At 39.5% G+C, this 438,976-nt stretch overlaps 6 protein-coding genes across 32 annotated transcripts; 4 read left to right on the forward strand and 2 right to left on the reverse strand.

Moving 5' to 3' along the window:
* The first annotated feature begins 15,919 nt into the window (after positions 1–15,919).
* Positions 15,920–25,131, forward strand: ZMYND19 (zinc finger MYND-type containing 19). 2 transcript variants are annotated; one of them, XM_056823196.1, is made up of 7 exons: positions 15,998–16,135; positions 17,425–17,565; positions 18,051–18,110; positions 18,592–18,698; positions 20,644–20,784; positions 23,944–24,124; positions 24,469–25,131. In XM_056823196.1, the coding sequence occupies exons 4-7, from the start codon at positions 18,598–18,600 to the stop codon at positions 24,610–24,612; spliced, it is 567 nt and encodes a 188-aa protein (XP_056679174.1). In that variant the 5' UTR covers positions 15,998–16,135; positions 17,425–17,565; positions 18,051–18,110; positions 18,592–18,597; the 3' UTR covers positions 24,613–25,131. The 2 variants fall into 2 exon arrangements, with proteins under 2 accessions (XP_001367230.1, XP_056679174.1); XM_001367193.4 differs by lacking the exon at positions 17,425–17,565 and having other exon boundaries at positions 15,920–16,135.
* A 5,457-nt stretch (positions 25,132–30,588) lies between these two features.
* On the forward strand, positions 30,589–357,542 carry PNPLA7 (patatin like phospholipase domain containing 7). 24 transcript variants are annotated; one of them, XM_056823116.1, is made up of 41 exons: positions 30,589–30,728; positions 30,882–31,128; positions 31,854–31,999; positions 33,964–34,051; positions 41,053–41,147; positions 41,782–41,954; positions 42,325–42,397; positions 42,594–42,659; positions 42,954–43,126; positions 64,731–64,813; positions 66,211–66,302; positions 66,698–66,838; positions 73,544–73,703; positions 82,727–82,807; positions 93,178–93,306; positions 93,730–93,810; positions 104,793–104,919; positions 106,472–106,615; positions 108,740–108,843; positions 109,196–109,336; positions 123,223–123,300; positions 127,512–127,717; positions 136,719–136,850; positions 137,751–137,874; positions 164,663–164,776; positions 236,895–236,964; positions 240,822–240,971; positions 289,353–289,416; positions 295,193–295,361; positions 297,097–297,279; positions 297,965–298,083; positions 329,849–330,005; positions 342,391–342,507; positions 344,763–344,832; positions 345,944–346,060; positions 348,550–348,698; positions 349,286–349,438; positions 350,192–350,302; positions 352,183–352,270; positions 355,225–355,598; positions 356,264–357,542. In XM_056823116.1, the coding sequence occupies exons 2-41, from the start codon at positions 30,892–30,894 to the stop codon at positions 356,291–356,293; spliced, it is 5,109 nt and encodes a 1,702-aa protein (XP_056679094.1). In that variant the 5' UTR covers positions 30,589–30,728; positions 30,882–30,891; the 3' UTR covers positions 356,294–357,542. The 24 variants fall into 24 exon arrangements, 16 of the variants coding, with proteins under 16 accessions (XP_056679094.1, XP_056679097.1, XP_056679144.1 ...); XM_056823119.1 differs by lacking the exon at positions 106,472–106,615; XR_008917511.1 differs by lacking the exons at positions 348,550–348,698; positions 352,183–352,270; positions 355,225–355,598; positions 356,264–357,542.
* On the reverse strand, positions 57,193–58,535 carry MRPL41 (mitochondrial ribosomal protein L41). The gene is made up of 2 exons (XM_056823222.1): positions 58,453–58,535; positions 57,193–57,628 (listed from the first exon to the last, which is right to left on the reverse strand). Exon 2 carries the CDS (start codon positions 57,617–57,619, stop codon positions 57,215–57,217), a length of 405 nt encoding a protein of 134 aa, XP_056679200.1. The 5' UTR covers positions 57,620–57,628; positions 58,453–58,535; the 3' UTR covers positions 57,193–57,214.
* On the reverse strand, positions 102,029–102,261 carry LOC100617155 (thymosin beta-4-like). Its single transcript, XM_056823233.1, has one exon. The coding sequence runs from the start codon at positions 102,193–102,195 to the stop codon at positions 102,061–102,063; it is 135 nt and encodes a 44-aa protein (XP_056679211.1). The 5' UTR covers positions 102,196–102,261; the 3' UTR covers positions 102,029–102,060.
* Positions 357,543–359,327: 1,785 nt separating the features above from the next.
* On the forward strand, positions 359,328–405,114 carry NSMF (NMDA receptor synaptonuclear signaling and neuronal migration factor). 2 transcript variants are annotated; one of them, XM_001367292.4, is made up of 16 exons: positions 359,342–360,012; positions 363,190–363,251; positions 365,764–366,249; positions 369,433–369,508; positions 376,060–376,065; positions 376,549–376,617; positions 378,914–378,966; positions 379,600–379,689; positions 380,905–381,029; positions 381,343–381,426; positions 390,748–390,781; positions 391,069–391,139; positions 391,368–391,447; positions 391,717–391,819; positions 392,312–392,387; positions 393,319–405,114. In XM_001367292.4, exons 1-16 carry the CDS (start codon positions 359,942–359,944, stop codon positions 393,414–393,416), a joined length of 1,584 nt encoding a protein of 527 aa, XP_001367329.1. In that variant the 5' UTR covers positions 359,342–359,941; the 3' UTR covers positions 393,417–405,114. The 2 variants fall into 2 exon arrangements, with proteins under 2 accessions (XP_003339717.1, XP_001367329.1); XM_003339669.4 differs by lacking the exon at positions 379,600–379,689 and having other exon boundaries at positions 359,328–360,012.
* Positions 405,115–405,274: 160 nt separating this feature from the next.
* On the forward strand, positions 405,275–418,977 carry LOC100023686 (ectonucleoside triphosphate diphosphohydrolase 8-like). 2 transcript variants are annotated; one of them, XM_007475467.3, is made up of 11 exons: positions 405,275–405,356; positions 406,037–406,108; positions 409,500–409,633; positions 410,088–410,205; positions 410,435–410,585; positions 411,267–411,426; positions 411,619–411,852; positions 413,173–413,448; positions 414,677–414,787; positions 415,310–415,447; positions 418,226–418,977. In XM_007475467.3, exons 3-11 carry the CDS (start codon positions 409,526–409,528, stop codon positions 418,403–418,405), a joined length of 1,476 nt encoding a protein of 491 aa, XP_007475529.2. In that variant the 5' UTR covers positions 405,275–405,356; positions 406,037–406,108; positions 409,500–409,525; the 3' UTR covers positions 418,406–418,977. The 2 variants fall into 2 exon arrangements, with proteins under 2 accessions (XP_007475529.2, XP_056679225.1); XM_056823247.1 differs by lacking the exon at positions 418,226–418,977 and adding an exon at positions 415,632–418,217.
* The last annotated feature ends 19,999 nt before the right edge of the window (positions 418,978–438,976 follow it).

The following is a 438,976-nucleotide window of genomic DNA, read 5'->3' on the forward strand; positions in this document are numbered from 1 at the left end:
AATAGTTCCCTGCAATTATGGTGATAGCAACCTATTCTCTGACTTCAGAATTGATGGATGGATTATCATTTACAATATAAATTCATAGGATTATGGGATTTTGAGCCGGAATCTATGTAAGAGATGTTATCCTCCTCATTTTAGAGATGAGGAAACTAAGGTCCATAGAAAAGAAATTATGGAGCCAGTAAATGTAGTGACATTGCATTTGCTGTGATTAAATTCCTTAAAAGTTGGGTTTCTTTAGCTGAAGATATCTCCCTTAGCTTCCTGAGAATTAATTACCAAGGGAAATCTGGCCTGCCTAGAGAGAAGCCATCAGTGTCAAGACCAGGGCAATAGTCCTGGCTGGCCTTCTCTCCTTAAGTATAAATCCTGCACTGTGGGATGTGTAGAAGAACTTTTGGTTTTGCAAATTAAGAAGGATAAAAGGATAAAATCTAATTTTTTGTTCATTTTAGAAATGGTATAAATTTTCTATTTTTTAATTAAAAATTTCAATGAATAAGTATTTATTTTCTCTCCCTCTTATTTCTCCTTAATTGGAGATAAAAGCAAAACAAACAATATTCTTGCAATAAGTAGGCATAATCATACAAAAAAACTCTACATTGTCCATGTCCAAAATTCTTGTTCTGAATATTTAGTCACCTGTCTCTGTCAGGAATAATAATAACAATAATAGCTAACATGCATATAATACTTACAATGTGACAGGCAATGTGCCAAGCACTTGAAAAATATCTCATTTGATCCTCATGACAACCTTGGGAAATAGGTACTAGTATTACCCCCATTTTACAGATGAGGAAACTGAGGCAAATTGTAGTTAAGTAACTTGCCCTGGACCACAAAGCTAGTAAATGTCTGAGGCTGGTTTTGAACTCAGATCTTCCTAATTCCTAGGCCTGGCACTTTATTCATTTTGCCACTGTTAACTTGGAATCTAGAAACCCCAATCTTGAGATCTTGATAACCCCAAGTTTGTAGCAGCCTAAATTCTCAGACCTCGATTGACTTTGTCACATGAGAATTTCTCCAGAGGGAAAGACCAACTTCACAAATCTCAGATTAACAATAGATTTTAAAGTATTTTAGTGGGAGCTAGCTAATTCTGATCAGGTGTTAAGTACCCTTTTTTTGTCCCAGTAGTTTCTTCCTTTGTGTCACCTTTACCAAGGTAGCCAGTTCTTCACTGGATCTTTCCCTTTTGTGTCCATTGTAAAGCATCAGCCTTTCCCTGATAATCCTATCTAGGACCCCTCATTTCCTTTGTAACCATTGTAGAGCCAATCAACTATACTCTCCCATCCTCAATTCCTTAGTTCCTCTAAAAAGTATATTAAGTTTCCCAAATTCTTTTATTCTTTGGAGTTGTCAGTCTCACTGGATTGGCACTCCCAGGGGTCAATGGCCAGAGCAGCTGGAGTCTCCAGGCTCTGTGTAGGTTTGTAGCAGGCAGTTCTATGTGGAGGCCTTGAGGAATTATGCTGAACCCTCTCCTTAATTCAAGAAGTGATTTTTCTAACTATAATAGTTCTGTGTTTTTTTCAGTTTAACACCACCTAGCTGTGTTACTTTCTGCCTCATCAATCCTCTGGAATTCTGACGGATCATTGTTGTTGATCAAAGTTCTTATCTTTTAAAACTGTCGCTTTTAATAATTTTTTAATCATATAAATTATTTTCCCATTTCTCACTTTCCTTTGCATCAGTTTACATGAAGCTTTCCAAGTTTATCTTATTTCTTATAGTACAATAGAATCCCATCACATTTATGTAGCATAATTTGTTCAGCAATTTCTTAATTTATGGGTACTCTCATAGTTTTCAGTTCTTTTTTCTTCTTTTTTTTGGGGGGTATAATTGGATCATGGTGGTACATTGGATCAATGGGTATACACAGTTTGGCAACTTTGGGGGCACAATTCCAAGATGCTTTCCAGAATTCCTGGACCTTTTTGCAGCTCCAACAATAGTGTATTCAAGTGCCTGTTTTCCCATAGTACCACCAACATTTGTCATTTTCCTTTTTTTTGTTTTTTGGCCAACTTTGCCATCCCTGTGAATGTGAGGTGGGACCTCAGAGTTGCTTTAATATGCATTTCTCTAATTATTAGTGATTTGCACCATTTTCTCCTTTGTTTATAGTCAGGTCAGATTTCTTTCATTGAGAACTACTTCTCTGTGTCCTGTGATGATTTATCCATTGCTATGAGATTCACATTTAAACAGTCAGGTTTTAAGAAGTTTTACACTATAGCTTAGTTATTTATTTCAGAAAAACAGAACTAATGATTATTGGGTTTGAATTTATTTGTTTAAACTGTGTGATGTTTCCCAGTGCCTCACAGAACAAATGGTTTGTGCTGACAACCCCTGCATCCCTAGGACATGTTTCCTCAGAGATGGATGCCCTTTAGAACAAGCATCTGCTTGTATTAATGAGGAGCTGGAAGGAGACCAGACCGGAGCTGGAGTGAAATACGGTGACCCTGATTTTGGAGTGTGACAAATGACTGCATCAATCATACCTGGTCTGAGTCAGCCCCAGGGAAAGCTCTGAGAGGGAGGGACACACTGTTCTCTTCAGATGGAATTGGGCTTAGAAGAGTGGGACAACCTTTGGAATAGAAACCCAATGTGCTCCCCTAGCTCAGAAAAGGGATTTCTATAATCCTGAACTTGGAGTCAGGGGAAGTCTAGTTTTAAATCTCATTTCTCATACTAGCTGTGTAACCAAAGGCAAGCCATCTTAGCATTTTCCTCTTCCATATGCAGATAATACCTCTGGTATACTCCTCAAAGATCTTTTTGAGGCTCAAATAAGCTAATGTATGCAGTTTTTTCAAACTTTAAAGCCATTATAGTCAGTTCTTATCATCAAGCTTTTTCTCCAACAAGTGCTGTGCATCTTTTTAGAGCAAGATGTTGTGCTAGTGATAGAATTAAAGGTTATACTGTTCCTGACTAAACAAGTAAAACTAAACAGGAGACCTAGAGCAAACTGTAAAAATTCCAGGAAGCTTTGGCAGCTATATAATAACTGCCTGGCTGGCTACAAGCTCTTATCTAGATTGATAGCTATTTTTATCAACATCTTACAACTGTGCATACCTGTAATTCTGTTCCTACTTAAAAGCCCATAATCTTCTTCTTCTTTTTTTTTTTAAAACCTTTACCTTCTGCCTTAGAATAAATAGTGTGTATTGGTTCTAAGGCAGAAGAGTGGTAAGGGCTAGGCAATGAGGGTCAAGTGACTTGCCCAGGGTCACACAGCTGGGAAGTGTCTAGACCTAGCTCTCAATCCACTGGGCTATCCAGTTGCCCCACTATAGTCTTCATAATTAGGGAGAGACTCAGTTTGTTCTCTCTTCCTGAAAATGGAGTAAAAATTGTTTTGGATGACAAGTCACCATGACTGTTGCTAGGCTCTTAACAGTAGAACAAGTCCCTTTCCTTATCACTAACCACTGGGGAATTCAAAGACTGTCTCTTCCCTCATGTCTCGTAGGGGCAATGAAATGCAAACAGGGAAAGGAATATAAATATATACAAAGTACTTTTTGTGGGCATGTGTTTGTCGGGATCGATACTACTAACTGGGGATGCTAGACAGTGGCTCTTGAGCTGAGCATGGAAAGAGATTGCAGATGAGGAGAGGTGGAGCTAAGAAGGGAGCCCTTTCCAAGCATGATAGTTTGGGCAAATAGTAAGTAGCTCTTTTCTGAAATCAACGTCTAGAACCAAGCTTCTTCAGTCATTGAGATCTTGGGTCAAATCCCCTGAGTGGGTGAAACCTGAATCACCTCCTGTGGGTCCTGGAGCTTTGAAGTCAGATTCCTCACTATTCAGGTGAGGTTAGAATGGAGTGTCCAACCGGAAAGATTGGAAGAGCTTTCTAGATGAGATACATAGAGCCTCTGAGGATAAAAATGGGGCAGCTAGGTGGTGCAGTGGATAGAGCGCCTGTCCTGGAGTCATCTTCCAGAGTTCAAATATGGCCTCAGACACTTACTAGCCGTGTAATCCCGGCAAAGACACTTCATCTGTATAGGGCTCTTTCTTCATCTGTCAAATGAGCTGAAGAAGTAAATGGCAAATGAGGTCATAAAGAGTGGCTCGACTGAATAAAAAAGAGGATGAAAATGGCTCTGTTCCATCATCATCTTTACAAATATAATAATAGCAAATATTTATGTAGAGTTTAAAGTTTACAAAATGCTTTATAAATATTAAGTTAGTTTATCCTCACATTAATCCTGGGGAGTAGGTGCTATTATTTTTCATACTATATAAATGAGGAAACTAAGGCAAAGAGATTAAGTGATTTTCCCAGAGTCACATAGCTAGTTAAGGGCATGAGACTGAATTTGGACTCGTGTCTTCCTACCTCTAGAAAAAGGTGGCAATTTATATTTCACCTGTCATTGAAAGGAAACTTTTAAATTCTTAGACAAATTTAATAGACATGCCAAAGATGATCACATTACCTTTTCATCTGAATGTGCACTAATTTGGAAAAAACCCAGAAGTCATAAAACTTATTCTTGAATAATTGCTGTCCCACCTAGACTATCCTCCTGGTCAGATTCAACATTACTTTCTAAATTAATAAATTTCTTTTATTTTCAAGCTAAGTTTTGGAGTCTTGTGTTCTTTTTTTTTTTTGCTAATCAAGATTCTATTTATTTATTTATTTAAAGATTTTATTTTGTCAATTTAGAATGTTATTTTTTGGTTACAAGAATCATATTCTTTTCCTCCCTCTGCTCCACTCACCCTTCCCCTAGCTGAAGCGCAATTCCACTGGGTATTACATGTGTCCTTGATCAGAACCTATTCTTGCAAGTCTTGTATTCTTGCAAAAGGTATCTTTCCAGAACGGGGATGGGGGGTGGGGGGGTGGGGTTTCAACTCTAGTACCTCACAACAATAGCAGAGTACCTGTTACATTTATGGTTGTTGTTCAGTCTTGTCTTACTCTTCATGACTCAAGTTGGGTTTTTCAGGGAGCAAATATAGTTGCCATTTCCTTCTCCAACTCATTTTAAAGATAAGGAAATTGGTTTAAGTGGCTTGATAAGGATCACAGAGCTAGTGAGCATTTAAGGCCTGATTTGAACTCAGGTCTTCCTGACTGCAGGCCTGGCACTCTGTCCACTATGCCATCTAGCTGCCCATCTGGCACATAGTAGGCACTTAACAAATGTTTAGTGACTATTATTGACTACCATAAGAAATTATAAAATGATTAGTTTCAGAGGAAACTGGAAACACTTCTATGATCTAATGCAGAGCAAAGAAAATAAAAGTTAGTGAATAATGTAGAAAATGGCAACAGTAGGAGAAAAACAACTTTGAATGAATTTAGAACTCTTATTATTGTAATGATAAACTACAAGACCAGAGGACTGAAGATGAATGATGCCCAAGGTAATACAGCTGATCTCAGAACAATACAGTTCAGAGCTTCAGCCCTATGATTTTTTTGCTTTAAAATGAAAAGGTTGTTTTGGGGACCAAAAAAAGGGTACAGATTAATATTAACTTTCCACAACTCAAATAGAATTTTAGAAAAGTTAGACATAATAAATCTCTAGGTTATTAATGAGAGCCAATACAGAAAGAAATATCCATGTATCTCATTGGGTTAAGGGTATCTTTATAAAAATTGACAGTATTAAAACATAATATTCCTTGCAAATGTTGCAAAAAATTGAACTGTATCCTTTGTTTACAATACTGCAATTAATGTTATATTCAAAAAAAGGGCAATTAAAAATGATTTTAAACCCCCTGGAGACTAAATAACCTAATCCTAAATATCACTGGGTCAGGGGCAGTTAGGTGGCAAAGTGGATAGAGCATGAGTCATGGAGTTGGAAGTACCTGCGTTTAAATCTGGCCTCAGATACTTTCCAGCTGTGTGACTCTGGGCAAGACACTTAACCCATTTTGCCTAGACCTTGCCCTACTGTCTTAGAGTTGTTGCTGAGACAGAAGGTAAGGACTGAAAAATCCTTGGGTCACAAATCATAGAAATAATGATAATTTCACTAAGGATAATGACACAACACAAACATTTTTGAAATGGTGCCAAAGCAGTCCTTAAGAGAAAGTCCATATCTCTGAATACTCTTATCAATGGGAAAAAAAAGAAATAATAGATGGGCTAGTTAGGAATGCAAGTAAAGAACCATGACAAAAAATACAATTAAACACCAAAATAGAAATTCTAAAGATCAAAAGAGAGATTAACAAATTGAATGCAAAAAACACTGAATCAATAACAAAAGTTGGAACTATTTATTTTTGAAATTGTTAATATTAGCTAATTTGGTTTTGAAAGAAAGAGGAAAACCAACATACCAATTTAAAAAATGAAAAATTGGGTGGCTTAGTGGATTGAGAGCCAGGCCTAGAGATGGGAGGTCCTAGGTTCAAATTTGACTTCAGACACTTCCCATTTGTGTGACCCTGGGCAAGTCACTTAACCCCCATTGCCTAGCCCTTACAGCTCTTCTGCCTTGGACCCAATTCACAGTATTGATTCCAAGACAGAACGTAAGGGTTTTAAAAATAAAAAATGAAAAATTAGAATTCACAATAAAAGAAGAAATAAAGACAATATTTGGGAACAATTTTTGTCCCAATTAATAGGCAACAACATTGATAACTTCGATGAAATCAATAAGTAAAATGCCTAGATTAACAGAGCAAGAAACAGAAAATTTAAATAACTCAATCTTAGACAAAGAAATCAAATGCATCATAAATGGGGGGAAAAACCAGTAACATGGGACCAGATGGATTGGATTTGTAAGCAAATTCTAATAAAACTTGAAATGATAATTAATTCACATTTTACATAAGCTATTTCCAAAAAAAAGAAAGAGTCTACCAAATTCCTTATATGAAACAAACATGGTCCTAATGCCTAAACTAGGATGAGTCAAAACAGAAATACTAGACCAATATCCCTAATGAACACTGATGCAAACTTTAAAAATAAAATATTAGCAATGAAGCTACAATAAAATGCAACAAGGTTTATACACTATTATATTGTCTATAATGTTATATATTATATAAGATCTATATACTATATTATACGTAACATACTCTATGTTAAGATCAGTGTTATGCTATGAATGAAGGATTGGTTCAATGTTAGGAAAACCAAAAGCACAATAAAGCATATTAATAACAAAACCAATGAAAGTCATATGATTATATCAATAAAAAAGCTTTAAATCAACATGAAAATGTTCTCTAAGTCATTAATTAGAGGAATGCTAATAAAGTAATTCTGAGTTTCCAATTTGTACCCATTAGATTGGCAAAGTTGACAAAAAGGAAAATGATGAATGTTGGAGGGTCGCTGAGGAAACAAGTGAATTAGTGAGTGCATAGTTAGTTGAGCTAGGAATTGGATCAGCCATTATGGAAAGCAATCTGGAACTATGCTTAAAAAGTCACTAAACTGATGGAATACTATTGGGCTCAAAGGAATAATAAAGTGGAGGAATTCCATGTGAACTGGAACGACCTCCAGGAAGTGATGCAGAGCGAGAGGAGCAGAACCAGGAAAACATTGTACACAGAGACTGATACACTGTGGTACAATAGAACGTAATGGACTTCTCCATTAGTGGCAATGCAATGTCCCTGAACAATCTGCAGGGATCAAGGAGAAAAAACAAAAACAAAAACACTACCCACAAGCAGAGGACAAACTGTGGGAGTAAAAATATGGAAGAAAGGCAACTGCTTGACTACAGGGGTGGAGGGGATATGATTGAGGAAAGACTCTAAATGAACACCCTAATGAAAATACCAACAACATGGAAATGAGTTCAGACCGAGGACACATGTGATACCCAGAGGCTATTGGGAGGAGTTGGGGGGGGGGTTGGAAAAGAAAATGATCTTTGTTTCTAATGAATAATGTTTGAAAATGACCAAATAAAATGATGTTTACAAAATTAAAAAAAAAGTCACTAAACTGTGCATATACTTGACCATTACCAGAATGTTTATTTTCCCACCCACCTGCTTTCCTAGATTTCATCATCTTTAGAAACTCATCAGTTTATGAGATGAAATCAACCCTCTAACTCACACATCTTTAACAGTCTGTTCTCTTTGGTCCCTTCTTCTCTCTGATTGTGGAGGATGGAAGTTAGACATTGGAGAGGTCTTCTCTATGTCCTCCATCATTTAAGGAGGAAACTCAGAATTCTCATCATTTCTCACCTGGCTACTTTCCTGATTTCCTCATCTCCCAAAATTCATTGATCTACAAGATGAATTAACTCTGAAACTTATACATCCTCAAGTTGTTTTCCAACTTTCATCATTCCCTGAACTCTCCCACCAGGTTATATTCCCTTTCTACTTTTCAGCATCTTTTATGAATCCTCTTATACTCATTAAGTTGGTATTGCCATGTCTCTTTTTTTAATCTCCCCCACTTAGAACATAGTGAGTAATTAATAATAAACACTAACACTAATTGTGACTATACCCCAAAGAGTCTGGGGAAAGAAGAAAAAGAGGTATGCATACAAAAATATTTAAATCAGTTCGTTTTAGAGTGGCACAGATATGGCAACTAATTCTATAAATGCGTGCCAAACAGGGCTGCCAAACCCGATGATGGCCTTAGTAGGTGGACCTGTCCAGGTGGTGGGAGTACTGAGGTTACAAGTGGGGTTAGAAGGGAGAAGAAAGAAGGAAAGGTTTGGAAGTTCTTGTGCACAGGAAGGAGTCAGAATGCTTAGAAAGGGCCTTAGAAATCATTTAATGCTTTAGCTAATGAGGAAACTAAGGTCTGTCAAGGTTAAAGTATGGATTGGACTGCTAGATGACTCAGTGGATAGAGAATCAGACCCTGAGATGTAGGTTCTGGGCTTCAAACCTGGTCTCAGATACTTCCTAGCTGTGTGACCCTGAGAAAGTCACTTAACCCCCATTGCCTAGCCCTTTACTGCTCTTCTGCCTTGGAACCAATACTTAGCATAAATTCTAAGACAGAAGGTAAGGGTTAAAAAAAAAAAAAGCACAATGGAGTGCTGGATTTAGGGCCTGGAAGATCTGGGCTTGAACCCTTTCTCAGATACACTGTGACCCTGAGCAAGTCACTTAATCCCAATTCCCTTACCACTCTTCTGTCTTGGAATAGGTACCAGTACCCATTCTAAAATAGAAGGTAAAGGTTTTAGGAGTGAAAATAATTAAGGGACTTATGCAAGGTAACACAAAGTAAATAGCTAGAAAGAAACAGAGCTAAGAATCAAATTGGCTGATTTTAAAATCAAGGGCTTTGTGATCCTCACGTTATATTTTCAGGAACCTTTTTTGAATGTATAATATCCTGCACTATAAACTCTAAATCAACTCCAAAAATGCTTCTAGAAAGCTTACATACAGGAAGACAGAGTGTCATTATATCTATTATCCAGTATATTAGGTGGCCCTTTACTTGAGTCACCAACCCAGGGATCTCCATTTTTCTCTGGTTCATATGTAGAATAACTTTGCAAGACACATCTTGCCTATAAAATTTTTGACTGAAAATTTATTCTGCCAAGTCATGTGGCTTGATTTAATCCTTTCTTAATCAGATTCATCACTCATTTAGGGAATGAAATAATATATTGCTAAAATACTATATTTTTAAAAATTTAAATATTATAAACAAAATATAGAAATAGGACAATATACACATAAGATGTATATAATAAATATAAACATATATAATCTATAACCTATAGACAGTTTATGAGCTCCTACCCTGTCTGTGCTCCCCCACTCTCAGTTCAAGTTCCAGGACTACAATCTCCAACATATATACAGATTAAAAGGCACAATACTGTGATCGCATAGTTTCTTGAAAATAATGTGAACTGATGCAAAACCCAGTGGAATTGCTCATTGGCTATGGGTGAGGGATGGGAGGAGGGAAAGAACATGAATTGTATAACCATGGAAAATTTTTCTTAATCAATAAAATAAAAAATAAACTTCAGAGTGCTATAGAAATAGGGGGGGGGGAAATAATGTGAATTGAAAAGAAAATAGATCAAGGGGCAACTAGATGGCTTAGTAGATAATGTACCAGGCCTCAAGATAGGTCCTAGGTTCATATTAGACTTCAGATACTTCCTAGGTGTCACTTAACCCCAAATGCCTAGCCCTTTCCACTTTTCTACTGTAGAATTGATTCTGAGTATCTTCTCTAAGACATAAGGTAAGGGCTTTTAAAAAAAGAAAGGGAATAGACCAAGCACTCCTTTATGGAGAAGGATACATCTCCTAAACTTCTTCCTGTTGGTACAAAATCTTAGGGTACATTAGGGAGAATTTTTGTAACTCCTGGAAAGGAATAATGGAAAGATTGGTTGTACTCCGTATCAAGATCACAGATTGTCAACCAGGTTTGAAATCAGGAGGAGATGCTGAGGGAAATCATTCTTGATCTCCTTCCTCCTCCTCCTCCTCCTCCTGTTCTTCTTGCTCCTCCTCTTCCCCTCCTATTCTTCTTCTTGCTCTTGCTCTTCCTCCTCCTTCCTTTCAGCTCCATCCTTGTTCCAAGATCTGGCCCTGGTGTTTGGTAATCTCATTCACCAGTCTCTTAATATCTCTGGCCACAGCAACAGCAGAATTAGCAGTGCCTGAAATTTGCAGCCTCAATCTCAGCTGTCTCACAAAAGCCTAGAAATTCACATCCAAGGTCAGTGCCAGGAAGGAAGCCAACCTAGATGCAGCACTGTACAGTTTGAATCCCCCTTCTCTTATCTCATGGCATCCTGCCACAGAACATAATGCTGGACAGTTTATGTTATTCACTCTCTGTCCAGGAGAAGAACAGAGTAATCTTACTTCTGGAGGGGTGTTGTACTAATTGGGTTGAGTCTTCTGCGAAAACTTCCTGAACTCTTGGGTTCCCAGAGAGATTAAAAGACAATTTAGAAATACTGGCTACAAATGAATAAAAGTGATGGCAATATTTTGTATGTCTGTTGTATCTTCTTAAGGAGATTGTGAGAACCATATCTTTTCCTTCCTTGAAGCACTACCTTGTACCCCAAGTCCATTTCTCAGTTCTGAACACATAGTAGCTACCAACTATTTTCTTTGAAAATTGAATGAAGAATAACAGAATGTATCTTGTAGGGTGATAGGTCATTGCTTTGTCTATGTCTGTCCATAGAGTGGTAGTGAGGAGCTGGCTGATTGGTGTTCAAATTCCCAAGGGCTGCAGAGAGTAAAAGAAGCAGACAACTTTAGATGCTTGAAATTAGTGCTAGACAAAAAGTGTTGGGTCCATAAGGGCTCTGATCTGAGTGAATTTACATTTAGATTTGTAATACTCAGTGGGTAGCTAGATGACTCAGTGGATTGAGAGCCAGGCCTAGAGATAGGAGGTCCTGGGCTCAAATTTGGCCTCAGACACTTCCCAGCTGTGTGACCCTGGGCAAGTCACTTAACCCTTATTTCCTAGCCTTTACCACTTTTCTGCCTTGGAACCACTATACAGTATTGATTCCAAGACAGAAGGTAAGAGGTTTAAGAAAAAAAATTTTTTTTATTACTTAGAAATGCAGAGGTCAGGGGGCAGCTGGGTAGCTTAGTGGATTGAGAGCCAGGCCTAGAGATGGGAGGTCCTAGGTTCAAATCTGGCCTCAGACACTTCCTAGCTGTGTGACCCTGGGCAAGTCACTTAACCCCCATTGCCTAGCCCTTACCACTCTTCTGCCTTGAAGCCAATACACAGTATTGACTCCAAGATGGAAGGTAAGGGTTTTTAAAAAAAAAATTAAAAAAAAAAGAAATGCAGAGGTCAGGCAGAAGCAAAGAGCATAAGTATCCAGGATACATTCCTGAATCAACCATGTAGAGCTAAGAAAATGAGTTAGAATGTAATGGATTTATGTAACACCCAGAGGCAGGAGGATTTTTAAAAATAGGTTTTCATTGATATCTTTTGTTTTTACTTAGTCTAGGTTTCCCTCTTCCAGAAAGCTAGTCTTTATAACAAAGAATCTTAAAAAGAGAGAGAGAGAAAGAAAAAGAGACTTAGCTAAACTAATTGATATATTGAAAATTTTCAGAATATTACATTCAATGTTCCACATTCTTGGACCCTCCAACCCCATGTATATACATGTGTGTGTTCTCCTTTGGGCCCAAACTTGTTGTTTTTAATTTCATAATGAGAATATTTATTTTGTAGTTTTGTGGTGATTGTTCTTTCCATTTACATGGTTATAGTCATTGAGTATATTGTTTTCTGGAGTCTGCTTACTTCATTGTTTGTTATTCAATTGTTTCAGTAGTGTTCAACTTTATGACTTCATTTATTTGTGGTTTTCTTAGTAAAGATACTGGATTGCTTTGCCATTTCCTCCTCCAGCTCATTTTACAGATGAGGAAACTATGGCCAGCAGGGTTAAATGACTTGCTCAGGGTCACACAGCTAGTGTCTTAAGGCAAGATTTGAACTCAGGCCTTCCTGACTCCAGTTTTAGAGCTTTGTCTACTGTATCTCATAGCTGCTCATTGCTTCTTTGTATTCATCATGTTATACCATGGTAATATTTGGTTATATCAATGGACCACAAATTAGTTGTTTATCCATTTTTCTGATTAATGAGCACCTATTTTGTTTCATTGGTAGGATTTTTGAAGAAAAATTAATAATCCATCTTCCAACGTTTTTTTTCTTTACTCCCTGCCTTTCTTTTCCATTTTATGCTCTATCTTTGCTTATCCTTCTTCTGGATCTCTACTTCTCTGACTTTCTCTGTTCCTTTGTCTAGCTCTCTCTCCTTCCCTGTTATCTCCATTTGCCCTTTGATCTCTTTTACTCTTATAGGGAATTCTAGTGTCAAAATTAATGAGTGTATAGGGAAGGCAAGGATCTTTGAAGAAAGCCAAGGGCAGTTCTATCTTGCTTTCTGGACCTACATTCAGGCCCTCAAGGTGAGTTGAATACTTAGTGGGAAGAGTCTATCTTTGTGTTAGGAGGAAGGAAGTTAAAGGTCATGGCTCTTTGGACTTCTCATTTCCTATAGTAAGGAAGCAGAGCCATAGGGCCAGACAGAACTTAAGAGTCTAAAAGACTGCTAAAGGCAGCTAGAAATAACAGAACTTAGCACACAGTTAGCAAAATTGGAAGAATTAAAATTGGAAACTTGGGGATACTGGGTTGCAATAAGCACCTCACCTTCTTATTCTCTGAACAATTGAAGGTAAGCATTGTGCTGTAGGCCCCAGATAGAAGAATTCATGAACACATTAGAATGCATAAGACATTCCTGGCACTTACATAATTTAAGGGTCCAGAATTTAATCTGTGCTCCTACTCCCTGTACCCATTCATATGACTCCTCCATACCTTAGTAGATGCTTCTATGAGCTGCTATAGTCAAACAAAAAACTGCATACCATCTAGTTGCGAGGCTTCTGCTGATAAGTTCTCCAAACTTAGCTAGAAGGGTCCTTGGCTGACACAAAGTCTCAGGCCCTTATCTAGTACTTATCCAGACTCTTTCCTGATTGGCAGGAACTTCCATAGTTTGCACTGTTCTGACAGAATAGCCTTTGGAAACCCAGGGTCAATGACATATCACAGTGAAGCTAGTTGTACTGGAAATAATGGTGGATTTGGAGTTAGGTGCAACCTGAATTAAAATTCTACTGCTAATGCAATGTACTAGTTGTATGATCATGGGTGAGCTCTTTGAGCCTGAATTCTTGTGAAAGTCAAATGAGATAATGTTTATAATGTGATTTGCAAAAGTTAAAATACCTAATAAATGACAGCTCTTATTATTATAAATGCTGATTTAGGGATGTTCTCTTATAATGCTTCAGAGAACCTGGTCTCCTTTCTCTCACAGTGCCTACTATAAGATTATCTTGGGTAGTTCTTAAATTATGGCTTCCTTTTCTCTGACCCCATCACCTGTTGTGATTGATGTGAAACTCCATTTGGCATGAAGAAGTGCTAAGATCCATTGTATAGGATCCATTTTGTAGACTAGAAATGTATGAAACTTTAATTCACACACACTAGTACTATATAGATACTTGATTAGATTAGGAGCTTGCTGAAGAAAGAAAACTTATGCAGAATCAGACTTGAGTAACAATCAAAATATTTATCAAAAGAAAGTGAGCAAATTAAACTATCTTGAATAAGATATTGCAAATCAGAGATCTGGGTTTATTGCTCTTGGCTTTTGGATACATTATTGTAAAGGAAATGTTTTTTTTCTTTATTAAATTTTAAATTTTATTTTTAAAAATAAAAACCCTTACATTCTGTCTTGGAATCAATACTGTGAATTGGGTCCAAGGCAGAAGAGCAGTAAGGGCTAGGCAATGGGGGTTAAGTGACTTGCCCAGGGTCACACTGCTGGGAAGTGTCTGAGGCCAGATTTGAACCTAAGACCTTCCATCTCTAGGCCAGGCTCTCAGTCCACTGAGCAACCCAGCTGCCCCCACACAAAACAGGTTTTAAAGGAAATATATTGCAAGATGTACATGTAAAACATTATATAAATGTTAGATATAATTCTTGAGACCAGAGTGATCCCATATTTTGCCCAAATAACATTCTTACTCACGAAACAACATTTTTAGCAGCTATTGTGACTCTAAAAGAGAGACCTGTTGCACACATAGTAGGGCTGGAGGCAGCTAGGTAGTGCATGCATAGAGTACCAGGACTGGGAAGATCTGAGCTCAATTCTAGTCTCAGACACTTCCTCCACTGACTTCTCTCTCAATTACTTAACTTCTGTCTGCCTCAGTTTCCTAATCTATAAAATGTGGATAAAAATAACAGTTTCTTCTCAGGTTTGGTGTGAGGATCAAATGAGATAACTAAAATGTTTAGCACAGTGCCTGGCATACAGTAAGCACTATATAAATGTTTTCTATCATTAGAAAGTATTGAATATAATGATACTACTGGCTTTAATTGGATTTAGTCGCAGTGTTCTGAAAACTAGTGTTTTTAATCATTGCACAGTCCTCTCTCCGAGGGGAAGAAAAAGGAAGAATTTAGGGCTCGGTGGGGAAAATGGGGGAGGGGGGCCCGGCCGGGAGGTGGGACTATACTGGCTAGGAGGAGGGGAGGAGCGGGAGGAGAGAAGGGAGGTTAAAGGCAGAGCAAAAAAAGATATCGAGGTAGGAGGTCCAGCCTAGGGCTTCTGGGATAGCAAGAAACAAAATCTTGAGGCCTCATCCGTGGCCAGTTGGGCTGTAGGAGAACCCTGAGTGTAGAAGGGATAGGAGGAAGGTTGAGGAGAGAGGTGGAAATATTCACACGACTGTCTGGGGAGCCGGGAAAACCAGTCCTTAAACTCAGCTTGGGTCCCGTTGACTCTCTAGGATCTAGATAAGTCCCATCCCCTTTCTGGACTCTTTCCTCCACCTGTAAAATGATGGGGGTGGATTAGATGACCTTTAAATTCTACAAGCCTCCGAGAATGTATAACTCAGACCCTCATGGACAGGCGACTCAAATAGGAGTGTGTTGAGCACATGGAGGGACCTTGGGCCTGGTCTCAGGGATTTTGCGGTCCCTTTAAGGGTACCCACTCGGCTCCGCCCCGTTCCACCCCTGAGGAGATTCTCGGCTGGGTTCGAAGCACAAAGCTTCCCGCGAAAACGACGTCAGAACGGAGCGCGCGCGCGGGAAGCTCCTCCCTCTCCCCCCGTTCTCCTTCCTTTGCTCCTCTCTTCCCCGCCCCCCCGACCGGCTCACTCGCCATGTTTCTATTGGCTCGTAGATCCCGGCGCGCGACGCGGTTCCTGATTGGTTCGGGTGCGCAGAGCTGAGGGGGGTGTGTCCGGAGCGGCGCGGCGCGCGGCGCGGCCCCGCCCCTCCTCTGGCTGTGTGCGCGAGGAGGCTGTGGCGGCGGCGGCGGCGCGTGGCAGGCCCCGGCCGGCAGGCGGGAGGAGGCGGTGGCGGCGGCGGCCAGGGCCTTTGCCTTGGCCTCGGCCCCGGCCTGAGGGAGGGAGGGAGGCAGGGATCGCAGGTGGTTACGAGCGGGAGGCCCCGGCCATGACCGATTTCAAGCTGGGCATCGTGCGGCTCGGCCGAGTGGCCGGGAAGGTGAGCGGCCCGGGGGAGGGAGGGCGAACGGAGCGGGTGGAGGCCGCAGCCGCCATGAGGCCCCGCAGTGGGACAGAGGCCTCTCACGGGCGGCTGTGAGTCGGGGGAGTCCGGCAGCCAAGGCTGGGCTCAGGAGCTCCGAGGCTGATGATCCCCGCGGGGCCCGCCCACCCACGGCCCGGGAGTGGCCGCCGCCGGGGTACCCCTCCTTCCGTACGGAGCTGCAGCTCTGCCCTGGCCAGGCCTCAGCCCCCCGACACCCAGTGAAACCCCAGGGTTGCGGGAACGGCCCCCCACCCCCACCCCGGCCACCCGACCCAGGCAGCCTGAGTCTTCTAGCCTCACCGGGGTGTCAGGTGTCAGGCTGTCTGCTCCACTCCCCCTCCCCTTCCCCCCCCCCCCCCCCCCCACCTCGGGCACTTCGGCTATTGGCGTGAGAGCCGAGGTCTGTGGTCCAGCCGAGGTCCAGTCTGGGGCGGCTGAAGTTTCGAGGAACGCCCAGGTTCTCGAGATCCATGTGATACAACAGCTTAAGTCTAGAGAGGTGTTGAGGTTTAGGTGTGAAGTGCCGGGGAACAACTCGTGAGGTGTATGTCTGGTAGGGTACACCAAGGTCTGGTGCTGCTTTTTCCTCGGGATGGGTGCAATCAAACTCACGTGAGCCGAAATGCTCTTGTGGGCCTCTGGCTTGCCCACACCTTCCTTGAAGGCTTTTTTGCTTGGGGGAAAAGAAGAAAGAAAAAAGAAAAGGTGTCATATACTAGGTTTCAAGGTTTAATGACTTGATCTGGAGAATGATCTGTATGTATTCTTATTGACTGGGCGAAGCCCATTAGTAAGATAAATGCGTTTTGCTTTTTTTTTCTTCTATTCATGTTGAGGTTACTAGATTAAACTAAAGAGTTTGCCTAGGGTGGGCAGTGAGCAACTAGTTATACTGTTGTGTCACACTGGTCTAGAACAGTAGGGGGAGCCTGGGGAATTAGTGCCATGGTGCAGCACCTGAGCCAGCTGTAGGTGGCACTTTAACGTGATCATCTTAATAGTTAGCATTTATATATAGTATGTGCTTTAGGGTTTGCAAAATGTTATGTAGAAATGTACTTCTTTTCATCATTTACTTATTCTTTTGCTTTCGCCTTATTCCTCCCCTTCCCCCCCTTTTTTTAACCTTACTTTCTTCTCTTGCTTTCTCACTCTGTTTTGTTCCTCTTCCTTTTATGTACTTTTGTCAATGGGTTAAACTACCAATGGTACCTGTGAACATTTTTGCTCCCTGGTGCCACCAGCAAGATAGAAGTTGCTGACCTCCTGGTCTGGGGAAAGAGTCTGGTCCAGGAAAACCTTGCTGGTGGTTTCCAAGTTGGTTGCCCTGCAGCTAACTCTTGATAGATGCACCTCTGAGAGAGGCAAGTGGAGTAGAGGACAGGGTAAGCATCAGCAGCTATGGGGAATAAAGTTGTTTAATTTACACTGTGTACAAAAAGGAAAGGTTGGGGTCTGTATGCATGGAGAAATTTAATATGAAGTTTATTTGCTTTGAAAAATTTCTTCTAGCTAAGTTAGTCTTCCTCTGGCAGAAGTGGAAGATTCTGATAATAGCTATCACTTCAAGATAAAATTTATATTCTGATTGGTCTATGACAGTCATGATTTTTGGTCTATACTATCTATGCAAAACATTTAGTGCTGCAGTGAGTTCCTTTATTTGCTATTATCTATTCTTGTTGCTTTGTTATTTACTCATGTAATTGAGGGCAGGTGAGTCAAGGTGATTAAAATAACATTTAGTTACCATCTAACTTCAGAATTAAAATGTGACTCATAACTTCCTATTACAATTATTTCAGTGTTGGCCTTATGTAGTTTTGTTGATGATAAGTGTAATTCTTTATAATGTCTGGTTAATTTTCAGACAAAGTACACATTGATAGATGAACAAGACATCCCACTGGTGGAGAGTTACTCTTTTGAGGTGAGAATGGCTTATTCCTTGGGTTGGATTGTGGTTGGCCAAGAGGGACTTGGGAGAAATTGCAAATACATTTTAATATTCTTTCTTCCTGCTTGTATTCTGGGAATGAGATTCCTCTAGATAAATAACTATAGCTAGTTTTGAATCACCTCAAACCTAGATATGACTAAGTCATCTAATTTTCATCTGCTCTGACAGTCTCTGACAATTAGAACTACATTATAACCCATATTCAATTTAGAGAGAATTGGTGTTAGAAACTTTGAATTCCTCTTTGATGGCCATGTTTTTAGGAGCAGATGACTTAGGTCCAGTGTTGTTATCCCCTGTAGTACTGACACCGTGAAGATAGTTTTGTTCCCAAAATGTTGGGGATTGAACTAACATTTTCAACAGTTTTATTTCATTTCTTCCCCAATTTGACTTTGAAATGTTGCATAGTTGGATATTTTAAATAAGTATTTTCCTTGTTCCTTCCCAGGCACGAATGGAAGTAGATGCTGATGGAAATGGTGCTAAAATATTTGCTTATGCTTTTGATAAAAACCGAGGAAGGGGATCTGGACGTTTACTTCATGAGTTGTTGTGGTGAGTATTGTACCAGAGATCAGTATTTCTGACTTTTATTTGGGGTGTGGCTAGTAGTTTGTAAAGTCTTGTCACTTGTCTATCCAGTCCCCTTAGTCTCTCTGATTAGGCCCTGTGTGATCTGGGAGTAGTTTAAGGACACTACACTGCCCTCTGCATTAGACCTCTTGGTATATCCTGCTTTTCTATCTCAGACTTTATGATGTTCTGCCCAAACTACATACATAATAGAGAATAATATTGATTATAGAAGTTTCCAAAGACAAAGTGATCTTGGTGCCTTGGGCAACTATCAAGTTTTCTCATAAAAATAGCTAATGAAGGTGGTTCCAGTCATACTTTGGTAGCTTCACTTTTCCTTCTGAGCCTGTAGGTAGGGACTAGGTGTCTTTATCAATCAATGCTTGTTTTCCATTTAAATCAGGCTTGGTCATTTCTCAGCTTTCTTTTCAGTCTCTGTGAAATCAGTGTCTAATTGGCAATATGACATTTATTTCCGGTTTGGGCTCCTATGTAACAAACTTGGAATAGTGTTCCTGTGGGAACATTCTGGTTAACTAGGCCAGAAAGGAATATAAAAATCTTGGTTTTTAAGTTTTTTGGAAAAAATGTTCATATTTTCTTCATTTTAGAAGTTTGCTTAAATCTCACTTTTTCAGAATTATATTTAGCTGAGATTTTTAATTTTAACAGAATTTAATTTCTTGTGTTTTAAAAACCATTTTTCAAACTGTTAAAACCTCTTTATACATGGATCCTACTTGTGTATTTCCAATCCATCAGTTAGGCTGATTCTTGGAAATTGATAATTATCTTTTTTTTTGTTTTGTTTTAAACCCTTACCTTCTGTCTTGAAATCAGTTTGATGTTGATTGATTCTAAGGCAGAAGAATGGTATGGGCTAAGCAATGGGGATTAAATGACTTGCCCAGGTTCACAAAGCTAGGACTTGTCTGAAGTTAGATTTGAACCCAGACCTCCCTTCTCTGGACCTGGCTCTCAATTTATTGGGCCACCTAGCTGGCCCCAGTTATCAAATATTGTAAAAGAACACCCCAATATCCTCATTTCTGTTAGGTCACTTGAACTTGGTGAATCATGTGGCATGTACAAGTCCATGGTTCCTAAATAAAAGAAATGTAACTTTTCTGGGTTGGGACATGGAGTATCTCTGATAATGACTAGTGTCAATTGTATTTTATTCACAATTGGAAATGATCTTGACAACAATTACCACAGTAAGTTGAATGGGTATAGAACTGTTGTGGAATGTGTGTATAGAGTCACTGATGTGGCTATCATTTATTTATATTGATGATTTCCAAAACATGACATACAACATGTATACACTTTTATACATATGTATATATTTTGTGTATGTCTACACCTATTTGTATGTGTATGGATATGTATATAAAATAATTTCATTTGATCCCCATAAAAGCTCTGTGAGATTGTTGCTTAAAGGTATGTCCATTTTACAGATAAGGAAACTGGGGTTAAAATAAGTTAAATGACTTTACCTGGCCCATGATCACTTAATCAGGAGAGGCCCATGATCACTTAACCAAGAGAAACTTGGTGTTTAGGGAAGTGAAGTAAAGAGACTAGGCTGAACTTAACAGCATAGAGAAATAAGGACATTTTACCTTGGAGCCCTGTTTGGCTTTTGTGTCATTTGGTCTAACTGAGTGAGAAAATGAGGTGATACTGAGCTTCTAAAATTTCCTGTACTTTATTTTCCAAGAATTAAGTAGTATATAATCCCATTGCCAGGGACAAAAGGTTTTGTGTATACAGAACACAGTGCTAGGCACATACTATGTTAGGAGCTTTGGATTTTCTGTGTTATCCAGATATACTGAAAATGTCTTTTGAGTAATTTACTTTGGGTGTAAAAGAAGCAGCAGTATTTTTTTTAGAAACATTTGTCTCTGTGTTTCAGGGAACGACACAGGGGAGGAATTGCTCCAGGATTTCAAGTGGTACATCTTAATGCAGTAACTGTGGACAATCGACTAGACAACCTGCAGTTAGTACCATGGGGCTGGAGACCGAAAGCAGAAGAAATCTCTAGTAAGCAAAGGTATGTATGAATTTGACCATGTTAGTCATAAATGATAGGGATGCTAAAGGCTAATGATGTGGACATTGCTCTGATAGTTTGGAAGAATGTTCCAAGTTCATTAATTAAATTAATCACCCAGTCTGATGGGTATGAGGTAGTACCTCAGAGTTTTAATTTGCATTTCTCTAATAGTGATTTAGGGAATTTTTTTTTTCCATTGGTTTATTGACTCTCTCAGTTTACTGTTAAACTAAATGATTTTTCTTTTTTTTTTTCCTTTAAGAAATTCAATAGTTCTCTTTAGATCAGTGGGGTTGTGGTGGCATTCAGTCAAACAGTGGAGATCTTCCCTTTCAACCTTTGAAGTCTTTTCCCCCATGTAAGAGCAAATGAGACAAGCCTGATTCAAACTAGGCCTAAATAGAGGAGAATCATTGAAATATTCACTTTAGGTATCTGTGCTTATTCTTTTAGGGATTTCTTTAATTTTTTTTTTCCAGCACCGAAGGAATCTGGGACAGGTTTCTGAGTCTAGTGTCCATTTTCACTGGAAATACAAATCTCTTAGTATATGACTTTTTACTTGAATACCTAGTAAAGGAAGCTATTTGAGAGAGTAGAAAGAGCTCTGAAATGAGAGTCAGGAGACTTGGGTTTGAAATCCAATTCTCCCGTTTATTATATTTCTTTTCTGGCTTTTAATTTTCTTATACTTAAAATTAGGAGGTTGGACTATTATTTTAAAATTATTCCATTTGATTTGTAAATAAATCCGATCACTCAGTAAACTTTTTTTTTTAACCCCTTACCTTCCATCTTGGAGTCAATACTGTGCATTGGCTCCAAGGCAGAAGACCTGTAAGGGCTAGGCAATGGGGGACAAGTGACTTGCCCAGGGTCACAAAGCTGGGAAGTATCTGAGGCCAGATTTGAACCTAGGACCTCCCATCTCTAGGCCTGGCTCTCAATCCACTGAGTCACCCAGTTGCCCCCTCAATAAACATTTTTTAAGATCCCATAGTATACCAGGATCTATATTAGGTGTTAGTGATACAAATATAAAAAAAAAGTAATCCCTATTCTGAAAAAAGCTTTTGCTTAAAAAAAAATTTTTTTTAAGTGCATAGACTTTGTTATTCTTTTTTTAGGTTTGAATTATCTCTTACCTTTTTCTTCCCTTACCCAATGAGAAGGCAAGAAAACAAAACTTATAAATAAATGTAATCATGCAAAACAAAATTTTGTATTAGCCATGTTACACATGCACATGCACATGCACACAGGCCCCCAGGAAAAAGAGTCTTCAGCCTATACTCTTGAATCCAGTAGTTCTTTATCTAGAGGTAGATAGCATGTTTCATCATGAATTTGATGAAGCACAATAGTATTCCTTCACATTCATATACTATAACTGATTTGGCCATTACTCAGTTGATGGGTATTCTCTTAGTTTCCAGTTCTTTGCCACCACAAAAAGAATTAAAATAACTTGTTTTTCTATATAAAACTCATTTTCCTCTTTCTTGGATCTTTTTGGAGTATAGTCCTAATAATGGTATTCCTGTTTTCCCACATCCCCTCCAGAATTTGTCATTTTTCTTTTTTTGTCATCTTAGCCAGGCTGTTAAAAGTATGAGGTAGTACCTCAGAGGTGTTTTAATTTGCATTTCTCTAATTATTAGTGATTTAGGGAATTTTTTCCATAGGCTTATTGAGAGGTTTGATTTCTTCTTCTAAAAACTACCTTTGATCATTTATTGGGGTGAAAGGAGATAGCAAATACATATATAAGTATAGATAGAATAAATATGAAGAGAATAGATACAAAGTTAACACAAGGCAGTTAGGGAGGAGGGAGAGGACATTAGCGACTGAAGGATCTGGAATGGTGGTGCTTAAGCTGTGTCTATGAGGAAGAGAGGGTTCTATGAGGCACAGTTGAGCCAGGAATGAATTCCAGGTATGAGGAATGGTTGATAGAAATGACAGTGGTAGGAGATTTGCAGTGTTACATTTGAGGAACAGAGAGAAATCCCATTAGTTTCGATTACCAATTGAGTCCAAGAAGTAGTATTTCAGGCTTGAGAAGATAGGAACTCAACAGAGGTGTTCTTTAAAATCTGTCCAAGGTCTCTTCCTGTCCTGTGATTCTATAATTTATACCCTGTTTTGGGCCTGAGATGAGAGCTCTGGATTTTGAATATAAATGTGTACCCTGCACTATCCTAGCAAGGATTCCTTAGGTAGACAGGCTGTTGAAGGACAGCTAAGGAGCCCTATCTTTGAGTAGGTGTGAGCCCCTGGAAGGAAAGGCACAAGCAAAGCATTAAGTGTCCTGCCTGACTGTTCAGGGAATTATGATTTGTTTCCTCATCTGGGTCTTTGCCAGGTAAAGATTCCAAGCAGATGAGAAGTCAGTGAGATTTAGGGGTTGAGGTCAGGGGAGCTCCCACTGCTAGTCTAAGCTTCATTCCTAAATGATTCACATTCTTGCTTGGGCCTGGGTCAGTGGCCACTTAGAGTTTTTTCATACCTGTTGTCATACATTGGAGTGTCTCGAAAAATGACACCTTGGCAAAATCTACAGATTTTTTCCCCCTATAAATAGTAGGTAATACTTGCTGGTTCTGGTGATGTTTAATACCATTTCATATTGCTGAGCTTAGAGCTGTTTTGTTTGGGTCATTTCTGTCTGATGATTATAGTAGTTGAGTCATGATTATTTCAGTGTGTAACATTTCTAAGCAATCTAGAAAATGCTGAGTAGATAGAAACTGAAAACTATAGCTATTGCCATTAAGTTTAGGGATTTAAGATAATTAACATTAAGGCATGGAGCCATAGTTTGTTCTGAACTCTGAGAATCTAGTCTTAGGGAAAAAAAAAATTTTTTTCCTCTAGGAAAGACTAAGGGAACTTGCTACTTAGGCCATTGTTTCAACTTTTAATATGAGATGTTTTTTGAATCTGTGTCTCATGAATGTTTTTTTTTCCCTAAGCAAGCTTTGGGAATAGGAGCAGCTGATAAGAGTATTTTCTGATCAAACTGAATTCTCAAAATACTGATTACCCTTATTGTTAATCAATGGTATCTCTTAGTGTTCTAGGCTCACTTATCCTTGACTCTTGTTTTTAACTGGTTACCACCTTATCTCATTTTTTACTTCTGTATTTAAGGGAGCAGAGCCTGTACTGGCTGGCAATTCAGCAGCTTCCCACTGATCCTATTGAAGAACAGTTCCCTGTCCTGAATGTTACTCGCTATTATAATGCTAATGGAGATGTGGTAGAAGAAGAGGAGAATTCCTGCACATACTATGAATGTCATTATCCCCCATGCACAATGATTGAAAAGCAGGTATGTATACCAGCATGTGGATGATAGCAAAAAAATGTTTTGTAGGCATACTTCCTACCTACAAATATATCTTATTTTATTCTTTAATCCCAAGAACTGCTAAAATTCCTCTCCTTAATTTTTTGTTTTTTATTTTGATTACTTTTATTTTTGGTATTTCCTTATGTGACTTTTAATTATTTTTCTTTTCTGGCTTTCTCACCTTTTTTTCACTTCTCCCAAGTTGAAATGTAACATTTGGGGCAGTTGTTGACAGGTGACTGGCTGACTTCTTTTTAGAGCCTTTGCCCCCAAACTGATTTCTTATTGAGAATGAAATGATGGATTTTCCATGTTCTTTCTAGTTACGTGAATTCAACATCTGTGGCCGGTGTCAGGTGGCCAGGTACTGTGGTTCCCAGTGCCAGCAAAAGGACTGGCCTGCTCACAAGAAACATTGTCGGGAGAAGAAACGAACCTTCCAGCAAGAGCTTGAACCAGAGCGATGACTGATCAGTGACATCTCAGCAGTCAGATTCCTGCTCGCATGGGCATCTGTGGACTTTTGTTTTTGCACAGTAATAACAGACTGGTTATTGAAGCCGGAAGCACTGAAGAACCCAATGATGCTTGCATAGAACAGCCACTGTATAGACCAAGCCACTTCAGGGGCTCTATGTAAGGGGACATAGCTTCCCCTCCAGTGTTATTCTCAAGCAGAGACTACTGTGGAGGCTTCAAGCAGGAAGCCTTATTATTTATATGTTAATATGTTTGTAAACTCATGTACAGTTTTTTTGGTTAGAAATTACAAATAGAATCATTTACTGTAATCTTCAAATGAGAAACTGTTGGGCCACATGTCTAAAAAACTGTCATGTAGCAAAAGTTCATCACCTAGAGAGCTGGAAGCCACAGCAGCTGAGCCAAGGTCAGGGGGATGGGCTTCCAGCATCAGCAGTTACTTTGGAGAACAGTCTGCATGGAAGTAATATTTAAAAAAAAAGCAAAGTAAAGGGTTGGAATGATTTGGTGTCTTGACTGTAGTTTTCTGCTGTTCTCGTCAGCCTGTGGCCACCCCTCCCTTTGCACTGGGGTGGTCCATGTGAGATTTATGTTTTTGAACTGAGTGGAGAGGATGAAAATGAAGTGGAATATAATTACATGTCTACTATTGAATATTCAGGCCACATATTTATCACTCACTTGCTGGAAGACCCTATTTTTTGCGGTTGCAGAAAGTGTAGCCTGTTCTTCCTCAAACTATGACTGTCAGGGGCCAAAATTTTTTGTTTCTTTAAGGTAGAGGACCTGCTCAGGGGCTGAAGTGACTGGCTCAGGCATGGCAGCATTAAGTTGGAGCATGTAAACCTTCTGAATTGCCCATTTGAGCCTTCCTCTGTGCCAAGTGTGCTCATTTGCTTCCCTCTCAATTTTTAGCTTAGACTATAGTTGCAAGAGTTTTATCCGTCAAAAGCTGTTGAATTGCCCTTCTAAGAATCAGTAAGGACATCCTCTATTATAGGCAGTTCATGATCTGTGCCTGGATGAGGTGGTTTGTGTGAGTGTGTGCATAACTGCCTTATTAAATACCAAGACAGACTGAAGACTTTAGTGTTGTAAATGGGGTGGTTCAGGGATGTGAACAGTCATTTTCCCTCCCTTCAAGTGCAGTGGTCTTTTCCAGTGTACCGCTCTGTTCTCCATAAGATTACTCCCTGGGTAGGATTATGTCTAGACTTGGCAATAAGACCAAGTCTCTTTACAGTATATTATGCCAATGCTCTACTTCTTGGATTACCTAATACCTGCTTTATAAGGCTTGTAGGAAATCCTGATGAAGGGGAGTTGAAATGAATGACTAGTCACTGGTTAGTGACCAGTGTTTTGTGTGCTCTCCACAGTCTTCTTATACTTTTATTTCTCACTGGTAATTAGATTGCTCCCTAACTTCTTTGACTTTATCTTTTGTTCACAAATGTCCCTTTATCCCTTTTCCTATTCGTAAAAGGCTCAATCAGCTCTGCATTCCTGGATATTAGAATCTGTGGCAGTGGGCTAGATGTTTCTCTCTATTTGTTAGTTCCACTCTATAGTTTGGGACTCCAGCTTTAGCAGGAGAGCCTTGCTTAGCATCTTGGACTAAGTTGTTTTTTTTTAAACCCTTACCTTCCATCTTGGAGTCAATACTGTGCATTGGCTCCAAGGCAGAAGACCTGTAAGGGCTAGGCAATGGGGGTCAAGTGACTTGCCCAGGGTCACACAGCTGGAAAGTGTCTGAGGCCAGATTTGAACCTAGGACCTCCCATCTCTAGGTCTGACTCACAATCCACTGAGCTACCCAGCTGCCCCCTTGGACCTAGTTTTTAATGTCACATAGAACCAGCAAAGCCATGATGGAATGACCTGAAATAAGACAGTAGTGAAGAAGAGGGAGCCATCTTTTAAAATGTATTTAAAAGGGGCAGCTGGGTGGCACAGTGGATAGAGTGCCAGGCCTGGAGATAGGAGGACCCAATTCAAATCTGGCCTCAAGATACTTCCTAGCTGTATGACCCTGGGCAAGTCACTTAATCCCATTTGCCTAGCCTTTGCCCTTAAAGAGTTGTTGCTAGGACAGAAAGTAAAGGTTTAAAAAAAAAAACACCTTTTTTAAATGTATTAGAAGTAATTTTGGTATAATGGACTTGAGATCAGAAGACTTGGGTTTTGAGTCCCTCCTAGACCATTTGTGACCACAATTTCCTTATCAGTTAAAATGGACTAGATTAATTCTCTAAGGTCCTCTTTATATCATCATTTATTAAGTGAATTTTACTCCCTATAAATATCTTTTCAAACTATTGTGGTAATTTTATAGAATCGTACTTTCATATCAGTCTTTTCAGTGAAAACCGTTTCTACCTTTTTTTTTTGTTCAACATCTGACTCTATGTGACTCCATTTAGGGTTTTCTTGGCAGATACTGGAGTGGTTTACCATTTCTTTCTCCAACTTGTTTTATAGATGAGGAAATTGAGGCAAACAGGGTAAGTGACTTGCCCAGGGTCACACAACTAGTATCTAAGGCTATATTTGAACTCTGGAAGATGTCTCCCTATCTGGCACTATTCATTACACCACCTTTCTGCCCCCTGCATTTCCTGTTAGCTATACAACAGTGAAGGTGAATTGTAAAAATAGGTATTCTAGAGTTGAGGTGTCAAAATTCCTTACTCAAGGCAGTTGAGGGTGTGGGTAGGTTTGGGGTCAGGCAGGGAAGCCAATGTTTTGGTGATGAGATCATTATGTGCCAGGAAGGGGAGATAACTGGGTTGTACATTGGTGATCTATAGCAGAGTCAAGGTTTGGGTGGGTTCTGTAGTCAAAAAAGGATTTGTCTTTACCCACTAGCAGAGCTCAGATTGGTCTAGCCAAGTGTAGCCAAACTTGGGAGAGTATTCAGCAAGAAGAAAGACCATCAAGCTCAATATTGTTATCCAATACTTAACAGATCTTGGTGACTGAAAGAAGACTTGTGGGTGCATTGTTTCTGCAGATAATTTCCCAAATTCTGCTTTTCATCTAGAAATCAAATTAACAGCTTCATTCTACAGCTAGCCATAAGAGATCATAAACACATTTAATGTCTCTGGTATTTGTAACCTTTCTTTATATATCCAGTTTTTTCTGCTTATTCTCTGTTCTAACCCTCTACTTTTGTACAAATCTGGAAGGAATACATAATGTACATATATGAGATAAATATATGTATATATTATCGATGGACATACATATACATAAAATTTCTAATGTAAAGAAAATGGGCATATTTGTTAAATAGCAAGATATTAGGGTTGCTGGAAGACAACAGAAAGGACAGTTTTTCCCCTATATAAATATTCTGGCATAGAAGCAGGAAGCCATTGGTGCAGTGAATTACATATCAGTGACAATGGTGGGCTATCCAGAGTTGATATGAACCAACTTTTCTGTATTACTGAATATCTTCTTCACCCCAACCTAAACCACTATTTCCGTCATATATTCTCTGGGAAGGAGCACCGGGCTGGGAAAACAAGGACAAAATATTTTAAGATCTACTTCCTTTTGTCAGGTTGGGCATATATTACCCATGTATTCAATGGGGAAAACTACTTTCCCCTCCCTTAAAAGGATGATCAACTGAAATGTGAAATCCTGGAAGGGCAAGTTGAGAATTATATTTGTTTTCTATTTACTACATTATCCATACTATCTTCCTTTCTTATCAGGTCAGACTTTTATCCTTTTAGCTTTACAGAAAGTGTTAACCAGAATAGTATTTTCAGATCATCAAAATGTAGAATGTGCAAAGGTTTTCCTATTCTTTTCCTTTTAAAAGTGTAATTTTAATGGCCTCAATTTGGGCACATGCTACAAGTGGACCATTTCCTCTCTGTGTTCAAGTATTCAGGATAGAGGTATTTGAAGCTCTTTTTAGATGACAGTAACTGCTGGGGCATGCCAGAGATCACCATCTTTTATTGTAAATTGATAAGGATTGTTGCTTTGTGTCCCTATTCATGATGAGGTCTAGAAAATTTGTGGGACTGGTGGCCTTTTTTTCCCCCATTGAATTCCACAAACATTGAGGGCCTGCTAATAGTGTCAGAGAAGCAGATTGTTCCATGATGTTCTTGGGTTCTTATTTTTGTAAATCATTCTCAATTTCTGGTCTCTGATACCTACCTGCTCGGGAAGCCTCTGTTGGCAGTAACCAGGGCTGGGCCCTGGCCATCCATAATGAAACTCCATTGCTGTGGATCTCATGACAAGGTTTTCTTTTCCATGTAGTACTAAGTTCCTTTTCCCCAGCTTGAGGGGGAGGAGAGCTCAGCCAATTTATAGGTCAGGCAGCTCCTCTTGATGATCAATGTTTAGTGATTTGTGGAGCTGCCCAAAAGCTGTTGTGTCCAATCAGGCTCAAGCTTCATGGTTATGCAGGTGATCAGTAATGGTTGCTGGTGTGTGTGGCATAGCTGTTTGATAGGAATGACTAAATGAATCAGCCAAGGACTAGTATTGGCCTTGAAGGGGACAGGAGCTATGAATGGGGATGAACCAACTCAAAAGTAGCTGTCTAGTCACTGAGGCCCACTTGTTGGAAAGAGTTAATGTGCAGGATATTAGGAGGAAAGGACAAACTGGTTTGGCAAGAGGCAAGTAATTATAGTTGGAATATATGTGGAAGGGAAGCTGTATACTCCCATAGTGTCTCCTGTGACTTCCTGTCTGATTTTGGGGCTCTGTAAAACTACTCAATACTATCCTGGACTACCAGAGGCTTTAACCTAAAGTTAAAATTTCAAGGTCTTTATAATGTTTTCTTCTTATTTTACTAGATATAAGATCTCCCTTGGCATTCTTCCTTGTTTAGCGAACAGGATAGAAGTCTGGGCTATTTTAGGATATTACTCTAATGCTGGTGAAACATCTTTTGTATTAATTTTTATTAATTATATACTATATATTATGTATATTAAAGATGAGCTACTTATGGTGAATGGAAAGCATGGTCACTGGACAAAAGTATGTTTTGAGAATTAATGTGAAACTCTGGATCCATATCCGTCTCTAGGTCCCGTAGCTGGAATTACTCCAATGAATTCTGTCCACTAGTGGCTGTGCCCAGTGGAAATGTAAGAAATAGAAACCTAAAGGGATGATTCCAAAACATATCATGGTTACATCTCATGTAATCACAAGATTCTCCGGTGACCCAAGATGAAAACCTAGTTTTCCCGGCTTTTAGTTCAGTCTCTGCGTATTTGTCCCAGCCCCCTTCTCAGGATTCCTCCTGATTTCTGGGATGCTTTCAAGGTTAGAGGCCGCTCAGGGCAAACCTTAAAGTACGTACTATATGGATGTTGGTTATTTTATCATTATTAATCACAGAGGTCACATTACCCATCAGCCGCCCTGTCTTCCAACTCCATGCTTTCAGGAATAAGGTCTGCCTGCCTGGAGTCGGTCCGGGGTTCTGGCAAAGAAAGCATGGCCCTCCGCATCTCTTTCCCAGCCACAAAGACGATCCCTCAAGGGAAAGGGGCCCAGTTCCACCTCTGCCCCGGCCTCCTGGATTCCTGCCCTACCCTATCGCCTTCTAATACCCTCCCCGGGTTTCTTAGAAAAACTTAGCTTTTACCACGTGTTTAACGCAGGTTCCCAGATAACGGCTTGACCTTCTACCGCCCCCACTAAGGAGCCAGAGCCGAGTAGCACGAACGCTCGCACACAGGAACCGCCTAAACCGTACAGGTGGACCCGCCGGGCTTGAACCGGGGTGTATTAGCCCAAGGGTCTGGCACAAGCAGCGAGGCAGATAGGACCGCCTTCGATCAAGGAAGTTCAGCGACTTGTGACCCGGAAGCAGTCGCGGAAGAAGAAGCCAGATACTCGGCGTGGAGATTGTTGCGAGGGCTACATTCATAGCCTTGGGGTCATAGGAAGGACTGGATCGCTGCGAACCAACGCCTTTCTGCATTCTACAAGGGTCCCCACCAACTCAGCTTTTCTGGGTCTAGGAACTGTCCTGGAACGTGGGGTCCAACGCCAAGCCCCTCCCTTCTGGTTCTTCTGCGCCCTCTGGCCCCGCCCTCTCCGGGTATTGGCTCCTCCCCTCGCTCTAACCTGCCTTTCTGGGTCTAGCCCCTCCCCTCTTGGATCTAGTCCAGCCCGTTCGTGCTCTAGTCCCTCCTCCTAGGTTGTCCTTCCCCTGGGCCCTCCGCCCTGACTCGCTTTCCTTTCTGGTCCTCAGATCCTTCAGCATGACCTACCACTTGCACCTTCAGCGCCGTAGTCCGTTGTCATCAATCGAGACCGTTCAGGTAATCGACACCGAGTACAGCGCAGACACTGTGGAGTGGTGCCCGCTGGAGGGCTGGAGGAACCTGCTGGCCTGTGGCACTTACCAGCTGCAGACATTGGAGCCCAAGGTCCAGAAGTCCGAAACCTTCTTAGAGCAAAAGCCCAAGGATGATAAGCCAGAGGAGCAGCAGAGAGAGGTAGGGGGTCTGATGGGTCTCAGTTGTGGAGAGGTGGTCTTCCTCTACAGCCCTCCCATGCTTTTGTGCTGTTAAGTGACTTCCTGGCTCCTACCTCCTGGGAAGTCAAGGACTGATGTCTGGGATGAGAGGGTAACAGCCCAAAGGTTTATTCTGTATAATAATTTATGTGAGTAAAGAAATTCGAGCCCCAGAACAGGATGGCTGCAATGATTGAAGTGGTATGGGCAGCAGTTTGAGGATAGCTTGATCCACTGTGCCACCTGCACTAAGAACTCAGGGACATAGCTTGAAATTCAAAGTAGCAAAGTTTTAAAAGTTTGGGAATTTCAAAAGAGCCTATGAATAAGTCCATAATTGAAATTAGTCTTTTTTCAGAGGATACAAGTCTAACTTTTCAATATTTTAGTAAAAAAAGAATAATTATACCCTTGTAGAATTCATTAGCCAGAATTCTGGGTTATCTGGGCCATAGTTCTAACTCAGTAAAGAAGTTCTTATATACCTAACTGCATGTGTAAGAAACAAAACTCCTTGCCTTGAAAAGTAGTTTTCGTGGTAGTTGTTAAGGTATGGAATATTGGCTTCTTTTCCTTCTTTTCTGTTTCTTCCCAACTTTTGCTTTGATTTTGGAAAATTTTCTTTTTCTTTTTTGATCTCTTTTCCCAGTTTTGATATGTCACATCTATTAGTGATAAGAGAATTCTCTTTTGTGTTTCTTTTAGACTGGATTAGTGAACATGGATGAAGCTATGGAACCTCAGGTCCGTATGGGTCGTCTTTACCTGTATAGTTTCAATGAGGATGCCACTGATTCCCCTGTTACCGAAGTCCAGAGGAAAGATGGTGCTGCTATTCTGGATATGAAATGGTATGTACAATTTGAAGATGCCCAAAGTTCTTTTGGGGAACCAGGAGCCAAACAACCCTAACTTCTTTCTTGCCTTCTAATCCAATTCAACTGCTTATTGGACATCTTAAACTCACTCTGTCCAAAATGGAACTTATTTTTCTTCCAAAACCCTTCCCCTTTCCTAACTTTGCTGTTACAATTGAGGGCACCATTATCCTCCCAGTCACTCAGACTTTCAGTCTAGATATCATCCTTGACTCCTGGCTTCATCTCATCCCAGTTCATCCAGTGTTTTGAAGTTTTATCAATATTGACTTTGCAACATCTCTCACATGTCCTCTTTCCTCCTCTTAACATTGCCATTCCTCTGGTGCAATCTTCTTATACCTTTCACTACCATTTTCACTGACTTTTCCCCATGCCTGGTGTCATGCTCTCCTATCTCTGCCTCCTCTCTTCCCTGGCTTCTCTCAGGTCTCAGCCAAAATCCCATGTTCTGCAATAAGTCTTACCCAATTTCCTTTAATGATACTGGTTTCCTTCTATTGATTATCTCTAATTTATCCTATCTATATCTTGTTTGTATATAATAATTTGCATATTATCTCTTCAAATTAGAAATATGAGCTTCTTGAGAGCAGGGATTACTTTTTGCTCTTCTTTGTATCTCCATGACTTAGCACAGTGCCTGGCACAGAATAGGCATTTGATAAATGTTAGTTAGCTGACTGCATGGTGCAGGCCCTCATCCTCTCATGCTTGGAACATCAAAGTATCCTTTTGGTTGGTCTTTCTGCCTCTGGATCTCCCCACTCCAGGCAGTTGTTTACTCAGCTACCAAAGTGATCTTCCCAAATTACAGATCTGACCATGTCACCTCCTATTCCCTATAGCTCTCTAATTCAATTGAATTCCTATAATTGTTCCTTTACGAGTAAGAAGAAAATTCTTTTGGGCTCTTAAAGTGCTTTATAACATGGCCTTCCCTAAATTTCCAGTCTTTTTACTACTTATTCCCCAACACATATTTATTGATCCAGTGACATTGGCCTTCTTACTGCTCACAGACAAGACTCTATCTTCTGCATTTTCACTGACTGGCTGCTGGTGCCTAGAATGTTCTCCCTCTTCATCTCAACCTTCTTTCTGGATTCTCAGGCTTCCTTTAAATCTTAGCTGAAATCCTATCTTCTATGAAAAGCTTTTTCTGATGCTCCTTAAATGCAAGTTCTTTCCCTCTAATATTGCCTACAGTTTACTCTGTACATATGTGTAAATATTGTATGTATGTAGTTGTTCATGTTGTCTCCCCCCTTATAATCTCGAGGTCCAGTACTGTTTTTACCTTTCTAGTACAGTGATGGGCACATTATAAGTGGTTAATAAATGTTTGTTGACTTGCTGACTTATACAATTCCAGTTCCTCAAGGCAAGGGAAAGGTAAAGATAAATTTCCTGTGAGCATTTAAAGGTATAGCAGTTGTGTAGGGATACTCTAGGGCCATGTTGGCAAGCTTGTGTGTGGGAATGGGCTGCTTCATTCCCCATCTCCACAGGTGCCAGAAGCACATGACCTGCCCCTCTGCCTAGCAACCCAATGGGAGCACTTCCTCCCTCTCCTGTCTAGAGTAAGGCAGGAAATGAGAGGGGTTCATATGTGATGGGAGGGTTGCAATTTGGGCACTCAATCTCTAAAAGGTTTGCCATCACTACTCTAGGGCTTTGCTTTTCTCTATCCTGTGTATTTCAGCTGTGTCCACTAGGTGGCACCAAATAACTGTGTTATTCTCAAGGTTTTTGGTTCCTTTACTTCCTTTGCTTCTTGTTAAGAGAAATATACCATTTCTTTACACAACTTTGGGCTTGCATTTCATTGTTGTTGCATGGGATACTCTGCATCATTTTCTGCCCTACCCTTCATGCATATACTTGCTTCATCCTTTTTATTTGTGACTTAAGGTTGGTATTTTCTCTTTCCCAAGGTCCCCAGTTCTAGTTGATGGCCATGTTATCCTGGGATTGGCAGATGCTACAGGATGCATAGAGCTACTTAACTTGGTGGAATTAGAGGTCAGTTTCTGGGAAAACTAAGCCCATGTGCTATATTTTCGAAAAGACTAAGGGCAAGTACACTTAAGTGTTTTAAGAAAATAAGATGTGAACTATGTTTAAATTTTAAATAAAAGAAAAAGGGAGAGGGGGGGGTCTAAAAAATTCCCCAGGTTTTCAAGTGTGAGGACCCAATTCACATGGAATTCCTCCACTTCTTCATTTCTTTTAACACAAAAGTATTCCATAATCAACAGATACCATAATTTGTTCAGCCATTCCCCAATTGAAGGGCATCCCCTCATTTTCCAATTTTTTTGCCACCACAAAGAGCACAGCTATGAATATTTTTGTACAAGTTTTTTTCCTTTTTATCTCTGGGGAATAGTATTGATTCTAAGACAGAAGGTAAGGGTTTTAAAAAAAAGAATGGATACATGGATACAAGATCCAAGACAGAAAAGCAGTAACCCCATTGGGGTTAAATGACTTGCCTAGGGTCACACAGGAAATATTTGAGGTCAGATTTGAACTCAGGTCCTCCCAACTCTAGTCTTGGCATTATATCCACTGAGACACTTAGCTACCCCTCGGAAGAGTTATGAGAAGTGGCATGCTTTGGCCTTTGCTTTAGGAAGATTATTTTAACAGCCATGTGGAGGACAGAGTGGAGAGGAGAGATACTGGAAGCTGGAGTTGAGGTATATTTCTGGGGAATAGATGATAAATGCATTCTCTGTAGGAGCTGAAAAAGAGGAGAATGATTAAGTGGTAAGATAATCTTGACAAGATTTGGCAACTGATTGGATATGTAGGATAAGGTGTTTGCTATTCATGGCTTGTTGAATTGAATTGTGGGAGAAAGAATAGAGGGCAATTTTCCTGATTCTCTCTTAATGCTGGCATCTTCCCTCTGAGATCACCTCCAAATTTATACTGTTGGTATCTTGTTTCTACATAGCTCTTTTCCCATGGTCCCCCATTACATAGTGAGCTCCTTGAGAGCTACCCTTTTTTGTACTCTCAGTGCTTAGCAAAGTGTCTGGCATATTGTGGGTGCTGATTAAATGCTTGTTGACCACCTGACCAAGATTGCAAGCCTGAATGTCTGGAAGGATGGTTAATGCCCTTGAAGAAACAAGAAATTTGAAGGAAGGAGAGGATTTTGTAGGGGAGATGTAGAAATGGTTTGAGTTTGAGATGGGACCTGATGAGATTACAATGAAGGACATAAAGAAAAAAAGAGGGCCTAGAGCCACATTGGTGAAGATGTGGCACTCTTGTGCAGAGAGGCAGCACTTGGGGAGCTGCTCTGTTCCCTCTCTTTCCAGCTCCAGGGGACATTTTTTGCATATCCCACCCTTCCTTTGTCCAGCTGTCCAAAGCATCACTTTCTCCCTTAGCTTTCTCAGGTAATGTGAGGGGTTCACAGATAGCTTCAATTTGCCCTCTGGGCACTTGAACTCTTAAAAGGCTGGCCAGCGCTGGCCTAGAACCTTGGGGAAGACCCAGGGTTAGAAAAAGGAGAATGTGGGAAGGTGGAAGTCAGAGAGTACAGTAATGGAAGAATGACATGTCATCACTGTTAGATGCTGCAGAGAAGGTTATGGAAGATGAGAACAAGGCCTTTGGATGTGGCATTTAGGAAGGCATTGATGACCTGTCATTCACAGTTTTAATAGAGGAACCAGGATAGAAGCTAGAACCCAGGTCCTCTCTACTGCAGGCCTAGTACTAAGCCACCTACCCTCTTAAGAAGAGCTTATTGATTGAATTATTAAGTTTATCACAGGGAGAGTGTAGCTGAGTTTAGAGAGGGTCATTACCAGAATGTTGGCTATCAGCTTATTAATTTCTTTGGCTATAACAACTTAGAAGATAGTCTGCGCAAGCATGGAGAGTTTGCAATCTACATCAGTGGAATATTAGACCCTTGAAGTTTTGAAGTGAGTATTTACAATATGAGTATAGTGTAGGAGTTCTTTTTTTTTTTTTACTTTCTGACTTGGAGTTAAGTGACTTGCCCAGGGTCACATAGCCAGCAAGATCACATTTGAACCCAGGACTCCTGACTCCAGGCCTGGTACTCATCTCTACTGAGTGATGTAGCTACCCTCAGTGTAGGGGTTCTTAACCTGGGTCCACAGACTCTTAGGGAGTACATGGATAGATTTGAAGAATCTGTGAACTTGGCTGGGAAAAACAAATTACATCATTATTTGCACAAAACTATAAACAAGATTTAGCATTTCCTTTGATTTTGAATGTAGGCAATAATGCTTTATTTTGAGAAAGAATTTATAGAATTTCCCAGACTGCCGGAGAAGTCCATGACATAAAAAGACGAAGAACCCCTAGTTTATAGGAAGGAACTTTGGACTTAGGAATTAGAAAAATCTTAGTTCTTTCTTTTCTCCTTAATTATATGCAGTTTCCCTTCCCTCAGTTCTGAGACTGAGCCAGACTAGCTTCTCTCTCTTCCTTTCTCACACATGGCATTCCATCTCCATTTATACTTGCCTTCTCCCATTCCTGGAATGTACTTTCTCTTCACTTCTGTCTCATAGAATCCTTTACTTTTTTTTATCATTATTTTTTTATTTGGTCAATTTCAAACATTATTCCTTGGTTACAAAAATCATTTTCTGTTCCTCCCTCCCCTCCCCCCACCTCTCCCATAGCCAACGTGCAATTCCACTGGTGTTACATGTGTCCTTGATCAGAACCCGTTTCCATGTTGTTGATGTTTGCACTGGGATGTCCATTTAGAGTCTACCTCCCCAGTCATATCCCCTCGACCTCGAATCAAGCAGTTGTTTTTCTTTGGTGTTTTTACTCCCACAGTTTTTCCTCTGAATGTGGATAGTGTTTTTTCTCTTGTATCCCTCCGAGTTGTTCAGGATCATTGCATTACCACTAATGGAGGAGTCCATTACATTTGATTGTACCACAGTGTATCAGTCTCTATGACAATGTTCTCCTGGTTCTGCTCTTCTTACTCTGCATCAATTCCTGGAGGTCATTCCAGTTCACGTGGAATTCCTCCACTATATCTTCACTTTCTTCAAAGTACTACCTTCACCAAAACAATTCAAGTGCTAACTTAATGAAAACTTCAATTTCTCTAACTTCTGATATTCTCCCTCCATAATTACCTTCTCTTTAATGTACTTATATATTTGTATGTTTTGTCTCTTTGGATAGAATGTAAACTTTGAAAAAAGTAGGCATCATTTGATTTTCTTTTTATTTGTACCTCCAGGAGTTAGTATAATAATGCCTATTAAGCATTTAGTAGGTGCTTAATAAATGCTTGTTGATTTATTGATTCCTGCCTTTCACACACTTATTAGCAATGTGACTCAAGTCACACTTTCTATGTGCCTTTTTCTTCTATAAAATGGATAGGATGATATTTTGTCAAAAGCTTTTTATTGCTATAATCACACAATTTTTATTACTTTTTTGTTGATATCAATTTTGTTAACAATTTTCCTTTTATTAAACCATCCCTGGAGAAAATCCTGTTTTGTCATGAAGTATTTTGTTATAATGTTATTTCTGATATACACACATTACACACTCTCAATGTGTGTATACACACAACTCACACATGAAATAGAAGGGCTTGAGCCCTCGGGTATTTTTCTTCCTTGGAAATAGCATTTTATGGAAATCAAAACAACTCTGAGGTGCCACCTCACACATAGCAAATTGGCTAATATGACAGCAAAGGAAAATAATAAATGTTGGAGGGGATGTGGCAAAATTGGGACACTAATGCATTGCTGGTAGAGTTGTGAATTGATTCAACCGTTCTGGAAAGCAATTTGGAACTATGCCCAAAGGGCTTTAAAAGACTGCCTGCCCTTTCATCCAGCTGTACCACTGCTAGGTTTGTACCCTAAAGAGATAATAGGGAAAAAGACTTGTGCACAAATATTTATAGCTGTGCTCTTTGTGGTGGCAAAAAATGAAGGGATGCCCTTCAATTAGGGAATGACTGAACAAATTGTGTTGTCTTTTGGTGATGGAATACTATTGTGCTCAAAGGAATGATGAACTGGAGGAATTCCATGTGAACTGGAACATCCTCTAGGAATTGATGCAGTGTGAAAGGAGCAGAACCAGGAGAACATTGTACACAGAGACAGATACACTGTGGCACAATCAAACATAATGGATTTCTCTTCTAGAAGCAATGCAATGATCCAGGAGACTTATGAGAAAGAACACTATCCACATCCAGAGAAAGAACTGTAGGAGTAGAAACACAGAAGAAAAACAACTGCTTGATCACATGGTTCAATGGGGATATGATTGGGGATGTAGACGCTAAATGATCACTCTGTTGCAAATATTAATAATATGGAAATAGGTCTTGATCAATGACACTTGTGGAACTACTCATTGGCTATGAGAGGGGGGTAAGAGGAGGGGAGGGAAAGAACATGAATCATGTAACCATGGAAAAATATTCTAAATCAATTAAATAAATAAACTTAATTAAAAAAAAAAGAAATAGCATTTTAGGGACCATGCAAACCCCTCTTCCTAAACCCAAGTAAACTCAGGAAGTAAGAGATAGTGATAACAGTGCTTCTAGGAACCAGAGCCCATTGATGTAAAAGGGTAATAAAATTATTACTTCAGTCACCTGTTGGGGGAAGGAGACAGTTAAAGGAATGATATAGTGATTTATTGTTTTTTAAGTTCTTAAGAAGGAAAGCTTTTATTTCTCCTCATCAACTCATCCTTTTCTAGTAAGAAAGGATTCAGGCTAATACTAAGTGTAAAAGGCTGGGTAGAGGTAAAAGTCACAAGCTGACTTACCTCAGATTACTGAAGAGCTATACTCAGTTCAAGTTTTTAAAAATAAGTTATTTCAGTTAATCCTCTACATCATAAAACGTTGCACAGAATCACCCTTAAGAATTTAACAGAATCAGTTATTTGTATGAGCTTAATTCTATGGCTAAAGTGAACAATGACTACTTATTCTTTTAGTAGAAGCAGCAATGTGTGTGTGTATTTAAAACCCTTACCTTCTGTCTAAGAATCAGTTCCAGGGTAGAAGAGCAGTAAGGGCAATTGGAGTTAAGTGACTTGCCTAGGGTCAAACAGTTAGTATGTGTCTGACACCAGGTTTGAATTTAGGACCTCCAAGGCCTGGTGCTCTACCCACTGTGATTCCTAACTGCCCCCCTTTGTGATATATTGTGTCTCCCGGCTAATATTTTATTTAGGATTTTTGCATCTAAATTCATTAATGAAATTGGCCTGTAACTTTGTTTTTGCCTCTTCCTGGTTTCGGTATCAGCACTATATTAACAGGGTTGTTGCAAATAATGTTTTAAAATACTTTGCAAATCTTAAAGCTATAAAAAAGGAATTCTCTAATTAGTTTAACAGAGGACCTTGAGGTCCTCTTCCCATAGAGATGTGTAGGGATTAACCAGTCCACAGTGACAGGAAGTAGGTACCAGGAAGGCCTCTATTGGGCCAGCATCAGCTGTAAGCTGTCAGTTGCTGACAGTTTTAGGGCTGGCAGTTTCAGGGAGGTTGGCAACTGGGTGTGAATTGGTCATTGGGGGCTGGTAGTGGGGGTTGGCATTTAGTTGCTGGAATATAAAAGTGAGTCTCAGTTTACTTGAGAGGGCTTTTTGCCCCTGGGATCTCTGGAGAGCAGGAGGTCTTTCTCATAGGCAAGGCTTTGCTGTCAGTCTGCTACTAACAGTTTGGGCTGCTATAGAAAACTGATTGAAGGAGTGTGTGAGTGAGTGGGTAGCTGTCTATTTTAGGGAGTTGGGGAGTTAGTGAATCATTTATAGATAGTGTAGGTTAGATAGGCCTAGTGTTTTCCAGGCAAGAAGAAGCTGTCCTCAGAAGAGAGTTAGAGGTAGTTATTAGGACTTTTATGTAATATTAGGAATTTTAGGTATATTTATATGGCATAAGATTAGTAATCTCTCTTTCCTCTTTTCTATCTTTCCCTCCTTTACCATATTCTTTTACTATCTCTATTTTAATTAAACTAAATTGTTAATTGTTAAAACCTGCTAGAAGTTTTCTCTGGCTTAAAGGGATATTAATTTACAACTCTACTATATTCTCATTAAAACTTAAATTATTAAAAGCTTCTCTATTATTTTGTCACAACCCCTATTTTAACTCTTACAAAGCACAACATAAATATTATCCAATAAGTAGTTAGGTTTTTCTAGGACAGTCTGACCCATTTCTTTCCTGTTCTGGTCAACTTTTGCCAACAAGTGTTCTTTTATTATTTGCACCTATTCATAGAGGTTCATACATATACAACTGAAAGAGATCTGGTCCAATCCTCTCACTTCACATGTGAGAAACTGAGGCTCAGGGAGGTTAATATATGTCTCCCCAAGGTCACACAGGTAATGAATAAATAGCTGAGCTGGGATTTGAACCCAGGTTGTCTCTCCAAATCCAGTGTCCTTGTGACTGTGCCAAGGGACTTGAAACTGTATGTTTTCTCTCACCATTCATATCCAGTTTGGATAAATTAATATATTTTTACAGTATTGGGCAGTAATTATCTTAGGAGTTTTTAGTACTCCTGGGAAGAGAAATATGTAATTTCCTTTGGGGGGTATATTGGTTTCCATGGTGATGGTGGTGGCAGTGGTGGTGGTGGTGGCGGCGGCGGTGGTGGTGGTGGTGGTGGTGGTGGTGGTGAGTGCATCAGGGCAAAAATGTCTTTGGTGCCTTCTTTGTTGGGAGTTGACCTGGTTCTGTTTCATCCCAGTGTGGCATTGATAAAGGGCCTTGTGGCTGAAAAATGGCCCTCATAGGCAGATAACAGCAGTTCTTCCTCTGAGAGAGCATGCAGGGATGAAGACTTGTAGGGGCTTCTGACTGTCAATGTTTAGCCTCTTTGAACCTAGGAAAATTTGTTTGCCTAGATTAAGAGGGAAGAGTGGTTTGGGATTGTGGGATTATTCTGAGCTCATGCTTCCCCTTGATAGATTCTTCTTTCCATCTAGTAGAAGAGCCATTACAAATTACAGTCACTTCTTAAGAAGACCCTGGGAAAACAATGTATTGCATTGTCTTTAGACTGGTCATCAGGACAAAGTACAAGGTAAACTGCTGGGATTCATTGTCACTCCTTTGAGGACCAGTTTCTATTCTCAAATAGCTGAATGCCAAAGCTTCTTTACTATGTTTTGTCATTGTTTTTGTTCAAGCAAACTTTGAATTTCAATATCATTACTACTTAAATGGATGACAGTAATGATGATCTTTTGTCTGAAAACATTGATATTTATTACTTTTTGTATTGTAAGTGGAAATTGAGGCCCTCCCGAAATACTGATGTCAACCTCAGCCAACTAAGGCTAGAGAGGTAAAGTTAGTGTGTAGGACTTTTTTTTTTAACTGTTACCTTCTGTCTTAGCATCAATTCAGAGTCAGAAGAGCAACAAGGGGCATTAAGAAATTGGGGATTAAGTGATTTGCCCAGGGCCACACAGCTAGGAAGTGTCCAAGGTCAGATTTGAATCCAGGTCCTCCTGACTCCAGGTCTGGTGCTTTATCCACTATGCTACCTAGCTGCCTTTAGTATGGAATACTTTTAAAGATGGTTTTGTTTTAGGATTAGGAATTTTCCCATGACATTTCTTATGTTATCATAAGATCGAGGTGGGAAGGGTTTGATGGGTTCAAATCAGCAAGTAGACTTCACTTCTCTTTCCTTATTGACTTTACCTCTCTAGGACCACTAATCAGCCCTTAAGAATCATTAGTAGTGACTCCAAGGGACACCTCCACTTCTTTGCTGTGGATGAATTAGAAACTTCACTACATCATATATCAAATTGGAAGGCCCATGACTTTGAAGCCTGGATTGCTGCCTTCGATTACTGGCAAACAGACGTAGTCTATTCAGGTCAGAATTTGGTAAAGGTCATCACTTCCTTTGGCATCAAATCCTTAGGCATTTTAGGGGAACACACTGGCAGTTTTGACTACATGACCATAGATGCAATTTTGGATTATTTGGGTTGCACTAAGTTAGTCAACTTGTAGTCATAGTTTGCCTTCCTAAAGAGAAGGGGAATGAAGGGAATGGAAAGAATATAAAGGAAAAAGAAAAAATAGTGGTCTCTTCTCTACTGTTCCATAGAGTACTTAAGGTCTACAGGTGAATGTTGTAATCACAACTCTTCTTTGAGATCAATTTATCTACCATCTGACAGGTCTCCAAGTTTGGCCAGTAATGAGTGTTTTTGTTGATAGATGGTTCTGTCTTTGCACAGGTGGAGATGATGGGCTTCTCAAAGGCTGGGACACCAGAAACAACCTGGATAGACCTTTGTTTACAAGTAAGAGGTAAGCTCCCATGGTGCCAGCTGGCCAAAAGCTTGTGACTGGAACTCTCATAATCAAACTTGTATTCTGGGTCATCCATTAATTTGACCATCTCTCCTTCTTATATGGACTATGCCAGAAAATAGGCTTCTGGTTATCTGCATACAGCTTGCTCATTTTTGCTTTCTTTTGTCTCATGGACTGTCTTTTATTGCAGACATTCAATGGGTGTGTGCAGTATCCAGAGCAATCCCCATAAGGAGAATATTCTGGCCACAGGAAGGTAAGTCCTCACTCAAATTGTCTGGATAGCTCATTTTCCCCTTCATTTGAGTTTGTGGTGCTTTGTTAGTCTCAAAGAAGCCAGCCCTAGCTCAGAATTGCACTAAATTTGAGGTGATTTGGTTTTAGAAAAGAGACCCTTTTCCATAATGGGATTGAGAAAGATGATGGGAACTGTGCCTTGTCCTATCTTTTGGGGAGAGGGTTTTTTGTCATCTAGGTGCCTTTTGTACTGCCATTGGTGGTAATTTGAATTTGTTTTTCTCTAACAATTTTGCTGATTCATTGTTTTCAGTTATGATGAGCACATTCTCTTATGGGATACCCGTAACATGAAACAGCCATTTGACGACACTCATGTAAATGGAGGTGTATGGAGACTAAAGTGGCACCCTGTCTATCATCACCTACTTTTGGCTGCATGCATGCATAATGGTTTTAAGATCCTCAACTGCCAGCAACCTTTAGGTGAGTTGGATCAGGAGCCTTAACTAGGAAGTTGCTAGGGCTGAGCAGCCCTGTAGTATTCTGTAGGCCACCATAGACCAAGGCCCTTTTCTTGAACCATTTGAACACGAGATGAACTTCCTTATTCCAGGGAAAGTATCCTTTCCAACTGAGGACAGTTACAGTGATAACACCAGCAGGTCAGGATCTCTTTATTTCTGTGAGACCAAAAGGAGTATTGTGGCAGACTAAATGTCTTCCTGTCAGTGTTGTTGCAGGTTGGCTGATGGTCACAGCAGGTTCTTGTACCAGCCTTAGCCCACTTTTGCTGTAAAGAGTTGAATTAGAATTTCTAATTTAATATCTAATTTCCCCTTTGCTTATAGATTTTTGCCTAATAGAAGAACACTGTCTTTGTTTAACTGCTATTTCTGGGTACTGTAATTGTTCCTTCCCTTAACTTACCTTAGCCACTGAAGTCCTATCATAATTTTAGCTCTTGTCTTTATTGATGCTTTATCTAGGCTAACCACCAGCATCAACCTTTAGGCTTTAGAGTGGTAATAAAAAAAATTCCGAGCATGCTTGAGTAGGGAAGAAAGTAATTTTCTAGGCTTGGTAAAGAAATTGTTGGCTTTTTAGCTTGGCTTCTAATTCTCTTTGCCCTTCCAAAGCAATCTCTATCTTACCTTTTACTGCCTTTTTCTATTATTTTTCTCATCAGCTTTTAACTATTTGCCTCTTAGTTCTTAAGTACATTCTTCTGCCTGTACTTGTGACTCCTTTTCCTCTGTGCTCTTGGTTAGTCATTTTGGAGGAATTGATGGGAAGAAATCATTGTTAGATGGTGATAGCTGATGACCTTGACAAATACATAAACAACAAACTTGATTTTTATTGCTTTATTTCTTCTTAGAGGAGATGAAGGAGGGATCCTTTATTCCTGTGTCCTATATGTCACATGGGTCATTGGCATATGGAGCTGACTGGTCCAGGCTCTGTCTATATACTGATAAACAAATTCAGCAACAATCTGAAGATCAGAGCAACAGGAATATAGATTTTTCGGGGACTATGAATTTACCACATTCATCATCTGCATCCTCTTTTGATACATTAGTTAGCGAAACTGAGAAAGATCTAGCTGGAGAAGCCACAGTTTCTGATGGGATCATGCTGGAGACATCAACCTTTTTGGTCCCACTGGATATTAAGCAGGGGTTCGACCATCTGTCATCTGGGTATAAGGGGATAATTCCTACAGAGGAATATCAAAATATAACAAAAACTGTGGTCAACCTTTTAGCCACTTGTTCCTTTTATGATCATTCCCTTCACCTCTGGAAGTGGGAAACAAAGTCAATTGAAACAAATCAATATGAGCAGTTTTCAGATTGATTTTAAAAGGACAGACATTTCCACTAATGAATCTAAAAATAGTGGGTTCTTCATTGTGAGGGAATTATATAAGAACTTCCTTATTTCTTTTTTTTTCTTTTTTAAAACCCTTATCTCCCATCTTAGAATCAATACTGGGTATTGGTTCTAAGGCAGAAGAGTGGTAAGGGCTAGGCAATGGGGGTTAAGTGACTTGCCCAGGGTCACATAGCTGGGAAGTGTCTGAGGCCAGATTTGAACCTAGGACCTCCTGTCTCTGGGCCTGACTCTCAATCCACTGAGCTACCCAGCTGCCCCCCAAGAACTTCCTTATTTCTTATGATATTCCAAATCTGTTTAATTTTTTTAAATGAAATTTCTCTTATGTAGTGCTTAGCCACTTTTTGAATAGCTAGATATAGTTATGAGAAAGCTTCTTTTAATCAATGTCTACTGCTAGGCTTATTGCAAGCTAAGGAGGTGATTTTTTTCATTGAATGTTGTGCTTAAACTTGGTGTTCTTGCTATTCAGAGTTGACTAGGTATTTCTGCTTTGACGGGTATTTCATATGGATCTTAGCTTTCAGAATTCCTAGACCTGATCTTTTCTACCTTTGATACCTGTCAATTATCAAGACAAATTCTTTGCTAAGCCATTTTTTATAGCAGAGGGCATGAAGTGGAAATTGTATACAACAATACAATTAGCTGCTGCTTCTGACTATGTGAGACTAAATACCTGAGTCTAGAGAAAAATGAACATTCTAGAAATGTTTTTTACAAAGAAGTCTTTTAAAATAAAGCCTTAGTAGTGGTGATTGAAATGTCTGTAGGAGATAAGATATATCCATTCCAGGTCTTTTTGCTCAAATTGTAACCTTCCTTTGAAATGTTTTCCTCAGAAAAACATCTTAAAAAACAAATAAAGTTTCACAGTCACATCATTATAGATTCTGACTGGCTTCCAAGTTTGTTTTCTGGTGGGTAAGTAGAACTGGCATTTTTACCTTCTCTTTTACTTGGGGGGAGGTAGGGGTCAGGTGGGGGGCAGAGAACATTTTCCCATTTCTTTGTACTCTCAGTAAAAGGGTGTCTTTGGTTAAATAGACAAGTCAGGATCCGTGGGTGCTATGACTAAGAGTATATGAATCCTTTTTTAAACTGCAAGGCTAGTTTAAATTATACAAGACTTTAAACCCAATTTATTTATTATTTATTTGTATTTATATTATTTCTTTGTATTTTTATTTCCTTTTAACCCTATTGTAGACTTCATATTCTCCTTACTAAAAAAAGCAGTAATCCTCAAAACAGTTTGATAACTGGTTAAATAATAGAGAAATTGAACAGTGGAACGGATTAGGAACACTGAATACAGAAGCAAATGAATCTAGTAGTCTGTGTTTGATAAACACAAAGACCCCAGGTACTGGGATAAGGACTAAATATTTGGTTAAAAAAACACCCCAAACAGTTGGTTAATTTAGATTAGCAGTATGGAAGAAATTAGATCAAGGCCAACATCTTACAACACACCAAGATAAGCCCCTGAATGAATGAGTACATGACGTAGATATAAAAGGTTATATCATAAATTAAAGAAAGGAAAAAAAATTACCAATCAGATCTGTACATTGGAGAAAAGTTAATGACCAAATAAGAGACAGAGAGGATCACAGAAGGAAAAAAAATGGATGATTTTGATTACAATTTAAAAGTTTTTGCGCAAAACTCCCTCAATAAAACTATAATTAAAAGTGAAAAAAACCTTTGATGCAAGTTACTCTGATAAAGGTCTTATTTCTAAGATCCTGTTGCCTCCAAGCCAACCTCCTTAGGTGAGATTTCAGGCTGCAGGTGTGTTGGTGTCCTAAATCTTCCATCTCCTGCTCAGTATACTTTGCCTCTGAGGAAAGACTGAAAGGGGCCAGGTTGGGAATATTCCATTTACCCCAAAACAATCACTTTCATCTGTGCCTAGCCCAAGTCATCTTCTGGACTGCCAGTCAAGTCTCCCAACAGGGATATGGAGAACCTCTAATACTGGGGTCCCCAAACTTTTTACACAGGTGGGCCAGTTCACTGTCCCTCAGACCATTGGAGGACCAGACTATAAAAAGAACTATGAACAAATCTCTATGCACACTGCACATATCTTATTTTAAAGTAAAATCAAAATGGGAACAAATACAATATTTAAAATAAAGAATAAGTACATTTAAATCAACAAACTGACCAGTATTTCAATGGGAACTATGGGCCTGCTTTTGGCTAATGAGATGGTCAATGTCCAGTTCTATATTTGTCACTGCTATCCATAACAAGTGATGCAAGTGTGTATCAGTTAGTCTAGGTCTGGTTGGAGATTTCAGATGTTTCATACTGGAAAAAGTCTGTTCGCAGACATAAGTGCTGCCAAAGATGGTTGCCATTTTGAGTGCATGGTTCCTGAGATTAGGATATGTCTCAGAGGGGAGAGATGCATAGTAGGTAGGCAAGCTGCTTGACTTGAATGCGTCTTTCAGAGAGTCACAATTCTGCAGTTCAGCCAGTTCCATTTGGTAAATTGTATCCATATTTTCAATGTCAATAGAAAATGGGTTACAGAAAAGCTGTATGTTCTGTTCATGGAGATGAAGCTCTTTAAATCTGAGTTGGAACTCCTTTTGCAATTTTTCCAGTGAATCCACACATGTTTCTTTTGGGAATGCAGTCAACGGTTTTTCCACTAACAGATTTTGAGTTAAGGGGAGATGGCAGAAATTTTCCTCCTTCACTTGCTTGATAAGGAGGCCTAATTTTATTTCAAATGTTTTCATATGTGATTGCATATCACAGATAAGGAGCTTCCCTTTTCCTTGAAGTTGCACATTGAAACTGTTGAGAGTAGCTCTGTTACATCTGTCAGAAAGGTGAGGTGCCATTTCTATTCTGCATCATTGAGTTCTGGTACTTCTTTGTTTTTTGAAAGCATAAAAGCTGTAATCTGTGGAATTAAGGCATAGAAATGTCTCAACTCTCCCTCAACTCAGCCAACGAACTTCTGTGTGGTACAGAACATCTTCATTTATTTAGCTCAGGCAGACATTTAGCTCAGACAGAAATTCCTGAAATTGTCTGTGGTTTAGTGCATTAGCTTTAATGAAATTAACACAAGATACCACAATTTTCATAAGAGTCCCACTTCAGAGATTTACTACATAGCAGCGCTTGTTGGTGGATGAGGCAGTATACGGCTATTGGATAAGAATGGTTATGTTTGTCCATCTCTTGGTTAATGCGAGCAATTACTTCTTTCTTAGACCCCACCATGCTAGGAGCACCATCAGTTATCACACTGGCTAGTTTAGCCCAGTACAGCTCCAAATCCTTCACAGTTTGGGAAACCTTTTCATAGATATCCTTTCCTGTAGTTGTTCCTTTGATGCTTTGCAGTGCAGCAAGCTCTTCTGTGACTTTGAAATTGTCATTCATCCCATGAATAAAAATTAGAAGTTGTGCAGAATCATGAACATCATTGCTCTTGTTGAGTGTCAAGGAAAAATAGGAAAGTTTTCTTGCAGAGTTTTGCAAATGCTGATGCAAATTGTCTCTCATTTCTTCAATCCTTCATGTAATTGTAGATCCTGAAAGACTAACTGTACTAAATAAGTCTGCCTTTTCTGGACACATCTCTTTGGCAATAGAAAGAAGGCACTCTTTAACAAATTCTCCCTCCACGAATGGTCTGCCAGTGCACGCTTTTAGTTTGGCAACTTGAAAAGTTGTTTGCAGTGATGAAATATTTAACTGCTTATGCTTCACAAAAGTATTTTGCTGAGTTGTTGATGTGTTTTTCAGTTTTAATATTTTATCATTTTCCACATCTCCGACCAAACAATCATATTTATCTTTATGTTGAGTTTGATAGTGTTGACGCAAATTGTATTCATTGAACACATGCTATATTCTGGCATATCAAACACACAGCTCTTTCCTTGTACTGCATGAAAAAGTAATCAAAAGTCCACAGTTCTAGGGGGCAGCTGGGTGACTCAGTGGATTGAGAGCCAGGCCTAGAGGCGGGAGGTCCTAGGTTCAAATCTGGCCTCAGACATTCCCCAGCTGCATGACCCTGGGCAAGTCACTTGACCCCTTTGCCTAGCCCTTACCACTCTTCTGCCTTGGAGCCAATACACAGCATTGACTCCAAGACAGAAGGTAAGGGTTTAAAAAAAAAAAAAAGGTCCACTGTTCTTTGAATATCCTACACTCCGAGTCAATTTTTTTCTTTCTTGATGTCATTGTTTCCTAGGGATTCTAAATTGCTATTAGTAAAATACTTATATATGTACATATATAGATATATACAGCCCTACAAAAACAATATACCAACAATAATTTTGCCCACACAGAGGCATACAGACTGCACTGCCCATCAATGCAGTCTGATCTGTATCCATCAATGCAGCTTTTCCAGTCCACATCATTTCAGCCTCACCAGTGGCCATATTGGTTGAACTCCACTTTTACCTCAGGCTCACACTGGTGTGGTGTAGGAACCAGCATGATTATTGAGCTGGTTCCTCTACCACTTTTCCAGTTCATACTACCCTGTGTGAACCCACACAGGAATCTGATTGTATGGGTAAGACCCATGAGATCAGATTCCATGGCAGGAAAAAAGAAGGTACGACACTCATGGGTGTCCTTTTGTAGTCTGTATTTATGGATCTGTAATTATAGACTATAATACAAAAAACACATGCCTCACTTCCCCCACATAGTACAATGGCAACCACACTCCCCCAGATGCACAACATAATGGCCCCTATAACCTCCCTTTGCCCAAAAGTCTCTCCCCACATTATGATGGTCCCCATACTCCCTTAGATTTAGGGAAGTATGGGGACCATTGTACTACTGTGTTTCCCTGAAAATAAGATACTATCTTGTATTAATTTTACCCCCACCCCAAAACAGGGGGTGTCTTATAAAACACCCAGTGGCAGTGGTACGCTTCTTACAGTAGAGGCCCACTGCTGATGTCATAGGCCAGATCACCACTATCCAATGCTTGTATACAGTACTGGAGGCAGTGCTGGGCCTGTGACACTGTATACTGCTGTCTGGGATAGCGGAGGCTGCAGCGCTGACTGTGATGGGCCTGTCACACTTTGCACAGGCCAATCACTGCCACCACTATACTGGGCAGCAGTATACACAGTGTGGAATCCCTTCCCCCAGACAGAGGCGCCAGGCAAAGGATTATGTCACCGAAAGTAGTACTGTACATGAGCGATGCTGCCACACACAGTACTTCAGGAGCACAGGATGCTCTCTCTGACCACCAGTGAAAGAGGTGCCCCTTCCAGAAGTGCAGTGGGGGCCGGATAAATGGCCTCAGGGGGCCGCATGTGGCCTGCGGGCTGTAATTTGGGGACCCCTGCTCTAATACAAAGAAAAACAATCCTGACTTTGACTATAGACCTCCCATCTCTCTTGTGCTTTTCCTTTGAGGGTAGAGCAGTGGCTCCCTCTGCCTAATGATGAAATTCACACATCTAGTCATACCTTTCTTATACCAGTAGATTAACTTCCAAACCTTCCTCAACAACCTCTACCACTTGATTCTTCATCCCCTATCCCCATCTTCAACCTTCCAACCCAAAATTTCAACCTAACTCCATGTAGCCTCTCCATTAACCTTTTTAAAAAATATATTTTAGGATAGATTCCTAAAAATTGGTTATGCCCTTGGATTGTTGAATTAAATCTTCCTACTTTCTATCAGTAGAATAAATCGCTAGCAGGAGAGGACCCTGTACATATTTTTGTCATCCAATCATTTTGGTCATGCCCAACACTCATGACCTCATTTGTGGTTTTCTTATCAAAGATACTGATGTGATTTGCCATTTCCTTCTCCAGCTCATTTTACAGGTGAGGGACTGAGGCAAACAGGGTTAAGTGACTTGCCCGGGGTCCCACAGCTATTTAAGTGTCTGAGGTCAGATTTGAAGTCATGAAGATGAGTCTTCCTGATTCCAAGCCCAGTGCTCTATCCATTGTGTCACTTAACTGCCCTACTTCTAACATCTGTTAGCTTAAAAAAAAAACAACAAAAAATACCATTTCTACTATCTTAGAATTGATATTCAGTATTGAGAGTGGTAAGGGTTAGGCAATTAGGGTTAAATGACTTGTCCTGGGTCACCCAGCTAGGAAGTTGTGAGGCCAAATTTGAATTCTAGACCTCCTGTCTCCAGGCCTGGCTCTCTATCCATTGAGTTATCCCTCATCTATTAGCTCTTAATTGAAACCTGGCCTTCCCCTGATGACACAGACTCCCTGTGTCTTTCTCCAATACTGACTGCACCTTCACTCATTCTCCTTGGCTCACTTGTTGAGGGGAGGGAGTTGGAATACTCCTTGCTCCTAATTGCCATTTCCAGGTTCTCTTTCTTCTTCTTTTACTCAGTAAGCTATTCATAATCTACATAATCAAAATTTTGGTAGCTGTTGTCTACAGACCCTCAGGTCATTCCCTTTCCTTCTTCAGTGAATTTGATACCTGGTTTACAATTCTCTCCTCTTCAATTCCTGCTCACATACTAGGGGACTTTATCATACATCCAGATTTTCTCTCCCTAACCACTCTGTTCCTCAATGTACTCTCTCCCCATGAACTACTCCCACCTCACCTCAGCCACACACAAAAACAGTCATATCCTTGATCTTGCCATCATCCACAAGTCAATCACCCCCATGTTCAAGAATTCTGAAATCCTCTTATCTGACCATAATCTATTAGCTTTTTCATCTCTCCCTCTGCCTTCCCTTATATAATAACTCTGTTCTTCACCTTCACTACGACTTCTAATCCACTGATGTCTCAATTCCCTCTTTGATTTCTCTCCTCACTAGTCACTCCTCTTTTCCCTTTCTTGACTGGTGAACCAATTCAAGTTCCATACAATTCTTCCTTGAATTCCTTAGGGTCCTTGTCATATTGCCAATTTACCCAGCCAAGCCTCAATCTTTAATCACTCACCTTTTGTCACCTTTGTGCCTCTCTACCTGTGCTGCTGAATGAAGGTGGAGAAAATCATGTAATCTTTGTGCCTGGCTCCACCATAAATTTATGTTGCACAATTTCAATTGGGCCCTCACTACTGCTGGGCAATGCTACTATGCCTCTCTCATCAAATCCTAGCTCTTCCAAACCTTTTCATACCTTTTCTAACCCCTTGGGAACTTTGCCTTATATTGTACAGAAAAAAAAAATAGGCCACTCACTATGAGTTCCCTCTACTCTCCTCTTCCTCATCATTTAGATGCTTTCTGCCACTCTTTTCTCTTTTATATAATGAAATTACTTTTGTACAAGTATTAATCTCTACATGTTCAAGTATCTCATTCCATCTTGTCTTCATCAAAGGCTTGCTCTCTATTATTCCTGTTCTTTCAGTTATTTTCAGCCCCTCTCTCTGAGCCATTCCGAGTGCCTACAAACATACCCATATCTCCTTTATTCTGAAAATAAAACCTCATCTGATCCTTCTATCCTTGCTCTCATCCTTTTTCTCTTCTGCCTTTTGTAGTGAAATTCCTCAAAAAGGCCATATACAACGTGTCTCCACTTTCTCTTCTCTCACCCTCTTTTTAACCCCTTACAATCTGACTTCCAACCAAAGTTTCACTGAAACTGCCCTCTCCAAAGGTTACTGATAAAACTCTTAGTTGCCAAAGCCAGTGGCCTTTTTCTCACACCCCATTCTCCTTGACCTCTCTGCAGTTTTTGACATCACTCACTTTTCCTTTCAGGACACTGGTCTCCTAGCTATCTGACCACTCTTTTTCTGTCTTCTTTTCCAGGTCCTCTTCCAGATCACAACCTCTAACCATAGGTATCTCTCAGCTTTTTATGACCCAACTATGGTACTGATAACTAAGCCAGGGAGACCAAAAACAGAGAAAGAAAATGATAGACCAATCTCCTTAAGGAACATAGATGCAAGAATCTTAAATAAAATACTAGCAAAGAGACTACAGCAGTGTCACAATGATTATTCACTATGACTAGGTGGGATTTATACCAGGAATGCAAGGCTGGTTTAATATTAGGAAAACTATCAGTATAATGAACCATATCAATAATCAAACTAACAGAAATCACATGATTATCTTCAATAGATGCAGAAAAGCTCTGACAAAGTACAACACCCATTCCTGTTGAAAACACTAGAAAGCGTAGGAATAAAAGGGCCTTTCCTTAAAACAATAAGTAGAATCTATTTAAAACCATCAAGAAGTATCATCTGCAATGGGGATAAGGTAGAAGCCTTCCCAATAAGATCAGGAGTGAAGCAAGGATGCCCATTATCACCACTATTATTTAATATTGTGCTAGAAATGCTAGCAGTAGCAATTAGGGAAGAAAAAGAAATTGAAGGAATTAAAGTAGGCAATGAGGAAATTATAAACTATCACTCTTTGTGGATGGTATGATGGTATAATTAGAGAATCTGAGAAAATCAACTAAAAAGCTAGTGGAAATAACTTTTATTTTGGAAAAAATTATTTAATTAGTTGAGTATTTTTCCATGGTTACAAGAATCATGTTATTTCCCTTTCCCCTCCTAACGCTGCAATTCCACTGGGTTTTATATGTGTTGCTGATCAAGACCTATTTCCATATTATTGATATTTGCACTAGGGTGATCATTTAGAGTCTGTATCCCTAATCATATCCCCATTGATCCATGTGAATAATTAATAGCTTTAGCAAAGTTGCAGGATACAAAATAAATCTAGATAGGTGTCCCTCAAGGTTCTATCTGGGCCCTCTTCTCCCTCTATACTGCTTCACTTGGTGATCTTATCAGCTCCCATGGATTTAATTTGCATCTCTAGGTTGGTGATTCTCAAATCTGCCTTACCTACACTCCAATCTCTTTGCTGTCCTCCAATCTTACATCTTTGCCTTTCAGACATCTTACTAGATGTCCAGTAGACATCTTAAACTCAGTGTTTCCAAAACAACTCATTCTCTTTCCCCCTAACTGTCCCCCGTCTCCACTTTCCCCGTTCCTGTAGAGGGTAGCACCAAACTCCCAGGACTTCAGGTTCACAACCTAGGAGTTATCCCGGATTCCTCACTCTCCTACTCCCCATATCACATCTGTTGCCAAAGTCTGTTGATTTTGCCTTTGAAACATCTGATTATGATTCCTTCTCTCCTCTGACACTGTCCCCACTTTAGTGAAGGCTCTCATAACATCAAGCCTGACTTCCTGAACTAGCCTGCTGGTGGGTCTGCCTGCCTTGAGTCTCTTCCCTACTTCTATATATAATCCTCCATTCTGCCACTAGTGATTTTCTTAAAGCAAGGGTCTATGTCACACATACATTCCTACCCCAACTACTCAATAAACTAGTGACTCCCTATAACCTCTACTGTTAAATATAAAATGGTGTTCAAAGCCCTTTACAATCTAGCCTCACCCTTCACTTATCTTGTACCTTATGCTTGCTGTGTACTCTTCAGTGACTTTGGCTTCCTTATGTTCCTTGCACAAGACTACATGTCCAGACTCCAGGCATTTTCTCTGGCAGTTCTCCATGCCCAGAATTCTCTCCTTTATCATCTTTCCTTCCTAGTTTTCCTGGCTTCCTTCAAGTCCCAGCTGAAATCCTACCTTCTATAGGAAGCCTTAATTCTAATGTCTTCCTTCTGTTATTTCCTGTTTATTTTATATATAGCTTGTTTGTACATAATTGTTTGCATATTGTCTTCCCTGTTAAGCTCCTTGAGAGCAAGGACTCTTGCATTTCTTACTGTCCTTCTTAGCACAGTACCCCCAACATAGTGGGTGCCTAATATATGCTAGTTGACTGGCTTTTAGAGTAAAGGGTACAAGATTTGGTCTAGAAGTAGAACAGGAGGATGTAGATAACTCTAGGACAAAATTTAAAATACTGAGTTCAGAATATTTCTAATATTGGAGGAAGAGAATGGAAAAACTGGATTATCAGGTCTCAGGATGTTGTAATTCAACTTTGGGCTTGTACATAGTTTAATGGAACATCTATTTGCCTTACCCTGCCTTGTCCTTCTTCCACATCATAGCCAATATTTATATAGCACTTTAAGACTTGCAAAGTGTTTGGCTTTCACAATAATTCTGAAACAAAGTTACTATTTCCATTTTGCAGATGAGGAAACTGAAGTGAAATTATGACTTATCTCCAATAGAGATTTGAATTTCAGGTGTTCCTCACTCTTATTCTAGCACTCTATTGACTAAACCATCTATAGGGACATCATGTGTGATGGGTTAGAGTTCTGGACTTGGAGTAAGGAGGACTGAAGTTTGAAACATGACTCAGACAGGAATTATGCGCAATCCTGGTCAGAGACATTTAAGGAAACTGAAATGGGGGTTATCATAATGCTCCCCTCTTAGAGTGTTGCTGTGAAGTTCAAATGAGATAATATATGAAATTCACTTTACAAACCTCAAAAGTCAGCTGCTATTATTATTTTTCAAACCTTTTCCTTCTGCCTTAGAATCAATACTAAGTATCTGTTCCAATAGTATTGATTCTAAGACAAAAGATAAGGGTTTAAAAAACAAACAAAAAACAACATTTTAGAGGAGTGGGTGATGTGAGAAATGTCCTCAGGTATGTGTGGAGAGGGAGAATGTCCCTCTGGCTTTCTAGTAATGAACTCTGTGCTAGGATGATAACGAGCATGTCCACAGAGAGGACTCCGAGTGTCCCCTCTGGTATGCATGCCATAGGCTTGCCACCACGGTTCTAAGAGATTCAAGTCTCTTAATGCTAGTGCCTTCCCTATCATCATCTCCAACATATCTTGTATGTACTGGTTGGTATGTAATTGTTTGCAGGTTTCCTCTCCTGTTAGACTATGAGTTTCTTGAGAGCTTAAATTTTTTTTTGTATTTAATTTTTTATATTTACATGTATTTTCTTTTATCTTTGTTTTTCCAGCATTTAGCACAGTGTCAGGTACTTAAGAGATATTTAGTAAATGTTTGTTTACATTTTGGATAGAAAGAGAAATGCCTGGGTACATATCTTACCTGTGTGACAAAAATTATCTAACCTCTCTGATCCTCAAGCATCTCTCTGTGACTGATAAATTATGAAAGGTTATGTGATCTGAATTGGCAGTTCCCACACCCTGGAAATCACAGATTTGTGATCAATTGACATTCAAAATGGTGCCTCTGGCAGAGAGGGCAAGGCCTCAAACTATGAATGACTTATTTTGGAGAGCAACAAATTAAGGTTTATGGTCTTAACAGGGAAGAATCTTTCTATAAAGTGTTAAAACCAGAGAACTGCCTCCCTCCTAAAAGCCCCCTCTGTGCTCTGTGAGTCCAATCTCATTTTGTAAGAAGTGCCACCTGGCTACATGATTAAATACTTTCTCTAGCCAAATCTACTATTTTTAAGCTTATTTATTCAGACAGATAGTTCTCATTCTTCCTTTGTAAACTTTGCTATTGTCAAATATTTAAAGGCTTAAACCTTGCAAAACTTGTGTACATTTTGTACTGTTTATGTAGGACAGAAACACAGAAGGTCTCCCAATAATCCACAGAATACCAAAAGGCAATCACACCATCTCATTTGATTAGGACAACTAGGGGAAATTTTATTTTTCGGAGAATAGTTTCTCTTGCTAACTGCTAATTTTTTGATTTTCTTCCAGAGTTTCTTGGCAAATGGAAACTATATAACAAACTGGTGATTAGCTATGGCATTATTAGACCATTCTAGATACATATTTAAAAAAACCCTTTCTGTCTACTAACAATTCTAAGACAAAATAAGAGCTAGGCAAATGCATTTGACTTGCCCAGGGTCACACAGCTTAGGAAGTGTCTGTGGCAACATTTGAACCCAGGTCCTCCCTGCTCTAGGCCTTATGCTAGCTACCTAGTTGCCCCAAGACATATACTTTGAAATTTTAATTACTATTATTCTTTCCATTTTCTATCTGCAGTGGGGAATACCCCCCCTAGGATAATCTAAAATCCAAAGTCTTATCACTACGTAAGACTGCCTTAACTTTTGATATGCAACAATTCCCTCAGTTGCCTCTCCCCTTTGACTGGAAGGGCTGGATCAATAAACTCCTGCCAAAGCCTACCTTTATAAAGGTCAGAACCTCCCAAGTAATTCTGTTTTCCCTCAGAAGCTGTGCATGGTTTAGACTCACATTTCATATTCTCTGATGTTTCCTGCCCCCCTCAATTAGACTGTGAAAACGTAGTCTCTCTTTTCCTTATTTTGTATAGATTACCACAGTGCCTAGCACCATGTAGGCAATTAATAAATGTTGAATTGAATGATGCTATTTATATAATTTGAATTATCAGGATAATGAGCTACCACAAAATTTAAATAAAGGCCTCTTCCTTTCACTTTCTTTTTTTAAACCCTTCCCTTCCAACTTGGAATCAATGCTCCTATTGGTTTCAAGGCATTAGATAGGCAAGGGTGAGGCAATGGGGGTTAAGTGAATTGTCCAGGGTCACATATCTAGGAAGTCTTAAAGGCACAGTTGAACCCAGAACCTGTTTCTGGGCCTGACTCTCAATCCATCAAACTATCTAGCTGCCCTGCTCCCTTCACTCTTAATTAGTTGTCCAAACTTTGGTCAAAGGCTAGACACAATACATAGAAGAAATGAATGATTACTGATTCAGTCCTTTATTACTGCACATAGTTTTTAGGATATAGCTGGAAGAGCTTGCCTTCCTGGGTAGGCTCAAAGCCATACTTTTCCAGGTTTTTAAGGTCAAAAGTTCCTTCTTTAAAGTCCTTTTCAATAGAGGGTGCTACAGCTTCCATAAAGAGCTGCTTGGCTGTCAGTGGTTCATCTGTGCCAGCCGGAGCACGATAGGACACATATGGTTTGAGTTTGAAGCCTGTCAAATCTGGAACTACAAACTCAGGGACCATTTCCTTCACCTTCACAAACTTCCCACCTGAGGAAAAGCCAGTAAACTTGGCTCCACGACCTTTGTAGAAGGTTCGGGGCCCTCGCTTGCTTGTCCATTTGCTCATTCGGTCTGCCCCTCGGACAAGGCCTCGAGTCAGGGCTGAAAGAAGACCCATAATGTGTATCTGTGAGGAGGGAGAAAAAGAGTAAGGGTTAAATCCGGAACTGGTATTTGGATTCTTTTCATTACATTGTATAGTGCTTTCACTTGCCTAGGCACTTGCCTAGTAGCAACTGGGCAGTTAGGCAAAGTCACGCTGATGAAATACATCCATTGAACTCACTTCCCTCAATATGTTGGGGGTTTTATACCTTTTCCTAGATAGCTGTTAGCTTCTGAGGAAGCAACCCTATTTGGGCAGAAAACAGTATCAAACAAAGCTCAGGTAAAAGTCCTTTCACTCAACAACTATTTTTATCAAATGCTTACCCACTACAAGCAGAGCCCAAGACTAGGGCAGGGTTCAGATCATGCCTGGTCCTTGCCTTCACATAATTTACAGACCAGCCCTTAGCACAGTACCTAGCATACTTGTTTTTCAGTCGTATCCTACCCTGTGACCCCATTTGGGGTTTTCTTGGCAAAGACACTGGAGTGGTTTGCCATGCCCTTCCCCAGCTCATTTTACAGATAAGAAAATCGAGGCAAACAAGTGTTGGGTGCCTAGTGTCATACATATGAAGGCAACATATGAACTCAGGTCTTCCTGACTTCATGCCCCGTCTGTATCCATTGCGCCGCCCAGCTGACTAACTGGCACACAGCAGGTACTTAATAAAATGATTGACTAGGGCCAACACAGGAATTACTTGCCTGGTGCCCAGGACAGCAGCCACACAAAGCATTTCGGTGGGACTAGGAGCATCTGGGCACTAGCACCTCGCGTGGGACCCTATCGTGCTAAGGAAGGCGCTGATCTCCCCCCCGGCCCACGGCGTTAGTCCTCACCAGATCAGGGCGGGCTTTTAATGTGACACAGTCCGAGAGGTTTCAGAACCCAAATCCCCGCGCCCGGCCCACCAGCCCAGGAAGACTCCCAGAGAACCTACCTCCGCACGTTGAGCGCGCCACAGGCCCGAGCCCCCTTACTTGGACCGTTCACGCTCCCGTTGTAAGAATATCGGACATTGGAACAAAGCCCACTCGGATTGGTCGTAGGGGCTTCAACCAATGCGGAGCCTCGTCCTTCAGAGGGGCGAAGCCCAAGGGGACACATCAGGTATCACCGGAGGAAGGGAAATCCCGGCTCCGGAGCTGGAGCAGGAGCGGCTGAGGCGGAGCGATGGCGGCGGGGGCGATCATGGCCATGTGGGCCGGTGAGTGAGGCCCAAGGCAGGCGGTCCGCTGACGTCGCCCCTCGGCCACGCCCCTCGGGGAGACCGGACTGGGCCACGGAGTGATCCAGGACCGGAGCCCAGATTCACTGTCACTCAGGACTGCTCCTCCTCCCACAGTGACTTCACCGCGGGTGTCTCTCCCAACTTATCCCAGTGCCCCCCTGCCCTCCCCTCCCCCCAGTGACTCTCTGCCTTCCTCGTCACATTAACTCCTGTTTCTCTCCCAGTGATACTTTATACGCTTCCTGAATTTCCTTCACGTTTCCCAATCTTTCCCTCCTAGTGACGATTTAGCTGGCTCCCTCTATTCTCCCCCCCCCCCCCCCCATTCCATCTTATGTCTTACTCCTACCAGCTCCCATCCTCTGTCCGGGTCACCCCCAGGCTCCTTCCAGAGACATTTCCTACTGACCTCTCCCCTCAACTTCCCACCGCGTGTCTCCATTGTCCTTCCCCATTCCCCTCCAGACCCAACACCGCCCTGCCTTTACCAACCACACTTCTCCAATATCTCCCAGGTACACTGTTTGCCCAGCTCCATTTTTCTCTTTGTTATGCTCCCGGTGACACTATCTAAGCCATCTTTATGTTTTCACCCCCTCTTCTTTTACCTTTTACAAATCCATCACTGCCTCCAACTGCCCTCACATTTCTGCACCTACTATCCAGCGATATTCTCCATTGCACATCTCCTCCCCTTCCCATCATGAGTTCTTTCCTCACATATTTTCCCCTCATCCACATATTTTACTCTACTCCCTTTCCCTTCCCATATTCCAGGAGTGATGTCAGAATCAATCTTTTCTTTTTGTTAACTGACACTGGTGAGCTTATGGTATTCTTGGCAGAGCCTAATTAATATTCAGGGGTCACCAGTGGGGGGTCTGGTTGGGACTTCTCAAAGCACAGGCAGTGATGCCCAGTTCTGGGGTGAAGAATAGGTGCCAGAGTGGCCACCAAACTCTGATTTTTTGGATTTTGGCCCAGGTTAGATGACTCCACATGAAGGTCAAGTAATTTCTCTGTATGCCAAAGTAGTAAACAATTCTCAGAAGAAGCAGTACATTCTCTCTGTTCCTCTTAAAGTACTCCTCTTTCCCTTTCCACCCCTCGTGTCTTCCTCTCTTTCCCTTAGCAAATCCTGGGAAATGCCCAAGTAGAGTCTGGAGTGCTTGATATGGAGATTTAGCTGTAGCAATAGCTGCAACACATTTCTAGAGAGAAAGGAAGCCCTTTTCCTCTTATGTACTCCAGTTCATTGCTGCTTGGCTGTCAGTAGTGAGAACTTTTGGCTGAAGAGCCCATTAGCCATGTGATGGTTGTTTTCAGATTGAGACTGTTTGGAACAGCAGATGCTTCCATGGGGGCAGTTTCTTTTCATGGAAATGGAGATTTCAAAGAGTAATTTTCTTGTCAACCGAAAACTTAACTTTGAAATTGGATTTGTAAACAGTTAAAAGCTGACTCTGCTGATTTAAACATCAGTTATTTGAATAGTTGGTCTTTGGCAGAACCAGGCTGTACTCTTTTCATTCCATTTTGTTTGTTTTATTTTTAGTCATGAAGAAGGAATTGTATCGAACCTACTCAAAGGTATGTATATTAGGGGAATTCAGCATTAATGGAAAAATAGTAACAGCAACTTGCCTTTGAGGTATTAAAAGTCATCTGGAGATTTACAAAGTACTTTCAACTATGCTGAAGTAGGTAGTGCAAGTATTTTTCTTTTCTTTTTTTTTAAACCCTTACCTTCTGACTTGGAATCAATACTATATATTGGTTCTAAGGCAAAAGAGTGGTAAGGGCTAGGCAATGGGGGTTAAGTGACTTGCCCAGGGTCGCACAGCTGGGAAGTGTCTGAGGCCAAATTTGAATCTAAGACCTCCCATCTCTAGGCCTGGCTCTCAATCCACTGAGCTAATACTTAGCTGCCCCCTTTTTTACTTTTTAACATGACAAAACTGAGGCCCACAAAGGGGAAGTACCTAGCCTAGGATAGATTAATCAGATCCCTAATGTTTCCTTTCTCAGGTCATCTCTGAAAAGTAGAAAGGAATTTTCTGTTAGGATTTTCATTCTTGGAGTCTTGTTGTATTTGGGTCTTGCAGTGTGTGAGGAGTGTCCAGTGTCTTGGACTGTTAAAAGAAGGTCAAAACTTGTTTTTATACTTCAAGTAGCATATGGCACCTAGGAACTTTCTCTGAGGATCACTTTCCCTAAACTTTTACCATCTTGTGTGTGTAAATCACTTAACCTGTCTAGGTCTTGGTTTTCTCTTCTGTATAGTGAAGTGATTGGACTTGATCTATAATGTTCCTGTTAATTCTAACTATAAAATTCCAATATCCTGCTTGCCCTTGTAGTGAGGGGAATTAGGGATTGGGGCATCTGTTCATTTAAAGCAGAGACCTTTTGTGACAGTGGATATCTTCCTGGCAGCCTTATCAAGATATCCTTGAGACTATTGGTCATTGTAGCCACCAAGCCTACATCCTCTCGGTCCAGGATCCTATAGGTTTTCTTAGATCTTCCTTATTCATCTCAATGATGGTATTTTTTTGTGTTTTCTAGGGATTTTCCCTAGGAGTCTAGGAACACTGACAAAAAATGACCACATGACTTTGTAGGCTAGTCACTTAACCTCTTAATGCCCATGCAGCTATCAAGACTGAATTGCAGAGAAGGTGTTGGCTTGTATTGTTAGAACCCTCCTCCAAACCCAAGAGTTTTCTATACTAATGAAGTCGCAGGTCTAGTTCCTATTCTTCCCTAGGGCATTATGGCCTCTTGAACTCTTGGTACTTCTCTAGTCTGTGTGACACTAAGTCTTTCTCAGATTCTCTTTCTGGCTTTTTGACAAATCAATTAGTTGTGAAAGTATTGGAGTGAGGAGAAACATCTATTGTCTCTGGCAACTGAAAGGAGCCCTGAACTTTTTCAACTGTGAGACTTGAAAGTTCCTGTTTCCTGTCATATACACCTTCTGTCTTTCATCTCTAACCTGTTTTTTGGGGGTAGGTAATAATAACAGTTAATATTTATATAGTATATTCTCTGTGCCATACTGTGCTAATCACTTTATAATGATCTCTATCTCAATTATTAGCTCAACCTACAACCTTGGGATGTAGGTGCTGTTATTATCCCCATTTTATAGTTGGGGAAACCAAGGCAGGCAGTAGTTGCCTTTAAGGTTATGGAAGAGTTTGGATTAGGGTAAAGAAAGAGGAAGGAGCTTGGGCAGTGTATGTTTGGGCATGGTTATCTGAGAATTGAAGATTTTTCATATTGTTTTACTTTCCTGACTTCCTGGCCCCCTGATTCTTCAATTTCTGGAAACTCAGTGTTACCTTCAACATTTTCTGATCAGCTTTGTGGCCACGTATCACTATGTGTCTAGGACTGTCTTTTTATATTTTCTAAAAAATTTAGGTTTCTGTCTTTTAGCCTTATTTCCTGGACATTGGATGATAAGAAATACTTACAGTATTGACTTGTTAATTGGTATTTAATATTCTCATAATCTAGATGGTTTACTCTGGAAACTCTTACAAAAGGTTACCATATCTAAGCACTTGGTTTAAAGTGTAATATGACTTACTTTTTAACATTTTCAAAATGCATTAATAGCTATCAACTCATCTTATTTATGAGTTAAGTAGGTATGTTATCTTTTTAGAAGAGGAACCAAGGCACAAAAAGGGCATAAATGACAACCCAAAGTCACATTAGAGGCTAGGAATATGGATGGACAGCTCCTGACTAACTCATATTCATTTCATTATGCCACATATTATAATGATTGGGGGGAAGAAGGTAGGAGTTTAGAGCAGGAACTTTGCTGTAGTGTTTGGGATCTTTTTCATTTTTCCTGGTGACTTTTAATTTTCCTTGCATGAGGTCCTTAACTCTGTCTCACCACTTGGGATGCTCCATTTACTAGCCTTTAATATTGGAATTGACTTCCTTTTAGTTCTTAAAAAAGAATTAATATGAATATAAAATTGTGCTTGCCTCTTTCCTGATCTGAAGCCAGATTATACCATGAACCTGAAAACATTTGTCCCATTCTTATAACATTTTTTCCTGCTCTAGTTCTGTTCTGGCTTCTGATTTCAAAGAGATTTTAAAATGCTCCTGGATTTCCCTTTTCTCTGCTCAGCTTATGGTCTAATAGGACTTCTCTAATAGATGCTTATTGGGAGCCAAACCTAGATGTGGATAGTTTATAGTGTATTTAGGAGGCACAAGTATCTGTTCAAAACATCCTGTTTCTATATGCAAAATATAGAAATTTAGAAATATAGAAATCCCACCCTAATGGGATCCTAGTAGTTTAAACCCTTGGAACAGTTGGCATGAGGGAACAATGTCCAATACAGAAGGCATTAGATAAAAAACAATCCTAAAGCTAATGTTTAAGTATGCACATTAGAGGTGATAGAAATTGTAGATTTTATATCCTCTTAGAATTTATAGTTAAGTAGAGGGAATAAGACTGAAACACAAGAAAGTGTAATATACAGTGTTATATGATAAATTTATTAAAGGTGCAAAGTACTATGTAAAGTCTGAGAACTATATGTGTGTTTAAATTGTTCATGTCATTGACTGATGGCAGCTTCTTTCTCATTGATTTCCAATACTGCTCTCATTTCTTCCTGCCATTCATTAAGCAAGGTTTCTGCTGAAGTATGTAATGGGAGGGCAGAGACCTTTGATTATTCCCTGACTTTTCAAATGCCATGTTGTGTTCTCCCCTATAGGTTATCTTCTTTCTGAATGCTACCACACACTCCTTGATGATAAAGTTACTGGGATATGATCTAGACTCAACCATGGTAAACACTTACTATGTTTGGAGTGAGGGAACTTTCTTCTGGCTATGAGTAAGATCCATAGGTTCTGTTTTTGAACAGCTGTTGATTCTAGAGATTCCTCCATGTTCTGATATCCACCTTTCTCTCCCTCTCTCTGTAACTTGTTTTTCTTTCTTTCCCTATTAGTTTAAATTCAGGAAAATGTGATAGGGGTAAATTTCAGGGTGGTTGGGTTGAAAAAGTCAGGGATGATTGTTAGCTTCTTACTGCTTTGTTTTTGAACTTGTATATTCAGGTAAGAGGCATCCTAATTGGACTTATCATAGGACTGGTTTTCAGTTGCCTTTGCATCATCTTTGTTTACAAGAAGATTAGGAAGCTTCGTAAGTATCCTGTGTTTGGTTTTGATCCTTAGAGGGGAAGAGAGGGGAATGATAGCTGTCTTTAACCCAGGGTGTGCCTGTAAGCTAGAATTTAGTAGCCTGTCTAAATTAAGGCTAGTTGAATCTATTTCAGGAAAACAACCCATTTAGACCTGATCTTGGAAAAGACCCAAAGCAGAAATTTCTGACCCTAACTCTGACTTTTGGACAGAGAGGGAGAAAGAGGGTACCAAGATAGGACATTTTTCTCGAGATAAGGAATGAATCTGATTTCAAGTTAGGTACCTTATGATATGATACACTGTGAGCTTAGGTTAGGCCTAATAGTTTCTTGCTTTCCACATAATGATTTATGGTTCTGATATGCCTGGATAATTTTGGAGGAGGAATTCATTAGTCATAATGATATATATTTTTCCTAAATATTAAATAGTATTTAGATGAAGAAGGAATTAGTGCTCATGCTTATAGTATCATAGGCCTAAACAATGAGTAAGTAAGAAGAGAATAGAAGGTTCCAGATAGCCTGATTTTTGAATCTAGCAGGGTTTTAAATTTGTTGGGTTTATTCTATGTACCTGTATCCTACTTCCTTCTACCATTCGAGATTTCCATCTCTTGTCTTTCTTGGAAACTATTTTTAGAGACCCAAAGATGGCTATATTGTTTCCTTTTCTGTCTTTCAGGACGTCGGCCTTCATTATCTTCTCAGTATAGGTTCCGTAAAAGAGACAAAATGATGTTTTATGGCCGAAAGATCATGAGGAAGGTAAGTGTGCTGCAAGAGAATGGAGTGGAGTGATGAAATAAATCTAGTGGAGTTTTCTCTCTGAACCCTGGGGGCCACTTGGAATCCAGGAAATCATATACTTGATTTGATTGATTGGCAAGTATTTATTAGATGCTTGTGAGATATAGCATTTCTCCTGATCTCAATTGAAGATAGAAAGCTAGATAATTTTCTTGGCCAGGTAATGCTCCCTAGGCTTATATAAAATAAGGTCTATTTGTTTGTTCCATATGTGAAAGGGAGAGGCCCCTAAGGAGAGGCATAGGCAATAACAAACTACTTCTGTGAATTCCTTGAAAGAGTCTCATCCCAACTACCTGTTTGGATAGATCCCTTTGCATGCTACCCCAACTGTTCTTGACAAGAGACAGCTATGTGATATGTTAACCCTCCACCTACAAGCAGTTTTGAAGGGTTTAAAGAGTAATTAGGAACCATATGCTAATGAATAGTCATAGATGGAAATTGGTAAAATGTAGCATTTGGTTTGGATCAGTTGCCTTTGGCAAGGGTGGGAAGGTTTAAACATGCCACCTCTTCTTTGAGAAATGGACAGGACACTATGAACATCTTTATTAGACAACATAATGTTTGGAGGAATCAGGGAAGCTATTGAGCCAAAATATTTCTGAGCACCTCTCAGAAGTAATGCTCCTCATTTTCCCCAGGTGGCACTGTGGTCTTTGCCTGGGAGAAATTTCTTTTGCAAGGACTTACAACATCATCCTATAGTAATAGACAGTGGGGATTGCCTGATTTAAATACCAGGAATGACGCTTTTAGAGATGACTTCCACTTTTTGGGAATTTATATTCTGGAAGGACTGTGGTCAGGATAAGTCCTTGATTTTACCTGTTCTCCTACTATTAGCTTATTCTTTGATTCTATATAGATCATTAGGTCTCATAGTAATGCTATTGGTCTTAGGAAATGTTGAGGAAAATCATCCAATGGTTTTTTTATACTGAACCTTTGAAATTATTTTTATGCTTGGATTTTCCTTATGTTTTTAAAAATCTCTTTATATGTGTGCATTAATAATTAAGAGGTGATATATGTGCATATTAATGCCATTTCTCTGGTTACCCATTTACCAGTACTATATGTAATGAAATTTAAGCCCTTTTTAGATTACTTTATTTTCAGAAACATGAATAACTCTTTCTAACTTTTTACTCCAGAACTATGGATACCATTCATTCAAACATATGTGGGAATATAGTAATATAAATGGAATGGATACAAAGTGGTTGTAAAAAAAAATTCTTCTCCATTAGTGATATGTGTGTGGGCTGTAATTCTTGCTTGTTTTGGAGTTTTAAATTTTCTACTGTTTGGAAGATGCCACAGTTGAGTGAATGCCTTTTCCTGTTTAGGTGAGTATCCTGCCCAATAATCTTGGTGGGAACAATGCTGTGTCCCGGCAGAGATACAAGAAGAGAGCCAAGGTTCTGCTTTTGGCTAAAAGGTACAGAGATGGGGTTGGGTAAATGGATATAGACATTTTATAGAGGGAGCTAAGTGACTGATTCAAAAACAATTAAGTTGTCTACTGAAATGGTAGTTAACAGTAGTTAGAAGTAATCTAGATGAGTAGACAATCTAATATTATCAAAGGTATTCAATGTCATAATGGATATAGTTCCTAATTCTGTAGGGCTCAGACTAATAATGAATTTGTGCTCCTATATGCCTAGTGGCTTGATAGTGCTCAGATGTTATGATTTTACTGTGTATATGGAAAGCTGCTTTGGATGTCACTGGGGATAAAATGGTTATGCCTTAGGGGTTTTTTGGGATGACTTTTTGAAAGTTTGTGGGCTTTAGGCTTTTTTCAATTTGTGTGTTTATTTTGCCTTGTAGGATCCTGCAGTTCAAGAAGGAATATCCTACCTTGGAACCAAAGGAACCCCCACCCTCCTTGCTAGAAGCTGATCTCACTGAGTTTGATGTTAAAAATTCTCACCTACCATCTGAGGTCCTCTATATGCTGAAAAATGTCCGGTAATTGAACAAAAATTTTTAAGCCCCTACTGTGTGGAGAGGGACTATAGATTATGCATAAGGGGGGGAATAATGAGGCAGGTGAAAGATGAAATGATTCAGGAAACAAAGGTTTGATCATCTGAGCATATGGATTTACTAAACAATGCATGGCATTTGCCCCACAAATTGGGATCAGGCCCTTTCCTTAGCTTAGGGTTGGACTTTGAATACAGAGAAAGACAGACTTTTATACATTAAAAACAATTAAATAAGACCGCTAATTAAAAGAAAACAATTAACTAGAATACAACATTAGGTCATTTGATTTCTAACTAGAGTAAACATTAGGGACTTCCCATGTTGGGAGGGGGAGAATGAACAGGTACAATTCCCTGAAAACAGATGAGATGTCTCATTCCCCCAAGTGTCTGTGAACAATCAAAGAAACATATAAACAATAACTGATTAACTGTTTCAGAGCCAGTTTTCAGATAAGACATATGGATTGCTTGTGAAGCACAATTATGAGAAAACTTTGCATCAGTCTTTAGATCTTCCTGAGTTTCTGGTCAACATAAATTGGCTTAATTAATGATCTTTTAATAAGGTAGTAGAGGTGGTCTAGTTTTCCAGCCAGGCAGGGCTAGATTCAAACAATATAATAAGGTTTTCTTTCAGTTCCCATAGTTGAATAAAGTTTTCTCACAAGACAGAAGTTGGACTAGACCCATAATTGAATAGAAAGGGAACTGACTTAGCTCCAGAATTGAGTCACAAGATTAAGTCATTGTGGTTCATTCAGTGACTTCAATTCCTACTATCACTTGCTGTCTTAATCTCCACAATTCTCTCAACTTTTCTCAATACAAAATTTAGATAAGGAATAGTTCTTGCTCTCATGGACCTTACAGAGTAGTGGTGGTGGTAGTGTTAGTAGTAGTAATAATGATAATAATAGCAATTGACTTTAAAATAATACTTAAGAGAGTTGCAAAGTGCTTTATATATATCATTTAACCTCACAACAACCTTATATACTTATTATTAGAAATGAAGTACCAGGGAAAATATGATGTTTAGATAAGAGGCAGTACCTGTTCTCATGGGCCTTATATTCCACTATTCATAATGATAATGATAATAATAATAATGCAAATTGACTTTAAAATATCACTTTAAAGTTGCAAAATACATTAGGGATAGACCTTTGGGTATCATACCATGGAGCTTGCATCCTGGCCTCTTCCATCAAAAACTTTGCTTCATCCTCTTGGTAAAGAGCATGGGTTGCCTGAGGCTTCTGCTTGGTTCTCTTGTATCCTGCTGTGGGGAATGGATGGGAGTGTGGGTAAGGTTGTATTGAAAAGTATTGGCTGTTAATCAGGAAAAACCTCTTACTGGGGGGGGTCTTTAAAAGTGTAGACAAATAGGGTAACTAGTGGCTCAGTGGATGGAGAGCCAGGCCCAGAGATGGGAAGTTCTAGGTTCAAATTTGACCTCAGATACTTCCTAGCTGTATGACCCTGGGCAAGTCACTTAACCCCTATTGTCTAGCCCTTACTGCTGTTCTGCCTTGGAACTAATACACAGTATTGATTCTAAAATGGATGGTAAAAATAAAAAAAGAGAGAGAGAATAGACAACTTCTGCTTTTGTTCTGTTTTGGGGGGTAGGATTGGATTTGGAGGAGGGTGGTGGTGGTTTTGTTACCTTTCCAAAGCCACCTCCAATCAAAAGAAGATACAGACCAAAGGCCCCTTCCCTGTGCCACTCCTAGCTTTTGCCAGGCTCTGGAAGGAAAACTGCATAGATACTTTTTTTAAATTTTATCCTCCAAACAACCTTGGGAGGTAACTATTTTTTCTTTGAAATTTTTATTTAATTAATTAATTTAGAATATTTTCCCATGGTTACATGATTCATGTTCTTTCCTTCCCCTCCTTCTACCCCACTCCCATAGCCAACAAGCAGTTCTACTGGGCTTTACATGTGTTATTGATCAAGACCTATTTCCATATTATTATTTGCAGTAGAGCCCCAATCATATCCCCATCGACCCATGTGATCAAGCAGTTATTTTTTTCCTGTGTTTCTACTCCCACAGTTCTTTCTCTGGATGTGGATAGTGTTCTTTCTCATAAATCCCTCAGAATTGTCCTGAATCATTGTATTGCTGCTAGCAGAGAAGTCCATTACATTTGATTGTGTCACAGTGTATCCATCTCTGTGTATAATGTTCTGTTTCTGCTCTTCTCACACTGAATCAATTCCTGGAGGTCATTCCAGTTCACATGGAATTCCTCCCAGTTCACATGGAATTCCTCCAGTTCATGATTTTTTTAAGCACATAGTATTCAATCAATATACCATATACCACAATTTGTTCAGCCATTCCCCAATTGGACTTCCCCTCATTTTCCAATTTTTTGCCACCACAAAGAGCGCAGCTATGAATATTCTCGTACAAGTCTTTTTCCTTATGATCTCTTTGGGGTACAAACCCAGTGGTGCTATGGCTGGATCAAGGGGCAGACAGTCTTTTAAAGCCCTTTAGGCATAGTTCCAAATTGCCATCCAGAATGGTTGGTTGGATCAATTCACAACTCCACCAGCAGTGCATTAATGTCCCAATTTTGCCACATTGGGAGGTAACTATTAAAGAGAGTATAATACCCATTTTATAGATAAAGAAACTGAGGCTCATGGAAATTGGTTGGTTTGTACAAAGTCAGAGAACTTGTGTCAAAACTAGTATTGCAACCCAAGTCCAAATCCTGTGTCCTTTCCATTCTATCCATTGCCTTTTAGTAGGAAGTAAGACAAATACATGGCTAACTGCAATACGAAATTATACCTAACTACATCAGAGAGGTACAAAATGAAGTGCTTTTTGAGGTCCAAAGGGAGTAGACATTACCAGTGATAGAGAAGGGAAGGAGAAATCAGGTAAAGTTTCAGGGAGGAGGCAGCATTTCAGTTGGGTTTTAAAGGATGACTAGCAAGGATGATCAGGCAAGGGAGGAGCAAATTCCAGCTACAGGACATATAATTTGAGCAAAGGAAAGCGAATAGGATTTATTTAGGGGAAATAAATCCATCCATTTGATCATACAATGAGGTATATGGTAAGGAATAGAATGAGAGACAGGCCTGAACCAGATTATGGAAATCATTGATTTCCAGGGAGAGTAATTTGACTTTTACCCCATAGGCAGTAGTGAGCCATTGAAAACTTTTGACAGTTAGAATGATATGGCCAACTCTATGTCTAAAGAAACATTATTCTGGAAGTAGTATGAAATGTGGTTTAGAGAATATTGCAGTAGTCTGGGTGGGTGGTAAAGAGAACTTGTATTAGAGAAGTATCAGTGAAAATAAAGAGTAGGGGATAGATTAGACAAATGTTGTGGAGGTGGAATTAATAGACCAGTAACTGATGGATATATAAATAGCATGGGAAAGGGAAGAATAAAAGATACCCCAGAGTTTTAGACTTGGGTGACTAGATGGTGCCACTCACAAAAACAATGAAATCAGAAGGAGAGAGATAATCAAAAGGTCAAGCTTTTGGAGGTGGTGGGTTAGGGGCATGGGAGGAATGAAGTTAAGAAATTGAATAGAGGGACTGGCTTGGTAAGAAGGGCCAAAGTAGGAGAAAATGAGGATGATGAAGAGTACTTGTGAGATGTGGAATAAGGGGAGAGGGAGCTTGTAATGATCTCCATTTTCCTTGTAATGTAGGTAAGGTTTTCTGCTGAGGAGGAGGGGGGGGGGGAGTAGATAATGGAGGAAGTTGATGAGAGAGAAGATCGAGAATAGCCTCCATGAGAAATGTTATTGTCAAAAAAGAGATTGGCATGCAGTCCTGAGGGCCTTGATAATAGATAATGACTTTCTCTAAGGGCTTTCAGGAAGATACATTTAGGGGCAGAAAGGTTGGTGGTAGTTGGATTTGGCAGAACATGAGTGCTCAGAGACTTGGACCTGCAAGGGGCCTTTACGATCAAAGACATCTAGTTTAACTCTGATTTTATAATCAAGGAAACTGGTGCCCAGAGACATTATTAAGTGATTTGCTCAAGGTTCCATAAATCCCAAGTGGTGGCATAGCTGGGATTTGAACCTCTGTCTCCCAATCCAGGGATCTTTCCATTGCACTAGAGGTACCTATTAGGGTATAGTTGAACAGAAGCCATGATGGGAGGGATAGATGACTAGGACAATGTGTATTGTCTTAGAAGTCAAGGGAGGTATATAGTTATCTAGTAGCAGAAGTGGTGAGTGTCAGGTATTGCCAAAGTAGAAGGCTGTAGTTGAAGAGGGGAATTTCAGAATTCTGGATCTTGGAGGTAGATCATTGGTGACCAGATGAAGGGGATGACCATCTTTTGCTTGGCTGAGATGGTGTGAAGATGGTCATAAGAATTTAGAAGATTGGTGAACTAAGAGACAAGTATTTTTAGGAGTGTATCAAAGTATATCTTTAAATCCTTAAGTATAAGGAAGGGGGTTGGATGGAAAGAAAGACCAAGAGTCAGGTACTGATGAACACCTTGAGTAGGGAAAGAGAATAACCTTGTGGGTGGTAGATTACTGGAAATAAAGATTTGGACAGTGATTAACATGGATGGAGTGAATCTCAGAGGAGGAAAGGCTGTTGAGTAATAGTTTCAAAAGGATAGTCTAGAAGTGGGTTAGGAACAGAGTGTACACCTTCCCCTTTTTCTTGCTCAGGGCTTTGTGGAGCATAAAACAAAGGCTATCTGATCTTTGGGGACCTGTGATGACTGAGCATAGAATTAGAGGGAGCCTTACTACTTCTTAATTTCGGATACATAGATTCTCATAGTTATGAGACTTGGGTGGCAAAAGAAGAACAAAGTAATTGTTAAGTCTAGAACAGCATTGACAAAGGTTTTCAAGTTTGTGTGCCCAGACTGCAATTTCAAGCTGCCTGTGAGTTCCCTGCTTTACCCCAAAGAGCGGAGGGAGAAAGTACAAACTTTGGGTAACTGGACAGAGGGGTAGGGCGTGGAAAAAATGTCCTCAGGTACTGTGGAGAGAAGGGGGAATGGAGCAACTCCCTGAGTGATAGCTCTGCACATGTGCCAATACTTCACCAATGCTGCTCTAGGAGGTCGTCATGAAATCACACTCAAAAACTCTGAGACCCTCCTCAGGGGACAGGTGAAGGGTATAGAGGAGTAGCAGACAGAGGAAGACAAGAAGAGAATTAAGAGTCAGTATTGTCTTAGAAGCCAATAGGAGGTATGTCTTTATATATATATATGTTGGGTTTTTTTTTACATTCTATTTACTGAGGCTATTATTTCAGTTAGTTTCTTTGCTAATTCTTTGGTGTTTTCTTAGTAAACCATTAGAGGATATACCATGTTAGCAGAGGTGTTTGATATCTAGAGAAAGAAATGAGCCTTTTTTGTTTTAGGTACAGTAGACCAAAAATGAAATATATTTGTAAAGTTCTTTACAAATTTTAAAGTATTATATTAATGCTATTATTAATTATCATCATCATTATTATTATCATCTAGAGGTTCAAATGTTTTTGTAGATTTCTAAACCTAAGTCAAAATGCAGGTAGGTAGAGACTATAGTCTTTTTCAGAAACATAGTTCTCCAAAATGGAGTCAGTAATTTCAGTGAAGGAAGTAGCTAGGGGACACAGTGGATAGAGTGCCAGACTTGGGGGCAAGAAGACCTGAATTGAAATCTAACCTCACACACTTACTGACTATGTGACTGTAGGGAATTCACAACCTCTCTCTGCCTCAGTTTCCTCATCTGTAAAATGGGAATAATAGTAGCACCTACTTCTGAGGGTATTTATGAGGATCAAATGAAATGATAATTGTTAAGTGCTTAGCACATAGTAAATGCTAGCTCTTATTATTATCATTTTGTTTACCTATTTCATAGATATTATATTTAAATTGTTTTCCTGGTTTGGACCACATCTGGCTTATGGTTGGTTCCTGGATACAAAGTTGGGTTTCAGGAAGAAGTTCTTCCCGGAGTCCTGCAGTTTTTTTGTTCGAATTGCATCATCACTTCTGAAGCCATCATTCCCTATTATACTCAAATCTAATCTGCTATGACTTGGAATTTCAGCTGGGTGCAGTGGTATTATTTTTTAGCAGAAGCATGGTCTATTATTCTGCCTAGTTCTCATTCTTTCTTTATATACTTTATATTTCATTGTTTAAATGCCTACAACTTTTTACCTTTCTTGTTAAAATTACAGTAAAATTGAATGTTTAAGGGTCAGAAATCAACAAATCTGATTTCTTCTACTTCTGACTTACCCTAATTTCATGCTGGAATGTGAGCATATTTTTTTTGTCTGCTCTGGCTTGTGATTTGTGGAGTGCTGTCTTTCTACTGTTTTATAGGGCTGGCCCAAAACTTTATGGCAATGGTTTTATAATGCTTTGAGTTTATGGAAATGAAAAGCTTACAGGAATATCTACTTAGCCATTTTAGATGTTTGAGATTATCTTTTTTTCAGATATTTTCTTGGATCCCTGCTCTGTTGACCTCTAGCCTTATGAAAATCTATTTTCTCAAGGATGTTAAATGTTGGTTACGATACTGCAAGCTTTATAATTTTTTTCCCCTTATCCCTACAAAACTATGTCTTTTGTTCCTTCTTCCTACTCTGGGAGAATTCCTCTATATATGAGATACTCTGTTTTCATCTCACAGGGTCCTGGGTCACTTTGAGAAACCACTGTTCCTGGAACTCTGCAAACACATGGTTTTTGTGCCATTACCTGAAGGACAGTACGTCTTTCGTCCTGGAGAACTTGACAACAGTATTTATGTGGTACAGGATGGGAAACTGGAAGTTTGCATTCAGGAAAATGTAAGAATGTCCATTGGCCAGTGTTGACTGAGCTGAGGATCCCTGATCATAGTAATTATGGTGAGGCTAGAGAGTATACATTTAGAAGTTAGAAAATCTGAGTTTATTTCTATGCATTAGGTTCCCTATTAGAAAAAAAGTATTTTCCGAGTTAATAATATGTAATATTATTATTATACGACAGTCCTTCCTTTAATGAGTTTGCAAATTGCTGGGCTTATAATCTTGTGTCATTTAAAATGATGGACCCTTTGACTCCAGGTGACTGTTATAAAGTTTTTGCAGTGCTCTGCATGAAAGGTGCTTCCCAGAATGAACAGATTTATTTCTTTAAAAATTATCATGGTGTGTGGTTCAGCCTTTTGGTAGAACTGGCATGTAATTAATTATTAGTAAGAAAAAAAATCCCTCATTCCAAACTAAGGAAACCAACATGGTTTACTGTAAGTGTACCAGGTCCTTCCTTACAATGCCTGCTGCCAATTCCATTTCATTGAAATCAGTTTCTGAGGACTCCATATGAATCTATTGTGTTATTATATCCATAATAACTTAAAATGATTTTTTCTGTGTCTTGTGGGAGTCTTGGGAGCTCAGACTCATTTTTACTAGAGGGTGGAAATGTAGACCACAATGAGCAATGAGATTTTCTTCTTGCTTTTCTCTTTCCTTCCTTCCTTCCTTCCTTCCTTCCTTCCTTCCTTCCTTCCTTCCTTCCTTCCTTCCTTCCTTCCTTCCTTCCTTCCTTCCTTCCTTCCTTCCTTCCTTCCTTCCTTCCTTCCTTCCTTCCTTCCTTCCTTCCTTCCTTCCTTCCTTCCTTCCTTCCTTCCTTCCTTCCTTCCTTCCTTCCTTCCTTCCTTCCTTCCTTCCTTCCTTCCTTCCTTCCTTCCTTCCTTCCTTCCTTCCTTCCTTCCTTCCTTCCTTCCTTCCTTCCTTCCTTCCTTCCTTCCTTCCTTCCTTCCTTCCTTCCTTCCTTCCTTCCTCCCTTCCTCACTTCCTTTCATAAACCCTTACCTTCTGTCTTGGAATCAATACTGTGTATTGGTTCCAAGGCAAAAGAGTGGTAAGGACTAGGCAATGAGGGTTAAGTGACTTGCTCAGGGTCACACAGCTGGGAAGTGTCTGAGGCCAGATTTGAACCTAGGACCTCCTGTCTCTAGGCCTGGCTCTCAATCCACTGAGCTACCCAGCTGTCCCCTCTTCTTGCTTTTCTAAAACAATTTAAGTCTTTTATGTTTAAAGCCAGAGAAACTAGCAAAGTAAACTAACACAGACTCAGGATCCCAGATTTAGAGCAGGTTCTCTAGCCAGGCCTGTACATTTCCCAACTGAGGCTTGCAGAATGAAGGTTCTAAATCCCTTAAATATCTTGCTGCTTCTTGGATTTTATATCAGATCTGACCATTTGGATGGGGCTGTGAGTTTGGAGTTTTTATACTGGTCTGGACTAAGTGACCCTAGTATCTCACTTTAGTTTATCTGTTGATTCCTAGCTTGAGATATTAATAGTTAATCATAGCTACCAAATAAATAGCATTTACTATGTGTACCAGGCATTGTACTAAGTGCTTTACAATTAATTTATTTGATCCTCACAACTTTTGGAGGTGTTAAAGGAGTTTTTGGAACATTTTTCAGTAAGAGTCAGTTATCTGATAGCCTCTGTGAAAGGGAACTGTAAGTTCCATTACCTAGGAGGCAGAAGAGTTAGATAAGAAACAGTTTCAGTTAGAAGGGGACTTTTTATCTCTGTGTTGCCTAGGGAGCAGGACTCTGTCTCTGTGTTTCTGAGACTGATAGTGGACTAATTGACAGTTGGGAGATAGAAAAATAGATTTAAGGAGGTTGTAGGTGATATTAGGTAGGTAATTAGATATTGAATATAATTTAGATAGACAGTTTAAGAGTGTAGGCTGGGCCTGGCCCAGGCAGAAGAAACTGTCCTTGAAGACAGAAAGATTTAGGGTTTTTTAGAAAATTTTAGTTAGGATTTGTATTTTAGGTATAGTTATAAGATTACTCTCACTTTCCTCCTTTTTATTTCCTATCTGAACTTTTTCTCAGACTAAACTAATTGTTTTGTGTTTTACCACACTGCTCTCTTGACCTTTGTTCAAAACTCCTACCAAAAATTTAACCCTTCATAACCTGGAGAGCCAGGTAGGAGTTTGATTAATCTGTTAATCTTCTGTTCCTTATCAATAATAGGAAAGGGATAGAGGTGTAAACATGGTGCTAGATATTATGATACAGTTAGTGAAGGAGGAGGTGCCACTTTACCTCAAACAACTCCCACTACCGGGGACTTTCATTGATATTTTACATCTCACAGTTTTGAATTGTCTCCAGTTAGTACCGCTTAAGGAAGTATTTGTTCTGTCCTATTTGTTTCAAGGGTACCAACTGTATGAAGTATTTAGTTTAATTCTTACTAAGAAAAGGAAACAACTGAAAGAGAGATTAATGGAACCTAGAGTTGCATATATTGAGGATTGCATCTCTCAATTGACAAAAACTATTGACCAACAAAATGAAACTATCTCTAAAGTTGCTCAACTTGAAGATAGTATCTCTCAAATGGCTAAAACTGGAGCGCAACAAAATGAAACTATCTCTTGCTTGACCCAACCTGACTCTCCTACTGTTTCTAATTATCCCACTAAAGCAGGTAAACCCAAAAACCAAAAGAAAGAAGATACAAACTCTAGCTTACTCCCTTTAAGAGAAATACCAATTTTTAATCCTAAGAAAGAGTTGGTAACTATTAGGCACCAAAGACCATTTACCCCTCAGTATATTGAGGGGTTTAAGCACATCATGCCTTCTTTTGAGGAGGAGCTCATAGCTGTCATAAAAAACCTTGAAACTATATGCAGGCAATTTGATCCAACCTGGATTTATTTTGAACATCTATTAGATGAATTACTGACTAAAAGGGAAAAGGATAAAGTTATCAGACTTACCAGTGAGGCTAATTGGGGAATGGACGTGGTCCACTGGCCAGAGTTTGACCCTTGATGGGACTTTAATGACACCCAGGACTATGTGAGATTTTATATCAAGCAAGGGAGGCAATATTTAATTCCATGAGAGCTTGTTCAGATAGACTGGGTACCTGGACAAAATTTGAAAAGTTAAAGCAAGAGATAGGAGAAAATCCTTCACAGTATATAGACCGACTGATAGAACTGGGAGGAAGATATATAGATCTAGATTTAACCTGAGAAAGGAATATTAGACAATTGAGAAGGCATCTTTTAAAAAATTGTTGCAAGGTGGTCAAGGACTATTTCAAAACCAGTTATCCTAACTGAATGGATATGGAACTTGATGAATTAAGGAGAGTGGCAGTATATATATATATATAAGAATAATGGACATAATGAAAGGAAAGATGATGATGATAGTGATTTTGGTAGATGCATTAAGAAAGGAGATAAAACCATTAAAGGGAAAAATTGAAAAACTTGAAAAAGGAGATACAAGTTTTGGGTTAGCTATGGCTCTAGTGAGAGAATATACAAACCAAAGACTAGTGTGTTATTTGTGTGGAAAAAGGGGACGCCTAATGATAAATTGCAGATGCTGGAATAAAATATTCAGTAATTTTAGAAATGATAGTGGGAACTTTAGGAATAACTATTCTACAACAACAATGATTTTGGAAATAATAGCAACAGAAACAATTTCAGAAATAACAATTATGGAAATTATGGGAATGATAGAAACAATAACCAAAATGAGGCAAATGACTTGTTACAATATATCCGTAATTGGGCACATTCATGTAATAGCCAAAATGTAAATCCACCTCAACGAGAGGAATCACAGACTGGTGCACATGGACCTTTATGAAGGTATATAACAGGGGAGAAAGGATTTTGGAATCAAAGGTTGAAACATTTGATTTTCTAGACACGAATATAATTACACCAGTCATACCAGTCTATTCTCCCCCAAATAGTACTGAACCACATGTGACATTGAAAGTAGAAAATACATTATGCGATTGTCTTCTAGATACTGGGGCTTCAAGATCTGTGCTAATGAGTACACCTGATCCTGATTGTAATTCTATTGGCTCTTAATGTTGTTGAGGTATCTGGAACACCTTTGGAAGTCCAAAAACTTTCACCACAAATGGTATCTGTAGGACTTTTATTTGTGGAACATTTGTTCCTTCTAATGCCTAACTTCCCTATGAATTTATTGGGGAGAGATCTGTTGTATAAATTAAGAGCCACGATAATATGTACTCAAGATGGCAATATTACATTAGAACTATCTGAAGAATCTCTAAATTTATTCCCAGTACTCTTTCTAGGTAGTCAAGAGATGGATAAAACTTCAACCTTTAAAATACCAACAGATATACCTGAATCTCTCTGGGCTACATCTTTTACCGATGGAGGCCTGCTTAAATCATCTGTTCCAGTTCAAATTAGAATGAGAGGTGATCCACCTCTGTTTATTCTGTAATATCCATTATCAAAAGAAGCAATGATGGAATTACCCCAGTGATAAATTCTTTAATCAAACAGAAAATAATAATCCCATGCAAATCAGAATCCAATACACCTATCTTGCCTATTAAAAACTGAAATTAGATGGAAATGGAAAACCTGTTTATAGATTTGTCCAAGATTTAAGAGCTATTAATAATCATGTTATCAAAAGACATCCTGTTGTTCCAAGTCCATCAACTATTATTCCCTCCATTCCTAGCACTGCTATTTCACAGTAGTAGGTTTGTGTTCTGCATTTTTTTCAATACCCATCCATGAAGATTTCTGAAACACATTTGCATTCACATGGAAAGGGTCTCAATAAACATGATGCTGTCCACCTCAGGGTTACATAGAAAGTCCAACTTTATTTTCCCAAATTTTGACACAAGATTTAGCAAATGTTGAGTTTAAGGAGAGCCATTTAATACATTTTGTGAATGATTTGCTCTTGGCCTCACCAAATGCCAAAGTATGCCAAGAAGATAGCAAATATCTCCTTTTGGAATTATGTAAGAGAGGACACAAGATCTCAAAATCAAAGGTTCAGTGATGTCTCTCCAAAATGGAGTATTTAGGATTTGTTTTATCTGAAGGTTCGCATTTCATTTCTACTAAGCATATTGAAGTTATAAAAAAATTCAGTGTCCCATCTACTAAAAGGTAATTGAGAGCAATTTTGGGAACTACAGGTTTTTGTAGGCAATGGATTCCTTGCTATGGGGATATCACCAAACCCCTTATTTACTAAAAAAGATATAGTCACTGAACCACTTAAGTTGGATGCAGAATACCTATCAGTCCTTACTAAGTTAAAACAAACTATTTTATCTGCCCTTGCTTTAAGAGCTCCCAGATTACAAAAAAATCATTCATTCTGCATGTACATGAATGAAGAGGAGTAGCCTCAGGCATTTTAGCACAAGCTTTAGGACTTGTCCAACATCCAAATGCACATTATTTAGCTCAATTAGACCCAATAGCTTCTGGAGCACCACCATGCCACAGAGGTGTAGCTGCCACATGTTTGCTAGTAACTAAATCTGCAGATCTAGTATTGAAATGCCCATTAATGATAATATATATCCTCATGAAGGAGAAACATTACTGCTATGACATAGAACACAGGCATTCTCAGGCCAAAGGCTTACAAGATATGAAATAACTTTATTAGGCAATGAAAACATCACTTTAAAACACTGCACAACACTCAACCCTGCTATATTGCTTCCAGATTTATCAATCACAGGAGAACCATTGCATAGTTGTGAATCATTAGTGTCTATGGCAGAAAAACCTCATGAAAATCTCTTAGACACTCCTTTAGAAAATGCAGATGTAGTTTTATTCACAGATGGTTCTTCCTTTATGAGAGATGGTATATATTATACTGGAGCAGGTGTAGTCACAGAATTTGTGGCCAGCTTCACTTCCATCAAATCTTAAGTGCACAAGGTGCAGAATTAATAACATTAAACAAGCCTGTGTAATCGCAAGAGGAAAAAAAGCAACAATATATACCAATTCAAAATATACCTTTGGAATATGTCACACTGTGGGGTACCCTTTGGCTTCAAGAGGATTTTTAACATCAGCTGGTAAAATGATTGCAAATGCAAAAATTATCCCTAAAGTTCTTTCAGCTCTCCAACTACCTAAAACCCTGGCTATTTTACATTGCTCTGCCCATACAGGTAGAACTGATCCTGTTTCAAGAGGAAAACCATTGGGCAGATATTGCTGCAAAACTTGCTGCTATAGAAGGCCCTGAAGTAATTTTAAATTTGACAATTATAAATGAATCAGATTTGTCACTTGTATATAATGAAAAAGAGGTTAAAAATGGAAACAGAACTTTAAGGCTAAACAAATTAATGGTGTATGGGTGGCATCAGAAGGTAAACCAATACTTCCTAGAACTTTTTATCAACAAATTTGTCAATCTATACATAAAAATGGTCATTTGGGAACACAAGGCATTGTAGATTCAGTAAAAAAAGTATGGATAGCCCCTGGCATAACAAACATCGCCAAGCTTATAACCAACATAGCTTTCACGGAAAGGTATTTGGGGGATGTCTTTTAGCTTACATACCGTTTGAACATCTCCAAATTGATTTTATAGCAATGCCAAAAGCTGGATATTACAAATGTTGTTTAGTTATAGTAGATCAGCTAACAAGATAGATGGAGGCATTCCTAACTGCAAGAGCAATGGTAGTGTTTGTATCCAAAATGCTATTAAAAGAAATTATACCTCAATTTGGTTTACCAACAAGAATTGATTCAGACAGGGGAACACATTTTACAGATTTGGTTTTAGCATGAATATATTCATGCTTAGGTATAACACCATGTACCATACCACCCACAGAGCTCAGGACAAGCGGAAAAAATGAGCAGAGAATTAAAGACAATGATTGGCAAACTGTGTCGAGATTCATTTGAAATGGCCTGACATTCTACCATTAGCATTATTCTACCTGCGAAGTAGGCCAAGGGAAGATCTATACATCTCACCATTTGAGATGCTGTTTGGTCATTCATCTATTCATGCAAAACAGTTTAACCCTGAATATACGTCGTTGTTAGGAGGAGATACTACTATTGCCACATATATAAGAGATCTGCAAATCAAGATAAAAGAATTTCATGAATCAGGAGCTGTAGTGTAATCTGGACCTATAGACTTTTCTTTTCATGATTTAAATCCTGGGGATACAGTGTATATAAAGAATTTCAGCACACAGGAGGAACTCAGCTGGCCTGAGTTCCATTTCAAGGTCCATTTCAAGTACTTTTAACAACCCCTAAGGAATCAAAACAGGAGAAAAGGCATCGTTGATTCATTGTTCGCATGTGAAAAGAGTACCTGCCATTGAAAATGATAAACTGCTTGCATCAAGAAGACTACAAAGACAATTGAACACTATTTTCAATGACGTTGAACTCCTGAACTTACATTTTGCTTTTCAGTAAAAGGTTTGATTTTCTTGATTTTAAAATAGAATGAGTAATACTCAATGGGTAAGTGTATAATTTATGTTATGATATTTTGTGTTACAGGATTTAGGATTTCCATTTAGAAATAATTATTAATAACTTTTATAGGATTATAGAAAAAAGTTAAAATAACTAACTGATACATAAATGATAAAGTGTTATAAAGTGTTCTAAGTGTTGATCAACACCCACCTATTGGGGGATATTTTATATATATATATATATATATATATATATATATATATTTGTATATATATATAATGTGCATATAATGTTCTTGTTTATTTTTTTGTGCATAATAACCATAAGGTTTATTTGGATTAATATTTTTAGGTTCTTATTTCTGTAGAGTATAATAAGAATAGGTTCTTATTTCTGTATAGTAAGAATTGTGTGATTCTGTAACTGTAAATATTTGTAATTGTATATAATTTGAGACTTGCACGTTGCAAGATTTGTTTTTCTTTCTCTCTTTACTTCTCTCTGTTTTTAATATAGAATATAAGATAGTTTTGTTTAAAAGATCCATTGGGGATAATGCTTTCCCAAAGGATCTCAGGGGAGATATGTTAAAGAAGTTCTCTTAATCTCTTTCTTTATGAGACAGAGGAGATGGAACATTTCTTGGTAAGAGTCAGTTAACTGACAGCCTCTGTGAAAGGGAACTGAAGGTTCCATTGCCCAGGAGTCAGAGGATATAGATAAGAAACAGTTTCTGTTAAAAGAGGGTATTTTATCTCTGGGTTCCCTATGGAGCGTGAGTCTGTCTCTGTGTCTCTGAGACTGATGTGAATTAACTGACAAATGGGAGAAAAAACGGATTTAAGGAGGTTGTTGGTGATCTTGAGGGTAGGTAGTTAGATAGTGAATATAATTTAGATAGACAGCTTAGGAGTGTAGGCTGGGCCTGGCCCAGGCAGAAGAAACTGTCCTTGAAGTCAGATAGATTTAGGGTTTTTTAGAAAATTTTAGTTAGGATTTGGATTTTTAAGATTTCTCTCACTTTCCTCCTTTTTATTTCCTATCTGAACTCTTTCTTAGACTAAACTAATTATTTTATGTTTTTAACACATTGCTCTCCTAACCTTTGTTCAAACTCCTACCAAAAACTTAACCCTTTTCAGAGGTAGATACTATTATTATCTACATTTTGCAGATGAGAAAACTAAGGCAAGCAGAATTTAGGTTACTTGCCCTGGGACACACAGGCTTTTGAACTCTGGCCTTCTTGACACTAGTCCCAGAGCTCTGCCCATTCTGGCACCTGTTAGCTGTTGCCCCAATTTTTAGGACTTAGGACGTCTAGTAATCCTGGCCAAGGCATGGATTGCTAGGCCTCCTTTTCTATGGCTGTTCTGTTCCAGTGATTTGGGTAATAAAAGGAAATGAGTTGGCACCAGAATTTTGTCTGCTGAGCCAGCTGGAAACCCTGGCATATAAAAACTTTTATACAAAGTCAGTTTTCTAGCAGGTGTCTTTTGGTTGGGTTCAGCTCTATCTGCCTTCTGTCTGCAGGATGGTAGTGAGTTGGTGTTGAAAGAAGTCCTGCCCGGAGACAGTGTCCACAGCCTCATCAGCATCCTGGATTTCATCAGCGTGAGTCTCTCTTCCTGGACATCTGTCATCCCAGCATTTAGTTCTGTGTGTCCCCATTACCAGTCTTGAAACCCTCATTTTATTCATGCTATATGGACATCTGTGTTGGAGGATGGCTGAGCTTTAAAACTTATTTCTCAGTAAACCATTAGTCCTCTTAGTCAGATGAAACAAGGCTAGTTTAGGAGTAGGACTAACCTGTATTTTCAGTACAGTCTAAGAATAGTCAGTATCTTTGAAGATCATATTGGCACCATGGTTAAGCAGTTAGGCATTAGAAATGACAACTGACTTCTTAACCTTTTGATCAGTTTATATCTTTACCCTCATTCTGAACTGAGCTCTGAGGGTACTCTCACCTTACTTCCTCTTAACAACATCAAAGTAACTCTCAGAAACCATGATAGCTTTGGCAAGAATAAATGCAATCAGTCAAAAATTGTGGACTAATTTCTATATCACATCAGAATTCATATTGTTGCTTCAAATTGGAGTATTCTAATGAGATCCTGATTCTTATGTATATTAAGAAATTAATAGACTATAAAAATAAACATTGACATGTATTTCCTATTTAAAAGCAATATTTCAGGTCCTCCTTTAGTAGGACATATGCTTTGAATTGAATTGCCAGGATCATAGGGATAGTGACTAGACCTGTGATTTCAATGATATAAAGAACTCCTAGAGAAAGAAAATCATTCTGCCACTGCAGGTTGGCCCCTTCTCTGCAACTTCCAGTCTTAGTAATAGTATCCTAAAGAATTAAGAGGTTAAGGAACCTACCCTGAGGCAGAGTCAGGATGTATCATTGGCAGACAGGACTTTAATGGAGGTCATCATGATTTGGTGGCCAGCTCTCTATCCGATATGCTACACTGCCTGCCTCTCTTCTATTGTCTCCAATTTTCTGATATCAGAGTATATGTTTTTTTCATGTACATTATGATATTGATAATTTTTTTTATCTGTCGTGATTGCATTGATGTGAGAAGCTCTTGGTGAGGAAACTCCTCATATCAATACATTTAGCCAACTATACTATAACTTATGGGCTGCCTTGGGATTCTGGGTAGTTAAGTGACTTAGAAAGGGTTATGCAGTAACCTTTAGGCTTCAGAGTCAGGATTTTAGACCCAAGTCATTCTGACAATAAGACCTACCCTTTACTATGCTACCTTTAAATAATACTTATAGCTCATATGTATGTAGTCTTTTAAGGTATATAAAGTATTTTGCTTTCAACCTATCTCTGAGGTAGTGTGTGGGATGAAATTTGTGAAATTATTCCCCAATATTGATTAGTATTAGTAATCATAGATTGGCAACCTCCTATAGAAAAATAGTGAAGTTAAGCTGTCCTCCACTAGGAGATATCAATTTCTCCTTTTGAAGAGTAGAAGAAACCCCCTCCCCAAGCAGCTTTATACACATATATTAAAATAAAATAGGCTTTTAATATACTCTTTTTCAAATGTGGCTAAGAGACTGCCCTTCCCCCTTTCTTCTATTTCCATTAGAAGTTTAGGAGTGACCTAATTCCTATGAGAGGAATCTCAAAACTTACAAGTTATAATCTTGATTACATGTCCCAAAAAATGTTGCAATACTATGGCCTGAGTAATGTTTCAAAAAAGTATTTCCTGAATCTTATAAATCCTTGGACAGGCCTAAAACCCTGACTCAACTGAAAAATGCAAAACTAAGGCCTAAATTGTTGCAATCTGATAAATACTTGGACAGGAAGGAAGATAGAAGAAGGAGGATACAGAGGATGGGAAAGTAGAGCTAGTATTGTGAGTAAAGCTAGGCATCAAGGCCCACTGCAGCCTGAGACCTCAGACTGTGGAGATTCTCTCTCTCTCTCTCTCTCTGCCCTACCCCCAACCCTTGTGAGGAATACTGGTTATGCCCAGTCAGTATTGTCTCACTCTTAGCCCACCTCTTGTGAGAAATACTGGCCCTCGACGACCCCTCCCCCCACCTCTGAATAAAGCCATGTGAACTCTGCCAGCATCAAGTCTCCTGTCTGCTCATTAGAGTGATTTTGGGGGCATGAGCCCCTCTGAATTTCACTCCACATATGTAGGTTGTGCAGGTATTATTATCTCTGTTTTGTAGATGAGGAAACTGAGACTTCAAAAACTTAAGTGACTTGCTCATTGTTTCAAAGCCAAACAGGGAGCCAGGATTTGAAACCAAGTTTTTTCTGACTTGAAGTCCAGCACCATACTATGTTGCTGGTCATTTGACCCTCCTTATGACTACTGGCATGTTAAGATTGTAAGATAGTTGACTGATGTTAGGGATATAGTCTATATTTTGGGGGGGTTATATTTGGGGAGGCAAAGCTGAATATTTAATGAATGACTATTTTTACATAGACTATCCAAAGTTAGAGAGTTGGCAGAAATCTTGTACAGTGTTTTGGTTGATTACTTGGGACTTGAAGTTAAGAGGAAAAGGGATGACAGGATATGGAGGCTTATAAATATGTGTAAGGAGCATGAAAATGGAGATTTTCTCCCAAACTGAACTTAAGGAACTAAATGAGGGAGATATAATGGGTTCAGTCTAGAAATAGCAACTCTTGTCTAACACAACTATTAAGGTAGATTCCAATAGAGGTTGATGGGTCATTGAGACACTGGAATAGCTTCTCTGAAATATTGGAGGTCTTTATTGGGAGATGATAAGAATCAAGGTGACAAGCTTTATATCAGAAGTTTACATTCAGATTTCTTGATATTCTTGTTCTGATAAGGTACTGGACAAATATTCTAATAGGCCATTTTAAGCTTGATGTTTATATGATTTCCTTAAAAGGTAGAGTCTCCACATTTATTGTTGTGCCTATTTTGCTTCCATCCAATATTCAGATTTTTGCTTAGACATCTCAGCCATTAATTGCCCTGTTGTCAGTTTTTTATTACACCATTTTCAATTCTCCTCAAAAGGATTATCTTTCTCTTTTTGCTTTCTCCTAGGAGTATCTATTTTGTGTTCGTTGTGCCAACAAATGTTTTGTCTCCTTACAAGGTTTTTAAACTTTTGAGACTACTCTTGCGTTCCCCTGGCTCAATAATCTTATTTATCCTATCACTAAAAACAACCATGATATTTGGATGCTTGGTTCACAAGGAGTATTTATCAGGCTTTTTTTCTCCAGAGAGGAGATTTAGATTTGAACTTGGCTTTGTATTTGAAAACCATGTTTATCCTTTAAGTATTTTAACCTCTCACTAGGTAAAAATAAATTACCCATTATTAGCATAGGTTATACCATAAAACCAACCATTGAGTTTTAGATTTTTTTTTAAAACCCTTTGTAATTTTATATATATATATTATATTATATATTATATATATATATATATATATATGGAGAGAGAGAGAGATTATTGAGTGAAATTGCTTGTCAACTACAGGAGGGGGAGCGAAGAGGGGAGGGAGACAACAAGAATCATATAACCATGGGAAAAAATTTAAAAGGCCACTATTATTATTATTATTATTATTATTATTAAACCCTTACCTTCTGTCTTGGAGTCAATACTGTGTATTGGCTCCAAGGCAGAAGAGTGGTAAGGGTAGGCAATGGGGGTCAAGTGACTTGCCCAGGGTCACACAGCTGAGAAGTATCTGAGGCCAGATTTGAACCTAGGACCTCCCATCTCTAGGCCTGGCTCTCAATCCACTGAGCTACACAGCTGCCCCCTAGATTTTTTTATTTCACTAATAGATCTAAGGTTTAAGAGAGGGAGGATTCATAATCTGTATTTCTTTGCTGGGAATATTTTGGGTTAGCTGATGAATACCTTGATACTTAGAAGGCCATCAGTAACTGAAGGCCCATGGGTGCATAGTAGTATTACTTAAAGTTGGATTAAAGGTTAGATAGAATTTCTTTTTGTCAAGGAGTTCTAACCAAATTTTCAGTAGTAAAGTGTAAGAGGGAAAAAAAGTCTGGCTGAAAATTAATAATTTTATTAAGTCAAAAGTAGTAGGGGAAAAAGACAGAAAAATAGGCTATATATATATATATATATATATATATATATATATATATATATATATATATTACTTTCCTTGCTGCTCCATATAGCTTGCTATTCTGACTGCCATTAAGGCCCCATAGCTATGCTCACAGGGAAGTCCAACCAGTAACAAACATGGAAGAGAAGAGACTTAAATCTGCTCTTGCCTCAGTTTCTCTTCCCACTAACTCTTACACATCATGTCTTGGAAGCCAACTGTGGCTTTCTGTTTTGCCTGGGTCATCTAGGGAGTAGTGCAGGAGATATCTACCCTGTCCCCTGTCTTGTGATCTCTTGACTCTATTGCTGCCTTTTTTTTAGCTGCCATTCTATCCACTCAATTATTTCCTTTGCACAATTGCAAGGGAAATTGAGACTTTGGAGGCAGTGTGGAATAAAGGATCGTGGGTTGTCTTTGAAGTCAGTAGAATTGGATTAAAATAGTAAACATTTATTAAGCACCTGCTGTGTCCCAGGCACTGTACCAAACTCAGGATTAAAAAAGAGGCGAAGGATAGTCTCTGTCCTTAAGAAACTCACAGGCTAATTATGGAGACAGTAAGCAAACAACATATGCATAAACAAGTTATATAAAAGATAAATAGAAAAGAACTAACAGAAGGAAGGCACCAGAATTAAGAGGGGTTGAGAAAGGCTTTCTGTAGAAGGTGCAATTTTAGTTGGGACTTGAAGGAAGATAGGGGATGCCAGTAGGTGGAGTCCAAGAAGTAGAGTGTTCCAACCATAGGGAATAACCTCAGAAAATGCCTAGAGCAGAAATGGAGTATCTTGTTCTTGCAACAACAAGGAGGCTAGTGTCACTGGATGGAAGAATACATGGTGGGGTGTTAGTGTAAGAAGACTAGAAAGTTAGGTGGGGGCCAGATGATAAAGGGCTTCAGATGCCAAACATGTAATTTTAAAATTGATTCTTGGAGGTGATAGGGAGCCACTGATGTTTCTTGAGTAGGGTGGGTGACCTGGTCTAATCTGTACTTTAGGAAAACCATTTTGGTGGCTGAATAAGAGGATGGTTTGGAGTAGGGAGAGACTTGAGGCAGGCAGATCCACCAGCAGCCTGTGGTAATGGTGTAAGGTGATGAAGGTCTGCATTAAAGAGGTAGCAGTGTTAGAGGAGAGATGTTTCAAGGGTGAAATCAATAGGCTTTGGCAACAGATTTGATGAGGGGGGTGAGGGATAGTGAGAAGCTCAGAATAACTCCTAGGTTGTGAATCTGAAAATCTGAGAAGATAGTGTCATCCTCTGCAGTAATAGGGAAGTTAGGAAATGAGAGTTTAGGGGGAAGATAATTAATTCATTCTTTTTTATTATTTTATAATGAGTTTAAGATGACTACTGGATATCTAGTTGAAGATGTCTGAAAAGCAGTCAGAGATGTGAGATTTGATGTCAGTAATTGAGGTTGGGGCAACAATGTGACCATGGGCTTAACTTCTCAGAGCAACACTAAGTTGTAGATGAGTCATTGATCTATGAGAATAGAGGGATTTTTTCACATTAGGAATAATAGGGGAATGGGGGAGGTGGGTTAGATCTGCCTTTTAGACATCTCTAGCTGGATATTCAGTAGACATCTTAAACTCAACCTACCCCAAACTGAACTCATTATCTTTTCCCCTAAACTCTTTCCCAGCCACCTACCTCTTCCAGTCTCCTCTAGTCTCTCAGACACACAACCTAGGAGTCATCCTGGACTCTTCAAAATTTCACTCCCCCATATCCAATTTGTTACATAGGCCTGTCTATTTCACCTTTGAAACATCTTCCTAATATGTCCACATCTCTTCTCTGACACTACCATCCACTACCATCATCTTGGTGTAAGGTCTTCATCACCTCACACCTTGCTTGCTACTCTAGACTGCTTGTGGGATGGCCTGTCTCAAGTCTGTTTCCCACTCCAATCCATCCTCCATTCAGTCCCCAAAATGATTATCCTAAAGTGTAAATCCAACCAGATTATCCTGCTAGTGGCTCCCTAAGATGTTCAGGATCAGTTTTAAAATTCTATGTTTGGCCTTTGAAGTCCTTCAGAACCTAGCCCCCTCCTACCTTTCTAGACTTCTTACACTTCACCTAACTTCCCATCAGGTATACTCTTCAGTATACTCACCAGTGACACTGGCCTCCTGACTACTCCAGGAACATGACACTCCATCTTAATCCAGGCTTTCTCTCTGGCTGTCTCTCATTCTTGGAATGCTCGCCCTTCTCTACTCTGACTACTGATCTTCCTGGCTTCCTTTAAGTCCCAACTAAAATCCTGCCTTCTACAGGAAGTCTTCCCTAACCTTTCTTAATTCCAGCACTTTTCCTCGTCTAATGATTTTCTACTCATTCTCTATATAGCTTTATTTCTCTCTCTTTGCATATTATCTCCCCAATTAGATTGTAAGCTCCTTGAGGGAGGGGACTATCTTTCCCTCTTTTTGTATTGCCAGTGATTATTCCAATGCCTGGTGCATTAGTAAATACATTAATAAATGTTTATTGATTGATTGATTTTGGGGGTCTCTACCATTGTGACCAGAAAAGCCAAGAATTACAGGTTTAAAGGGAAGTAAATTGAAGTACCAGGAGGGGCAACTTCTTATTTTGGAAGTATTTTGCAAAGAGAAAAAGAAAAACTGTAAAGCAGAAATAATTAACCTAATGAGTAAGCTAAGAAGGGAGCTTATTTTTTATTGTTCTGTATTCTGTAACAGATCTTTCTTTCCCTATCCTGTCTTTCGTTATGAAATCTTATTTGTTACAAGGAACATAATGGATGATGCTTGACTTACAGAATATGAATTGTGCATCTGGGAATGGCAGTTAACTGTATCTTATTACACCTGCTCTTAAATTAACTTTGAGCTTTAGTAATCAATCTATCTGGGACTATTCATTCCCTTCTTAGCCTGTTGTGATGAAGTCTTGTCACAATGTCAGCAGTGATTCCACTTGTTTAGTGACAAGAATAGATCTTTTTCTTAGTGTAGTGGGAGTGGAAAATTTATGGGGTGACATTTGAGTGGAAAAATATACTATGTTATGATTAATTGATCATTTTGAAGGATATCATCTTGTTTCACAAAACATTACTATTTTCACTGGAATAGTTTTTCAATCAAAGTAATCAGTAGATATGAAAATTAAATGAGTTTCTTTTTCTTTCTTTTTTTTTTAAACTCTTAACTTCTGTCTTGGAACCACTACTGGCAGAACCAAGGCAGAAGAGTGGTAAGGGCTAGGCAATGGTGGTCAAGTGACTTGTCCAGGGTCACACAGCTGGGAAGTGTCTGAGGCCAGATTTGAACCTAGGACCTCCCGTCTTTAGGCCTGGCTCTCAATCCACTGAGCTACCCAGCTGTCCCCAAATGCGTAAGTTCCTAAAGGATTAATGTTTTCATCTTTCCTTTTCCTTTCCCTTCCCTTATACCTTTTTCCCCCCTCTCTCTAGGAACAGGAGTCTGATTTGGATAGATTTCTCTTGTTTGTCTTGTCATTACTTAGGAGGACTTTTATGTTTACTCTGAATGTGTTAAAACTTGATGTTTATTTTGGGGGTGAAAAGGGGAAATTAACTGGTAATTTAGGCTATTTAGAGCCAGCCAAAGAAAATGATGGTAAGCTGATGTTTAAAGCACTGAAATGAATGTTCAAATTCTCTAACTGGAATTATAATTTTTGTTTGTAAATACATTTTCAGTGCTCAGTAAATGCTTATGAAAAATCTAGAGACACATAAAACTAGAGCATTTTTATTTTTACTATTGTCAAAGAACAAATACCGAGTAGGGTTTCTGGAACCCTTATATACTATCACATGACTCATACAAGGAGAGGGCAAAGTTCTCAAATAGATTAAATTTTGGTCCTTTGGGAAGATCAAAGCCTTTAGTAATGGACTTATAACAGGTAATGAGCCCACTGTGAACTAGCCTCCTGCTTTCTATGGGATATAGATTGTAGATCTCTTCATTTTCTTCTTAGAAGACTTAGTTTAAAGAGTTTTATAGTAAAAACAAAAACAAAGTCCTTGCTAAAAGTAAGTGAATGAAAGGCATTTATGAATGCCATATTTATCAAAATTTATACTGAATAAGAAATTATTGTTCAGTTTTCATTGTTTGCAATTGACAAAGCATTTTGAATAATATCCTATAATAGGAGTGAATCATTAACTACGTTTGGGGAAGAAAAATGTCAAGAGAATTTGGAACCAGCTGATTTTAGTTGAAATTCCCTATGATATGTTTTAATAGAATGTATTAAAATATATTCCAGTTTTTTTTTTAATTAAAGAGCCCCTTCCATTTAGGTGAGCTGTTTGGGAGTAGTATCTTTGAATAATATGCAAGGGTGCTTGGTGCTAGCTATGAGGGAGAAGGAAATGGTTAGTTTTTCTTTTGCTGTCTTGGTAACTCCTATTTGAATAAAAGAAACAAAGATATAATTGAAAAGCAATCTAGGATCCTGACCTCATCTTATTCCCTTAATAATCTAATCTGGGGGGTGGGGGCAGCTAAGCATCACAGTGGATAGAGTGCCAGGCCTGGAGTTGGAAGGAACTGGGTTCAAATTTTGTCTCAGGTACTCTGGGTAAGCCACTCAATCCTAGTTGCCTAGCCCTAACTGCTCTTCTGCCCTAGAATCTGATGCTTAGTATCAGTTCTAAGGCAGACGGTAAGGATTTTATTTTATTTTAGTTTAGTTTAGTATTATTACTTTTTAAAAACCCTAACCTTCTGCCTTGGAGTCAATACTGTGTTTTGGCTCCAAGGCAGAAGAGCGGTAAGGACTAGGCAACGGGGGTTAAGTGACTTGCTCAGGGTCACATAGCTGGGAAGTGTCTGAGGTCAGATTTAAACCTAGGACCTCTCATCTCTAGGCCTGACTCTCAATCCACTGAGCCACCCAGTTGCCCCTGAAGGTAAGGATTTTAAAAAATAAGAATTTAATTTTGAGGTCTTTTGCCTTTTTCTGGTCCTGGACTTTCATTTAGATTTGCTATCTCTTGACTCAGCTAATAGGTGATTGCATGTATTGTTTGGAAGAGTAGACTGAAGAGCTTGACCTTGGGAATGTCATTTCTGATTTTGCTTTGACTAAGCTGATCTACAATTGAGGAAGTCAATATGGGGGGGGGGGGGCGCTGGAGATTAACCCTTGGTCCAGGGAGGGTGCCCTTTCAAGAATGACAGACTCTGGTGGAATCACTTCAAAGATAGATTTATTTAAGTTGAATGGTTGGGAGGCAAGCATGAAGGACCAGCTGCCTCTCTGAACAGAGAAAAGTTCAGGATTTTTATATCCTAAAGGGATGGGGTCTAAGTGACTTGGAAAGGAAGGATGGGGAGGGGGATGAACAATGGGAACAAAAAAGCGGGACAATCAAGGGAGAATAAGTAACAGAATAGGTACCTTTGGGTCTGAGAGCTTAAACATAAACATATATTGTTTATGACATCCTAATCATAAAGGCAGGTAAGTTATCCATCTTGAGAAACCTAGGGATATTTCAGATTGTAAGTGATACTTGAAATGTAGGGATCATAAAGATGGGTTAATTATCTGGAGAAACCAAATGTGTTTGGGATGTAAACAAGAGGTATCCTCTCATGCCCAGACCCTTATCTTAAGGCTAGTGTAAATATATCTAATGCTTAGAGGTAGAGGATCCTATGTTTGTTCAACTGCCAGCCCTACAAGGTGAACTCCTCATGTAATCTTTGACTTGTGATGTCTCTAGGAATTTTGGGTGACCCTGGTACCCACCACAAACATAGAGTAAAGGAGTGGTGAATATTTAGAGACTTGGGTTTCTTACCATTAGTAATTCTATCTCCTTCCAGGGACCAGGCCTAGCCAGTGAGTGAGCCCTCTTGTACTACTTGAGGGCTTCTTTTTATATGAATTACCAGAGCAGTCCAGAGGAAAGTTGCTTTTTCTTGGTCAGCCAGCATTTATAATGCACATATTATATTTATTGCATTATGCATAGCACTGTGCATAGAATGATAAAAATGACACAGTTCTGGCCCACAAGCCAGAATATTGTCTTTCCTCTCAAACCTGCCTTTCTTCTCAGCTTTTCTGTTTCTCTTGAGGGCATCACATTTTCAGAACTGCTTAGGTTTGGAACATTTGATTCACCCTCACCTCCCCACATAACCTATCAGCCCTTAGACCCACCTGCTTTTCTTCACTGATATGGCTAGCATCCTCATTCAGGTCCTCATTACTTCTCACAGACTTTTTAATTACTAATGAATACATAGCAGTTATTCATCACACTCATCTTAACTCAGCCTTTTGTTTCATTACAGGGATACATAAAGCCATTTAAAACAGTCTTTGCCAAGGCAGCGATACCGTCTACTGTTTTAAGGCTTCCAGCTAATGCTTTTCAAGATGTATTTGAGAAATATCCCGAGACCTTGGTGAGAGTAGTACAGGTGGGTCATATTTTCGCGTTCTTTTTTTTTTCTCCTGTAACTACTGGAAGGTTGTTTCTGACACTACTCCAAGATTTTCCCTTTGTAGAGGGAACTTCTTAAGAGTGTTTTTTCAGATCTGATTAGCAGCTTTGCTGAAAAATGGTTCTCAGGAATAGAAAGGACTCAACTCCCTTCAGCCAGACTGAATACTGGAGCCATGGGAATATATGACAGAGGCTGGGAATAGCTGGGAAGTGGGAGAGGAGGGTTTTGTAATGTAAGGAATGTCTGAGATCTGACAAATGGTTTAGGGGAGGGGAATGGCAGGAGCTGAGTTCATTGAGTCAGGTGCATTGTGGGCACCTCAAGGGCCTTCTGTGGACATCTGTCTTGGGTGTGGGTACCTGAAGAACTTTGAGCCTAATGTTTCTATCCTGTCAGATCATAATGGTGCGACTGCAGAGGGTGACCTTTTTGGCTCTACACAATTACTTGGGGCTTACCACTGAACTCTTCAACACTGTGAGTAGAAAAATTCATCCCTTACATCAGTTTCTACTCCCCAACACAATATATTTCATTATTCTTAAGCCTTGGAACTTAATTTTTTTTCCTAGTCTTGTTAAACACAGCTAAGCAAGCTTTAGACCTAAGAAAAATATAAATTATGCTTTAAATCTATTTATGCTTCAAAACCTAAGGTTAATTATTAGTTTTTCAGAATTGCTTTTGAGTACTTGAGTATTTAAATTCTTTTGTATATCTTGAGATCTGTAATATTTTTTTTAAAAAAGCTAGACTTTACATAATATTTTAAGTTTTGCTAAGTACCTAAATGAACACCTATCATTGACTGGAGAATAACTAGACAAACTACATTAATGTTAATGGGATTTTACTCTATAGTAAGGAATGAATATGGAGAATTCAGAGAAGCCTCCTTTTATCCTTTAGATACTTGGTATTTTCATCCTCTCTTAATCTTTATACTATAACTAGAAAGAATGAAATATCATTTGTACACTATCCAATGACTGATGACTTTTCAAAATGAGTTTCAGTTACCTTCAAGTACCTTGTATTGGCATTGTTTGGCATAATGACATTTTGGTATCATCACCTGCCTTTTTTTGTCACCCTAATATCTACTCCTATACTTCCATTGTTTGTTATCTCTTTTAACAAAGTTTCTGATAACAAGTGTAAAGGACTAGTGGTATCCTTAGTTGGCAGAGTCGTAGATAGGTAAGATTAAAAAAATTATTTAGGGCCTTTGGTTGGGTTAACAATTACACTCAGATTTTTTTCTTTGTTTTCCTTTTGACAAAATGTATGTATACATTTTGTTTTAATACAATAGATTTTTCTAAAAAGATTCCTTTTTTTTTTTAAACTTTACAATTATTTCTTGATATATTCTCCCTAGCAGGGAAGTAAAATTGAATAAAGCAACTGTGATTGACTCTGAATACAATGTTCTGTGCCTGGATTCCCCTTTCCCTTTACCAGAAGGACAGTCTTATATGTTTTACCCTCTGTTCTCTAGAACCAGGATTGTTCATGATAGCTGTGTTGAGTGGAATTCTGGCGGGGCTTGTTCCCCCATGAATCACTCTAATGAGCAGACAAGAGACTTGATAAGATACTGGCAGAGAAAAAACACCTTTATTTGGAGAAAATAGAAGACAGCAGGGAAGTGGGGGAAGGGCTAGGAGAAGGGAAGGAAAAGGAATTCTGCCCACACAAGCTGCTTTCTTGGGACAAAATTGTCCTCTCTTCTAGGTACAATCACAGGTTTTTATAATAATCCTGATTCAAGATTTTCCTCCTTCCCTCTGTCCAATCCTACATGGGGGAGGGGTTTTATGATATTTCAACTCTTAAGCATATGATTTTCAACATTACGTACCCCGAAAAACCCCCATGATCAAAAAATCCATGATTATCATGGGATTTTCAGTCTGGGACAATAAAGATACATTTGAAACTGCCTGTTCCTTCTTATCTTGACCCTCTTCCTACAGTTGGTAAGTTTCCCAGGTTATAGATAAACTCTTCTCAAGGTTTTTGAAAATAGGTCAGGAAAATGAAAAATTTGGGGGCGTTTGGGAGGGTAGTTTTAGTCTAAGGAATAGTAATACTAAGGGGTCTTTAAAATTGAGGTTATAAGCCAAATACTACTTTGAGAATTATACTCTGACTTTTGTCCCACACAATAGCTAATGGGAACTGAGCTGCTTTTTAAAGTTGTTTTTATTGACATTATCTTTGTCAGTATGCATATTGCTCTTTTGATTCTTTTTTTTTGTTCTGCTTCATTTCATCACGTCTTTCTGTGTTTTTCTGAATTCCTCATGTTTGTTGTTTTTTACAATGCAATAAAATATCATTATATTATTTAATATACCATAATTTGTTCATCCTTTCCCTAGCCATTTGGGGTTCACTTTGTTTTCATTTTTTGCTTTCACAAAGAGTTCTGTGTAAATTACTGTTAGTTCTGTTTTATTCAGTCTATAACTTCAGATAAGTCTTTGCATGTTTCTGTGAATTCTTTGTATTCATCCTTTACAGGACTACATTTATGTTGATGTATCACAATTTGTTCAGCTATTCAACATTGAGAACATTTTGTTTTCCAGTTTTTTTGTTATTGCAAATAATGTTTTTGTATATATGTTTTTTTCTGACTCCCAGTAATACCCTTATGGTATAATTCTCATAGTAGGATCTCTAGGTTAAAAGTAATGAACAATTTAATAATTTTTTTGCAAAATTCCAAATTGTTTCTAGAATATTTGAATAATTTTATAGTTCTACCAGTAGTGAATTTGGGTGCTCCTCTTCCCATAGATGTTCTGGTTTTTAAAAAATTGCTTATTGTATGCTAATTTGATATATATAAGGTAATCCAGTGTTTTGGTTTTCTTTTTGATCCTTACCTTCCCTCTTAGAATCAATACTGTGTATTGGTTCTAAGGCAGAAGGAGTTGTAAGGGCTAGGCATTGGGGGTTAAGTAATTTGCCCAGGGTCATACAGCTAGGAAGTGTCTGAGGTCAAATTTGAGCCTAGGTCTCTGGGCCTGGCTCTCAATCTACTGAGCTACCTAGCCACCCTCTGATTCAGTGTTTTTAATACAATGTATTTTTCTTTAAAAAAAATTATACATTCATTTTTTTTTGCTATTAATTCCAAATTCTTTCCTTCTCTTTAGCCCTCACCTCCATCAATTGAGAAGTCAAGCAATGAAATCATACAAAATATATTACCATCTAGCCATGTTGCAAAAATTATTTTAAAAGAAAGAAAGTGTAAAAAATTATGCTTCAGTATACACTGAGTCCATCAATTCTTTCTGTGGAGGAAAATAGAATACCTAGTAGTAGTATTGCTAGGTCAAAGGGTATGGACAATTTAATAGCATAAAATTTTTTGAGCATAGTTCCAAATTATTTTATGATTCTACCAAATGCAGTGGCATTAATATCCCTATTTTTCCATGTTCCCTCCACTGTTTGTCATTTTCTTTTTCTTTTATGTTACCTAATCTGATTGAGATGATAGTAGTACCTCAGAGTTATTTTAATTTACATTTTTCTAATTATTAGTTAGAGTACTTTTCCTTATGACTATTGATAGCTTTAATTTCTTCTTCTGAAAACTTCCTGTTCCTATATTTGACCATTTATCAATTGGGGAACAGCTCTTATTTTTATAGATTTATAGATTTTATAGACTATCAGTTCCCTATATATTTAAGACATGAATTCTTTATCAGAGAAACTTGCTGTAAAAAATTTCCCCTCAATTTCTTGCTTTTGGATGCATTGGATTTGTTTATTTAAAACCTCTTAAATTTCAATTATGCAAAATTATCCATTTTACTTTCCATGGTCCTCTCTATTTCTTGTTTGGTCATCAACTCTTCCCTTATCCAAATACCTGAGAGATTTTTTTAATGCTCCCCTAATTTGCTTATGACATCGCTCTTTAAATCTAAAATATGTACCCATTTGTCCTTCTCTTGATATATAGTGCGAGACTGGTCTATATCTAGTTTCTATCAGATTGCTTTCTAATTTTCCTTTTTATTTTGTTGAATAGTGAATTCTTTTTGTTCAAGCTTGGATCTTTGAGTTTATCAAACATTAAATTACTGTAGGCATTTACTTATATATATATATATATATAGGCATTTACTTATATATATATATATATATATATATATATATATATAATGTGCTTAATCTGCTTTTTATCCAGTATCATGATTTGGTGATTACTGCTTTGTAATATCATTTGAAATTTTGTACTGCTAGACTACTTTTCTGTATGACCTTTTCTCCTTCTAGGTGAATTTTGTGATTTTTTTTTTTGCAGTGTGTAAAAGAATTCTTTGGTAGTTTTATTGGTATGGCAATGAATAAGTAAATCATTTAGATAGAATTATTTTTATTATACTGGCTTGATCTATTCATGAGCAACTAATATTTCTCTAGTTGTTTACATCTGTCTTTGAGTGTTTTGTAATTGTGTTTTATAGTGCCTGTATATGACTTGACAGGTAGACTCTCAAGTATTTTTTATTCCATCTGCAGTTATTTTAAATGGAATTTTCCTTTCTAACTCTTCTTGTTGAGTTTTGTTGATGATAAATAGAACTGTTAATGATTTAAGTGAGTTTACTTTTAATCTTGCAACTTTGCTTAAGTTGTTAACTGTTTTCAACTAGTTGTCAATCAGTTCTCTAGGGTTCTGTAAGTATACCATCATATTTTCTGCACAGTGATAGTTTTGGTTCTTCATTGTCTATTCTATTCCCTTTCAGTTTTTTCTTGTCTTATTGCTATAGCTAGAGTTTATAGTACAATATTGAATAATAATGGTGATGATGGACTACTGAAATTTAAAAGATTCTGCTCCAGTCCTTATTCTAACTCTGTGTCTTTTATTTCAAGTGTTTGTTGTAAACAGCATATTGTTGGATACTAGTTTTTAATCCATTCTGCTCTCTGCTTCTATTTTAAGGATGAGTACCTCCTATTCACATTTACAGCCATGATGGCTAACTCTTTCTTTCATGTTATGTTCTTTTCTTCTCTTTATCCTTTACTGTCATTTTTTTAATGCTGTCCTTCCTCAAAAATCTGTTTTGCTTTTGACTACTTGTCTCCCTTAATCCTCCCTTCTTTTTACTCCCTTATCCCACTATGTCTTAGCTCCTTCCCTACCTATTTTCCTCTTGGGTAAGATGTATTTCTATACCCAGTTGAGTGTGTGTGTGTGTGTGTGTGTGTGTGTGTGTGTGTGTGTGTGTGTGTGTGTTCAAGGACTGCTCACTCCCTACCTTTTATGCTCCATTGTAAAAACTCTTAATTTTGCTCCTCTTTTGTGAGATAATTTTCTCCATTCTTCTTCACTTTTCTCTCCCTTCTCCTAGTACATCCATCCCTCTTTTTTGTTCAGCCTTCTATTTTTCTTTTGGGACTATTCCAACAGAATAGACTCACACTGATGTCTTCTGTCAGAGTAGACTCCTTCTAACTGCCCAAATGATGATAAAATTCTTGAAGGTTACCAGTATCATCTTTCCATTTTGGAGTATAACTTGTTTAATATTACTGAATTCCTCATGATTTGTCATTCATGTTTACCTTTTTTATGCTTCTCTCAAATCTTGTATCTGAATATCAGATTTTCTATTCAACTCTGGTCTTTTCATTACGAATACCTGGAATTCCTCTCTATTTCATTAAATATCCATTTTTCTCCCTATAGGATTGTTCTCAATTTTTGGAATAAGTTATTCTTGGTTGTAATCCTAGCTCCTTTGCTTTTTGGAATATCATATTCCAAGACCTCAGCTTTTTTTATCTTGGTAGCTGCTAAATCTTTGTGTGATCCTACTGCTGGATGAATTATTTCTAGCTGCTTGTAATATTTTCTCCTTCACCTGTGAGCTTTGGCATTTGACTATAATATTCCTGGGAGTTTTTATTTTGAGATCTCTTAGATGAGCAATGTATTCTTGTCACTCTTGGCTTCTTATCAGGGTCCAAATCATTGAAATGAACAAAGGTGGGGCCGGGTGGGCAACTTCACAAAAGTTCCATTTATTGTAACAAAGAGATTTTTGTGGAGAGTAGAGTGCTAAATCATTGTAGCATTATATCATATTTAGGAGGCATTTTTTCCCCACAGGATATTGTTTATGAAAAGGCATTACACAAAACATTTCTAGGACTCCTCTGGAAACCCAAGCCAATTCAATGAGCTGTCACCTGCTACTCATGCAAACAGCCTTGATGTGGCCTTTGGCAGTATGAGGAAGTGTCTCTGTGAGAATTATTTGTGGCTCCTTTCTCCCTGGGTCATTTTGACCCTAACATATTCTTTCAATTTCAGTTTTGCCCTCTGATTCTAAGATATCTGGGCAGTTTTCCTTTATAATTTCTTAAAATCTGGTATCTAGGTTCTTTTTTTTTTTTGATCATGGCTTTCAGATAGTCTAATAATTATTAAATTACCTTTTCTTGATCCATTTTCTAGGTGAGTTGTTTTTCTGATGAGATATTTTGCATTTTGGGGGGGGACTTTTAATTTTTATTACTAATAAACATAAAAGCCTTTCCAAACATAAAATATAGAAACACAAAAAAGTGGACTTTATATGAAATCATGAATGCTAGCTTCATATCATTTGCTTTAAGTATAAAATTCTATACTTTCATTTCAAAACATTTGTCATGCTATTTGAACTTCTCTTCCTTTGTGTGAATCTACAATATTGCAATGGCCATTAAGACATCATTATTGCTAAACCCAAACTCTCATTTCTCCTCCAAAACAGTATTGAGAGGATTTGTAACACCAACAAAATTAATCCCCGTAGTGGGGTCTGTCAAAAAATATAGGTTTCTTTATCCATCCTGAGTCCATCTCTTCTGTCTCAAAATCTGGTTGCCCAGTTGTTTTTTTTTTTATTACTTTCAGCATTATTTCTCTTTACATTATTGTTGATTTTAATTTTTGATTCTGCTCATTTCACTCAGCATCAGTTCACACTGCCAGGATTCTTTCTAGGTCTCTCTGGATTCCTTTGTTTCTATTCCAAACTTCATACTCAGTTCTGGTCTTTCCATCAAGGATGCCTGAAAATCTTCTACTGAATCAAATGTCCATTTTCTTCCCATATAGAATTATGCTGAGTTTTGATGGATAAATTATTTTAGGTTGTAAACCCATATCTTTTGCTTCTCTAAATATTATATTCCAAGATCTCCTCTCATTTACTGTTGAAGCTGCAAAGTCTTGTGTGAATCCTAATTGTAAATTCTTGGTATTTGAACTATTTCATTCTTGATTCTTATAATATTTTCTCCTTGATATGGGAATTCTGAATCTTAACTATGACATTCCTGGGAGTTTTCATTTGAAGATTTCTTATAGGAGGTGATCTATGGATTCTTTCAATTTTCACTCTTCCTTCTGGTCCTAATAAATCTGGGCAGTTTTCAGTTATGATTTCTTGAAAAATAGTATCCAAGCATTTTACTAGATCAGTGTTTTCAGAGACCCTAATAATTTTAATATTATCTTTTCTTGACCAGTTTTCCAAATCAGTTGTTTTTAATACCAGATATCTTACATTTTCTTCTTCCAGTTTTTCAATCTTTTGATTTTGTTCCAATATTTCTTTCTTTTTTTAGTCCATCAAGGTTTATTATGCAAATTAATACAAGATGGTACAATGAATTGTCAAAATCACAATTGTTATTGAAAAAAAAGATAATGTTCAGTTCACTTTACCATTCAATAGAAATTAGGCCATCAAACAATAAGGTGAAAGCATATGTACAATTCCCCTGCTACTAAGTATGAAATTCCCAATTCTTAAACAGGGTGTATTTGCACCAATGCCATTAATTGGATAATTTTACTTCGTGCTAGATTAAGGTACCAAGTTGCAAACTGATCTGTGATTAAGTCACACAAAATGAAACCCAAAATGTGGAGAGAGCAGTTTCCACAATACTTAACAAGTACAGATATCCAGATTACAGGTAAATAAGGCAAATTCTAATAATCTTAAGTAAATCTAAGAAAATGAGTTCATGGATAACCAGTATATAATGCTAGTCATATATACAGATATTTTATATAATTGGGGATTGAAATTCTTATCCTACAATAGGATTTACCTAACACACAAAACCATGATTTTTGGCATTTATTGCTTTTTTTTCAAACAAATCCCAACCCACTTTTTCTTCCTGCAACATCTATCTTCCAAAGACACCACAGTAATACCAGCCAGATTTTAAAACTTTTAATTTGCATATTTAAAAAATTGTGCATTCCAATAATTAAAATCATTTGAACAAATGAAAAAATGGCACTCTGATTAACTGCATTTTACAGCTTGCCAGGACCTTGGTACAGCTTTGCGTTTTACTGTTAACTAGATTTACTGTAGTCCCACCCGGGGTTTTTCTTTTCACCAACATGCAAGCTCTTTTTAAAAAAAAAAAATTTTTTTTAATGCCACAAGGACCCAGATTAGCCAGGACAGGCAGATGGAAAGAGGCAGCTGGCTGGGCCTTCGTTTAATTCAGTCAGTAGTTCTTTATTCTTTTGATGTTGAAAGGGGCAACATAGTCATTTAAACTTTATCCAACCTCTTTGCATCTTACAAAATTAAACAGCCAAAAGTAAAATTAAGAAGGCAATGCTTGTGGAATATACAGTGCATATTGGCAGGGCAGATTTCATTATGATTCACCCGCTTGCTTCTCCTGTTCAATTGTTTCTTTTGAAGGCAGTAGGTTTTTCTCTTGTGTTTCTGTCTTCTTCAATTTAGACTTATCGAATTTCTGAATCTCAGCCATATCTGGTTTGTCAGACATTTTTGCAGATTAAGCAGTGATGGGCGGGGAGCACGAGTAAGTCAGATCTCTGAGGTGGCATCTCCGAACTGTCTGTTCCAATATTTCTTGCTGTCTTGAGGAGTCATTGATTTCTGTTTGATCTATTCTTGCTTCCAAGAACTCTACTTTTTGGGCAAGATTTTCCACATTCTCTTCTAAGCTATTTATTCTACTTCCAATTCTTTCTTCTAGGACTCCTACTTCACTTTTTATCTGTTCCTTCATTTGTTTTAAGAATTGATGAAATTCTTGTGGAAAATTTATTTTTTCCTTAAAGTCTCTAGTTAGAGTTGTTATTGCTCATTCCTTTATCTTGAGGATCTCTGGATTTGATACTGGATGTTATTTTCATCTTTAATTTATTCATCTCTCCAGGTTTAGTTCCTGAAATGGGATTTTCTCCTGGAACTGAGCTATGACTCAGAACCTCTGGGCAGGTTGACTGCTTGTGTTGGGTCTTATCTTGGAGTCCATGTGCTCTGGCACTGACCTCCACATCCTAAGATTAGGCCTCTTTGGATTTTTAAAAGTTCAGAACTGAATCTACAGGATCTACTGTCAGGAACCTCAGAGCTCTTGGGACTGCGCTATACTGTTTTGATAGCTATGGACAGCTACTCTTCCCAGTAGAGTAGATAGTTTGAAATTCCAGACAGTTTGAATCCTAGATGATAACTTTTTGGAAATGTTCAAGAAAGAATTATTGTCCAGAAATGAGTTGACTTAGATGACCTCTTCCAACTGTGATTTTAATTTCACACAGTAGAAGCCAGAATTCAAACTCAGGTCTTAAATTTGATTTCTAGTCCTTCATCCACTTTACCATGGAGTTGCTTCTTGCCCTCTCATTTTTTTTTTAAACCCTTACCTTCCATCTTGGAGTCAATACTGTGTATTGGCTCCAAGGCAGAAGAGTGGTAAGGGCTAGGCAATGGGGGTGCTCTCATTTTATAGTAAGAAAAAGTACTATTATTCAAAAGGAATCATAGCCCTAAAAGTTCCTCTTGGGTGTCACTGGAATTCCTATTCCCAAAATTCGCTTTACTCAAAAGAGTCAGTCTATTAATTTCTGCAAGATTCTATTTTGCATTTTCTTGAAATTTTTCATTCTTTTAACTTTGTTTTATTGCTTCTTGATATTCTATGAATCATTAGCTTCCACTGGACAAATTCTAATTTTTAAGGAATTACATTCTTTAGGGAGCTTATGTACTTCTTTTCAATTTGGCCAATTCTGTTTTTTAAGGACTTATTTTCTTTAGTAATTTTTGTGTGTTTTTTACCAAGCTATTAATTCTTTTTTAAAATAAATTTCTTTTATTACTCTAATTTATTTCCCCAGTTTTTCCTCTTTCATTCTCATTTGATAAAAAAACAATTTTTTAAATCCCTTTAGCTCTTCTAGGAATTTTTTTTAAACCTATACTTTCTGTCTTAGAATCAATATTTTGTATTGGTTTCAAGGTAGAAGAGTGGTAGGAGCTAGGCAGAAGGGGTTAAGCGGCTTGTAGGAGCATAGTGCTAGAAAGTAACTGAGGCCAGATTTCAACCCAGGTTCTCCTAACTCTAGCCCTTGCTCTTAGTCCTTTGAGTCACCTAGCCCCCTAGGAATTCTTTTTTTGACTTATTTCCAATCAGCATTTCCCTTTGAGTCGTTGCTTGCGGACACTTTGTTATCTTCTTTTGAGTTTGTCTCAAGCACCCCTATCACCCTAGTACCTTTTTATGATCAGGTTCTTTTTACTTGTTTGCTCATTTTTTCCAGCCTATATCTTGACTTTGAACTTAAAGTTAGAGTTGGGTTCTGCTCCTTCCTGATAAGGAGTGAGATGGTAGTCATTATCCCAAGTTTCAGGCTTTTACATTCAGATGTTTTTACATCTAGTTCTGGATGGGTCTGTAAGTTTTTGGTGCTCCCAAGATGGTATGATCCAGGGAAAGATATAGTCACTGCTCTTCTGGACTGTGGTCTGGTCCATAACCAGGAAGAGCTTCTGTTCTTTTGTGTCCACACAGGCTAGTACTCCTCTCTTCCCTGAAAATAGGATCTGGAACTGAGTAATGGGCAGTGGAGTTGCCAAATGACATCAGGTCCTACACCCAGGGCTCTCTAAGGGGTCCCATTATCTCTTTCTGACCAGGTGTACAGTACCTTTACTGTCTTTGGGTAGTAAGAGCTTACAGTCCTGCTGCTACTGTTGCTTCTGTTGCTGTCACCACTGCTGTTTTTTGGTAACCTTGCAGTGGTTACAGACTTCTCCTTCAGACCTCCTAAGTTGTCCTGGGCAGGGAAAATGTCTCATCTTGACCTTTTGTTGGCTAAGTTGCTCCCAAATTCAAGTTGACATGTTGTTTTAAAGTCATATTAAGGGGAATGTTGGGAGAATTTGGCTAGAATGCTTCCTCTATCCTATTTTAGCTATGCTTTCAATGTATTTCTCATTAATGGTTAATAGAGTTTGCTATTTTTTAAGTTTTCTTTAGGTGTTGCATAACTTCTGTTTTGGGACTTTTCTTATCTGGTATTTTCTTCTTTCATCAATGCCTTGTCTTTTGCCTTTTTTTTTTAAACTCAGGAAAGTCAGGCTATCCCTTTGGTGTCGGTGGCTGGTATAATAGCTGGCAAAACCAAGAGACAGATGTCTGTTATAGGAACAGAGGAAGAATCTTCGAAAGAGAAGCCCCAGGAAGCCTCAGAATCAGGTGATGATCTGGACAAATGCTGATTGGCCAGCGGAGGCGGGAAGTAGAACTGGCCTTAGTTTCTTGACAGGAAAGCATGATGTAGCAGGAAGCACACACAACTGGGAATTAGGAAACTTAGGTTCAAGACCTAGGTCTTCCCTTTACATATAGGATATGTCTCTTGACCTGTCTGTATCTCTTTCCCCTCTGTAAAATGGAAAGAATTCTGCCCTGATTTCTTCAGAGAGAGCTGTTGTGTGAATCAAATAATATAATGTGTGAAAGTATTTTGTAAAGTGAAAAATACTATGCAAATATAAATATTTCTATTGTTACCTTCCTCTTCATCATTACATGTTAATAAATCATTTGTCCTTAATATTTCCTGAAGCTAGGCATATCTACCTATCCTGAAGATTTTGTTCCTGTCATGAACTTTCCTTTCTTTATCATCTCCATTTTCATTTCTTCCTTATGACTACCCTTACCAACTTTCTCTTCATATTGTTCTCTCTGTGCCTTTTCCTTAAATAATAGAAATATGAGGCACACTAGAACTTATGAAGAAGGTAGGAGTAAATACTGAAAGGATGCCCTGGCTTTATGTTGGCACCCATTTGGAAGGTAATTTTTGTAGAAGCTTCCTAATCATTAGGACAGTTTTGTCCTGACAATATAGTTTTGTAACATAATCACCCAGGAAGACTTGACCTGTTACTAGTTAAGACCAGGTTGATTTGAACTATAAAAAATAGCATAATAGTAATTGCTATGGAATGAGGATCACAGTAAAATGTCTATATCATAGAGAAGAAATAATCAAGATTTTAAGGTTTTTTTCACATTAAAAAGATAAAGGAGATAGTAAAATCCCATTCATCATATAAAAGAATTTATACAATTAGGGAAAGGCTGTTATTTTCTTTGAAATTAGGAAAAGGAAACTATAGTCTGTCCATATGTACTGAGATGCAGAGATCATAGGATTTAGAGCTTGAAAAAACTTTAGAGATTGTCTAATTTATTCTCTCATTTTACAGATGGGTAAACTGAGACCCAGAGAAGTTAAATGATTTTCCCAGGTCTTACAGTTAGTAAGTGACAGGTCTGGAATTTGCATCCAAGGCTTTAACTCTAAATCTAGTGCTTCTTCCACAACACCAAGCTGTGTTTTCATATGCCAAGAATGGTATAGGCTGTGATAGGTGTGCTATTGTGTTGGTGCAGATCCTGAGAGAATGACCTCCTGCATGGACTTGACAGAACAACCCTGTTAGACAGATATGGTATTTTTGGTTTAGTCTGGGGCTTATCTGGGAGAGTTCAAGGAGCAGGGGTCTGGGAGGTTTTACTTGTGGTACTATGAGGAAATTTTTGGTTCCAGATGATTGTCACATAAGAGATTTGCCCTAAGTATTTCATGTCATTTGGAAAAGGAGAAGAACTGGGTATCCTGAATATTTTGTATCATTTGAAGAAGTTGGATTAGTAAATGTCTTGGAATGGAAGAGGATGGAGTTCTGTGGGGATTTTTAGTGGCTTTGGCTTATGTCCTGTTTCCGCCTGACAGATCATAAGAGGGGAAGCAAGTTAGAGACCTGTACGCTTCTTGTGAAGCGGAGCTTCTCCAGTCCCCTGCCTTCAATGCATGGAGAGAGGTTTGATGAACTAGGAAAATTCCAAGGAATTGGCCCTGACACACTGATGCCTAAAGGTAAAAGAGAGCTCAGGGAGTTCCTAGTGTTTTTTGGAAGTTTTAGATTGTCTCTGTTCTTTTTTAGTGCAGATTGGGAAGAAAGTCCAAGGGCTCCTTTGAAGGGTGGGTTCAGATTCCTTGACAGATAATAAAGTGCTGATAAAGTACTTAAAAATCTGTGTCTATCTTTCTTCTCCTTCCCTCCCCTTCTCTCTCTTTTGTTTTGGTAGTCTGGGGGAAAAGGAATTGATTATTCTTTACAAATTGGGATACTGAGGACCTAGAGGAAATAGCCTTGTAGTTTAATTGAACTTGGAATGCTGTCGTCTCCAATCTTTTGCCAAGTCTAAAGAGATGTTACAAGAAAGCAAGTGTCTTGTCTACCTCAAAATACTTGCGAAATTTATTTTCTCTTATTATTTCCTATATCCTCCATTATTGAGTCTATACTTTCACAGTTTAGGAGAGGAAGATATCTGATATAACTATATATAACTATAACTATAACTATATATATATATATATATATGCATATCTACATGTCTTCTTTCTCCTCCAACCCAGTCATTCTTTAATATCTCATGCTTCTTTTCTTTCTTCCTTGTTCTGTTCTAAGCCATTGTAACCTCATACCTAGGCCGTTGCAATAGCCTCCTAGCCAATCTCTCTGCCTTTAATCTTTCTTCCTCATATTCATCTTGCACATGTTGCCAGATTAATAGTCTTTTTTTTTTTAAACACCTACCTTCCATTTTAGAACCAGTATTATGAACTGGTTCCAAGGCAGAAGAGGGATAAGCGCTAGGAAATGGGGGTTAAGTGACTTGTCCAGGGTCATACAGGCAGGAAATGTCAGAGGCCAGATTTGAACCCAGGACTTCCCATCTCCAAACCTGGCTCTCTATCTACTGAGTCACTTCCATGCCCCCCAAGATTAATATTCTTAAAGCATAGGACTGATTATACCACACACTGTACCCCACATCACTGTTCCCCACCCCAACCCTATTCCTTGCTTGAAATGTCTTAGTGTTACTTCAATCAAAGTCCTTCAGAGTCCAGGCTCAGTCTCTTAAGTTTCTAAACTTCCTTTCCTTTCTAATACTTAGCTACTTTGAAGCCTGTTTTAGCCAAACTGATTACTTAATTTTCCTTTAAATATCCCTTGTTTCCATTTTTGATCCTTAGCTTATGTGATTTTCTTGGCCATTAATGCCTTTTCCGCTTCTCTGATCAAATTCTTTCCATCCTTCAAGAATCATTTCAAGACCCACCTCAATAAGACTTTTCTTTAATTACTTTGGTTAATAGTGATTTCTACCTTTTCTGAAATCTTAGAACACTTGTCTGTACTATTTATCAGACATTTCTCATACACTACTTTGTATTATTTAACTTTTTTTGTATGTGTAGGTCTTGTTTCTGAAATTAGTTTGTAAGCTACTTGAGGGCAGGAAATAAATCTTACATTTTCCTGGCTCTTCCATGGTGGCAAACCCAGCACAATGTCTCATTCAGAGCAGGTATCAATGGGTATGTCCTATAAGACTGAGAGGACAGAGATTGTATTTTTCAATTTCTGCCTTCTCTTCAGCTCCCAGTGCTTTGCTAGACATGCACTTAGTATTCATAAGTGTGTATTCATAAGTATTCATAAGCATATATTCATATGCTTAGCTGAGGCAAAGCCTAGGTCTCATGGAAACTCTTCCCAGCATCTCTTGGCTCAATTCTAGGAACAATGTAGGTGACTGTTAAGTTTTTATGGGTCATTTATTAATGATGCAAGAGAGTGGTAAGAGGCATGGTGGAATAGTAGAGAGAAAGCTAGCCTCAAAGTAGAAAGACTTACCTGGGTGAAAGTGTCACCTCTGACTCCTCCTCACTTTGTGACCCTGGACAAGTCACAGATAACCTTCTAAAACTTGAAGATGCAGAGTAGGTGCTTATTATTTACATTGGTAAATGGAGGTTTACAGATTCAGTCCAAAAAAAAGTGAAAAAGAGTGTTGGCAGAGTGACTTTGAGCTGTCTCTAACCATGCAGCCAGCATTTTGAGACTCTTAAGGGAAAGTATAAGATGCAGAATTCCTGTTGACTGTTCCAGGTGCTTGTGCTGACTCTTTCCTTTTCTGTTTCCAGGCAGTTTCGGTGTTGCTAAATCAGATCTGGAAATGGCTTATGACAGGGCCAGAGTTAGTATCTCGGAGGAACCTCCCTTGCTTAGGGAGAGAAGCTCCACTAAGGTAAATTTACTCTAAATAGCATTTGAGACCCCCTGAATTAACTGTAGGTTTTGGTCCTTTATGGCTTTGTGGCTTTGTGGGAGAGGTGGGGGATGGGATAAGGAGGGATGGATTGAGATGAAGACAAGTAGAGAAGTGAGAGGATGGAGAAGGGAAATGGCATTGATCCATTTCTGCATGTGTAGACTTGGGCTCTCAGTATTCTCAGACCTGGCACTGATTCAGATTCATCTTATTATGAGAACATAGGTACCTGTTGATTCTCTCTGCCAGTATATTCCTTTGATAATCCTCTTCACATCCCATATGTGAGCTTTCTCTGCTGATACTGAATGTCTGTGCTCTTCTGAAGGTAAGGAAATCAGCAATAATGTCAGAAGTCCCTTCCATCCGTTACACAGAAAATATCAGTGAGGAAACTGGCACCAACTGGAAAATGGATGCTCTCTTGAGAGCAGCCAAGAAGGATCTTCTCACCCTGATGAAACTGGATGTAAGTGACCATCTCCTCCCCAGAGAAATGATTCCACTTGTCTGGGCTTTCCCAGGCTTTTCTGTCCTTCTGCTGGATGGAGGGAACTGTAAGAAAGGGCCCTTAAGGGACATGCTCTCATTGTCTGTGTAGAAGGAAGCACTTGCTTCTTGTGGCTTCTGTTGATTTTTTTCTTTAGTCTTGTCCTGAGTCATGATTCCATTTCCCAAGGTTCTGTGCTCATATACTTTGATCTCCCAAGGGCATGTGCCATGCTTGATTGCAGCAGTAATCCCAAGCACAAGGAAAGGTTTTATTTGTGCATATGCACTCACATGTATACACATGAACACAGTGGACCTGAAATCACTTTGGCTGACTATTTGACTGTTTTGCCTAAGAATTGATTTCTTATGCTTTTTCAGTTTCCAGTGCTGGCTTTCAGATTTTACCTCCAGGAAATAAATTCTCTATTGTGTTTGTAGTGAACTCAGATGTTCATTCTTGAAGGAGCCTCTAAATGGTAGAATAAATCTCTGCTTCCTAATAATTTTCTAAGATGACTCTTGAGTGTGATATTCAAGGTGGTTACTTTGGGTTTCCAAACTTTTTAATGTACTCCTGAGACATTCATTATACCTATTCTGAAAAAAAGAAAATCATTCAGGTTGTAGCATCATAGAATTATAGATCTGGAGCTAGAAGGAACCTCAGAGGTCATCTATTCCGATTTCCTATTTTATAGAGGAGAAAATTGAGAGTTGGAGAGATTACATGATTTGCTCAAGATCACAGAGTGGGATTTGAACTAAAGCCCTATGACCTCAGGAGCAGTGCTGTACTCCTGTTGCATTCTAAGTATTGAGAGCAAATGTAAAGTTCTGATTGTATTTTTTTAACTCTTACCATCAATATTGTGTATTACTTCTAAGGCAGAAGAGTAATAATGACAAGGCAATGGGGGTTAAGTGACTTGCCTAGAGTCACACAGTTAGGAAGTACCTGAAGCCATATTTGAACTCAGGTCCTCCTGTCTTTAGGCCTGGCCACTTTAATGTGTCTCTCCCTTGGGCTTTATCTTATTTGACAGAGTCAAAGAGATGTTAGGGTCTGACCATATGCACAAACTTTGAATCCAATATTGTGAAGTAAATTGTGAAGTCAAAGGAACTTCTGGGCTAAAGCCGGTCCTGTATTTCATTAAAGTCTCCTATACCTTATGTCTTTCATATGCTTATCCTATAGCTCTTTCACATTCTACAATTTACTTCTGCCATCACTAAAGCTTAACTTCCATCAGGTATTCTGTCACCCTATTTTTAATGCCTTTATCAATTGCATCATCATTTATATAACTTACATATCATATGTTTGCATATTGTCTTATCCTTTTGTGAATTGTAAAACTGCTCAGACTCTACTTCAGAAGATTTAATTAAGCTATTCCCCTCTTGTAACAATGGAGGTACTTGGTCAGGAATGTATTGAGAACTTTAAAATTACTCCACCCTGCTCAGACAGTGCCTTAGGGGAAGATAAAGTTGCAAGTTCCTGATTGAACAATGAAAAGTCTCCAACTCATATTTATAGTGAAGCAAAAACCCTAAGCTAGGTGGTCTATTTTTAGATCTAATACAAAAGGATGCTAAGTACCTATAAAGGTTAAATTAATCACTAAAAGGTCAAGCAACTTACAAAAGGCAAGCTTAGCAAAAGAGATGTGAAATACTTAGAAGATGTAATATACCCAGAGAAGGTGAGAACTAAAGAGTATTGAGAACTAAGAATGGGCAGTCCTGGGAAAAAGCGTCTACTATGATTGGTAGATGTGAAAATTTAGGGGAGGTGACATAAGAGAAAATTCTCTTTAAAAGGAGCTCTCTGAACTCAGTTCAGGAGTTCAGAGGAGGGTCTCTGAACTCAGTTCAGGAGTTGAATATTTCAGTGAAGGACTGGAGCTTGCTTGGGATGATCTTGTGGTGAGTGATAAAGACTGACTCTCTCTCCCTTAAGGCTCAGGCCTAGGCCATTTGACCTAGGCCTTTTTTCTATTTTCTCTTCTCTCTCTCTCTCTCTCTCTCTCTCTCTCTCCCTTTAATTCCTTCATTTGTATGAATTAAAATCTCCATAAATGCAGCTGACTTGGGTATTTTCATATTTGGGAATTTTCCCATGGTGACCACTTATTTTTAATATAAATCAAGACACTAAAAATTATCTTTACAGTTGGCTGAAACCTTTACAGTTTTGGCAATTCACAGTCTTGGAAACCCACATTTTCACAGTTACACTGTTTAACTTAAGAATTAATTTTGTTCACAATACAAATTCATATATCGTTTGTGTTTACCCAAAATGACATTCAAACAAATTGCATTTAAATACATGTTTACCCCTAAACCATGAAATCATTCTTATCCAGGGCACATACTTTGATAATAATTCATATATCTGGAAATTAAGGCTTTTACCTTAAGGTGAAGTACTAATAAAGTCAGTCATAATAACTATTTGTTATTCAATATGCATCAATGAGAAAGAAGGATCTTTTAGACTCTGTCACTTGACTAGTGGTTTATTTCTTTAATGCAAACATTTCTCATGTGTAGGATCATTTATATTTGTGTGAAAATCATATATTCTGGAAAAATTAACCACAGTTCAAGAATTTTATGACCAGATTCTATCTAGGAACATTGAAAGTTCTCTTTTTTGGCTATTTTTATCTTACAGTCTTTTATTTTGGCATTTAATAGTCATTTGGTCAAAATCACAGAAACTGTCTTGACTCAAGGACTATTTCTTAGACATTTTCCCTGGGGGTCCTTGTGTACCCATGAGAAACTGGCAGAGCAAATCATGGAGAATAGACATAGTGATCTTACAAAGCAAGATATGAAGAATTTTTAAAAGTATTTTTTTCAAATAGGAAGCATTTACTTTTTCTCCCTCTTATTCCCTCCATTGGTTAAAAAAAGGAAAAAACCCAAACCTTCACCACAGATATGCATAGTTAAGAAAACCAGGCTATGAGGAATTGACAGAATATGATGAGGCTTTAAATGTTGACAATGTTAAGGTTACTCATTGCAAGTATGAGGATTCCTTGTTTCTGACATTTAAGGAAGATAGATGTTTTTTCCTTCCAGTAATTATATTAAGATATTCTGCTTCATAGATTCTCTAATACTTGAACAACAGATTGGTCGTGACGGTAGTTGATTCCTTCTGTTTGCACTGGGTGCAAAGACTGACTTAGTTTTCACAAGGTTTGTTGCAATACAGCCAGCTAGATCCTCTTCTGAATATAGACCAGAAAACCTTTTCTAGGTTGTGTTAGGTGCAAAGTGGGCAGGTGCTAGCTTAGACCCCTGACTTTTCCAAAAGTAGGCTATTTCTCCTGAACTGCACTCCTCTTAGGGGAACTCCATTGATGGATTTCAACATTGTAATTGTTTAAAAGACAGTAGCATCTTTTAGATATTTCGATTAAGATCAGGAGTTAAGGTCAAGATTAGAAGATTTGGGTATTTGGGTATTAGGTTTCACACCTCAGGGCTTGATTGATTTGGGGCATAGTAGAAGGTAAATGCTTAATTATTTTAGAAAATGAGTCACCTTAGAGTTAGGTCTTTACATACTTCTCATCAACACCAAGGAATTAAGCATGATTTTATAAGTACAAATTTGGTGTCCTGTGCTCCAGAAGAAATTGTTCTATGTAAATTGTTCTATGCAAATTGCTTTACATAGTCTTTGAAAATAGAATTCAGATAGATACTTGATCTTCCCAGTTCAGTTAGCATAATCTCTACTATGGCTTCTCTTCTAGCAAAATGCTTGGACTTTTGTCTCCTTTCACTTGTGAGAATGAAAGAGCTAGGCCTGTCCTCTGATTCCACATTCTTCTTTAGGGTCATATGTGTGGATTGAGAAGAACCTTTGTAGAGTTGTATTTGCCTGGCACATAGTAGGTGCTTAATAAATGTTTCTTGACTGACTGACTGAATAGGGAGAATTAGAAATGGGACCGTAGGCAAAGAAGTGTGATACCTGAATCAAGAACTATCTTAATGGTTCAAATGGTTGGATAGGAGACAGAATGATCAGTAATCACTATGAAGATTTTTAGGGACTGCAGAGAGGGACAAGAAGAAGATAAAAGAAGTGATCAGTTAGTCAAACATATATTAAGCACCAGGTAATATATTAAGCACTTTAAAAATATTATATCATTTGATCTCCACAGCAATCCTTCAAGATAGGTGCTTTTATTATCCCCATTTTATAGGTGAGGCAACTAAGACAAACAGGTTAAGTGACTTGCCCAGAGTTACAGGAGGTAGTAAGTATCTGGGATAATTTTTGAACTCAGATCTTCTGGACTCCAGGTCGAACACTGTATACAGTCCTTCCTCTCAAGGAACTCACAGTCTAATGGGAGAAAGAATATGAAAAACAACTATATGTGAATTATATATGTATGTGTATATGTATTTATATGTATACACACTAAGGATAAATTGGAGATAATAGAGGGAAGGCAGAGGGATCAGGAAAGAATTCTCTTAGAAGATAAATTTTAGTTGAGACTTGCAGGAAGCTCAAGAAGCCTGGAGATGGAGGTAAGGAGAGAGAGGGTTGGGTTGCAGCTATGATGAACAGCCAATCAGAATGCCCAGCATTTGGGGATGCAGGGTCTTATGTAAGGATTAGGAAGGAGGCCAGACTTACTAGATTACTGAATACATATGGGAATGTAAGGTATAAGAAGATTGAAATGGTAGGAGGGGACCAGGTTGGGAAAGGCCTTGAATGCTAAACAAGGTTTTATGTTTGATCTTAGAAGTGAGAGGGAGCCACTGGAATTTACTAAATGGGGAATGTGATATGGTCAAGTCTGTACTTTAGGAAAACTAGTTTGATTACTGAGTAAAGAATGAACTGGATTAGAGAGCCTTATGGCAGGAGACCCACCAGAAGGCTTTAGTCCAGGTATGAGATGGTTAGGACTTGGAGCAAGATGGTTGGTTGGTAGTATTGGAGGAGAGAAGGGACATAAAGTAAAGTTATATTAAGGTAAAATCACTAGGCCTTGGCAGCAGATTTGCTATCAGCAATGTGAGGATAACACCAAGGTTGGAAACCTAGGTGACTGGGATGATGGTGGTTCCCTTGATGGGAATAGTGAAATTTGGAAAAGGAAAATGTTTTTTGGGGAAAAGAGAATGGGTTCACTTTGTACATGCTGAATGTAAGATGTCTATGGGACATGATTTGAAATGTCTAATGCTTTTTTGATAATGAAAGTCTGGAAGTTAGGAGAGAGGTTAGGAGTAGATTAGTACATTTGAGAATCATTAGCATAGAGACAATAATTGAAACTATGGGAGCCAGAGGGAGAAGAGAAGAGGACCCAGGACAGAGTTGGGGCCAGGGTAGGGAATTGGGGGGGGAGGGACATTTCTGGTATGACCTGGATGAAAAGCCAGAAACTATGAGGACAAAAAGTTTTCCTCATCCCTGGAATGGAGAAGACAATAGGTGGAAGAAGTCCTCAATTTTAGGGTAGAAGAGCTGAGCTTGAGTCTTTTCTATAATACTTGGCTATAATGCTATAGGCACCTTGTTTGCCCTCTCTGGGCTTTGGTTAGTCAATCACTCAACACAGATTTAAGTGCCTATTATTTTGGGTAGCCAGGTTTCTCAGCAGATAGAGACCCAGGCCTGGAAATGGGAGGAGGGCCTGGGTTCAAATCTAGCCTCAGATACTTCTTAACTGTGGGACCCTGGGCAGTCTCCCCTTATTGTCTCACCCTTACCACTCTTCTGCCTTGGAACTAATACCTATATTGATTCTAAGACAGAAGGTAAGGTTTTTGCTTTGTTTTGTTTTGTTTTAAAAAGTGTTTATTATGTGTCAGGTGATATGCTAGGTACTGAGGATACAAAGAACAAATAGTCACTGCTTTCAAAGAGCTCACAGTCTGCTGGGGCAGGCAACATACAAACAATTTGTACAAACAAGCTATAGATGAGATAAATTATAGATTATCTCAGAATGAAGGTACTGAGATTAAGGAGGACTAGGAAAATCTTATAGAAATGTCCTTATCTCTAATATGGGGATAATGATACTTGCAAGGCCTAAATGTAAAGATTCTTATGAAGAGGACTTTGTAGGTCTTTAAATAGCATATAAATATGAACTCATTATTTTCAATCTTCTTACTGTTTTAATCTGTGTATTGGATCTCCTCTCTTCATGGCCCAACTCACCTCTCATGATGAAAGTGCTTTTCCATTTCATTCTTGGACCTTTCCTTTGCACTTCTTCCTCATTGCATCACAATGATTTATGTTTGTGTCTTTCCTTGTTATATTGTAAGCTGTTGACAGTAGGGTCTGTGTCATATGTATCTTGATATCCTTAGTACATTTCACATAGTAAATTCTTTTTTTGGGGGGATATTTTATTTTTTCTCCAATTACATGTAAAAACAATCTTTAGCATTTATTTATGTATTATTATTTTTTAAAAAAACTCTCACCTTCCATCTTAGAATCAATACTATGTATTGGTTTTAAGACAGAAGAGCAGTAAGGGCTAGGCAGTGGGGGTTAAGTGACTTGCTCAGGATCACACAGCTGGGAAGTGTCTGAGGCCAGATTTGAACCTAGGACCTCTGATCTCTAGATCTGACTCTCAATCCACTGAGTTTCCCAGCTGCTCCCTTTTAGCATTTATTAAAAAAATATTAAGTCTTATAAGGGGTAACATTATGGTTGGACTGAATATTTAAGAGTATAGTCACAAGGAATTTAATTACTAAGTTCCAAATGAATTACTCAAGTCAGAATGACTTTAATGATAGTTTTATTTACCAATAGAGAGAGTGAAAATAAGGAAAATGAGAGAGAGAGAAAGAGAGATAGCTACTCTGGTCTGGTCTGAACCAGGCAGGGCTTCAGAGGCCCCAGCAAAGGGGGGGCACAGAGGATTAACTAAACAATATTTCTAACCACGAAATCAGCCTTTTCCACTCACCCACATGTTAGTCTAAAGGGAAGCAGTCTGAGGTCTCCAGCCTGAGCTCTTCCAAGGTCAAGTTCAAAGGTGAAGACCCCCTTATAGGAAGTTAGTACCAAATTTAAAGACAGTTCTTTGAGTCACTTCCTGTGCCCTTGGTCCACTTTTATGTGTACCAATGACGGCTTTAACTTTGTTTTGGACTGCCCAGGGGGCAGTCAATTGTTTTTGATTTGTCACTCAGTAGCACACGTGGGTCATAGACCTCCCCCACCTCCCACTTAATCCTTAAGTGGGGGTATATACATTCCTAGTGGCTAAAATCTAAAGAATAAACAGGGAAGAGTTAATCCCATCTTCACAATCCATGTAAAAAAGTTTTCTACATTAATTCTTTTGTGGAAGGAAACTAGAACAAAAACAATTAAGTGAATAAAAGTATGCTTTGGTTTGGATTCAAACTTTTTTTCCAATTTTTCCTCTGGAAGTAGATGGCATTTTTTATCATGAGTCACTTGAGATTGTTTTGGGTAAATTCTTAATAAATACTTGTGGAATTGAGAATCCTAAATAGTGGTCAGCATAGCCCCAGAGCACAGCTGTAGCTGGTTGAGCCAACAATGAACCAAATACAGTTCAATTCCAAAGCTAAGATCAGAGGCCAGATCATGAAAGGAGTAAGCTGTATGATTTAGAGTGCTACCATAATAGATGATAGATGATATTTATGAAGCTCTTAAAAGTTTACAAGTTCTGCTTGTTGTTATTGTTGTTGTTGTTCACTTGTGTCCAACTCTTTGTGACCTTGCAGGACTATACTGTACATTTTTTATATTATACAATATATATGTATATACAATATTACATGTATATATACACATGTATACACATGCATATTTATACATATATACATATGTGATATATATGTATATACAATATGCAAATTATACTTTGCAGAGATACTGGAGTGGTTTATTATTTTCTTCTCCCATGGATTAAGGCAAATAGAGGTTAAGTGACTTGCTCAGGGTCACACAATTAGCAAATGTCTGAGGCAGGATTTGAATTAAGGTCTTCCTGACTCCAGACCCAGTGCTCTATCCACTGAACCATCTTGCTTCCCCTTTTTTGAATCTTAACTAATAGGACCACTTGGAAAGTCTTTTCACAGAAATTTCCTTATCCTATAGCACAGGTATAGTGATACTTGCAATTTCCAAATGTAAAGATTCTTGTGAAGAGTACTTTGTAGATTCTAACTCTTTGTATACATTATTTCTTTTGTTCCTTACAACAACCTTATAAAGTAAATATCACAATTGTTATTTTCTCCTTTTTACATATGAAGCTCAGAGAAGTTAAGTAGTTTGCCCATGCCTGTACAAATTCTCCAAGTCAGTATTTGATCCTATAAAGGGTAAATTTAGGGTTGAGACTGAATATAAAAATTATTGGTGGCCAAGGATTTAATTTCTTAAATCCCAAATGAAGCATTCAAGTCAGAATGGAATTTTATGGTGATTTAATTACAAAATAGGAGGAAGAAATTAAGAAAGAGAGAGAGAGAGGGAAAAGAGTTCATTTAAATTGCTCCAGCTCAGGCTGAGCCAGGCAGGAGTTCAAGGCCTTGGCCAAGGGGGCCTCCCCTGAGAGTCAAGGGAAAAGGGAGTCAGTCTCATCAGTCACCACGTGACCATCTCAAGGAAGCTGTCTGAGGGAGCTCCTCCACATTCAAGTTCCAGGACTGAACTGGCGCCCAGCCTCTCTACAGGAAGTGACAAAAACTCCAAAGGCAGTTCTCTACATCACTTCCTGCATCTCACATGTGCCAATGGTGGCTCAAGCTTGGCTTAGGACAGCCCAGGAAACAGTCAGTTGTTTCTGATTTGTCACTTGCTAGCACATGCCAGTGTAGTGTGGGTGTGTACATTCCTGGGTGCTAGACTAAGCAAAACGTAGAAAATCTAAAAATCAATCCCAGGTCTCTCCTCATTCCAAGCCCAGGCCACTTTCTACTTTACCACACTGACACTGCATGGTAGAGTGAATAGTGCAACAACCAAGTCCTCTGTCTTCTGCCTCATTTCACAGTAAGAACTTGTCAAGAACATGGATGTATGAGTTGGCAGGTTCTGGTTAACCTTACTTCCATCAGAGATCCTCACATGGATACTAGACTCTAATAAATTTACAGACTCTTTTATGTTTGGGAGACCGGGCCCTATTGGTTAACTTCTGGAGTTGCTGCGCAAGCATCAACTTTAAAACTCAGATCTGACAGACTAATCCAGAGATTCTAACATGAGCCCAATTTGCTAGTGGTTAGTGATGTTCATTAGATTGCAGGTCTCCTTGGGTGGAATAGGTGCAGATAAGAAAACTTAAAACTATCTCTGCTGCTCTTGCATAGGAATCTCGAGGTGGAACTGTAGGAAAATATAAATCGAGAATTTTGGGGACATACTACAGTTGTTCCTTGCTATATTGTAGTTCACTTAACACAGCTTCACTGTATCAGATTTAAAAAAAAAAATCTAATTATGTATCAGGATTTTTGCTATGATGTGGGGTTTTGCAGACGAATACCCTACTGTAACAAAGTAAATGCAGTATGCCACTACTGCTTGTGCAAAGGTGACCAACCACAGCGCTGTGTTCTGTATCCTGGGCACTGATTGGCTCAGTAACTATAGCATTGGTGTGTTTGCTCTTCCACAATAGGTGAGGGATCATTGTATTTGTTTTTAGTGTGGAAAAATCATGACTTTCTGGGAAACTACAGTGGTGGACTGAACAATCAATTATTTAGCATTTGGGAACAGAGACATGCTTTTTACACATTTTTTTTTTGCTAAATTTGAATCTGTGATAGTGATTGCAGTTATAAATTATTGTTTTCTCACTTATTTAGCGTGGAAAGGATTGTATATTATAAAGTATCTTTTCCAGCTCTACCTATACACAGAACCATCTGTCATCAGTATCTTTTTACATATAAAGCATAACAGTGTTTACCATTTTATTTTTTTATCAAGGGGTATGAAAATAGAAGCCAGTGTCTGAGGACATGGGCAAGTGGGGATTGTTTCTGTTTTGGAGATGGGGGAAGGGGGGAGAATAAGACCACTTGCTTAGATATCAGAATATTACAATGCCAAGATAGGCTTCATCAACACCAATGAGTAGGAGTTAGGTTTGCTGACTTCTTAGAAAATGGATAACTGAAAGGAGGCAGTATAACCAAGTCTCAGAAACTTCTGAGCCTAGCAGTAATATCATGTGCTAGTTTTGAGACTTGACTCTGCTATACTTATGCCTCAAGCTTTCCCCTTAGAAATCTTTAGCCTAGAGAAGAGAACATTTCAGGTGAACATGAATTTAGTTTGAATCATATCAGGCATATCTAGATACAAAGACAAAAGTGAAAGAGTCCCTGCTTCCATGGAGCTTACACTTTACTGGGGATGGGGGGGAGGGGACTGATACATTCACAGATAATTAAATACAACATGTGTATTAGGTTAATACAGAGCAGTTTTGTAGGAGTGGAGAGAACACTATCAACCAGGTCAGGTTAGAGATCAGTAGAGGCCTTCTGTAATAGGTGGCATTTGAGCTAAGTTTTGAAGGGAGTTAGGAAGCATGAGGCAGCATTCTAGATATGGAAGATAGCCTTTGCATAGGCTTGGAGACAGGAGAAGGAATTTCATGTGTCAGGAAACATGAAGTAGGCCAATTTCACTGGAACATAGAATGTACAAATGGGAGTAGTTGAGAAGGACATTAAATGCCAGAGTTGGTATTTTATACCAGTGGCAATGGTGGGCCACTGAAACTTCCTGAGCAGATAAGAAACATGGTCAGACCTATGCTTTAGGAATATTACTTTGTCATTTGCTAGGCAAATGGATTGGAGAAAGAAGAGATTTGAGGTAACAAGTCCAGTTAGGCGATTATTGCATTGGTTTACATTAGAGTTGATAAGTGCCTGAATTTGTATAGTGAATTGTAGCAATGGAGTGAAGGGCACAGATATAGGAGATATGGAGGCAGTAGAATTCTTAAGACACGGCACCTGATTATATATGAGGAATTAAGGAAGAATGACTGAGTTTGTGAGCTTATGTGACTGGAAAGATGGCAGTGATTCCTTCAATAGAAATCAGGAAGTTGGGGAGAAAATAATGTTCATGTTTATTTCATGTTCTATGAACAAGTTGAGTTTGAGATTCCTGTGGAACATTTTGATATACATTTCTTAATTTGTCATTAGGCAACTGGAAGAACTCAGGAGAAGGATGAGGGCTGGGTATGTAGATTTGGGAACTGTATACGTAGAGATGATAATTGGATATATTACAGCTGATGAGATCACCAAGAAAGGGAATGTAGTAAGAGAAGAATGAGGCCTAGGTTATATGCAAGGAAATGGGACAGGATATAGATGGTGATCCTTCAGATGAGACTGAGAAGGAATGGTCAGTCTGTTAATCAGAAAGCAATTTTTAAGTGCTTACTTTGTGTCAGGCCACTGGGAGATACCACAAAAGATTTTAAAAAGCAGCCACTACTCTTAAAGGGGCACATTCTAATGGGGAGACAATATGTAAATAATTAGGTATATACATGATATATAAAGAATAGGGGCAGTTGGCTTAGTGCAGAGAGATTCAGGCCTGGAGAGAAAAGGACCTGGGTTCAAATCTAGCTCCAGACACTTCCTAGATATGTGACCCTGGGCAAGTCATTTTACTCCAGTTGTCTAGCCCTTACCACTCTTCTTCCTTGGAACTGATTCTCTTCTAAGACAGAAGGTAAGGGTTAAAAAAAAAAAGAGTAGATGAAGGTATTCTCAAAGGGGAAGGCATTAACAGCCAGATGACCAAAAAGAGCCTCTTATAGAAGGTGGGATTTGAGCCAAGACTTGAAGGAAGTCAGGAAAACTAAGAGGTGAAGAAGGAAGAATTTTCTTGTGTAAGTACATGTGTATTTGTAAGTGTAAGTACAATGCAGCTGGATTTTAGAGTGTGTGGAGGGGACTAGAGTGTAGGAAGACTAGAAATACAGGAAGCATCCAGGTTATTAAAAGGTTTAAATATTCAGCACAGTTTATATCTGATCCTAGAGGTAAGAGAGAGCCATAGGAGTTAATTGAATAAGGAAGTTACATTGGCAGATCTTACTTTCAAGAAAATCACTTTGGCAGCTGAATGAAGGATTAGATTGAAGTGAGGAGGGATTTGAGACCTTGTGACCAAACAATGTTATAGTAGTTTAAATATGAATGGATAAGAACCTGAATGAACATGGTGGCTGTGAGGAGAAAGAAGGGGATGTAGATGAGAGTTCTGTTTTGGATATGGTGAGTTTGAGGTGTCTGTTAGACATCCATTTCAAGATGTTCAAAAGGTAATTGGTGATGTGAGACTGCAGATCAGGAGAAAGAGGAGGCTGGGGGGGTGCAGATATGAGAATCATTTGCATAGAAATTTTGAACACTGAACCCATGGGATCTGATGAGATCTTCAGGTAGAGAGGGAAAAGAGATGAGTCCAAGACAGAGTTTGAGGTGGATATCCAGGATTAGTAGATATGATCTGGATGAAGAATTGGCACTGGAGACTGAGAAGGAACAGTCTGAGAAGTAGGAGGAGAGAACCAGGAGAGAACAGGGTCATGAATATCTAGAGAGGAGAAAGTGTTACAGGAAGAGAGAGTGATCTACAATATCAGACCTTCAAAGAGGTAAAAAAGAATGAGAGTTGAGAAAGGATCATTAGATTTAGTGATTAAGATGTTATCAACTCCCCTGTATATATTGTTCTCTTGCTTCTGCTTATTTTACTCTGCATCATGCCATATGTCTTCTTACTTTTTTCCTGAAGTAAGATAGATCATTTCTTACTGCACAATATTTCATCACATTCATGTCATGTCACATGTAGTTTTTTTTTATTCACCAACACAGATTTTTCTAGGGTTTTGTCAGTGAAAGGGAGAAGATATAAGACTACTTAAAGGAATGATAGAGTCCAGTGAAGTTTTTTGGAGGTTGGGGGAGAATTAGGCATACTTGTAGGCAACATGGATGAGCAGGTAGAGAAAGGAACATTGATAGTTAGAGAGAGGGTCAAGCTCCCAGTGATAGTGGGAATCCAGGGTAAAAAGGAGAGGAGTTGTCTTTGGCAAAAAGAAGGAATACATCTTCCTCTGAGACTGGAGCAAAGGAGGAAAGAATGGGTAAATTAAGCTGTAGAATTGGAGAGTTAAGCTGTAGAGTTGTAGAAGCTCTTTGAGGTTGGCTCAATTTTCTTAGTAAACTATGAGCTTAGGTTTTTTGCTGAGAAAAGAGGTGAGAGTAGAGAAATGGTTTTAGTAGCTTGAGGAGAGGAGAAGGGATTTATGCTTTAGGTGAAATAAGACTGTGATTTCTGAAGTCCCAGATCTAAGATTATTTTAATTCTATTCATTGGGTAGGATAACTTCTCTTAGGGCTTCTTGAGCCCTATCAGTCACACATGAATTTAGTTAGATTTCACTTATTTTGGTCTGTCTTTTCATGGTTAGAGGGTCCCAGTTGAGTTTTCTGTTTTTTTGGGGAGGGGGTTGGGCTGTCTGTTTTGTTAGGAACTACCATGGGAAGAGAGGGGGAGAAGACCAAATAGTTTTCAAGAACATCTTTCATTTTTATGTCTACATTTAGGTTTTCTTTCTCCCAGTGGAGTTTTTCTTACCTATCACCTTTAAACTCCTAACTGTTTTTCTTCCTTATAGAAAAGAAAGGAGTTTTGTAAGCAAATTTCTTTTTATTCTATTATAACTTTACTATTTAAGATATTTTTTGCTAAAACTTCATATTTCCAATTTCTTCCCTCAGGATCCTTCTCTTTTGGATGATAAAGTGAACTGTCTTCATGTACCTGCAGGTACCTTGGTGTCAAAACAAGGAGATCAGGTGAGTAATAGGCTAAGATAGAAGGAAGGGATTGGTATCTGCTATTAGCACCAGATTTTCAACCTTCTTATCATAAAGGCATCTTTGAAGAGGAGAACTGCTGTGGGGTGGGCCAGCCTCCCACAGGGGATGGAGTCTTGGAGGTGGAACAGTGTCGGTGAAATGAGGATGGGACACAGCTTTCAACCCACAGCACAGGTTTCACAGGATAAACTGCTCTGCCTTGGCTGAGGCCTGGCTTTATTTTATACCCTCATGATCACATATCTACTTGGCACACAGTTTCATTCTCAACCTACATATCTCCTACATACATGGAACCTAACAATAGACAGGAAGCCTAGGGAGATAGTCAACGAAGCACTGTTGCTATAAGGGCAGGAATTCTCCCAACAAAGGATCAGATTTATCTTGTAGAGGCATTTTGAGGTGTAGAGATTACAGAATATCATAAATAATCTAGCCCAATCCTTTCATTTTGTACACAAAGAAACAGATACAGAGAGGGCAAAGTGGTTTGCCCAAAGACATAGACAGAAAGTCAGTAGGAAAGCCAGGTCAATAACCAGCCAAGAAAACAGCATTTTTTCTGATGTTTAAGATGTCAGGCTGATAAAAAGGATTAGAAACCAAAAGTATTATTTCCTTCATAATCCACATGTGAAAATCAATGTAGGACTACTGGTTATGTTTGGAGATAGATAGATAGAGAGATAGAGAGATAGAGAGAGATATGAAGACATAGATACACACATAAACATGTATATGTATATACATCATATATATTACAATTAACAAGGGATACCTTTACAACTAGAGTTGGACATGCAATTCTGAGGCACAAATGTCTTTCTACAACATCATCACAGAGACATCAATCAGTCATTAAAAAAATTTGGGATACATACTTACAGATAGGCTCATTCTTTTTCTAACCTATATTTACAAAGTGGACTGCTTCCTGCCTTCCTGTTGGCCTAAGTTTGGACTGCTTCCTGCCTTCGTGTCTTTGTGTGCAATATCCCTCATACCTGGGGCATATTCTTGCTTTGTCTACCATCTTCTAGAATCCTCTTGTTCAAAGTTTTTTTCAGGTGCCGCCTCTGTAGAAACTTGGGATAATCTTCCTACCTTGCCCCTCCCAGCTGAAACTGTGTTTGGATTTCCTCTTTGTCCTCTTCACATCCTGCTCTAGTATTAACATATCTGTGTGCCTGCCATGGCCCATCTACTTGAATGTGAGCTTCTTGAAAGCAAGATTTCATCATTTTTATCTTTGTACCCCTAACACCTATAAGAGTTACTTGTACATAATGGACACTAAATAAATGCTCATTGAATTGAATTGAATCAAACAGGAACAATGGCTTTATCTGTTAAGTTCAAGAAGAGGGGTCAGGGCACTCAGGATCTTGGTCACTCCTGCTCCTCACATGGAAAGGCTAAGTCTCTCTGTAGCAGTGAGCCATTGTACTTTTCTATATGGGTTAACCATTTTAATGTAGGGATATGACAGGACATAAAAAGTTGAAGGCCTGTTGCCTGGGGGATCATAATGGAGGACAGGTTTGTCTTAGTCTTTTCTCTGTCATAGGAATGCCATGACGTGTCTTTTCAGTGGTATTCTAACATCTGAGCCAATAATAGCTATTCTCTAGTCTCTCTGGGAATAGTGTACATGATCTGTTTATTTTCTGCCATGGTTCTGATATTCTCCCTGAAACTTTCCTTCCCTTGGTTGAGGTGGTCTTCCTTCACGATATGGCTTCATTTGTTCCTATTCCCAATCTTTTCTCCTCATTTACTTTCCTTCCCTTCTGTTTCATTTTTAAGCTCTCAAAGGAGCCCACAGTGAGAGAGGCTTTTGCTTTTCACAGGAGAAACAGTGTGTTAGCTGAGTACACAAAGCAATGATGACTCATTCTTCCACTTGTTTTAGGCCTTAGATGTGTGTTCAGCGAAAACTCCAGGGGCAAATTTTTCTGCTTTTTTAAATTTCATCCCCCAGCCAGCCTTATTCCTGCATGTTTCAAATCTCTCTCAAATAGTCAGTGAGTCAGCTACATTTATTGAGTATCTGCTATGTATAGAAATGATGCTAGAAATCGGGGGGGGGGGGGGAGGGGGGTGATAAATCAAATGTAAGTTCAGTGTTCTCAGGCAGTTTAAAATCTTCTTGGGGAGACAACATACACATGTGCTTATATAAGAATATAGGAGAGAATATCAATAAATGTAAGATAGCTTCTGACTATCAGTGGTATAGATGGAATTCAAAATTAAAACAAACTAGAGTGAAGTTAATTAGGACAGCCAACTGTCAGTCAGTAAGCATTTATTAGGTGTCATGTGATAAATGTGCAAATGCAAGAAGGTAGAAAGGAGAAAGTTTTGTATGTTTGATGGTCAGTGGCAGGTGTGGTGTGGTAGTTGGTATTGCTGCTTTTTTCAAGATGGGCATTCTTTAGGAAAAATGTAAGGAGACCATTGGGAAATATTAATGAAAATAGGAAAAGAGGGAAAATGAGTGAAAAAATATGTCAGGACCTTGGGAAAAAAGTAGGATCCAGAGCCTAGGGAGAGGGGATTAGCTTTTGAGAGACAGAGAGAGATCAGAAGAGAGATAGATGAAGGTAAAAGATATAAAGAGGAAAACAAATTAGACATGTGCTTGGTGTACCTTCTCCTTCAAGTATCTTCTTAAAACATAGACTTCAAGAGTCAGAAGACTATAAAAGAAAGAGATAGAAGGTTTTTAAAAAGCCAATATGGCATGAAAGTCAGATGTTATGAGTAAAGGAGCCCCAAAGCTCCACTCTATCCATTGTTGACTCTGTGAGATGCCTTGAGGATTATTTGTTTTTTTTTTATTTTCATATTATCCACAATGGGCAGTAGATTATTAGACTTGTTTGATAGAATTACTAAGTGGGTAGATTGGGGAATATTGGAGGCAGATTATACTTAAGATTTCAGCAAGACATTTGCAATCCTCATGTACCAAATTGAGAGATATAGGTTAAATGATGATATAATTAGATAGATTGGAAACTGGTTAAGTGACTGGATTCAAATAGTATTTGTAGCACTTTGAAGTGAGAGCCACAGTGAAATGCTTCAGGTATCTAAAATTATCCCATGTTGTTTAATATATTTATTACTAACTTAGTTTAAGACAAAGATGACATTTTTCTAAAATTTGTAGATAACACAAAACCGTGAGGAAGAGTTAACACATTGGATGAAAAAAACTTAGGTTAGAATAGTGATTTAAATCTAATTTAAATAGATGAAATTTAAATTTAATAAGGCTAAATGTAAAATAAATTTAGGTCCAAGAAACCATGTTTGTGCAGGATGGGGAAGGCATAGTTAGACAACAACTTTTAAGGAAAAAGACCCAATCTTAAAATGAGTCAATGTGATATGATAGTCAAGAAAGCTAATGCAATTGGAGGCTTCTTTAAGAAAGGCCCACATGGGCAGTGGTGGCAAAGTAGATAGAATGCCAGGCCTGGAGTTGGGAGGACCTGAGTTCAGATTTGGCCTCAGACACTTCCTAGCTTTGCAACCTTGGGCAAGTCACTTAACCCTGTTTGCCTAGGCTTTGTCCTTCTGTCTTAGAATTGTTACTAAGACATAAAGTAGGGTTTTTTAAAAAAGCCTCACGTCTCAAACAAGAAAGGTTTTGTCCTCAGATATTCTGTATTAATCAGTCCACATTTGTAATATTGTATTCTGTTCTAAGTGTTGCAGTTTGGAAATAAGCAGCAGTGCTGGTAGGGAAGAAACTGACCAAGTAGAAGACAACAAAATGAACTAAGTTTTTCTGAAGGACATGAAACTCTTGCCACAGCTCAGAAGAAGCATATAGAAAACATGACCCAGAGAATTTTTGTCCTTTTGGTCGGATTCACAGAAGCAATGAATGCTTCTGTTTTGATTTCAAGTGGAAAGAGAGATCAGTCTTTTTATTTTTTTTACAAGATCACTTTTACAAATATTGCTAACGAAACTTCAGAAACATTCAGTCCTGAGCTTTGTCTTCCTAGACTACATTATTTCCCTCTACAAAATCTCCAATGTTCTCTCTGTTCCTGTGCCTGCTGTCCCCCTTGTTTTGTAATCTCTCTTTATTTTTGCATAGCAAATGTTTCATCTATGCTTTCAGAAGCCATTACTTATCTATTGTCTGATTTTGTCTTGGCTAGGATGTCAACCTTCGGTTTGTGATCACTGGGATGCTACATGTATATCAGCGGAATATTGACAGTGAGAAAGAAACATGCCTATTTATCATCCACCCTGGAGAGCTGGTAGGCCAACTGGCTGTACTCACAGGGGAACCACTTACCTTTACCATCAAGGCCAACAAAGAATGTTACTTCCTCTCCATCTCCAAGTTTGATTTCTATGAGTGAGTCCTTTATATAAATGGACTGCTTTTGTTTTAGGGAAAGATAACATTCCATGAAGGGATGAACTGATGATCTTAGGTCTTTATACTCCAGAACTGAAAATGTTCAAAATGCCAGTTACAAATGAGTTTTTTTGAAGCTATAGGCTAATGATGAGTGTGGACCCAGTGACAGTGCTGTTACAAGAGCTGATATGTGTTGTGTTTGAATGGAGGATGGATTAAAACACAAGGGGCTGATAGTGTATAATGGGGGTTGCTTCTTAGATAAAGGACCCTCTGATAAAAAGAAGGGACTAGTTTTTTACCTTAATGCATTCTTTTATTCCATTAATACTGTTACTCCTTTTGTCACCCTAGGATCAAAGGGTCTAGAACTGACCTTTGTTACAGATAAAAGAGTGGTTGCCTTAAACTATGACCATGAAAATATGGTTTCAAGACTTTGAATTGCCAAAACTGTAAAGATAATTTTTTGTGTCTTGATTTTATATTAAAAATAAAGTGGTCGCCATGGGAAAATTCCCAAATATTAAATATACCCAAGTCAGCTGGGTTTTATGGAGATTTTAATTAATACAAATAAAGAATTAAGGAAAGGGGGAGAGAGAGAGAGAGAGAGTAGGCCTTTCTCCTTTAGAGAGAAAACTAAGTCAGTCTTTAATCACTCATCACAAGATTCTTCCAAGCAAGACTCTAGTGTTCAGAGAGACCCTCTAGTTTAGCTCAGGAAGCTCCACTTCAGCTTCCAAGGCTGAATTCCTTTTCAGCCACCAAGAGAGAGACCAGCCTCCAATTCAGCTCCATAGCTGAATTTTCATTCAGAGGCCTCTGGCCTCCTTTTTTTTAATTTTTATTTTATTTTATTTTTAAAACCCTTACCTTCCATCTTCGAGTCAATACTGTGTATTGGCTCCAAGGCAGAAGAGTGGTAAGGGCTAGGCAATGGGGGTCAAGTGACTTGTCCAGAGTCACACAACTGGGAAGTGTCTGAGGCCAGATTTGAACCTAGGACCTCCCATCTCTAGGTCTGGCTCTCAATCCACTGAGCTACCCAGCTGCCCCCTCTGGCCTCCTTTTAAAGAGAATTTTCTCCTATGTCACCTCCCTTAAGTTTTCACATCTACCAATCACAGTAGATATTTTCACAGGACTGACCATTCTTAATTCACACCTGAGTAGACTAAAACTTTTGAGTAATTCACACCCGAGTAGACTAAAATCTCACACCTCTTGCTAAGCTTGCTTGAACTTTTGTAATTAATTTGACCTTCATAGGTACTTAGCACCTTTTTGTATTAGATCTAAAAATAGACCCAGCTTAAGGGTTTTAGCTTTACTTTAAGTATGGGTTAAGTACTTTTCATTGTTCATTAAGGAGTTTACAACTTTATCTTCCCCTAAAGTATGCCTAAGTATGGGTGGAGTAATTTTAAAGTTCTCACATACATTCCTAACTAAGTACCTCCATTGTTTAAAATGGGGAATAGCCTTAACCAAATGTTCTAAGGTAGAGTCTGAGAAATTTTAAGATTCACACCTTAAGGGACATTTGATCCACCTCCCTCAAATGAAGGGTTGAGGAAACAGGCCCAGAGAGGTTATTTTATTTGCCTGAGGTCATGTAAATTGTAAATAGCAGACTTGGAATTTGTATCTTTTGAATTTAACTCTGTACCACTCATACCAACTCAGTCAACTATACCGTGGTGGCCTCTTGTCTTTTTATCTGATATTTGTCACAACCTTGAGCAATCAAAATAATTTCCAGCAGATTTTGAATGATTTTCCTGCTAACAAAGGAAAGACAGAAGGAATTATTGACCATGAAGGCACACCAGCGCTCAGGGAAGATTACTTCTTGGGTCTTCCTTAAAAACTGTTCCCTATCTCTGGATCATATTTCACTTTGTAAGCTGTAGCAACACACTCCTAACTTCTGTTTTGGCTTTGGACCACTTTGCCTCCTTGTTTTTTTCCTGCTGTGCTTACTTAAAACCAACCCAATTTTTTCCTTATAATATTCAGTTTAATTTTCTTCCTTAAGTTGTTTTACTTTTGTCCTTGAACATAACTTGTTTTTATCTATTCCCTTTACCAACATGTCAAAATAATTTTAAATTTTAATCTAGTTCTATAAGGTGTTAGTTTTGTCCAACTGAGTGTCACCTGTATCTTTAATTCTTTCTAAGTCATCATCTAAGTCAAGATAAAAGTATTATACAGTCTCCTTCCTGCTGTGCTTGGGATTGCATTCTTCTGCTTGTGTTAACACACCCCTTTCCTGCATAACCATGGTTTATTGTTGGACAGAGCAGCAGATGCTGTTGCTAGATTTGTTGGAGTGAATTGAGTTCAGTCACACTTCAGGGTAATTGTTGGGATTTTCTTAGTCTCTATTTTCATCTTTATGACTCCAAATAAAGGATAGGGATGCTCTGAGATATATACTATCAGACTGATTTATCCATTTCTGGGTACCCTTATTTAGTAAAAGTAGAACTGTGGTCTTAGAGATCTATTCAGAGCTGTTGGAAACTCTTGAGTAAAATGATGAATCTGGGTATAGAGGAATTTGAAATTATTAGGTTTATTATTTGGTTTTGTTATTTTTAAAAGGAAGAAGTAACCTATTTTTGGGGACCACACACTGATTTTGAGAGAGATTCATGGCTGCAAGGGTTGTGCTGTAGGTGGTACAAATACAAGATCTCTGCTATGGTTCTGAAAACTATGCCTTACAGCTTAGACTGAACAAAGATAAGCTTAGTCATTTTCTCTTTACTGGGCATTGGCATGGAGCCCTGACAGTATTGTTGTCTTTTCCCTTTGTCTAGCAAAATAATTTTCTGGGGGCCTACTCTAATATCTCTTGGCCCATGCTGGTTTGGGACCTGAGCATATTGTAACCACACATTAGTCTCCTGCAGCAGTCTTGGCCCCTCATGATTTTGATTTTGGTGGGTATCAGTGTTCCTTTGACCATGAAAGATTCATGGGAGGGACCCCTCAGGTTTCACTCTGAAAACTCATTCAAACTCATTTCCACCTCAAGATTTGTTTTTGAATATGAGTTTGCTCTCAGTGTCAGAAAAATTCCCTGACAGGAAAGTCAGTTTCAACATATCTTTTAGAATTTCAATTTGAAATGAGGAAAGCATTCTTTGAAAAGCTAAGACTCCTCCAAGCCATCTGGATCATTCAGGGCTCCTTGAATTTTATCATTTTCCTAGATCCTTTCACTAAATGCCAGTTTGGATCCATAGGAGCATCACAGGTTTTAGAGAACACATAGTTTTCTGGAGGTAAGAGATATAGAGAAAGGGCTTCCAGAATACCATTTGAATTTATGGTATTACTTGGTTTAAGGATGTCTAACATATTATGTTCAGGCAACATGCTACAAAGACTTGCCTTTTGTCCATACCATTACAACTTCTTCCTTCTGTTTCTTTGATTGTCTTTTTAAAAATTGAAACTTGCTCTAGTCAGGGGGCTTTGGGAATACAAAAAAAAAAGAAAGAAAGAAATGGAGACTGAAACAATAAGGGAATATAGAGCCAGAAGAATAGCATAAGCTTGGACAGTTGATTAATGGAGATTATAATTTGATCTGTTTTTAGAGCTCAGATTCCCTTAGTGGGAAGATAGCAGGGCTGCAATGTCCCAATTGTTCTATTGTTCCAATGTAGTTATGGTACTTTGAGTTCTTTCATTAGCCTAGGAATACTTTCAAGAGGGAGATAGAAGTGGGATAAGAACTGAACTTTAACATTTACTAAATCTGATTTTTAAAAGGTGACACCAAGCTTATGGGGATAGTAAGAATGTCCTATTTATGGGACATTTTCTTTATTTCTGTAGAATTGATGTAGAATATAAAGCTCATTATAGCAACAAGCATTTTCTAGCCATGTGATTAGATTGTGACATAGACTATATTCATGGTGTAGTTGGAGCATCTGTCACAAAGCTAGAATATTTACAAACTCTGTGCCTTTTCTGATTTTTTTCTGAAAAAGGTCGTGATCATGAAACCCTCTGAGTATTACGCCCTATAAGTGGGGCTGAAATGCTTATATAACTAGGACATTTAAGAAAATTAGAGAACTTAGGAAACAGAATGGTTCAGGAAATATATAACACTTCTGTTTTTTGATGCCCACATCTTTCTTCTCTTCAGAGTGGTGATTCTAGGAAGCATGGAAAGTGTTGAGTTCTCATCTCTTTTCAGTGGAGGTATTTTAGAGATAAATCTCTCAGGGGATAAATCATATTGTTCTACGAGTCCTTAACAAAGAGCCTTCAAGAGGTCAGACATCAGAATGAGAGAGAGGAAAAGAACCATACCCAGTATGTTGTAGAGATCATTTACTTTAAAATCTTGCTGTTTATCAGACAAACTCTAGTGTCATGTAGTATTTAAATTAATATCCAACACTTTAAGAATTATATTTTATGAAGTTTATTAATAATCACTTGAAGTAGAAGGAATAAAAAGGAAATAGAAGTAAAAAAACCAATTACCTAACAAAATTAAGACTACATGACTGAGTTCTCCTTGCCTGTTTAAAAGGCACACTCCAGCAGCTTTTGATCCAGGAGAAGAGAGCGAGAGGCGGGGCTACATAAAATTTATATCCTCTCTATGTCAGCACATAATGTGAGGAGAGTGGGGTGATGGGAATTGTAGTTCTAGAGTACAGAAATTAATTGCAGTCAGAAACAGGAAGTTCATCTTTTGTTCATAGTGTTTTGTTCTTAGTGTTCATAGTCACAAATAACTGTGACTTTGTAAATATAGGTTAGAAAAAGAATGAGCCTATCTGTAAGTATGTATCCCAAATTTTTCTAATGACTGATTGATGTCTCTGTGATGATGTTGTAGAAAGACATTTGTGCCTCAGAATTGCATGTCCAACTCTAGTTGTAAAGGTATCCCTTGTTAATTGTAATATATATGATGTATATACATATACATGTTTATGTGTGTATCTATGTCTTCATATCTCTCTCTATCTCTCTATCTATCTATCTATCTCCAAACATAACCAGTAGTCCTACATTGATTTTCACGTGTGGATTATGAAGGAAATAATACTTTTGGTTTCTAATCCTTTTTATCAGCCTAACATCTTAAACATCAGAAAAAATGCTGTTTTCTTGGCTGGTTATTGACCTGGCTTTCCTACTGACTTTCTGTCTATGTCTTTGGGCAAACCACTTTGCCCTCTCTGTATTTGTTTCTTTGTGTACAAAATGAAAGGATTGGGCTAGATTATTTATGATATTCTGTAATCTCTACACCTCAAAATGCCTCTACAAGATAAATCTGATCCTTTGTTGGGAGAATTTATCTACATTTCACAGACTAAGAAGCTTAGAACTTAAATCTTCAGCATAGCCATGAGCATGTTCTCATTTATATTACTCTAATAATTTGGTGGGTCTGGTGGTCCAGAGTTCTTTTTTTCTTTATTTTTTCAAGGGATACAACACTTAATTAAATTGCCCTGATAGCCTAGACCAGAGGGTAAAATAGAAATTGAAAGAATCCCAACAGTTACCTCCTGAAAGAGAACCCAAAAAAGATAACTCCTAGGAATATTATAGCTAGATTCCTAAACTCCTAGGTCAAAGAGAAGATATTACAAGCAGCCAGAAATAGAATTTTCAAATATCGTGGAGCCATAGTAGGAATAACACAAGATTTAGCAGCTTAAAGGATTGAAAGCCTGGAATATGATATTCCAGAGGGAAAAGAGCTATGACTTCAACCAAGAATCACTCAGCAAAATTGAGCATAATCATTCAAAGGGAAAAATGAATATTCGGTGAAAAGGTGGATAAAAGAAGGGTGCAAGGCTGATAAAAAGGGCAAATTGGAGGATATAGTGTTGGAATCTAAACACTTTTGATGATAGAATGAAAGAAAGAACAGGATAAATGAGGAAATAGTATGGAGAATAATCATACTATAATCATATTGTAAGCAGTAATCATACTGGGTGCAAAAATTTTTTACAATGAGTTTCTCTAATAAAGACCTTATTTCTCAAATACATAGAGAGATGAATCAAATGTATAAGAATGCAAGTCATTCCCCAGTTGATAAATGGTCAAAGAATATGAACAGGCAGTTCTCAGACAAGTAATTAAAGCTCTCTATAGCCATATAAAAATGCTCTAAATCATGATTAATTAGAGAAATGCAAATTAAAACAACTTTGAGATACCACCCCACGTTTATCAGATTGGCTGTTATGACAGAAAAGAAAACTTGGAGAGGATGTGGGAAAATTTGAGACTCTAATGCATTGTTGGGAGAGTTGTGAACTTATTCAACCATTTTGGGGAGCAATTTGGACCTATGCATGAAGTTTATAAAATACCATGCACTCTTTAACCCAGCAATACCATTACTAAATTTGTATCTCAAAAAGATCAACAAAGTAGGAAAGATCTATTTATATGAAAATATTTAAAGCAGCTCTTTTTGTGAGGGCAAAGAATTCAAAAGTGAGGGATACCCATCAACTGGGAAATGGCTGAATAAGTTATAATATATGATTTGAAGAGCTCAGGAAAACCTGGAAAGACTTACATGAACTGAAGCAGAGTGAAGGAAGCAGAATCAAGAGAACATTGTACACAATGACATCAATACTGTGTAATGAACAACTATGGATAACTACTCTTTTCTCAGCAATACAATGATCCAAAACAATCTCAAAGGATTTTTAATTTAAAAAAATGCTATTTGCTTCCAGAAAAATAAGTGATGGAGTATGAATTCAGACCAAAGAAAAGTTTTTTTTCCATTTTCTTTATTAATTTTTTTAGTTTCCTTCTACAAAAGGATTACAATGGGAAAATGTTTTACATGATTACACATGTAAAAATCTATATCAGATTGCTTAATATCTCATTGAGGATGGGGAAAGAGTATGGGAGAGAGTTCAAGGTTCAAAATTCTTTTTAAAATGTTGGAAATTGTTTACATGTAATGGGAAAAATAAAATTAAATAGGAAAATATTGCTGTCACTTTGTTTAATGTTCTTCTGGTTCTATTCTCTTCACCTTGTATCAGATCATGTAAGTCTTTACAGATTTTTTGAAAATCATACTGCTCATCATTTTTCATAGTACAATAGCATTCCATTACAACCATATACCACAATTTGTTCAGCCTTTCCCCAATTGATGGATAAGTCCTCAATTTCCAATTCTCTGCTGTTACAAAAAGAGCTGCAAAAAATTAAATCAGGAGTTCTTAACCTGTGGTGCAAGAATAGATTTCAGAGTATGTAAACTTGTATGGGAAAAAATTCATCATTATTTTCAGTGATCTATAACTGAAATATATAGCATTTTCTTTAATTATGAATTTTAAAATATTTTGAGAAGAGATAGGCTTTGTCAGATTGCTAAGGGGATCCACAATACACAAAAATATGAAGAACTATTTAAATGATAAATGATAATTCTCCTCATTTCAACTCTGGGTCTAAACAAAATTAATTTATGACACTTAGATTGCCAGTATCAAGACTTGAGATTTTTCACTATTGATTGGTTATGGTGCAAGCTGTTTTAATTTTTGAATTGACAGTGAACAGCATTGTAATCTAGTATGAATCTTATGCTTTATTCCAGCTAGTAATAGGAGGAAAAGTAACCAGCTGGGTGATTTTCACTGGCAATGCCTTTAGAAAGATTGTGCCTGCCCAATTGTGAATATGGACAAAGTGTTTGGTACTATCTCCTGCTTGGGTTACTTTTTCTTATTGGGTTTTGGCTTCTTTTCTAAAAGAGTACTTAGTCTTCAGGCTACCACTGCAATAATTCAGGAGTAGGAGAGAGAGATGTTTTCATTCCTTCCTGTGCCTGCTCTCATTCAGCTTCTTCTTGGCTAGAAAGAGAGTCTTCCTTTGTTCAGGAGGGCCATTGTATTCTTTTCTTTAGCTTTATTAAGGTCATGGAAACAATTCTGATATCTGGATCTTCCAGTAAAGAATATTGTATGAGAAGAAAGTTCAGAGTGTTTGAATAAATTATCATAAGTCCTAGAAGACTAGTGGTAGAAATAAGATCATAATACGATTGTTTTAGGACATATTTTGGAATACATTAGTCACTTCCAAAAAAAGAAAAAAAAAGAAATAGGAGAAAGAAAAATAAAATAAAACAAATTTTAATCTATACTCAGTCCATAAGCTCTTTATTTGGAGTTGGATGGCATACTTCATCATGGAGTCCTTTAGAACTGTAGTTAGTCATTGTGTTGATCAGAGTTAAGTGTCTGTTTGTTTTTTTTTAACCCTTACCAATACTGTGTATTGGTTCCAAGGCAGAAGATTGGTAAGTGCTAGGCAATGGGGGTTAAGTGATTTGACCAGGGTCACACAGCTGGGAAGTGTCTGAGGCCAGATTTGAACCTAGGTTTGAACCTAGGACCTCCCATCTCTAGGCCTGGCTCTTAATCTACTGAGCTACCCAGCTGCCCCCCAGAGTTGTGTTTTAAAAGTATCTATCTTTACAATATTGTTATTGTATAAATTGTTTTAGTTCTGCTCACTTCACTTTGAATTAATTTTTTATGTCTTGCTAAGGTTTCTCTAAAACATTCCCTTTCATAATTTCTTACAGCACAATATAATTCCATCACATTCATATACTATAATTTGAGCCATTTTTTATTTGAGCACCCCCTCAATTTCCAATTCTTTGCAACCATGAAAAGAGCATCTATAAATATTCTTGTAGATTTGGGCCCTTTTCCTCTTTAATCTTTTTTTGATATATAGACCTAGTAGCAGTATCAAGTCTTTAAAGTGTATGTACAGTTTAATAACATTTTGGACAGAGTTCTAAATTGCTTTCCAGAATGTCTGGACCAATTCACAGCTCCACCAACAGGCTGTTCATTAATGTACTTAGAGTACATAATCTTTAAGGTTGATTCTGTTATGTTATTTGACTTTTTGTATTCTCTGACAGGATTATGCGGCAGCAACCAAATGTTGTCCTGACTGTTGCTCACACATTTGTGAGGAGGATGTCTTCATTTGTGAGGCAGATAGACTTTGCCCTGGACTGGATGGAGGTAGAAGCTGGACGTGCAATTTATAGGTGAGGTATAAAGTAAGAATGGCTTTCAGGATTGTTAGGATTGTCAGGTTAATTTTCATCCTAATTTCTTTGCAATGTGGTCTTAATGCTCTTTGAGCATTTAGGTTCTAATATCATTATATTAATGTGGCTCAGGATTCATATCACCTATCAAGGCTCCAAAATAAATCAATCAGTTATAGATTTCTTACTCTGAGATGCTAATCCTGGAGTAGGTGGTGGGAAAATAGGATAAATTCTGGCCCTGGTTTTTATTAAACAAGTTAATAGTTTACTTGTATTGGTTGATTAATGGATCCAGTTCAAAGTTATAACTAATATGTAGAATATATTAGTGTAAATAGAACAACTTCTCAAATTTAAGATGAATACAATTCTTTAGAGTCTATAGTATTGTATTATTGGTGAAATTCTAGTGTAGAGGTATTAAATATGTGGCCACTGTCCAACTTTAAACCAGGTTAAAATATATTTTGGGAATATTTATTTAAAAAATACAATAAAATGTAGATAAGTTTAACTTGCAGTTTTCTAAGTTAATATGCAGCTACATATGTGGTTCCATTTCTATTTGAAATTGACACTGCTCTTCTAGTGTGTGTCTGCACATTGATTTTGAATCACTTGTAAAGAGGCAATATATAGGACAGCCTATATAAAATCTGAGACATTGGATAGTGGGGAACAAGTTGATAAAAGGAGAACTATGAATAATTACCAGATTTGTATGGAGGGTATGAATTGGGCCATAGGAAGAGAGCAGGTAGGGATATGAGGTGGAAAACTTTGAAGGCAGCAGTGAGAAAGCATGCATCAGACCTGAAGGAAATTTGTTATCTGCCCTTAACTATAGCTATTTCTCCTTTCTTTAATGGACATGTGCCTGGCTCTTCCTCTTAGGCAAAATGATAAATCTGACTGCACATATATTGTACTCAGTGGCCGTCTGCGCTCTGTGATCAAAAAAGATGATGGGAAAAAACGTTTGGCTGCCGAATATGGACGAGGAGATCTCATTGGTGTGGTAAGAAATTATCTCCTCTTGTACATGTACAGTGTCATAGGAAATGGAAGAAAGGTGCCTTATCAATTAATAAGGAGGGATATGCCCAGAGTATTGCCCCTTCATGGATGGTATCCCTCCTTATGAGAGGGATGAATTAGTTCTTGGGGAAATCTGATACTCAGAAAGGTGAGGGAAGGCCTAGGGCAAGAGGTAAGATAGCACAGCCTTTGGGAAGGAGACTGATTGTGGTGAAGGTTGTGGGTTCATGATTTGGGACAGTGTTATTTTTGCCATGTGATGCTGCTTTTGTCTAACATTACTTTCTTCACAAATTGATTTTTCTTTGTTATGTTTAAGGTTTTCAGGTGTTATGTTGATTTTTATATTCTCTCTTCTTGACCTCTTTTCCAGGATGTTTTTGATAAGAGACAATTTGCTATTTTTCATAGCAAATAAAATAAAATTTATTTTAATATTTCTTATATTCTCATGGACTCATTGATCTCCCTCAGGTCCAATCTAATTTTCAAGGAGTCTATTACTTGGGTAATGTTTTTACTTTCTGATCTTAGCTATTTATTATTTTTGCAATTTTTCCTCTAGAAGTCCCACTTCCATTTTCATTCTTTCTCTTAAAGCTATCATTTTGTTTATATTATCATTTTTTATTCTTTCTTCAATTCTTCTGGGAATTCCAGGAGCGCATGTAGCATATCTGTAGCTTTCTTGGAGGCTTTGCTGAGAGATGATACAGAGTTATTCTTTTCCTCAAGTTTATATTTTGAGTGTCTCTGGCTCTAGAATATTTCTTTATCTATAGAATTAAAAATTTTTTTTCATTTACTCATTTTCAGAGCTTTGCTTCATAATTTGGGACTTAGTGTCAGTTAAAGTTTCTGAATTCCTTTTTAAGTATTGAGTTATATTATCTGGGATCTGGGTAATGAGTTCTATATTTTAGTGAGTTAAGGAACTATCTGGCTTTGTACTTTGTGTACTAAGTGTACTTTGTAAGGGTGGAGTCTGATCCAGGGAGAGTCCAGATTGTTTCTTTACTGGTTCATAGGTTCTTGAACTCCAGTTTGGGATAAAGTGATGCCCTCAGGCGCAATGGGCACATATAGCTATCCCTACACACAGCTTCAGGCCCTAAACTTTCCTGGCTTACACTTTGTCCCCAAGCTGGAAGTCTATGAGCTATACTTCTGGGTTGGCCTAGTATTTTCTCTCTAGATGCCTTCCCTAGTTCTATCTTTGTATAGACATAGACTGGCAAAATTCACTTACTCTAGTTTTCCCTTGGATTTTTTGATCATTCTTAGTCTGTTGCTCTTTTTATTCTCCTTGCTAGGATAGTTATCAGAGAACAGGGATATTCTATTTCACTTATTTTTGTCATCTTGTATAAAGGAAAGGACAAGAATTACAAAGACAATAAAGGAAATTGTTTAGAGGAAGTAGTACTTCAGAAGTTATAGTGTCATGAGAGACACAGGTAGGTGATGCAGCATATAGTACTAGATGTAATATCAGGAAGACTTGAGTTCAAATGCTGCCTTTCATATTTCTTACCTGACTGAGCAAGTTGTCTGACCTCTTTCAACCTTGTTTTTCTCACATGTAAAATGAGTATAGCACCTATCTCCCAGGATTGTTGTGAGGATAAAGTAAATAAAATGGACAAAAATGGATAAAAAATGAGTTAATGGGGGCAGCTGGGTAGCTCAGTGGATTGAGAACCAGACCTAGAGATGGGAGGCCCTAGGTTCAAATCTGGCCTCAGACACTTTCCAGCTGTGTGACCCTGGGCAGGTCACTTAACCCCCATTGCCTAGCTCTTACCACTCTTCTGCCTTGGAACCAATATACAGTATTGATTCTAAGACAGAAGATAAGGGTTAAAAAAATGATGGTAAATGAAATAACATGAAAAAGAACTTTGAAAACCTTAAAACCCTATATAATTATGAGCTATTATTATTAGAGAGAGCCTAGAAGGAACAAATATAAGGGTATAACCTACAAATAAAAAAGAAATTCAGCATAGATTGCTTAGTAAGAGAAAAGTAATATAGATAAGAGGTGGGAGGCAAAATTTTGAACCAGACATTTGACCAAAGGGACAAAAGATGGTGGGTGGGGGTAGGGGGAAACAAGTAGATAATAAAATAAATGAGTAAAATTCAAGAATCTGAGGCCAGTGGGAACAAGGTAGGGGGAAAGAGATCGTGGGAATAGATTATCATTCAAAGATAGATTAAGAAGAACTAATTACAGTTAGACTACTTATCTGAGAGGGGAAAAGTCTAAGGTAAGAAATAAATGGAAGAAAATACAAACCAAATATTTGTAATATTAAATATGAATTGATTAAAGAATCCAATAAAATGAAAAAGTGGCATAATGGAAGAAAGAACAAAATCCAGCAAACTGTTTTATACAAGCTTCCTTTTCCCCCCACTAAAAACAAGAGGTTTCATTATTCCTTTTTTTTTAAAACCCTTATCTTCTTCCTTAGAACCAATACATAGAACCAATACTATTGGTTCCAAGGCAGAAGAGTGATAAGGGCTAGGCAGTGAGGGTTAAGTGACTTGCCCGGGTCACACAGCTTAGAAGTGTCTGAGGCCAGATTTGAAGCTAGAACCTGACTCAATCCATTGAACTACCCAGCTGCCTGGAAGAGGTTTCATTCCTAATCTCCACTGTGGTAAACTAGAGTACAGAACATTTTGGGGGAAGTAGTTTGGAGTAAGGTCTTTAATAGTAGAAGGCTTACTGTGTTGTGCCTGGGGCTTTGCATTTTTGACATAAACAAATTTAAATTACATTTCCAATTTATTTATTTATTTTTATAAAGATATTTTATTTTTACCAATAGTAACAAATATCCACATAAGTTTCCAAGGTTATATGATCCAAATTATCTCCCTTCCTCCCTTCCCCTTCCCCCTCGTGGAGCTGGCAAGCAATTCAATCTGGGTTATAAATGTATTATCATGCAAAATATAATTCCATATTGTTCATTTTTGTAAAAGAATAATCATATAAAACTAAAACCCGAAAACAAAAACCCAAATAAATTAAGGGAAAAATCATATGCTTTGATCGGCATTCTAATCCAACAGGTCCTTCTCTAGAAATGGATAACATTATTTGTCTTAAGTCCCTCAAAATTTTCCTAGATCATTGTATTGCTTAGAGAAGCTAAGTCTGTCATAGTTGATCATTCTACAGTATTGCTATTGTGTACAATGTCCTCCTAGTTCTGCTTACTTCACTCTGCATCATTTTATGTAGGTCTTATTGCTGTCTTTCCGAAATCACGTTCATCATTCCTTATAGCACAATAGTATGACATTACCATCATATATCACAATTTGTTTAGCCATTCCCCAATTGATGGACATTTCTTCAATTTCCAATTCTTTGCCACCACAAAAAGAGCAGCTATAAATATTTTTATATAAATAGGTCCTCCCCCCCCTTTTTTCTTTATCTCTCCCAGACACAGACCTAATAATGGTATTGCTAGATCAAAGGTTATGCATTGTTTTATAGCCCTTTGGACATAGTTCTAAATTGCCCTCCCAGCAAACTTGAATGGATCAGTTCACAACTCCACTAACAATTCATTAGTATTTCAGTTTTGCCACATCTCCAACATTTATCACTTTCCTTTACTGCTATATTGGCCAATCTGATAGGTGTGAGGTGGTACCTAAGAGTTGTTTTAATTTGCATTTTTCTAATCAAGAGAGATTTAGAACATTTTTTTCATAAAATTATTGATAGCTTTGATTTTTTCACCTGAAAATTGCTTATTCATATCATTTGACCATTTGTCAATTGGAGAATGACTTGTGTTCTTATAAGTTTGACTTAGTTCTCTATACATTCAAGATGAGACCTTTATCAGAGAAATTTGTTATAAAATTTTTTCCCAATTTGATGTTTTTCACCTAATCTTAGTTGCATTGATTTTGTTTGTGCAAAACCTTTTTATTTAAATACAGTCAAAATGATTCATTTTACATGTTGTAATGTTCTTTAGCTCCTGTTTAGTCATAAATTCTTTCCTTCTCCATAGAGCTGACAGTTAAACTTTTCTGTTCCCTTATTTTACTTATAATAGCACTCTTTATGTATAAATTATATACCCATTTTGACTTTATGGTATGAGATATTGATCTGTACCTAATTTTTGCCATTATACATTTCTAGTTTTCCCAGTGGTTTTTGTCAAATAGTGAGTTATTATGCCAAAAGCTGGGATCTTTGGGTTTTTCAAACACTAGATTGCTATGGTAATTTATCCCTAATCCATCCCATTGATTGACCTTTTTATGTCTTAGCCTGTATCAGATTGTTCGGATGATTAATGCTTTATGATATATTTTAAGATCTGTTACTGCTAGGCCCCCATCCCTCACATTTTTTTTATTAGTTCCCTTGATATTCTTTAACTTTTTGTTCTTCCAGATGAATTTTGTTGTTATTTTTCTAGTTCTATAAAATAGTTTTCTTGATAATTTGATTGGTATGACACAGAAAATTAGTAAATTAGGTAGGATTGTCATTTTTATTATATTAGCTTGACCTACCTATGAACAATATTTTCCCAATTGTTTAGACCCAACTTTATTTGTGTGAAAAGTGTTTTGTAATTGTGTTCATTTAATTCCTACATTTGTCTTGACAAATAAATTCCCAAGTATTTTATATTGTCTAGAGTGATTTTATTTTATTTTTTAATAATTATCCTTATTTTATTTAATTTTTAAAAAATATTTAATTAATTAATTTAGAATATTTTTCCATGGTTACATAATTTGTGGTCTTTCCTTTCCCTCCTCTTTTACCTCTCCAAGAGCTAATGAGCAATTCCACTGGGTTTTACATGTATCAATGTTCAAACCTACTTCCATGTTATTATTATTTGCAGTAGAGATATCATTTAAAGTCAACATACCCAATCATATCCCCATCAAACCATGTGATCAATCATATATTTTCTTCTGTGTTTCTACTCTCACAGTTCTTTCTGTGGATGTGGATGTTCTTTCTCATAAGTCTCCTAGTAGAGAAGTCCAGTACATTTGATTGTACCATAGTGTATCAGTCTCTGTATATATGGTTCTCCTGGTTCTGCTCCTTTCACTCTGCATCATTTCCTCGAGGTTGTTCCAGTTCACAAGGAATTCTTCCAGTTCATTATTCCTTATAGCACAATAGTATTCCATCACCAACACATACCACAATTTGTTCAGCCATTCCCCAATCAATGGATATCCCCATATTTTCCAATTTTTTTGCCACCACAAAGAATGTGGTTATAAATATTTTTGTTCATGTATTTTTTCTTATTATCTCTTTGGGGTACAAACCCAGAAGTGCTATGGTTCCATCAAAGGGCAGGCAGTCTTTTAAAGTCCTTTGGGAATAGTTCGAAAATGCCTTCCAGAATGTTTGGATTAATACACAACTCCACCAGCAATGCATTAGTGTCCCAATTTTTCCATATCCCCTCCAATATTTATTACTTTTCTTTGCTGTCATATTGGCCAGTCTGATAGGTGTGAAGTGGTACCTCAGAATTGTTTTGATTAGCATTTCTCTAATTCTGAGAGATTTAGAACACTGTTTTCATGTGCTTATTGATAGTTTTGATTTCTTTATCTGAAAACTGCCTATTCATATCCCTTGCCCATTTATCAATTGGGGAATGACTTGATTTTTTGAATTAATTGATTTAACTCTTTACAAATTTGAGTAAATAGACCTTTGTCAGAGGTTTTTGTTATGAAGATTTTCCCCCAATTTGTTGTTTCCCTTCTAATTTTGGTTGCATTGTTTTTTTTGTTTGTTTTTTTTTTGGTACAAAACTTTTTTAATGTAATCAAAATTATTTATTTTACATTTTATAATTTTTTTCTAACTCTTGCTTGGTCTTAACATCTTTTCTTTCCCAATGATCTGACATCTATACTATTCTGTGTTCACCTAACTTACTTATAGTTTCCTTCTTTATATTCAAATCATTGACCAATTCTGAGTTTATCTTGGTGTAGGGTGTGAGATGTTGATCCAAACCCATTCTCTCCCATACTGTCTTCCAATTTTCCCAGCAGTTTTTATCAAATTGTGGATATTTGTCCCAAAAGATGGGATATTCGGGCTTGTCATAGACTGTCTTGCTGAGGTCACTTACCCCAAGTCTATTCCACTGATCCTCCTTTCTGTCTCTTAGCCAATACCATATTGTCTTGATGACCACTGCTTTATAGTACAGTTTGAGATCTGGTACTGCAAGGCCACCTTCCTTCACATTTTTTTTCATTCTTCCCCTGGATATCCTTGATCTTTTGTTCTTCCAAATGAACTTTGTTATGTTTTTTTCTAATTCAGTAAAAAAATTTTTTTTGGTAGTTTGATGGGTATGACACTAAATAAGTAAATTAATTTGGGTAGGATTGTCATTTTTATCATGTTAGCTCCTCCTACTCAAGCAATTAATGTTTTTCCCAATTATTTAGATGTAGTTTTAATTGTGTGGAGAGTGTTTTATAGTTGTGTTCATATAGTTCCTGTGTTTGTCTTGTCAGATAGATTCCTAAGTATTTTATATTGTCTAGGGTGATTTTAAATGGAATTTCTCCTTCTAATTCTTGCTGCTGAGATGTGCTGGAAATATATAGAAAAGCTGATGACTTATGTGGGTGTATTTTGTATCCTGCAACTTTGTTAAAGTTGTTGATTATTTCTACTAGCTTTTTAGTTGATTCCCTAGAATTCTTTAAGTAGACCATTATATCATCTGCAAAGAGTGATAGCTTGGTCTCCCCACTGCCTATTTTAATACCTTCAATTTCAATTTTTCTTCTCTATTTTCTACTGCTAGTGTTTCTAGTACAGTATTAAATAATGCAGGTGATAATGGACATCCTTGTTTCACTGCTGATCTTATTGGGGAGGCTTCTAGTTTATCCCCATTGCAGATGATGTTTTCTGATTTTTATTATTTTTAGGAAAGGATCTTCTATTCCTATATTTTCTATTGTTTTCAATAGGAATGAGTGTTGTATTTTGTCAAAGGGCTTTTCTGCATCTATTGAGATAATCATGTGATTTTTGTTGGTTTGCTTGTTGATATGGTCAATTATGTAGATGGTTTTCCTAATATTGAAATTGTCTGTTATAAACGTTCTTGCCTGTAGTTTGTTGCAGCTTTTGCCCTTGGGGTTTAGTCAGCAAGGCTCTTAGATCAGTCTGTGGGGGAGGGGTATTGGAGCTTGAGCTTCCCTGCCCTCTGAAAGCTTCTTATCTGCCTTACTGATGAGATTCAGCCAGCAGAGCAATTGATCTGCAAAGCTGAATGTGCCTTGAGGCCAAAACCTCCAGAAAAGGGGGGGGGGGGCAAGGTGTTGCTTCCTGGCTGTGACTGGGCTGCCTACTGAGCACTTTTCCTCCAGCTGCCTCTACACCTCCTGTGTTCTACACCCCGAGCCTGGCACAGATTTGCTGGCAAGGTATTCCCTCTGGACTAGGGCCCTTGCCGACTCAAACATTCCTGCCACTGCTGGAGGCTCAGTGCTGTAGGTGGGGGAGGGGTCATGGGACTTTCCTTCCTCCTTCCCTTAAACCCATGTATTCTAGAGTTCAGGCTTTTTTGAGGGTGTACCTTTTAAGTTGGGTCCAGGAGGAGGGTTCTCTAGCTCTGTCCTATTGTTAGATTTGATTTTCAGTCCCCTCAAAGCATTATGTTTTTGATTGGTGAGGAAGGGTTTATGGAGGTCCAAGTTGTTGCTGTCTCTAAGCCACTATCTTGACTCCACCTCCTTTGATATGTGATAAGGTTTTCCTTTGGAGGAGAAACTTTACTCAAAACTGGAGAATTCATATAGGAGCGAAGTCGTTTGAATATAATGAATGTGGGAAGACCTTCTGCTGGAAAACATTTCTTATTGAAATATCAGAGGATTCATATGGCAGAAGATAGGACTTATTCAACATCAGAGAATTCATACTAGAGAGAAACTACATGAATTCCATGAATGTGGGAAGACCTTCAGCACCAACATAGGTTTCTCCAGGTTCCAAGCTCCAGCCAGAAGACCAGTTTTAGTTATTCTTGAGGGAAAAAAAATGGAACTCAGAAAATTTGATCTATGAGAATCATAAGGAGATATACACAAAAGACAAAACAAAAATTAATTGGAGAATCTTAATCTTAAAGAATGAGTCAGTTAAAGAACAAATCATAGAAACAGTACATAATTTTATTCATCAGAATGATAACAATGAGACAACATATCAAAATCTGTGGGTTACAGCAAAAGCAATAGAGGAAAATTTATGTCTAACTGCTTATATTAATAAAAATAGAGAAAAACAGAAATGAATTAGGAATTCAATTTAAGGGGAAAACAACAACAACAAAAAAAGAACAAATTAAAAATTTCCAACTAAACACCAAATTAGAAATCTTCAAAATCAATGATTAGATCAATAAAATTAAATGTAGGAAAACTGTAGAATTAATAAACAAGTCTAGGAGATGGTTTTATAAAAAAATAGATTAGTATTATTTTTAAAAAGAAAGAAGAAAATCAAATCACTAGTATTATTGAGGATGTTAAAAGGGTAAATATACCTGTCAATGAGAATGAAATTAAAGCAATTATTAGGAGTTACTTTGTTCCATTATGTACTGACAAATTTAACAATCTAAATATGTTGTTATTATTATATCGTATTCTGTGACCTTAAGAGTTTTTCAATTTGGTGCACAGAATATAAATTCAACTTGCATCCCAGTAGAATGTAATTTACTTTCTTTACCATGAGAGCTGTTGCAACAATGCTCCTCAGGCAGTGTATTATTTCCTGTGCCACTGTGTCGAGGATTGTACTGTAGAATGCTATAGGGCATTGGGTGGAATTTGCATAATGATATCATTTGGAGACAGTGTAATGATATGAGTTTTCTTTCTTTTTTTTTAAATTTTATAATATTTTATTTGATCATTTCTAAGCATTATTCATTAAAGACAAAGATCATTTTCTTTTCCTCCCCCCCACCCCCCATAGCCGACGAGTGATTCCACTGAGTATCACATGTGTTCTTGATTCGAACCCATTGCCATGTTGTTAGTATTTGCATTAGAGTGTTCATTTAGAGTCTCTCCTCTGTCATGTCCCCTCAACCGCTGTAGTCAGGCAGTTGCTTTTCCTCGGTGTTTCTACTCCCACAGTTTATCCTCTGCTTATGAATAGTGTTTTTTCTCCTAGATCCCTGCAGATTGTTCAGGGACATTATACCGCCACTAATGGAGAAGTCCATTACGTTCGATTATATCACAGTGTATTAGTCTCTGTGTACAATGTTCTCCTGGTTCTGCTCCTCTCGCTCTGCATCACTTCCTAGAGGTCGTTCCAGTCTCCATGGAATTCCTCCACTTTATTATTCCTTTTAGCACAATAGTATTCCATCACCAACATATACCACAATTTGTTCAGCCATTCCCCAATTGATGGGCATCCCCTCGTTTTCCAATTTTTGGCCACCACAAAGAGCGCAGCTATGAATATTCTTGTACAAGTCTTTTTCTCCATTATCTCTTTGGGGTACAGACCCAGCAGTGCTATGGCTGGATCAAAGGGTAGACATTCTTTTGTCGCCCTTTGGGCATAGTTCCAAATTGCCCTCCAGAATGGTTGGATCAGTTCACAACTCCACCAGCAATGAATTAATGTCCCTACTTTGCCACATCCCCTCTAGCATTCATTACTTTCCTTTGCTATCATGTTAGCCAATCTGCTAGGTGTGAGGTGATACCTCAGAGTTGTTTTGATTTGCATCTCTCTGATTATAAGAGATTTAGAACACTTCTTCATGTGCTTATTAATAGTTTTGATTTCTTTATCTGAGAACTGCCTATCCATGTCCCTTGCCCATTTATCAATTGGAGAATGGCTTGATTTTTTGTACAATTGATTTAGCTCTTTATAAATTTGAGTAATTAAACCTTTGTCAGAGGTTTCTATGAAGATTTTCCCCCAATTTGTTGTTTCCCTTCTGATTTTAGTTACATTGGTTTTGTTTGTACAAAAGCTTTTTAATTTGATGTAGTCTAAATTATTTATTTTACATTTTGTGACTCTTTCTAAGTCTTGCTTGGTTTTTAAAGTCTTTCCCCTCCCAAAGGTCTGACATGTATACTATTCTGTGTTTACCCAATTTACTTATGGTTTCTTTCTTTATGTTTAAGTCATTCACCCATTTTGAATTTATCTTGGTGTAGGGTATGAGGTGTTGATCTATTCCTAATCTCTCCCACATTGTCTTCCAATTTTCCCAGGAATTTTTATCGAATAGTGGATTTTTGTCCCAAAAGCTGGGATCTTTGGCTTTATCGTATACTGTCTTGCTGAGGCCGCTTGCCCCCAGTCTATTCCACTGATCCTCCTTTCTGTCTCTTAGCCAGTACCAAATTGTTTTGATGACTGCTGCTTTGTAATATAGTTTAAGGTCTGGGACTGCAAGGCCCCCATCATTTGTGTTTTTTTTTCATTATTTCCCTGGATATCCTTGATCTTTTGTCATTCCAAATGAACTTTGTTATGTTTTTTTCTAAATCAGTAAAGAAATTTTTTGGGAGTTCAATGGGTATGGCACTAAATAGATAAATAAGTTTGGGTAGGATGGTCATTTTTATTATATTGGCTCGTCCTATCCATGAGCAGTTAATATTTTTCCAATTGCTCAAGTCTAGTTTTAGTTGTGTGGAGAGTGTTTTGTAGTTGTGTTCATATAGTTCCTGTGTTTGTCTCGGGAGATAGATTCCTAGGTATTTTATTTTGTCTAAGGTGATTTTGAATGGGATTTCTCTTTCTAGTTTTTGCTGCTGAGCTGTGTTGGAGATATATAGCAATGCTGATGGCTTATGTGGGTTTATTTTGTATCCTGCAACTTTGCTAAATGATATGAGTTTTCTTGGTAAAGTTGTTCACTGCCCTAAGATTCTCCTTAAATCTCCATGAAGAGGTGCCATCTGCATTTAGTTTGTTTTTCTTAATAGCTAGAATTGGACTATTAAATTCAGACACTATTGGTCTTCAATAAATAAACAAACAAACAAATAAATAAACAAACATAAATAAATGAATGAATGAATAAATAAAATCAAGGAAGAATGACAAAAAACAAAGAAGATATAAAAGATAATAAAGATGGACCCAAGAGAAGCAGATGGTGCCATCATGAACCAGCAGGGGAAGATTCCATTGAATTCTAAAGAGGATTGGCCAGTTGGCCAGGAGGTCTGGGCACTCTTTGACTTCTCTACTTCTCTTCTGACTCTCTCTCACAAAAGACTCAGTCCTGAGCTGGGGAGCAGAGTTGGGGTTCCATTACCTTTTCCTACCTGGCTTGTGTTGAAGAGGTGTTACTGTTTTGTCTGAAGATCAGTTTATACCATCATTTCTTCCTTGAAAAGACATTTGATCTCTCATCAAATGGGTCAGGTACAGACTCCATTAGGCTCTGGTGGAGAAACAGTAAGTGCTGCTCTCTAATCAGCCCCTCCAACAACTGATTTCCTCTTTCTAGTATTGGGAAGGACCCCTCTCTCAATCCCACCAATACAAGTTGGCACCCCTAGAAAATCTGAATCCATCCCAGGCTATTGAAAGAAATTAAATAGAGGTGTGCTTGAAGTAAACATCTAAAGACAATATGATGCTTCAGTTGTTATTCTGGGCATCCATAATTGCTGTCATAGCAATGTATTGGTTATCCTGCATAATATACAATACAGTGACTGGAGTTGTGTGGGACATTGTGAACTATATAGCCAATTCTACGTTGTTTGTAACCATGATACCATTTTCCAATACTAGTATGTGGCAAGTGGTTACACAAATCTATGTCATCCTAATGGCCATGATTCAGACCCTATCCTATTTGAGAAATGTTTTGAGACTGATAACACCCAGGAAAACAGCTCAAATATTAGTTCTGGATAACAAATGGGAACAAGTAGTTCAAAGACTATGCTCAGAATATTTGGCAAGCAAAGAAAAAGAGGCCAAAAAGTAAGGGACTGAAATACAGGCAGAAATAGCGGAAGATGCAGTGTCTAAGGGAAAAGATATAAAGACAGATACAAAGATGATGAGATGAGGGCTAATGATAAAATTACTAGTAAGCCAGAGAAAAAAGACAAACATGACGCAGATGAGGTTACAGGCGCTCAGAAAATCCTACATCTCAGAGACATAGCCAAAATCACAGATGGGACTGGAGTATTACATTCAAAAGTACATAAAGTCACTTTCCACCCAGGACCTGGACTCTTTGAAATGTCGGTTTCCAAAATTTTTATACAAAACCTACAAGTGTCTAAAAGAGCTGAAACCAGCCTTTAAAATCTTTGAGTTTGATTTTGATGACACAGATCTTATATTATCTGAAGTATTTAGTCCCCAAGAACACCGGCAATTCGAAGAGAAGACTAGGCAGGATGCTTTCTTTAACAGATTGGCCCAAGGCAAATGAGAGAGAGGACTTTGATTTTGCTAGCCCAGCAAGCTTTGCCTACTTGAGAAAATGCAGAGAAGACCTTTTGCAAGCTATCAAATCTTTTTGTTCCAAGCCTAATTCCTGGAGCAAATTTGATAAAATGACTCAAGAAAAGGATGAACATCCAGCTACATATATTGATAGACTATCTAAGAGCATTGAATCTGTCATGGGCATAAATCAAGATTCACAAGAATCTGTAGCACACATTAGGACATAATTTCTATGGGGATGCAATATGCAGTTAAGGAATTTTTTTAGGAACTTTCCCCCTAAATATGATACTATCTCAATTACTGAGCTAAGGGACATTGAAACATATCTATTTGATAATCAGAGGGAGCAAGAAAGGGAAAAAAGAGGAAGTAAAACAAAAGTTACACCACATACAGAAATCGTTAAAGCAGAAGAAAATTGAAGAAATTAAGAATCTGAATATGATAAAGACATACTCTAGACCCTCTTATCAACAACAGAGAGGACAAAGAGAAATAAGGAAGTGCTTTTTGTGGGCCACATAGTAAAAAATTGTTATTTCAAGAAAAAATATGAGCAGGGTAATAATAAGAGTACTAGGAATCAAGGAAGAACTTATTATAGATCTAATACCAATTGCTGTGATCATTGCACTCTAAAAAATTCAGAAACCCCAGATCTTAAGAGTATGCAAGCTGCTATTCTATCAGGAGCTAAGTCACAGTACTCAGATGTAGTAACTTAGGGCAAATATTCAGCATGAAGCCAGGACCCTAAATTAATTGAGAAAAAGAGTGGGCATGGAAGAAAGGAATGGAAGAGTGTAAAAAATAATAAGGGACTTACAGGATTGAAATCTAGAGACAAAAAGGTAGAAGAAATTACACGGCTGGTACCTAAAAATTAATTTATAGGTTCTGTGAGAGTTTCCTATGAAAAATTAAACCAGAGCATGAGTGAAAAGCAGAGACAAGTTAAGGAGATAGAATTGGAGATTAGAAACAAAGTAGCAGAGATGAGACAAGATGTAGAAAATTTATACAGAGGAAGCATAGTAACTAGTCAAGAGAAAACCAAAGAACAAATCAAAAGATATCTGGAAAATTTCTTTGGGTGCCTATTGGGTATAGGGATTGAACAGAGGAGGAAAAACTATAAGAACAGGCATCAACAACAGCATAAGTTGACAAAAACAACAAGGAAACAAAATTTCAATTCCCTAAACCAAGACAAATATGTGAATGCACAGACTATGGTTACTACTGCAAATGTATCTGTAAAATCTAAATACAATGTAGACATTCTCACAGAAATGTAAAAATTCCCACTTGGACTGATTAAAAGTACAAAAAGCTGTTTGATACAGACTTCCATAGGGGGGAAAAAAACCTAGATCGAATTCAGAATCTGAGATTTTTCACCCTGCATATGGAAAATTCAAATCTAAATTATTATATATCTAAAAATGGAGTTGAAATTGATAATATAATTCAAGATATTAGAAATATAACAACTTTTAAATTTGAAGATATAAATGGAATGTAGGGTACAGCAACAAAGCTTCCATAAGCCAAGATTCTGAATGCAGGGGGGAGGTCTGACCAAGTCAAAGAATATGAACAGACAGCTAGCTATGGTTTAGATTCATGTTCCAAGATAGAGAAAGACACTACAGACCTAAGTGTTACTAAAGATCAGTCAGGAAATGAATTAAACGAAGAAATTTTAATTGGTCCAACCATACAGTCAGCAGATGATGAAAGTGCATTGCAGATTAACAACATGGCTTTTGGTTCATTGACAACAGAAAAACCTAAACAATATGTATGGATTAAGGTGGGGAAAAAGCAATACAAAGCTCTTGTGGATACTGGTGCTTCAAAGTCCATCCTAAAGACATTCCTAGGAGATACTACCATGGGGGTATGGTTTCAGTGGCAGGAGCTACTGGGGTAATACAGCAGGTCCCAGAGCTCAAAAGTACAATGATTAAATTAGGTCCTCTCACCATTGACCATACTTTCCTCTTAATTCCTGGATGTCCAGATGACCTTTTAGGATGCATTTTTTTTTAATGTAAAATTGGGGCAACCCTGCAATGTGAACAATCTGGAAATATATATTTACATCTACCCAAATTTAATATTCATTAAAGCTTTTATCCATTGCTATATCTGGAACAATTGGAGGAAAAACCTGAAAAAATACAGGCATTGACATTAATGTATGACATTCCTGAAGACATACCACAAGGGGTTTTTGCTAAACATCAGAATGATGTGGGTAGAATTAAATCTGCAGCACCAGTAAAAACAAAAGTCAGGGATTTGGTGTACCTCCTAAGACACCTCAATACAAACTTAGTAAGGAAGCTATTCAAGGCATAACTCCAATCATCAACAGTTTACTGGAGCAAGGCATTTTAAGACCAACAGTGTCTGAATTTAATAGCCCAATTTTAGGTATTAAGAAAAACAAACTAAATACAGATGGCATCTCTTCATGAAGATTTGTGGAGGATCTTAGGGCAGTGAACAACTTTATCAAGAAAACTCATACCATTACACCATCTTCAAATGATATAATCACACAAATCCCACCCAATGCCTGGTGGTACACTGTGATTGATCTTAGTAATGAATATTTCACTATACCATTGCACCCTGACTCCCAAAACCTTTTTGCCTTCTCATGGGGACAAAATAAGCTCTGCTGGACTAGGCTTGTCCAGGGCTGTTGTGAACCAGCTTTTATCTTCTGTCAGTTGCTTCAGAGAAACCTAGCAACTATCACGTTCAGGCACAGCAAGTTGGTGCACTATGTTGACGATTTACTTCTAGCATCTCCAGGTCTAAACACATGCTTAGAAGACTCAAAGAGATGACTGATAGAGCTTTACAAGTGAGGACATAAGGTCTCTAAGAAGAAGATTCAGTGGGTACTCCCAAAAGTAAAATATCTAGGATTTATCCTGGAAGAGGGCACCAGGAAAATCTCAAGCAAAAGAATTACAGATATACAGAAGCTAGGTATCCCTAGGACTAAGAAAGAACCCAGAGCATTCCTAGGGGTTGCTGGTTTCTCACGACAGTATATCATAGGGTATTCCCATATTTCAAAGTGCTTGACTGACTTGACAAAGAATGAGATAAAAGAACCATTGCAACTAACTAAAGAACATCTCCATGCTTTATCAAAGTTAAAACAAGCTATTCACACAGCTCTGGTGTTAGGGATACCAAACTAAGAGAAGGAGTTCCACTTGCATGTACACGAAGCTCAGGGCATAGCTTCTGGGGTATTGGCACAATATTTTGGCTTAGATTTAAGATCTGCAGCATTCTACAGTATGATCCTCGACAAAGTGGCACAGGGAATGGTACACTGCCTGAGGAGCATTGTTGCAACAGCTCTCATGGTAAAGAAAGCAAATGACATTGTCCTGGGATGCAAGCTGAATGTATATTCTGCACACCAAATCTTAAGGTCACAGAATATGTATGTGTTCACATCTGCCAGGCTGTCTAAGTATGAGATCATTTTGCTGGGGAATGACAACATAACCATTCATAGGTGTGCACCTTTAAATCCAGCTACTCTGATTCCAGAGTTGCCATTGGGTAGAGAACTACTGCATGACTGTAACCAAGTTGTGGAAATGATGTATAAGCCTAGGGAAGATCTTAAAGATACACCCCTTAATGACCCAGATATGGAGTTATACACTGATGGATTCTCATACATCTATAGAGGACACAAGGTCACAGGTGTAGCAGTAGTGAATAATGATAAGATGCTTTGACATGCTTTGTTGCCAAATTATGTCAGTGCCCAGGACACAGAGTTGAAGGCATTGCTCCAAGCTCTTGAGTTGGCAAAAGGCAAAAGAGTGAATAATTACACTGACTCTGCTTATGTTTTTTCCATTATTCACTCTAATGCTTTTACTTGGAAAAATAGAGGTTTTACTACAACAGCTGGAAAACCAATTGCATATAAAAACCTGATATCTTGTCTGATAGCTGCTGTCAACTTGCCAAGGAAAATTGCTGTAGTTCCTCACAAAGCACATACCTATGACAAGGACAATATCCCTAGGAAATCAAAGGGCAGATATAACAGATAAATATGCAACAAGATTTGGTCCCTCCTGTGTCCCTGGTAGAAAAGCATGATCTTACCAAAGGGATGAGGTTCAGTCGTGGAAAAAAACATCTGGGAGCCACATTAGTGTAGGGCGTCTGGTTAGCTCAAGGTGGGAAGCCGATTCTCCCCAGAACGTTATACCAACATCTGTGTAATGTGATTCACTCTATGGGTTATTACGGTGTGCAATGCATTCTAGATATGATATGGAGATTTTGGACTTCCCCGGGGACATCTACAAACACTATCAGAATATGTCAGGCATGTGACATATGTAGGAAATTTAATCAGGGTCATTTTAAGAATGTAGCATTGGGAGGCAGACCTTTAAGTGATATGCCATTCCAATGTCTGCAGATAGACTACATTTCCATGCCAAATGACAAAGGAATCTAATATGCATTGGTTATTGTGGATCGAAATGGGTTGAGGCATATCCAACTAGGTATAACAACACAGCCACAGTAATAAAATCATTACTGAAAGAAATAATTCCTAGGTATGGCATTCCTGATATTATAGACTCAGACCAGGGGACTCATTTTACTTCTCAAATCCTGCAAGAAGTGTATAAGAACTTGGGTATAAAAAGTAGTTTGCATGATGTATATAGACCTCAGAGTTCAGGGCAAGTTGAATGAATGAACAAGGAATTGAAGACAACCATAGGGAAAATCTGTGCCCAAATATACTTGAAGTGGACAGATGTTCTTTTTTTAGCTTTATTTCAACTGAGGATAAGACCCAGAGGTTACTTGCACATCTCCCTGTTCTAAATTCCATATGGTCAACCTTTGTGGCATGGTAGGACAGCAAAACCATCATGTGTATCCATGCTAAAAGGAGAATGCCAACTCCATATCTATGTAGTAGAAATACAAAATAGGTTGGAAGAATTAAGAAAGCTAGGATTATTAGTACAAAGGGTACCACTGGATTTTTCATTATACAATTTTTCATTATACAACATCAAGACTGGAGATAAAGTGTATTTGAAAAATTTTAGAGAAACATCGACAGAGCCGAGATGGGTAGGCCCTCTAGAAATGATTATGATTACTCCCACTTCCATTAAGGTGCCTGGAAAGGATCTGTGGTATCATGCCTTGCATGTAAAACAGCATTATTCCCATAATATTGACAGCAACATAGAATATGTGGAAGAAAATCTTGACAAAAATGCAAAGAATATAGAAAAACTCTGAAGTATGGCCAAATACCCTAACAATAACTTCAATACTTCCCACAAATGAGAGACACAAGAGTACAAGAAAAGATAGAATAAAAGCACTGCAAAATAACAATGAAATAGTCCCAAGGTATCAAGAAAATAACTCCAGATAAGAACAGATCTCTGCCAATAATGAAACAAGGTTAATTAACAAGAAAAACACATCTCTGCCAAAACACACAGCATCATGAATTATTTCTGTCTATACCAACAAGAAAGTATAAATAAAAAAGAAAAGAAAATTTCTATCTCCAAAAGATTGAAAGATCATAAAAATTTCCCAATATTAATATCTCCATGAAACCAAATCTCCATGAAATCAGAACTCCATAAAACTAGACATCAAATTATAAAAGTCAATAGCAATTTCAAAATTAGAGAACATATTTAAAATCAGATTAGAAAACACATTACATACACCCACACATGAAGATTTCACAACAGGAAAAGCATACATCCACTCATGAAGAGTAAAATCAAAGAAGATTGATATGCACGCATGAAGAATTCAAACTTACTTCCATGTATATGTACTCATGAAGAAAAGTCAATCGTACACACATGTATATGATAATCTTACATACATACATGATCCTGCATGTTAGAATCATCAGAGAACATAGGATTTCAATCCAGGAAAGATGACAGGCAACATGTGACGTAGTACATGAGAAGGCTCAGGACCTGTCATGAAATCAATACTGAGGACACCAAAAGAATTTTGAAATCTAGGACTGATGATGAGGGGTCACGTAAGATTTCGTCATACATGTCAACTTTACATATAGGCACATGCATATACATTCATACATAAGTACAACATGAAGAAATCTCATGGATGGAGTAAGTATGTAACAACTTATAAATAATGCACACATAATTCATACTGACATATTAGTTGAACATCTGCAGGACTCATGCAGACAGGAAGCTACACAACAATTCTTGTCTGAATGACTTATGAACAGAACTCATATGCAAATGTAACATAGTGTACATATGTAAAGTTTGTGCAGAAAGAACAATGTACATTTGTAAAATACTAATGACTTAACCTACTAATAAAAGTTTTAGTACTTTTTAGTACTATTTTTAGTGATACTAAAATTTACTAATATCTAACACACAGGGAAAGTGTACTTATGGGAAGTTTGAGACTCAAGGTAGATCAGGGCCAGATTGATATTATATCTAATGATAATTTAAGAAACATGGTTACCTTGGGAATTGATAGTGTTTATAAAAGCTCTTACTTAGAAAATGTTATAGTTCATTAAGATAAGAAAGTTTACTTTGTTGTAAAACTCTTTTGATTGTTGAATCTGTTATGTGTGTTCAAAAACATTTCTGTATTGGATATTGTTCTTTTTCATTACCTCCCATTTTCCTACAATCCCAAATCTTGGATTAGGATTTAGATAGATTAGAATAGTGAAGATAGAGTAAGATTTTTTTATTGGGGGGGTGGTGGTAGCATATTTAGAATGGTAGTTTCTTATAAAATACACAGAATAAGGTAGCATTTGATACCTTAGTATAAATAATAGGCAAACAAAGTGGTTGTTTTGTTTGGGAAAACAGAAAATGGGGGATTTGTAAAGGAAGGAATGACAAAAAGCAAAGAAGATATGAAAGGTAATAAAGATGGACCCAAGAGAAGCAGATGGAACCATCATGAGCCAGCAAGGGAAGATTTCATGGAATTCTTTTTTTTTAATTTATTTTTTTTCCCCCATGGAATTCTAAAGAGGATTCAAAAAGAGAAGACGGTTGGCCAGGAGGTCTAGGCAGTCTTTGACTTCTCTACTTCACTTCTCTTCTGACTCTCTCTCACAACAGACTCAGTCCTGAGCTGGGGAGCACAGTTGGGTTTCCATTACCTTTTCCTACCTGGCTTGTGCTGAAGAGGTGTTACTGTTTTGTCTGAAGATCAGTTTAAACTATCATTTCTTCCTTGAAAAGACATTTGATCTCTCATCAAATATAGTAATATTTGTAAATATAGTAAATATAGAGTTAGGATCTACCCATTCCCTCTGTCCTACCCTTTCCCCCCCTTTTATCTCTTTGCCATAGAAATAAATTAGTTAATTAGTATATCAAGATTTGTTTCTGAAGTTTATAATAAGAAGGGAAGATTCAGAGTCAACAAGAATCAGAGTTGGGAGGGGTTTGATTCACTCTGGGTCAGGTACAGACTCAGGCTCTGTTGGATAAAGAGGAAGTGCTGTACTCTAATCAGCCCCTCTAACAGCTGATTTCCTGTTTCAAGTATTGGGAAGGACCCCTCTCTCTCAATCCCACCAATACACTAAGTAAAATGGAAGAATGCTTACAAAAAATTTAAACTGCTTAGACTATTAGAGAAGGAAATAGAATACCTAAATAAACCCATTTTAGAAAAAAAAAACTGAACAGGCCATAAATGAACTTCCGAAAAAAAAAAAAAGCATTGGGACTCGATGGATTCACAAGTGAATTCTACCAAACATTTAAAGATCAACTAATTGCAGTGTTAAATTATTTGAAATAACAAGTAAAGAAGGAGTTTTACTAAATCCTTTTATGAAATAAATATGGTACTGATACCTAAACCAGAAGAGTGAAAACAGAGAAAGAAAATTATAAACTAATTTTATTAATGAATATCGATGCAAAAATCCTAATTAAAATCTAGGTAGGTGACTACAACAATGCATTACAAAGGTTATACATTGTGACTAAACAGGATTTATAAGTAGGGATGGTTTAATGTAAGGAAAACTTTCAATAGAATTGATTATATTAATAACAAAAGCAATAAAAATCACATTACATCAAAATATGCAGGAAAAGCCTCAGTAAAATACAATACTTGTTCCTATTAAAGTATAGGAAAGTATAGGTATACGTGGAGTTTTTCATAAAATGATTTGAAGGATTTATCTTAAAGTGTCAGCAATTTTTTTGCAGATGATATGATGATATATGTGGAAAATCTTGGAGATTCAACTAAAATTAGTTGAAGCTATCAATTTTAGTAAAGTAGCAGAATATAAAACAAACATAAATCACCAGCATTTTTATATATTACTAATAAAGTCCTTGTAAGAAGAGATAGAAAGAAATAATTCCATTTAAAATAATCACAGATAAAATAAAATACCTGGTATTATACTGTTAAAACAAACCAGGAACTACCTGAATATAATTATGATTATAAAACACTTTTTACACAAATAAAGTCAGACCTAAGTAATTGGAGAAATTTTAATAATTGCTCATGGATGGGCAGAATCAACATAATTAAAATTAATTAATTAGGTAAATCCTACCTAAACTAATCTCCTTATTCAATGCCATCCCAATCAAATTTTCAAAAGCATATCTTATTGAGCTAGAAAAAATAATAACAGAATACATTTGGAGGAACAAATGATCAAGAATATCAAAAGAATTGTTGAAAAAATGTAAAGGAAGGAGGTCTAGCAATATGGGATTTTAAAATGTATTATAAAGCAGTAATTATCAAAACTATCTGGTACTGGCTAAGAAATAGAAAGGTAGATCAGTGAAACAGAACAGACACATAACAAACAGTAGCAAAAGATTATGGTAACCTCATATTTAGCAAAAAGTCTGCCCAGATTATTGGGCTAAGAAATCACTATTTGGTAAAAATTTCTGAAACAACTGGAAAGTAGTTTGACAGAAACTGGGTAGAGATCAATGTCTTATACCATTCACTAAGATAAGATCAAAATGGATACATGACCTAAAAGGAGATATCATAAGTGAATTGCAAGAACAGGGAACATTTTACCTGTCAGATTTTTGGATGAGGAATTTATGTGTAAATAAGAAATGGAGAACATTTGTGAGATTTAAAATATATCATCTTGAGTACATTACATTGAAACAGTCTTGTACAATTAAAACATGTTGCCAAGATTAGAAGGAAATCAGAAAATTGGGAAAAATTTTTCATAGACAATTTCTTAGATAGAGGTCTCATATCTAAAATATATCACCTTTGTGAAATTTATGGGAATAAGAGCCATCCCTTATGTATCATACCAGGCATATTAGCATCTTGAACATATTATTGGTGTATTGATATTGTATCTTATGTGTTCATATAACAGACTCATGGTCATGTTACTTATTGATTATTCTATTTCCAAATCTTCAGTCCAAAGGACAAAAGAATTTCTGAGCAGGACATTATTTGCCACAGGGTCCTAGCTACCACCTTGTTAGACCACATTCCATACCAAGTCACATGTTTGATTAACCTCCTCCTCTTTGATTACATGATTGTCAATTGAACCAATGTTGAAACCTATGCCATGTCACATGTTCATTAGCTACCTCCTACTCCACATTCCTAAACTCTCCAATAAAACCTCTTCATCCATTTTTAACTCATTGTCTCTGAGTCTTTGTTCCTTTGTCTCCCTCTATCTCTATAATCTCTTCATCCACACATTCATATGTTGAAACTGCCTGCAGTTCCTATTTAATTTCTTCCTGGGTGGACACCTGAGAAGGAGAATGGTGACTGAGGGTAAATGGATGAAGAGGTTATAGAGTACATCTGTTCATCAAACACAAGGGATTCAGCATGCTCCAGTGATGCTTCTCAAAGAGAGTGATTTGCATGTGTCACTGAATTTTTATTGGAGAGTTTAGGAATGTGGAGTAGGAGGTAGCTAATGAACATGTGACATGGCATTAGTTTTAACATTGGTTCAATTGACAATCACGTAATCAAAGAGAGAAGGTTAATCAAACATGTGACTTGGTATGGAATATGGTCTAACAAGGGGGAACTAGGACCCTGTGGCAAATAATGTCCTGCTCAGAAATTCTTTTGTCCTTTGGACTGAAGATTTGGAAATAGTATAATCAATAAGTAACATGACCATGAGTCTGGTATATGAACACATAAGGTACAATATTAATACATCAATAATACTTTCAAGATGCTAAAATACATGATATGCTACACCCTAATTGATAAATGGTCAAAAGATAAGACAGTTTTTGGATGAAGAAATAAAAACTATATATAGGCATATGAAAAATGTTCTAAATCACTACTGATTAGGGAAATGCAAACTAAAACAATCCAGAACTATCATCTCACACCCATTGGTTTGGCTAAAATGACAAAAGGGGAATATAACATGTTAGAGGGCATGTGGAAAAATTGGGGCACTAATACACTGTTAGTGGAACTGTGAACTGATCCAACCCTTTTGGAGAGCAATTTTGAATTACAACCAGAGCGCTATAAAAACTGTTTATACTCTTAGATTCTATTTCCCAAGGAGATCAGTGGAAATGAAAAAAAAAAAAACCTTATATGTTCAAAAATATTTATAGCAGTTCTCTTTGTGGAGACAAAGCAATGGAAATTGAAGAGATGTCCATCAATTGGGGAATGGCTGAACAAATCATGGTGTGATGACTGCTCAGTAAGAGATGAAAAACAGATTAATTTTTTTAAACATGAAAAGAACCATATGGAATAATGAAGATTGAAATGAGTAGAATCAATAGGACATTATATACAGCTTCAGATTTAATATTTGAAGATTAACTTATGATGGTTTACTTCCAGAGGATGAACTGAAAAAATGGAAAAAAAAGATTATATATACATAACTGTTTGCTGGGCAATACCTTCTATGGTATGGGGAAGGGAATAAGTAGTTGAAAAAAAATAAGTATAAGAAAAACTTGGGAAGACTTATGAACTGAGACAAAGTGAAGTGAGCAGAACGAGGAGAACACTGTACACAGTAATAGCAATATTGTACTGTGTTCAACTGTGAATGACAGCTATTGTCAGTAATACAGTGATAGCTTCAAAGGACCCATAATGAAAAATGCTATCCCCTCCAGAGAGAGATCTGATGAACTCTGGGTGCAGATTGAAGCATACTTTTTTATTTCTCATTTTGTTTCTCATTTTTAATTTTTTTGGTAACCTTTGATGTGGAAATACATGACCTCACATGTATAATTGATGTCAATATTGCTTAGCTTCTCAATGGGTGAGAGGGAAAGAGAGAATTTGGAATCCAAAATTTTAAAAAATAAATGTTAATGTACCCCCAAAGAGATAATAAGAAAAAAAAACATATACAAGAATATTCATAGCTGTGCTCTTTGTGGTGGCAAAAAATTGGAAAATGAGGGGATGCCCTTCAGTTGGGGAATGGCTGAGAAATTTGTGGTATATGTTGGTGATGGAATACTATTGTGCTAAAAGGAATAATAAAGTGGAGGAATTCCATGGAGACTGGAACAACCGCCAGGAAGTGATGCAGAGCGAAAGGAGCAGAACCAGGAAAGCATTGCACACAGAGACTAATACACTGTGGTATCGAAGGTAATGGACTTCTCCATTAGTGGCAATGCAATGTCCCTGAACAATCCGCAGGGATCAAGGAGAAAAAAACACTACCCTCAAGCAGAGGACAAACGGGAGTAAAAACACTGAGGAAAGGCAACAGCTTGACTACAGGGGTGGAGGGGATATGGTTGAGGAAAGACTCTAAATGAACATCTTAATGAAAATACCAACAACATGGAAAAGAGTTCGGACTGATGACACATGTGATACCCAGAGGAAGCACGCATTGCCATTGGCAGGGGTATGGGGGGGGGGGGAGAAAAAGAAAATGATCTTTTTTTCTAATGAATAATGTTTGAAAATGACCAAATAAAATAATGTTTAAAGATGAAAAAAATAAAAATAAATGTTAAAAAAAATACACATCAGGGGCAGCTGGATGGCTCAGTGGATTGAGAACCAGGTCTAGAGATGGGAGGTCCTAGGTTCAAATCTGGCCTCTGATTCCTAGTTCCTAGCTCTGTGACCCTGGGCAAGTCACTTGACCCCCATTGCCTGGCCCTTACCACTTTTCTGCCTTGGAACCAATCAAGACAGAAGGTAAGGGTTTAAAAAAAAAATACGCATCCATAGACCTATGCTATCATTATTGTCTCTGAATAGCTGGCTGCTATGCCTGGCAGAGGCCAACTTTACTGTTACTGAAGAAACTTGTCTTTTAGGAATTTGACCCTAGCATCTTAATATGTCACCTTTCCCTCTGGTCTCATATATTCTTTATGTTCCTCTGGAATAGATTTTGATCTGGCAATCTACAATTAACATGGAACATTTTTTGCAACTCAAATTTAATAAACCATCACTGAATTATTTTGCTAAATAAAACCCTACCATTCTCTCTGTGTGTTCTTTGCTAGAAAACACAACAGAATGGAAAGTGACGTACTTTCCTCTGAAAGTGTTTAGCAGTTGCTAAGCATCCAGTGTCCAAGTTTTACAATCCGGGCTAATTACAGCTGCTACTGGACTTGCTTTTTCTGTCTTAGATTTGTGATGCATTGTGTAGATTTTAATTTTAGATACAGTTTCCTATGGTGTAGGCTTATGAAATTGGCTGTCAGCTGTTGTTACTAAGTGATGGAATGACATGATTCTTTCCTGGGCTCCTTATGATGACATTTTGCCCAGAAGGGTCTCTTATTGAACTTTTATAACTATTTCTCTGCAGTGATTTAATTTGTGGACTATCAGTGAGACACTGGTAATAATGAAAATGGTGAGGATTCAAATTGCCTATATATCTACATGCTGCTGTGTTCCCTGGGTCTCTATTGCTATGTGTATCTCTGGGGATTCCTTCACTAAGGACATTTCATTAGTATGCCACGTCTTGTTGTCTTTATTAATTTGGAAAGCTGTCACCCTAGTTGGGTAAGTGCCCTTCCTCTGTGGCATATTCTACAGATCTTCCATTTTGCACTCCTGTTGTCGCCACTCTCATGTTCTCTTCCATTTCTTTTTTCTCCTAATGATATTGAGAATATTTATTCTTCACCTATTATTGAGATCTCTAGCATCCTATATATTTCACGAGAAAAGATAGGAGGAAATCCACCAGCATTTTATAGCTGTTTTATGGTTTTTAAAATCATCATGCCCATTTATACCCCTTCCAAGTTGACTCTCATTTGCTTAATGCGCTGGAAAGAATTCCTTAATCTCCCATTCTTCCACTTAACTATACATGCTTTGAATTTCATGCCCTGTCCAGATACTGTGCTTTTTTCCTTTCCCCTTTCTTCAGACAGACATAACAATAATCATGCCATACATGGGTTAGTATTTTTTCAGAGCTTTCATGTTCAAGATGAAATGAAATGAGTGCTGATTTTCAAACCTCAAAGGATATATCATACTTTCTTTTTTCCTTTTGAATGTAATTATCTATTGGTGATGGGTAGCATTGTTAGGCTGAAGGCTAGAACTAGCGCTTTAATTTTAGTGGCCATTTTGGCCTGTATTAAGTTTTACTGCTTCAGATAACATGGCTATATAACTGTACTCTTCTTCTCAGCACAAGGACAGTTGAATTTAATATAGATGACTTCCTCATTTCTTGCTGTTCCACGTGGACAGTGTCAAACAACCTGATGGATCCCGGCAATTTCTCACTCTGGTCAGGACAAGAAAAATTGACTTTTTGGAGTAGAGTGAAATTGTTGCCTTATTTTCTCTTTATCTTTCCTGTTCTCAAAACTTTGAGTCTTGTGGTTCCAAATTTATTCAAATACTACATTCAGTCTTCTAAAGAAGCTGATGATAGCAGATACTTTGTCAAATTGGTTATATTCTATGTAATTTTGAATCTTCTGTATCAATCTCTTCTGCTTTTTATTGGCACCATTTAACCCAGCTGCTGCTATTTCTGAGAGCTTATGTGGTTTTTCTTCCAGTATGTGTCTTGGTTTGGTTTGGGGGTGTAGAAATTGCAGTAGATTTTGAAGCAACTCTTGTCCCCTTCTTTCAGGTGGAGACACTAACCTACCAATCCAGAGCTACAACAGTACATGCTATCCGTGATTCAGAATTGGCTAAGTTACCAGCAGGAGCACTGAATTTCATCAAGCGCAGATATCCACAGGTAAAGAAATAACATTATTGTTCTTCTACCTCTAACATTTGACCTCCAGCTTCAGTTATATTAACCAGCCATATCCAGGTATCACACAGCTATTATGTGCAGAGCATTATAGCAGATGCTTTAGAGAACATGTGGTTCTTGTCTTCAGGGAACTTGGCATGTAGTCTAGCAGGTAAAGCATGGATATCTTTCCAGCTCTATTTGGTTATTTGGACTTGTATATTCCTATGAGAAATTTAGAGATTTAAAACTAATATGAATGGAAGATGATAAGATTGACCAGTACTTTGTCTATTTTATTTGTTTTTTCAAAGTACCAGCTTCTAGTCTTAATTCAATAGTTCTTTTACTTTAGATTTGATTAATTTCTCCTTTAATTTTTAGGATCTCTAATTTAGTATTCATCTGGGGATTTTTAATTTGTTCACTTTCTAGTTTTTTAATTTTTAATTTACATGCCCAACTCATTGATCTCTGGCCTTCCTAATTTGTTAACATGCACTCAAGGATATAAATTTCCTCCTGCTTTGACTGCATCCCAGATTTTGAAAGGATGCCTCATCATTTTAATTTTCTTGAATGAAATTATTGTTTCTATGATTTGTTCCTTAACCAATTTTGAAGAATCATATTATTTAATTTCCAATTAATTTTTGATTTGCCTCTCCATGTACCCTAATTATTATTTTTATTGCATTATGATCTGAAAAAGTTGCTTTTATTATTTCTGCTCTTTTGCACTTGTCTGCCATGTTTTTATGCCCTAGTACATGGTCAGTCTTTGTGAATGTACCATATGAAAAGAAGGTGTATTCATTTGTGTCCCTATTTATTTTTCTCCACATATCTATTAACTCTAATTTTTCTAAGATTTCATTCACATCTCTTACCTCTTTATTATTTATTTTTTGGTTTGATTTATCTAAATCTGATAGAGGAAGGTTCAGGTTCTCCCACTAGTATAGTTTTACTATCTATTTTGTCTTTGAGCTCCACTAGTTTCTCCTTTAGAAATTTGGATGCTATACCTTTTGGTGCACACATGTTGAGTACTGATATTTCCTCATTTTCTATACTACTTTTTATTGGGATGTAATTGGCTTCCCTATCTCTTTTAACTAGATCTATTTTTACTTTGGCTTTGTCAGATATCATGGTTTTATGATTCCTGCCTTCTTTATCTCAGTTGGTGCTCAATAGATTTTGCTCCAGCCTTTTACCTTTTCCTTGTGTGTGTGTCTACCTGCCTCATGTTTTTTGTAGATAATATATGCTGGGATTTTGGTTTCTAATCCACTCTGCTATTTGCTTCTGTTTTATGGGTGAGTTCATCCCATTCATATTCAGAGTTATTAATATCATCTTTGTATTCAACATTTTGATGTCTTCTCCTAGTCCTGCCCTTTCTTCTTTCACTATTTCCTTCTACACCAGTGTTTTGTTTTTAAATAATCCCCCTAATTCCCATCCTTATTTTACTTCCCTTTCTCTCCCCCCAATTCTTATTCTCATTTTTCTTTAGGGTCTTTTTAAACTACACCCCCCCTCACACACAATCTCCCTCCCTTGTATTACTTCCCTTCCACCAGTATGTTTGTTACCCTTCTACTTCTCTATAGGGCACAAATCAATTCTCTGCCCTAATGGATCTGATTGTCTTCCCTCTTTGAGTCAATTTCAATGAACATAAGAATTAAGTCTTTCCTATCTTCAACTTCTTTACACTTCCAATGTATTGGTGATCTCCCTCACTCTTACCATGTGCTTCTTAATGAAATATAAATTTATCTCATTTTGTCTTTTTTCCCATTTCTCTTAGTATTAACCTCTTTTTTACCTCTAATTTTATATATATTTATGCATACATACATATATATTTATATATATCTTGACATTTCCTCCTATACAGTTTGTCACTGTTCCCTCTAAGTATAATTCTTCTAGCTACCCAGGTGATAATAACAATTTGTAAGAGTTACCAATATCTTTACTTTTCTTTTTTTTTTTTAAACCCTTACCTTCCGTCTTGGAGTCAATACTGTGTATTGGTTCCAAGGCAGAAGAGTGGTAAGGGCTAGGCAATGGGGGTTAAGTGACTTGCCCAGGGTCACACAGCTGGGAAGTGTCTGAGGCCAGATTTGAACTTAGGACCTCCCATCTCTAGGCCTAGCTCTCAATCTACTGAGATTCTGAGCTGCCCCCCACTGAGCTACCTAGCTGCCCCTATCTTTTCTTATAGGAATACAAATCATTTTAACTTATTGGGTCCCTTTTTGTTGTTGTTGTTGTTGTTGTTGTTTTATTTTTCCCCCCTTTCTTAATTACCTTTTTGTGATTCTCTTGAGTTCTGTGTTTGGGCATCAAATTTTCTGTTTAAGTACAGTCTTTTCTTTATGAATGCTTGGAAATCTTCTATTTTATTAAATGACCATACTTTTCTCTGCAAGAATATAGTCAGTTTTGCTGGGTAGTTGATTCTTGGTTGTAGACTCAGTTCCCTTGCTTTCTGGAATATCATATTACATGCCTTCTGGTCCTTCAGTGTATATGCAGCCAGATCCTGTGTTATCCTAACTATAGTTCCATGGTATCTGAATGACTTCTTAGCAGCTTTTAATATTTTTTCCTTGGTCTGGTAACTCTTGAATTTGGCTATAACATTCCTGAGCATTGTTAATTGGGGATTAAATACAGGAGGTGATCTGTGGATTCTTTCAATCTTCACTTTTCTGTCATGCTCAAGAATGTTGGGGCAGTTTTCTTGGATAATTCCTGTAGAATGATGTCCAGGCTTTTTCTTTTGTCATGATCTTCTGGTAGTCCAATAATTCTTAAATTGTTTCTCCTGGGTCTGTTTTTGATGTCTAATGTTCTGTCAATGAGGTATTTCATATTTTCCTCAATTTTTTCATTCTTTTGATTTTGTTTTATAGATTCTTACTGCCTTGTGAAGTCATTTGCTTCTAGTTGTTGGATTCTAATTTTTAAAGACTGAATTTCATCCCTGGCTTTTTAGTCATCCTTCTCCTTCTGGTCTGATTTTCTTTGTAGGTCATCTTTCATCTTCTTTGCCTCATTTTCAAGATGGTTAATTTTGGCTTTCAAGACAATATTTTCTGTTTCCAGATGATCTATTTTGCTTTCCAAGTTATTTTCCCAGTTGTCTTCAGCCTCTCTTAATTGTTTTTTCAATTGTATTTTGAGTTCTTCCAAAGCCTGTGTCCAATTCACTGGAGTTTCTGTGTTTTTGCTTGGTCCTCCTCTGTTCTACTTGCTCTTTGTTCATTACCTAGATAGAGGCTATGAATTGCCATTTCTTGTTTTCTTTTTCTATTGTTTACTCATTTTTCCCCCTTCTTTGCCCTCTGTCATTGACTGTAATCTTGTTCCTCTGATTATTTGCTGGATCTGTGGGTTCATGCTGTTCAGTCCTGAAGGGGATTCTTCTCTGCTCTGCTGATTGATTAGGTTAGGCTGATGGTATAGATGAGCCCTGAGGTCAGATCTTCCCCAGCTGGCAGCAGAAGCTGAAAAGGAGGTGGGCTTTCCACCCTGTTATCAAGGTTGAAGCCTATAGTGGTTGCAGCCTTCACCCTTGGAGCTTAGTCAGCAAGGCTCTCAGAGCCATCTGTGGGGGAAGGGGTATTGGAGCTTAAGCTTCCCTGCCCTCTGAAGGCTTCTTATCTGCCCTATTGATAACATTAAGCCAGGGCAGAGTTGATCTGCAGAGCTGGATGTGTCCTGAAGCCAAAACTTTGAGAAGGGTGGGGCAAAGTGGAGTATTTTGGCTGCAACTAGGCTGCTCTCTCAGAGCTTCTTCTCTAGCTGCCTCCCCGCTGCCTGTGTTCAATGCCCTGAGCCTGGCACAGTTATGCTAGCAAGGCACTCCCTCCAGACTAGCACTCTTACTCACTCAGATACTCTAGCCATAGCTGGAGACTCAGCACTGTGGGGGGGGGGGAGCAGTCTTGGGACCTCCCTTCTTCCCTTCTCTGGAAACCAAGTGTTCAAGATTTCAGGCTTTTGGGGGGCATACTTTTTAAGTTGAATCCAGCAGGAGGGCTTTCCAACTCTGTCCTGTTGTTAGATTTGGTTTTTTTGTCCCCTCAAAACATTGTGTTTTTTGATTTGTGTGGAACAGTTTTCAGAAGTCTAGACTTTTGCTGTGTCTAAGCCAACATCTTGACTCTGCCCCCCAGCTCCCTCACAGTTTCAATGGAGGATGATAAGAGTGATATGAGGTTAGAGAAAACTTGTTAGAAACTTAGAAGACTTCTTAGAAGGTGAGTTTTGAAGTTTTAAAGAACATGGTGGTGGTTATGGATTGGTAAGAAGCCCTTCCACATTACATAAGGCTTTTGCAAAGTCAAAGGATGTGAAGAAATTAGGGTCAAGCTATATCTAGTAAAGTGACTAGACTGGGTAAAATTATGAAGAAAATTAGAGTGAGAGGCAGTAATGTGTATAATTGAAAACCTATTAAACTACCTATCCCGAAAGCCCACTGACTTCCTGTCATTATGTACTTCCTGTAGACAGAGGATAAAGGGAGTGGGTGTTGAGGCTCCTCCCTCTCTTTGGGCATTATATAGCAATCAGCAGTGATGGTGGTGAGTGGGGATTTTTAAAATGGCTAACCAGCCATGGGTACGTGGTTTTTAATTTGTATTGTCTTTATTCCTCAATTTCTAATGATCATTTAATAAACCTCATAAAATATGCTATTTTTATTATTAGAGATATAATTTTAAATTTTACAAAAGGATATTATTGAACTTTGAAGGCCTGTTAAAGAAAAGTGTCAAATAATGCTATGGTCAGAAACTGGAAGATTGATTATGGTGTTGTTTACAATAATGGTTCAGTTTTGATTGGGGAGTAGAGAAAAGAAAGATAGATGACTTAAGCTAGGGTTGTTATGATTCAGCAAGATAGATTTAGCAAGAACATTAGCAAGATATTCAGGTCGAGTTGTCCTTCAAAAAGATAGAACTATGAGAATGGAGGTAAAAATCTCCAAAAATCTAAATATGTAAGGATTTATTGAAATTGTGCGAATGAAAAAACTTCCCTAGGAAAGTAAAATTTTTTGTTATTGTTGTTGAGGCATGCCATTTCTGTAACTGTGAAAATGTGGGTTTCCAAGACTGTGAATTGCCAAAACTGTAAAGGTTTCGGGCCAAACTATAAAGATAATTTTTAGTGTCTTGATTTATATTAAAAATAAGTGGTCGCCATGAGAAAATTCCCAAATATGAAAATACCCAAGTCAGCTGGGTTTTCTGGAGATTTTAATTCATACAAATGAAGGAATTAAGGGGAGAGAGAGACAGAGAGACAGAGAGACAGAGAGAGAGACAGAGACAGAGAGAGACAGAGACAGAGACAGAGAGAGAGAGAGAGAGAGAGAGAGAGAGAGAGAGAGAGAGAGAGAGAGAGAGAGAGAATAGTAGAAAGGGCCTAGGCCTGAGCCTTAAGGGAGAGAGAGTCAGTCTTTATCACTCACCACAAGATCATCCCAATCAAGGTCCAGTCCTTCACTGAAATCCTCAACTCCTGAACTGAGTTCAGAGACTCTCCTCTGAACTCCTGAGCTCCCAAACTGAGTTCAGAGCTCCAATTCAGCTTCCAAACTGAACTGAATTCTCCTTTTAAAGAAATTTTCTCTTATGTCACCTCCCCTAAATTTTCACATCTACCAATCATAGTAGATGCTTTTTCCCAGGACTGCCCATTCTTAGTTCTCATCACTCTTCAGTTCTCACCTTCTCTGGGTATATTATATCTTCTGAGTATTTCACATCTCTTTTGCTAAGTTTGCCTTTTGTAAGTTGCTTGACCTTTTAGTGATTAATTTAACCTTTATAGGTACTTAGCACCCTTTTGTATTAGATCTAAAAATAGACCACCTAGCTTAGGGTTTTTGCTTCACTATAAGTATGAGTTGGGGACTTTTCATTGTTCAATCAGGAATTTTCAACTTTATCTTCCCCTAAGGCACTGTCTGAGTAGGGTGGAGTAATTTTAAAAGTTCTCAATACATTCCTGACCAAGTACCTCCATTGTTACAATAGGGGAATAGCAAATCTTCTAAGGCAGCAGTTCTCAACCTCTCAATTTGTAGCAATGAGAATGCATAATGTATATCAGGTATTTACATTCTGAATCATAACTGTAGCAAAATTACAGTTTTGAAGTAGTCACCAAAATAATTTTTTGGTTTGGGGTCACTGCAATATGAGGAACTGTATTGCGGGGTCACGGCATTAGAAAGGTTGAGAACCACTGTTCTAAGGTATAGTCTGAGCAGTTTTAAGATTCACATTTCCCACTTTATCTCCTCTGAATTTTTCTCTAGGATAAATGTAGGAAAGTAAATGTTAAGGTAAAAGAAAAGAGAAAATGACACTGTATCTTAGGGAAAAAATGGGAAGGACCAATGAAGGAAGAAGATGAGAATCAGCAGAGTACAGATGATAAGAGAACAAAGTTTCATGGGTGTGAGACACAATAAAGCATGAACTTTTCCCCCCCTGATTAATCTATCTTCTTGGATTTTCCACTTTTATCAAGGGGATTTTTTTCTTAAACACTTGGAAAATTATGGCTCAGTCTCAAAGGTCAGAGGTGAACCAAAGGTCTCTTGTGAGCCAAATAAATCATTTTTGTCTTTCTAGCTGCTTGCAAATAGCTTCAAAGTTAAAAGTTTCTCTTCAGAAAAGAAATCATGAAGTGGGTAGGATTGGTTGAGACAAGACATCTTTTATGGAATATGGGATTGTGTTCTGTTTTGAACCAAATTTGGAATAGATTTAACAGAAAGCTGGCTTCCAGTCTACAGTTGGCATTGGTATCAGAGGAAGCTCATGGGGCTGATTTCTTAGATCTCCATGAAAGTTGGGAAAGTATGGTCAGATTCTATTCTCAAGGACTATGGAATAATTCTGGTCTAGTAATGTGATCACTGTTGGAGACTGCAGGTATTCATTTTTGTGGATTATAGATTATAGCCAAGAGGTTGAACACTTTAATAGCAACTCTATTTCCTAAACTAACATGCTCATCCAAATGCCTTTTTCTCTCAAAGTCAATAGAAAAAGAAAAGGTGAAGGGAGTGAAATGCTGATATAAAATTAACCAGTTGTTGGATATGTGTGACTCATAATTATAGGAATTCATATTTCCCTATGATGTAACTAGTTTTTAATTATCACTTTGATTATCAAATTAAGTAATTTTTAATTATCATAATTAATTATCATTTTACAGATGAGGAAACTGAGGCCTAAAATGACTAAGTGACTTGGCCAGGATTATCTAGATAGCAAGTGCCTAAACTAGTATTTGAAACCAAGTTTCTCCAATCCTAACTTCACTTTTTACCATACTTTCTCTGCTTAGACTAAGTAAACTTTCTTATACTTTGGAAATTTCACTGTGGTCAGAGCCTTCAGACTCATAGAAAAGTAGGATTCAGTCCCTGGTTATTTTCTGATTCTACTCTGTAATTTCAGACATACAAAGGCATTCATATACTAAAATAGTATTACTGAGAGTGATTATTATCTGTGTATTGGAGTGTATTTTCAAAGAATAATATGGCAAAAATAGAACTGTCAACATTGAGCACATTTTTTTAAAGCTTTTACCTTCCTTCTTAAGAATCCATATTGTGTATTGGTTCTAAGGCAGAAGAGCGATTAGGGCTAGGCAATGGGACTTAAGTGACTTATCCAGGGTCACAGCTAAGAAGCATCTGTAATAAAGGAGATACTCTGAGATAGAGAGATACTCTTGAGGGTTTCTATTGTAATAGAGGGGATACTTCTGAGGGTGTCTATTGATCAAATACTGATGACTAGTGGATCAAAGATTTTCCTACCCTCCACCCTTTACCTCCCCATTTCCTCCCTCTCCCTCCCCCTTCTTCTTCAAGTCACTCAGTGTGAACTATGAAATTTAGAGTAGATATATTCTTTCCTCTTGATTTCTCAAGTAAGGGGTTTATTTGAGGAAGACAGGAAAGGATGGAGGATAAGGTAAGAGGGATGGGATTTCCCTATTCTCTAAAATGAGGGTTAGGAGAATATTGGGGAAATGGCAATAAGTCACTAGCAGAGACAGTTAGAGTTTGGAGGACAAATATTTTTTTTCTTTCTTCTTTTAACCAGCCAGATAAATATCAGTCAGTCAGCAAAAGCTTCAGGGTCTTCACCATCAGCCACAAACAACTAAAATTTAGTTCAAAGGGTTCTCCCCCTGCTCCAGAAGCCAAAAGGGTCTCTCAGCTTAGGTCAGAAGTAAATTCACCCCAGTTCAGCTGCTGGCTTGGCTCCAACTGTCTTCCTGGGAACATTCCAAATGGAATGTTCCTTTTAATTGACAGATGATGTCCTTTGCATGCATTGCAGATTCTCTCTTTTACACATCTGAGGTCAGATTTGAACCCTAGACCTCCCATCTCTAGGCCTGGCTTTCACTACACTGAACCACCTAGCTGCTCCCAAGCACATGTGTTTTTAAAAATAACTATAATCTCAACAATTTCAACAAATATAATTCAAATGAAATTACAAAATATAAATCAATAAAATCAACAAAATGAAAAATAAAAACCCAAAGTAGTACAGTAGAAGGAGCCCCTAAACTTGGATTCAAATCCTGACTCTGTTACTTATGAATATGACTTGGACCAATCATTTAACTACTTTATACATCAGTTTCCCCATCTGTAAAATTAAGAGGTTGGACTTAAATGGCATAAATTTCTTAACAGCTCTAAAATATAGTCTATGAAATAAAACCCTAAATCCAAATTATTTATATTTTGACAAAATAAAAATATGTATTTAAACAAAATTTTAATAGTAATTTATTTACTCTTTCCCCTACCAATCTCTTTTTCTGTTATGCAATTTTGAAGTTTTGGTGTTGCTATCCTTTTCTTTTTAAACTTCTTATCACATCCCCTCCAATTAGGCCTGGTGCCTCTGTTTGGTGTGAAGGCATTCCTAGGTTCAAAGACTGTGGCAGTTAAGTACTAGCTCTGATAGGTGTAATAAAGTTCAAAAGGCTTCAAGTACCAGCCTGTCAACTCAAGACCATTCTAGCTAAGACTGGAAAGACTTCTCACTATGTTGGTTAGAGAGTGATGAATATTTCAGCCAAAACAACTTTGAGAACCATCTACTAAGTTGTAAAGGGTTTACAATCTGAGTTCTGCCCCTTTCCCATCTCTGCATTGCTTTATATATCTGCCTGTATTTCTTTGTATTCTTTTTGTCATTGTTCAGTCATTTAGTTGTGTCTGACTCTTTGTGGACTCTCTGTGGACCATAGCATTCCAGGACTGCCCCGGGGGTTTTCTTGGAAAAGATTCTGGATTGGTTTTCCATTTCCTTCTTCAGTAGATCAAGGCAAATAGAGGTTAAGTGGCTTTCTCATGGTCATACAATTAGGAAGTATCTGAGGCAGATTTGAACTCAGGTCTTCTTGACTCAAGTATCCACAGAATCATCTAGTTGCCCCCAGAAGTATGCTTTCCCCTTCTTTTGTATCCTTAGTGCATATCAGCTTATCTAGCATATAAAAAGCATGTAATAAATGTTTTCTTGTAATTGATTGACTAGATTTGGACATCAAGTCAGACCTTCACAATTGTTATGTTTAATGTTGGAGACAATTCCCATTTCTCTTCCTTCCTTGGAATTAATTGCAAGTTCTGCCCTCAACCCCATCAGTCCACTCCAGGGGATTACTGAAAAGAACTGTGTTACTATGCTATGGTAAAGAACTATGTTACTGCACTATGGTGATGGTTATCATTGATCTCAGCAAATTGGCTTGAGGCAATTGCTCAGTATAGAAATGATTAGCATTGCCATGATTTTTAAATGTGTGTGTGTGTGGTGTTTTCCCTTGTCTCTGAGAACTTGATAATTTTTTCCCTTTAGCTTATTGTTCAGGAAGCCATTACACCCTTGCACTATTTTGTTTGGCTATAGTTCTGCAGAAATGCTTAAATATTCAACATGTAATTTCTTTGTAGCACTATGAGAGATGTCTCCAAGGTCATTTCCCAAGTTATTAAGGCTTTTTGCATTTTGAAGTAGTATAAGGAATGTCTATATTTAAGGGAAACCTTTAACCTTTAAAAAAAACTTTTACAACCTTTTATAGTGAAATTCAGAAATTCTTTTACTTGAAATTCATTGCTTTTTTGAACGTGGCAAAGTAATTTAGATGTCTCATTCTTGCTTTTAGACAGTCATAATCTCTCGTTACTTTAAGGAGGCTTTTTTTTTTTTTGAGATATAGTATTTGGTTTCCTGTTTTATATGTTAGACATTCCCATTCTCTAAAAGTTGTGAGCAATGCTACTGCATATAATTTTTCAATTTCATCCAGCTATGTCCATAGAAAAAAGAATTGCTGGGGAGTAGTTTTGTAATTCATTTGCTCTCTTAGTTTATAGGGAGGGGGAATAGATAAGAAAAGGTCTCCTATCAAGTACTGCATGAACCCTAGATCTAAGCCATCTGCCTCTGGTCTCTTTGCTTCAGGGTTTTTTCAGTGAACCCTTCAGTTAGCTCAGATCCATACTTTCTGCCTTGGGGCTTCTGTCTTTGTTCCAGGACCTGTCTGATCCAGGCCTCTGAATAGGGACCTTTGTCTTTGTCACCTAAGAGCCTTGTCCAGTGCTCCAGACATCATCCTGGACCAGATCACCTTAAACTGTCAGCTCCAGTCTCTTGCCCAGACTTCTTAGGATGTGCCTTTGCCTATTCCTGTCTGCCCTTTTATTGGCTTCCTGGGCTTCACAAGACACAGAATTATCATTTGCTGTGAGGCTGGACCAATTGAACTGTCTTAACTCATACCTCATTCAAAGAACTTCTCTAAAGCCACTGATACTATGCTTGAACTTCCTATTCATCGGCTACCATACTTCCACCTCCACATATTGTCCCAAACTCGGGGATTCCAAACCCCTAGTATTATACCCCATTCTCTACTGCCCATTCCATTATTCCTGTCCTCAGTTTTATCAAGCTCTCACACAACCCTTTCTACCCCAGAGTCACGTGACAAATCTACCTACCTTTTCAACTGTGTTCTCTGGAATGCTTTTTCCTTAATGAATACATTTACTTTAATCTTAAACTTTTTGCTTTCTAATTTCCTCCATCTTCTGACTCTCCCAGAGACTTAGCTCCTTCTCCTTGACTCTACATTTCCTGGCTATCCTTTTCAGGACTAGTTTTACTCTCACTCTAGCCTTGATTCACTGGTAGTGTTGGGGAGTTGAGAAGTCCCTGCTCTTCACTGTCACTGCCACTTTATCTTAATCTCTACCACCACTACTCAGCACCTTCTCTTCCTTTGAGTTCCTTCAATCCTGATTTATCATCCAATCAAGTTTATGCATTCCTAACTCAAACTTATAGGGAAACTCCTTTCCCTATAAGTTATTGACTTGTCCCCAGGGCATTCTCTTTCTTTCCTTAGTGAATTTAGTGTCTGGTTCAGTTCTTTAACTCAATTGCTTCCTTTGTCCTTAGGGATTTCGACATATTTCATCTCCCTCAAATGACTTCCCAGTTCCTTAATCTCTTTAATTTCTGTGATCTATACTCCATTTCATCTAATAAAGAGATAGTCATCCCTTGATTTTTGTTTCACCCACAAGTGTCCCACTTCTATTTTCATGACCCTCTGAAATTTCTTTCATCTGATCATGATCTTTTATCTATCCATTTTTTCCTTTGTCTTCTTGCCCCAAGTCTGTTCTTTCTCACCAGATCTTCAAGACTTTCTAACACTCAGTTTTTTTCTGGAACATCACTCCTGCAAAGGCTATATTCTCTGGAGTATATGCTATATGCTCCCTTCCCTATCTGGATGAACTAGTTCAACTTAACACTTTCATTTACATTTGAATTTCTTGTCTCCTTGTCCTATTACTGTTAGGGTCCGGGTTTTTGCCCACCACCAAGGAAGACCCGTAGACAATGCAATCAAGCAAAAGGGTCATTTATTGATCTGGCGCACACCAGGGGAGCTCCAAGAGAGTTCCGATTTCCCTCCTGAAGGCTGGGACTTAAATACCCTCCAGCATGTATGGCCCTCCAGTCCCTATCTGTTACATAGCATTGTTGGAATGTTGCCGGCATGTATGGCTCCCCTCAGCCCTTATCTGTTACATACTTTTCTTGGAACCTTGACATTTTTATGTTACTGGGGTCTGCTTGGCCTCCAAGTTCTTATCTGGTACCTACTGCTGCTGGGATCTTGGCATATTTATGGTTCTGAACTTCCAAAGCCAGGCAATTTCCTGCTCAGACCTCCCTCATTTCCCACTTCTTTTTCTCTTAGGGGGTAGAGGGAAGACCTGCCCGCTGAGGCAGCTCGTAGCCCTCAGCCCGGGGCTCGATGGTGACTAGGGACTGATACTGTTGTCGGAGGGCCAACACCTGGATGGCATCCAGCCGGTATTTCACGAACCAAACAAGGCGGTTAAAAATACAGGGGCCAAATGTTAAGAGTAGGGTTAAGATTATAAGGGGTCCTATAAGGGACGTGACTAGGGTAGTGAGCCAGGGAGAAGAGTTGAAAAGATGGGCGTACCAGGGGCTGGCAGTTTCTCTCTCCTTCCACCGGACTTCTAGACCTTCTCCTAGCTTGCTCAGGGAGTCTCTGATAATCCCCGAATGGTTAACATAGAAGCAGCATTCTTCCCCCAAGGCTGCACAGAGGCCTCCTTCCTTACAGAAGAGTAGGTCCAGGCATTGTTGATTTTGAAGGGCAACCTCAGCTAAGGAGGCATGGGATTTCTCAAGGAAATTAATAGAGGATTACAGCCTAGCTATATCCTCATCGACTGCCTTGCGGAGGTGGTGGTACCCCTGAGCCTGCGTGGTAAGGGCGGCGATGCCCACCCCCGCCCCTGTTGTTCCTAAGAGGGTGGCTACAGTGATGGCGATAGTAACAGGTTCTCGCCTGCATCGCCCAGACGACATGTGGTCCCATGTTTGAAGGAGGTTCTGCTCAGTATAGTAGGTCACTTGGGGTACTATTGTGACAGGGATACAGAACTCGTGGCAGGCAGTGAAGGAGCTAGGGGAGACACAGGGCTGTAGGCCAGAACGGGAGCATAACCAGTGTGCTCCTACGGGTGGGATAAGGTATTTTCCGGTTGAGGGATACTCCGTGGTTGAGCAAAGGAGGGGGTCAGGGTGGCTGGATTTTCCCGCCACACAGTTGCCACGCCTGATCACTGCAGAAAGGGTTAAGCCATGGCCCAGGTTTCCAGGGCCCGTCTCGCACTGCGGTGGGTTTTCTTCCTGTGAGATGTCACAGGAGGCATTCAGGCCAAAGGCCTCGTAATAGGGCAGGGATGCAACTAGGCAAAGCCAGCAGTATTCAGTGAGGTTAGGTGAGGAATGGTTGAGGACCAAAAAGGAGGCTTGTAGTAGGGAAAAAAAGGGGGTTGCCACATACCGGGTGGTGAAAGGGAACTTTGGCAGTAGGGGTGGAGTTCAGGGGCCGCGAGATGGTGGTCTCTTGCGGGGAGGGAGAATTGCTGGTCTCCTGCAGGAGGGGAGGCCCTGTAAGGGGAGGGGGCTTGGAGGTCCTGGCCGAACTGGGGTTAAATACGAGATTGGGTCCCACTGGGTATGAGGGGAGGGCTAGGGGATCTTTTTTGATCAGGATAAGCCCCCCTGGGTCAGTTCCTGATACATACGCTCTAAAACCCCAGGTCCTCCCTAGGAGCCAGTCCTGGTCTTGGGGATTTAGGATTGTTATATTCAGGGACCGGCAGTTCCCTGGCATTGCTACTACGCCACCGCCCATTCCACTGGACCAAGGAATCACACCACGAGGATTACATCCTGGAGGGGACCAGGTTAGGAGTAACGAGGAATCAGGGGCCGGGACCCTCCATGCAGTAGCTGCGGTTTCACAACCCCAGTAAGTACAATAAAATTGGTTGGGGGAGTTACAGTAGGATCAACCCGGGTTTGAGGCTGGGCATACACAATAATCAAAAAGAACAAAAGACCTAATGCCTGGGCCATCGCAGTTAATGGATGTGAGAGCTTGGCAGGGTGTAAAGAGGAAGCTTGGAGAATCAGGAGTCATGATAGAGGCAATAGTCATTGAGGTGTCCCAGCTGACGAGGGACCATTTCCATGGCTGGTGGGAGAACCCTGTCTGTAGAATAGAGGGAAGGCAAGTGAGAGAAAAAGAGGGCAAGGGGAAGTTCATGCTGTCCGGTGAAGTTTAAGCTTCAGAGGAGTGTCAGGATCGGACGTGGCTGTCCAGACTTCGGTGGCCTCTTGTGGGTCTGCGGTGGCCTCTAGTGGGTCTGCGGCTCTCATGTGGAAGTGGTGGATCCAGGGAATGATTCCGTTGACCTTAAGAGCTGAAGGGGTAACAAAGAGGGTTACATAGGGTCCCTTCCACCATGGCTGAAAGTTGGCCTTGTGGTGCCGCTTAACCCAGACCCAACCCCCAGGTCTAAAAGGATGAGGTTTGAACCGTGCCTGGAGCCTCGGCCAGAGGTCTGACTGGATCTGAGAAAGAGAGAGAACAAAGTCCCGCAATGAGGGGTTACCGGGGGTCGCATTTGGGAAGGCGGAGAGGATGGGGTGGGGATTGAACCATAAAGGATTTCATAAGGGATGAGAGAGGCCCAGGGATATTGCGGGCCTTAAAAAGGGCTAGGGGAAGGAGCATCACCCAGTCCCAGCCAGTCTCCAAAGAGAGTTTAGTAAGATTCTCTTTTAGGGTCCGATTCAATCTTTCTACCTGCCCTGAACTCTGGGGGTTATACTCACAGTGTAATTTCCATTTGATCCCGAGACCCCCTGCCAGTGCCTGGAGAGTTTTGGCCACAAATGCAGGGCCATTGTCTGAGCCTAGAGAGGAGGGCACCCCAAACCGGGGAATTATTTCTTCCAGCAAGATTTTAGTGACTGCACGGGCAGTTTTCAGTCTTTGTTGCAAAGGCTTCAGGACACCCTGTGAAGGTGTCTACAAGAACTAAGAGATCCCGGAATCCAAATTTGCCAGGTTGTACTTTGGTGAAATTGAGTTCCCTATGTTCACAGGGCTGGGTGCCGCGGAGGCGGGTCCTGGGGTGCGAGTTCAGGTTTGCTGGCCGGGTCAGCTGGCAGGCAGTGCACTTGTCGACCAATTCTGTTAGGAAGGACCGAGAGCCTTAAAAGTGAATCCGTCCCTTCCAGAGCAATTCATGGAGCTTGTTGGCCCTCGTGTGTGTGTGATGGTGGAGGTGGGTGGTCAAAAGTTGACCAGCAATTCTAGGTAAAAGCAAGTTACCAGCAGGGTCCTGGAAGAAAGACCCAACTGGCCGTCCTTCCTTCCCTTTTATCCATTGGCGGTCACTGTCTGAATATTGTGGAGGGTCCGGTAGGGGGTTCAGGATGAGAGATGGGAGGCCTAGTGGTTCTGGGTCAGCCTGGATGGGCAGCACTAGGGTATGGGGCTGGTCTTGTGTTGCAGCTGCCTTAGCCGCCTTGTCTGCCCAGCGGTTTCCCATGGCGGGAAGAGACGAGCCACTTTGGTGTCCAGGAGTGTGGACAATGGCAACTGCACCGGGCTCCCAGATGGCTGCGAGGAGATCTTGGATGTCCTCGAGGTGGGCTACCGACTTCCCAGCCGAAGTGACAAACCCCTTTTCCCGGTATATCGGTGCATGCACATGCAGGGTCGCGAAGGCGTAGCGACTGTCTGTGTATATAGTGACTCGCTTGTCCTTTGCCGCCCGCAAGGCTGCTGCCAAGGCAATCAGTTCAGCTTTCTGTGCTGACGTCTCCTCAGGGAGGGAGGCATCCCAAATGACCTGGCCAGTATGATCTACTACCGTGGCTCCGGCTCTCCTACCTTGCGGGGACATGAAACTGCTGCTGTCAGTGAAGAAGAGGAGGTCCGGATTGGCCAGAGGGACGTCCTTGAGGTCAGGCCATGCAGATATCGATTCCACAAGGATCTCTTGGAAAGAATGCATCTTGGTGTTGTCATCCCTGGTGGGGAGAAATGTGGCGGGGTTAAGGGTGGACACTACCCAGAAAGACAGCCGAGCCTCATTCAGGAGGAGCGATTGGTAGTGGGTCAGCCGAGCGTGGGACAGCCAGCGTGCCGGAAACTGGCGGAGGATGCTCTCAATGGCATGTGAAATGGCAATGAGAAGTGGCTGGCCATGTGTAAGTTTGTCAGCATCCTTGAACAAGAGGGCCACTGCTGCAATGATGTGGAGATAGGAAGGCCATCCCGCCGAGACAGGGTCGAGCCGTTTGGAAGGGTAGGCCACCGGTCGGTCCCAGTTTCTGAGTGAGAACCCCTTTTGCCATCCCCTGACGTTCGTCAACAAACAGCTGACAAAGTTTCTCTGGGTCAGATAGGGCTAGGGCTGGGGCCTGCAGCATAGCCTTTCAGAGGTCCTGGAAGGAGATTTCCATGTCTTCAGTCCAGACCCAGTTTGAGGTTTCCTGGGCAGCAGCATAGAGGGGTTTGGTTGTCTCGGCAAAGTTGGGTACCCAAAGACGACAGTATCCCACAGATCCCAGGAATTCCTGTACCTGCTGGGGCGACGAGGGGGTGGAGATGGAGAGGATGGCCTGGGTCATGGCTGGGGTGAGCCAGCGGAGACCATCATGCAGGTGATAGCCAAGGAAGGTGACCTCTCGGCAGGCTATGTGTGCTTTCTTGCCTCGAGGCAGAGCAAGAGGTCCCTTGTAGCCTCCTTGCAGGATTCTTCTGTGGGAGAAGCGATCAGCAAGTCGTCTACATATTGTAAGAGAGTCACTGTAGGGTGGAGTCGGTGAAAAGGTTTCAAGTCCTCCGCCAATGCATTGCTAAACAAGCTCAGGCTTAGTTTTAGCCCTTGGGGTAACCGACTCCATGTGAGTTTAATGGTTGAGTGGGTTTCAGGAGAAAACCACTCAAAGGCGAAGATGGGCTGACTAACAGTGGCCAGTGGAAGGGTGAAGAAAGCATCTTTTAAGTCCAAAGTAGTATACCAGGTCAAGGTAGGGTGTAGATTGCTAAGGAGAGTATATGGGTTTGGGACGGTGGGGTGGACATCCTCAACACGCTTATTAACTTCACGCAAGTCCTGAATGTGCCGATAATCCCCTGTGCCTGTTTTATGGACAGGGAGGAGTGGGGTGTTCCATGGGGATTTATAAGGCACCAGGATCCCGGAGGCCAGAAGGCGCTTAATGTGAGGTTGGATGCCTTCTCTGGCTTCAGCTGACATTGGGTATTGTTTAACCCATATGGGGGAGGCCCCACTCTTGAGGGGGATGATAATGGGTGGTTGATTTATGGCCAACCCAACTCCAGAAAGTTTGGCCCAGACCTTAGGAATGGAGTCCACCCACGGTCACACATGGGGAGGAATGTCCAGAGGGGCTGGGTTGGAACATGGAAGGTGTTCATCCTGGAGGGCTAGAGTAAGGACCATGAGGGGGACCCCTAAATCATCTGTAAGGGACACGGTCCTGCGGGAAAAGTGAATATGGGCCCTGATCTTGTGGAGGAGGTCCCGCCCGATAGGGGAGCAGGGCTCTCAGGGATGACAAGGAAGGAATGGGAAACTTGGCGGCCTCCTAGGTTGACAGTCCACGCTGTGGTCCAGGGGTTTCGGCTGGACCCCATCACCCCTTGGACCAAGGAGGTTTTGGAACTGGTATTCCCCAAGGGTGACCGGAGGACCGAGTGTTCAGCTCCGGTATCCACAAGCATGGGAAGGAGTTTCCCCTCAATGTAAGCCATTACCCAGGACTCAGGGAGGGGACCTGAGATCTGTCCCTTTCAGTCATCCTCAGCAAGGGCGATAATGTTCTTATTGGGCTGTCCCCAATCTGCATTGTAGGGGCTATCCCAGCACCTTGGGGGAGGGGGACCCTGCCGGCCTTGCCTCATCCCGCCTTGTGTTTTCTGGGGGCAGTGACACTGCCAGTGGCCAATTTTCCCGCAGAGGAAACAGGGGCCCTGTGGGTGCTGCTCAGGCGGTTGCCCACGAGGGGGTGGGGCCTGGGTTAAGGCTGCCACGAGGACCTGGTTTGTCTGTTGTTGGGTCCACATCAATTGCTTTCTAGTCTTCTCTTCCCTAGACTGGAGGTCCTGTAACCGCTTGAGTTCTCAGTCTTCAGCCTCTTTCTGTCTATGTTCCTGTCTAGCAATGTCCTCCTGTCTCAGTCGGTCAGCTCGCTCCTCAGGGGTTTCACGGAAGTTAAAAACTTTCTCTGCTACCTTAAGTAATTCGGTTAGTGATTGGGCTGTAAATGCATCAGCCCTCTGGAGCTTCCTGAGAATATCAGGGGCCAACTGATTGACAAAAGCAAGGAGAACGACTGTCTGGCTATTGGGCGCTGTTGGGTCTACCGGGGAATAGATGCGGAAAGCTTCCTACAGCCCTTCAAGAAACGTGGCAGGGGTCTCCTCAGAGCCCTTTAACAGAATCAATTTTAGCCAAATTAGTGGGTTTGCGAGCTGCTGCCCGAAGCCCAGCAAGGAGAGTCTGGCGATAGGACTGAAGACACTCCCTACCTTGATCAGTGGTAAAGTTCCAGTCAGGCTGCTCGGTGGGGAATGCCACGGCGAGGTGTGCAGGATCAGTGGTGGGTCTCCCATTGTCTTCGAGAACCGTTTTTTTACCTTCAGCGGTGATTCGATCATGCTCCTCACTAGTGAAGAATGTGCGGAGCAATTGCTGACAGTCATCCCAGGTGGGGACTATGGGTGAGAAAAATAGACTCGACCAGGTCTATTAGCTTTTGGGGCTGCTCAAAGAAGGGGGGATCTTGGTGTTTCCAATTATATAAGTCGGAAGAAGTGAAAGGCCAGTACTGGAAAACAAGGGGTCCCCCTTCTGTCATGGGCCCAACAGTGCAAACTGGTAGTCCGGTGGTAGAGGAGGGGGTTTCCGCTGGAATGGGAGGTGGCTGCTGCATCGAAGGCACTTGGCCTCTGGTGTGGTGAGCTGGAGGGGGGCTGGGAAAGCCTGCTCCCTGCATGGCTGCTGCCTCGTTTCCATCAGGGGGAAGGGGAGGGTATAGCTGGGGGTTATAGGGAGGGGGCGGCAAGGGAGGGTCAGGGAGGGGTTCCTCGGATGGTGGGAGGGCCGGAGGTGGGAGAGGAGGGATGGGATTTTCAGGGTTAGGCTTTTCAGGCAGGCCCTTGAGGTCCTATTGTCCAGTGAGGCTACTAAGATGTGGACATCCTCTGTATAAGGTTTCAACCAGGGTGGGGGATCTAAGGCTAGATCTTGCCAGGTCAGGATGTAGGGGACCTGGTCTGGGTGCCCTTCTGGTCCAGGGAGGAGGATCTGGCTCCGAACAGCAGAGATGACACTGTTCTGCCAAGTACCTCCTTGGGGCCACCCACACCCAAAGGAGGGCCATTCTACATTACAGAAAGTCTGCAGCTTTCCTTTATGAACTGTTATTCTCAGGTTTGCAGCTCTTGACTTAAAGTCAGCATAATGTTGGAGGACCAGATCCAAGGTGGTAGACTGGCCCTGACCCATATCAGGTAGAGAGGTTAAGGAGAGAATGAGGAGATAGATCAGAGAGAGGAAGATAAGGAGGGGAGTGATACCGGAGAGTTCGAAGAACTCTGATACTGGTGATTGCTTGTCGGAGGCCGGCTGCCCAGTCCCTTCCTTGAGGCCAAAAAGCCCCAGTGTGTCTATACAAAATCACCTAGGGATATAAGAGCCACCTAGGGCTGTATAAAAATCACCTAGAGATCATCTAGGAATCGTCTAGGGCATCCCCCAGTCTCTCTTAGGGGTGCAATATCTTCCCAAAGGGGATTCTAACCCCTTTCCCTTTAAGCTAGTTGAGTGTAATCCCAACCTGATGGAGACTCAAACTCCGTTCTACAGAGACTTGAACCCTGTTCTCAAGGGACTCAAACCGCCTGAAAGTTCCAAGTTTTGGTATGTACCCTGGACCGTATTCCTTCCCCACCCCACAGACAGATCTCAAACGCTTCCTCTGGTTCCCGACTGGGTTCCTCTTGGATGACACAAAACTGTAAAACCACAGAGTCCACACTCAGAAACAGGTGGGAGGATCAGACAGATGCCGTGGGGCGAACCCCTCACCCCAGAACGGGATGGGCCTCAGAACTTAGCATAAGGATGACCTGAACAAACTGCAGGAACAGATACTCATCCACTGGGCCATATGTTCAGTGAGAGTCCTCCTCTCCCCCATACACTTGCGGTCACCACACACACACACACACTCCACTGGGCTCACCTGAAGGTCCAGTCCAAGGCAGTGCCTCTGGCCCTTCTGTCAAGGGGTTCAGAGGTGGGGACATGGACGAGCCCCCAAATGTTAGGGTCCGGGTTTTCGCCCACCACCAAGGAAGACCCAATCAAGCAATCAAGCAAAAGGGTTGTTTATTGATCTGGCACACACCAGGGGAGCTCCAAGAGAGTTTTGATTTCCCTCCTGAAGGCTGGGACTTAAATACCCTCCAGCATGTATGGCCCCCCAGTCCCTATCTGTTACATAGCATTGTTGGAATGTTGCCAGCATGTATGGCTCCCCTCAGCCCTTATCTGTTACATACTTTTCTTGGAACCTTGACATTTTTATGTTACTGGGGTCTGCTTGGCCTCCAAGTTCTTATCTGGTACCTACTGCTGCTGGGATCTTGGCATATTTATGATTCTGAACTTCCAAGGCCAGGGAGTTTCCTGCTCAGGCCTCCCTCATTACCAGTCATGCCTTATATTTCTCCTACCTTCTGCCACCTTGACTCTTGTTCTTGTGCTGTTAAATAGAGCTGGAGAGCATTATAAAATCATGCTGACTGAGTCCTTTACAAATTTATGTTACATTATCTTAATAGGGGCCTTACTGGAGCACAGCACCATTTTCATACATCCTAATTGATTCACTATCCCATGTACCATGATGACTCTTCCAAATCCTTCTCAAACCTCAAATGGTGCCACTTTCCCACCTTGCCTTATACTTCATTATAAAAAGTGAGGCCATTCACTATGGCCTTTTCATTCTCCTCACCTTCCTCAATTCTCTCTTCTTTCAGTCTCACCCAAATAAATAACTAATTTCCTTACCAAGACAAATTCTCTACATGTACTCTTGATCCTAATTCATCCCATCTTCTCCAGGAGATTGCCTCCATTATCCCTTATGTTCTTCTTTCTATTATTTAATATTTCCGTGTATCTGCTATCTGCTTCCCTGCTGCCTATGAACATATCCATGCCTCTCCGAACCTTAAAAAACACTGATTTGACCTGACTACCCCCTATCCTTTAATTGCCAAATCTAATTGCTATTTTTAGACCTCATCTTTCTTGGTTTCTTTGATATATTTAACAGTGTTGATTACCCTCTTTTGGTTACTCTCTCCTCTAAGTTTTCATGACACTGCTCTCTTCTGGATTTCTTCCTGTTGGCCTAACCACTCCTTCTCAGTTTCTTTTGCTGTTTCTTCATCATCCACAGCATGCCTCCTAACTGTAGATGTTCCCCAAGGTATTGTCCTGGCCTCTTTTCTCATCTCTCTCTTCCTACTTTCTTTCTTAGTAATCTCATCAGCACCTATAGGTTTAACTATTGTCTCTATGCATATGACTTTTGAATCTACTTATCTAGCTCTAACATCTCTCATGAGCTGTTGTATTACATCCCCAACTTCTATTGGGCATCTCAAATATAGCAAGGAAACTGCTTTGAAATTTAGGTGGTCAGATCAAAAAGTCAGGAAACCCTCCTAGGTTGGTATAGGCAAGCTGAGAGCTGAGGAGTTCAGGAAAGAGACTACATGCATTTTCATGGTTGGTCTTTCATGCCTAGAATGCTCCTTCTCTACATTTCTGACTCGAGGTTTCCCTGACCTTCACAACTTAGCTCAAGATGCAGCTGGTGGATAGAGAGTCAGGTCTGAAGACTATAGAACCTAGCTGTTTGCCTGGCCCATTCCCTTCTGTCTTATAGCTGTTAATGATACAGAGAGTAAGAGTTAAAAAAAAAAAAAGCCCAAATTCCACCTTCTTCAGGAGGCCTTTCCCATTTGCCTTTAGTCCTTGTGCCTTGCTTCTGAGATTAGCTTCTAGTTACCCTGTAGTTCTCTTCTTTGTATACAGTTTCTCCTCAATAAGAATGTAAGCTGCTTGAGAGTAGGGACTACGTTCTTGTCTTTATATCCTCATCATTTAGTACAATGGCACATAGTTAATGCTTAATAAATGCTTTACTAACTTGTTCTTTTTAATAATGTATAGGCTTTTCTTTACTGAAGGGAATAGGAATTATACATGGAGACTTATTGGGTTCTTTTCTCATTCTTAGAATATAGGCAGCTCTTCCTGTTTTTTTAACTTCTTACCACTATATTTAAGTCCTCAGAAGAAATAGGTTATATACATCTCCTAATTATCAATGCTTATTGAGGGAATTGTGGTTTAAATGATCAAAAGTTCTAAATTTAGGTTAAGTACTTTAAAAATGGAATTTTAATGTATATAATCAAAAGTAGTTGAGTTGAAGTAATTATTTTTTTCTTAAAAATAATTAAATAATTGAAATTTTATATTGGTATGTCTATTTGTCTTAGTGGTTAATTAGAACTATGAAAATGCATTTTTATTTACAAGGAATAACGGGAAATGAGTGAACTAGCATTTACTAAGTGCTTGCCAGTATGGACCCAGGAATTCATATTAAGTACTACCAGAAAAGTAGATGGTAGGATAATCTGACATTCCTAATTCAGCAAGCATTTATTAAGCACCAACTGTGTGTTAGGCACCTTACTGATTTCTAGGAATATAAGCAAAAAGATAAAACAGTTCATGTCCTCAAAAATTCATGGGATTAAAGTCAATCTCCTTAGGCCTAAAATATGAGGCACTTTACAGAATGATTTCAACTTTTTTTCTTTTCTTTTTTAAAACAAATTTTATTCTAAACTTAAACCACAAGAAAGGGCACCTCTGTTCACACAATTGAACAAAAAAAGATTCTATATGAAATTGAATTTCCATTTAATGCCACTTGCTTTATATGCACATACAATCATATATTTGAACATGATGCCATGAAAATAGGTAGAAGTTATAGGGAGCAAAATTTATAAGATTTTCATCCAGTGATTTCCACAAAGTTCCCTTTATTTTTTTAAATTTTTAAACCCTTACTTTCCATCTTGGAATCAATACTGTGTATTGGTTTCAAGGCAGAAGAGTGGTAAGGACTAGGCAAGGGGGGTCCAGTGACTTGTCCAGGGTCACACAGCTAGGAAGTGTTTGAGGCCAGATTTGAACCTAGGACCTTCCATCTCTAGGCCTGGATCTCAATCCACTGAGCCATCCAGCTGCTCCCAACACAAAGTTCCCTTTAGATAACTCCAGCAAAACATTTTCTAGCAAGTAGAGGTGTCTGAAAATGGAATGAGTCATCTTAAAAAATAATTTGAATTTGCCTGCATCCTGAAGAAAGACTTCATATCATCATTTCTCTTATTCCGAATATTTTATTTATATCATTCTTTTTGAAGGGATGATTAAAAAAAAACACCCTTAGCATCTGTCTTAGAATCAATACTGTGTATTGGTTCCAAGGCAGAAGAGCAGTAAGGACTAGGCAATGGGGATTAAGTGACTTGCCCAGGGTCATACAACTAGGAAGTACCTGAGGTCAAATTTGAACCTAGGTCTTCCCATCCCTGATCCTGGCTCTCAATCCATGGAGCCACCTAGCTGCTCTTGAAGTCATGTTTCTTAATAGAAATGTTTAAAGTTTTGCTTTGTATATATTTTGAGACCTTTTATAATGACTTCTGGGGAAAAACAAATATATCTCCTGAGATGTATAAAGCGTGTTTTCAGTTAAGTGCTTTAATTCAATTTAATTTTTTTATTCTATCCTGAATAATCCTAACAAAAGGAGAATTTAGTTGCATGAACACATAAGAAATGCTTCACTAGGCTAGAGCATCATATTGTCCAGCTCAGAGTTAATTCTTTGACAGTTATGCCAGGGGGTCCTTTGTGGGAAATCAAGGTAGTCATATTTCTTTCTTTCTTTTTTTTTTAAACCCTTACCTTTGAAGTAAAAGAAAAAGGGCACAGGACCTCCAACCCATCTGATAATAAACACATCCTCCAGCTGTGCTGCCCAGTTGCAAACATTTCAGCAGATAGCTGATTGTAGGGTGTTTCAGGACCGTTGCAACATTTCAGCGAAATAACTAGCCATAAAGTGCTCTAGGGTTTAAACAATCATCCAGGTTAAGTAGTATTGTGAGGTATATATGTAGGGTCCCAACTCTGGGAGGACAGAACTCCTTTGCTGAGCTTTCCCCTAGCATGCTAGTGATAGCGTGCTAGTAATAAAGGCTTTCCCTTGCTTGAATTGCATTGTCTTTGTGTGCTCCTTGGGTGGTCTGCAACTCGGACCCTAACACCTTCTGCCTTAGAAATAATACTAAGTATTGGTTTTAGGGCAAAAGAGTGGTATGGACTAGGCAACTGGGGTTAAGTGACTTGCTTAGGGTCACACAGCTGGAGCAAGTGTCTAAGGCCAGATTTGCTCCCATGTCCTTCTGACTCCAGGCCTGAGCTCTATACGCTCTGCTACCTAGCTGCCTCTGATAGTCATATTTCTTGAGGTCAACCTGTAAAAGTCATGAATATTTCCAAATAGCTGCTTTCTATAATAATTTAGTAGGATATAAACTTTTTTTTCCCAGATTATAGATGGGTTAGACTAGGTGACCTTTGAGTTCCCTTCTAGCTCTGAGATTATGGTATTGTTTTTAGGTTAAAAATGTTTTCCCCTTAGAGTCTGTCAGATGGCTTGGACCTTGTAATTAATCAACATTTATTAAGTACATGCTATCTTCCAGGTATTAGGGATCAAAGAAAAAAAAATGAAACAAAATAGCCACCTGCCCTCAAAGAGCTTGCCTTCTAGGAGAGAAAACATGTGTATATACAAAATATATTCAGGATAGTTAAAAGGTGATTTTGGGAGAGGGCACTAGTTGTGCGGGGATCAAGAAAGGAGCATGAAGAAAAGGATGTTTGAACTAAGTTTTGAAGAAAACCTGGGATTCTGAGAGGCATAGGATAGAAGGAAGAGGATTTTTCATGTGATTGAACTCAGAAATGGCCTCACTAAACACTAAGGCCAAAGTTAAGAGGCCATTGTATTCTGAAGGGGGGGGGGGGCAATCTTGACCTGCCTGGGATGTTGTCGTGAAGATATTTGCTTACTAATTCCTACTGTAGAGAGGGGAAGGGAGTAGTTCAGCTGTGCCTTCCTCTGGCTTTCTAGTTAGGAATTCTGGTGAACTATGTGCTTCAGGGATGGGAGCACTGAGTCCTTGGCATACATGCCCACAGAGAGGTCTAGGAATGCCATCTCTGTCATGCATGCCATAGGTTCTCCATCATGGATCTAGTCCAAACCCTTCATTTTATAGATGAGGAAACTGAGGCCATATAAGAAGAAAAACTGTAATTGAGAATGGTTATCTCATGTTTAAAACCCTCTAACACTACACAAGTGGTTTATGTTTTAATTGATACTATGCTACCCCCTGGTATATGGCACAGGACATGGGTTCTAATCAATCACAGAAAAGTTCTAGTTATATTTTTTGGTTGCTAAATATTTATTTATTTTCTTTAAGTTTTTTTTCCCCCATGGTTACATGATTCTTGTTGTCTACTTCCCCTCTTCCCTCCTCCCTCCCAGAGTTAACAAGCAATTCCACTGGGGTATACTTATATTATCACTCAGTACCTATTTTCATACTATTCATTTTTGTAATAATCTTTTAAAACCAAAATCCCAAATATAAACAAGTGATAAATCATGTTTTCTTCTGGATTTCTACCCCCAAAGTTGTTGTTGTTTTTTTTCTCAATGTGGATAACGTTCTTTTTCATAAGTCCCTCAGAATTATCCTGGATCATTGCAGTGATTTTAGTAGCAATTACATTTGATCATCCCATAATGTTTCAATTACTGGGTATAATGTTCTCTCAGTTTTGCTTATTTCATTCTACTCTGCATCAGTTTATGTAGGTCTTTCCAGTTCTTATAGAAATCATCCAGTTCATCATTCCTTATAGCACAATAATATTCTATCACCACAATTTGTTCAGCCATTTCCCAATCAAGGAATACTCATTTTCCAAAATTTTTTTGCCATCAATGTTATTGCTTATGTAATTATAGGCAATAGTTTTATCTGTGTTAGTAATCCAGTTTGTTGGATTCTCAAGGATATTCTGTAGTCTCTATTAGTACTATAGGAATTTCTCATCTTTTTGTGAAAGATAAAGAACTTTTGGTGTAGCTACTAGGTTGCATTTTGCTAGATATTTGGTAGGTGTAACCTCCTGTGCTTACATACTAATATTCTCATGGAGAAGGAGATTGGAAACTGAGGGAAAATGGATAGAGGAGAGAAAGAGAGATTGAGAGAGAGAGAGAGAGAGAGAGAGAGAGAGAGAGAGAGAGAGAGAGAGAGAGGAATAAAGACTCAGAGACAAGGAGTTAAAAAATATGGGCTCCTTTGACCATGTCCCTCTGATGGTATTGAGAGAGGGCTCTACATAGGTCCTCAAACTTTTATTGCAGAGTTTAGGAATGTGGAGTGAGAGGTAGCTAATGAACAGGTGACATGGCATAGGTTTTAACATTGGCTCAATTGACAATCACGTAATCAAAGAGAAGGTTAATCAAACATGTGACTTGGTAAGGAATGTGGTCTTTGTTAAGGTGGGAGCTAGGACCCTGTGGCAAATATTGTCCTGCTCAGGAATTCTTTTGTCCTTTGGATTGAAGATTTGGAAATACAATAATCAATAACTAACATGACCAGAAATCTGGTATATGAACACATAAGATACAATATCAATACATCAATAATACTTTCAAGATGCTAATATACCTGGTATGCTATAGTAGGTGCTAAATTTTTTCAGCTTCCAGTCATATATTGCATAATTTCTACCATTTCTATCATTTCCGTCACCAGGTGATAACCTGATTCAGAAATGTTATTATACACCCCTCTGTTTTTATATGCAAATGTATATAACTTAGTCATTTGGTTATCATTTCTTTATCAGAATATTCTTGAATGTGTTCATGTATAAGCAGCCCATAGAGGAGAGGGCCTATTGATTTCACTCTTGCATATTAACCACTTCATAGGCTTTATATGTTCATAAACTTCTTATGGTTCCATTCAACATATCCCATGCTGGGTACCTATACTAGTCTTTTAATTACTCAGTGAAGTGGTAATCTACTTGTTACAAAAACATTTCTGAAGGTTTTTGATGTGTACTTATCATGTGCTCTAAAAATATCTATCAGTCTTCTTCATCCTTTTTTGTCAAGGAAGTGCTTATCATTATATAGTTGTCTTGGAGGTTGGATCCTATGTTCTAGACTAGACTCTGGAGTTCTGGAGTTGGAGTCAAGAAAAACTAAGATCAAATCCTAATTTCCTCCTCTGTAACATCTTCAACTTCAAAACCTCTACTTTCTTTCCTTGGTATATGTGAAGAATTGTATAATTATTGAGACAACAGACATTTTGATATTGTTGAAGATGAGAGAATTATTTAATATGACTTTTGCTGGAGCCATATGCATCAAGTGATTGATTTGCTGTTTTGGATTCACTCCCTCTTTAACTCAACCATAATGAGCTCAAACTATCTCTCTAAAAATACTTTCCTCTATGACTTGTTCTTGACATAATTTTGTTGGTGATATGTTTTAAGTAGAGAACAAATTTTCATGTGGACATCAGATACTTCAGTGTTCTCACTATACATTGGTGTGTTTTACATATTTGAATAAGCATTGAATATGAAACTGAGTAAAAGATTTTGCAATAATAAAAATGTTACATTGTTTTTGAGTAGTTTGTTCAGTATTGAATCAATAATAAGTTGTTTTTTTACATGTTGAGATATTTTGACATACTCTTTTTGGCTTCTTGAATATTTATAGTTTTTGGATTTTATTTAGCTTTACACAAACATAATTTGCCTTTATTTGAGGGAGATCACTAGTGTTCTTATCTTTTGGTAATGGATATATGATCCCTTCTGTTAAAAAAGATGATAATTAGAGAAAAATGCTATCTACATCAAGAGAAAGAACTGTGGGAGCAGAAATCCAGAAGAAAAGATATGATTTATCACTTGTTTATATGAATGTATGATTTGGAGTTTTGATTTTAAAAGATTACTCCATTTCATAAATGAATAATATGGAAATAGGTATCAAGTGATAACATATATATAACCCAGTGGAATTGCTTGTTAGTTCTGGAAGAGGGGAGGGAGAGAAATTAAATCTTGTAACCATGGAAAAATATTTTTAAAAAGATATTAAACTTACATATTAAAAGCTGGTAAAGTGTTTGCTATTAATTTTTATGCAATTGTAAAGTATTTGAGCCAGTAATTAAGGATTGCATCTAGCTGCACTACTTTCTCGTTTTGCAGAGAAGGTGGAGTTTGTCATCTCTGTTGATGTAACTGTTCTGTCATTTATTGTATTAATAATAGGTACCCTTTCTAGTTCCTGTTTGATACAGTTCTGATTATCATTGTGTTGGATTTCTTGCAATCAGATCTATTATCAGAAATTTTCCACAACCTACTTCTTTTAGGGGCTTTCATTCACTTCTGATTTCTTTACATGAGTGTCTGTAGCAAAGTTTTTTATATCTGTTGAATTGTTTATTTTGTATTTCATTGACTATACCATTTTAGGCTTTTGATACTTTCTTATAGGTTTTGATGAAGGGAATCTAGAATTTTTCATGTGCTTTTGTTTCCTTTTTGTATCGGCCTTTAACTGGAAAGTATGGTAGTCAAGGGTTTTACTATGATACCAGCTAAGTAGTGATACATTCTTCCAGGAGCTTTCCATAGATTTTTAAAAAATTTTTTATATTTTTCCCCAATTACATGTAAAAATGGTTTCCAACATTTAAAAAAGAATTTTGAGTCTCAAAATCTTTCCTTTGGGGGCAGCTGGGTGGCTTAGTGAATTGAGAACCACCCCTAGTGACAGAAGGTCCTAGGTTCAAATCTGGCCTCAGATACTTCCTAGCTGTGTGACCCTGGGCAAATCACTTAACTTCCATTGGCTAGCCCTTACTGCTCTTTTGCCTTAGAACCAATACATAGTATTGATTCTAAGATGGAAGGTAAGGATTTAATTAAAAAAAATTCTGTCCCTCTTGCCTTCCTGTCCCTCTCTCATTTTGATAAGCAATCTCATAGGTTTTTCATGTGCAATCATGTAAAACATTTTTCCATATTAATCCTTTTGTAGAAGGAAACAAACAAAAAAATTAAGAAAGAAAGTGAAAAGGGGTTGCTTTGGTCTAGATTCAGACTATCAATTCTTTTTTATAGAAGCAGATAGCATTTTTTTAATCATGAATCTTTTATGGTTGTTTTGGGTCATTGTATTGCTGAGAATAGCTAAGTTACTCACAGTTATTCATCATACAGTATTGTTATCACTGGTGCTGCTTATTTCACTTGGCTTCAGTTTATGTAAATCTTTCCAGATTTTTCTTAGCTCCTTTTGCTCATCATTTCTTTCAGCCACTCCCAAGGTTTGTTGCCAGGGAGGTAGGGCCTGCCTTGGCATGCTGCTTTGTGATCCATTTCCACCCTGATGCAACAGATCTTCCATTCCAGACTTCTAAGTTGTTTTGAGCTGAAAAATTATTTCACCCCATCTTTTTGTGGATTGTGCTGCTCCAGAATGCATTTTTATGCAATATATCATAGTTATTTGGAGGGTAATTTGATAGAAATCATGTGGTTATTTGTCCCTTCTCTGCCATCTTGGCTCTGCCCCATAGATTTTCAATAGTTCTCTCAAGTCACTTCTGATATGGTGGTGCTTTATACCTGTTAGTAGGAGGTATTCCTTGATACTTCCAACCTTTTCACCTTTGGTTCTTACCATTACAATGGTGGCCATATATTGCAGACACATGCAGATTCTGAAATATCTTTATATTTTCTGTCAAATATTTTTACTATTGTCATTAACATTATTGTAATAATATTTGTATAGCCCCTACTATGTGCCAACCACTATGCTAAGCACTTTATGAATATTATCCCTCTAACAACAACCCTGAGCGGTAGATGATATTATAAGTATTCCCATTTTACAACTGAGGAAACTATGGCAAACAGAGGCTAAGTGACTTGCCCACAGTTACATTGCTAGTAAGTGTCTGAGCACAGTTTTGAACTCAGGTCTTCCAACTCCAAACGCAAAGCTCTTTTTTTTTGTGCCACCCAGCTGTCTATTATTATGGCAGATTGTAGAAAGGAAACTTTCTGAAAAGAGACAGAGAATATGTGACACATCCTACTGGATTGATGCCTATGGACTCACCACATATACTGTCCTTCATAATCATTGAACAAACCTTATACAGTAATAAGAGATGATTGTGAGATACATACATGTCCTTCACCTGTATGGTGTCAATTGAATGTCAGTTGAACTAAACCTGAAATTCATGGAAATAGATAATGATAGGATCCAACACAATACCTCTAGTCCCAGGGTGTGATAAGCTGTTACACTGACATAACCAGTATTCTACATAAATGGTAACAATGTCATTAAATGATAAATTATAGAACAGACCAAACCCCCAGTGGGCCTTCCACAGATGTCTAAGCAAAGCCATACTTAACTATGCCAGTCAAATATTTTGACTGATTGACTCTTTTTCATTGACGGTTCCTGGAGGATAGAACTCAAGGCTGATTTTCACCTTTCCAGTCTTCTCACACATCACTTTCTTCCCTACACTCTGTAGTCTAGCCACATTGACCTACTTGCTATTTCTCACATATGACACTCATTTCCTGATTTTTATACCTTTTCACTCTATCATCCCTGGAATGTTCTCCCTCTTCTCCAGTGCTTCCTGAAAGGCCATTCTTTCAAAACTTAGCTAAATTATTTTTTTCCATGAAGTTCTGCCTAATCCTCATAGTTGCTAGTGCCTTTTCTGACATAATTACTTTGTTTTATCCATATTTATGTATGTATATGTATACACACACATATACACATATGTTCATTGTGTTTTTACTGTAAGTTCCTTGAGGGCAGGGACTGTTTCAGCTTTGTCTTTGTATCCCTAGGGCTTAGCATAGTGTCTAGAACAGAACACTGTTTGCTGATTAATTGGCTTCTTTGATCATCTGTTTCAACATTTTCTGTTAAGAGGCTTTTATTTTGGCAACTAAAATTCTTAATTTTTCTTGGTGCAATTTAAGCCAATGAAGATCATTTTTGTCATTGCCCTTGATGTTATCAACTCTCATGCACTGAAAAACTGTTATCAAGTACCCAGGTAGTACTCTTTTCTCCAACGCAGATACCTTGTTGCTTAATGTCTATTGATTGAACCATTTATCATAGATCTTCTTCCTCCACATTTAATACTATGTAACAATCAGGAGTGGTAATTGAAATGGGTTGGTTCTTTTTAAGCAGAGATTTTTAGGAATCAGAATAGAGGTACAATTTCTGCTAGGCTTAAGGACCAGTTGTTTTGTGCAAACTCTCATACCAGCACAGAATCATTTTTAACTTCTACAGATTTCTTGTAACTTGTTAACTGTTTTTCACCTGATAACCCATTCTGATCTAGATTCCTTTCAGCAACTCTATGTGGTATTAGGGTAGTTTGTCTTTTCACCCTACTATCCCAATTTTAATTATTTAATAAGTACCTTCTGTACTCCCTTGGTAGGTTATGAAAGAAGTGGAGGACATATTTACTGCCCTACAGTTTAGTGAGGTGACATAAAATAGTCATATCAGGGAGAAGTAAATGATGATCATAAAAGTAAGCAAGATCAAGGATTTCCGGGTAATCATGGCTGCAATCTAGACGCCACACGCTTCCTCTCCCCAGCACCGAGCGAAATAGACTACATAAAAGGAGCATAAAAATCACCTTTGGCGGAACAGGACTCCCCAGTATCCCACAGAGGTGAAGGTATGTGGGGTTTGAACATTTCCACACTATAATAAGGAAGAAAAGCTTGCACAGAAAGGTGAACTGAGCCGCCCTTCCCCCCCCATCTCCCCACCAAACCAGAGCGAGCTACCGGAGCACTCACTGGGATACCGAGTGAGTGGGGAATGTCTCTGTCTGGGGGGGGGGGGGCACTCCAGGGTCCTTGGGATCTGGGGACTGCCAGGAAACGTCTCAGAGCGGTTTCACGGGAGAACCCGGTCCTGAGTGAGGGCTGCGGAGCCTTACTCGGGGTGGTTGCGCTGAGCATCTGGGCAGAGCTAAACACCAGGGGCAGACCATGCGCTGATTATCTGGGCAGAGCTGAACACCTGGGCAGTTTGGATGTGATCAGGGGCCCAGCTCTCTAAGAAACCTCGGAGGCTGGGAAGAACTAGTCTGAGGCAACCTAAATTCACAGAAAACCCGTCCATATCACCCAGACCCCAGACCAAAAAGGAAAGGGGAATAAAACCATCAAAGGGATGGCTCACATGGCCCAAAATCAAGCCTCCAGGAAGAAAGGGGAAAAGGTGACTATTGAAAACTTTTATGGTGGAAGTACCCAAGGAAAAGAAGAGAATGAGGAGGAAATCCAAAAAAAATCAGAACATGCCTCCCAAAATGGAAACTATCAACAAGCTCTGGAAGATCTTAAACTGGAACTTATCCAAAAGATGGAAACCTGGAAAGAAAAATGGGAGAAAGAGATCAGCAGTCTGACAGATAAGACTGCTCAATTGGAAAAAGAGCTCGAAGCATCCAATAGAAGGGCAGACAAAGCTGAAAAGCAAAACCAGTCCCTAACAACCAGAATTAAGCAACTTGAAGAAAGTGAGATCATAAAACAGCAAGAATCAATAAAGCAAACCCAAAAAATTAATGAATTAGAAGAAAACATAAAATATCTCACTGAGAAGGTCACAGATTTGGAAAACAGAGGGAGAAGAGACAACCTCCGAATTATCAGTCTCCCAGAAAAACCAGAGATAAACAATAAACTCGATATTATTCTATAGGAGATTTTAAAAGAAAATTGCCCACACGTTCTGGAGCAAGGGGGCAAAATAGAAATAGAAAGGGTTCATAGAACACCCTCTATACTAAATCCCCAAAAGACAACCCCTAGGAATGTAATTGCCAAATTCAAGAGCTTCCAAGAAAAGGAGAAAATCCTATAAGAAGCCAAGAAGAGGAGCTTCAGGTATAAGGGGGCTCCCATAAGGATCACACACGACCTAGTGGCTAACACACTAAGAGACCGCAAAGCATGGAACACGATATTTAGAAAGGCAAGAGAGCTGGGTCTCCAACCAAGAATCAACTACCCAGCAAAACTGACTATATACTTCCAGGGGAAAGTATGGGCATTCAACAAAATAGAAGATTTCCAAGCATTTGCTAAGAAAAGACCAGAACTTAGTGGAAAATTTGATATCCAAGCACAGAAAGCAAGAGAAACATGAAAAGGTAAATATGAAAGAAAGGGAAAAGGAGATAAATCTTATCTTTTTCTTTAAGTCAAACTCTCTTCTATAAGGACTACATTTACATCAAATTATATATATTAATACGTGGGGAAAATGTTTTGTGTAACTCTCAAAAATTGTATGCATCATAAGAGTAGTTAGAAGAAACATGCATAGGGAAAGATTGGGGCATTAAGAAGATTTGGGGAAAGTGGGGGCAAAGAAAGGAAAAGGGAGGGGGGAACCATCGATAACACTAAGATTTACTTCAAGAAATAGGGGGGGACTTAATAGAATAATCTCTCCCATATAAAGATACACATGGGAAGGGGAGGGGAAGAACTCTCATTTGAGAAGGAGAGGAAGAGAGCGTGAAGTGGAATTACTTAAACCTTACTCTCAGTGAAATCAAATCTGAGAGGGAAGAACATCTAGATCCAGTGGGATCCTGAATTCTATCTTATCCATTAGGGCAAGAAAGAAAGGAAAATCAAGGAGGGAGGGAAGGAGAGGGGGGAGGGGAAGGGAGCATAAAAATGGAGGGGCTAGAAAGGGAAGCATCTCAAGGGAGGGGACTAGGGGGGCTGACCTAAAGTAAATCACTGGTTCAAAAGGAGATAGCTAAAGAAGAAAGGTCAGAACTAGGGGAAGATATCAAAATGCCAGAGAATCCACAAATGACAATCATAACTTTGAACGTGAATGGGATGAACTCACCCATAAAACGTAGACAAATAGCAGATTGGATTAGAACCCCAAACCCTACCATTTGTTGTCTTCAAGAAACACATATGAGGCGGGTTGACACTCACAAGGTTAGAATTAAAGGTTGGAGTAAGACCTTTTGGGCCTCAACTGATAGAAAGAAGGCAGGAGTAGCAATCATGATATCTGACAAAGCCAAAGCAAAAATAGACCTGATCAAAAGGGATAGGGAAGGTAAATATATTCTGTTAAAAGGGAGTATAGACAATGAGGAAATATCACTAATCAACATGTATGCACCAAATGGTATAGCATCCAAATTTTTAATAGAGAAACTAGGAGAATTGAAGGAGGAAATAGACAATAAAACCATATTAGTGGGAGACTTGAACCAACCACTATCAAATTTAGATAAATCAAACCAAAAAATAAACAAGAAAGAGGTAAAAGAGGTGAATGAAATCTTAGAAAAATTAGAGTTAATAGACATATGGAGAAAAATAAATAGGGACAAAAAGGAATACACCTTCTTTTCAGCACCACATGGCACATTCACAAAAATAGATTATACACTAGGTCACAGAAACATGGCACTCAAATGCAGAAAAGCAGAAATAATAAATGCAGCCTTTTCAGATCACAAGGCAATAAAAATATTGATCGGTAATTGTACATGGAGAGCCAAATCAAAAATTAATTGGAAATTAAATATGATACTCCAAACTTGGATAGTTAAAGAAGAAATCATAGAAACAATTAATAATTTCATTGAAGAAAATGACAATGACGAGACATCCTTTTAAACCTTATGGGATGCAGCCAAGACAGTACTTGGAGGAAAATTCATATCCCTGAGTGCATATATTAACAAATTAGGGAGGACAGAGATCAAGGAATTGGAAATGTAAATCAAAAAACTTGAGAACGAACAAATTAAAAACCCCCAGAAGAAAACCAAATTTAGAGATCCAAAAAATTAAGGGAGAAATTAATAAAATCGAAAGTGACAGAACTATTGAGCTAATAAACAAGACTAGAAGCTGGTACTTTGAAAAAACAGACAAAATAGACAAAGTACTGGTCAATCTAATTAAAAAAAGGAAAGAAGAAAGGCAAATTAACAGCATCAAGGATGAAAAGGTGGACCTCACCTCCAATGAAGAGGAAATTAAGGCAATCATTAAAAACTTCTTTGCCCAACTATATGGCAATAAATATACCAACCTAGGTGATATGGATGAATATTTACAAAAATATAAATTGCCTAGACTAACAGAAGAAGAAATAGATTTCTTAAATAATCCCATATCAGAAAAAGAAATCCAACAGGCCATCAAAGAACTTCCTAAGAAAAAATCCCCAGGGCCTGATGGATTCACCAGTGAATTCTATCAAACATTCAAAGAACAGCTAACTCCAATACTATACAAACTATTCGACATAATAAGCAAAGAGGGAGTTCTACCAAACTCCTTTTATGACACAAACATGGTACTAATTCCAAAGCCAGGCAGGCCAAAAACAGAGAAAGAAAATTATAGACCAATCTCCCTAATGAATATAAATGCAAAAATCTTAAATAGGATACTAGCAAAAAGACTCCAGCAAGTGATCAGAAGGGTCATCCACCATGATCAAGTAGGATTTATGCCAGGGATGCAGGGCTGGTTCAATATTAGGAAAACTATCCACATAATTGACCACATCAACAAGCAAACCAACAAGAACCACATGATTATCTCAATAGATGCAGAAAAAGCCTTTGATAAAATACAACACCCATTCCTACTAAAAACACTAGAAAGTATAGGAATAGAAGGGCCATTCCTAAAAATAATAAACAGTATATATCTAAAACCATCAGCTAATATCATTTGCAATGGGGATAAACTAAATCCATTCCCATTAAGATCAGGAGTGAAACAAGGATGCCCATTATCACCTCTATTATTTGACATTGTATTAGAAACACTAGCAGTAGCAATTAGAGAAGAAAAAGAAATTGAAGGCATTAAAATAGGCAAGGAGGAGACCAAATTATCGCTCTTTGCAGATGACATGATGGTCTACTTAAAGAATCCTAGAGATTCAACCAAGAAGCTAATCAAAATAATCAACAACTTTAGCACAGTTGCAGGATACAAAATAAACCCACATAAGTCATCAGCTTTTCTATATAATTCCAACACAGCTCAGCAGCAAGAACTAGAAAGAGAAATCCCATTCAAAATTACCTTAGACAAAATAAAATACTTAGGAATCTATCTCCCAAGACAAACACAGGAACTATATGAACACAACTACAAAACACTTTCCACATAACTAAAACTGGACTTGAACAATTGGAAGAACATTAACTGCTCATGGGTAGGACGAGCCAATATAATAAAAATGATCATCCTACCCAAACTCATCTATCTATTTAGTGCCATACCCATGGAACTTCCAAAATTTTTTTTTACTGATTTAGAAAAAAAACCATAACAAAGTTCATTTGGAAGAACAAAAGATCAAGGATATCCAGGGAAATAATGAAAAAAAAATACAAAGGAAGGGGGTCTTGCAGTCCCAGATCTCAGACTATATTATAAAGCAGCGGTCATCAAAACAATTTGGTACTGGCTAGACTGGGGGCAAGCGACCTCAGCAAGACAGTATATGACAAACCCAAAGATTCCAGCTTTTGGGACAAAAATCCACTATTTCATAAAAACTGCTGGGAAAATTGGAGGACAGTGTGGGAAAGATTAGGTTTAGATCGACACCTCACACCCTACACCAAGATAAATTCAAAATGGGTGAATGACTTGAACATAAAGAAGGAAACTATAAGAAAATTAGGCGAACACAGAATAGCATACATGTCAGACCTTTGGGAAGGGAAAGACTTCAAAACCAAGCAAGAATTAGAAAGAGTTACAAAATGCAAAATAAATAATCTGGAATATATCAAATTAAAAAGTTTTTGTACAAACAAAACCAATGTGACCAAAATCAGAAGGGTAGCAACAAATTGGGAAACAATCTTCATAAAAACCTCTGACACAGGTTTAATTACTCAAATTTACAAAGAACTAAATTAATTGTACAAAAAATCAAGCCATTCTCCAATTGATAAATGGGCAGGGGACATGAACAGGCAGTTCTCAGCCAAAGAAATCAAAACTATTAATAAGCACATGAAAAAATGGTCTACATCTCTTATAATCAGAGAGATGCAAATCAAAACAACTCTGAGGTATCACCTCACACCTAGCAGATTGGCTAACATGACAGCAAAGGAAAGTAATAAATGTTGGAGGGGGTGTGGCAAAATTGAGACATTAATGCACTGCTGGTGGAGTTGTGAATTGATCCAACCATTTTGGAAGGCAATTTAGAACTATGCCCAAAGGGTGATAAAAGACTGTCTGCCCTTTGATCCAGTTATAGCACTGCTGGGTTTGTACCCCCAAAGAGATAATAAGGAAAAAGACTTGTAGAAGAATATTCATAGTTTTAAAAAAGAATATTCATAGCTGTGGTCTTTGTGGTGGCAAAAAATTGGAAAACGAGGGGATGCCCTTCAATTGGGGAATGGCTGAACAACTTGTGGTATCTGTTGTTGATGGAATACTATTGTGCTAAAAGGAATAATAAAGTAGAGGAATTCCATGGAGTCTGGAACAACCTCCAGGAAGTGATGCAGAGTGAAAGGAGCAGAACCAGGAAAACATTGTACACAGAGACTGATACATTGTGGTACAATCGAAGGTGATGTACTTCTCCATTAGTGGCAATGCAATGTCCCTGAACAATCTGCAGGGATCTAAAAAATACTATCCACAAGCAGAGGATATACTGTGGGAGTAAAAACACCGATGAAAAGCAACTGCTTGACTACAGGGGTTGAGGGGATATGACTGAGGAGAGACTCTAAATGAACACTCTAATGCAAATACTAACAACAGGGAAATGGGTTCGAGTCAAGAATACATGTGATAACCAGTGGAATCGTGCGTTGGCTATGGGAGAGGGAAAGATGGTGTGAGGGGGGGCGGGGAGGAAAAGAAAATGATCTTTGTTTCCAGTGAATAATGTTTGGAAATGACCAAATAAAATAATGTTTAAAATAAAAAAAAAAGTAAGCAAGATCTTAGACATTGTCTCTAAACCATACCCTGTGTGTATGATGTAGAGTCATAAGAGAGCTCTGGTTATTTGGGGGAGTGGGCTAAAGAATAATATGCAATTAGAGGAAGTCAGTCATGAATAATATAGAGTGTTTTTTTCTGTCTGTCAAATTCAAGCATGTATTCTAGAAGTACTAGGACTCCATAATAGCACTGTAGTACTTCTTGTTGCTGATGCTTCATCCTCACAGAAGACTGATGCGGGTGGTTCCTAATGCCACCTACAGCCTCTGTCAGGAGAAAGTGTATCAGTGACTGATGAGAGTCAGAGCAGACTGTTGCATGTCTGTCTCTCTTCCACATACAATAACATTCCAGATTGTTTCCTAGGGGAATATTTGGCATTCTGTTGCTTTATTTCTATAAAAGTCCAAAGTGGATATTCATGCCATCATTGTTTTTTGAGGACAAAACAGCAGGTATCATATTGGATCCATCACAAAGGCAAGACAGTGCTTCATCCTGGATAGTGAGGAGTTCACCAATACCCCTAAGAGGTGATGACAATGGCATGTTCTCCTACTAAGCCTGAAAGTTACATCATAGATGAGAAATGTGAATGAAAAGCTGAACTCCCTCACTAGGGATCTCCTAGTCTCAAAGGGAAAAATAAATCAAAGGTAGAATTGCTTCATTATAGCAACTTTGACCAGATTTTAAAAGAGCATCTATATGATAGTCAGTATCAAATGTCTAGGGAAGAACATGCTTTTCACAGGTTGTGGAACTGAGAAGCTTAAATTACCCAGGAGAATCAATCTGTCCAGCAGAAAGAAGGATAAGTATTCATCTGAGACTAGAATAATTTTTCCTTTAGTAAAGAATTGTCAAAGATATCTAGTCTAGTTTTATCATGTTCTAGAGGAAGAAACTGGACACAGAAGAGAAAGAATTTAACTCAAGTCACACGATTAGTAGTGAAAGAACTGGAAGTGGGACTTAGCTTTCTTGACTTCCAGTCTACCTCTTTTTCCTCTTTTCTACACTTCCCAAGAGGAAGAAGCGGTAGAGGTGGTATCCTGGACAGATGTAATCTGAGTAGAGATATGGAGTTGGGAGAGTACGGAATTGGTATGAAGTTAAAATGAGTATTCATGATAGCTAGGACATGAAGTATATTTTGGGGAATGGGTGGGCAATTGGTATAAGAAAAAACCAGAAAAATAAGTAGGAGGTAGGTGACAGAATGTCTAGAGTTTAATTTTGCTTAACTGAACATGCAGGAAATGCTTAGTAAAAGATAGGTTTATGTACTTTCTCCCATCCTTTAAACATCATTGTTTCACCAAGAATCTATTTTTCTGACTCTCTATCTTCTCTGAGAGACAGCATGGAATTGTAAAAAGAATACTGATTTTGAAGTCAGAAAACCTAGGCTCAAATCCCTCCTGTAAAGTGTACTGCCTTGTGATCTTGGACAAATCACTTAACCTCCTTATGCCTCAGTTTCCTTATTTCTAAACTGGGAAGGTTTGACTATATCTATGGTCTCTTGCTAACTCTACCCACATTTTAAACTGCCTACTGTGTCTATCTTCACTTGGATGTCTGACCAGCACCTCAAATTTAATATGTCTTAAATGGAACAACTCATCTTTCCCTCTGAAGATATCCTTTTCTCTTTCTTCATCTTTATATTTGTTTATGGTATCATCACCCTCCCAATTTCCCAGACTCATAATCTCAGAATTATCTTTAATTCCTTCCTCTTCCTCACTTTACACAACTAATCATTTGACAAACTTATTCATTTCTTTCTCTAAAATATCTCTTGCATGGGGTCCCTCCTCTTCACTCCCAATGCAACTGCTTATTTCTGGTCCTTATTTTTAACACCCAGACCCATGGTGGTAAATCTATGGCAAGCATGGAATAGGGGGCACTCAGAGCCCTCTATGTGGGCATGCCTGCTGTTGATACAGCCCAGAGTTCACCAGAGTTTGTTACTAGAAAGTCAGAGGGACACAGGGCCAGAATGCTCCCCTCCCTCTCTCCACATGCTCCTGAGGACATCACCTGCCCCTCTAACGGATTTGCCATTACTGACCTAGACAATTAGATTAGCTTCTTTTCATACTTATACTTTCACATTCCCAGGATATTCCTTCTCTAATCCATTCATGCCACTGTGAATTAATATATTCTTCCTAATGCACTTCCACCACTAATGCACTTCAGTTTTTTATATATTTATCCCCACTCCCCATTAGAGTATAAGTTTCTTGGACACAGGGCCTGTAGCATAATAACTTAAAATTGTAGTTGTTTTAAAAATGTTGAACTGAATTGAATGGGTGTCAGGTTAATAAATTTGCATTTGCTTCTATTGGCATGCAACATCAGGGAAGACAAGATGCTTGGGGCAGATGGAGAACTGGCTTGGATGAGACACATGATCTGGGGCTTGATTATGGATTACATGGGTTTGCATTCACTTACCAATCAGGACCACTTTGCTCCAAGGTAGTGTTCCAAAGCTCAATGGATCACTTTGGATTTATCCTTTGTCCTCCTTATTCCTTAACTCATAGTATATTTATCTATGTATATCATATCCATCCTTAGAGGTACTATGTCATTTTTTGTTCTTATATTCCTAGAGACTAACAGTATCTAATACATGATAGGCACTTAATGAATGTTTATTGAATTGATGTGAATTAGAAGGCTTTTGCAGTAATCTAAGTGACAGATGCTTGAAGCAGAGTATTGCCTAGAGTTTAAAGGGACTTCAGAGGTCATCTAGTCTAATCCCTTCATTATGTAGATGAAGAAACAGTCACAAAGAGGTTCCAGGTATTAAGTAGTAGAGCTGGACCCAAGTTTGATGCTCTTATTCCAAATTGAGTGTTCTTTCCACACTATGACAATATCTCTCTCAGAAGTGCCTTTAACTCCTTCCCTCCAAAGAATTGCATATGGAGCCATTCCTATTCATTTGTCCTATACCTTACTTATCTCTAAACAAACCATGTTCTTCCTTCTACCTTCCTTAATAAAAACCCAAGGGTGAAAAAAAAAATCCATTAGTTGCCAAGAAGGCAGAATAAGAAAACATTAGGAACCCACCAACCATCTTCTTTCTATATGACTGAAGAAGAACAAAAATACCTCAAAATAAATCCTGGAATAGCAGCAACAGAAAAGAAACAAAGTAGTGCTCTTCCCCAAAATGAAATGGAGAGATATCAAGGAGGACACTCACCAGGGTACAGGGAGAGAGCACTGAGCAAACCTAAGCAGAACTCAAAGATGGATATAGTATAAGCGGCAGGGGAAAAGGCACAGTTGGCTCGGTCCTAGCCTCAGCAAGGGAAGAGTGGAAACCAAGGCCATTTAGAGAGGGCAGCAGGAGGAAGAAAGTACCCTGTGTAGTCTACCTAGATAAGAGGCCAGATGAGACCTAGTGTGGGCAGCAGGGGAAGGAACTCAACCCACCAAGATCTAAACTCGGTGGGATTGGGCAGAACCCAGCTTGATGCAACTTAAGCACTACTGCTGCAAACCTCCACAGGCCAACCAGGCCTCCTCCGTAGAGTGCTCAGTCTGGGACTGAGACAACTGAACCTTCCTCAGGCAAAGGATGAAGGTGGGTCAGTACTTCACTCTAGAAACAGAGCTAAGCTTCAACATAGACAAAATCAAGGGAGAAAATATGCTCTCTAAATGAGCAAATAATAGAGAAAAAAAGTCTGATTCTAAAGAAATATTTCAACAAAAAAGATGACCAAAATATGAGTTCAGAAGAAGATAACAATACAAAAATGAAAACATATGAAGCTTCAAAGGAAAATGTGAAAGGATGTCAAGCCTGAAATGAACTTCTGGAAGAGCTCCAAAAAAGAATTGAAAAACAAACAATAAGAGACAAACAAAAAGAAAATGATGGAAAAAATCAGCATCTTAAAACACAAACTTACTGAAGAAAATAGTTTCTTAAAAAAGGAAATACAATACTTCAAATAGGATGGTAACTCCATAAGAAAGGAAGTATAGAACCTCAAAGGAGAAAATGGCTCCCTAAAAATGAGAATTGTACAAATGGAAGCTAACCACTCCATTAAAGAGCAAGAAACAATGCAACAAATTTAAAAGAATAAAAAAAAAAAGAAAATCTGAAGTCTATCATTGGAAAAACAGCCGACCTGGAAAGTAGATTCAGAAGAAATAATCTAAGAATTATTGGTTTGCCTGAAAGACATGATCAAAAAAAAAGAGTCTGGACATCATATTGCAAGAAATTATCAAGGAAAACTTCCCTGATTTTCTTGAACAAGAGGGGAAAATAGAAATGGAAAGAAGTCCACTGATCACTTCTTAAAAGAAACTCCAAATTTTTAAATCTCAGGATTATTTTAGCCAATTTCTAGTACTTCTAAACCAAGAAGAAAATACTACAAACAACTAGAAAAATAAAACCAATTCAAATATTGTGGAACCACAATCAGAATTACCTCAGACCTAGCATCTTCTACATTAAAGGATCAGAAAGCATGGAATATGATACTCTGCAAAGCAAATCCAGGAACTGTATCACAACATACACTTATAGTTGCTTAATAAATGTTCCAGGCCTACAACCAAAATCACCTACCCAGTGAAACTGAAACTATTACTATTATATCCAGGGGAAGAAATAGACACTTAATGAAATAGAGGAATTCTAGGCATTCCTGATAAAACTACCAGAATTAAAAAGAAAATTCAGTGATCCAATTTGACACTTAAGAGAAGCATAAATAGGTACAAAAAACTCAAGGGAATCAGAGGGGTTACGCTAACCACATCCCTGTATGAGAAATTAATATCTAGGATATTTAAGATTTCCACAATACAAGAAATACCTAAAATGCTTAATATATTTAAGGTAATCAAGTGAAATAATTGAGTTAAAACTTATTATATTCCTTACAGGAGAAAGTGATAACTAGAATACCTAACCTACTTATGGTACAAGAGGTGTTTAAAATATTTAAGTTAATTTAAGGCAGTGCTTCAATCTTACTTTCATTGGAATTGGAAAACAGTGGGGATGACATCTATGCTCAGTTAGAAATAGAAACCTATCTTATCCAACAGGAATAAGAAGGGGAAGAACAGAAAAGGGGGGAGGGAACAGAAAAGGAAAAGATAACTCAGGAAGATGGGTAAACAGAAGTAAGAACATTTGTGAATATGGAAAGACTGAAAAGAGAGACAGAGAAGGATAAACAGTAGGAAAAGAAAGTAGAAGAAAACATACAGTTAGTAATCATAACTGTGAATGTGAATGGAATGAATTTACCTATAAAATAGAAGAGTGGGTTAAAAGCTAGAATCCTACAAAATGCTGCCTACAAGAAATTAATTTAAAACAGGGAGACAAACACAGAATAGAAGTAAAGGACTGGAGCAAAATGTATTATGCTTCAGCTAAAATTTAAAAAGTGGTAGCAATTATGACATCAGACAAAGCAAAAGTGAAAATTGACCAAATTAAAGAGATAAGGAAGCAAATTACATGTTGATAAAAGGAACCACAGACAATAAAATAACATTAAACATATATGCACCAAATGGCATAGAATCCAGATTCTTAAAGGAGTAGTTACATGAATTACATGAGGAAATAGACAATAAAATTATATTGGTAGGGACGTTAACCTTCCTTTATCAGAATTAAATAAATCAAATAAAAAAGAAATTAAGGAGGTGAATAGAACTTTAGAAAAGTTAGACTTGACAGACCTCTGAAGAAAATTGAATGGGACTAAAAGGGAATATATCTTTTTTCTCTGCAGTACATGGTACCTTCACAAAAACTGCTCATAAAATTGGACATAAAAGCCTCATAACCCAATTCAGAAAGGCAGAAATATTAAATCATCTTTTCCAGACCATAATATTATAAAAGTTAGACTTTAAAAAGAGCTGCAGAAAAAAGGACTAAAAATTAAGTGGAAACTAAATAACCTTTTAACGAATGAGTAGGTCGAAGAGCTAATCATAGAAACAATCAACAATTTCATTAAAGAGAAAGACAACAAGGAGACAACATACCAAAATTTTTTTAAGATTCAGCAGACTGTCAAAGATTCCATGACACAGAAAAGGTAAAACACTTGTGTAGCGATAGAGAATTCAGAATTGAAAACCTAGAAAAGTTTACTAGGTTTGGGTGTGAAGAAGTCATTAGTGATCTTTGAAAGAACAATTTCTGTGATAGGGATAGAAACAATGTTATAAAGGCTTAATAAGAAGTGTGTTGGCATGTGTGTCAAGGAAGTTAATTCCCTCCCCCTCCTGAGTAGCCTGACCTGTCTGTCAGCATTCCTCACATAACACAGTTAGGCCAGGTTTGCATCCATTACGGGCTGTTTGTCAATAAAGGGGAGTGGGCAGGTCCTTTCTAGGCTTTTGAATGAATGTGGGGAGAGAGCAGGCAGTTAAGGAGGGAGAGGAAGAACTTAATGAAGGATAGGCACACGTGGTTTGAGATCTTAGAGTAAGGCAACAAGATTTAACTTTAGTCTTATCTACCCTTTCTATTAACAAACTATATATTTAATAACTGGGTGGGTAGTTACATTAATTTAATTTTAACACATGAAAATGGAGTCATGTTTAGTGATGAATGTTCTTATGTTTATTCCAATAGTATGTAGTTCTGTGATCCTCTTTACTTCTGTTTGTTCTATATTTTATGTAAGACTTTAAATTTCTCAAGCTTGAGGAATATGCTTTTTCCCTTAATCTACAAGCACTTAGCACACTGTTTTATATATGGTAACATATGGTAGATAATCCATACATTTTGCTGACTTATAAGGCATGTGAACCAGGTCTCTTTACATCATTAATTTTATTTCTTCTTTTGATTTTGTTAGTAAGTTCTTTTTTTTTTTTTAAACACTTACCTTCTGCCATAGAATCAATACTGAGCATTGGTTCTAAGACAGAAGAGTGGTAAGGGCTAGGCAGTGGGGGTTAAGTGACTTGCCCAGGGTCACACAGCTGGGAAGTGTCTGAGGCCAGATTTGAACTTAGGACCTCCTGTCTTTAGGCCTTGCTCTCAATCCACTGAGCTACCCAACTGCCCCTGGAAAGTTCTTTTGGTACATAGTTTACTTGTTGGGAACAGCAAATCATCTGCTATCAGTAACATCTTCATACGGTAATAACTTAGAGAATCTAACTGAAATATGGTCAGGAAAGGCAGAGTGACTGAAGTCATGGTATCACTGTGTGCATGGTAGAAGAGAAACATGGTGAAATTGAAATTACAGGGAGAGGATTATAAATACACAGCTGTGTGCTTTTATTATAACTGAAACAAATTATATAGAATTAAAGCACTGTTTAGTACACCAACTTGATGTGTATGGTTTGGAAGCTGAAGAAATTGTGGGTGGGCATGTCAAGTGGCAAAAAACAAAGGTTCTGTTATGAAGTTAACTTTTCATGTATGTCTTGTCTTGTCTCCCTAAATAAACTAAGCTCCTTAAGGGTAGGGCCATTTTTTAATGTGTTCAACTGTCACCTGGCCCTATTTTTTCTGTTGTGTTTAAGACAGTACCATTAGTGCTTAATATATAATAGTGAAAAAGAAATGAGTGGGAACAGCAACTTTCAATTTCAAAAATAGAGCCAGTGAACTGTATTGTTGACCAGGCACAAGATTGTTCATTAACTTACCTAATTTCCTCAAAAAAATTTTTTTCCACTTGATGTAATAGGGGATTGTTTTCTGAGGAATCACATTTCTTAAAATAGAAGTCAGTGGGGGAGGGGAAGGATTCTCTGTATATAATTTGCTTTATAGCTAATTTAAGAAGAATGCATCTATTCCCCAAATGAATGATACTGTGCTAGGGAGTGAATGAGGAAATTACTTGATTACTGAGGTAGTTTAATCAGACACCAGAGTAGAACCTTGGGTTTCTAACTCCCATACTAAATAGTTCTGAGATTTCATTGATTCAGAGCTATTTTCTAGTGATGCAGATCATAAACCATCCATTTCTGTCCATTTTTGGACCCTTGTTCATGGTCTCTACAAGGTTCCCATAGGTGGTCTACCCAATATTCTAGAGGCATTCCTTACTTTCTATAGTACTCTGGCTATCAACCTGTCATACTTAGCATTTACCACATAACTAATCCATCTTCCTATGAAATAATGTCTCGATGATGGCTTTTCCTTTTCATAAGCATTCTCCATTGGTTATATATTATAGCATGTCCATACCCACCAATTATCTCTCTATTTTTCTCTGTATGATACTTATTTTTATTGTTTTAGAGATACATGCAAAACATTAATGTTGAAAATATAGACCTTCAGAAGGAAATATAATCAGGACAGGGAGGGCAGCTTTGAAAATGACATGCTAAATTTATTATATGCTCTGAGGGAGAAGCAAACTCTGTGGTGTGGCGATTCATAGTTTTATGCTCGGTCCTATTTTTCTCTTCTCATATAATGAAATTTTTGTGTTGTTTTGTGTTCAGTGGGTTCGTGATAAAAATAAAAGAAAGAGAAAAGTTTGACTTTTGTTTTCATGGGAAGCTTAGAATTTAGTAAAAGAACTTTGCAATTTCCTGAAAGCTTGTTGTGAATCCAGTACAGTTGTGAATATAGTATACTTGGATTTCAGGTAATATTTGTCTAAGTTTTTCATGATATCTTTATGGACACGATATAAATATGATGGTTATATGATGGTATAGTTAATGACTTTGGAATTAACTGAATGAGTGACCAGATCCAAAAGAGAATCATAATTGAGATTGTGAGGTAGATGGGTGTTCAAGGAAGACTAGCACCTCTCATGTGAGGGCTTGCCATACCTTTTTCAGGGTTGCTCCTCCACATTTGGTGTGTCCACCTGGCATGCGACTTTTATCTGTGACTCCAAGAAGCAGTTACATGCAGTTAATACTCCAGTAAACTCTCTTGGAAGATGGGCTACACCCGGTTGAGGGTAACTGATGGACCACTAATCTTTTGGTGAATTAGGGATGGGGTGTTTACCCCAAGCATGTGAAGTCTTCCTCTAGTGAAATGGGAAAATAAGGACAATTTGTTCCAACAGAGTTGTGGAATGCTTAGAGCTTGGTCAGTCATTGAAGACACCAGGGTCATCCATTGCATCCTCGGCTAGTTGTCCTGATTTTTGTCTTGCCTCTAGTCTTTGATGACTCTGGAAGAGAGAAGTGAATATGATAACTTTGTGCAACCCTGCCTCAAATCCAATTCATGCACAAGTCCTTTTCAAAAATGGACAAACAATAATTGCAAATGAAACCCAGTTCCTAAAGTGCATTGTTATGGGGCTCTTTCCTCACTGGTGGAAATCATTGCAACCAATTGCCTTCTTGAGGAATTAGAAAGTATTGGTGAGAGCAGGAAGGAGGAGCATCTTTAGTCTCTTCAAATCTCTTCAGATTCTGCAGTTCTTTGGGTACTTCTGATTTCAAGCTTCAAGAAAGATGATGAATGGGGGCAGCTAGATGATTCAGAGGATAGGGAGCCAAGTATAGAGATAGAAGGGAGGTCCCTTGGCTAACATGACAGCTATGGAAAGTAATGAATGCTGGAGGGAATGTGGCAAAGTAGGGACATTAATTCATTGCTGGTGGAGTTGTGAATTGATCCAACCATTCTGGAGGACAATTTGGAACTATGCCCAAAGAGCGATAAAAGACTGTCTGCCCTTTGATCCCTAGCACTGCTGGGTTTGTACCCCAAAGAGATAATAAGGAAAAAGACTTGTACAAGAATATTCATAACTGCGCTCTTTGTGGTGGCCAAAAATAGGAAAATGAGGGGATGCCCTTCAATTGGAGAATGACTGAAGAAATTGTGGTATATGTTGGTGATGGAATATTATTGTGCTCAAAGGAATAATAAAGTGGAGGAATTCCATGGAGACTGGAACAACCTCCAGGAAGTGATGCAGAGTGAAAGGAGCAGAACCAGGAAAACATTGTACACAGAGACTGACACACTGTGGTACAATCGAAGGTAATGGACTTCTCCATTGGTGTCAATGCAGTGTCCCTGAACAATCTGCAGGGATCTAAAAAACACTATCCACAAGCAGAGGATAAACTGTAGGAGTAAAAACACCGATGAAAAGCAACTGCTTGACTGCAGGGGTGAAGGGGATATGACTGAGGAGAGACTCTAAATGAACACTCTAATGCAGATACCAACAACATGGAAATGGGTTCGAATCAAGAACACATGTGATACCCAGTGGAATCACGCGTCGGCTATGGGGGGTGGAGGGGGAGGGAAGAAAAGAAAATGATCTTTGTTTCCAATGAATAATGTTTGGAAATGACCAAATAAAACAATGTTTAAAAAAAAAAAAGAAGGGAGGTCCTGGGTTCAAATTTGAACTCAGACATTTCTTAGCTTTGTAACTTTGGGCAAGTTACTTAACCCCAATTGCCTAGCCTTTATTGCTCTTTAATAGAGAGAGACAGAGACAGAGCAAAAGACTCTGGGAGGTGTAATAGTCACAATTAAAATGATGAGGCTGCTAGAAGTTTTAAAACTTTATCACATCAAAATAGTAATAGTAAAGAGAAGGAAAGGTAGGAAAGAGGTAGAGAAATTACTTAGCTTCCTACTCTATTGGCCACCATAATGGATTGAAACTCGCCACCAATAAGAGTTCTGTTCAGCCTCCAAACTCCAGCCAAAAAAACCTTGAACAGGTCCTTGGTCTGACCTTATAAGTTTTTTTTTCTCCACCCACTCACCCTCATATGTCACACCTCAGGAACCAACTATACTTTCTTAATTTGCCTGGGCACCCAGGAAGGGACAGTGCCTGTGAAATCAGCTTCCTGTCTCATTGGTTCTTTGGTTCTCTAATTTCCTTTCTCTGAGGGCCTGTCTATACCTGCACATCTCAGTGGTTTTTGACCTTTAGTTCACTGATTGATGCCGTTAACAAAGTGACATAATGGAGAGAGAAATTCTCTTCCAACAGAAGGTAACATGAGAGGAGCTCGCAGTCTCATCTTGTTCCTACATTTGGGACTCTCTTGAGCTGGATTATCTCAAACCAGTAGAGTATCTCTTTCATCTTATATTGTCTGGCATATATTTTTTCAGATTTTTATTTTGCTATTGAATTAGATACATTGGTTTCTTTGTAACTTGCCACGTGTGTTCATTGTGGAATTGGCATTTGGAGGGAAGGGAATCAAGCTTAGGATATAAAGCTTGGTTTCTTCCTTTCCTCATTAATGAACCATTGTTTAAATTTAACTTGAACCTGAAAACTATGTCCTCTAGATCTGTCATGGTGAACCTATGGTACATGTGCCAAAGATGGCATGCAGAGACCTCTCTGTGGGCATGCATAGGCCCCTGGTTTGGCTGACTGGGAGCTGTGACAAGGAAATCACTTTAAAAGACTGATATATATTAATTTAAGGTTGCCAAGGAATTCAGCTATGTAATTCCTAAATGAAAACTCAAGTCAGCAGTCAACCTTTTATAGAGTTTAATTACAAACAGGAGGAAGAAAGGTAAGAGAGAGAGAGAGAGAGAGAGAGAGAGAGAGACAGAGACAGAGAGAGAGAGACAGAGACAGAGAGAGAGAGAAAGGGGAGAGAAGGGAATAGGGCTTAAATATCCCTTCTGTTTAGGCTGGGCCAAAAGGCCCAAGCCCTTAGATAGCTGAGGCAAAGGAAAGAGATCAGTCCCTATCACTCACGTGACCAAAATGGAGAAACAGTCTCAGGGGCCTCCACCTCCAGCTTCCTTCAGAGCAAGCTTCTCAGAGCACAACCTCTCAGAGCAAAAACTCTCCAACCACCCCTAGTCCTCAGACCCCGCTATCTTTAAGGAAACCATCCAAGTTCCCTCCCCTCAGTTCTCACATCTACCAATCACTGTCCATGTCTTCCCTGTGCCAATGGTGGCTCTACCTTAACCCAGGACTGCCCAGAGGTCTGTGACTTTGCACATGTCTGTTGAAGGTCATATTCTCAAATAATTAAATCTTGATCCTTTGCTGCAGCCCTTCCTAAATCCTGTTACCCTGAGCAGGGTGGAGATTGGAAGTTCCAAGACCTGGTTCTGTCATTCCAAGTATCTCTATTGTATCGATTCTAAAATCAATCATGACTCAAAGAACTTCCTATTCTATGCTTAAGCATAGGTCAAAGCCCTTTCCATTGTTCAGCAAAAGGTTTCTGTCCTAAAGAAATCTTAAGTAGGGAGGAGAATGACCCTCCCATGCCAATGGGGTTCATATTCCAATAGACTATCAGTAAGAAATTTTTCAAGTATGAAATTTCCCAATGGTGAAATTTCCAACATTTATAAGTCTAAGAAATTTTAAGGTTTACAGAGCCTGGCCCCACTCCTAAATGCAGGAGGTATGGAGCACTTGAGCCTCTCTCCACCATCACTGCAGAGCTTGGCTCTGGCTTGGCCAGCCAGCAACCTGGTCCTATCCCCAAATGTGGGAGAGGGGTGGTAGTGTGAGGCACTTGAATCTCCCTCCATCACAGTGGAGCTCAGCAGGGTTGGCAGCCTGGTCCCCCTACCCCTCACCCCCAGTATGGTGGGGGGGGCATTGCATGCAGTCAAGGGGCAGGTCATGTGGTTGGGGACAGGGCACAACACACAGTCTGGAATGGTGGGTGGGATATGGCATGGATTCCTAAAAAGTTCTAAAAGGTTGGCCATCACTGCCCTAGATTAATGATACTTAAAAGGGCAGGTACCTAGAATTCTAGCCCAATAAACTCTTCTCTCTGAGGTCAGCTTTTGTCCTCTACCTCCTGCTTCCCCCTCCTGGCAGGAATTGAAATCTCTCTTGGAACAGGTAAGGAAGAGAAGGTTAGAGATGTTCTGCCCCCCTTTGAGGCATACAACACCATACATTTCAGCTTTGAGGAAGTCAGAGTTAACTGAATGGCCTGGGTTTCTGTCCTTGGCACTTGTGGTGCACAATGATATGGATGAAGTCATAGATAGCACCACAGAAAGATGGAGGCAATAACTAATAACTTTGGGCTCCAAAATGATTTCAGATAATGAGGGGAAACCTCATAAGATGAAATTGAAGAAGGATAAATGTATAAAGTAACTTACATTTGAGTTTTTAAAAAAATCAACTATACAAGAACAGAATGGGAAGAAGCATCAAGAGTTTGTATACAAAAGATCTATGGGTTTCAGTGACCTACAGGCTTAAAGCATGTATAATATGGTAGCCAAAAAAGAATGTGATCTTAGGTTGTGTTGAATGGGCCATGGGACTCAGAACAAGGGAGTCAAGAGTCTTGTACTCTGCTCTGGCCAGACTACATTGAAAATATTGTTTTCAGTTTGAAACCCCCATTTTAGAAAAGGACATTGACAAGCTAGAATGTGTCTAGACTAGCACAACCAGGGCTTTTATATTAATATTTTATTATTATATTTCATAGTGCTAGTTTATTAATATTATATTACATTAAAAAGGTTATAGTCTGTGCCATATAAAGGTTCAGAAAGGAATAAGCAGAGCCAGACACTGCTAATTTCTTTTTACAAATATTATCTCATTTTATTCTCACAATGGCCTTATGAGGTAGGTGCTAATATCCTCATTTTGCAAATGAGGCAGTTGAGGCAAACAAAAGTTAAGTGACTTGATTAGGATCACAAAGCTAGTAAGTGTCAAAGGTAAGATTTGAATTCAGGTCTTTATGATTTGAAGGCTAGTGTCCTGTCCACTGTACTACCAGATGTCTTAATTGAAGCAACTAGGAATATTTAGCCTGGACAAGAAAAAAACTTTCAGGGATATGATCTCAGTCTAACAGCATTTGAAAGGTTATGGGAAAAAAGATTAGATTACTTGTGTTTGGATTCCAAGAGCAGAACTGCTACCAATAGATAGAAGTTATAGAGAAGAAAGTTTTGACTTAATATAAAGAACAATTTCTCCATATCTAGAGCTATCCCCAAAGTGGAATTAAGTATACTTCAAAAGATTCCCCTTTATTGGAAATTTTCAAGCATAGATTTAATGCCACTTGCTAGGGATATAGAAAAGATTCCTGTTTGGTTACAGATTGGACTACATGACCTCTGCGATCCCCCTGAGTTTGGGATTCTTTCTGGTTTTGGTGCAGAATATCTGGGAGGCTAATAGTTTCAGAAATGCTTAACTAGTCAATTCTGCAACATTCATTACTGCCTTTGTTTTAGCTGTTTCAATGATATCCAAAGTCTGAAGATTTCAATTTCAATTTTCACTTGGGAATCTCAGTAAGGAACAATCTCTATGGGCATGAATAAATGAGGAACATTTCTTTAAAAAAAAAAAAAAGCAAAGCTTTTAAAATGAGAAAATATCAGGTCTCACCCTCCTCTCCAACTCCAAGCAGTTATCAGCCCAGTTCTTATATTAGATCTGGAATTGATGGTATTATTTAGCATTCCCTATTTGTTGCTATGACAGCAGCATGGTGACTCATCCTATAGAACATAAACACCCTGCAGCTCACACAGGGGAATGGAGAAATGATTACACTTTGTTGTCAGGTCATTGCTGTGGGTTTGAAGGGTTTATAGGATTTTTATGTCCAGCAACCCTACTGATGACCTTGGGCAAAATCCTGAATTGTACCCATTTAGTATGTATTCATAAATGGAGTTTTGAAACTGAAAAGATAGCTGAATTAATGAGAGAATTTCAAGAGACCTATTCCTTTTCAAAATAGCTATGTCATTTAACCTTGTTTGCCTCAGTTTCTTCATGTATAAAATTATCTGGAGAAGGAAATGGCAAATCACTATAGTGTCTTTGCAAGAAAACCCCAAATAGGATTGTGAAGAGTTGGACCTGACTGAACAACAACGATATATGTACACGATGTGGGCACATTTAAGTGGTACAGATCATATTCCAGAAAAGGTGCTTTCATAATGTAGTAGAATGTTTCTGGAATTGTAATGTTAGTATAGGTACACCCAGATACATGGAAAGTAGAGATAAACTTCGGGTCTATACAAAGGAGCTACTTTGTTACAGTACTTATGACATTTTGGTGGTAATGTTGAACAGTCTTGTAATCAAAGCAGTCATTACTCTGGAAGGATTTCTAGCAATCCTACCTCAGATTTTTCCCTCTCCCTTTTGTACCTTGATTCCCTCCTCTGCCTAAGGAATAGTCCTTTCTTTTTGGTATCTCTCTACCTTCATCAAAGTTAAATATACTGTAGTTTCCCTAAATTCTATATCACTGAAGATATTCAGGTGGAGGCTTGATCCATTTGTCAGTGATGTCATTGAGGGAATTCATGCTTCAATTATAGATTTGTACTACATGACTTCTGAGGTCCCTTCCAGTTCTCATTCTTTTTGTTACATAGACATAGCTCTAGATGAGCTGTAGGAATTTTCATGCTTAGACATATCTTTCTTTCAAATTTACTCTGTGTGTGTGTGTGTGTGTATGAGAGACAGATGGACAGAGACATATAGGGAGGGAGAGAAGAAAAAAGGGAGGGAGAGAGAGAGAGAGAGAGAGAGAGAGAGAGAGAGAGAGAGAGAGAGAGAGAGAGTATGTGTTTGTTGGGGATTACTGTGTCCCTTGACACCCCATTGTTAGTGCAGTTTTCTTCATTATCTTTTATCTTTTATTTGCTTATCTGTGTACATACTGTATTCTTGCATCCCTTGTCCCTTCTCTTTCTCTCTCTTTTTATTTTTAATAAACCCTTAACTTCTATCTTGGAGTCAATACTGTGTATTGGCTCCAAGGCAGAAGAGTGGTAAGGGCTAGGCAATGGGGGTCAAGTGACTTGCCCAGGGTCACACAGCTGGGAAGTGTCTGAGGCCAGATTTGAACCTAGGACCTCCCATCTCTAGGCCTGGCTCTCAATCCACTGAGCTACCCAGATGCCCCCCCTTCTCTCTTTTTTTTAAACACTTACCTTCCATCTTGGAATCAATATTCTGTATTGGTTACAAGGCAGAAGAAGGGCTAGGCAATGGGGGTTAAGTGACTTGCCCAGGGTCACAAAGCTAGGAAGTGTCTTGAGTTCAGATTTGAAACCAGGACCTCCTATCTCTGGACCTGACTCTCAATCCACTGAGCTACCTAGCTGCCCCCCTGTCCCTTCTCAATAGAACATAAACTTCTTGAAGACAGAGACTGTTTAATTTTTCCCTTTGCATCCTTAGTGTCTAGCAGTGTTTTGTATATTCCTGAGACTAAATGTCTGTAGAGTTGGATTGAATTGAATTCTCTCAATCCACCCTCCACAGTTGGTTCACTTTTTCTGCCCTTGTGAACATAGACCCTAAAGTTATCTTGGCCTTGCCAATATCTACAGATTGTTCCCCCCTCCTTTTTTTGGTAGTTAATTCAATCTTATTTTTATCAACACATTGTTTTATATCACATTCATATTCAAATATATCCCTTACTTGCCAATCACAGCAAGTCATCCCTTGTAACAAAGATTAAAAACAGAAAGAGGAAGGCAAGACAATGCATCAAAACTAGCCAACCAGTATCTACAGATTATTAAAGACTTTTCAATCAGCTTTTCACTTGGCACCTCTTTCCAATGAGGGAACTGTGGTTCTCTTCCATCTTAAAAAAAGATGAGTCACATAGATGAATTTACTTTGACTATTAAAATGGTCAGTTTTCCCTAATGAAGTGCTCTTTATTTTCAAGAGGGAGAGTCTTAATATCCTACCACCAAAGACCTGAGCCCATCAGTATTATCTTGTATTCATTAAATACCTTTCTCTGTGGAGCAGGGAGCAGTATGACAACAGTGGTTAATTAATCTCCCAAGCTTTTCTAGAAGCAGCATACAGGTAGATTGGTTCTGCTTCTGTTTGGTAGAGAAAGGACTGCTTTCTAGGCTTCATTGGTCCAAAGAGGATTTTAGAATCTCATTTTTTGGGGGTAATGTTATATTATTGTTTTTCCAAATTACATGTTTACTTTTCTACAGTTGGATTTTTTAAAATTTTGAGTTTGAAATTCTCTCTTTCCCTTCTCCCCTCCTTCCCTGAGAGGATAAACAATTTGATATAGATTGTGCATATATGATCATACAAAACACATTTTCATATTAGTAATGTTGTAGAAGAAGATATATAGCAAAACAAAACAAAAAACCCACAAAGAAAATAAAATGAAAAATTTGTATGCTTGATCTGCACTGAAACTCTTAATTTTTGCTGGAGGTGGACATCCCCCAAGCCCCCATTTTAGTCATGTTGTGAAAGAAAGCACAGACCAAAAAAGAAGAAGCACAAGAAAAATAAAAAATTTTTAAATATGTTTTGATCTGTATTCAGACTTCCATCAGTTCTTTCTCTGGAGGTAGATAGCATTTTTTATCATAAGTCCTTTGGATTATCTTAAATTGTTATATTGTTGAGAATAACTAAGTCATTTACAAGTGATTGTTGTACAATATTACTGTGACTGTGTACAGTGTTCTCTTGGTTCTGCTCATTTCACTTTGCATCAATTCATGTATTTCCAGGCTTTTTCTGAGAGCATCCTGGTCCTCATTTCTTTTAGCATAATAATTATATACTATCACAATTGTATGCCATAATTTTTTCAACCATTCCCCAACTGATGGATATCCCCTCAATTCCTATTCTCTGCCATCACAAAAAAGAGTTGCTATAAATATTTCTGTACATATAGGTTTTTTTTCCTTTTTTAAAAAATCTCTTTGGGATATAGACCTAATAGTGGTATTGTTGGGTCAAAGGATGTGCCCAGTTTTGTAGCATTTTGTCATAGTTACAAGTTTTTCTTCAGACACAGCTCCCCCAACAATGCATTGGTGTCCCAATTTTCATACACCCCCTCCAACATTTATTTTCCTTTTCTGCCATGTTAGCCATGTCATATGAGCTATACCTTGGAGTTGCTTTAGTTTGCATTTCTCTAATCAGTAATGATTTAAAGCCTTTTATGTGATTACTTTGTCTGAAAACTACTTGTTCAAGTTCTTTGACTATTTATCTATTGGGGATTGACTTGTATACTAACACATTTGACTCATTTCTCTATGTATTTGAAAAATGAGACCCAGAGTAGAGCAACTTGCTATAAATTATATAAAATATATAAATTATATATTATATAAAATTCTTTCACCTGTATGATTACTATATATTTCCCTCCATCCTACTCCCCCCCATTTATCCAACTCTCTATGCCCTCTTTATGCCCATTGGTAGACTGCTTCCACCAATGGCCATTGGCTGACTCAGATTACTTACTGTTAAAGCAAATAACTGGATGGAAAGCATTTCAATCAGAACTTCTTTGAGTGGGGATTAAATCTGCATAAGAAAGAAGGAAACAAAGCACCCACTATGTACTAGACACTGTGCTTTTGCAAATATTATCCCTTTTAATCCTTATAACAACTCTGGGAGATAGGTACTATTATTATCCCCATTTTACAGTTGAGGCAACTGAGGCAGAGATTAAGTGATTTGCCCAGGGCCACATAGCTAGTGTGTCTGAGGGAAGATTTGAACTCAGGTCTTCCTCAGTTCAGGTCTAGTGATATATTCACTGTGCCACATAACTGCATAATTCCATCATTCATTAAACGACATTTATTGAGTTCCTTTCCTCAAGGAATTCACGGTCTAGTTAATGATTTTTTAAAACCCAGATTCATAACAAGATGACTAACATAATGGTGTAATAAGTGATATAATCTTTGAGAACTGAACCAGAGGTCTCTCAGGGTGAGGGTCCTCTGCCTAAGTGTGACAGTTCAGTCAAATAATGGAGTGAGAGATGCTGTATGCTCAATCCCACGTGCAATCATACAGTGTTTTGCCATGGCATGAGGTTGGTTTATTTTATAGGTTCAGTAAGTACCTGCTTTTCTGGCACACAATCAATTTTCTACATACATGTTTCCATAGAACTTAACAACAGACGTGAAGCCTAAGGAGATAGTCAATAAAACATTGTTGCTGTGACAGAAATAGATGAATGACATAAACAGAGTGAATTGGAGGTTAGTCCCTCTTGACCTAGGGAATGACCAGTTAGGAGAATCATTGTTACTTTTGGTCAGCTTTCACAATCAATCACAATTACTTAGGAGATGGGTAACAAAACATTTCACAGCTAGGCACAAGGTCAGAGGGTAATTTAATGACAGACCAGAATTGGGGTTTTCCTTAATTTGCAAGTTCCATTTTTCTTGTGTTACTTTAAAGTGCCTGGCAATGTTGCCTAGTTTCTGTCTGCAGTGGAGTATGTCTTGAAAGTGTTTAATGTTCTTGGTTTGCCTGGCTTGTAATAGGAATGACTGTAACTCTGTGGAGAGGGAAAGGAGATAGGTAATGGGTGATGATCTTTAGGTTTTAATTCTGTGAATGTAATCTTTTAGGGTAATAATCTGAGGGGATTAAGGTGGGATATACATTTATTCTATAAGTCTTTGCTCTTATATAATTTCTTTTGTATTGGAGAGAGAACAATAATCATTCTTTAGTGAGGGAAGTTAAAGAGAGAGAAGTCACAGAGGGGGATCAGTGGGGACCTCATTTTTCTGGGGGCATTTCCCAAACTGTGACTTTATCAGCCAGTGGGGATTTGATGGCTCCCCAAAAAATTGAATCCAATGGTTTATTCTTAATCCTGATCTTTTTTTCATTTTTTGGCAGCCTTTGACATTATTGACCACACCCCCTCCTCCTAGACACTCTTTCCTCCCTGGGTCTTCATAACACAGTACTCTCTGTTTTTCCCTCTTTCTACAGAATCTTGTTTGGGATCATCGTCCAAATTTTGCTACCAGTTTTAGTTCCCTTAAAATGCTGTCTTTGGCCTAGTTCTCTCTCTACATGGTCTCTATTGGTGATCTTTTAGACTCCTAGAGGTTCAGTGAACATCCCCTGATCCCATAGCTCAGCCATTTTTCATCAGCTGTACTCCTTGGATTTGATTCCACCATCATCATGCTCTTCCACACTAATATCCCTTCCCCCTTTTCAGCTTCCTTTAATATGTCATCATCCCCCATTTGATTGTAAGCTTCTTGAGGGCAGGGATTATTTTTGAATTTGTATTTCTAGTACTTAGCACAGTGCTATATACATAACATAACATAACATAAGTTTAATAAATATTTCTTGAACTTAATTGAATTTGTTATAATTAGCCCATGTCTATTCTGTCTTCCATTCCCTCATTACACACAAAAAAACAAAACAAAAAAACTGCAAGAAAAAAACCCCTAGAAAATAGATTTAGGAGAGATAACCTAAGAGTCATTGGAATGCCTAAAAGCCATGATCAAGAAAAAGAGTCTGGACCCCACATTTTGAGAAATTATCAGGGAGAACTATCCTGATGTTATTGAATAAGATGGGAAAATAGAAATGGAAAGAATACACTGAATACCTCCTGGAAGAAATCCCAAAATGTAAAATCCTAGTACTGTTATCATGAAAATCAAGAACTTCTAGGTCATGGAGAAAATACTACAAGCATCCAGAAGTAAAAACAATTCACATATCATGAAACCACAAAGAGGCTTACCCAGGACCCAAGAGCGTCTACATAAAAGTACCAAAAGACTTAGAATATAATATTCAGTGAGGCAAAGGATCTAGAAGTAAAACCAAGAATCACCTACTCAAGAAAACTGAGTATAATACTCACAGGGAAGAAATAAACATTTAATGAAATAGAAGGCTTTCAGGTATTCCTGGACTAATTGACCAGAGTTTAAAAAAAAATTGGATGATCAAATGCCACACTCAAGAATGAAGAGGTCCAGCCTCTCCAAAAATCTGTGCGAGGATTATAATCACCTAGGAGGGAAACCAAAGATTGGGAAAACAAATGGGAAGGGGTTTAAGACTGAAAAGGGAGACGCATAGGGAAAATAACAGATAAGGGACACAGAGATATCTGCAGCGTGGAGTCTGTCAGAGAGACAAGTGTGATTGAGCATGCTTATTTCTGATCAGTTTATTATATGGTTAACATATCATTGGAGGATTCAGGGTACCCTCAAACAAAGGAAGACCCAAAAGTTTTATGTAAGATTACAACTTCAGTTACAAAGATAATGAAACAGGTGGTAACACAATTATTTGACCAAGTATCAAAGGAAGAAGTCTATTTGAAAGTCCTTCCTGACTTAAGTCAAAACTTTCTTCCCAGAACCCTGGTTAACTTATTTAGATGTTATGGTTAAGCCTTACAGATTCAAAAGGATCTTTTTTTTTTTTGGCCTGTATGCCAGCTGCAGCTTCATTTCTTTGAAAGTACAATTTTTAAAGCCCAACAAATTTTCATTCAAACCAATAGAATGATTCAGTATTTATCAACCATGTGAAATAATAGAAATATATCCAGATAAGTTTGATCCATGAACACTTTGTTCATTGGCATCAGCTTTTGAATACATCTTTAATATCTTCATGATTCAATATTTACTGAAACCCTTCATTTCTCCCCTTTTTATGACAATAATGAGATAATGCAATTTTAGGCTGCATTTGTCTTATAAGAGCCTTGTTCAGACATCCTTTTCTGCAGACAATGAATAAACAAATTAAGAGAATTATATAACTTGGTCCAGATAATCATTGTCTTGTTGCGAATGAACAGTATCCAATGTACTGTTAAGATGTCCCCAATTACAACTTTTTGATCAAATTTCTGTGACATGGAACAATTTCAACAAAATTATTGCAAAATACATATTTTACAATCCAAGTTTGAACTTTTTCAGATAAATAAAAAGAATTGGTCTTATTATTACCACCCATAGACATTTAGAACAGAATATCTACAGATTAACATCATTCTTTGGCAGGTGGGCTGCCTCTAGAAAGTTTTCATTGATGTGGATAGTCCTTTTGAACCTGTCCTTAGGTCAGTGGCTTTGTCTCAGTTGTTTGTCTCCTCTTCCTCACCCTGGTTCATGTGCTCTCCTGTATCAGGTCCTGGTCCTGAATGGACATCTGTTCCATCTGCCCCCTGAGCTGGCCTTCTTTGGCAAGGTTTGATTAGCTTGGTGGGCACCCAGACATTTCCATTATCTGTGGATATAAAAACAAAACCTTGACCCAAAGTCACAACCTCATTCGGCCCTCTAAAATGTATTTCTCCTGAAAATCTCCAAAAAAACAAAGGTTTTTGTTCAGAGATTTCTTTTTTGTTACTCTTGAAATGTATTTCTGCATAGGAGTAATGGTTAATCCTTCTGGGATGGTGAAATGATAAATGGATAAAAGTATCATTTTAAAAAGCTTGTTTGGATTAACAGGCTTAGGTTTTGTAACATTTTCCTCACAAATTATCTGATATTCTCCTTTTTGTTTTGGTATTTGGGCCTTGAGTATTTTATTAGCCCTTTCTACAATGGCTTGTCCTGTAGAATTTCCTGGGATACCAGTTTTATGTATAATATCCCATAATTTGAAGAAATTTATAAATCTGTTGCTTGTATAAGCACTACCATTGTCAGTTTTCAATTGTTTTGGATTTCCCAAATGTGCAAAACTTTCTAAAAGATGAGAAATTACAAGTGAGGTTGTCTCTCCTGTTTGAGCAAAAGCCCAAATTGTATGAGGATATGTAACTATGATTTTATATGTATATATATATATATAAATCTTCCAAAAGGAGCATATTGTGTTACATTCATCTGCCTTAATTAGTTAGCTCTCAAACCTCTAGGATTAACCCCTGGAGGTAGAGTGGTAGAGAAAGATGCACAAGAAGAACATTACTGAATAATTTCTCTGGCTTGTCTTTTAGTTATAGAAAATTGAGATTTAAGAGATTTAGCATTTTGATGTAAAAGAGAATGAGATTTTACCATTTCATGAAAAGTAACAGCCATGAGCTCATTCTCTTTTGAATTTCCCTCAGACAGAGGTCCAGAAATATTTGTGTGAGAGTGAATGTGTGGTATGAAAAATTTATTCAGTCTTTGTAAAATCACACTTTGTGTGGCACGAAATAACAGCAATAATTCTGCAAAGAGAAACATGAAAAGGTAGACATAAAAGAAAAAACTCCAGGGACTCAGAGGGGTTAAATTAATCATACTCCTATATAGGAAACTAGGATACTTAAGATATCTATATTTAAAAAGATACTTAAGGTAATCAAGGGAAAATGGGGTTAAATTGATTACATTACTACATAAGGTGATAACTAAGATATTTAAGATATTTATGAAAACTTAGGCACCTAAATATGTAGGATACTTAAGATATTTAAGAACTTTATCATTGTTAGGGCATAGTGAATAGGAGCATACAGAGACAGAAAGCAGGGAGTAAGTTAAATATGATGGGATTATAGCCAAAAAACAAAATCAAGGGAAAGGAAAGAGGAATGTAATGGGAAAAAAAAGAAAAGGAGAGAAATTTGAGGGTAAATTATCTCACATTAGGAGGTACATAAAAGTCAATATAGTGATGAAGGAGGGAGTTGGTAGACATTTCTTGAAACTTACTCTCATTGGGTTTGGCACAAAGTGGGAATAACATCCATACTCAGATATAGAAATCCATCTTACCCTATAGGGAAGTAAAAATGGGAGGAGGAATAAAAAGAATGGGGAGTTGAGAAAAAGGAGGGTGAAAATGGGGAGGTTGAAGTTAGAAGCAAAAACATTTGTGAGAGGCTGAAAGGAGAAGAAGAAAAGGATAAACAGGGAAAATGCTAAAAGGATAAAAGAGAGAAACTTACAGTTAATAATCATAACTGTGAATATGAATGAGATGGACCCACCCATAAAATGAAAGGAGATAACATAATAGATTAAAAGCTAGAATCCCAGGATGTGCTATCTATAAGAAATACATTTTTTTAAAACCCTTACCTTCCATCTAGGAATCAATACTGTGTATTGGCTCCAACGCAGAAGAGTGGTAAGGGCTAGGTAATAGGGGTCAAGTGATTTGCCCAGGGTCACACAGCTGGGAAGTGTCTGAGGCCAGATTTGAACCTAGGACCTCCCATCTCTAGACCTGGCTCTCAATCTACTGAGCCACCCAGATGCCCCTTATAAGAAATACATTTAAATAAAGTAGGGAAACACATACCCTAAAGGTAAAGAACTGGAACAGAATATATTATGCTTCAGCTGAAGTTAAAAAAACCAGGGGTATGATCTCAGGCAAAGCAGAAGTGAAATTGATCCAATTAAATGAGATAAGGAAGGAAATTACATATTGATAAAAGGTGCCATAGACAATGAGGTAATATTAATATTAAACATATGCACCAAATGGTATAGCATCTAGATTCCTAAAGGAGAAGTTATATAAGTTACAAGCAAAAAATAGACAATAAAACTATATTAGTAGAGACATTCACCTTCTCTCAGAATTAGATAAATCAAACCAAAGAATAGAAATGAGGAGGTGAATAAAATTTTAGTAAAGTTAGATTTGATAGATCTCTGGAGAAAACTGAATGGGAAGAGAAAAGAATATACTTTTTTCTTAGAAGTTTATATGGGGGGCAGCTGGTTAGCTCAGTGGATTGAGAGCCAGGCCTAGAAACAGGAAATCCTAGGTTCAAATCTGGTCTCAGACACTTCCCAGCTGTGTGACCTTGGGCAAGTCACTTAACCCCTGTTTCCTAGCCCTTACCACTCTTCTGCCTTGGAACCAATACACAGTATTGATTCCAAGACAGATGGTAAGGGTTAAAAAAAAAAGAAGTTTATATGATCTTCAGAAAAATTGATCATATAATGGGGCATAAAAGCTTCACAACCAAATGCAAAAAATCAGAAATATTAAATGCATCCTTTTCAGATCATAATGCAATAAATTACACTTTTAAAAGGGCTGCAGAAAAACCCTGAGAATTAATTGGAAGCTAAATAATCTTATCCTAAAGAATGTATAGGTCAAAGAACAAATTATAGAAACATTCAGCAATTTCATTAAAGAGAATATCAACAAGGAGAAAACATACCAAAATTTTGGGGATACAGCCAAAGCAGTACTTAGGGGAAAATTTGTATCTCTAAATGCTTACATCAGTAAAACAGAAAAAGAACAAATCAACGAATTGGGCTCAGAACTAAAAAAGGACAAATTAAAAACTCCAAATTAAACACCAAATTGGACATTCTGAATATCATAGGAGATGTTAATAAAATTGAAAGTTACAAAACCATTGAATTTTAATTTAATTTAATAAGACAAGGAACTGGTTTTATGGAGGGAAACTCCAATAAAATAGATAAACCATTGGTTAATTTGATCAAAAAAGAAAAAGAAACCAAATTATCAGTATCAAAATTTATAACCATTCCAGAAGAAATTAAAGCAATTATTAAGATTTATTTTACCCAATCATATGTCAATAAATCTGATACTCTAAGCAAAATTGATGAATATTTTAAAAATATAAATTGCTCAGATTAGTAGAAAAGAACTAGAATATGTAATCATCTCCATTTCAGAAAAAGAAATTGAAAAAGCCATTAATGAATTCCTTTAAAAAAAGCCCCAGGGCTAGCTGGGTGGCTCAGTGGATTGAGAGACAGGCCCAGAGATGTTATATCCTGGATTCAAATCAAAACCCAGTATTGATTCTAAGATGAAAGGTAAGGGTTTTTAACAAAAGCCCCAGGGCCAGATGCATTAAAAAATGAATTCTACCAAATATTTAAAGAACAATTAATTCCAATACTATACAAACTATTTGGAGAAATAGCTGATGAAGGAACTCTACCAAATTCCTTTTATGACACATATATGGCATAGATACCTAAATCAGGAAGAGGAAAAGCAGAAAAAGAAAACTATAAACCAATATCCCTTGTGAATATGTTGCCAAATTTTAAAATGAAATACTAGTAAGGAGATTACAGCAACAGATCACAAGGATCATATACTATGAACAGGTGGGTTTTATAACAGGAGTGCAGGGATGATTCAGTATTAGGAAAACTATCACCTTTTATTGATTATGTCAATAACAAAACCAACAGAAATCATATGATTATCTCAATAGATATAGCAAAAGCTTTTTTTGAGAAAATACAATCACCATTCCTATTAAAACAAACAAACAAACCACTAGAGAACACTGAAATAAGTGGAACTTTCCCCAAAATGATAAATAGCCTCTATCTAAAACCATCAACAAACATTATCCATAATAGGTGTAAGTAAGCTAGAAGCCTTCCCAATAAAAGCTGAAGTGAACCAAGAATGCCCATTATTATCACTATTATTTGATATTGTTCTAGAAGTGCTAGTTATAGCAATAAAAGAAGAAAAAAATTGGAGGAATTATAATAGGCATTGAGGAAATAAAACCATCACTCTTTGCAGATGAAATTATGGTATACTTAGAGAATCCTAGAAAATGAACCCCCCCCCAAAAAATCAAGACCATTAACAACGTTAGCAGAGTTGTGGAATATAAAATAAACCCACATTAATCATCAGCATTTCTCTATTCTTATCAATAAAATACAATAACAAGAGATAGAGAAATCTATTTAAAATAACTAACTGTAGACAATATAAAATACCAGGGAATCTTCCTGTCAAGACAAACCCAAGAACTATGTGATCACCACTACAAAACTTTTCATAAAAATAAAATCTAAATAATATGCTCCCTAATCCAAATAGTAAAATTAATGTAGTAGAACAAAAGGTGAAGAATATCAAGGGAATCCATGAAAAAAAATTGAAGGAAGGTGATTTTGCCACACTGGATCTCAAACTATATTATAAATTGGCAACCCTCAAAGAAATCTGGTACTGGCTAAGAAATAGAGCAGTGGATCAATGGAATAGTTTGGGTACTTGACCTAGTAATCTACCTAGTCTTTGACCAGACTTAAAGATCTCAACTTTTGCAAGAACAACTCACTATTTGACAAAATCTGCTTGGAAAACTGGAAAACAGCATGGCAGAAACTAGGCACAGACCAACAGCTCACACTAAAATGATTTAGAAATAAAAGGTGAAACCATAAATAAATTAGGGGAACATGTTTGTTAGATTTATGGATAAGGGAAGAATTTATATCCAAACAAGACATAGAAAATATTATGAGATATAAAATAGATAAGTTTGATTCCATTAAATTACAAAAAGGTTTTTTACAAAGAAAAAAATTTTTTTTGCATTGGCAACCAAAATTAGAAGGGAAACATCAAACTGAGGGAGGGAAATTTTTTTATAATGTTTCTTTAACAAAGGCCTCATTTCTCAAATATATAGAAAACTGAATAAAATCTATGAGAATACAAAGCATTCCCCAGTTGACAAATGGTCAAAGGATATGAACAGGAAATTTGCAGATAAAGAAACTAAAACTATCTTGTCATATGAAAAAATGCTCCAATTTACTATTAATTAGAAATATGCAAATTAAAACAATTTCTGAGGTACCATCTCACACCTATCAGACTGGCTAATATGACAAAAATGGAAAATGATAAATGTTGGAGGGGATGTGAGAAAATTGATACACTAAAATGCTGTTGATTGGACTGTGAACTAATACAGCTTTTCTGGGGAGCAATTTGGAATCATGCCTAAAGTGCCATAAAACTGTACATACCCTTTGACCCATCAGTATTACTACTAGGTCTATATCCTAAAAAGATCAAAGATAGAATAAAAGAACCTACTTCTACAAAAATATTTATAGCAGCTCATTTTGTGGTTGCCAAGATAAGGAAACTGAAGGAATGCCTATCAATTGGGAAATGACTGAGCAAGCTGTGATATATGATCATAGTGGAATTACTGTTGTGCCATATGAAATGACAAACAAGAAAATCACAAAAAAAAAAAACCCTGGAAAGACATATATAAAGTGATGCAAAGTGAATTTAGTAGAACCAGAAGAAAGTTGTATACAGTAACAACAATAATGTACAATGATCAACTGTCAATGACTCAGCAATGCAAAGATCTAGTACGACTCCATGGGACTCATGATGTAAAAGGCTATCTATTACCACAGAAAGAAATGACAGGGTCTGAAAACATACCTTTCTTAACTTTATTTCCTCCATGAATTTTTCTTTAGTGTAAATGATATGTCTTTCACAGCACAATGAATATGGAAATATGTATTGTATGATGATACATGTACAATCTATAATATTCCCTGCCATTTTGGAGAAGACGTGATCTGGAGGGAAAAAGAATGAGAAGGATTCCAGACAGGAGGAATAGATAGCACCAGCCCAGGAAATGTACAGAGTGTAGCATTGCACCAGCTATCTCTATTCCTTTCCCCGAAAAAGACTTTTTTAGAATCTTAGCCCATTGATAGATAGTGTTTTCCAGAGGATAGATTCCATTGCCAGAAACACTTGGATAGATCAACTAGAAAACTCACTGAGGACAGCAATTACCAATTAAATTAATCAGATTTTACTTGTAGAGAAACACAAAGTATTTTTACTTGAAGAAAAAGCATAAAACATGTATTTTATTACATGATTTACATTTGCTAAAGGGTTCTGAACTGGAATCAGCCACATTAAGCAGTCATATCTTAATAACGGATATGGTTGCAGTGCCAATGCTATAGGTATTCTAGAATTTGAAAAGGAAGCATTATTTCCATTTGTTATAAATGGAAAAGTTGGAACCTCAAAATTATAACCATAAATTTTATTGTTTTCAATGTTCTATCATTTGATTGCCACTGATCTTTAGGCAAGTCATTTGCTTCTTCTCAGTTATTTCCCATTATATAGAATGGCAGAAATATTATCTGCTTTAAGAATTTCCCAGACTATTCTGAGGACAGAATTGTATAGAAAATTATTTGAGAATCAAATTAGTAAATGCTATAAAAATTCAAAGGCATTGGCAGGCAATATGACAGTAAAGGAAAATAATAAATGTTGGAGGGAATGTGGCAAAAACGAGACACTAAATCATTGCTGGTGGAGTTGTGAATTAGTCCAGCCTTTCTGGAAGGCAATTTGGAATTATGCTCAAAGGACTTTATTTTTTTTTCCTGTAAAGAAATCTTTATTTCTAATTTTTAAAAAAATGAACAACTTTCAGAATAAGGAATCCTGAGGAAATGAGAAAGGAGTTTTCTTTTTTTCCCATTTGAATTAGTTTATTTAGTCAATTTTAGAACATTATTCCTTGGTTACAATAATCACATTATTTCCCTCCCTCCCATCCAGCCACCCTTCCCGCAGCCAACGTGTAATTTCATTGGGTATTACTTGTGTCCTTGATCAGAACCTATTTCCATGTTGTTGATGTTTGCACTAGAATGTTCATTTAGAGTCTACATCCCCACCATATCCCTTTGATCCATGTATTCAAGCAGTTGTTTTTCTTTGGTATTTCTACTCCCACAGTGTTTCTTCTGAATGTGGATAGTGTTCTTTCTGGTAGATTCCTCCAAGTTGTTCAGGGTCATGCATTGCCACTAATGGAGAAGTCCATTACATTTGATTGTACCACAGTGTATCAGTCTCTGTGTACAATATTTTCCTGGTTCTGCTCCTCTCACTCTGCATCAATTCCTGGAGGTTGTTCCAGTCTCCATGGAATTCCTCCACTTTATTATTCCTTTGAGCACAATAGTATTTCATCACCAACATATACTACAATTTGTTCAGCCATTCTCCAACTGAAGGGCATCCCCTCATTTTCCAATTTTTGGCCACCACAAAGAGCGTAGCTATGAATATTCTTGTATAGGTCTTTTTCCTTATTATCTCTTTGGGGTACAAACCCAGCAGTTCTATGGCTGGATCAAAGGGCAGATAGTCTTTTATCGCCCTTTGGGCATAGTTCCAAATTGCCCTCCAGAATGGTTGGATCAGTTCAAAACTCCACCAGCAATGCATTAATGTCCCGACTTTGCCACATCCCCTCTAGCATTCATTCCTTTCCTTTGCTGTCATGTTAGCCAATCTGCTAGGTGTGAGGTGATACCTCAGAGCTGTTTTGATTTGCATCTCTCTGATTATAAGAGATTTAGAACACTTTTTCATGTGCTTATTAATAGTTTTGATTTCTTTAACTGAAAACTGCCCATTCATGTCCATTGCCCATTTGTCAATTGGAGAATGGCTTGATTTTTTGTACAAATGGTTTAGCTCTTTATAAATTTGAGTAATTAGACCTTTGTCAGAGGTTTTTGTAATGGAGATTGTTTCCCAATTTGTTGTTTCCCTTCTAATTTTGGATGCATTCGTTTTGTTTGTACAAAACCTTTTTAATTTGATGTAATCAAAATTATTGATTTTACATTTTGTGATTTTTTTCTAGCTCTTGCTTGGTTTTAAAGTCTTTCCTTTCCCAAAGATCTGACAAGTATACTATTCTGTGTTCACCTAATTTGCTTATAGTTTCCTTCTTTATATTCAGATCATTCAGCCATTCTGAGTTTATCTTGGTGTAGGGTGTAAGATGTTGATCCAAACCCATTCTCTCCCTTACTGTCTTCCAATTTTCCCAGCAGTTTTTATCAAATAGTGGGTTTTGGTCCCCAAAACTAGGATCTTTGGGCTTATCATAGACTGTCTTGCTGAGGTCATTTACTCCAAGTCTATTCCACTGATCCTCCTTTCTATCTCTTAGCCGGTACCAAATTGTTTTGATGACCACTGCTTTATAGTATAGTTTGAGATCTGGGACTGCAAGTCCTCCTTCCTTTGCATTTTTTTTCATGATTTCCCTGGATATCCTTGATCTTTTGTTCTTCCAAATGAACTTTGTTATGTTTTTTTCTAATTCAGTAAAAAAGTTTTTTGGTAGTTCAATGGGTATGGCACTAAATAAGTAAATTAATTTGGGTAGGATTGTCATTTTTATTATGTTAGCTCAGCCCACCTATGAGCAATCAATAAAACATTTTTGTTTTATTGTTGTATATTTGTTTTATATGTTTTATAAACATCCAATTGTTTAGATCTAGTTTTAATTGTGTGGAATGTTTTGTAATTGTGTTCATATAGTTCCTGTGTTTGTCTTAGCAGATAGATTCCTAAGTATTTTATATTGTCTAGGGTGATTTTTAATGGAATTTCTCTTTCTAATTCTTGCTGCTGAAATGGGTTGGAGTTATATAGAAATGCTGATGACTTATGTGGGTTTATTTTGTATCCTGCAACTTTGCTAAAGTTGTTGATTATTTTGACTAGATTTTTGGTTGATTCTCTAAGATTCTTTAAGTAGACCATCATATCATCCACAAAGAGTGATAGCTTGGTCTCCTAATTGCCAATTTTAATGCCTTCAATTTCTTTTTCTTTAATTGCTACTGCTAGTGTTTCTAGTACAATGTTAAATAATAGAGGTGATAATGGGCATCCTTGTTTCACTCCTGATCTTATTGGGAAGGCTTCTAGTTTATCCCCATTGCAGATGATGTTTACTGATGGTTTTAGATATATACTGTTTATTATTTTTAGGAAAGGCCCTTATATTCCAATACTTTCTAGTGTTTTCAATAGGAATGTGTGTGGTATTTTATCAAAGGATTTTAAAAGAATGCATACCCTTTGATCCAGCAATTCCACTGCTGGATTTGTATCCCAAAGAGATAAGGAAAAATACTTGTACAAAAATATTCATAGCCATGTTCTTTGTGGTGGCAAAAAATATGCTCTGTGTTCACTTTATTCTTTGAAGGTTTATATGATTTTTAGTTATTAGCAAGCAGTCTTAAATTGTCCTTTTGTGGTTCACTTGAACATTTTTTATTTAACATTTGCCTTTAGCAAAACTAATGTGTAGAATTTGATGAGTGGAAAACTGGTGTTTAACTGGAAAACAATGGTTTGTTGAGCTGCTCTTCTGCCTTAGAATTCCAGCTGCTAGCCTCTTATCATAGCTATTTTGAACTTTTGATTACTAGTTGTAGAAATGATCGTTTTTAAAAATTAGACAAATTTAACTGGAATTTGATGTATTTCTAAACCAGTTGTATGCAAAGAAGACTGCTTTTCCAGTTCACATTTGTATTGCTTTTGTCTCATATATCTTGAAATTCCTAGTGCATTCCCTTAAGTCTTGCTTATGTTTCTAGTATATTAGATGCCAGTGCATCTCTGAACCCACATTGGCACATGAAAGTTGGAGGGAATGGGTACAGATTGGGCCAGAAATTATTATGTAAGCGGCATAGAAACTTTCAGCTAAGTGTACCATATAAATTATCTAGTTAATCATTTAACCTTCAAGGAAGACTACACCATATCCTCTTCATAAAGATTAGGATCTATCCCATTTTAAAGAACTTCCATGCTTACTCATTCCAGTGTCTAATAACCCTCATGTTTAGGAAGATCTTCCTTTTATCTAACCTAAAACTTTCTTACATTCATCCCACTTAGAGTGCCTAGAGTTGACTTGTTAGCCCAGGAAGAAATCAATAAGATGATTAATTTACAGTGAACTGGAAGTGCCCTTAAGACCAAGAGATAGGACTAAAACAATAGCATCATATTTTGTTCTCTTTCCAGTAGTACCTTCATCCATACTGCTCTAGTTTTTCTCTGCCAACAAACTACCTATTCTATAGATATGTTTGGTTTGGCCTTTTATCTAGAATCCCTCTCCTTCTGGAACCCTAACCAACTGACATTTCTGTACCTATGATCTCAGAAGCAAGAAATCAATTGGACTTGCCTCAGCAAGATTCCACCCACTCTATAAAATGCCCAATTTCCCCTGAAGCCTGGACTCAGGAATCCCAGTTTGAGCTTGTCAAGTCCTCAGAACCACCTTTCAAAAGATCATTGTAGACTCTTTTCTATCAAGGACTGAAAACCATCACTCCAGAATCTCCTAGGCATCATCCATAGTGGTATCCCTTCTTTGCCCTTTCTCAGCACTACTTTGGAAGTGTCATTTCCAGCCTCAGAGTATGAGGGGTGGGAGGAGTGCCTTGATTTGGAGTATCAGTGCCCCAACATGGGGGAAATTAGTATGTCACTCAATATATACCTTTCCCTTATTGCCTTTGCTCCCTTAGTGGTCTCCAGCTAAGCTCCACAGCCCTCCCTTTTCTCCCTTCCATGATGCACCAAATAAAAAGTCTTCAGATTTTCAGCACTGAATGATTCAACTCATTCTCCTGCAAAGTCCTTAATCCCAACAGTGACTTTTTGGTACTGACACAACATTTATGGTCCCTGAATAATGTTAGTATGAATTTTTGGAGTCAGAAAACAGGGAGAAAGGGATATGGCTATACTTAGAGACAAACAAAAGCCCTAAATGACTCAGGAGCTTACTGAAATTTTATTACCCCCAACTAAAAACCAAAAAACCCTTTTATAGTAAAATAAACCAAATAGTTTTGCTGGCTGCCTCTATACTTCTCTTCTATCTCTGTTTTACCTGAATATTACACGTTTTAGTAAAATTTATAACATATCTGCTTTTCAAAAGAAAAATCTTATTTTTTTTGCCTTCCTTTGAAGTTATTATCCTGCCTCTAGAATATGTAATTTTGTAATCTTATAAACCTTAGCAATTTTGAAAAAGTAGGTTGGAAGTTTTGCCTCATAAATCTTCCTGTCATTGATTTAGCATCCTCATAGAGTTTTGCATACATTGCATTGTTTGTTGTAAGGTGTTGATTTGCTGGTCTTTTTTTACTCTTGTCACTAGGTTGTGACTAGGTTGATCCATTTGCTTGGGCAGAAGATCCTTGGCAATCTTCAGCAGGTTGGTGTATCAGGTAATTGAGCTTAAGAATATTGCCAGTATTATAAGCCCCACCCTTTAATTTCTAAGCTGAGATGTTTCTCAGCTGTCTCTTCATTGTATAGCAATAAGAATTTCTGCTTCCATCAGGGGATGTTTCAGAATAGTCTTCAAGCAGATTGTCCATTATGAAACAAACCATGCACAAAGCCAAGAATTCATTATGATTATAGTCCATTGTGGGGCTTGTTAAGGTACAGTAGTTGCCAGAAGTACCAAAAGGACTTGGCTGAAACACGGCTTCAAGGTCAGCAATAAAGTTGAAGCTCCAGTGTACCTTTTGTTGCAAGGTTATCCCTTAACTGGCAGCATGGGGGTGTCTTGATTTGGATCATAGAGAGGCCAGAATAGATATATCTCCAGCATCTCCTCCCTCCATATTTTTCTTGAAGGGAGACTGATTTCTGCCAGAAAGGAAATCTAGAGGTTGGGACCAGAGGCTGCTCTTGCTCTCAAAGAGAGAGAGAAGAGAAGAGCACTGTATTAGAATTATACTTGTTTTTTTCCCTTACATAATGTTAATCTAAGGTATGCCAGTTTTGGCCTCAAGCTAAATTCCTGATCACTGTTTATTAATGAAAAAAGAAGGACCTGTATATCCAAGTCTTAACTTAACTCCCTACAAATACCAGTTCCACAATGAACACACTCACCTAACAGATAGCAAAGAAACCCATTTATGCAAATTGATAGCAAAACAGAAATGAGATAATATATTTTAAAAAGAATCATACCAGAGTGAAGGATCTCTCTCTTTGGGAGAGCAGTAACTCAGCTCTATCAAGAGAGAGAGTCCCAAATCTCACCCAAAGGGAAAATTCCCAAAACTCTCTATTGTAGCAAGCTAGGGATAGGGATATGATAGAGACTTCCATTTCTCTTTTTTTTTTTCATTTTTTAATTGTCATGCAAAACATACTTCCATGTTGGTTATTGTTATAAGAGCAAACTTATAAATAACCAAAACCTCAAAATAAAACCATAAAATACACTGATGTGAAAGAACTCCAACAGTTCTTTCTCTAGAGGTGGATAGCATTCCCCATTATGTCTTTCAAGGTTGTCCCAGATTTTTGCATTGTTGAGAGTAGCCAAGTTTTCACAGATAATCATTGTCCAATATTGCTGTTATTTGTACGATGTTCTCCCAGTTCTACTTATTTCACTCTGCATCAGTTCCCACAGATCTTTCAAGCTTTTTCTGAAATTATCTTGCTTATCACTTCTCATAGCACAATTGTATTCCATTACCAATATATATCACACTTTGTTTAGCCATTCCCCAATTGATGTACATCCCCTTAATTTCCAGTTCTTTGCCACCACAAAAAGAGCTCCTATACATATCTTTGTAGGTCCTTTCCCCTTTTAAATTATTTCTTTGGGATACAGACCCAGTAGTAGTATTACCAGATCAAAGCATTTGCACAGTTTTATAGCCTTTTGGGTAAAGTTTCAAATTGCCCTCCAGAAAGGTTGAATCAGTTCACAACTCCACCAATAATGCATTAGTATCCCAATTTTGCCACATCCCCCTCAACATTTAAACATTTTCCTTTACTGCCATATTGGCCAATCTAATAGGTATGAGGTAGTACCTCAGAATGCCACCTTCCTTTTATGTCAGTTTCTTCCTAGAGTTCTTATCCACCTGGAATAGGGTAGACATTTCCTTCTCTCTTAAAGCTCAAAGTCAGAAGAGCCCAAAGGGACTTAAGAGCAGTTCTTTTCTCTCTCAGGTTCTCCCCTACCACTCATGTAGACATGTAGCATTGATCCCCACCAGTAATGGGCTTTGGGCCTTGAGTTACACTTTTAAAAAAAGGAATTAGAGAGGAGACATAGTAGCACTATAATCTCTACTACTAAGGAAGGCTGAGGCTGGAGAATCCCTTGAGTTCAGGGGATCTGAACTGTAGTAGGACTAAAACCAATGGGATTTCTTCACTAAATGCAGCACTAATATGGTGAACTCCAGAGAATGCAACACCAGGCTGTCTAAAAAGGCATAAAGTGGTTGAGACTGGAGTAATGGAACATGTTTAAAGCTACTATACTGATCAGTGTTGACAGTCCCCTGAGCTGTCATTGAACTTCCAGCCCAGACTCGGTCTCCCTACTCAAAAAAAAAAAGGCAATAGAATATCTTCTTTACTCACCTCAGCAACTACTCAGGAAGGAGAAGAAAATTTAGGTGAAACTCCTCAGAAGGACCAGAGAGGAAGGCATTTTGCATTATCTTTAACTGGATGTCAGGAATTACTAATTCTGTCACGTGGTAGTCATGGCAAAAAAATTCAGATGTGACAAATGCTGTGAGACTATTATTTTAACATTTCACATTCAGATGACTTTTAATTTAAATCTTTCCTGCTTCTAATCTCAACTGTGGAGAATGAATTTCCTGAAGCTGGCAGACACTTGGGTATGTTTATTATGATCTTGGAATAGATCCAAGTTCTCAAACTGTCATTTTGTACTGGCCTCCTCATGTTCCAATAGATGCTTACAGTCATCCCTTTACTTCTCTACTGTGGCCAGTCTCAAGCTTAAAGGATGGACTCAATACAGACCCCGACATGAAGATGACACATCTCATTTGCCAACTGAGTGCATGTCTTCAATGCATCATCACTCATTGTCTGAATATGAATATTTGGTTTGATTAAACTATGGGCAGAACAACTCATATTGCTTAAAACACTCTCACAGAGGAGAGAGACATATTGTATGTAACCAATGCTTGATGTCATGAAGGTACCCACAAAGCTGTTGTCTAAGCAAAAAACTCTGTCTGACTCTCTCAATATAAACCTATGGCACTTGGCCCAGTTCAGTGTCCACTTTAAACACTGGAACTTCTAGTGCCATCTCGCATCAAGGAGAAAACTGACATCTGGTTAGTTTGTGAGCTGGCTTCACAGTGTTCTCATAAGAGATACCTAGACATTTCCTTTCACTTTTTGTTGTAATAGGTGCTGCTTCAAGATGTCTCCCATCGTGGCCTGAGGTTAGCTGTAAGGGCAGGGTTTAGACTGAGAGAACAATCTGTTATGAAGATCCTTAGACTTTTTTTCAGTTGAAGAAGTTTGGGACCACTCAGAGTGAGCAGTATTTGACAAATATAAAATAAAACCAAATATTTTGCAGCTGATTGGAAAAGGGGGAATGGTAAAATTTAGTAAAGGGCTTTGAGCCAGGAGTCTTTGTTCTTTGCAAGGAGCTATCCAAATGTAAAATGTCTGAGGGAACTTTTCTCTACATTATTTCTGCTAAGAAATTCGATGAAAGGATGACATATTCACTTAGCACATGAATAGTAATAAGATGAACATTCATGTTCTCCAGAGAAACCTTATCCTACACGACCCAACTCAACATCCTTTACAAAACCTTTGTTTATTCTTCCCAACTTCATCATCTTCTCTCTCACCTGGCACTTTGTATATGTCTGGTATACATGTGTCATTTTATTGTATATCATAGTAGGATTTCTAATAAGTTCCTTTTTTTTTTAAACCCTTACCTTCTTAGAGTCAATACTGTGTATTGGCTCCAAGGCAGAAGAGTGGTAAGGGCTAGGCAATGGGGGTCAAGTGACTTGCCCAGGGTCACACAACTGGGAAGTGTCTGAGGCCAGATTTGAACCCAGGACCTCCCATCTCTAGGGCTGGTTCTCAATCCACTGAACTACCCAGGTGCCCCCAATAAACTCCTTTTAGACAAAGCCTGACTTTCTTTTCTTTCACACACAGAGAAACAGAGATAGAGAGATATAGTAATTCTACCAGGCCTGAATTTTAGACCTGATGCCTTCTCTATGTTTTTCAGGTCACCAGCATGGAGTATATTTCTCAAGCAGCAAGTGGGATTCTGGGAATCCAGCCTCCAACCTTTCAACAGTGACTATCATGCCAGTATCAGATGATGTGCCCCTCTTAACATTTACTTTGGAACTCGAGCATGCCCTCCATGATATTGGTAAGAAGCTCTTCTAAGTGGAAATATTTAGTAAGAAAGAAAGGCCTGATTTGCTCTGGTATAGAAATATAGATTTCTTCTTCAATTTTCTCAAGTTTCTGTGAGTTATTCTATTCACTTTCATTTGTTTTCTCCATCACTGCCATTCTTTAGAACATTGGGCAAATTGCTTCTTCCTTGGTCTTCTTAATATCATCCTTTATAATCCTTTTGTACCTTTGTAATATGTCATAAAGAAGAATGAGGACACAGAAAGGCTTACTATCAGTTGAGTGCAATAATCCTGAAATTTTGCTTTGTATAATATCTTGGATGATACTTTTACCTTTCTAATCCTTACTCAATTATATTTTCTTCATTTTATAGTTGAAAAAAGTAAGGCTTAAAGTGAGAGTGAGAGTGTCTCTGCTGAGTTTGAATCCCAAAGAGATAATAAGGAAAAAGACTTGTACAAAAAATATTTATAGCCGTGCTCTGTGGTGGCAAAAAAAAATTGGAAAATAAGGGGATGTCCATTGATTGGGGAATGGCTGAACAAATTGTGGTATCCGATGATGATGGAATACTGCTGTGCTGAAAGGAATAATGAACTTGAGGAATTCCACGTGAACTGGAATGACCTCCAGGAATTGATGCAGAGTGAAAGGAGCAGAACCAGGAGAGCATTGTACACAGAGACTGATACATTATGGCACAATCAAATGCAATAGACATTTCTGCTAGCAGCAATGCAATGACCCAGGACAATCAAGAGGAACTTATGAGAAAGAACTCTATCCACATCTAGAGAAAGTAATGTGGAAACAGAAATGCAGAAGAAAAATATATGATTGATCATGTGGTTCAATAGGGATGTGATTAAGGTTTTAATCCTAAAAGATCACTCTACTGCAAATATCAATAACATGGAAATAGGTTTTGAACAATGAAACAATTATAATGCAGCAGAATTGCTTGTCAGCTCCAGGAGGGGACATATAGAATATTATGATTTATTAATAACATGACAATAAATAACCTTTCTTCATATCTCATACAATAGGTTTCTGCAGTTTCTTGAAATAGTAGAAATAAAGAATTGGTAAGGGAATTGCCTTCTGTTGACTTGTAGAGTGTTTCTAATTTAGGAAGGATGATATTGCATTTTGAAAAGAGGGTATTTCTTGAGAATATTCATTATCATATTTTGGAATGTGATTATACCTTTTATAATCCAGAAATCTTTTAAATTTCTTAGTTGGGAAACTTCCCATTTTGCCAGAAGGATATGTAATGTCAAGAACTTTCCAGAATCCTGGAGGAAGAGTCCTTAAGGAGGCATAGAGTTTGTTCAAAGAGTTACTGAGAAGTGACAGATTGTCTCTTCTCCTATACTCCCACTATTGGCATATTCCATTCCATTTTCCATTTACTAAGAAGTTTAACCAAGAGGGTCTCATGGTTCTTTAGCTAAGTTTCTAAGTCTTATGTCAGTGCTACAGATCCACTGAATTTGGAAAAGAAAATCTTTTGAACAGACCAAATGTTAAACTTTTAAGTTTTTCTTTTGCCTAGAAAGAGCTTTTTATCTAAAGAAATCTAGCACAGAATGGACATCAAAGTCTTGTGTGGTTCATTGTTACACAGAAAAACTCAAGGATGAAAGTGTTTTTACTTGAAAGCTCAAGAATCTTATATTATTTGGGATATCACAATCTTGTATAGTCTGGCTTCCAGACTCATCAGAAGAAACTGTTCTCACCAAGATTACTACTGATCTCGTAGTTGCTAAATTAAAATGACTTTTTTTTTACAGTCCTCATGTTTTTTGTTTTTTTTTATGTCTCTAGCATTTAATGCTATTAGTCACCTTGTCTTTCTATATATTCTCCCTTCCCTGGTTTTTATGACATTGCTTTCTCCTGGTTCTCCTCCTACATGTCTGACTGGTCTTTCTTTTGCTGGATCATCAAACATATGCCATTAGATATACATGAAAATATACTAGGGCTCTATCCTGGGTCCTTTTCTTTTCTTTCTTTGTGTTTTCTTTCTTTTTGATCTCACCATCTCCCATAGCTTCATAGTTATCTCTTTGCAGATCTGCTTAACCAGCCATCATTTCTCTCTTGACTCTAGGCTCAAATCTTCAACTACATCCTAGATATGTCTACTTGGACTAGTCATAGACTCTCAAACTCAGCATGTCCATTATCTTTCTCCAATACCCCCTAATTTCCTCCTATCTGCTTTATTTTTTGTCAACATCACAACCACCCAGACATCTTTGTTTGCATCCTCAGAGTAATCTTTTGAAACTTCCCTTTTACTCAATCCCAATATTCATTCATTTGCCATTTTTTGTCCATCATAATCTCTATAACCTCTCTCACATCCATCCCTGTCTTTTCGCTCACTTGATCAGCACACTAGTTCAAGTCCTCATCATCTTTCCAGAAAGGATTGTAATGTCTTGGGATTTGAACGGCATAGGATCAGGACTCATGATATGAACCAGTGGTCCTCCTTTTAACAAAGGTGATAATAGTTGGGGTCTCCTTGCTCATCCAGTAAGTATCAGCAGTTTTGTCTACTTCATAGCCTAGAGCCAGAGGAACCCAGATCCATGAACACTGGGAAGGGGAGATCTTCATTAAAGGCAGGCTGGACACTAGAGAAGAACTCCTACATCAACTTGCATAGTTTTGCCCTCTAGAATTTTGAGGTGCTAGACAAGAAATATTAAATAAGGAATAACTAAATGACTAATATTAAACAAATATTAAAACTAATATTAAATAAGAAATAACTAAACAAATAATAACTAAATAGCTAAACAAGAAATATTAAAAATAGATTCAAAAGGCTAAAAAAAGACAAAGAAATTGTAAGGTACTAAAAAACAAGGAAGAAGGAGTGGGAGAACCATAGTCTTATCTGAACTGGTCAGAGAAGGGACAAATTCAAATTCACAAACACATCCTCAGAGCTGAGTACGGTAATACATTTCACCAAAATGGGAAATAGTGAAAGAGGAGAAGGGGAAATAACAGGGAAGGCAGATCAAGATAGAGGTAGAGGTTAGTCCTAAGCAAAACAGACTCTAAGAATGTTTAAAAAAAAAAAATATATATATATATACACACAGTTCTTTTGGTGGGGGCAAAGAATTGAAAACTAAAGGGGGAATGCCCATTAATTAGGTAATGATAGAACAAGTTACATGATAAATGAATATGATAGATTAATATTATATTGTAAGAAACGATGACAGGATTGATTTTAGAGAAATCTAGGAACATGTAAGAGAAGTTACAAAAGGAGAGAAAAAATCAGATCCAGCAATGTAAAGGAATAGCTCAAGCAGGGGAGGGGCAACAGAGACTCAAAATTCCAGGAAGGAACAGATGAGCTGGGAGAATTCAAAACTGCCAACTTACTTCTGGTCAGCTCTCTCTCCTGGAGTGGAGGGTCTGAGAGAAGGACCTCTGAGATGGAGGATCCCTCTGGACATTGACTACCTTCCAGTGAACCCCTAAATCTCTCTGGTTCCAACTGAAGACAAAAGTAGATTGGAACTTTGTAGAAAGTCATCTACTGAGAAGATTTCTCTTTCCCCAAATTGTCCTGAACGTCAGCTCATAGCCAGATTAGCTTATGAGGAAGGACAAACCCAAAACTGACCAAAGGAGGGTCAGGCACATAGCCTGAACACCTCAGGATTTAGGGGGAGGTCAGTTGCTAATCTATAGGGATTCCTATCTCCCACTTTCCTCAGCCAAACACCCTCATCCTCCTTTCCCTGTGTGTCCTCAAGAATAAAGTGTCAGGTCTGCCTTCTTTCATTATCAAAGACAGAGACTGAAGATTTGGGGGGAATCATACTATTCTCCAAACAGGAGAATAGTTCAAGACCTGGGCTAAAGAGTGAACTAGGTCTCAAAGGGAAAGGTGGCAGTTGGGATATTGGGAGGATCTGGAGGCAGTAAATTTACCCTCTCAGCAACAGCTAAAATCAAGAAGGAAGGGAGGGAGTGGGTCATTTCTCTAAAGACCTTCCCCTCCAGTCCTTAACCTCCACCTCCCAAACCCAATCTCTGAGGAGACATATTCTGTCCCTTAGCAAAACAAATAGTGCTATCTTCCCCAAGGAGAAGATAGGAGTGGATCAATCTCCTCCCTCTCTCCATTTCTTCAGTTCTCTCACCCTTTCCAGTTCCCCAGTGTGAGTGTGTGACCTCCTTCTGGTCATATAGTACAAAGACTTATACAAACTGAGGAAGAGTAAAGTTTATAAAATCAGGAAATCAGTTTATATAATGACAACAAAATTGTGTAGACAGTTATTAAAGACTTGGGAATTTTTATCAGTGAAAGGATCACCAATAATTCCAAAGATCTTATGTTAAAACATGCTACCCATCTCCTTATAGAGAAGTTAAGGTTTCAGAGTAAAGAATGAGATTGGGTGGGGAAGGGGGTGTGGCATAGCAAATGAATATTTTTGTTTTGCTTAACTACACATAAGCTTGTAACCGAGGTTTTGTTTTTCTTTCTTAATTGGGGGGAATGGAATGGGAGGAAAAGAAGTAGATTTTTGCTAATAAAAAAATAAAATTAGAATTTTAAAGTAGGAGGTTGAAAGGTTTAAAAATAGACTACAAATGTAGGGATTGGTCTTGGCACAGAGAAGGTCATTTCATTTTTCATTATTAGAGACTGGAGAATGAGAATGTGGCATGATAAAGGAGGTTTTGAAGTATAAAGTAGGTGAGAGAGAGCTTATGATAATTTGGGCTATTTTTCAGTAAAGTAGGAGGCAAGGTGTTCAATTTAGAAAGAAAGAAGAAAATGTGGAGCCTAAGGAGAGAGGTAGAAAATTTGGAATAGCTGCTTTACAGAATGCAGTAGTTAATCAAGAAAGAACAGAAGGATTATTGTATATCAGTAAGGACACAGTTAAAATTAAATAACATAAATATGTAGCAAACTATATTGGTAGGATGAAATAACTTTAGCATGGTGATGGGAACATAGTAAACACTTAATAAGTGCTTTTTCATTCATTCTTTCAGAATCATGTAAGTAGGAATGGAGAAGGTAAATTACAGGAATTAGTAATCCAAGGTTGAAGTTTGGCAAGAAATGATTGGCAGTAAAACAAAGACAAAGAAGCAAGGGACCCATGGGTAGCTTATAATTTGTGGTTGAACTGATCAAGACTGTGAGGAAGGGGACTCAAGTGAAGCCAGAGCAGGGGATGTTGACTTGGGAAGGTTAGAGAGAGGTTTAAGGTCTGAAAGTCACAGTGAAGATGAAGAGTAAGTTTAGGAGTAAGGTGGAGAAAGAAGGCAAAGGATAGGACATCATGATTGGAGAGAGAGATTTCGGAATTTTGGGTCATAGAGGTAGAATAGATCTGGTTGGCTATTCAAAGGTATGACCATCCTTGTGTATGACTGAGGTGGTGTGAAGATAAAGGCCATAGGAATTTAGAAGGTTGATATACTGGGAGGCCAGGGTGTTCAAGGGGGCATGCATAGAAATTAAACTTCCCAAGTATGAGTGTAGGAGTTGGGGCAGAAAGAAACATTGTATTCCAGGTACTTAGCTCTTTTCCACACCATGTCAAAAAGGAATGATTTGTTCACAGAATCCTGTGATAACTACATACAGAATCAGTTTGGGCCCAGGAGCACTTATAGTGAGAAAAATCAGGTGTTGATGAGGATTCCAAGGACTGGACTGAACTCACATGCCACATATGTCTTAGGACCTTACTTACATCAGGAAAATAGAGAATGAGATACATCCAGAAAATACCCTGTCCATGGTACAGTCATTCAACTTCTGATCTATGAAGCCTTAGAAATAACCATTCTGCTCCATATACCTTTTTTGCACTGAACTTCAATACCTGTTGATTATTTCAAGTCTCCTTTGAAGCAAACTGTTTTCATCCCTCAAGGCTAAGGACTGCAATGATGTAGATATAATCCAAATCAAATGGGTGCCTTATGTTCCTAGAGTTCCTTTTGAAGGAAGCACTTTGCTGTCTTGGGGATCTTTGAGGCTGAGGCCCTCTTTGCAGCTGACCCTATATTTACTCTGACTGCCAGAAGCTAGCACCTTTTATGTTTCTGAGACCCCAGAAGCAAAGGAATAAATGAGGTGGTCATGAAATCTTTGAGGTCTTCCTTCTTGGAGGTTTTCACTCTTACAGATATTTAATATTTGAACTAAGGGTAACTAACCTAGGGCTAAAACACTATCACTTAGTTATATGTGGGTAGAGTTGAAGCAGAGGTACAAGAATAAGCATGAGCAGTAAAGATGGCCAATGAAACCTTACAAAGAACCAAATATATCTTAGTTATTACCTACTCCCTAGTGGCTGCTTCTTTAAGGCAAAAAGAAGGTTGCTTGACCTGCTGGCATGTACTACAGTCACCATCTTGGCCCAGAGCTATTTCTCTGTACTTCTATTGAGTTGGACTTTGGTGAAAGCCAAACCTGTTATAGTCACCCTTCTTAGAATCTTAGTTCACATTGGAATATTGAGATGCCAGCCTATGCCCAGATCTGTGCTCAATTAGAATTCAGAGGCAGCTAGATGGGACCATAGATAAAACACTTGGAGACCTAATCATTTCTCAAATAGTTACTAGCTATGTGAATCTGAGCAAGTAATTTAACCTGTCTTCCTCAGTTTCCTTACTTGTAAAATGAATATAAGAACAGCACTTACCAGGGTGATCATGAGGATAAAATGAAGTGAAATATTTATAAAGCACTTTGCAAACCTTAAAGTGTTATATAAATAGCTATTTAAGATATTTGAGAATAAGTCTTCAAATATAGGATTGCCTGTTGTTGAAACTCAGTGGTAAGATTTGTCTGTAATTTATTTCTCTCTGCTCTTCAGTTAGGCATCAAGTAATTGCTACCTTCCTCCTAAATGTGTAGTGGCACTGTGCTAGGCACTTTTGACTCTCTCACTCTTTGTAACCACGAAAAATGTGGGTTTTAAGACTGTGAATTGCCAAAACTGTAAAGATAATTTTTTGTGTCTTGCTTTTTGTCAAAAATAAGTGGTTACCATGGGAAAAATTCCCAAATATGAAATACCCAAGTCAGCTGGGTTTTATGGAGATTTTAATTAATATGAATGAAGAAATTAAGGGAAGGGAGAGAGACAGAGTTAGAGGAAATAGTAGGAAAGGGCTTAAGAGAGACTAGTCAGTTTTTTATCCACTCGCCACAAGATTTTGTCCCAAGCAAAACTCCAACTAAGTTCAGAGAGCCAGCTCCTCCAAACTAACTCCAAACTCCCAACTAAGTTCAGAGAGAGACCAGCTCCTTTTAAAGAGAAATTTATCTTATGTCACCTCCCCTAAATTTTCACATCTACCAATCACAGGAAGATGTTTTCCCCAGGACTGACCATTCTTAGTTCACATCTTCTTTTGTTATCACCTTCTCTGGGTAAACTAAAACTTCACACCTCTTTTGTTAAGCTTGTCTTTTGTAAGTTGCTTGACTTTTTAGTGATTAATTTAACCTTTATAGGTACTTAGTACCTTTTGTATTAGATCTAAAAATAGACCTAGCTTAAGGTTCTAGCTTTACTATAAGAATGAGTTAGGGACTTTTTCATTGTTCCATAAGGAATTTACAACTTTATCTTCCCCTAAAGTATGCCCAAGTATGGGTGGAGTAATGTTAAAATTCCCAGTACATTCCTGACCTCCATTTGTTACAATAAGAGAATAGCTTAACCAAATCTTCTAAGGTATAGTCTGAGCAATTTTAAGATTCACACTCTTCCAGTTCATAAAATTCTCTGACTCTTTTATCTTGAAAGTAAAAATAACTTTGTGCTACAGGTCCTGCCACAGAACTGTCAGGAAGAAAAAAACCAGCTTTTCTTGTAGGTGAAGTAGCATGTGCATAGGGTAAATCAAGTAGAAGGTTCCTGCTCTGGCTTTTCAAGAGGGATTCCTTAGTTAGGAGCAGTGTGATGCTCTGGGCTTTCTTGGCTAGAGAATGTAAGATTAAACATTAATATCCAATAACTCCAAGTATTATGTTTTACATGATTTATTAATAATCACTTGAAGTAGAGGAAAATAGATAAAGCCTCAATAAAGACAAGTTTCCCAGACCTCTATAGCGGGAGGAGAGAGAGAAAGGACAGAATTACAGAAACTTTATCTACAAAACATAAGGACATAACATGGGGATAAAAGGAAAGGGATTCTGGGAAACGACTTTTTTTTAAGGTACAAAATTCTGATTACACAAGAAGTTCTACTTTGGGATTCCTATAGCACTGGATTGGCCATCATGGAGTCAGCCCCTGAAGTAGCATATGATTATTGAAGAATCTCTAGAAATTCTTCCTTACCTTCAGCTCTCCATTTAAGCTTATATATTGCTCCAGATTGTTGGCAGATTTTTGAGCTGGTGGAGTCATTGTTCCCTTTACCCAGGTGAGGTGGCTTCAACACTCTGTTTAATTGATACAGAGATTGGATTGGATCTGTGGCCATTTCCTTTGGCTATTTGATTTTCTTTGAATTGTTTCCTTGGAAAAGCCCTTAAATTGAGACCTTTTTTTGACTGGAATGCTTTCTTTGGAGACTAGAGGGGAATGCCTTCTATTATTTAAAGCTCTCTCCCCTTAGATTCCTTTTAGCATAATGGCTGACTTTTAAGGTTTTGGAAGGCATTGGGATAAAGCTTCCAATTCTTCATTTGATTAACTTGCTAACTTGTGCTACAGTCACCATCTGAACAGTTTGGATCTGGTAGGGAATTAGAGGGAGGAGAAGACCTTGAACTTGTTTGTCAGACTACAGAAAGGTAGCACTTGCAAGCTGCCTATGTGACTAGTCTGTCCTACATATGTTGTATCAGGGGATAATGGAATTAATCTCCCTGGGTCTCAAAGACTTGTACACACATGGGTGCTCAGAAGTTCCAGACAAGGAGCATTAGTTGGGATTCCTTCCCTTAATGCTTTCTGGGAAGCATCAACAGATTGATTTTCAGAAACACAAATGAATTTTCTTTTCCTACAACCTCTCTTCCTCTTGTTCTGTTTCTTGATTTCCTTTTCTCCTTTTCCTATCCAAAGAGATCTGAAAATGTCCCAGTAGAACACTAAGAAACATTTTTTTCTACTTAAAATCCTTAGTCTCAATAGCTGTCCTCTTATTTTTTCCACATAATTTCCCAAATGGCAAGGCATGGGCTTTGTTTATTCTGGTTTATAAATATCTCTTGTCTTTTTAATGAATTCAATTCTATTTCTCTCTGGGAGCTTTTCCACCTTAAAGAAGATTCTCTCTGTTCCTCAGCATTAACCACAGGTAAAGCTCACCTACTCCAAGATGCTTTTGAGCTCAGGGAGCTACTACAGTGATATCAGTTTTAAGCAATTTGGAGAATAGTTGGCTCTCTTTACGTTGATGCTTCATGACAAAGTGAGGCTATTTTTATCAGTGTGAGGCCTTATTAACAGTTCAGTTCAAACCCCAAGCTTTATGCAGTGGCACTCAAGTAGTTCTGGTTCCTGTCTCTGCTGAAAATAAGATGCTACTTCTGCATTAACAGAGTTGGCCTACAGGGCCAAGTGCTAAATTAGGAAGTGGGAGTATGACACCTTGGGGAGGTCTCTAAGGAAAGAATGAGGACAGTCACCCTGGCTTTTCTCATTCCAAGCTGGGCTCTGACTAACTGACTAGACTTAGGCAAATTCTCTCCCTTCCCTAACAATTAAAGTTAGTGACCTGAGTCAGGATCCTCTTATAAGTGAGTCTGTCAACATGTCAAGGTGAAGCATGAATAGAGGGTGGTGAACCCTCAGTCCAGTAGGCAACTGAACAAGAAAAAGGAAGTATAGTTATACTCAAAAGTGAATTAAGAAGCTGGATTGAAAATCTAGAATATTAGGCTAACCCCTTAGCTTCTTCATGGTTTTTAACTCCATTCTTTAGAATACAATTTTGTAATAGAAAATAACAGGCCTCTCTAAGAAGGGTTCATGTTGGTAGATTGCTTTCTGGGCAAGAAGACAGTATGATGCAACAGAGCCCTGGATTAACCTCAGGGAGACTTGAGGTCCCAGCTCTGACACTATTTGGCTCAACCAGTCACATAAATACTTTGTACCTTAGTTTTTTCCTGTGTAAAATTAGGATAAAATCTTTATTGTCTACCTCACAGGCATGTTGTTAGAATCAAATTTAAATGCCACCTACTGCTTATATAAGTAATTCAATCTCTATGACCTTTAGTTTTCTCTTCTGCAAATTATATATAATGATACTTTTATGACCTGCTATATAGAAAAGCACCTCTGAATCTGTAAAGAAAATGTGAGCTAATATTATTATTAAAGTGTATATATGTAAAAGTGCTTTGAAAACTTTTAAGGCATAAAAGTTGAAGTTAAAAGTATTATTGTTGTTTATCAAACCACCTTTGCATTATTTTATTTTTTTTTAAATGTGCATCCAGGTAATCCCCAAAAGGTCTTGCTATGTTTCAGGCACTGTGCTAAGTGCTGGGTATACAAAAAGAGGCAAAAGACAGTCCCTGCCCTCAAGAAATTAAAAATCTAATGAGGAAGAAAACATGTATATAATTGTGTATGAACAAGCCATATACAGGCTAAATAGGGATTAATCATCAAATAGAAGGAACTAGAATTTTTAAAACAGTATTTTTAGTTTATTACTTCTAAATTTCATGTAAAAACAATTTTTAACATTTTATTTTTTGTAATTTTTAAGTTCCAAATTCCTTCACTTCTTCACTTCCCCCTCTTGAGAAGGCAAGCACTTTAATATAGGATTACACATGGGCAGTCATGCGAAACATATTTCCAATATAGCGATGGTGCAAAAGAGAACAAAGACCAAAAAAGGAGGTGGGGTGAGGAGAGAGACAAGAAAAATGAAGTTAAAAAAGCATGCCTTCATCTGCATTCAAATTCCCTTAGTCTTTCTCTGGAGGTAGATAGTATTTTTCATCATGAATATTGCAGTTACTGTGTACAATGTTCTACTGGTTTTGCTCATTTCACTTTGCATCAGTTCCTTACAAATCTTTCCAGGTATTTCTGAAAGCATTCAGCTCATCCTTATAGCACAATAGTGTTCCATTACAACCATATACCACAACTTATTCATCCCCCATCCCCCAATTAGGAATTGGGAAAGGTTTCCTATAGAAGGTGGGATTTTAACTGGTGCTTCACAGAAATCAAAGAAGCCAGAAGGCATAGATGAGATGGGAAAGCATTCAAGGCATGCAATGCAACCAGAGAAAATGGCTAGAGCAAGAAATGGAGTCTCTTGTTCAATGAACAGCAAAAAGGCCAGAGTCACTGGCTTGAAGAGTAGTGAAGATGGAGGAAGGTGTAAGAAGACTGGAAAAGTGAAGGATGGCAGGTTATAAAGGATTCTGAATGCACTAAAGTCCCTTCTCTTCTCCCTCCCCCTTACCATTATCTTAAGGACCTAGTCTGGGGTTTGCCATATGAGCCTCATTGCAGCACTCTTTACTACTTCTGGGCCTTTCTCCCTTGCTATGAATAGTGTGACTGATGAAATCTGAAATAATTGAGGCAACAAAGATTTGAGCTTTTGAACATATCTATTTATTAAGCAGTGCATGAAAATTGTATAATAAATCGGGTCCAGGCCTCCTTAGCTTGGCATTGGGCCCTGAATACAGGGGAAGACAGATTTTTAGGCATTAAAAGAGAACAATTAACCAAGAAAAAGATTAGGTGATCTGATTTATTTTTAGAAGAAAGGTTAGGAACTTTTTAGATTGAGAGGGGAAGAACAAATAGGTACAATTATCTGAAATAAGAAAAAGAGGTATCACCCCCTACCAAGTATCTGTATTTAATCAAAAAAGAACAAGAAAACAGTAATTGACCAGTATGGGACCAGTTTTTAGATTAGACATATGGATTGCTTGAGATGTATAATTCTGGGGAAAGGTTTACTTCAATCTTTTGGCTCTGACTGGGTTTCTTGTCAGCATAACTTAGGTCTTGGTTAAGGGTCTCTAAATAGCAAGTAAAGGTGGTCCAATTTCTCAGCCATACAGTGCTAGATTCAAAGAATACAATAAAGTTTTCTCACAATTCCCATAATTTGAATAGTTTTTTCATAAGACTGAAATTAGACTCAACCCATAATTGAATAGAAAGGGAAATGAGCTAGCTTCAGAACTGAGTTATAGGAGGGAGTCAGTGTGGTTCATTCAATTCCCACAAGAAGGATTATCTCAGCTTTTTCATTTGTATCCCCAGCACTTGGCACCTAATAAGTGTTTAATAAAGCTTTTAAATTTGTTCATTCATATCAGACCTTTGACAGAAATTTGCTACAAAAAATTTTTCCCTACTTAACTATATTTTCCTTCTAATTCTAACTATTGATTTTGAGTGTGTAAAAGCTTTTCAATTTTATGAAATCCATATTGTCCATTTTACCTTCTCTGATCACCTCTTCCCTATTTAAATCAGAATTGTTTCTCTAACTAGGACTGATAAAGATGATTCCTTTCTTCTCTAATTTTAATGCCTTTTATGCTACATATTATAGCCTTTTAGATTTAGGTTCTGTATTCATATAGAACTTATTTTGGTATATAATGAATAATAAGCCAGGCCTACAGACAATAGGTCTTGGGTTCAAGTTTGGCCTCAGATACTTCCTGACTGTATGACCCTGGACAAGTCACTTCACTTCCATTGCTTAGCCCTCATCATTCTTCTGCCTTGGAACCAATAAATAGAATTGATTCTAAGACAGAAAGTAAAGGTTTAAAAAAAAAGGCACTTGTGCAGCAGCAGGTATAATATGTGGGGTATGAATATGCCTATTCATAGAGTCATATATATTGATGAGAAGTCCCTGAAAGTCTTTAAGGCCATGATGGCAAACCTATGACATGCATGTCAGCACTGACACGTGTAGCCATTTTTTATGACACGCGGCCGCATAAGGTCACATACAGAGAAGTATGGAATCCGAGAAGGATGTTTCATCCTTGGCTCCTGCACAGCCAGGTGCAATAGCCAAGGATAAAACATTTGCTGTAGTGTAGTGTAGACACTCAGTACTGGGGGTCTGTGGGCCAAAACAATAGAACTTCGGCACAGAGCATCTAGTTCTGGGACTTCCGGTTAGGCCATTAGGTGATCTTTGACCTCACTTCTGTCTAGTGGAACAGGGAGCTGTGGAATGCTGTGGGGGACGCATCTCTGGGGGCCCTGTGATTGCCATTATCAGTAACTACATAACCACAGCAATCATCATCCAATCTACTGTTCTGGGGTGTCATGGATTTCTAATTGACCATCATTACTGAGATAAGTGAGGGGGAGGCTGGGAGAGGCAAGGGCCTGTGCTTTGGGTGCCATTTCCCACCATCAGAAATAGTGGCAGTCATCTTAATTTACATAAGGAACGTTATCTTGCAGCACAGTGCATACTCCATTTCACCACTATTATTGTTGTGCATCCTTCTTAACCCCTATTTCTGCTTATTAACCCTGCCCTTTTCTAAAAGACAGTTACATGTGCCATCTTGTGGTCAGTTAGGCTAGTTAACCCCTAATAGCCTGCAGGACTAACAGGCTATCTATAATTCTATCTTCTGTCACTGCCCCCCTGTGGAGAACCCCCCCCCCAAAAAAAAAAAACATGGTTAAGTAAAGTAAGTGGTTGTAGTAGTAGTAGTAGCCAACCCTTTCAAGGGACATGGACCGAGATGTATGGCATTATCTAAAAAATGGCAGATCATTTTGAGTTCCATGTACTGAAATGGTAGTAAGCAGAATGTGGAATATAAATAGACATTTTGAAACTAATCATTCCCAGCTCTTGAAAAAAAAGTGAGGATGAAAAGAAGGGATACATTTCTAGGCAGCTACTACACCTTTATAAGAGCCAATATAATTCCATCCTTAAATTTGTAAAAGGCTCTACAAATTTAACATCTGCAAGTCTGAGCATAGCTCACTCCATAGCTCAGTATGAAAAAGCACTCAGTGAGGGAGAATTTATTAAAGAAATTCTCCTAAGATATGCACCAGTTCTATTTCACAATATGCAGAAGAAAAATGCAATTATTAAGAGAATATCTGAGTTACCACTCAGTAGAAATATCATAAAAGACCAAGTAATGAGACTGAATACAAACATACATCAATTAAAGAGAGACATAAGTAATTGTAAATATTTTTCGATCTCTCTTGATAATACTACTGATGTCATATCACATTCTCAGTTGGCCATTATTGGTCTATATTCTGATAGTCTCAAAATGAGAGAAGAGTTGATAAAGTTAGTATTAGTGCCAACAAGTACAGCAGGCAGTAAAATATGTGTAAGGTTGTTATACAAACATTCTGTGACCTAAGCATTGCTATCTCTAAAGTTGTGTCAGTGACAACAGATGGGGCACCAAACATGGTGGGGAAAAAAGTCAGATTTGTCAAATTGTTTATGGAAGCTATTGGACATCCGATTGTGCCTTTTCATTGTATTATCCATTAGGAGGTTTTATGTGCCAACACAGGATTCACCGACTTAAATGACTTAATGTCAGTTGTTACAAAAATAGTTAACTTAATAACTGCTCTCCCCCTTCAGAAGTGAGAATTTTCTGCACTTTTACTGGAGGTTGATTCCACCTACAGTGGACTGCTGATGTACAATAATGTGAGTTCTTTGTGGAGTGCTTTGAAGAAATTAAGGTATTTCTTGAGGATAAGGATCTGGGAAACTTTTCTCAGCTCAATCATGATAAGTGGGTCAACACCCTGATGTTTTTTACAGATCTCTCTGTTCATATTAATGAACTGAACTTAAAGTTACAAGATTTTGCCAAAAGTATTGATGTTATGTTTGGATACATAAAAGCTTTTGAAAGTAAACTTAAAAATTTCAAGTGAGATGTAAAAACTAAAACTTATAAGTATTTTCATCGAATAACAAAGTATTTTGAGAAGGCCAGTACAGCTGTACAAGATGAAATGGAACCCTTGCATATAAAGTACCAGCATGTTTTAATTACTTGACCAGTTCAGTGATTTAATCAATTTAGAAGCTTAGAACAGACCATGAAAATAATTAAGTATCCTGAAGTAGTAGTCTACAGTAGTTTGGAATTAAATGGTTTCCATTGGGTGCAAATCAATGATTTGGAGAGGCAACCTGCAGAATTTCAAGATAGCATTTGGACTCTGGTGTTTATCAACTTGAGGCCGAAGCTTGGGAATCCGGAAAGGTGTCACTTGGAGAATCAAGAAGAGAGCCACTATGAACAGAAAGTTTGGAGTTCCTGGAACCAATTTCCAGACACTTTTAGCACATTGAAAAATATAGCAATGGCTTTACTCACAATTTTTCTCTCTACACACTTTTGTGAGACCTTATTCTCAATGTTAAATAATATCAAAAGAAACAGATTGACAGATGAAGTTAGTAGCGTTTGTTTGGGCTTGAAGTGTACAAAATACCAATCTTCAATTGAAGATTTAGCCAATGAAATTCAGCAACAAAAAAGATACTAATAGACTTATTAGTTAAAGAATTCCCCGTCCCTGTCACTTATCTTAGTTCACAGCACCCCACACAAGTTAAATAATATCAAGACCAACAAAAGAAACCTACTGACAGATAAGCAAAGAAGTCACTAAGCAGGTCAGTTAAATAATTAGTTTTTTATTAGAGCCTAAAGGTAGGAGAAGAGCCCCAAAGGCTCAGGACACCAGCTGAGGATCCCTTAGGTAGGAGTGAGAAATAGAAGACCAGACAGATTAGAATCTTTTAGGGTCAGAAGGACTACAGAGCTGGTAGCTACTGCCAGTAAAATTTATTGAAAAGGGGAAGGATTTATAAAGGAAAAAGCCACAGGAATGAAGGGAGGGGGGGAACGTGAGTACATGTGGGGTTCAGCAAGATCATGGTTAAATGGGTACAAAAACATATTCTTTCTCAAGATTGTTTTTCCAGCCATCTGTGCCACTTCCTAAGATATTTCATCTACTGAGATAGGGGAGATGTTCACATTCCAATCTTTGTCCTTAGACCTAGAATATTATTTCCAAAGTTTGGACCTTTGCCTAATTTCTTAGGCTCCAAACTTGGTTTGTCTCTATCATTTCCCCCCCTTTTTATTCGTTTAAGCTGTAACTTAAGGTGATGAGTGGCAGTTTGCAGCTGTTCATGTGAAGCCATAAAAATCCTTATGAGACAGAGAAGGGCAAGGCATAGGATAAAAGCTATATGGCTTATTGCTGCTTTAGTAAGGAAATGGGGAAAGCCTAAAGGGATATGCTTGAGAGCTTGTATAAAATCAGATGGGTGAAATGGGCGTAAGTTATCCAAATGACTATGGGATAGCTATTTTTGGTTTATTAAATACAGTTATATACTACAATTTTACATTTTTGTTATTTAAACTATAAATATCGCAAAATTATGCTTTTTTTTTTCTCGAAATGACACACCACCTGAGTTATGCTTAGTTTTTTCACAAATTTCGACACACCAAGTTCAAAAGGTTGCCCATCATGGCTTTAAGGCTTTTAAATGATATAGGTTTGTTTAGACTTGATGGGTCCACACTCCTAGATTTTTAGAGATTTTAGGAAGAACATTTTTAGGGACAGAAGATTTCAGAAGCAATCAGTGTTGGAATGGGTTATGGATTTTGTCAAGATTTGACCAGAAAGAGACTGGGAAGAGTTGTCATTGTTATTTATCTCTTTAATCATCTTAAATCTTCACCTGGGCCATATTACTGAATTTGAACCATCAATCTGCATTTTCTATGAGTCCTGCTACACAGATAAAGGATTTCTGCTTCTCTATGGTGCTAGTAGACTTTCTTTTATCAAAAGAAACATTGATAGATAGAGTCAGGTCCACAAATTGTCCATGGTTCTTCCAAATTGGGCGTAGAGAGAAGGGCCATCCTGGGAGGATGGGAGTGGATCCATGTGAGAAACAGGACTTGCAGAAAATGGTTTTATACTTCATAATTTATTATGGACATGCCTGAACATAAAAAGAAAGTAAAATTGCCAAAATGTGAGCATTTTCTGTTCACATCCCATCAAGTCCCAAATGAATGGAGGGAAGTGAGAGGAGGGACCTTTTTTTGTATGAACCAGAATTGTAACTCAAAATGATCAGCTGTCAAAAGAGACAAAATGAGTTCACCATCTTAATTAGCAAACCCAGTGTTTAATTACTGTTTTTCTTAGTGCTTTGAGGATTTGATCTAGAGGGGTTTAAAGGGGAGAGGCAAACAACCTGAGAGATACTGTTTAGTTCTTTATTTCTTCAGTACATTATTCTGTTTTTTTTTTTCATGTTGTTATCCTTGTTAACTGTTTTTTTTTTTTGCTCTTAGAGGTATTTATTGAGCTTGGGTGATTAGAATTGTACTAGAAATGTAATTTCTAGCAGTAATTATGTGAAATTCTACAGTGCAACAATTCTGATTTTCCATGGAATTCATTATAATGCAATCTCCTGTGTCAAGCCATGATACCTTTGTCTTATATGAGGATGCCTTTAAAGTCAAACCGTTATCTTTTCTAGCTTAAGACAGAAAAATATATTATTAAATTTCAACTGTTTGGAATTCCCAGACCATCAGACTTGGCACCTACAAATATTCCATCTGAAGATAATTTGGAAGGGTAGCTAGGTGGTGCAGCGATTAAGAGTTGGGACCTCAGTTTAAATCTAGCCTCAGACACTTCTGTGTGTTCCTGGGCAAGCCACTGAACCTTGTTAGCTATTTGCCTAGCCCTTGTCTTTCTGTCTTACGAGTTGTTACTAAGACAGAAAATAAGGGAGCAGCTAAATGGTTCAGTGGATTGAGAGCCAGACCTAGAGACAGTAGATCCTGGGTTCAAATTTGGCCTCAGATGCTTCCTATCTGTGTAACCCTGGGCAGCTTTCTTTTTTTTTTTTAATTTTATAGTATTTTATTTGATCATTTCCATGCATTTTTCATTAAAAACAAAGATCATTTTCTTTTCCTCCCTCCCACCCCCCGTGGCCGACGTGTGATTCCACTGGTATCATATGTGTTCTTGACTTGAACCCATTGCCATGTTGTTAGTATTTGCATCAGAGTGTTCGCTCAGAGTCTCTCCTCTGTCATGTCCCCTCAGCCATTGTAGTCAGGCAGTTGCTTTTCCTCAGTGTTTCTACTCCCACAGTTTGTCCTCTGCTTATGGATAGTGTTTTTTTCTCCTTGATCCCTGCAGATTGTTCAGGGACATTACACCGCCACTAATGGAGAAGTCCATTATGTTCGATTATACCACAGTGTGTTTGTCTCTGTGTACAATGTTCTCCTGGTTCTGCTCCTCTCGCTCTGCATCACTTCCTGGAGGTCGTTCCAGTCTCCATGGAATTCCTCCACTTTATTATTCCTTTTAGCACAATAGTATTCCATCACCAACATATACCACAATTTGTTCAGCCATTCCCCAATTGATGGGCATCCCCTCGTTTTCCAATTTTTGGCCACCACAAAGAGCGCAGCTATGAATATTTTTGTATAAGTCTTTTTGTCCATTATCTCTTTGGGGTACAGACCCAGCAGAGCTATGGCTGGATCAAAGGGTAGACATTCTTTTATCGCCCTTTGTGCATAGTTCCAAATTGCCCTCCAGAATGGCTGGATCAGTTCACAACTCCACCAGCAATGAATTAATGTCCCTACTTTGCCACATCCCCTCCAGCATTCATTACTTTCCATAACTGTCATGTTAGCCAATCTGCTAGGTGTGAGGTGATACCTCAGAGTTGTTTTGATTTGCATCTCTCTGATTATAAGAGATGTGGAGCACTTCTTCATGTGCTTATTAATAGTTTTGATTTCTTTATCTGAAAACTGCCTATCCATGTCCCTTGCCCATTTATCAATTGGGGAATGGCTTGATTTTTTGTACAATTGATTTAGCTCTTTATAAATTTGAGTAATTAAACCTTTGTCAGGGGTTTTTATGAAGATTTTTTCCCAATTTGTTGTTTTCCTTCTGATTTTAGTTACATTGGTTTTGTTTGTACAAAAGCCTTTTAATTTGATGTAGTCGAAATTATTTATTTTACATTTTGTGACTCTTTCTATGTCTTGCTTGGTTTTAAAGTCTTTCCCTTCCCAAAGGTCTGACATGTATACTATTCTGTGTTTACCCAATTTACTTATGGTTTCCTTCTTTATGTTTAAGTCTTTCACCCATTTTGAATTTATCTTGGTGTAGGGTGTGAGGTGTTGATCTATTCCTAGTCTCTCCCACACTGTCTTCCAATTTTCCCAGCAGTTCTTATCGAATAGTGGATTTTTGTCCCAAGACCTGGGATCTTTAGGTTTATCATATACTATCTGGCTGAGGTCACTTGCCCCCAGTCTATTCCACTGATCCTACTTTCTGTCTCTTAGCCAGTACCAAATTGTTTTGATGACTGCTGCTTTGTAATATAGTTTGAGGTCTGGGACTGCTAGGCCCCCCTCATTAGTGTTTTTTTTCATTATTTCCCTGGATATCCTTGATCTTTTGTTATTCCAAATGAACTTTGTTATGGTTTTTTCCAAATCAGTAAAGAAATTTTTTGGGAGTTCCATGGGTATGGCACTAAATAGATAAATAAGTTTGGGTAGGATGGTCATTTTTATTATATTGGCTCTGTCCTACCCATGAGCAGTTAATGTTTTTCCAATTGCTCAACTCTAGTTTTAGTTGTGTGGCGAGTGTTTTGTAGTTGTGTTCATATAGTTCCTGTGTTTCTCTTGGGAGGTAGATTCCTAGGTATTTTATTTTGTCTAAGGTGATTTTGAATGGGATTTCTCTTTCTAGTTTTTGCTGCTGAGCTGTGTTGGAGATACATAGAAAAGCTGATGACTTATGTGGGTTTATTTTGTATCCTGCAACTTTGCTAAAGTTGTTGATTATTTCAATTCGCTTTTTGGTTGAATCTCTAGGATTCTTTAAGTAGACCATCATGTCATCTGCAAAGAGTGATAACTTGGTCTCCTCCTTGCCTATTTTTATGCCTTCAATTTCTTTTTCTTCTCTAATTGCTACTGCTAGTGTTTCTAGTACGATGTCAAATAATAGAGGTGATAATGGGCATCCTTGTTTCACGCCTGATCTTATTGGGAATGCATCTAGTTTATCCCCATTGCAAATGATATTAGCTGATGGTTTTAGATATATACTGTTTATTATTTTTAGGAATGACCCTTCTATTCCTATGCTTTCTAGTGTTTTTATAGGAATGGGTGTTGTATTTTATCAAAGGCTTTTTCTGCGTCTATTGAGATAATCATGTGGTTCTTGTTGGTTTGCTTGTTGATGTGGTCAATTATGTGGATGGTTTTCCTAATATTGAACCAGCCCTGCATCCCTGGTATAAATCCTACTTGATCATGGTGGATGACCTTTCTGATCACTTGCTGAAGTCTTTTTCCTAGTATCCTATTTAAGATTTTTGCATCTATATTCATTAGGGAGATTGGTCTATAGTTTTCTTTCTCTGTTTTTGACCTGCCTGGTTTTGGAATCAGTACCATGTTTGTGTCGTAAAAGGAGTTTGGTAGAACTCCCTCTTTGCTTATTATGTCAAATAGTTTGTATAGTATTGGGATTAACTGTTCTCTGAATGTTTGATAGAATTCACTGGTGAATCCATCAGGCCCTGGGGATTTTTTCTTAGGGAGTTCTTTGATGGCCTGTTGGATTTCATTTTCTGATATGGGATTATTTAAGGATTCTATTTCCTCTTCTGTTAGTCTAGGCAGTTTGTATTTTTGTATATATTCATCCATATCACTTAAATTGGTATATTTATTGCCATATAATTGGGCAAAGTAATTTTTAATGATTACCTTAATTTCCTCTTCCTCAGAGGTGATGTCCCCCTTTTCATCTTTGATGCTGTTAATTTGCTTTTCTTCCTTCCTTTTTTTAATTAGATTGACCAGTACTTTGTCTATTTTGTTTGTTTTTTCAAAGTACCAGCTTCTTGTCTTATTTATTAAATCAATAGTTCTATCACTTTCAATTTTATTAATTTCTCCCTTAATTTTTAGGATTTCTAGTTTGGTTTTCTGCTGGGGGTTTTTAATTTGGTCACTTTTGAGTTTTTTTATTTGCATTTCCAATTGATTGATCTCTGTTCTCCCTAGTTTGTTAATATATGCACTCAGGGATATGAATTTACCTCTGATTACCGCTTTGGCTGCATCCCAAAAGGTTTGAAAGGATGTCTCGCCATTGTCATTTTCCTCGATGAAATTATTGTTTCTATGATTTCTTCTCTAACTAAACGATTTTGGAGTATCATATTGTTTAGTTTCCAATTAGTTTTTGATTTGGTTTTCCATGTACCATTACTGATCGTTATTTTTATTGCCTTGTGGTCTGAAAAGGCTGCATTTATTATTTCTGCTTTTCTGCATTTGTGTGCCATGTTTCTGTGACCTAATGTATGGTCAATCTTTGTGAATGTGCCATGTGGTGCTGAGAAGAAGGTGTATTCCTTTTTATCCCTATTTATTTTTCTCCATATGTCTATTAATTCTAATTTTTCTAAGATTTCGTTCACTTCTTTTACCTCTTTCTTATTTATTTTTTGATTTGATTTATCTAAATTTGATAATGGTTGGTTCAAGTCTCCCACTAATATGGTTTTACTGTCTATTTCTTCCTTCAATTCTCCTAGTTTCTCCATTAGAAATTTGGGTGCTATATTATTTGGTGCATATATGTTGATTAGTGATATTTCCTCATTATCTAAAGTCCCTTTTAACAAAATATAATTACCTTCCCTATCCCTTTTGATCAGGTCTATTTTTGCTTTGGCTTTATCAGATATCATGATTGCCACTCCTGCCTTCTTTCTGTCAGTTGAGGCCCAGAAGGTCTTACTCCATCCTTTAATTCTGACCTTGTGGATGTCTACCCGCCTCATGTGTGTTTCTTGGAGACAACATATGGTAGGGTTTTGGATTCTAATCCATTCTTCTATTCGTCTACATTTTATGGGTGAGTTCATCCCATTCACGTTCAATGTTATGACTGTCACTTGTGGACTCCCTGGCATTTTGATATCCTTCCCTAATTCTAACCTTTCTTCTTCAGCTCTACCTTTTAGTCCAGTGATTTACTTTAAATCAGTCCCCCTTGTATTTCCCTTTCTACCCCCCTCCCTTCTTATTCCCTCCCTTATTTTCCCCTGTAGTCTTTTTAAAAATTCCCCCCCACCCTCTCCCTCCCTTGTACTGCTTCCCTCCCCACCAGTCTGTTTTTTACCCTTCTACTCCCCTATAGGGCGCAAATCTATTCTCTTCCCCGATGGATTGGATTGTTCTTCCCTCTTTGGGTCAGTTTCAAAGTACGTAAGAGTTGAATATTTCCTATCTCCAACCTCTTTACCCTTCTAGTGTATCGATGTTCTCCCCCCTCCCGCCATGAGCTTCTTTGTGACATATAAATTTACCCCCATTTGTTTCTTTTCCCATTTCTTTTAGTCATAACCTCTTTTCTTTTTTAGCTTTAGTCATGTATATATATATATATACATACACATGTATATGTATTTATGCATGCATATCTCTATATACCTATTTATGTCTTGTCCTTTCATCCTATACAGTTTGTCACTGTTCCCTCTGAGTGTAGTTCTTCTAGCTGCTTAGGTGATAGCAACAGTTTTTAAGAGTTGCCAATAACCTCTTTTCTTATAGGGATACATATTTTAACTTATTGAGTCTCTTAAAAAAAACCTTTGTTGTTGTTGTTGTTTTTCCCCTCTTTTTTAATTACCTTTTGATGATTCTCTTGAGTTCTGTGGTTGGACTTCGAATTTTCTGTTCAGGTCTGGTCTTTTATTTATGAATGCTTGGAATTCCTCTGTTGTGTTAAATGACCATACTTTCCCCTGTAAGAATATAGTCAGTTTTGATGGGTATTTTATTCTTGGCTGTAGGCCTAGTTCCCTTGCTTTCCGGAATATCATATTCCATGCCTTTCGGTCCTTCAGTGTGGATGCAGACAGATCCTGTGTTATCCTCACCCTGTTTCCATGGTATCTGAATGGTTTCTTCTTGGCAGCTTGTAATACCTGTTCTTTTATCTGATTGTTTTTGAATTTGGCTATAACATTTCTTGGTGTTGTCAGTTGGGGATTAAAAACAGGGGGTGATCTGTGGATTCTTTCAATCTCCACTTTCCCCTCTTGTTCTAGGATTTCAGGACAGTTTTCCTGGATAATTTCCTCTAGTATTATGTCCAGGCTTTTTCTTTTGTCATGGTCTTCTGGTAGTCCAATTATTCTTAAATTGTCTCTTCTTGAACGATTTTCTAAATCGTCTGTTTTGTGAATGAGATGCTTCACATTTTCCTCAATTTTTTCATTCTTTTTGTTTTGTTTTATAGTGTCCTGCTGCCTTGTGAGGTCACTTGATTCTAGTTGTTTTACTCTGGTTCTTAAAGATTGGATTTCATCTTTGGCTTTTTGGTTGTCTTTTTCCTTCTGGTCTGAGTTTCTTTGAAGATTGTCTTTCATCCTCTTTATCTCATCTTTCATCTCCTTTGCTTCATCTTTCATCTCCTTTGCCTCATTTTCCAGCTGGATGATTTTGGCTTTCAGGACACTTTTCTTGTTTTAGTTCAAGTGCCTCTGTTTCCAGATGACTTATCTTAATTTTTAAGTTCTTTTCCCAATTGTCTTCAGCCTCTCTTAGTTGTGTTTTGAGTTCTTCCACAGCCTGTATCCAATTCGCTGGGATTTCTGGTTTATCATTTGCTGATCTCTCCCCCTCTGTTCCATTTGGTGAGTAGTAGCTGTCTATTGTAGTTTCTTTCTTCTGTTTCTGTTGTTTGTTCAAATTCACCCCTTCTTTCCTCCCTGTATTTGTCTGTGCTCTTGTTCCTCTCATTTTTTTGTTTTTTAGGGACTTCTATCAGTCTCCCCTCTTGGAGCTTTAACAGAGGATCTCTTGGTGTAATCTCTGAGGGAGGGTTGTTGGGGGTTTGAGCTTTCCTGTCCTCTGGAGGCTTTTGATTGGCTTAAAGTCCAGCAGTCAGTGAGGATGGATGGGGAGCCTGGGCTTCCCTGTGTTCTGGAGACTTTTGATGGGATTGAGTTCAGCTTAGTTGGGCTGGGTTTATTCTGAGTTTTAAACTTCCTGGACGGCTGGAGCAGAAATGGGGGATCTCTAAAGCTCTGGCCAGGCTGCCAGGTCTATGCTCCTTCTAAGCTTGACTTCGCCTCTAGGTTTCTGTTTTTTCAGAAGACCCAGCTCTCTAAGGGGGGAGGGGTTGTGGCTTGCCTGGACTCTGAGGGCTCCTGATGAGATTAGGTTCAGGTGGTGTGGGCCAAATGATCCCGGAGCCAAAAAAAGGAAGAAAGAAAGAAAAAAAAAAGCAGCCACCTCCTCTTCCGCAGTCTGTGTTGAGTGCCCAGAAACTGGCCCGGGTTACTTTCAAGGCAAGCTCTTTGGAGCAACCCTTTTGCCAGCCCTGAGTTTTCTGTCCTTTCAGTAGCTCTGAGGGCTCCTGATGGGATTAGGTTCAGCTGGTTCTTTCAGAAGACCCTGCTCTCTGAGGGGGGAGGGGTTGTGGCTTGCCTGGACTCTGATGGCTCCTGATGGGATTAGTTTCAGGTAGTGTGGGCCAAATGATCCCGGAGCCAAAAAAAGGAAGAAAGAAAGAAAAAAAAAGCAGCCACCTCCTCTTCCGCAGTCTGTGTTGAGTGCCCAGAAACTGGCCCGGGTTACTTTCAAGGCAAGCTCTTTGGAGCAACCCCCTTGCCAGCCCTGAGTTCTCTGTCCTCTCAGCAGCTCTAAGGGCTCCTGATAGGATTAGGTTCAGCTGGTTCTTTCAGAAGACCCTGCTCTCTAAGGGGGGAGGGGTAGTGGCTTGCCTGGACTCTGATGACTCCTGATGGGATTAGGTTCAGGTGGTGTGGGCCAAATGATCCCGGAGCCAAAAAAAGGAAGAAAAGGAAAAGCAGCAACCTCCTCTTCCTCTTCCTGAGTGCCCAGAAACTGGCCCGGGTTACTTTCAAGGTAGGCTCTTCAGAGCCACCCCTTTGCCAGCCCTGAGCCCTCTGTCCTTTCAGTAGCTCTGAGGGCTCCCGATGGGATTGGGCTCAGCAGGTGCCCCAAAGCTGGGACCTCCCCCGAGACCCAGATGGAAGAACCCAGCCAGGGGGCCACAGGCTTCCCCCTTCTCTCTATGCTTCCCTGCCGTCTGTGTTGGGCACTCCGGAGACTGGCTCGGGTTGCTTTCAAGGTGAGTCCTCAGAGCCCTGAGGTTCCCACTGCTGCCTAGGGCTCAGCACTCTGGGTTGGGGGGTATGGGTCCTGGGACCTTCTTTCTGTCTACCCCTTAGATCTGAGTGATCTAGGGTTCTGGCTTTTGGGGTGTGGTACCTTTTGATCCAGGTCCAGGTGGAGGTTTCCCCAGGTCTATCCCATTGTTCAGCTTGAATTTCGGTGGCCTAGGAGCACTCTGTTTGCGATCGGTAGGGAAGGGTTTCCGAGGTCTGAACTTTCGCTGCTTCTACACCGCGCCATCTTGACCGGAAGTCTCTAGTCCTCTATCCTTGTTAACTGATGCCGCTTACAATTCCACTCTTTAGTCATTGTGGAGGCCAGAAGAAAATTCCTTACTTGTTGGCCAACCTTCTGGTAATGGGCTTCTCTCTGTTTTGTAAGATTAGTCTTCAAACAGTGGACACATAGTCCACTGCCAGTGCCCAGATGTCAGAGCTTCTCTGTTGTGCCCCCTTTCTCATGAGAAAGAATAAAGACTGCTTCCTATACTATCCATTTTCTGACTCCAGGCTTGTAATTTGGGTGGGTGGTCATTTTATTTCATCCCACTCACTTGGCACAGCTACTAACACCTGAACATGTGACTTAGTAATAATAGAGAGCCAACCAAACTGACCTCAGGACCAGGAAGGCAGTCTGGGTGCAGGGCTGATATCTTATACATAAAGTAGGCTGTGGGACCTTGAGCAAGTTGCTCAATTTCTCGTTGCCCCAGGCAACTCCCCAAGATTCAAAACTGCAAAGGAGGTGCCCAGTCTGCTTGAATACAACAACAAACTAAGAGCACCTCCACATCCCAATGAGGTATTAGACTAGGATTTTAGTAGTCTTTCTTTATCTTTGCTGTCTAGAATTGTACATAGTTAAGCCATTCTTCACTTTACTAAACTTCTCATAAGGACTGGTACTTTGAACTTTACAGAGAGAGAGAAGTGCCTGACATTTTTTTCCCCAGACTATTACAGTACATTCAATCTAGATTAATTGATGATAGATAATAGTACTGAGCGAGGAAAAAATTAAAGCAATAGCTTGAAATCCATAATTTGTGGCTGCAGATTTTCCTTTGACTTAGCTAAAAAGCCATGAACACCTTTAAAGCTAGTAAATTCATCTGAATTCCATTCGAGGACTACCGTTTCATTCCAGCCCTCCTTTTATCTAGCCTCCTCTCTTGGTATTATTCCAGCTCTTCATGTCCTACTTCATTCTTTTGCTCCCAGTAGCTGATGAGCCTGCTTGTCTTTCATACTGATTAGTTCTGGAGTGCCTAATGGCCATGCCTAATCTAATACTGATTCCAAGAAGTGTCTTTTGGTGGGAAGGAGAGGGACAGGATGGATTTGGGAAACATTTTCTGCTTTTCCTGGAAGATGAAGGATAGGCCCAAAATCCTTTTATGTTGCCTAGTCCTCACTCTGAATTTAGCCAGTTTTTCTAGTAGTCACTAAAGTCAAACAACTAGTAGTTCAAGTCCTTTGGACTGGGTTTGGATTTGGAATAAGAATACCTGAGTTCAAGTCCATACTCTCCTAGTTATTTTAGTTACATGAATTTGGGGAAATTACTTCCCTAAGTCTCAGTCTCTTTATCTTTAAAATGAGAATAATGTCTTTACAGTGTTGTGTTAAACATGCCACCTTATAAACAATGAAAGACAATATAACAGTGAATGATGTTACTGTTAATTCGTTGTGAAAAATCTTTCTATTTTTTAAGTTGCTCCTTTTTCTTCTCCTTGTTTTGATATCCATTGGACTGGTGGATAATTCAAGGTAGTCTTCCAAGATTATTTGGCAGAAAAAAAAGGCAGAAAACATGATTATTTCATAGTCCAGTAATTAGAAAGATTGGCAGTACCTACAATAGCTGGCACTATGGGTAGTGCTTTTATCTAGAGAAAGATGATAAACACCTTGGATAGAGTTTTTGGGTTGTTGTGGTTTTTTTTTGGAAGAACTGAGAAAAAAAGATTCAGAGTTGAAAGGAGCTGGACTTCTTCCCCACCCCACCCCCTTATGTAACCATGGAAAAAATATTCTAAATTAATTAAATAAATTTAATTTTTAAAACGTTTCCATCTTATGATGGATCAAGAGAGTCAGGTGACCACAATTAGGATATCTTGACCAGTCAATAAATTATTTTAAAATTAAGGAAAAAAAGAACCTATCTTTGGCAAGAGTTCTGGATTTACATCCTAGTTCTGATAATACATGACCATGGGCAAATCAACTTAATGTTACTCTCTAACATTGTTTCCTCATTTGTAAGTTAGAGATAATATAGTTTGTTTTATTTTTTAATTGTTTCATTTTGTTTTCAAAGACAAAGTCTCTTCCCCATCCATTGAGAGAATAAATAAAACAAAATCCATTACAAATATGTAGATGTTCAAGATAGCCAAGTCCCCAAACAAACAAAAAAACAACAAAGAGACAGAAGGAAAAAAGAGAAAACATGCTTCAAACTGCACTCTGTCTGGAGGGTGGATAGTATGTTTCATGATGAGTCCTTTGGATTTGTGGTTGGTCATTGTGTTGATCAGAATTCCCAAGTCTTTCAGAGTAGTTTGTCTTTATAATATTATTGTTACTGTATACATTGTTCTAGTTTTGCTCACTTCACTTTGAATCAGTTCATACAAGTCTTCCCTGGTTTTTCTGAAATCCTCCACTTCATTATTTCTTAGAGCGCAATAGTATTTCATCATATTCTTATACTATAACTTGTTTAGTCATTCCCTAATTGGTGGGCTTCCCTTTAGTTTCTAACTCTTTGCCACCAAAAAAATAATTGCTCTAAAGATTTTTGTACATGTGAGTCCTTTTCCTCTTTCTTGGATCTCTTTGGAGTATAAAGATACTAGCCATTATTGTTGGGTCAGAGGGTATGCACAGTTTAATAGATTTTGGGGCATGGTTTCAAATTACTTTCTAGAATAGTTGAGCCAGTTCAGCTCCACCAACAATGCATTAGTGTAGCTCTTTTCTCATATCCTCTCTAGCAGTTGTCATTTTCCTTTTTTGTCAACTGTCTGTGATTCTATTCTGGTGGAGCTTCTTCCTAAAGGAGAAGACATTTGTTGAGGCAACCAGCTAACTATACCTCCTCATCTTGTATTTGTCAAATTGATCTTTTGTTTCCTAATGTGAGACTTTACATTTATCCCTATTAAATTCTGTCTTATTAGATTAAATAATGTTCCAGCCTGTTAAACTCCTTTTAGATCTTGATTTTCATCCATTATGTTAGCTTTCCCTTCCAGCTTTGTGTCATCTGCCAGTTTGATAAGTATGACATCTATGGCCTTTATCCAAGTCATTGATAAAAGGAGGATAAGCAGTGATTCCTGGAGCATAACACTGGAGATATTCTGTCTAATTTACATAAAATCATTTTCAGCTTTTCAAGCCTATCTATTCATCCAGCTTTGAATCCACCTAATTGTAATATTTATCTCACACATTTGCATTTTTTATACAAGCATAATATGAGACATTTTACCAATTGCTTTGCTAAAATCTTGGTAAGCCCAATATAAAATATTCCCTTATTTACAAGTTTATTTACCTGTCCAAATTTTTATTTTCTGACATATATACTTTTCTACATGTTCACAGCCATCTCTTTAATCATTCATTCTAGAGTTTTCCTAGCAAAGTCAAGCTCAGGGACCAAAAATTTATAGAATGTTTTTTCACCTTTTTAAGGACAATATTTGACCTCTATTTTATGGTACCTCTCTTGATCTTTCAAATATCATTGATAACAGGCTTAGGAATTCCATCCACCTATTCTTTCAGGATTTCAACATGTTATTCATCTAGGTCAAATGACCTGAATTCATCTAGAACATCTAGGTGTGCACTCTTCTGTTTCCTTGCTTATTCTGAGTATCATTTTCCTATTAGCCATTGCTCTTTTCTTCTCAGTTTAAAGGTCATTTTCTTTGGCAGAGAAAACAGAAGCAAAATAAGAATTGACCATCTCTGTCTCCTCTAACTTGTCCCTCATCAGTGCCCCACCCCCTCCCAACTATTGTCCTCTCGAATCTTGTAGCATCCTCCATCCCCTGCTATAGCTTTAAATACCCCACAAAACACCATTTTGTTCTTCTTTGCTAATTTATTTGGGTTTTTTTGTTTGTTTGTTTGCCAGATAGTCTTCTTCAGCTGTCTTGCCATTATATCCTAGCCTAGCTTAGCCTCTTCTTTACTACAGCTCTCCTATGAAATGAAATAGGGGCAAATGGAACCAAAAATAAATGATCCATATAGTTTCAAACAAACTACAGATGCATTTGCTCCATGTCCAGAGATAGAGATTTGGGTTTTTAGATCCTTTCCATTCTATAAAAGGAGAGGTCTCACCTTATTTTTCAGAATGAGTCATCACAAATGTAGCTAGAGTTTATGTTTTTTAAAAAAATGTGTTGTTTCCATTATTCCCCTTTTCTCCTGCTCATTAAATCATTCTCTGAGGATGCTTATGCTGCACTTTTAACCTGGGAAAGAAGGTGATAGCTATGTACCAAGCTTGGCCATTACTGTTTTAAATTTTTTTGAGATTCATTCCTCCCTCTACCTCCCCACTCCCTTCCCTGCTTGAATCCTCTATCCTCTGCTGCTGACTGGTATAAGCAGAAGTCAGTGTACTCCGGATCCTTGTCCGATTCTTCCAGATCTAAAGAAGGGAGAGAGAAAATAGCAGTTATTCTCAAATTTCTTTACATTGTGTTGTTTTCTATTTTTTAGATTTGATGCAGGTATTTCTTTTTTAATTCTTCCTAGCTTCAAGTGCTCCTCCTTAATTCAAAGGAAAATCCAAATCATGCTGTATTCAGGCATCCTATTGGCCTCACTTGGTAAACAGTTTTGCCTTATTTCTTTCTAAATACTTTCTTCAGCTTTCAGAAAAACTCACAGAATATAAGTTCACTGCCACAGCATCCTTTTCTTTTCTTACCCAAGAACCAAGGCGAGATTACCTGGCCCTGTAGAGCTTTGGAGAAGATGGAAGCTATGGCCTATAGTTTAAGGATGAGTTAACTGTATGTATTGTGAGCAGATTATTTATAGTAACTTGTTCTGAGATAATTGGTCCTCATATTGATAGACCTGGAAGGGACTTCAGTGATCATCCAGGCCAACTTTTTTTTTTTAAACCCTTACCTTCCATCTTAGAATCAATACTGGGTATTGGTTCTAAGGTAGAAGAGTGGTAAGGGCGAGGCAGTGGGGGTTAAGTGACTTGCCCAGGGTCACACAGCTAGGAAGCGTCTGAGGCCAGATTTGAACCTAGGAACTCCCTTCTCTAGTCTTGGCTCTTAATCCCCTGAGCCATTTAGCTGCATCCCCAACTTCTTCATTAATAGATGAAGAACTGGGGGTTGATTTCCTTAATTAAGATCACCTTGTAAATAAGAAACAGCCAAGGTTCAACCATGTCCAAGTCAACAGACTCAAACCTGAGTCAGGAAGTAGGCTGAAGAATGAACAAATAAGGAACCCAACCATAAAAAATTACTCTGGTGACAGGGAAACATCAGAAGTACAAATACAACAGAAGAGAATAACTTGAATGTGTGGACAATAGATAACAGGTTTTACCTCAGATTTCTATAGTTGCTTTCCTTTCAGGCACCCTGCCCTTATCAATCAGTTGATTTTTAAAGCATTTTTAAAGCATGATAAAACATATTTGAACACAGAAGACAGAAATGAGAAAGACTTCATGTAGCCCTAGTGAACCTCAGAAAGAGGATCATAGGATTTTTTAGTTGGAAAAAATTATCAGGAAAAGTCTTATCAGTAAAGACTCAAAGAAAAATGTAAAACAGATAGGGTCCAAACCCAGCATTTTTTCTACCTCATCTTGCTGCACTTAGGAATTGCAAATGACCACTAGTTAGAAATTCTCTCACTCCCAAAAGAGACCAGCAATAAACATAGAGCCACAATCCTTATTCCACTGTTGAGAATTGACCCCCAAATACTTTGTCTCTGAAGTAATTATTACCTTTAAAATCCTGATCTCATTAACTGTTATAGGTGCTATGATGAGGATTATTAACTCAGCTACTAACAAAGCCATCAACAACATGAAAGGTCATGAGCATAATTTAAAATTATCTTGTTATATGATAGTCTCCTATTTATACTTTTTGGACCTACACTTAATATAACCTGTGATGTTCTCTCACTGTTGTGTTTTCCTCAAAGAATCAATGAATTTGGAGTTCCTGGGGCTATTCCTTTTGAGTTTAATGGCTCAGCCCTCTCTGGAGCTATCCAAGATTGAAACTTCAAAAGAAAGGTTTGAAATAGCATTTTGTTTGTGGGAACTGGGAGACCATTTTGTTTTTTATTACTCTCCAAATAGAACACTAGTTTGTGGTAAAACTGTCTCAGTGATTTTCTTAATTGTCACTTCCATCCTATATGCCAGCCTTTCAGAGCAAACCTTATTGAGTGGTGCTGAGGCTTGCCCAAGTAAGAAATAATACCATAACAAATTAATTCTGTGCCTATTGGAATAAAGTTGGTTTGGTCTGTCCTGTACAGTTCTACTTAGTGATAGAGTGAAATTCCTCATTCCTGGTATCACATTGTGCTTCTTATCCTCCAGAAAACTCTTGTAGCTTAGCAGGCTATATTGCAAATGTGCACACAGGCAAAAACATACAGATGATTAAGAACCAGTTTCCAAATGGCTTCATTGTTCTGGATACAAACCTTACTCAATATTATTTACTATCAAATTGAAGAATGTGCACACAGGCAAAAACATACAGATGATTAAGAACCAGTTTCCAAATGGCTTCATTGTTCTGGATACAAACCTTACTCAATATTATTTACTATCAAATTGAAGAACTGATTCCCAATAGCCAGACACTTACACTAACAGATGTTTATCATAACACCATTCCTTCAAAGAGATTATGTGGACAATAGATAACAAGTATTACCTCAGATTCCTATAGTTGCCTTCCTTTCCTACCCTGCCCTTATCAATCAATCAATTGACAAGCATTTTAAAAATATTTGAACTCAGAAGACAGAAATGGGGAAGACTTCATGTAGCCCTAATGAATCCAGAAAGAGAGACATGGGATTTTTTTAGTTGGAAAAGACTTTTTCAGCTCACTAACCCATTTTATAAATAAGAGCATGGAAGACCAGGGAGGGTGAGAGTCTTACCTAAGATCATACAAATGGCCTATTTAAAAAGTTTTCAATCATGTTGAGATTTTTTTACAACAGGCAAATATTGCATTATGCAAAGCACACTGAATTTGGATTTAGGATCTGGATTCAGATTTTGAGTTGCTACTTGATGCCTATGTGGCACAAACCACTTACCCTTTCAGAGCCTCAGTTTCCTCAGTTGTTAAATGGATGCCATATGTGTGCTACCTATGTCATGGTATTGTTGTAATGATCAAATGTTATAATTTAAACTTCTTTCTTTGTCAGGAATATATTCTTCATTTTTAGGAAAGTGGACTGAGCTGATAAATGCTTTGGCTATATTTTACCCTAGTAAATGATCTATAGAGTAGCTGAAATATGCCCAAAACAAAGCTACTTGCATGAAGCTTAAGCAAATTTATGCCTTTGAAAATGAAACACCCTCTTCAAATGTGGAAGAGTTGTAAGATTTCTGAGGGGATGAGGAGAGAATTCTCTTTGGTTTCATGATATCACTTCCTTTAGTAGCCTAAGGAGGCAAGAAGAGAGAGGTTCTTGTGAATCGATGACACAAGACTCCAAATTTGAAACTCAAAGGCTTTTGTTAAACTATCAGTTATCTGTGCTTGCCAGTATGTAGGCCTTAGAAGATGCATCAGCTCTTCTTTCTCTCTTCCCCTCCCCTGCGTCTAGTAAAACTGACATAGACGCCTCTTTCTTGAGCCACCCATCTCAGATGTAACTCCACAATAGAAAGCAGGCATTTCTGGAGGCTTTACTTGAGCATTATCAGATGAGGATATGTGTTTCCTCTTTCAGCATTCCTAACCCCCTTAAACTATATGTATTTAGTATGAGTAGATGAATAAAGTTGCCATTTTGAAGAAAGAGCTTTAAAGAACCAAATATTGTACTAGAGCTTTATTATCTCACATTTCTTTTAAAATTCACAGAATACTTTCCTCCCATTAAAGTAAACTTGGATATGGATAATGCAAATGGATAATGCAAATATTATTTTCCCCATTCTACAAAAACTCTGGCCTAGATTGACTTGTCCATGGTCTCCCAACTAGTAGGTAACAGAGCTGGAAGTGGTTGTTAACTTAAAAAAAAAAATCAAAAGTCTAACAAAAACCTCTAACACCTGGTACTAGAACTCAGGTCTTCTTATTTAGGTAAGTCACTTAATTTCCTTGGGTCTCAGTTTTTTCATTTGTGAAGTCAGAAAGTTGTACTTGATGGGTCTGTGAGATCCTTTATGAATCTAGTTCTGTGATTCTGTGATACTGGTTTTTATTTGGGATGTGATACTCCTTCAACTCTTAGAATTGGCACAGTTCTCTCACTTGCTACAATTCAGAGCCACCTGAAACCCTACCTGAGTCATTGCTGAGTCTGACAGCTCAAAGCCTCACAGTATCATCCTTCTGAGTAGTTGTTACCATAGCTATTTCATCAAAAGGGAATCACACTGAAGGTATGAAGGACAAAATAGGAGAGAGATGTAGAAGGTGTTTAGAACCCACATTGATTCCAGGATACAATTTAAATGTCTTCTGTGTGCAGAGCACTTTTATGAGACTAAAAGTTTAGTTTAAGATGCAGCTCCTACCTTCATGGTCTTAGTTGCATATCTCTAATTGAGGCCCTTACAGTCTAGTTGAGGTGGGGGAGGGGGGGGTTCAGGAAAGATTAGCATCTCTAGTGTGAGGGTTTACCAAGGTCTTTTAAGACCTGTATTTCCACCTTTGATGTCCAACTTTCACTCAACTTGTTAGATTAAAATTAATATCTTCAAGTTCTTATTTTCCATAGTTTATTAATAATCACTTGAAATAGAGAAAGCAGATAAGCATAGATTTAAAGTCTCTTTCCTACTCTAAGTCTGACCACATGTAGCTCATCCTGCAGGATTCTCAGTCCATCTCACCTGCTGCACTCAAGGAAGTAGGGGCAGGTGGAGTCCACCTACACCCTTTTATTTACATTCATGGACACAGTGCTGGTATGTAAAAAATAGAATGAACTGGGTCCACAATCCTGGAGGGGAGGAGACGGCACTCTACAGAAATTCTTACATGTGGCTCCAAGAAACTATAGCATGATGCACAGTAGCCACCCGCTAGCAAAACAATCTTGGCAGATAAGCCATGTTGAGGGTAACAAACATTCAAATCTCTCAGCACGTTAGGGTATTGTCTATCCCAAGTATGTGAAGTCTTTCCCAGGTAGAATGGATGGAGAAGAACAATTTATTCCTATGGCCATAAAGATAACTGGAACAGGTCTATGGAGTGCGTAGATCTTGGTGAGACATTAAAGACAACAAGGCCATCCACTGCATCCCAAGCCATTGACAAATCCCTGACTTTTGTCCTGCCACTGGACTTCAGTGACTCTGGAAGAAAGAGTTGTAAGGACTAAAAATTAATGGTTTTACTGAAATTATGTGGTTGCCAGTATTATATTTTGACTCAGAAATTTATTTACAAATATTTACAAAATAGAGGGATAAAATAGGGAAAAGTGAAAGGGATAGAGAAGTTATCTATCCTATCTTAATCCAGGCAGAGATTAATTAGCTATCAACCAGGAAGGCCAGTGAGTAACCATGTGGCCTCCTCCAAGGTAGAAGCTAGTCTCTCCAGAAACTAGGAAAGGAGTCAGCCTTTCAGTTATTCCACAAAGTAGTCCAGGAGTCAGAGTCCAAGTTGAAGCTGAGCTCCAAGCTCACGATACAAGCCGCAGTCTCCAGTGAAGCTTCCTTGAAGACTCTCTCCAGTCAGGAGACTATCTCCACAACTGACTCAAGCTGAAGGATTCATGGCTTTTATGGTGCTAGCACTGCCCAGGAGGCAGTGTTTGTGGGAACCAGTTCAAACCTTCTGGAGTAGTGAACCCTTATCAAAGGCCTCTGAAGGTATCAACTCTGATGAAAGGATTCACTAGCTTAGAATCCATACCTCTCATTCTCTGAAGGCATAAACTCTTATGTAAGGATTCACAAGTTTCTCCAGTTGTCACCCATTGTAGTAAGTGACTTGTGAATTCCATCTAGTTAAATCTTTTGTTGGTTCAATCCAAAAGTGGACAAAGGACAGTTAATCCTGTCTTCTCAATCTAGTGAGATACTAAGTAAGGATACTTAAGTTATTGTTTAACCAAGTATTAACTCCAAATAGACAAAGGGAATAAAGAATTCCCTTTTACAAGTGTAAACTCAGAAAAGAGAACAAAGAATTCCCTTTCACAGAGTGAAGTTGATTACTTTGTGAAGCTCTGCCTCACCTAAAACCAATTTACTCAAAAGTCAAGACATCACCCCATGATGTCACTGGCCATCTTCGAAACAAATGATGAACAACAAAGTGCTTTAGTAAAAGCACTTAGCATAGTGTGTGGCATATGTTAAGTGCTGTATAAATATTATTATTACTAGTAAGAGGACAAGAAGACATAAAGGCAGATAATGGTAATACACAATATTGCACAATAGGTCCATTAGAGAGATGAAAAGTTTTTTTGTGAGCCCTGATGCAGGGTGACCATCACTATAAGATGCAGAGGAAGCTTGGAGAAGGTGGTAGTAGAGTTGGGCTTTAAAGGATAGGTAGAAATACTGCAAAACAAGTGAGGAGAAGGATGGAAAATATAACCATAGAGAACAAGGTGAATCAAGTCATGGAAATGAGAGAATACAGGGGGAACAGAGTCTACTTTGGCTATATCAAAGTATATGAAATACAGGTGTAAAGGTTGGGTGGACAGATTAGATTGGGCCTTGATTGCCAAAAAAATGAGTTTGAACTTTATTGGGCCTCAAAAGATTTTTGAGCAAAATAGTGACATGACCAGATCTTTGCTTAAGTAAGATCATGTTGGACAGGAGTATGAAGGATAGATCAGAGAAAGAAGAGAATAGAAACTCTGATCATCTTTTAACACTTTTCTAAGAACTAAACTGTAATTGGTCTCTGGAGTAATGAGCATTTAATAGATTTGTACAACTGAGAACAGCTCTAGATGATGCAAAAAACTTGACCCAGGCATGCTTATGACCAGAGGGTACACCCAAAGACAACACATTCCCAACTCAGGAAGTACCAGGCCCTTGTGGAATGTCTGCTGTAGAGCTGCCTGGGCTGGTTCCTGAGAAGCCACTGTTATCTTTTTGTAAGTGCAGATGTCTATAAGCTGCCAAACAGAAGTCCCATACAAACTGGAAGTCAGAGAACCATTGCTCATTTGCCTTTAGTAGCTATGGAAAATTAATATTGAATTGTAATAATTTTATATGAAATCATTCTTAAACCTCAGGTTTTGAAGATCAGCCAACTCCCAAGCTAAATTAATTTATTCCCAGGCCTCAAGGCATCTCATAGGGCTGGCTTTTTTTAGAGGCAGGGTGGAGACCTGCTCCTTATTTATCTGTAAACTAGAAGTCTCTTAGGTAAGAAAAGTCAAGGAGCTCTAGTCTCCATGTTGGACTACAGTGACCCAGCCACCAGCTCAGTAGGAATGTAAAATTTAAAATTAAATCTCAATAATAAAAATATATTTTAGGAGATTTATTAAATGACCATTAGAAATCAAGGAATAAAGAGTATGCAAAATAAAGACCACATGCCCATGGCTGATTAGTCATTTCAAAATCCCCAAGCTTAGCTTACTGCCACCACCATGTTCTCTGCATCAGCCAAAAAGAGAGAGACCCTCAACACCCACTGACTTTATCCTCAGTCTACAGGAAGTATAGTGGGCTGCCAGGAAATATAATTCTTTTTTAGGGTAACAGATTTTCAATTACACATTCACCCCTGAGATCTGAGGAAGACTAATCTCTCCAATGGATCTTGTAAACATAACCAACTTTGAAATTACAATAGTTTCGGGATAAAAGGGAAAAGAAAAAACCCAATGATTTTTAGGCACATTGACAAAAAGCCAGTTAGGGGGCAGTCTCCTTTGGCATAAGAGTATACATACAAAACAACTGCATTCAACCCCATAGAGTTAAAATCACCACATCCCAAAGTTCACTCTGGATCTTCTGGTGCATGGCTGAGTTATGAGATATGTGAATCAATTGGCAAGAGAAATAAAAAGCATCAAAATAAAATCCAAATAAAAGAAAAAAAGATAATTTCTGGATGAAATATAGACTATCAAAGGCTTATGTGTAAAAATTTTAAGTAAAGGAAAATAAACCTATAATAGGTCCTTGAATCAGGGCCCAATTAAAGTGATATATGTAATTATACACTTATCCAATTAGTAGCCAGGACTACAGAAAGTTGCCACATTATGAAAGAAAGAATAGGGACTAGATTTTTGTGTGATAGGGAAGTGTCGTTCTCTGGTCTGATTTTACCTTCACTCTCAGGGATAGGGGGAGCCAGGAAGATAGCCAAACTTTGGTATTTGTCTGTGAGTATTTCACAAAGAGTGTGGATATAAGGATATATCTTAACATGTGTCAAGGGCTGCAACCTTGAGTCTCATACTAGGTACAAGTCCTTTTGTATTGGCTTAGAAGTTCATCAATGCTACCTGGATTGGTTTGGTCCTTTTTGACCTTGTGCTCGTTTGGCACTTTGCAAGTAGCTTTCTGCCTCTTTGGCACTATGCTATGGCTCTTTTTGCATTCCCTTCTCCTGGAATCAGAAAGAATCATTAAGCAAAGTTCCATAATTTTTTTAAACAATCAATGGCATCATTTTTATAGTCTAAAGCTTTTTGGGTATGTTTTGACATTAGGGCAAATGTATTTTAAACTTATATTAGTGCAAAATAAAAAATTAAAGAAATCTTAATATTGGTGACATGTGCTTCAAATACAAAAAGGAGAGAAAAAAATAAAACTGAAATAGTATATTGCACATGCAAGCAAAAACAATAATAGAGTTTTAAAGCCCAAAAATATATAGCTTATAATCATTGACACATTTTGTCAGCTAAGGAAAGGTAGAATACAAAGGTTTCTCACCAAAAATGAGATCCATTTCCTTTTTCAAACCTGGCCATGATCCACTGTGAGTGCAAAGCAAATGATTTTCACAAAGTAACAGTTTTTTATAAAGAATAATAGTACAGCATGTAATGCACATTTTAAACATATCAATATCCCCAAATTATAATAGCCCATTTAATGACAAGAACAAACAAACCCACTATCATATTGTACATGAGTCTGCTGTATGGCATTTAAAGAAAAACACCTTAGAAGCTAATGCATACTTGTCACAAGTTTTTCAGGTGTAGCAATGTTTCGGCCTTGGCTGAGATATTTTTAAAAATCTATTACTGCCATCATTACAAAAATGTGGCAGAGGAGTCTAGAAAAAAATAAATCTCTGTACTGTTGATGTTGGGCCTAAAAAAATGTCACCAAGAATCTAGAGATCATTCTGGTGAAAGGGTTGTGAGCTGAGGAGTTACAAATGAGAGATGCTGTCTTTTGGGAGCCATCCAGGGGTACCATGCCCTGGGATCAACTTCTCAGCTCCTTTGGTATGAGACTGTAATGTCCCATTCATTCACATTTTTACAAATGCGGGAGGTGGGGATTATAATTGTACTTCTCTTCAGCTACTAAAATGGACCTTACCTCTTATTATAAATAACTCAGAGACAGGCAAAATGATCAGTCAGAGTTGTTGAAAAAAAATCTAAAAATCATGTCTAAAGATCCTTTATAATCAATTTAAGATATTTAGCTCATTAAATTTTCCAGAGAGTGTTATACAATTGTAACCAGTTTTAATGAAGTCCATCCATCCTCTATGTGACAATTTACAAAGCCAAAATGGAAGAAAAAGCTGTTTTTATATGGGTTTATTCAATAATGTTTGTTTAGTATAGTTTTGGGGAAAGGTAACAGAATATATCAGTAGTTAAAACACAGTAGATTAAAATGATTCAGTGTAACAGAATAGTATTGAATCCATTAATACATGAACTCAAAACAACAAAATTAGTCTTAAACAAAACAATCAACAAAATACAATAAAATACAGAGGCTTTTATAAAGCATTGGAGTCCGAAAAGGCTCCAAAATCTCACCCCCAGTCTCTTTAAGTTCCTTCTTCTGTCCGTTCAGATTTCTATTGTCAGTGCTCTTGGATCTCCGATAGCGAGGGAGAACATGGGTTTTAGAAATCTGAAACTGGGCAGGCTCAAATGGCAAAGAGTTGCAGGGAGATGAATTTCTCCCTTGAATCTCAGGTAAGATAAGTAAAAGGATCAGCAGTACTCATGAATAGTAGAAACTGTTTGAAATAGGCAAGGTCCTATTCTTTCATAGAGTACACCATGCTTGTAATCAACTTCCTGTTTGGAAGAGTTAAAACTTCTCCCTGTCCCCCCTGAAGTAAGACACTAGTTTCCCCAGAGGGAGTTAGAAGGCTAATCGTTGCCTAAGGAAAAAGACACCCCCATTTTTTTCTACCATCTGCCTGGAAAGGGGCTCCAAAAACTCCTAGCTTCTCTGGGGCAGCAATCAGCAGGAATGAAGTTGGGGCTGGGGCCAAAGCCAGAGCAGAAGCAGGACTAGAAGCAAACCCGATAGGCAGCAGCAACCAAAGGCAGCATCAAGGAATGAGGAACATGAACACAGGCTCAAGCAGATGGGCAATAGTCCTCAAACTGAAAACAGCCAGGGCTGTAGCGAGGGTGACCAGGCAAAAAATAAGGAAAGAAAAAAACCAACAAACAAACCAGCAGAAGCAGGGCAACAGCTCAGGTAGAGAGTTTGGAGTCCTCTCAGAGTTCGCAGAGGTGGGTGGGTGGGTTGGGGTGGGCAAAAAGCCGTGGCAAGAGAAATGTGACTTAAAAATTTATCTAGGCTATCTTAAATTTTTTTTGAGAGTTTTTCTCATCCTTTCTGGTTGCCGACTGTAAAATTTAAAATTAAATCTCAAATAATAAAAATATATTTTAGGAGATTTATTAAATGATCATTAGAAATCAAGGAATAAAGAGGTTACATAATAAAGACCATGTGCCCATGGTTGATTAGCCATTTCAAAATCCCCATGCTTAGCTTACTACCACCACCATGTTCACTGCATCGCCCACTGACTTTATTCTCTTTCTACAGGAATTACATAATGACAAGAAGTCAGTGGGCTCCCAGGAAATGTAGTTCTTTTTTAGGGTAACAGATTTTTAATTACACAGGAAAGGGTGTGTTGGTGTCCCTCCTTGAATGAACAAAGCTTCATCTCTTCCTGTGATGCAGTAATGAGGGAGGAGTTGGGGTGAGTGGTCTCTAAATCAACCTCCTCAGTGGCTATTTACCAATCAGAGATATCTTGTGATGTTTAGGGAAGGGATTGCTTGGGTGAGGTCATAAGGGGTATATATTAGTTGTGTGAGGAGAGTTTGCCCTCTCTTTTGCCTATTTACTCTCTTTGATGTCCATTCAGATTGTGGAGGGAGTCAACTGACTAGTTCAGATTGTCTTCAGCAGTTGATTAATAAATTAACATAAAATTAAGAAATACTATCTCTCAAAAATTTCAGTCATTACACAGCTATAATATTCGGTCAGTCAGTCAACCAACAAGCATTTATTAAGTGCCTGCTAGGTGCTAGGTACTGTGCTAGATGTGTGAATCTTAAAACTACTCAGACTATACCTTAGCAGATTTGGTCTAGCTATTCCCTATTGTAACAATAGAATCAGGAATGTATTGGGAACTTTTAAAATTACTCCACCCTCAGACAGTGCCTTAGGGGAAGATAAAGTTGAAAACTCCTGATTGAATAATGAAAGTCCCCAACTCACACCTTATAGTAAAGCCAAAACCTTAAGCTAGGTCAGTGGTTCTCAACCTTTCTAATGCCGTGACCCCACAATACAGTGCCTCATGTTGCAGTGACCCCAAACCAAAAAATTATTTTGGTGGCTACTTCAAAACTGTAATTTTGCTACAGTTATGATTTGGAATGTAAATACTTGATATGCATTATGAATTCTCATTGCTACAATTTGAGAGGTTGAGAACTGCTGAGCTAAGTGGTTCAATCAGGAGTTTTCAACTTTATCTTCCCCTAAGGCACTGTCTGAGTAGGGTGGAGTAATTTTTAAAGTTTGCAATACATTCCTGATTCTTAAGTATCTCCATTGTTACAATAAGGAATAGCTAGACCAAATCTTCTAAGGTACAGTCTGAGTAGTTTTAAGATTCACAGATGATGGGATATAGTCTTGTTTTTGTTTTGTTTTGTTTTGCAATGGGAAGTTTCTTTTTTAATATTTAATTACTTAATTTAGAATATTATTCTATGGTTACAAGATTCATATTCTTTACCTCTCCTCCCCCCCAACCCCTCTCCTTCCGTAGCCAAAGTGCAATTCCACTGGGTTTTACATGTGTCATTGAACAAGACCCATTTCCATATTATTAATAATAATTACACTAAAGTGATCATTTAGAGTCTACTGGACACAGTCTTAAAGAATGAAATAATCCTTACTCATAATAACTTTATATTTGAGTAGGAGAGACAAGAACATATAAAAATTTAAATAGCATACATATAAAATTAGTAATAAATATTTTTGTATGGAATGTGTTTGTGTATGGAATATTATTGTACTTTAAGAAATGATGAAATGGGTGGAGCTAAGTGGTTCAGTGAATAAAGAACCAGGTTTGGATGGTAGGTCCTAGATTCAAATCTGGCCTCAGGCACTCCCTAGCCATGTGACCCTGGGCAAATCACTAAACCCCAGTTACCTAACCCTTACTAATCCTTCTGCCTTGAGATTCCAAGGCAGAAGGTAAGGCTTTAAGGGGAAAAAAATGATGAATAGGATAGTTTCAGAAAAATCTGGGAAGGCATGTGAATAGATAGATGCAAAGTGGTGCAAAATTAGGAGGATATTATACACAGTAACAATATAGTATTGTAAGGATGATTGACTATGAAAGACTTAGCTACTCTAAACAATACAGGGATCTATGAAAGTTCCAAAAGTCTCATGATGAAAAATGCTATCTACCTCCAAGAAGAGAACTTATGAACTCTGAGTGCAGGTCAAAGCATTTTTTTACTATACTTTTCTTGCCTTTTTTCCCCCCACAATTTGGCCAACATGAAAATATATTTTTGGATAACTTCATATAATATATAAGGGATATTATATTTCTTGCCTTTTCAGCATATGAGGAAGGGGGGTGGAGGAAGGGAGAGAGCTTGAAACAAAATTAAAATAAAAAAGGCATTTGTTAACTGTGTGACTCTGGGCTCTGGGTAAGTCATGATCTATCTGTCTCAATGTCTTCAACTATAAACTGGGAATAATAATATCACTTATCTCCAGTATTGTTATGAAGATCAAATGAAATAATACTTGTAAATTGCTTTGCACAGTGCCCAGCACATAATAGGTGCTATATTATTCCCCTATTCCCTTCTCCCTCTAATGTCCAATGAGGTTAGAAAGATGATAATAATAATACCTAGTATTTATATAGTGCTTTAAGGTTCACCAAGCACTTTGCAAATGTTATCTCTTCTTATCCTCACAACAATCTTAGGAGGTAAGTGCTATTATTTTCCCCATTATATAGATGGTGGTTCTGAGGCACACCAAGGTTAAATGATATGCCCAGGGTCACAGAGCTAGTAAGTGGCTCAGGCTGGTTTTTTAGGTCTCTCTGACTAGCATTCTATCTACTGTTCCACTTAGTTTACAGGGTCTCTGATTGAGATTAGGTTATAAAGAACTTAAAGATAAATACAGGGCTGAATTTCTATTTGACTGGAGTCCACTGGAGCTGGTTGAGTAGGGAAGTTACAAGGTTATATTTGCACTTAAGGAAAATTACTTTGACAGTGTGAAGATTCAATTTAACTCTCCCCTAAACAGCAATGTATCATGTGGGGAGAGACAAAGTAGTAAGACTGATTGTAGTAATCTAGGCCTTATCTAAGGTGGTAGCTGTGTGAATAGAGAGAAGGGATCTGGTGAAAGAGATAGCCCAAATATAGAAATGGCAAAGTTTGGCTACTGATTGGATATTTGGGATGAGGGAGAGTAAGGAGTCCAAGATGATACTTGGGTTGGCAAACCCAGTACACTGGGAGGATCCTAGTACTTTTGACAGAAATAAAGGAGTTTGGAAGAACTGAGGGTTTTAGGAGAAAAGATAATGAGTTCAGTTTTAGACATGATGAATTTAAGATGTCACTGTGGCTTCTAATCCAACAGGCAATTAGTGCTCTAGAACTGAAGCTCATGAGAGACTGAGACTGGATATGTAGATGTGGGGGTGATTTACATAGAGACAGTAGTTAAATAAATGGGAACTGATGAAGTTACCAAATGAGAAAGTCTAGAGGGATAAGAGGGTCCAGGACAAAACCTTGAGTACCTAAAGTTAGGGGGCATGTTATAGATGAAGAATCAGAAAAAGAGGCAGAGAGAGAGAAAGAGGGAGGGGGGAGAGAGAGAGAGAGAGAGAGAGAGAGAGAGAGAGAGAGAGAGGTCAGTAGCCTCAAATTAAGTCAAAAGATTGAGAAGTTTGTGTTTATGTGTTTCATGTCCCCTTTCTGAGCCTTAGTTTCCTTGTAAATAAAAGAAAAATTCTAGTCATGTGCCTTCTTCTAGGTATATTTTAAGGATCTAGAAGACAGGTCCCTGCCTGCTTGAAAAATCTCATTATCATCATGGTTATTGGTGGAGCTATATAGATCTCTTCCCTGGAGCTGTTTTAGGAAGTTGCCAACAGTACAATATCTTCTGTTTTGTCAGGTTTAGATTTAAATGTCCCAAGTGATGGAGCTTCTACCACTTCCCTTAGTGAAAATATTCCAAGATCTGATGCTCTAAATTTACATGCATAACACATCATTTTAAATAGCATATTCTTTTATTAATAGGCTTACTTTTATTCTTCTACCGGAGATGAGTTATTACAAGTTGGGGGGCCGGGAGAATGGGGTTGCCAATGTGGGAGACAGTATGATTGTTTTGCCAGGGAGTTTCTTCTGGTGTTTTTTGAAATTATAAAAAGAGGTCACTGAGTAGAGGGCAAGGAAACAAGGAAACTTGCCCTCAATCTGGAAGTTTCTTCCTACTCTATTATACCACCTCATGCTTTTTCCCATTTGGCCAAAATGTGGTTTCTAGTGACCTTTATTTACCTTAATTACTACTCACGTTACAATGAGTGTGTGGTCTCTCTCCACTCTACAGTCTCTGTGTCATGCTGTGATTCTTGAGAGTAGAAAAAAAGCAAATGATTTTAATTTAATGGCTTTCTCCCATCTCCTGGATTTTGCTGGCAAATTTATATAGGTGTTAAATTAGCCTTGGCAGATGCCTAGTGCATGAAATTTACAAATATAACATGATTTTAAGGGCTGATATGAATAGACTCAGTTCTTGGTCTAACAAGGAAAATCGTGACTATATAGGATAAAAAGGGCCCCTGATGGGTTCCGTACTCCTGATTCTGATAAAATTTACACATATAATACAGTCTTATTTATTTACCTTTCTGATTTTCTGATTATTTGTATAATTTGTGTGGAGTTTTGCAAAGTAGAATATGTGCAGATATATTGACATAACGTAAATACCATGCCTCTTTATTTTACCTGTGCAGGTGAAGGGTCTGGATACACATTTTCTATCTATCTAGATTTTTGTAAATGTCATGCTCATTCTACTGATCTGGGTGTATGAGATCATACAGTAGTTTTTGGTTTTTTCCCAAATGTCATCTTGGTTTGTTTCTCCTCTCTTGATTCTGCACCTAATCTCTTGAATTGTCAGTGCTAGTAACAGTCTTCTGTTTTCCTTCTCCTTCTTTCTACTTTTCTGTCCCCTAAAGCTACTGCATAGTTCACTTCCTCCAGGAATACTGCCCTAAGTTGGAAAGGGAAGCCAATCCTCCCACAGTTGGAAACTAACCATTAATTCTGGTCACTATCAAAGGGGAAAGAAATTGATTTTATTTTTTTCTACCTTATATCTTTCCAATTGTTAATAGTCAATAAATATTTATTAAGTGTTTATTATGTGCCAGGCATTAGGCTAAATGCTGGGGAGACTAATACAAAAAGACAGACTGTCTCAGCCCTCAAGGGGTCTAATGGGAGAAGACACAGAAAAGGCTAAGAATCTGGAGAGAACTAGGGAGATGAGATTAGAATTGGGTTTGAATGGCTACCTGGTATAAGGACATGAGGGAGAAGCTTAGCATTTATTGAATTATTTATTATTATTTATTGTTTATTGAATTGAATTGAGAATTCAGAGATGTTTCAAATTAGTTTAACTTGGTAAAAAATGAGATGTCTGAGTTGACCTACTTCCTAAATGGAAGTTTTAGAGTTCATGGCTCCATATTCTAATCAACAAAGAGGAGAAGGAGCCATATTAAAAAAATAATAGGGGGCAGCTGGGTAGCTCAGTGGATTGAGAGCTAGCCCTAGAGATAGGAGGTCCTAGGTTCAAATCTGGCCTCAGACACTTCCCAGCTGTGTGACCCTGGGCAAGTCACTTGACCCCCATTGCCTAGCCCTTACCACTCTTCTGCCTTGGAGCCAATACACAGTATTGACTCCAAGACAGAAGGTAAGGGTTTAATAATAATAATAATAATAATAATAATAATAATAGTGGCCTTTTAAATTTTTTCCCATGGTTATATGATTCTTGTTGTCTCCCTCCCCTCTTCGCTCCCCCTCCTGTAGTTGACAAGCAATTTCACTCAATAATCTCTCTCTCTCTCTCTCTCTCTCTCTCTCTCTCTATATATATATATATATATATATAAAATTACAAAATAACATTTTTATTATTTTTTATTTATTATTATTTTATTACAAAAATGAAATATATATACACATATAAGTATATATAATTCATTTTTGTAATAAAGTAATCTTTTAAAGCCAAAACCCCAAATCATATGCTCATTTAAACAAGTGATAAATAATATGTTTTATTCTGGATTTCTATTCCCACAATTCTTTCTCTAGATGTGGATAGCATTCTTTCTTAAAAGTCCCTCAAAATCGTCCTAGATCACTGCATTGCTCTTTGTAGCAAAGTCAATTACATTTGATTGACCCACAATGTTTTAGTTACTGTGTATAATGTTCCGGTTCTATTTATTTCACTCCACATCAATTCATGGAGGTCATTCCAGTTTTTATAGAAATCTAGCAGCTTATCATTCCTTATAGCACAATAGTATTCTGTCACCACCATATGCCACAATTTGTTCAGCCATTCTCCAATTGAGGAACATCTCCATATTTTCCAATGTTTTTCCACTACAAAAAGCACAGCTATAAATGCTTTTGTACAAACAGAACCTTTTCCATTTTTTTTATCTATTTGGGATACAAACCTAGCAGTGGTATTGCTGGATCAAAAGGCATGCATTCTTTTAAAGCCCTTTGGGCATAATTCCAAATTGCCTTCCAGAATGGTTGGATCAATTCACAATTCCACCAACAATGCATTAGTGTCCCAATTTTGCATAGTGTCTCTTTTTAAAAAATATATTTTTAATTTTTGTCCCAATTACATGTGATAACAATTAAAAAAACAAACAAAGCCTTACCTTCAATCCTAGAATCAATACTGTGTATTGGTTCCAAGACTGAAAAGTGGTAAGGGCTAGGTGATGGGGATTAAGTGCCTTACCCAGGGTCATAGCTCGGAAGCATCTGAGGCTAGATTTAAACCCAGGACTTTTCATCTCTAGATCTGGCTCTCAATCCTCTTAGCCACCTAGTTTCCCCCAATAACTTTTAACATGTTTTCCAAAATTATGAGATCCAAATTCTCTCTCTCCCCTCCTTTTCTCCCTCCTCTATGAGATGGTATACAATTTAAACTAGGTTAGACATGTATGGTCGTGCAAAACAGATTTCCATATTGGTCATATTATGAGAAAATATATAAAACCAAAACTTCCAAATAAAAACAAACACAAATAAATAAAATGAAAAGTGGTATGCATTGATCTTCATTCAGACTTCATTAATTCTTTCTGTGGAGATAGCATTTTTCATCAGAAGCCCTTCAGAATTGTCTTGGATCATTGTATTGCTTAGAATAAATAGCTAAATCTTTCACAGTTGGTTATCATACAGTGTTACCATGTACAATGTTCTCCTGGGTCTGCATTAGTTCATCTGCATCAGGTCTTTCCAGCTTTTTCTGAAATCATCCTGCTTATAATTACTTATAGCACAGTAGTATTCCATTACAATCATATGCCACAGTTTGTTCAGCCATTCCCCCAATGATGAATATCCCTTTAGTTTCCAATTATTTGCCACTACAAAAAGAGCTACTATGAATATTTTTGTATAAATTGGTCCCTTCAAAAAAAATCTCTTAGAATACAGACCTAATAGTGGTATTGCTATATCAAATGTGGTATTCACGGTTTTAGAACCCTTTGGGCATAGTTCCAAATTGCTTTCTGGAATTTGTATATATGTATAAATCCAAAAAACATTCTAGAAAGCAATTTCTTTCTTTCTTTTTTCCTTCCTTCCTCCTTCCCTCCCTTTTTCCTTCTCTTTCTTTCTCTCTTTCTTTCTTTCCTTTCTTTTTTTCTTTCTTTTCATGACTAATGAAGGAATTGTTTTGCTTGAATATATATATATATATATATATATATGTTTTTTGTTTTTCTTGCCTTCTCCATGGGTAAGGTAATAGGAAGAGAGAATTCATAAAATAAGATGGGTATAGGTCTCTTCCTTTGCTTTTGTTATGGGCATTCAGAAAATATTAATGGATATTACTGTATTTCAGGCCCAGCCTTGCTATTGACCAGTGACAACATCAGATCCCATCTTGGAGTTGGTGCTTTGGACAGGTATGCCAGCCTTGAGTCTGTCTGACTTCTCAGCCAGTTAGTTTCAAATTCACAGGCTCATGGATTTACATTTGGAAATGAATGCAGAGATTACCTCCTAGACTCATAGATTTAGATCTTGAGTGGATCTCAGAGATCATCTCATCCAAACTCCTTATTTTATATATGAGGAAACTGAGGCCTAGAGAAGTAGAGTGACTTGTTTGACTCACTTTACAGAGAGGGTCACAGAGTCAGGAACCAAACCGAGGTCCTCAGCTTCCAAATCCAGCGTTCTTTTCATACAGCATAGCATTCCAGTTGTGATCAGGATTCTGAACTCTGAACTCTTAATTTTTTTTTATTTTAAAGAACACTTATTAACAGCTTAAAATAATATGTTTTTCAAAGTGGGTCTACTCTGTGAATTCCTTTTCCCTTTGCTGAGTTTATAAAAGCTGGGAGATTAATCCAAGTCCCCAATTTGTTGGCTCTTTAGCATTTCTTTTTCAATTGGGTTGTCAGATAACACTTGATTTGCACCAGGCTGGCACTTATATTCCTTCTTTGGTGTGTGGGTATTTGAAGAGAACAAATAGCAGCAGGAAAATAAAAGAGTTGATGAGCATAAAAAGGTTAGCTGGGATGTAGGCGGCCCAGGGAGAGCAGAGCAATGTGGAAGAGCTCACAGGCTCCAAGGACTGCTAGGTTTCCTATTAGTTCACATGATATTTGAATTCTCACTGTTTTCAAAATTCCAGAGTTGCCCTACATAAAGACCAATGTTCTGAATAGAAATCAAGCCATTAGTATCTTTTAGGACCTGATTTATTCCAGGTGGTTTCTCTAAAGCAAAATCTTGGAAAAATGTATTATCTCGGCCTTAGGAGTTGACCTTCAAGCCCATGGAAAGTCAAAGCAACTATAGGTGACATCATTTGTTTTTGTCCCTAGGCAAGTAGTTTCCTGTTCTCTGCCTTGGTTTTGCATTTGCAAAATAGATCACTTTACTGAAACTCATAGTGGATACTTTATTCATCCCTAAACTTTGGATTTATTTTTTTAACAATATTTTATTTGGTCATTTCAACATTATTCAGTGGAGACAAAGATCATTTTCTTTTCTGGATTTATTTTTAATTGTTCTTTTCTACCCTTTTATCCCCCCCAAATGACTTTGGGAGACAGGTAGTCTTCTATTGTAGGCCTAAGCAAGATTTATTCCTATACACTGTTATTTATTGGTATATTTTATCATAAATGCAATGTCTTTTTTAATCCCTTTCAGGTTGTTATGACCAAAATAAACTTACAACCTTATTATTGACATCCAGCCTTCTGGTGATGCATCTCTACATATTCAGCTAGACTTGGCTTTAGACAACACACATTTAAGTCTTTCATTAGGCCTATATTAAATCAGTGAACAATCATTTTTCAGTTCTTACTGTGTGTTGGGAACAGTGTTAAGTGCTGAAGATACAAAGACAAAAATGAGAGTCCCTGTTCTCAAGGACTTCACACATTTTATGAGGGAAGATGATATGTGCATGCAAAATAAATAGAGCATAAATTTTTGGGACAGGAGAGAAAGGAACTGGCAACTAAAGGGATAAGGAAAATCTTCACATGGAAGATGGTTCTCAAGCTGAGCTTTGAAGGAAACTAGATATTCAAAGAGAGCGAAGTGAAGAAGAGTACTCTAGTCTTAGGGGATGACCTATATAAAAATCAAGATAGATAGGATATCAAGAAGACCAGTTTGTCCAAACTCTAGATTCTTTTTTTAAATTAAGTTTATTTATTTAATTAGTTAATTTAGAATATTTTTCCATGGTTCCATGATTCATGTTCTTTCCCTCCCCTCCTCCCACCCCCTTCCCATAGCCAGCGAGCAATTCCCCTGGATTTTACATGTATCATTGATCAAGACCTATTTCCATATTATTAATATTTGCAATAGAGTAATTGTTTAGAGTCTACATCCCCAATTGTATCCCCATTGAACCATGTGATCAAGCACTTGTTTTTCTTCTGTGTTTCTACTTCCACACGAGCTCTAGATTCTTGTGAAATATAATAAGCCTATAATGATAGATTGGAACCACCTTGAGAAGAGCTTTAAATGCCAAGCCAAGGATATTGTATTTGATATTAGAGCTAATAGAAAATCACTAGAATTTTAAAAGTAGAGCTGTCTTCCATATACAACAATGTGATTTTGAACAAAGCCATAAAACTTTATTGAATTTCCAGATCCTTAAGTATAGTCATGCTGTGCCACCTTACTAAGAACAAAGCAAGTAGAAGTAGACCTATATTTTCCAATCTCTCTCCTTTCCTTAGTGATATAGACATTGCCTACCCTAGACCTATAGCTGATACTTTCCTCTTTGGGTAAGCAGATTTCTAAGGGTTTAGAAGAAAGGGGTAGAATAATCACATGGTCTAAATTGATAGGGTTTTTTTTACTACTTTTTAAAAATAGTATTTTTCCCAATTATATGTAGAAACAATCTTTGACACTTGTTTTCTGACATTTTTGCAATCCAAATTCTCTCTCTCTTCCTCAACTAGTCCCTCTTCTCTCCTTGGGATGGCAAGTAATCTAATATAGATTATACATTTCCTGTCATGCAATAACAATTTACATATTCATCATACTGTGAAAGGACAGTATATCATATACACAAGAAAAAAATCATGAAAAATAATATGCTTCAATCTGCATTCAGATTCTATCAGTTCCTTCTATGGCAGTAAATAGTCATTTTCACTGTGAGTCCTTTGGAGTTCCCATAGGCTAAATTGTTATGAAAGAAGTTGGCCCAGAATGAATGCCAGGTACTCAGTAATGAAATCCTGAAGACACAAAGGAAAGCAGTTCCAATGAGAAAGAAAATGGATACACAGGGAATATACCAAGCAATTTAGATTTTAAAAAAAAGATATAGAAGATTGTAGATAAAAAAGGATAAATGCAAAAAAGTGCCAGAGTCCTATAAAAATAATACCAAAGAGTGGTAAAGCTCAGAATGATCTAACAAGGCTTTGTTGGAGGTGGGGGCAGTTAGGGATAAAAGGGTGCTTTTTTAAGTTTGTTTTATTTTCAGTTCCATTTTCAATGCCTTCCACCTATTGGAAAGGCAAGAAATATAAAACACATGACAAATATGAAGCCAAGCAAAATAAATATCCAAATTAACCATGTTCTAAATAAATAAATAATCAAGAAAAAGAAGATATGCTTCAATCTGCATTGAATCTACCAGTTCTCTCTCAGAAGGTGGATTTTATGTTTGACAATGTATCTTTTCAAATTGTGGTTTGCTATTGTTTGTTTTTTTTTTAAACTAAATTGATATAAAAGGGAGGATCACAAAGAGATAGAGATCTGCCTCACTTAGATGGAACACTGATAACTAATAACAGAGAGAAGGCCAGGTTGCTCAAATTTTACTTTGTATCTATTTTCTGTACTAAGGAGAATGACCTTTGCCCTGGAAATGATAGAACAGAAATAAGTAGCAGAATTAATAACCAACATACCCAAGAAAGCATAGTTGCTTTTGATTAATTCAAGTTACCTAATCTAAATGAACTACTTTGATACTGAAAGAACTGGAATATGTGTTTATTAAATAGCTATCAGTGATATTTTTTCAGTTAAATTTCTCTTCATTATTATTTTAGTACTTAAATCAAATTTTATACAAACAAGGCAGAGAATGGAGATGATTTGAATTTCCAGTTGAATGGGAACCTTCTCTTGGTTTTGTGTTATTGAACAAGCTAGTGAATTTGTCTCTCATTCTGAATGAAAGAATTTAAAATCCTTATCCTTTCTGTTTCACTCAGGATGCTTTGGGACAGCTACAGCTTTCCTAATCACATGATAAAAACCCTCACAAAGATCAGAGGCAAGTCCTTTGGACTTCAGGATTCTCAAAAATTTGTGGTCAATTACAAAGTGTACTTGTTCTATACTGGAGGATCTCTCAGAGTCACATTAAACCATGAGGAAGGCAGGTCCTTCTTAGTTTATGGATCTTCTCCTTTATGGTGTCTCTCTGAAAGGAGGTTCAGCCAAGTGGGGACTCTGCAGTTATATCATAGAGTGTGCTTAGGGCAGGCCCTTTTCTGTGGCATGCATATGACCTATAAGGTTAATGAGCAGGCAACAAAAGAGCTGTCACTGATATTTGAAAGATTGTGGGAAAATGAGATAGTTATGACAAAATTGGAGAAGGGTGAATTCTTGGTTTTTTAAATAAAGGAAAAATAGTCTGTAAACTGTAGGTCAGTGAGCTTGATTTGAATTCCTAGAAAAATCTGGTAGCAGTGATTATAATAGTATAGCTTCTTCAAGAAGAGGTCATGCCAGACTAACTTCATCTATTTTATTAATGGATTAACTAGTAGATTTAAAGAATGTTGTTGATATAATTTACTTTGATTTTTAGAAGTTTTGATAAAGCATCTCATACTATTCTTGTTAAAATGATAATAAGATCTATACCAGACAATAGTACAATTAGATGGTTTCAGAATTGGTTGGATAACTGGAATCAAAAGATTGTTTTTAATGTTTCAGTGCCAACATAGTCAAATGTATTCAGTGGAATATTCCAGAAATCTGTGCTTGATCCTATTCTGTTTAATGTTTTTATCAGTGACTTGGATGAAGATAGAAGTAGTAAGCCCATCAAATTGGCAGATGACCCAAAGTGGATAAGAATAATTAACACACTGGAGTCAACAGTCAATCCAAAGAGATACTGACAATCTAAAAGATGATTCCATAGGCATAATGTCTTACACTTATAAATAAAATCATTTTCATAAGTATGGGGTAGGGAAACAGAGGGAAATTTTTTCTGAACAAAATATGGCATTTTAGTGTACTTCTAGCTCAACATGACTTATTTAGCAATGTAACATAGCAGCCACAGAAAAATCAATATATTCTTGTGTTTCATTAAGAGAGGCATAGTTCTCAGGAATATAGAGAGTAGTTCTCCACTGTACTCTGATCTTAGACCTCATCTGGAGTATAGTATTGTGTTCAATTTTGGTTTGCAGTCTGAAGGAATTATGTCTGTTTTTCCCGGAAAAGAGAAGGCTCCAGGCAGGAGTGGAGAGCATGAGAGCTGTCTTCAGTATTTGAATGTGGAGAGGGGATTACATTTGTTTTGTTTGGACCCAGAAGGCAGAACTCTAGGAGCAATGAATAGAAGCTAAAAAGAGGCCAATATAGGCTTGGTGTCAACAATATCTCCCCAACAATGAAAACTGTCCCAAAGTAGAATGGGTTTCTTGAGAAGAAGTGGTTAAGTTTCCCCTCCTTAGAGGTCTTCCACTAGAGGCTGGATGCCCACTTGTTGAGTAGGTAGGTTATAGAGGAATTTCAATTTGTGTAGGGTTTAGATTAGATAGTCACTAAAGTCCCTTCCAACTCCCAAAGGCTGCAGTTCTGTGGTGTTTACCTCACTTGGAAAATACCTCAGCTCAGGAAAGTGCTCTTAAGACTGAAGAGGTTCTCTTCAAGAAGATTATTCTTGGACATAGCCCCTCCCAGAAAAAGCCACATCTACTGAACAAATGGGAAAGAATATTGATTTGATCAATTCTTCCATCTGACTGCCAACTTGAGGAGGCTATGGTGATTGAACACATATATGGGCTGGTCAACATTTTTGGTCTTTATGTATAATGTTCTGTCTTATTCAAAAAATGGCCTTTTAGAAGAAAACAGTTCAGTAAGCATTAACAAGGTCTTGCTTTCTGTATCTTCCAGTGTTCATGAATATAGATTATCCAGTTGGCTGGGACAGCAGGAAGACATCCACCGCATTGTTCTCTACCAGGCAGACACCACCTTGACTCCATGGACCCAGCGCTGTTTTCGGCAGGCAGATTGTATCCTGATTGTAGGGATGGGAGATCAAGAGCCCAGTGTAGGCGAGGTGAGAAGATAAGGTTTCTCTGGTATGAGAATATTGTTTAGCTGATTCTAAGTTATTGTAGCTTAATGTTGATTAAGTGCCCAAAGTGTCAGGTATTATGGAAAACAAGGGATGTGAAGGTTGTGGAAGAAGCAATGGTTTTGGAGTTAGATAATCTAGGTTCAAATCCTGATGCAAATCGCTGAACCTCCTTGGACCTCAGTTTCCTTATATATAAAATGAATGTGTTAGACATTAAATTCTGAGGTCTCTTCCAGCTCTGGACTTATGATCTTATAATCCTATTTCAGTAGAGTTTATTTCTAAAATGGACTTATCCTGAGGCCCTTCCCTTAATGGGGAGCTAGAAAGCTAATATTTCCTGCTGTATAACCTGCTGGACCATGTGTGCCTCACCCAAATTGAGTCTACTGCTTATTCTTTCTATAAAGTAGATATCTCTAGGCCAAGATCTTTTTGCTCCTTTGCCAAAGAAACCTCCCTCTCTGCTCCATCTCCCTACTTTGTGCTTCATCATTTTGTCTATACCTGTGAGATAGTTTCTCATTCTATTCTCAGTTCTTGGAAGCATTCTCCTTGTATGTATCCCTTTACCAAATGACAGATTGACTTCCTTTATGAAGTGGTAACGGTTTACAAAATTTTAAATGGTAGTTCCAAAGAGAGATTTATTATCTATCCCTTAGACTGTATAATAAGCTGATGAAAAAATGCAGTAGAATGAAAGGCAGAGGATATGTGATTTTGGGGAGGTTGGGGCTAGGAGGTAGGAATGATCATTTTCTTCTCCTGTCCATCACCACAATATCCTTTTGAGTCCCCAAGAAAGGTTGAAGAGTAAGTTTTCTCCCTATCTAACCTGATTAATAGCATAAAGTGTCTTAGATTTTTTTAGTAAATTATTTCTCCTGCCTTCTCCTTTTTCTGAACCCTACTTATAAGTTGTTATATAAGGCAGAGATATTGTCTTCCTGCTCAGTGTCTTTCTCAGGGCTAAACATATAGCATATAGCAAGTGCTCAGTAAAGACTAATTATTTAATGAAGTGTACAATCAGGAAAAGCCACAGAGCTAATGGTGGAATAAGGTGCTGGCCAGGGTTTGCCTGGTCTACCCAGGTCTCTTTTGCTATATGTTCATGTCTACTTGTCTAGGAAATCTCAGGCCTATCTCCTCTAATACGATCAGACCCTGCTAGAATAGTTAATTCTAACCATTCTGAAAAGTCATACTTGTAAGTCAGTGTATTAATTAAAAACAATACTAGACTTATCTTATTTTGGTACAGCACAAATCCTAGGCAAAAAGGTCTATCAAAGCTGTTCTGCTTAAAAAACATATGAGTCAGAGGCACAGGGGTTTAGATGGTCTCAAGGGGATATTTCCTTCTGGGTTGTAGGGAAAGCTGATGTGTATCTTTAGTTTAAAAAAATACTTGGTTTAGTCAGACCGGAAATAATTATCAGTAGATTCTTAATAGAAGGTATTTTACACAAGGAGTAATTTACCATCAGCTTGATATGGGTTCCCTGGCAATGTTCTGTTGTATAGAAAGTCTTTCTATAGCACACATAAAAATCTGAAACTATGCAGAGGAAATATATTAAGGTTTATAAACTGAAAGTTGACTATAGCTATTTGAGCATGTCCTATATTTTTGTCTTTATCTTAACCTGGGTCTATTAGACCTGAGCCTGGGGCAGAAGAGCTTCTGACTATATCTTCTATCCTTTAGCTGGAAAAGATGTTGGAGAACACAGCTGTTCGTGCTCAGAAGCAATTGGTTCTGCTTCACAAGGAGGATGGGCCAGATCCTTCCCGTACAGTTGAATGGCTTAACATGAGAAGCTGGTGTTCAGGCCACTTGCATCTTCGCTGTCCCCACCGGGTCTTTTCTCGAAAGTCCCCAGAAAAGTTGGTAAGAGTCAGAACAATCTAAATCTAGCTTCTTAATCTTTTGCTCCCCAAAATCTGGTAGTTGAAACTCCCGAATGCTACTTCTGATGACTCCAGTTATGTTTGGTAAGTAGGCCCTTGGGCAAGAGTTTCCCTAACCTAGGGGGCAGCTGGGTGGATCAATGGATTGAGAGCCAGGCCTAGAGATGGGAGGTCCTAGGTTCAAATCTGGCCTCAGACACTTCCTAGCTGTGTGACCCTGGGCAAGTCACTTGACCCCCATTGCCTAGCCCTTACCACTCTTCTGCCTTGGAGCCAATACACAGTATTGACTCCAAGACAGAAGGTAAGGGTTTTAAGAAGAAAAAAAAAGTTTCCCTAACCTATATCATGGAAATGATGGCACTTGGATTAGAAAGTTTCATGTTCACTGCCATTACAGTGAGGAGATTCTCTCCTTGGGACATTACACTTTTAGAGGCCAAGGTCATAGCACCATCTCTCATCAGCCCTGGTGGTTCCTCTAAGGCATAGACTAACTATATCTTACACTTAAACTTCTGATACACTGAGGAAGCAAGAAGAGAGACAGATTAATAGGGTATGACTATACAAATTAAGCACCTGGATCAGGGTTAGGGTTAGTCCTTTCATTCTAGAAGCTGCCCTATGCATTTAGTGAGATTTTTTTTCACTCCCTCTTATAGATGGAAATGTATGAACGTGTCTTCCAGAAGCCTCCTGACATACACTCTGACTTTTGCCGCCTAGCTCGAGTTTTGACTGGCAATGCTATTGCATTAGTGCTTGGAGGAGGAGGAGCAAGGTGAGTTCCTTTGACGTTCTGAGCTGAGCTTTGGAGGATTGTCTTTAGTCCTGGTAAACCATTGCTTTTCCTCATAGAACTTCACTCTCCCACCTTTTAGTTTCAAGATCAGATTCTTCCTTTAGGGAAAGGGGGATGAAATTGCCAAACAACTGTTCCTGTTCAGGACTTGTCTGGGGATTAGTTTTTGAATCATGGTTAAAAATCCCCTCGAGGTGCCTATGGGGCCTCTCACCTAGTGTACGTGCCAGGGAACAGGAGAGGAGTATCAATAACTAACCATTAGCGGGAGCTCTGTCAACGAATTCTTGGTTTTGTGGAAGTCTAGACAATAAGGAGAACTTTGATTTGTAGTACACTCTTCTGCTTCACAGTTCTGGCCTTCAGTAGTACCCTGAAAGTTTTTACATGTATCTCACAGGATTTTTTTAAATTGGGAATCTTTGAATCCCTTGGATCATTTTTTTTAAATGAAAAATTATCTCTTCATTCTCAGTGCAGGATAATTTTTTAGATTTAAAGGGATTTAGATTTAATGTTTCCTACTGTTAATATATCTCTGACTCTCACCTTTTCATTTAAGTTGTTTCTCTGAAGATATTAATGTATCTTGTTTTTATTTGTACTCCATGGGATCATCCATCCCTCGTTTTCAAAATATTGGTCGTTTTTTCCTGAGACTTTTTTACTTGAGTTGTTGCTACTTCTTATGTTTATTTAGAAAAAAGTGGAATCATGACACCTTAGTTGGTAGAGGTGGGATGATGAAGGAGAATGACTTTCTACTTGGAAGAGATTCATTATAACTATGTTCATTGATGGCACATTGCAGAGCATATTGCAGATATTTATTCTTGAATGATGATAATATTAATCATAATATTGCTTACATATATTTAGCATTTCCAGTTTACAAATACTTTTACATACATTCTCAAATTTGATCTTTGCAATGACTCTATGAGGCAGGCAGGGATTATAATTATTGTTGAGGAAGCTAAGAACCAGAAAGGTTAAGTGAGTCCTTATACAGTCATCTGATTTCATATTCAAGTGTTCTTTCTCATATAGCATTCTAGGAACAAATGCAGCTAGTGGTTATAACTTAATGCAAAATAACTTTATATATCTTTTGCTAGGATAGAAGCTCTCAGAGCATTGACTAAAAGCCTAGAAAGCATCATACCTAATGTCAACAAATTTACTTTCAGCAAGCATTTTATGTGTTTATGTGGACAAAAAATTGTGTGGTTGAAAAGAAAGATGATAAATAACAATGTTGCCTCATCTTCAAAAGTTTATAATCTAATAGGGAGATACAAAATGAGCAAAAATAAGTCTGAGATAAGAATGTGTGGCAAGAAAATGAAGGGAACAAAAGAGAAACCAGCAAAAATGCTCTTGAATATTTTAAACTGGGGAAGGAGAAAGAATGAGGAAAGGCTTTATGAAAAAGGTATCCCCTAAACTGAACTTTGAAGTAAGAGGATTTCAGTTATAGAAGTGAGAGAGAAGTACATTTAAGCCATGGAGAATAGACCACACAGATATATGGAGGCAACTGTTTCAGGGAATAGCTCTTAGAATCATTTAGCTGGAACATGGAGAATGTGAAGCAGAATAATGTGAAATAATACTGGGAAAGTGGTTTGAAGCCAAGTCATAGAGGCCCCTTTAACTATTTGGCCAACTTTAGAATTTTCAGTTTAGTCTCTAGTGAATAAAGAGATACTGAAGGTTTGGCAGACAGATCTGATAAGCCTTTTATATATACTCCAAAGACTGCACAGGATGCATTAGTTAGGGAAGAAAATGGATGCAAAGGTAAAAGGCTACTACAATTGAAAGTGTGGTATAGAATAGATAATACTGGAGTTAGAAATAGATAATCTGGGTTTGATTCCCAGCCCAACCATTCACTAGCTATGTGACCTTGGACAAATCACTTAACCTTTCTAAGTGTCAGTTTACTCATCTATAAAATGGGGATGATATCCTACCTGCCTCATAGAGTTGTGAGGAAAGTTTTGTAAGCTAAATGCATTATATAAATATAGGCTTCTATTATGTTATCCAGGTGATATATGAGGAGGTCTGAACTAAGTTGGTTAGCCATTAGATGGGGGAGGTGTGCAAGAGATATTATGGAGGCAGAATCAACAAGAATTGGTAGTTGGGTTGAATTTTGGTGATAAGCCAAATTCTTGACAAGCAAGAAGGAAGAGTAAAAGATATAGCATAGCCTGATAACATAATTTAGTTTCTTTCTCAAAATAGATAACTAAATGTCATTTCCAAGATAGAAGAGTGGTAAGGACTAGACAATTGTGGTTAAATGACTAGCGTAGGATCACACAGCTAGGAAATGACCTGGACCATATTTGAACCCAAATCTTCAGGCTTGACTCTCTATCCATTGAGCCACCTAAATGGCCTGATAATATAGTTTCTAGATAGCTAACTGGTTTCTAACCTGAGTGACTGGACAAGTGAGGTGTAATCAAAAGAAACCATAAAGTTGGGATGGTTATGAAGGAAGAGGATTAAATTATGTTTTGGACTTGTTGAATTTGAGATGGTGAGAAACAAACCTGAGAGAAGTACAACTGGTAGAGTGAGAGGAAGCATGAGAGTCTAGTTCTTTCCCACCATACCTCCTCAACAAAGATCTAGAGAATGCAAGAGACTGAATTCTGATTAAAAAAAAAAAGAAATTACAGTGAATCCAGAGTAGTATAAGGAGACAGAAAGGTCCACATATACTGGGGCTGGGACTTAGTAGGAACTTACAACAGCTATGTAAGGGAGCATTCTAGTACCAAGGGACTGACTGAGAGAAAGCTAAGAAAGGGCATCAGAAATAGATCCCAGAATTTTTTTTTAACAAACACTGAGTATGGGAATGGTTGCTATGTGGCAGCCCATTTTATCACCCAGGTTACAGATCTAGGTTAGAGAGGTGTCATGAGTATTGGCCTTAGCTGTATCCTAAGTAAGAAACAAATTCCAGAAGCAAATGATAGTTGTGTGGCTTTAATCCTAGAAACAGAGCACAGTGTCCAGATGAAAGAAGAACCAATTCCCCTAGGTCAGTCACTCTGAACCTGGAGAGCTTCCCATTGGCCCAGTAGGGACCAAGTCAAGAAGCAACCAAAAATAAAAATGACTCAGGAGGGCAATAAAAAGACCTTCCCCTAGATTAAAGCACTTTGGGAGAAATGAAAGCTTATAGGTCCCTAACTGGAGCTATGAAAGTAGCAGCAGGACATAAAAAGGGCAGAAGCTTAGGACAAATATCCCAACAAAAATGTGCAGAGCCTAGCACTAACATAAAATTCAAAGTCAAGCAGCAGACTGGAAGAATGAGTTAACAGCAAAAAAAAAAAAAAGAGCTCGACCATAAAGAACTATTATAGCAGTAAGGAAGCTCAAGATACAAACACAGAAAAAGAGAATGATTCAAAAATAAAACATAAATAAATGCAGCTTAAAAACAAGTCCAACAATAATTCCTAAAAGAGTTAAAGCATAGTCAAAGAAAGCTAAAACCAAAGCAAAAACAGAGGAAGAGTAATATGAAAAAAAGAATCACTAGCTTTGAAAAAGAAGTACAAAACCTAACTAAAGAAAAATAATTCCTTAAAAATTAGAATTGGCCAAATGGAAGCTAATGACACCATGTATTATCAGGAAATAAATAAAACAGAGCCAGAAGATTAGGAAAAAAGATAAAAGAAAATGTGAAATATAGGAAAAACTGACTTGGAAATAATTTAAGAATCAATGGGGGGTGGTGGCAGCTGGGTAGCTCAGTGGATTGAGAGCTAGCCCTAGAGATAGGAGGTCCTAGGTTCAAATCTGGCCTCAGACACTTCCCAGCTGTGTGACCCTGGGCAAGTCACTTGACACCCCCATTGCCTAGCCCTTACCACTCTTCTGCCTTGGAGCCAATACACAGTATTGACTCCAAGATGGAAGGTAAGGGTTTTAAAAAAAAAAAGAATCATTGGGCTATCTGAAAGCCATGAACCAAAAAAGAGCAAGCCTAGGCATTATATTTCAAGAAATCTTAAGACTAAATTACCCAGATATTTTAGAACCAGAGAGTAAAGTAGAAATTAAAACAGTTTACTAGTCACCTCATGAAAGAATCTTCAAAATGAAAACTCCCAGAGCTATTAAAGCCACAATTCAGAGCTCCCAAATCAAGGAGAAAACCACTACAAACAGCCAGAAAGAAAGAATTCCACCTCTGAGGAGACACAATCAGGATCAATATAAGATTTAGCAGCCTCCACTTCAAAAGAGAAGAGAGCTTGCAATAGGCTATTCCAGAAGACAGAATCTAAGCTTCTAGCTAAGGATGCTGATCAGATATTGAGCTATCTATCATATATCATATAGCAAATAATTGAAAATACAGTATTAGAGCTCAGGGGAAATAAGGCTAAACACAAATGTACACATATATTTTGATGAGGCATATGGAGGGCTATATAGACCTCCAAAAGAAAAGGTTAAAATTTTAGAATCTTAGGAAGTAGATAAGATTTCTAAGAGAAGAAATATGATAAAAAAAAATAGGACCTAGAATAAAATCTTGGGAGACACCCTCATTCAGGGAACAGAAAGAGAACCATTAAGCAGCAGAGGAGATCAGGGATGGATTAAACAGGGAAGAAGTAAGCCAGGCTATATATATTAAAAAAAAGCAAGATTACAGAAGTAAAAAAAAAAAGATAGAGTATCCTGGAAGAGTGAAATAGCTAATATTGTCAATTGCTGCAGAAAGGGGAATGAAGAGTGAGAAAATGCCTTTGGATCTGACAATTAAAGAAGTCATTGCTTTTTCTTCCACAAGGTAAAAAGGATGGTTTACTGAGGTAGAAGCTTAGAGGATATGGAGATGCCACCATCTTAGAGATAGGCAGCCAAGCTCCATACATCGCAGACTATGATTATTGTAAATGGGGCTTAAATCACCAGATGTAAGCAGGCAATCCACTCTAACCTTGGTTCCTGTGGCCTTTTCACATTCCCTAATCATCTGGTGACTTGGATATATAACAATGAGAGTTCAAGACTTGGGACCTTAGGTATCATTGCTGTTTCAATGAATAGGGAGTTTGGGGCCCTGTTCCTTTAGGATTAAGCATTTTCATTAAAAAAATTAGTATATTGTTAATAAAAAGAGGTAACCCAGGAGAGAGCAATGTCAGTAAATTGGTGGGATCTGAAACTATATTGCAGGAGAGATAAGGTCATGAAGAAAAAAAATCCAGGAATATAAACTGCTCCATTAGAAGTTTAGCAATGAAGAGGAGACATGATGCCTTGTATTATATTGGATAAGGCATTGAACTAGGTTCAGATCCCCATTTCAGATACTTAAAAGCTTTGTGATCATGAGTAACTCATTTAACCTCCCGAGGTCTTATTATTCTCATCTATAAAAGGAGGGTAATACTTTACCTGCCTTCAGGATTGTTAAGAGAAAAATGCTTTGCAAACAATAAAGTATTATATAAATATGGGTTCTTTTAGCTTGAGAGGAAGGTAGGGTAAAGCAAGGGTTTTTTGTCATTTCAGGTTTAGACTTTTTAATAATAAATGAATAAAGCCTTGAGAGACACCCTCACTTAGAGAACCAATTAGAGGACCAATTAAACAGCAGAAGATAGCAAAGTGAGATTACACAGGGAGGAAGTAAGCCAGAGAAGAACAAAATTACAGAAGCCAGAGGAAGAAAGTATCAGGAGGAGTAGAATAATCAATACTAGGAAATTAAGTGGTATAGTAGATAGTATTCTTTACTTAGAGATAGGAAATTGTCGTTTACTCATTTCAGTGGTGTCCAACTCTTCATGACCCCATTTGGTTTTTTCTTGGCAAACACATTGCAAATTGTTTGTCATTTCCTTCTTCAGCTCATTTTACAGATAAGGCCTTGACTGAAGCAGACAGGGTCAAATGACTTGCCCAGGATCACACAGCTATTAAGTGTCTGAGACTGAATTTGAACTTAGGAAGATGAATCTTCTGACCTCAGGCCCACCATTCTATTTACTGAGCCACCTAGATGCCCTAGAGTCAGGAAGACCTAAATTCAAATTCTGCCTTGCATACTAAGCATCTCATTTAGCCCCCAACTTCAGTTTGCTTATCTGCAAAATGAAGACAATCATAGCACCTACCTTGCAGATAGATTATTGTGAGGATCAAATGTGATAACATATATAAAATGCTTGGTGAATCTTAGAGCCCTAAACAAATGTTAGCTATTTATTTTTAAAATTGATTGGTTATACAAAAAAGCATTTTTATTTTATTTTTTATTTTTATAGTCATGCAAAACACACCTCCATATTGGTCATAGTTATAAAAGCAAACTCATACATAACCAAAACCCCCAAATAAAACCATAAAATACACTGATGTGAAAGGGGACTCCAACAGTTCTTTCTCGGGAGGTGAAGAGCAGTCCCCATCATAAGTCTTTCAGAATTGTCCCAGATCATTGCATTGCTGAGAGTGGTCAAGTTCTCACAGATAATCATCATATAATATTGCTATTACTGTGTACAATGTTTTCCTAGTTCTGCTTATTTCACTCTACATCAGTTACCACAGATCTTTCCAGTTTTTTCTGAAATCTTCTTGCTTATCATTTCTTATAGCACAATAGTATTTCATCACCAATGTGTACCACAATTTGTTCAGCCACTCCTCAATTGATGTACATCCCCACAATTTCCAATTCTTTGCCATTACAAAAAGAGCTGCTATAAACATTTTTGTACAAGTAGGTCCTTTCCCCTCTAAAAAAACATTTTAAAAGCATTTACCATGTACAAAGCATTGTGCTAAATGCTGGGAATACAGATATAAAAGCAGGGAACTCATATGGGAGGACACTATATACAGGAGGTTTCAACTACAAGAATGACCCAATGGTGCTTAGGGTTTAGTAACAAAGTAGATAATGATGCATCTTCTTTAATGATATTTCCATTGATAAAAATCATATTCATTAGGGACATTGAGTCATTTGATGGTGCCAAGGACTTTAGTGTAAGAACTTTTTTTTTCTGGGTCTTCAGTAGCTATGGTTGCTGAGGAAGCAGGGACTGTAGCACCTGAAGAGGTAGTAGCCAGGTCTCATTTCCTTAAGGTTGCTTCACTGGATAGTGTCTGGAAGGATGGAAGCAGGGCTAGTGGTTTGGGTGGATGATTCTATTTCCAGGGTTTGAGTGCCTACATATTGATTGTTTGAATTGTTCACTGATTGGTGTTCATGGTGGTAGGAATACTTCCCTAGATGATGGCTATGGGGGTTGGAGTGGAAGCAGAGCTGGTACCCTGAAGGTACCTATTCTTGGGCTTCTTGGGCACCAGGTGCTGAGCTAACTCCTTCTGGAAATTGCCACGCCCTCCTCCCCAGGATGCCTGGATGCTGTAGCCAGGTGGCTTGACTGTCTTGTTGGTAGCAGTTGGTGTTGATGGTGGCAAGGATTTTTGTCACCTTTCCATAAGTATATTCCTTGCCTATTGCCAGTAGTAAAGGAAAAGATGAAAATATGAGAGAAGAAATGCTTTATAAAACAAGGTCCAAGAAGCAGAAGCAAGTGTGATGAGATCAAGGGTACAAAAGCAAAAGAATTAACCTTGACAAGGGGAGAAGTCACCTCATTCTCTGGGAATAGAGAGGAGAGGTTGAGTAATGATTTAAAAAGCATTTAAGTTGAATAAACTCAGAGTGGATAGCATCAGTCTCAGGAAAGTAAAAATTTTCAAGGTTATCTGTTAAAAGAGGAAAGAATGAGGGTAGATTTGAGGTCTTAATTTCTGAATAGGCACTGAGATGAATGTGATTAAAGGGTCAATCAGATTTGAATTAAAAGTTCACTCTGTAGAAATGAAGGCTAAGTTAAAGTTAGTGAGCATGAATTTATACTAGTTCTTACAGTAGACATTAGAGTATAGTACAAACTCCTCAAGGACCAGGTTTGTTTGGATTGGGGCTTTGTATCCCCAGTTCTGAGTGCTGTAAGAGTTTAAATGGTTGACCTGTCATAAACTGTAGTGATTAAAATAGTGGAAGATTTAAATTGTTGTTGATAAAAGAGTGGATGAGTAAGTTGTGACCGCAGGAAATATGTTTTCACTACAGTGTCTTGTTTTTAAATCAAATATAATGTGGTCGCCAGGGAAATGTTCCTAATTATTAAAATATACCCAAGACAACTGGGTTTTATAGAGAATTTAATACACACAAATGAGGAATTAAAGAAAGAGAGAGAGAATAAGAAAAGAATAAGTATGAAGGGCCTTAAGCCAACATGGCCTAGACCTGAGTCTTAAGAGAGAGATCAGTCAGTTCTTAATCACTCACCACAAGATCTGTCCAAGCAAGAATATAGACATCAGTTCAGCCAGCCATCCTTCTCCATAGAGAGATTCTTCTGACTGTCCTCAAGAGCCTGTCTTAAGAGACTCTCCCAAAGAGACTCCTTAGAGACTGTTCTCACATTCCTGATCTAAGTACCTTCATTGTTTAAAGTGGGGAATGGTCTTAACCCAACCTTATGAAGTAGGGTCTGAGAATTTTTAAGGTTCACAGTGCTCAGGCACATAGTAGATGATTAATAAATACTTGCCAGATTGAAATAAAGAGGATCCTGGCATCTTCTTCTGGCTCTGTGAGTCAGGGAGAATGAGAGAAGGAGTAACCAGGAATGATGAAGACAGTGGTGCCAAAAAAAGGAAGGAATAAGAAAATTTTGAGGATGAAGGGGAAATTTTGTTAACAAGAGAATAATGATTCCAGAGAGCATACTGGATGGTGAAAGCAGAAGGAAGATAAGCTCTTGGTAGGGTAAGACTGGGGGTAGGGTGGAAAGGGCAATGAGGAAGAAGACAGGGCAGAAAAGGAGAAAGGAGCAACCATGTATTAATTACGTGCCAGGCATCATGCTAACCATTTTCCTAATATTACTCCATTTAATCCTCACAATAATCCTGTCAAGAAGGTGCTATCTCAATTTTACAGTTGAAGAAATTGAGGCAGTAGAGATTAAGTGATGTGCCCAGGATCTTAGTTACGAAGTGTCTGATGCTGAATTTGAACCCAGTACTTCATGACTTCAGCATTCTATCCACTGTGCTACCTAGCACTCTACTCCTTTGATAAGGGTGAACATATTAGAAGAGGTAACTCAGGAAAGGGATTTTTTTTTTAACTTAAGCAAAAGGCTGTTATGAAACAGAGATTTGGAGAGCATAAAGTTGGGATTTGCTGGCCATAGAACACAGAGAGGACTGAATAGGTAGAAGCTGATAGAATTACTCTAGCCTAAGGTTTTAATTAGAATATTAGTGTGATAGTTCCTTTGCCCATCAATAGGTGTACAGTTGACTTCTGTTCACTTGATTGTGACAAGAGAAGGTCAGTAGTTATGATTGCCAAGAGAATGCTTGTGGTAGAAGATCTTTTCATTTCATTGTCTCAGGTCATTGTCTCTTTCATTTAATTGCATAAGGGGAGGTCTAGTGTATGGCACATTTCTGTATGTTGAATGATAAGGTTCAATGAGAGGATTCATTTCAGGTATGTGAGTATTGTTGATCCATCTAGCCTGCATCTCAAGGATTTAGGGGACTCCCTGATGCCACTTTGAATCTACAACTAGAAATGGTGATGATGTACTCTAGACTTTCCTTACCAGTGGAGTAAATTTCCTCACTAACTCACACATTTCATTTCTCTCTTAGTAAAAAAAAAAAATATTAAAAGAATCCTATTGTATTTTAGTGTTCTTCCTATTTTCCAGTTCCATTTCTCTTAAAGTGATCCTGAAGAGAGATGGCCAGTGGTTTAGATTACAACATGATTTGCTGGAAGCTGAGGAGATATATTCCTGTATCACATTTTAAGACTACACATCGACTAAACAGAAAAAATCAGTCCCTTACAAAACTCTTCTAGTGAGGCAGTCAGGATAGCAAAATATCAGGAAGAAGTATGACTGAGCTCTCTCCCACAAATTTTCCAGACAGATGTAGAAAATGCTCCAGATTGAGTCCTTATTAGAAAATCGGGAAGGAAAAAAATCATAGTAATTTTTCTAGCCCAGGTCAGCATAGAGAAATGGGGTCTAGCCAAGAATGGCCACATAGAACATTCTAGCACCGAGAGAAACTGTGTCAGGGCAAGAAATCATCTCAAATCCAGAAAAGTAGAACCTAAACTTGCATGAGATTCAGGATTAGGTACCAGTTAGCAATTCTGTTGCTCATTACCTGGTTCTGGGTGGCAGATCCAGGGCCGACTGAGAAGTGTGCCTAGGGGTGACACTACAGGAAGAGGAGTGGTTTACAAGGAGCAAATTCAGAAACAATAAGCATCTGTATAATTCAACTAGCAATGGAACAGAATCTCAGTTTCCTCTCATCCCAGTTTGAAGCCTTCTATAGAAAAGCAGAGCAGGAATCCCAGATCCAAGGAGAGTCTACAACTGTCACTCTTACCTGCAGATATTTCCAGCTGACACAGATTGGGCATAGTTTCATATAGAATTACATAAGAAATGAAGCAAAAGTTTTTTCAAAGAGTTTAAATTTTTTTATAATTGAGAGTATTAGAGGGAAAAAATGGAGAAGAAATAAGAGCTATGGAAGAAGGAGTTGAGAAAGGGAATTAATAGCTTGGCACTGTTGGCAGGCAAAAGATGAAATGATTGAGGAGCAAGATTTGATCTTCCAAGCATATTGATTTGTTGGGCAAATTGCCTAACAAATTCAGACCAGAGCTCAATCCTGACTACAGGGGGAAAGACAGACTTATATACATTAAAAACCAATTACTCAAATAAGGCCAATTAATTAAAAGAAAACAATCAGGATATAAGATTAGGTGATCTGATTTCTAACTGGAGTAAAGATTGTGGACTTTCTGTGTTGGAAGGGGAAGAGTGAAAAGGTACAATTCCCTGAAATTTAAAAAAAGTGTTCCACTCCCCTCAAGTGTCTATGAACAATCAAAAGAACATAGAAACAATAACTGATTAACAAGTACAGAGCCTGTTTTCAAATAAGATATATGAATTGCTTAAGATGCATAGTTATAAGAAAACTCTTTGCATCAGTCTTTAGATCTGACTGGGTTTCTGTTCAGCATAATCCAAGTCCTTAGTTAAAAGGGCCTCTAAATAACAGATAGAAGTGGTCCAGCTTTCTAGCCACACAGGACTTGGTTCAAACAATACAAATAAGGTTCTCTCCCAATTCCCACAATTGAAAGAAGAATTCTCACAAGACAGAAGTTAGACTAGACTCATAATTGAATAGATAGGGAACTAAGCTAGCTCCAGAATTGAGGCACAAGATGGAATCAGTATGGTTCACTCAATTCCTACAGTAAACCACTTGCTCTCTTACTCCCCTTAGTTTGCTCAAGCATAAGAGGTACAAAACTTTATCCAAATAATAAACACTATGAAAATTACAATGGACTAAATAGAAGTCAATGACTGCATGAAACAAAAAGAAATATTAAAAATGTTTAAAAACTGAAAAATAGAATAAAATGTAAGATAAATAACTAACTAAAAAAATATTGATTGAGGAGAGAACATTTTAAAAATTCAGTGGACTAGAAAGTGGAGCCAAACTGTTGGAAAAGCAGGAAAAAGAATAGCCGAGTTCCCCCAACATATCTCCATAAAGATCTTGAAAACTCATGAGATCAAATCCTGATGAAGAAATTCAAGAAAAATCACAACTTGACTTTTTTTCAAGCCCTGAAGTCTATAGATACTGTGGGCTGAGTCTAGCTATTCCAGGTCAGGGACTGAAAGAGGAAGAAGCTATGCACCAAGGAAAGATTTCAGATCCATACTGAGGCTTTGCAACCTCATGCAAGGTGCAGGAACAGGTGGTGTTCTAGGGTGGAGAGCAGTTGTAGATCCTAAGCTTTTTACTAAATGAAGAATAAGTTCATAATCAAATAGCAGCTCTGTAGCTCTAATCCTAGGAGCACAGGGAAGTCTCATTTCTAGCCTCCAACCTAGTCTGAAATCTTTAGTGGAATAACCAGCAGTTGTTCTGGTTCTAGATCAAAGGGGAATCTGGAGTTCTGTGGTTCTAAACTTATAGAGCTTCCCAGCTAACTTAGTGTCCAAGTCTATCAGCAGTCTGTTGGAAATTCCTACAAGTAATAATTCTGCAGGAGTATTGCTCAGTTCCAAAACTAGGTCAAGAACATGCTGAGCCCAGACCAAGAAGGCAGTGATCAATCACACTACCCGTGACCAAACCACTTTGGAAGCACTGAAAACTTGCAGGTTCTCAACCTGAACTATTATTCCTGAGTCCTAGAATAAATTTTAAAAACTCAGTACCCTAAGAGATCAGCAGAAGCACTCAAGACAATAAAAGTGCAGCCCAGACATTCCCTCTAGAACTGTGTGAAGCCAAGTCCTAACATAAAGTCCAAGATCAAGAAGTAGGCTGAAAAAATGAGCAAACAAAAAAATACCACCTTAAAGTGCTATTTTAGTGACCCAAGATGGAATGCCCAAGATACAAATCTAGAAGAAAAGAATAACTCCAAAACCTCAAAGCAAAACATACCTTGGGTACAAGGCCAACCAGAATTCCTGAAAGAGATGAAGGAAGAATTTTTTTTAAAAGAGGAGCTAAAAAGCATTTTTTAAAATGAAATTTTCTAGAGAGGGAAATGGAAAAAGAAATGAGTTATGAAAGAAAAACTGGAAAATAATTTCTAGCATTGAACACTAATATTTTCAAAGTACTTTATAAGTATTATCATATTTGATCCTTACAAGAACCTCTATTATTAAGCCTATTTACAGATGGAGAAACTGAGTGAGATAGTTAAGTACCATGTTCAGAGTCACTCAACTAGTATTTGAGGCTGGATTTGAACTCAAATCTTTCTGACTCTAGGTCTAGTACTCTATCCACTGTATCATTTAGCTACTTCTACAAAGAAAGAACATTAACAGCTTGAAACAAGAGCCATAAAACTTTCTGAAAATTAGAATTTCCCAAATAAAAGCTAATGATTCAATGAGACAAAAAAATGGAAAAAACTAAATCCAAAGACTGAAAAAATAAATAAAATGTAAAATTTCTCACAGCTAAAACAATTGACCAAGAAAATAGATTTGGTTGATATTTTTAAAAGCACTGCATTAGACTGTTTCACTGTTGATAAATAGCTTAAGGATATGAACAGGCAGTTTTCAGAAGAAAAAGTCAAAGCTATCAATAGTCACATGACAAAATGATCCAAATCACTATTAATTAGAGAAATGCAAATTAAAACACCTCTGAGGTTTCACTTCATATCTATCAGATTGGCTAACATGACAGAAAAGGAAAATTATAAATGTTTGAAGAGATGTGGAAAAACTGGGACACTAAACTACTGTTAGATATGAAATAATCCAACTTTTCTGGAGAACAACTTGGAACTATGCCAAAAAGGCTATAAAACTGTGCATATGCTTTAACCCAGCAGTACTGCTGTGGTATTTTCTGTTTAACCAGGTGAGAGGAAACCACAAATCACTTAGAGTAAAAAAGGTGTGGTCCCATCAGGATAGTTCCTCAGGTCTGGGCCCCAAGGCGAGGAGCTTCAGCTAATTTGTGCACATGACATATACACCATCAGGGGTTTCTAATGGTACATGAAACATACACAATTAGGTGTTTCCATGGGTTGCACACACAAACATGATGGCTTACATGGTTGGGCATGTACAGGCATCAGAATATGCAAATATAGGCATCAGAAGTTGTAGTTCAGTCAGGCAGTAAATGTTTACACCTGTATCTCAAGGGACCTCTGGAGGGTGGAACTAAAGAAGCTTTTCCCATTACAATCCCATTACTTGATTCATATCCTAAAGAGGGTCAAAAGCAAATGACCTATATACACAAAAATAGTTATAGCTGCTCTTTTTTTCATGGCAAAGAATTGGAAATTATAGGGATGTTCATTAATTGGGAAATGACTGAAAAAGTTATGGTATCATGATTGTGATAGAATACTATTATGCTATAAGAAACAACAAGCAACATAATTTCAGAAAAACTTGGGAAGACTTATATGAACTAATGCAAAGTAAAATGAACAAAATCAAGAGAACATTGTACATATTAACAGCAACATTATGTGATAATCAACTGTGAAAGACTTAACTATTCTCAGAAATACTATGGCAGGACCAGGTGGGTTTACTGTAAACCTCAAAATTTCTTAGACTTATAAATGTTGGAAATTTCACCATTGGGAAATTTCATACTTGAAAAATTTCCTATTGATAGTGGGTCTTGGCTATTGGAATGTGAACCCCATTGGCATGAGAGTTTCTTCCTCCTCCCTTCTTAAGATTACTTTAGGACAGAAACCTTTTGTTGAACAATGGAAAGGACTTTGACCTATGCTTAAGCATAGAACAGGAATTTCTTTGAGTCATGATTGATTTTAGAATTGATACAATGGAGATACTTGGAATCAATCTCCACCCTATTCAGTCCTAACAGGATTTGAGGAAGGGCTGCAGCATAGATCAAAATTTAATTATTCCAATCTCTACCCTACTCAGGTTAACAGAATTTAGGAAGGGCTGTAGCAAAGGATCAAAGATTTAATTATTTGAAAATATGACCTTCAACAGACATGTGCAAAGCCAGAGACCTCTGGGCGGTCCTGGGTTAAGCTAGAGCCTCCATTGGCACAGGGAAATTGATGGACAGTGATTGGTAGATATGAGAACTGAGGGGAGGGAACTTGGATGGTTTCCTTAAAGAGAGAGGGGTCTGAAGACTCAGGGGGTGGTGGTTGAGAAGTTGTCTGAGTGGTTGGAGTGTGCTCTGAGAAGCTTGCTCTGAAGGAAGCTGAAGGTGGGGGCCGTTGAGACTGTTTCTCCATTTTGGTCACATGAGTAATAGGGACTGATCTCTTTTCTTTGCCCCAGCTATCTAAGGGCTTGGGCCTTTTGGCCCAGCCTAAACAGAAGGTTGACTGCTGACTTGAGTTTTCATTTAGGAATTACATAGCTGAATTCCTTGGCGATCTTAAATTAATATATATCAGTCTTTTAAAGTGATTTCCTTGTCACATTGTGGCTGACCACACAGGAGTCTAAAGAATCCTCTCAATAAACTTTTGAAATTCCTTGCCTTTTTACTATACCGTCTCACACTTAGTCCTTTTTTTAACAAAAAACTTGGCTTAAAGACACAGCTGCTAGAACACGTGAGTATAAAAAACTCTTTCTCTCTTCTCTTTTCTCCTTAAGTTAAATTGGAATCAGCAGTTTTTTCTTTTTCTTCCCTTTAATCTTAAGGGACAGCTGGGTAGCTCAGCGGATTGAGAGCCAGCCCTAGAGACAGAAGGTCCTGGGTTCAAATCGGACCTCGGATACTTCCCAGCTGTGTGACTCTGATAGATAGAAAACAGCTGTTTTAAATCTCAGCAACAGGACTCTAAAGTCCTGGCTGGAAGAGCTGTTTCTAAATATCCTTTCCCTTAAGGAACAACTTCCTGGATTAGAAAAAAAAACCCTGTGGAAAGTTTGTTGCTTTGCCCTGCTCCCCACGTGTTTTGTGAAATTACAAAGTATATATATATAAAAATGAGTACTACATTCTTTGACAATTATATGGCAGCTGAAGAATTAGGGGCATTGAGGAATGCAGGATACCTCCAAATTTTTATATTAATAGGTACTGTCATTTTTGTACTCCTCAATACTATATTTAGAGATGCTAAAATTAAAAAAAAATGAGGATAAAATAGAAAATATTGAGGATAAAATAGGAAATATTGAGGATAAAATAGGAAAAATTGAGGATAAAATGCAAGCCCAATTAGAAGATCTAAAAAGTTTCTTACAGGATCAATTGGCAAACAACCACTCTACCAGAAACAGACCTGTTTCTGAACCTTTGAATGAGGAAATTTCCTTCTCTGAAATAGAGAGACGGAAAACACCTTCCCTATAGCCCAGTTAACAGACTGCTTCTCTCGTGTAGTGCAAATCTTGTCTGAATTTAATCCCCAAAACCCTTCCCCTGCAATCCCAGTTTCTCATGTTCCTTCTCCTACAGAAAACCAAATTCCAATGCAAGGGAGATCTTGTCCTCCTAGAGAAACCTGTCCTTGTCAAACTGACCCACAGGTACAAAATTCAAATAGAGGCCTGTTTCCTCTAAGAGAAGTACCTGAAATAGGACGGAATGGGGATGTGGTGACTTTAAGACATAGGATACCGTTTACTCCCCAAGAAATAAATGAATTTACACAAAATATCCCCACATATGAACAAGATCCTTTTCTAGTAACAAAAAAGATGGGAGACATATTTTTTCAGTATAATCCATCTTACAAGGACATTGAGAACTTACTACAGGCTTTTTTAAGTGAACGTGAAAAAAATAAAATAATTGCTCATGTCAACAAAACCCGGGGGCGTAATGCAGCACATTGGCCATCTCAGGATCCCGAATGGGACTATAACAATCCTGAGGATTATCTACAACTATACCGTTGTAGAGAGGCCATCCTCACAGCAATGAAGGAATGTGCAGACAGTACAGATAAGTGGATGGAACTGGAAAAAATTAAGCAAAAGGAAGAAGAATCACCGTCCAGATTTATGGATAGAATTATCGAGTTTGGGGACAGATACTTAGATTGGGACTTAACTAAAGAGAGTAGTTGAAGACAAGTTAGAAGAATCTTTGTAAATAACTCTTGCAAAGCAATTAAGAATTATTTTAGAACACAATGCCCAAGATGGTCAGATATGGACCTTGAAGAATTGTGAAAAACAGCTATATATGTTTTAAAGGGAAACAAGGAAAAGGAGGAAGATAATAATGATGACATAGAAGAAATGAAGAAAAAAATGAGATATTTAATAGATAGGATGACTAAATTAGAAAGTAGGCATGATAATGAACCAACGACAATTGCCCCTCTCCAGAAATCCAATTATCAATCCATTACTTGCCACTTCTGTGAGAAGAAGGGCCACAAAATGATGGAATGTAGAACCTTTCTTAAGATGATTGGAAGGAATACACAGTTTAATAATAGCTTTAGAAATAATAGCTATAGAAATGATGATAATGGTTATAGAAACCAGAATTCTAGAAATTATAATAATGACTATGGAAATAACTATAATGAATATAGAAATAAGAACTTTAGAAACCAGAATTATAGAAATCGGAATTGGGAAATTAATGACAATGCTCAAATTGAAGAAAATTATAATGATAATGAACAACAACAATATATGAGAAATGGTGCTCATCCAAAAAATACTTGAGGTACTAATGACCCTCAGAGAGGTGCCCTTCAGGGGGGTGCCCAAGGAATATCCCAAACAATGATGGTGTCCGGGGGGGGGGGGCTGGGGCACAGGAATCAGAGGATACAACCTTTGATTTCCCAGACCCTGATGTTCTACTACCCGTTGTCCCTATCCACTGCCCTCCCCATACTAATGAACCCCATGTTACCTTAAAGGTGGGTAACACCTATTATGATTGTCTATTAGACACCGGAGCTTCCTGGTCTGTATTAAAGAGAACACCTGATTTACAATGTTATTCTATTGGCTCAGAGAATGTAATGGGAGTATCAGGAATAACCCAAAGAGTTAAAAGACTTCCTCCTAGAATGGTGTCTGTAGGACCCCTAGAGGTACAACACTCCTTCCTTTTGATGCTTGACTCCCCTTTAAATTTACTGGGGAGGGACCTTCTATGCAAACTCAGAGCCACAATAACCTGCTCCCCAGATGGCTCATTATCATTAGAAGTACCAGAGGAATCTTTAAATTTACTCCCTGTACTTCTCTCAGAAAACCAGGAGGCAAAAAAACCTTCCATTTTTGAAATACCTAAAGATATACCAGAGTCTCTTTGGGCCATATCTTCTTCTGATGTAGGCTTACTTAAATCTGCTGTTCCTGTGCAGATAAAAACTAAATCTAGCCCACCTCCTTCTATCCCTCAGTATCCCCTCTCAAAGGAGGCAATTGAGGGTATTACACCAGTTATTAACTCATTAATAGAACAGGGAATAATAATCCCTTGCAAATCTGAATACAACACGCCCATCCTGCCAATTAAAAAAACAAAAAAAGGGCCCGATAGCAAGCACATCTATAGATTTGTACAGGATCTAAGGGCAGTGAATAATCACATTATAAAGAGACACTCCGTAGTTTCTAACATACTATTATTTCATCTATTCCTAGCACAGCTACATACTTTACAGTAGTAGACTTGTGTTCAGCTTTCTTTTCCATACCAATACATGAGAACTCCAGGCATATTTTTGCTTTCACCTGGAAGGGCTCACAATATACCTGGTGTCGACTGCCACAGGGTTATGTCGAAAGTCCGAGCTTATTTGAGCAAATTTTGAGCCAAGACACAGACAATATAACATTTAAAAATAGCAAATTAATCAAATATGTAGATGATCTACTCTTGGCTTCAACAGATGCAAAAACATGTCAAGAAGATAGCAAACACCTTCTTTTGGAATTGCACAAAAGAGGACATAAAATCTCTAAGGATAAAGTTCAATGGTGTCTCCAAAAAGTAGAATATTTGGGATTCATCTTGACTGCGGTTTGCTCGTTATATTTCTCCAAAACGAATTGAGAACATTCAAAAATTGAGTGCTCCTACCACTAAGAAACAGCTGAGAGCAATTTTAGGAGCAACAGGGTTTTGTAGACAATGGATTCCTTGCTATGGGGAAATCACTAAACCCCTTATAGCATTAAGAAAGGATTCGGTTCCTGAACCCCTCAAATTAGAGCCTGAACACTTGTCAGCTCTGTCAGATCTAAAAAAGGCTATCATGTCTGCCCCTGCTCTAGGCATCCCAGATTACAACAAGCCATTTACTTTATCTGTGCATGAGCGAAGAGGAGTAGCCTCTGGTGTGTTAACTCAGACTTTGGGACCTTCTCAGCGCCCAATTGCTTATTATTCTGCCCAACTAGACCCAGTAGCAGCAGGAGCACCACCATGCCTTAGAGGAGTAGCTGCAACAGCCTTACTAGTAACAAAAACCATTGATTTAGTATTGGGATGTCCATTAACAATAATGTGCCCACATGAGATTGAAGCATTATTGATAAAACATAGAACACAGGCATTCTCGGATCAGAGAATTACAAGGTATGAAATAACCTTATTAAATAGTGAAAATATTACCTTGAAACGCTGTTCAACTCTTAACCCTGCCACCTTGCTTCCAGATTTACCTACTTCAGGAGAACCATTACATAACTGTGAAACATTAGTGTCCATGGCAGAAAAGCCTCGAGATAATCTCTTGGACACTCCCTTAGACAATGCAGATCTGATTTTATTTACCGATGGTAAGGAAAAAATAATCCCAATACTACATAGATTATATTTAAAAAATAGGGAGAAAAAAGGTGAACCTACCAAATTCTATAATACAAATATAATCTTGATAACTAAAGTAGAGAGTAACAAAATAGAGTCAGAAAACAACAGATCATTATCTTTAATGAATATTTGTGGAAAAAATTTAAGTAAAATATTGACAAGGAGGCTATAGCAACATACATATACAATGTGCCCTATGACTGAACTGAATTTATACCAGGAATGCATAGCTGATTTGATATTAGGAAAACCAGCTGTATTAATAGCAAGAACAATAGAAGTCATATGACAATATCAGTAGAAGCAAAAAAAAAAATCTTTTGAAAGATCCATTCTATAAAAGAAAGCTTAGGAATAAGTAGATCTTTACTCAATATGATGAGTAATATCTATCTAAAAGTAAGAGCCAGAATTACCTATAATGACCAAGAAACCTCGAGGCCTTTCCATTAAACAATAAGGGATAAAGCAAGGATATCCATTATTACCATTACCATTCAATGTATCATTAGAAATGTTAGCAATAGCCATAAAACAAGAAAAAGAAATTAAAGGAGTAGAGAAAGAGAAAACCATATCACCATTTTTTACAGATAATATGATAATTTACTTAAAACCTTAGCAAGTCAACTAAAAAAACAACTGAAACAAAAACTTCAACAGAGTTGTGAGATATAAAATATAGTCACATAAATCATCATCATTTCTATATATTTCCAATAAAATATGGTACAAAGAGGCAGAAAAAGGAATTCTGTTTAAAATTACTATTGAAAATATAAAATAATTAGGAACTTTCTTGCCAAGACACACACAAGTGTGTGCATATAATTATAAAATGCTATTATAAATAAAATTAATTATGCTATTTTATACAGCATATATAAAAGGCATATATGCTATTGCATGTATATTTAAGTAATAATTAACACAATTATGAAAAGATCTAAATCAGTGGTTCTCAACCTTTCTAATGCCATGACCCCCGCAATACAGTTCCTCATGTTGCGGTGACCCCAAACCAAAATTATTTTGGTGGCTACTTCAAAACTGTAATTTTGCTACAGTTATGATTTGGAATGTAAATACCTAATATGCATTATGTATTCTCATTGCTACAAATCAAACATAATTTAAACACAGTGATTAATCACAAAAACAATATTTAATTATATATTGAGAAATATTAATCCAGCAGGAGGCAGCCTGAGTGCTGGGGCAGGAGGTAAGTCCTGCCTGGGGAGGGGGTCTGCAGACGCTGCCTTCTTCCTGTCATCTCCCTCCAGCTCTAGCTGAGGCTTCCCTTTGCTGGGGTTACTCAGCTCTATTATCCGTTCCAGGAGTTATCCCCTCCAGGACTCGTTCTTAACCCCTCCGAAGCCAGCACCCAGGTGCTCTCTCTGGGTCTCTGTTTGAGCCCAGTCTCCATGCAACAGGGTAAATCCATCGCCCCTCATAGGGGGAGGGCTGCTGATTGGTAACTAATATTAGTACAATGTGTGGGCAGCAGGGTCCCCGTTCTTTCCGAGATCTTGCTGTAAAGTAGCGCAATTTCTCAGTGGCTAAAGCCATCGGAAATATGTATTTTCCGATGGTTTTAGGCGATCCCTGTGTTTTGGTCATTCAATCCCCGCCGGGGTCGCGACCCACAGGTTGAGAACCGCTGATCTAAATAATTGGAGAAACACTAAGTGGTCATGGGTAGGCCAAGCCAATATGATAAAAATGACAACACTACCTAAATTCATTGACTCATTCAATGCCTTACCAATCAAACTACCAAAGAATTAATTATTTTAGAAAGCTAGAGAAATATAGTGCAATTCATCCAGAGAAACAAAAGATCAAGAATATTAAGGGAATCAATGAAAGAAACCGGGAAGAAAAGTGCTAACAATATCAGATCTCAAACTATACTTCAAAGCATCAAATCAGTGGGGTGCTGGGTAAAAAATTGGAGAGTTTATGTGTGAAACCCATCAGGTACACAGTATACGGAGCAAATGAGCACATTAGCCAAGTATTTGTTTGATAAACCCGAATATCTCAACAATTAGGGACAAGAACTCACTATCTGACAAAAAAGAAAAAAAAAGAAATGTTTGGAAAATTGGAAAGCAATCTGGCAGAAACTAAGTGTAGACCAACATTTCATCATATTTCAAGATGAGCTCCAAATGGGTATATGGATTAGGCATAAAGCGTGACCTAAACAAATTAGAGGAGCAAGGAAGATATTCTTGTCAAATCTATGAACTAGGAAAGAGTTCATAAGCAAACAAGAAAGAAATTATCAAGAAGGTAAAATAGTTTTACTTATACAAAATTTGAAAGTTCACATATAAACCAAACTAATACATCTAAAAATAAAAGAGAAAGATAAATGGGGAGGAAAATCTTTGTTATCGTTGTTATTAAGTTCCTCTGATCTCATTATAAAGGTCTTCTAAAATATATGGGAAACTGATTGAAATGTATAAGACAAAATAAAGAATAAAAGCCAGTCCCCAATTAATAAAATAGTAAAATGTTTGGCAGTTTTCAAAGGAAGAAATCCAAGCCATCAAAGCCATGTATGGGGTGTGTGGAACTAATTCACTAATAATTTGAAAAAGGCAAATTAGATTAATGCTGATGTTCTAGCTAATACCTATCATATTGGGAAAGTTGACAAAAAGAAAAAAACAAATGTTTGTGGGACTGTAGGAAGAAAAGGTATGCTAAAAAACTGTTGGTGGAGCTGTGAATTGGTCTAGCCATTCTGGAAAGTAATTTGAAACTATTCTCAGAAAGCTATTTCACTGTTCATACTCCTTGACCTAGCAGTACTGCTACTTTTGATCAAAATATCAAAGATATCAAAGAAAGGGAAAGTACTATATAAGTGGAGATTTTGAAACTTTGACTTCGTTCCCCAGAAGTCCTTAGTATTTCCCCAAATTCCCTATAATCTCTCTTGTGTCTCCCCATTGGCGGAATCATGTTATTGGTATTGGTAACATTATTGACCCCTGGGAGGGGGGCCTGGGAGTCCTGGGTGCCATTCCCTCTGGCTGCGGGCTCTCTGTTGGGATCACACTGGGGTCCTTCAGAGGGTGGCACCCTCAAGGAGGGGAGACTTCCTCTTTGTGTGCCCAGGAAAGGTCTAAGAAGCACAGCTCTGCAGCTTCCCAGAGCTGAGAAGACTCACAATCCAGGAGTCAATAACATTCAAGGATGTGGGAGGAGTTACCGCCAGTTAAATACCAATAATGTGATCCCGCCAATGGGGAGACACAAGATATTACAGGGAATTTGGGGAAACACTAAGGACTTATGGGGAATTAAGTCAAAAGTTCAAAATCTCCATTTATACAGTACTCATATAAGAGGGGGAGAAGAAGAAGGAAAAGAAGAAGGAGAGAAGAGGAGAAGGATATATGAGGAGAGAAGAACCTTCAGGAAAATTACATTTTGTTTTTTTTAGTCAACAAAAATTAGCCTTACTCTTCTACCCTAACCCTCTCACCTCACTTGAGAACTAAAGAAAAACAAAACCCTTGTTACATTTATAATCAATCAAAACAAATTTTTACATTTGGCCATGTCCAAAAAAATTGTTTTTATTGTCCCATTTTGCTCCATCTGTCTATCTACCAGGGAAGAATAGCCTGTTTTATCATTATTCCCCTGGAATATTCGTGGTTGGTCATTAGATTGATAAGAATATTGAATTTTTTCAAAATTGTTTGCCTATATCATGTTTTTGTCATTGTATAAATTGTTCTCCTGATTCTGTTCACTTCAGTGTCAGTTTTATGCAAGTCTTCCCAGATTCCTCTGAAACTATCCCCTTCATAATTTCTTCCAGCCCAATAATGTTCCATTATAGTTATGTACCATAACTTCTATTCCCCAATTTATGAGAATTCTCTTAGATTGCTATTCTTTGCCACCCCAGAAAGAGCAAGAAATATACCTTCCTTAAACTATCCTCCCTCTATGTCTCCTCTTCCCCAACTTCTCCAGTCTTACCTTACTACTTTCTTCCAAGAACACTAAACTCTATCCAAACCACACTTTTTTCCAACCCACATTTCTGGAATGTCCTCTGTTGCCATGATCAGGGTCCAGCCCGACTTGCAACTCCACGATTCCCGATGGGTGGCGAATGATCAGTCAAAATAAAATAAAATAAATAACAAATGGAAGACAGCTTAATCATTACAGCCATGGGATTGCTTTGCATCTCAGCTGCTCTGACATTCCCAGGCTTGGGATTTATTTTTATGCCCATTTTCTTGGCATGCAGGTATACTAAATCAAAGAGAGATAATTGGAAAATTGATACATTAACTTTTAACAAATCACTTGATTAACATTCTATATTTTTGTATTGTGATTACAGACAGAATACAAGATAAATGATTTTATCACAGTTGGCTTACTAGGGAGTTTGAGTTACTGATTTGTGTAATTGAGTCACTGAGGCATATTGAAGCTTAGCGTACCTGTACTGTACCTGTACATGTTGTATGGACCTCTATGATTGATTTGTGTGCTGGCTTCATGAGAAAGTTTTGGGCTTGGCCTGTAGCTGCGGTTTTGCTGGGAATTATGTACCTAAGTAAAAGTTAACTCATGATAGTCTTTTTGGGATTAGGTTCAAGGGTCTTATCTTTTGGTGATGTTTTAGGGAATTAGGATACATGTGTTTTGCTCTTGCATTATTTCTTTTGAGACTAGGGGGAATAATAATCATGTCAATTCATAGGTAAGGGGCATTGATGAAAGAGGTAATGCAAGGGAGATAGAGTGGGCAGTCACATCTCGCCAAGGACCACTCTGTGATCTCCCCAGCTACCACACATGACTCTGTCAAGGCGTCATGGTCTGATGGCCCCCAGCACTCTGTCCCATTTTTCCTGTTGAATTCTTGCTCATCTTTGAAACCTTACTTAAATGCCACATCTCCATGAATCCTTCCCTGGTCCCCCTGCCAGTGATAACATTCCTTCTTAAATTTCACATGGCAACTTTGTTTTGCTCTTCTATAGTATGCTTTTTCATGTAGCATTGTATATTCTTCTGTGGAAAAGTCATCCCCACAAATTACTGATAACTGCCATAAATGGACCAGGCAAGCCAGCCTAGCTAAGACATTTGGAGGGAGAAACAATAAGCAGCACATATCAGGCAAATCAAACCACCACCAGCATCTCAACCACTACCACTACCTCACCTCAGACTCCAGTGGAGAAAAGTCTGGGACCCTGAACCCTCCTGGGGAAGAGAATGCTTCCCAGGCCTTTCACCTTGTTTCCAATTTGGTCCTCAATAGCTATCATTGAGGGAAGCAATCATTGTGGAGAAAGGACCTACCTTCCTCTCTATCATCAACACCTAACATATGACAGAACCCACAAGACCACTAGCCTTGCTTCCAGCCCAGTCCCATAGCCATCATCCCAGAAAGCAATTCCTAGGAAGATATGACCTGGCAGCTGCCTGTACAGATGCTGAAGTCCCTGCCTCAACAATTTTAGCTTCTGAAGGATGGGAAAGAAAAGTTCTTGTCATTGTCAATGGTTTAACATCAGAAACAGTTATGAGTCTGTTGAAAGAAATAACATTGAAGAAGTTGCATTATCATCTGCTTTACCACAGCAACCTTTATATCTAACTTTCAGCTAACTCATCTTGTGTGTATTCTCTTCCTGTCTACCCTCCCTGGGAGCTCATTGAGAGTAGGGCTGTCTGGTTTTTCTATTTGTATCAGCAGTTGTTTGTACTTAGTAAATGTTTTAAAATGTTATTTCATTTATCTATTTATCTGTATATGCCTCCTATCTTCCTGGTAGACTGAATGTAAATCCAGGAAGAAGTCATATTTTACCTAAACTTTATATCTCCCCAGGTTCTGCACATGAATAAAAAATGATAAAGAACTGATAATCTGCTTACATTCTAATATGGGGAAATGAGATATGTCCCCCCCCCAGGAACCCTATTGTTAAAGGTCATAGAGAAAATCTAATTAGACAGAAGGCCCCTGGAAAGAATTCACCAACGGAGAAAGGGACCATCTTGGTGGAAGAATATTCCAGATGAACAAACCCCAGGCACTGATGGAAATTCCAAGATGAGAAGGTAGCTGACTTATGGTGGAAAAGTATGAAGAATTAGAAGCACAGATGGAAGGGAAATTAAATAGTCAAACTTAACCAAGGGATCAAGATGAAGAAGAAAGGAAAATATAGTCAATGAAGGGGGGGTGCCTGGAAAGAACCTAAGGAATCAAAGAAATGGAGGCTACAAGAAGGAATAGAAGTAAAAATAATCTGGAATAGGGAAAGATGCATCAATATAAAATTATAATCAAATTGAGGAATTTAACTCTTGAACAGAAATAGAATATTTGTGGATGAAAAGATCAAGGGTCTGACCATCTCTCCATGTAGCTGAGGTGGGATGAAAGAGGAAGTCATGGAAATTTAACAAACTGAAGAACTGGAAAATTAAGGTATTTGAGAGAGCTTCATTACACATGCTGAAGTCTCCTTGTGTGAGATCAGTTGACAGAACTGGAGAACTGTGGGGAGGGGGGTAGAAAGTCTGAACTTTTAACACTGAAATCACTGAAGAAGGAAGAAATTTGTCTAAGAGGTCAATAGATGATAGCCATCAGAATATCCCAATTGATAAATTGGGATAGTATGAACTTCAAAAGAGATTACTAATTGGCTATGGTAGAAGAAACTGAAAGTACAAATAGGTAATAAGGAATATCCTGTCTCTCTTACCACAACTGATAAGGAAAGAGTAGGAGAAAAAATACAGCCAAGTTTGGAAAGACTGGAGAGGGAAGTAGTATTATCAAAATGGAGCCAAGTTTCAAGATGGAAGGAATGAGAAAGGAAATTTTTAAGATCAATTCTCTAATTATGACAGAGGCAGGTAGATATGGGAAATAGGAGTAGAGGCTGGGGTGGGAGTGGGGGGTGGAGGGCGGGAGAGAAAGGGTTGAAGTGGATAGGAATATAAAGGAACAGGAAGTTGGGGATGGGGAATAGGATTTGTACATTGTTGTTAGGAGGGAGAGGATGCTCAAAAAACTGAGATGGAGAGAGTATGTTGTTGTTCAATCATGTTTGACTCTTCATGGCTCCATTTAGAGTTTTCTTGGCAAAGATACTGAAAGGGTTTACAGTTTCCTTCTCCAGCTCATTTTACAGATGAGAAAACTGAAGCAAATAAGGTGAAGTGACTTGCCCAGGGTCACTCAGCTAGTAAGTGTCTGAGGCCAGGTTTGAACTCAGGAAGATGAGTCTTCCTAGTTCCAAGCCTAGTGCTCTATCCACTGTGCTGCCTAGCTGCCCTAGAGAGAGTATAGGGAGATGGAATTAAGCAAAGTTTGTTGAGGAAGAGTATAGGGAGATGGAATTAAGCAAAGTTTGTTGAGGAAATCAAGTAACTCATTATATAAATTTATGGCAAGTGGAGATACTGTGGCCTGTGAGATCCTGAGAAACCACACAGTAGGCAAGAGCAAGAGGCATGGCCCCAGCAGGGTTTTTGAAACCTGGTTTTGTCCCAGGATTAATCACTTGTATATTTAGGCCACATAGACATCTGAAGTTTTCTGTGGTATATAGTATAAAATGCTGGTATAAACCTGCTAACCGTGTACTGGTTTTCTCATTAGTTCTTATTCTTTCCCCTAGTAGTTTATGTTTTGGAAGTTAGTAATATAAGATTATTGTGTTTAGTAGTTTCTTGTTTTTTTTTTATTTCTTCCACTGATTGACTTTTTTTTTAAACCAATGCCAAATCATTTTGATATTTGGTTCTTTGTAATATAGTTAGAAGTTTGTACAGCCATATTCTCCTTGCCTTCCTACCTTTTTTCATTATTTCTCTTTTAATACACAAAATGAACTTCATTATAAATGTGATAGTTCTATAAAATAACTCCTTAGTCTGATTAGTATAGCACTAAATCTGTATATTAATATAGGTTTTGTCATTTTGGCTCATCTCAACCATGAACAATGAATATCCCCTAATTATTTGTCTTCCTTTAATTTTGTAAAAAATATTTTCTAATTGTAGTTATATAAATCTTGAGTGTGACACTTGGGACATTGGCTTACAGACATTCTGTGCCTTTTACAGGCATTTTGAATGGGATTTCTCTTGCTATCATTTCCTCCTGTTTTTTGTTATTACTGTGATTTTCATTTATTTTGTATCATACTTCACAGAAGCTATCAATTAACTTTTAGTTTCTTCATCGATTCTCTGAGATTTTCTAAATAAACTATCTTGTCATCTGAAAATAGGGATAATTCTATCTTAGCCATTTGTTTGTAACTTCAATTTCTTTCTCTTGTCTTATTGCTATTGCTTGCATTTTTAGAGCTCTGTCAAAGAATAGTAGGGAGAGGGAGCAGGCAATGAAGTTATAATCCCTGTGCTATAAAGCAGATGCCACTGATTACTAACTGTGTATATAAAAAATATATATAAACATATATGTATAGTCATGGATGCCATTCTGACATCCAGGTATAGTAGAAGTTCTTTTTGGCTCAGTTCTGCTTGGTCCCTGATCAATCCTTCCTGTTTGCCTCTGCCACCATCACTATGAGCCAATATTCATATGAACAAGTTAGGTTGAAAGCTGAAATTCTTCTGGAAGCTCTGTCACCTGCAATAGCAGTTATTATCCATGAAGTTTGTATAAACCATTCATATGACTAGTGACATTTCCATTTAAGCCGAGCTTTTCTAGTCAGACATTTCAGTGACTTTTGCTACCTATTCAGACAGCTATGCTGTCCAGAGGTAAAATATGATGACTTCTTAATGTATAATTACTCTTTGTAAGAATAGGATAACAACATTTTTATGTTATATTCCTGATATTCCTGAGCATTTCTAGAGTGTCTCCTTCCTCTGCTTCAAGCTTGATTTCACATGAACAGGACAAGTCTAACTGTGGTGATTCTTTCAACATTTGGTTTTTCAGTAAATTATAGCTTGTGGCTTCAGAATGCACACCCAGAATTGCCAGTTAATAGAGTTTTATGAAAGCTCATGTGTCTTAGAGATGTGACACATTTCTCATCTTGAGCCCTTTGCCAATACTAAGATGAGATTCTTCTCTAAAGTTATTAGCTACTCCCGCACCTGGCTCAAATGAAGCTCATTAAGGTTACTTATAGCTAATGTTAAAAACACTTAAAAATCACTTTTGACAGCTGTCATCATTTACCTGGGTTTTTTCTCAGAGAGGCACAGTCTTCTGGAGATCCTGCTTTGGCACCACCCATACTGACCTTCAGAGTTCACACTATTGTATGTAGTTTGGAACCCTGATGTCAATCAGCACAGCCCCCTCCCTCACTTCTGTCCTTCATGACTGTGCCAGGCCTTGGTCAATAATGACTGGAAAGGCTAAAGAAGCTGGAACTGCAGAGGACTACTCATTGTACAACTTTCAGCCTAGAAAATGAGAAATGATGTAAGATTTTAAACCCCCTAGGATGTAGAGAAACATATTAACTCTCAGGCCTTTTCTCAAAATGAAAAATTTCCTCATCCTACATTCCCTAACCCAGGGATCACGTTGTACTTCTCTGAATAGTTTCCCAATCTTAAATCCTAGGTGATCTTGACAAGAACCTAAAAATCCTATGGCTCTGTACCACATTGCCACATTTTGTAACCCTGGTTTCTAATGTCATTTATGACATTCTCTTCTTAGAAATGACCTACTCTTTCCAAGTCATGGAATTGAGGTGGCTAATCTTCCCATGTGCAAATATATGACATGAAGGAATTCTCAGGTTTTAAAAAGCTGTTTTGGTTAGAAAGCCTGACCTGGGTCCATCTCTTCACATCAGTGCCTTTTGCCATCCATTTGTGGGATAGCTTCTAGGTAAAGCATGATATTTGGATTTTTGAATTTTTTTCTCCTTTAAATCTAGAATAGGGTCATATCTGGCCACAGGAAAGCAAAACACAATTGGTCTTGTCCTAGTCCCATCTTGTGAGCTCTTTCCTGCTATTTATGGCCTGCTGCTGCATGTTTGGTTAGTTTGGTTTTTGTCCTTCAGAGCAGCCTAAGGTCTGGCTAGTTCGTGCTGACACAGCTCTTCCAGCAGCTCTGTTTCAAATTTATCCCACAATGAGTTCCTGGCCACTTCAGGGATGTTTTACCCTGTCACTACTACAGGCATGCCTGTTCCCCATGAATTAGTCATGCACAGTTTGGACCAGGGATGGAAAGTCTTTGGAATTGTGGTAAAGGCATGGAGAGAGAGAGACAGAGACAGAGAGAGAGAGAGAGAGAGAGAGAGAGAGAGAGAGAGAGAGAGAGAGAGAGAGAGAGAGACACAGAGAGAGAGAGAGACACAGAGAGAGAGAGAGAGAGAGACAGAGAGAGAGAACTTGTAGACCAAGATGCAAGAACCAGGACTGGGGACCTGCCTGTCAATCAAGAAAAAGGTTCCAAATGGAGTGTTCCCAGGAGAGGCAGTTGAGCTGACCAGGGGGAAGGGACTGGACTTGGAGTCACTCTCTCCCTGGAGGTTGAACCTGGCTGAAGGACACTTGTAGGGCTGATTTGGTTTTGGGGAGCTCTCTGATCAAGGGAGAAACCTTTGAGATTTGATTGATCAAGAGTTGGAGGAAAGCCAAGCTGAAGGAGAGATTTTGAACTTTGTTTTTCTCTGGGGTTGAAGCTGAGAAAGGAGACAAGCCAGGCTGAAGGAGAGATTTTGAACTTTGTTTCTCTCCAGGGTTAAGCTGAGAGACCTTGCTGATTTTGTGAGGAAGAAGAAAGAAGATATAAAAGCTGTTATCCTCCACCTCTCTAATTGTCTTAGAGTCACAGTTTTTGACTGGACTTCTTTTTCAAACCCTCAATTTTCCCTCATTTAGATTAGGGACATCCTCATCCCTCTAACCTCAGTTTCCCATCCTGTTATCCCAATAAACCCCCTGACTTGAAAAGGAAAAGAAAAGAGTATCTTTATAGTTCACTCAGGGGGGAGGAAAGAAGCCAAAGACTTCAAGAATAATTGGGAGGTGAGGGAGGCAAGGGAGGAGAGGGTTGAAGAAGGGAGGGAGTGAAGGGGGGAGGAGGTTAGAAAGATATACTGATCAATCAGCCATCAGTATGGATTAGTAGGAAAACCCCAAAGCATTCCCCAAAGCAGTTCCCCTGTGTACCAGCATCTCTGTGTATCAGCATCCCTCAGCATTTCTCTTTCCTACCTCCATTACAACCAAGCAGCTTCAGGTCCCCTCTAGCAGCTCTCTCTAGTCAAAGCCAGAGGACAGCAGTCATTGCAAGAAGAAACAGTTTTCCTCAGTTTACTTTCTCTATTTCAGAACCCTCTCTAGGGACAGTTACCTAGTCACATATGTGGCAGCCTCTGTGATAGACAGACAGAGATGGAGAAGACTTTATTAATTGCTCACTATGTGCCAGATGTGGTACTAGTTGTGGCAGGTCCAGTTTAGGGACCAGTAGAGTGTAAACTCTTCTGTTGTTAGTGACTGCTCATTATTTCCCTAGTGGCTTGAGGCTACAAGAGATATTTCATTAGGAGTCTTTAGATTGTGGCATGATGCACACATGGGTAACAGGAATAGTATTTATTGGTCTTTCAAACCTCAGCAAGATAGAAAGTAGGAAGGGCTTGGGACTCTTAGCACATTGCTGGGCAAATCCTGTTCAGAGTATCAGTCAGGCAGCATCCAAGCAAAGTACAGAGGGTTTGCCATGGCTTTGCAGAGAACAGGCATATGAAGAGTCCCCAAACTCACATAAGGGTTCAGGTCATAATTCACTTTCTCAGAAGCCCCTCTCTGCATCCCTCTATTAGAAAATAGTAGAGCTAGTATTGGAGAAAAATGAATCATCTTTTCCTTAAGGACCCTCTATACTTTAATCCCACTACTCCACCCTCTGCACATAAATGTACATACACTTGTAGCCATCTTAATGCAAAGCTCAAATACTTGCTTGGTCTGGCCTTGCTCTTTCTGCAGAAAGAAATCTACTTTATGCAGCCATTTAGCTGGTAACTCTGAAGCTTCATTAGGGCCCATAGAGGAGTGGGCCAGGGAGGCAGGGTCCTGGCTAAAGAGGGAAGGGCAGCCTCACCTATCCTACTTACTACCGGGCTTTTGAAGACAAATAGTTGTTTTCATGAACCCAAGTTCATGACATTTTTCTCTCGAGGAGTTTAGGAAACTGAGACTTCACCCGTTCTACCTTTGTTTCTTGCTACTCTAGAGGTTGCTCCCAAGTTGGACTCATCCGGTCCCTCGTTGAGACAGGCATTCCTGTGGATATGGTAGGAGGAACTTCAATTGGGTCCCTCATGGGGGCTCTGTTTGCTGAGGAGCGAAACTACATCCAGACAAGAATCCGAGCCAAGCAGTGGGCAATTGTGAGTATGCTTAGAAGGGCAGTTTCATGCTGCTCGAATGAAGAGTCTAGCATATGGCATGATGGCCTGGACATAGGGCAGAAGGGGACAGGGTGACTAGGAGCCCCAGGTTCTCAGTCTGTTTTACTACCTTATCGACATGATAATTACTCTTTTTGTGCCTCTGCTTCCTCACAATGCAGTAGGGTTATAATCCTTGTCTTTTCTCAAGGATGTTATTGGGGTGAGTGAAATAAAGTCTAAAATGGCTTCAGTCTCCCTAAAGAAAGAGGGTGTGGGAATGAGGGGGATGAATCATTGTGACATTGTTCTTTCTTTTGGTCTGGCTTCTGAGTAGGAATCTTTTATCCCTACAGAAAATTTCCCTTTAATGTAGGTGAGAAGATGAACCCAGGCTTCACTCTCCATGCTTCAAAAATATGTAGTCTAGTACAGAAAGTAAAATCCAAGTAAAGATTATTCTTTCTGGGTGAAAAGAAAGTCTAAAAATTGTAGAAGTGACTGAAAGTTGGCTACCCATCAGTGTAACATGGGTACTTAGAACTGGCAGCATCAGAAAAGGAATTGATCTGTTTTCTTATCTCGTTTGTCTCCATTTTAAAAAGATTCTAACTTTTTTTTTAGAGTACAAAACATAACTTTGTTTGAAACTCTGAGTTGGATCAAAAGTATCTGTTCCTGTTTCAAAGGAAGACAAAAATAAAATCTTTCCTCATGCTCCAACAAATTGAGACAATTCAGTCAGATAATATTTCTTTCCTGATGCACATGGTGGGTAGAATTGACAAGGGAGGGTTTTAGGCAAAGCCAGTGTTTGACTTATTCCCACCAGCCTCCTTTTGAGTTCATAGCTTGACATTTCTTGGAAGGGGGGTGGGGGGACCAGCTAGACCTGATCTTTCAGGGCCAGTTTTCCCTGTAATAGGCAGCACTGGTTATCCCATTCAGAGTAGGGCCCATAAATGCTTAGATTAAAGCAGTCTAAGTTGGGAGTGGATTTTCAACCATACTTCTCTCCTTATCACTGGTAAAGTCCACAACACAAGTAAATAATAGGATATGACTTTTGACTACCAACCCCCATATCTACTGAGCTTTTCTCATATGTCTCTCAATTTTTCCTTTGTCCATTCTTATCTTTGTTTCTTACCTTCTTTGCATGTGTCTTTCTTTAGCTGTGCCTCTCTTTACCTTTTTTCTCTCTTCTGAACTATTTTGTCTCTTTCTTCCCTTTTTGTATAGCTCTCCTTCCCTGCCCCATTTTATTCTCTTTCCTTTTCCTCTTACATCTTTAACTGAACAAATGTGCTACTGACTTTTTAGTATTTAGGAGAGTTGCCAAAATAAAGCTTTACATGACTTGTTCTTAATTTTTTTCCCCTCTCAAACATTATTTTATTTGGTCATTTTCAAACATTATTCATTGGAAACAAAGATTATTTTCTTTTTCTCCCCCACCCCCCCATAGCCAACGCATGATTCCTCTGGGTATCACATGTGTCCTTGATCTGAACCCATTTCCATGTTGTTGGTATTTGCATTGGGGTGTTCATTTAAAGTCTCTCTTCAGTCATATCCCCTCAGCCCTTGTAGTCAAGCAGTTGCCTTTCCTCATTGTTTTTACTCCCACCATTTGTCCTCTGCTTGTGGGTAGTGTTGTTTCTCCTAGATATTGTTCTTAATTTTAAAAGCAAATGAATAGAAAATTTTATCGTTCTCTAAGAAAAGAAAAAACCTAAATGTATTTTTTTTATTTAAATTAATTTACTTAGTCAATTTAGAACATTATTATTTGGTTACAAGAATTATATTACTTCCCTCCCTCTCCTTCAGCCACCCTTCCCGCAGCCAACGCACAATTTCATTGGGTATTACATGTGTCCTTGATCAAAACCTATTTCCACATTGTTGGTGTTTGCATTAGGATGCTCATTTAGAGTCTACATCCCCAACCATATCCCCTTGACCCATGTATTGAAGCAATTGTTTTTTCTTCGGTGTTTCTACTCCCACAGTATAATTGCTTTTTTAAAACCTGATCTTCAGTGTTTCTCTTTGTTTCACTGGCCACTAAAAATATACAGAAGTCTTGCTCTGTTATATATATTCTTATACTAGGCCAGGGCTGAAAGTGGAAATACTGTATCACTTGGAGTAGGGAGCTGGCATGATGAATTCACAGGGTTTGTATTGTTAAATTTAAAATTATATTTCTACTAATAAAAATATTATATTTTATGAGGTTTATTAAGGATTATTAGAAATCAAGGATACAAAATAAAAACCACGTGTCCATGGCTGATTAGCCCATTCAAAAACCCTGCACTTAGCTTACTTACTATATCATTGCAATGGCAGAGAAGAGATCTGTGAGAAGTGTTACTGCTAGTTAAATACAAATTGTACTCTCACCTACATGGAGACTCAAGTGAGATTATAGGGAATTCTGAGAAATACCAAGGACTTCTGGGGATTGAAGTCTAGGGTTCAAAATCTCCATTTATACAGTATGTGAGAGTCCAGGAAGTAATGCAGAGGCTGGAAAACCCACATTTAGAATTAGTAGCCTATCCTCTCCCCTATCCTGTATACCTGCAAGAAAGTTAACCCTAGAAGAAGCAGGGGCATCAAGGGATACAAAATTTTTCATTCTCCTATCTCTAGTTTCTTAGCTTTATGGATGAAAACAAAATGCACTGCATCAAATGGTACTGCTTGGTCCTTTAAGAGATTCTTAAGTGTTTATCCTCCTTAAGCATTGTAGTGATCTTTAGCTAGTTATCAGGGGCTTCTGGATGAAACCAAAAACATTTTTGTTGGGGGATGGAGGGAAAGGGTCTGGGGAGGAAGTGGCATGAATGTATTTGGCCTAACAAAATCCTGCTATTCTTCTGCTACTTAACTCTTGTGCTGACTCAGTTTGTTTTCTTAAATCCGAGTAGATTCCCTGATCCCAGTTCCTGTCTTATGTCTCTTTTTCTTTCTCACAAGCTGGAGTCTGAGCTGAGGTGACAGAGTGTGGTACAGATTTTATAACTCATCAGTGGATTATCTCCCTCCCTCCTGCTTTCCCCCTGTTCCCCCCTCCCCTTGAGTGCCATTCCTGCTATGCAGTAAAGGCTTGGAGATGCAGAGCTCTTAAGTGGAAGCCCACAGATCCAGCCTCAAGAGGAGCATCATGGGCAACTCAAAACTTGAGACTTGTTCTGGCTCCCAGGGTCCTAAAAAGGCATTATGATTCTCAAGTCTTATCTTCCATCTTCATCAAAGTTGCCCGCTCACTGTTAGAAGTCACTGTTAGAAGTTAGAAGACTCCAGAAAAGTCTTCTTGGAAACCCAGAGTATCCCATGCACTCCAAGTCCTTCATTTGCTATGCAGCCCTCACTCATGAAGCCTTTCCTGAAGCAATAAGGTTCAAGGGGGACATACTTTGCTTTGCTGTGAAATGTATTACCTGCTGCCTGTTTTACATTTGTTACCTGGAGGAGGCCCCAGCTGCCAGACCAGAATAGGGGGAGAAGTATTGGAGGTTTCCTCTTGGAATTTCTTTTGCTAGTGTCACTCTCAGGGGTAGGTGGGTGGGAATACATTGGGAATGACAGCATAAGAGGATTTTTTCCCCAGTTTTGTTAATGCCTTTTTTTATATCTCTCCTTATGTCATCCCCCCCATCCCGTACACATACATAAAAACTTTCCTTATAAGAAAGAAAAAAAATTAAGGAAAATTGATACAATAGTTATATATCTGCCAGTGTATACAAAATTGCATACCTGTGGTCCCCCACCTCTCTACAAAGAGAAGGGAGATTTAACAAAAGAAAGTTATAAAGAACCTTATCACACCATCAGAGGGGGTAGTAGTTACCAGAAAGGTATATTCTTGCTATTTAAATATCCATAAATCACTTGTCTTAATTATGTTAGTCTCAATTCAGAAAGTTTCCTACTGCTTAGCCCAGGGGTCCCCAAACTTTTTACACAGGGGGCCAGTTCACTGTCCCTCAGACCATTGGAGGGCTGGACTATAAAAAAAAAATATGAACAAATCCCTATGCACACTGCGCATATCTTATTTTAAAGTTTAAAAAAAAAACAGGAACAAATGCAATATTTAAAATAAAGAACAAGTACATTAAAATCAACAAACTGACCACTATTTCAATGGGAACTATGGGCCTGCTTTTGGCTAATGAGATGGTCAATGTCCAGTTCCATATTTGTCACTGCTAGCCGTAACAAGTGATGCAAATGTGCATCAGTTAGTCTAGATCTGGTTGGAGATTTCAGATGTTTCATTCTGGGAAAAGTGTGTTCACAGACATAAGTGCTGCCAAAGATCGTTGCCATTTTGAGTACATGGTTCCTGAGATTAGGATATGTCTCAGAGGGGAGAGAAATTAGGGCATAGAAATTAGGCAAGCTGCTTGACTTGAATGTATCTTTCAGAGAGTCACAATTCTGCAGTTCAGCCAGTTCCATTTGGTAAATTGTGTCCACATTTTCAATGTCAATAGAAAATGGGTTTTGGAAAAGCTGTATGTCCTATTCATGGAGATAAAGCTCTTTAAATCTGAATTGAAACTCCTTTTGCAACTTTTCCAGTGAATCCACACTTGTTTCTTTCATTATAAGAAAGAAAAACAATTAAGGAAAATTGATACAATAGTTATATATCTGCCAGTGTATACAAAATTGCACACCTGTGGTCCCCCACCTCTCTACAAAGACAAGGGAGATTTAACAAAAGAAAGTTATGAAGAACCTTATCACAACATCAGAGGGGTAGTAGCAATCAAGAGTTTTTCCACTAACAGGTTTTGAGTTAAGGGGAGATGACAGAAATTTTCCTCCACTTGTTTGATAAGGAGGCCTAATTTTATTTCATATGCTTTCATATGTGATTGCATATCACAGATAAGCTTTCCTTTTCCTTGAAGTTGCGCATTGAAACTATTGAGTAGCTCTGTTACATGTCAGAAAGGCGAGGTGCCATTTCCATTCTGCATCATTGAGCTCTGATACTTCCATGTTTTTTTAAAGCATAAAAGCTGTAATCTGTGGAATTAAGGCATAGAAATGTCTCAAAACTCTCCCTTGACTCAGCCAACGGACTTCTATGTGGTACAAAACATCTTCATTTATTTAGCTCATTTAGCTCTGGCAGACATTTAGCTCAGACAGAAATTCCTGAAATTGTCTGTGGTTTAGTGCATTAGCTCTAATGAAATTAACACAAGATACCACAATTTTCATAAGAGTCTCACTTCAGAGATTTACTACATAGCAGCGCTTGTTGGTGGATGAGGCAGTGTATGGCTATTGGATGAGAATAGTTACATTTGTCCATCTCTTGGATAATGCAAGCAATTACTCCTTTCTTAGACCCCACCATGCTAGGAGCACCATCAGTTGTCACACTGGCTAGTTTAGCCCAGTCCAGCTCCAAATCCTTCACAGTTTGGGAAACCTTTTCATAGATATCCTTTCCTGTAGTTGTTCCTTTGATGCTTTGCAGTGCAGCAAGCTCTTCTGTGACTTTGAAATTGTCATTCATCCCATGAATAAAGATTAGAAGTTGTGCAGAATCATGAACATCATTGCTCTTGTTGAGTGCCAAGGAAAAATAGAAAAGTTTTCTTGACGAATTTTGCAAATGCTGATGCAAATTGTCTCTCATTTCTTCAATCCTTCATGTAATTGTAGATCCTGAAAGACTAACTGTACTAAATAAGTCTGCCTTTTCTGGACACATCTCTTTGGCAACAGAAAGAAGGTACTCTTTAATAAATTCTCCCTCCATGAATGATATTCCAGTGCACGCTATTAGCTTGGCAACTTGAAAAGTTTCTTGCAGTGATGAAATATTTAGCTGCTTCTGCTTCACAAAAGTATTTTGCTGAGTTGTCAATGTATTTTTCAGTTTTAATATTTTATCTTTTCTCACATCTGCGACCAAATAATCATATTTCCTTTTATGTTGAGTTTGATAGTGTCGACACAAATTGTATTCTTTGAACACAGACATTATATTCTGGCATATCAAACACACATCTCTTTCCTTGTACTGCGTGAAAAAGTAATCGTAAGTCCACTGTTCTCTGAATATCCTACACTCCAAGTCAATTTTTTTTCTTTCTTGATGTCATTGTTTCCTAGGGATTTCAAATTGCTATTAGTCAAATACCTATGTATGTATATATATATATATTTATATATATATATATATTCAGTCTTATAAAAACAATATACCAACAATAATTTTGCCCACACAGAGGCATACAGACTGCACTGTCCATCAATGCAGTCTGATCTGTGTCCATCAATGCAGCCTTTCCAGTCCACATCGTTTCAGCCTCACCAGTGGCCATATTGGTGGAACTCCACTTTTATTTCAGGCTCACACTGGTGCAGTGTAGGAACCAGTACAATTACAGAGCCAGTCCCTCCACCACCTTTCCAGTTCATACTACCCTGTGCAAACCCACACAGGAAAAAAGAAGGCACGACACTCGTGGGTGTCCTCTTGTGGTCCGTATTTATGGATCTGTAATTATAGACTATAATACAAAAAACAGATGCCTCACTTCCCCCATATAGTACAATGGCAACCATACTCACCCAGATGTACAACATAATTGCCCCTATAACCTCCCTTTGCCCAAAAGTCTCTCCCCACATTACTACATAGTACAATGGTCCCCATACTCCCCTAGATGCACTATAGGAGTCAGAGCCCTATAATACAGGCCATTATGTTGTGCATCTAGGGGAGTATGGGGGCCATTGTACTACTGAGTTTCCCTGAAAATAAGACACTGTCTTATATTAATTTGACCCAAAAAAAACAGGGGGTGTCTTATAAACACCCAGTGGCAGTGGGGGGCTTCTCACAGTAGAGACCCACCGCTGATGTCACAGGCCAGATCACCTCTATCCAATGCCTATATACAGTACTGGAGGCAGTGCTGGGCCTGTGACACTGTATACGGCTGTCTGGGATAGCGGAGGCTGGAGCGCTGGCTGTGATGGGCCTGTCACACCTTGCATAGGCCCATCACCGCCACCACTATACTGGGCAGCAGTATACACAGTTCTAAATCCCCTCCCCCACTCACCGCTCACCATGCTGATATCTTCCATTGGGTAGCCACATAATCCTTTGCTTGGCACCTCGTTCTCGTTCAGTCACTCTCAGAATAAGGTGCCACACAAAGGATTATGTCACCGGAAGTAGTACTATACGTGAGTGGTGCCGCGCTTTGCAGATGCATCCTATGCTCCTCTCACTGACCACCAATGAAAGAGGTGCCCCTTCTGGAAGTGTGGTAGAGGCCAGATAAATGGCCTCAGGGGGCTGCATGTGGCCCATGGGCTATAATTTGGGGACCCCTGGCTTAGAGGGTTCTTAAAGCCATGTGAACATATTCAAACCCAATGTCATCTAAATGAATAGTCTCAACATAAGGTCTTGGACCTCTTAATCACCCTTTTTTCCACCTACTGTTTACAAAATTAGCAGTCTTTAGTTAACTCAAATAACCACATTTCCTGAAAATTCCATGCTTGCTTCCCCTCCTCCTCTCTTTTTATGATATCTACCCTAAGATGATGTGCAAAGCTTTTCACCCAGCACTTAGGAGATGAAGATGTCCTCTGAAGTGGACAAGGCATAGACAGCCCTGCCCTCAAGGAGCTTCCAGTATTGTGAAAGCATTAATTACAGCATAAGGCAAAAATGTGATAAGTGCCAGGAGATTACAGAGGAAGAAAAGGAAAGATCACTTAGTCTACAATTCCAATAACTATACTAATGGTGATGGATATTTATTACACTATTAAGGTTGTATTTACTTGAATAATTTTTCCCATTGTGTCTTTTCCTCTTCTCTAATTCTAAGTAGGAAATACAATATCTTTTTCTTCTGTTTATATTCTCTATCTTTAATCCAACAGGAAACCCCCTTTCTCTCTTATCCCCTTGCTCATTCATGTTCCTATGTTTCCTTCTATTTTTCCTCCTTTAAGTCACCAAACTCTTGGCTCTGACTCCTATGATTCCTTAATAGATCAAGTTTTGTGAGGGTTTTTTTTCCTTCTAAGCTCTGTACCTAGAACAGCAAGGGTTGGGCAATTGGGGTTAAGTGACTTTCCCAGAGGTCACAAAGCTAGGAAATGTCTGAAATCAGATTTGAACCCAGGTTCTCTACCTAGCTGCCCTGACAGAACAAGTCTTGAGTGAACTTTTACTCCCACATCTGGAAAGCCTTACTGGTTTATAGCAGTATTGTTCTTACCTTATAAGCCCTGAGAGAAGTAGTTTAGCTGAGAGTCCCTTTCTGTTTTGGGGAGGGCAATATTTTCAAATTTAGAGCACATAATGCAATGCTTCCTGTCAGAATTAAAATGTAAATGTTCTCTTCCAAATGTAAATGGGTATGTATCCATTTTGGGAGAGGAGGGAAATATGAATAAATATTATGAATTATTGTATTAGTGAAATCTCTATGGGTCCCACATGAAACCCTGAGCAAGGCAGAAGGGATAGCTATTGGACTGAATTACACTTACTGAGGACATACAAAGTAATTGGTCATCAGGGTCATTCAGGGACATCGTCCAAGTTTGGGAAGGAAAGTTCAATTGCTGCCATTCTAACCTTATTTAAAAGGAAAATGGAGGGGGGCGGGGGAAGGGCAGCGAAGATGTGCTTTGTTCTGTTACCTTGGCTTTTCTGCTTCTGCCGAAACCCAGAGGATCAAAGTTCATCAAAATTTGTTCTTTTGAGAGGGTAAAACTGTTGAGGACATCAGAATTATCCCAAATTCTTCTCTATTGTTAGGGACTACTGGAGTTTTATATTCTTAGAAATGCACAGAAATTGACTATGTGTCCTAGGACATCCACTTCTGTGCTCTCTTTGAGTTTAAGATTCACTGAAAAAGTCTCCCAGGGCCTCCAATTCTATAAATGAGTTGGTTGATGAGTCATCCCATGCTCTGAGCTAGAAGCTATTCATATGAGAGAAGAGCTGCCTTCTGGGTTGAAGGACCTCCTGGGAATAGATTCTCACCTGCTGCTCTTGGGACCATACCATAATCCTAGAGTCCCTGAAAAGAAACTAGGAGGCAACACTAGAAATCCTTTAGATCTTGTTCTGTTTATTTTTCTCTTATACATCAAGTCTTTATCTACACAAAACCAGCTATAGATAAAGCAATACAACAGAGGGGTATGGCAGCAGGCAGGCAGATGAAGAGCAGTGGTGAATAACCCCTTGTGTGGTCATTCTGCCACACAGATCTGTCAGATGAGACTGGCACATAACCCCATGCCATTGCTCATCTAGCTTCATGCTGACCCTAGCTTGGGACAGAGGCACCAGGGATGCAGGTCCCTTCCAGGCTGCAGGCTCTGTAGCCTGAGCCAGTGGTTAGATGCCTCTTCTTCTCATTTGTATGTACCTTCCTGTCTCTTCTAACAGTCTACTTTCTCCTCCCCTTACTATTCTGCCATGGACCATTTATTCTTCCTTCTTTTTAAAGATAATAATTTTGTTTTCAGGTCCACTTTAGAGCCTTTGAAATAAGACTGAGCATAAAATGATGGTGATATAGATATCACTAATGAGACAATGAGGCCATTTGTGTCCCATCTCCAAACTGTGCTGGCATTTGACAAAGGTTGGATATTTGAAAGTAAATGTTGACTCATTTATGCATTCTTGAGGCTTATTGATTTCTGGATAAGCTGCTTCTAAGGCATGAGGAAGCCATTGGTCTAGCTCATAGACCACACTGCTATTGTTCCTGGATCCTGCCTGCTTTTTACCTGAGGTCTTATGGGGCAACCCAAGAATTTTGCACCTATACTCTTTCTCTCAAGGTGTCTTCAAGACCAGAACCTTTCCAAGTTAGAGAATGAGAACTGAATAAGAATCAGAAAGACAGCAGTTGATGGGCTTATGGCCATAGATATAAGCAGGTACTTCCTTTTTCTAGTTAGCAGAGAATTAACTAACTTCTATGGCAACAGCTAGCCTAGAAATTAGGAATCCTGGGTCATTTTCCCAATTCCATTGAATTTTCTAAACCATATTAAATAGTTTAAATAGTTCATATATATCACTGGGCTGAAAGTCAGGAGGACCTGAGTTTGAATTCTGCCTCAGACACTTATTAGTTGTTTTGACCTTGGAGTCCCAATTTCCTCACCTATCAAATGATGGAATTGGAATCTGTGACTGTTAAGTTTCCTTCTAACTCCAAATCTTTGATTCAGTCTATTCTATGAACCTGTTTGCAAAGTGAAGATAATGTCATTCTGAATAATTATGCACAAAATAGATGAGCCCAGCTCCTCCTCATTTGCTTCGGTATCCTTGGGATTTCTCCTTTGAAAGAAGGGCAGTCTTATTGTTCTGTTGGCCCTAGGATGGAGGAACCGGGTCTCTTTCAGGCTCATTCCAGGCTCACCCCAGGGACTTCCTGCTGTGACTGCCCATCATCATGGCCTTACTGATCTGGAAATAGCAGAAAATAGTTGGTTCCTATTTCAGCTAACATGAGAGGCCAAATATGAATTTTCTCTTGTAGACCTATAATGCCAAAATATGGCTGGAAATGGAGACTACTTGGTTTACTCTTAATTTACTATTCAGTTCATTTGATACATTTAAAAGCAAAGAGATAAACTTTGTCTTTCCAGTCTAAGAAGAAGAATTTCTAAATTTTTATAACATGATTATTGGAAATGAATTTTCTTTGTGAAACCAAGTAAATAGGTTTAGGAGTTTGGAATCAGTCTCAAGATCATTAAGAAAAGTGAAATTGTTTCTAGATGAAGCCAATTAGGAAGTTTAGTAACGTGCTAGGCCTATATTTAGGAAGACCCGAGTTCAAATCCTAGTTCTGTTACTCTAAACAAGTCACAATCTCTCTTAGCCTCAGTTTTCTTTTCTATAAAATTAGAGTTAGACTTGATAGTCTCTAAGTTTTCTTCCAACTTAAATGGTCCTAGATAGCCTGATAATCTCCAGTTGTGGCAGTGATCACTGCAACACAGGAGTTATTAGTGATTAATACAAGGCAATGGTTCTGGGATAATTGTGATCAATATTTTTAACCCAGAAAGTTGTTAGCTTATAAAATAGCAGTAAGTCACTGAAGTTCTGGCTCAGTTTTGGGGCTTCCATAGTTAGAAGAACTCTAGGGCATTCCCGATTCTTAGCACTAGCTTCCAGGCCTCTTATAGCAATATAGGACTAGCTAGTACTGCTACTTAATGTATTAGGAACTTTATCTGTGTTTATTGGATTAAATTGAATGGCACAAAAATGCAAAGCCATACTTCTTAGCATCTAGCATCCTAAGAAATCAGGGGAAAGAAACCAAGATGGAAGTAAAATTATGATCACCAACTTCTCATAATTATTTATCAAGCACCAATGTATGTAAGGTCCATATAATATATACAAACAGAGCTAATTATCTGTCCTCACAAATTCACCCTTTTCCCTACCTTTTCTGTTTCAGGTGAGAGCAGCACCATCCTTTTTTATTCATCTATTTTCACAGCTTCATGTTTTTTCCTAGTCTCTTCCCTCTCTTACACTCCCCATATCCTGTTTGTTGATTTTTCCTCTAAAGAACCTCTCGCTTCAATCCTTCTCTTTTCACTTACCCAGTCACCACTCTTGTTCAGGTCCTCACTGTCTCTCACCTGGCCTATTGCAGGAGCTTTCTAATCAGTCTCCCTGCCTCAAGTCCCTCCTTTCTCCAAGTCTTCCTTCATATAGTTGCCAAAATGATATTCCCAAAACACAAGACTGATCATGTCACTCCTCTGTTCAAGAAGCCTCAATGGTTCCTTATTGCCTCTGTGATAAAATACAAACTATCCCATTTAGCATCTAAACCCTTCATGATCAAGCCTAGGATTATTACATGTTTCTTCCTTTACTGCATTCTATAATCCAATGAACATGACATATGTGTTATTCTACAAACCTCACATTCTCTCTCCCATCTCTTTGTCTTTGCATAAGCTGATCCCTATGTTTGAAATGCCCTTTCCCCACCAAATAAGATATTATTCTCCCCAAATCTTAGAACTTTAAATATTGTCTTTTCCTCCCATCCCTACTATGCTAAAGCAAGAGTATGTATCTATTACTCAAATAGCTATAGAAGATGGGTGTCATCCTTGAATATATTTCCCATTGCTGTTGCTTCATATCTCCTCCACCCTCACCCCACTCTACCATGTATCATAACCTTCAGTTTTGTAATGTAAAAACCCTTTCATCTTATCAGTGTTTGAGAGCAAAATTAAGTGATCAAGAGTAGACCTTGGTTTGTTACTGTTTTTCTCTCTTTTCTCCCAGGAGATGACTTCAGTGGTGAAGACAGTGCTCGATCTGACTTACCCAATCACTTCCATGTTCTCTGGAGCAGCTTTCAATAATGGCATTAGAAAAGTCTTCAAAGACAAACAAATCGAGGTTTGGCCCACTCTCAAGAAAGCCTGGCTATGTTGGGTGGTGGTAAAGAGAGCCTGATTGACAGGACCTTCCATCTTTGAGGCCCGCAGCAGCTGGAGCACAGAAAGTCCACACTAGCCTAGTGTGGCAGGCAGCCATCCCGGAGATCCGCAGGGCATATGTTGGTCTCAAATATATCTCATTTCCCTGTGGTCTTTAGCCTAGAGGTGTTGATATAGCCTCAGTGACACTGCCTACTTATTTAGCAGGCAAATAGTCCCCTGGGGACATTAGATTATTGTTTTACTTGCTTCACATCCAGGTAAAATTTGGTATCAAATACTTCATGCCAAACCTTACCTTGCCAAAAATAGATCTATGCTTAATCTGGCAGCAAATAATCTAGAGGGTACATCTAAGCCCCAGCAGATAAAGTCAAATGCCTAGGAGTAACAGAGCCAGGTGGAGACTGCCACAGAGCTAGAATCCTGAGAGTATGACATTCATGCTTATTTCCTAGAACACATATATTTCTGCAATTTGTGGGCTCAACAAATATGAAAGGAGGAAGATGAGGATTTAAGGGGAGTGGCCAGTGAAGTTCAAAAATCGTTTTATTGACTTACCTTGGTTTCCTAAACCCAGAGACTTCAGGGATTTGGGCTAGACTGGGCTTTTTTTCAGAACAGTATTTGGCAGTCATCCCAGGCCTAAGAGCCCAAAGGAAAAGTTAGGCAATAACCAGTTCTTATGCATATCCCTGTGCCATTTGGGTGACTTAGAGAAGGGTAAGAATGCTATCTCTGGACAGTTATGCTATTCTTGAGAGTATGATGTGTAAAGATTAAAATTAGGGAATATGGGGAGACCGAGGCAGGTAGAAATCAGTTTCTCTCTGCAAGGAGTATTATATTTTTTAGAGGTTTATTAAGGATTAAGGATTAAAGAATATACAAGTAAGAAACATGTGCCTAGGCCAGAGGCCTAGACAAAATAACCTCACATCATGGAAGAGGCACCTCTGCTCCAAAAAGGAAGTCCAAAAAGAGAGACGAGAGAGACCCCAAAAACCTTTGCCACCAGCTTAAATCCTTCCTCAATCTCGGCCCACCTCAGAATTCCTGTGAGATTACAAAGCATTTTGGGGAAGAGGAGCAAAGGCTTGTGGGGATTGTAGTCCTGTATTCCAGTCTATTTTTTACATTCCTCCGTTTGATCGCTTGCAAAAAAATTAATTTTTTTCCAAAGGATGATGAAAACATAACCAATTTAAAGATTACAATAATTTGATAAGAGAAAAAAACAAACAAACCCAATAATTGCTGAACGCATTGACAAAAAGCCAGTTAGGGGGCAGTCCCCTTTGGCATGAAAGTACAGATACAAATAAATGTTCAATCAACCACACCCAAAGTTCAATTTTGTGCAACTTGTGGTCTGGAGGCTTCTTCATGGTGGCTTCTCCAACAGTTCAGTTCTGAATTCAGAGAGGTAGCATCTTCTTTACCTAAAATTCTTCTCAAAAGGAATTTAAACTTTGCAATTTAAATAATTTCTTTTACAGATGATAATGCAGCTCAAGTCCAGGGATTCAATAGCCACATGAGGGATTTACTTCACTTTGTTCTATTGCCACAATCTAGTATCTCAGCCTAGCCAGCCTTTTCACAAATGCCAATCTCAGAAGAAAATAATAGAATGAAGGTGCCAGGGAGGGGGAAGGAAGAGAGCAGTGCTGATGGCTTGGTGTAATTTCATCCTAATTGCTGGGAAAACAACCCAGAGCATTTGGCTTACTGATGGTGGGTCAGGAATGTGATGCTAGCACAAGAGAAAAATCTAAAGAAATCAGGTTTGAGAATAATCTCTAGGCTGAACAGGGCTGGACTGGTAAGACAGAGAGAAGCCACTAGCCATATTCATTTGGCTTTCATTCACTTCCCTTGTGGGCCTCTCTGTCTCCTGTAGATGGGAGGACAAATGCCTATTTCGTCCAATCTTAGGGGCTGTAAAACTTTGTTGGATTACTCAGGGAAAACAATGTAAAACTGGAGGGTCTCTTAAAGTCCAATTAACTGCTGACTTATCTATGTCTCCATCTCTTTATCTAGATGTAAATCTATAGATAAATTGATGCCAAATATACAGCAAAGAGGACTCGGGCTATTTCCTCTCTCCTTTATCCCCCTATAGTAAAGGTTTTCTCTCAGCATCATTAGGAGGGTAATATTAACCTAGAGAGACACAGCTAAGCTATATCTCATTGTTGTGTCTAGGATCTCTGGATTCCCTATTTTGTTATCACAACAGATATCTCTGCCTCTGCAATGAGGGTCCACACAGATGGTAAGTAGCTACTTCACAGAAGGAGTCCCGATGAGAAATCCCCTCACTTTTTCTTTGACTTTTCCTACTATAAGCATTAAACTATGTCCTAGCCCTAGGACCTGAGAGGAAGGAAGGAAGGATGAATGTGACTATCAGAAGAGGAAAGGCAAGAGAGAGAAGGAAATCATAGCCCAGGAGCAGAGATGAATAGGAATACATCATCGTTTAGAATGAAGGAGAGAGGAAAGATCTATGGAGACAATTTATGCCCAAGTGCTATGCAACTAGTCTGGGCTGTACTCTACTGATCTTTCCCAAATTGGCCAGTTTTGCCTATATGAGAATCTTCTCTGACTTACTACCTGTACCAGGCATAGAAAGTTGAAGAATTTTGACATAGTAAGAAAAATGGTTACTACCACTACCATACCTGCAAGGGGGAGACAATATAGAGTTTTATCCTAGAAGGTGGCCTAAGACCTCTCTAGGAGGGTATAGTTATTTCTAGGATCAGGCAAGCCCTTTCCATGCTTCCCAAGGTCACACATATTCTTTGCCTGAATCTTTGCTAGGAAATAGAAGCTTGGAAAACATCCCCTAGATAAAGGTAAACCTTTATGTAAATGGAATTGCTGCTGCTGCCATTGTTACTCAGTAATTCTCTCCTAACACTGGGGATTTTTTTGTCTGCCTGTCTATGGTTCTGGGTGAGAAACACACCTCCTTCTGAGGCAGGTGACATGACCCTGAGGCTAACTAGAGAACTGCCATTCACCAACTGCCACAGCCATAACATGAATTTGCCTTGCAAAGTCTCCCTGCTCTCAACTGGAATGTCCTAGTGTTGAAGGAACCACCAGTTTCAGAGGCAGTATAAATCAGTAGTGTTGAGAAAGAAGACTTTGACCCTGCCTCACCAGGACATGTGATCCAGCACCCATATGCACATGGTGCTCTCTCAAAAAGTCTCCAACATGCTTCTTGCAGATGTTAGACTTGGGATTGCTGCTGGTCCTCATTCTCCATCCCTAGGAGGATAGCTTGACCTCTTAGAGTTCCCCAAAAGCATCTGCTAGTTTCTCAGGTAGCCTACCTTTCCCTTTACTCTTCTGTTTCCTCATTTCTGCAGGCTCCCTGTGGAGGTATGTCCGAGCCAGTATGACTCTGTCTGGTTATATGCCCCCACTCTGTGACCCCAAAGATGGGCACCTACTGATGGATGGTGGCTATATCAACAACCTCCCAGGTACAATTGTACTGGTGTACAAGGAGATAGCTCTTGAACAGCACTGATTAATTAATTGGAGGCAGTCACTCCTGTGAACCAGTGTACTTTGGGTCTAAAGGTGCATTTCCTCACTCACATAAAATTGGCTCCTTTGCCACCTGCTTCTAGAGAAAGGCTGGGGTGGTTGCACGTTTTCTTTAGAATGGGCCAAGAAAAAAACATTTTAAACTAATTTACTGGAATGAGTCCTCATGGAACAAGCAAAGGAAACACAGACACTCATACACACCCGCAATACTGAACATATGGCTATGTTTTTATTAGCTTAGCTATCAGAACAGGGGCCAAGCATAGAAATAGGCTAATTTTAAGTGCTAAGGAGAGATTAACCCCTTTCTGTGCCAAGTCAGAGATGAAGGCCCTGCAGATTCAGAAAAGAACCCTATTTGAGGTAAGGCCTTTGAGGCTAAGTACAAACAAAATCTTTAACCTTTTCAAGTCACCTTCAGAAGAGCATCCCAAATCAGCCCAACCTTTCCAAGGCTAAAGCAGGCCCACAGGCACAGAGACAATAACACAAAGATGGCTCTGAAATATCAGGGGACTTCCTGGCAAGAGACACTAAACAAGTCAAATGGTCTCATTAGGTTCTATAGAAAGTATTATAATAAATAGTACTGTGTTCCTTTGGGTCCTGGAGAAGAAAATGTCTCATAGGATTAATTGCCAGCCAATACTGTTGGTAGAGCTGATGCTCCTGAGAGTTTCCCCAATGTACTTGTTGAGGAGGCAGCATTATATAGTGGAAGGAGCCCTGGGCCAGGATATGGAAGGCACAGCATTTCATTCTAGCTCTGCTGGTGATAAGTTACTTAACCTCACCACATTTCAGTTTGCCCATTTCATTATGGGGAAAAAATGAGGTACTTGAATCCAATGAAATCTGTGAATGAATAGCATGATACCCGTGTAAGGCACAGCACTAATGACCGAAAGATGTTTGAGATTTGTTGGCCAGCAAAGGCTCTGATATCTTAGGGTACCACCCAAGAACAGATGTGCCTTTGTGAGACATCTATTTTCTCATCTCACACTCATATCTCAACCCCTTGCAATCTGACTTCTAACCTCATCACTCCATCAAAACAACTCTCCAGTGATATCAATGGTCTATTAATTGCCAAGGCCCTGGCCTTTTTTTTTTTTCAGTCCTTACCCTTTTTGACCTTTCTGCAGCATTTGACATAGTTGATCACCTCCTGTTTCTTGGATTTTCATGAAATTGCTTTCTTCTGGTTTTCCTTCTTCCTCTCTGGCTTCTCCTTTTCAGTATTTTTTGTAATATAATTATCCTTGTTCTCTGTCCTTTTTATGAGTGGATCCCAGAGCTCTATCCAGTGCTCTCCTCCCTTTCTGTCTTGGTAATCACCAAATCCTTGGATTCTGTGCAGACAACTTGATAGATAGATAGACAGACAGACAGACAGACAGATAGGTCCCGTTTCTGAACTCTAGGACTGTGTCACCAACTCCATACTGGACATCTTCAACTGCATGTCTGAGGGAATTTCAAATTCGGCAAACTCCAAAACAGAACTCATTATCTTTTTTTCCCATATTCTCCCTTCTTCCTAACCTCCATTTCTGTTGAGGGCACTACATTCTTCTGATCACCAAGGTTGACAATTTTAGGATCATCCTCAAATCTTTAGTCTTCTTAACCCCTCACATCCAGTCAGTTGCCAAGGTTTGTCAGTTCTACCTACACAATATATCCCTTTCCGCTCACAGTCACCACCTTAGTTCAGATCAGTTGGACTTTTACTACACTCTCTCAATTGGTCTCCCTGCCTTCAGACTTTCCCTTCTCCAGTTCACCCAGCTTCCACAATTATATTTCTAAAGAGAAGTTCCAAGCATATTAGTCCCTTGCCCAAGCAGCGCCAGAGACTCCTCTTACCTCTAGGACAAAATTAAGACTCTGGCCTTTAAAGTCCTTCCCAATCTGGTTCCAATTCCCCTTTTCAGATCTCTTGTATATTACTCTTCCCTCATGTACTATGTATTCCAATCAAACTACAGAGCTTGCTGTTCCTCATTCTGGTCATTCTATCTCTCACCTTAGTCCCCTTGCAGAGGCATTCCCCATGCCTCCAATGTATTGCCTTTTCCCCTCTGCCAGCAGTCAGTTGCTTCCTACAAAGCTTAGCTTAAATGCCAACCTTTTTACCTGAAGCCAATCTTTATTCCCTTCTCCTACCCCTCAGCTGAAAGTTATTATTGCCACGCCTTGCCCCAGGGAAGTCTTTTGTATTTGTATTTGTATTTAAATTTTTGCATATAGTTTATTTTCCCCAATAGAATGTAAGCTCTTTAAGGGAAGAGACTTTCGTTTTTTTCTTTGTGTCCCTGGCACCTGGCTTGGTCCATAGTAGGAGCTTAATAAATGTTTTTTGAATTGAATTAAATCCAATACCATGGAAATTACTGGGCCTTCTCCCCATCAGCTGATGTGGCCAAATCTATGGGTGCCAAGGTGGTGATTGCCATTGACGTGGGCAGCAGGGACGAAACGGACCTCACCAACTACGGCGACTCACTGTCTGGCTGGTGGCTCCTGTGGAAACGCTGGAATCCCCTGGCTACAAAAGTGAAGGTTGCAGGGCCTGGGCCTCAAGGGAGGGAATCAGAAACACCATGCATGGGAGCATGGAGTATTAGGGAGCAGCAGTAGCTAGCAATGAAAGAGAGGATAACATGTGTGCAGTACACTCAGAGTGGTTCTCCCTCCCCAGCTTCATGCCCAAGGGTTGCCAAATGGACTTTCCCCAGCCTCTTAGGACCTGAGTAAATGCTTTACCCTCCAGCTACAGCTGAAGCCCCAGAAGTCCCCCCTCACCCCCCCCCCCATCCACTACTCTAGGTCCCTAAAACTTCACATCTATTTTTGTCTCCCAGCCTAGGACTTTTTCCACTATAGCATTGCTGCCCCTCCAAGGGAGAGATTTTTCTAGTTGCAGGACCCATTAGTATCAGGGGCCTGGGAATAAACCAAGGTGTTTAGTGGACTAGGACTAAAAGAACCAAATGATGACAAGTGGGGAGGTTTTGGTCTAGGGGAGGTCATAGGTCACACATAAAAAGGGAGATATAGAGCAGAACTTGTTGCAAGTACCCTTATCCTATCCTTGGAATTCATTGCTTGTCATGTCCCTTCCTGCCTCCTATAACCCTGTGACATAGGTGCTGAATATGGCAGAGATCCAGTCACGCTTGGCCTATGTGAGCTGTGTCAGGCAGCTGGAGATGGTGATGAAGAGTGATTACTGTGAATATATCCGACCACCCATTGACGAGTATGGTACCCTGGACTTTGGCAGATTTGATGAAATCTGTGTGAGTGTCAAACTGGCTTGGGGGATGTTGGGAAACATTAGAAGTAGAGGTAAGAATACATAAAGAATGCTGAGATTAGGTTGTTTCCTCACTTCTTAGATCCCCAGTTCTGGAAGAAGGACCCTAGCCTTAGTCCTTATCAGAGGTATCCCAAGGGGAGCTTTGTGCTTGCCTTTCTATTCAGCAATGAGAAATGGAAGCCCCTATCTCCAAGATGGAAAGCAACTGTTTTGCTAAAGATAGGCCCTAGTCAGATCCTGTTCCAAAAAAGCTATGGAATTATTCTACTTTATAATAATTGTACTACCTTCTTTCTACTTCTGGGGGCTTTCCCTGTGGAACTTGAATTTATTCAGCCTTGATAGTCCTGACCAATTTTACATGCTCAGGACTGGAGGCTGATATCCTTGAGAGTGACCTTCAAGTAGAAAGGAGGACTGTGAGCTCTGATATATCCCTGTGAGTGACTCTAGAGAATAGAATATTAGAATTTATGGTTCCCTGTGAATCAAAAGATGGGATTATCAAGGTTGAAATGTCCCTGTGAATGTCCCATTGGGGAGATTAGAGGAATTGTAGGGACTGCCTTTTAAGCAAACTCCTTGCAGGGCCTAATGTGAATATTAGGACTAATAAGACCCTATAAATGATCCCTGGGGGCCAGAAGGGGATGATAGGGCTAATTTGATTCCTGAGGTCACAGGTCACATTGACCTGTGCATTCTTTGATGAACACTACTTGCTTCCCATCAGGAGGTGGGTTACCAATATGGACAGAATGTGTTTGACATCTGGGCCAACAATGGTGTTCTAGAGAAGATGATGAGTGATGTTCAGGAAATCCGCAAAATGAACACTGGAGATGTGAGTCTTTCTGTGTGCTGTCAAATACTTTCTTGCTTACTTTACAGCTTCCAACAAGGCTATATATGTTCACTCAGAAACTGATGACCCTTCTTATCTCTTCTTTTGTCTTATACACCCCTTTTATTAAAATAAGATCCAGGCTAGACCCAGGATCTCTGAATTTGAGCTGTTTTTTTTTCTTTTTTTAATATTTTTATAACTGTCTTTCAATATACTGTCATTATTTTCCTTTATGATCCTAATGTTTTATGCATTTAAAAATATTATTCTGAGAAATTGTTGGTAGTCTTCAACAGACTGCCAGAGTGAGTACATAATAAAAAAAAAACAAAGAACAACTTAGACCTCTGGACTAGTAAATCTCTAGGTTGTTTCCAGTTGAACTTCCCTACATGGGGGAAGCACTGGCCACCCTCTTGCTAGCCAGCCCTCTTTCTAAGCATCAACTTTGTGATGAAGGTCCCACTAGGGCTGTGGGATGTGCCTACACATCAGCCTCAGAAAGCCCTTTGCTAGTATCTGTCCTGACAGTAACAGCAAGATCTTCTTTTCAGGTCCTTTTTTTCATTTAGTGCCAACATTATGCCAAGTGCCCTCCCTCCCTATCCCACTCATACAATAGAAAGAACATGAAGCCAGGCACAAGGAGACCTGGTTTCTAGTGTCAAGCATCATAGATTTAGAGCTGGAAGGTACATTCGCATCCAATTTCATAGGTGAAGAAACCATTCCAGAAAAGTTCAGTGAATTGCTTAGGGGCACATAAGCAGTAAATAGTTGATCTGGAATTCAGATCCATGCCCTGTGACTCCATAGCAAGCATCTGTTCCATGGCACTACACTGCCTCTCAAGTTCTAACTCTGCCTTTAACTTGTTCTTGTTACTTTGGGAAGATCACTTCATGACACCTCACACGTCAGAGCAGGGTCTTGGACTTGGTGATCCTCAAAGTGCCACTAGGTCTGGTATTCTCTAGGTTCCCATTACCACTCCTAGGTGTGGTCATGTGCCTTCTGCATCCTCCTTGGACTGGAGAGACTGTGCCAAACCAGATTATAGAGGATGGAGGGGAAGAAGAAAAAGGGAAAATCTAAAATCATTATCATTACTAAACCATAGATTGTTCTGAGTCCAGGACATCTCTGTTCCTAATGCAGATGTGCTTCAATGGTTAAGTTCCAAAATGGCTGCAGACAGCAGGAAGGGTGGTGACTTGGTCACATGTTAATATTAATTCATTTATTAATGGAATATAGGTGATTTCCTACTACCTTCACTCATTGTTTATAACTTTATGAAAGGGGTTTATCAAAATGGGCTAGCCCCTTCAAGTGAGAAACTGGCCAAGGTGCTTCATAACAGGGGGTATGACTGACAGAAACAGGTGTTTCTCAATAACTTGCTGCTGGTTTCACCCTTTCTAACTCTGCCTTCACGGGCTGAGATGCCCAAGCATCATCTCCTAAACAGTCAGAGGACTCAGTGCTCCTGGGAGCGACCACCAGTGACTCAGAGGCAGACAATCAGAGGACAAGGGAGGGTACACAATAGAGATTAGTGCACAGCAGCAAGAGTCATGTTGGGAACAATGCAGTTTGCTACCTCCAGAGCAAGAGCCTGAGTTCAGGTCTTGAATCCCCTAGTTCCTAGTTTTCTACACTTTAAAACAAAATTTAACACAACTTGTCAAGAATGTATAAAAAGGTAAATTTAACCAAGTTTGGATAATGAAGCATTCTGCTTTACTCTGGCCAAAGAAACAGACTTCTCTTTTCTCAAGAGGTATTGCACCTCAAATGTTGACTTTATCTGTTCTTGTATAGCCAGGATGGTTTCACTTGGCACTGTTCAGCTGATGTACTCTCTCTTTATCCAGATGTTCACCTACTCCAATGCCTCCTTCACTGACCTGGCAGAGATCGTGTCTCGCATTGAACCAAGCAGATCCTTAGTGGAAAACGATGGTGAGTTGGTCTAAAGGAAGAACTAGCTTGTTTTATAGAGAGAGCCACAGTCAAGACTCAAGGTCAGGGTTACAAGGAATTTGTGCCTGGATCCTCTCCTCTTTTCTTTTCTACCTTCTATACCCATAGCCTGTGTACTTCTGTCTGTGAAAGGTAATCAGCTTGAGTTGTATTACAAGGATGATACAGTCTGTGTTCTGATACTGATGGTCTAGAACATGATGGCAAACCTTTTAGAGACCAAATACCCAAACTGCAACCCTCAATGTGCATGTGAACTGTGTTCCTCAGACAGGGGAGGGAGGAAGCACTCCCATTGGGATACTGGGTAGAGGGGTGGGTAATGCGAGAAATGTCCTCAGACCTGGTGGAGAGGGGGAGGGGAGCAACCTTCCTCTGACACACATGCCACAGGTTCACCAGCATAGGTCTAGAACCTCCTTGAAAGGTTTGAGTCCAGCCACACAGATTTTTATATGTGGGACATAGCCTTGGCCAATCTCCCACTTCTCCATGCTTCCACAGGCATTTCCCTCTTGTCTGTTTTTCTTCTCATCTTATCCTAATCTTCCTCCCTCTCCAGCTAGGTAGCCCAATGGATGGGAAACTGGATCTGGAGTCAGGAAGACCCAAGTTCAAATCCAGCCTTAGACACTTCCTAGCTATGTAACCCCTAGTCTCTGTGTGCCTCGGTTTCCTTGACTTTGAAATGGAGATAATAACAGCCCCTACATCCCAGGATTCTTGTGAGGATTAGACACAATAATATTTGTGAAGCACTTAACAGTATCTCCCACAGAGTAGATACTATGAAAATGTATTAGTCATTCTTATCGTCTTCCTACTCTCACTTTCTGACCATTTCAGTGACTTACTCTTGTGCCTAACCCAGGCAATCTTTTTTTTACTCCTTTGGGCACTCTCCCTATCTGCCTACCTCTTTTTCTTTCTTTTTCTCTTCCTCCCTTTCTCTTTCCCTAGTTTTTTTTTTTAATTAGGGAAAGGAAAGGAAAGGAAAGGAAAGGAAAGGGGACTGTTTCTGTTGCTGAACAGAATCCACATGACTTTCTGGGGAGAAACTCCCAGGAATCCCGATATGTAGGTTGCTGTCAGTGGAAAAGCCCAACTCATACTATTTTTTTTAAGAAGATCAATGATCTCATGGCCAAATAGTTTCCATTCTTCTGAGCACACAGTGTTTGCTTAATAGATATTTATTGAATGATTGAATGAATTAATTTAGTTATTCCCTGCCACATGTACTACAGGGCCAGGCACACAGAAGAGGAGAAAAGGGGGGCTCACTGTTGACTTGTTGATTGCCAAATACTACCTTATGTTTTTATAATATTGTACAGTTTGCAAAGCACTTTCAGATATGTTATCTCATTTGTTCTAATCAATAGCCTCATAAGATTGGCATGGTAGGGATTCTGTGCATAATTAAAGAAAAGAATGTAGTCCTCCACTAGAAATGGTGACAGAAAAAAATAAAAGGAAAACTTTATAGTGTTGTTCATACTCCCATAGAGAAGCATCCTGGCTTTGTCATATCGAGGCCAGCCCTTTGCTGAGGCAATGGCTAAAGCTATTGCTTTTTTAAATAACAGGCCTTACCATTCTCTTCTGCTTAAGAGCTTAGTGGGACTTGCTTCCAAGTAATGAACAAATTAGTAAAATGACATTATGACAACTGTCTCTATGTGAATGGCAGAAATGATACATCCCACCCACAGATCCACTTTTATTCTCATTAAATCCTCATCAATTGCATTTGTCTTTTCCTGGATGAATCCAGCATCTGAAACAGAGTAAAGGTGGAATTTCTATCCTAGGGTGAAGGATAGATCAGGGCTTCAGCTTACAGGAACATATATGTCCCTGGAATTGTAAAAGCCAATCTTAGGATTTTAAGCCAGGATTTAGAGGGCATGACAGGATTCTCTTCCTAGGTAAATCACCAGAAAAGTGTATGTTGGATGGGGAAGAGAAGAGGACATATTTTGGCCCTCTCATTGACCTCCTTGGAGAGTACCAAATGTTTGACATAGGAAGGTGCTTTATTTTTTGCAGGAATATCTGACCCATAGGCTTGCAATGAAAAAGAATACTGATTCTAAACAAACTCTTTCTTTGAACTAACCATGTACTCCACAGTAGACCCTTGAACCCTTATTGCTAGGAAGCCCCTTAGGAGTATTAGTAAATCAGGAGTATTTATTGAGGGTTCACATAAGTACTTATCTATTCACTGAGAAGGAAAAGGATTTGGGGTTTTAAAGACTCTGGATGTGAGATCAAGGCTTGCTGATTCTACCAGACCCTTCCTTCTTTCTCCCACTTTTCTCCCACAGCCATGACTCTGAGGGGTTCTGGTGGGCTGGAAGCTAAATGTGAGTCCCCTGGAACAAAATGAACTAAAGAGTGACTCCAAGAGACCTCATTTTCTATATCTCAAGTGATGCATTCATTCTGGGCATCACACTTTAGAAATGATCCAGGGGAGGGAAACTGAGTTGGTGAGGTGAAGAAATCATGCCAGCTGAAAAACAAGCAAAGTAGCTAAAGATGTTTAGCCTGGGAAAGAGATTTAAGAGACAAAACAAAGGAATGGAAGGGCTGGAATATTAAAGAGGGATTAAGTTCCTAACATGTAGAGCTGTCCAAAGGTGACATGGGCATCTTGAGAAATTGTTCCTTTGAAGGTGTGGCTGGACCAACAACCCCTTGTCTGACATGTTGTAGGGAGGAACCTTATTCATACAAAAATTGGACTCAGTGAGCTCTAAGAATCTTTCTACCTCTGAGGTTCAATGATCCAACAAGTATTGTTCAGACTCTGAATCAGTTGCCCTATAAACCCATATCTACTACTCCTGTCAATCTCTTGCTGACCCCCTATCCCCCTATCCCCTGGAATTGGACACAACAGGGCATTTCCATTTATCTGCTAGATGAATCTGACCATGAGGATGAATATGAAGAGGCGAGCATAGACTTCCCTAAGGACGAACAGGTCGAACAGGTCCGACAGCCCTCACAGGTCCGACAGCCCTCACAGATCCGACAGCCCTCACAGATCCGACAGCCCTCACAGGTCCCACAGGTCCGACAGCCCTCACAAGTCCGACAGCCCTCAGAAGTCCGACAGCCCTCACAGGTCTCACAGATCCAACAGGGCGAAGAGGTCCAACAGGACAATCAGATGGAGCAGGTCGTCGAGCAGGACGATTGGTTCGAGCAGGCCCAACAGGAAGAACAGGTCGAACAGGAGGAACAGGTTGTTTCAGAAGAAGATGCAACAGCTATTTATGAAGATCCCTTCTCAGTAAGACTGATTTTCTGCTCACCTCTCTTGTCCCTCAAGATATAGATAAGTAATTCTTGGACACTGTCTGGCAGATAAGGCAGAAGCCCCATAAGGAATGCCAACTCTTTCTTCCAGGGTAGTGGCACTATCTCCATCTGTATCCTGAATACACAGATAATCACAGTTGGCCATTTGTTTCCTTTCTGCCCTAGGGAAGGGTTACTTAGAATCTAGACCTTCCCTAGTCCCCAAGGCTGGCTTACCCAGGATAAGGATAAGTCTTAGTGGACATGGGGGAAACCACCTTTGTCCCTTTGATGTATGTTGCTTAAAAACAATAGGCCTTAACAGGTATATGATAATGAAAATCTCTCATGTACTCTACTCAACTATTTCCTGGGCTATTCTAAAGTGAGGCTTCCACCTCAGTAGATGCCCGTTGCTCCAAAAGTAGCAAGATTCAGAGGACTTAAAGAAAGACTTTCCAAATTTCCTAGACCTCCTTTGGGGAGAAAACACAATATTCCAATGTATGTGTTTCTATCAAAACTCCAAGCTAGACTGTAAGACCTAGGGATGTGGCAGACCCTGGGCCAGAGTGGAGAAGACTGGATGCTCTTGTTTAGTTTTTTTTTTTTTGCTCTTTAGTATTAATAAGTCCAGGTCATATTGTTTTCATTTAGGAAGAAGAGATCAACAACACTCCTCCGTGATCAGCTCCTATTCTGCCTTTTCAGAAGTGGATTCCTAAAAGCCCTGTTTCTCTACAAGGGGCCATGAGGCTTATGTAATGGAGGCTGAGACCTTGATATTTGGTGCTGATGGAATGAAGCCACAGTCACTTCTCCTGAAGCCATCTTGGGTATTTGTGGGAGGGATGGACACATTTGCCTTCTTCCTTTCTACCACCCAACCAAATCACTGACCAGCCATGTGATTCTATCTCCCAGAGTTGGGAATGGGGGGGGGGGGGAGAATGGGAGGGAATGTGAGAAGGGGCATTTACTGTGGTTTGAGAGTAAGAGGGAAGCTGGAAAGAGAAGATCCATGAGTTACTGTGGTTTTGTACAGTTCAGACTACCCTTGAAGTGCTTCTTTATTGATCCTATTAGAGAAGCTATGTGGGCACATTGGCCCTGGGGAAAAACCTTTGGAAATCTTGGAATCTAGGAGTAGGCTGGATTTTAAACAATTACTGGCTTTAGTATTCAGGCCACTTTGGCAAAAAAAAAAAAAGGCCCTGGTGAAAGAGTAGAGGAGATTTTTGGGCAGGTTGATAGCTTCTATCAAAGGTCTTCCTCTAGGAGAGCCTTTAGGTGGAATGGACACTCGTCCTCAAGTGCCTGGTTTGGGTTACCCACCCAGTGCCATACTCTTCCTTAGCTAAGCCAGGATGAGGCTCAGGCCCTTGTGAGAGAGAGCTGAGCCATTTGAAACTTATTCTATCCTCCCATTCTGATCGTCTCCTCCTGGGGTCAGAATAAAGTATATGTACTGTGACCAAGCCAAATTCCCCTCTTCTCCCTTCTAGAATTTAGCACCCAAGCTATGTGTTTTGTTTTCATGTCCTTGGCTAACCACAAAAGAACAGCCCAAAAGAGTGAGACAAAGGACCAGGGCTGGGCCCTGAAAGTCAGCCTTTCATTCAAGAAGCAGCTGAGACTACCCCCAATCCTAAGGCCCAGGACAGGCCTCTGAGAAACATAGGAAGTTGGAAGATGCTGCCAGAATGAGGAATTCTACTTCATGCTCACTTTGCAAGGTTCTAGCTCCCAACCCTCCAACCTGTGGCCTCTGAAGTTTCTGGGGAAGAGATTCCTTCTGTCTTGGCTCAATATGAGAAGCAATTGCTTTCCTTTCATGGATAGACAAGTTTGAGGTTGGAGATAGGGAAATGTAGGAAACTGAAAAGGCAACATACAATTTAGTTTATTAATAAATATATATATAGATACACAAACATATTCACTGGTGGTTTTTTCCTTCATTGGACACACCATTGTGCAAGTCTGGGATGAGTAAATTGTTTCTTTTCCCCTAGTTCTTCCAGGGGTAGAACCTTTCCCCAAGTGCCTGGAGAATTCCAAGAATAGAGATGCTTCTGACCCACTCTCCCCAGGAGGGTGCCTGGGCCCAACTCCATCCCTGATGATTGTTGCTATTAACATTGGATGACCTGAATATGATCTTCACTCCCCCACTTTTATCCTAGGGTTGGGGATGAGGGTATAGAAAATAACTATAGCTAAAGAACAGAGGCTGCTTTTCATTTTCTCAGCCCCTGCATACTATAGCTGCAGCCAACTGTTTGTGGCACAGAGAATCAGTCACAAAAGGCCTTGGAGGAGGGGAGAGAGGAAGAGAATGACTCCCTGGGCCTCCCACAAAACTAAAAACTAGGTTTGATTCCTGCTCAAACAAATTCCTGGCTGGCTTCACCAATTCTTGTCCCCAATTCTATGATCTAAGGCTGCTGGAGTGGGAGAGGCAAGGAGTAATACATAACTAGTCATGGATTCCCATTTCTACACACACACACATCCATCATATGTTATGATGCCCTGGGACCCCCAAACAAGAGTGTTTATACTCCTTCCCCCAGGCTTCTAGTCTTTGTTCTGAGTTCCTTTCTCTCTATACCCTCCCCCCTTCCCAAAGAGCAGAAGTTTATTCAGCTGCCAATTGTACTAAATTATGTGCACAGTGAGGCATTAGGAAATTGACTCATCTCCCCCCCAACACACCCCAGAACCAGACCAATGTGATCCTTCAACACTCCTTTCTCCTCCTTTTCCTCAACTCAATATGGGTATATCTTGCTTCCCACAATTCAAGGATCTCCTTAAATAAGAGGTGTCAAACACAGGGTCCACTATCCCACCAATGAAGCCCAAATCAGATTAAACTATAATTGGGAACTATTTGACAAAGAAAAAAAAAAAACATAGATAATATTAAATTCATTTTTAATGTCGGTCCACAGGGATCTTTGTATGTGGATTAGAGGCCCTATTTCTACTTGAGTTTGACACCATTGATTTAGAGGGTATCACAAATTCCTGCTTTTAATGAGTAGTGAAAACTCTATAATGAACCATTCTGTAAAGAGAAGCATCTTTTTGTAAAAAAAAAAAAGGATATCACTCCATAATTTATAAAATCACAAATGTATGCCATAAGAGACTCAAAATCCAATTCAACACACATTAAGTATCTGTCTTCTGTGTGCAAAATGCTGGGAATTACAATGACAAAAATGAAAAGGCAGCTACCTTCAAGGAGATTACACTTCTGGATGAAAGAAGGCAGCTCAGTGAAATTGCTGGGACCTAGCTAACTCAATGTGTGACCTTGAGCATATCATTACCGCACTCATGGCTCAGGTCTTTTCCAGTAAAATAAGGGAGTAGAACTAAACCATTTCCAAGTTCTCTTCCATACCTGAAGACTAGGACTTTCTGACCTGGACTTCTCTCCTTTCCTTCCTCCTTCCCCCATTCCTTCCCTCCTCTCCCACTTTCTCTCTCCCCACCCTTCTCTGTTGTTAATCAGCAGCTTCTCTTTCCACCCTTACAAATTTCTATCTTACCAGCTTCAGTTTCCTCATGTCTCATTTCTCCTCTCTGTTTCCCTTGCTGCCCCTTTCCATCTCTGAGTTCACTACCTGTTTGTTTAACCAGATGATTTAGAACTGGGAGCTGGATTATTTTAGGAATAATCTAGTTCAACCTCTCCATTTTACAGATGTAGACACTGAGGCCTAGAGAAGTGACTGACCCAAGGTCACAGAAAGCACTGAAATTTGAAGCAAGGTTTCTGAACTACTTGTCCAGTCCCACCCCACCTCCATCCCTTCACCCCAACCTCGGTTCCCTATCGCCATCTCTGTCCCCTTCTCTTAATCCCATTTTTCCCTTCTCCACATCTTTCTCTTTACCCCTCCCTTCAGTTGTGTCCCCCGCCTCCTGCCTCGTGCCTTCGTGACGTCGAACACGGGGGGGGCGGAGCTGTCCGGACCCATATAGCTGGCGCCGGAGGTCCCACGCACTCCCCACCCGCTGCAGCAGCGGCTGAGGCGGGCGGGCCGGGCCGGGCACCACGCACGTCGGGCCCGGGCTTGCGGGGGCAACCGCCTGCCGTGAGACTTAGGGACAGTGAGGAAAGCCGGGGGCGGGGGGTGGGGGGGTGGCGGGACCTGGCCCGGGATCATGCGGGGCCGCGACTGGGGCTGCCCGGGAGGGCTTGCAGATCGGTCGGAGGGCTGAGCCCAGGAAGCGGAGGCCCCTCGCCCCCGGCCCGGCTTCCGCGGCGCCCCAGGCTGGGGGGATGCCGCGCCCTCCCCACTGTCCCCGGCCTCGAATATGGGAGCAGCTGCCTCCAAAAGGAAGGCGCTGAGGAGCGAGGCCATGTCCTCGGTGGCGGCCAAAGTGCGGTGAGTGAGGGGCTGGGGCAAGGGAGAGGCGCACGCACCCCGCAACCATCCATCCCTCTATCAGTCTGGCTGCCTTAGCCCGCAGTCCTGGGCATCCTTTGCAAAGTAGCCGTCCCTACTCGCTGAGTCCAGGCTGCTGTCCTGCAGACCTGCCTATGGCCAGGGAGCTGTCCAGTGCTAGAGGCGGGGGTGGGGACCCGTAACCTTCTCCGTAGGCTTTGAATTGGGCCCACAAGGGAGATCTCCTTCTGTCTCTGGAGCCCAGCCAGATGCGGAGGCAGGGGAATGGGCTGGATGACCCCTGGGGCCCCTAGTTTTCTCCTGATGCTAGGCATTTAAAGGGAATGTGTTCCTCAGGGTCCCCGCTGAGCAGGGTTTTCCCTGGCCATGTGGCCCAGCCAGCTGATGGAGAGATTGACTGGGGACCTACTGGAACTCTGAGTCCTACTGAGATGTATGGCACCTGATAGCCTGTGATAAAGACAGTTCTATAGCACCTTAAGATTTACAACGCTTTTAATCACACCATACCCTGAGGGGGAATGGACCAGGACACCAGATTCATAGGGCCAACTTCAGCAACCACGTTACTATGTGACCTTGGACAAAACTATTTGTATCTTGGTTTCCTTGGCTAAAATTCAGGAGATTAGGAATCCAAGGAATCTGGGAAGAACAAAAAAGGCAGGTTCAGATTACTTCCAGGGACAAGAGCAAATGACTAGAGGTAGGAGGATATAAGGAAGACATTGACTACAACCCTTCAAGTTGCCCTGACCGAGGTAGAGTCTGATAGGTTTTTAAGTCTCTCCAAACACTAGAGGAGATGAACTAAGAGGCCTGCTGGGGAGCTGGGGCAGGGGTGGTTGTCAGAGGATGACTTCAGAGCAACCCAGATGGTCTCAAATGTGCCCTGGATTAAGGAAAATAGAGTTTCCTGGAGTCCAGTGGCTTCTGGGGGAGAGGAGGAGTATCTGACCATTTTCCCTCCTCTCACCTTTCTGTGTTTTTACCTGTCTTTTTGTGGCTTTTGCTCCTATTTCCATGCCTCTATCTCTCTGTCTCCCTCTATCTTTGTATTCTTGATGGTATTGATTCCTTTGACTCTCACTTTCCTTAGGCATTTCCCTGTTTCTCTTCCTTCCAGTTCATCTCTTCTTTCCCATATATATTTCTCCACTCTCTCTCCCCTCCCTTCCTTCTGTCTCATTCTCCAGAGGTGGGCTTTGTTGAATGAGGGGGCTTTGGGCAGACACAGTACAGCCTGTCTGAAAAAGGAATTAACTAAGTACAGGGGCCAAATATCTCATCTCCTGTAGTGCAGAACCCTTTGATTTCCTTGGAATCAGAAGGGGAATGTACTAGCCTACCCTCCATTGTCCTAATGCCTTATACTAGTGTCAATGTGGAAATCTAGAGATCCCCAGGTTTTGACCTTGTCACAGGAGATTTTCCCCCTGAGGGAAAGTCCCACTTCACCAGACAATTGACATCCACTTCAGGTGGGAGGTAAACCCCATCAGGGTCAAGTAGCTCTTTTGTCTCCAGAAGCCTTTCCCAGTATATCACACCCTCCTTCAGAGGATCTAACTGGAGACCTTCAGCTTGTGAGACTGACACACTACCTACTGTGCTAAAGCTGAAGTGGATGTCCATTGTCTGGTGAAGTGGGACCTTCCCTCAGGGGGAAAATTCTTCTGTGACAAGGTCAAAACCTGGGTTTTATACCCTCAAACTAAATAAACTGGGGATCTCTGGATTTCCACGTTGACACTAGACTGACAGTTTCTTGTTGCCCAAAGGCCAATAGCCAAGCTTCCTTAAGCCAGTGTCCAGCTCCTCTGGTTAGTGTCTAACCCCTCCCTTCCCCAGGAGTCCAGCCATGCCCAGTTCTGTTCCCTCTAAGCTTAATCTGAAACAAAATTGAGTAGAATAAAGAATATGGCCTTGTTATTTCATTGGTTTGGGGAGCTCCCAGATGAGAAAACTCCATCTCCCCATAGATCAGCACCTTTTTTGCAACTTAGTCTTAGAGGGTAAGTGACTTTCCAGTTTGTGTCAGAGACAGAACTTGAACTTGGGCCTTCCTTGCTTTAAGGATGGCTCTCTAGAACAATAGCAGCAATAATTATAATTAGTAGCAACTCATATTTATATAAAGAAAGGAGCTCAAAAAGGATCAGGTCCAGGCTGGTTGGGGGAAAAAATCAAGTAGCTGTCCTAAGAGAAACCATTCTTTCTATCTCCTTTGAGTCTCCTCAGAAGAGAGTTTTCAGGAAAGTCTATATATGTTGGGAGATCAAAGATAGTATTGATGATATTGCTGCCCGAGTCTCTTCTTCCTTTGGCATCTCCCTGTTTCTCCAGTGTTAGCTCTCTGATTTTGAAACCTCATGGAAGCCATCTAAATCCTTCCTGACCCTGTGGCCTTTTCTATGGGAAGGAGATGGGATAAAAATTAGAGGCCCCAGATAAAGATGGGCAAGACTAGAGTATTACTGCCAGCCCCACCACCAGAAGCTCTGAGCATTACCTCCCTACCCCACTCTCCCACTAGGTACTGAAGTGGAGCTTGTCCCCATCAGAAAGATGGTTTCTGAGATGGACTGGGGTCTGGAGCCCTCATGTGCATAGCCTGTGTGGTCGCTGCCCCCTGGTGGCCTGCTTGGTAGCTCAGTCAGCTGCAGTCCTAATAGCTTTGATCCAGTACAGCCAGGTCACACATCAGCTGAGCAACCCTTTACATAGTTTTATGTATATCTGGGATGAAGTGTGATGCAGTTAACCTTGGAGTCACAGGACCTGAGTTCAAATCTCAGCTCCATCTCTTATTACTTGTGTGACATCTAACCAGTTGGGTCCCCAGTTTTCTTGACCTCACAATGAAAGGGTTAGACTCTTAAGTAAATCTACTTGTGACCTCAAGGACTAAAGGGAAACTGGATCTGAAAGGAGCAGAGCGGGGCACCAGGGGCCATACTTCCCTGGCACTGGGCTTTCTTCATGACCTTGGAGGAGCTACTTCTGCTGTGTAGAGCAATGTGGGACTCAATATAAGGAAGGGATCTAGGTTCTCAGGGAGGAGGTGGGGAAGATCTGGGGCCTGAGGAGTTCATTTCTGACCTTGGTCCTTTTCCTGCACTCTGCCTTCTTTTATTGGTACCTCCTACCCTCCAGAGCAGCTCGAGCGTTTGGGGAGTATCTGTCGCAAAGTCACCCCGAGAATCGGAACGGCTCAGGTAAGTCCCCAGGTGGCAGAAGTATGTGACAGTGTTGGAGAGATGTCCCTGGATAAGCTCTAAACATCTAGGGTTTTGGTTGAGAAAGGGTTAAGGAACTCCAGAGCTCTTTTTTGGGGGGTGAAGAGAGTACCTCATGTCCCCTCCACCTCAAGAGGGGGCCCAATCCCTGGCAGATTTCCCTGTACCCCACACTGTGCTTGCCTCCTTCCCCCAGCATGTAGGGATGCTTGCCATGTAATGTGTATGTGATGTGTAGAGAGGTTCCTATCAAACCCCTGCCTCAGCTCTTCCTGGGTGCTCTTGTAGGGTCATACCTCTGTGAATACTCTCATATATGCCTCTACTTCTCCTGGGGGAGGGGGAATATGTTGGTTTCTCCTTCCTCATCCTGTGCCTTTGATATGTGGGGAGAGGTCCAGAACCTGGAGGAATAGGGATGCTGAGGGCCACGGTAAAAGGTTCAAGGTGGGGCCTGGATTCCTGGTGGCCCCTTGGGAGGAGCCGCATTGGGAGGGGGACTAAGAGACTTCAATTGCCATGGTGCCCACACTCCTGGGGCGTTGGCATGACAATAAGCCTCCTGGAACCCCCACAGGGTTGGCACTACTGCCTCTAGGGACCAGGCTTTGGGCGGGGCAGCTGGGCCAGGAAGCTGAAGAGGCATCTGTAGTGAAGGGAGAAAGAGCACAGGGAACTGGGTAGATGGGGTGAGTATGGGGGTGGGAGGTGGGGCCCTGTCTGTTCCCCAGCCCCTCACTACACACACCCTATCAGTCCTTGTGCAACCTCACAGACTATGGGGAAGGGAAGTAGAGGCAGGAGATCCCAGGAGGTCTCGCACCTCCCAAAGCTCCCTTTTCTTCTTCAGATGATGTCCTAGTAGGGTGGGAGGTTTATCTGAGGAAGCTTGTCGCATCTCTCCTCGTAAGTACACTCTTGGCTAGGGACCACACTGTATGGTAGATATAACTCCCACTTTGAGTGAACACCCTAATTTGTAGTTTTCCTCTTGTTTGAAATGCTTAGAGCCAAATTCAGATTCTTCCAAACTTTCTGCACTCCATCTCTCTTTCCCTCCATCCCCAAGTAATGGGTCAAATAACAATACAGAATGCTGGGGATTGATTTACTGCTATGAACATCCAAACCATTATATTTTCACCATTTTGGATAAAAGCTAATCTCAAACACCCCGTAAACATTCCTGGATCCTCAGAAAAGGAACCAGGATAAGGTGTAATCTCTGGGCAACCTCGTTGTCCTAAGCTGTGATAAAGATAGATGGATGGATGGATGGAGAGAGAGAGAGAGAGAGAGAGAGAGAGAAATGGATGCCTTCAGGAACTCCTGAGGCATGTAGAGTTTTCTTCATTTTTGACTTTCAACAATTTTCTTGATTCTTTTGTTGGATGTCAAGCTGCTTGCTTCCAGCTTTCATGTTTCCACAGAATTGATGTATATGCTTTTGGTGGCTCTCTATCCCCCTTTCTTATATGCTATTTTTAATCTGATTTGGGAAAGTCAGTAAGTGTATTAGAACTGTCTGTAAGAGGCTACTAGGTGGTTCAACATCCAGGCCTGAAGACAGGGGATCTTGGGCTCAAATCTGACTTCCTAGGTGTGTGACCCTGGGCAAGTAAGTCACTTAACCCCAGTTGCCTAGCCTTCACCAATTTTCTGCCTTGGAATTGATACTTAGTATTGATTCTAAGGCAGAAAGTAAGCTTTAAAAAAAAACACATATGTAGACTAAGAGTAAATAGGCTCAGTTTGAGAGTCTTAAAAAATATATATGTGTGCTTCATTGCATGCATCTTGGAAAATTTGCTCAGATTCCCTTTTTACCTTCTTCCTGGTTCTCATCTAGGTTCCAGAGAAGGGAGGCTGCTGAGTAGTTAACTTCTGGATAGGCTGGGGCTTCCTGGAGCTGTAAATATCCAGAGAGACTTTGTGTGATTGTAGAATAGCGTTGTAGAGACTGAAGGAATCTGCCCCCAGCATAGAGAAGAATATCAACTCAAGGTTTAGAGCAAGGGTGCTTAACTTGCTGGGGAGGGAAGGGATGGTGTCTGAATTTATGTTGTTGTGGGCTTTTTAAAAATATATTTGATGCCTGTATTTCAGTGTAGTTGGTTTCCTTTGTAATGTTCTGCATTTTATTTATTTTATGCATTTAAATGCATTCTTCTGAAAAGGATTCCATAGGCTTCACTAGATTGCCAAAGGGAGTCTACTCCACAAAAATGGTTAAGATCCCTTGGTCCAGAGATTAGAAACGAAAACTTCTTCAACAATCATGGCCAGATGTTAGGACTCAGACCAAGGGTTTTCTTGAAAGAATTTTTAAGGCAGATCTATGGTCTATGATAGTCACTGGTTAGAAAAAGGGAGAAGTTAGATGAAGGTCCTGGTGCTTCTCTGAACTGGTGTCTACACTAACCCTTCCTGATGTTCTCACCTTCCTAAACCCCTCTCTCCCTGGCCCATCCCCATGGTGTCTCTCTTCCAGATCACTTGCTGGCTGATGCCTTTGCTGGCCAAGACGAATCTCCCGAGATGCAGCCAGCCTCCCAGAACAAACGCCGCCTTTCCCTCATCTCTGATGGCCGCTATGAGGGCGGTTTCTTGGAGGAGGCGGCAGGTGAGAAGGCAGCGAGTGAGGGTCCTAAGCCAAGGGTATATACTATCTCTGGGGAACCTCCCCTCTTGTCTGACCCCGAGGCAGAGGGCATCGAGCTGTCAGTCATGAAGGGCCGGCATCGGGGGGAGCATCACCAGAGCCAACCCCTGCAGGGCTCGAGCAGCAGCGAGAGTGTCAGCCGGCCCTGCAAGAGCTGGGCTGGCAGCCGCCAGGGTTCTAAGGAATGTCCCGGCTGCTCCCAGCTGGCCCCGGCGCCCTCCCAGCAGTCTTTTGAGCTGGACCACCACCAGGCCCCTGAGCCATCGGGCCGCCGCAAGAAGCTGGAGCGGATGCACAGCATCGACCGTGTGTCTGGTGAGTTTTGGCTTTACCCTCTATGCTGGCCCTCTCCCAGCCTGGTCCCTCTGGGGTCTCAGAGGAAGCCAACTCATTTTGTGAACCAAAAGGGAGGAATTGATATCTCCATTCTCACTCAGTTCATCATTAGGTCCCTACAGGTCCTCCCCTGTGGCCCCCAGATGGCTAGTGCTTTCCTTAGTTTCCAAGCTCCAAGAGTCTGGGAGGAGGCACAATCAAAATCAGAGAATATTAGATTTGGAAGGGACCTCTGTGGCTATCTAGCCTAACCCAAACCCCAAAAGGAAGCTCTCACTGTTGCATATTTGACAAGTGGTCATCAGTCCTCTGCTTAAAAACCTCCAAGGAGAACTCACCTTCTCTGGAGGCAGCCCATTGCACTTCTGGACTGAGCTGAAGTTAGATCCATTGTAATTTCCACCACAGATTCTGGTTCTACCCTCTGGGGCCAACCAGAACAAATCTAATCTCCTCTCCACATGGTGCCCCTTTATCCTTGAAGATAGCTGTCATGCCCCCCGAGGCTTCTTTTCTCCAGACTATATATCCCAAGTCCTTTCAACCAATCCCCTTATGACATAGGCTAAGGCCCTATACCATCCTGGCTTCCCTCCTGGGACACTCTCATGCTTATTAATGTCCCTTCTCAAGGCTTGGTGCCTAGAACTTAGAATACTCCAGAGTAGGTCTGATGGGGGCAGAATACAATGCAAATATTGCCTCCCTTTTCCTGGCAGCTGCAACCCCTCAATGCAGTCCAGGATCACATTATGACTGGCCTATCACCATGCTGACTCATAATGAGCTTGCAGTCCACTAAAACCCCAAGATTTTTTTCAGAACAAATGCTGTTTAACAATGCTTCTTCCATCTTATATGTGGGAAGTCGTATTTTTGTATTCCAACATAAGACTTTGCATTGATCCATATTGAATTTCATCTTACTAGATTCAGCCCAGTCTTCTCAACCATCAGGATCCTTTTGGATTTGAACTCTGTCATTCAGTGTATTAATTCTTCCTCCCAGTTATGTGTTATTGAAAAGAAGGAACCCCACCAAGTCCTGCCCTAGAGGATCTGGGAGCAATGATGGGGGATGTGGGGCAGTGAGAGGCAGAAGGGAAAAGGGGGAGGAGTTCTGGGGAGTCTAATGCACCACAAACCCCAAGTTAATGGTGCATCTGGCAAAAAGGTAATTTTGGGCCTTCTTTAGGGAGGCCTAACATCCAGAATGAAGGAGTCACCCCACTGTATTCTGTCCTAGGCAGTCCACATCTGCTGTAGTTTTGTGTCTTTTGGATTGCCCCATTTTAGGAAGGGCAAACCCAAAACCATCCAGAGGAGGGTAGTTAGGAAGATAAAAGGTTTCTGAATTCGTGCCATAAGAGAGTCATTTGAAGGAACTAGGCCCATTTAATGGAGAAAAGGAAGGTTTGGTAGGAGACATGAGAGTTATCTTCAAGGATTCCAATGGCTGTCCCCCAGAAGAGGGATCTTTCTCTCTCCTCAGGAGTTTTGATTAACTCCAGAGGATAAAACTAGGAGTAGTGGATAGAAGGGACAAGTTTGGGCTTGACATAAGTGAAAATTTCATAACAAAGCAAAAGGGATGTAGGGATAAGCTAAAAGCCTCAGGAAGATCATGGGTGAAACAAGGAGGCTCAGTATCACCAGTATTCAGTATTGTACTAGAATAGCAATAGGAGAAGAAAAAGAAATTGAAGGAATTAGAATAGGCCATGAGGAAATAAAACTCTCTCTTTGCAGATGATATAATGGTATACTTAGATAACCTTAGAGAATCAGCTAAAAAAAACTAATTGATACATCAGTAAAGTGGTAGGCTATAAAAGAACCCCACACAAATCATCAGCATTTCTATATATGACCAAAATCCATCCGCAAGAGAGAGGAACATTCCATTTAAAATAACTGTAGCCAATATATAATCCTTGGGAGTCTGCCTGTCAGGACAACCCCAGAAATTTGATGAACACAATTACAAAAGGGCTGTAGGCTATCTCGGAGGTGATGGGTCTTCCGTCATTAGAGTCCCAGCAAAGATGAGCATTTCCATTTGGAGGGGGGTATGTTGTAAGGGGAATCATTTCTAAGGTCTGAATGGATTCATCTGGTCAGAGATATCCCTTCCAACTATGAAACTATGATAATGCAACCTGAGTTCATATCCCATTTACTAGCTTTTGACTCGAGGCAAGTCACTTTTCTCTAGGCCTGTTTAAATGAAGGGCTGAACTAGGTGATGTCTAAGGTCCCTTTTTCAGTTCAAAACTTTGTGCTCCACCTAGGAGGGACAGGGCTTCAGGTGCCAGTGCTGGGCTGCTCAGAGCATTCCTTGGCCAAGGGAGGAGAATCCTGACTATACAGTTGGGTTCTTCTATCTAATGTTGGGCACCTCAGTGAGAATGAGATGCCAGTCCAGGGTCTCTGGCCCCCATTACTGCAGGCTGGGTAAAAGGCTTCTATCCTCCATGCCCCATAGAGAGAAATATCTCAACCTTATCGAATCAGCCTCTTCCATCAGAGGAAGGTTGTCTCGAGGCTTTGAACTCCATTCCTATACTCCAGCACAGCCACAGCTCTTCTTCACCCCTAACTCTCCACATTCCCTCCATTTGGATCACTTTTCTACTTAATTTTCATTCTTTATTATAAACTTAATAAGCAACAATAGAAATAAACATTTTAGTGTCCAAAGAACAACAAAAAAAACATTTAATATGAAACCACAAATATAGTTTTAAAGTTCAAGTTATGGGGACAACTAGGTGACTTAGTGAACTGAGAGCCAAGCCTAGAGATGGGGGGTCCTGGGTTCCAGTGTGGCCTCAGACACTTCCTAGCTGTGTGGCCCTGGGCAAGTCACAACCCCCCATTACCTAGCTCTTACCACTCTTCTGCCTTAGAGCCAATACATAGTAAGGGTTTTTTAATCAATAAAGTGTATTACATTTAAAACAGTAGTAACAAAATTGCCTTTTCTCTTTCCTTCTGAAACTTTTTTGTTTTCTTCTATGAAATATTTTTTAAATCTTTCAATCCCTACTCCCTCCCCCCATCCCCAAATAGAAGCCCTTCTTTGATAAATAAGTACAGTCAGGAAATACGATTCCCACCTTTGGGCCATCGCTTTTTCCCACCTGCTCTTGTCTTCTCCAGATGAGGTCCCTGTTCGCACCTGGTTCCCCAAGGAGAATCTCTTCAGCTTCCAGACGGCAACAACCACTATGCAAGCGTGAGTCACCTGTGTGTGCTCTGTGCTGTATATGTGTATGAGTGTGCCTGTCTCTGCGTGTGGCTCTGTGTGTGGCTGTCTGTGGGCCCGTGTTTGTGTGTCTGTGTGTAGGTCTGTGGTCTGCGTGTGTCTGTGTATGTCTGTGTGTGCGTCTGTGCATCTGTCTGTCTGTGTGTAGGTCTGTCTATACACGTGCCTGTGTCTGTGTTTGCCGCTGTGTGTGTATGTCTATGTCTGTTCATCTATCTCTGTCTGTGTGCGTGTCTGTGTGTTTGCCTCTGTCTGTGGGTGTCTGTCTTTGTGTGTGTCTGTGAGTCTGTCTTTATGTCCGTGTGTAGGTCTGTGTGGGTCTGTGTGGGCAAGCTCCTATTTCTAGCAATAATGAGTGTCCGTGTTTGAGTCTGGGCAAGGGAAAAGCAGCTTGGTAACGATGGCTGAAGTATGGAGCCTGGATTTGGGAAGACTTTCATTAAAATCTCAGACATATTAGCTGTGTGACTCTGTGAAAGTCCCTCAAATTTCTCTCTGCCTTAATTTCCTCATCTAGAAAATGGAGGTAATAACAGTATCTGCCTCCAAGGGTCGTTGAGAGGATCAAATGAGGTAGCATTTGTAAAGCCCCTGGTACATAAGCGCTGCATAAATGGAAGTTACTCTTATGTTTTTTCAGCCCTTAGATGCATTGTCAACTCCCTTGGGTCATCTCATCCTGTCCCTAGCAATCAGAGCTGATGTAGAAGACCTCTGCCTCAGGTTTTCTTCTTTTACTTTGTTGTAAATCTTCTTTGATACCAGATCTCATCATTTTCTTCTTTCTTTTTAAACCCTTATCTCTGTCTTGGAATCTATACCAAGTATCAGTTCCAAGGCAGAAGAGTGATAAGGGATAGGTAATTGAGGTAAGTGACTTACCCAGGGCCACACAGCTACAAAGTATCTGAGGGCAGTTTTGAATCTCCAGTCTCCCAGCCTGGCTATCCTTTGAGCCATCTAGGATACCTGCCCCATGATGCCTGACCCTGTCTTAAGGCCCTCTAGAGCTTCCTGTCCCCTGAGCCTGCCTGGCTCCCAGGTCAATGAATGAAAAAGCATTTATTAAATATCTACTATCGCCAAACATTGGGAATACAAAAGCAATGAATTAAACAACCCCTACTCTCAGTCAGAAGCAGCTAAGTGGTACAGTAGTTAGAGTGCTGAGCCTGAAATTGGGAAGACCTGTGTTCAAATTCAACCTCAGACATTTCCTAGTTATATGACCCTGGGAAAGACATCTTTGTTTGCCTTAGTTTCTGTTGTGAAGATCAAATGAGATAATCGTTGTAAAGTGCTGACGAACCACTGTGTCTGGCTCCCAGAAGGCATTTTATAAATCCTAGCCATTATTGTGAAGAAGCTTATTTTTCAAATATGGAAATGAAAAAACAAAAATGAACACTATGGAAATTAAAAAATTATCAAAGAAACTTATTTTTCAGAAGACAAAAAATGCATAACTAAAGTTTATATAGGATAAATACAAAATAAAGTCCAAGACAACTAGGTGACTCAGCGATACAGTACCAGACCTAGAGATCTTCCTGAGTTCAAATCTGGCCTTAGAGTATGACTCTGGGCAAGTCACTTCATTCTGTTTGCCTCGGTTTCCTCATCTGTAAAATGAGCTGGAGAAGGAGATGGTAAACCACTCCAGTGTCTTTGCCAAGAAAATCCCAAACGGGGTCACAAAGAGTTGCTCATGACTGAAAAAAAATGACTCAACAATAAAGTAATGTCCAAGGAAGTCTGGGAGGGAGGGCGCTATCAGCTGTGGGAATCAGGAAAGGCTCCATGAAAAAGATGGTGCGTGGAGGCTCAGAGAGAGAGAGAGAGATCCTCTGAGGCAGAGGGGAGGAGGGAATGCGTTATAGACATAGGCAGTGCAAAGACATGGAGATGGAGGGTTGAGGGTGTAGAAGAGAGAGAAGGCCAATGTGACTGGATTTCAGAACAGGAGAGAGATTAATGTTTAATGAGGCCAGTTAGGTGGCTCAGTGGATTGAGAGCTAGGTCAGGGCACTGGAGGCCCTGGGTTCAGATTTGACCTCAGATACTTCCTAGCTGTGTAATCCTGGGTGAGATACTTAACCTCCATTGCCCAGTCCTTACTGCTCTTCTGCCTTGGAACTGATACTTAATATCAATTCTAAGACAGAAAGTTATGGGATTTTGTGGGGTTTTTTTAGTGTTTAGTGAGCCTGAAAAGATAAGTTGAGTCTGGTAAAAACCTAAACAGAGGAATTTATATTTTATCCAAGGGGTAATAGGGAGCTGTGGAAGTTTATTTAATAAAAGAGTGACATAATTAGGTCTATACTAAGAAAAATCATTCTCAGCAGTGAGTAGGATGGACTGCATTAATGAGAGACTTGGGGCAGGGGAATGAATCGAGAGAACACTAACATTCTAGGCTTTAAACTTAAAGGGTTAGCTGTATGGACAAAGAAAAGTCAAATACAAGAATTATTGAGGAGCTGACCCTAATCACTTCTGCACTTGCCATCATCTAGGTCCCTGTTGTTAACAATCGCTGCCTTCTTTCCCTTCTCCTCATATCTTCATATCCTGCCATACATATTCCAGAACATCCAAGTATGTTTTCTGGAAATTATTCACAAGGAACAATTTGAAAATTTTATTGAAGGGGGAGTGGCACAGCTAAGTGGTGCAATGAATAGAGAGCTTGTCCTGGCATCAGGAAGATCTGAGCTCACATACTTATTAGCTGTATGACCCTGAGTAAGTCCCTTGATTCTGTTTGCCTCAATTTCTCATCTGTAAAATGAACTAGAGAAGAAAATGGCAGACCTCTCCAGGATCTTTAAAAGAGAGAGAGAAAGATAATTCTACACCAAGGAGAGATATGTATGCAAAATAAATTTCCCCATCCCCACCTGGAGGGTTGGGAGAGTAAGCGGTGTCTGGGGATAAACTTCTTGAGCCCAGCTTTGGACTTTTCCAGATCCATATTGGTCCTTCTGATTGTCTTCAGCCTGAACCTAGCTATGTCAGGGCTCTGAATAGTAACAGTTATCATCTCCAGTGCTTTTATGGAAATTTGCATCCTAGAGCTGAATGAGTCCATTGGCCTCTCCTTCCATCCAAGTATCCTCAGGCCACATTCCCACCTAATGACTGAATCTCTGGCTTCTCCCCCAGCCAGAGGACATTCAGTTTAATCTGAATCACAGGTCCCTCCCAGAAGTGCAGAGAAATCAATACCTTCCCTGTGTGCCTCTGTGGGAGTGTCTATGTCTGTGTGCGTGTGTCTGAGTGTGTGTTTATGTGCCTGTGTGTGTCTGTGTGTGTGTCTCTGTGTGTCTATGTGTATGCTTGTGTTTGTCTGAGTGTGTTTTTGTGCCTGTATGTCTGAGTATGTATTTATGTGTCTATGTGTGTGCATGTGTCTGTGTGTATTTATGTGCCTGTGTGTGTCTCTATGTGTCTATGTGTGTGCGTGTCTGTGTGTGTTTATGTGCCTATGTGTGTCTCTATGTGTCTATGTGTGTGCGTGTCTGTGTGTGTTTATGTGCCTATGTGTGTCTCTATGTGTCTATGTGTGTGCGTATGTCTGTGTGTGTTTATGTGCCTGTGTGTGTCTCTATGTGTCTATGTGTGTGCGTGTGTCTGTGTGTGTTTATGTGCCTGTGTGTGTCTCTATGTGTCTATGTGTGTGCTTGTGTCTGTGTGTGTTTATGTGCCTATGTGTGTCTCTATGTGTCTATGTGTATGCTTGTGTTTGTCTGTGTGTGTTTATGTGCCTGTGTGTGTCTCTATGTGTCTATGTATGTGCGTGTGTCTGTGTGTGTTTATGTGCCTGTGTGTGTCTCTATGTGTCTATGTGTGTGCTTGTGTCTGTGTGTGTTTATGTGCCTATGTGTGTCTCTATGTGTCTATGTGTATGCTTGTGTTTGTCTGAGTGTGTTTATGTGCCTGTATGTCTGGGTGTGTATTTATGTGCCTGTGTGTGTCTCTATGTGTGTGTCTGTCTGAGTGTGTATTTATGTGCTTTGTGTGTTTCTATATGTCTATGTGTGTATGTTTGAGTGTGTGTTTATGTGTCTCTATATGTCTGTGTGTGCGTGTGTCTGAGTATGTGTTTGTGTGTCTATGTGTCTCTATATGTCTATGTGTGTGTGTGTCTGTCTGAGTGTGTGTCTGTATGTCTGTGTGTGTTTATGTGTCTGTGTGGGTCTTTATGTGTCTATGTGTGTGTGCATACGAGTCTCTGTGTGTGTGAGAGAGAGATTGGGGGATGAGGACTGAAGAGGAGATCTACCTGCGAGTCTTTGTATACATATGTGACTGCCTGTGTCTCCTACCACACATCCGTCTGTTTGTCTGTCCGGGTGTCTGTGTCCGCCACGTTGTGTAGTTGCCTGTGTGCGCCTGACTTCACTTCCATCGGAAGGTGTCTGATTTGGGGTCTGCCCGCACGTACCCGTGTACATTCAGGTGTGTGTCTATGTGGATCTCACATGGCTCTGGGTGTCTGATTCTGTGTCTCCTCCTTCTGTGAGTGGGTCTGTGCATCTGACTGTAGATCCGCACCTCTATCCATCTGTGTCCGTGTTTGTACACGCCGGCCTGTGTGTCTCTGATTGTAGTTTCTTGTGGGTTTGTCCAGGTATCTTTTTGTGTGTCTGACTATGTGTCTTACGGGTACGTGTTCATTCACTGGCTTGTCATTCCATGTCTCTGCTTGTTTGGGTCCATACGTGTGTCTGTGTGTTTGTGTAAATGTATCCGTGGGTGTAATGTGCATCTGCATAACTGTGCCGGTCCTGGGCCCATGTTTTCATCCTTCCTCCTCTTCTAGAGGCCTTTCCTCTCCTAGCCAGCCGTCCCAGAGTACACTTGCCATGTCATCTCTAAGCCCTGAACCTGGGAGCTCAAAGATTGCCCAATACTAACCTAGGCCTCTCTGGCTCCATGACAGAAAACTTCTTTCTTCAATCACTTCCTATAATGGGCAGCTCACTACCTTATGAAGCAGTCCATAAAATATTCCTCTGCTGGTGGAAGTTATGAAGGCCCTCAGTCACCTTGTTAATGGGCAAAGATGAGCCCCAGATACTTCCTAGCTGTGTGACCCTGAGCAAGTCACTTAACCCCAATTGTCTAGCCCTTAACACTCTTCTGTCTTGAAACCAATTCTTAGTATCAATTTTAAAACAGAAGGTAAGTTATTTTTTTTTTAAGATCAGCAACAGTTTCAGAAAAACTTGTTTGATGGGCAGCTGGGTAGCTCAGTGGATGGAGAGCTAGGCCTTGAGACAGGAGGTCCTAGGTTCAAATTTGACCTCAGATACTTCCTAACTATGTGATCCTGCACAAGTCACTTAACCCCCATTGCCTAGCCCTTAACACTCTTCTGTCTTAGAACCAATACACAATATTGATAAGTATTGAATGGTAAGGATTTTTTAAAAAAGGAAAAAAAATCTTATTTATTTGAATTTTTGTAAACCAAATACCATCTTAAATACATCAAAGGAATTTGATGTGTAAAGTATCCTGCAGAAAATTCATTTGGGGTCTTGTTAATCATCACCCCCAAATTTATATTTGGTCAACTCTGCATTTTTTCCTCCATGAAATTGGCTTAAATTGAGGCCCACCAATTTCTCCTTAGCTATCTTTTTCCAGACCCAAAATCAGCTTCCTTCAGGCTTTCTCCATGGGTATAAACCCTATGGCACTGGACTCTCTTGTTCCTATATAACCACAAGGCCCAAAACAAGCTCTTGTATAAAGAGTTCTCCCGCTCAGAGCTAGTCTTGCCTTTCTAAGTGCCACCCATACTCAATGGCCGGCAGAGGGTTAGTGTATGGGCCATTGGGGTACCCTTTTAAAAATGCCGCCCAGTAAGTGACAAGGCTGTAGGGGGTGGGGAGGAAGGGAAGCTTAGCGATTTAATTGAACAAATATGTTTAAGCACCTCCTATATGTTAGGTACTAGGAATAGAGTGATAAAAATAACACAGCTCTTACCTTCAAAAAGGCAGAAGGAAGAGGGGCAGTCACCTGCGCTGACAAGCATCGTACAGGAGAAATGTGGAGGCAAATGAGATATCCAGATGCAGTGCCCTCGAAGTATTTGAGAGGGAGAGGCTGATTTCAGCCAAGGAGGCCAGAGTAGCTGTGAGCCTTGAAACAGGGATGTCAGCCTGGCCTCTGCCATGTAGACCATTCCCGATATATGGGCCAGTTCTTGACAGAAACCTGAAAACCAATGGTTACCATGCTCTAGTGAGCCCTCGCCCTCTCCTTTCCTTGGGAGCAGAATCCTGGTACTTAGGTATCCCCGAGGAATTGGGGACAGCCCTTCTCCCCACTATTCCTCTCATCCTTTCACAGTGCACACCCAGCTTTTTCCTGGATGTTTCAAGTGAAGGGTCCCTGCTGCAGAGGAGAAGCTGAGGCCCAGGCTGGAGGCAGGCCACTGCAGCTATAGCTACTAACCATCTCTTCTCTTTCTTCCCTCCCTTCCTGCCTTCCTGTGGCTCCAGCATCTCGTAAGTAGATTTCCCCCCACTCTATGTCTGTAAGCATCTCCGATGGTTTCAGGTGTTCCTGGGGAGACCCCTTTCAGACTCTCCCATTTGCCTTCCCAAGGCTTGGATTGACCAGGCTGTCTTCAGTGGCGTTCCTAGGCTGGGCCCGGGGACCAGGTGTGCTTTAACTCTGTCCCTAAAGAGGAGGTGTGATGGAAGGGACTGAGAGCCCCCACCCTTGCAGCACCCAGGCCCTGCCAGGGACTGGACACCCCTTTCAGGCAGGCTCAGAGGCCAGAGGAGCAGGGAGCCCCGTTTTTGCTGCTTTGCCCAAGTTCCCAGGAACTCCCTCAAGTCCTGTGCACAGCTCCTTGCTCTCGCTCGGGCCTGCGCTGGTCCTCTCTACCTCTCGTTGTCCACTTTGCTGGGATACGTGCCTCCGTCTGTGTGCTGTCCGGCGTGTTGGGCGACCCTGGGGGTTAATGACGTGCCGTGGTTTCTCAGGGTGTTCAGGGGCTACGCTGAGAGGAAGCGCCGGAAACGAGAGAATGATTCCGCAGCCGTAATCCAGAGGTAGGGCCTGGCAGCCACAGCCAGCCCATGGTGTTCCCCCGTCCAGAGTCTTGTCTCCTGTCCGTGCTGTGGTCATGAGGGAGACAGGCAGGCCTAATGGAGTGGGGAGGATGGGGGCTGGCTCTAAGTCCCCTTTGGCTGGGCTCTGCCTCAGGAACTCCTCGATAGGCTGGTTGGGCAGAAAATCCACAGAAACCCTTCACAAAGATTCAGGGGATCTGTAGGATGGCCTAGGGCCGGAGGGGCCCGGGTGAGGCTACCTAAGTGACTAACAAGGCCTCACTTGTGACCTCAAGGTGACAATGAGACCCAGCTAGCTACGCAAAGACCTCCATCGATGTTTCCATAAGGATACCCTTCCCAAACCCAGATCTTGACTGGACAGTCCATTTCTGGACAGCCAGGCAGAACCACTTCTAGGGAAGAGCAAAGGCCCCAGACCATGACCTGGGAGGGACTCTCTTTACAGAAGTAATACAGACAGACTCCAGGTTACTCCTCAGACTGAATAACATCAACGAGTAGCCCAGCTCCTCCCCCACCCCCCATCCTCCTATCTTGACTCAAAACCAGAGCATTAGGAGCTAGTAGGAAAACAGACAGTCTGGCCTCCTTAACATTCTTGGAGGATAAACATCAGTGACCAGACTTGCTGCCTTTGTGGCCCTGGTGACCAGAGAAATGAGGACCCCCACATGGGCCGTTGCCTGATATAGCCAATGGTTTGCTATCCTTTTGTTAGGTACTCAAATGCTCTTGTGGTTGACAGGGTGATTTGAGGGGAACTGGGAATCGGAGCTTCCCAAGTAGAGGCCCACAGAGAAGTAGGGAGGGACTTGGGGATTGGCACACCAATAGCTAGATCCTAGAAATACCATCTAGGCTTCTGTTCATGGCCCTGAGGCTACAGACAGAAGAAAATCGACAGCGTCTTAGAGGGAGGTCAGGAGTGACTGACCTGATAGTTATCTGTGGACCCTTCTCCCTTAGTGGATTGCAGATGCCCTAGTGGAGGCCTCCAAGCACAGGAATCCCTCTCTCCCCACTCCCATCCTCCTTCCAGAGGAGCATACAAGTAGCCTTGATCCTTCCTTCTAAGATCCGGTTGCCTCCACTGCCCAGCCTGGGAGGAAGCAGTCCAGTTCCATGAACGCACAGGCATGGGACCTCCAAAACACCCATCCTCTGCTGCTTCTTATTGCCAGGACCCTAGAATCCTGCCTGCTTAGTCATTTGTCATTGACTTAATCGAAGCCTACCCAACCCTATCCTTGGGAACTCCTAGAATAGAAGGGAAAGTTACAGGGCACATGAAAGGTTTTGTACAGAACTCCAGATAATTAGGAAAAGGGTCAGAGGATGGACACAATCTCTGCACGACAGGAATTGAGAAGTAGAAGTGAGCTCTGTGGAGGAAGTGAAGTTCACCATTAGCCTGAAGAAAAATTAGGATCTGAATTCTCGGAAGGATAAAGGAGAACATTGATGGAAGCCAGAAGGAGGAAGTCTGGAACTGGCCTGTTTAGGAATCAAAGTTATTAACCTGAGGAAGTAAAGTGAAAGAAATCTGGCTAAGTAAAGCCCCGTCTACCTTGTGGAGAGCCTGGAATGCCAGGATAAAGTTTGTATTTGATCCTATGAACAAAGAGCAGCCACCAAAGGTTTTAAGCACAGAAGTGGCATAGAGAGGAAGCATGGGAAAGATTATTCTGGCAGTGCTTTAAGAGGGTCTGAAGGGGATACAGGTTGGAGACACTTCACTTACGGATGAACAGATGAGAGGGCATGAAGACCCAAGTGGCCATGTGGGAGATACTGTAAGGGAAGAATCTAAGGGGACACTTTGGTTTTGAGCCAGGGTGATTAGGGGTGGGGAGAATTAGTAGATCAGGAATAGGAAAATCATAAGGGAGAGATTATGTGGGAAGAAAGATGATGGGTACAATATTAGACTGTGTGTGGTGTCACCTACCATCCGTTCTGTGGTTCAACATGCTTTGGCTTGTCGTTTCCCCCATCCTGTGTCATGGCTCCCTTTGTCTTCCTCCCTTGGGCTACTAGAAATATTTGATGGATTGATAATAGATGGATTGGACAGGCAGACTGATAGATAATTATATGGATGGACAGACGGATGGATGGATGGATGATAAATGGACAGATTTTTTTGGTCAGGCCATGGAGTTTGGGTCAACCTCACCCCCCACCTCCTTACCCTTGGCCCCTGTTGTTCCAAAACTCTATCATTGGGCTTCCACCCTTATGGTCCCCTGGTTTCTGCTTCTCCTTCTGCCAGGAACTTCCGGAAGCATCTTCGAATGGTGGGCAGCCGGCGTGTGAAAGCCCAAAGTAAGGCTGGGGGAGGGGGTCAGTGGGGGTGGCATTCCCAAGATGGAGGTTAGCTTTCCCTCCAACATCCCAGACAGACAACCACCAGTTGGGGGGAGGCCACTGCCACTTGCTAATAAGCCTGGCTTGCCTGAGTATCCATGCTTTGCATGTTGCTTGCTGACAGACTAGCTAGGCAGTGAGTGCCACCCCCAGCCCAGGGGCATATAGGGCTCAGGCCCTGAAGGCCTACCCTGGAGAAGTAAAAGGAGTCTAGGGGAAGACAAAGACTTAATGGGTTAGTTTACCCCCCCCCCATCAAGCTGCTTCTGAGGCTGTTAGCAATTTCTCTGCTCCCACTCTTTCCTGGAACCCCTGAAACAGACATATCCCAGAACCTCAAGCCCACTTTCATGAAGTGTAAAGGTCTCAGTGGCTGAGACTATTGGAACCAAAAAATCAAGGCCCCAGGAGCTGCTAGGTTTGACTCTGGGGCCTGGAGTACCCTGTCCAGACGAAGGGAGGAAGTCAGGCACCCCGGGGGGCCCTGCCTTCCACCCAGGCACTGCCCAAAGTCCAGTGCTCTGCCTACCGTCTGGGCCACAGCTCCTGCTCTTGCTAATTCCCCCCTCCCCCATTTTGCTTCCACTGCAGCCTTTGCTGAGCGTCGAGAGCGGAGCTTCAGCCGGTCCTGGAGCGACCCCACCCCCATCAAAACCGACTCCTTCCACGACTCCCGAGACAGTAGGTTCCAGGCACTAGACCCCTGACAGGACAGACAGTGACCATCAGGCCCAGCCTGCCCTCTTCCCCCTCATTCTAAAGTATATGGGTGCAGAGATAGTGAAAGAGATAAAAAGGGGAGAAAGAAACAAAGACAGAGGGAGAAAGAGCAAGGAAGAGAGTCAGAGCAAGAAGGACCAAGTGATGGAGAGGAAAAGGAAGAAAGATGGGAAGAGGGAAAAGGATGAGATTAGAGCAGCGAAAACAAAAAACCAGCCTGCAGCTCCCCAGCTCAGTTTCAGAACTGTTGGACCATTTCTCTCTGTCCCTCCTTGACTGCTGGGAATCCTGTGCTTCTACTTCCCACCTACCTATCCTCGCCCTGGGATAATTCAAGGAAAGATCTGTGCCTGAGCCTTCAGGGCTCCTCCAGGTCCCCCATCACCTGGGAAGTCCTTTAGCCTGAAAAGCAGCAAGCATTCTCAAGCCACTAGGCCCCCTACTCGCAGCCCTGGTGCTCACCCCACTAAGCAACCATGGAGAAGCTGAGGACCACTTTCCTCACCGAGCAGGGGGATAGCCAAGCCAAGCTGGGCAGGGGCGAAGCCACTGCTGGGTTGGGTGGGGCTGCTGTGCGGGGCTGGGGCTAGGAAGCTCACTTTCATCTCATGCCAATGCTGCTTCTCCCAGCCATTGGGGGTCTTCAGGCTGCAGGGTTGCCCAACACTGAAAAGGGGCTAACCCAAGCAGGCAGGCCTTGAAGCTGTGAGCACACCCCGAGCGTGGGACTAGGGGATGCATTTGACACACCTGGGGTGTACGAGAAGCAGGATGTTATGGGAGAGGGAATGTAGGAGTGGGCAGGCTTGGCTCTAGTCCCCACTCTGCCAATGAATGACTTGCTAACATTGGGCAAGTGACTCCCTCTCTAGGCCTGTTTCTCCATGCAAAAAGTTGGTCTCGATGATCTCAGGACCTTCCAAACTATAATATTCTAGGATTCTATAGAAGGGTTGTCTCTCTTTCCCCATCTGTAGAATGGAAACATAACTGCCCCTCTCCAGGCCCCTTTGTGTATTGGGGGAGGGGGTTTGTGATAAGTGGTATGAGTGTTGGATACGGATTCAAATTCAGGACATCATCTTTGCTGGGGACAGGACTCACTCTAATACCCACTCCCAGTAAGGTTAGTATCTAGGAAGTGGTTGGACAGTACCCTTTTCCCCTCATTTCAAGGCCATGACCTCCAGAATTCCTGCTGCACCCTTGATGAGGACCTGGAAGATTTAGATTGGGAGACTGAGAAAGATCAGGAAGCTGCGGCATGTGACTTCGAGGACTTTGCCCCCCCCAAGGTCATGGTGAGACCCTAGATGCCCTTGGCCTCCCTCAGGTCTTCTGGCCTCCCCAGCATGATCATGCCCAGGGTCCCCTAGCAATTCCTTGGAACTTAGCACTAATGCCTGACTCCCCAATAGGATAGATTGTTTGCTCCAAGCCCTATAGAAGAGATGCTGTTGCCCAGTTCGTGATTTCCTCCAGCCAGTTGCCAAAGGAGTAGAGAAGCTGAGGGAGGGGAGGGGGTTATCTGGCAATAGAGCCCTTCCCATCTCCAGGGGACACACTTCTCCTTTGTGGGTTGGTCACTCCAACTATTCCTCTCTTGCTCCTCAGCTCATATCGTCCAAGGTTCCCAAAGCCGAGTATATCCCAACCATTATCCGCAGGGATGACCCATCCATCATCCCCATCCTCTATGTGAGTACTCTCTGCTCCCACAGTATTACTTCCTACCCACAATCCTTCAGTATTAGCTCCCTAGAGGGGAAGGGGTGGGAGGACTTTATTGTATTATATTTGGAGGACATGGAAAAACTTTCTTTGCTTATTTGTATTCTCTGATAGTCAACCTTTTATCCCTGTTTTCCATTTGGTTGGAGATCGGGGCACATAAATGTGTGGGATATAGCTCTGGGTCTTAGGTCCTAAAGTATCCATACTTGGACTTTTAAAGTTCTTCAGAATCCAGCCCTGTGCCTTTGGTCTCCATTAGCCTCCCAGGGGTCCCACTTATCTAAGGAACCTTTGCCTCCAACCCTAAATCCTAACTTGAAGCCCTAAAGTTACTAACACCTAAAACCTATCTGACTTCCTGGGCTTAGAGACCTGTCATCCTTGATCTCTAATCAATAGCCCCCCCTCTTTTGCTGCTACCATATCTTGAATCCTAGTTTCAGCCCCCACTTCTCTACCTTCAGTCCACAAAATATACTTTCCATGTTTTATTCACCAGAGAAAAGAGAATATACAAATTCAGAGATAAGGAAGGAATTTGTCAAAGGTCTGTTGTCATCTCTGGGTGTATCTGAGACATGACAGAGAGACCACTAAAATTTGTAAAACCCAAAGAACCCTGACCAGTGAGGCTAACCCATCCTGATGATTCATATTGGAACAAATTATCTTTGGATTTTCTGTTTTAAAATTGGCCATTTCATTAGCCACCAGATCATGAGTTCTAAGCTAGAAGGGACCTCTGAGGTCCAACAAGGTATAGTCCAATCCCCTTATTTTGCAGGTGAGGAAATTAAAGCCAGATAGGTTAAATGATTTGTCATCTGTCATAAATCATAAGTGGAAGAACTGTGATTCAAGACGAGGAAGTATCTGAGGCCACATTGAACCCAGGACCTCCCATCTTTAGGCCTGGCTCTCAACCCACTGAGCCATCTAGCTACCCCCTAAGATAAAGATTTTTTTTTGTTCTATACACTATAGGGAGCCACCAAGGATTGGAGAGTGGCAGAGCATGATCTAATTTTTGTTTTAGATCAGTTTGACAGCACTGAACATGTTTGCAAAATGAATTTGAGAGAAAAGAACTAGAGGGAGGGAGGCCAGTTAGGAGGTTATTGAAGTAGTTTAAGTGAGAGGTAACAAAGGCCTGAACTAATGTGGAGGCTGTGTGAGTATAAGGGAAGGATGAAAAGGAAACCAAAAGATTATTGAGGTAAATTTAGCAAGTCAGCATCTAACTGAATTTGGATATGGGGATGAAGAAGAGAGAAAAGTCAAGGATAACTCCAACCTTGTATATGTGGGTAACCTGACGAGTAGTATGCCATCATCAGGAACAGCAAAATATCAAGGAATGATGGTTTTGTGGGTAGGGATTTAATTTTGTACAAATCATCTATAAAATAATGGAGTTAGACTAGGTGACCTCTGGGGTCCCTTCCAAACTCTTGATCTATAATCTTCTGTTGAGTTCATAGGCTTATAAATTCATCAATCTAGACCAGTGATGGTGAACCTTTTAAAGATGGAGTGCCAGGCCCTGCCCCCACACCTGATCCCTCAGACCAAGTGTCATGCCTTCCCTTACCCCACACAGGGGAGGGAGGAAGTGCTCCCATTGGGCTGCTGGGTGGAGGGTTGGGTGAAATGAGAAATGTCTTCAGCAAGTGTAGAGAGGGGGAAGGGAGTGCCCTGAGCTCTCTGCTCCCCTCCAGCTCTGCCACCTGTAAGCTGCCCACCTTCCCCCCCATGCATTCCCATTAGTTGCTGGGCATAGGGACGGGGGAGAAGAGGATAGGAGCAGCTCCACCCCAGTCCCTCTGCCTTTCTAGTAACAAACTCTTGGGGGTTGGGGAGGGAAGCCACATGTCCAAAGAGAGCTCTCTTTGTGCTACCTTTGGCACCTGTGCCATAGGTTTGCCATCACTGATCTAGACAGTTGGTCTCATAGTGAATCATACTTCAAGTCTCATAAAGCAGACTTTTGGTACAGTGTCATCTCAATGTGCAGCTCAATTATATCATTAGAAGTCATCCAGGGGGCATTTGGATAGCTCAGTGGATTGAGAGCCAGGCCTAGAGATGGGAGGTCCTGGGTTCAAATGTGGCCTCAAACACTTCCTAGCTGAGTGACCCTGGGAAAGTCACTTAACCCCCATTGCCTAGCCCTTACCACTCTTCTGCCTTGGAACCAATACACAGTATTGATTATAAGACAGAAAGTAAGGAATAAAAAAAAAAAGTCATCCAGACCAACCCCCATCATTTTACAAATGCAGAAACTAAGGCTCCAAGAAGTGGAATGATTTGCTCAAGGTCACAGTGGTAAAGCTAGAATTTGAATGCAGGTACTCTGGCTCCAAATCCATTACCCTTCCTAATGGATCATGTAGCCTGTTGCTTAAGTTGGAGATGCAATGAGATGGGCAGGTGGAGTTGAAGGAAGTTAATTTCATAGGACTAAAGTTCAGGAAAGAGATTATTAGAGTTAAATATATTGATTGGGGAATTGTCTGAATAAAGATGAAAATTGAACCCATGGGAGCTAAATAGATTATAGAGAAAGTGGAGGAAGAGAAGAAAGGTCAATACAGAATCTAACATGGATACACAGAACTTATTCACCAACAAAGATTTTTAAGAGTTGCTTAACAAAGGTAGAAGGGCAGTTAGGTGGCACCATGGATAGAGTGCTTGACCTGAAGCTAGGAAGACTCATCTTCCTGAGTCTTGGCCTCAGACACTAACTGTGACCCTGAGCAAGTCACTTAACCTTATTTGAGTCAGTTTCCTCATCTGAAAAAAGCTGGAGAAAGAAATAGCAAACCACTCCAATATCTTTACCAAGAAAACCCCAAATGAGTCACAAATTGTTGAACGTGACTGAAAATGACTGAACAACCACAACTAAAGATGGAAACAAAGATATAGCAAAGAACAAAAAAAGTGACCAAATTCTGTACAAATAATAGCTGAAGTACTGATGCCCAGAATGAGGCTCTCTGAAGTAGCTAAAAAATTTGCTTGCTAACTTAGTTAGGCACAAGAGGAAATCAGTGAGGGGGCAGCTGGGTGGCTCAGTTTATAGAGCCAGACTAGAGACAGGAGGTCCTGGGTTCACATCTAGCCTCAGACACTTCCTACAACCCTGGGCAAATCATTTAACCCCCACTGTCTAGCTAGCCCCTTAATGCTAAATTGATACTGAAATAGAAAGTAAGGGTTTAAAAAAAAAAGTAGCAAGACTAATGCACCAATTGGATGATAATGGATGGTAGAGGGTTTTTTTTACTTCTATTTTAATGACTGACAATAAACTAAAAAGTTACTATAGAATTGAAGACCAAGAGAAATGACAGGGTCTGAGAGCAACTAGCAACCTTCAACATATTCATGTTCTATTACCTGAGGGTACTCAGAGAACTCATAGACGGGATTTCAAAGATCTCTGGAATACCCTGGTGAACTAAAAACTTCCATTGAACTGGAGATGAGCAAATGTCCTGGGTTCCAAAAGGATGATAGAGGTTGTTATTCATAATTTATGGGACAGTGGATTTGATGTCAATTCTTAGCAATATTTTAGAATGTCATTTAGAAAGGCAAAGAGTGATCATGGACCAGTGTGTTTTCATCAGGACAGATTTGGGGGGTGGCTAGGTGGCTAAATGGATAAAGAGCCAGGCCTAGAGATGGGAGGTTCTGGGTTCAAATGTGGCCTCAGACACTTCCTGTGTGACCCTGGGCAAGTCATTTAACTCCTATTGCCTAACCTTTACCACTCTTTTGCCTTTGAACTAATACACAATATTGATTCAAAGATGGAAGATAAGGGCTTAAAAAAAAAGGCATGTCTTGCCAAATGACCTTCCTGTCTCTTTCTTTCCTTCTTTCTTTTCTTCCTTCTCTCCTTTTTCTTCTTTCTTGCCTTCCTTCCTTCCTTCCTTCCTCCCTCCCTTCCTTCTTTCCTCTCTCCCTCTCTCCCTCCCCCCTTTCTTTCTTTCTTCACAGGCAAGAAAAATTAACCAAATTTAATCAGATTAAATTTATAAAGATAGATATAAAGTCCTGTACTTGGGTTAAAATTTTAATTGCGCAAATATAGGATGGTAAAATTTGGCTAGACACCATTCATGTGAGTTTTAGTGAAGTGAAAGCTCAACATGAATCAGTCAATAGTGGATATACCAGCCAAAAAAAAAAAAAAGGCTGATGTTATCTCAAGCTGCAATTAAAAGAACCACATGCCCAGGGTGAATGAGATGGTCTTATTAGAGGCTAAGCCTGTGGCCATCTGACCTAGACAGATCACATCTGGACAATTAGTTTATTTCAGCATTTACAAAGTATAGCATATCTAAGGTGGGAAATGAGTGTGGTAAAGGGACTGGAAGCCCTGTCAGAAGAGAATCATTTAAAGCAGTGGTTCCTAACCTGGAGGCTATTGATAGATTTCCAGAGGGGTCTGTGAATTTTTAAAAAATATTTTGACAATTATATTTTAATATAATTATTTCCCCCCATAATCCTACACATTTTCTCTTTCCTGTTTAAAAGCATTCCTGCTGTTGACAGAAATCATCACTCTTCTGCACTGTTGATGGGCTTTTAAAATTGTTTCAATCGAATCACACTGATAATGAAACTCTAAACTTATTTCCTTTAATGACCAGCCCAGAGTTCATTGCAAAGCCAATGTGGAAGTCTTGTTCTAAGAATTGTTCCAAGAAGGGGTTCAGAGGCTTGTTCTGAGAATTATTCTGATAAGGTGGTCACAGACCTCACCAGACTAGTGGGGGTGAGAGATGGTATTACATGAAAAGGTTAAGAACTCCAGAGTTAAAAGAATTGAGATGCTTGATCTGTAGCAGAAAAGACTTGGGTGGGGTGGATGATACAATAGTTGTCTTCAGTATTCGAAGGGCTTCCTTCAGAAGGGGGGATTGAGGTTGGTTTTTTGCCTAGCCCTGAATTAGGAGTCCTGAGTAAGGCAGTTGTCATCTAAATATAAAGACAATTAGAACTCTTCAAAAGTGCTACTTTAGGAAGTTTTGGGTTCTGCTTCACTAGAAGTCTTCCATTGGAGGCTGAAGGACCACTTATCAAGAACATTTCTGAGATTCTATGGGAATGGAGCATAGGGGTAATTGAAAACCCTCTTTTGCCCAAGTAATTGGGTCCATGCCCAACTCTCTCATGAACTTGGTCCAGAGAATGGCAATTTCCTTCTAGTCCAATATCCATCCTGATCAGACTCTCACCTACATGAACAACTTGGATAACTCCTGATTGCATGGTTGGTTTGGGGCTCTCTAGCCATTACACCTTTCTAATTATTGATTCCTGAACCTTCCTTCCTGCCACCAAGGGAAAACAGCAACCAGTAGATGCAACAGAAGTGATGAGATAACAAGAATGAATAATTCAGCTTGACACCCATCTCCCCCAAGTTCCCAAGAGGCAAACCTTTTCCTTGGTTTCCTCATTTCTAAAATGAGGATGATAATTTTTACTCACTCCACTTCACAGAGTTGTTGCTGACTCCACAGCATCTCAGCTCAGGAAGAAGTTGGTAGCAAATTTAGAGGGTTTAAAACAGGATCAGACCTCTCCTAGTCCAATGGTTTTTCACCTTTGTTGAGTAAGTGGACCCCTCTGGCAGACTGTGGAAGCTACAGAACCCCTTCACACAATCGTGTTGCTGGACAGTGCAGTGAATAGAACACTGGGCCTAGACAGGAAGACCTGAATTCAAATCCAGCTTCAGATGCTTACTAGCTGTATGATAAAGGGCAAGTCACTTAAATTCTGAATGCCTCCATTTCTCTATCTGTTAAATGGGATAATAATAATTCCTACCTCAGAAGGTTGTGAGAATCAAATGAGATAATAGTTGTGACATGCTTAGCACAGTGCCTGGCACATAGTAAATGCTATTTAATAAATGTTAGCTATTATTATTAATGTTGGTTTTCTTTTACTTTATAATTGAATCTATCCATGGTTCATAATAGATTATAGGTTAAGAACTTGTTGTGGTTCAACACCCCTCATTTTACAGATGAGGGAGATATAGCCAGGGGCACACAGGTAAATAGAAGAACCAGAAGTTAATTGTGAATCCTCAGGTTCCAGATTCAGAGCTCTTTCTTTCCTCCTCTAGCATCCTGCCTCATCTTCAGCATTTATATAGCACCTGCTATGAGATGGGCACTGTGCTTTACAAATATTATCTAATTTGGTTTTATCCTTATAATAACCCTTCAAGATAAGTGCTATTATTATTCCCACTTTATAGTTGAGGAAACTAGGCAGACAGAAGTTAAATGGCTTGTCCAGGGTCATATGGCTAATATCTAACACCACATTTACACTCAAGGCTTTTTGACTCCAAGTCTAACACTATCCACTGTACCACCTAGCTCCCACAATAAACATCAATTAATCAATCAATAAGCATTTTTTAATTAAATAGCTACTGTATGTCACGCACTGTTCCAGGCTTTGGAGATACAAAGAATAAAGTAATCTCAACTCTCAAGGAATTTATTTTCTAATGGAATAGACTAAAAGCACACATGTATATATAAAGATACATCATGCATATATATATATAAATGTAAATTATATGCAGAATAAATATAAATAGAATAAACACAAAATAGTTGAAGACAAGGCAGTTATGGAAGGAGGACACCAACAACTGGGAAATCAGGAAAGGTTCCCTGAAGAAGGTGAAGCTTAAGCTGTTTTTTTTTCCTTTAATATGCTTATTTTTTTACATAGAATTTAATCCCCAGTGTCTCAGCTCCTCCCCCTCCTCCTTGCACCATAGAAGGCATCACCCAACAAAAAATATATATACATATATGTATATATATATATAAAAAAAATTATGTCTCTCATGTTTCTATTTGTCAGTTCTTAGTCCAGAGGGAACTTCATAAGTCATCATTCTTCAAATATTCTGTAATGGTACATAATATTCTTTTGGTTCTATTTGTTTCACGCTTCATTATTTCATATAGGTCTTTCCAAGTTTTAAATAAATTAACCTGCTCATTGTTTCTTATGGCACAGTAGAATTCCATCACAATCATATACCACAATTTGTTTGGCCATTATTGAATTTATTGAGTTTTGAAAGAAGAGAGGGATCCTATGAGATAGGGGTGAAAAGAAAATTTATTCCAGGCATGGGGGACAGCCATGCACAAGAATGTAGATGGGAAATAAAGTCTTATGAGTAAAGGACGGAGGCTAGTTTGGCTAGATCACACTATGCAAGAGGGAGAGCAATGTCCAATGAATTTGGAAAAATAAATCGGGGCCAGGTTGTGAAAAGCTAAATTAAGGAGTTTATATTTGATCCAAGAAGCAGTAGGGAGCCACTGAAGTTTATTGAGTAGGGGAGTGAAATGGTCAGATCTGTGCTTTGAGGAAAATCACATTGATAGCTGTGTGTAGAATGGACTGGAGTAGGAAGAAATTTGAGGGAAGGAGGCCAATTAGGTTATTATCACAAATTAGCATGGAGTGATGAAGGCTTGAACTAAAGTGGTAATTGTAAGAGTGGAGAAAAGGAGGCAGATGTGAGAAATGTCATGAAGGTAGAAATGATAAGATTTGGCAACTGATATAATTCATTAGATGAGAGAGTGAGAAGTGGATAAGCACCTGTTTCATAAAGAACTCTCCATTTTGTCCCCTGGTGCTTCACTTTGTCATGGAGGTACTCCTGAGTTCTAGGAGGCTCAGCCTATGAGAGTCAGGCTTTGTTGGTGCAGAAAGACTTCCCACAGTGGCTCTGCAATAGACTAAGAGCTGGTCATTTGAGGAAACAAATGCAGAGAATTTCTTTGTTAGAGTAATTCAATTACAGCAATTTTAAAAAGTTACTCTAAGGTGCAGAAGAATGGTACCTTCTGCTAATCACAGGAATACACACACTGATGAAATCACAGTCCTTTGAAATGGAGTAAGTACTTGATTTGGAGTCAGAGAGTACTTAAGTTTGTTTGAATCCCAACTGGCATTGTGTGACTTTGGGCAGCAATTCATTTAACCTCTCAGCCTCAAGAATTCCTCATCTATTAAAAAAAGGGGGGGTTGGACTAAATGGCCTCAAAGGTAAGTTCCCTACAGCTAAGAATTGTAAAAGGGAATTCTTTTTTTTTCTTTTTTCCTCTTTATTTATTTTTTTTAATATTTTATTTGATCATTTCCAAGCATTATTCATTAAAGACATAGATCATTTTCTTTTCCTCCCCCCACCCCCCCATAGCCGACACTTAAATCCACTGGGCATTACATGTTTTCTTGATTTGAACCCATTGCTATGTTGATAATATTTGCATTAGAGTGTTCATTTAGAGTCTCTCCTCTGTCATGTCCCCTCAACCGCTGTATTCAGGCAGTTGCTTTTCCTCGGTATTTCCACTCCCATAGTTTATCCTTTGCTTATGAATAGTGTTTTTTTCTCCTAGATCCCTGCAAATTGTTCAGGGACATTACACTGCCACTAATGGAGAAGTCCATTACGTTCGATTAGTAAAAGGGAATTCTTAATCCCTTTCTTCTAATTTAACTGGGGACCTGGAGGTCCTTTTACCATAGAGATGTGTAAATATATACCAGCCCAAAGTGAAAGGAAGTAGAAACCAGAGAGACAGGAAGTGAAGTAAGAAGGGAATATAAAAGGCCAACACAAGGACTGAGAGGGGCTTTTTGACCTTTTTGGGGGTTGGGAGGGTTTGGGTCTTTGGGTGTTGGTTCCTGGTAGTATGTGTGTTGGTGATTAGTTAGTGGTTGAGAGATAGATAAATATATTGATTCTACCTGGTGAGCTGAGTTGAAGGGTGATCAGCTGGACTTTCCCTAACTGCAGTTATAGGCAGTTGTAGGGTAGTTAGTTAGACAATTTCTCTCTTTCCTATATTTCCTTCCTTTTACTATATTCTCATTAAAACTAAAATTGTTAAAAGCTGCTCTTTTATTTTGTCAAACTCCTAAATTAACCGTTACAGAATTCATGTTATGATCCTATGATTAGATGACTTCTAAGGTTCCATCTAGTTATAAATCTGTGATCTTGTGAGGAACTGAATTATAGTTTACAAGACATTGTACTGGGTGCCAGGGAAGATACAGAGCTTGGATTACACAGGTTCCCTACACTTTAGGAATTCACAGTCCAGCAAAAGGATAAAGAACAAACACAGACAGCTAGATACACAATGTTACTGGGGTAGGATTAACTCTGTCTCTTTCTTTTCTTTCCAGGACCATGAGCATGCGACCTTTGAAGACATCCTGGGTATGACTATATTCTCCCCTGCTCTATCCAAGAAGGAATCTAGGGATCAGAACCTGTCTCTTCCCCCTAGCAAAGAGGGGACCCTAGAGTCCAGTACTTTGCTCCTCTCCCTAGAAGAGGTCTCAAGGGTCCAAAAATGCCGAGACTGTCCCTATCCCTTTACTGGCTAGTCAGAAGGAGCCTATATGACCTCCCACTGGAAGTGGGAAACTGGGAAGGGGAAGAGAACATGGGCCTTGGGGAGGCTGCAAGATGGAAGTCAAGTCAGAATTTCTTTTCTTCTTCAGAGGAGATTGAGAAGAAGCTGAATATTTACCACAAAGGATCTAAGATCTGGAAAATGCTCATCTTCTGTCAGGTACTTATCTCTGTCCATCCATGTTCCCATGTGTGAGAACCCCTCCTGGGCATGTCTGTATGAGGGATGCCATGTGTTTGTATCTAGGTATGTCTAGATATGTCTGTGTGTGTTGAATTGGGGTTGGTGTGAGAGCCACTCCTAATCCTTGGAGGATCTGGGCTATGTCCAGGGCTCTAAAATCAGTGTCATTGATGTCCTTCCATCCCTGCCCCCTGCCCCCTACAGGGCGGCCCAGGTCACCTCTACCTACTCAAGAACAAAGTAGCCACATTTGCCAAAGTGGAAAAGGAAGAGGATATGATTCAGTGAGTGTGGCTCAGCCACCCCATCTTTCCCATATTCCCCCATGAACCTTTTCACACAAACCAGCTGAGTATAACCCAGGCCCCCTCCCTACTCTATCCCTTCCCTCATCCTTTACCCTTTTGCAATTCTTGTAAACTATACTACCCATATCCCTATGACTGGTCCCTATGACAAGGGCTCTCCATTAGCAAGTGGAGGGAGACCAGAACTCTGAGCTGGGAGCCCAGCCTCCTGGATTCAGAGACAAGCTTTCTTTCCCTGGTGGCAGCTTCTGGAAGCGCCTGAGTCGTCTGATGAGCAAAGTGAACCCTGAGCCAAATGTTATCCACATCATGGGCTGTTACATCCTAGGGAACCCCAATGGGGAAAAGGTGAGATTTTACCCTTCTACCAGTAATCTTGATCCCTAACCCCAGACCATAGTGATATCTTCCCACCAAATAATCCTAATAGGAAAAGGTGAGGATCCCTCTACTTCCAAACTTAAAGACCTTCCTATTCCTGGAGCTGACTGTGCCCCAGGGAGAACCCAAATAAGAGGCTGTCTCCTAGAGTAGCTAGGTAGCTCAAGGGGATAAAAACACAAGCTGACCTAAATATGGGAGGTCATGGACTCAAGTCTGGCCTTAGATGTTTCTTAGCTGTGTGACCCTGGGCAAGTAACTTAACCCCAATTTCCTAGCCTGTACTACTCTTCTGCCTTGGAACTGATGCTTAGTATCCATTCTAAGATAGAAGGTAATTTTTTTAAATTAAAAAAAGAGATTGTCTCTTGGGTCTGGAATATGGAATGGGCTAACAGATTTTCCTGGACCCTACAATCAAGACAACACACTCAGGGCCCCTTTTCTTTTTCCTTATAGCTGTTTCAGAATCTCAAGACACTCATGATGCCCAACAGGGTGACCTTTGAGTCTCCTCTGGAGTTATCAGCACAAGGTAAGATCCCAGAATAATTCTAGCCCTGCTCAAAGTCAGGCGGTAAGTTATTGGGGGGGGGGGGATAGAGACCAGGTTGACAGAGTTAGGATTCCCTGACACCAAGACTACTCATTGGCCCTTGGGATGAAAAGAGGGTCCTGCTTCTCAAGGCACCTTTTCAGCACCATCTTTGTTTCTAACTAACATTATCTACTACCTTACTTGCCTCATGTCACCAGTTCTAAAGTTCAGAGGGACTTGGATAGACCTGAAACGATAATTAAGTTGGAATAACTGGGCCTTTCTCTAGGGTACCCACATCCATGAGGCAGGAATACTGTGTGGCAGACCTCCATCCTGCCATCCCCACAACTTCTGGTCTTCTGTCCGCCCCATGTTGCATCATAGGAGCAAGCAACTCCTTCACTTAGTCCAGGTCATAAACCCCAGAGTCATGTCACTGCAATACCCTTCTCCTCTGCCTTCTATAATCGATAATGCAGTCCTGGGGGGTTAGAAGAGTCAGAAGTCCATTATAACCTAGGCATTGGGGGAGTGAGGAAGGGACTCTCTTCGGGACATGTCACCTTGCTCCCAGTATGACTGCAACCAACTAGGGTAGATTATCTTGAGATCCTCAACATCCTTCTCACTGGGGATACTCACAACAATCTTCAGGCTTACTGGGAAGAAACCTTGGGTGTCTATCTATTCCCAAAACACAATGAAGTCCGGAGTCTTCCCCTCTTCCTCCTCCTCGTGTTCACCTCTGATTCCCATTCAACTGAATTTTCCTCTAGCATCAGAATTCTTGGTTGCTGCTCTTCATCTCCCCAATGACAAGGCTATAGGGTACTGAGCAAGTAGAAGTGCAGGGAGAGATTTCTCAGGCATCTACCCCTCCATGTTGCCAGGCTAACTATGCATCTTTACCATCTCCCCTGCTTAGGCAAGCAGATGATTGAAACTTATTTTGATTTCCGGCTGTACCGTCTCTGGAAGACGCGCCAGCATTCCAAGCTTCTTGACTATGATGACATCTTGTGAGGCTGACAAGGAGACCCTAGACTGCCTGCTGCCCAGCTGCCCACCATCCCCCTCGACAGCCACTGATCGAGACACTTTGTTTTCTGGATGGCCTGGTCTGGGCCAGGAAGGTGCCCTCCCAGCCACATGGAGCCCAGAGGAGATTATGGAGAGGCCCTAATGCAGAGCTGTTCCCAAGGGGCCACAGCTAAGGATCTGCCCTGTGCCCATTTGGGGCTAGGTTGTTTTTGGTGTCTCCTGCTCAGAATTCGCCTCAGGTCCTCCCCAGACGTTCCAGAGCTCAGGTTTTCTTATAGAACCAACCCAACGTCTGCACTAACTAACGGTGGGCTTTTAGGTCCACCAGGTAGAGCATGGGGGATTCTCTTCCTTGCAGGAAGTTAAACTTGACCCCCAAGGAAATTCGGAGGCCAGACTAGGTCTCAGCTGGAGACCCACAAGGGTCCGAAGCACTTGGAAACAGAAGCTTTGACTCCTATAGGTTTTGTAGAAAATAAGTGCACTTTTTTAATCACTAAAGGGATTTAAAAGCGCAAATGCTATTTAATTAGTTAAGGTAATTCACCAGTAGATGAAGTGTTCCAGTCTGCTAGACAGCATATTCAGGATAGTGATATATCTTCTATAGACATATTTAATCACCAGCAACGTGGTTTCCCTGTCGCTGGCGGCTCTGTTCTCTGTGCCTAGTCCCAAGAGCAGCTGGAGCCTGGTTTTTATGTGCCTGGCCCTGAGGGCAGCCAGAGTCTGATTTCTTGTATATGTGGCCCTAAGAGTGACTGGAAAATCATTTTCTTTTTTTCCTGTGCTTAGCCCTGAGGGCCACAGGAATCTGATTTCTTGCATATATGGCCCCAAAGGTGCCCGGCACTAATCGTATGTGCTTTCACTCCTCCCCTTAGAATTGACCTCTACTTCACTATTTGTAGAAGGCCATATGCTGGAGTTTTGCTCAACTAATATAGCCTAGAAGCCTTCCCCTGGGCTGTGGCTGGGGCAGGAAGCCCTAGCCCCTCATTAGAAGTTTCTTGAGGCTGTTTGTCCCAGGAGGATGTGGTCCCTTGCACAGCAGAAGGCTAAACCTCCTGGCTGCAGGAGAGACCTATTTACTTAAATATTTTGGTAACTTCAAAGGAGGAGCTGCCAACCTAACTATCTTTATTATTTGACAAGGTTGGCCAAGAGATCTTTGTTGCTGTCGAGTTCTGCATTTCCTGCATTTCTCTGGCTATCTCTGGCTCCTTTGCTGAGAAAGAATTGGTTTCCAAGAAGATGGGGTCCTCAGTTAGGCACTGCCTCAGAAGGGATGTTTCAGGATTGCAGGCAGCCCCATCTAAGCCTCAGAATTTCCATGGAAGATGCCTGGGACCATGAGTTCAGGGGGAGAGAGGTGTTTGGCCTATGTGTTTCTCTCTTCAGAGATGGGGAGAGGCCAGAGAAAACAGACTTTGTTTGATAGAGGAATACAGAAGGGTCTGTTTCTCACCATCTTGTGGGGTTCTGACTCTTTGGGACCATTCCTTAGAGTGGGATGCTGCTGCTGTGTGTGGGGTTTGGTGCCCTGGGGCTGGGACAGTGTATGATATTATTGAGAGAGATGCCACATTAAACCCTGACACATGATCTCCTCTATGCTGGAGCTGCATCCCTCTCTATTTCCTCAGGAAATCTGTCCCTACCTTCTGTCTTCTACCCTCACATGAGTCTCTTGGCAATTTTCCTGGAGGAAGTAGCTCTTATAAGTCACCATGGGTCCCGGAGAGTCCCGTATGCCCTCTGTCTACCCTCTGTATCCTATTTCTCCTCTACCAGAGAACTTCCCCCTCCACTCCAAGCACTCCACTTCTGGTCAACTTCCTCCAAGTCCAGGCCTTCATCTGGCTTCAGCCTCCTAGCCTCAGCCCCTAACCTGTGACCTCTTCCATCTCCTAATTTCACACCCAACCTGCATGCAGAGTGGACACACGATGTGGTTTGTGTTTCTCACCACAAGTGGGTTCCTCAGAGCCCCCAGTGCAAGAAGCCATATGGTGGGGGAAGCTAAGTTGGCTCAATGAGTTGAGAGCCAGGCTTAGAGACAGGGGGTCCCGGGTTCAAATCTGGACTCAGGCATTTCCTAGCTGTGTGATGATGGGCAAGTCACTTAAACCCCATTGCCTATTCCTTACTGCTTTTCTGCCTTGGAACCAATACACAGTATTGGTTCTAAGATGGAAGGTAAGGGTTTAAAAACAAAACAAAATAAGCTCTGTGATGAGTAGGTATAGCACAGCCATTCCTCCATCCCCAACTCTGTCTGTTTCCTGGTATAAGGGAATGAATGTGTATGACTACTTACAATACAACAAGCATTCATTAAGCCCTACTAGTACTGAGTACTGAGCTCCAGGGGAGATATACATCCACATTCGATGAGTGGGATAAGCCAGGAATTAATTAAAATAGCTAGTGTGTATTCCAGAAGTGCAATATAATGATGACACTGAGCACTATGTGAACTCCAAGGGGAAAGGCCATCACGGGAGGGACAAGGGAAGATAACTGGGAGGAGGTGATGTTCGAATGAGTAGAATTTCAACAGGCAAAGATAGGAAAGGCAAGTGTTCCAGGCCTGGAGAGCAAATGGCCTGAGCTAAGGCATGGGGGTATGAGTAGACTGAGGGTAGAAAGCCTAGAAGAGGGCAGTAATCAGAGATATGGCCAGAAAGGTAGAGAGTAGCACCAGATTGTGGATGGCTATAAAGGCTGAGCAAAGGAATTGGAGTTTGACAGGTTGATCATAGGGAGTCAGGGGAAAATGTTGAAAGGAGGAGCAGCATTAGCAGATCAATGCATGAGGGAGATTGGTATGGTGGCAGTGCTGGGAAGAAGTGGATAAGCAAGGAAGACTTGGCCCTAGCCATTGCAATAGTTAAGTGAATGATCTTGAGAGCCATTCCTGGGGTGGCAGCAGTGGGAGTGAAGTGAAGATGGAAGAGATGCAAGAGATGCTGTGTTGGGAGGTGCATGTCTAGAATTCAAAAGAGAGAGGTTGGAGTAGAAATTTAGATTTTGGAGTTACCTGCATAGGAATAGTGGAAGTCATAGAAGTGAGTGAGATTCCCAAGGAAGATGGCATAGGAGAGACAGCCATGTGCATCTCTGTGTCTGTGTGCAGTAATCTGCCTTCCAGGTCTAAACTCAGGTTTAAGAATTCTGGGAGGGGCAGATGGGTGGCTCAGTGGATTGAGAGCCAGACCTAGAGGTCCTGGGTTCAGATCTGGCCTCAGAACTTCCCAGCTGTGCGATCCTGAGCAAACCATTTAACCCTCATTGCCTAGCCTTTGCCACTCTTCTGCCCTGGAACTGATATTTAGTATCAATTCTAAGACAGAAGGTAAGAGTTTTTAAAAAAAATTTTGGGAATTATGTTTGTTGATGCTCCCGGAGCATCTGTCTCCAACCATGAAGTTGTTTCATCTTCTTTCCTTCCTGCCCCATATGAGTAGTGAGTCCAGGAACCTTCTCCAGACCATTTTAGCTAGGTCTGAGGCCACTTGAAGGAATGCCTTCTCTAGGAGGCCCAAAAGTCCCACAGACTTCTCTTTGTAATGACCAGCAGATCTGAAAAGGGGATAGAATCCTTTTATCCATGCCTCTGGAGAAGATGAATCCATTCCAGGATTCATCTTGCTGGGATCTTTGATCCTGTTCAACCCTGGGGAATAAGATGGGACAAGGCCATGGGACATTGCCATGCTGGCACTCAACAAAGGAAGCAAAATTAGAGTCCAACCAAAGGGTTCGTGTGTATGTGAGAGCATGAGTAAACCCAGCTTCTTACTCTGGCTACAAAGGATCTAGGATCCATATCATGGGCCAAGTCTGCCATCAACTAGGATAAGCCAGATACACATTTTTAAGCTGCTATAACCATATCTCTTTAAGGATTATACAGTGCTTTTTTTTTACACCAATCCTGTGAGATAGGACTAGTATTATCCCAATTTAACAAATAGGGAAACTGAGTCCCAGAGAGAGGATATGACTAATAGCTTGTACTTGAACCCATGTCTCCTGACTCTCTATTTAGTGCTCTTGTACTCTTAAGAAGAATTGCTCCAACAAGTTGGGGGCCAGTATTGATACTTGTGTCCCAAATGTCTGGGGTTAGAGAAAAGGAATGTAATAACTAAAAAGCTCCCTAGAGGAACTTGGATCTGCTTTTTGAGGAAGAGAAGGACCTAGGCCAGCAAGCAGTCAGAGGTGCCTGTGTGCTGTGAGAGGCTGTGCTCCCTGCCTCCTGGCAGGGCCAGTTAGATCTTAAATGCCACTCTCAAGAGTAAAGTTCCTGTGGGATATGAAGAGCTACAAAATCAGGAGAGATGAGGTCTAGAGCAGGCCCCAGAAGTCATCCACTGCTGATAAGCTGTGTTCCTTTGTGTTCCTCCAATGTGTCACTCAAACACAAGCTTTTCAGGCAGTATTCTGGGATTAGCCCCCCAAGTGGAGCTCCCTCCTTCCTGTCACTATAAAGTAGCATAGAATCATAAGATTCCAATCTAGCAGGTCCGAACAGATCATCTAAGGTGAAGAAGCAAAGGCCTAGAGTAGTTGTGGCTTGTCCAAGATCACCTAGGAGAGCTGGGAGCGGAATTCAGGTCCTCTGACTCCTGACCCAGTGCTCTTAGGCATTACCCATCTGTTATGTCTGTTCTGATTTCCCAAACCACCCTGCAGATTTCAGTTCCCTCCAAGGCAAGTGCTTTGTCCTCCCATTTTTCCCCACAGAGGCTAGGAAAGGACACAACCAGGCCAGAAGAGGGGGCTGGAAGTGCAGTGTGGGAGGAAAGGAGAAAATCTTGTTCTCATTCTGGGGACCTCCCCCATCCTGGTCCAAACGATGGCAGGGCCATTTGAGTCCACCGAGGGGAAGGAGGTTCAAACTGGAGTCAGTGAGAATGTTTTGTTTCCCTTGAGAGTGGTGACTGAGAGGGCAATCAGTGAAGGTTGGTATAGGGAAGGGCATGGTGAAGTGGGACTAGCAGGATAGCTGGCACTTGCCAGGCTGAAAAGGGCAGGTATGAGCAAAGCAGCACCACTGAGAATGGCAGGGAAAGCTGCAAATATCAGGCTGAGAAATGATAATAGATGCTGTAGACAGATTTGATTGCCCCAGTGCGCAGGTGCTGGGCATTTTCAAACAGGAGGTGAAAACTACCATCAAAGAGATAAATTCACTCTCACTCCCAAATGAGGCCTTTAGTGCCCCCCACCTTCACCCCAGCTCAGCAATCCTGACAGGTCTTATTTTCCCCATTCCTGGAACCTGCACTGCACGGCCAAGCAGATCATGCATCCCTCTAGGGAGAATGGTATCCTTGGGGATGTGTCCCCTGGGACAATGGGGGTAATCAAATAAAGCCTGGAATGACTTAACAGTGTTCTGTAAAAGCAAAGAGCCAACAGCTACCAACTTCTCTAATTGTGTCTAGCTGTGAATTGTGCCCCAATTCCCATAAAACAGGCACATAGTACAGCCTCATTTTCAGTATACCTTCCCCACACACAAATAAAGCTCAGCCAGGTCATAAACCTAGCCTGAAAACTGCTGCTGCTCTAATAAACCTTAGCTAAACCTTTAATCATGTTTTCTGCTTCCTAAGAAGGGAGAAGGCCTTGGGGGAATGATGAGCTCTGGCTCTTCAAGCCACCCAGGGTCAAGCTGAAGGTGATAGCTTCATTCTTCTGCTCTCTTGGCAGCAGAGGCCTCCCCCAGCAAGGTCCTGCTGAGCCAGGTTCAGAACTGGGATCCTTTCGGTCAGACAGCGGCCACAGGATGTTGTCCAGGGAAGGTCTCAGCTTTCCCCCCTTCTTTGCCGCCTTCCCTTCCCTTCCCCCATCCCATCCAACTGGAATCGGGCACACATGTCTGCTGATAACGATGAAGAGATGCTTTCTAAGGGAGGAAGCTGGTTTTCTAGTGAAATTATAGTTGAATATGAAAAGCTCACATTTGCAGACTACTTCAGGGCTTGACTTGGGGGGCAGGTGGGAGTGTATGTGTGCATCCAGGCTCAGTCTGATCCAAAGGCTAAAGGCTGAAGACGAACGAATGAAGGATTATATACTACTGGGAGACCACACATAAACAGAGGAATGACTATACCAGCAGAAGCAGTAGAGGACAGAAAGACAGTAATGTACAAGTTTGGAAAGATCAATCAGTCAGATTTGCAAAGTTTTTAGTACCAACAAGTTTGTAGTTTATAATAGAGGAAATTTCAAAGTCCAGGAAACACTGAAAGAGATGAAGGGATTTGTTCAATCATATAGTTAAGTGGCAGAGCCAGGACTTCAGTGCAGGGCTCCTGGCCTCAAAACCAGGGTTCTTGGGGGCAGCTGGATAGCTCAGTGGATTGAGAGCCAAAAGTAGAGAGAGCAGTCCTGGGTTTAAATACATCCTAGCTGTGTGACCCTGGGCAAGTCACTTAATCCCCATTGCCTCCCCCTTACGGCTCTTGTCTTGAAACCAAAACACAGACTTGATTCTAACATGGAAGGTAGGGGCTTAAAAAAAAAAAATGGGACTCTTTCCAAGACATCAAACTGCTTCCAAGGTGGATCTCACTTTGGGGATCACAAAGTCAATCAGCATTTTAAGCACCTAATATGTGCCACACACTTTACTAAGTCCTAAACCCCAGAGGGGCCTCAAAGAAACTGGGTCCCATGGCTCCCTCCCACACACACACCACAGAAGCTCTATGATTCTGACTCAGCCTCTGGGGAGGAAGTGGAGCAGCCTACTGAAGGAGGGAGGGCAGAAGTCCAGCTGGTGTTCTAGAAAAGGAGGGAGGGAAGGAGGCAGCAAGGTCAATTGGGAATTTCTTGAGGGCAGACCTCCCAAGCAGCCTTGAACTAAACCTCTTTGGCTTCTGCTAGCATTGGAGCAAGAGCTCCCCAACCCACCCCCTTCCTCTGTCTCTGACAGTCTTCTTCTTCTCCCCTACTGAAAGAGTATAGGTATTAAGTGTGTGCCCCTTGGCATTTCCTGCCCTTCTAGGGCTCCCTTTTTGAAGCCAGGGCTTTTAAATAAAGCTGGGTTCTTAGGGTCCAGGAACTTGTTTGTAAAATATTTTGTTAACTTCATTTAGATATAATTGGCTCCTGTAGACGTTATTTTACACATTTAAAAATATTATTCGGACAAGGGGTTCATAGACTTCATCAGACTGCCAGAAGGATCCATACAACTGCTTTAAAGTTGGCCAGATTCCTTATTTCATTCGCTGCTCAGGGCTCCTGTGACGTATGTACTCCAGGTACCTCTTTTGTTCTTCTGAAGCTCAGAGGTTGGGTGATTTCTGGTCACAGTTTGAGAGCCAGAGCAGGCCTTGAAGGACCTGAAGAACCACTAGCTTGTTAGAGATGAGGGACTGAGCCGCAAAGAGATTAAAGGGCTCACTCAGGGTCACACAGCTAATGTCTCCCCATGTCTACCTGGCTAGTAAGTATCAGAGGCAAAACTGGAACTCTGGTGTTCCTAATTCCAGGTTCAGTACTCCCACTATTACTCCATATTCCTAGTGAAAAACTTTCCCTTTTTTCTAGGTCCAGTTTAGATGCCACCTCCTCAGAAGAGCCTTTTAAAAATTATGAACTTGATCAGTAGCGGCAATAATTAGCATTTATTAAGCATCTCCTGTATTCCAGGAACTGGGTTAAGCACCATGAATGCAAAGCAAAACTGCAATCCCTCTGCTCTTAGTGGAGCTCAGTGTAAATGGGGAGAGAACCTGCAAACTACATAGAAAAGAGGAAAACCTAGTGGTGGGAAGGGAGGAGCATTTAGGGAGATTGGGAAAGGTTTCTTGTAGAAGGTGGGATTTTAGGAGGGACCTGAAAGAAATCATGAGGCAGAGGGGGGAAAAAAAATTCCAGGCATAGGCATATGTGAAAATGCCTGAGTCACAAGAGGGAAGTGGAACAGCAGGGAATCCACAAACATACAAAGAACAAAAAAGTTATATCATACATGATCACAAATGACTACCTTTCAGAAATGAAGTTCATTCTTAGATATTCACAGCTGGAAAGGGCTTCTTGAGGTTTATTCCAACCCCTCATTTTACAGAGGAAGAAACTGAGTCTCAGAGAGGCAAGAAGTGACTTGCATGGGGCCATACACCGCAAGGGAGTGGCAGATTCTGACCTAGACTACTGGTCTCTTGCTTCCCAGCTGAGAGTCCTGACCTCCAAGTCCCCTCACAAATCCTGGAATGGAGTCACCCAGGCATGAGGTGGGGTGGTCATACTGGGGCCTGCCTGGGGACATAAAGATTCCTTAGTTTTAGGGAACAAACTGATGTCTGATAGGATCAAGGTGTAGCCTTTCTGTCCATCTTAAATCTAGAGGAAGATCAAAGGAAAATAGTCATCTCAGGACCCTAGAGGAGTCATTGGGTGTTTTTAGGCTCAGAGTCACCAGGATGTTAAGGGAGCAAGGGAGCTTTCCCTGATAATAGTTTGCCTGGGTTTCTGGGGGTACAGTGTCAGGATGATATATGGTAGTGTCAACATGGAATCCCGGACTTGTGGCCTAGTGGGATCTGATGAACCCCAAGTTTCAGGACCAACTTATAGGTTGGAGACCCCAAAGCTTGTCCTTGTTCCCTTTTCCGGTGGGAATCTACCCTGAAGGGAATCCCAGGCTAGCAGTTTCAGACTGAGTGGGAGACCCTCCAGGGAATGACAATCCTAGTTGGGTGGGACTAAGCATATGCTTAGCACCCTCTTTGTCTTGGGCAGTCTCCCCTATAGTATTAGAGACCTTTTCCCAGGAAGATCCACACCTGAGCAGGAACCATCCTTTAGAATCCATTTTAAGCAGCCCCTTCTCTTATACCCCAGCCTCTAGCCATGATTCCTTTCCCAAGCTTGTGTCCTGTCTATGTAGTTTGAACACTCCCATTTTCCTAGTAGCTATAGCCACGCCAATCATCTTTCCTTGTCCCAGGCTTCCCCAAATGGTATATAGGTTCCCCAAACTCTTTTGTTCCCCAGAGTTTTCATCTAGTGTGGTAGCACTCCCAGGGGTCAGTTCAATCCTCCAATCCTCAGACTCTGTGCCACACACTAGGCCTACTAGTGCTGAACCCCTTTTTGCCCTTGATTAAAGAGTGATTTTGACTACTTAATAGTTCCGTTTTTTCCCAGTCGACAGTAGAGAAGGAGAAATGTGGCTTGGAGTCAGGAGCCCTCCGAAGGGCTGAAATTCTAGCTGCTGACTAGTACAACTTACTTTCCCTCTTCACTCCTGCTTCCCAGTGCACATTTTGCTTTTCAAAGGGCCACATTAAGTTTATCAAAGGAATAACAGAATTTGGCCCTGCTGGTGTCCTTGGTTGAACTTTGTTGCTTTTGATTCTTTTTTTTCCTCACATCTCTATCATTAACCAACCCCAGCTTACCCTTGAAACCCCAGTAACAAATTAAGTTAGGCAAGTAAACCACATCAACACATTATTCTTCTCTGAACAGATACCTCATTCTGCCCTCTAGTCCATCTCCACTCTCCCAAGGCAGGAGGTAAATTTGCTTCACCGGCAGTCTTCAGAAGTTCTGGAATCTGTGGTCGTCCTCTCAGCTGACTTTAAGGAGCCTTTTCCAGTGGATTGAGAGCCAGGTCCAGAGACAGGGGGGCCTGGGCTCAAATCTGTGGGACCCTGGGCAAGTCACTTAACCCCCATGGCCTAGCCCTTACCACTCCTCCTCCTGGGAACCAATGCACAGCATTGTTTCTAAGAGGAAGGTAAGGGTTTGAAAAAAAGGGGGGGGGGGGAGAAAAGGAGAAGAAACATTTACTTTGGAAGTGGTTTCTTCCTATCTGTTGTACAGTAGGAAAAAACACAGACTAAATAGTCAAAAAACACTCCTTAATCAAGGGAAAGGGGTTCAATGCCATAGGTGCCACAGGACTGCACAGAATCCGAGGATTGAGCTCTGGCCACTGACCCCTGGGAAAGCCAAATGCTCTTGATTGGATAATTCCGAGGAGCCACTAAAGTTGGGGAGCTTAAATACCTTTCCTAGTGAAACCTGGGGGCTGAGGATGAGGGGGACAGTTGATTGGCTTTACAGTGGTAATGAGGGAAAACCCTCCAGTCAGAATAACAGTGATGGGCTGATGCTTTACAATGGACACAAAAGGGAAAGATCTAGCCTAAGGCTGAGCCATCTTGGTAAAGGACTTTGGCCTAAGGGGAGAAACCCCTGGAACATAAGAGATACTTAACATCTTAAAGTCTATAGTTAGTTAGAGATCAGTGAAGGAGGAATTTCCCTCAGGGAGGAACTCTCACGTGGCAAGGTCAAACCTGGGATTTCTACCTCCGAGCTAAATAAACTGGGGATCCCTAAATCTTTCTAGGCCACAAGTTTGGGGACTTCTAGATTCCATTGTCAACATGGAAATCTAGAAGTCCCCAGTTTACTGTCTCCAGACAATGGACATCCACTTCAGCTTTGGCACAGTAGGTAGCGCATCAGTCTCAAAAGCTGAAGGTCCCCAGTTCGATCCTCGGTAAGGAGAGTGTGATATACTGGGAGAGACTTCTGGAGACAAAAAGAGCTACTTGACTTCGGATGGGATTTACCTCTATTGTCTGATGAAGTGGGACCTTCTCCTGGGGTTTATGCCCTCAAACTAAGTAAACTGGGGATTTCTATATTTCCATGTTGCCACTGCCCTCCTCCCCCATCCTTTCTGTTCCCTTATTGACTTCTGAGCTTACTACACTTGCCCTCTTCACCATACTTCCCTGTGTAATATCTCTATAATAGCTTTCTATCATCCTTGCAACCCTACCAGCCTTTTCTGGCAGATCCTGTGATTCCATGGGTGTAGGGAGCTCCCTCCCACCAGGCAGCAGCCCATTCTCTATGACCTTATGGTCTTACAGGATATTCTGGGCCACTGAGCGGTGACCTGGTGTCTCACACCCAGTACGAATCTGAGGAAAGCTTTCCACCGCGCTAGAGGTCTCAGGCTCCCTCTGAGGCTAGCACCAGCCCGCTGCTCCTTCCAGGCTCTGGGGCAACCTCTGGGGCTGTGACCAGAGGCAGAAAGCCACCGGAAACTGGTGGCTTCTTTTGGCAGCGCTGGGTTCATCGATTTGATCATCTGGAGATCAACCAGAAGCCGTCAGGGCGCAGAGCCCGCCCAGGTGGGAGTGAGAGAGAAGGGCTGCCCCTTCGCCCCCTCAGATGAAGCTGCTTTCCCCTCGTTTTCTCGTTCCCTAATCCCACAGCTGTAGCAACAGGGTTGCCAGTCGAGCTTCCCCGCCTGGTTTTCATCTATCCCCTATCCCAGGGGAGTGGGGGGGGGGGGTGGCACAGGAAGGGAAAATGTGTGTGGGTGTGGGGGGGGATGTTTGGAGGTTTCAGAACACCTGCTGCAGTTTTCTGGCCGAAGCAAATTGGAGCCTGAGGCTGGGCGGGGGCCTTTGCCTAGGTCCCTCCGGGTCCTTCTCTTACACCCGTAGGTCTACACTTAGTACCTAACTTTGCACCTCTCTAAAGCATGTATCTTGCGTTCCTGTGCGTTGTGGCTATTTCCGTTCAGTATCCCTGCCACAGACCTTTTCATATCTACGTTTCATCTTATTTCCTCTGCTTTGTACACTGCAGGCACTTAATAAATGTTGTATGAATGAAAGTTGCAGTTAGTTTCTAGACTTCTAACAACTGGCTGGGCTTGGGGCCAGGTAAAAAACATCCCCCCCCCCAGCGCCCCCAACCTTGGGGGAGGAGGGGCAGGAAGGGCGGGTTCAAGCTCATGAGGGGGCGGGGGGGGGGGCAGCTGGTGCCGCCTTCTGGAAAACCGCCCAAACGCCTCCAGCACTCATCCAGGGGCCTCCAGGACATCGGGCAGCGCCCACCCCAGCGCGGATCCTGCAGGTACCGGGACATAGGGTCGATCGATGGGGAGACCCTGGGGAGACTGCAGGCACTGCAGGGGGAACTGGCTTCTGAGGCTGCAGGAGCCCCTTTGTACCCTATCCTCCGTCTTCCCGCGCTCCTCTCGGCTGAACTGTTCTCCTCCCGGCTGCGGGAGCTGTCCTCGGGCTTATCTCCGATTGGGACCCAGGTTTACGGAAGAGGGTACACAGCCCTGCTGAGAGCTCTGAACCACAAACACCCCCTTTGGGCAAGTCCCAGGAATCGAAGTCTAGGACACTTCTGCTCTGGTTCCGGCTTCTGGGGTCGTCGGGGAATGTCGCAAGCTCCCGAATCTCGACCGGAGCCCGAGCCCAAGCCGGAACCCGAGCCTGGGTGCGGGAAGGGGGACGGCACGGAACTTTGGTTTTGATAAGAGAGGAAACTCTCTGCTTTTAGTCTGGGCCCTTGCATGGAGGCTGGTCATTTCCACCCCTCCCCCTGCTCCTATACACAGAGAGGAGAAAAAACGGGGTGATGGACGGCATGTGGAGAAGCCAGGATTCTGGGCTCCTTCCCAGACTTTACCACGTGCTTCGAGCCTCTCCTTCCCCTCTTCCATCTCCTTTCCCACCTCGGTTAGAAAGTTCCTTCTCTGTCCTAACCTTAGCCTCTATTGCATAAAAGTCCTGTCCTTCCAGCCACACTACCCTCAAACTCAAAGGATCTGGACCGAAATTGTGGAAGGACTCCTCTGCTTAGTGTGACCTCAGGTAAGTCGTGGTTGAGCTCCTCTAGGGTCATTCTCCAGAAGATTCAGCCATTTCCAAAGGAAACTGGGGGAAAGAGGGAAAGGGTCACTGCTCAACTGTCTGAAAATGAAGTCCCTTCTTCCCCACTGCAGTCCTTCTTACTGCTTCTCTCTGTAGACTGAGCTTTGTCTGTGGGAAGAGAAAACTAAATCAAAAGAGAGAAGGAAACTCTTTAAGTCTAGTGGTGTTGCCTACCCCCAGTCCCCCTTTGCTGGCCCCTCCCCTCATAAAATGTTAGAGAGGTGATTTGGGGCTAACTCCATGGATAAATGATGCTTGTCTGGGATATTAAAGAGATACCCAGAGATTGCAAGAGTTAATCATAGAGCTAGAACCAGAACCCTGGAGTCCTGACTCTTTAGTCTGTCTGTACCCTTGTTGGTGAACCCATGGCACAAGTGCCAGAGGAGGCTGTTCCCCTCCCCCTCTCCACCAAGCCTGAGGACATTTTTCATATCACCTGCCTCTCTGCCCTACAGCCCAATGGAAGTGCTTCCTCCCTCCCCTGTCTGGAGTAAGGGGGTGGCTCACATGTATTTGGAAGATTGTGGTTTGAGCATTCAGTCTCTAAAAGGTTGGCCATCACTGGTCTATCCTATCTCCCTCCCTTTGGCCATGGTTCCATTGGGTGGTATGATGATAATGAGGCCTGAAGTGAGAGTGAGGGAGCTTCCTCTGTCATGCATGTGTTGCAGAGGCTAAAAGGAGGGGAAAGAGGGCAAGTGGAGAGGAGGTTATGGAGGGGTTGAACTTGGGGAGTGGGAAGAAAGAGTCAGAAGGAACTGGGCAGGTTGGGCCATGGAGTTGTGTTGGGGAGAAGCCTGTAGGTCAGGAATGTGTCTGTGTGAAAGAACATAGGGCAAGACAGAGAAAGTGAAGGAACAGCTAAAAGATGCAGGATCTAACATGATGTTTCCTGGGGAGATAAAGGAAACCTCCCAGCCTCCCTTTACCCTTCCTGAGAGCAATAGGCCAACCCTGGCCCAGCCCCATATCTCTTCTCTTGGTAGCTGCAACCCTCACTTGGAGGATCTTATTATGCTGGTATTTTAAAAATCATCTCTGGGAGTTCCTTAGAGCAATGGAGTAGGGGAATGCTCCTTTTTGTTAAGGCTGAGGACTTCGAATTCTATCTGCCCCAACACTGTAGGGAGGCTGGCCAGCTTGGGCCCCACACCTGACTGGCCTCCCTGAAGCTCTGCTTCAGGATCTGGGAGAAAATTAGGGAGACACAAAAGGAAACCCAGAGAACAATTGTTGGAGAGTGAAGAAAAGGATGAGGAAATTAATTCCGTCAGACTCTAGGAGGGCTAAGTACTGGAAAGGGAAATGAGATGGTGGTCCAACTTCTTCTAAGCCTAAATCAGTTAAGAAGTTCCCATGTTCATCTGGCTAATGCTGGTTCTCACAGTTGACCACAAGTCTAGGTGAAACTGGACACTAGGTAAGATGAGGCAGTGTAGTCTTAAAGACTCCCATTCCTATTCTTTGTGCTTGGTTTCCTCCAGTCCGATTAGAGTGTATCAGCCTAGGTCAGGGTGGGTGCTAGTTGGCATTTAAGCCCTCATGAGAACTCCACCTTGAAATAGGAGTCTGAGACAAGGCCAGTTCAGGGCATTATTTTGAGCTTGAGAATTAGATGATCTGGCATAGGGGTAGGTTGCTCCTCTCTCTGCTACATCCAAACAACAGGGAAGTGCCTGGATTCCCCTAGATGGCAGGATGCATCCAGAAAGGAGTCAGGGAGGTGAATGCCCCAGACTTTCCAACCTCTAAACATCCCCTAGAGATCCTTCCTGGGCATTTTGGCAGTTTAATGGCCAGCTGTATCCATCAGAATGGAGGAACAAGTGCCAGACTCCATTCTTCTTTCTCTCGTGTTATTGCAAAAATTTAAGCATGCAGCACAACATAGTCAATAGAGGACTGATTTTGAAGTTAGGAAGACCTGGGTTCAAGTCTGCCTTTGCCACATACAAGCTGTGCATCCCTATGTGAATCACAACCTCTCTGTTTTCTCAAGAAGGCAACTTTCTAAATTCCAAGTTGTAGAGAAGGTACCAACCACCTGGATACCAATGAAATCATCTGTCCAATCCCTTTCCTTAGCTACATTTTGGTTGGGGGTCTGACCTCAGGGACTCCTGGTCTAGAAACCACAGACCGATTTCCTATTTTTGACCAGGTTCCTTAGATTTGAGGTCTTAGCAATCATCCTATATAGAGAAGAACATTTGTACTCCTTGTATAGGGAGGGAACATTGGGTACATTTCCTCTAAGTAATTATTTTTCTAGTTCAAACCAAGAAACTTCCCATAAAATAATTAAATTACTTTTTACTGTGGTCATTGTTAAGAGCTGACCATGCCATTCATGGAGCTGGGAATTAATCCATCCTCCCCCTATCCTCCATCTTTCCTCCCATTCCCAAAGCTCTGTGGGTAAATCTGTGGTTTTAGCAAAGGAGTGGCTTATGGACAGGATGGGTGGTGTGTATGAGTTCCTCCCTGGGCTCTGGCCTGAGACATTGTGTTGAATTGCTCATGGTATACCTTAATTCTCACCAAGAGGCCTTGGAAAGAGGCAGGAAGTGTAATATTATACTCTACCTCTGGTTTCTTCTAGTGTTATCCACCAAGATCCAGGCCAAACTCTTGCTCCCTGAGCTTTGGGGTTTTTTCCCTTATTTTGCCCAGGTGGGATCATAGCCTAGCAAAGGACTCTGGGCACAAATGGGTACTTCATAAATGTTTGTTGAATTGCTGTTGAATTTGTCTGTGGAATTGAGTAACTTTTCCCAGGACTCCTGAACCCTAGGCCCACTAAGAAGGACCAGGGTGGATGGGGAGTGGCTTCCTCTCTGACTAGTCTAGATGGTGACAATGGTTCTGCCTGTGAGTTGAATAGGCTAGGATGAAAGGCCCAGGTAGACAGATTTCTATGCTTTGTGCTGGGCTATAATTGCCAGGCAGCCTACACCCAGATGGGAGATTATTAAAGGTTTAAGGCAAAGCCTTCTTCCCTGACTTTGGAAATAGCTGTATGTATGACCTGAATATATGTCCTATGGCATCCTGTGTTAATAACTCAAGGGAGGTGGTGCTGGTTATGGGAAGATGCAATCAGGCCTTGGGCTTCCCTGAGAAAGAGACCTTAACCTTTGCCTGGTAGAGAGAGGAGGAAGATGCTGAAGCTCCAAGATGAGATATTCTTGGTGTGTGAGCTGAAAAAGGAAGAATTGGTCCGTCGGTCCCTGGGAGATAGGTATCTGTGTAGAGTAACTCAGGCTGGATATTCCAGGCTAAAAAAAAAATGAATCTGGGCTCATCTGGCTCCTCCCTACAACTCCAGAATCTACAGCTACTGAACAGTTGAATATGAAGCGCTGGGTGATCCCCATTACACTGGGTCTGACTGTCTGCATACTTGTTACGCTGGTGCTGACCCTCCTGGCCACTAAAAGCACCCTTCAACCAGGAACCAAGGTGATTACTTCTGGCAGCCCTCCTTAGCTTCTCAGTCTCACCTCGCTCGTACCTTCCAAATTTTCTAACCCCACCCCATACTCCTTAATCCCCTAAATTTAACATCAAAGATTTCCTTCCCTAAACTCTTCTTTCTCTTCTTTAGTAACCAAATTCTCTGAGACCCAAATTTGCCTCCCTGAGCTCCTATATCCTGACTCCCATTTTACCTTTTTTCCTGAGTCTCTAAGCCTCTTTCCCTTTAACCTTCAGCTCCACCAACCTCCTACCTTTTCCTGAACCCCTTTAAATCTCTCCTTCCCTAAACCCTAATCTTCCTTCCTTGATGATCTACATCCCTACCTTGAGCTTCCCAAATGTTTCCTCATTATTTTGCCAAATCTCTGCCCCTCATCTCCAAATTTCCTGTTTGGGACCTTCCCAAATCCTCCTTTCTCTCCCATCTCTCCCTCAGTTTGGACTCGTGTTTGATGCTGGCTCCTCCCACACATCCCTCTTCATGTACCAGTGGCCAGCGGACAAGGAGAATGACACAGGCGTGGTCAGCCAGACCATGACTTGTGATGTGACGGGTCTGTGCTAGGGCGGGTGAGGCAGTGTGTACTTGGGACCCCATTTTGACTACCCCTACCTTTTTTTGTTCTCCCAATCGGCCTCTTCTCACTCTGCCCCTGAGTACCCCTCCCTTGCCCTCAGCCTCTCTCCTCCTACACTGCCCCTGCTCCCATTCACTCCCCTCTCCACCTGAACTGGTCCACATTTGTCCCTGGCATCCTGGCACCCACATGACTCCACCTGCAGGTGATGGCATCTCCAGCTATGCCCAAAAACCTGAAGCTGCGGGAAAATCCTTGAAGCCATGTTTAGATAAAGCAATGGAGTTGATCCCAGCAGCACAACTGACCCAGGTGCCCGTGTACCTGGGGGCCACAGCAGGGATGAGAATCCTCAGGTACTATTTCCTTCCAGGGTTGTCTATTCTATTTTCCAGGACCCCTAATCCCATCCTTCCTGTACCTCCTCCTCAATCTTCCTATCCCTTAGGAGAGAGAACAGGTTTGAGAATCTTCTTGGTCAAAGGAAAGATCACTGGTTCTGGAGGTAGAGGAGGATCAAATCCTGCCATTGACACTATTTGAATGACCTTGGGAAAATCACCTAATCTCCATAGACCTCAGTTTCCTTATATGTAAAAAGAATGTTGGAGTAGATGACCTCTAAGGTCCTTTCCAACTGTACATTTCTGATCCTATTTGTTCCCTGGAACCCCAACTACCAGAGACTTCTGGGGAACTACTTGTATCCCTCTCCTCTGATTTATCCTCTGATCCCTAATCCAACTTTTCTGCTTGCCTGGACTCACATCTCAGCCCTGCTACTCCTTCTTTGAGTGGCCTTAAACAAATAGGCAAACTGAACCAAATGATCTCTTGGGTCCCTTCCAAGTCTTTGAACCCTACCTGATTCTTCCTGTCTTCTCAAGCTTCCAGCCTCCTCCCTCTGCCTGGAGCCCAAGACACATTTATTTTTAACATATAACCATGTCTCCTTTCTCCCCTGAAATTCTTCTCCCTTTACCTTTCTGGTCTCTTACCTGATTGATAGATATATAGATAGACTTTTGAGCTTTTAGCCTGCAGGACCCAAAAGCTGCTAATCAGGTCTTGGCTGAGGTGAGCAAGACCATCCAGGAGTACCCCATGGATTTCCGAGGAGCTCGGATCATCTCTGGTGCTGAGGAAGGAGTCTATGGTTGGATCACTATTAACTACCTCCTGGATACCTTCATTAAGGTTCTCCCCAACTCCTGAGTCTCTGTGAACTCCCTTGCCCTACATCCCAGCCCTGACCATTCTTGTGCCCCCTCTAATTCCTCTGATAACACCCCTTAGCATTGCCCTATCCCTTTAGAACCCCTGGTTCACCAAGACTCCAGGCATGGGCCTTCCGTAGGGCTTAATCTAACATTGCTTCTGTGTATACAGTATTCAGTCAAGAATAAAGGCTGGATCCACCCTCCAGCAACCAAGATGCTTGGGGCCCTGGACCTGGGAGGAGCTTCAACCCAGATCAGCTTCTTCCCCAGTGGATCCATTGCAGACCCAACCACTGCCTCCCACTTTCGTCTGTATGGTTTCAACTACACCATCTATACACATAGCTACCTGTGCTATGGACAGGCCCAGGCTCAGAAGCAGGTGATCGTGAAGTTGACCCAGGTGAGTACTCCAGGAGATTGGGGAGAGGGTAAAAGGGGGTGATGGTTATCTGGCTAAGATATAGTGGAGGCAGAGGAACATAACTGAGGGCACTATGGATAGATAAGAGGGGTAGGGGGTGTAAGCAAGGCTATCACAAGATTTATTGATTGGGGTGGGGACAACATTTTTCAGGCTGTTGACCAGCAATAGCACCAGATCCTAAGAAGAATCTTGTAAAGTTCTGACCCTTCATTCTATCTTCCCACAACCCCAAATCCCTGCCATCCCAAAGGATGGCCCTTCTTGATAATCTTGAGCAACATTCCCCGGATTCTGGCGGATCAATTCAATTTTAATAAATATTTACAATGAGTCCTGAATTTATACACAAGAGCATTATAGGACACAGTCCCTGCCCTTGGGAATGTCTAGGGAAGACAGGAAGAGCTCACCCAGACTGAAAAAGAATAGAGCTTAGTCCTGCTCTAGGGAAAGTCCAAAAAGGAGCAGATCCATGCCTGCCCCTGGGGGACCTGAAACTCCCAGAGAGATAGATTTGGTGTCAGAGATCCTCAATTCAACATGCACTTCTGCTCCTTACTAGTTGTGTGATATCTATGAGCCTCAGTTCCTTTCTTTAAGAAATCAGGAAGTTGTTGTCCTCTAAGGTCTTTTCCAGTCCTAAATTATTATTCTATGAGATAGACAAGGAGTATACCTAGGCTTTTCACGTGGGTAGCTGAGAGTTTGGGGGACAGGTAGACATAATGTCTACAGGGAGAAATAAGAACAACATGTCAGAATATTGAACTATGTGGAGCCGCTAGGTGGCTCAGTGGATAGAATGCCAAGCCTGGAGTCAGGAGGACCTGGGTTGAAATCTGTCCTCAGATACATCTAACTGTGTGACTCTGGACAAGCCATTTAAGCCAGTTTACCTAGTCCGTGCCTTTCTGTCTTAAAAAAGAATGTTGAATTGTGATGCAGATTACCAACTGAGGAGGAAAGAGGGGTCATTTTGGGATGGAGGTGAGAGTCAGGGAAGTTTTCTAGAGAAGTGAAGTTTTAACTGGACTTCTAAGAATGGTGCAGGAGTAGAAGCAAAAATAAAGGCCTAGAAACAGGTGGTGATATGAGATTCTAAGTGGGTTTCATTGGGAGATGCCTATTGAGGTATGTTGGAGCCAGAACATGAGATTGGGTCATTGAGCAATCAGGGACAGATGGGAGGAGAGATAAGGTGACTGAACTTATTGCTTTGAGTATTCCCCCACCCTAACATGAGGCCCAATGGAGCCATATTTCCTCCCCCCCCCTATTATTCTGCATGTCCTCAAGGAGTCCCAGGGCACCCCTGGTCGGATCCAGCATCCCTGTTTTCACAAGGGCTTTGAGGAGAAAGTGACGGCACAATCTATCTATGACAGTCCCTGCACAGCCTACTTGCAGCCAAGTGGTGTCAACTTGAACCAGGAGATGATACTGGTGGGCACAGGCAATGTCACTAAGTGCCGGCAGGCCATCAGAGCCATCTTCAATTTTACTGCCTGTGGCCCCCACCATTCCTGCGCCTTCAATGGTACCTACCAGCCTGACGTGAACGGCCAGTTTTTTGTAAGGCAGGGCCCTTGGGGGTCAGGGGCTGGTGTGTTGGGGGCAGTGGAAGGAATGGCAGGAATGCTGGCAGGAATGGGGGTGATCTCAAGGGATCCTCAGATTGGGACAGGACAACGTCTGCCATCAGCAGGAAAGTATAATACAGTGAGCAAAATAGAAAGTTTTAGTGAGACACAGTCCCTGCCTCTGGGGAGCTCACAGTATGGTGGTGGGAGGGTACACACCATGCACATAAATGGCATGAATGGCCGATGAGAAGCTGGGGATGCACTGAACTTCTAGAACAGAATAAATTCTATTCTATATTCTAAACAATAGAATGCTGCACTTGAAGTCAGGAATCCAAGGCTCCAAGCCACCCTCAGGCTCTTTATTGGCAGTATGAGCCAATCAGTTGATCTCTCCAAACCTTAGCTTCCTCTTTGATAAAATTGGGAGAAGATTTTTTACTGAGAGGCATCGTAATATCCAGGATAGAGAGCTGCTGAGGAGTCCTGGCTTCAAGGCTGCCTCTGATCCTACTGGCTACATAACCCTAGACAAGTTATAACTTCTCAAAGCCTCAGGCAGAGATGGTGCCGGACTTGCCTCATCAGAGGAAATCTTACTGAGAGTTCTCTATATCAATGAAATTGCGTGTTCAGTCCAAAATTTCCCCCCCTAATATCTGCCTCTTATGGGAGGAAAACTATATACTAAAAACACTACAAAGGTACGATATAAATGTATTATTGTTAATGTTACAGGATAATGTAATAATGTTTTATTGTATTCTTGTTAAAAGTATATGATAAACACATTAGAATGTTACAAAGCAAAGAGCTAGGTGAGGTCACTCAGTCACTTGAAAAGCATTTAGCAGCTAGAGCACTCAGTGGAGAGAAAGCCCATCTGGAATCCGAAAGTCCTGAGCTCAAATCTGACCTTGGACACTTCCTAGCTGTGTACCTCTGAGCTTACATTCCTTGGGATTCCCAAGGACAAAGAAAATGCAAAAAGCAGTAGACTAGAAGGTATCTCTGACCTAGATCTCAGATGAAAAAATCCACAGTAATTCTCCCCAATATGTGTAGGAATTAACATGGTATATGAAGAATAAATTCTAACACTTAATAGATAATAGGGAACCACTAATGTAAATTCAAGAGCATTCCCGAGAAAGGGAGGAAGATATCAGAGAGATGCCCCTATCTTGTTGTTGACCTTCTCTGATCTTGTCCTTCAGGCTTTCTCAGCCTTCTACTACACCTTTGCCTTCCTCAACATCACCTCAGGCCAATCTCTGGTGGAAGTCCTGAACATCATTGAGCATTACTGCAGCCGGAATTGGACAGATGTGAGCTCAGGAATGAATACAGATGGGATTCAAGTTCCAGGGGGCTTCACAGGGCATCCTGCCCAGTTGTTGGGAAGGGTGGTTAGAATTGGGTCAAAGATGTGGTGCTGAGCCTCAATGGCAGAGGCCTTAGATTGATGGTTGGGCTTAGCCATTTAGGGAGTCCTTGTTAGCCATAAGATTAATTTGAAGTCTCTCATTCCTGTTGCATAGTGGGATCAGATTGTGAACAACCTTGAATTCCCAGATTTGGAATCTGAATAGTCATTAGACAATGCAGAATTATTAGCATCAGGGCACTCAGCCTGTTTCAACCTGTATTCTTTCAGTCAGCTGAAAATTGGCTTGGCTCTATTTAATGTTTTCCATTTTAAGATGGAGAATTTGGGTATCCAGGGCAGAGTTAGAAAGATCAGGGTAACATTAAGCCTTGTGGCTGCTTGTCCATGAAAGGGACAGGCAACAGGTGGCACTCCCCACCTGGGAACAGGCTCCCAGATGTCCCTGTACATTCACCCTCAGGTGACTGCCAGTTACCCCAAACAGAATTTGCAGTGGCTTCAGGATTACTGTGCTAATGCCAACTATATCCTCATACTCCTCCTGGAAGGCTACAAGTTCTCCGAGAAGAGCTGGACCTCCATCATTTTCCAACAGAAAGTGAGTATGAGTCACTAGGATGAGGGTGGGACAACAGTAAGCTTGACCTCCCACCATATGGGATGGGAGGCTGGAATCTTGAACGGTTTTCTGAATGATCCTTTTAAATTCCTTACTTAGGGGAGCAAACAGGTAGGGAACTACATGACTTACAAGTGTATTCTTTTTCTTTTCACATATGAAGGAACCAGGATGATGGTTTTGAACCCTGATTATACTCCTTTCTTATACTCACCAAAAGCCACATTAGATTATTTTCATTTTCCACCAATATTTGGCCTTCTGGATGATCTGAAAATGACCGTCAATCAGTCAGTCAATAAACATTTCTCAAGCCCTTACTATCTGTCAGGCACTGTGCTAAGCACTGAGAATACAAAGACAAACAAAAGACAGTTCCTGCCCTCAGATTCCTGCTTCCAGTCTCACAGGGGAGAGAACATGTAAATGACTGTGTTTGACAAGCTACATATAGAATAAATTGGGAAAAATCAACAGAGGGAAGGCACTAACACTGAGGAGAGTTGGTTGGAAAAGACTTTCTATGAAGGGTGAAATTTTCACTGGGACATCAGGGAAGCCAGGAGGCTAAGATTTGAAGAGAGAGCATTCCAGGTGTGGGGGAATAGCCAGTGAAAATGCCCAGAGAGGGTCAGCTGGGTGGCTCAGTAAATAGAAAGCCAGGCCTGGAGTCAGGAGGACCTGGTTTCAAAAAGAAAATACCCAGAGTCAGGAAATGGTCAGAATCTTGTTTGAGGAGCAGCAAGAAGGTCAGTGTCCTAGATTGAAGGGAGGGTAGAGCATAAGATGTGAACAGACTGTACAGGTGAGGCTCTGAAGGGCTTTGAATGCTAAACAGACGATTTTCTATTTGCTCCTGAAGGTGTCTGGAACCATAGAGTTGATTGAGTAGGGGGTAAAACAGTACCTGCATTTTAAGAAAACCACTTTGACAATTGAGAGTGGGGTGAACTGGAGTTGGGAGAGGCCTGTGGTAGGGTAGATAAATCAGCGTTCTCTTGCAATAGTCCATTCCTGAGGGGCCTAGATGGTGGTAGGGTCAGAAGAGAGAAGGATGTGTATGTGAGAGTGGTTCCTAAGTTAACATCAACAGACCTTGGCAACAGATTGGAGCCTGGGGAAGGAGGGAGAGTAAAAAAGTCAAGGATGAAGCCTAGACTGGGAACTTAGGTGACTGGGAGGATAATGGTATCTTCAGTGGTCACCGGGTAGTTAGGAAGAGGGTAGGATTTTCAGGGAAAGATAATAAGTTCAGTTTTGGGACACTTTGAGCTTAAGATGTCTATGGAATATCCAGTTTGAGATGCCCAATAGGCAGTTAGAAGTATGAGTCTAGAGGTCAGCAGAGAGGTTAAGGCTGGATAAGGAAATCTGAGAATCATCAGTGTCAATATGACCATTGAATCCACAGGAATTATGGTTTTCTTGTGGGTTATTTTTGCATGGAAAATTCACCTAGTACCACCCTCCCCCCTTCCTCCGCTCCCCTCCTGGCCCCTTCCTGCCCATATCTAGTTGACTGGCATTGGTCTGGGACAAAAGTGTTAGGCAGGAAGTTGGGCCCAGAGGAAGCCCAAACTCTGTGAGGAAACAGGAGGGAAACCCACACATTCTTTCCGAAAGGGCCTTCAGGAGGAGCCTAGGGAATCCCATGTGAATGAAAAGGAGAGGGTGTCCAAAGTCCAACTCTATGAAGCTTTCCTGTCATCCCCTCCCTCACCCCCCTTCTCTCTCTTCTCCCCATCTGCTTCCCCCACATGACCTGAAGTGAAATATGCAAACAACCCTTGAGTCTGGACTTACTAAGACAAAAGTTAAAGTTTCTATATTGATGTTTCTGTGGAAAAAAATTCAGACAAAAAAATGAAGGAAGAAAGTGAACTATTGTATGCTTTGGTCTGAATTCAGACTCCATTGGTTTTTTCTCTGGAAGCAATAGATGTTCCTCATCACGAACGAGTCCTTCAAAGTTAGTTTCTCAAACAGCTTTTAACTAGGAGACCAAGAAGCAACAAACACAAACAGTAAACATAAGAACAGCTGGCAAGTGGGAGGGCACTTCTGATCCACAGAAATGAAGAAGGAAGTGAGACTTTCTGGTTGACAGGAAGGAGGAGCTGGGGATGCCCTGAGTCCAGAGGTCCTATATTTAGAACAGAAAGAGACCTAAGAGGTTATCTGTTCCCTGCTTACATTTGATGAGGAAATGAGAACTCCTACATGAGAAGTAACTTGTCCAAGGTCACAAAGGTTATAAATCGCAGAATCAAGATCTGAGCCCAGGTCCTTTCTTTTAAGTAAGATAATGCCTCTTTGGTTCAGCCCAAGTTAGACAAACCAGGAGTCCCTAGAATTCTGAGGTGCCCCCAATTTGGTTCATTTCTTCAGTGTTTTCCTTCAAGATGCATCCCTATTTTGTAGTGAAAAAAAAAGTTGGATTTGGAGTCAGAGGATCTGGATTGAAATCTGATCCTGAATTAGCCATTACGACTTCTCTGAGTCTCTGTTTTCTCATTGTAAAATGGGGGTAGCCATATTCCTAGAACTAATTTGTAGAAGCATAAGGACAGAAATAAAAATTTTGCAAAGAACTATTCAATGTGAATTAATGGCCCCAGCGTCAAGTGGCAATGAGAAACCTCTTAGTAATAATATATCTGAGGCACACAAAGGTTTTAGGTTAAGATAAGAAACTCTGCCAGCATAAGGGTTCCTAGCCATGACCTCTGCTCTAACTCCCCTCTGTCCCTTGGCCAGGCTTCAGAGACAGACATCGGCTGGACTCTTGGCTATATGCTGAACCTAACCAACATCATTCCGGCTGAGGCTCCAGTCCATGTTCGTACCCAGAAGAAGGGGTACTGGGTTACCTCCATCTTCTTCCTTGTACTTACCCTGGTTGCAGCCCTGGTTCTGCTGCTGGCATATTTCCTCTGAGGAAACTTCCTATCTAGGTGGGAGACCCAACCCCAGGGCCCTGCCCTGTCCCTCTCTTCCTGCCTTTGGCTCGATGAAGATCATTTTCAGCCCTCAGCCCTGGAGACTAAGGGTAGTGGCTGCTGGATATGGAGAAAGAGATGACCTATGACTCCTCCAGGTTCCTTAGCACCCTACTACCCATGTGTTTCACACTGTGTCTCACATGCCGCAGGTCTCCCTCTGCTCCTGTATGCTCCATGTTCCACTCCACATGTTGTTCTTTAGTCACCCTTCCTTTTTCCCATCATTGCCACGGCTTCACTCACTCCCAAAAGCTCCCCTGCCCCCATCCTCCTCTTCTATTTATCCTATAGGTCTTGGGTTGGCCAGTAGGAATGGAAGAGGTATGGGGCTCTCCTGCAATCATGAGCTAGCTTATTCTAGGGGACAAAAGAGACATTCCCTCAAACCTTATATGCATGTGCAACTACATAAATGGACCCAGTGATGTAAACACTTTCACCATTATGCACACTAAGGACCCAGGACCTCCATCTGGAAATCTTAATTAAAGCTAGGCTTGTTCCAGTCTAGATGTCTGACTTTGTGTAAGCAGGTGCTTTGTGGGGAGGAGAAAGGGAGAACTAGAGCCCTGATTCAGGGGACTGACCACTTAGTTGAAGGCTCCAAAACTGCAACCTGGGTCTCACACCACTACCCCCCCTCACATCCAATAGTGTCTTTGGTCATGTGCAATGGCCATGGGAGTTCCCAGGATGGTGGGACCACTCCCTGGTATATACACCTTTCACCAATTACATGAGCCCAAGTCAGAGCATTGGTCTCTGAGAATAAGGTAGAAGATGGACTGGCATGGAGTGAGGTGGGAAACATTTCCTTGTTGGGTAGACTGAGGTGAGGGGGGTAATGAGCTATGGCCTCTTCCCACAAGGGCCTTAGAAACTCCTTCCAGAACTTTAAAATCCCAGCACAATGGCTGAAGCCCTTCTGTGTCCCTAGAGCTGACCTTAGCCTCTTATACTTGCCTTATCTTCTTCCCTTCCCTGTTTTACTACCAGTATATATATCAGGTTGGACTGAAAGAGGGGTCTTCTGATGATTTACATTCTCCAGAGGCACCAAATCAGATCTATTCCCTGGGAGTGGCCAGAACAAGGGGGACTGGAGCATTGCTCAGGTCTGGGTGATTCCAAGGATCCATTGGGGACAATGCTGGAAGCAATGCTTGAGCATGGCCCATACAGGTAGCCTGGATTCATTTGTCCTCACCCATAAATACTCATGTTCTGACCAGGGTGGTGGATCTTAAAGGATTCCTTTGCCCCCAGTCAGTGCCATCTGTCTAGAGAAGGTAGCAGGGAGGAGGCAGAGGGTGACTTGACCCTTTGGAGGGCAACTACAGGGGTCTTTATGGATGGACAACTATATAGAACAGAAGTTCTTAACTTTTTCATGTCACGATTCCCTGAGTCAAATATATAAGATGACAAAGGATACCAACTGTATTGAAATAAAGATGTGAAATTTTCCTATCAAATTCCAGATAACCAGGAAGATCTATCAATGAACCCCAAGTTAAGAACCTCACATAGATAATTGATTCTTAGGAGTTTGAATCCAGGCTTTCTATTTACTGGCTCTGAGACATTAGTCAAATCACTTAACCTTGCTGGGCTAATTTCCTTCTTAGTAAAATAGAAGGTTTGGACTAGATCTTCCTCTACATTTGTAAACACCTTGATGATACCTTGAGCATCAGCTGTGAGAGCCATCCTCTCCCCACCAGGGCTATCCATCCTTAGTCTTTGAGACTGATAGCATCGCTTCCCCAAACAACAGCAATCCCAAAATGAATGGGGTTTTAGAAGGTTGGGCCAAACTGGTGGATTTGTTTCTGCTCCGGGGAGACCAAGGCTATGTTCTCGAGGTCCTTTCAGGCTGCAATGAGCCCTGACTTCCTGCCTCTCACTCAGTCCTCTTCCATCTGCAGGGCAGTTAAACCCTCTGAACCTTAGGAGTCACTCACGTTCAAGATGGTAGAGTCATGCTGGAGTCCAACTGGGGAAAGTTTATAAGGCAATAGAGATGAAGTCTCCTATGCCCTAGATGGGGAGTGGACATATTTGTTTTGTTCTTTCCCCCCCCCAATTAGCCAGTATCCCCATGAAAGTGCTCAGTTAGGGCTGGGAAACTGTCATGTGCCCACTTGACTAAGGGGGTGAAAGGACAGGTCCCCAGCAAAAGAATCCTGAACAGTGCTACCCTCTTGTGGCCTCAGGTATGCATGACAGTTAAGGGGGATGACTAGAGGCAGAAATGAGGAAATGAGGAATAAACGAGAAGCACTAGGCCCTGGGAAGGGAAGGGAAACAGGTAGCAGTCCTTGGGTGTTACTTAAGGTAAGGCCAGGGCAAATCAAAGGAAATGCCAAGTTGGGAGCCAAGAATTTTCCGTCAGAGTTTGTGACAAGGTGGGAGAAGTCAGGCATGGTTTGATGCTGACTAGATTTTGGGAAAAGATTTTTAAGGGGTCAGAAAAGGGCATAAGGCATTGTGCCATCAATTTAGAGCTGGAAGGGGCCTTAGAAGTCATCTGGGGGGGCAGCTGGGTAGCTCAGTGGATTGAGAGCCAGTCCTAGAGATGGGAGGTCCTAGGTTCACATCTGGCCTCAGACACTTCCCAGCTGTATGACCCTGGGCAAGTCACTTGACCCCCATTGCCTAGCCCTTACCACTCTTCTGCCTTGGAGCCAATACACAGTATTACAGTATTGACTCCAAGATGGAAGGTAAGGGTTTAAAAAAAAAAGTCATCTGGTCATAAAATCACAGACTTCAGAGTTGGAAGGGAGCAGCCAAATTGTATCCAAACTGTCTAGTGCAGTACATGGAACATTGTAGGTCCTTAATTTTATTCTTAAACCCTTATTTTCCATTTAAAAAAACAACTTAGTGTTAGTTCCAAAGAAGAAGAGCAGGAAGGGCTAGGCAATGAGAGTTAAGTGACTTGCCCAGGGTCACACAGCTAGGCCAGATGTGAATTCAGGACCTCCTGTGTCTGGGCCTGATTATTAAACCACCTATCTTCCCCTTAATAATTGTTTATTGATACCTAGTCCAAACCATACCCAAAGAATCTGCTACAACATCCTGGACAAGTAGTTCCCTAACCTTTACTTAAAGATCTCAACTTTGGAGGACCTAGCACCAATTCTGGATGGAGTTACGAAGTCTTTTCTGACATCAAACTTTACAACTTCCATCCATTGTTCCTGATTCTACCTTCCTGGGGCCAGTCAAAGCAAGCCTGACATTTACCTCATCTAAACGATAGCCTTTCGAATATTTGATCATAGCTATCATCTCCCCAACCTCTGCTCTTCTCCAAGCCAAATATCTCCATTTTCTTTATCTAATCTTTATAACATGCGCAGAAGACCCTTCATCATCCTGGCAACTAGGTGGCACAGTTGGACAGCTAGTTGACATGGTAGATGATTTACTAAACTTGGAATCAGGAAGACCTGAGTTCCAATCCTGCTCAGATACTTACTAGCCATGACTCCTAGAAAAGTCACTTAACTGCAGATTCTTCATCTATAAAAATGGAATGATAATAGCCCTTACCTTACATAGTTGTTCTGAATATGAGATATGAGATAATATATGTATAAAAGCATTTTGCAAACCTTAAAGTGCTAGATAAATGTTACTTATTATTCTACCTCTTCATAGATATGGTTCAATCCAAGCAGAATATAGGGAAACTATTACTGTCATCAGAAGCTTCTTTGAAGCCCAAGATCCCATTAGAATTTTTTTTAAACCCTTACCTTATGTCTAAGAATCAATGCTGTGTATTGGTTCCAAGGCAGAAGGACTTGGCAATGGGGGTTAAGTGACTTGCCCAGGGTCACCATAGCTGGGAAGTGTCTGAGATCAAGTTTGAACCCAGAACCTCCTATCTCTAGGCCTGGCTCTCAATCCACTGAGCCACTTAGCTGCCCCAAATCCCATTAGCTTTCTTTGACTGATACATGAAAATACTGACTCACAATGAGTTCACCCCAACACCAGATACTTTTTAGACAAACACTATCTAATAATGTTTCCCTCATAAATGTGTTCATAAAGTTGATCTTTTAACCTAAATATAAGATATTACATGTTCCCCAATGAATTTCATCTTAAAATCAGCCTAATTTTCAAGGTCTGTCAAGTGATTCTGGTATCCAATTTTTATGTATTCTTCAAATTTTCTGAGTATGTCATCCATGCCTTTATCCTAGTCCTGAATAAAAATGTCTAGGGCCATGAACAGAAAGCATCCCTTGGGTTCTCCCCTGGAAGCCCCAGTACCAAGCTGACATTGAGGCATTAACAAACTACCCTTTAAATCTAGTCATTTAATTAATTTTGAATTCTGGATGCTAAGGTCCAGATGGTATGGAGGATGCTAGGAAGCTGTTTTTTGAAAGAATTTTAATGGCATGTAAGGGAAGTTCCTGGGAAACCTTTGGATCATGTGTGGACATTCTGTAACTAGTTCCAGTTGATTCCCATGTTATTAGGAGGAGGCTTTTTTCTGCCCTTGACTATGTGACTAGAACCATTAGTCTTCAGAAAGGTTGGAGTCAATTTTGGCTGGCTCCTTACCTCATTGTCTTCTTCTGATCCCTGGTGGTATATGGGTTTTATGTGAGACCAAGTTGCAAAGGGAAGGGCGGTGGGCCCCAAGACCACATGACCTCTGGGAAAGAGACCTTTTCGGCCTTTTCTTTTGTTTATGTTTTTTTCCAGTCTAGGTGAAGAGAGTGAAGTTTTCAACCATGAGAGAGTGAGTCACAGGAATTTAGAGTTCATGATCTAGGTGGGGTGTTGCAGTCAGCCCAGCATCAAAGCCCTAAGGAGCAAGATACTAATCAAGGCATTCCTTCTAACAAGATTTTTAAAAGGAGGAAAAAAATACAATTCAGGAAAAACCAGCTAATAAATCAGTTGTATCTAGAAGTATATATGATATTCCACAACTAGAATCTGCAAGGGAGAAAATGCATTATCTCCACTCTTTTCCAGAGATAAGTGTATATAATCACGTAACACTGTTTCTTCTTTGGGGTTTTCTCCTTTTACATTGTTGCAATCATCATGCATTTTATTTTCTTGATTCTATCTACTTCACTTTGTATCACTTCATATAAGTTTTCCCATGCTTCTCTGAATTCTTCATATTTGTTCCCTTAACTGGCACATTAATATTCCATTACTTTCATGTACCACAATTTGTTAAACCAATCTCCAGTAAAAGTGTATCTGCTTTGTTTCTAATTCTTTGCTACCACAAAAAGTGTTGCTAAAAAAAAGTGTGGTGTATGGAGCCTTTCTTTTTCTTTTTGACCTCTTTGTAATATATGCTAACCAATAGCATCTCTGAGTTAAAAGGTATAGACATCTGAGTCATTTTCTTAGCATACTTCCAAGTTGCTTTCCAAAATGACTGTATTAGGGGGCAGCTGGGTGGCTCAGAGGATTGAGAACCAGGCCTAGCGACGGGAGGTCCCAAATCTGGCCTCAGATACTTCCTAGCTGTGTGACCCTGGGCAAGTCACTTAATCTCCATTGCCTAGCTCTTACTGCCTTTCTGCCTTGGAACCAATAGACAGTATTGATTCTAAGACAGAAGGTTAGGGTTTAAAAAAAAAAAAAGACAATTAGTGTACAGATCCAACCAGCAGTGTATTAGCATTCACTTCCTTCTTAAATCCTTACAATACAATTTCTACCTTTGGTCATCTTTGGCAGTTTGTTAAAAAAAATGAGATAAATGATACAACTTGTTCTGATTTGTATTTCTCATGTTATTTGTTTTATGATGTTATTTCATAACATTATGGAGTTTGCAATTCTTTTGAGAATAATTTAACCACTCAGCCACCAGGGGCTGGCTTATAGCTTTCTACATCTGTAATAATTCCCCATATATTTTAGATATCAGACCCTAGACAAGATATTTAATGGAAAGATTTCTCTCCCAATTTAAATTTTTTCTTTTTATCCTAGTTATATTGCTTTTGTTTATGGAAAAGCTGTTCAATTTATTGTTATTTAAATGATACATTTTGGGGGGAATCACTCATCTCTTGTCTGGTTAAAATCAATTCCCCCTAATCATAACTATCATTTCCTAAAGAAGTCAAACTAATTAAAAACCATTGGCATAATGAAAAGACCAAAGATCCCAGAAATCAATTCAGCAATCCATGTTCATTCTCCAGGTAGAAAGACCTGACAGCTGAGAATAGGGTATGAGATCATTTACCAACAAAAGAAAAAAGAAATCCAGAAGAGGAGGATTACAGGAGATACTGCCTCACAATACAAATAACAAATTGTAGTGCATGGAATTAATGTAATATTACTGTACTATAAGGGACAATAATACAAATCACTGGAGAGGTTCAAGCCTGCAGAGTTTGGACATGAGACAATTAAACCAACCATCTCAAGAGCAACTGGAAGATAAACAGATATGAAATGGAGCACTTCTAATAGCATGTCCAAAGCTATCTATTCCCATACTGACAGCACCTCAGTACCTGATGTGTCATATTCAGAAAATGGAAATAATATCCAAGAAAATGAGATTAGGAAAGCATGTCAGTCTAACTATATACTGTAAGGAAGATATTGCAACACTATTCCAATACATAAAGAGGAAATCTATTTTGAAAGTTATGTAATTCTAAACTTCAAAATATTGAAAAGAGGGGTGGAGTCCTTATGAGTAGAAAAGATCATATTATAAAGACAATAGCAGCCAAGGAGATATCAGTAACTATTGGCCTTTATGTCTACTTTCTCGTCTCAATAAAACTTTTATGAGAATGATCTATATTTATGCTGAGGTTATCCTCAATGAAAATGTGATAGAAGAAGAGTCAAGCTTTCACAGTAGATTCTCTATAGCAGACTTCATCTTTACAATCACATGAATACAAGATCCCACTGTTTATTGATTATTTTTAAAAGCATTTGATTCAGTAGAACAAAGCTCAGCTTTAATGGCTCTCTTCCAATACAGTAGTTCTCATGCATTTGTTTAAATTATACCAGAGTCCTTGATAAATGGTATAGTGGAAAGAGTGTTACAGTTGGAATCATGAAAGATCTAAATTCAGATCCTGTAGCTGATTCCTATTAGTGACTAATGATGGGCAAGTCATTTAACCCCTCTTGATCCTCAGTTTCCTCATTTCTAAAATGGGGATTATTTTATCCGTAGCACTTATTTTAGAAAGAATCTACATAAATTGCTTTGCAAACCTCAAAAATTAAATGTCAGTTATTTTGCAAGCCCAGATAATTTGGATTAACTATCCTCCAATGATAGGACATAGGATAGGAAGATAGTACTCTCTGAATGTTTGCTCCTTTCACCTAGAGATTACCAGGCATATTTCCAAAAGTGTCAATATTTTTTTAAAATGCCACATATAGAACAATATTTATAGTAGCATTTTTTTTGTCATGGTAAAAGACTGGAAACAAAGTAGATATCCACCCACTGAAGAATAGCTAAATAAATTGTGATGTAAAAACATAAAGGAATATCTCTTTTATTTAAAAAAATTTATTTAATTAACTAATTTAGAATGTTTTTCTATGGTTACATGATTCATGTTCTTTCCCTCCCCTCCTCTCTCCTCCCTCCTGAAGCCAATTCCACTGGATTTTACATGTGTCATTGATCAAGACCTATTTCCATATTATTAATATTTGCAGTAGAGTGATTGATTAAAGTCTACATCCCCAATCATATCCTCATCGACCCATGTGACCAAGCAGTTGTTTTTCTTCTGTGTTTCTACTTCCACAGTTGAAAGGAATATTTCTGTGGGATTAAAAAGAATAAATATAATGAATCCAGAGAAATAGGGGAAGGCATAGGAACTGATATGAAGTAAGCTGGACTAGGGAAATAATACAATAACTAAATAAACTATAGATAAGTGGATATGGAAATGATTGAAATGGGCAAGGATTAAATCAAAACAATAAAAACAAAATAAACAAAACTGGATGTTGTGAAATTATGATGAATAATTTTGACCCCAAGAAGAGACATGGAAAAAGTATTTGTTATAAATGATACCTTGCCCCAAAGTCTAAATGGAAGATGGGTTCCCAATAGGGGGTATGGTTCTTTAGCTATTTCTATTTGTGGATGCCTGTGATCTGATAGAAATATCCTTAGTGAAATTTATGGCCACTCAAAAGAGATTGATTAAAAAATCCATATGGGAAAAGCCAAATGGATAAAGAATTAATATTGTACAGATTATGACATGCATTTGGGTGATTGGGCTATTCAGTCTACATACTTAGGATAAATATTTCAAATAGATAGTGAACAGGACTCATAATTGAATAAAAGGAAGAGAAAGGGCTAGATCTTACATAGAAGTTCCTGTTATTGACATTTTAAAAAAATTATTGATGGGTTTTCTTTTTAGATCACTCATTTTCCAATTATATTCTTCTAGTCTCTCATTGAACCTACATTGTAACAAAAAATTAATGTACAAAGAAAACCTTCAACCATATTACCCAGCAATCAACTGAGTCTGATATTTGCTATGTTTCACACCCATGATTTCTCTCCTCAATAAAGAAGGGGTATGGGTATCTTCTCATCTGTTCTTTGGGAACAAATTTGAAGATTCATCTTTTTACTGGTATAATGTTTTTCCAGTGTTGTTATTTATTTGAAAATCATGGAATCCCACCATGATTTCAAAATGATTAAAATCAGAGAACAATTCTGCATAGTGGCTAAAAGCCAGCTATGGTAAATAATGAGCAAGGCCTCTTGGACAATAAATAGTATAAATGCTATCACCAAGTACATGAATGTAGAGGATGTCTGCAATGTGTCTCATCTGTGTGGGAAATGCAGCAGCCCAGAGGGCTTTCTTGGATTAAACTGAGTCCACAGTGTTGAAAGCAGTTCTGCTAGGGTACTCCTTCAGGGTAGAGATGGAAGAATGGGGCCTGATTTTCTGTGTTAGTATGCATTTCAGCCTTTTCTCTGGGTTTCTGTTGGCTATTCCAGTTCATTCTGGGTAGAGATGTAGATAATTGCCTGTGGGCTAAGCATCAGCCAGCCTTTTTCTATGACCAAACCCTAACCCTGAGTATCTTGAGTTGGGAACCACGATGGAAGAACCAGGGCATATTTTGGAGAATAGTACTCTTCAAAAAGAGACACTAGCATGGCGATGAGACCAAGGTAGTTTGATGATGAAACAGCCTAGTGAACAGAGGTAGGCACAAAGTGGAACTGGACTGGCAACTGTCATGAAACTGCACATAGGTCTGGGACACTAAACTCATTCATGGACAGCTGCTTCAGGTCCCCCCACCCCCACCCCCACGCTCCTCAGTTGTTTGTAGACCTGATCCCAGAGGCTTCCAAACACTCAATCTTTTTCTTTTCTTTTTTCCTATAACCTTCAGACACCAAAGAAGATTTGGGGAGAATTTCTAGGTGACGCATCCACCAGAGGGGAGTTTCTTTACTCATTTACTATGCCATGTTTTACTAAGCCATATGGACACTGAAAAGTCATTGCCCAAGTCTTGTAATAGAGAGCAGTAGATTTACCATGTCAGGGATGGGGGGGTGGGGAAGTTTTTTTTTAAGCCATTTAAAATATTTAGAATAGTATTTCATTTTGATTTTGATACTGTTAAACCTAAAGTAAAGCTAGGGCAGGTAGGTGGCACAGTGGATAGAGTGCTATGCCTGGAGTCAGGACGTTCTTCATGAGTTCAAATCTGGCCTCCAACATTTACTAGCTATGTGACCCTGGGTAAATCACTTAATCCTGTTTGCCTCAGTTTCTTTATCTGTAAAACGAGCTGAAGAAGGAAATGGCAAACCACTATCTTTGCCAAGAATATCCTAGGTAGAGGCTATGGGGGGTGGGGGGAGAGGGGGGAGGAAAAGAAAATGATCTATGTCTTCAACGAATAATGCTTGGAAATGATCAAATAAAATATAACAAAAAAAAAAGAATATCCTAGGTAGAGTCACAGAGTCAGACATGAATGAACGACAACAACAAATCTAAGGCCAGTGTTGATAATAGCACAAGGAGCTGGGAGAGCTTGAGATATTTGGAAAGGGAGTTAGGCTGAGTCTGCAGTCAAGAGTGCCCTCTTGTAGCTAATGGGGCTACTGGAGCTTGAGGGATGCCCTTTGGTTGATGGTTTGAATGTAGTGCCACCTGGTGGGAAAATTATGTATACATTTCCTTGCTTAATAAGTACCAGCTTTTCTGTAGTATTTTAGAGAATAGAAAATGAGCTGATATTGGTCACTAATGCTACTACAGCATCTATCTCCAGTGTCATATGGGAAACTGACCAAGAGTACACCAAGTCTGCATCACAGCAAGTCACATATACAATCAGAGAAGAAAAAATGTTGATTATGTAGTGAGAGCAAGGAATAATTTGGACATTCCAAATGAAGCCCTGATGTTCATGAAATACTAAAAGGCCTAAGGGAAAAGCCTCTAGCATTTTGGGCAGATCTAATAAAAGATGAGGAAACATTTCCTAACACAGAAGGGACATAATATCTACAACATTGTGACAAAGTGGATCTTTCCCACCAGTCATAGATGCCAGTGCTAAGAGAAGGTATGGACCTTTTCTCCTACCCTTCAACTCCCTTTGAATTAATAAATGAAAAAAGTATTTATTAAGTACTTACTGTGTGCCAAGAATTGTGCTAAGCACAGAGAAAGCAATCAAAAGCTCCCTAAACTCAAGGATCTTATATCTAATGGTAAAACCAAATACAGGGTGGAAGATAGTGATACCTAGTGAGGGGTACTTTGAAAAGCATCCCATGGCAAGATTGGAAGCATAAAGACAAATGGGAAAACCACCTGAATAACTTTCTGAAACTCCCCAAAGAGAGGTACTGATTGAATAGGGGGTGGGGCATACTACTGGGCACTGAAAGAGAGAGGAGATAAAATGAATCAAAGTAATACAAATCTGGACAAGAGTAGGAAATGGGGATTTGGTCAAGCAAGACCAATAGCCAATATTCCCAAAGGCTCCTGAGAAAAGGCTGTATGGAAATTGGGGCTGTGGGACCCAGGTATAAATAGAAAGGAAGTTTCTTGTAGCTGTGAAGGAGGTCTCTGTAAAAGAGCTATTATGTTGAAGCATCAGTGTAAATAAGACCTTAAGGACAGCTCAAAATCACTTTGAATTCATGATTTGAGATGTTTATCTGGGTCAGGAAGAAAGAGAAACTATTAGCAAGAGGCATTAGAGTAAATGGACGATACAGTGGAGTGGGGAACCATTCATATCATAAATTGAGGTGAGACAAAAATTTCAGGCCCCTGGCAGAATCCCTGGAGATACCCAATATGGGGATAAGTAGCTGTGTCTCTCTCCTCTCTCCTGGGATCTTTGGTTCTCTTCCTAGACTCTGGCCCCATCTCCCTCCTGAGCTTGGCTATCCTTAACAGTCATTGCCATTAACCTTGGAGGCCCTGGCCAAGAGTTTCAATTCTGGCCACCCCCCCCCCCCAAGCAGAGAGTATTTGGGGCACAGACACAGGGATTATTCACAAAATCTGGTAGCTCCAGGGCTTACATGCAAGCATACCCTATAATAAGTAAGTTGTAGGTTCCTATATTAGGTACAGGATTGTTTTTTATGGTCTTGTTTCATTTTGTCTTATTCTGTTTATTTTTTGAAAAATTTATTTAGTCAATTTAGAACATTATTCCTTGGTTACAAGAATCATATTCTTTCCCTCCCCCCTCCCCCCACCCCTTTCTGTAGCCAATGCACAATTCCACTGGGTTTTACTTGTAGGTACAGGATTATTTATGGGAGCAAGTCAGGGAAATATATTTAGATGATAACTAGGAAGACAGAGAGACAGACAGAACAAAGATATACATAGAGACAGAGAATGCACTTATTAAGCATTTACTATGTGTCAGGCACTGGGCACTGAAGATACAAATATATGTAAAAAATACCAATCTCTATTCTTGAGCTGATATTCTAATGAGAGAAAGAGAAGTTTGAAAAGAACAGACAGTGAGGAATGGTGCTAGAATGAAGTGAGCATGGCCTGGGTACCATGTTCTGGGTACCTCATGAAATAATGACCTGGAACAAAAATTTACCAATCATAAGAAAGGGGCACTTTTCCTGCAGAATACCTGAAAGTCTTTTAGTTAGTTAAATTTCCTTTTTTTTTACCTTGTAAGATTACACTTAGCCAAGAAAACCCCAAATGGAGTCATGAAAAGTCAAACATGTCTGAAAATGACTGAACAACATCATCTTACTTTTACATAGTTGTTTGCATGTTGTCTTCCCCATTCATTAGACCTTGAGCTCTTTGAGATCAGGGACTGTTGGGGATTTTTTGTTTTTTTTTTTTGTTTTTGTTTTGCTTTTCTTTTTCTTTCTTCAGCTTATCAGGGATGACCATTATCACCACTACTATTTAACATTGTACTAGAAATACTAGCAGTAGCAATTAGAGGGGGCGGGGGAAAGAAATTAAAAGAATCAAAATAGGTGATGAGGAAACTAAACTATCACTCTTTGCAGATGACATGATGATACCTAGAGAATCCAAGAAAATCAACTAAAAAACTAGTAGAAACAATCAATAACTTTAGCAAAGCTGCAGGGTACAAAATAAACCCACATAAATCATCAGCATTTCAATATGTTTCCAACAAGAGTTAGAAAGAGAAACTTCATTTAAAATCACTCTAAACAAAATAAAATACCTGGGAATCTACTTGTCAAGACAAATTCAGGAATTATATGAACATAACTACAAAACACTCTTCACACAAATAAAACTGGATCTAAACAAATGGAAAAACATCAATTGCTCTTTCTTCTGCTTATCACAGTGCCTGGTACATAACAGATGCTTAATAAACGCTTATTAACTGACTAGCATAGTTCATGGGCTCTTGAAATGGTGTGATCCCCACCCCCCATAATCATTTTCTACTAACTAGTCAGTCAGATTTAATCCCTTTTATAAAGGGATGGTATAATCATTTGTTATAAAACATCCCTTCAAAAGTCTATGATAGGAAGTCACTTGACCCCCAATGCTTAGCTCTTACCACTCTTCTGCCTTGGAACCAATACCTAGTATTGATTCTAAGATGAAAGGTAAGGGTTTAAAAAAAAAGTCTATGATAGGGGCAGCTAGGTGAGTCAGTGGATAGAGAATCAGGCCTAGAGATGTGAGGTTCTGGGTTCAAATTTGACCTCAGACAAGTTGTAGCTGTGTGATCCTACATCCACTTAATCCCAATTGCCTAACCCTTACCACTCTTGTGCCTTGGAACGAATACTTAGTATTGATTCTAAGACAGAAGATAAGGTTAAAAAAAAATCTGTGGGGTACTCTTCCACTAATACATAGACAGTCTAGGTCAGGGGTCTCCAAACTACAGCTCATGGGCCACATGTGGCCCCCTGAGGCCATGTATCCAGCCCCCACCGCACTTCTGGAAGGGGCACCTCTTTCATTGGTGGTCAGTGAGAGGAGCACTATGTGGCAGTGCCACAAAGAGTGGCATCACTCACATACAGTTCTACTTCTGGTGACATAATCTTTTGCATGGTGTCTTAGAATGAGGTGCTGCACAAAGGATTATGTGGCTGCACAATGGAAGACATCAGCATGGTGAGCAGTGATCTGGGGGAGGGGATTCTGCACTGTGTATACTGCTGCCCAGTTAGAGTTAGGTTTTTATAGTCTGGCCCTCCAACAGTCTGAGGGACAGTGAAATGGCCCCCTGTGTAAAAAGTTTGGGGACCCCTGGTCTAGGGGAAAGTGGGCTCAAGCTTAGTTAAGTAAAAGTGTAATTTAGTAGCAAAAGAGTGGATCTGATTAGATTATTTGAAAAAGGAAATCGGTTGAATATTTATTAGGGTTTTTTTTAAACAATCTTGCTATCTTTTAGCAGTTCAATTCATAAGAAAACTGAATCTACTTTAGCCAAATGACATCAGTTGAGTACATTTCAAAATAACTTTACCCAAGCACAATTACAAATTTAAAAACAGCTCTGGTTTTGGAACCAGGTTATTAAATCATAAGCATTTAAGACAAAAGATGTTTCTATTATAATTTTTAAAAACTATTATCACATTCATGTTAATAACTCAATAGGGAAGTATCCCCCAAACAGAACTTTACAATATGTTTAGAAAAAATTTCACATAATAGCATGTATCTAAAAACATATTCTCCTAATTTAAAGAGAATTCACATTTCTAATCACATATCTATGCAATTCTACAATATGAGAAAAACTAGGTCTAAAGACTATGTCTGCTTTTTTAACTGTTATATCAATTTCACTAATTCTTTGATAGTAATGTAGATTATTATCCTTTGCAATTTATGATAAAAGTTGCCCTATTCAGTTGGTCAACAGTGACTAGTATTAGAAATATATTTTGATTTGTAGCATAATAATTTCTTGATTTAAAATATCTGTGCTATAGAGAGTGATACACTGTGGTACAATCGAATGCAATGGACTTCTCCATTAGTGGCAATGCAGTGCTCCTGAACAACTGGGAGGGATTTACAAGAAAGAACATTATCCACATTCAGAGGAAAAACTGTGGGAGTAAAAACACAGAAGAAAAACAACTACTTGTTTACATGGGTTGAGGGGGATACAATTGGGGATGTAGACGCTAAAGGATCACCCTAGTGCAAACATCAACAACATGGAAATAGGTTTTGATTAAGGACACATGTAAAACCCAGTGGAATTGAGCATGGGAAGGGGTGGGGGGAGGGGAGGGAAAGAACAAGAATCTTGTAACCATGGAAAAATATTATAAATTAATTAATTAAATAAAAATTTCAAAAAAAAAGAAAAGAAATATCTGTGCTACAATTGAATATAATAGACTTTTCTACTAGCAGCAATGCAATGACTCAGGATAATTCTAGAGGAACTTATGAGAAAGAACAGGATCCCCATTCAGAGAAAGAACTGTGGGAGCAGAAATGCAGAAGAAAAACATATAATTGATCACATGGTTTGATAGGGATATGATTAGGGTTTTGATGTTAAAAGATCACTCTACTGCAAATATGAATAACATGTAACATGGAAATAAGTTTTGAACCCATTAGAATTACTTGCTAGTTCTGGGAGGGGGAAGAGAAAGGGGGGGGGATAATGAATCATGTAAAATGGAAAAATATCCTAAATTTAAAAAATAAAATAAAATATCTGTGCTTATTATAACTTTATATATCAATTAGAGTTAGCAGGACTGCACTGAAAATCATGTCTTTTAGAGACTGTAAATTGCTAAAGGACTCAGAACAACATTTTTCTCTATTTCATTTCAAATATTTCAAAAGCTAAGTATTTCTTCTGTTTTTTTACCCTAACTTATTATAGCCTTCATAGAAAATATTAAATTTTACTTATTTCAGTTGCTTGATGGTTTATATAATATTTATTCTTATTACTACAAAGATATGTTTCTTACTTTATTTGCTTTGTTGTTTAGTTGTTTTTCAGTCACGTTCAGATCTTCATGACCCCTTTTGGGGCTTTCTTGGCAAAGATACTGAAGTAGTTTGCTATTTCCTCCTCCACTTCATTTTACAGATGAAGAGACTGAGGCAAACATGGTTAAGTGATTTGCCCAGGGTCACACAACTAGAGTCTGAGGACAGATCTGAACTCAGGAGGCTGAATTTTCCTGACTTCAGTCCTGGGTTCTATCTGCTGTACCACTAATCTGCCCCTTAATTTATCTGCTATTGGATTATTAATTTTCATCATTCTATCTATTCATTAAATTCATAGGTAATTTAGGCTGAAGAAAATGTTTATGCTAATTTGGCTTAATTGCAAGAGCAAAGCCAACTCTAAGGAGGGTGACTTAATCCATTAGACAAACTAAAATAGATTGAAGTAATCAATACTAAGTGGATTAAAGGTTATTCCTTTTTACACACACACAGAGCTAACAGTCACTTCCTTCTTGGAGATGAGAAGTCCAAATCCTCAGACCCTGTTTAATCCCCCTACAGCAAATCTGCCAACTCCTGCCAATCACCTGCCAAAGAGATTTTCCTAAATCTAAGATAGAATCATGTCACCCCAGCCCCCTCTACTCTATTCCCTGAAGAATCAAATATAAAATGTTATTTGGCATTTAAAGAACTTCACAACTTGGCTCTTTCCTACCTTTCCTTATTTTTGTTTTTTAATATTTGATTTGTTTTAGTCAGTCAACTTCTGCTTTCTCATTCTCCCACCTTCTATCCTCAGTTGAAATCCCAAGTAAAACAAGACTCATTATAAGCAGGTACAGTTAACCAAAACAAATTTCCACATTGGCCATGTCCTAGAAATATTTGCCTCAAAATATTTACAGCAGCTCTTTTTGAAGTGGCAAAGAATTGGAAATTGAGGGGATGTCCATCAATTGGGGAATGGATGAACAAATTGTGGAATATAATGGTGATGAAATACTATTGTGCTATAAGAAATTATAAGCAAGAGGATTTCAGAAAAATCTGGAAAGAACTGTGGGAAGTGATGCAGAGTGAAATATGCAGAACTAGGAGAACATTGTACACAATAACAACAATATTGGACAATGATTATCTGTGAAAATTTGACTACTCTCAGCAATGCAATGATCTAGGACAATGCTGAAAGTCTTATGATGGGGAATGCTATCCACTTGCAGAGAAAGAACTCTTGGCATCATTTTTCACATCAGTGTATTTATGGTTTAATTTGGGGGTTTAGTTGTGTATGACTTTGCTCTTACAACAATAATCAATATGGAACTGTGTTTTACATGACGATTTTTAAAAATAGAAAAAGATAAAAATATTTGTCTCATTGCATTCTTAGTCTTTCATCTTTCTAGGAGAATGTGGGTAGTATGTTTCATCATTAGTTCTCTGGAATCCTTGTTGGTCATTATGCTGTTAGGTTAAGTTTAGTGCAACAATATTTTATCACATTTATATACAATAACTTGTTCATCCATCCCGCATTTTAGGGGCACTTCCTCAGATTCCTATTCTTTGCAACCTCAAAAAAGAACTATAAATATTTTAGCACATTCTTGGACTTTTTTTTTACTTATGCAATCCTTCCCCTAAATTTCCCTGGTAAGTGAAATATATTTCTATACCCAGTTGTGTATATGTGTATTCTTCCTTCTTTTGACAAGTTCAGATGAGAGTGAGGTTCAGGTGTCAGCCACTCCTTCCACCCTCTTCCTTGTTTGTATAGATGTCTACTTGTGAATTCTGATTATGAGATAATTTCCCTTGACCTTCCTTTACCTTCCCTTCCCATGCCTGTATATTCCTCCTCCCTTCTCTGTTCTTTAAAGATCATATTGACTTCATAAAAGCTAAAAAGGCCTACATGAACTGATTCAAAATGAAGTGAGCAGAACCAGGAAACCATTGTACACAGCAATAGCAATACTGTACAATGATCAATTGTGAAAGATTTAGCTAAACAACATGATGATCTAGGACAATTCTGAAGGACTTAGGTGCTATCCATCTCCAGAGAAAGAGCTTTTGGAGTCAATGCAGATCAAGGCATTCTATTTTTCACTTTAGTTCTTTTGTGCTTTTATGTTGGGGTTTTGGTTTTATGTGAGTATTCTCTTACAACACTGACCAATATGGAAATGTTTTGTATGATCATACCTATATAACCCAGATTAAATTTCTTACTATCTCTGGGAGGTAGAAGGGAAGGAAGGGAGGGAGACAATTTGAATCTTATAAGTTCAGAAAATATATGTTGAAAATATGACATGTAATTGGGAAAATAAAATATTAAAAAAAAAGATTATTGTCATATAATAACCACTCCTAGTTCTTGTCCAATTGCTCTCCCACTATGACACCAAGTTTCTCTGAAGCTCTGCTCTTTTCATCAGGCATGCTCAGAAGTATTCTATTTCATAAAAACAAATCATTCCCCACCTTGTGGCATTATACTCAGTTTTTCTGGGCAAGTTATTTTTGGCTGTAAGTCCATATTCTTTGCCTTCTGGAATATTGCATACCAAATTCTTCACTCCTTTATAGTGACAGTTGCTAAATTATGGGTGATCCAAACTGTGCCTCTTCAGTACTTAAATTCTTTCTTATGCATTTTTTCTTTTACCTGACAGTTCTAGATTTGGCTCTGATGGGAGTTTTAATTTTGGAGTTTCTTTCAGGAGGTGACTGATGGATTCTTTCTATTCCAGTTTGCCTTTTAGTTCTAAGAGATCTGGTCAGTTTTTTTTTTAAAGACTTACCTTCTGCCTTAGAATCAATTCTAGAGCAGTAAGGACTAGGCAGGTTAGGGTTAATTTGGCCAGGATCACATAGTTAGGAAGTGTCTGAGGCCAGATTTGAACCCTGGGACAGTCCCACCTCCAAGCCTGGCTCTGTATTCCCTGAGCCACCTAGCTACCCCTGAGCATTTTATTTTTAAAATGTCTTGAAATATGATATCTTGGCCCTTTTTTGGTCATGGTGTTCAGATAGTCCAATAATTCTTAATTTTTTTCTCCTCAGTTTATTTTTGAAGTTGGTTGTTTTTGCAATAGCTTATATTTCCTTCTGTTTTTCAGCCCTTTGACTTTGTTTTGATAATTTTCATTGTTTCATAAAGTCATTGGCTTCTATTTTGTCTATTCTAATTTTCAGTGAGTGTATTGCTTAGGGAAGGTTTTGTGCTTGTTTCTCTGAGTTGTTAATTCCTTTTCTAAATCTTTCTTTTGTAGCTCTCATTTCTTTTCCAATTTCTTCCTTTAGCATTTTCATTTGATGTTTCAAGAAATCTTAAAAATGAACAGCTCAGATCCCTTAGGACCAGAGGGAAATGATACCTGTGTCTCCTCTGCTCCCTATCATCATTGATATTCATAGAACGAGATAAATTAGACAAAGCCTAAGAATGACCTTTTTATATCTTAATTTAAAAAAAAGAATAAAAGATAGAGAGTCAGAGGAATATACTGAGGGAGTTAGGGGAAAGGAAAAGAGGATTGGAGAAAATTATCCCACTTAATTGGGGAGCACAAGCAGATATGTATACAAACAAGGGCGTGGTGTAACTTGAACTGTTTTAAGGATTGAACCTCATCTGACTTGGTCAAAAAATGGAAGAAAATATAAACACACACATAAGCACCTGAGGACAGAAATGTATTTCAGCCAACAGCAAAACAGAAGGGAAAGAGAAGAAAAAAGGGAAGAAGCTAGGAGAAAGAGACAAGAGAGAGGAGAAATTAAGGGAGGAATTAGTCTTAAGGAAAACATATTTTAAGGATGTATGAAAATATTTATAGTTATTTTTGCAGTTGCAAAGAATGGAAATCTGAGGGATTATCAATAAATTGGGGAATGGGAGAACAGGAAAACCTAGGAACTCGGATCAACACAATTACCAGCTGGAAGAGAGGTGATAGACTCAGGGAAGAGATTGAGATCTAATTTGTTATACATGACCAATGCAAACATGTATTTTGCTTGGTTATACATGTTTTTAGTAGAGGTTTTGTTTTTCTTGCTTTCTCAGTGAAGGGCAAGGAAAGGGGAAAGGGAAGAAGAGAAGCATGATTTTTATTTTAAAAATAAAATATGATTATTAATGAAAAACTAAAATTTTTCTTCTCGCTTCAAGTCTCTCCTGTTCTAATCCATCTTTCACTCAGCTCCCAAACAGATATTCCTCTAACAGAAATCTGATCATGACTCTTCTCTGCTCAGGGATTTTCAGTGGTTCCCTGGTGTCTCTGAGATAGTTTATAAATTTATTAGCTTGATTCTCTGCAATCAATCAATGAATTAATGAATTTTTATTGAATTGTACCAAGCTCTGGGAATACAAGCTAAAGTCAAAAACAGTTCCTGCCATCTACCTTTTCAAGGTTTTTGCATATTTCCCTCCGTGATCTCTCTCCATTCCAGACAAATTAGCCTTCTTTCTCACAGTTCCCCATGCTGGACATTCCACTCCTTGCCTCTGAACTTCCTCCAGCATTTATCAGCCCTTGTGGTTGGAATGAATTTCCTCTTCACCTTTGTCACTTAGAATCCCTGACTTCACTCAAAACTACCTCCTACCTGAAACATTTCCTGTTCCCCCAGTTATGAGTGTTCTCTATGTCTTGTCTGATGTCATATATAAAGTGGACTTACTGATTCAATTCCACACACATTGAATTATACATGTTATTTTTCTCTGAGAGAGGTTCTTAACCTTGATTAACCTGGGTTCTTGATCCTTTTAACATAAATTTCAACAAGTTCGTGAACTTGAATGGGAAAAAAAATCTATCATGTGTTTACTAATCTCTAACTGAAATGTCAAATTTCCTTCAATTATGAAGGTGGTATAGAAGTCAGAATCCTAGGCCAGAAGTCAGAAAGTCTAGCCTTTATTTAGACACTGTGTGACCCTGAGCAAG

Source organism: Monodelphis domestica, chromosome 1, assembly GCF_027887165.1.
Source record: "Monodelphis domestica isolate mMonDom1 chromosome 1, mMonDom1.pri, whole genome shotgun sequence".
NCBI classification, from domain to species: Eukaryota; Metazoa; Chordata; class Mammalia; order Didelphimorphia; family Didelphidae; genus Monodelphis; species Monodelphis domestica.

Excerpts from the sequence above, each read along its gene's own strand:
- ZMYND19 (XM_001367193.4), top strand. The coding sequence starts at position 16,085 with ATGACCGATTTCAAGCTGGGCATCGTGCGGCTCGGCCGAGTGGCCGGG. Across the intron at positions 20,785-23,943 it reads GAAATCTCTAGTAAGCAAAG|GGAGCAGAGCCTGTACTGGC; the intron begins GTATGTATGAAT and ends TCTGTATTTAAG. Across the intron at positions 24,125-24,468 it reads GCACAATGATTGAAAAGCAG|TTACGTGAATTCAACATCTG; the intron begins GTATGTATACCA and ends TGTTCTTTCTAG.
- PNPLA7 (XM_056823116.1), top strand. The coding sequence starts at position 30,892 with ATGACCTACCACTTGCACCTTCAGCGCCGTAGTCCGTTGTCATCAATC. Across the intron at positions 73,704-82,726 it reads AAGTTTGCATTCAGGAAAAT|GATGGTAGTGAGTTGGTGTT; the intron begins GTAAGAATGTCC and ends TTCTGTCTGCAG. Across the intron at positions 289,417-295,192 it reads GGAGTTGGTGCTTTGGACAG|TGTTCATGAATATAGATTAT; the intron begins GTATGCCAGCCT and ends TGTATCTTCCAG.
- MRPL41 (XM_056823222.1), bottom strand. The coding sequence starts at position 57,619 with ATGGGTCTTCTTTCAGCCCTGACTCGAGGCCTTGTCCGAGGGGCAGAC.
- LOC100617155 (XM_056823233.1), bottom strand. The coding sequence starts at position 102,195 with ATGTCTGACAAACCAGATATGGCTGAGATTCAGAAATTCGATAAGTCT.
- NSMF (XM_001367292.4), top strand. The coding sequence starts at position 359,942 with ATGGGAGCAGCTGCCTCCAAAAGGAAGGCGCTGAGGAGCGAGGCCATG. Across the intron at positions 381,427-390,747 it reads CCATCATCCCCATCCTCTAT|GACCATGAGCATGCGACCTT; the intron begins GTGAGTACTCTC and ends TTTTCTTTCCAG. Across the intron at positions 392,388-393,318 it reads TCTGGAGTTATCAGCACAAG|GCAAGCAGATGATTGAAACT; the intron begins GTAAGATCCCAG and ends TCCCCTGCTTAG.
- LOC100023686 (XM_007475467.3), top strand. The coding sequence starts at position 409,526 with ATGAAGCGCTGGGTGATCCCCATTACACTGGGTCTGACTGTCTGCATA. Across the intron at positions 410,206-410,434 it reads CATGACTTGTGATGTGACGG|GTGATGGCATCTCCAGCTAT; the intron begins GTCTGTGCTAGG and ends CTCCACCTGCAG. Across the intron at positions 411,853-413,172 it reads TGATCGTGAAGTTGACCCAG|GAGTCCCAGGGCACCCCTGG; the intron begins GTGAGTACTCCA and ends CATGTCCTCAAG.